A 554,192-nucleotide genomic window follows, 5' to 3' on the forward strand; every position below is an offset into this window, starting at 1 on the left:
GAAGATGAAGAGGTGGCTTTAGGTGGTGAAGCCCAGCAGACGCCATCTTAGCGAGCGACCGACGCTGAGCCACGAGCCTCCTGACAGACACACAGAGGAAGCAGCGGCGGCAGTCCACAGTGGCCCTGTTCAAACAGCATCACCTGAGCTTAACCACGAACAAACCGATGGGGAAGCCTTCCATAAGACATCACGCCTTTAATCCCAGCACTCAGGAGGCAGAGGCAGGTGGATCTTTGTGAGTTCGAGGCCAGCCTGGTCTACAGAGCGAGATCCAGGAAAGCCTCCAAAGCTACACAGAGAAACCGTTGTCTCGAGAAAAAAAAAAAGAAGAAGAAGAAGAAGAAGAAGAAGACATCAAGCCCATACTCAAAATTATCAGTGTTGTGAAAGACAAAGGACAAGCAACTGCTTTCCTTTAAAGCTGCTGGCAGGCTGGGCGTTCTCTTCACTGCCCGCCAAAAATAAATGAGAGGAAGAAGCAAGTAAACAAAAAGGCAGCTTAAAGACAATGCTGATGAAACATATGATCCTGAATTGGAAAGGACAGTTGATGTAAAGGACGGTATTAGGACAACCAGGGCCATCTGTACGTAGCCGGTGGAATTCTTTGGATTAACTGCTCACATTTGACCATTCCACAGCAGATGAAGAAAAGCTCTGTGTTAGGAGCGGTGGTACACACCTGTAACCCCACTGTAAGAATCAGGAGTTCAAGGCCTTGGCTGCAGTGGGCTCAATGCTGTTCTGGGCCACATGGGACTCTCTGGGGGGGGTGGACAGCCCTAGTTCTTAGGAGGCCATGCTGGGGCAGGTAGGGTTGCTCTGTCTGCCCTCTACAGGGCCGAAGTTCCAGAAGCCCGGCTCTCTATATGGGCGCCAGGGGTCTAAATTTAGGTCCCGGAGCTAGTGTAGCAGGCAATACTGACCGAGCCATCTCTCCAGTGTCTCCCCAAGTTTCATATATTAAAACTGAATTCCAACTGTCAAGATTAATCCACCTGTGGCATTTAGCAGTGGGACATTTGGAAAGTGATTGTTAGAATGAAATAAATTCTTCGAACTTCAACTCTGTGACTGAAACATGGAGCCTTTATAAGAAAAGGGAGTGGAGGCTGGGTGGCCTTGAATCCCAGACCTCTGGGAGGCAGAGGCAGGCGGATCTCTGTGAGTTCAAGGCCAGCCTGGTCTACAGAGTGAGTTCCAGGACACCCAGGGATACACAGAGAAGCCCTGTCTCAGAAAACCAAGAAAAAAGAAAGGAAAAGAAACGGGAGTGGAGCTGAAGAGATGGCTCAGTGGTTAAGAATGCTTGCTTCAGCCGGGCGGTGGTGGCACACACCTTTAATCCCAGCACTCGGGAGGCAGAGGCAGGCGGATCTCTGTGAGTTCGAGGCCAGCCTGGTCTACAGAGCGAGATCCAGGAAAGGCGCAAAGCTACACAGAGAAACCCTGTCTCGAAAAACCAAAAAAAAAAAAAAAAAAAAAAGAATGCTTGCTTCAGCCGGGCGGTGGTGGTGCATGCCTTTAATCTCAGCACTCAAGAGGGCTGATCTCTGTGATTTCGAGGCCAGCCTGAGCTACATAGAGAAACCCTGTCTCAAAAACCAAAAACAACAAAGAGCAGAAAGTTCTTGTAGAGGATCAGAGCTCAGTTCCCAGCAGTGACATCAGGAAGTTCACAACTGCTTGGAATTCCAGTTCCGGGTATCTGAGGGCACTCCACACACACGACACACATGCACATACATGTACACAGGCCTATACACACATAAATAATAAAATAAATCTGAAAGGAAGGTGTGTGGACAGATGGTTCAGTAGTTGGGTGCACTTGCTCTTCCTCCAGAGGACATAAGTTCAGTTCCTAGCACTCATGTTGGGCAGCTCACAACTTCCTGTAATTCTAGCTCTAGAGCAGTGGTTCTCAACCTTACTAATGCTGTGACCCTTAATACAGTTCCACATGTTGTGGTGATCACCAACCATAAAATTACTTTTTGTTGTTACTGTCATGGGTCATAATGTAAATATCTGATATGCAGGTGGTCTTAGGTGACCCCTGTGAAAGGGTCGAGTGACCCACAAAGGGGTTGTGACCCACAGGTTGAGAAACTCTGCTCTAGAGGATCCAGCGCCCTCTTTTGGCCTCATTGGACACTGCACACACTCATGGCATATACACACACACACACACACACACACACACACACACACACACACAGACACACACATAAATAAAAAATAACAATAAATACTTGCTTTTTAAAAAATGAAAGGGAGAGTGACCAGAAAACAGCCATGCACATGTACACATGTGTTGTTGTGGTATTCAAATCCCCTGGGGAAGACCAAAGACTTATGCTCAGTTCAAATTTAGATTAAATGAATTTATTCTTACTGCTAGCAGAAGGATAGCAACCTTAGCGCCAAACAGCATGCCGTGCTAAAGGGGGCTAAAAGAAGGGTTTATAATATGGATATCAAAGGTGCACACTACCGTTTCCTATGGAATCCACTGCTGGGCAAGAAGTGGTTTTAGTCCCCTCGGGTGTTTCTCTTTCCCGATATACAGTAATAAAAACACCACTTCATCCCAGTCCCACTGCTGTGGAATAATCCTTCTGTACACTGTGGACAGGTATTGCTCTCATTGGTTAATAAAAAGCTGGCAGGCTGGTAGCTGGGCAGGAAGTTAGGTGGGAAGGTCAAACTGAGAATGATGGGAAGAAGGAGGGCGGAGTCAGAGATGCCAGCCAGCCACAGAGGGAGCAGGACATGCTGGAGGACAGGTAAAGCCAGGAGCCACGTGGCAAAATGTAGATTAATAGAAATGGATTAATTTAAGTTGTAAGAGCTAGTTAGTAATAAGCCTGAGCTATCAGCCAAGAATTTATAAGTAATATAAGCCTCAGTGTGGTCATTTGAAAGCAGCTGCTGGGACGGGGAAACTGCCTACATCCTACATCCATAAGCAAGTTTAGAAAGGAAAGAGCGTGGTTAAATCCCTCACAGCAGAAACACCATTATCTTCGTCTCCTCACCTGAAGGCCATTCGGATCTCACAGACATTCCAGGGCAAAGGTCAATGGCCCTTCAGGGATGCCTGGTACCATATTAAGTTTCTTTAGGCATCACAGGGGAGTTATGTGTAAATTATTACACAGGTCTGAGCTCTCTGGGGGAAGTGTCACTAATTAACTGAGATAGAGCAGGCGCTAACACAGTGCCATCAGGTTAGGGCTGGCTGTCACACACACACCCTCACGTGTACGTGCATCACCACTCCCAGACGCTTGCAGCTTTACACCATGGCCAGTAGGATGACCAGCAAGAGAGAGCTCACCAGATGTGACCCCGCATTCTTGCATCTCCAGAACCACGAGACAGAATAAACCTCCTTCCATGACACTGTGCTATTGGCAATCGAAGAATAGACGGATACAGAAGCCAGAGGAGGCTTTTAAAAGGAGAATGAGGGCTGGAGAGACGGCTCAGCAGTTAAGAGCTGGCTGCTCTTCCAAAAGGTCCTGAGTTCAATTCCCAGCGACTACAACCATCTATAATGAGATCTGGTGCTCTCCTCTGGCCCACAGGCATACACCCAGGCAGAACACTGAACACATAATAAATAAATAAATCTTTAAAAAAAAAGAAAAGGAGAATGAGGTTGGGCAGTGGTGGCACATGCCTTTAATCCCAGCACTATGGAGGCAGGTGGATGTCTGAGTTCAAGGCCAGCCTGGTCTACAGAGTTCCAGGACATCCAGGGCTACACAGAGAAACCCTGTCTTGAACCACCCCCTTCCACCCTAAAAAGGAGAAGGAGATAGGCCCAAGGTGTAGAGGGGATCCAGGAGGAGGGAGCCTCTGGAGGATCCCACGCTCAGTGGGGAAAAGGGTTGAGGGAGTTACCACTGATGGATGATGGTGACAGTCAGGCATGGAGAGGCAAACGGGTGAGGAGAAGAAGGTGCTCAGGGTGGGCCTTGAGTTATTTGATTGACTGAATGAGTGAAGCTTACACATTTGGGCTAAAAGCAAATGGTGGTGTAGGCCTCCCTTGGGTCTGTGCTAACTCATCCCAAACTGTCTTGGCTTCAGCACTGACGGTCTCTCGACCTGGGTAGCTCTTCACTTCTAGCAAGCTAGGATCATCACTGTCCAGCCCCAGGCTGTGAGCCGCGTCTCACCTTCATTAGTCACTCTGGCCCGACTCTAGGGAGATTAGACTGCCTGTATTCATTTCACAAACTCTAGCTGGCTCTGGGAACACAGTAGCCATTGAGATGACATCATGATACACCAAATCACTGTGTCAGATGCATGAAGGCAACGTGACAGTCCCTAGAAAAACAAAACCAGAAAGGCCTCTCTTTCTTCAGTGTCGGGGTAGAAGCTTTAGAAAACAGGAAAGTGGAAGAAGCGGGGGAATGAAACTGGCAGGATTCCCTCAGTATTTTTCCTACACTTTCCCCAAGTCGTTTCCCATCAGTGTCCTAGAAGAATGCGAGTCAATTTTAGCTCTGGCGGCAAACCAAGAACAAGAAGGTTAAGTGTATTAAATTAATTTTTCAAGGCAAAGTTACGGGAGCTGCAGATGAGCTGCTGTCTCTGAGGGTCCAGTCCTTGTGTTTTTCCATTAGCAGGTGTGACTGAGGCCTGGTGCAGGCCATGGGGACAAATCCCACTTTCCAGCAAGGCTTCCTGCTATTGGAAGGTTTTCCTTTTCCCAAATTACAGTGCTGCATTCACCTGGCAAAGCCCGGCATGATGGGAAATGTCAGTGTCCCCCCCCCCCCCCCCCCCCCCCCCGCCCGGCCTATCCCATCCCAGCCCCTCTAGGCGACCCCTGGAACAGCTTGCTTTCGCCTTTTCTAGGCATTGTTCCAGAAATCCTCGTTTAATAACGTTCATACTTCTGGGTTTGTAAAAAAACCAACGCTGCTGTTGATGTCGCTAAAGTATAAAATGTCGGGTGTGTGGTCCACACTCTCTTCCTTTCTGCTCCCCAATGAAGATGATATTTATAATGTTTTCTCTTCTTTTTATCCTCCCCCAGCAGGTCCAGGCACTGAACCAGGGGCCTTATCATGTGCCAGGCAAGTTCTCTACCACTGAGCTACATTCCCAGCTTGTGGAACAGTGGGGCTTTGCATCTGTTTGTTTGGGACAGGGTCTCACCATGCAGCCCAGCTGGACTCCAAATACCCACTTGTTGGTTGGGATCACAGCTGTGTACCCTCATGCCTTGCTTAGACGAATTATTTGGTTATGGAAGTAAGCGTCTATTGCTTTGTCTCCTTGTCAGGGTGACCGGGGAGGACTGTCTCGTTTCTACCCTGCCCCCTCACTCCCATACCCCCTTCTCAGCTTCACATTCACAATACTCAAGGTTGTAAGCTTTTGTGGTGGGGTTTGCTACACTGACAGCCAAGCCTCTGGATCTTGCTGAGGATGAGTCTATGTATAAACCGACAGCATGACTGCTCCATGGTATGGTTAAGGGGAAGGTTTTGTTGGTAGATGTGAGAGAGAACCGTCAGAGGCATCTGGAAAAAGTGCAGAGGAGAGGGAGAAATTAAGGGGACTGGACATGGCCAGCAGACTGGACATGGCCCAGGCTGTCTGTGGGACAGGAGAGAAAAGCAAGAGACAGAATAAAGAATGCACACACACATACACACACACACACACACACACACACACACACAGAGAGAGAGAGAGAGAGAGAGAGAGAGAGAGAGAGAGAGAGAGAGAGAGAGCGAGAGAGAGAGAATAGAGCAGAAATAGCAGGGTTATAAGGAGTGTGAATAGCTCCCTGAATAGCTCCCGGGAGGGGAGCCCATGAGCTGGAGGGAGTCTGGGGTAGGGGAGGAGATGAGGGCTAGGAGCCAGCATGGACTCTGAAGTGTGTCACAGGTACTTGTGACACCAGCATGCACTTTGATATGCTGATGGGCACCCCAGGTAGCCATATGTCCCTTCTACCAGATGGAAGGAAATGACTTTTTGGTAGGGGGAACTAGCTTCACAAGTTCCTGAGGAACGCTGGCTTTTATGTGACCACTACAACTTCTCCTATAGTCCAGGCGGAGCTCATTTCTGGATATTTGGACTGCCTTTGTGGTTTTGGGGAATCAGAGTTTCCTTTGGACTGGACGGTATGAAAGATAAAACCCAACAGACAGACTTGCACTATCATGACCATGTCAACAAAGGCTTAGTTCCAGCAAACAATGTGCTGGCACTAGACCTTCTTCTTCTTTGTGTTGGTTAGACTTTTCATTGCTGCTACAGATACCTAGGAAACAAAAGTGGGGAGACTAATCTGAAGCCCATTTCCAAAGTCTCAGGCCACGGTCACTTGCTGCTGTTGTTCCTTTGCCCATGATGAGGAAGAACATCGTGGTGGGGAGCTTATGGCCAAGTTCCTCCCCCCAAGGAGGACCGGAAGCCGGAAGGATAAACAGAAGGCAAGGCACAAACCCAGTAATCTACTTACTCCAACAGGGCCCTCCTTCCATAGTCCCACCACCCTCCAATAGCCTGGTACAAGTTTGAATTCCAGGCTGGAAAGAAAACTCAGCAGTAGAGTGCTGGCTGCTTTTCCAGAGGACCTGGGATCGGTTCCCAGCGCCTACAAGGCAGCTCACCAATGTCTGTAGCTCCAGTCCCAAGAAATCTAGCGCCCTCTTCTGGCCTCCGTAGGCACTGCATGTGTGTGGTGCACAGACAACCGCATTCAGACACCCATGCACATAAAATCAAAAGTAATAATAATAAAGGCTAAAGGAAAAAAAAGAAAAGAAAAGAAAACCCCACCAAAGTTTGAATCCATCAATGATGAAAGCAAAGCCCTCCAGATCCAATCAGTTCTCCAAAGCCTGCCTCTGCACATCACACCGGGTACTGGCTTTCGGGAGAACTTTATATCCAAACCATAACTCTCCATGCGTTCAGCCCCACATGCCATTCTAAGAAGAATATGGGAAAACTTGAGTTTTTTAAATGGATACTTTACTAATTAAATATTATTGTCATATGATAGCTTATTTTTTCCCTTCAGTCATGAATGTATTCTTTAATTCTACCTGTTTTGCTTTCTTCTTTAAAAAAGCTTTATTTGTGTTTTATGTACGTTCGTGTTTTGCCTGCATGTATGTACACATGAGAGTGTCTGACCCCCTAGAACAGGAGTTACAGACAGTTGTAAGTTGCCATGTGGGTGCTGGGAATTGAACCCGGGTCCTCTGGAAGAGCAGCCAGTGCTCAGCAGCTGCTGAGCCATCTCTCCAGCCCTGTTTTACACTCTTTACTTACATTGTCTTCTATGGCCTTCTATGGCCTCTGATACTCATGTTGGAATTTAATCCTCATTAGGAGATAATCAGAGGAGGGACGGGACCAGCTGAGAGGTGACCAGGGCTCTGCCCTCAGTGCTGGGTTGATCAATCCATCCATGCAATGAGTGAGTTCGTGGGTTATCTTCATGGTGAGTTGCCTATCAAGCCAATTTGGCCACTCTCATGCTCCCTATCTCTCACCATGTGATGTCCTGTGCTGCTTAGGACTTTGGCAAGAGGAAGGCCATCACTGAGTGGGGCCCTTTGACCTTGGACCAGAACCATGAGTCAAAGCAAACTCCTTTCAAGTTATGAAGTCTGCAACAGTGTGCAATTGCAACTGAGAACAAACTCAAACATCATACTTGAAGTGTTCCTCAAGCTGGGGCTTCGGAGATGACGCCGACAGTGATGACTGCCATGTGAGCGTGAAGGACCTGAGTCAGATCAGCACTCACATTCAGGCCATCTGGGGCAGTGCACACCCACACACCCAGCTCTGGGTGGAGAGGCATGAGGAGAGATGGACCCGGAGGCTCATTATCAGCTACTCTAGCCAAACAGATGACTTCTAAGGTCAGTTTAGAGAGACTATCTCTCTAAAACTAAGATGGAGAGTTCCATGTGCACACGTACTCATGCACCCACACAGGTGATGTACTCACACAAACACACACACACAATTTTCCAAACTATCTTTTTGTTTGTTTGTTTTTTCCCTTTTTTTGTGTTTGTTTTCGAGACAGGGTTTCTCTGTGCAGCCCTGGCTGTCCTGGAACTTGCTCTGTAGACCAGGCTGGCCTTGAACTCAGCAATCTGTCTGCCTCTGCCTCCTGAGTGTTGGGATTAAAGGCATGTGCCACCACTGCCCTGCTGTTCTTTTTTTCAAGACAGGGTTTGTCTGTGTAGCCCTGATTGTCCTGGAACTCGCTCTATAGACTAGGCTGGCCTTAAACTCAGAGGTCTGCCTGCTTCTTTTAAAAATGTGTTCACCACCCAACACAAATTATCTTTTTTTGTTTGTTTGTTTGTTTTTTTAATTTGAGACAGAGTTTCTCTGTGTAGCTTTGGAGCCTGTCCTGGAACTTGCTTTATAGCCCAGGCTGGCCTTGAACTCAGAGATCCGCCTGCCTCTGCCTCCCAGGTGCTGGGATTAAAGGTGTACACCACCACCTCTCAGCTACAAATTATCTTTTTAAAAGACAAATTTTTTTTATTTTATTTCACATCTATGGGTGTTTTTCCTGCATGTACCTCCAGGCACCACATGTATGCCGGGGGCCAACAGAAGCTGGAGGAGGGCATCAGATCTGCTGGAATTGAAGTTATGGATGGTTGTGAGCAGCCATATAGGTACTGGGACCCAAACCCAGGACCTCTGCAAGAACAGTGCTCTTAACCACTAAGCCATCTCTCCAGCTTGTGTTCTCCACTTTTATTTCAATGGGATCTGAGGAAATATTGGAGACCAAGAAATGTGTCTGGCTTTGAATCAGAAGGCACACTGTTTTCTTTTCCTTGTTTTAGACAGAGTCTCACTCGTAGCCCTAGCTGGCCTGGAACTCACTCAGGTTGGCCTCGAATTTACAGAGATCTGTCTGCCTCTATCTCCAGAACGCTGGGATTAAAGAGGTGTGCCGTCACACTCAGCCTGCTCTCTTTTTGGTTTTTTGCACACAGCCAGTATACAGTTTGGCAGAGGCTCATGGAAATGGCTCATTCATCAAAGTCAATGGAAATCTGAGGACTATTTACTGACTGTATTGACATAATATCTCCAACACAGGCTTTCACGTTCACTTCAAGGCCTGGCTTGAGAGCTAAGAGGGGAGGTAAACTGAGGAAGGAGACCAAACTACTTGAAGAAAGCATAAGCATTACTTGGTGGCAGGCTTTTCCTGGGGAACTATCTAGCAACCTAAAGCATTAGGGTATATGGCTGGTGAGGTTTTTATGGCTGGAAAAAAAAAAGCCCCAAGTCTGATGAAGCATACCCATCCTCCTTTGAGATTATTCTCGGTTTTCTTCAGCTCTTCTGCTAACCCAGAAAACAACCTCAAGGACCAGTGTTCTTCTTCTTTCCTTGACTTTGAATTCTTGCCTAACTAATGCAGAAAACCTCTTTTAAGGGCCAACACGTAGTTTGGTGGTAGAGTACTTGCTTAGCATATATAAGGCCTTGGGTTCCATCGCCTTGCAAGAAAAAAGAGACACCCCGCCTTAAAGGTGTTTGTTTATTTGTTTGTTTCGTGTGCACACACTCGTTCGTGTGTGTGATTGTGGCACGCCATTGTGCAGGTCGGTGCACAACTTTCAGGAGCTGGTTCCTGCCTTCAACCTTGTTTCTGCCAGCTGTTTCTTTTCCTCTGTGTCTCCCATTTCTTCTGTAGAAATGTTCAGATTAATTCACTCCACCACATTTTGTGATTTTTAAATTAATTCATTTTTATTTTTTTTAAAGATTTATTTATTTATTATGTACACAGAAGAAGGCGCCAGATCTCATTATAGATGGTTGTGAGCCACCATGTGGGTGCTGGGAATTGAACTCAGGACCTCTGGAAGAACAGTTGGTGCTCTTAACCTCTGAGCCATCTCTCCAGCCCCATTTTTATTGTATGTGCATTGGTGTTTGGCCTGTGTGTATGTCTAAGTGAATTGTCAGATCCCCTGGAGCTGGAGTTACAGACAGTTGTGAGCTGTCATGTGGGTGCTAGGAATTGAATCCAGGTCCTCTGGAAGAGCAGCCAGTGCTCTTAACCACTGAGCCATCTGTTCCGCTCTCCACATTTTGCTTTTTATGAGGGTTTTAGGGACCTAACTCAGGTCACCAGGCTTGTGTGGCCAGTGCTCTTACTCAATGAGCCGGTTCCCTGCCTCCTAAACACTCTTTTATTGATATCGCAGATTTCAGTGCCTAGGACTCTGCTCCTGGCCCCACCATATGGAGTCTTAGGGATTTTATTGGGTGCTGGGTGGGCATGGCTCTTGTTAAAAAGCCTTTAGCGGTTTGGAGTACAGTTCAGAGGCAGAACTTTTGTTTGCCTAGCATGTACAAAGTTTAACCCCAGCAAAGATCTTTTAAAAAGAAAAAGGCTGGCGTTGATGGTACAAGCCTATAATCCCAGCACCTGGAGGGCACAAGCAGGCAGATCTCTGTGAGTTTGAGGCCAGATCCACACATCAAGTTCCAGGATAGCCAGGGCTACCCAGTGAGACTATCTGAACAAAGAATAAAGGCAGGAGTGGGGGGCTAAAGAGATGGTTCAGGAGTTAAGAGTATTTTCTGGGGCTGGAGAGATGGCTCAGTGGTTAAGAGCATCTGTTGTTCCTGCAAAAAAACAGGTTTGACTCCCAGCACCTATAACTGTAGTTCCAGGGGATCGAATGCCCTCTTCTGACCTCCGTGGGCACCAGGCACACATACGGGGCACATATATACCTGCAGGCAACATTAATACACATAAAATAAAATATATGAGTCTTATATAAGTCTTAAAAAAAAAAGATATCTTTGTGAGTTCGAGGCCAGCCTGGTCTACAGAGCGAGATCCAGGAAAGGCGCAAAGCTACACAGAGAAACCCTGTCTCGAAAAAAAAAAAAAAAAAAAAAAAAAGATAAAGCACTTGCTGCTCTTCCAGAGGACCAGAGTTTGGTTCCTGGCATCCACGTCAGGCGGCTGTCACTCACTGTTAAGTCGGGTCCCAGGGACTCAGGTGCCTCTGGCCTCTGAGGCTACCTGCATGCACACACACACACACACACACACACACACACACACACACACACAAACTAAAAATAGGAAATCTTTTTTTTTTAAAGAAAAATATATAATATTTTATTGAAGTATCTTTGGGAGATAACCAGTGGTCACATGGCCACAAATATCATTAGAAGCCCTCACAGCTATAAGAAAAAGTGCTCACTCCCCCAAGCGCACTAGGGAAAACTGGGGTGGTACAGAGAAGCAAGACCCCTGTGAAACGCTGCCTCAAATACCGATGAAGTGTTCCCTAAAAACTAAACAAAACTGAGAAAGAAATAAAAGGCGTTAGAGTAGACACTGGCGGAGTTGGGGGTTCCTCATTTTAAACCACGATGTGAAGAATCTCCTTTTTAGTGATCTATGCTGGGAAAGAGGTGGTATGCTGGTTAGATTTATCAACTTGACACAAGTTAGAGTCATCTGGAAGAGGGAATTTCAACTGAGAAAACGAAGGCGTTCCCACTGGGGGCGTCTTCTTGATTAAAGATTGCTGTGGGAGGGCCCAGAACAGAGGGGCGGGTGCTAGCTAGGTTCCTGGGTCCAGAGCCCGGTCCCCATCCCTGGCACTCAGGCCTGGGGTGGATGCCCGTCCACTTCTGCTTTCCCTGGCTCTCAGAGGCCTAGGCCTGGGGTGCCACTGCGGTCGCCTGCTTGCACACGACTGGGCGCTGGACGCCTCTGGCTTCTTGCACTGCACTCCGGGGAGGCTGGAGTTTAATCACACAGTGTCCGGCTTCCTGTCCTCGTTCGCCCCCCTCCGGCCCGCTTCCCTGGCCCCTCCCTCTCCCCTGGCCCGATCCGCCCACCAGCTCCCCCTCCCCATCCCTTGGGTCCTGGGATGGGGGGGCGGTGAGGCAGGCACAGCCCCCCGCCCCCATGGCCGCCCGTCGGAGCCAGAGGCGGAGGGGGCGCCGGGGGGAGCCGGGCACCGCCCTGCTGGCCCCGCTGGTGCTGAGCCTGGGCCTGGCGCTGGCCTGCCTTGGCCTCCTGCTGGTCGTGGTCAGCCTGGGGAGCTGGGCAACGCTGTCTGCCCAGGTGAGGCCCTCAGCGTACCCCTCTCTGAGCATATTAGGAACAGAAAGTGCAGAGGAGCAGATGGGGGCCGGGAGAGCAGAGGGCCAGGGGATCGGAGAAGGGGTGGAGGATAAGATGTCAAGAGGACAGGGTGACGCTGCCTCCCTCCCAGCAGGAGCCTTCTCAGGAGGAGCTGACAGCAGAGGACCACCAGGAGCCCGCTGTGAGTAGGTGTGGATGCTGTGCGCAGGATGCCAGCATGGAAAAATGTGCCCAAGTTGAGGCTTTGGCTGGCGGTGACAGCTGTGTGTGTGTGTGTGTGTGTGTGGTGTGTGCATTCAGCTAGCTGTATGTGCATGAAGACTCTCTCGAGTGCACTAGTTTACAACGGCGTGTGTGGAGTGAACCAGCCCACGTGGGTATGTCTGTGTGTGAGAGAGAGGGTGATCTGGGCGTAAGGAGGTAACTCTTAGCACAAAGTAAGAGTTGTGCTACCTGAGTGGGAAGTGCTGATTGGCTGTGAGTGAGGTGAGCCTGAGAAATCGGAGCCTGGCACCAGGCAGAGGCTCTCTGAAAGATACTATCACCTGTGTATGCATGCTGTCTGCCTGTGCCCCACCTCCCTCCGTGTGTGCGTGTGTGTGCGTGTGTGTGTGTGTGTGTGTGTGTGTGTGTGTGTGTGTGTGAGAGAGAGAGAGAGAGAGAGAGAGAGAGAGAGAGAGAGAGAGAGAGAGAGAGAGAGAGAGAGAGTGAGCGCAGGGTGCAGGCTGTCTGTTGACTGAGGCTGAAGGCATTAAAGTCCGTCCGGTTCCCCAGCCTCACTACCCAGGTTTAGCCAACCCCGAGGATTTGTGTCTGTTACTGGCTAACGGTTCTTCTGGCAGGCCCTATGTATGGCTTTTGTCTCCGGGAGGTCCTGTTTGAGCCCTGCCCTTGATTCCTAGGAACTGAATCCCCAGACAGAGGGAAGCCAGGATGTGGTGCCTTTCTTGGAACGACTAGTCCGGCATCGAAGAAGTGGTGAGCATCCATCCTTGTGTCCCATCTCAGGAGGGACAAACCTGGGTAGTCATTGGTTCATTGACTGCTTTGTCTTTCACAACCATCTACGAGAGGAGCAGACTAAAACTATTACTTTCATAGAGAAACTGAGGCAGGGAGCATGAAGGAGACACAGAGTCAAACAGCTAAACAGCTGAGAATGGGCTCTAGGAATTTTAGCTCTGCCTTCCAAAGCTGCTTTTGCTATATGGACTTGCTTCCTATGGACCCTACCACAAATGGCCAGGAGTTTGAAAGACTCCTGGAGCCTCCGAGGACAAGATGGAAGAGTCTGAGGCCTGGGCATCCCTAAGCAAAGACTTCTATGAATCAATGGTACATTACTATATATCCAAGTTCGGATGGATGAAATTGTCCTGGTTTGTACCTGATATCTCAGTATGGGGTGTGTGTGTGTGTGTGTGTGTGTGTGTGTGTGTGTGTGTGTGTGTGTCTGTGTATGTGTGTGTCTGTGTCTGTGTGGTGGTGGAGATACAACCCAGAGCCTCTTACATGCTGGACAAGCACCCCACCACCAAGCTGCACCCCTCCCCCAGTGTGATTATTAATTAATAGCCACCTTTTGCTCTCACAAGTATCCCAATTTGGATAAATTATGCTGTCACTGTTTATGAAGGAAGATGAGGCTTGAAGTATGATGGCTGGGGGTCTGGATAACAAACGCTAAGGCTGCCAGGGTCCTGAGCAGGGAGAGAGGCTGGGGGTCTGGCTCTGGTCTCCAGAGAGGTCTCTCTGCTGATCTCTCTTTATTCTTAGCTCCTAAAGGCCGGAAACCGCGGGCTCGCAAAGCTATTGCCGCCCATTATGAAGGTGGGTTGCCCCTTATGAAGGTGGGTCGTCCCTTATGAAGGTGGGTCGCCCCTTATGAAGGTGGGTCGCCCCCTTATGAAGGTAGGTTGCCCATTATGAGGGTGGGGTCGCCCCTTATGAAGGTGGGTCACCCCTTATGAAGGTGGGTCGCCCCTTATGAAGGTAGATCATCCATTATGAAGGGGGAAGCAGTGGCAGAGGGGCAGAGCAAGTCTCACCAACCCTTTCCTGTGTCTTACAGTTCATCCACGGCCAGGACAGGATGGAGCGCAGGCAGGTGAGACCCCCATCTCCACCTCTGAGCTTTCTCTTGACCCATCAGAGCAGCATCCCCCACCCCAGAAAAGGGCTCCCCAAACCTCTTCCTCCCTGTGTCCAGCCTAGGAACCCCAGAAGCCAGTTTATGAAAGTCCTCCAAGTTCTCTCTGTGACCCTGGCATGGCGAGGTCAGGAGAGAAATAGGCGGAAAACTCCCACCCTTCCAGAACCCAGGCTAGCCCCTTTCCAGAACCCAGGCTAGCCCCTTTTCAGAACCCAGGCTAGCCCCTTTCCAGAACCCAGGCTAGCCCCTTTTCAGAACCCAGGCTAGCCCCTTTCCAGAACCCAGGCTAGCCCCTTTTCAGAACCCAGGCTAGGCCCTTCCCAAACCAATGGCCCCAGCTTTTTCTTCCTACCCTCAGACTTTGCGAAGAAGCCCCCATGATCCTTTCCTTTTTTTGTTCGGTGTTCCATGTGTTCTGTGCGACCATTGTTTCTCCAAGGGTTTCTAGTCTCTGCCCATCTCTATCGCCTCCTTTAGAACCCCAAACTCAGCTCTGCCCCCTCCCCATCCTCAGTCTCCTTGCCTCCCCTCTTTGTCCACCTATGCTGCCCAGCAAAGCCCTCCTAAATGTTCAGACGCCTCTCCCGTTGCTTGTCTGCTGAGCTGCCTGTCCCCCTGCGCTGTGGTCTCAGCCTCACTCCCTGGCACTTGCTTGTGGGGCTGAGACTCCTGTGCCCTGGTATGTCTCTTCTGGACTTTGAACAGACTGTTTCCTCACTTGGAGCATCCTTCCACTGTGCGGGTGTGGAGACAAGACAGGAGGGTGGCTCAGACCAGGGTGTTAGCCGTAGAGGAGGGGAGCCCTGGAGATCTGACAGGTGGCTTCAAGATCCAGGGTTTGCTTGTGGGTTCCATGACAACGGCCAAGAGAAATGGAGGGATAATAAGTAGCAATGTACATTGTTTTCTTTTGAGACAGGGTCTTGCTACTCCGCCCAGGCTGCTCTAAAACTCAGGTGACCCTCTTGCCTCAGCCTCCTGAGAGGCTGGAGCTATACGGCTTGTTGTGCCTTGACACCTGGCTTGAATATCGCTGAGAATGGTAGTGCCTAAGTCTGGGTCGGCCAGGAGGGAAATAGGTTGTCCGTCTAACAATGACCATGTGGAGAAAATGGTTAGTAAAGTAAATCTCACCAGTGGGTGGTGAGGAATGGTCATGGGGTTGTTATTTAAAGCAACAGGATGAGATGAGACACCAGAGGAGAGAACTACCCCAAGAATGAAGCTGGGCAGAGGGGGAGCCAGCGAGGAGATGGGAAAGGAAGAAGCTCAGGCAGGGCGGTGTCGTGAGAGCTCCGACGACAGGGCAAGAGGATGTGGCTGTCTGTGCAGGAGCAGCTGAGAGGTCACGAGATGAAGACAGAGATGTGACTGCTGGGTTTGGTGACTAGCGTCAACTGATGACCTGATGGGTGACTTCAGAGTTGTGACTAGGAGAGCAGTGTGGACTGGGCAGAAAACAAGAAAAAGGGGGTGAGGGACAGTGAAAAGAAAGAGAGATAGCTGGTCGGTAAAGAGGAATGGCCGGGTGGTGGTGGCGCACGCCTTTAATTCCAGCACTCGGGAGGCAGAGCCAGGCGGATCTCTGTGAGTTCGAGGCCAGCCTGGCCTACAAAGTGAGTTCCAGGAAAGGCGCAAAGCTACACAGAGAAACCCTGTCTCAAAAAACAAAACAAACAAACAAACAAAAAAGAGGGATGGAGGCCAAGGAAAACCTGTCCTTCTAATGAGACTATCCATCCTAGTGCTTTTGGGGTAGGCACTGGGACTAGCGCGTATTATCAGATCCCCACAACTGCCTTAGCAGGAAGATATTCTGATGACCTCCACTGAGTAAATGAGGGTTATATGCTCTGAGATCACGGCAAAGCTAAGTGGTGGAGGCCATGGAGGTCAGATTCAAAGTCGGTAAGGACATGTATGCTTGGGTGCTGAACACAGTCTTTTTTTTTTTTTTTTTAAAGATTTTATTTATTTATTATGTATACAGCATGTATGACTGCAGGCCAGAAGAGGGCACCAGATATCATTACAGATGGTTGTGAGCCACCATGTGGTTGCTGGGAATTGAACTCAGGGCCTCTGGAAGAGCAGCCAGTGCTCTTAACCTCTGAGCCATCTTTCCAGCCCTGAACACAGTCTTCTTGAGAAGTACACTTGTTGGTGTGCGGATGAAGCTACCCATAGGCCAGAGCCCAAGAAGGTGGAAGGGATGTTTCTCAAAGAAAGGACACACATCATAACGGTGCCAAAGGAACACGTGAGAAGAGGTGCTTGGAGGTTTTGTAGGGGGAGATGAGGAGCCCCGGCCTAAGGATGACTAGGGACACAGGAGCAGGGGTCTAAGGAGATGCTACAAAGCCCAGCATTTGGTAGGGGCAAGTGAGTTGCCAGGTAGCCTTAGACACCCTTTGAAGGGTTGTAGTGGTGACGTGAGTGACCTTGGGACCATTCACATTCCCGGGTACACCGTGCCCTTTGGCCACAACCAGACTTGCCCTAAGCTAGTCTGCACCCAGTTTACCTGCTTCTCTTTTCCCCTCCCTGTTCCAGGCCAGCTCTCGTCACCTTAGTAGAGATCCTTTATTTGGGCACTTTCCCAGGCATCAGTTCCTTAACATACATGTATCCGGAGCCTGCTGTTTCCCAGGGACCAGGGACCAGAGCACGGCGGTGTTTGCTTCCCTACAGAGGAGTAGCAGACAGTCTATAAATGTGTAATTACAGTGCTGGAGGACAAGGACGGTAGTAAAGCAGCCCAAGACACATGGCGCTGCACAGGAAGACAGCTTTACAGTGGAGTCAGGGACTCATCCGCCCTTGCAGTAGCTTTGAGGCCTTCCGAGGCTGTGAAGCCTAATTGTATGGTGTTGAGAGGGTCAGGAACCATGCAAGGCCAGGCTTTTCCAAGAGTCTGATGAGGTTGAAAGTTGTAAGAATGTCAGCGGGGCTCAGGTGGAGAAAGTCCTCTAGAAACGTGGGGGGATCCAGTCTTTTGATAACTGTCACATGATGATGTCCTCTGCAAATATACTGGACCACATTCGTAGCGCCTCTGGGATGCATGGGACCCCCTGAGGGCTGTAGACTGGACATACCTGTAAGAGAAATAGGGTGGGTTGTAAGATTGCGGAAGACAGATGGCAGGCAGGTCACAAAGAGAAAATGGGGCTTGATCTTCAGGGACCCATCACTGAAATGCAGGGAGAAGCAAGCCCCGGTCTGCAGTTTGGAAATAGCAACTCTGCGGCTTTGTTTGGGAAATAAACTTCAAGAGGCAAGGGTGGAGACCGGGATTCCAGTGAGGAGTCCCAAGGAGACCAGACTGGGGAGAAAAGGGAGGAGTGGGCAGGGCTGTTCAGGAGCAGGAATGGTAGGAAACTGTGGTCACCGAGCAAACCTGGTATAGAAGAGACTAGTGAGACCATGAGCCACGTGTGGGATGTAGATAGTGGAGCGAGCCTTCCTCCATCCTTCTGGGTGAGGAGGTTAGTTCAGTTTGGGTGAAGGAGGGCTCTGAGGAGCCATTAGGGCTGGACTCAAAGGACTGTGCTAACTCAGGTGAGAATGCCCAGGAAGAGGCACCCCCCACTTTTTGTTCAGTGTGGTGGGAGAGAGCAAACCTAGGACCCTACACAGGCTAGACAAGCGCTCTACCATGGTCCTGCGCCCTAACCCAGAGAGTTACTGTTTACTTCAAAAGGAGACAAGAAATTCAGGCAGGGTGGTATGTACTGAGATCCCAGCACCTTGAAGGATGAGGCAGGAGGACCACGAGTTCAAGTGCACTGTAACGACTAGGCAGCCAGGGCTACAGAGTGAGACCCTCTCCCAAGCCAACATTAAAAACCACAAGTGGCACCGGGCGGTGGTGGCGCACACCTTTAATCCCAGCACTCGGGAGGCAGAGCCAGGTGGATCTCTGTGAGTTCAAGGCCAGCCTAGGCTACCAAGTGAGTCCCAGGAAAGACGCAAAGCTACACAGAGAAACCCTGTCTTGAAAAACAAAACAAAACAAAACAAAACAAAAAAACCCCCCACAAGTTACAAGAGCAGAGGAGGAAGACTGGGAACGGTGAACAACTGAGTTCTCGGGCTCCTGAGACCCAGGCAGAAATGACTGAGTTCTCGGGCTCCTGAGACCCAGGCAGCCTATGGACCTAAGCACTCCTCTCTTCCCACCAGTGAGTCTTAGGCCCAGTTCCAAGTGCTGGGAATACAGACTGGGTGCATAAGACGGCTGTCCTTGCCCTTGCCGGGGAGTCACAGCCTAGAGGGGATAAATACAAAAGGTTTCTCATTTTGCTGACTGCCAGGGAACGGGCAGGAGAGACAACAGAGGCGGGTTTGTCTGCTTGTCTTATGTTGCTTTGTTTTGTCTGAGACAAAGTCACAGTTTGTAGCCCATGCTGGCTTTGAACTCAGAGACTTTCTTTCTCAATCTCCCAAATGCTTGGATTATAGACCTGTGCCAACACACCCACCATCACCACAGGAGAAGCTAGACTAGAAGGTGACTGTCAGGAAGACGTCCTGGGAAGAAGGAAGGACATTATGAAGCCCCCGAGATGGGGGCTGGTGGGGGAGCTTGGTGAATAGCAAGAGACGGGAAGAAGGCCAGGATGGTTGTGGTGGGCAAGAGTGTTGTGTGGGGAGTCAGTGAGATTGGAGAGGTAGACAGCCTTGGAGGCGGGTCTGGGAAGCCAGGGACACTAGGCTCTATGCTCACTTCTTCTGTTTCAATTCTTTTCATTTGTTTGCTTGTGTTTTCCTAGACAGAGTTTCTCTGTGTAGACCTGGCTGCCCTGGAACTCACTCTAGACCAGGCTGGCCTCGAACTCCCAGAGATCCATCTGGCTCTGCCTCCTGAGTGCTGGGATTAAAGGAGTGCCCAACTAGCACCTGGTGGGGATTTCTTTTTGTTCATTTTGTGGTGACAGAATTTAAGGCCCAAGGCATGCTAGCTCAGGGCTTCCCCAGCCCTTTCCATGGTATAGTTTTTGGTAACAGCTTTATTGAGATAGATTTCACACTCCATGCATTCTGCTCATCTGTCCAACCCAGTGCTCTTTAGTCTATTGTGACTAAAGTACAGCCTAAGGTGCAAACCATTAATTGCCACAAGCCCTGACTCACGCCTTTAACCCCAGCATTTAGGAGGCAGAGGCAGGCGCAGGCTGGTCTCTGTGAGTTTGAGGCCAGTCTGGTTCATGTAGTGAGCAACCTGTACAGCCAGGATAGAGAGACCCTGTCACAAAACAAAAATAACAAAACCGCATAAGCCCAAGTCTGGTAAAGTGGCACATACCCATAATCCCAGCACTTGGAAGGTAGGAGGAAGAGTATAAGGAATTCAAGGTCATCCTCAGCTGCCAGCCTGAGCTACAGAGACCCTCTCTCAAAAAATAATAGCAGTGATAAAGAGGAAGAAAAAGTCATGTGTCCTTTAGCTGTCACCTTATAGTCTCATCATGCCTAACCTCAAGCAATCAATAACCCACTTGCTGTCTCTATAGACTGCCAAATGCAGGCATTTCCTCTGCTCGGGAGCAAACAATATGCGTTTCTTTCACTTAACATTGTTTTCAAGGTTTGTCTACTTGATAGCAAGCAACTGTTCTTTATTCCCTTTGAAAGCAGAGTAATACTCAGTGTATAAGACTGCCACATTTGTGCATCTGTTCATCAGCTGATGGACAGTAAATGTCACTTTATTCTTTTCTTGTTTGTTTGTTTTTGGTTTTTTGAGACAGAGTTTCTGTGAGTAGCTCTGGTTGTCCTGCTCTGTAGACCAGGTTGACCTTGAACTCACAGAGATTTGCCTGCCTCTGCCTCCTGAGTGCTGTAATTAAAGGCATATGCCACCACGGCCTGACATATTCTTTTCTTGTTTTCATAAGAAATTTTAAATTCACAGCCCATGAGTCTGTGTCCTGTCACTCATTTCTTTTTATTGACTCAAACAATGCATGTCTATGTATATATACTCTACTATATAGTCAAGACACAAGCAATAATGACAGATGAAGTAAAATGTAAAATCCCCAACTCTTCTGCTTCAGAACTATTCTTTAATCTCCCAAGAAGAATTACCAGTGACAATTTGCCCTGAAACTTTCTGGTCACGTATGTTAGATCTCATCACACAATACCTTATTATCATTGTGGGCTTCATAGGGGCCATGGCTCCTCCCATACTCTGGGCCATTGATACCTCTTCTGGGTAAGGTGGAATATATATATATAATGGATTCTTGGGGAGTGTGGAGGATTCTTGTATTCTTGTAAAGGGACTTGTACTTATCCCTGAACATCCACATTCAGGTGTGGATGGGACAGTGAGTGGCTGGGAAGAGGCCAAAATCAACAGCTCCAGTCCTCTGCGCTACGACCGCCAGATCGGGGAATTTACAGTCATCAGAGCTGGGCTCTACTACCTATACTGCCAGGTAAGCTCTGCCTGGCGCCACGGGCAGAGCAGTGCTGAAGAGGAGAAGGACTTGGCTTGGGGGTAGGAAGGAGGGCAAGGTATAGGTGGGAGAGGGAGCCTCTGGGTTTTATGAGTGAAGAGATGCCTGGATTTCTAAGGAGACTGGAAATTAAGACGAGGCAGGCAGAGGCCTGGATCTAGCTTGTCCTCTTTCTATGCAGGTGCACTTCGATGAGGGGAAGGCTGTCTATCTGAAGCTGGACTTGCTGGTGAACGATGTGCTGGCCTTGCGCTGTCTGGAGGAGTTCTCGGCCACAGCAGCAAGCTCCCCTGGGCCCCAGCTCCGTCTGTGCCAGGTGTCTGGGCTGCTGGCCCTACAGCCAGGGTCTTCCCTTCGGATCCGCACTCTCCCCTGGGCTCATCTTAAGGCTGCCCCCTTCCTCACCTACTTTGGACTCTTTCAAGTTCACTGAGGGGTCCTGCTCTCCAAGACTCCCTTTACCCAGACAGCTCCCAGAGCACCACGACCCCCAAACCCTGAGCTGCTCCGGTGTTGTCCTCGCCTCTAAAGGCAGCCGGGGCTTGTTCACGTGTTTTCCATCCCACAGAAATATTCCTGTTCTTCCTTAACACCCCATCCCAGCTGTCCACCTCACTAGCTCCCAAAGCCCCACTTATCCCCGATCCCCCCCACCCTCGGCCCCCAGGACACTGCGTTTACTGACTGAGCGTCAGGCACTGAGATGGGCTGGACCTGGCAGCAGGAAGCAAAGAGCCTGGGACTGGGCCAGAAGTTCCCAAATGTGAGGGCTAAGAGCCTTAGACAAGCCCCTCCCTGGATCCCTGTGGATTTTGAAAAGATACTATTTTTATTATTATTGTGACAAAATGTTAAATGGATATTAAAGAGAATAAATCATGATTCCTCTCTTCTTTGGGGCCCAGAGTAACTGAAAGCCATGGGAAGGAAGTTTAGGCATTTAAGCTACAATTCTGAGTAGAAATCACAAAGGTATCAGAAAAACAAAACCACCTGGTCCTCTGCTCAAGGTATGGCAGAAGCAGTCTCATTTCCCTAACAGGCGGACTTCCTCCTGCAGGGGGAATCCCTGACTGGGAGGAGCAGGAGCCCTTCCTGTTGGCAGCTTAGACCGCTCAGCAGTTCAGCAGGTGCTGGCACAGGCCCGAGCTAGGCGATGGGGTGGCAGCTAGCCTGGAAAGGGGCTCAGAGCCACGCGAAGGACTGCAGGGGCCAGGTGCATGAGCCGGGCCCCTGGGTCTGGGGAGCACTGCAGTGGCTGGGGGGCTTGGGGCTCTTTCTTTTGTCTCTTTGTCCGGAGAGCCTTATGTAAGAACTCTTCTTGGGAAACAGGAAGTCCAGCTTGCCAAGTTCAGCACAGGGAGTAGTGCAGGCCCGGTTCCAGCACACCCAGCCCAGCCTTAACCCCAGCACCCTGCCAGGTTCTTGTCCCGGGTTCTCTTCCCTGCTGGCCCCTCAACCCCTTTTTTCATCTCCAGTCACCCCTAACAAGCCTCCTCAGAGATCCTGTCCAGGCCTGAGTCAGAGGCTCTGCCTCACTCACCTTCGAAACCTCAATGCTGCCCAGTTTATACCCCTTCCCTGCTCCTGGCACCATGCCCCATAACCAACCGACCTTCCCTCCTCCAACTCAGGGGCCGTCCCTGGGCTCCTGAAAGCTGGCCGCTCCTTCTGGGTGTCACAGGCCGCTCTGTCCTTCCTAGATAACTGGCACCAAATTCTCCTGAGGCTGGGAGTTGGGGTGGGGGACAGAGTGACACCAGCTCTACAGGGGGGGGCGAGGGGTACTAACAGCTCCCCGAGTTTACTTTCTTCCTCTCTCCTTTTTATTCTCAAGTTCCTTTTTATTTCTCCCTTGCGTAATTGTGCTCTTCCCTTCTGTGCCTGCCTGTATTCCCACCCTCCCTGCTACCTCCCGGCCACCTCATTTCTGAGACCACGGCTGTGGGCAGCATCCCCAGCTCATGCCAGCCTCATCTCCAGGCAACATGGGGGGCTCGGTCCGAGAGCCGGCCCTCTCGGTTGCTCTCTGGTTGAGTTGGGGGGCGGTCCTGGGGGCTGTGACTTGTGCCGTGGCGCTACTGATCCAACAGACAGAGCTGCAAAGTCTGAGGAGGGAGGTGAGCCGGCTGCAGCAGCAGCAGCAGCGGAGTGGAGCGCCTTCCCAGAAGCGGGGAGAATGTCCATGGCAGAGCCTCTGGGAACAGGTGAGTCAGGGGAGAGGGGAGTCTTGGGGTGAAGGAAGAATGGCAGAGGGGTCTCAGGGCCTCTCAGTCTGCAAAATTTCAAGTAGGTGCAAGAGGAGGCCCTGGATTCGGAAGTCAAGGGAACAGCCATTCCAGGAAAATAAACTGTTAAAGATTATCAATCTTTAACAATCTTTAATACTTCTTGTACCGAGAACACCCTGGAAGGCAGTCAGTGCCCAGGCCAGGGGCCTAGGACAGGTGCAGAGATCTGAGCTATTCCTGGTGTTGAGGAGGGCTGGGAATGAAGGCTGTCTGAGTTAAATGTCTTTAGTTAAATGACCCTCTTTCACGAGCAGAGTCCTGATGTCCTGCAAGCCTGGAAGGATGAGGCGAAATCTAGGAGGAGAAGAGCAGTGTTCACCCAGAGGCACAAGAGTGAGTGAGCCCTGGGGTTCAGCAGGGGCGGGAGGTGATCCGGAAGCCTGGGGAATGCCGACCAGAGCTGAGGTGAGGGCGGAGGGTGGACTCCAGGGGCAGGTCAACACCGCTCTTTCCTCCTTCTCTCCTTAGAGAAGCACTCAGTCCTGCATCTTGTCCCCATTAACATTACCTCCAAGGGTGAGCAATATTTTAAATAATGGCATTGTGGGAGGGCACCAAGCAGGAACTGTGGGGCTGGGGCCAAGAGAATTCTAGAAATAAAAAGGGGGAGAGCTCATGTATCTGAGTGTAAAGAAATGCTGACCTGCCACACTCCTCACCTCCAGTGGACTCTGATGTGACCGAGGTGATATGGCAACCAGCTCTTAGGCGTGGGAGAGGCCTGGAGGCCCAAGGATACGTTGTCCGAGTCTGGGACACTGGAATTTATCTGCTCTATAGCCAGGTAACCCCAGACAAGCCCTGAGGCCACCATGTGGACATGGAGGCTGGCTTGTCACCTTCTTTCTTACGGACCTCATAATGAGGGTTCCCCTGATCCCTCTGTTCGTACCACACTTGGAAGAGCCCTCCTTACTGCCTGGCTCCTATATCAGGGCTCCCGAGGCCTCCCAGGACTGAATTTTGCATTTCTGGTTTTCTTCAGCATCTTCTCCCTCCCCCGACAGGTCCTGTTTCACGATGTGACGTTCACCATGGGTCAGGTGGTATCTCGGGAAAGCCAAGGGAGACGGGAGACTCTATTCCGATGTGTCCGAAGTATGCCCTCAGACCCTGACCGGGCCTACAATAGCTGCTACAGTGCAGGTGAGAAGTAGAGGGTCAGTCGAGGGCTGATGTGAGCACAGCAGGTCACATCAGCTGAAGCAGAGCCGACTGGCCTCGCTGGTGCTGCGGGGAGTCGCCAAGAGAGTTGGGAACTTGGGTGTAGAGGCAAATCCAAAGAATAAAGAACAAGATGCCCACGTCCTTACAGGGAGAAAAGGTACGAGCCCAGGAACCACAGGGTTCACCCCTATAATCACAACACTTAGGAAGCTGAGGTGGGAGGCTGGCCTAAAGTTCAAGGCCAGCCTACAGTACCGTGGGAGGCCGTCTCAAACATTAAACAAGGGCCAGTGAGATGACTCACTTAGGGAAGGAAGGTGCTTGTTCCATCCCTCACACTTCACTGCCTGAGTCTGATTCTTAGAGCCCACATAGCAGGAGGAAGTAATTGACTCTCTCCTAAGTTGTCCTCTGATCTATCTCCACACATGCTCACGCCCCCCCCCCCCACACACGCAAAAAGAAAACATAAAATCAAAATGGAGGAGGAGCAGAGTGAAACATCCGAGAACTCGTGTGCCTCTGATTCACTGAACATCTGTTCTCTCATTTTTTTCCCCTCAGGTGTCTTTCGTTTACATCAAGGGGATATTCTCACTGTCAAAATTCCACGGGCAAACGCAAAACTTAGCCTTTCTCCGCACGGAACCTTCCTGGGGTGTGTGAAACTATGATTGTGCTATAAAAGGGGGTCCTGAACTGAGAAGAGCAGTATGGGCCCGTCCTGGAGGCTGCCAGGACTGGCTAGACAAAGGACAAGCAGATGGTCAAGACGGGGTCTCCTTGGGTTTGAATCCGCCACTCTTGTCCCTCCCTCTGCCTTTCCCGCCCCCCCCCCTCCCTGGGCTTTGACTTAAAGGATATTAAAAAGGTACAAGATTTTGCGTTTATCTCCCACCCAGCCCCAAATTCTTTTGTTGTGTGTGTTAAGGGGGTTTCCGTGGCCTGTGCCAAGCCTTGTCCACTCGACGGAGTCCACTGGAATGCATCCAGAACAGCACCACCATCTAGCGGCAGCCTGAGGAATGAATACAGCCTCGGCTAGGGAAACCGGGGTCTCTCGGCCACGCCTCTTCAAGTGCCCTCCGCTTCGATTTACAAGAACCCCGTTTTCACTTCTATTGTGTCCGAGTTCTTGTTATCATCTAGAAAAACGTATTTATGGCGCGTCGATCTGCATGCCCTTCATGCTCCCCATCCCCCTGGTAAACTTCCAAGCTGGGCACGGTGCCTCAGGTCCTTAATTCCGGTACTAGGAAGGCGGATCTGTATGAGTTCGAGGTCGGCTTAGTCTAAGAAGCGACTTCCGCCGGGCGGTGGTGGCGCACGCCTTTAATCCCAGCACTCGGGAGGCAGAGGCAGGTGGATCTCTGTGAGTTCGAGGCCAGCCTGGTCTACAGAGCGAGATCCAGGACAGGCACCAAAGCTACACAGAGAAACCCTGTCTCGAAAAACCAAAAAAATGCCGGGCGGTGGTGGCGCACGCCTTTAATCCCAGCACTCGGGAGGCAGAGCCAGGCGGATCTCTGTGAGTTCGAGGCCAGCCTGGTCTCCAAAGCGAGTTCCAGGACAGGCGCAAAGCTACACAGAGAAACCCTGTCTCGAAAAACCAAAAAAAAAAAAAAAAAAAAAAAAAAAAAAAAAAAAAAAAAAGAAGCGACTTCCAGGCCATCCAGGGTTGCATGGCTGAGACCCCCGTCTCAAACAAACCAAACAACAAAAGACTCTCAAAGACCGGACCGGTGTCCGGGTAGTTTCTATGTACTGGACGCCCTGGCAGCTGCTCGTGTCTCACCCCTTCATCAAGCCCTGCTTAAAGTGAAAAAAACAAAAACAAGAGTGAGTGTCGGCGCGCCCGCCCGCCTCCGTTTCCCCAAGCGCCCAGCCTCCGGCCCGTGCCCGTAGGCCCCCCGACATGCTGGCCACGCTCTGGGAAGCCCACTGGATCGCCCCAAGCTCAGGCCACGGGGCGGAACGGGGGGGGCACCGTAGGCCTACGACGTACAACGTGAGGCCGGACGCGACACGCAGGCGTAAAAGGGCGAGCGGCGGGATCGCCACGCGCGGCGAGCCAGGCGGCTGTGCGCAGGCTCGGCTGGCTCGACGGAGGGCCCGGGGGCGGGACCGTCGGCTGGCCCCGCACGCTGCCGGGTAGGCGGGCCCGGGCGGCAGGAGCTGGCCGCGCCGGCGCCGCTCGCCGGCTGTGACGTCCTAATTCCGCGCCGCCATCGGCGGTGGGCCTGGGGCTCGCGGGAGGGGAAGGAGGAGGAGGAGGGGTGGCGGCGGCGGTGGTGGAGGTGGAGGTGGAGGTGGAGGAGGCTAGAGGCGCAGCAGGGGCGGCCGCGGCGGGGCGGCCCGGCGCGCGGCCCGGCGCGTTGGCATCGTGTACTGAGACGGCTCCACCTGAAGACAGCAGGAGTGGCGGGGTCGCCGCCGCCGTCCGAAGGATGAGCCGGAGAGCCTGAGGCGGAGACAGCCGCCTCGGGGCCCGTGTGGCCGGCTTCCCCGCCCCGGGTGAGGACGCCCCTTCCCCTCCCCCCGCCCTTCGGGGGTCTCTTCCGTGCCGGGGCTTTGCTCGCCCCTAACCGGGCCCAAGAGGCCCTCTAAGGGACCTGAGACCCGTGTGTGCCGAGCCGCCCTAGGTTTCAGAACTATACCGGGGCTGGGAAGCCTTCGGGTCCCCCGGGGTAAGGCTGGAGACGGGGTGGGCTGCCCGGCTCCCACGGCTTCGGTCTGTCCCAGCTCCTCGATTCGGTCGCTGAGCACCGATTGGGTTCACTTCCAGTTTTCTTCGAGATCTTCCCCTCTTATCACTCTATTTCCTGAGCCATAACCCTGGCAGCACCCTTCCCCACACCTGAGGCGTATGTGTCCCCCTCCCCCCCCCCCGTATCATTCCAGAGTGAAGGGAACTTACCACTCGGGAACGAAGTTTTCCTGGCGAAAGCTGTCTTCCCAGATACCCAAAGCAGGATTCCCGTGGAGCCCTTTTCCTGAGCAAAGTAACCCAAGACCACCCTAAGGATACCCACAGTGGCATTAAAGTGATGCCTGGAAATACTGGGCTTCACCTGCGGAGCCTAGAAATAAAATCTCTCGGGCCTGGAACTTCGTCATTTTCCTTGCCCGTCACCTGGGCGAGGGAAGCAATGACAGGTTCTGAAGGGTTCCCTGTGGACCAGGTTAGCCGAGAAGAGCTGAAGTCAGGAGTGTTTAGATTTTTCTTTATTTGTATCTGAAATCAGAGGGGAAATGCTGAGGAACAGTTTATCTTGGAGGGAGGAGTGGGATGTTGATTCTGACATTCACGACTTTTTTTTTTTTTTTTACAGAGTACTGGAAGATGAAAGAGACTATACAAGGGACCGGGTCTTGGGGGCCTGAGCCTCCGGGACCCGGCACCACTTACTCAAACCCCAGACGAGAACGTCTTCGTTGGCCCCTGCCCCCTAAGCCCCGGCTCAAGTCAGGTGGCGGATTCGGGCCGGATCCTGGGTCAGGGACCACAGTGCCAACTAGACGCCTCCCTGCCCCTCGGCCCTCTTTTGATGCCTCAGCTAGTGAAGAAGAGGAAGAGGAGGAGGAGGAGGAAGATGAGGAGGAGGAAGTAGCAGCTTGGAGGCTACCCCCTAGATGGGGCCACCTGGGGGCCTCCCAGCGTCCTCGTCCTCTCCGACCCTCTCATAGAAAAACCTGCTCACAGCGCCGGCGCCGAGCCATGAGAGCCTTCCAGATGCTGCTCTACTCAAAAAGCACCTCGTTGACATTCCACTGGAAGCTTTGGGGGCGCCACCGAGGCCGGCGGCGGAATCTGGCACACACCAAGAACCATCTCTCACCCCAGGAAGGGGGTGCAACGCCACAGGTGCCATCACCCTGCTGTCGTTTTGATTCTCCCCGGGGGCCACCCCCACCCCGACTGGGTCTGCTAGGTGCTCTCATGGCTGAGGACGGGATGAGAGGGTCTTCACCCGTGCCCTCTGGGCCCCCCATGGAGGAAGATGGACTAAGGTGGACCCCAAAATCTCCTCTGGACCCCGACTCTGGTAAGGTGGGAAATGGAGTGGGAAGGGTGAAGAGCCTGGAGCACCAGGAGTTTGTGGCTGTGGTGAGAACTGGGCCTAAGGACAGCAGAGTGAGGCGTCCAGAAGAGCTGTGAAATGATCTCATTAAGCCTTCATTTGGAAGGCCGGGTTCTGGCACACACCTGTTATCCTATCACGTGGGAGGCTAAGACGGGGAACAGTGGATCAAGGCCTGGCCTGGCCTGCAAAGAAAGCTCCTATTCTGTGGGAGTGGGGGAGTCTCATTTTGAGCAGGAATGATGCCTGGAACACAGGGAGAGGAAACAGACCCTTAAGTAGCTGTCCTGTGGTCTTCAGTACAGATGACAAAGGGAGCCATGGTTTAGGAAAATCAGTGTTGTCCATTCCAAAGCCTCCTTCTTCTTGGATTAAGGCTTATGCATATCTCCACAGGTTACTCACTGAGCTTGTGGAATGTGAGCTCTACAAGTAGGGATAAATCACCTGTAGATTTCAATATTTTTATTTAGAATATTTCCTCTTTGGAGAACTCTAGCCAAATAACTAACTGATCATCCTTATTAATGAGTCTTCTTCCACACTGTACTTCATTGGGGGTTAGGCATATCTTGGTGGCGGCTATTTTTGAAATCTCTCTGAACCCCAGCTGTCTGCTTTCCTCCTGCTTGTGACTAGGAACTACTACGTACGCTCTTTCCTTCTGTAAACTCTGGTCGTCCTTACGTTAGGCTTTAGGGGTCTGCGTTCCGTAATGTTTATATTGTTAGGTCCTGCTTCAGTCCTGTTCTGTGCTCGTGTTTGTAGGTAGCAGGTTTTTCCCTGGGCTGACTTCTCATTCCTGTCCTTTTCCATGCCTTACAGGCCTCCTCTCATGTACTCTGCCTAATGGTTTTGGGGGACTACCTGGTCCTGAAGGGGAGCGCAGCCTGGCACCCCCTGATGCCAGCATACTCATCAGCAATGTGTGCAGCATTGGGGACCATGTGGCTCAGGAACTTTTTCAGGGCTCTGACTTGGGCCCTGTGGAAGAGGCAGAGCGGCCTGAGGAGAAAGCGGGCCAGCATAGCCCCCTGCGGGAGGAACACGTGACCTGTGTGCAGAGTAAGCCTTTAGAGGACTTAAGTCTCCTTTTGGCCAGCTCCTAGATCAGAGTCTAAAGGCCTCACCCTGCTCTTCTCTCCTACCTCTATTTAGGCATCTTAGATGAATTCCTTCAGACTTATGGTAGCCTCATCCCTCTCAGCACTGATGAAGTTGTAGAGAAGTTGGAGGACATTTTCCAACAGGAGTTTTCGACCCCCTCCAGGTGAGGTTTGAAGGCAGTACCCTTTGAAGTGGGGCTGGGACCTCAGGGAGGGAGGGAGGGTGTTTTTCCTCCTGAGGGATGTATCTGGGGATAGAAAAGCTACAGCTGCAGGAGAGGAGCTGCAGAGGAGTGCCGAGCGAGCCTTATAAGACAATTGGGAGGAACTTCTTCTAGGATACCATGAGACACTGAAAAGTTTATGCCTGATCTTTCCTCTTTCTGGGGAGCAGGAGACCCTCAGAAGGACTTGTGGAAAGAAAGAACAGTTGTTTTGGAATCTTACTCTAGACAGTTGTGGGTATTTCTGTCTGCCCCATCCCATTAGCTCTTGTATGATTTGCAAACCTTTGGCCTGTTCAGGAAGAGTCTGGTACTACAGTTGATCCAGTCCTACCAGCGAATGCCAGGCAATGCCATGGTGCGGGGCTTCCGGGTGTCCTACAAAAGACATGTGCTCACCATGGATGACTTGGGGACCTTATATGGACAGAACTGGCTCAATGACCAGGTAAGAGGAAGATGAAGGGCTTGAAGAGGCTTTTGGAGAGTGGAGCCTTTTGCATAGGGGGACCCTGCACCCCTGCCACACCCTCCAGAGCAAGTGGCTTTCCTCTTTTTCCCCCAGGTGATGAACATGTATGGAGACCTGGTCATGGACACAGTCCCTGAAAAGGTAGATCCAACCAGATTTGTTCTTTCTTTCTTTTTTTTTTTTGATCCAGGGTTTCTTTGTGTAGCTCTGGTTTTCCTGGAACTTGAAATGCAGACCAAGCTGGCCTTGAACCCAGAGATCCATGTGCCTCTACTTCCCCAGTGCTAGTATTAAAGGCCTCTGTCACCACCTGGCACCAAACAGATTCTTTAATTCCCAGAACTTGCAATTCTTAGCAAGTTTTACATCCCCTTTCATCTCTTCCATTTTATATAACTAGGGTCTGTGTTTTGGGGGAGGAGTAGTAAGTGGTAATTGGTTTATTTTTTTGTTTGGTTTTTTTTTTTCAAGACAGGGTTTCTCTGTGTAGCTTTGCTCCTTTCCTTATAGCCCAGGCTGGCCTCGAACTCAAGAGATCCGCCTGGCTCTGCCTCCCGAGTGCTGTGATTAAAGGCGTGCGCCACCACCGCCCGGCTGATTTATTTTAAATCTGTAAGCAAATCTTTAATGTTTTAGTTACCCCCAATAATTGAGACAGGAAATTATCTGTAAGAGAAAGTTAAAAACAGTTCCATGTCGGGCAGTGGTGGCACATACCTTTAATCTCAGCACTCAGGAGGCAGAGGCAGGGAACCTCTGTGACTTCAAGCCTGGTCTACAAAGTGAGTTCCAGGACAGCCAGAGCTGTGGGGGAAACCCTGTCTCAAACGAAAAAAACAAAAAGAAAAAAAGAAAGCAAACAAAACCACCACCACCAACAAAACCACAGCTCCACTTTACTATTAGGTGAATTAGAGTGGCAGCTGTTGCAGCCATTCACTTAGGCCGTTATGAACTGGAATGTGGATTGGGAGCGTGGGAGGGAACGTTGTGGGCAGCTCTGAAGTCTTTGAATCCTATCCGGCTCTTTTGTCTCTTTGGCACAGGTGCATTTCTTCAACAGTTTCTTCTATGATAAACTCCGTACCAAGGGTTATGATGGGGTGAAAAGGTGGACCAAAAATGTGAGTCATGAGTTCACAACTACTTGTGCAGCATCTTGTCTTTACTATTTGAAGAGTTTTGCTTTCTTTGCGCCCTTTCCCCAACCCTGGTCATCATTCTGCTAAATATTAAATATCTTGTGTGCCAGGCATTATTGTAGGAACTAAAGGTACAATATTAAATAAGGAAACGGTCTTGCCTTGATGGGATGAGGGTAAGTTAAATCTCAGCTAGTCATAAAGTGCTGTGAACATTTTAAAACAGTAACAGGACAGCGTAAGAGTAAGAGGTACTTTAGGTTGGGAAGAGGTCTTACTAGACTTAGTAAGGCCTTCCGTATCTGAATGATAGGAGTCACCATGTGTAGTCTGGGAACCAGTGCTCTAAGCAAAAGGAACAGCAAGTGATTGAGACCCAGATAGAAGAAGAACATGCTTGGAACACAGTGACTAAGGTAGAATGATAGAGAAGATTGTGTGAGGCATGTAAGGTAAGCTGACAAAGGTAGATGTTACTCTGGGTACATTGAGAAGCCGTTTTAAAATTCACTGCATTTCTACCGTGTGGATGTATGTGCCATGGCAGGCGTGTGGAGGGCAGAAGACAACTTACAAGAGTCAGTTCTTTCCTTCTGTTATGTGGGTTCCAGAGCTCCAACTGGGGTAGTGATGCTTGGTGGGAGACCTTTTCCTGTTGAGCTGTCTTACCAGCCCTAGCAGACTAGAAGGCTTCATGTGTGTTGCTCCTGTTCCGTGATGGGATGAAAGGGGAAGGGAGTCCAAGTGAAGCTGCTGGACTGGAGTGCCAGAGGGGGAGATGGGGGACCCTCTAGTTTGACATGTAGAACCAGTAGACTTTCCTGGCAGGTTGCATGTGGGAGATGAGGAGAGCAGTGGAGGATAATACCTGGGTTTGGGGCTTAAGTAACAGGAAAAATTGGGACAGGAGAAGGTTTGGGGTGGATTCCAGAATTTCTGTAGGTTTATTGGCCCTATCTGAAAGGGCAGGAAATCTCTACAGCGACAAAGGAACATTGGTTCTAACACCCATTTGCCGGCCTGCCTCCTGTCACCTAACACTACCTCCCTCCCTCTCTCTCCCTGCCTCCCCCCGAACCCCCCCCCCCGCCCCCCCCCCCCCCCCCCCGCCCCCAAGTAACTAAAACTACAGCTGTGCAACACTCACCACTGGACTACCGCCCTAGCCCTAGCTCCAGTTGTAATTTTTGTGCTCAGGTTTACTCGGACCTGGTGAGCCTTGTTTCTTTCAGTAGAGGCAAGAGTGACAGTGTAGTGAAAAGAAAACTCTAGCCTTCTGTGTCCCTGAGTTCAATATTTTTGTGCGTGGGTCAGGGAGATGGCCCATCAGGTAAAGACACTTGCTGTCAAGCCTGATGAATTCAGTTTGATCCCTGGGACTCACATGGTGGAAGGAGAGAATCAACTTGTCCCCTGACCTCCACACATATACCATGGCATATGTGCCCCCTCCTCCCAATAATGAATAAAAAATGTAAGGCTTTCCTGTACTGTTGCTTACTTCTGTGACCTTGAGCAATTGCTTGCCCAATTGGCAGTTTTGTGTCTTAAATGACACAAGAATTTGTGGTAGGGTGACTACAAACATTAGCTGAGCATTTCTTTTAGGCCATGTGTCCATGTGGATAGTGACTGGTTTACTCCCTATAATGAATAAAGACAGGTACTTTTGCTCTCTTCCTCAGATAAGGCAGCATATAGAAGGTTAAGTAGCTTGCTCATGGTCACCTGGACCAGTAAGTGTAGAAGCTGGGTTTCAACCCTGGCAGTGTGGCACCAAAATCCTGAGTCTGTTTTGGTTTTGCTTTAATTATTATTATAAGGTGTGTATGAGTGTTCTGCCTGCGTGAATGTCTGCACCACATGCGTGCAGTGCCATAGAGGCATTGAATCCCTGAAACAAGTTATAGATGGTTGTGAGCCATCATGTCGGTGCTGGGAATTGAACCCAGGTCCTCAGGAAGAGTAGCCAGTGCTTTTAACCTGTGAACCATCTCTCCCGCTCCAGAGTCTGGGTTTTTACCTAGACTTTTTCCTTTAATGCATGAATACCTGGCACCAGACAGGATCTTGTATAGCAGAGGCTGGCCCTGAACTCCTAATTCTTCTTCCCAGCTGATGGAATTACAAGGCACATATATATTCTGATACTGTTCTTATTTTTAACTTTCTTCTTCACCATCAAATATCTCAACATGAGCCAGGTGTGATGGTGCATGCCTGTATTCCAAGTACTAAGGAGGGAGAAGCAGGAGGATATCTGAGTTCAAGGCCAGCTTGGTCTACATAGTGAGTTCTAGGACAGCCAGGGCTATGTAGAGAGACCCTGTCTCAAAAAACCAACAACACAAAGGAACATCTGTACTAGAGAGATATCTCAGCCTGTAGAGTGATTACGAGGACTTGAGTTTGATCCCTACCTAAAAAAGTCAGGCCACTGGTAGCGGTAATATCAATCCTGTGGAAGTGGAGGTAAGAGGGCTCCTGGGACTTGCTGTCCAGCCTGCCAAGCTTACTTGTTGCGTCCTACCTCAGTGAGGGACCCTGTCTTTTTTTTTTTTTTTTTTTTTTTTTGGTTTTTCGAGACAGGGTTTCTCTGTGTAGCTTTGCGCCTTTCCTGGGACTCACTTGGTAGCCCAGGCTGGTCTCGAACTCAAAGAGATCCGCTTGGCTCTGCCTCCTGAGTGCTGGGATTAAAGGTGTGCACCACCAATGCCCGGCCGGGACCCTGTCTTAAACAAAAGGTCAACACTGAGGAAGGACACTGTCAGACCTCTGGCCTCCATATGCGTGGCACACATAACACATACACAGAGAATCTAAACATCAGGGTAGGATGTAATACAGTAGTAAAGTGCTTGCTTAGCATGCAGGAGACCCTGCATTGTATACCAAGCACTGCTTCCTTGCCCAACCCCCACCCCCCCCAAATAAGTATTAACCTCTGAAGCTGAGCCTTCTCTCACAATCTAGGATCTGTATTTTATGACTCCTTTGCCTGTTCCATATTCTCTCGTTAGCATCCTCATTGCAGTCAGCAGAGTTTTCTGTTGTTCTGACCTCCAGCACTCTCTCTGTAGGTGGACATCTTCAATAAGGAACTACTGCTCATCCCCATCCATCTGGAGGTACACTGGTCCCTTATCTCGGTTGATGTAAGGCAGCGCACCATCACCTATTTCGACTCACAGCGCACTCTAAACCGCCGCTGCCCTAAGGTTTGAGGAGGTTGTGGGAAAACTAGTAGTAAAGATGTAGGGTATCTGGGAACAAGCCATTTCAGGAAGAACTGTGGGCTTGGAGTCTGAGGAGTGCCATGGGCATGGTGTTTGCCATCAGTACACTCTGCATTCGGCTGGTAAATCATGAACGTATCACTTTCTCTTTCCCTGTCCACATAGCATATTGCCAAGTATCTGCAGGCAGAGGCTGTAAAAAAAGACCGACTGGATTTCCACCAGGGCTGGAAAGGTTACTTCAAAATGGTGAGTTTCCAGAGGGAAGTGGACTAGTGTAATGGTGAGGGTAGTGGATAGGAGGCAGAAAGTGAATTTATAACCTCTGTGAGTCTCCAAGTGAACAACAGGTTCTTGCTTTCTGTTCCCTAGAATGTGGCCAGGCAGAATAATGACAGTGACTGTGGTGCCTTTGTGTTACAGGTAAGCAAATGATGAGGCCTCCTCCTTAGCTCGAGTCAGTGGCTTAGGGGCTGTTGGTAGGTTCGTGCCTCATTTGGCTCAGCCAAATTGTAGAGCAGGGAGTACCTTTATGTGTTAGAGCACAGAAACCCTGATTTCATCCGTGTTCTCCAGGCCTCTCTCCATCCAGAGTTGGGACTGGTTCTCTGGCTTGGGTCCTGATAGGCTTCCCAACATCCTCCCCCGACTCAGTGTATTTTCTCCCACTTGAACACTGGATCTATTATGAAGAGTTTTTCAACCCCAGGCTACTAGACACTCATGCCAGTCTGTATGAGAAATGGGTTTCTGTGAAATGTGTAGCACAGGCCCTGACTTGGGAAGTGTGCTCAATAAATGGTTCTCATGGCCTGCTTTGTTACCACCCAGTACTGCAAGCACCTGGCCCTGTCTCAGCCATTCAGCTTCACCCAGCAGGACATGCCCAAACTTCGACGCCAGATCTACAAGGAACTGTGTCACTGCAAACTCACTGTGTGAGCCTCAGACCCCAGGCCCTCAGCCGACTAATGGGCAGGGGACAAGGGAGACCCTTCCCCAGAAACTCCAGTCCCTTTCGTCTCCCCACCCAATTCCCTTTGGATTTTCATATTTAAATGTTTTGATTTCTGTATTTTGTTCTCTTTGCAAGAATGTTGATTTCTGATGGGAAGGGAGTGGCCACATATGAGTCCTTTTCTCCCTCTCTAGAGGAATGTTGCCTTGTGATCTAGATGGAGCATCCATTCCTCCTTCCATGTTCAGGGGGCAGGAAAACTGTGGGGGTGGTGGGCGGGCAAAGGGATTACTGCCTGCCAGATGTTCAAACTTTTTTTTATATAAATATATATATAAAAATGCCACGGTCCTGCTCTGGTCAATAAAGGATCCTTTGAAGATACATAAGTGGTGGTCTTCCTTGAGGGGCCTTAAAATAGTGGATGTGCTCTTATCTCAGGCCTTCCAGCTAGTGCTGTTCTGCCCCTTTTCAGGTCTTAAGATCTCAAAAGCCAGCTTTCTGTATGTGCCAATACTTCATCATCCAAACAAATCTCCAGGGCAGCGTGGCAGAGGGGCCAGAAGAGGAGGAATTAAGCCTCAAAAATAAAGGGAGCCTGAGAGAAGCCGGGAACAGACACTAAAAGAACCATTGATGGAGTGGGCCAAGTACCCTGACAGCACACCTTTAGCCTTTTAGCCCAGAAATGGATTCCATCCTTTTTCCCTCCAGCTAGGGAAACTTTCTATCCCCTGGAGTATCGATACTGGTTCTATCATTCCCGCTGCCCTGTGAACACCAATCTTTACTGAACGGAAGAATAAAACTTGAGTCCTGTAGAAACCTGTAGCAGAGATGTAAAGGGAAGTGGTAGTCCCCAGTGCCCGGAAGTCTCCAGAGGCTAAGGCCTCACCCCCGTCGCTTGATAGGACCCGCTGAACCACATGACTAAGGCACGATCGCCTCCGCACGTGTAAAGGTGCTGGGCTCCAAGATGGCTGCCCGGCCGCGAGGCTCGACTTCTGTATGTCACTTCCGTGCCAGCGAGAAAGGCGGGCCCTTCAGCCAATGAGGCTGCAGGGCGGGCCTCGACCTTGATGGGCATTCAAATTACCCAATAGGGCGTACGAGCTAAAGCGCCTACAAACTAACGTCACGTCGAGTTGCAGAGCGCCGGCAGGCGGGGCAGAGGCGGCCAAGCCAATGCGATGGCTGGGGCGGGGTCGGGCGCTCTATAAGTTGTCGATAGGCGGGCACTCCGCCCTAGATTCTAAGGATCATGTCTGCGAGTCAGGATTCTCGGTAAGAAAGGCATTTGCAAGAGCTTGGGGCTACTTACCCCGCCGCTCCCTTCCGAAGGTCCCGCGGGGGGCGGGTGGGGAGGGTGAGAGGCCCATCGCCCCAGACCTACCAGGTTGCGGGGGAACCGAGCCGGGAGGAACCGTCCGGAGGGGGGGCAAGGGGAAGGTCCACGGCCGACGCTGCCACGGGCGCGGAGACGGGAAAGGACAGCCTGGCTCGGGCGGAGGGCGCGAGGTCCGTCACGAGGCCTCCGCCCGAGGGGCTGCCGTAGCCAAGCCCGGGTACTGAGAGGCGAGGCGAGGTCGCGACCTCGCGGGGGGCAGCGGCGGCGCGGCCCGGAGCCGGCTGGGCTGGTTGCCTCCCTGGGTCGGGCAGGGCGCGCGGGTTCCGGAGGATTCTGGCGGTACCACTTGCGACAGGCAGGGGTGCCCGGGTCTTCAGCCAGTCCCTCGGTCGCTCTTGGAATGTGGGTCGGGGAAGGAGAAGCCGGCCGTTCAGGGTGCTGGTTTTCTTGACGGCCAGGACTGAGCCCAACCCCGAGGAGCGGCCGCGGGAGGCACCGGGAGCCCACCCGGCGCCGGGCGGGCGGGTCCATTTTGCCGCACAAGCCGGGCAATTGGCAAACTGCGGATGGGCAGGTCCACTTTGCTTCGGGGGTGAGCGGCCTGAGGTATGGGAGGGCGACGCCATTTCTCGACGGGGGCGGGCGGGTTGCGGATTGTTTCATGGCGGGGGAGACGCCGCCGAGTGGCGGAGCGAGTGAGCACATGGCCGCTTGAGAGGTTCCCCTCCCCCCGTCTGCTTCGCTTGTCTGTGTTGTGCAATCTCCCCCTTAGCTAACTCGGCTGGGGCTCATTGTGCGCGAGGCCGCCACCGCCCGCGGCCTCCCACATCCGGGTACTGCGGAGGGGGGCCGGCCGGAGGGAGTGGGGGAGGGCGCGGGCGGCATGACGTGGGGGGAAGGGGACGGCCCACCCTCGGAACTCGGAGGTGAAGGGCGGGACTTCCGGTGGCCTTGATGCCCGGGAGGAGGTGCACGCGCTTTGATCGGCCAGGCCCAGAACATGTGGGTCTGGCAGCCAAGGCCGAATCTCGGCGTCATGTGTGTGAAGGCCCAGCCCCTTGATCTTAACAGGAGGGTCGCTCTAAATTGCTCCTTGATTGTCCTTTGGGAACAGGTGGGTATTGGATCGGAAATGGGCTGGTTGCTTCCATGCTGTCTGTACTCAACCAGGAAACAAAACTAATGCTTTGAATCAACAGATCCAGAGACAATGGCCCCGACGGGATGGAGCCTGAAGGCGTCATCGAGGTGAGACTAGAAACTTCTTCCATTACCCTCTCAAAGAGTGTTGTCCCCCATCCAATCCCCACATTACACGTCTGAAGCAAACAGGTGGTGCCTCCTTATAGCGACAGTGACCTCAGTCTTTAGAATGAAATGTCAGGCTTTGGGGGGGTGGAGTGACTGTAGCTTTTGTGTAAACACACGTTACTATCTTCCTAAGTTTTTGTTTCTTTGCATCCTGCAGAGTAACTGGAATGAGATTGTGGATAGCTTCGATGACATGAATCTTTCAGAATCCCTCCTCCGTGGTATTTATGCCTATGGTTTTGAGAAGCCCTCTGCCATCCAGCAGCGAGCCATTCTTCCTTGTATCAAGGGTAAGAATCGTTTCAGGATAGATTTGGGGTAGACTGTCCCTGACCTGGATGGAGTTGGTGGTGGGCGTAGCAAGCAGAGGGAGACAGCTTGTTTATCCCAGCTGGTTGGTTGCTGGCTTTTTATGTCAGTACCTAGGTCATACCTTGGATACAAGGGTTGGTGTTCCCAGTTCATAGCCATTTTTATTTTTAACGTGTTATGTCTAGCTCAAGTGGGTCTGGAGTGAGTTGTTAGTTCATAATGTTCTGATACCCTGGACTTTGTTGTCAGAATATCATGGTGGCAAAAGTTTGAGGCCCTTGACACTGTTTAGAACTTTGTTTCCTTATTGATATCATGCGGTAAGGTCTCAATTGTCTGTGGGCCCAAGATGTATGCACATGTAAATTCTTGGTCTGCTTGCAGGTTATGATGTGATTGCCCAAGCCCAGTCTGGGACTGGGAAGACAGCTACGTTTGCCATATCCATCCTGCAGCAGATTGAGTTAGATCTAAAGGCCACTCAGGCTTTGGTTCTGGCACCCACTCGGGAGTTGGCGCAGCAGGTAAGAGTAGCTGGTTTCCTCTTGAAATGGCTGGTGTAAGAATGATGGCAGCTGAAAGTCGAGTGCATTTGCTGGCACTGATAGCTTCTAGAACTGTTGACTTGGGCTAATTATCAACAGTTTTTCCACCAGCGAAACTACTTCCTTTACCTAATTCTCAAGCAAAATGGGAAGGGAAGTGGAATCTAGCTGGCTGGGCAGGGTCAGCTGTTTTATGAAGAACCCCTGGCAATGGGCAAAGAGACACCTTGTTGGTGGTGTTGCTCTTATATCAGTCAGGGGCAGAGCAGATGACAGTCCTTTGTTCATCCTAGCTTGATGCCTGACTTGGTGGCCAAAGCTGTTTCATGCCTAGGGCACATAAAATCCTGACGCTGCCAGACAGTGGTGGTCCACGCCTAATCCCAGCACTCAGGAGGCAGAGGCAGGCGGATCTCTTGAGTTCGAGGCCAGCCTAGTCTACAGAGTTCCAGGAAAGACTCCAGAGCTGCACAGAGAAACCCTGTCTCAAAAACAAACAAAATCCTGATGTTACTTTGTTACTAATATTTAAACCTAGTGATTATTCTGAACCATCTGGGTGCTGATATAAGCAAGAAATTAAAGAATTGACAGAGAGAGCCCTGTATATCCAGGGTTTTTTGGGGGAAGGATATGTTTTGTGTGTGGGCTAAGGGTGTAGCTCAGTAGTGGAATGCTTACCCAGCATAAGCAAAGTCTTAGGTTCTGTGGCAGGGATGTAATAAACATGTTGGGTATGTCATTGTGTTCATAACCCCAGCTTTTGGAATGTGATGGTAGGATGGGGGCTGTGAGGTCTAAGCCATAAGAGCTGCCTGGTTTTTAGATGGTTGCCATTTATGGTGGTAGTGGTGGGGTGGGGTCTGTAGAGGATGAGATGATGGACAGCTGTTTTTCAGCAGTAAAGGGTACTCTAATTCCCATGAACTACCTGGTAGAGCTCCAGCTGACATAGAGGTCTCTGTTTTGTGTTCAGATACAAAAAGTGGTCATGGCATTAGGAGACTACATGGGTGCCTCTTGTCATGCCTGCATTGGGGGCACCAATGTTCGTGCTGAGGTGCAGAAGCTGCAAATGGAAGCTCCCCATATCATCGTGGGCACCCCTGGCCGGGTGTTTGATATGCTTAACCGGAGATACCTGTGTGAGTACTGCTTTCCAGTTGCTGGCTCACTTCCCCAAGTTCCTTTCCTAGGATTTTAGTTTTCTCTTGCTGGAACAGAGTTGCTCTGTGATGAACCACATGCGTGTCATCTGAGCCCAGCTTCCCTGTTGCCTTATCCCAGGTAGTGTTCTACTTACCAGGGCTGTTGTCTGGCCTGGCAGGGAGGCCTTGGGCAAAGGATCAGTCCTTATATTCTGAGAGCAGACTGTCTCCCCCCTTGCTGTACTCTTATCAAGAAACTTAAATGGGAAGCATTATGTTTTGGTGTCTTTTCTGCCTTCTAGCCCCCAAATACATCAAGATGTTTGTACTGGATGAAGCAGACGAAATGTTAAGCCGTGGGTTCAAGGACCAGATCTATGATATATTCCAAAAGCTCAACAGTAACACACAGGTAAGAAAAGCTGCAGTGTTCATAGGATAGCTGTGGCTTGGTTGTGGTGTGGGGAGTACAGACCACCCTTGTGGCTGATTCCTTTTTTTCCCCCACTAGGTAGTTTTGTTGTCCGCTACAATGCCCTCTGATGTCCTTGAAGTGACCAAGAAGTTCATGAGAGACCCCATTCGGATCCTTGTGAAGAAGGAAGAATTGACCCTGGAGGGTATCCGCCAATTCTACATCAATGTGGAGCGAGAGGTGGGGCCCGTGCAGGAGGCGGGCCTGGCAGTAAGTTGTTGGGTATAGCCCCTGACTGATGTTTCCGGATCTCCAGGAGTGGAAGCTTGACACATTGTGTGACTTGTATGAAACCCTGACTATCACCCAGGCAGTAATCTTTATCAATACTAGAAGGAAGGTGGATTGGCTCACTGAGAAAATGCATGCCCGGGATTTCACTGTTTCTGCCATGGTAAGTTTTATCAAATCTTGCTGACAGCTGTGTGTATGTGAAGCCTTGTGCTATTTGTTACTCACATCCTTGTTTTCTAGCATGGAGATATGGACCAAAAGGAACGAGATGTGATCATGAGGGAGTTCCGGTCTGGTTCTAGCAGAGTATTAATTACCACTGACCTGTTGGTGAGTAGAGGCCAGTGTAGGGAAAGCAAGGGGCAAGGGTGGGTCCAAGGTGATTCCCTCTCCAAGGGGCTGACTAGTGCCCTTTTCAGGAACGTAGCAACTTGGAAGAAAACTTGGCATGCCTGAGGTCTCGGGGGAACAAGGGATGCTTGTTGCCTTTGCCTGTCTTTGGCTGCCTACATGTATGCCTAGTCAGTCTGGATAGATTGTGTCCTCTGACAGCTCTGTCATCTTTCTTGACCTACTAGGCCAGAGGCATTGATGTGCAGCAGGTCTCCCTAGTCATCAATTACGACCTTCCCACCAACAGGGAAAACTACATCCACAGGTAAATGAAGGTCTGAGATACCAGACACTCAGTGGGCTGAAACCGACATGTCATCCCTTCCCATTCCATTCTTTTTCCTCCTTAGAATTGGTCGTGGTGGTCGCTTTGGCCGTAAAGGTGTGGCTATTAACATGGTGACAGAAGAAGACAAAAGGACTCTTCGAGACATTGAGACATTCTACAACACCTCCATTGAAGAGATGCCCCTCAATGTTGCTGACCTCATTTGAGGGGCCGTCCTACCTGGCCCTAGCCAGGGTTCAGTCCTGGGGGGCTGAGGAACAGCTGGAGGGGGGAGGGAAGGGAGCCAAGGGATGGACATCTTGTTTTTTGGTTTTTTTGTTTTTGTTTTTTTTTTTTTTGTTTTTCTCTCTCTCTCTCTCTCTTTGAATAAATGTCACTTTTTGAGGCAAAAAGAAGGAACCGTGAACATTTTAGACACCCTTTTCTTTGGGGTAGGCTCTGCCCCAGGCGCCGTCTCCCCCCCCCAAAACACTAATCCAGTTCCCTAACCTAGTCACTTGATTCTAAAGGCTTTCCTGCCCCAGCCAAGTCTCCAAAAGTGTCAAGGGTCTAAAACATGTCTGGCCTCATTTGCTGGACCAAATCTACAGGGAGAGTCCCTGCATGAAGTTGTCCAGGGAATTGTCCCCAGGTGAGGGGAGCAGGGGAGAGAAAATGGTAGCCATTTTTACATTGTTTTGTATAGTATTTATTGATTCAGGAAACAAACACAAAATTCTGAATAAAATGACTTGGAAACTGCCTGTTTGGGCTTCTCATTTGTCCCCTCCCACCTGCCGCTTGTGTGGATCGGCTGTTCTAGTTCATAACTCCATTTGTTATGTTGCCCCCTACCGGTGCTTAAAAGATCAAGTGATCCACCTTCTACAGGAAACTGGTACTGACAGTAGAATACCCTTCACAGATTAGTCCCAAGTGTCACATGATTACAGCCTTGAGGAACTGGTAAAGGACGGGTCAAGGAGTGAGTAAAACCTGGTTCTGCTTACAAGCTCAGCCCTTGAGTTCTAACCCAGATGGAATGCTAACTGCCTATCTCCTTGTGGGGGAGGCGGGGCTGGTCTCAAGCTCTTGCTATCCTGGAACTATAAACCAGGCTGACCTGCCTCTACAGAGCTCCAGTACTGGGCTTGAAGGTAGACACAGATAGTGTTGGATTTCTTGCCAATGAGAAAGGGTCCTATTCCTCTGCCTTGTAAACTCCCAAGTAAAGCAAGTTTTGCTTAGGTAAGAGTCAACTGCCTTTTTCACGTGGTAAATAAGATGTCCCTCCCACTCCAAAGGCCACTGCCAATCACAGCTTAATTGTGGAAACCAGTGACTAAAATGGGTGGCTGGAGCAGAGGTGTCTGAGTCAGGCTCTGGGTGGGATTATCTTAAAGGGGAAGTGCAACTTTCATTTCCTCTTCCAAGAGAAGGCAGAGATTATTGGGTTGAGGAAGGAACTGGTACAGCCCAGCTGGACTCTGAGCTGCTCTACCATGAGGTTCCAAGTACGCTGCTTGGTCTTGCTGGGACTGCTTGTAGGTAAGGAGAATTGAGAGGTGGGAGGGAGGGAGCTCCTTGGGCAGGAACTCTTGCCTGGGTTGCCAACCAATCTCTTCCTGAAAGCCCGAGGAACAGGGAAAGACTGTCCTCATAGAAAAGCTGCTACTCTCCTGCCATCCTTCACGGTGACACCTACGACCACAGAAAGTACAGCAAGCCCTACAACCAGCCACAGGCCCACCACTACCAGCCACGGAAATGTCACAGTTCATCCAACAAGTAATAGTACCAGCTCCAGGCCCGCAACTTCCACGCACAACCCTGCCATGACCACCAGTCATGGGAATGCCACAGTTTACCCCACCACAGACAACAGCACTGTTACTAGTCCGGGATTCACCACCGGCCCTCACCCTGGACCACCTCCACCCTCTCCAAGTCCTAGTCCAGGCTCCAAGGGGGCTCTTGGAAACTACACGTGGAAGAATGGCTCCCAGCCCTGTGTTCAGCTTCAAGCACAAATTCAGATTCGAATCCTGTACCCAACCCAGGGCGGAGGAAAGGTAAGGCTAAGGTAGTGGGGCGTAAAAGGGGCAAGAGGCAAGTCCTGTGGTGGTTCAGGAGGGGGAGGAAGAGCGGAGGAGGGGATGAAAACATTGCATGGCACAGACTCACTGTTCTCTCACTTCTGTAGGCCTGGGGCATCTCTATACTGAATCCCAACAAAACCAAGGTCCAGGGGGACTGTGACAGTGCCTATTCCCACCTGCCTCTCTCATTTCCTTATGGGCAGCTCACCTTTGGATTCAAACAGGTAGACAGCTTTTGTCTTCATCCTTTACTCTCCCATGCCCCATAACCATACCTCGTAAGCCTCCCTTCTTGCCCTGTGGACGTGACGCCACAGCCACTGTCCCTGCTGCTCTGATCCTTTTTGTTCACCTCAAGGACCTGGAGCAGAGCCAGAGGATAGTCTACCTCAACTACATGGCAGTGGAATACAACGTGTCCTTCCCACAGGCAGCACGTGAGTAACCTTCCCTTCTCCTTACCACACTACCTAGTGAGGGGAAGAGGGGACACTGGGAAGCTGGGAGTGGACTGGATTTGACTCTTCATTACTAACTTCTTCAGAGTGGACATTCTCGGCTCAGAATTCATCTCTTCGAGAGCTCCAAGCTCCTCTGGGCCAAAGCTTCTGTTGCAGAAATACAAGCATAGTTCTTTCTCCAGCTGTTCACCTTGACCTGCTCTCCCTGAGGCTACAGGCTGCTCAGCTGCCCAACACAGGACACTTGGGGCCATGTAAGGCTTCTCAGAAGTTTCCCACTGCACGGGAAGCCTCTTCCCCAGAGCTCTTTCCACACCCTAGTCTCCTCCCCAAGACTACCTATTCCTCCTTCCCTTACTGCTCTAAATTATGGGGTTGAGCTCATCAAGCTCCCCCCCCTGTATTCTTCCTTCCTCCCACCTTTAGCCCGTCCACCACTTCAGCAACTCCTAATCATCCCATCTTTCCACCAGGTTTCTCCTGCACCAGCGACCAATCCCTCTTGCTGCCTCTCATCATTGGCCTGGTCCTCCTTGGCCTCCTCACCCTGGTGCTCATTGCCTTCTGCATTACCCGGAGACGACAATCACCCTACCAGCCCCTCTGAGCATTTGCTCCAATCCACTCCGGGCCACCAAGGAGCACCCTCATTTCTTCAGAGTGCACCTGACTCAACAAAGTTATTCTCCTTTCCTGTCTTTAAGAACAAAAGTAGAGATTTTGTAATGGGGGGATTAATAAAGAGGAACGGTGTCCGATTCCTGCTCACAAAAGGAGCATGAAAACTTACGAAATCTGTGTCCTTGTTCCCTTGCCCTGCCAGAGTTAACAGCCACGAGTTTCTTGTCATGTGCCTTCCGGTGCCTTCCCATGGTTGAGTCACCAGGGGACAGCTGGCAAGAAGGGATGCGAATCCCGGAGTGCCCAAATGCCTTCATGGTTCGTGCTTTGGTGTCTGGCAGAGTGGCTGGAGAAGCTACCAAAACTCCCTTCCCCCTGCTGGGGCCAATGGCTGCCCACTCCCTTAACATAATGCATCAGTCCATCCTGGCATCACAGTCAAAATGAGTAGGTGGCTGTGTCATTTCATTTTCAAAGGGTGATGCCAGGGGCTACTGAGCAACAAGAGTCCCTGTCCACTGTGGCCAGGGCTAGATTCACTCAAGAGCCCACTGCAAAGAAATGCACCAACCATGGAAGCAGTGGGTGCTCTAAGAACAACTCGAGGCCCAGCAAACATACCCTTGATGCCTGGGTACCAGAGGGCGAGGGGGTGGTGCCACTTGCAGGACAGACCATGTCCAGATTCTAAAAGGACTTCCGGATGGCCACCCATTGTACCAAAATCAAGTCTAAGCTCTATTTTGTTTTTTTTTGAGACAGGGTTTCTCTGTGTAGCTTTGCACCTTTCCTGGGTCTTGCTCTATAGACCAGGCTGGCCTTGAACGCACCAAGATCCTCCTGCCTCTGCCTCCAGTGCTGGGATTAAAGGCGTGCGCCACCACCGCCAGACAAGTTTTACTATTTATAGTAGGACATAGTGCATCCAATGGGAGTCAAGGATGGGTGCCATTTCAGTTGTAAGAGCCCCATGTGGTTCTAGAAATTCTTGGGGGGCTGGAGCCCTACACAGCTGAGGTACCCGTGGCAGAAGCCGACCGGCACCGCCCCTCCAAGAACAAGGAGCAGGGAAACTAGGGTGCCCTACAGCCCGAGGGCCGGGGGCACATCCATGAGGGGGAACCGAGAGCGCTGTCTGGGCACTGGGGGCTGGGGTGCAGCATGGAGTGACCCCAGGTGCCCCTTCGCAAACATGAGCTACTGGGGACCTGTGGCCCGCGCGCTCCGGGCCATCCCCAGCGTTCCCGCCGAGACATGGCAGAGGCCGCGGGGTGTGTCGGGGCTGCTCTCTGGCTCGCTCCTGTTCTGCCTGGCGGTCATCTTCCAACACCCGGGCAAAGCACAGGAAGAAGCGGGACTGGGAGGGACGCCCAGCTCGGAACGGCCTCTTCCTGGTGCCATCCCCTCCAGAGAGACCGAGAGGAAAAGAGAGGGGAGCCGCAGCGCCCCCGCTAGCGCCATTTTGAAGACTCGGACTCTTTCCCTCGCCAACTTCAAATCTAAAGTTGGCCAGGCGCGGACAAGATGGCGCGCACGCGAGGGGGACGGAGAGAGGCGGAGGGACGAACCTTCCTTTCAGAAGGCTGGCTGGCGTAAACAAAAGCGCGGAAGTCCTATCCGCGCAGGCGCAGAACCTCGGACACGCTTTACCATTCGCACGTCAGGGCGCGTACAAAAGCCAGCCGGCGGCGGAGACCTGGCCCGGGCTTTTGAGGCCGGGATGGCGCGGGAAGGGGCGGGGCTGCCGTGTCGGGGGGGGGGGGGGGGGCGGCGCGGAGCGCGCATGCGCGGCGGAGGTCAATGGCGGGGCCAGCCGGCCTGGCGGAAGCCATCGTTCCAACATGGCGGCCGAGGCGGACGGGCTGTTCAAACGGGTGCTGGTGCCGATTCTTTTACCTGAGAAATGCTACGACCAACTTTTCGTCCAATGGGACTTGCTTCATGGTGAGTTTCATTCAGGCTTTCAAGTCTAGCCGAGCAGCCTGGGACCGTAAGCTGGCGTGGGTCGCGCCCAAGTGACAGCGGTGGCTGGTGTCACGCGAAGCTGGGCGGAAGGCGCTTCTGAAGAGGGCGGAAGTGTTCCGGGCCCTGCATAGGGAAGGTGCCATATTTGGGCATGAGGGGGGAGTCGCCCGAAAAGAGAGTTAAGTGTCTGCTTTACAGTCTGCAAAGTCCGTGCTCGCCACCCCCCTTTCTAGGCTGGGGATCGAACTCAGGACCTCGGGCGTGTAAGGCAACCCCTCTGCCAACCGAGCTCTATCCCCAGCCGGGAAGACTCACATTTTATAAAATAAAGTTCACATCCCAGCCGGGCGTGTGGATCGACCTCCTCCTCATCCCGGCATTGAACTGACAGAGGCAGACGGAATGCCTTTTGTCTTTTTTTGAGATGCATGCCCACCCGGTGCTGACTTCTGGCACTTGCTGTGTAGCACAGGCTGCCCTTGAACTGGCAGCAGTCCTTCCTCGGCCACCAGAGTGCTGGGAATACAGGGATGAGCCATCTCATCCCACAACCGTCCTTTCCCTTTCTTTACCAGGCAAGTCCATGGCCAAGGGTTACACCAGCTCCAGAGCCTTGCATGAGGCTCTCCCTGTCTGCTCTAGTCAGGTCATATACTCGGAGAACACTGTTGTAGACATTTTGCAATCGTCACACTCCCTGCTGGCCGAATTCCATCCAGGTCAAGAATTCAGTGGCAGAGAAACTGCCAGGAATAGTGTGGCCGCCCACACCTTTAATCCCAGCACTTGGGAGGCAGAGGCAGGAGGATCTCTGAGATCAAGGACAGCCAGGGCTACACAGAGAAACCTTGTCTCGGAAAACCAAAATAAATGATAGAGATTCTAGATGAACAGGGATAAAAGCAAGCCCTGGAAGAGTGGGCTTGGCCACTGCATAAGTGCCAGGAACAACCAGAAGGTTCAGGAATGTAAGCTGTAGAGATTTGTCTTTGGAAGGAGACCATTTGAAGTGGGTTACTGAGGAGAGAGAGAGAAGGGTCAGGGAACCCTTGAGCAATGCCTGTGTGACTGAAGGCAGTGGTGGTCATGCCTGGGGGCCTACACGTTTATTTGGAACTGGTAGGTGGCTGCAAGGCTGGTGACCTGAGTTCAATTCCTGGAACCCACAGAAAGGCCAAACAGGAGAACTGGCTCCACAGAGTTGTCCTTTGGCCTCCATACGTGTACCTTTCTATATGTTCACACACAGTATATGTAGAGATAGATGATTTATATTTAAAAAAGATTATGTATGTGTATGTGAGCCCATGATTGCAGGGGCATGAAGATGCCAGAGGCACAAGATATCACCGGAACTAGAATTCCAGGCAGTTATGAGCCGCCGAACATGGGTGCTGGAATTTGAACCCAGATCCCCTGAATGAGCAGTAGGTGCTCTTAACTACTAAGCCATTTCTCCAGCCCCATATTTTTAAAGTTCATTTTTGTTGTGTGCCTCTACTTATGCATGCTCAGGTTATCAGATTTAGCAACAGAGCCATATTGCTGGTACAGTAATTTTGTTTTCTGTGCATTGGTGTTTTCCTGCATGTATGTGACGGTGCCAGATACCCTGGAACTGGAGTTACAGTGAAGTCTATATGGGTTCTGGGTATTGAACCTGGGTCCTCTGGAAGAGCAGTCAATGCTTTTAACCACTGAGCCAGCTCTCCAGCCCCTTATTTTTATTTTTTTGAGACAGGGTCTCTCCACAGAGCTCTGGCTGTCTTGTTTTTTGTTTTTGAGATAGGATTTCTCTGTGTAGCTTTGGAACCTTTCCTAGAACTCACTCTGTAGCCCAGGCTGGCCTTGAACTCACAGAGATCTGCCTGGCTGTGCCTCCCGAGTGCTGGGATTAAAGGCGTGCGCCACCACCACACCTGGCAATAGTTTTTAAATATTTCAGACAGACTCACTATGTAATCCTGGCTGGCCTTGAACTCAGAGATTAAAAGAGATTAAAGGCATGTACCACAACACAGCCCTAATGACTTTTTAAGATTTATTTATTATGTATACAGTGTTCTGCCAGAAGAAGGCACCAAATCTCATTATAGATGGTTGTGGGCCACCATGTGGTTGCTGGAAATTGAACCTGGGTCCTCTGGAAGAACAGCCAGTGCTCTTAACCACTGAGCCATCTCTCCAGCCCCTAATGACTTTCTAAAAAGACAATTTCTTGGTACTTTTTTTCGAGACAGGGTCTCTCTACATAGCTTTGGAGCCTTTCCTGGATTTCATTCTGTAGCCCAGGCTGGCCTGGAACTCAGAGATCCACCTGACTTTGCCTCCCGATTGCTTGGATTAAAGGCGCGCTCCTCCACCACTGCCCGGCTCTTAGTACATTTTTATTAGGGTGGCTCATGCATGGAAGTCAGAGGACAGTCCTGGAATTGATTCTCTCTGTCTGCCATGTGGATCCCGGGTTGAACTTAGGTCATTAGCTATCTTGTCAGGCCTAAAAAATAGACGATTTCCATGTGTGTTATAGGAAAGAGAGGTGGAGCAGGAGGGAAGGCATCAGTTGGTAGCTGTGTTGGTGAAGGAGCCTGCCCCATCCCCAGAGAGAGACTTACTGGTGTGGTGGCCATGCCAAGGATGAGGGGAGGGGAACAGCTCACAGAGCACTTCAGACCCTCACCTGGGTTCCAGAGGCTTCTGCTCACTTTCTTCTCTTCTCTCAGTTCCCTGCCTCAAGATTCTCCTCAGCAAAGGCCTTGGGCTGGGCATCGTGGCCGGGTCACTTCTAGGTATGTACAGTTCCTTCCTTCTGTCAGAGTAAAGATGGAGGTGTTGAGAGGCTGATGCCAAGGGCTGGGGACGGTCTGCTCTTCCTCAGCCGTGCCCTTCTCCCCCAGTAAAGCTGCCCCAGATACTTAAAATCCTGGGAGCCAAGAGTGCAGAGGGACTGAGTCTCCAGTCAGTGATGCTGGAGCTAGTGGCGTTGACGGGAACTGTCGTCTACAGCATCACCAACAACTTCCCCTTCAGGTGAGGGCCCCACTCTTCATCCCCAAGGCCAAATGCCCACAATTCTTTCTTTTATTATAGTTATTTATTTATTAGGGGGAGGGGAGTCAGAACGACTTGTAGGAATTGGTTCTCTCCTTCCAGTGTGTGGATCCTGGGGCTGGAAGGCAGTTGGTCAGGCTTGGAGGCCAGCACCTTTACCTGCTGACCTACCTGACCAGCCCTAGTGCCCACAGCTCTAACAAGGGTGAAGACCACTTCAGCCCTTCCAGAAGTTCCATCACACCCAAGTGGTGATGCCGTGAGCACTCTCTAAATGAGCCAGGCATGGTGGGGCTGGGGAAGCACAGGCCTGATGGGTGGGCTGTGGAGGCTGCCTGCCTCTTTCCAGGCCCGCCTTTTTCCCTCCTACCTCTTGACTGCAGCTCTTGGGGTGAAGCACTGTTCCTGACCCTCCAGACAGTCACCATCTGCTTCCTGGTCATGCACTACAGAGGAGAGACCGTGAAAGGTGCCGGGGCTTGGCTGGAGAGCAGGCATTGGATCCTGGGACTCTGGTGGGACTCGGGAGGCTCAAGAGGGCCCTTGTCTCCCTGACCCCCAGGAGTCGCTTTCCTCGCCTGCTACGCGATGCTCCTGCTGGCGCTGCTCTCCCCACTCACACCTCTAGCTCTGGTCACCCTGCTCCAGGCCTCCAATGTACCTGCCGTGGTGGCGGGGAAGGTGGGTGCTTGCAAGGGAAGGATGCACGTGTGGGAGGGGCAGGGTGGAACCCCCGGAGTACGGAGTGTTAGTCTGCAGGGAGGGAGGGAATTAGTGATGGGAACACAGCGAATGTTCAGATGACAAAGCCAAAAGTACGAACTCTCCTCCAGTTGCTGCAGGCAGCCACCAACTACCACAACGGGCACACAGGCCAGCTCTCGGCCATCACAGTGTTCATGCTGTTTGGGGGCTCCTTGGCCCGAATCTTCACTTCGGTTCAGGTGAGTGCACCTTCTGCCCTCTAGAGGGCACTCAAACCTCACTCGCAGCTGAGTCAGAAGCCTCTCCCTCTGCGACCTTTCTAGGTCTGTGTTGTCTTTCCTAACAGGAAACTGGAGACCCCCTCATGGCTGGCATCTTTGTGGTCTCCTCCCTCTGCAATGGTCTCATTGCTGCCCAGGTCCTCTTCTACTGGAATGCAAAGCCTCCCCCCAGACAGAAAAAGGAGCAATAGTGTGGAGCCAGCATCCAGAATCATTCCATTTCCATCATCCACTCAACTTCTCCTCCTCCATTCCTCTAAGGGCCCCTCTGGAGCCAGGGTGTGTGAACACTCATTTCACCTGGGCTGAGCCTCCGGCCTTGAAGCCGCTGTTTTCTTACTGGAGCGGAAGCTTGCCTTGTCCACTCACCTTCTGGACGGAGGAGAGCCTGGACAAATGTGGTTGTGAGCTTGTGGCTGCTTCCCTTTGCCACCTGGCTGGGACAATCTATTGGACCCCGGTCTGGAGGTGGGGGGCGGGGAATGACTCAGATAAGGGCCTCAGGGTGGGGTGGGGAGGTTCCTGCTGTGGCAGGTCCAGACGGAAGGGTGTGGAGAGGCAGGGTTTGCTGTAGTGGTGAGCGTACAGATGGGACAATAAAAGACTCGGAGACGTGCTGTGATTGTACAAAATTGTGTTATTGTGCTTTTGTGCATTCTGGTTCCTTGAGAGACTTGTAGGCCTCTGAACTGAAATGTCTCTGCCAGTTAAAGGTGGGTTACAGACATGGGGCACCAGCAAGGGAAGTGCTGTATGGGGTGGTAGAGCCTGGGGGCAGGTAGGTGGGGAAAGAGGGCATTAGCTCCCCTTGGAGCCTAGGATCACTCTGAGGGAGGGAGCACGGCGAGGGGGCCTCCGGTCTACAGTGGGAAGAGCTGTGAAGAGAAACATGAGGTTTGGAGGTTACATTTCTGGGATGAAGAGACTGGGCAGTGTCCCCAACTCTCAGGAGACTGGTCTGACCAGTTTGCAGCAAACAGGGTTAGAATTTGCTACTCAGCCAGCCATGCTGGGTACAGCAGGCATGGAACAAGACCCTAAGATGGCTTAAAGATCAAGGCGTTCTGTCGGGGCACGCTCGGGAGCCGGCTTGCGTGCTGCACGCTGTTTGCCTCTCGGGGCGGCAGGCCAGGAGGGAGCAACAGGATGGGCTTGGCCTCTCCTTGCCCCGGGGGCTGGGAGAGGAAGCCGGGTCACACAAGGGCCATCAGCAAGGGGGAGACTGACATTCAGAAGGTGAAGGCTGGGGTGGACAGGCCCCTGTCCTGAACTCTGATCCCTCCCACCCAACCTCAGCCTGGTGCGCTTCTGCTAAGATGGATGGGGTTCTCCCACCTTAGCCCTCGGGCCTCCATCCCTACCCAGCCTTCAGGAAGAGCGGGGTGCGGGGTGGGGGACAATCGGGCACTCACGCGTAACTGCCAGGCAGGTAGGCTGTCGAGTAGTTGGGGGGCTGGTACCCAAAGCCTCTGCTCCCTTGGGTAGCTGTGTACCCTGGCCCCCAGTGCGGGCCACCACAGGCCAGGCCACCTCCTCCCTGGCTGAAGTGGGCAGACCCGGTGCCGGTGCCCGAGTTCTTGCTCTTGCGCCGAGGCCGGTACTTGTAGTCGGGGTAGTCGCGTAGGTGGCGGGCTCGGAGACGCTTGGCCTCCTCCACGAAGGGACGCTTCTCTTCGTCGCCCAGCAGCTTCCACTGCGCTCCCAGGCGCTTCGAGATCTCCGAGTTGTGCAGCTTGGGGTTCTGCTGCGCCATCTGGCGGCGTTGAATGGAGCTCCACACCATGAAGGCGTTCATGGGCCGCTTCACCTTCTCCTGCGGGAGCCCTCCGGACGCTGCAGGGCTCCCGGCACCCTCCTGCTCCTGAGGTCCCGAGGGCAAAGAGGCTGTGGCAACCGGAGGCTCCACGCTCCAAGTCTGGGCTTGTGAGGAGCCGGGCAGCGCCATGGCTTGAGGATAAAGTGTCTTTGAGAGGGCGTCTTGAATGCCCTCCTCCCAGGGTGAAGACTGGCCCCTGAGAATTTGGGTTAAGAATCTTGCGGAGTCCTTGAATCGAACCTTTGCTCTCAGGGATGGATTCACCACCTCTGGAAAGCTGAATGCAGAATCCTCCTTGTCTGGCGCCCCTGCCCTGGAGAGGTGCTGTTCTCTCAAGTCCCTACAGTGCCTCTCCCTACCCTCTGCGGCGGGCGAGCGGGCGAGCGGACGGCGGGACGGAGTCTTCGGTGGAGGCTGCAACTCTGGCTCCGTGAGGCTCTTGGGCTCCAAAGTTGCCACAGCTGCCAGGAGCGTACCCAGGTGCCACAGACCTTCCCCACCTGTGCTCAGCCTCTATGAACCGGCTTTGAGAGCCTAACTCCTCCCCCAATCCCTCCCAGAGGCTGTGCTTCTTCGGCAAACCCAAGTGTCCTGTTATTTGCTGCCCAGACACCTCCCCTGGGGCACCACGCCCCCTCTCCACCCAAGGTCTGGATGTCAGGCTAATGGCCCCAATGGCTACAATTGTCTACTCAAGCACAAGCAATTTAAAGCAAATTCCTTCCCAAGCTTGGGCATCAAATGCCCTCAGGGTCAACCAAACTGGGAGACCTCAGGAGATCTCACACCCTACTCAAGGCCTTTTCCGGTGTCTGTTGATCTTCAAACCCTGACCTGTCCCGGAGGTGAGAAACTAAGAAGACAAGGCCATTTGGTCTTGAGTCACTCCAACAGGTGCCCGGGTGGGTGAGAACACTCAAGCCACTTCCAGCCCTGAGATTTCCCCACTGCCACTGATTAAGGCCAGTTTCATCTTTCAACCTAAACCAGGAGGAGACAGCCAAAGGACTCTGGACCTAGAGATACACATTTTTTTTTTCTTTTTTGGGTTTTTCGAGACAGGGTTTCTCTGTGTAGTTTTGGTGCCTGTCCTGGAACTCACTTGGTAGTCCAGGCTGGCCTCGAACTCACAGAGATCCGCCTGGCTCTGCCTCCCGAGTGCTGGGATTAAAGGCGTGCGCCACCACCGCCCGGCGAGATACACACTTTTAAAAGATGGAATCTTGGTACTTTCAGAAAGCTGATGGGAGGGGCACAAGTGCTGCCATTTGCAGTGTGGAGGTCAGAGGACAACTTCCCGGTCTATTCTCTCCTTCCGGGGTCTCAAGGTGAAGAGGAAGTGGCTACCTCGGTGGCCCAGCTCAGGTCCTGACTTGGCAGGGAGCACTCTTTGTTGTTTTGCTTTTATAGACAGGGTTTCTCTGTTGTAGCCTTGCTGTCCTGGAACTCTGTAGACCAGACTGGCCTCAAACTCACTGCCTCTGCCTCCTGAGTGCTGAGGTTAAAGGTGCGCACCACCACTGCCCGGCCTCCTGAGCTATCTTTACTGCCCTGCTACATCTCTCTCTCTCTTTTTAATGTAGACTAGGCTGGCCTTGAGCTACCTGATACATCCTGTTTGTTTTTCAAAAACAAGGTTTCTCTGTGTAACAATCCTGGCTGTCCTGGAACTCAAGAGATCTGCCTGCCTCTGCCTCCTAGTGCTGAGACTCAAGGTGTGCAACCCCATCATCTGACTGATACATATTTCTTAAGGATCCAAGTTCCCTCCACTTTAAGGTCATGGCTTCTCTGACAAGGCACTCAGGACACCCTCTTTAGGATCATCTTCAGCACTCAGCACACTGTCCAACTGAGGTCTGGAGTCTCCCAATCCCAGTCACTACCTCTTCACCCTTAAGACCCCAAAAGCTGAGGTCAGTGATGTGGATTCTGGAGCCAGAGCAACACCAAGCCAGAAATGCATGCTGACCCTCCTGGGTTCTAGAGGCCATGCTGAAAGAACCCTATTTTCTCCTCTGATGACGGCCCTGCCTGTGCCCCAGGCCCCAGATAATCCGATTAAATAGCCTGCCCAGACTCTCAGTTCCTAGCAGGAACAGGTCCAGCTTCAAGCAGCCCTGCCTACCCTCCTGTGACTCAGGGCTTAGGAGTGGCCCAACTCTATCAAGCAACCAAGTAGCTGGGCATGGAGAATTAAGTATGCAGCAATTTCCAGAATATCATCTTCCTGACACAGAATGAGAAGCTAAGAATACAGAATAGCCAGGGAGCAGTACAGGTCAGTCTTAGAGATCCAAACAGACCAGAGACTGGGGACAAATAAGGCATGGGAACCACAAGGCCATTGGATTTTTTTTATTCTCTTTTTAAATACTGTACAGTGAAAAATAAATACGCCTTCTCATCCACCAGACAAGGTTATTCCCCCCAATTCCCTGGGGGACCTTGTCACCCCCCCTTCATACACACCCCTGGTTCTACTCCAAAACCTTCCCCATGCCTCCCACCCACAAATACCCTCACTATCCCCGTCTTCCACAGTGATGAGGCCCCAGAAATGGGGGGTACAGGATGGGAGGAGGGATAGCAGGGGAGCCCCCCTGAACTGTCAAATCTGGGTGGGTCAAGGAGCACCCCCACCAACAGGCGGAGAATGGGGGTGTTCAGAGGTCGGGGCATTAGAGGATAAAGGCACATCCAGTCTGATAGGGAAGGGGAGGCTCCCCTCACCCTGGGGGTTGGGTGGACAAGAGGGAAGGGGTATGACCCTGTTACACACCCCTCCACTAGCTCCTGGAGGTTGGGGGGGACCCAAGCTGCTGTGCCACCCCCCTCCCCCATAGATAAGAGCAGCTCCAGCGCAGGTCAGTTGGACCCATGAGGGCCATGGTGGTGGGCAGCAAGCGAGATGGAGAAAGGAGGATGTGGACTGGAGGTTTTATGAAACCCCATTCACCAAACTACCCAACTCCAAGGGGGCAGAGAGCTCCCCATTCTCCGAGGGGCCCTTGGGAAGCTTGCTGACAGAGTCACCCTGAAGAGGAAGCAGGAGGAAAACGAAAAGAAAGCAGTCCATCAGTACACAAAGTGTAGGCATTCCTTTTCACTGGAGACACATGGAGACCAGGGCCGATTCCCCCATCTCCCTGTGCTCTAGTCACTGTGAGCCTAGCCTTCCGTCCGCGCCAGCTCTGCTCTAGCCTCGGCTTAACCTCAACTCCACCACATACAGCCAATTCAACAACTCAGGTAGTTCCTACACAAGTTTTCTGTGTCCCTGCCCCAAATAAAAAAAAAGAATGGGGTAAGCTGTATCATGACTGCCAACCTTCTGTCCTGAAAGAGAATCCTCTGAGGGTTTCGTGCATTCCAGAGGTGGCCGCTGGCGGCTCTGAGACTCTGCCCGTGAGATATAGTCTGCCACAGTCACTAGGAAAGGCAGAGAGGGATCAAGACTTTCAGGAACACAGGGATCCATCTCCACGGTTCCCACTGAACCCAACCCTGGTTTTCCTAGAGCACCAAGCATTCCATTCTTAGCTCTAGGAAGGCTCCAATCCTGCAATGTCAACTGACCTGGTTGGCGGTCTCCGCTGATGGACCCATCAGTTCGATTACCACGATTGCGGCGGCGGCGGCTGCGATTGCGTCGCTGGGGTCTTGATTCCTCTTCTGTGGAGTAAAGAAAAGTCATCCACCCACCCATCCTCTCATTCTTCATTCTTTCTCAAGACACCTAAGAATGCAGGCTTGCCCCTCACCCAGGCCGTTCTCTGTCATGTTAGGACCATCAGACTCCAGGCCTCCATCCATGACAGTCCTGTCTTCATCAGTACGACGGCGGCGGGAACGGCGACGACGGGCACTTGCTGGAGGGGGTTCCCCAGGCTCTGAATCAACTGGGGGCTCTGGTTCAGATGTGTCCAATAGGCTATAAGGATTACTGTCTGGGTCCTTTAGCACTGAGGAGAGGAAGGAGAGGGACTCGGGGTCAGGTGACAACTATTTTCTTCTGTGGGCCCATATATATATGACCCCCAGCTCTCTGATAACCTGAGCTAATAGATGATGAGTTGTATCTTGAGGTAGGCCGGGGAACAGGTGGGGGTCCCCTTCCCCGGCCCCCAATCGGCCGCCTCCGGCTTTCTTCTCCACGGCTTGGGGGATCTCGGTCACCAGGTCCTGCTCGATTAGGCTCATCTCTCTTTTCTGACTCTGTCTCAGAAGCCGTGGATGGGTCTGAGCTGGGGCCTGAGGGGCACAGAAGGGTTTAATCAGAGCCACTGGTGTTGCCCTACCACCTCCTCCAAACTACAATTCTTCCTATCACTCACAAGCACCCAAGTCACTGCTTTCCCCAGGCTTCCCCCCAAACATCCACCTCCTCCACCGCTCCCACAGCTCTCTCACCATAGGCAGGGCCACCAGTCCTCCGGCCCCGGCCCCGGCCCCCATAGCTGCCCCCGTATGTTCGGGTCGTGTGCAGGGAAGAGGAGGAGCTCTCATCTGTAGTATAGCCAGCCTTGTCACTGCCGCCACCACCACCCCGTCCACTCCCAGGAGGACGAAAGCCCAGCCCAATCTGCCGAAGCTGTTCATCAATTTGCAGTCTCTCCAAGCGAAGCTGTTCAACCTCCTGTTGGAAAGAAGACAGACAACACAGGAGAGTGAAAATGAGTGGACAGTCCACTTCCTTCATGCTTTTCTACTCACATGGTCCCTGTGCAGCTAAGCTTTTGAGATACAAGAAGGAAGACACAGGCTTAGAAAGAACAGGATACAGTCCCAGAGCCAAACGATGAACCAACAGTCCTGTTCTACACAAAGACACAGCAGGCAGGCCAGCCCCAGAGATTATATACCAGCAGCCCCTGCCCCCTAGTTCCCCCGGCCTGTCTGACATGGCTTCTGACATTTGTACCTGCAGGTAGGAGAGGTGGTACTCTAGCAGTGCCTGGGCATTGCTGATATTCTCTCGGGTGCCAACAAATATGAAGGGAACCATTCCCTAGAGAACAGAGCAAAAGAAAGAGTACAAGTCAGTTAGGTGTGATGGTACAAATAATCTTAGCACTCAGGAGACAGAGGAGGAGCAGGAATTCAAAAGCTATCCTTAGCTACACGGTAAAGCTAATTAATTTCAAGCACAACCTATGCTACATGAGATTCTGTCTCAACCTATTCCCCCAGGCATGGTGGCACACACCTTTAGTCCCAACATTGGGGAGGCAGAGGCAGGCAATATCTCTGTACAGAGTTTAAGGCCAGCCTGGTTCACAAAGTTAGTTCCAGGCCAGCTAGAGCTATATAGTGAGTTCCTGCTCAAAAAAAGGAAGACAATCAGGAAGGAAAAGATTGCAATGTTAAGCCCACTCTCAAAGGACAACAGGACACAGTCTACTAGGGCCACGTTCTGTGCTCCACCCTCTAAAGTCCCCAGACCTCAGAAAACAGTGCCTCCTACTTCTAGAAGACGATTTCTAGGCCTCTGTGCTCCATACCTCCTCCCTGGGGTTCTTCTTGTCATTATCACCTTCCACACGAACCCTCACCACACCAGACTTATCCACAATCTCCTGGATCACTTTCCCATTCTTTCCAATCACTTTGCCTAAATGGATAAAGGAGGAATTAGGCTTTTAATTTTTGTTGTTATTGTTGTTAAGGAAATAAAAGTACATGTCTTCTATAGCCCCTTCTCTACATATACTGCACTTAATGCATTCTCCTATTTCTAGGAATCTCATAACCTCTCCATGGGATAAAATGCTACAATCTCCACACACTTATCATTCCCTTTTTCTCATTCCTATGTCAGACTATTCTGTCCTTATGAAACCAGAAGCCCACAGAGTAGCATCAATCCTAGTCACATGCCTAACACTGTTTTCAAGACCCTGCCACCCGGGCCCAACTATTCCTTTCATACACACACCCAAACTCACCAACCAGGTTCCTGGGCACTTGTACAGAGTCCTCAGAAAACTCCAGGTAGCTTCGAGCTTGTCGGCATGCCTCTGGCGTCTATAGAAAGAGTAAGCTAAAACAGAACCTGGATCTCTGCCATTCTCTGACTTTGGAGAAATAAGCTGCTACCAAAGTCAGGCGGGAGGTCACCACAGCTCAGACTTGCTTTCCACTTTACCCTCTCTCCCCTCAGTCCCCCAAGGAGCCAAAAGACCCATCTTTGGCTGACCTCCCCATAGATGCGGAAAGTGCAAGTCTCTTCACCCAACTCAATGGCAGTCACTCCTGGCACTTTGCGGGCCTGCTGGATGTTGGCACCATGGGTCCCAATTGCCAGACCCATCAGGTCCTCTCTCACTGTAAACTCCTCTTGGAACGCTGCTGCCAACTGCTTACTTGTCTGAAAGGAAAAGGCACTGTGAGATCATGGTGGTGGAATCTCAGAACACGTGTCCCAGGTGGCTAATCCTGTGTATAGTTTAAATAAGGGAAAACGTATGAAGAAAACCAGGACCACCTGTGGTCTGGTAGCCACTGAGCCCTGCACAGAAATCTCAGGCACTTTTAAATACGAGGGTTTGTGGGCAGTGATTAACTAATGAGGGCAGTTTGAGCTAGAAGCCACCAACGTTCTAGATTTGGCTCTAACACTAACCGGATGAATGGTCCTTAACAAGACACACCCTTGTACCTCTGGTCTATCACCTGACAAGTCCTTACAGCTGGCCTACTCACTCTGAAGTAATAAGAATACTATCCCTCTCTCTGTGAGTTCGAGGCCAGCCTGGACTACCAAGTGAGTCCCAGGAAAGGTGCAAAGCTACACAGAGAAACCCTGTCTCGAAAAACCAAAAAAAAAAAAAAAAAAAAAGAATACTATTCCTCTTTTGAGCCCTTCCCACTCTCAGGAGTTCTCACTTTTCAGTAATAAATCAACGTTTATCCTGCTTAAAAGAGAGAGAGAGAGACAGAGACAGAGACAGAGACACTAGCAGACCGGCAGTGGTGGCGCAGGCCTTAAATCCCAGCACTTGGGAGGTAGAGGCAGGAGGATCTCTGTGAGATCGAGGCCAGCCTGGTCTACAGAGTGAGTTCAAAGACAGTCAGGGCTACAGAGAAAAACCCTGTCTTGAAAAACAAAAACAAAAAAACAAACACAAAAAGACTAGCAATCAAGTTAAACAAGGCTGACATCCAAGAGGCTTCTTAAAATTCTTGTGTTTGCCTACATGCTCTAGGCCTATGTTCAACCCCTGGCATCAAAAACAAACTACTGGGCACGAGTATGATCAAAACATTGTAGGAAATAATTAAATAAATAAATTGCTGGGCATCAAGCAGCAGAGGTAGGCAGATCTGTGAGTTCGAGGCCAGCCTGATCTGCATAAGAAGTTCCAGGACAGCCAGGGCTACAGAGAACCTGTCTCAAACACCAAAATAAATAAGCTGCCTATGAGTGTTTGCTACACACACACTTTTTTTTTTTTTTTTTACCATTTACATGATCAAATTCCTACTGTTTTGATTTAAATTTTTTTATTTTTATGTATGAATATTTTGCTTGCACGTCTGTGTGTACTGTGTACATGCTTGTTGCTCCCAGAGGCCAGAAGAGGCATAAAATCCCCTGGAACTGAAGTTAAAGATGGTTATAAGCTGCCATGTAAGTGCTGGGAATCAAACCCAGGTCCTCTGCAAGAGCAACTGGTGCTCTTAACTTTCTAGTCCAAATAATAGGTACATGTCACTATGCCCAGCTGTCCAGTTCTTCTTCAGATGGGGTCTCACTATGCTGGCCTTGAACTAATGCATTCAAGCAGTTTTCCTGCCTCTCCTGAGTATCTGGGTAGAGTCAACTGTTATATGCAGTTTCTCATACTCTAGGCAAATGCTGTACCACTCAGCTATAGTCCTAACAGTTATTTTAAAACACTGCCTATTGTAGGTCAGTGTTCAAGAACTTGCCTCAAGTGTGGAAGGCTCTAGATTTAGTCCCCAGCAAAGAGATAAAAAGAAAGGGGTTGGGAAAAGAAGAAAAGGAGTTATTAGCTGGGTACAGTGGTACACACCTTTAATCCCAGCACTAGGAAGACAAAGACAGGTGGATCTCTGAGTCTGAGACAAGTCTGGTCTACATAGCAAGTTCCAGGCCAGCCAAGGTTACACAGTGAGACTATATGTCTCAAAAAAAAAGAAAAGAAAGAGAGAAAGAAAGAAAAGAGAATGTAAGGAATATCAAGTATGCAAGCTTCCCTTTCCTTTTTTTTTTTTTTTTTTGTTGTTGAAGACAGGGTCTCTCTACATAGCCCTAATAGCCCTGGATGTTCTGGAACTCTATGTAGAGATTCACCTACCTCTTCCTCTAAATTCTGAGCAAGCACTTGGCACCTATGTCTAACTTCAATTACTCAGGGCATGTTACCATAGAAAGAGAAAGCCAAGTTCTAAGAGAAAAGAATATTCTACCCTTTGTTAAAATCTGCTTTTGGGGCTGGAGAATTGGCTCCAAGGTTAGGGTAAGTCTAGTAGAAGACCCAGATTTTTTGTTTGTTTGTTTTTTTGTTTTTTGAGACAGGGTTTCTGTGTGTAGCTTTGTGCCTTTCCTGGAACTCACTTGGTAGCCCAGGCTGGCCTGGAACTCAGAGATCCGCCTCCCCAGTGCTGGGATTAAAGGCGTGCGCCACCACTGCCCGGCGTGAGGACCCAGATTTTATTCTCAGCATCTATCTGGCAGCTCATAACCACCTTTAAACTTTAGCCCCAGGGGATCTGATGCTCTCTTCTGACCTCCATAGACACCATGGATGCAGGCAGGCAAAACACTCAATACACATAAAGTAAAATACATTTTTATTTGTTTTTGAGACAGGGTTTCTCTGTGGCCCTGGCTGTCCTGGAACTTGCTTTATAGATCAGGCTGGCCTCAAACTCACAGAGATCTGCCTGCCTCTGCTTCCTGAAAGGCATGTGCTACCACATCAGGTAAAAAAAAATAAATAAATGAATATATATACATATTAAATATTTATTCATTTATGTACTTTATGTAAGTGTTTTGTCTGTATGTACATTTTCTCACCAGAAGAGGGCATCTGATCCCATGGGACTACAGTTAATAGACTGTTGTGAGCTACCATGTGGTTGCTGGGATTTGAAGTTAGAATCTCTGGAAGAGCAGCTAGTACTCTTCCCTCCAGCCCAGGCAAAATAAATCTTAAAAAAAGAAAAAAAACCTGCTCATTTGTGACTGGCAAAGACATGTTTCAAGTGGAAGGAATGGTGACTTTTCATGTCCCAGTTCCCTGAGCAATAGCCCTGGAGAAGACTGCAATAATACACAATTTGCATTGTCTCAAAGAAAAGCCTCCCAAAAGGATCAGTTCATTTGATAAATGGAATCAGAAATCCAATTCAATCAAAACACATACATATCTTATACTCATTTAGAATGGTTTAACAGCCAGGCATTGGTGATGCATACTCAGGAGGCAGAGGCAGGAGGATCTCCATGAGTTCCAGGACAGCCAGGGCTGTTACATAGAGAAATCCTCTTTCAAAAAAACAAAACAAACAAAAAGATTGGTTTAATCATTCTGAAATGAAAACTTAGAGAATGTCAGAACTCAAAAACTTGTAGAGAAGTCAAGGGTGTGGCTCATTAGAAGGATACCCACTCAGCAAGCAATAGGCTCTGTGTTCTATCCTCAACCTAGGAGGAAAAAACAACTTGTGGGCTAGGGATGTACTTTAGCTGGTAGAGTGACTGCTTGGCATGCATGGAGCTCTGGGTTAGATCCAGATCCCAGCACTATGAAAATCAGGTGTAGATGGTGGTGCAAAGGCAGGCAGATCTCTGAGTTCAAAGCCAGACTGGTCTACAGAGCCAGTTCCAGGACTGCCAGGGCCCAGAGAGACACTGTCTTGAAAAGAAACAAACAAAAAAACAAGCTGGGCGTGGTGGTACACACCTTTGATTCCAGCACTTGAGAAGCAGAGGTAGGCAATCTCTGAGACTATGACTAGCCTAGCCTGCACAGAGAGTTTCAGGCCAGCCAAGGAAACCAGTGAAACCCTGTTTCAAAATGACAACATTGCCGGGCAGTGCTGGTGCATGCACTGCACTTGGGAGACAGGCGGGTGGATCTCTATGAGTTTGGCCAGCCTGCTTTATATAGCAAGTTCCAGGACAGCCAAAGCTATATAACAGAGAAACCTTGACTCAAAAAATAGATAGACAGAATGTACTTTTGGCCAGATATGGTGGCACATCTTTTTAATCCCAGTACTCAGGAGGCAGAGGCAGGTGGATCTTTATGAGTTCGTGGCTAGCCTGCTTTACAGAGTTAGTTCCAGGATAGCCAGAGGTACACAGAAACCCTGTCTCAAAAAACCCAAACAGAACATGATAGAACACTGTCCTCTAGAGAATATAAGATCAAACAGCCAATCCAGGACTAATGACCCAGTAGCCTTTCTCTATGTTTCAGAAACACAAGAAGATCAAAAAGGAAAGAAGAACATTATGCAGCATGAGAAAGAGCAGCCAAAACTTGCCTCTAGGTGCTTGGTAGCTTCTTCATTGCGGGACATAAGCAGCAATTTGGTTCGAAGGCTTCGAAAATGCATATCACCCAGCAAAGATGCCCTCTTCACAGGGGCTTCAGTGGTTGACTGGGAAGAAATGAATAGGTCTTAAATGCAAAATACACCCCAGGGAGCATCAGAGACTACGCAATGCCAGAGTCCCTGAAAGAAGGCAGGTGTCAAGAATGAATTTCAGCTGAGCCAGCTGAGCCATGGTGGTTCAAGCCTTTGATCCTAACACTTAAGAGGCAGAGGCAGGTGGATCTCTGTGAGTTTGAGGCCAGCCTGGCTTACAGACTGAGTTCCAGGACAGCCAGAGCTACACAAAGAGAAGCCCTGTCTCAAAAAGCTAAAAAAATAAAAGAAATGAAGTTTAAAATAAGGTGTGGTAGCACATGCCTATCACCTCAAAAATAGGGAAAGTAAAGCAGGAAAACCATCAAACAAGTGCAGCTTCAGCTACATAGTGAATACCAGGTCAGGCGGGGGTGGGGGTGGGGGGGTGTACACCTTGTCTCCAAGACAAAAAGAAATGAGGTAGGTTGCAGGAAAATTACTGTCCGTCACTAAATATTGACAGAAGCCATTTGACAATAAGGAGCAAGTACAAGGTGAGAGTTATTCAGTGGGGTTTTCCCCCCTTTTTAAAGATTTATAGCCGGGGGTAGTGGTGGATGCAGCAGGTAGATCTCTGTGAGTTTGAGGCCAGACTGGTTTACATAGTAAGTTCTAGGGGAAAAAAAATTATTTCTATGTGTCTCTCTCTGTGAATGTGTTATGTGCACACAGGTGCAAAGACCTGAAGAGGGTGTCAGATGCCTTGGAACTGGAGTTACAGCTGGTTGTGAGACACATGGAAAAGGCAGAACAGGAATTCCCAGGGCTGGCTAACTGGACAGCTAGCCTAACCAGAAATGGCTTGCTCTGGGTTCAAAAAAAAAAAAACAAACTCTGCCTTGTAAAGTGTAGAGTGATTGAGAAAGATACCTGATACCAACACTTCAGGCTTTCCCAACCCCTCCCCCCATGGTGTGCACCTATATACACGCAAATACACACACACACACACACACACACACACACACACACACACACACACAGATCCTAACATATCCAAAGCTAGGGTACTTGTCTAGAGCACATAGGTATGTGAAAAACATGGTTTAATCTCTCACATTGGGAAAAAAAAAGGGGGAAATTAAGATACACATGAGGAAAACTAAGGAAGGGTCAGGAGTAACAAAGTCACAAGTAAGTGTGAGCAGTCTAGCATATCCACTTTTGCAAAAGTTTACAAAGGGAAAACTGTTGAAAAGCCTATGTTAAATTCAAGCATGAAAACTCACCAGAATAAAGAGCTCACTGTTTGTGATGTTGAGAAAGATGCAATTGGCTCCCAGTGCTTTCTTGAACTCTTTATGGACGTTTTCATTGGAGCAGCTGCAGAGAATAGTAAAGTATTCACGATGGAGCAGGAAGGGTTCAAGGGACAAAAAGCAGGGAAAATAAGAAAGATAGAACCACTGGTTTTTGTTGTTGGTTTGGTTTGGTTTTGGTTTTTCAAGACAGGGTTTCTCTGTGTAGCTTTGGAGCCTGTCCTGGAACTTGTTCTGTAGACCAGGCTGGTCTTGAACTCACAGAGATCCGGCTGCCTCTGCCTCCCAAGTGCTGGAATTCAAGGCGTGTGCCACCAATGCCCAGCTGTTGTTTTGTTTTTTGAGACAGGGGTTTCTCTGTGTAACAGCTCTGGCTATCCTGGAACTCACTTTGTAGACCAGATTGGGACAGAACCATTGCTAAAGAATAGGGATTTAAGAAAACTATTGTTTAATGATTATAAATGTTTGTTTAAAAAGGTAAAGTGCAAATGTGAATTTAATAAGAAGTTGTAGATTTTCAACACTGTACACAAACTCCTTTGCTACAAATAAGTATTTATGCTTCAAAAAAAAAAGAAAACTGTTTTTAAAAATAATCAGAGCACAGCATAGTGGCACACACCTTTAATCCCAGCACTCAGGAAGGCAGAGGCAGGTGGATCACTGTGACTTCAAGGCCAGCCTGGTTTACACATAGTTTCAGGCCAGCCAGAGCTTGTGCAGTGAGGCCCTGTCTCAAAATAAACAAAACAAAGAGAGAGAGACAAAGATGAAAAATGGAAGGGGTACAGGTATATCATGCAAAAAGATTCTCACAGGGCCAGGGGATGAACAGCAGACTGAAGAGTGGGAGACCCGGGAGAAATAAGGACAGAGCCTGGCACTGTAGAAAACCCCCAATTTCCAACCTCCCCAACACTCACGCCTCTCTGAGATCTTCAGGCACAGCCATTGTAACCTTGAAGAAGCTGCCTTTGGTTGCAAGGGGATTGGGATTAACAGGCCGAAGTCGTTCCAGGGTGACAATCTCATTGTAGGTAGCATCACAGGCAGCATACTCAATGACATAGAACTGGCAGAAAGGAAAAAGGAAGTGAATGACCTGAGCATCCATTTGCTACCTTTCCAAGAACAAAACACTTTCAGGAGTTCTCCAAAGGGCCTCAGTCACTCACATCTCCCTTCATCATCCGAACCCGGGCCAGCCACCAACCACAAGGTTCCTGTTCGTTGGCTCTTGAATAAACCTGGAAAAGTTAGAAATAAAGAGACATAGCACTGAAGACTATTCAAAAACATCAAGAATTGGAGAAAGCAAGCCGGGTATGGTAATGCACACTTTTAACCCTAGCACTCGGGAGGTAGAGACAGGTGGATCTCTGTGAGTTTGAGGCCAGCTTAGTCTACAAGAGTCAGTTCCAGAACAGCCAAGTCTGTTACACAGAGAAACCCTGTCTCAAAAAACAAAAACAAAACAAAACAAAAAGCAAACAAAAAGAATTGGAAGCTGGGCAGTGGTGGTTTAATCTCAGCACCTGGGGGATCTCTGTGAGTTTGAGGCCAGCCTGGTCTACAAAGTGAGTTCTAGGACAGCCAGTTCTAGGAGAGCTGTAACACAGAGAGACCCTGTCTGGTGGGGAGGGGGGATTGGAGAAAGCATTCAGATACTTGAGAAGCATTCCTAAACCCACAAAGGAAACCAGAGTAAGGAAATACTAACTGAAAAATATGAGGTCACTGGGTTTTAATTATTTCATTTTCCATGCACAGTGGGTAAGAGCTCTCCAAGTCTGATGACTTGAGTTCAATGTCCTGACCACCACTTGTGAGCTGTGGCACACTCATGACACACACACACACACACACACACACACACACACACACACACACACACACACACACACGATATGCCCAAGGCCCTGGGTTTAGTTCTAAGCCTCACACACATACATATCTTGGAACTCTAGGAACTAGACTTTAAGTGGATTTATCGCACATCAAGAGTGGCCCCTTTAAACTGGTGCACCCTCAGATCACACCCAGGATGGAAAGGCACTGCTGCACCTTCCTTCACTGGCTACATGGCTAGAAGTGGTGGTTCAAATGAAGAGGGAACAAAATCACTAAGTTAAAAACCCAGAATCCAGCTGGGTGTGGTGATGCACGCCTTTGATCCCAGCACTCAGAAGGCAGAGGCAGGTGAATCTCTGTGAGTCAGAGATCAGCCTGGTCTACAAAGTGAGTTCCAGGACAGTCAGAAAACCCCTCTCTTCAAACACACAAACACACACACACAAACAAACAAACAAACAAACAAAAAAAGAGAATCCTGAGTGGAAAAAAGGCAAATTGACACTGGAAAGGTGGACTTCACAGGCCTTACCTCGACCTCATCTCCTTCTGTAATCTCCTTATTATAGTCAGCTGGAGGTGGTAGTCGGACGTCCCCAAAAGGAATCTGTCTCTCACTTTGCCAGCTACAAGACAAAAGTGACATGAAAGCTATTCAGGTTGATGTGATTGTCCACTTCTTTACAAGGGGTTACTCTCTTGCCAAGACCCCGTTTATCCTTCCTGGCAGTCAAAGAGTCACAACAACAGGCTCTGCTCCACAGTGGTCTCTTATCCCTTGCTACCCACTATCAAATGCCTACAGCTTACACCAAGCTATCTGCCCTTTTCTTTCCTGGAATTCTCACCCAAACTCCCAGCTCCCTGCCACCTGCAGGCCTCAGCAGCCCCGGCTTTCTCACTCTCCTTCTAGGACCTAGTGTGCCTGTCTATTCCTAAGGTCTTACTTGTTTTCAAAGAAGATGGTGACAGAGTCTTCATGGACATCCTTCACAAAGCCCTAGAAAAAATTTTAGAAAAAAAATGTAAAAAATATTAATGAAAATACATTTAACCACCATCTCAGCCATCAGGAAGAGAAATCAGAAACCTTTAAAATTAAGAGGTTTAGCAGGGGATGTGAACAGTCTAAACACAGCAAGGAAGATGTATTGGAAAAGAATATAAACAATAAGAGAAAGGAAACCATCCTGACAAAAATACAGAAATAATATGGGGTAAGAACAATGCAGACCCTGCACCAGAACAGCCTGGAAACCGGTGGTCTCCTCAGGGTCCCAGTTACTTCCCCGTCTGCCTGCCTCCTGGTGTGCTAAGCAGCTTGCCAGAGTTCAATTAAAATACCAGAAACTTTCAGCAAGCTAAAAATATCCCACAAGACAGTGTACGACTGGACTAGAACACACAGAGGACATCAGGGCAAAAAGTGAGAAGAGTTTAACTTTGCAGGGACCTGGCGAATTTAGTACCCAGATGCCCAAGTCCTTGGAGAATAACTGGAACACTGGAGTTCTAAATAATCAGCAGTTTACAGAAGAAAAAACTAGCATTGAACAGATGTCATAATTCTGGATGGCAAAAATAACTACTGAATCTGAAAATAATATATGCAGAAGACCCCATCTTGAGATCACGACAAAAGCAATCATCAAACAGTGGCTTATTTTCTAAGAAGGCCACACTGCATATCCAACCTACAGTCTTCAGTTCTCCTGCCGCCTTTCCCTATTTTTCACACCAAGATCTCTAGTTTTGACAAAGTACAATTCTTTTTTTTGTTTGGTTGGTTTTTCGAGAAAGGGATTCTCTGTCAACAGTCCTGGCTGTCCTGAAACTCACTCTGTAGACCAGGCTGGCCTCGAACTCAAGAGATCTGCCTGCCCTTCCCTCCTGAGTGCTAGGATTAAAGGCATGAGCCGCCACCACTGCCTGGCTCAATTCATTATTTTTTAGGAACTATGCTTCTCCTTTCATATCTAATAAACTTCTGGAACCTAAATCCACTAAATTTTGTATGTTTTAAATTACACACTGTATATGTGTGTATCATGTGTATACATGTGCGTGTGAACACATGCATGCTTCTGCCACCACATCTTGTGGAGGTCAAAGGACAACCTATGAAGTTGGTTCTCTTCTACCATGTGGATCCTGGGATCAAACTTGGGCCTACAGGCTTGATGGCAGATACCTTTACCCACTGAGCCATCTCCCTGGCCCAAGCTTTTTATTTGGCATTTAGGTATGTAACAGATTTTACAGTAGCCCAGGCTAGCCTCAAATTCATACGCAGCAGAGCCTTTAACTTGATCTTCCTGTCTCTGTCTCCCAAGTGCTGTGGTAACAGGTATGCACCACCATATTCAATTTATTTGGTGCTCAGAGTGTTTTATGCATGCAGTATCAACTGCACTACACTCGCAGCCCCAAAACTGCTTTCAATTATTATACATTACTTTGTACTTCCTGATTTTTGATGAAAGTGAAAAGGAAGTCTGGAGAAAGGATAGTGCTTTTCAACAAATGGTGTTAGAAAACCTGGACAGCCACAGACAAAAAAAAAAAAATGAACTTTGATACCTCATATCATATACACAATTTACCTCTACAATTTTAAATGGGGGTGGAGAACTGGCTCAGCAGTTAAGACCACTTGCTACTCTTGCAAATGACCCAGGCTCACAGGCTCGCACCTATAGGAGTGACTCACAACCACTTCTAACTCCAATTCCAGAGGACCTGACCTTGTTCTGGCCCGTGCAGGCAGCAGGTACATATGTGGTACGCATGCCGACAAGCATTCATATACATAAAATTTTCAAAAATAATTTTTAAAATATTTATGTTTATAATTTTTCATTATGTGTGTAGGTGTGTGGGTCTGCTTGTGGGTATGGGAATGTTGAGTGCAGGTGCTCAAGGAGGCCAGAAGTGTTAGATACCCTGGAGCTGAAGTTATACAGTTGTGAACCCCCTGATGCAGATGCTGGAATTGAACTCCGGTCCTCAGGAAGAGCAAGTGTTTTTAACTGCTGAGCTGTCTCTCCAGTTCTAAAAAAGAAAAAAATAAATTTAATGTATCATAAGCCAAGCATGGTGAAGTACACATATAACCCAGCACTCAAGTGAAGGCAGAAAGAGCAGAATTTGGCTAGGCGGTGGTGGCGCACGGCTTTAATCCCAGCACTCGGGAGGCAGAGGCAGGTGGATCTCTGTGAGTTTGAGGCCAGCCTGGGCTACAGAGCAAGTTCTAGAACAGGCTCCAAAGCTACATAGAGAAACTCTGTCTCAAATAAAAAAGAAAAGAAATAGCCAGGTGGTGGTGGTGCTCACCTTTAATCCCAGCACTCGGGAGGCAGAGGCAGGCGGATCTTTGTTAGTTCAAGGCCAGCCTGGGCTACCAAGTGAGTTCCAGGAAAGGCTCAAAGCTACACACAGAAACCCTGTCTCAAAAAACGAAAGGAGAGAGAGAGAGAGAGAGAGAGAGAGAGAGAGAGAGAGAGAGAGAAAGGAAGGAAGGAAGGAAGGAAGGAAAGAAAGAGCGAGCGAGCAAAATTTTAGGGTCATCCTTGGTAGAGGCACCTGTGGGCGCCAGGCATACAAGCAGTACACAGATATATATGCTGATAAAATACCCATACACAGGCTGAATGCAGTGGTGCACAGCTTCTTTAGTCTCAGAATTTGCGTAGAGGCAGGTGGATCTTTGTAAGTTCAAGGCCAGCCTGATCTACATAACAAGTTCCAGGCCACCCAGAGATACATACATAGTCAGACATTGTCTCAAAAGAAAATTAAAATAAAAATAAAAAATTAGTTGCCACTGGGTGTTGGTGGCGCACACCTTTAATCCCAGCACTTGGGAGGCAGAGGCAAGTTGACCTTTGCAAGTTTGAGGCCAGCCTGGTCCACACAGCAAGTTCCAGGACAGTTAGGGCTACACAGAAAAACCCTGTCTAGAAAAAAAAATTAGTTGCCAGGCAGTGGTAACACATGCCTTTAATCCTAGCACTCTGGAGGCAGAGGCAAGAGGGTCTCTGAGTTCCAGGCCAGTCTGGTCTACAGAGCGAGTTCCAGAACTGCCAGGGCTACACAGAAAAACCCTATATCTATCAAACAAACAAACAAACAAATAAAAAAATAGGGGGCTCTGGCTCTGGAGTATATACTTTAGTGGTAGTGTGTGCTTAGCATGTACAAAGCCCTGAATTCAATCTTCACATCAAAACCAGTAAGAAGGCAGGTGCTTCTAAAGGCTAACAGGCTCAAGTACCAACCCTGAGCATAGGAGCTGGGAGAGTGGCAGAGCTTAGGAGAAAACAGACCAATAATCTCCAGAGAATGCAGAGCTCCCGCCACACAGACCAGTCAACCACCACTTCCTGTACCGTTCTTCCTTTATATTGGGAAAATCTAAACCTGGATTTCGCACCAGATACAATCTACTTTGGCTGTTTTGTGTAAACAGTCTCACTATACAGCCCTGGACAACTTGGAACCTGTTATGTATACCAAGCTGTTATATGGTCTTGAACTCAGAGAGATCTACCTGCCTCTATTTCTCAAGTGCTGGGACTGCAGGCATATGCTAACATATCCAGGTCTGTGTGGTATGTGTATGTATGTGAAAGCCAGAAATCCTTCTATTGTAATTTTTGAGATAGAATCCTTCACTGAACTTGAACTGACCAATAAACCCCTGGGTTTCTCCTGTCTGCCTGTCAGTGCTAAGATCACAGAGTTTTGCTGCTACACCAAGCTACTTATGTTGGTTCTTGGGATCCGCACTCAAGTCCTGATGCTAGTGTAGCAAGAACTGAGCTATCTTCCCAGCCCTACTACTACTTTTTTTTTTCCCTTAAAGATTTACTTATTCATGTAGGCAGTGATGGCGCATGCCTTTAATTCCAGCACTCAGAGGCAGAGGCAAGATGATCTTTGAGTTCCAGCCTGCTGATCTACAGAGCAAGCTCCAGGACAGCTAGGGTTATACAGAGAAACCCTGTCTCAGAAAACAACAAAACAAAATAAGATTTGCTTATTTAATCTGCAGGCATGTATGTGCACCACTGTGTCCCTGGCTCCATCAGAGATCAGAAGAGGATGTCAGATCCTTGGAACTAGAGTTATGGACAGTTGAGAGCAACTATATGGGTGCTTGGAATGAACCTCAGTCCTCTGAAAGACAAACAAGAGCTCTAAACCCATAAGCCATCTCTCTAGACCGCTGTTTTTGTTTTGTTTTTTGAGACCGTCTTTCTTAGAACCTTACTATTGCCCAAGTATGGACTAGTTAAGACATCCTGGCTTGGTTCTTAGCATACTTTTTAAAATACATTTCCTCGCAATGTCTATCTTCTCTTTATTCAGAATCAATGCCCATTCCTGCTACTCTCTACATGGTAACTCTTCCAGAGCACTTCCACTGGTCAGTATTCGCCTGGTCCTGCTTCCCTTTGGGTTCTTTAGCTTGTCTGAGACAGGATCTCAAGTGGAATTAACTATGTAGGTGAGGATGACCACGAACTCCTGACCCACCAGTCTCTACCTCCCAAGTGCTAGGATTACAGGGATACATCACCAAGCCTAACCTTTCATCAAACAAAGATCCAAATGTCCATCCCCAAGAATTTGTCCCCCAGGGTGAATGTAGATTTATTAAGGAAAAGTGGGACAGAGAAGCCAGGCTTGGTGGCATTCACTTCTAATCCCAGCACTAAGGAGGCAGAGGCAGGTGGATCTGAGTTCCAGGCTAGCCTGATCTGTACAGTGAGTTCTAGGCCAATCAGGGTTATATAAAGAAACTCTGACTTTAAATAAATGAATGAATGGCAAAGAACTCCTTCGAGTAGGAGAGGCCCAAAGTCTTAGTAGATTATCAAGATACTTAACATTTATCAAAAACATTCTAAGGAGAAAAAAAAAGTAGAAAAGTAATATAATCACTTGCTTGCCTCTTAAATAGTTTCTCACTCTTTCACAAAGGCTATGTCTAAGACTCTAATTCTCTACTATGTTGAATTGACCCATAGAGTAGCAATATTACCGTTTCTTTCTTTTTTCCCTCAACAAATAGTGACTTCCAAGGCAGAAATGCTAAGCTCAGAATAGAATCATCCTTCTTCTGCAGTATAACCCAATGCCACTTATCCTTATACCTCCAGCATCGTTTTCCCTTCACCTACTTTCCAGAATAAACTCTCTTCCCAACATCATACTCCAGTTCCACCTCTGCCTCTGAATTCTACCCATTCACTTCAGATACAAGGTTTTCTCTGGAGGACAACAGTTATGGAAAGGAACTCCAGGGTTCTGTTTGGTCTATGTCACTGGGGAAATGAGCAAGTGCATAAAATCTGTTAGAAAACCTTCTCTATCCAGATGATCTGATTCAAAGGCTGTAGCACTTCCTGGCTTAGCTTTCTGGGCTTTGCACTGTGAGATGAATGAAGAAAGCTCTTCAGTTTCTAGACACTTCTGTTTCTTTAAATAAGAAGATATGAAATTAACCTCTATCTTCACCCTTGAGAAGAAAAGGAATTCTAGAAGAAAAAGAGCCAATGCAAAAAGCATGTTTTGAAGCTGATGATGTCCCTTAAGAAAAGAAGGCTGAGCCAGGTGGTGGTGGTTGTGGTGCACAACTTTAATCCCAGCACCCAGGAGGCAGAGGCAGGCAGATCCCTGTGAGTTCGAGGTCAGCCAGGTCTACAGACAGTTCCAGGACAGTCAGGGCTACACAGAGAAACCGTGTCTAGGAAAAAAGAAAGAGAAAGAAAAGAATGCTGGCTGGTCAGTGGTGGCACATGCCTTTAATACCAGCAGTGGAAAGGCAAAAGTAGGTGGCTAGCTGAGTTCGAGGCCAGCCTGGTCTACAGATTGAGTTCCAGGACAGCTAAGGATACGAAGAGAAACCCCCATCTTTAAAAAAGAAAAAAAAACACCAATAAAAAACAACCCACACATTATGAAGTTGGGGTTGGTGATATGTACCAATCCTAGCACTAAGTAGAGGCAGTAAGACCAGAAGTTCAAGGTCATCCTCAGCTAAAAGTCAATCTGAGCCACACCTTAAAACAAAAAAGTAAAAGCTTGATAGTACAGTTATAAAATAACTCAGATCTTAGATCTGGTATCTGCCCTAGAAAAATCAAAATAAAACACAATTTTGGGAGAGAAGATGGGGATCTCCCCAGATTTACAGATCTAAAAGACAGGTTAACACTCCTTTACTCACACCAAAGTTTGCTGAGTCATGAATATTAATCAGCAAGTTTGGAAGATAAGCAATTACATTACACACTGAGTTTAAGAAATATTAGTGCAATTGTAGGGAACTGTTTTAACTCAGTCATGGAGCAGAAAGTGCTGAAGTGGCTAGAATACAAGAGTTCCATTGCTAGCCTTTTTATTCAACTGTTACTGTTAACTCTACTCTGTATCAGAGAAACCTATCCCGTTTCACTCAAATTTGTTACTGCTATGGCCCACAGGTAAAAAGGAAAAAAATCCAGAGACTTTCTGTTGGAAACTCATCTATGTAACAGAAAATATATCCCTTCCCAACCACCTCAGACAGTTAATTTGACCTGAGCACTGATCTTTCCCAGCTGTGCATGGCTCCCATGCCTCCTAGAACAAAAGCAAGTATCTTATCTTGATCTCATGCTCAATTTAAGAATCTTTTCCCAAATTGGGTATGGTTGTGGATGATTTTAATCCCAATATTCAACAGAGGCAGACCTATATCCCAGTAAGTTCAAGGCCAGCTTGGTCTACACAGTGAGTTCCAGGGTCACATATAGAGATCCTGTCCCCCAAAAAAAACAAGCAAAAGAAAACAAAACAAAAAACAACAACAAAACTTTTCTTGAAATTTAAAATTTGGGGGTGAGAAGGATACAGGATAAAGGCTAAGATATATCAAGGAAAAAAGAACTAACATCTTATGAAGAAGGGTACTTTTTTTGTTTTTGGTTTTTTGAGATTAGATTTTCTATTTCAGCCTTCCAAGTACTAGGATTAGAGGCATGGACCACCATACACAGCCTAAGGAAGACTGTTTTAACAAATGCAATATAAGTCTGAGGAAAAGAATATTAAAACATATGGCCAGGTAGTGGTGGTGCACACCTTTAATCTCAGCACTCGAGAGGCAGAGGCAGGTGGATCTCTGAGTTCAAAGCTAGCCTGGTCTACAGAGTTCCAGGACAGACAGGGCTACACAGAAAAATCGTGCCGCCCCCCCACCTCCCAAAACATAAATGTGTCCCATCAGAACCCGAAAGGAATTAGAGACTTTTGTCACAGAAAACATAAATGTTACAAAGACATTTTTCCAATCAGAAGAAAAAGTACCAAGACTCAGGAGAGTTAGGAAGGTGACAAGGGTCAGAATCTGCTAGGAGCTTTCTTTCAGCTATGCACGAACAGGCGGACATCAGTGAGGATTACACAGGAATACAGAAATACAAGATAAAGCCCAAGACGTAACTGAGAGGATAAGCTAACACTAATAGATATGTACACCCACAGGCACTGGGTAAAGAACTTGATCAGAATAGGCAGGCTAAATGATATGGCACTTATAGTTGAGTAAAATACAACTTATCAGTCAGTGGAAGTGGGGGCAGAAACCATCTACAAGGGCGAGCACAACTCCTTTTCCAGCTACAAAAAGATACAATTTCATAGTAGTCAGAGAAAGTCATTTCCAAGGGCATGAGAAAGCAGAAAGGTCTCCTGGGGTAGGGGGTGGACCCGAGGAGATCTGAAGTAAAAGGTGGCTCATCTAACTTATCTGATGCTATGAAAACTCCTTTCTCTCCAGAGTAAAAAGAGTAAGGAAGGAATCAAAAGTTTCTGGGACAATTCCACACATAAAAGTCAAAAGAGAGCTAGCAGTGTTGGAGGCAGAGGCTATGAGCTCAAGGCCAGCCTGGTCTACAGAGCACAGGACAGCCAAGGCTACACAGAGAACCCCTGTGGGAAAAACCAAAGTTCAAAGAGGTTCAAAATTCCACCTATCAGACGATGAGAAATACCTGGGAGCAAGGAGAGTCAGTCTTAATCTACATTGGGGAGGGGGATCCAGAATAAGACTCAGAACAGATCCAGAAGGTGGGATGGATGTATGGACAGAATGAAGGAAAAGACAAAAGGTCTGATCTAGTATGGTGCCTCAAGGCTGTAATCCCAGAACTTAGAAGGCTGAGGTAGGAGTACAGAAGAGTTCAAGGTTAGCCTGGGCTAAATAGTGAGAGCTACATATCAAGATCCTGTTCCAAAGCCTAGCCCCGAAACAGCTCAATGAGGAATCAAATCTTGGGCAAAGAAAAGCTGAAATTAGCAATTCTGAAAGATACTTTTCTCTCTCCAGAAAGACTGTCAACAAGTAGAAATCTGTTCGAATAAGAACAGAATCTTGTTGAGACACCCTTTTAATGAAGCTTAAACTTAAGAAGCCAATAGAGGAACGACCTAAATGTATCTGGAGTCCAAGAGATAAAGAGGAATCCATCCCTGGGTAGCTGGTTTTGGGATAAAGGTGTGGTGGGGTGACAGACTTGTCCAACAAACCTACTTTTATGGCTGATAAAACCTGAGGCCAAAGATGCTAAACACCACAAATGGGTTCTGACCATTTCTTCTTAGGCAGGGAACAAGAATATAAAGATCAAAGTTGAGGAAATGGTCTAGAGGCAGCAGGCAGAAGCCTCCCTGCAGACCGAAGACCTAATGTGGGACAGTGGGCCTTCCCAAGGGGTCATGCAGGAAAAGAAAGGCTCTCCCATGTGCTTGGGCCGTGGAGAGGCTGGGATTAGGAGCTCAAGCATCTCCTGCACTAAGACACAAGCCAAGTCAATTAGAAGCTGGGTAAAGGGCTTTCTCCGGAGGGCCCAGGAGTGCCCATCCACGCGCAGTAATGACCCGACGGTCCCGCTTCAGCTGAGGATAAAAGCAGGTGTCACAGCAGCCTCCAAGATAAAAGCACGAGGGGGAACTCCCACGGTCTCCCCGGGAGGGTTTCGAGTGGGAGCGTGGGTCGAAGGTTCTAAGGGTCAGGACTGAGCTCCAGAAACTCGATCCCGCTGCACTCTTCCCTGCCTCGGCGGGGGGAGGGGGCTGAGGAGGGTGTCCCGGGGCGACGCGCCGCCTCACCTTGTAGAAGGCCCCGTTGGAGCCCCGCACCTCGACGGGCAGTCCCGGCTCCACATCCCCCCCAGAGGCCAGGCCGCCCATGGCGCCGCCGCCACCACCTCCGACTGCCCCGGCAGCGGCTGAAGCAGAGCTCTGAGTGCGGGCCGGGCCGGGCCCCCGGCGTCTCCCGGGAGGAGGAGCCGGAGGGGGAGCCGCGGGGGGCGGGAGCCGGGCCGGCCCCACGGCGGCCCTGCTACAGCCGACGAGCAGGGGGCCGGGGCCGGGCCGCTCCCCGTCCGCCGCCGCCGCCGCCGCCGCTGCCTTGGTCTCCGCCACCGTGAGAGGAACGGCCGCCGCCGCCGCCTTCGTCACCTCAGCTTCCGCCCGCCGGCGCCCCCGCTGCTGCCTCAGTCCCGGGACCCGCTGCTGCCGCTGCCGCTCCACGGCCTCCACCTCCCCCTGCCGCCGCCGCCGCCGCCGCCGCCGCCGCCGCCGCCGCCGCCTACTGCGCAGGCGCACAGGGCACCCGCCCGCCGCGCGCGGAGCCCGAGGGCCAAGGCGCAGGCGTCGAGGCTGGCGACCCAGCTCCGGCTCGCCAGCGCGTCAGGGCTTCCACATTCTCTTCCCCTCTCTCACGCCCCCTCCTGGTCGCCGCTCTGCGCTTGCGCAGAGCGAGGCGAACGCTCTAGCTCCCCCACCCCAACCTTCCACTGTCCCTGTCCCTTCCTTTCCCCGCCCCACAACACTGAGCCCGACCAATCCGGCGAAGGGAGGGGCCGCGCTCGCTCCATCGGATTGGACTTCCGCCCCCACCAAGGGAGCCCCGCGGAGCCAGGGCAATTTAGGGATGGGCATGCGCCGGAATGACTGCTTGGTCACTTTCACCACCTTTGTCTTTCTTGGTGCACACACTCCAAAGTGGGGGGGGCGGAAGGGAAGCGGGGGGAGCCGAAAGGCTAAAAAAAAAAAAAAGTTGCCCAGTGCGCATGCGCCGGGCTTCGTTGTCCCTGCGCATGTGTTGACTCTCTGCCTCTATAGGAGATTCAAGAGTCACCGTTCTTGGCTTGAGTAGTTTGGGTTTTTTTTTTTTTTTTTTAAAGTTTTGTGAGACCGGGTCTCTTGTATCCTAGGTTGACCACGAACTCACTAAGTGGATGGGGAGTGACCTTGAATTCCTGAAACCTCCCAAGTAAAAATTACAGGCAACCATGTCACTGCCATGCTTGCCCTAAGTTGATTCTAATATTCTAGGAAATTCAAGGCCATATTGAAAAGAAAATGCAACATGATCTGATACATAAGTGCTGGGGAAATTCAAAACAGGAAAATTGTCATGGAGTGAAAAAAAAGAAAACCAAGCCTGGCCTGGAAGATGGTTCAACTTATAAAGCCTAAAGACTGGGGTTCAATTCCTGGACCCACGAGATGGAAGGAGATACCCACCTCCTGAAAGTTGTCTTCTGACTATCACACGTGTGATATCACTCATGTTCACCCACACATATAACACAATAAATTTTTTCTTAATTTTTTTAATACTATTTTTTAAGTAAGAATAAAAAGGAACAGCCGGGTGGCACAAACCTTTAATCCCAGCACTCGGGAGACAGAGGCAGATGGATCTCTATGAGTTCTAGGCCAGTCTGGTCTACAGAGAGTTCAAGGACAGCCAAGGCTTTATAGAGAAACCCTATCTCGAAAAAATAAAATATAATGATAATAAAAAGGAACTGGGATATAATTTGTACGTGTTTGTACAAGGCCTTTGAGTTTGATCCAGAGCACAGTATATAAATAAACCAAAATTAAATCAATAAATTAAGTAAAATGGAATGTTATACTGAAAAAAAAATATCTTGTAGACATTAGTAAGATATAGCAAAGAAGCCGGGCGGTGGTGGCACACGCCTTTAATCCCAGCACTTGGGAGGCAGAGGCAGGCGGATCTTTGTGAGTTCAAGGCCAGCCTGGTCTATAGAGCGAGACCCAGGAAAGGTGCAAAGCTACACAGAGAAACCCTGTCTCGAAAAAAACAAACAAAAAAACCCCACAAGATATAACAAAGAAGAATGGAGAGATACTTCAGTGGTTAGGAGCACTGGCTGCCCTCCCAGAGGTCCTGAGTTCAATTTGAAGCACCCACATGGCAGCTCACAACTGTCTATAACTCCAGCTCCAGGGGATCTGACACCTCACATAGACATACATGCAGGCCAAACACCCAATACACACAAAATAAAAGTTAAAATAAATTATTTTAAAAATACACCGGGCGGCAGTGGTGTACACCTTTAATCCCAGCACTCGGGAGGCAGAGCCAGGTGGATCTGTGAGTTCAAGGCCCACCTGGTCTACAGAGGGAAATCCAGGACAGGCACCAAAACTACACAGAGAAACCCTGTCTCGAAAAACCAAAAAAAAAGAAAAAAAAAAAGAATTATTAAGACCTAGAACCAAGGCTGGTCGCCATACACCTTTAATCCCTGACCTCTGGAGGCAGAGGCAAGTGTATTTCTGGGTGATTGAGGCCAGCCTGGTCTACAGAGTGAGTCCCAGGACATCCAGGATTATACAGAAAAACCCTGTCTTAAGAAACCACACACACACACACAGACACACACACACACACACACACACACACAAAACCTAGAACTAAGGTTTTGTTTTGTGTTTGGAGGTGTTTTGCTTTCCCTGGCTGGTCTGGAACTCACTACAGAGAACAGGCTGGCCACAAACTCAAAAAGATCCACCACCTGCCTCTGCCTCCCCAGTGGATTAAAACCAGGTACCACCAGTCTGGCAAATAATGCTGACTTAAATTAATTTTAAATTTTCCAGGCATGGTGATGCATACCTTGATTCCAGAACTCCAGAGGCAAAGACAGGAAGATCTCTATGACTTTGAGTCTACCCTGGTGTGGAGGTTTTGTTTTGTCTCAGATTATTTATCTTACATATATGAATGCTTTGCCTGCATATACCTATGTGCACCACATGTATGTCTGGTGCCCTTGGGAGGTCAGGACCCCCTGGAACCATTGAGGTACTGAGAACCAAACCTCGGTCTTTTGCAAGAGCTTGTTCTGCAAGAGCAACAAGTGTTCCCAACTGCTGAACCTCCCTCTAGCCCCTTGGTTTTTGTTTATAAGACAAAGTTGCATCTGTAGCTCAGACTCACCTAGAACTTGCTGTGGAGACCAGGTTGGCCTCTAACTCATGGCAATCCTCCTACCTCATCTTTCTGAGTTCTGGGATTGCAGGTATGAGCCACCATGTCTGGTTTGAGGTTGGTTGTGGGATTTCTGTTGTTTAAATGATTTTTAATTTATACATTTAAGCCGGGCGGTGGTGGCACACGCCTTTAATCCCAGCACTTGGGAGGCAGAGGCAGGAGGATCTCTGTGAGTTCGAGGCCAGCCTGGGCTACAGAGTGAGTTCCAGGAAAGGTGCAAAGCTACACAGAGAAACCCTCCCAAGTGCTAGGATTAAAGGTGTGCGCCACCACTGCCCGGAGATTTTTTTTTTTAACCCAGGGCCTTGCACATTTTTTTTTTAAAGATTTATTTATTTATTATGTATACAGAAGAGGGCGCCAGATCTCATTACAGATGGTTGTCAGCCACCATGTGGGTGCTGGGAATTGAACTCAGGACCTCTGGAAGAGCAGTCGTTGCTCTTAACCTCTGAGCCATCTCTCCAGCCCAGGGCCTTGCACATTTTAAGCAAGCACTCCAGCATTGAGCTACAGCTATAGTCCATTTAAAAATCTTTTTGATTGTTTGTTTGTTTGTTTTGTTTTTTGATACAGTGTTTCTCTTGTGTATCCCTGGCTGTTCTGGAACTTGCTCTGTAGAACAGGCTGGCCTCCAACTCAGGGATCTATAGTTGGAGTTTCTTTGGAACACCAGCTCCCAAATAATGACATGGAGACTTTTTATTAATTATGAAAGCTTGGCCTTACTTTAGGCTTGTACCCAACTAGCTTTTTTTTTTTAATGTAATTTTGCTTAAAAAAAAAAAAAAAAAAAGAGGGCTGGAGAGATGCCTCAGTGGTTAAGAACATTGGATGCTCTTCCTGAGTTCAATTCCCAGCAACCACATGGTGGCTCACAACCATCTATAATGTGATGTGATGCCCTCTGGTGACATTTAGGCATACATGCAGATAGAGCACTCATACCTAAAAAACAAAACAAAACAAAACAAAAAAAACATAAATAAAATAAATTTAAAAAAAAAGAAAAGAAAAGATTTATCTAGGTCAGGCAGCGGTGGCACACGCCCTTAATCCCAGCACTCAGTAGGCAGAGCCGAGCCAGGCAGAGTTTGAGGCCAGCATGGTCTACAGAGCTGAGATCCAGAACCAGCACCAAAACTACACAGAGAAACCCTGTCTCCAGAAACCAAAATTAATTAATTAATTAATTAAATTAAAAAAATCAGAAAAAGATTTATCTATTATGTATAGTGTTCTGCCTGCATGTATGGCTGCATGCCAGAAGAGGGCGCCAGATCTCATTACAGATGGTTGTGAGCCTCCATATGGTTTCTGAGAATTGAATTGAGGACTACTGAAACAGCAGGCCATGCTCTTCACCTCTGAGCCATCTCTCCAGCCCCCCAACTAGCTCTTAAAACCTAAATTAACTCATTTATATTAATCTACATTCTGCCATGTGGCTTGTTACTGTTGTGGACTATTAATTTAAGATGTGTTACATTTGTTTATGCTGTGGAACATTTGTTTAATGATGCAAAGATGTGTTGCATTCTATATATTGCATTTGTTTAACTCCGTGAAGCTGTGTTACTTTGCCTGCCTAAAACACCTGATTGGTCTGATAAAGAGCTGAACGGCCAATACCAAGGCAGGAAAAAGGATAGGCGGGGCTGGCAGGCAGAGAGAATAGATTAGAGGAGAAATCTGGGGAGCGAGATCTAGGAGTGAGAAAGAGCAGGACTCCAGGGGCCAGCCACCCAGCTACACAGCCAGCCATGGAGTAAGAAGTAAAGAAAGGCATATAGGCTAAAGATAAAAGCCCAGAAGCAAAAGGTAGACAGGATAATTTAAGTTAAGAAAAGCTGGCTAGAAATAAGCCAAGCTAAGGCCAGTCATTTATAAGTAAGAAAAAGCCTCCCTGTGATTTATTTGGGGGCTAGGTGGCAGACCAAAAAGAGTAAAACAAACAAATAAACAAACAAAAAAACAAAAAACAAAAAAAACAAAACTTTACCTCTGACTTCCCCCTAGTCTAGCTGGCAAATCTAGAGTGCCTCAGATTCTTCCCAGAGCTCCTTTGTCTATCTGGAAGTCCTGCCTATCCTCCCCTGCCTACCTATTGGCCATCCAGCTCTTTATTAAACCAATCAATAGATGCCTTAAGAAGATGGGGTAAAAAAGAGACACATCTTCACACAGTGTGACCAAATATCCTGCAATGGGGATCTGTCTGCCTGCGCCTCCCGAGTGCTGGGATCAGAGGCCTGTGGCGCTCCACCACATCTTCTTCCTTTCCTCCCCCCCCCCTTGGTTTTTCAAGATAGGGTGTTTCTCTGTGTAACCTTCAAATCTTTTGAGACAGGATCTCCCCAAATCTTGAAGAATGCTCAAGTCTTCTGCCTCAGCCTTCTGAGTATCTGGGATTATAGACCTGTATTATCAGGCTCAATTCCAGATGAGTTTTTTTTTAATTTATTTTTAAACTTATTTATTATGTGTATGGGCATTTTGCTTGTATGTATGTCTGTGCACCATGTATATTCAGTGCCCACAGACTACTGGAGTGAGCCATGGCACCCTTGTGCCCCATACACAAATAAATAAATTAATGTAAAAAATAAAAAAGGAGCCGGGCGGTGGTGGCACACGCCTTTAATCCTAGCACTCGGGAGGCAGAGCCAGGCGGATCTCTGTGAGTTCGAGGCCAGCCTGGGCTACCAAGCAAGTTCCAGGAAAGGCGCAAAGCTACACAGGGAAACCCTGTCTCGAAAAACCAAAAAAAAAAAATAAAAATAAATAAAATAAAAAATAAAAAATAAAAAAGGAATGAAGGATGGGGAATGCAGCTTAGGTGGTAGGTAGAATGCTTTCCTAGCATGCACGAGCCCCGTGTTCCAACCCCAAAGCGTCCATGAAATGGGCGTGGTTATCTCAGCACTCTAGCAGTACAGGCAGAGGATCAGAGATGCAAGGTCATTCTTGGCTACACAGGGAGTTGGAGGCCAGCCTGGGCTAGAGACTATCGCAAAACAACAAAACAAAAAAAGACACACTTTTAATCGCAGCACTCTCGAGGTAGAGACAGTGAATCTCTGTAAGTTCTAGGCCAGTCTGGTGGTCTGCACAGTGAGTTCCAGACCAGCCAGAGCCACACAGTGTAGACCCTATCTAAAAAGAAGAAAAGCCCAGCAGTGGTGGTGCACACCTTGAATCCCAGCACTCGGGAGGCAGAGGCAGGCGGATCTCTGTGAGTTCGAGGCCAGCCTGGTCTACAGAGCGAGTTCCAGGAAAGGCACAAAGCTACACAGAGAAACCCTGTCTCGAAAAACCATTTTTTTAAAAAAAAAAAGGAGAAGAAAAGCCCAGCAGTGATGGTGCACACCTGGAATCCCAGCACTTGGGAGGCACAGGCAGGATCTCTATGAGTTTGAAGCCACCATGGTCAACAGAGGGAGTTCCAGGACAGCCAGGGATACACAGAGAGACCCTGTCTGGAAAAATAGAAACAAACAAGCAAACAAAAATATGAGAGAAAGCCAGGCGGTGGTGGCACATGCCTGTAATCCCAGCACTCGGGAGGCAGAGGCAGGTGGATCTCTGTGAGTTCAAGGCCAGCCTGGTCTACAGAGCTAGTCTAGGACAGGCTCCAAAGCTACAGAGAAACCCTGTCTCGAAAAACTAAAAAAAAAAAAAAAAAAAAAAAAAAAAAAAAAAAAACCATGAGAGAAAGCCAGACAGTGGTGCACGCTTTTAATCCCAGCACTTGGGAGGCAGAGGCAGGGAGATCTCTGTGAGTTCAACACCAGCCTGGTCTACAGAGGGAGATCCAGGAAAGGCACCAAAAAAACTACACAGAGAAACCCTGTCTCGAAAAACAAAACAAAACAACAAACAAACAAAAAAACATGAGAGAAAAATAGCCTGTTTCCTTTATTGTTCCCAGAATTTTAAAGATTTGCTTTGGTTTTGTTTAATCTTACTTTAGTGTCAAGCTAGTAATAAAAAGATTTTTTTTTTTAAATTTGATTTTTGATGAGACAGATCTCACTTTTCTAGGTGGGCCCTGAAGGAATTTTCCTGTTTCGGCCTCCCCAGTACCATGCCGTCATACCTACCCAGCTGAGGTTGATCGGTTTAGGTGAGGCAATTGCTTCTTCCCAGTGCCCCTTGAAACGCTGACGGCAACAGGCAGTCTGTAGTCTATGGCACATGAGTCCTAAAAGGACTTCGGGTTCCAAAGATGATTGACAAGCTTGATATGCCGTTCCTATACCCTCTTGTTCTTTTTTTAAAAAAAATTATGTGCACTAGTGTTTGGCCTACATGTATGTCTGTGTGAGGATGCCAAGTCCCCTGGAACTGGAGTTACAGACGCTTGTGAGCTGCCATGTGGGTGCTGGGAATTGAACCTGGGTCCTCTGGAGAGCAGCCAGTGCTCTTAATGGCGGATCCACCTCTCTAGCCCCTTGTTCTCTTTTTAAAATCATGGGCGAGAGCTAAGCTAGAGTCTCCTGTGTCCGTGGGGCCTGAGCAGTCCTGGCTCTCTGGCTGTCCCAACCCCATCAGAGCAGTATTCTCCACCTGAAGACAAAGAAGGGTTTTTACCCAACACCACACCAGGGAAGCCACGTATTTTATTTGTCATTCTCAACAAGACTGGTCCCTTGCTTCCACTCTTTCTACGCCTCAGGAGGCCTTTGGGGTAGTGTCTGTCTGGGTCCCTGTCTGTGAATACAGTCTTAGGGAACCTGATACGGTGATCCCAAAGAGCCAGCAGTAGAGAGAAGTCCCCGGGGGCTGACGTCAACATCCTGCCATCTCCTTCATTGCCTCTTCTTCAAATCGAAAGGAGCGCCAGCCTTCTGCCTCAGTCAGATCTTGAGCTCCCAGAGACTTGTACAAGTCCATGGCCTTCTTGTTCCAGTCCAGAACTGCCAGGCGGACCTGGGAGCACCCCTTCTGCAGGGCAACCTGTGGGAGAAGACACTGATGACTGCCCTGGGCTCTAAAAAGAAGAATCGACAGGCGGTGGTGGCGCACACCTTTAACCTCAGCACATGGGAGGCAGAGGCAGGCAGATCTCTGAGTTCAAGGACAGCCTGGTCTAAGAGCAAGTTCCAGGACAGCAGGGCCACACAGAGAACCCTGTCTCGAAACACCAAAAGAAAAAAAAAAAGAAGAATTTCTCTCATCTCCTCATTCAACCTCAGGAACCCCAAACCTTCCAGGGGGGTTTGTTTGTCTGGCTGATTGGTTGGTTTTGGTTTTTGTTTTCTGGCGGGGCGACGGGGGTGGGGTGGGGGGGTAGGGTGGGGTGGGGAGGTGGGAGATGCAGGGATCGAGGGGGGGCGCGGGCAGGGACTAGATTCTAACCCCCACCCCTTTGCTCACCTCAGCCACCTTTTTGATTATTTTGGTACCGATCCCTTGACCTGCAGTGGATAAAGGGGGAGTTGAAGGGGTATCAGAGGAAACCATAGACTGATATTAGGGGGCAGGGAAGGGGATGGGTCTAAGGATTGCTCCGTGGGCTTGTGGGTACTTCGTGTCCACCCTTAGCCTCTGCCAGCAGTACCCCGATATTGCGGCATCACATAGATGTCTTCCAGATAAATGTTTCGTCCCTTCCATGTGCTGTAGCTGAAGTAGTACAGCCCGTAGCCCACCACACGGGGCCCTGAAAATGAGAGGGAAGGTTAAGGCCTCTGGGAGGAAAAACTGAGGATGCCTGGAGGGTCCCTTACCTTGGAGCTCCCCAGACGCTGGAACAACCTCTGCCACCAAACAGTGAAAGAAAGGGTTCTCTCCAAAGCCATCTGCTCTCAGGGCTGGAGAGATTGGGGTGTGACAAGGGGGGCAGAGACAGCGGGAAGAGGGGAGGGGGAGGGGGCGGATTAATGTCCAGTCCGGTAGTTATTGCCTTTTCTTCCCCCCCACTCTCAGGACCCAGCTGCAAAGCCCCACCTTCTTCGCTGATCTTCACCTGATGGGACAGTTGCTCGTACTCGGCCAGTTCCTACAACGGGAGAACCAAGACATCGTTAGGGTAGGAAGGCCCCGCCACTCGGAGAGCAGGGTTCAAAGGTACACCCCCCTGTCTACCTCCCCCGCTCCGACCACGCCGCTCCCAGCCCCACGGCACTCGGTTTTCCAGCCCGCAGGCTTCACCCGTATCATCCTCAGAATGTCTGCACAATCTCTCTCCCTGGCCTCTCGGATCCGCGTGGAAGCCATCCAGATCGTCACTGTCAAAAATCAAAGATCAAAGAGTCTCCACTTCCGTTCTTCAGGACCTCAGAAAGAGCCTACAGCTCAGGTCTCAAAGAGCTGGAAATGAGGGGCAGAAGAAATGCTAGGAGCTCCCAGACAGGCTTCGGGAACCAGCGGATCTCAGCCAGGAGCGTGGATCGGCCTGGTGGTCTCTTCTGCCAGGGAAGGCCTTAAATGCTGCACCCCGCCCTCCAGCCAATCAGCTTCTGGTTAAGACCATTTTCCCCACCCCACCCCCGGCCCCGCCTCGCCCCGAAGGTCCCGTGGCAAGACTAGGAGCAAGTGGTAAAGCTTGCAGTTTCTGTCATATATACCCTAGGCTTAAAAGTCCTCTTCTGCGCTGCTTTAATTAAAGTATGCTCCAGTTAGTTTTCACTCTCAGTCGTCTGGCCACGGGGGTATCCCAGACTCAGCGCGAGACCCTCGGCGGTCTCCAGGAGCTGTCTTCCATAGTGGAAGCCAGTGCTCTGCCTCTTCCAGCTTCCCCTCCCTCTCTCCCTGCCTCCCTCGCCCCCTCCCTCCCTCTCATTCTCCCCCCTCCCCCTTCCTCCCATTCTCCCCCGCCCCTTCCTCTTCCCTTCTTTGGTTCTGGGCATTAAACCCAGAACCTCTGGACACGCTGAGCAAACCCTACCCTTGCTTCCTATGACTGTTGGGTGGCTCATAGGGTGTTTACTTTTCTACATTAGGTCCTATAATAAATCCCCGTAATTAAGAGTAATGGCAATTTCCTTACTCTTTTTTTCTCCTTTACTTCTGATAGGGTCTTCAGGGAGTGGGAGTTTTTCCTGGGTATGTAGCCCAGGCTGGCCTCAGATTCATTGTGTAGCCAAGAATGACCTAGAACTTCTGATTTTCCTGCCTCTACCTCCCAGGTGATGGGATTACATGTCACTATATCCGATTTTGCCTGAAACCCTTGATGCTTTGGGCTCAGTATTCTCCGTTCCCCAGCAGCAGCTGGGACTACAGTCTTAGCCAGCCCCCCCTCCCCGTCTCCACCTTTATGTTTCATTTTGACACAGTCTCACCCTGACACTCAGGCTGGCCTGAAACTTATTAGCAGCCCTCTTGCCTCAACCTCCCAAGTGTTTGGATTCTAGGTGTGAGCCACCACATCCAGCTCAGCCTTGAACTTTTTATTTTCTATTTGGTGAGTGTGCTCTATGGGCACATGTGCAGGTGTGTGAGTGTGCAGATGTGCAGAGCGAGGAGTCAACGTTTTGGCTTCTTCAGTTGCTCTTCTCCTGAATTTTGAGACAGAGAGTCCTTTCAGGGAACCTGGAGCTCACCACTTCTGCTAGACTGGCTGGCCAGTAGGCTCCAGGGAGCCACGTCTTTGCAACTCTACCATCTCATCTGCCCCGGCCCTGGGGTCACAGGTGTGCCCCTCTTCGTCCAGGTATCGTGTGAGTGGTGGGCAGTCCGAACTCCGGTCTTCAAGTGTGTTCACAAAGCACTTGACCTCTTGAATCGTTTCCCCAGCCCAGTGTTAAACTCTGGATCTCAGCCAGAGTTTACGTTTTTTCCCCTCACTGCATCTGTTTTTTGTTTGTTTGTGTTTATGTGTGTGAGTATTGAGTGTTTCGCCTGCCTGTGTATATGTACGCCACATTTGTTTCTGGTGCCCTCAGAAGTCAGAGGAAGATGTTGGATTCCCTAGAATCGCAGTTGTGGATGGCTGTGAGCTGCCTTGTAGGTGCTGGGAATCGAACCCAGGTCCTCTGCAAGAGCCTCAGTGCTCTTAACTGCTGAGCCATCTCTCCAACTGCCTTTTTAAAATTGATTGCATTTATTTATTTCTTATTGTATATGCATGGGTGTTTTGCTTGCATGCATGTCTCTGTCAGGGTGTTAGATCCTCAGAAGTGGAGTCATAGACAGTTGTGAGCTGCCATGTGGGTGCTGAGAACTCAACGTGAGTCCTCTGGAAGGGCAGCTGGCACTCTTAACTGCTGAGCCATCTCTCCAGCCCCATGTCCTTTTTTAAAAAAATGTGTTTCTTTTCTGGGCTGGAGAGATGGCTCAGCAGTTAAGAGAGAGCAAACTCACAGAGATCCACCTGTGTAGCTGGAGTTTCCTCCAGTTCTGCCTGGCCCACAGTCAGGACAAATCTCTCTCACCCACCAGTCCCGCAGCCGCTCAGACCCAACCAAGTAAACACACAGAGACTTACATTGCTTACAAACTGTATGGTCATGGCAGACTTCTTGCTAACTGTTCTTATATCTTAAATTAACCCATTTCTGGGGTTGGGGATTTAGCTCAGTGATAGAGCGCTTGTCTAGCAAGTGCAAGGCCCTGGGTTTGGTCCTCAGCTCCGGGGGAAAAAAAATTAACCCATTTCTATTAATCTGTAAGTTGCCACGTGGCTCGTGGCTTACCGGTATCTTAACATCTGCTTCTCACTGGGGCTGCTGGCAGCATCTCTCTGTCTCAGCCTTCCTCCTCTCAGAATTCTCCTCTCTCTTTGTCCCGCCTATACTTTCTGCCTGGCTATTGGCCAATCAGCACTTTATTTATTAACCAATCAGAGCAACACATTCACAGCATAGAGAATATCCCACAGCACTTCCCCTTTTCTTTTCTTTTTTAAAAATTTTATTTATTGATTATGAACAGTGTTCTTTCTGCATGTATGCCTGCAGGCCGGAAGAGGGCACCAGATCTCATTACAGATGGTTGTGAGCCACCCTGTGGATGCTGGGAATTGAACTCAGGACTTCTGGAAGAGCAGTCAGTGCTCTTAACCTCTGAGCCATCTCTCCAGCCCCCCCTTTTCTTTCTTTTTTTTTTTCAAAAAGGAAGGTTTTAACTTTCACATAGTAAAATTACATATAACAAAACAATTATCAAGCAAGAATTACAGTTACAATATTTTATAATATCTAGTCTATTTGTATTTGGCAAAATTAAAGAAGATATCCTAGTTATTTTATATTTGTGAGTCTAAGGTTTCATATCTAACTTATCTTTTATCATAGCTAAAGAAAATTATAACTATCTAGTCTTCAAATACTTCAAAGACCTACAGAATATGGCATTTAAAATGTTTTAAAAAATTTGCCGGGCGGTGGTGGCACATGCCTTTAATCCCAGCACTCGGGAGGCAGAGCCAGGAGGATCTCTGTGAGTTCGAGGCCAGCCTGGTCTACAGAGCGAGACCCAGGAAAGGCGCAAAGCTACACAGAGAAACCCTGTCTCGAAAAACAAAAATTTGCCGGGTGGTGGTAGCGCACGCCTTTAATCCCAGCACTCGGGAGGCAGAGCCAGGCAGATCTCTGTGAGTTCGAGGCCAGCCTGGGCTACCAAGTGAGTTCCAGGAAAGGCGCAAAGCTACACAGAGAAACCCTGTCTCGAAAAAACCAAAAAAAAAAAAAAAAAAATTTAGACTTTCTGGACGGTGAGACATGTCTGCTCCTGGCAGCACCGATTTACCTCAGAGAGGAGGATGGGCATCAAAGACACTCCATATGGAGTTTATCTTCTTCTTGGTAAAAATAGCCATTTGGGCAAGAACTGTTCTTGCCTGGACTGCTTGATCGACTGGACATGCAGGACCCATAGGAAGGTGACCACTAAACTTTGCTTGACAAAATGGTCCTTCAGGTTCCTGCTTTGCAGAGGAAACTGCCAGACATTCTACAGGACACAGAGAAAAATGACTGAGAGACTCTAGCCCTGTGGGCTGAAGACAGATGCCCCAACTTTACAAAGGATGACTGTCCAGGCTGCCAGCTGTCTCTGTCTACTCTTGCAAGATTCCTGAAAGTTGCTTGAGTCCATCTCCCTTTTCTCAGGTATTTATATCCTTCTGAGGCCTTTGATGTAGTTGAAGACTAGATAGTTATAATTTCCTTAGTTATGATAAAAGATAAGTTAGATATGAAACCTTAGACTCACAATATAGGATAGCTAGGATATCTTCTTTAATTTTGCCAAATACAAATAGACTAGATATTATAGACTAAATATTGTAACTGTAATTCTTGCTTGGTAATTGTTTTGTTATATGTAATTTTACTATGTGAAAGTTAAAACCTTCCTTTTTGAAAAAAAAAAGGAAAGGGGAAGTGCTGTGGGATATTCTCTATGCTGTGAATGTGTTGCTCTGATTGGTTAATAAAAAAAGTGCTGGCCGGGCGGTGGTGGCGCACGCCTTTAATCCCAGCACTCGGGAGGCAGAGCCAGGTGGATCTCTGTGAGTTCGAGGCCAGCCTGGTCTCCAAAGCGAGTTTCAGGAAAGGTGCAAAGCTACACAGAGAAACCCTGTCTCGAAAAACAAAAAACAAAAAACAAAAAAAACAAAAAAAATTTAAGATATAAGAACAGTTAGCAAGAAGCCTGCCACAGCCATACAGTTTATAAGTAATATAAGTCTCTGTATGTTTACTTGGTTGGGTCTGAGCGGCTGCAGGACTGGTGGGTGAGAGAGATTTGTCCTGACTGTGGGCCAGGCAGGACCAGGAAAACTCCAGCTATACCCCTGTCTCTGCCTCCAGAGTGCTGGGATTAAAGGCGTGCGCCACCATGCCCAGCATAACTTTCTTTTTAATATATAGTTGTTAATTTTTAAATTTTATTTTATGTGTATGGGTATTTACCTGCATGTATATCTGTGAATCACCTACATGCCTGCTACTACCTACAGAGGCCAAAAGAGTGTGTTGGATCCCTGGGACCTAGAGTTACAGTTGGTTGTGAGCGACCATATGAGTGATGGTCCTCTGGAAGAGCAGCCAATGCTCTTAACCACTGAGTCATCTCTCTAGCGCTGCCTACACCCCCGACTTTTTTCTTTTCTTTTCTTTTCTTTTTTTTTATTTTTGAGACAGTACTATGTAGCCTTGGTTGGCCTAGAACTCACTCTGTAGACCAGGCTGACTTCAAACTCACAGAGCTCCACCTGCCTCTGCCTCCCAAGTGATGAGATTAAGTGAATGTACAACTATGTCCAGCTACAAATATTTATTGCTTTTTTTCACTATTTTCCTCCTTCCTTATTTTAAACATTTGTTTTTGTGTGTGTGTGTGTGTAACATGTGCCTGTGCACACATGTGCATATGTGTGTATGTGGAGGCCAGAAGACAACTTTCGGGAGTCAGTTTTTTCCTTCCATCCTGTGGGTCCTGTGGTATAAACCCAAGTCCTCAGGCTGGCAGCAGAGGCTCTTATCCGCTGAGCCATCTGTACCCCCCACTGTTTAGAAGAGTCTTTCTGTGTAGTCCAGACTGGCTTTGAACTCGTGATCCTGCTGTCTCAATCTCACCAGTGCTGGGGTTATTGGCGGATTTCTTCTTAGTAGCCATTAAAACACACAGAGAGACAATACCTTCTTGTGAGAGCAGCATCGTAGATGTGGGAAAGCTAAGGGAGGCGTTCCTATCAGTCACTGGGCATTCTGCCTGTGCCATTCCAATCTCCATGCCCAGCAGTTCCATGAAAGAAGCGTTATGTTCCTCCTTTGACAAAGTCACTGGAGCACAAAGGTGAAGCGTGTCTCCCAAGGTCAGTCAGCAAGACGTCTGGATTCCACACCCCAGCTCCAGCCCTGGTAGAAGATGCTGGTTTCCAGAGCTCAAGTTGGCCTAGGCGGCCTCCCCTTGTGGGAGGAACACTTGGAGGAGCCACACTGGCCAACAGGGGAGGAGAAGAGGTGAGATGCTCTCTCACAGATTTCTTGGCTGCCAGGGGTGGGGTGTGGGGGGTGTGGGGGTGTGGGGGTGTAGTCGTGTTGTGGAGGGACTCTGTCCTCCACCTCATTTGACTTCAGAGGGGCCGCACGGTCAGCGGCCCCATCTCCTGCCCCCCTTCTTCCCCCGGAGCAACCTTTAACCCTCCACCACCCCGTGCAAGGCTGCCTACCCCCACTCGTTCTCCTCAGATTGTCTGAGCCACGGAGTGGACAGCTGCCGACTATGGAGAACCGAGACTCTGTGGCCTGCCTGCACCCATGGCTCCTTCAGCTACTGCTGCTGCTGTCGCCACCTCACACCCACCAGGGACAGGCCCTGGGACTCATTGTCCTTACCGAGGTACGGAGCGGGACGGGGTTCTCACCCCTGGGTGTTTAAATGAGCTGCATTTCGGCTGTCTTTTCCCCTTCTCTCCTCCTCTGACCCTGTAGCTGTGCCTGTCTCTGAAATGTCTTGGGTCAGCTTATTTTCTTTTTCTGACAGAGTGCCCAGGATCCTCCAGCTAGGTACCTCAGCAATGGCCCAGGACAAGAGCCTGTCTCTGTGATGACCATTGACCTCAACAAAATCAGCAAGTATAGGAGTCACTTGGCCTCTTTTTTTTTTTTTTTTAACTTATTTCTATTTTTGTGTGCATTGATTTTGGCCTGCCTGTATATCTGTGGAAGGGTGTCAGGTCCCCTGGAACTGGAATTACAGACAGTTGTGAGCTGCCATGTGGGTGCTGGGAATCGAACCCTGATCCTCTGGAAGAGCAGTCAGTGCTCTTAACTGCTGAGCCATCTCTCCAGCCCTGTCACTTGACCTCTTGACCCAGCCTTCTGACCTCCTCTTCCCCACCATGTTATCTCCCTAAATTCCTTTTCCCCTCAACCCTGAACCCCCCCACACCCCATGTACAGTCTCTCCTGTGTCCTTCCAGACCCTATTCCTCCTTTGAGTTTCGAACCTTGGATCCAGAGGGAGTGATTTTTTATGGGGACACCAACACTGAAGATGATTGGTTCATGCTGGGACTTCGTGATGGCCAGCTTGAAATCCAGCTGCACAACCTCTGGGCTCGGCTTACAGTAGGCTTTGGCCCTCAGCTGAATGATGGGAGATGGCACCAGGTAAGAGAACTCTGTCTCTGTGGGGAGAGGTCACCTTGATCTGATGAGGAAGGAGAACTGGAGCATCCCTTCGCCATGGTCCTCTCTTAGCAAGACGCAGTCCCGTGAAGTAGCGATTCTTGTCTCTGTTTCATCAGATGGAAATCCCAAGGCTGAGTCAGTATGTAAGTGGCACAGTCTGAGTGAGCCAAGGATGCGTCTACAAGGGCATCTTCTTTCAGCTGGACTCTGAAGAAAGTGGAGGGGACAAGCTCAGGGCCCTCTGCTTCAGCTTTCTTCTGCTTCTGACCATCTCCTGCAGGTGGAGCTGAAGATGAATGGGGATTCACTGCTGCTGTGGGTGGATGGGAAGGACATACTGTGCCTGAGACAGGCCTCTAGATCCCTGGCTGACCATTCCCAGCCCAGCATGAGGATCGCTCTAGGGGGGCTCCTCCTCCCTGCCTCCAGTCTTCGGCTCCCGGTAACTACATCCTAGGGCCAGGCTACGGAAACCTACATTCAGATTTTAGGGAGAGGGAGGTGGAGTAAGAGCTACATGGAGAAAGCTAAACCTTCACGTTTCTGAGGGAATATGCTAGGGGTCAGGATTCAGATACCCTGGTTCCACCATCCTAACCTCCCCTCCACTTCCACCCACTTCAGCTGGTGCCTGCCCTGGATGGCTGTATACGTCGAGATACTTGGCTGGGCCACCAGGCCCAGCTCTCACCCTCTGCCCCTACTAGCCTCGGAAACTGTGATGTGGACTTGCAACCTGGACTGTTCTTCCCTCCAGGGACCCATGCAGAATTCAGTCTCCAAGGTAGACTTTTGAAAATCTCTTTCCCCTCCATGTCCAGTTCTGCCTTCCTTTGTCTCTCCTTAACACTGTGCCCGTCTCTCCATAAAACCTAAGGCCTCAGGAGAACCATTTCTCCCCCTAGACATTCCCCAGCCTCACACAGACCCCTGGAGCTTTTCTCTGGAGCTGGGATTAAAGCTGGTGGATGGCTCAGGATGCCTCCTTGCTCTTGGGACAGGAACAAATTCTTCTTGGCTTACCCTTCACCTCCAAGATCAAGTAAAGGAAGAGGGTGGGATGCTGGCTATAGTTAGTGGATTCTGGGAAAAGAATGAGGCAAAGGGGGCTTTTAACAGCAGAAAGGCTTAAGTGGTGGAGAGTCAGAGACATCACAGAATGCAAGCAGCTTTTACCTAGACTACTTGTTTATTTGGGGCTGGGGATGGTTTCATAGAAGGTCAAAGCAGGAAATCGCATGGAAGTATAGCGCAGAGGCTGAATTAAAGCAGATAAGGGAGCAACAGAGTGTAGCTCTGGCTCCTTCTTTGCTCTCTCAAGGCCTGTCTCTGCCCCGTCCACTGCAGAAGGTGGTGCTGTCTTCTGGAGTAGAACCAAACTTAGCTTTACCCTTAGACACGGGGCTCCCTCTTCAGCTGAAGCTGGATGTTTTCAAAGTGGTCTTGAGCCAAGGGCCAAAGATGGAGGTCCTTGCTGTGTCCCTGTCGAGACTGGACTCCCTCCGGAGACTCTGGTCCCACCCTCAGGGCCATCTCTCTCTTGGGGCTTTACCAGGTAAGAGGATGCTGTTTAAATATATTAGCTACAGGGCGAGAAAACATATTCTGAGGGAAGGAGACCTCAGCGAGAGAAGAAAGGAATGACCTGTGGGGTGTTGCTCAGGCGTGGAGTGCACACCTAACATGCATCAGGGCCCCTGGTTTTATAACTAGAAAGTAAAACTGGAATAAAAATGGGGAGCTAGGCACGGGGATAGATATATTTACAGTCAACACTGGGGAGGGTCAGGCAGGAAGAGCGCACGGTCACGACCAGCCTGGGCTACAGAGCAAGACTTGGTCCTAAAAAAAAAAAAAAAAAAAAAAATCTTTAAAAAGGGAGAGGAAGTGATTGTGGAAATTCAGGTTGTGGAGCAGAGCCACCCTGATGCTCTGATGCCACCTTCCTCCAGGAGACAATTCTTCCGCTTCCTTTTGCTTGAGTGATCTTCGGGTACAAGGACAGAGACTGGACATAGACCAGGCCCTGAACAGAAGCCAGAACATCTGGACTCACAGCTGCCCTCAGAGCCCAAACAATGTCACTCACACTTCCCACTAAACCCCCTTTGTGAAGGAGGCATGGTGGTACATGCCTGTAAACCCAGGACAGGTAGAGTTGGGAGAATCAGGACCTCCATGTCATCCCTGGCTACATAACATGTTTGAGACCAGCCTGGGCTATGTGCAACCCTGTCGTTAAAAATAAAGAGGAACTTTGAATGCAACTCACTCATTTATTCAGCAAATATTTACTGTGCTCTGGCAGTGGACCAGGCAGTGTGGCAAGCGAGCATTGAGATGTATTGAAGAGCAAAAACAACCATGCTTCCTTTCGATGCTCCTGGGCCGGTAGGGGAGGTGGGCTTGCTTCGAATGTCAGCAAACAGAAGGACAGTTGGAAATTCTATGTCCTGCAGAAGTGCACTTAGAGAGTCTTTACAAGTGCAGAGACTATGAGGCTTTGACATAGTCTGGAAGGCAGAAAGAGCTTTCCCAAGGATGTGGTGACTTAGGCTGAGCCCCGGCAGCAGGAACCATGGACACATCACTTTCTGGAGCCGGGAGCTTGACCTCTTCCCCAACACCCACATTCTGAGACTCCAGCTTCCCGTCTCTCATGTCAGCCTACGAGTTTGTTCTCTTGGTCATCCTGATCTTCGGCATGGCCACTGCTGTTCAGGGAAAGGGCAGCAGGGGGCGTAAGAGTGTCGCAGAGAGAAGGGGCAGAGGTTCTGGGAAAGCCAGGGAAGGAGTAAAAAGAGCTTGGAGCCAAAAGCTTTCCTTGCCCCGGGAGGCCCTGGGTTCTGTCCCCAGCACTGTGGAAAAAGGAGAGAAAGAGAAGAGGGCCGAGGGGCCGAGCAGCCGCGCTCCCAGCCTCGTCTTTGCTGCTGCCCCAGAGCAGTACGTCTTTTTCCATTAAACAAAGACTAGTTTGTACTGGTTCCAACTGGAAAGAAAAGGCAGATTCAGGAAAATTTCTGACATCAAAGCATTTAGAGAGGGACAGGGATGCCTTTCCCTTGGTGGAATGCTTGCCTAGCATGCAGGAACCCCGGGGTGGGATGTGCAACATCGCGTACAGTGTACAGCCTGTAATCCCACCACTCAGTAGGTGGGCAGGACCTCCGGAGGTTCCCGACACCTCTCTATCTGATGAGGTGGAGGCCAGCCTGGACTATGAGACCTGCCAGGTCTGTTTGTTTGATTTTGTGGTGTTGGGGATGGAATCAGGGTCTGTGCATGCTAGGCAAACACTCCACCGCTAAAGTACATCTCCAGTCTGAGATCCTGTCTAGAAATAAAAACAGAATATTTATCGAGCCTCTGGAGAACACTGGTGACCCTCACTCTCTGTGGGAACCTTCATGCCCAAGCCGCCAGCTCCATGTTTCAGCTCTTTTCAGAATCCTTGTATTCTAGCTGCCAAGGAGTCCTCAGGAGGCTCCATCCCTGAGGTCTGTCTGTCAGTCTTACTGTGTAGCCCTGGCTGACCTGGAACTTACTGTGTAGACCATGCTGACCTCACTCAAACTCACAGAGATTCTTCTGACTCAGACACTCTGTTGTGTGTGTACCACCATGCCCTGCCTTACTCAAGAATTTTTTTTTAAATATTTATTTATTTATTTTATGTATATGAGTGCTCTATCTGCATGTATGACATTTTTGTTTTGTTTTGTTTTGTTTTTAGAGACAGGGTTTCTCTGTGTAGCTTTGTGCCTTTCCTGGATCTCCCTCTGTAGACCAGGCTGACCTCGAATTCACAAAGATCCTCCTGCCTCTGCCTCCCAAGTGCTGGGATTAAAGGCGTGGGCCACCATCGCCTGGGTGCATGTATGACTTTATACCAGAAGAGGGCATCAGATTCCACTACAGATGGTTGTGAGCCACCATGTGATTGCTGGGAACTGAACTCAGGATGTCTGGAAGAGCATCCAGTGCTCTTAACCTCTGAGTCACTCAAGAACTTTTTTTTTTTGTTGTTGTTTTGTTTTTCAAGAAAGGGTTTCTCTGTGTAGTTTTGGAACCTGTAAACCTGCTGGCCTCAAATTCACAGAGATCCACCTGCCTCTGCCTCCTGAGTGCTGGAATTATAGGCGAGCGCCACCACCACCACCCCACCCCACCACCACCACCACCACCACCCCCAACCCACCCCCCCACCCTCCCACCCCGCCCCACCACTACCCGGCCCACTCAAGAACTTTGAGTTTCCTAAGTGTTGGAACTAATAGCGTGTGCCACATGTCCAGCTTAGAGCCAGTCTATTAAGGGTTAGAGCCAGTCTACTGAAAAGAGAGAAGAAAGTCTCCCACAAGTGGGAGTGGGCAAGGGAGTTCGGTAGGACTGACACTCCAGAGCCTCTTTTTTTTCCCTTAAAAATATATTTTTTTTAAGGGCAACTGTGGTGGCACACGCCTTTATTCCCAGTACTTAGGAAGCAGAGGCAGGGGAATCTCTGTGAGTTTGAGGCTAGCCTGGTCTATATAGTGAATTCCAGGATAGCCAGGGCTATGTAGAACAATCCTGTGGCAAAAAAAAAAAAAAAAAGCAAAAATTTTTTTTTTGAAATGTTATGTGTATGTGTGTGTGCTTAAGTGTGTGTATGTGCACCACATGCACGCAGGTGCTTGAGGAGGCCGGAGGAGAGGGCGTCATATCCTCTGCAGCTACAAGTACTACAAGTATAGGCAACGGAGCTACAAGTATAGACAACTGAGAGCCAGCTGGTAAGGGTGCTGCGAACCAAACCTGGGTGCTCTTCAAGGGCTGCCAGTGCTCTCACTGAGCGTCTCTCACTGAGCATCTCTCACTGAGCGTCTCTCACTGAGCGTCTCTCACTGAGCCATCTCTCACTGAGCGTCTCTCACTGAGCGTCTCTCACTGAGCGTCTCTCACTGAGCGTCTCTCACTGAGCCATCTCTCCAGACCCTGTTTTTTTTTTTTGCTTTTTCTCTTTCTCTTCCTTCCTTTCTTTCCCTTCTTCTTTTTTTTTTCTCTTTTTTTTAGAAAGGATCTCGAGTATTCCAGGCTGGCTTCAAACTTGATATGTGGTCAGGGAAGACCTCGAACCTCTGCTCCTCCTGTCTCTACCTCTTGAGTGCTGTCACTGAAACAGGTGTGGGTGGCTAGGCTAGTTTTATGGGGTACTGGAGAGGAATCCAGGGTTTCATGCATAGTAGGCACACACTCCACCAGTCACAAGCTATGTCCTCAGCCCCAGCCACCCAGTAACCCAAGCAGTAGGATCTCACTCCCTGGGACCTACTGTTCCCTTCTGCAGAGAGCAGCCAGGACCTCCTTGATGACTCCAGAGCAAGGGGTCTCAGGAAAGCCTCTGCGGGGGAAGGCACAAACCACAAATCCAGCCGCGTATCCCTCCCATTCTGTTCCTGTAGACTCTCTTCCACCCAGCCAGCAGCGTTTACAGAAGAATCTTCCGCATGCTAGGGAGTCCAAATTCAATTCTGACCCCTGGTGTATGTTCAGGGTCAACTTTGATCCCCTGGGCATGTTCATTCAACTATTATTTATATACTGTGTGTCTACCACTGTTCTGGACTCTGAGGCAACATCGGTGAAAAGGACACACACAGTCCCTGCTGTTGTGGATGTCACAGTGTGGTAGGAGGGGAACAGTTAACCCTTACAGCGAACAAATAATGCCAGGCAGTAGTGAGTGGCTCATGCCTGTGATCCCAGGACTTGGGAGGTTCAGGTAAGAGGAGTAAGGTAAGGACAGACAGCCTGGGCTACAGAGACCCTACCTAAAAACTCAAAACAGGGCTGGAGAGATGGCTCAGCGGTTAAGAGCACTGGCTGTTCTTCCAGAGGTCCTGAGTTCAATTCCCAGCAACCACATGGTGGCTCACAACCATCTGTAATGAGATCTGGTGCCCTCTTCTGGTCTGCAGACATATGTGCAGGCAGAACACTGTGTACATAATAAATAAATCTTAAAAAAAAAAAAAAAAAAAACTCAAAACAAAAGATAGGTTGGCAGCTCAATCTGTGATCCCAGTACTTGGGGGTGGGTGGGAACAGAAGGAAAAAGGACTTCAAGGGTCATCCTTAGCTATATAGATCGAAGGCTAACCTGGATTATCTGAGACCCTATCTCAAAAATCAAACAAGGGGGCTGGAGAGATGACTTGGAAGTTAAGAGTATTTGCTGTTCTTCCAGAGGATTGGAATTAATTTAACACCCACATGATGGCTCACAACTGTCTGTAACTCCAGTTCCAAAGGATCCAACACCCTCTTCTGGCCTCTTTGGGCACTGCACACACTTGGTGCACAGACACGTGCAGGCAAAACACCCACATACAAAAAAAAAAAAAAAAAATCAGGCCCAGTGTGCTGTGCTCGCCTTTAACCCCAACACTTGGGAGGCAGAGGCAAGAGAATCTCTGTGAGTTCAAGGACAGCCTGGGCTGCATAGTAAGTTCCAAGCTAGCCTGGGCTTCATAGTGAGACCCTGTCTCAAACAAAACAAAAACTAATAAAATAGCTCTCTAGAAAGCATCATTTGAATAGTAGCTATAAAGGGAGTAAAGGCCAAGACAGAGTAGGGGAGGAAGAAAGGGCATTGTGGGGTGCATCATCAGGTGGTCAGGAAAGGCCTCTGGGGTAATGTCACTGGAATAATGAGAAGTCGCCCAGTGGAGGCCTCAGGTGTGAGCCATCGGGGAGTTGATTGAAGAGTCTGTGTACATGTGGGCATCCATCAAGGAGGGCTGTTTTCTGGGTGGTAACTTCCTGACTTTATGTGCTCAGAATGTCTCAGGGGCTAGTTTTTCTCCTCTGCCTCCACCCTGTCCTCTCCAGGACACTATGCCCCTAACCTTTCTTCTCCAGCCTGCCCTAGATTCCGGGATTCCTGATTGCCGTCCAAAGCTGTCTACACTCTTTCATTAAGACTGACTTTGCTTTGACACAGACTTTGCCAAGCCCCCACCAAGGGCATCTACTCTGCCTGCTTACCTTCCCTTGCCTTCTCCAACACCCACCCCACTCAAAAAAAAGAAAAAAAGAAACTTTCCAGATTTGGCAGCACATCCTGAAGCCTCAAGGCCTGGCCTACTCCACTCACCACCCTGTCCACTGCCTCTCTTTCCCTCCCTCCCTCCCTCCCTCCCTCCCTCCCTCCCCCCTTGCCTGCCCCTGTCCTCTCTCTCTCTTTCTTCCAACTAACATTTACTGGCTGCTGACAGGATGCCAAGCCCTGTGTTAGGTCATGGACAGGAATTCTAAGGATGAAGAAGGCTTGATAGTGTCCCCAGAGACCCTGGGTGTTGAGAGATACATATGTAAAATGTTACTAAAAACAAACAAAACTACAACTTATTTTTGAGACCGTGTTTCACGTCGCCCAAGCTGCCTTCAAACTCTGTAGCTGAAGGTGATCTATGAATCCCTGGCTCTCCTGCCTCCACCTCTTGAGTGCTGGGATTACAGACGTGCACCACCATGCCAGATTCACGCAGTACCGGGGCTCGGCGCATCCTTGGCAAGCACTCCACCAACTGAATTACATTACCAGTCTGTCATATGCTTTATTTATGTTTCTACTTTTTTCCCTTCCAGAGAGGGTTTCACCATGTAGTTCTGTCTAGCCTGGACTCACCATATAGACCATCATACCCCACTTGTATCTGGGACAATGGATATGCTGAGAGAATATTCTAATGTTGAGCTACATTCCCAGCTCCTAGTAGGGATATCTAAAAGGAAAACAAACAAACAAACAAACAAACAAACCAAACACCAGGTATGATGGGCAGCCAGGTCTACAGATCGAGTTCCTCCAGGACTGCCAGGGCTACACAGAGAAACCCTGTCTGCAAAAACCCAAATAAATAAATAAATAAATAAATAAATAAATAAATAAAGGGAGAAAAACAAAATCAGTGTCAGCTTTGAGGTACCAGGGAACCTAGATATTAATTTCATCAGGGAATATCGAAGGGATGATCTATTAGATGTGTGAAGTTGAATAAATGACATTAACTCTTAGTTCTCACCATTATTTTTTTCTAGACCAGGTTTCACTCTGTAACTCTGGCTGGCCTAGAACTCACTAGGTAGACCAGGCTGGTCTCCAACTCACAAAAGTCTGCTTTACTCTGTCTCTAGGAGTGCTCTAAAGATTTGATAGAATCATGTAGGTAAAAATACCTAGTACAGTGCTTGGCATATGAAAAGTGCTCAAAATGTGAGTTATACTGTTGTTTTTTTGTTAACGTCACATTTAGTTTTTTGGTGAGTAAATCTGAGGCTGCTGAATCTAGAGACCCGGGAAGAGCATGTCGTGCGGTTGAGCCTTGGGCAGACTCAGATGGAAAGAAGGTAGGTTGTGGAGGCTCCTTGGGTCATGTGATGAAAGGCCTGGTGTGTCCTGCTGAGAGTCTGGGCTCCATCTGGTCAGTGCGGAACATTTGTGTTTTATCTTACTGTTTTGTTTTGTTTTAACTGTGATAAAATACAAGCAACATAAAAATCACCATCCTAACCATTGTCAAGGTTCATTTCAGTAGCATAAAGGACATTTGCCTGCTGCACAAACATCACCACTATCCATCCGCAGAGTTTTTTTTTTTTTTTTTTTAGTTTTAAGGACAGATCTTATACCTCACATGTGCAAGGTAAGTGCTCTCTACCACGGGCTGTACTGGGGGATTGCTTTCAGCTTGCAAAAACTGAGCTTTCCTAGTCTCGGTCTTTGCAAAGAGTCACCTTGTTTAACTCATTCATCTAAGTCCTGGAATTAGGGCTGGATGGCTCAGCGGGTACCAAGCTGCTACCAAGCATTACTACTGAGTTTCATTCTTAGAGCTTACATAAAAAAATGGGTGGAGAAAACTGACTCCCACAAGTTGTACTCTGACTTCTACACACACACACACACACACACACACACACACACACACACACAAGTAAATAATAGAAAAAAAGGTTAGATCCTGGACTTACGTGCAGACTGGCTCTGCCTCTGGGACAGTGAGGAGCAGCAGCCACCCAACCCCCAACCCCTCCTTCCTTTCTGGAGATCCTGGATGGAGGCAGGTTCCAGAAGAGGACCTTTCCCTCTTCTTGTTCCTCGTTCGCTTGGGCTCTAACCCAGGGCTCTGTACATAGATGCAAGCACAGTACCACTGAGCTATAGCCCCAGCCTTAAGGTTGGAGGGTTGCTTATGGTTCTTTGTCCCCCAGGTCCACCCCGGGTTTTTCTGGATCTTCCCTTTCTCAGCTTGTCTCCCTTTGTGTACGGGTCAGGTTATTTGGTACAGACCTTGCCCCTCCCCCCATCTACCCACTCCTTACCTCCAGAAGACTAAGAAAGGGAGTGACAGGCACCTTACGCAGACCTATCTCTAGTGCCCAGAAGGCATTCACCCTTTCTTTTCTAAGAAAGTGAGCCTGGTGCTCAGCTGAGAAGCTGGAGGCCACCACAGGCTGTATTTGCCATGTTGTGTGTGTGTGTGTGTGTGTGTGTGTGTGTGTGTGTCCCTGTCCGTTTTAATGCTTTCTCCCAGTGATGAGGAGAACAAGCTGCTGTCCTGGGTTTCTTGCAGAAAGAAGCCATTGCATATTTAAGCTGAATTCAGCAACCATCATTATCTTGCTAAGACAAAGGCCTACTCTCAAAAAGTGTAGAGTCTAGGGTTGGGGAGCTAGTTAGCTCAGTGGTAGAGTATTTGCCTACTCTGTTTAGGGCCCCGGGTTTCAATCCTCAGCACTGGGGTGGGGGGAGGGGACATTTACAATGTAGTTGCGTAGACAGGGCTCACAAGCAAGTTCATGATCCCTTTGCTCAGGAGGGAGTTTCAGGTGCAGCCCAGACTCCTTGCCTTCTCCCCACTGTGTGCTCTTCCCCACTCATTCTCTCTCTCTCTCTCTCTTTCCGTCTTCCACCTTGAGAGCCTCGTTCAAGCCAGTCACCTCTCTCCCCTGGAATACTATGCTGTCTCCTAGCTGGCCTTGCACGCACACACACACACACACACACACACACACACACACACACACACACACACACACACTTGTGGATGTGAGGGTAATATACATAATAGAATACTTTATTCTTTGAGAGTCTTTTCCACATATACAATGTATTTTGATAATAGCTACTCACATCTTCTCCTCCGGCTCTCCTAGGACGACCCCCTCCCCCCCAACACACATACACATTGACTGTGTTTTTGAGACAAGATTTCTCTCTGCAGCCCAGGTTGGCCTCAAACGTTATCTTTGTGCCTTTGGTTTGGATTACCAGGATGGATTAGCATAGTTGGCTCTTTTTTCTGAGTTAGGGTCTAGTTGTGTTGTCCCAACTGACCTTGAACTCCTGGCCTCAATCAGTCCTTTTACCCCAGTTTCCCAATAGCTGAATCCAGATGTTGTCACCATGCCTGATACGTTTATGGAATTTAGTCACGTCATTCCACAGTTTAAAATGCTAGAATTACTTCCATGATACTTGGATTAAACTTGAAATTACAATCCCACATAGTCATGCACACCTGTAATTTCAGCATGCAGAAGGCAGAGAAAGGAGGATCAGGAGTTCAAAGCCAACCTGAGCTGGATATGATAGTGCACACCTGCAATCCCAGTATTCAGGAGGCGAAGCAAGAGACGAGGAAGGAGTTCAAATTCATCTTGGCTATTCCAGACCAGCCTGGGGAAAATGAGGCTCTGTCTCAAGATCAGAACAAAAAACAAAACAAAACAAACCATCACCACCAACAGCACTAACAAATCATAGTGACTTTTTCTTTGGTTGGTTGGTTGGTTTTTCCGAGATAGGGCTTCTCTGCGTAGTCCTGGAACTCACTTTGTAGACCAGGCTGGCTTCGAACTCAGATTCACCTGCCTCTGCCTCCCGAGTGCTGGGATTAAAGGCTTGCATCATCACCGCTGGCTCGGCCTGGCCTATTTTCATAAATTTGGGGAGGCACAGGCAGGAGGATCTCTTCAAGGCAGGCCAATGTACAGAGCCATTTGAAGAAAAGAATCCACCCTGCAAGTTATCCTCTGACCTACACGAGTGGGCTGTGGCATTCCTGCCACAGAAAGAAGTGCGGATGATGGAATTTAAGTAGAAGCTGCAACTTCAGTCTAAGTGACTTGACTTGTTCGGCTTCCGTAATGATTTGCCCAAATAGGCAAATGTGGAGGGGAGATCAGACCTGGGTGGGGTGCTGAGAGGACTAATAGCTGCAGAGCTAAGTCGCAGGGTAATTCTGGAGGCTCAGGACAGGAGGCTCAGGCTCAGGGCATCCTGTGGCGGCTTCTATCCCTCCCCGTGTGTTCTAGTTTCTCGGCCCTTTCTTGGTATCTGGCGCTTTTCTTTATTCCTCTCACATTCTGTCCTCTGTTCCGGAGGCTTTCGCAGTAACTCTATCTTAGTCTCCTTTTAAATTCCCTGCCCCGTGCCCCCACTTTTGAGTACGTATCAGCTTGCCTTTCTGTTTGAGCCTCTGAGTGTGATCTTTTCCTCTATTCCACCCAGACACACCCTCTGTCCTCTTGTCCCACCTTGTTTCGGGACAGTACCTGGGGTGGGGGTAAGAAAGAACCCTCTGGGACCAAAAGACGCCTCAGGGGGCGGGTCCAATCCCTCTCTCTATTACATATGTATGAGGTCTCCCGGGCGAGCATCGAAGAGGCGGGGTTCCTGGGGAGTGGGTGGGAAGGGGGCGGACACCCTCAGAGTCACACAGTATAAAGACCGTGCGCAGGGACCGCGCTCCCCGCACTGCTGAGGAGCGGAGCCTCCGCCTGGGGCTCCCCGTTTTTTGCTTGTTTCCCCGCAACTACCCGTCCCCACCCCAGCTCCCATTGGCTGGGCCAACTGTGGTGTGGCTGTCGCCGTTCGTCGGAGGAGCCTTAATCGGCCACCTGCCGCGTTCCACAGCCTCCTTGCATCTCGGATTTCGGGGCGGCATCTTTTCCCTCCCCCATCTTTCCCTGCTTCTTTGCACCCCGCTTTTTCTGCGTTCCGCCAGGATTTTTGTAGCCGTCTGTCTTTTTGCACCCCTTTTTTTTGTTTTGCTTCTAGGCGGTGTGTAGGGTGAAGCTGTCTTGGCATCCCTTCCCCTGGTTATCTTTCCCTGTTTAGACAGCCCCCCTTTCTATCGCAGTCGGGGGGGCCTAGCCGCGGCGCACCTCCGCTACGCTGCCAGCAGACCACAGCGAGTGGCTGTGCACCCCGGAATTTGCAGCAGCTGCATTTCTGAGCGGAGTCTCCCTCGCCTCGCTCCCCGCGCATTTGGGTGCGTGGAGGGCTTCAGCGTGCGACGCCCCCGCTTCTCCGCAGCCCCCCCGCAGCGCGCCGGGACTCGCCCCGTGCCGCCAAGATGGTCATCCAGAAAGAGAAGAAGAGCTGCGGGCAGGTGGTTGAGGAGTGGAAGGAGTTCGTGTGGAACCCGCGGACGCACCAGTTCATGGGGCGCACCGGGACCAGCTGGGGTACGCGGGGCTGGCGCGGGAAAGGTGGTGGCTGACTGCCCGGCGACGCCTTTGGGGCGCAGGGTCCCGCGGGCGTCGCCCCAGCTCCCCTGCCGGGTCCCTGGCGTCCAGCCCCCACTGCCGGGCTTTGGACCGGGAGGGGCCCATCAGCGGTCTAATCTCTCTGGCTGGCCGCTGCGGAGGCGGAGAAAGTAGGTCACTGCCGCCTGCCCGCCCCCCCGCGGAGCCCCCTCGGGCGGGGGGGTCGCGGGTTCTGCGCGCGTGTCCGTGCTGCGGCGCTCCCGCTCCGGCTCAGGCCCCGCCGGTTGCACACGGTCTTCGCCCCCCTCCCCGAAGAGTGCCCTAACTCTCCCTCTGGCTTTCACTAGCTAGCCAACCGCGTCTATTTTTAGCTCTCACCCACCCCCTTGGACCCTGGGAACATTCATGAGGGGGCGGATCTGGCAGGAGGGTCTGGGGAGGGGTGGGGCGTTCTTAACAGCGGAAGTTGTTTGTCTATATTCCACCATTGGGCGTTTGGAGCCTTCTCTGTGTGGCTGCTTTGTGGGTCGGGGGCTGCCAGGAGGGATGACACTCTTTCAGGCTAGATGTTTTCAGATGTCAGAGGCGGAGGGGGAAATGGTCACTGTGCTGAGATGGATCCATCCTCAGACTGGGTGTTTCCATGGGACTCTGATGCCTTGGGGGAGCTGTCTACCCTTACCTTAGGGGTGTGCAAGGACTTTTATGTAGCTAGGGTCTGCTGATGGGCACGGGTGAGGTGAGGGTGACATTCTTGCAAAAGACAGTGCCAAGCTGGATAATTAAAGCACAAGGGATCCCATGTGACATAATTCACAATATATCCACATTGATTGGACACAATTTCATCAGACCACCCACCTAGGACTTAGGGGACTGTGAAATGAGATCAATGCAGCCCTTTTCCTCAAGGAACCAGAGACCCTCTGGGATGTCAAGGATCAATGAATCAATGCTTGGGACAATCAGAAGACTCCACAGAGGAACTGTGTCTTCTGAGGTGGAAAGACTGATAGCTCAGGGTGCTTGGAACAGCATGTCCTTCTCACACGAGGCCTAGGAGAGGAGTCATTGAGATAAGATGTCCAGGGAAGACTTCTAGGGAAGTCTGTCTTCTCCTTGACTCTGACCAGGATGAGTCTTTGCAGCTGGGCTAGTGTTAGCCCCCTCATCTCAGGAGCTGCTTCCACAGTGTAGCTTCCACAGGGTGTGTGTGTGTGTGGGGGGGGGGGGGATCTTGCTATTTGAGTCCTAGGAGCCTGGTCTGAGGTGGTAAGAACTTGGCTGAGAACAGTGGCCTCACCAGCTTCCAGTACTCGTTCTAACATAGCCCTAAGCATGAGTCCCAGTGCAGCAGGAACAGCTGTGCCTTTTCAGGACCGTGAGCAGGTTGAGAAGTTGGGAATGTAATTAGGGGCAGAACGACAGTGGCCTATTCTTGGAATTGTCACAACAGCTACAGTTTAGGTCTCTTGTGGCCTCCAAAAGGTCGGACTTGACTGTGCCCCAGGAGGAGGCTGGGAGTCAGGGCTGGAACTGGGCTCTGCCTGTTTGCAGCTTGTTTCCTTTGGCTCCCAGGGGAAGGCCCTAAGATATCCTGTCGCTCCTTGGCCATCCCAGGCACAGCTTGAGAGGAAAGAAGGATGGGTGGGGGTGGTGGGCTAGGGGAGGTTCTAAAGGGGGTGTGGGACCTGCTGACTCTCCTCGTTCCTCCATCCTAGCCTTCATCCTCCTCTTCTACCTCGTCTTCTATGGCTTCCTCACGGCCATGTTCACCCTCACCATGTGGGTGATGCTGCAGACTGTCTCTGACCATACTCCCAAGTACCAGGATCGACTGGCCACACCAGGTGAGCGAAGAGGTTCCCTTGCCAGCCACACGAACTACTGTGTCTTCAAGCCCTCCCGAGGAACTTAGTTCTTTCCAGGAGTTTGGCGGGAAGTTCTTGAACCCGGCCTTCCTTCCCGTGCCCTGTAGCTGGCAGTTGTGTGATCTGGAGAACTGGCAAATGCCACAGGAGATTGCCCTCCCAGGAAGGCAATCTCACATCCTTACCCCGTGCCTCACCCTGGTGTTCTTCACGTCTGTTTTCTTTCCTTGATGTGTTCCTCGTATATGACCCCGACCTTTACTCATGTTGACTCCAGGCTTGATGATTCGCCCCAAGACTGAGAACCTTGATGTCATTGTCAACATCAGTGACACCGAAAGCTGGGAGCAGCATGTCCAGAAGCTTAACAAGTTCTTAGAGCGTGAGTGTGGGGGCTAGTCTAGGACCTCGAGGAGGGATTGGGGATCCTAAAAGTGGAACATCAGGCCTCTGACTCTCTCTTTCTCCCTCCCACCTCCTAGCTTACAACGACTCCATCCAAGCTCAAAAGAACGATGTCTGCCGCCCTGGTCGATATTATGAGCAACCAGATAATGGGGTTCTCAACTATCCAAAGCGTGCCTGCCAATTCAACCGGACACAGCTGGGCAATTGCTCTGGCATTGGGGACCCTACCCACTATGGTTACAGCACTGGACAGCCCTGTGTCTTCATCAAAATGAACCGGGTACCCATGACCTTGGCCCTTAGGGAGAATGAACGAGGGAGCTGGGGCCACCATCTGTTAACTAATGTGTCCTTTCATTGGGGTTAATGGGCATTAAAGAGATTTTTGGTTGTTTGTACTGAGTAAGAGGTGGGGGCTACTGGAAGCCGAGTTCGGGAGCTGGAAGGCTGGGGTACCAAGATAGGGCAACGTCTAACTCCACCCTCCTTCCTTTCTTCAGGTCATCAACTTTTATGCAGGGGCAAATCAGAGTATGAACGTGACCTGTGTTGGGAAGGTGAGTGTGTGGGCCTCCCTGCCTGCGGCCTGTTTGTACTGCATGGTTTCTGAGTGCTTCACCCAGATCTCCCCATCTGTTTTGCTCTCAGAGGCCCCAACTCTATAGGGACAAGGGGGGTAAGAGCGGGCTTACGCAGCTGTAGTTCTAAGGGGCTCTCAGCCCTGTTGCTTCTCTCTAGGATACAGAAGCCTGCTCTCCTGGCGACAGACCCACCCCCTCCTGCACCAAAGCCCTGGCCTCTGGCTCCTTCCCTATCTACCCTCTCTTTTACCTCAGCTGTCTATGTTTCTTCCATCTTGCCTTGTTTCCCACTTCCCTTTACATGTCTGGTAGCTGCCGATCACTTAGCACCATTTGCTACAGCTAAGTTGTCCTTGGAACCCTGTACCCGTCCGTCTCTGTCCCCTCTAGAAATTTGCTGCTCCCCCCCCCCCCACTTCTTCCTACTGAGTCCTTACTGTTTATCTGTTCTTTCTTGGCTCTGCTCCAGAGACCGATTCCCAAGGATGGGGTAAGAACTTGGGGTTGATAGTGGAGTAGAAGCCTCCACTGTGTTAGCGCCCTTAGGCAATCTCGTCTGATCGGAGACAGGCCGCGCCCCTTCCTGTAGACATGCAGATAAGAACATGTGTGCACAAAACACACACCACAACACACACACACACACACACACACACACACACACACACACACACACACACACACACACACACACCCCTACAGAGCAGATGCATAGCTCAAGGAAAACAAATTTGAGAGGAATATTTGGGGTGAAGGAGGTGCAAGGGCAGTCTTGTGAGCTCTTCCAGGTGCCTGCTGATCCTAACATCCTCTCTCCTTAACCTTCCTGCACCCCCACAGAGAGATGAAGATGCTGAGAATCTTGGCCACTTCGTCATGTTCCCTGCCAATGGCAACATTGACCTCATGTACTTTCCCTACTATGGCAAAAAATTCCATGTAAGTCCCAGGGATGGTGGCTCCTGAAGGGAAAAACAGGGATCTTGGGAAAGAGGCCACGGCACCGGGGGCTTACGTCTTTGTCTTCTCCTGACCTAGGTGAACTATACACAGCCCCTGGTGGCTGTGAAGTTCCTGAATGTGACCCCCAACGTGGAGGTGAATGTAGAATGCCGCATTAACGCTGCCAATATCGCCACAGACGATGAGAGAGACAAGTTTGCTGGCCGTGTGGCCTTCAAACTTCGAATCAACAAAACCTGAGGCTCCCCCTCCCCCCCACTTTCCTGTGGATGCTTCTGGAATGTCCTTGACCCTGCCTGATCCCTCCCTCACCCACCCCAAAGGTATTTTTTATAACAGAGCTATGACATCCCTGTAAGCCTCACCTTCTCAACCTAGCCTGATGTCCACACGATTTCCAACATCTTCCAACCTTAGCTTAGCCAGAGATAGATAGATGGGCTATCAGGATGGCCGCAGAGGAGTTAGGAGTTTTCTAGTCAGGAGCTGGAGCTGTTGCTCAGTGAGAGAGGAGGTGCCTAGCATGCCCAGGGGCCTCAGCTCTGCCGGGCTCTTTCTAGTTTGAGTTTATGAGTGAGATGTCCTCACAGCTCTTGCCTCAGTTTCTGCTCCCATCCCCAGAGAGCCATAGAAAATGGCCATGAGCCCGCCCACCTATATACTCAACCCTCCCCTCCCCTCCCAGGCCCCTCCCCCTCCCCTCCCAGGCCCCTCCCCCTCCCCTCCACAGGCCCCTCCCCTCCCCAAACCCCTCTCCCTCCCCTCCACAGGCCCCTCCCCCCTCCACATACTCCTCTCCCTCCCCTCCCCAGACCCCTCCCCCTCCCCTCCACAGGCCCCCTCCCCCTCCCCCTCCGCAGGCCCCTCCCCCTCCCCTCCCCAGACCCCTCCCCCTCCCCCCTCCGCAGGCCCCTCCCCTCCCCTCACAGGCCCCCTCCCCTCGCCACGTTGAGCCCTTTGCTTCCCAGAGACGAATGTTCTTCCACCGTTACACGGCTCTCTTTTCCTTTTATCTCTTCACACTTCGGTCACCATAGCCAGTTTCTTGGTGGCTTTGACATCTGCTTCCTCCAGCAGGTCTCTCTCTCTCTCTCCCCTACCCGTCCCTGTCCCCTCTGAGAAGCAGCCATTTGTAACTGAGTACGAGTAGGTTCTCTGGCCCTTTCTTTCCTTCCTGGTACACCCTGCTTCTCCCCCCAATTATGAGTCCATGTTCTGGGGAAGGGGGACTGGAAGAGAAGTCTCTAATTCTTCTAGAAAATTCTCTAGTAGGCCTCGACTTGAACTTCTTCCTGGTCCCTCCTGTCATCCAAGCAGCTCCTCCGCAGTCAGGCTTGACCTGGGCTGAATATCCACTTTGTTTTTAACTGTTGACTCCCTTCCCCCACTGGCCTTCCCAGAATATCTTTCAAGTTCTACTTCCCAGGGAGCTCTGGGGGAGGGGCTGCTGTCTTGGCTCTATCCCCAGTGGCCACCTTGGAAACGACAGCTGCCTGGGGGGACTCCCTGAGCCCAGATCTACCCACCCCCCATGCTCTCTCTGGCTTCTCCTCGCAAGTTAGTAGCCCGATCACTGGCTTCTTGCCCCTTTCTGCACGCCAGCCTGAAAGCCTCAGACACCCCCCTCTGGCTCAGCTCCGAGTTTCTGGGCTCCATCTCTTTCAGACTCTTTTGCCTTTAAAAAACAAACAAACAAACAACTCCCATAACTCCCCTAGAATGTTAAGTAAGCGTCTCCCGCTCTGAGTGTTCTTCAGCTGTAGAGGCATTTTCCCTCCGGTTCCTGTGCTCCTCTTTATCCTTCCTAACCTCCGCCTTCTTGGTTAACACTGCGGCCCCAGCATCCCACATTCGGATGGATCCTGTCCTCCTTCCTCCCACTGGATCTGTGTCTTCCTCCCTTCATCTTCCCAGTGGTCCCCCCCCCCCACCGCAGTTATTTAATGCCTGTGTCAGATCTACTGTAAAAAGGATGAAGTACAATAAAATGAGAGTGATTATATATATAAATATATATCATACACAAGCCCGTGTGTGCTTGTCCTTTCCTGAGAATTTGGAATGATCCTGAGAAATGACTGGAGGATGGATTTAGGAGATGCTGGGGTTGCCCGGGCCTTGAGCATGGACTCCCTTTTTGACCTTTGCCTTCCAGCGGCCAAGCGTCAGGTCTCTTCTCTCTCTGTCATCACGGTAACGCACACTGGTTAGCTCTCTGAAGCCTCTGTGTGGACGTTAGGCACCTTGAGTAGAGTACACACTTAGGCAGAGGGCATCGCCCTTGGCCCCGGTTTAATAGACGCATAAGAAGCAAGTGAGAAACTGTTGTACAAGACAGACCGGTGCTTCCAGGAAGGAGAGTGGTCTGTTGTCAGGGGCTCCACAGGCAAGTTCTCTTAGAGGAGACAAGAGCATTCATTAACCATTTGAGACAGATTAGTTGACTAGATGAAGCCTATCCCAAACAAGGAAACTAGGGACTGTAGGGATTCTAATTTTTTTCTTTCATATTTGAAATTTATGGCAATTTTCCTGCTTTAGCCTTCTGAGTGCTGGTTTGCATGACCATATCAACCTAGGATCTCAATTTTGTGTGAAAATATACAGAAACATACGGAAAAAGGATAGGTGTATATATACATTTGTTGTGCTAAATAGGGAAGGAAATGTATTGAAAACTAATCATTTTCTTCTTAGGTTGTGGATTTTTTTTTCTTTTTTTTTGGTTTTTTGAGACAGGGTTTCTCTGTGTAGCTTTTGGAGCCTGTCCTGGAACTCACTTTGTAGACCAGGCTGACCTTGAACTCACAGAGATCCACCTGCCTCTGCCTCCTGAGTGCCAAGAGTAAAGTGTACGCCACCACCGCCCGGCCAGTACGCACTCTTAACCGCTGAGCCGTCTCTCTAGATCTGGCCTAACTTTAATTTTCAGAGTATGCTTTCTGATATTTGACAAGAGCAAACAGAGTTCCTTATCCCCTGGCTTTTCCAGTTTTCAATGTTGGAATTGAACCGAAGACCTTTCACATGACAGTGTGCTATACTGTAGAGCTATGTGCCCAATCCTCACTCTTCGTTTTAAACCACTATTGGCTATGCCTCGGTACTTAACCTGCCTATAAATCTGTGATAATTTTGGTTGGAAGTGCAGCTCGGTGGTAGAGAACATAGCCTGAGAACCGATGCCTGCTGCTTCTCCCATCCCCAAAGGAGAAGCCTGGCTAGCCTAACCGAGGCCCCCTAGGTTAATTTCCACTGAGTAAGACTGGTAGTATTCGTGAGCACATTTTTTAACCTAGCACACAGGAGGCAGGTCAACAATCTCTGTGAGTTCAAGGCCAGCCTGGCCTACAGAATGAGTTCCAAGATAGCCAAGGCTATACAGAGAAACCCTGTCTCAAAAAAAACAAAACCAAAAAAGCAGGAAACAACAAACCTGGCAGTACTCAGAGATGGAGGCCAGCGGCTAGGATGACTAGAGGTTCCAGGTCATCACTCCTTCCACGGGAACTTGAAATCAGCCTGAGCTACAGACTGTCTAAAAATATAAAAGCCTCCCACCCCTATTTTCTGAAATGAGGGTGCATGTAGCCGAGGCTAGCCTCCAACTCGCTTCCATCTTCCTGCACTGCCCTCCCAGGCACTCTGATGACAGGCATGGGCTTCCCTTTGAGAGAGAATCAATCTCAATTTCAATCTCTCTAAGACTGATTTTTTTTCATGTGTATGAATGTTTCGCATGTACATCTGTGCACCACATTCGTGCCTGGTGCCCAAGGAGGCCAGAAGAGGGCATCGGATGGCCTGGAACTGGAATTATAGATGGTTAGGAGCCGCCATGTGGTGCTAGGAATCGAACCCCAGTCCCCTGAAAGAGCAGCCAGTCCTCTTAATGGCTGTGTCATCGCTCTGGCCTCATTTTGGCCTTCTCCAATGCATTAAAACCAAGGTTAGTGGACAGCCCTGTATAGCTTTCATTCCAGCTGAAATGGTCTTAACCCTTACCTGTTTATAGGGTTGATCTGTTGGTCATACAGCTCAGTAGCTTGTACAGTCAGTGCAAGGCCCTCAGTTCAACTTTCGGTATTAAAAAAAAAAAAATCAACTCATGGGTATTCTATTACCAGTCTATTTCTGCTTTAATTAAAAAAATATCTTTTTAAGGAATGGCAGTTGCAATGTAATGAAATACGTTTCAGCACCTGTTGATATGATCATATATTTTTTCCTTTATTTTGTTACAATTATGAATTATGTTGACAGATTCTATGCTAAAATGAACCCTGACTCTGGACTAAACTGGTTAGAGCATAATATTTTTCAAATTCAGCGATGTATTCTGATAATATTTGGGTCAGGGCACCTGATTTGTTTGGCGATGAGTATGAAACCCAGGGCTTCATGCACATTAGGCAAATGCTCCACCAACCGAGTGACATCCGCAATTGTCTTTCTTTCTTTCACTCTGGATGGAGAGAAGGGTCTCTAGCGTGGTAGGCACACACTCCACAGAACTACACTCTTAACCCTTAGTGTAATGTTGTTGTTATTGTTGTTATTATTATTTGAGACAAGGTCTCACTATATAGCCCTAGCTGGCCTGGAGCTTGCTATGATCAGGCTGACATCTAACTCACAGAGATCCACCTGCCTCTGCCTCCTTTAGTGCTGGGACTAAAGGTGTGTGACAGCATGTCAGACCCTTAGCATAATTTTAAACAAATTCAGAGACTTGGACTCTTTTCCTATGTCTCAGAATAAACAGTGGGCCATTTGATTTTATATTTTTCCTTTCAGACTAGCTCAATTTTGTTTGTTTTGAGATAGGATCTCCTGATGTTGGCCAAGCTACCTGGCATTTCTGCACTCCTGCCTCAGCTTTCCTCAGAGGAGGTTTATGTTTCTTTGTTTACTTACCTGTTTGAGACACAGTCTCACTATGAAGCACTGGCTGGCCTAGAATGGCTTTGTAGACTAGCCTGGTCTTGAACTCACGGAGACCTTCCCCCCCCGCCTCTGCTTCCCTCTGCCACCACACTCAGATACTTTACTTTTGATGTGGGGAATCAAAGCTAAGGTCTTCAGGATGGACACATGCTCTAACATGGAGTTACACCTCCAGCCCCTAGGTTTCCTCCCTCTCCTCTTCCTTCTTTCAAGATAGTGTCTTACTGTCTTGCCTAAACTGACCTGAAATCTCTGAGCCCAAATGATCCTTCTCCAGACCTTCCTTTTCCTTCCCTTCCTCGTCCCTCCTCTTTCCCCCTCCCCTCCCCCTCCCCCCCTTTCTCTTTTGGTGACAGCATTGGGGATGGACCCAGGGCTTTGCACATCTTGAGTCTCTGCCAGCTACGGCTGCAGCCTTTTAACTTTTCAATGTAAATATACATTTTAAAGTTCCTGCTTTGGATTTATCCTTTTTTTTTTTTTTTTTTAGCTGAGGATCAAACCCAGGGCCTTGTGCTTGCTAGGCAAGCGCTCTACCACTGAGCTAAATCCCCAACCCTGGATTTATCCTTTCAATTGTCAGTAATTTATAGCTTTAATTTTAGGATGAGTACTAGGTCCCTTTCTTTTCTTTTTAAAGATTTAGTCACTTGTTTTATTTGTATATGTGTATGTCTGAGTGTGTGTATGTGTACCATGTGTGTGCAGGTACCTTTGGAGAAGAGGTTGAATCCCCTAGAGATATATAATTCTGAGCCACCTGACATGGGTGCTGGGAATAGAACCCTGGTCCTCTGGAAGAGCAGTGTGTGCTTTCAACCATGGAGCCACTCCTCCAACCCCTTAAGTTCCTTAATTTTTCTCTCTTAAATAATGAAAGCACTTAGGGCTATGTATTTTCCAGAATACCTGGAACTCACTATGTGGACCAGGCTCTCCTGGAACTCACTAGGTAGATAGACCAGGCTGGCCTTGAACTCACTGAGATCCACCTGGCTCTGCCTCCTGAGTGCTGGGACTAAAGGCGTGCGCCACCCACCGCCTGGCCCTAAGCTTTTTTGTTTGTTTGTTTATTTATTCAAGACAATGTTTCTCTGTGTAGCCCTGGCTATCCTGAACTTTCAGTGTAGACCAGGCTGGTCTCAAATCCAGAGATCCATTATGCTTCCTAAATTTCTAAACACACACACACACACACACACACACACACACACACAATGGGAGGGGTGACATGTTTATAATCACAGCATTCTGGAGGTAGAGGCAGGAGTCCAGTGCATTCTATATTACATAGCAACCTGGAAGCTAGCTGTGTTGCATGAGACCCTACCACCTCAAAAACTAACAAAACAAAACGAAACAGCAACAACAATAACAAAAACCCCGAAACCAAACAAAATCAAGCCAGGATAGGGGTTGGGGGTTTGGCTCATGGTATAATTCATGCTTAGCATGCCTAAATCCCAGGTCCAGTACCTCACCATTTCTTCAAAAAACAAAAAAAAATATTGACCTAAAATGTTGTAAAGTAGGTTAGAGTTACAAGGAGATTGGATTTTAGACCTCAGTGGACTAAGTTCTGAGGTATTTACCTCCTGGCAGGGGTCATATGCCACAGGGTCCCTGTGAATATCAACTAATAGATGATGGATGCAATCCAGGAAAATAGCCAGTGAGTGGAGCCAGAGAGGTTAGTAATTCACACGAGGTTACACAGCTCACAGAAGACTGGCCAGAAACCCCCAACCTCAGTATTCTCCGTCCACTGATACCTACCAGCTCTCAAAAGGGATTAGAGGTACCAATATGGATCTTTCTGAAGACCTGGGGGAGCAGGACAGAATTAAGGACAAAATATAGGGAAATGTGTACGTAAGGGAGTGTTAGATACTGGTCTGGCTGAGTTGATAGCCCATGACTCTAATCCTTGCACTTGGAAAGGTTAAGTAAAGAGATCAGTGTTGAGGCCAGCCTGGACTACTTAGTTAGCAAGATATTGTCTGAAAATAAAAAATAAAGGAATGGGAGCTGGGCCAGTGATGGCATACCGCCTTTAGTCCCAGCACTCGGGAGGCAGAGCCAGGCAAATCTCTGAGTTCAAGGCCAGCCTGGTCTACGGAGGTGAGATCCAGGACAGGCACCAAAACTACACAGAGAAACCCTGTCTCGAAAAAACCAAAAACCAAACCAAAACAAAACAAAGGAATGGGGTGGTAGTGCTGCATTTTTTCTGTTTAGTAGAATTCTGCCAGGAGTCTATCTTAACTGTTACCTGCCCCCCACACAAACGGTAACTGTAAAGATAACTTCTAATTTGGCAATCATCCTACCTTTTTTTTTTTTTTTTTTTTTTTTTTTTTAAGATAAGGGGCTCCTATTTGTGATCCTTGAACACAGTTCCTTGGATTTAGTCATATCTCAGTAAAGCTATGGAACAAAAAGAGGGGAAAAAGGGGAGTGGGTGGGAAGCCCTTTTCTGTGTCCCTGTGTATAAGAGGGAGAAGGACTGAGTTAAAAGAAAGAACTCCAGGGGCTGGAGAGACGGCTCAGAGGTTAGGAGCACTGGCTGTTCTTCCAGAGGTTCTGAGTTCAATTCCCAGCAACCACATGGTGACTAACAACCATCTGTAATGAGATTTGGTGCCCTCTTCTGGCCTGCAGGGACACATGCAAGCAGAAGCATAATACCGTATACATAATAAATAAATAAATCTTTTAAAAAAAAGAAAAAGAGAAAGAACTCCAGCTTGCCTGGTAGCTGGAGCCAATGGCCACATGAAGGGTCTGTGGATACAGGCAGTAACTAGTATGTAAGACAGTTTTGGGAGCCGGGTGGTGGTGGCACAGGCCTTTAATCCCAGCATTTGGGAGGCAGAGGCAGGTGGATCTTTGAGTTCAAGGCCAGCCTGGTTTACAGAGCAAGTTCCAAGGCAGCCAAGGATACACAGAGAAACCATGTCTCAAGAAAAAACCAAAACCAAATTAACCAACCAACCAAAAAAAAAAAAAAAAAAAAAAGTAATAAACCAACCCCCATATAAAAAAAGTTTTGGGTTTGATTGGTATCACACATACACATAGAACTGAAAATGAGAAGGTGGATCCAAGTTTGCTGTGAGAACATTTGGTAGCCACTTGAGGTAGGAGGCTGGTCCCTTCCAAGCTGTACAGGGGGCCCTTTGCAGGCAAAGGACCCCACTGGCACTTCAAGCCTGGCTGACAGGCAAAGGATGGTGGCCCTAAAGTCCCTCTGGACCTCAGTATCCCTTTCTCCATTACCAAGAGACAAGGCCAAGCCACGTGCTCACCGACTGGCTCTCCCTATTGGCACTGGCTCAGGCAACAGCAGGCTATGGGGAGAGCTTGGCCTAGCCCCCCTCCCTGGGAGCCAGCAGCACTGAGAAGGGTGGGTGGGAGGGTGTCGGGCTGCCCAGCTCTGACTCTCCTATCCCAAGAAGCCCTTTCAAAGGATTTCCTGGCAAAGTGCAAGGCTTCAATTCATTCAATTGCCTGGCCCGAGGCCCAGGATGTGGGGATGCTGGGAAGGCCCCACACCTCACCTCAACTGCCCCCGGTTTCCCGGGACCCCAGCGCGCAGGCCTCCCACTGGCCTCCTCCACCCAGCAGCAGCCACCCCATGCCCTGTGGAACCCAGGCACCCCGAATCCTTTCCTGTGGAGCAGATGGCCGCTCCAGAGGCTCAGGCTTGCTAAATCAGACATTTAAATCCCGTAATCCTCGGTGAGAGGCTGCCCAGAGGACAGCAGCAGGCCCGAGCCTGGAAGTAGGGTGGGTGAGGACTGTGTGCCAGCCCTGGCGGGAGGGAGGAGGGATGGTTGGTTCCCCAGTTATGAATGGAGGGACCACTCTCCCTTGTTGTCATGCAGCCCACAAACTGACCCAGTCCCTAGCTTTGTTCCTCTTCTGGAACCCCAGAACTCCACCCCCTGACCCCAACACTGTCTGGACTCAGGCGGCTGCCCCTCAAATTCATCCCCCGTAACCTGGGGGTCCAGGCAGCCTAGGCTGCTATCAACCCCTCAAAAACCATACAAGCGATAACAAAATTTTATTGTAAAATAAGAGATTGATATATAAAAGGGGGTATAAAAAGGGAGGGGGTGGTAAAGGCGGAAAGGGTAGGCAGAGTTCGACGACACTGATCCTGAGCGCAGGGGGGAAAGAAAATGGGTCTTGGTGGATACGGACCCTGAGAGCCCAAGATAGAATCTTACAGGGCGTAGGGTGGGGTGAAATTTCATTTTAGGTTGCCAGGGTCCAACAAGTGGCTGGATAGGATTTCGCTGGGCCAGCAGAGACCTGGCAACTACCAACCCATCCCCCAACAGGGGCCAGGAACCAGGGCTCACAGAAGGGACCGAGTCCTAGCCGCAAGGTATAAAAGCCTCATCACTGCACAGAGCCAACTGGAAACTTCAACCCCACCGACAAGAATTTTCTTCCTCTCTTCAAGACTCTCCTCAGGGTCAGAATCCTAAAAGCCGAGTTGGTGTATCCCACCACCCAAGCCACACAACGGCAGGAAAGGAGGGGGGGGGCTGGAGGTTGCTGACGGGGGGCAGAGGATGTCAGTCTGAATCAGGCCCCTCTCTCCTTGATCATTAGTTTTTTATGACGGGAGGTAGACTGTTCCTTCTTGGACTTCAGGTAGCTGTAGGAAGACAGGAGAGATGGTGTGATAGGAGGTAGCAGTTAGGGCTTTTCTCCTTGATCCAGTCTGGAAGGCTCTAGGTTGGAGGCCGGAAAAATGGGAACTTTTTTTTTGGTTCTTCGAGACAGGGTTTCTGTGTTATTTTGGTGCCTGTCCTGGATCTCGCTCTGTAGACCAGACCGGCCTCGAACTCACAGAGATATGCCTGGGCTCTGCCTCCCCCGAGTGCTGGGATTAAAAGTGTGCGCCACCCGCCGCCCGGTGGAAAAAATGGGAATTTAAGAATTTAAGATGGTCTCTACCATGGGTAGGTATACTCACAGAAAAGGTTGAAGTACTTCTGGGAATCAGTTTATCTCCCCTTTCACATCAGCACCAGCAAACCCCCCACCCCACCCCAGCCCCCCAGACAGGGTCTTGCTATGTAGCCCCTGGCTGGCCTGGAACTTGATATACACACACATTTATGAAGACTTCAAACTTCCAATAATGGCCTGACCTCTGCCTTCCTTACTGCTGAGGTTACAGGATAGTGACACCATACCTTATCCCTCATTCCACTTGATGAGGAAACTGAGCCTGAAATGGGGGTAAGTAGGCCTCACAGGGCCCATTAGCACTTGGCAGGGTAGAATAACCCCAGACTCCCGAAGAAGCATTCCCACCCAGCAGAATGAGCCTACTGTCTTTTACCAGAAACTCAGAGTAAGGTCAGGGTAGGGGCACCACAGCTGGGAGCCGCCTCCCGTCACTCACCTGGAGTGAGCCCTGCTGTCGCCTGACCCCTTTGCAGCATGAGCATCCTTGAACTCCAAGGCCTCATTCAGCTTTCGGAACATCTCGAAGCGGTCACGACCATGAATCTGCGACAAGGGTGGAGGGACGGGTACTAGGCAAAGCCACGGAACCACTTCCATGCCTTTGACAACTTTCTTTCTGAAAGTCGGTCCCCAACTTGAGATGGAATGACTTACAGTTTTTGGGGGGGACTTTATGATGGTGTGAAAGCAACAGGCATTCAGGAGAAAGTGTGCATCAAGTTTGGGCCTTTTCCAGTTAACGATAACATTGTAGGATGCCTGTTGATGCTGGCGACAGACAGCCCCAGCTCTCAACAGCACGATCACGAGGGGAAATTCAATCTGGGAAATGCGCTGTGCTGCTGGGCTGTGGAGTCCTGGAGGTTAGGTGGATCAAATGCACTGTGTGCCACCAGGAATCTAGGGCCTGGTGCATGCATGCTAGGTAAGTATCCCGAAACTGGGCTGTGTCCTTAAACCCAAATGTCCTTTTTGGATTATCTTTTTTTTTTTTTGCAAGCTTCAGATTTGCAGCTGCCACCCCCAGTTCTGAGATTACAGGTACGTGTCAACCATGCCTGGCTCTAAATGCATTTTTTACATATGGCATTTTCCTCTGTTGATGGGTTTGCCAGGACACGTTCCTATCTTAAGCAGAGGAGCACCTGTATTACGGTCTCAGTTGGTGTTCTCAAGTTAGGTACAAAGGAGAGCCGCTGTCTCGGAGGCATGACTGCCCACTGAGCATGTGCTCTGAAGCCCGTAGCTAGAGACAAAGCAGCTGAAAGAGAAATAGCATTTCCTGTACTAGACTCAGAACTTGAACCTGGCAGTAATTCTAGCTTGATACCTGCAAGAAGCATCGATAAAGGCAGTAATGGACACATCTTGTCATGCGAGTCCCCCAACCTTGGTACCTTAAGGGTGAAATATTCTCCATCAAGTGTCTTTTTCTTTGGCTGAGGAGAGGAGCTGGTGTTGGTGGGCAGTACTGTGAAAAAGGAAAGCAGAGACAAGAGGATGAATTTGGGGTGGGTGAAGTTGAACCCCATCCTCCACCTTCTTGGTCCTGCCCACTTACCTCGTTTAGCACTCCCTGGGGGAAGTTCTGGGCAAGGTTCTCCCTTTTTCCGGAAATTTTCTTCCTCCGTGCGACGGTCTCTCCCAGGACAGGCACAAATACGAACCTCAAAGCTGTTCCGTCCCAGCAGGTTCCCACTGCCCGGGATGAGAAGAGGGAAAACACAGGACTGTAAGAAAGCTGGTCCTTTTCTGAATATCAGTAAACCGGACCCTCAACCCCAGGGACACCGAGAAGCCACAGATAAGTGAAGTCCCCGAGCCAGAGAGGGAACTGAGGAGGAGACTTCATTATACAAACAGGGCAAGAGCTAAAGAGGGCTAGGCATGTGGTAGCGGGTGGGAGCCACGGTACAGAGACAGGCTGGGGAGGAACTGGGCGTAGCAGCGGCTTCCTACCTGGGGTCTTCCAGTGTGATGATGGTGAGGATAGGCCGGCGGTTCATGCCGCCCATGCAGGAGCTATTACACATGTAGTTGTAGTGGATGGTGGTACAGTCAGAGCCAACCTGGGGGAGGACACAGCACAGCACATAGGTCCCAGGCCAAGTCACTCCCCATCCCACCACAGGGAGCCTGCAGCAGCCAGGTCTACAGCCTCTAGAAAGCCTCAGTTTCAGTTGCTGAGTGGGGTCATCCCACCTGTTCTGCGTACCTCCTGGAGAAGAGGGTGCGAGATGAGAAGCCAGTGGGCTGGAGATGGGTTACAATACTTGCTTAGCATGTGTGAGGCTCGGGTTGTATCCCAAGCACGGTAATGGTGAGGGGACAGGACTCAGTCTCTCTGCCTCCCACCTGAGTGGCTACCGACAACCCCTTCCAGCTCTCTTCTCCCAGAGACCCTCTTGTTAAAGTAAACCTCAGGCTGGGTGTGGTAGTTCACACCTACAAGCCTATTACTCAGGAGTCTGAGGCAGGAGGGTTCCCATAAGGTCAACATCCATCAGTCTGGGCTAGAGCAAATCAAACCCTGTCTTCAAACAAATTCAAAAGAACAAACCTCAGGTGGTTCATATGGCACTACCACACTGTGCCGAAAAGTCTGCCTGTCATCCAGATACTCGGCACGCAAATTTCCTTCCACCCGGATAAGATGTTGAGGAGGAGCCAAGCCTAAGAGCAATCAAAAATGTCAGAGGCTGGGAGACCCTAGGCAACCAGTTCGAACCCCGTAGCCAGCCCGGAGTGCTCACCATCGCCATCGGAGCAGCGCTCGTGGTGAGGGCAGCGTCTCACAACTTCTGTCATGTGCTGTGACTTCTTGTAGATGGCCATGGCACGGACACGGGTGCCAGGCGGTGGGGTGGAGTTGACCCACAGCTGCACAGGGCATGTCTTTGCCAGCTGGCAGAAGAGCTTATTGAGGGGAGGGGAGTACTGTAAGAGAGGAGAATGAATCGAAGGTCAGGGGACAAGCCAACTTAGGAACAAGGTCGGGACGGGGATCTGAGCAACAACACTGCCGAGCAGCTACCGGATGCAGGTATCGTGGTGGAGGGCAGCCGGCAACGACAGGATCGGGCTACACACCAGCAGCTCTCATTTCCTTCTCTCTCTGTCTTGGGGTTTTCGAGACAGGGTTTCTCTGTGTAGCCCTGGCTGTCCTGGAACTTGCTCTGTAGACCAGGCTGGCCTCAAACTCACAGAGATCCACTTGCCTCTGCCTCCCAAGTGCTGGGATTAAATGTCTGCGCTGGCCTCTTTCTCTCTTTTTTTTTTCCTGAGAGGGGAATCTTACTATGTAGCCAAGGATGGCCTTGAACTTTTGTTCCTCCTGTCTTAGCCTCCCCAGTGCTGAAGTTATAGGTGTGTGTCACCCCACTGGGACCTGTTTTTTTAAGAAGGGGTCTTGCTATACTGCTCAGGCTGGCCTTCAGCAATCCTGCCTCACTCAACCTCCCCAACAGCTGGGACTCCACTGTATGCCACCGTGCTGGCTTCAGAAGAGTATTTTCAAAAGCCAAGAAAGGAATTCAAGGAAAGAAAGTTCCATGCCCCCTGGAGAGATGCAGAAACCCGGAGAAGGATAAAAGGCAAAGGTCCAGGGGGAAATTAAACCCCGAGACATACATCAAAGTCCACCCCCAAAACCTAGACAGAAAAAACAGGCATGGAAAGGTCACATGAAAGTCAACGCCTGGGGGCCACTGACCGTGCATGTGACAGATTTGGCTGTCCCTGAGTGCAGGAAGCCCAGACGGAAACCATATTTTCCCTGGTAGGTTTTCTGGGATGGGACAGAAGACGAAAGGGGCCAAGGAGTGGCTGGTGCAGGGGCCACCGGCATGGGAGCCTCTGGTACAGGGTCCTCGGCGGCAGAGGTCGCTGCTGACACTTGGAGGGTCTCATCTGGGCCTTCTAACCAGTTTGCAACATCCTGGGACAGGAACAGATCCTCCATGGAATTAGAGGACAGCGAGGTGGACTGTGGATGGGCCAAAGGAGAACTTCAATTCTGTGCTCTCAGTCCACCATCCACCCAGCCCTCCCAGCCCTCCAGCCCCGTTCTGCCCTGGTCCTTACCAGAACGTTGTTTTGAGGAAGTCTGTAAGACAAGAGCAGAGAGTTAGCACTACTGACCGCCTTTTTTTGTGGACAGGATCTCACTTATCCCAGGCTGGCCTTGAACTTGCTGTGTAGTTGAGGATGACCTCAAACTTTGGATCCCCCTGCCTCCACCTCCCAAACGCAGGGATTATAGGCACCCAACCCCATATCTTGTTTTAGCACTGCTGTTTTTGTTTATCCTAGGCCTCTGCTGGCAGACAGGGTGCTTAGGGTGGGGGAGGGTTGGTGTACCTTAGGGGCCCCATGAGATCTACTCACAGTTTCCATAAGTCTGAAAATGTCTCCTGACTCAGAGGGGGCTCAATGCTGAGGTCTGACTGTGGCTCCTCCATGGCAGTATCCAACAAGTCAGCCAGGCTTCTGTGAGAAGAAAGGTAAGGGCCAGGTCTGAGACAGTCTGTGAGGGGACACCACTTCCAGAGCAGCAGGGAGTGGGCAGCTCTTCTGTCTCTTCCCAGGTTGCCCTGACCTCTGACCAGATTCACGTTAGGCACTTCCCACCTCACGAGCTCTCCTCCACCCACAGCCTACAACTCTCCTCCTTCCCTCTGGGAAAGCACCACCCCCCCCCCCCCCCCCCCCCCCCCCCCCCGTTATCACTCATCTCACACACGATCCCATTGTTCACACCCTCTTTAGGGCAAATCTCCAAGAATGACCACCAGTGTCCCACCTGTTCTCTCGGGACAGCTCCCCAACCCCTTACAAATCCCTGCAGAATCAGCATGTCCCTACAGCCTTCCTCTCCTTGGGCCCTAGCCAGCTTCCCCGGCTCAGTCGGTGGTGACTCCTTCTGCAAGAGCAAGGTTCCTGTTGCTCTTCTCCCTGTGGCTACGAGGCAGGCTCTTCCTTATCTTGTATGCCATAGCTCCTCAGGAATGCTCAGTCGCAGCCAGCCAATCTCCATCAGGCCACACCATGATATTCTTCATAGCACTTAAGCTGTATGGTACTTTCTCTTACTCATTATCATTATTATTATTAGCCTTGTAGCTATGATCTTACTTTCTCCCAGGTTGGCTTTCAAGCGGCCGCACTAGGCTATCCTTAAAACAAAAATTACTTCCTTATTTAAACATTTACTTATTTGTTGTAAGTGTACTTGTGTGTGTGCCAAGTCGAGTGTGGAGATCAGACTGCAGGATTTGGTTCCCCCCCTTCCACAAGGTGGGTTCTGGGGACAAAATTCAGGTGTCAGGATTAACTACCAGGGCCCTCTGGCCAGCGCCCCGGGACATCACACGTTCCCTTTCTCTCTAACAATACAGACAGACATTCCAGGACAATTGCTGTTAATGCTGATTCTAATCTTAACATGACTTCCACTTTCCTGTAGCTTGAGCCCGTTTCATTTACTTAGGAGTTGGAGAAATCTCTTCCCATGGGCTATCCTATTTGTCTGACAGTCACACCTGCCACTTAACTGGTGACCTGCAGAGGACACACAGAAGGCAAAGGAATGAGCTTTGGTTAAAGATGGCCTCCCAACAATCCGGTTCACCACAGGCTCTTCTGTACAGCTCTCTTGTCAAGGCAGGTCTTAGCTGACGAAAACCAACGGCAGGACACTGTAGCCCTTCACTCTGAGCACCGAGGCGGCTATGGAAAGCGGTGAGGGAGACCCAGAGCCTCTTCAGATTAATAATTAAAACCACAGACGTTTATGAGAGGACGTTCAGAAGCCAAAGGTCCCGAGCTGGACATTTCACTCTTACATTTACTTTAAGATCCTACCTATCTGAAAGGGCTACCTTTTGGCCTTTTCATTTCCTTGAGATCTGACCTTGGGGGAGCTCGATGGTAGACTATTTACTTAGCTTGTGAAGTCCCAGGTTCAGCGCCCCTCACCCTTGCCACCAGTAATACATGTGTGCACATACACAGACACACAGACAGACAGACAGACAGACAGACACACACACGTAAACAGAGACAAGTGCCTGGCGTATTAAGGGCTCAGCAATGTTAATGTGACGGCCTCCTTTGCTCTATGCGCCAGTGGGGCTCCTGTGGTACCAACTGCTCCCCATTAATCCAGTTCACCTCGTCAGGGAACTGTGCTGTGTGTGTGCTGGGATGGCTGTCCAATGTCTCAGTCTTCCTTCGAGGCTGCCTCACAAGACATAGGAGGTCTCCTTGCTCTATCACCCAGGTCATTAGGAGTAACTATGTTTTCAGGGTTTCCTGACAAAGAGCAGTTGCCAATATGGACCCCTTTGATTAGGTACTTATTAGGAGGCCGCGATAGTAAGATTTTATCCAGCCAATGGTCATGAAGGCTGGATGTTTAAGAAAATGCCGGGTGGGAAGGTAATAAAGCCGGAAGAGGCCGGCTACTTTCAGGGACTCACTCATTTGATCCCGAGAAAGCTAGGCAGGAGCTATTAACAGATGGAGGAAGAGTTAAGGGAATGAAGTCATTTATCCAGGATCTTCAAGCTGAGGCAGGATGGCTGGAAGGGTTCAAGGCTTGTCTATGGCAACCTTCCAACCCGCCAAACCAAAGCAAACAAACGCCATTGGCTGCCGCCGCCGCCGCCGCCGCCGCCGCCGCCGCCACCACCACCACCACCAAAGGAAGGGAACCCGGGAACCCGGAAGCCACACCCTACTCTGAACAAGATTATTCTCCTAATGTTTCAGAGTTTAGTATAAAAATCTTCTGGAGCTTGCTGTGTAGCTTGGTGGCAGAGTTCTTGCCTCCTATGTCCAAGGCCCTGGGTTCAACTCCCAGTGCTGGAAAAAAAAAGTCAGGGATACACTGTTGGTTCTAAAAAGCAACGAGGCAGTGTCTGGGGTGGCTGAAAGCAGGCTTCTCCCTACTCAGCAAAACCACTTCCAGGTACACTTCCTAGAAAAGCTGACATGGCCAGCAGGCGGCCTGCACCCAAAAACACCCCTCTCAGTGGTCCTCTGGATGCGGAGCTAGAGAAATCACAACGGAATCCACTGGTGGGAAAGGTACAAATAAAACACGGTTCTGAAAAAATGCTTCGGAAATCTATCGGGTGAAAAATATAATCTGCAGAAAAACTCAAAATATGGGTCCATGACTGGCTACCAAGCCTGCTTACCCCCAAAACTCATGTACACACACACACACACACACACACACACACACACACACACACACACATACATCGCAGCTAAATAAATAAAAGCACACCATTATTTTCATTTACTTTCATCTTCTATTTTGAGAGTCTCTGTAGACTGGCTACACGGCAATTCTCCTGTCGTAGTTTCCTAAGTGTTGAGATTACAGGTGTGAGCCACTACATCTAGTTTAGAACTCTTTTCTTTCCTTCTTTTTGGTTTTTCAAGACAAGAGTTTCTCTGTGTAGCCCTGGCTGTCTTAGAACTTGCTCTGTAGACCAGGTTGGCCTTGAACTCACAGAGATCCACCTGCCTCTGCCTTCCAAGTGCTGGGATTAAAGTTGTGCACCACCACTGTCCAGCAAGACTACTTATTTTATAAACATTTATGGAAACCTGTGAAAGACAGGGCAAGCAAAAATTCACAAACCTATGAAAGTCTCAGGAAGGGAGTTCATGGGACTCTGGCTGACCACCAGACAAGGCTTTAGCTTTATTAAACAAGAGGGTGGAGGTAGAGAGAGAGCGCAAGCGCATACATTGTTTATGTAACTAAAATGTGGAAACGAGAAAATATTCAATGTTTGCTTGGTAACTTTTCAAATAGCCTTGTAACCAACCCTCTCCTACACCAAGACAAAGACACTTGGCTCATTCCATCAGCTAAAGACAGAAAAATAAGCAAAAAACCAAAACAACAAACCAAAACAAAACCAACAAAATGTAAAGACGTTACTTTTCCCTAGAAGTTTACCAGTTTTATGTGTAGGTCTTGAATCCCACCAAGTTAACACTAAGGAGTCAAGGTTACTTTCGTCCCTTCCAAGGTGACTTTCTCTAATGAGTCAACACTTGGATACATCACTTTTGGAATTTATTCTGCGCCCCTGTCCCTTTCTTGAGACGGTCTCACAATGCATTGCAGGCCGGCCTTATTCGCTCCTGGACTGCCTTAACTGCCATAGCGCTGGATTCTAGGCACTCAGATTGTTCCACATCATAAACATAACGGAAATAAAGGGATGGAAAAAGGCCGACCGAGGTCTAGTCAACTGCCATTTCTCTCCTGTTGAAGCATTCACAGGACTTTCATGTGAATTACAGAGATTTGTTTGATACACAGCAACCCATGGACAAATCATATTTGGTCAAGATAGACTGACTCATCCTTTTGTTTTTGTGGTTCTGGGGTTTAAACCCAGGCTTCAGGCATGCTAGGTGAAATACTCTACCACATATATCTCCAACTGTTTGGTTTTTCTGAGACAAGGTTTTGCTATGCAGCCCAGGATGGTTTCCAAATCCTCTTGCCTCAGCATCCTCGGAGTTCTAGCACTCCAGGCTAGCGCACTGACCCTTCCAGTATAAACGCCTCCTAGGTCTGATTTGCTAACACATGTTAATTTTTGTACTTCTTTTTTTAAAATTAACTCATTTATTTTAGGTGCATTGGTGTTTTGCCTGTATGTACGTCTGTGTGAGGGTGTTGGGTCCCCTGGAACTGGAGTTACAGACAACTGTGAGCTGCCAGATGGGTCCTGGGAATTGAACCTGGGTCCTGTGGAAGAGCAGCCAGTGCTCTTAACTGTTGAGCCATCTCTCCAGTCCCTGAACTTCTTTTTGAGACACTGTCTAATTCATCCCAAGTTGGTCTAGAACTACAGAGCCATGGATGACCTTGAACTTCAGTTCCTTCTGTGTCTACTTCTTAAGCATGTGTGTGTGTGTGTGTGTGTGTGTGTGTTTTATTTTATTTTATTTTATTTTTTTAAGATTTATTATGTATACAGTATTCTGTCTGCATGCCAGAAGAGGGCATCAAATCCCATTATAGATGGTTGTGAGCCACCATGTGGGTGCTGGGAATTGAACTCAGGACCTCTGGAAGAGCAGCTAGTGCTCTTAACCTCTGAGCCATCTCTCCAGCCCGTGTGTGTGTTTTAAAGACAGGGTCTCACTGTATTGCTCAGGCTGAACTCCCTGTATGCATCAGACGCTGGTTTGGAACTTGAGATCCTCCCACTTCTGGCTTTCTAATGCTTCTAAACTGCCACCGTGTAATGCAGTCCAGTGTCTGCGCTGAACATTAACACATTCAGCTTCCTTTTTCTTTTTGCGATAGTGTCTCACTGCGTAGCCCTGGCTGTCCTGGAACTCTCTCTATTGAGACCAGGCTGGCCCCGAACTCACAAGATACCTGCCTGCCTCTGCCTCCCTAGCGCTGGGATTAAACGTTAGCAGCATCCTGTCTAGCCTGGCTCCAACACTATAACATTTATTTGAATAGCATTTACATTACACAGTCTTAAGTAAGCTACAGATGATTTAAGCATGGATTATAGGCGTATACTACCCATCCTTAATCCCAACTCCCCTGCACTAAATTATTCAGAGAAACTGAAGACCTTTGTAAAAAAAGCCTAGCTCTTGAAGTTGTTTTTGTAAAAAAGGCAAACAAAATTTACATATCTTTACATTCGTAAACAGGGGAGGGGCTCAGGGGCACTCCCTTTTTGGCTTTGGATTGGAAATCTTTTCACATTCAGAGTCCAGTCAAGGGATTGCAAGAGCTGGGAGGCTATCTGCATAACAAAATAGCCCTGGGACATCCGGTCTAACCTTCACTCACTCGGGTTCCCTTCCCGTCTAAAACACCAAGGATAGTCATTTCTATACTTCTCTATAAACCTGAATTTCTAGTCTGCCATTGAATTTTATACCTGTAGCCAGGAAAAAACATTTTGTTTTGTTTTTTTTTTTCCGGTCTATCAATCGTTCACTTATTTTGTCCCTTCAGAGGGACAAAAAGAAATTTATTCCCCTTCCCAAGTGCTGTGTGGAGATACTTAAGAAAAAGAAAAAAGACGCACAATATCTAGTGCGCGACAAGAAATTGTAATAAAATGACCTGCTCTATAGATGGACAATGCAGGACCAGGGGATAGTCTATCCTGGAAGAGTCCTGCGCAGGTCGACTGCACTTAGGATCTCCGGGCGCCCGCGGCCAAGGCACGCCCCTTCCGCTTTCAGGACGTGTGGAATGCGTTCGGCAAGGGAATGGCTCACCCCAAAACCGGATACTCGGTAATTTGTTTTTCCGGCACCAAAAAACGACCTATCCTCGCACTCTTTTAAATAAACACCTCCTCCTTTGCAAAAGCAAGCAAGTAATCCAGGAAAACGCGATGATCGAGGATAGCAGTTTTCCTCAAGCAATCGCACCAGCCTAGAATACATTTTTTTCCTCCTTTCTGCTCCCCTCTCGTCGAGTGAGCAGTGAGTTGCTCCGGGGAAAAAAAAAAAAAAAAAAAAGAAACCGGAAATATGCTCCTGCAAGCGGCAGAAATGCAAATGTGGAGCCAAACAATAACAGGGTCGGCGGGCCTTTCAGACCAAGAGATCTCAGTCGGTTCCCAGGGCAAACACTTCTCATTGTCAAGACTAACAGTTTTTTGGTTTTTTTTTTTGGATTTTCTTCGACTAGTAGGGTTGGGGTGCAGCTGGAAAAAAAAAAATCACTCCCGGGACAAAGGTCCGGAAGTTGCGGGACCGTAGCAGCTCTGGCTTCCCGAGTCACCCCGATTTAATTAAGGAATGGAGCCCGAGGTTTCAGTAGGATGCTGTGGGCTCTAAAGTCTTAAGCTATGGATCTCGAATCACGGTGCTTCGTGCATGTTATTTCTGGGGCTTCCACCGCCCACGCAGCGACTAGATAGGTGTGCATCTGGGGTGGCAGAGAGAAAACCCCTTAGGCCGTCTCAGCGCCCCCCAAATCCCCTATCTACTTTTCAGGTGTTCGGCTGGTTGGTCCTAGGAGCCCCATCATCTACATCATCTCCAACACTGCAGTCCTGTTCATCCCGCCAGCCAAACTCTCATTGCCCCCACCTCGCCCAAGCCGGCTGAGTTCCCCCCCCACTTCCCCACCCCCAAACCCCACGATTCTCTCTAGCCTCAGATTATGCGAACCGAGAGCCGGTGACTCAGAGAGGACTCATCAGGCTCAGTCGGTAACTTACCGGGTCTCCAGGGGAGCGTGTCACTCTGCTGGAAAGGAGGTTCCGGACCCGGATGCCAGGTGCCCCCAGATCCCGGTAGCTACCTGCAGCCAGTGGCACTGGACTCAAGCACAAAACTTTTAGTATGAGCACATGGGAGGGGAAAGTCCCTATCCCAGCAACCCCCGCGAGACTGCTGGCAAAAAGCTGGATAGTCGCCATGACAAGTAAGGGCAAGTCATTCTGTGGGTGGAGGGTAAGAAACGGAATGGGGGGCAGCTGCTGAGTCAGGATTCTCCCTGCGTTGTTGCTATCCATAGGAACGCGTTGTGAAAAGTACTCTAAGACAGAGTTGCGAGGACAAAAATCGGTGGAAACCGTTTCGGGAGAGCGCGGAACACTGCTCTTTCCTATCTAGCTGGATAGTCGTAATCGTCTTCTTTTTGGCTTTTTGAAACAGGGTCTTTGTAGCTAGAGCTGGCCTCGAACTCGCGGCAATCCAACTGCTTTAGCCTCCCAAGTACAGGGATGAGCCAACACCGGCAGCTAAGTTGTGTTTTTTTTTTTTTTTTTTTTTTTTTTTTTGTTTTGTTTTTCCTCATCAGCTAAAATGTCACTTAGAAAGGCTTTTCTTAATATCTCAATCTAATATGTTCTCCAAGAACTTCCTATCACACCATCTTGTTTAATTTCCTGTACAGTCCTTATCAGTATCTGTGAAGATTGTTTTCACAGCCTTCAATTGCACAGCCACGACAATTTTAGGGGGATAGAGAACTTGCAAACTAAGAAGAGAGGGAAGGTAAAGGGAGGCAGAGGGGATGGGAGAGAAAGGGAGAATGAAGGGAGGGAGATGGGGAGAAGAGGGAGAGAGGGAGAAAGGAAACCTTATTTTGAGGTTGCCCGACTCCAAACAAGAGCCAAGGGGGCCAAAAACTGTAGACATTAAGCGTCCTCTGCAGGTCAGGGAGGGTAGGTACCTTAAGAATGACCCCAGCGGACGGTAGGGGGCGCGCGTGTGCTTTCCGCTACGGCCGAGAGTGAAGACTACAACTCCCAGAAGCCTCTAGGAATACTCTGGTACTTGAGGGTTGGGCCAACTCGTTCCTTCCCGCCACACCGCTCAGAACCTAACCGGGATGCAAAGAGCCAATGGGAAGGTGGCCCGACTCCCGCGAGAGCAAGGAGCACTAGCGGCGCGTAGCGCCCCCGGGGGCTTTGCTTTCAGCATTGGTTTCCCGGTGTTTGCCCTGGGTTGCGGGGTTCGGCTTACTCTTCCCGGAAGAGGAAGGCAGGCGCGGTGGGTCTGTGCGGTTCTGCGCCCGGATCCCTGGGAATTTTAATGCAGCCTGGCCTCAGCAGCTGGTAGCCGGCGCAACGAGGCTTGCCCGGCCCCTGTCCTTCCTGCTTGTTCTACAGAATGAAGACGTCGGAGGAGCGACTCTTAGCTCCGGACAGCCTCCCTTCTGATCAGGCCCCAGCTCCAGTGCCCCAAGGTTCCCCTGTGGATAGAAATACAGACTCTGAACTGGTGCCACCGCCATGCCGTGGAGATGACCAATCCCAGATAGCCACAGATTCTGTGGCTGGCTCGGTTCCGTCCCAGGAGCCGCAACAAGGGGACCCAGTTCCTCTCTCCGCTCCCCTGGAGGAAGAGTTTAATACTCCCGGTGTGTTGAGTCCTCGAATCGAGGAGCAAGAACTTTCTGAAAGTGCGAGCCTTACGGTAGAAGAGACGAATCAGCCTGAGTTGGAGTCAGGAGAAGCCGTGGAAGGCGTGTCTGATGAACCCGGTCCTGTGGATGAGGGAGACACGTAAGTGACTGGATCTGAGGAGCGCGGACGTGTGACCACGACAGCCACCTCTCCTCAGCCCCGTTCCAGGCCTGTTTTGCTCTGACGACCCGTTTGTTTCTCCATCTCCCTTCCAGCTTTTGGAACTACAGCTTCTCGCAGGTACCCCGATACCTCAGTGGTTCCTGGTCCGAGTTCAGCACTCGCTCCGAGAACTTCCTGAAAGGTTGTAAGTGGTAAGTACGACGGGGTAGGGAGGTAGCCACTTTCAGGATTTTCATCTGAAAACTCACCTATCGTTGGCCCGTCGTGGTGGGACAGTCCTGTAATCTCAACATCTGGGAAATAGAGGGAGGACTGGGAGTTCGAGTCTTGCCTTGTCCACAGAGTGAGACCCTGTCTTAAAGTAAAAACAAAAACTAGGCTGGACGGTGGTGGCGCATGCTTTTAATCCCAGCACTTGGGAAGCAGAGGCAGGAGGGTCTCTTGAGTTCAGTGGGCAGCCTGGTCTACAGAGCGAGATCCAGGACAGCTAGGGCTACACGGAGAAACCCTATCTCAAGGTAAAACAACAGCAACAACAAAAACCCAGCCCCCAAAAGCCCAGACAAAAAAATCCCAAACTTACCTGGAGGTGGTTAAGGAGTAATAGAATACTGGTGAGTGTTTTCCTTTGCTCTCTCGATCTTTCCTTCCATTTCTAGTACTGTGGATATAGCCTCGGGTATCCAGCATGCTAGCCTGGACCTCACCACTAAGCTACATCCTAGCCTTTTTTTTTTTTTTTTTTTTTTTACTTTGCCAAGTTGCCCAGACTGGCCTGGAACTTGAGATCCTCTGCCTCAGCCTCTCAAGTAGCCGGGGTACTTGAGATGTGTGCCACCACCATCTGCATGAGCTCAAGGTTTACCTAGGACTGGTTGGTGTCTTCTCAAGGGCGTATGTTCTAAGATAGCCCTAGCCCTACATTTGGAAATGACAGGTCTGTCCAATTTTCTAATTTTCCTGTATTTTTAGGGCCCCTGACGGTTCCTGTATCTTGACCAATAGTGCTGATAACGTCCTACGGATTTACAACCTGCCCCCAGAACTGTACAGTGAAGGAGAGCCGGTGGAATATGCAGAAATGGTAAGGGGAGGGCCTGACTCCATCCCTTTGCCAGCTCTACACATTAGAGCCCTTCCTGCAAATGAAGACAGTGTGTTCATGGGTTACCTGTTCATAGACAGGGCATTCCTTCACCACGGATGTCCACATGTATCGTTTTCTGCCTTGAATTCTGAAGTCATTTAAAGAGAAGTCAGTCCCTTTTTTTTAATCAGGAGCCTGTTTTCTGTGGTCAAGTAATGGACTTCTGTGACAGTGTGTGTCTAGGTGTTTATTAGATGGTTTTCAACGTGTGCTGGGGAGGTGGCTCAGTTGGTTGGTGCTTGCCTAGCATCGCGCACAAAGCGCATGTTCAAGCTCCCACACTGCTTAAACTGGGTGTGTTGGCTTACTCTCGTAGTCTCAGCACTCTGGAGGTGGGGGCAGGAGGATAAGTTCGAGGTCCTCTCAACTGCATAGAAAGTTCTAGGCCACTGTGTTTGGTTGGGCTCTTACAGAAGTGAAAGATAGATGATGATTTGGTTGTGTTTTTTGTGTAGTGTGCAAATGTGTATCAATGAACAAGATCATTGTACATTAAAACAAATGCTCTGAAAGCCCTGTGCAGGAGATTACTGCAGCCTGGGATCTACAGTATAGCCTGGGCAGCATCTCGAGACTCCATATCTGCCTGTTTGCTTTCTCATTCTTTCTCTCCTTTTAAGATTTATTTTTAATTTTTGTTTTTGTTTCTTTTCTTTAAAAATTATTTTATGTGCATTGATGTGAAGGTATCAGATACCCTGGAACTGGAGTCACAGACAGTTGTGAGCTGCCATGTGGGTGCTGAGGATTGAACCTGGCCATCTCTCCAGCCCTGTTTTTGTTTGTTTCTTTTCTTTTCTTTTCTTTTGGTTTTTCGAGATAGGGTTTCTCTGTGTAGTTCTGGAACTTGATTTGTAGTCCAGGCTGGCCTCGAACTCACAGAAATCCACCTGCCTCTGCCTCCTGAGTGCTAAGATTAAAGGCGTGTGCCACCACCACCCAGCCTTATTTTTAATTTCTGTGTGTGTGTGTGCGTGTGTGCGTGTGTGCTGGTGCCTTCAGTGCTGAAGAGTGGGGAAAGAAGGCGAATCTCGAAGAAGTGAGAATGGAAGGTTCAGACTGGCATCCATCAGCTTGGATCTGGATGTTGGGGAGTCTGATCTCGGGCAGTTTATTCCCAACAAATTTAAACACAGTATAACTTGGGAAAAGTTTCCTGGTGTAATACAATCCCTGGGGCACAAGTCAGCATAATTGAAACTTGACTCAGGGTACATGTCATTTCTTCCTAGAAGGTGGCTTCTTGAGATAGGCTACCTGTACTAGCTTAAGGGCCTAAGCATGGGTCTGGCCTTATCTTGATCGTACAGATAGCACAGAGGTCATTTGGGCTGTTATCCATCTCTGGTCCTTGTTGTAGGAGTTTAGGGCAGCCCCTGGCTATACAGATAATGAATGTAAGGGTCATTTGAACTGTAAGGTATCTCTGGTCCTTGTGGGAGGTTGGGGAGCCCCTGGCTGTTAGGGGTCAGTTAGACTATTAGGTATCTCCAGTTCTGGTTGTAGGAACTTGATATAGCCTGGCCCAACAGATAACACAGATGGCAGATCACCTCCATCCCCAGCTTTCTGGATAGAGGAACATCCTGTGTGCTTAACATCCCTGGTTTCTCTGGAGATGTGTGGGAGCAAGGACCTTCGTGCTCCCTACACAGAGCCAAGCTGGAGTTACAAGTGGATGTGAGCCATCTGACATTGATGCTGGGAACCGAACCTGGGTCCTCTCAACCTCTGAGCCATCTTTCCAGCTACCTCTCTGTGTCCTGAGACAGGTCTTATTCTGGCTTCTAACTCATGACGTAGCTGAGGCTAGCCTTGAACTCCTGGATTTCCTCCCTCCTTTTAACCTTTCAGTTGTTGGAACTGCAGGCATGTGTTGTTAAACACAGGGAAAACTTTTTTTTTTTTTGAGATTCAAAAATTTTTTTTAATGTGTATGAGTTGTTTTGCCTGAATGTATTTCTGTGTTCCATATGCATGCAGTGCCTGTGGAAGCCAGAAGAGGGCGTTAGATCCCCTGGGACTAGAGTTACAGACAGTTTTTAGTTGTCATGTGGGTTCTGGGAATTGAACCCCAGCTCCTCTGAAAGAGTAGCCAGTGCTCTTAACTGCTGAGCCGCTCCACCTCCCACTCCACCCGCTTTGAGACAAGATCTTATGTAGAGAAGGCTGGCCTCAATCTCAAAGTAGCTGTATAGCCAAGGATGGCCCCGAGTCCCTCATCTGCTGCTCTGCCTGTGAGTGCTGGGGCTGCAGGAATGTATCACCACGTTTGCCCGAGGCCTGTCTCTTTAAGAAATAGGAAAATAAATAACTGCTTTGAAGGTGAAAAACAGGAAAAGGAGAGAGTAACCAGGAGATAGCGCTTCCGGCGGGGGGTATAGCTCTGCGCTCTTGTGTTTACCTAGTATTCGAGGGGCCCTTGGTTCACCCCAACACTGCAGAGAACAGCAAAACCCTATGGAAGTGGGATGTCATGGAGCAGTCCTTTAATCCCGCACTCAAGGCAGAGTCTGAAGAGTCTCTTGTGAGTGTGAGGCCAGCCTGATCTACAAAGCGTGTTCCAGGCTAGCCAGGGCTACCTAGGAAGACCCTGTCTCAAAACACAAAACCAAACAACCGTGCAGAGGCTAGCACTTTAGAAGTATAGGTCAGGGAGGGGCGGATAGAAAAGGAGCAGTTTTTTGTGAGACCTGAAGAGTGATAATGCTAAATGATGTGAACAGACTTCCAGGAAGAGGCGACAGCACCACAGAGACCCCGAGCTGGGGAAGCTTTGTGTTCACAGAATAGAGGGAATGCAGGGGTGGGGTGATGGGAAGGCAATGGGCAGCCGTATAATGCGGGGTCCTGTGGGAAGGCCTCTTGGGGTCTATTTGAGAGTTTCAAACCAGTGATGAGTGGACTCTGGGAGAGCGAAAGTACAAGAGTGACACCGAAGGGGTGTGTGTGTGTGTGTGTGTGCGTGTGTGTGTGTGTGTGTGTGTGTGTGTGTGTGTGTGTGTCTTTTGAGGCAGTCTTTTCTTAAAGACTTACTTTAAATTTGTATGTGTATGTGTGTCTGTAACGTGTGTTGACTACCCTTGGAGGTTAGAAGAGGGAACTGGAGTCATGGTCAGCTCAAACTTTTGTCCTCTGGTGGCACACACCTTTAATCCCAGTCCTCAGGAGTTTGAGGCCAGCCTGGTCTACATAGTGAGTCCTAGGACAGCTAGGGCTACAAAGTGAGACCCTGTCTCCAAAAACAAATCTAACAACAACAACCCCCCCCCCCCCATAAAAAAGGGTCCTCTGGAAGAGCAGTACCTACCTGCTCTTTTGTTTTGTTTTGGTTTGAGACAGTCTTTCTCTGTGTAGCTCTAGCTGCCCTGGGAATCGCTCTGTAGACCAGGCTGGTCTCGAACTCACAGAGATCCATCTGGCTCTGCCTTCCGAGTGCTGGGGTTAAAGGCTGAGCCACCACCACCCAGTCATCTACCTGCTCTTCACTGCTGAGACTTCTCTCCAGCCCCCGAGAGAGGTGACATCAGTACACAGAAGGAAGAGTCCTGACTAATGGTGCTGAGAGATGGAGCTAGGTGGCTTAGGGGGTGACCACAAAGAACACGAGTGACCCAGACAAGAGTACCTTCGGAGGAGAGGTGGAGTTGGGTAAAACGTGTAAAGGAAAAAGAATGGGGCAGTTCTTTGGACTTGTGCTGTGAAAGGGGAGCCAAGAAATTTTTTTGATCGCTGATCTACATTTCCAAAGCAAGAAATGGATCAGTGAGAAGAGGGAATGTGGGCCAAGGAAGGGCTTGTTAGGTAGTGGTGTGTCAGGGGTGACCCAGCAGAGAGGGAGGGATAACAGAGACTGTGTCCTTTTTAAGGACAAGATTTAGCCTGACATGCTGGCCCATGGTTTGTAATCCCAGCCCAGGGAGCCTGCCTAGTCTAGTCACATAGTAAGTTCTGGGATATCTTCCATTAATAACTAACACCCTGCTCCCCATTATCAACTAACACCCTGCCCCAAACAACTGACAGGAGAAGATTTCTTTCTGGGCATTGTGTGCACCTGTAATCCCAACATTTGGGAGGCTGAGGGAGGGGAACTGGGAGTTCAGGGAGACAGGTGATATGCCAAGACCCTGTCTCACAAAACCAGGGGCTCTGGTATAGCTTGCTGGCGTAAGTGCTTGCCTGTGCACACAGGCCCTGGGTTTGACTTCCAGCACTGCCGGGAAAACTGCCTTCTCTTCTCACAGTTTCAGAGGCCGGGAAGTCTAAGATGAGGCATCACGTAGCAGGATTGTGGAAACAGTCTCTCCCACCACCATGCCCCTGTTGACCCCTACCACTAAGCTAAACTGTCAGCCTCTTCCTTGTACTGTATATAGCCACAGTCTTATCAGGGGACCCCAAACTCATGACCTTATTTAATCCTATTTCTTTTTCTTTTTTTTTGAGACAGGGTCTTACTATGTAGCCTTGGCTGGCGTGAAACTGTCTATGTAGACCATGTAACGTGTATGGATGTTTTGCCTGTATGTGTCTATATACCACATGTGTGCCTGGTGCCTCTGTGCACCAGAAGGGCATTGGACCTGGTTACAGATGGTTGTGATCTGCCATGTGGGTACTGGAAATCCAGCCTGGGCCCTCTAGAAGAGCAGACAGTGCTCTTGATCAACAAGCCATCTCTGTAGCTCCTTTTTTTATGTTTTTGAGATAGGGTCTTACTATGGAGCCCTGGCTGGAACTCACTATGTAGACCAGATTGGCCTCAGACTCACAGAGATGGTCCTTTGTCTGCTACCGATTGTCAGCTTCCCCCCTCCCCATCCCCCACATAAGGTCATATCCCTAGACTGTCCTTGAACTTCATAAATAGCTGAGGATGACTTTGAACTCCTGATCCTGCTTGTAAATGTGTGTTTAAAAAACAAAACAAAATAAAACCAACCAAACAAACAAACAAAAAAACCCATTTGTGGGCGCTGGAGAGATGGCTCATCAGTTAAGAGCACTGGCTGCTCTTCCAGAGGACCCGGGTGTAGCATGAAGCTTAAAAGAGTCTTACTAATAAAAACAAACCTGGAGCCAGGTATTGGGGTGAACACTGGAAGATCAGAGAAACTGAACAAGCCACAGCCAACTCACCTTGCCAATTCCTCAGCTGATCCTGTTTCCTCAGACTGGAAGCCTCTGAGTCCTCATCCAGAATGAATCTCAGCTGAACTGCTGTTAAAAGTCTAAAAGCTTAACCAGCCTAGTTCCTGGTTTTCATGCCTATATGCCTTTCTGCTTTCTGCCATCACTTCCTGGGATTAAAGGCGTGCGTCACCATGCCTGGCTGTTTCCAGTGTGGCTTTAAACTCACAGAGATCCGGATGGATCTCTGCCTCCCAAGTGATAGGATTAAAGGCGTGTGTGCCACTATTTCCTGGCGTCTATGTCTGTCTAGTGGCTGTTCTATTCTCTGACCCCAGATAAATTTATTAGGGTGCACGATATATTGGGGAATACAATATCACCACACCTGGGTTCAGTTCCCAGCACCCACATGGCAGCTCACAACTGTCTGTTACTCTAGTTCCAGGGGATATGGCATCCTCACACAGACATACATGCAAGCAAAACACCAATGCACATTAAAAAAAGAAAGAAAGAAAAACCTTTGTGTGTACATATGGGATGTGCGTGTGTGTGTGTGTGTGTGTGTGTGTGTGTGTGTGTGTGTGTGCGCGCGCATTTTGGGGCATGCAGAGGTCAGAAAACAACCCAGGCATTGGTCTTTGCTTTCCACGTCTTTGAGGCATGGTCTCCTGTTCACTGCTCCATGTATCCTGCAGGCTTCTGGGGATTGTCGTGTTTCTACTTTGTATCCTGTCCTATTACTTCTGAGATTACAGGCAGGAGCTACCGCATCTGGCGTGAGTGAGTTTTGGGAGTTTGATCTAAGGTCTTTACCCTCATGCAGCAAGACCTTTGCCCCCAAACCATCTCCCCACCCTATAAACATGTTCTTGATGAAACTGAAACTGAGTAATTGGAGAAATAGGGTAAGTGAACTTGGTGGTTAGAGATGGAAATGCGAGTTTGGAGATGACACAGTCCACCCTTGACTGTGGGAGCGAGTGGCAGGTGTAAACTGAGGACGTAAGCGCATGGCTTGAGACGGGCCCCACGTGGGATGAGTCCACCCCTTCTTTTCAGCCTGTCTGTCCAGTACTTGTGTGTCCTCGGGTTTGTTTGTCTGGAATGTGTCAGGTGGGCACTGAACCCTAGAGCTGCAGCCCTGGTCCTCGTCTTCATGGTTTTTGTTGTGGTTGTTGATTTTGTTTTTCAGTTTTAGAGACATTTGAATTACATCGGTTAGCCCTGTGGTGGGGAGAGGCGTTTCAGAGAGCGACAGGGCTCAGGGGACCTTTCACAAGAAGGGTCTGGCCAGTATCTGAAGACAGCGAGGAAGAAAAAGAAGTCACATCGTTGTGAGTCCTGACTCAGGCTGGACAGGGCCTGTGATGGCTCACAGGGGTCTGGGCTTCTTTTCTGTGGTAGTGTCTCACTACATTGCCCAGGCTAGCCTCAAAACTGGACTCAGAGCCAGGGTGCTGGCACATGCCTTTAATCCCAAAACAGAAGGCAGAGGCAGGTGGATCTCTGTGAGTTCAAGGCCAGCCTGGGGTACACCTTGAGGCTCTGTTTAAAAAAAAGCAATAAAAAGAGTATTTGAGCAAGCCCTCGCTGTTAAGGTGGCTCTTAAGCAGAAACCTGAAGGAATACAGGCGTGAGCAGCAGTGACACCTGGAAGAAGACAGAGGACAGTGAATTGATTCATAGTTCCTGTGGAAACGGAAGTTCAAGAGTGAGCGTAGGGAGGGCTGGAGAGATGCTCGGCAGTTAAGAGCCCTGGCTGCTCTTCCAGAGGACCCGGGCTCAATTCCCCAAACTCACACAGCGCTCGTACTAGTCTATACACTCCAGTTTGAGGGGATCTGATGCCCTTTTCTGGCCTTCCTCTGTGGGTACCAGGCACACATGGTACAAAGATGTACATGCAGCCCAAAAGCTCGTGTACTTTTTTTCTTGGTTTTTTGAGACAGGGTTTCTTGGAACTCTGTAGACCAGTCTGGCCTTGAACTCACAGAGATCCGCCTGCCTCTGCCTCCCGAGTGCTGGGATTAAAGGCGTGCGCCACCACTCTCAGACCCTTTTTCTTTTTTTGAATTAAAAATAACATCTTGGTTAAGTGGTTAAGAGCACTGACTGCTCTTCTAGAGGACCTGAGTTCAAGTCCCAGCAAGCACATGGCGGCTCACAACTGTCTGTAACTCAGATATCTGGCATCCTCACACAGACACACATGCAGGCAAAACACCAATGCACATAAAATAAAAAATAAATAAATTATTAAAAAGATACCATTTAGAAAAATGACTTTGGCCAGTGAGATGACTCAGCAGCTGAAGCGCTTGCTGTTCCTGCCTGACAGCCTGAGTTCAGTTCACGAAACCCAGGGTGCAGAGAGAACTGACCCCTGAAAGTTGTTCTCTGACCTCCGTACATGCACCAGGGCATGCATGCACCCATGCTCACACACATCATCACATAAAACAATAATAATGAAGATAACGGAAGGATCTGTAGGAAGCAAGATGGAGAACCAGGCGGGTAAAGTTTCAAGGAATAAGAAAGAAAAGGAAGCCAGACATGGTGGCATGCGCCTTTAATCCCAGCACTTGGGAGGCAGAAGCAGGTGAGTTTAAAGCCAGCCTGGTCTATATATAGCAAGTTCCAGGTCAGCCAGGGCTGCCCAGTGCGACTCTGCCTCCAAACTGTCGGGGAGAAGGGGTAGCTAGACTGATACCAAGAGTTGTAGGGTACGAAGCAGGGCAGGGGTTTATCCAGTCGGTGGTCTTTGCCTGGCACACAAGCCCTGGGTTTGATCCCTAGTATTTCATAAAATGGGTGTGGTGGGCCATACCTGGAACCCAGCATTAGGGAGGTGGAGGCAGGGCGATCAGAAGTTCAAGTTCACCCTTGTCTAAGTAGTGAGTTTGAGGCCAACCTCTGGTTCAAAAATAAAAATGGAAACAAAAACCAGGAAGGCTGAGTCTCTGGGCAGAGCATGTGACAAAAAGGGACACGTAGGGACTCCTGGGGCACAGAGAAGTCAAAGACAAGGTGACATCAACCTGCACACATTGGCCTTGAAGTATATATGGAGGAGGGGAGTGTGAGCCGGAAAGCCATCTCAGCTCAAGAGGGCACGGGAAGCCAGGGCTAGGCAAGTTCTGGAGGGTGAAGGGTTTCCAGGAAGGTAAGAGTAAGGGTGACTTTAGATCCTAGAGCATAAATATTGGAAGGCCTGGGGCTGGAGAGACGGCTCAGAGGTTAGGAGCACTGGCTGCTCTTCCAGAGGTCCTGAGTTCAATTCCCAGCAACCATGTGGTGGCTCACAGCTGTCTATAATTTAATCTGGTGCCCTCTTCTGGCCTGCAGGCAGAACACTATATACATAATAAATAAATTTTTTAAAAAAGCTTTAAAGAAAATATTGGAAGTCCTTAGTTAAGTAAGGATTTGGGGGAGCTGACAGGCCTTAATGTAAGGCAGATTGGGGGATGTGGAATAGTGTGTGTGTCAAGGTAATGCAAGGTAAGCCAGAAGGCTGAGGCTTCTCTAGTGTCTGAGGCTAATGGATATGTTTGTGCTTGTCTTTTGTTACTGGTTTTTTTTTTTTTTGGTTTTTGGTTTTTGGTTTTTGGTGTTTTTTTTTTTTTTTTTTGTATGTTTGTTTTTCAAGACAAGGTTTCTCTGTGTAACCTTGGCTGTCCTGGAACTAGCTATGTAGACCAGGCTGGCCTCAAACTCAGAGATCCACCTGCCTCTGTCTCCCGAGTGCTGGGATTAAAGGTATACACCACCACACCTGGCTTTTTTATTTATTTATTAATTTATTTTTTGTTTACATTATGTGTATCTTTGTCTCTGTCTGTGCATGTGAGTGCAGGTGCCCACAGAGGCCAGGAGAGGGTGCTGGATCCCTGGGGGCTGACAGGGGAACAGGAACGGAGCTCAGGTCTTCTGCGAGAGAGCAGTACATGCTCTTAACTCCTCAACCATCCACCTGCCCTGTGGGGTTTTTGTTTGTTTGTTTTGAGGCAGTCTCGGTATCCCTGGCTGGCCTGGAACTTACTATGTACCAGACCAGGCAGAGGTGTCCGTCATGTGGTGATCCTGTTTGGCCTCACATGTGCTGAGATTGCAATGCATGCAGCATCTTGACAGGCTAATGTTTCTGTGAGTCTTGATGGCTTCCAGAAAGAAGGGTTGCCTGGTGCTCAGTGGCTGCCTAGATCAGAGGCTGCAGATCTGTGAGTTCTGCAAGACGGTAAAAAGCCCTGGTTCCCAGACAGACACTGAGGTGTCTCAAGACCAGGGCCTACGGTGTATTAGAGAGGTTGCCTCTTGTGGGGATGGTTAGAAGACACTGGGACTGTAGGGCTCGGTTATGGAGAAACAAGGAAGGATGCTGAGGTGTGGTTACTTTTTTCATTGCTGTGACAGTGTCTTACAGAGCATCTGAAGGAAGAGTTATTTTTAGTTTGAGGGTACAGCTCATCATTGCAGGGAGGTCATGACAGCAGTCCCCTGTCCTCAGTCAGGAAGCAGAGCGGTGTGGAAAGCTGGTCCTCCATCCACTTTTGTCCTTTTTATTCAGCCCAGGAGGACCCAAGCCCATAGAGTGGGGCCTCTCACATTTAGGGTGGGTCCTGCCACATCAGGTAATCCAGTCCAGAAGTTCCCTCACAGATGTGACAGGTTTATCTCATAGGTTGTTCTAGGTCCTGGCAGGTTATAATGATCAGCATTAACCATCATAGTAGAGACCCGTGGTGTGCCGGCCTGGTGACCTGAGTTGGACCCCCAGAATTCACATAAAGATGGAAGGAGCGAACCAACTCCACAGATTTGTCCCCTGACTGCCGTGTGTGCATGTGACATGTGCCTGCATTCTCACACACGATAATAAATGTTTAAAAATATTAGCCGTCACAACTCACTGGGAATGTAGCTCCACGGCAGAGTGCTTGCTTGCTTGAGACCTTACGCACCCACAAACAGAGACGGGAAGGAGGGAGAATCTGAGAGAAGAAGAGCCTAGTGTGGTAGCTCATGCCTCAAATCTCAGTACTTGGGAGGCTGGGGCAGAAGCATCAGTGTGAGTTTGAGGCCAGCCTGGGCTATGTAGTTAGCTTGAGGCCATTCTGAGCTGTGCAACCAGACCTTGCCTCAAAACAGACAAAGAGAAAACCATCATTGCCTGCCACTTGACAAAAATCAGCACCTGAAACTTATTTCCATTGTTTCTGAAAGCTGTGTCCAAGTATGGGAGTTGTTTATGTGTCTGTAACCCTGAAGTCCATGGCTTTGTTTCCTGCTTTGTCCATTTCAGCAATTATGTCCTAAGTGTTTTTCACAGAGGTCCAGGCTTCCTAGTTCCTGTGTCTAACGGTGCATGTTAAGTGCTTTTGATAGGTTTTGTTTAAAAAACAAAACAAAAACCTTTTCTTCCCTTTGGACATTTGCGTTTCTAAGATTTTAGTAGCATGTATTATTCTGATAGCCAGTTGGGTGTGGTGGCCGATGCCTGTGCAGTCTAAGCATTCAGGAAGGCTGAGGCAGGATTGAGAGGTCAGAGTACTCTGGCCTGCACAGCAGCTATTTCCAAATAAACAGTTGAGTGGATATCTGCACATGCTTTAAGGAAGTGGGTCTTTTCCCTTCCTTTCCCTTCCATTTCAGGAAAGCCCCTCTGTTTTCCTCTCCTCTTCCCCTTCTCTGTTTGTTTTCTGTGGGTTTTTGTTTTGTTTTTGAGACAGGATCTCTCTTTGTAACACTGGCTGGCCTAGAACTCAAAGATGGGCCTGCCTCTGCCTGCTTAGAGTTGGGATTGAAGACAAGATCTGTCACACCCAGCAGAGAAGCAGAGTCAGGTTTTTACAGGAAATTGTATGCATAAGAAATACCTTAGCTCCAACAGTCTGTGCATGCGGACTTACGTCTCTATAGATATTTCTCTGTATATTAATGGTTTGTGATACAGAGAATTGTTTTCAAAAATTTCTTATGCCCTTTTTTTCTTGCTTTTAGCAGTATGTGGGTGAACATGTTCTATCACAACCTCACTCCTTAAGTATTCTCTCTGGCTTCTCCCCCCACTCCAGTTTTGGGGTTCACACCCCTGGTTTCATACATGTTTGTTAGGGCAGAGCTATATCTTCACCTCCTCCCCTTTTTTCAGACTGAGTCAGTATCCCAAACTGACCTTGAACTTGTGACCTTCCTGCCTCAGCCTCCCAAGTGTGGAATTACAGGTGTGTGCCATTAGTTCTAGCTAAGTGTTCTCACTTTTCCTGTCTGAGAGCTCCGTGTTTGAAAACGGATGAAATCCATGGAACTAGGATGTAGCATGCTTGCCTAGTGTATGAAGACAGTTTTGGATATAGTCGGTCCTCTATCCATGCTTTTGGTGTCTGTACAACTGCAGGTCCAAAATATTTGATAAAAACAGGGAGTCTGGTCAGCCTGGTCTACAGAGGGAGATCCAGGACAGGCACCAAAACTACATGAAGAAACCCTGTCTCGAAAAAACCACCACCACCACCAACAACAACAAAAAATCAGGGAGTCTGGTTGGGGTTTAGGGGAGTCAGTGGCCAGGATGTAAAATAAATAGATGAGTTAAAAGCCAAACAGACAGACCAGGGAGTCTGTACTGACATGTTTGGGGCTTTTCTTCCCTTGTTACATTTCCTGGACCATACGGTATAGCAACTCTCAATGTGACATTTACATTAATTAGTAATTAAAAGTAACCTAGAGATTGAAGCATCTGAGAGGGTGTATATAGGTCCTCTGCAGATACCACAGCCCCTTATATAATCTGTGAGACTGACCATCAACAGATGTTGGTATGTTGTGGGGCGTGTCCGGGAATCCATGCTTCTTGAGAACTGAGATGACTGCATATTCCTCCCTGTGTGGTCTCCCTCTTACCTTCTCTTCAGAACTTTCTAGAACTGGCTCCCCAGCCTGTTTCCTGACCTGTGTCCCTGTTGTCATACCTGTGGTTCTTGGTACCACTCTGGCCCTCTCTGGGGACTCTGCATCTTTCACACCCTTCTCGGAGTGGGGTGTCCTCACCCCCAGTGCCAGAGCTAGGCTATTGCTCCTTTATCCTCACAGAGTTTCTTCTGATGACTTCTGCGGAGGTTGGCGCCTCGTAGCCTGGCTGTGTCTCCTAAGTCCTCCCCATCTTTGCGGCCTCAGCTCTCCAAGCCAGAAGCCTGGGTCTCATCCTGTGACCTTCCTGACTCCCCATATGACTGAATGCCAGCCCTCATGAAGCCTGTCTGACCTCTAATCACCCACTTCACACCTTTTACTTTAACTCGGGTCTGATTATTTTGGGTGTTATGTTCTGCAACAGTGTGCTGTCTGTGTTTGCTCGTGGAAACATTACTTCCTGGGGCTGGAGAGGTCGCCGGGCGCTTAAGAGCATTTGTTGATCTGGCAGAGGACCTAGGTTCGGGACTCAGCACCCACACAGTGGCTCCTAACCCCTGTAACTCCAGTCCCAGGGGATCTGACACCCTCTCCTGACCTCTGAGGATACTAGGCACACATGTGTACACACATACATGCAGGCATAACACTCATTCGTGTAAAATGACAGGAAACAGACGAGTAAATCCTTTGCCTGAGACCTTGCCCCGGATGTTGAGAGACAGAGGTGAGCAGGGAGACCGACTCGGACACTGTTAGAAGCAGTGAGGAGCATCGAGGGCTTGGGAACGTGGAGGGTGAAGGGGTAAAGACAGCTTTTCAGAGGAGGGAGCACCTAGGACCTGGGGTGATAGAGGTTCTACCAGGGCGGGAGGTGGGAGGGGTACAGGGGAGAGGAAGGGATAATATTCCAAACAGAGACTAGTTCTGGAAAGCCTGTGGCTGAGAATATATGGAGTTGCTATCTCATGGGGCCTGAGAATCAAAGTGGTTGACATTGTGATTTGTTTTGTTTTTGTTTTTGTTTTTCAAGACAGCGTTTCTCTGTGTAGCTTTGGAGCCTGTCCTGGAACTCACTCTGTAGACCAGGCTGGCCTCAAACTCAAAAGAGATCCGCCTGCCTCTGCCTCCCGAGTGCTGGGATCAAAGGTGTGTGCCACCACTGCCCGGCGACATTGTGATATTTAAGGAGGTGGATAGAGATGAGCCTTGAAGGCTGAATTGCAGGTAGGAGCATTTAAGGGAAGTCTTCATAAGGAAAAGGGCTACATGGAGCCTCTAAAATATTTTAGCAGGAGAATGAGACTGTAGAATCCCAGCTTGTTAAGGTCTGGGGTCCAGGGTGGAGAATGGATGGGTAGGTTTGAGAGCAGTGGTGAGGAGAGGTCTGGAGGACACTCAGGTTGTCGCTGAGGGCCTGGCAAGGAGGCAGTGGCTATAACGGACTATCAGAGGGAGGGAATGGAGGAGACAGATTGCAGTGTTGGGCCGGACCAGGAGTAGCAAGGAGGACGGCTGAGGATGGGGTTTTGGCCTAGTTTACTTTTCTGCTGCTGATTAGAGGCCAAAGAGCAACACTGCCTACTTCCTGGCTGTTCCCAAGCTCATGGTCAGCTATCTGGTACAGTCTAGGCTCACCTGCCCAGGGATGGCACCACCTACAGTCGGCTGGACCCTCCCACATCAACCAGCATCAGGAAAATGCCCCACAGACATACCTACAGGGCAGTCTGATCCATGTAATCCCTCGACTGAGGGTCCTCTCCCTGGGTGACTCCAGATTTCTGTCGGGTTGACAGCTGAAGCTCCTGTGACTCACTCCTGCACAGACTAGACTTCCAAACCAGCGTGGGGCCCGGGAGCAGCAAGCAGGTGCTGGTCCCTTACGGCTCAATAGAGTCTGAGGTGCCTGTGGGATCTAAATGAGCTGTCCCCCAGGTAGTCAGCTGTTGGATTCAGGCTGATGGGGTAGAAAATGAAGTCATGGTTGGGTGGTGTCAACAAAGAGCTTACAAAGGGTTGGTGTCCAAACTGTTTAAATGTTCTATACATTGTGAAGAAGAGGACAACTCAGTAGGAAAAAAAGGCAAAATTTATGAAACGATGTGCCTACATACAGAGAGACTTAAGCCACATGTGGTGGTGCGCGTCTGTAAATCCAGACTTTGGGAAACAAAGAGACACGGTAGTTCAAGGCCAACCTTGAGAGCTGCGTGGTGAGTCAGGCCAGCCTGGACTAAACGAAACCCTGTGTCAAGTAAAAAACGCAAAAACAACAGAGCAAATGGTCTTACCTTCACTTAACAACTCGACAGTATGGTTGGAAATACCAAGTTAGGCCCTAGCAAGCCCCATTTCACAGCCAGCAAACAGAAACATTTCAGGCAGGCCCGGGGGATACCTGCCTGCAGTCCCACCACTTCGGAGGCTGAGGCGAACGATGCCCGGCCTCCAGCTTGCCAGACGGCAGTGTTCTCCGCGCGCTCAGCCCTGCTTACTCTCAGCATCTCGGCAACAGCACCCCAAAGTGCCTGGCCTTCTTTTATCTTCCCGGCATCGACTGTTTTCTTTTTGTTTTCGGAGTGGTGAGGATCCAAGCCAGGGCTTGGAGCCACACTCCAGCACGCTGTCAAAATTATTTCGTTTTTTATTGCTGTTGTTTCATTAGCGTGAGCGTAGGTGTAGGTGTGGGTGCAGGTGGCTATGACCTCGTGGAAATCGGGTGACAGATCTGTGTTCTCCCCTTTCGTCTTTACCTGGGTTCCAGAGATCCAACTACGGTTGCCAGACTCACACAGCACACACCTTTGTCCACTGACCATCCAACCCCCCACCCTGTTTCCTTTGTTTCTTTGTTTGCTTTTGGGGGACAGGCTTTCGAGGAGCCCTGGCTGGCTTTGAACTCCTTATCCTCCTGCCTCTGTGCCTCTGCAGTGCTGACATTCCAGGATCCCAGCCCAGGGTTTTGTGAATGCTCGCAAACACCCTACCAGTCAGCCATGACCCTTTTGTGTTTCAGTTTAAGTATTCCAGGTTGGCCTTGAACTCACAGCAACTCCTGTCTCAGTTCAAGTGCTGGGGTTACAGGCAAGAGACACCACACTCAACTTTATTTTCTTCAACTGGATAGAAAATTTGTAGGTATTTGTTTATGTTAGTAAAGATTGAACCCCGGGGCCCATGCCTGCCAGGCTAGTGTTCTACCCCTGACGTGCGTCCACAGCACTTATTTCGCTGTTTAAGTGTTTGTACGTTTGGTTGGGAATGCACTTGGCAGAGTACTTGTATCTCATGCATCCAGCCCTGGGTTCCTTCCCCAGCAGGACATGAGCAGGGTGTGATGACAACCCCCCCACCCCCAGGTGGAAGCAGGAAGATCAGAAGTTCAAAGCCAATCTGGGTTCTATTAAACTGTCTGGGGGGCAAACACCTGAGGTGACTCTACAGGTAGAGATCTGAGTTCGATTTCTAGGACCCCCTCTGTGGGAAGGAGAGAACCTATTCACTTCCCGTTGTCCTCTGACTCACACACGTGTGCAGTGCGATATGTGAGCATACACATAGACAGTATTTTAAGAAGTCTTTGCAGTTTTGGACTTTGTTTTTGCATTGCTGGGGATCAAACTCAGGGCCTTGCAAATGGTAGGCAATCAGTGTTGCCACTGAGCTAAATCCCTAAGGCCTGGTAATCTTTTTAAAGGGTAGAATAGCATAGAACCTGGTTGGTTCTTTGTAAGTGTTAAAAAAATTATGGCCTGGAGGTGGTGGCGCATGCCTCTAATCCCAGCAAGCACTTTGGAGGCAGGTAGGTAGATCTCTGAGTTCGAGGACAGCCTGGGCTACACAAAGAAGTCTTGTCTTGAAAAACAAAGATTATGAATCTCTACTGCATTCGGTGGCCTGAGTCTGACATCTGAGCCTGGGTGAAATGCTTGAATAGTAAAGACTGTTCTTTATGCCCCTCTGCTTTCTTCTATCTGGTTAGTGTCCCGCTGTGTCCTAACACCCCCCGGGGGGGGGGCCCCCCCGCACAGTTTTGTTTTGTTTTTTGCCTGTTTTCCCCTGCCAGTAACCCCAGCATTCCCACATCTGTGTCCAGGTTCCTGTCCTTCGAATGGTGGAGGGTGACACCATCTATGATTACTGCTGGTATTCTCTGATGTCCTCCAGCCAGCCAGACACCTCCTAGTAAGTGATAAGTGACGACCTTCGCTGTGCCCTTCATCACGTGTTCCCCATCATCTCCTCACCCGGCCCACACACCCAGTTTCAAGGAGGCCTCTTCTTAGACTGCCAGGGCTCCTGGGAGGGTGGGAGAGGGTGCTCAGTGTGCCCCTCTGATGGAAGCGGGGAGGGCCGGGCACTGGGCTCCCTTCCCGTCCTCTGACGGTCACTTGGGCCTCAGCCTCCTCCGTGTTTCTCCCAGCGTGGCCAGCAGCAGCCGGGAGAACCCAATCCACATCTGGGACGCATTCACTGGAGAGCTCCGGGCTTCCTTTCGCGCGTACAACCACCTGGTACTGACTTCCCTGTCCAGCCCCTGTGCTCACTGGGGCCTGGCCCTCCCTTTTGGAAGACAGACGAGGCTTTGCAGGCCTGTCTCCAGCCCTCTCCTGCCCCTAGGACGAGCTGACAGCAGCCCACTCGCTCTGCTTCTCCCCGGACGGTTCCCAGCTCTTCTGTGGCTTCAACCGGACTGTGCGTGTCTTCTCCACATCCAGGCCTGGTAGAGACTGCGAGGTGCGAACCACATTTGGTAAGCCTCAAGGGGCAGGAGATGAAAGCGTAGTACCCATGACGGGGCCGTGAGTGAGCTGGGGCCACCTGTGGGGTTTCTCAGCCAAGACACTGCCTCTAGGCTCGGAGGAAACTCTCCCCAGGTCAAGCAGTTGATGAGAAAGCTGGGTTAACTCCTAACCCGTCCATGCCGGTCAGATGTGTAGTTTGTGGTCTATCAAAACCTTGCAGTGCCTGGGACTGAACCCAGGGTCTTGTGTTAGACAAGCACTGTACCACTGAACTTACAAAATTGAAGGTGAAGGGGAGTTGGTTTCCTGTAGGCCTGTAGCTCTCCATCCCTTCCAGGAAAAACTGGGCTATGACCGGGAGAGGGAGACTAGGGAGAGGGAGACTAGGTTCTTTTTTTTTTTTTTTTTTTTTTTTTTTTTGGTTTTTCGAGACAGGGTTTCTCTGTGCAGCTTTGCGCCTTTCCTGGGACTCACTTGGTAGTCCAGGCTAGCCTCGAACTCACAGAGATCCGCCTGGCTCTGCCTCCCGAGTGCTGGGATTAAAGGCGTGCGCCACCACCGCCCGGCTGAGACTAGGTTCTTTAGGGGAACTGAATGATCTGGGAAGCATCAGAGAACTTCAAATTGCTTGAGGTAAACAGGGTGGGGAATGAGTCCCTGCATGTCAGTCCCAGGCAGGGCACAGAGGTCCCAGGCTGGTTACTGTCCCGTGCTAATTGCTCTCTTGTTTCCTCTCCAGCAAAAAAGCAGGGCCAGAGTGGCATCATCTCCTGTATAGCCTTTAGTCCGGCCCAGGCCCTTTACGCCTGTGGCTCCTATGGCCGTACCCTAGGCCTGTATGCTTGGGATGACGGTTCTCCTCTTGCCTTGCTGGGAGGCCACCAAGGGGGTGTCACCCACCTTTGCTTTCACCCCGATGGCAACCTCTTCTTCTCAGGAGCCCGAAAGGTATTGGTCAGAGCCTAAGCTTGTGTGTAGGCAGGAGTGGGGATGTCCTTTGTAATGTGTTAAAACCAGGTTTGAGGGAGGCTGAGGTGGAGGCAGGGGAGAGAGGGAGAACGAGGGGGTGGGAACACTTCAGACCTCTGTTCTTGTCTTCAGGATGCTGAGCTTCTGTGCTGGGATCTCCGGCAGCCTGGCCACCTCCTGTGGTCTTTGAGTCGGGAAGTGACCACCAATCAGCGCATCTACTTTGATCTGGACCCGTAAGTGGCTGTGGCCCCTTTCAGGTTCCAGATGGTCAGAGTCTGGCTGCATCCTAGGCCCTTGGATAAGAATGGCTTCTCCCCGCAGAGTGATGCTGCCTGTCTACCCACAAGTTTCCCTTCATTCCCAGGAGTGGGCAGTTCCTAGTGAGTGGCAACACCAATGGAGCTGTCTCTGTGTGGGACATCAGTGGAGCTTTCACTAACAGCACGCTGGAACCTGTGGTGACTTTTCTGCCCCAGAAGGACTGCACCAATGGAGTGAGGTCACTAAAGGAAGGGGCTTGGAGCTGGGCTTGGGGAGGAAGGTGGATCTCCCACATATCATCCTGACCTAGGTGCTGACAGACTGCCCTCTCTTCCAGCCTACACCCTAGCTTGCCTCTACTGGCTACCGCTTCCGGCCAGCGTGTGTTTCCAGAGCCCACCAATAGTGGGGATGAAGGCGAGCCGGAGCTGGATCTTCCCCTGCTCTCCCTATGCCACGCCCATCCCGAATGGCGGCTTCAGCTCTGGTGGTGTGGAGGGGGACCGGACCCCAGTAGCCCTGATGACCACCAAGATGAGAAGGGACAAGGAAGGACAGAGGGCTGTGGGGATGAGTTAATATAAAGATTTTGTATGATGCTGGAGTCATTGTGTGTGTTTGGGGTGGCAGGTGGCTGGTGGGAGTGTGGTGAGGGCGTTAGTAGTTTCCTTTGTCCAGCATCTGTGGGGTCTGGCGTATTGTTCCCAAAACCAGGGGTTGAGAGGTGGGACCAGGCAGGAGCCAATGACGAGCCGAGCATGGTGTGAAGTCAAGCAGGTGGGGGTGGGGCCTCTTGCCATTGACTAGATGGTTGCTAGGCAACTTGGTAAACTGAGGAGCAAACCTGTTTGAAATCTCACTCCTGAGGTGGCTGCATCAGGGGTCAGGGGGAGCTGGCCTGAGCCTGGGTGGCAGGAGCTCGGTGGCAGACTGTTGAGTGTGACTGTGTGAGACTAAGCAGACGGTGACAGACAAGTCAGCGCGATGCTGCACAGCGCTGTTTACCATCATCCAGCTGCAGAGGGGAAGGGTGCAAGAACACTGTGCCCACTGCACCCGGGCAGGCAGAGTCAAGGACACACCGGAAGGAGGAAATGGAGAAACAGTTGCTTCACATTAGTCTCTAGAATGCAGCGCCAGGGCAAGGGGCTGGCTCCTTCAGCAGGCGCGCTGGTCCTGCTTCTCCATCTGTCCACGCTCCCCCTCCTCACACACCTTGTCAAACACCCAGAATGGGAGTCTTTGAAGAGATGCTGTCAACGGGGCCGTGGTGGGGACCTCAGTCAAAGGGAAAGGAGCTGCCTGGCGGAGGATTGGGCAGGAAGGAGAGGAATGCGGCCCCTGCCGGAGGTGCTGAAAGCCTTGCTTCTTACACCCAAGAAGGCAGCTCCTCCCTTCCCCCAGGATAATTGGAAACAGCCCTTCCTGTGGAGTGCAGCTTTGGGGGTTTATAGGTACCCCCTTTCCTTTCCCAGTCCCACTTCTCTCCATGATCATCTAAGAAGGGTCAAAATTCACTCCCTAGTCTCCACCTAATCCACAGAAAACAGCCTTGTGTCAGAGAAGCTGTGACAAAGGGACCCCAGGAAAGGGGAGTTGGGCAGCCTAGGTTGTATTTTCATTTTTTCCTAAACTCCCCGTGTGACCTTGGGCAAGTCACGGGGTCCTCTCTCAACCCGGGTAGCTCTGTCCCCTCCCACGTCACACAGGTAGACGGACCATCAACCTGGCCATCCTCTGTGAAGTGCCTGGCCTCCAAGGTTGTCATTGCCCTCTCCAGGCCGCTCGCTCGCTCGCTCGGAAGCAGCGGTGTTGTTTGGGGATGGAAGGGGAGCAGGCTGCGGGAGCAGAGGGGGAAGGTTTTTCGGGGCGGATAGGGCAAGAGCCTTTCTAGACGCTAGCGAGGAAGGTTCCAACCGCTCGGGCGATCGGAGGGCAGGAAGACAGAAAGGCAAGCAGAAACTCAGCCAGAGACGGACACTGCGAGGGACAAAGGGGGCGTGAGAGACCGCGCCGGGCAGCGAGGCGGGGTGGCGGACGGGAGGTGCGCGAGGTGAGGGAGGTGTGGGGGGCGTGGGCCGCGGGATGCGACGCCCGCTCCGACTGAGCTCCAGCTCCGGTTTTTCCCTCCACCATGCTCTCCCCCTCCCCGCCTCTCCTTTAACTCCCCCCTCCTGGGCTCGGGACTGGTTTCCTCCCTTAGCCTGCTGCCCTCAATCCCGGCGAGGCTGGGGCTCCGGCTCGGTGTCCCCTTCCTCGCTGCCTTGTCCGGCACCCCATGCCGCCCCCGCCCGCTCCTCGGCTCCCCATGCCCCCCACGTAGCCGGGCGCACAAATCCCGAGGTGCTGGCGCGTGGGCCGGGGGCGCGTAGGGCGCCTGCAGACGGCCCCTGCAAGGGTTCTTGTGGAGCTGAGCGCTCTGGAGCCGGGGCGCAGGCACAGCAGAAAAGAGGGTCCTTGTGGGAGCTGGGGGTGATCAGCCACCCACCAGGGTGACTGGGGCTCCACAGCGTGGTAGCCACCCCTGGGGGGTGAGAGACTTTGGGGGAGTTGGTGCCCCGCCCCCAGGCCTTGGTAGGGTCATGGGGGCCCCCCATTTTGGGCCAGGGGGTGTGCAAGTCGGGGCCCTACTGCTGCTGGGTTTTGCGGGGCTGGTGTCTGGACTCAGCCTGGAGCCCGTCTACTGGAACTCGGCGAATAAGAGGTGAGTGGCCTGGGACTGGGGAGAGTGGCCTGGGACTGGGGAGACTCCAGTCCCGTGGGTAAGGGATATGGAAGCTTGGAGACTTCAGGGTTTGGATTCCCAGCTGGGAGGAGGCTGGCAAAAGGGTGCTGTAGCACTGAGGTGAGGTGACAGGTTACAAGACAGCAATGATCTTAGGACCCAGACTCTGAGTCTCACAGAGCTGGATGTGGGTGGTGATGCCATGTGTCAGGAGTTTGGAGACCTTAAAGGGGCAAAGATAAAAAGTTCACGGGCAGCAAGAGGGCAGTGGAGTGACTATCTGGATCTGTAGGAGACCTGTGTCATCTGGGTTGAAGGGAGCCTGGTTAATGTCAGCTCTCAGGAGAGAGGTGCTGACTAGGTTCTGCTGAGGCACCACGGGGAAGGGCAGGGATGCCTAGCTCCCAGGAGGCACTCGGTGTTGAGATGAGAGCAAGTGGGTTCAGTGTGGGGCTTAGGAACAGCTCACCATCCCAACTTGTGTTCACAGACACAGGACTAGTGAACCTTGGCTGCACAACTTGTCAGCTAGGATATATTCCCTGGTTTGGCGGCTTCTTTCTAGAGTGAGCCCTGAGCCCCTCCAGCCTCTCCCCTCTTCTTGCCTCTGGAGTCCTGAGGATACCATTGCCCTCTCCTCTTCTCCTGGCTGCAAACTCTCCCATCGCAGACTCTTCCCTGGCGTGCTTGCTTTGGGTTGAAAAGAGGCCAAGGGTCAGTCACACAGGGCAGACGGCACCTATGGGAGGTCATCTAAGTGATTTGCCTCCATGGCGTTTTCTATTACCATCAGCCCAAGAGTTCTGTGTTTCAGAGACTTCCTACTTCCCTGGGGAGGCTGTGAGAGGTTGTGGGAGGCAGTGGACCACAGTTCACCAGGTATCCGGTCTTAATACTAGCTCTGCTGTTTGTCGCTGTGTAGCCTTAGGCACGTCACTTAACCTCTCTGAGTTTGTATCTTCAGTCCTTACAGCTGTTATGAGGATTGGAGGCAAGGTATTTGGACGTATTGTATGCTCATGAAGGGAGAGGTAGGATTGTTTTTGTTTTTTGCTTTCTGGCCTCCCTGCCCTGTCCCAGTCCTGGTACCCTCTCCCCCTCCATTCTTTTCGTAGGGATAATCTCAGGCTCTCCCACCTGCCAGCAACTCCTGGCTGCAGGTTTGAGTAGCAGGTGTAGCTTGAGGCTATAAATTGGGCTATCCTGATAGGGTTGAGAAAAAGCATTAGGGTGTCCTGAGACTCTTTCGGATGTTGGGTGGGAGCTGGTCGTTTGGAATCTGGAAAGATGCTGAGCAACAGTCTCCTGGGGCTCAGTTTCTCCTATGGATGCAAGTTGCGGCTGTGCTGGGCCCATGGTCCCCTGGCTTGCTGGCCAAGGATGCATGCTGGGCTCTGTCAGCTGTGGCTGCAGAAGTCAACTACTTCAACTCAAAGCAGGAGAGCACTTTCCTCAGAAAGTTTAAGCCCCAAGGCGGGACGCAGGAAGGAGAGTGATCTGGGTGGTCAGCCCCTGTGCATTGGTTCTCATCAGCCCCCCCCCCTTTTGATCAGAACCAAACTAGCACTTTATGTCTCATTAACTGGCTAACCTGGGAAACTGGTCCAGATCCCCCCCCCAAACCCCACAACCTCTACCTCGCCCCCCACCCCCCATTGCCCTGAAATTCAGTGGTGGCCTGGAAGAGGGGGAGGTTCTACCCCCATGGTTGACTGCCATGGAATAGTGAAATCACCTGGGAGGGGTGGGCTGTGTGGTTCCAGAGAGGCCAGCTCCTTGGTAACTGGCATCCCGTTGCCATGGCAACGGCACCGGTGATGGAGCGGGAGATGGCAGTGTGCATGTGGTGAGGGCGGGCTGAAGAGTGCATTTGGGCACACCAAGGGGCAGGAGACCTCTGAGCCTGGCCTCCTGCTGCTTCTGATGTGAGTTAGCAGGGCCCTTGCTGCCCGGGCTTACCGAACACGGGACTCAAACAAAGGCAATGGGTGGGGGCTGAGAACTGCTGTCCTGGAGGGTTGGCAGTGAGCGGGGGAAAGCTTTGGGCGCCACACCCCTGACATTTCTCCCTTGTCTACTTTGTCCTCCCTCTAGGTTCCAGGCAGAGGGTGGTTACGTACTTTACCCTCAGATCGGGGACCGGCTAGATCTGCTTTGCCCCCGGGCCCGGCCTCCTGGCCCCCACTCCTCTCCCAGTTATGAATTCTACAAGCTGTACCTGGTAGGAGGTGCCCAGGGTCGGCGCTGTGAGGCACCCCCTGCCCCAAACCTTCTTCTCACATGTGACCGGCCAGACCTGGACCTCCGCTTCACCATCAAGTTCCAAGAATACAGCCCTAACCTCTGGGGCCACGAGTTCCGGTCCCACCACGATTACTACATAATTGGTACTGCCAGGCAGGGGGCAGGGGCAGTAGAGAGTCCCTGGGATGGGGGGCGAGGAAGCGGGGACCATTGGAATCCACCTCTGTGCCTTCAGCAGTGTTCCCCCAGGGCACGGGGACAGGAGGGGCTGGACCTGGAGTGCTGACTTCTTCCCGTCCTTGTTTCCAGCCACATCCGATGGGACCCGGGAAGGCCTGGAGAGCTTGCAGGGAGGCGTGTGCTTGACCAGAGGCATGAGGGTGCTTCTGCGAGTGGGCCAAAGTGAGTGGGGCCGGGGGACTCCTGCTAGGAGCTGAGGGAGATTTAGGTAGTACATGCAGGCCAGGGGCCGGGATCTCAGCCCCTCTCTTCTGTGTCTCCCCTGCCTTCAGGTCCCCGAGGAGGAGCTGTACCCCGAAAACCTGTGTCTGAAATGCCCATGGAGAGAGACCGAGGGGCAGCTCACAGCCTGGAGCCTGGGAAGGACAGCCTACCAGGTAGGAACCAGGAGCCTCCTGCCTCCTCTACTCTCAGACCCCAGCTGCCCTGCTGTCACCCCCTTCCGCCCTCCCTCTCCCGTTTTGGGGGCGGCGATACAGGAAAGAGGAGAGAGGATGGGAGGGTGGGAGGGAAGTGGAAGCCAAATGAGGAAAAGACTCAATTAGAACTAATTAGCCAAGTCAGTGCTTCAATCAGCGCTGTCAGAGAAGTGGGGGGGACTACATGGCAGCGAGCTGTAGGCTGGACACCTGGATTTTGATCTGGGCCCTGGGGGGAGGGTATGTGGGATACCTAAAGGGCTTGGGCACTGCTGGGGAAGCCCATCATGGGGACGCCCCCAGGGCTGGGTGTATCCAAATATCCAGATGGTTCCTTCAGCCCCTCCCCCTCTTTCCTCCTTCACCCCTTCCCTGCCAGGTGACCCCAACAGCAATGCAACCTCCCGGGGTGCTGAAGGCCCCCTGCCCCCTCCCAGCATGCCCGCAGTGGCTGGGGCAGCAGGGGGGCTGGCGCTGCTCTTGCTGGGCGTGGCAGGGGCTGGGGGTGCCATGTGTTGGCGGAGACGGCGGGCCAAGCCTTCGGAGAGTCGCCACCCTGGTCCTGGCTCCTTTGGGAGGGGAGGGTCTCTGGGCCTGGGTGGTGGAGGGGGGATGGGACCTCGGGAGGCTGAGCCTGGGGAGCTAGGAATAGCCCTGCGGGGTGGTGGGGCTGCAGATCCCCCCTTCTGCCCCCACTATGAGAAGGTGAGTGGTGACTATGGGCACCCTGTGTACATTGTCCAGGATGGCCCTCCTCAGAGCCCTCCAAACATCTACTACAAGGTATGAGGGCTCCTCCCTCCCGGCTTTCCTCAATCCAGCCCTCCATGGGGTGCTCCTCCAGTTTAATTCATGGCATGAGGGGCACCTGCGCCATAACCTTGGCCCCCTTTGCCCCACCAGCTCCTTGGTTCCTCCTGGCTATAGCCCTCGTCCGTCTGCAGTTTTAGGATCCCTTAAGACTTGACTCCACCTCTTCCTGCCCCCTCCCCCCTTGTACGGCTGTGGGCACTCCTCTGATCTCTGCCTCTTGGGGAAGGGGGCACAGGCTCAGCCTCCTTTAATCGCGACACAGGTGTCCTGTTCCCGCCCACCCAGAGTAGGGGTGGGGACAGTCTGTCTTTTGGTTGGCACCTCTTTTTGCCTCTCACAGTTTTTCTCTTTCTCTATCTCTTATTCTCTCTCTCTGTCTCTAGGTCTGTTCTCTCCCTCTTCCCTAGCACCCTGCTCCTTACATCTCCTTTACCCTCTTGGCTTCTTGTCCTGTGCCTCTCACACGTGTCCTGGGTTGGGGCATCAAAGCGTCTCTCCCCTCGGCTCTTGGCCCTTCCCAACTTTTCATATCAACTGCTCCCCTCAGTCTGCCCAAAACGGGGGCTTTTGGGGGAAGATTCTGGCTCCGGGCACAGGGCCTCTTTCCCTGCCCTTCTGTGTACTTACTCCAGCCATTTGGGGTGGTTGGGTGACAACCACTACCGTGAGAAGAAGTGTCCTGTTGTGTCCAGTGGCTGATAGCAAGATGCGAACCAGTGGGGACTTTATGGACTTGATCTGATGCCCGGGTGGGCATCAGATGGGAAGTGACTCGCTCCAGACAAGAAGTGACCAGGCCTGGACAGAAATGGCCTGGAAGGTGGCAGAGGAGTGCAGCAGGAACTGGAAGTGCCTTCATCCAGGACAGGAAGTCGCACTCCTGAAATAGGAAGTGGTCTGGCTGGAATTCCAAGTGGCTTAGTCTGGGGAGGTTGTGGGGGTGGGCGTGGGGGCATGGGAAGTGGATGGTTCTTACCCTGTGGAGAAAGGGGCAGGAGGAACTTCCTGTTTTAGGAGGAAGCTGGAACTTACCACTGTGAGAGGACAGATGTGGACTGAGGATTTTCTTAGTATTCGGTGGCACTTCCCAGGACCTGCCTTCCCTTGTGCTCTGTGCGGTTTTTAGGACAGCTAAGATGACTGCCACCTGCTGTGGCAGGCCCAATTTGTCGTGTTCTCCCTTCCTGTACCCCAGTATATCTCTGTTGATCAACAGGACTACCCCAAGAACCCACATGTTCTCCCCAGTGACCGGACGGCTGTCTCTTGTTCCTGCCTTCCTCCCTTCAAACCCAACACAGCACCCATCTTAGTGACCAAGAGGTGGTCTACTGACTGGTCTAGCTGATGGCAGTTATTAGCACTGGTTGCTGTTTCCATAGTGACAAGCCTATACCTCTTCCCGCTCTTTAGTGCACAATGGGCTGCTGCCTCAGTTTCCTCCCAGCTCAGTTTTATTAGATCAAAGCTGCCCTTAGGCACCAAGTCGGCCACCTCAGTCACCAACCAAAATGGTTGCTTTGTCTGCCAGAGGTCAACATGTCTCTCTGGTGCTGTTGTTCCCAGCTCCTTCCAGGGAACAGGAAGTTGATATTGCCATGGGGGAGGTGGCGGGGTATGGCCGTCACCTCAATAGTTTCACTGTAAAAGGGAAATTTGAACAACAGAAAACAGGAAAAAAAAATAAAAAACTTTAAAAGTTGATGAGAAGGCTGGAGAGTGATTGGACATGAATCTGCGAGTCAGAATGGCTTTCAAGCTTAGGGTCAGCAGAGGGTTGGTCACATGGAACCAAGGGGCCTGGGGAAAGAACACTGGCTGGAGTAGTGAAGTGGGAGGTTTATGGGGAGGGAATCATGGCTTCAGAAGGCTGAGGGAGGCAACCACCTGTAGAGAGGGCGTGCTGGCACACTCACTGATCGGTGCCCATACTGTTCACACGTGAGGGGCGTGAGTGTCACGCTAAAGCCGAGCACCTGGGAGAGAGCACAAGTCACCATTGGCGTCACTGTGGTAAAAATGATCCTGTGAAGATCTGTTTCCTGCACCCCTCCCCAAAGTACCTCTGACTCGGGGAGTTTTGCTGTTGGGGACTGAAGGGATAAAGCTGAGGAGAAAATTGCAGGAAGACCCCAGGCACCCAGGCGTCAAGTGTGACTGCTTCTGTACCCGTACCCGGGGCTCTTCTCCCCGAAAAGCCCAGGTGCCCATCCCCCTAGACTCAACCCCATTCTCCAGCCACAAAAGCTGTCAGGAGCATCACTGAAGCGAGTCAGCGGGGGTCACAACCTCTGCCCTGGCTGCCCTCCCATGACTTAAGGTTCCTCCCACTGTCTCCCATCTGCCTGGGGGTCAAGGGGTCCCCCCTTCCTCTCTGTTCACAGAGACCCCTATCCCTCTCGGCAAGATGCCTCTGAGGTACATAGGTACTGAAGCAGGGGGGTTGAGAACTGGGAGACCAGGTACTGGGCTGTGTGGAATTTCCTCTTGCCTTCTGAGCCCACACTGGAGCTGCCCAAAGTGGGGAGGCTCGAGGGGGTTGGAAGGGTTGGTCCCTGGCCCTTAGTGGGGGTTGGTTGTCTTGGAAACATCCCCTTCTCTACACAATGGGAAGCCCCCCTCAGCCTCCCGCGTGGATGGAGCCGACAGCCCCATCGCTGGCTATCAGCCTCAGGGACTTGGCAACCGTCACTATGGCAACACAGAGCCCAGCAACAGGGCCCACTGAGAAAGGGAGGGGTCCAAGACTGGGGCAGGGCTGTGAGTGTGAGGGGACAAGGGCTCTGAGAGCTCCCTTGACACATCCAGAGATACAGGTGGATACAAGAGGGGAGAGAAGTGGAGATAAATAGTCTCTGTGACAAGCACCTCACCAAAGCAGCCAAGACATCGTGACACGCTGAGAGACAGGAAGACACCTGGGGACAGATGCACAGCTGGGGAGAGAAATTGCACACACTGCACAGTGCCCTGGGACACACCCCCTCCGAGCATTGGCATCCACAGACCCCCTGCCAACCGCCTGACATTCACGACACCTACCGCCTCTCACATGCACAGAGACTCACTTCTAAGCTATTTGAAAATGCGGTGACTTCCACATAGAACCGCACATGCCATCTGTTGGCTTTCTGGATACAAGTACACAAACACACTCCCAGGGTAACAACTCTGACAAGAATAGACGGGCAGGAAGATACTCATGGGTCCGTTTGTCCAGTCAGCCGCTCCACACCCTGTCTACTGGGTTCCAGGTGCCACTTCAGCACTGTGTGTTAAGGCAGAATCCCTGTCTCATGAAGTCACATTTTTTTTTGTTTATTTAATGCTTTTATGTCCCCCCCCCCCCCCAAATAGTGCTAGTGTCAAGCCTAGGCCCTTGAATATGCTTGACAAGTACTCTACATGGCGCCACACCCCCAGCCCTGAAGTCCACTTTTTTGCTTAAAATTTATTTAATTTGAATATTTTTTGTGGGCATGTATGCATGTGCATCTTGTTCGTGTCTCCTGCCCGAGGAGGTCATGATGGCACCAGATCTCCTATAACTGGAGTTACAGATAGTTGTTGAGTCTCGTGTAGGTCCTGGGAGCCAAACCTGAGTCCTCTGTATCACTTGTACTCTTAATCACTGAGACATCTCTCCAGCCTCCCTTCCACCTTTATTTGAGAGAGTGTCTCACTCTAGCCCAAGCTGGCCTAAAACTATGTTTTTTTTTTTGTCTAATTTTAAGACAAGATCTTAGCTGGGTGATGGTAGCACATGCCATTAATCCCAGCATTTGAGAGGGAGAGGCAAATATGGATCTCTGTGGGTTCGAGGCCAGACTGGTCTATGGAGTTTGTTCCAGGACATCTAGGGCCACACAGAGAAGCCTTGTCTTGAAAAACCTTAAAAACAAAACAAAGCAAAACACCCCACCACCCCACCCCCAACCACACACACAACAGGGTTCTATTATACAGATCAGGATGGCCTGGAACTCAGAGGTCTACCTGTCTTTGCTTCCTGAGTGCTGGGATTAAAGGGGTGCAACTCCATGCCTGGCCTGAGTTTAGCTTTTGAAGTCTTTGTTTGTTTGGTTGGTTTTTCGACACAGGATTACTCTGTGTAACAGAGCCCTGGCTGTTCTGGAACTCACTTTGTAAACTAGACTGGCCTCGAACTTACAGAGACCTACCTGCCTCTCTGCCTGGGATTAAAGGCTTGTGCTACCACACCTAGCTTGAAGTCCACATTTTGATAGGGAACAGCATATTACAATTTCAGTTCATGAAAACAGATAATGAGTCTGAGACGGGAAGAGTTAGAAGCCAGTCTGGACTGTAGGGTGGGTGAGACCCTGTGGCAAACAAAACAAGACCAATCAATCAAAACCCAGAGTAACAGGATCAACCTTTGAGATTCAGAGGGCCCTGTGAGACAACCAGGCACTGCAATGGGAAAGGTCTGCAGGCTGAGGGAAGAACAGGTACAGAGGGAGAGAGAATGTGGATGTGTTTGGTAATAACAAGGACATCTTCCTCATTTTCCTTCCAGATATCCCCTGTCTCTCCCTAGCTTTAGTCTGAGGGAGAGAAAGTCACATCAAGGAGCTGGTCTAGTTAGGAGTGATGGTGCACACCTTTAATCCCAGCACTCAGGAGGCAGAGGCAGGCAGATCTCTGAGTTCCAGGACAGCCTGGTCTACAGAGTGAGTTCCAGGACAGCCAGGGCCACACAATGAGAGCCTGTGTGAAACAAGCAGACAACGGCCATCTAGCTCGGTCCTCCATCTTCTCCCTGTTGTTTCCTGTGTGTGAGGACCAGTTCTCCTCAAGGACTTTCTAAACCCTGGGAGGACAGGATGATGCTTTGAGATTTTGGGAGCCCATGACACAACATCCTGAGCAGGAAGCTGAATACAGTGATGAGAGTTTATAATCCCAGCACTTGGCAGGTGGAGGAGCAGGAGGCTTGTGAGTCTGAGGCCAGTGTGACCTATGAAGTGAAACCCTGTCTCAAATAAGCAACAAAACAAAATAAAGGCAAAAATGAAAAGAGCCTCGTCTCGAGTGGGCAAGGGGAGCAGAACTGAAAGAAGCCAGGAGAAGCTGCCCTCCCCAATAGCATAAGATGAAGGGCATCCTGGGGGCTGAGCGGCAGAGGCACAGGCTTTGCCATCCTTTGCAGCTTAAGGGATACAACTTCCACCCACGTGGAGTGTGTTTTGCTTTGGGGAGTGCTAACAATATGGAAATGGGGTAGAGTTGCAATCGAAATTTCTTTTTTAAAATGTGTGTTCCTGGGTGTGTGTGACAGGGAGCATGCAGGCTACAGTGTGTGTGTGGAGGGTGGAGGCCAAGCTGCAGGAGCTGGGTCTCTCCTCCTGTCATGTGGGTCCCCAGGATGGAACTCTAGGCCTTGCAGCAGGTGCCTTTCTTTATTCTGGCGAGCTGGCTGCAATAGAAATACCTGGTGGGGGAATGTTTGATGTCACAACTGAGATTTAAGTTAGAATGAAAAAAAGGGGGGGGGTCTTCCTAAAGAGAAAATGGGCACCCACAGACTTGGGGTTTCCCCCTTCCTAGGGAGAGGTTCAAGGTCTGCAGGCAGGTTGGGAAAGGGGCTGCAGGGTGGTTTGAAGGCAGGGTGATGGCTTGCCTGGGCTCGCAGTGGTAGGTAGGGCTAGAAAAAAGCCACAAACTGAATGGCCACAACTGGGCAGCAAGAATGTGTGGCAGGGCAGGTGAGGTGTGGAGGGAGTTCAAGGCCACCAGGTTCCAGGTACCCATGATTCTCATGAGGGAATTAAAGCAGCTGATTTCCTGGTTCTCCCTCTTCCCAGTCACCATCAGGAACTTAGGCATCAGCTCCCCCAATGGCACTGACTGGTGGGGTGGGGGCCCCTACGAGCAGCCTCAGGGGGCAGCAGCTGGTGAGTCTGGAAGAATCTGTGTGCTCAGCAAACAGCAGCCTTAGTGCCCAAGGGCTGCCTCCTCCCTCATCAATCAGCCTCAGCCAAATGTCCCTGCATTCCCACCACCCCAAGGGGACTGGGGCTGGGCCAGGGTCCCCAGGGGAGTGAGCAGGGGATGGGTGTGGGGAGCTCGGGTGGGGCTTGGGTCTCCGTCCATTGGCCTGTGTTCTCTTTGGAAGTCCTCAGTTCTTCATGTCATGGAATGACTCTTTCCTGGCCCCTGACACTGTGGGGGTAGCAGCTACAAATCACCTGTGCGGGGGAAGAGGGATGGTCCGGGTTAGAGAAGAACCCGCTCTGGTTCTCACGGGACTGGTCCAGGGATGGTCAGCAGGGAGGCTGCTGGCACAGAGGCCCTGTCTCCCAGACTGGCCTCTCTCTCCTGATGGATGCTCTGGTCAGCCAGTGGAGACCCTGACCCCCTGAACATCTGTCTTCCCACCTTCTCCTAGCACCCAAGCTTCATGCCCTGCTTCCCACCAAGATCTAGAGGTATGGCACCCCACCTCACCCAAAATTTGCTATTACCCACTGTGGACTGTGGCTTCTAGATCTTAGCCTCTGGCTCCCTCTCTCACTCAGCCCTTACTCCCCTCAGGGACCCAGGCGTCCTGCCCACTCCCTTCACCATAGCAACCATTCTTCTTGGAGTTGCTTAAGACTTTAATATCATTTCATTAAGTCAGGAAGTTCAGAGAAGGTTGGGAGCACAAAGGGACTAGAAGTGAGCCAAAGAGGACCAAGGTGGGGGGAACAAGGGAAGAGGCCCCTCTTCTCCGTGGAGATGGCTCTGAGAAATCAAATATTGACAGTGAGAGAACAGACCTTATTAAATCTGGGACAGGGGTGTGTGTGGGTAGCTGTGGGAATGGCCGGATGCCTGGGTTCTGAGGGTGAAGAGGGAGAGAAAAGCCTATAGTTGGGAAGATGCACTCCGGCTAAGTGACTCCAAGGTACAACTGGTCCGTCCCTAGCCTTTGGGATGTGCTTAGGCTTACCGCTCTGGCTGTTTCTCAGCTGTCCCCTAGAGCCCCTAGGGACAAGCCCCACATCCCAGCTGTGGCTGGCCCCCCATCCTTCTCTCTCTACCTCTGCTGATGAGCTTCAGCAGCGTTTAATCGGATTGAGCAGTAATTAGCAAAGCAAGATGTTTGATTACCTATTTAGCATAATGTGGGGGCTGGGATCCCTAGGCACAGCCACAGTTGAGAGAGGAGTCAGAAGAGAAAAGGGGTCCATGCAAAGTTCCTTTCCCTGAGGGATTTGTGAACCTGCCCTTGAGGCTCCCCACCCTAAGCCTCCCGACAAATCTTCAGCCCTTTGGGACTTTTCCCTTGGGATTCTGACCAGCCACATCACCTCTCTCTGCCATCTGGTTGGAAGACTACCTACGTGTTCTAGCTCAGCCCCCGTGTGCTGTGCAGCTGGTTTTAGGGTGTGGTAAGGACTCTTGCCTTCATCCCTACTCTCAGCAACAGGAGTCTGGGCTGGGCCGGAAGACCACATAAATCGGAGCCCAGAAACTCATCTTCAGGATAATTGTGGTAGCCAGATGTGCTGGCACACCCCTGTAATTCCAGCACCCAGGAGGCAGAGGCAGGGCTAAAAAGTTTGAGAGTTTGAGCTACATGACGAATGGCATGAAGGTGGTGGTGGTGGTGGTGGTGTGCGGGTAAGGGAGGGAACTGTCAATTGTGGAATGAGGGTGGGTTGGGTCAGGGTGTGGATGAATACATTGGCCTTCAGGAGTACCTGGGACTGCCACTTCCGACAGGACTAGGCTGGCAAAATGAGACCTGTCAGGTGTGAAAATGGGAGGACTGAGGTGCCAGCTTCTCTTCCCATCCAGCAAAGAAAATGTCATCAATTTAGCTCCTCATGGAAATGTAATCAGTGGGCTCGCTGCTGGCTTTCTCTTAATTAGGCACTATTGATGGAAGCAGGGAGGGCGCCTCCCTATTCCCATGATTCTGCTTCCTCGCGGCATTTCCCACGTCTCCCTAAAGCGTCTGGCGACCCCGGGTACAGCTGTTTTTTCACGCCTTCCAGCCACCGGGCCGCGTGGCGCCCCCTAGCACCCGCTCAGGTCTGCCCCTCCAGCGCTCTGCAGGCTGCTCTGGGACGCAGCCTTTGTTCCTATGGAGAGCAAAGCTCCTCCCCGGCCGGCCGGGTCACCTTCCCCGGGGAGTCCCCGCCTCTCGTTCGCCCCCCAAACCAGCCACGCTTTTAAAAGCCAATCCTCAGATTCAAAAAAAAAAGAAAAAAAAAATTCCAGTTCCAGTCTTCACCCGTTCCCCCCCGCCCCGTGCCTCCCAGCAATCCTAGACCCCAATCCGGGCTAAGAAGCGGGAGCAGCAGGAGGGCAGGGGTGCTCCAGCCCCGGTTTTTCCCCTGGACCCAGCTGCAGCCGCGGCTGCCTGGAAATCCTGGAGAGCTTTCTAGAAGGCGAACGAGCCTCGCAGGCGAGACCCCGAGCGCCACCTGCTGGACCCGTGCAGGCCGGAGCCCGTACACCTGGGGGCCGGGGTCGGGTGTTCGGGTCCCCGGTCTTTTTCCACGTCCTGCGGGGCGGTGTGTCGTATTGTTGTCACTCCCAGCCCCTTCCAGCTTAGTCCTCAAGTCCAGCCCGGAGCCGTACCCCGCACCTTCGGCCCCCCCAGACTTAGCAGCTGTCGAAAACCTCAGCCGCCACCCCCGCCCCTCCCCGCTTGCCCTCTAGGCTCAGGTCCACGCGGGAAAGACTCGAGTGGGGTGGGGCCGCAGAGCAGTGCGCCTGCGCAGTGTCCGCGGGTTCCCGCAGGCCCGCCACTCACTCGCCCGGCCCCGGGTTGCCATGGCGACGCGTGCCTGCCGGCGCGGGCTCGGGAGGGCCACGCGGGGCAGCTTCTTGGTTGGTGTGACCCAACCGTCGGTCTAGGGAGGAGAGGGTCGGCGTGGTGAGGTGTGTGTCGGGGCAGAGGGAAGGAAAGAAGGCCGGGGAGAAGGGGCAGCTCCAGGGGAGGAGCTGGGACGGAGAGGGAGTGGGAAGGGACAGCTGGGGGGCGGGGGTCCGCAAGAGGAAGAGAGAGGGCCAGCGAAGATGGGACAGTTGGGGTAGTTGCGTGGGGAAGAAATTGTGAGGGAGATACTGCCTACTGGTGACCAGTTTTTCCAGCAACCCCAGTGAGTCCCGGGCCGGGACAGCTCCGCCGCGTGCCGCGTGCCGGCAGAGTGGGCTCCACTATGAGGCTCCGCAGAGCTAGGTGCTCCCTCGAGGCTGATGAGGGAAGCCGCATTCTTGTAGTTGGTTTTATTGATTTGTTGGTCTAACAGACCGTTTTTCCTTGGAGCAAAGTACAAATCCTTCAAGTTTGAAATTCATAACCCATGATCAATGCCTGTGGCAGCCTGTGGGGAGGAGGAGGAGGAGAGGAAGCCACAGGTGGCTGCCAGCCTCTCGCTGAAGGAAGAGGAGTGCCCAGCATTCCAACGTGTGTTCCTGGAGGTTCTGTGTCCTGCCATGGTGGCTTTCTACCTTTTTTTTGTCTCCCCCTGAGGACCCTCTGGGTCTTCCTCGTGCCCTCCAGGTCTTCGTCACCATTACACAATGTCAAATTCATTATTGGATGGCTTTTGTCCTTCTTGGTTCCAGGTTGTTCTCAAGGACATTTGGAATCTAGTGACCCCGATGTTCTATGCTTGATGTAGACTTAGCTAACAGGACTAAGAAACCGCAGTATACACAAAACAGGATCCCGACCCCTTGGTAATTAAAAACTAAAGTGACTTGTGCAAACGTTCTTTGTTTGAAGCTGTTGAGATTCTAGTGTGGGTAGGAGGAGCGTTTTTCTATGTAAATAAGGAGGGAAGGAGGGCCACGGGAAAATCATCTGGGTTTGAGTCAGTGGCTTGTCACAGTGGCATTGACAATGGGTGGGAATTGTGGGGACTGTATCCCCCTTCCAGAGTCTCCTCTCATTCAGGATCCTGCAGGGTGGCATGGCTGGAGGTTGGGTGAACATAACCTCAGCTGTGTTCCTGTTGACTGTACATTTCCCATACTCCTCATTAGTGGGGTTTCTGTTATCCTAAAAAAGAGATTTATTTTAGTTTATGTGTACACATATGCATGCAGACTTGTGTGTGGGTCCCCAGGGACTGAACTCAGGTCGTCAGTCTTGTGGGTAAGCGTCTTTACTCAGTGAGCCATCTTACCTGCTGCCCCAGGCTTTGACTTTTAATCTTATTCTCTGAAGAATTTGGGTTATCCCGGGGTGGTGGTGGTGGTGAGGACTCCATGATCCCTCTCCCTTTTTTAATTCAGTGCTCAGAGTCTAACCCAGGCCTTGCACATTCTAGGCAGGCACTTTGCTATTGAGCTGTAACCCCCAGCTCTAAAGTTCTATCGGGCCCAGGCCCTGGCAGGGTATTGGTACCACCAGAAAAGATGATCGTCTTGGGTGTCTCACCCGGTTTCTGAATCCAAAAGCGACTATGTGTATTGGGAGGCTGGGTTAGGGTGGATCTGGTGGTGGACTTCTGGCATCCATGTTCCTGCAGATTTTGCCTTCAAGATGTCTACCAAAACTGAGAAGAAGCGAAAAGTAGGTGGCCGGGGCGGTGCCCGGGCAGGCCGAGCAGGCCGAGCTGCGGCTTCTGCTGCGGCCGCAGGAGATGCCGAAACCTCCCTGCTCTCTGCTGATCAGGAGCCAGAGCCCGAGTCCACCAAGGATGAGTCTGGTGAGTACTTGCTGGAACAGAAGGTGCTTAGAAATGGAGGACAGGGAAGATGGGAGAAGCTTCTCAAGTGGGGTGTTTTTTGTTTTATTTTTTTTTTATTTTTGTTTCGTTTTTTGAGACAAGGTGTCTCTGTGTAGCTCTGGGTGGTCTCAGACTGACTATGTAGACCAGGTATGCCTGGAACTCAACAGGGATCTGCCTACCTTTGCCTTATAAATCCTGGGATTAAAGGTGAGCAACCACCATGCCCAACGCAGGAGTGTCTTGGGGCTGGGGAGTCTGACCAAGAAGCAGGACCAATGTGACATTGTATCTGTAAGACTTCAGCAGAACCTCTGCCCTACTCATTTTTGGTTTTTGTCTTTGTTTTTTTTCTTTTTTCTTTTTATATGTGCATATGTCTTCTTCCTGGCCAGCCTCCTATTTATTCTGTTTTAAAATTTCCCATCAATGTTCCCGGAGTTCACCAGCCAATGCTTTCTCTAGCCTCTTCCTCATTTCAAGTGTTCCTGGTTGTTCCCACCCCACTGTAGAGGGTTTGATCTCTTCCTTTTTCCCATTTTCACCCTGGGTGGCAAAACAAATAGTGTTTTTCTTCCATTAAGCCCATCACCATGGAGACCCAGCCTGCATTGCACCCTTTGAATCCTAAGCCCGGCTGATGCTTTTCCACCATCTGTTGAAAGCTCCTGTGTTTTCTTCCTCCTCTTGGCAGAGACTTGGTGGATTGTGAAGGTTCAGGTTCAGGGTGACAGGAAAAGAAGCCCTACATGGTGGGAACAAAGACCGTAAATAGGCTGCCTCTTGTGGATTTGATCCTGGAGCCGGCGTGGGTGGAGGGCTGGGGGGGTCCTGGTTGCTGCCAATTGTCTTCCGTTTAGATCGCTGTCCAATGCACGAGACGGAGAGCCAGGTGCAGCCCTCACCTCTAAGACAGGGCTAGCTGGTAGTGCTAGCGTCCTGTAAAGATGAAGAGACGTAGAATCTTCTGCTTTTTTTTAACATTTATTTATTTAATAATAATAAGCATCACTATTAATTATTATTATTTTATTATATGTATGGGTGTCTTGTTTGCATGTTTGTCTGAGTACTACATGCGTGTCTGGTGCCTGAGGAGGCCAGGGCGTTGGATCCCCCAGAACTGGAATACAGATTATGAGCCCCCATTATGCTGCTGAAACGAACCCCAAGTTCTCTGGAAGAGTAGCCAGTGCTCTTAACCACTTGAGTAATCTCTCCAGCCCCTCTTTATTTAATTACTTATGTATGGAGTGCGTTGTGTATGTCATTCATGGTGCATATGGAGAGGCCGGAGGACAGCTTGTGAGAGTTGACCCTGCCCTTCCACAACGTGGGTTCTTGGGATCAAACCCTTCTCTGCTGACCCGCCCCTCACCTCCTCTTTCCTTCAGTGTTAAGGGTTGAAACCAAGGCCTCATGCATGTTAGGCAAGTGCTCTACCTCTGAGCTATGTCCCCAGCTAGAATCCTCCTGTATTGGGAATAGACTTAGGGCTGTGGGCATGCTACACACACACACACACACACACACACACACACACACACACACACTCTCTGAGATGGGGGTTTTCTTATGTCTCCCAGCAGCCCTGATCTTTCTTCTTCAGTCTCCCAAATCCTGGGACTATAGACCTGAGCCTCCATTCCTAGATCCTTACTAATATAAATATCAATGGCTAAGGGGTTAAGTGCAGGTCTAGGGAAAGGTCCGTGAAGCTACTCTAGGATCTAGTATTAGAGACAGGCACAGCGTTATCTTCTCTGGTGTTTCATGTGCTCAGTTAAAATTGACTGGCTCCAAGAAGCCTGGTGCCAGGGGAGCGAGGGGAGTCAGCAGGGAAGGTCTGGTTTGGAGAAATCTGAGAAACAGAGAGAAAGTGCTTCAGAATGGATGTGTCAGCCTCCCCATACCACGGAAAACTTGTCTCTCTTTTAAAAGAACATTTTCCCTTTCTTTTTAATGTTTGTTTTGAAACAGGATCTCTTTATGTAGTCCTGCCTGTCCTGGAGCTTGCTGTGTAGACCAGGCTGGCCTTGAACACACAGAGATCTGCCTGCTGGGATTAAAGGCATGCACCATCATACCTGGCCCTTAAAAGCTCTTACCTGTTAAAAAATTATTTATTTTTTAAAGGCTTTTAATTGTGTGTGTGTGTGTGTGTGTGTGTGTGTGTGTGTGTGTGTGTGTGTGTGTTTATACGTGGGTGTGGAGGCCAGAGGTTGACAACATTGGGTGCCATGCTCAATCACTCTCTTTATTATTATTATTATTATTATTATTATTATTATTATTTTGGACAAGGTGTCTCAGTGAACCAAGAGCTTGCTGATTGGCTAGACTGGCTGTCTGTCAAGCCCTAGGTATCCTTTCATGCTCATTTCCCAGCAATGGGATTATAAGTGCACACCCAGCTTTTTACATGAGTGCTGGGGATCCAAACACAGATTTGCACAGCAAACACTGACTGAACCAGCTCCCAGCTCCCAGTCAGGCTTTTTACATTTGGGGTGAGGGGCAGGGCTGGAGAGATGGCTCAGACAGCTCCCAGTCAGGCTTTTTACATTTGAGGTGAGGGGCAGGGCTGGAGAGATGGCCCAGAGGTTAAGAGCTCGTACTGATTTTGCAGAGGACCCAGGTTCAGTTCCTTGTACTTCAATCAGGTGAAACTCTGGCTCCGGGACATCATATGCCCTCTTCTGGACTCCAAGGGTACCTACACTCTTATGCACATTACACACAGACATATACATACATACATACATACATACACACACACACACACACACATATATATATATATATATACAGTTAAAACATAATAAAAATAAATCTTAGAAAATAAATTTCCTGGGGCTGGAGAGAGTTAAGAGCACTGACTGCTCTTCCAGAGGACCTGGGTTTTATTCTCAGCACCCACATGGTGGCTCACAACTGTCTGTAACTCCAGTTCAAGGGAGTCTGATACCTTTTTCTGTCTTCCATAGGCACCAGGCACACATGTGGTACACAGACATACATGCTGGCAAGACAGCCACACACATAAAATAATAATAAATAAGTAAAATTTTAAAAATGAATTTTTCTTCTTCATGCTCCTGGGAGTTGAACCCGGGGCCGTGAACGTGCATTCTGCCTTTGATCCACACACTGAGCCCTCACGTCCTTCTCCTTAAGTTTTCTTCAGTTATCACCATTAATAGAAAAACGCTAACCAGGTATTTCTCAGAAGCTCAAACAGGGAGCAGGGAAGACGGCTAAGAGGTTAAAGGTCGTCGTTCCCCAGCCCAATGACCTGAGCTCCATGTTTGGGACACACACGGTGGAAGGCAAGAACCAACTCCTATAAGTTGTCCTCTGACTGCCATATGCACACTGTGGCGCCATGTGCCTGCCCCCACCCCTACACAAATAAATGATGTATTAAAAAGATCTTCAGATCTCTAACTTGCAAATTCCCAACCCTGTGAAGTCTGCATCCAAACTTATTTGGTGGTAAAGCCTAACCCAGACTGACACAAAGGTATTTATGATCTGTTTAAGCCACTTAGTATAAAGACTCGTATATTTTACTGGAGAACTACAGAAATAAAAATTTGGTTGTTTTAACTATTGTTCTAGAGCTCTCTGGAATGGGAGTCAGTCGTTTCATACTAAACCACGTTATGTTACTTTTCTTTGTTTTTTTTGAGACAGGATCTCCCGTGGGCCGACTTGGCCTTCAACCTCCTTGTGTAGCTAAAGTTGACCTTCAACTTCTGATCCCCCTGCCTCCACCTTCTGAGTATTGGGGTTATAGGCATGTGCCCACTGGAGATTAAACCCAGGGCTTCATGCATGCTAGACGACAGTTTACCAACGTAGCTGCATCCCAGCCCCTATGTTACATACTTTGTTACAATTTTAAATCTTTTTTTTTTTTTTTTTTTTTGAGACAGAGTTTCTCTGTCCTGGCTGTCCTGGAACTCACTATGTAAACCAGGCTGTCCTTGAACTCACAGAGATGCACCTGCCTCTGCTTCTCAAGTGCTGGGATTAAAGGCGTGCACTACCATCGCCTGGCAACATTGTTTATTATTGTTTTTATTTATTTGTATGTATGTGTGTCATGGTACCTGTGTCCAGGGCTGTTCTCTCCATCCAGTGTGGGCTCCTGGGATTGAACTTGGGTTTTTAGGCTCCATGGGCATGTGCTTTTAGCTGTGGGGTGATCTTGCCAGCACCAGCTTTTTTCCCCCCAGAGCTGAGGACTGAACCCAGGGCCTTACACTTGCTAGGCAAGCGCTCTACCACTGAGCTAAATCCCCAACCCCCCCTTTTTTTTAAAGACTTATTTCCAATGGCTTTTATGTATATGTATATGTGTGTGCATCTCTGTATGGGTATTGTTCATGTGCATGCTTATGCTGGAGGAGACCAGAGGCGTAGAGAGACCCTGAAGCTGGGGTTACAGGCAGCTGCGAGCTGTCTGACATGGGTGCTGGACGTCAAACTCTGCAAGAGCAGTGTGTGTTCATATATATATATATATATATATATATATATATATATATATATATATAGTCAGGTCTCACTATGTGGTCCTGGCTGGTTTGGAACTCACTATGTAGACCAGGCTGGCCTTGAACCCACAGAGACTCACCTGTCCCTGCATCCTAAGTGCTATTTTTAAGATGATCTTATGTCGCTCAAGCTGGCCTTGAACTGATTCTCCCACCTCTGCTCTCTCTCCACTGGGAATACGTAAATATGTGCACCACTACTCCTGGATTTCAAACGGCAATTTTAAAAATCAAACACGTTCATACAATGCAACCCAAAGATACACTAATTTGATACTTACATGCTGAGGATCGATGCCAGGAAAATATTAAAGTCTTTGTTTTTCATAATTAAACCATTATGTTATTACAAGAACAGAAAACTTAGTGTGTATAGTAAAAACCCTGCAATTCATAACATACAATCGTCTCCAATCTGAGCTGAGGTGTTTCATGCAGTGTTTGTGGCAATGTGTTGGTAGTACGTGCAGTGTGGTGTGTGTGTGTGTGTGTGTGTGTGTGTGTGTGTGTGTGTGTGCTGGATCCAGGCTGCAGTGAACTTGACCACTGCCAGACACACCTTGGGTTCATTATGTGTTTGATTTTTTAAATTTTTTTAAAAGAGAGTTTATTATATTTTATTTTTATTTATTTATTCTCTTTATGTGCATGTGGTGTGCATGTGCTTAAGTGAGGTCAGAGGACCACTTGTTGGAGTCAGTTCTCACCTTCCACCATGTGGAGCCCAGGGATCATACTGAGAGCATGAGGCTGGTGATGTGCCTGTTCCCACTGAGCCCTCTTGTTGGCCCTTTAAATTGATTTTGATCAGAAATCTCTTATTGTTGCTCTGTGTTCTGTTATGCATCCCCATGGGGTTGCCACCCTCGGTCAAGAAGCTGGACCCTACAGCGTACAACCATCAGTGCTACCCATCTTTAGAACATTTCATCCTCCAAAGAGAACCACTTTACATACCTTGACAAACTGATGCCAGATGACTCCTGAGTCTTTACTTTTTTTTCTTCTGTAAGTGTATGTACGTGTTTGTGCACATGCATGTGTATGTATATTAAACTTATGTGTGTATGTATATGTATGCATTTATGTGTGTATATGCCTATATGTATGTGTCTTGGTTTGACTTTTTTTTTTTTTTTTTGGTTTTTTCGAGACAGGGTTTCTCCGTGTAGTTTTGGTGCCTGTCCTGGATCTCGCTCTGTAGATCAGGCTGACCTCGAACTCACAGAGATCCGCCTGGCTCTGCCTCCCGAGTGCTGGGATCTAAAGGTGTGCGCGCCACCATCGCCCGGCTTCTTTTTTTTTTTTTTTTTTATTTTCTGTGCACTGGTGTTTTGCCGGTGTATATGTCTGTGTGAAGGTGTCAGATCCCTGGAACTGGAGTTACAGACAGTTGTGAGCCTCCATGTGGGTGCTGGGACTTGAACCTGGGTCTTAACTACTGAGCCATCTCTCTGGCCCCTGATTAATTATTTTTTTGAGACAAGGTCTCACCCAGTGCTTAAGTTCATGTCATTCTCCTGACTCTGTCTTCTGGGTGTCAGATTACAAGCACGGCTCACGGTGCCCTGCTGTTAGTTTGTTTATTTTGAGACAGGGATTTACTTTGTAGTCCAGATTCGCTTGGAACTCAGGGCAGTCCTCCTGTCTAAATCTCCTGAGTGCTTGGATTACCAGTATGAGCCACTACATCTGGCTTAAAATGACTAATTAATGGGTTCATTCTTTTGTGGTTGTGGGAGATGAAACCCAGAGCCTTGTCCATGTTAGGAAGGAACTTGACCCTGCACTCAGAAGCTTGATTTTAGCAGCTTTCTCTCAGATCCTGAATATCACTAATCTATATTCTCTTTATAGATTTTTTTTTTGCTGGACATTTCATATAAATGGAATCACACAATGATGTGCTTTGATGACTTAGCATAAAGTTTTCGAGGTTCAACTATGTTGTAGCATGAATCTTACCTTCATTTTTTTGTAGTGACTAATATTCCACCGTGGATGTATACCATATTTTGTTTATCTGGCTGTAACTTTAGTGGACACTTGGGCTGTTCCCTCCTCCACTTCTCCTACCACCTTCTTCCTTAGCCCTGGGGATGGAACCCAGGCCCTCCTGAAGCTAGACAACTAAAGGACTACTGAGCCATGCCTTTGCCCATTTCTAACCTCTCCCCCACTGTGAATAAGGCTGCTGTAGACATTAACAAGCTCCCCAGGTTCTGCTCTGAAGCCTTTTGGGGACTACCTAAACTGGGACTTCTGGGTAAAATGGTTCCTATGTTTGACTTCACTCTCGTATCTTCATTCTCCCCAGAGCTAGTACTAGAGGAACCTGACCAACGCAAGGACTTGGATACTTCGATGGATGTGGTAGGTTTGCATCTCCCCCAGGAGATAAGTGAGGACTCGAAGCCTCAGGGGTGGGATATTGTATGAGGAATTCTTTCTAGTTAGTCACTTCCTCCCACTTCTCTCACTAGATGATCTGAGTCCCTTTCCTGAGGACAAGGCCTCTCGGGAGGAACTGGTCTCTTAGCTGACCTCTCTTGTTCCCCCACCTTGGGTCAACCCCGATCAGTCTTATGGGTAGACATCTGAAGAACTTGAACAAACGGGTAGAGATTGCCCTGCGTGGCTCGAAATGGCTAAGGCCTTCTCTTCCCTTCTCTTCTGCAGTTCTCTTTTGACCGAGGACTCTAGAGTCTGCCCCATCATCCTGAGAAACGGGCATTAAATGGTGTCTTTGCTTCCAAGCATAGTGTAGTCTCGCCTGTAGTTGCGTAGGTGATGAACAGTGTGGCGACCTTGCGTTCTTTTAAAAGGGGGAAAGAGACTAATAACTGCCCACTAAAAAGACTGATGCCGAGGCACACGTTTGTAATCCCTGCCCTTGGGAAGCTGAAGCAGGAGGATTGTATGGATAAACCCAGCCTGGGCTACGCATCAAGATTCTGCTTCAAACAACCAAAAACCACAAGAAAAACAAGCAGATAAAGAGAAAGTAAAACCGCATCAATGCACAAGCCCAGCCAAGGATAACATCTCCTCCACCAGTGCTGGGACCCAGACCCAGGCTCCACACCAGCCTGTACCTCACCTCGAGAAGTCTTTGGTTGTTTGTTTGAGACAGCCTGGAGCCTAGGCTAGCCTCAGACTCACTATAGCGTTCCGGCTGGCCTCACACTTGCTGTGCTGTCTTCTCGCCTGATTCCCAAACGCTAGGGCGACAAGCGTGCCCCACACCCAAGGCCTTGTAGTTCTCGTCTTTCTGAGACAGGGTCCCACGACATAGCTTAGTCGGCCTTTAATTTTCAACCCTCTGGCGTCAGTCTCCCAAATACCCTTTTTAGTAGCCACGTGGTGTTCTATTAGACACACGCACCTTAGTTAAACTATTATTCTTGGTCATTTTGTTGTTTGCAATATTTGTTCTCATAGTAACACTGTGATAAATACCATCAAATCCCGCTTGAACTACTCAGTATTTTCTGAAGCTGGATAGAGCTCTGTACCTGGAGTTACCAGACATTAATAAGAATAAGTAAGAATACTAAGAGTACCGTGCGGTGGTGGCGCACGCCTTTAATCCCAGCACTCGGGAGGCACAGGCAGGTGGATCTCTGTGAGTTCGAGGCCAGCCTGGACTATAGAGTGAGTTCCAGGAAATGTGCCAAAGCTACACAGAGAAACCCTGTCTTGAAAAACAAACAAACAAACAAATAAAAAAAGAATACTAGGGGGGCTGGAGAGATGACTCAGCGGTTAAGAACACTGATTGTTCTTCCAGAGGTCCTGAGTTCAAATCCCAGCCACCACATGGTGGTTCACAACTATCTGTAATGAGATCTGGCGCCCTCTTCTGGCTTGCAGGCACACATGCAGGCAGAACACTGTGTACACAATAAAATAAATCATAAAAAAAAAAAAAGAATACTAAGAGTGGGACTGGAGAGATGCTCAGTGGTGAAGAGCATTGGCTGCGCTTCCAGAGGACCTGGGTTTGAATCCCAGTATCCACATGGCGGCTCACAACATCAGTGACTCCAGTTTAATGGGATCTGACGCCATCTTCTGACCTCCTTGGGTACCAGGCACGTAAATGGTACACAGACACACAGGCAGGCAAAACACCTGTACTCATAAAGTAAAAATGAGAAATTAAATAAAAAAGATGTTGATTAAACAACACTGCTCATATTTCTAAAACATAAGACAAAGTTTTCCCAACCAGATTGTAATATGCCCCTACATTAGCAACAAAGCTATTTCCAGACTAAGAATTGTCAGTTTAGTATTAACAAAAATAAACAATAAACGATGTCTTTGCTATTTTTTATATTCTTTGATTTCAAGTAAAACAGAACATTTTTCATGAATGAGTTTTTTTTTTTTTTTTAAATAATGATGTGGCCTGTCTGTCTCTTGATCTATTTATTTATTGGGCTCTTGGTGTTTTCTCATTGATTTGCCCATATCCTGTGCAGGAAAGCATTCAGAAAATTGTCTACTATTTGCTTTTCTTTGGAACTTTGGGATTCCTCCTCATCTTCCCTGGACACTGGAGGAAGGATAGGGTAGAGTTTGCAGTTCACAGAGCTGTATCTTCACGTCGCCCAGTTTCTTTTACTTAGAACTCCACAGATTTCCTATTTGCTCTCCACAGTTATACTTTATTTTCCATTTAATCATTTGTTCCTTAGTGTTTTTCAGTTTTTCTTTTCTCACTGTTATGGCAATTGACCGTTAGCTGGTATCTCACAGCGCAGCATCCAGAAGGGGCAGCTTTGTAAGGAAACTGCCACGGACCTCATCCCCTCCCCACCCTGTCATCTCCTCGCTCCTAATTCCTTGATCCAGGCTGATATCCTCCTTGTTCCCATCGGGGTTGAGCATGCTAGAGAATGCATCTTCAGAGCCACAGGCAGAAGTGAAATATTTGGGGGAAGATAATAGTCCATCGTTTTCCTCCGTGACACATTCTGTTTTCACTCGCGGAGGCAGGGGAGGCTATTGTCTCTTTCCTTCAATAGCTTGAAATCTACCATTCAGTCATCCTCAGCTTCCTAGCATCTCCTCTCACTTCCCAGGTCAGGTGTGCGATTGTGGATGGGAGAATGGCTCATCCTCACAGCTCTGATGGCATGTGTCTCTCTGCTCTCTGTAGAAGCCCCAGTTCCTCTCACGAGCTACATTGACCGGACTGGCAGATGCAGTATGGACAGAGGAGCATGATACCATTCTGGATCTCTTTGTCCAGGATCCCATGGAATCCACCCTCATCATCTTCATTGACCCCATCTCTGGGTTGAAACTGGAGCTGGGCATGCCTGTGCAGGTGGGTACCCCACTTTCCATGTGATCCTCCAGGGAGCTGAAGGTGCTGTGTGTCCTTATAATCCTGAGTCATGTTTTCTCTGTGCCCACGGCCCATTGAACCCCACCGTGTACGGGACGCTGTACCGGGAAGCAGACATGTAGAAAATGATGATGAAAAGAGGCAGGGTAGACCTGGGTGGGAAATGGCAAAAGGAGGCAGTGTAGCAGGACGTCAGTAGTGGGATCTAGGTGGTGGCTGTCACTCCTGTACAATTCCTTTAATTAAAAACTTCCCTTTATTTATTTATTCATTTATTTTTTATTTGTTTACTGTGTGTGTGTGTGTGTGTGTGTGTGTGTGTGTGTGTGTGTGTGTGTGTTGTGCACAAACATGTGCATGTCTTGGCATATTTGTGGAGGTCAGAGGACAACTCATGCAGCTTGTAGGGGTCATTTCTCTCCGTGCATCACAAGGGTTTTCAGGATAGAACATGGGTCTCTAGGCTTGATGGCCGGCACCTTTAACTACTGAGCTTTGATTTTTTTATTTCCTTCTGTATACTTGAAACATTTAAAAATAAAATGTTAGGAAAAGTCCATTGTTTTGCTCTTGTAGGATTATGTATATGAAAGTAGAAAGGTGATATTTAGCATTCCATATTGAACCAAGACAAAAGAAGCTTTTATCTATGGATCGATGATGTTCAGACTCACATCATGATGAAAAAGGGTTTGTTTTCAAAAGAAAAAATATGGGCTGGGCAATGGTGGCACATGCCTTTAATCCCAGCACTTGGGAGGCAGAGGCAGGAGGATCTCTGAGTTCCAGGACAGCCAAAGCTACACAGAGAAACTTGTCTCGAAAAACAAAAAACAAACAAACAAAAAACCGACTATCCACAGGGCTGGAGACATAGCTTAGTCTTTTTAGCCTGTGCGAGGCCCTACGTTCTATCCAAAGCACAGAAGGGGAAAAGGAGACTCTCTGCGTCCTAACTTTGGATATCATGTGACTGTCCCGTGCTCCCTCAACACCTATGTCCCCGCTGTGACGAGCTGTGTCTTCTCACTCCATTAGCCAAGATAAACTCTTCACCACCCCCCAAATCCGTCACCTAATATCTGATAAAAGGAGCAAAAAGCAAAACCCGCACACAGGAAAACAAAGCCCCATGTGATCTACAAAATCCAGGAAAAAGGCACGATCAAATCTGGTGAACTTTAGAAGCAGATGTGAACATTAAATGGGTGACCGATGGAAGAGAAAACAGGGTCCCGTCCTGCCCACACCTGGATGGAGGGATCCCTGAAGTGTTCCCAAAATCTCCTAAGAGGTTTTGTGTTTTAACAAAGATTTGCCATTGCCTTAAATTAGCCTTAACCACTCACCCTCCTCACACAGGGCTCTCAGGCTACAAAAAAAAAGTGAATAAAATATAAAACACCTAATCCTTTCGCTTTAACTTCAAGAGGCAAAATAAACTGGTCTCTCACAGCGGGACACCAAGAAGTCGCCCACAGTGTGCTAGAACCAAAAGAGTGAGCTGACAAAGCTGCTCAGGCATGAGCAGAACAGGGCGAAATTGCATGGCAACGGCGGGCACAGGATATCAAGGACAAAGGGAAAAAAAAGAACAAAGCATGTACAGGAGGAGGAGAAGGAGTCTCCTCAACAGCGTTGTACGACAGTGCAACTTGATATGAACACGAATGCAGTCTTCTAAAAAAAGAGACGGAATGATAAAAGGTGAGAAAGATGAAAGGGAGAGCATGGATTTTAGGAAATGAATAAAGCAGCATGTTACAAAACCAGAAGATGAAAATGGCGAGGAAATGAATAGCTGTAGTTGAAAATCTGTCACCGACAGAGGAGAAGGCTCAGGCGTCCGCCAGCGCCGCAGTTCATGTAAAAGAAAAGGCCGAAGACATTAGCGCAATTAGAAAGAAGCAAATAGACTTGCGGGGTGGCCACAGCCCAACTGGAGGAGTGGACAGCAATGCAGTGTGGATTTAGGGAGAACAGACAAAGAATTGTCCAGAAATGCAACCGGATCCGCATCTGAGAGTCGAAAGGGCGCTTGATACTGTTTACCGTTCGTTACTCACATTAATGTCAGCAGGTGTTTTAGGTAGAGCACTAAAAGGGAAGGATGCCAATTCTTTGGGGACATTAACTAAAGGTTTTCTACAAAGAACAGTTAACTTCAACCTAATAAGCAATCAGATAAATCCAAATTAAGGGATATTTTGGAAAATGTCTGGCTTGATTCTTAGAATGATTGATAGTACAATATAAAAAGAAAGAGGAAGCTGGACATGATGGCACATGCTTGTAATCCCATCACTTGAGAGGCTGAAACAGGAGCATTGAGAATTAAGTAAGACTGCCTCAGCACACACACAGGTGCACGTGCGCGCACGCACACACACACACACACACACACACACACACACACACACACACACACACACACACACAGGATAGCAAAGGATGGGGGATTGTTGAAATGAAAGGAGGGTGTGGTAGACAAAGACAGGAGTATTAGGAGTTCCAGGCCAGCCTTGGCCACAGAGAGAATTCTAGGCCATCCTGAGTATGAAACTTTGTCTCAAAAAATACAAAGAAAAAACAAAACCCACCCCAAACATGCACACACACACACACACACACACACACACACACACACACACACACACACAGTGCTAGATATGGTAGCACACACCTTTAGTCTCAGCACTTGGGAGGCAGAGGCAGGGGGATCCCTGTGCGTTGAGGCCATTCTAGTTTATGTAGCAGTGCATTCCAGGCCAGCCAGGGCTACATAATGAGACTCTGTTTTAAGACAGAAACAGAAGCAAATAGTAGCAACAACAAAATAAGATATGACCATGTATGACCCTGGATTGGATATGGGTAGACATGACCATGTATGACCCTGGATTGGATATGGGTAGACATGACCATGTATGACCCTGGATTGGATATGGGTAGACATGACCATGTATGACCTTGGATTGGATATGGGTAGACATGACCATGTACGACCCTGGATTGGATATGGATAGACATGACCATGTATGACCCTGGATTGGATATGGGTAGACATGACCATGTATGACCCTGGATTGGATATGGGTAGACATGACCATGTATGACCCTGGATTGGATATGGATAGACATGACCATGTATGACCTTGGATTGGATATGGGTAGACATGACCATGTATGACCTTGGATTGGATATGGGTAGACATGACCATGTATGACCCTGGATTGGATATGGGTAGACATGACCATGTATGACCCTGGATTGGATATGGGTAGACATGACCATGTATGACCTTGGATTGGATATGGGTAGACATGACCATGTATGACCTTGGATTGGATATGGGTAGACATGACCATGTATGACCCTGGATTGGATATGGATGGGAAGCAATCCAGCTAGAAAGGACGTCATTTGGACTCCTGGAGAAAGTAGCATATGGGCACATATTATGTTGTATTAGGTTAATTTTTTCTAGTGCAATAATTACAGTGTTAGGCATTTTGAGAAGATACAGGCCGAGTATTAAGGGTGTGGTGTCGGGATGCCTCAGCTAACAAAGGCTCAGGTGTGCAGAGAGGCAAGCATGCAGAGTGTTGGCATTGAATCTAGGCAAAAAGGATAGTTTGTTAATTTTATTTTTCTTGATTTTTTCCTGTGAATTGGAGTTTTTTGGAATTAAACATTGAGAAAGCTGGGAGCGGTGGCACATGTCTGCAGCCCTACCAGCTGGAGAGCAGAAGCAGAATTCCTGCAAGCTGGAGACCAGTCTGGGCTCCATAGTGAGTTCTAGGTCATGGCTTCACAGCCGAGACCTGGCCTCAAAAAAAAAAAAAGCAAACACTCACATGTGCACTGCGCACACACATGCACACGCACACACAACTGAGGGCCAGGGAGGTGGTTCAGCAAAAATGATATTTTCCACACAAACCTGAAGGCTGGGGTCTGATCCCATGAATCCACTGTAGAAGGGAAGGACTGACTCCCCAAAGTTGTCCTCACACCTCCACGTGTGTGTTGTGACAAAATGTGTGGGCATGTGTTTGTGCTCGCTCTCTCTCTTGCACACACACATATACACACAGCAATAATAATATAACATAATAGGGAAAATTGGGTAGGAATGTAGTTTAATAGGAGAGCAGCATATAAGTAGTATGTGTGAGGTCCAGTAGTCAGTTCCCAGCACTAGAAAAATAAAGGATCATTTTGAGATGTCTCTGGGCAAAGAGACATTTATTTGAAGCTTAACAATCCTTGTATCAACTTCAGTTTCTTTGTGGTCTACTAAATTCAAACAAAATTAGATATAATCCCTTTAAAAATAGCAGGGTTCTACTTAATCTCTATGTATGTGTTGGTCAAACTTTTTCATCTCTGTGACCAAAACTGGAGCAGAACCTTTTTTAGGGGATTTTGTTTTATAACTAAGAAAGGCTACATACTTCTGAATGTAGGCCACAGCAGAACCTCACCACAGGTAAAACTGAACGCCAAAGGAAAAACTGGGAAAAGAATATGCAAGCCAAAGCCTGGTGTGGAGCATACACCTGTAACCTCTGCTCCCAAGAGGTGTGTGGAGGCAAGTGGATCTCAGTTCAAGGTTGCCCTCAGCCACATAGTAAGTTCCAGGCCAGTCTGAGACCCTGGGGGAAAAAAAAGCAACTGAAACAAGAAATCCTAGATAATTTTTTTTCCTTTTGGTTTTTCGAGAGGTTTCTCTGTGTAGCCCTGGCTGTCTCAGAACTCACTCTGTAGACCATGCTGGCCTCGAACTCAGAGATCTTCCTGCCTCTGTCTCCTGAATGCTGGGATTAAAGACGTGCACCACCGCTGCCTGATAATTATTTCTTACTTGCAATTTTCCTCCTTGATCTCTTTTATTTCTCCCTGCTTTTTCCATGACTGAAAAAAAAATTCTATCCTGTCCATCTCCCCACTCACTCAATAAACCTTTATTGATCATCTACTACATGCTAGGCTGGTGGTTCCAGCTGAACAGAACAGAGTCCGTGTTCAAGGCATGTGTTACTCATTCCCTCCACACATCTTTGAGAGTGGAATCACATCCCTGGGAAGAACAGGAGGTACTTGGTGGCGTAGGTAGGGACATTGACCAGGGGAACCTCAAATTCCTTTGGCCATCGTGGGTCCTGGAGACTGAATCTCGATCTACTCTTTCCCGCAGACCCAGAACCAGATTGCGTACTTTATTCGGCGAGAACCAGTTCCCATCACCCCAGAGAACTTTGAGCAGACGGTGCAGTTCGGGACAGTACGGGGTGCCTACATTCCAGCGTTACTGCGGCTGCTCAGTGGTGTCTACGTCCCTCAGATTTTCATGAATACCACTTGGCCTGAGAGCATCCGAAATCATTTTGTTTCACATCTGCATAGGTTTTTGGCCTGCCTGACAGGTAAGCAAGAGGCAGGAGCAGCTGGCTTCTCCATGGTGAGGTTATGAGGCAGCGGGGGGATTCATCTCGTTAGTACTAGCCTTTTAATTTGTTTTTGGTGGTGAAGCTAAGGATTACACTCAGCCTCACATGGGCTAGTCATACACTCCACCATCCATGCACACCACGAACCCTGTTATTAATACTCATATTCAAATAATATCAAAAGAATGGCCTTTCAGCACTGAGGACCAAACCCAGGGCTTCATGTATACTGGCTGAGTGCCTGCTGTACCACGAAGTTGTATCCCCAGCCCTTAAAAGACTCTTTGAAATGAAATCTTACCGGACAGCCCATCCACATGCATGTGGCACCCAAGTGCTTAAATATGTGTGCACACAAAAGCACAAGCACACGGCTTCCACAGATCCTGACCTGGGCTGGGAATGTTGCTCAGTTGCTAGTGCTTGTCTAGCATTCACAAAACCCTGGGTTTGAGCCCCACATTCTGTAACCCGAAGATGGTGCACACATTTGTAATCCCAGCACTCAGGAGGTAGAGGCAGGAGGATCAGAAATTCAAAAGTCGTTCTTAGCTACATAGTGAATTTGAGACTAGCTTATGATACATGAGACCAGAGACCAGCACCCAAGAGTGGAACCAGGCATGGTGGCTCCTGTCTGTAATCCCAGCACTCAGGAAACAGCGGTAGGAGGATCAGAAATTCAAGGTGATCTTAGATCACGTGAGAGCCTCTCTCAAAACAAAAACAAATCTGATTTAAAGACTAGAAGGCTTGCCAGGCAGTGGTGGCACACGCCTTTAATCCCAGCACTCGGGACGCAGAGCCAGGCGGATCTCTGTGAGTTCGAGGCCAGGTCTATTCATTTGCTTGGGGTATCATATAAAATACCATCTCAGATTCCCTTTTATATAGGTGTCATAATGTAAAGCATTTCCTATTAACAAGATCTTATCAGAGGCCGGGTGTGGCCTTTATTCCTAGCCCTCTCTCTTTCTGTGAGTTTCAGGCCAGGGTCAAACAAAACAGAACAATAAAAACCAAAACAACAATGAAGAGAAGAACATTTTGAGTATCACCAAATAATAAAGACTAGTTGCAAAGTGGGGGCTCAGAGATACAGCCTTTGCTTGACATGTCTTTGTTTGATCCTCAGTTCTGCTAAACAAAGCCTTGGTCAATGCTGAATATAGTATTGTTGCAAAAATCGCCTTCTAATTTAGATACAGTTTTCTAATATAGAACGTGTTCAGACCTGCTCAGACTAGAGCTGGAGATTGCTCTGAGCACACGAGGCACCCTGAGCACATAAGGAGAAGTGTGTGTGTGTGTGTGTGGGGGGAGTTGGGGACTTGTGTGTATTGTGGAGGATATGGTGTGCATAGTGAAATAAATGATTTTATGGTAATTTCTTAACAGACCTCCTGGAACTTCGCCACTTGGCTTCTCTCACTTCTGCTCTCTATCCCAGAGAAGTCTGAGTCACAGTTACTCCTGTCTGTTCTCCTAAAATGCATATGCTGTCTCTGGTATCTGTAGGGGATTAGTTTTAGAAACTCTATGCTGTGGCTGTTCAAGCCCCTTAGAAAATGGTGCAGTGATTGTATATAACCTCCATAAATCATCCCATACTTTAAATAATCTCTAGAGCAGTCACAGCACCTAATACAATGTAAACAAGTGTTGTATTTTTTAGGGGTTGACGACAAAAGAGCACATTCAATACTGATGTCGTCTGTAAAGAATTTTGGGGGGCAGGTGAGATGACTCAGTGGGTAAAGGTATTTGCCTCTAAGTCTGGCAACCCGAGTTCCATCCTCAGACCCCCGCGGTTGAAGGGGAGAACCAGCTCCTGCAGGTTGGCCTCTGATTTCCACCCCGTGACAAGCCTTAGGATACACGAGACCCTGTCTGACAACCTCGGAAACAGTGGAGCTCTTTTTGAATTGTGGACGTGAAGCCGTGAAGCCTATGGATACATAGAGTTGGCTGTACTTCCTGTCCCCCTCCCCCCCATGATCATCAATCATGGTTTATACAGAGGCAGCGAAGCTCACCCTTGGAATTTTCCTGGTCCTTTTTTAGATACTCGGTACAAACTGGAGGGCCACACGGTCCTGTACATCCCTGCAGAGGCCATAAACATGAACCCCGAGGTGGTGGTAAAAGACAAGGAGCTGGTCCAGCGCCTGGAGAGTGAGTGGCTGGCATTGCCAGGGTCTGGGGTGAGGGTGGGGTGGGGGTGGGGAAGGCAGCTCCAGCTGCCGACAGAGGAGCTGGTGAGGGGACTGTGCAGCATTGAGGGCACAACTCAGGAGCAGAAAATGTTCCCCCTCCTCCTTCACAGCCTCCATGATTCACTGGACCCGGCAGATCAAGGAGGTGCTGAGTGCCCAGGAGTCTGTGGAGACAGGAGAAAATTTAGGTCCTCTGGAAGAGATCGAGTTCTGGCACAACCGCTGCATGGACCTATCTGGCATCAGCAAGCAGCTCGTGAAGCAGGGCGTGAAACACATCGAGTCCATCCTGCTCCTCTCGAAGTCATCCTACTTGGCGCCCTTTATGAAACTGGCTCAGCAGATCCAGGTTGAGGGGATCAGAGACTGGGAGCTTATCGAAAAGTGGGCAGTGGCTGGATGATCTGGAGTGGGGGTGTGAAGCGGAGGCAGGCAGCTAACCCCAGCCACAGACTAGCGCTGTGGACTTGTACAAGGCATGAGCAGTGTGTAAAGGTTTCTGGGGACTGTTTCCGAGGTTGTCAGACAGGGTCTCGTGTATCCTAAGGCATGCCACAGGGTGGAAATCAGAGGCCAACCTGCAGGAGCTGGTTCTCCCCTACAACCGCGGGGGTCTGAGGCTGGAACTCGGGTTGCCAGACTTAGAAGCAAATACCTTTACCCACTGAGTCATCTCACCTGCCCCCCCCCCAATTTTTTACAGACATCTGTACTGAATGTGCTCTTTTGTCGTCACCCCTAAACAATACAACACTTGTTTAGGTAGGAAGACATCCAATTGGTCAGCAAGGGAATGGCGATCCCCCTCAGTGAGCCCAGCACTCCAGTGCAGCTGAGAAAACAGGACTTACATAAAAGAGGACTTAGAGATAGCGTGGAACCAAGGATAAGCCCGTGTAGTTCAGGCACGAGAGTTTCCAAACAAACACGTAAAAACTAAATTTCCTATGACAAGCCGATGGTGTTGGTGCTGGGTCTCCCGGGAGGCGAGTGATGGGTGAAGAAGACCTTTCTTCCCAGGTGAAAATTGCAGCCAGATATTGAGGGAGTTGAGCTGTAAGAAGCAGGAGAAGTTTAAGACCCTCATTGAGAACAGGACAGTAAGGAGACTGGGCGACCTTAGTGGATGTGGGAGGGGAGCGATGCTCGGGCAGTTCACCAACAGCTCTGAGCATCCACTTTGGATAGAGCTCTTTGTTTTTTCCAGACAGGGTTTCTCTGTGTAGCCCTGGCTGTCCTGGAACTCGCTTTGGAGACCAGGCTGGCCTCGAACTCACAGAGATCCGCCTGGCTCTGCCTCCCGAGTGCTGGGATTAAAGGCGTGCGCCACCACCGCCCGGCGAGCTCTTTTTTTTAAGACAGGGTTTCTCTGTGTAACCCTGGCTGTCCTGGAACTTGCTCTGTAGACCAGGCTGGCCTCATACTCACAGAGATCCACCTACCTCTACCTCCTGAGTGCTGAGATTAAAGGTGTATGCCACCACCCCCTGGCTTGTACAGAGTACTTAATTCAGTTGGACAGACACCAGACCTGGGCTTGGGAATTCCCAGTCTGAAGCTTTCATAGGAAATAGTACATGAAGGGCTGAGGACACGGCTCAGGTGGCAGCGTGCTGGCCTAGCGTGCATGGAACCCTGGGGTCGATTGCCAGCACCGAAGAAACGAGATATTATAGTTTACATCTATAATCCTAGCTGTCTTAGTCAGGGTCTCTATTGCTGTGAAGAGACACCATGACCAGGGCGATTTTTATAAAGGAAAACATTTAATTGGGGGTGGCTTACAGTTTTAGAGGTTTAGTCCATTATCATCATGGTGGGATATGGCATGCAGGCAGACATGGTGCTGGAGAAGGAGCTGAGAGTTCTCCATCTTGATCCGCAGGCAACAGGAAGTGAATTGTGGCACTGGGTGTAGCTTGAGCATAGAAAACCTCAAAGCCTGTTCCCACAGTGACACACATCCTCCAACAAGGCCACACCTATTCCAACAAGGCCGTATTTCTTAATAGTGCCACTTCCTTTGGGGGACATTTTCTTCTAAACTAACACACCTAGCACTTGGAGGTAGAGGCAAGGAGGATCAGAAATTCAAAGCCATCCTTGGCTATGTAGTAAGTTTGAAGCCAGCCTGGGCTGTGTGAAACCCTGTCTCAAACAACCACCACAACAACCAAACAAAAAACCAAGTAAGGGTTAGAGAGATGGCTCAGGGGTTGAGAATGTTAGATACTCTTGCAGAGGACCTGGGTTCAGTTCCCAACACTCATAAGGCTGCTCACAACCATCTGTAACTCCAGTTCCAGGAGATCCAACACCCTCTTCTAGCCTCCAAAGGCACTGAGCATGCATGCTGTATACAGGCGTACATGCGGACAAAACACCCATACACATAAAAATAAATAATTTTAAAAAGCAAGTGAATGTGAAAACTCTGGTCTTCAAATGATAACTCCTGGAGAGAGCTTATTGGGAGGGGTGTCTAGAGGATGGTGCTCAAGATGGATGGAAAATCTGAATCTGTTGTGTGTGTGTGTGTTCTATACTCATGTTCATGTGGGTGTGTGCACACGTGTGTGTGCATGTGGAGGCCAGAGGGGTTCACTGACTATCAATATCAATTGTTCTTCACTGTATTTTTAAAAAATTTATTTATTTTATTTTATGTGCGTAGATGTTTTGCCTGCATGTGTCTGCTATGTGCATGCAGTGCCCTAAGAAGCCAGAAGAGGGCACTGGACCCTCTGGAACTGGAGTTACAGATAGTGTTAGCTGTCATTGTAGTTGCTGGGAACAGAACCTGGATGTCCTCTGCAAGAGCGGCAAGTGCTCCTAACTGCTGAGCCGTCTCTCCAGCCCCATATTAGTTTTTAGACAGGTCTCTCACTGACATGGAGCTCTCCAATTGGCTAGCTGGCCAGCAAGCTCCGGGGGCCCGCTTGTCTTTCCCTGTCAGTGCGGGGATTGCAGGCCACTGTGCCCAGCTTCCACAGGGATGCCGGGAATCTGAACTCAGGCCCTCGTGTATGTACAGCAGCATGCACTTTACTGAGCCAGCTCCCCAGCCCCTAAATCAGTTTCCCCGTGTGGATAAGAGTACTCCTGGTTTCTCTATTGCTAGGATGGCTCTCACCAAGCTCAGTCAAACCTGACTTTCTTGTCGATCCTGAGGGAACCCTACCAGGAGCTGGCCTTCATGAAGCCTAAGGACATCTCTGACAAGCTCCCTAACCTGATCAGTCTCATCCGCATCATCTGGGTCAACTCCCCCCACTACAACACCCGGGAAAGATTGACCTCTCTGTTCCGGAAGGTGTGTGGATGCAAAGCGCAGGGGTGGGGTGGGGGGGGCTGTGCTGGCAGGGCTGGTTCCCTGGCAGATGTGGGCTGGAAAGACACCATACTGCCCTGCAGACTGATACTGAATCTTCAGAGATGCCGGGAGATGGGCCTGGCTTCTGCTGCTCACTGAAGCGGCTCAGGCAGGACGAGGGGCTTTGGGAGGAGGTGCAGTGAGCCTAGGAAAAGAGGCAAGAAGGATAGACTCGGGGCTGAGTCGTGCAGAGGGAAGAGCTCTTTCGGGATCGAGTTTGCAGTGGGGTATGGGAAGGTTGACTCAGGAAGGAACTGGGTTCCTGAGCAGGAATGATCACCACAGACTTTTTAGCGGGAGACAAAGGCTGGAAGAGGGGTTGCTGAAGCCAGATGGTCAGAGCGGTGTAACTGCAGAGCTGGGCTGAGGGCAGAGCAAAGATCACCAGGCATGAGACGGAGTGTGCAGGGGCGGGGGTAAGAGGGGCTTCAGGAGCCCAAGGTGCAGTTCTGGAGGCTCAGGAAAGGGAGTGGTGGGAAGAAGGCTGAGAGCTGATGCAGTGGGGCTCCCTCTGCAGATGAGCAACGAGATCATCCGCCTATGCTGTCACTCCATCTCTCTGGACCGAATCTTTGAGGGCTACGTCATTTCCAGCAAAGAGGATCTGCAAGGCTGCATTTCTTGTTGTCATGCCTGGAAAGACCACTACCTGCGTGCCGTGCAGATGCATACCCAGTACGATGGGTCCCCCTGACGTCCGCGTAGAACATTCCCCCAGAGGAGTGACTCCGACACTTTCTGTGTCCTCCTTTCTCGTGGATTATATTTTTTAAGACCTAGGAGTCTCTACCCCCCAGTTAAGGTTCTGTTTGGGCACAGATGTTCTGGCTTCGGGCCCTGAGGTCTCCTTATAGCCCCTTTCAATAGCCTCACGTGGCCGCTCCCTCCTCCCATGATCACACAGTCTGAGCTCCCATGATCACACAGCCACCTTCTGGAACTTGAGACAGTGTCTCCTCTATGGTTCTGCTCACCTTGGGTCTCTTCTCTCAGGGTTCAGGGAAACTGCTTTCCAGGGTCTCCTTTCAGAACCCAGGCTCACACAGTCCAGTTCTGCACAGACAGACTGATCTGTAGCCTTTCTGCTCCCGATGTAGCCTACCTCTCCCTCACACAGGTTCTCCAGTCGGGGCTGGGTTCTAGACCAGACCAGCATATTCGCTCAAGTAGATGCCTTTGTGCAGCGCTGTAAGGACCTTATTGAGGTAGGGAGACCTCCAGGGTGGAGACCATCAAAAGCCCACAGCAGACCCTCAAACCCCCTGCAAAGAGCCAAGCCGATGGGGCCAAGGGCTCCACTTGAGTCTGTCCCTGAAGCTTGGCCTGTGGGCTCTTCCTGCAGCGTTGTGTGACCTCCTCCTACCCCTTCTTTCTTCTTGACTTTTGCCTGTACCACTGCCTAAGCATCCCGTAGTTCATCCTTCATCCAAAATTCACCCCAGTGTCCTCCTTCTAGATGGTCCTCTCTAGTTCATAGACATCTGAAGGCAAACCAAAGAACCCTGGATGCCTGGGTTCAGAACAGGAAGAAGTCACGCGGATCTCTTTTTAGGTCTGCGAATGTCAGTACCACTTCGCACGGTGGGAAGATGGCAAGCAGGGTCCCCTTCCCTGCTTCTTTGGTGCCCAGGGGCCACAGATCACACGGAACTTGCTAGAAATCGAGGACATCTTCCATAAAAACCTGCAGATGCTGCGAGCCGTTCGTGGAGGCATCCTGGATGTTAAGAACACCTCTTGGCATGAAGACTACAATAAGTGAGGGACTCAGGCCGAGGCCGGGGCCGAGCAGGGAGGCGGGGGACAAGAGCGGGAAGAGAGGCTCGGTGTGCAAAGGAGACCATGGAAATCTCAGGACCTGGGTGGCAGAGGCAGGAAGATTGCCAGTTGAAGGCGGTGGGGAGAGCTTAAGGATGGGAAGGCAAGAGGAGAGAGAGGTAGTTGGTCAGGTTCTAGGTTCGACGATACCTTTCAGGACACTGAGCAAATGTCTGAGAATCCACACCGGCAGATGCCTGTGCCTCCTTATGCATAAATAAGGCCAAGGACTCGTCTCCTAGCATTGTCTAGAGTGAAACAGCTTCCTGGTACCAAAGCACGCAGTCATGTGCCTGGCATGCGGGCTGATGGACAGCACACTTGGGATGTAGTTGGGAGCAGGCAAGGGCACTCACACTTCTCCGGGCCTCTCTGACCGTGCAGATTCCGTGCTGGGGTCAAGGATCTGGAGGTGATGACCCAGAACTTGATCACCTCAGCCTTTGAGTTGGTTCGGGACGTGGAGCACGGAGTGCTGCTTTTGGACACCTTCCACAGGCTGGCTACCCGGGAGGTGCGAACCCCACCGAAGGCCTGCCTCTTGCCCTCGGTTCTTTGGCTTCCAGACTCTATCCTGCCTGCCTGTACATGTGTCCTTCCCCTCTTGTTCAGTTGCTGAGTTTTCTTCTGTTCCATCTTTCTGCTTCCGTGCCCTCCGCATCTCTGAAGAGTGCGGTGGCTGCCATGTGTGGCTGTCAGGAAATCTTCTTCTGGGACAGGAGGCTAAGGGAACCACCTCCAGGGAGCATGTCATCTTGTTCCTTAGGCCATCATGCGGACCTACGAGAAGAAGGCTGTCGATCTCTACATGCTGTTCAATAGCGAATTAGCCCTGGTGAACCGTGAGCTGAACAAGAAATGGCCATACCTGGAGCCATACATGGCTCAGTATTCTGGACAGGCCCACTGGGTGCGGATCCTGCGGCGACGCATCGACAGAGTCATGAATGTAAGTGTCTGGCCTCTTCTAGACTGTCTTCAGTGAGACAGCGAGTGTGCTGCTGTGTTCAGCCTGGAGGGGAGGGGTGAGTCAGACAGGGTCCTTAGAGAGTACTTATGACCAGAGACTCGGTGGGGTGAGGAGAGGGGCAGACTCAGTTATCTTGGGAAGCCATGCTTTGGTTTGCAGAGGTGGCAGGTGTGGCTAGAGGAACCAAGGTCATTTTAGTACGAGATGGGGAGGGACATAAGGCCAGCATCTGGGAAGTTAGAGTACCATAAAAATAGTTATTTATTTTTATGTGCATTGGTGTTTTGCCTGTGTAATGATGTTGGGTCCTCTGGAACTGTAGTTACAGACAATTGTGAGCTGCCATGTGGGTTCTGAGAATTGAACCCTGGGTCCTCTGGAAGAGCAGTCAGTGCTCTTAACCGCTGAGCCATCTCTCCAGCCCCATTCACCCTTCAATTTAGAAATAAACTTTTGGGGGTGACTTAGATAGGGTTTCTATTACTGCAGCAAAACACCATGACCATGGGCTGGAGAGATGGCTCATCGGTTAAGAGCACTGACTGCTCTTCCAGAGGTCCTGAGTTCAATTCCCAGCAATCACATGGTGGCTCGAAACCATCTGTAATGAGATCTGGTGCCCTCTTCTGGCCTGCAGACAGAACACTGTATACATAATAAATAAATCTAAAAAAAAAAAAAAAATCCAAACAAACAAACAAAAAACCCCACCATGACCGAAAAGCAAGTTGGGGAGGAAAGGGTTTATTTGACTTACACTTCCACATCGCTGTTTATCACTGAAGGAAGTCAGGACAGGAACTCACACAGGGCAGGATCCCGGAGGCAGGAGCTGATGCAGAGGCCATGGAGGGGAGCTGCTGACTGGTTTGCTTCCCCTGGCTTGCTCAGCCTGCTTTCTTATAGAACCCAGGGGGGGATGGCACCACACATAATGGGCTGGGCCCATTGGTCACTAAATGAGAAAATGCCTTACAGCTGGATCCCATGGAGGCATTTCCTCAGATGAGGCTCCTTCCTCTGGTGACTCTAGCTTGTGTCAAGTTGACATAAAACCACCTAGAATGGGGGTGGGGGACCCCCGAGAGGTAGGGTGAAAGCTGTTTGAGATCTTCACCTGCTGTCACCTGATTGGTTCTGAGAGAGAGTAAGGGACTCTGCAGATGACTGGGCTGGGCCTGGAATATGCTGAAGAACAAGCCCTCAGGTCCCTCTCTGTCTGATTTGCCCCTTTCTGCCCCTCTTCTTTGGGTCAGTAGTCTAAGGTATTCACCTTGAGTCTTCAGTGTGCTTTACTTCCTGTCTGTTTGGTCCCGCCCTCCTCTTAGCTCCCCAGCCTCTGTCCCTCCAGGGGCTGAGGGGTGTGCGTGTGCAAATGGACATGTGTAACAGATCTGGGTAAACAGGCTTCCCATCTGTTCCTCCCCCAGTGCCTTTCTGGCGCCCATTTCCTGCCCCATATTGGGACTGGAGAGGAGAGTGTACACACCTATCAGCAGATGGTCCAAGCCATTGATGAGCTCGTTCGAAAAACCTTCCAAGAGTGGACAGCAACGCTGGACAAGGACTGCATTCGACGGCTGGACACGCCACTCTTACGAATTAGCCTGGAGAAAGCGGGCATGCTGGATGTCAACTTTGACAAGTACAGGACCCACCCTAGCACCCCCCCCATCCTTGGTGCCCCAGTCTCCCTCTCACTGTCCCAAGGACTTAACTCCTGTCTTGGGTCCCCTCTTCCCTCCGTATCTTTTCTGCTCTCTGATTTTATTGAGACTAGTTTTGGCTGTGTAGTTAAGTCTGGCTTTGAACTTGTGATTCTTTGGCCTCAACATGGTGCTGGGATTACAGCTGTGCTCCACCACACTCAGCTGCTATCACTCCTTTTCCCACCCCTCAGATAGGGTTTCTTTGCCTAGCTCTGGCTATCCTGGAACTTGCTATATAGACCAGACTGGCTTTGAACTCAGAGACCTGCCTGCTTCTGCCTCCCAAGTGCTGGGAGTAAAGGCTTGCTATCACTTCTTAATTTTAATTTTACCTAGGTTGGAACTGAGGTCTTAGGTTCGATCCTCAGTACTGAAAAAAAAAAAATAGCTTTACAGCAGCTTTACTTGAAGAAAGAAGCAAACAGACACTAACCAACCAACCAGCCAACCAACCATGATTTTAACCAGTCACTGGAGTACTGAACTAGTGATGCCGCTGTTCTGCCACTAGATGGCTGTGGCAGCCCAGCTAAGGCATCTAAACCCTGATCCCTAGTCTGGCTCTTCCTAAGATCCGTCCTCTCCCCAACAGCTTGAAAACACCACCACCTTCATACTGTCATTTTAAAAAAGGTAACTAGTTCGTTAATTATTAAGACTATAAACCACCAGGTGTGGTGGTTCAATCCCCAAACAGGAAGCTAAGGCAGGGGAGTCTCCAGTTGAAGGCCAACCTGGGCTGCACTCAAAAAACCAAACCAAACCCCAGATGATCCCCAAATCAAACAAACTGAGCACTGTGTACATGCTAGGAACTGAGGCAGGCACAGGGGGGTGTAAAGTGGCGAGAGTCCCTGTTCCCAAGGTCGTTCTGTCAGTCGACAGTTCTCCCAAAGAGCAGAAAAAGAGCAGGGGCTGTGAGGCATGTCTTCAGGGACGTGTCTTCAGGGATGTGCACCTTCCGGTGACAGTGTTTTCCTGATCAGCAGACGGGTTTCGATGTGATTGGTGGGGCTTTCTCTTACCTCTTCTCACCTGTGTTCCGTGGTGAGCGCCAATTCCTGAGCTCCTAGGCTGTCCTTCTGGTGTTGGCTTTAGCTCAAAACACCCATATTTGTTGGACAAAATGCAGAAGGGAGATGGAGGTCCAGGGACCAGCAGGACCGTGTCTCTCCTGGACAGCTGAAGGGGCCTGACCAGGGAGGTGACACCCAGAAAGGAAGTGAGAGGATCAAGTTGGAGAGAGAGACAGCATGAGGCGGGAGGTGTGGCCATTGGTTGGGGGAATGGGAGCACTAGAAGCCACACAGATGAGGAGCGGTTAGGGAGCACGGTGTGAGGAAGAAGACAGAGGTGTGGGATAAGAGTTTGACCCGTGATCGGTGCTGTGCATCTGCTCTGGTTCTCAGTTTTGTAGCTTTGGCACACAAGTGAGCCATAAAAAAAAGCCTCATGGCTGGAGCAATGGCTCAGCAGAGGACCTGGGTTTGGTTCCCAGCACCCACACGGCAGCTCCCAACTGTCTGTAATTCCAGTTCCAGGCGCAGGACACTCTCTTCTGACCTGTGTTGGTACAAGGCACTCATGGGATGTGCATACATACATGCAGGCAAAACACTCACACACATTACATAAATAAACCTTGCCTGGCATGGTGATGCTTGCCTCTAATCCCAGCACCTGGGGAGCAGAAGTGGGTGTGTCTCTGTGAGTTCCAGGTCAGCACGGTCTACATGGGGAGTTCCAGGCCAGGCAAGTCACAAAGCAAGATCCTGTCTCAAAACAATATCTCCCCCCACCCAAAAAAACTTAAGAGTTTTAAATTGCCTCTTATGTTGATTTGAGATTCTGAAGATTAGGTCAGGGTTATATTATAACTGGTTATCTACATACTATATAAACCGATTTATAACTAGTTACATATTTATACAGACAGTTATAACTGGTTATAACATTTGCAGGCACATAATGGGGCTGAATCTCAAGATGTAGTCTCTGTTAGGCTGGACATGCCCAGAGGTGCCATGCTAGAGAGTCTCCTTAATGGACAACTATGGGCTAATATGGTGTGAGCACACTTGGCCAGTATTTGTCCTTTTTCCAGGAGGTGGCCCCGAAGCTAAAGGTACTTGCTGCCAGGCTGGTGACCGGAAGCTCTATCTCTTGAACCCGAGTGGTGGACGGAGAGGGCTGACTCCTACAAATTGTCCTCTGACCTCTACACACACACACACACACACACACACACACACACACACACAGAGTAAATAAATAAATCTATAAATAAGAAAAATTACATTCATGATGTCACCAAAACTTAAAAAAAAAGAGATTATATTCCAATCACAAAATTTTTCTGTCTTAAGTTGTTCATGTCTGAGATTTCGTCAGTCCCTTCTCCCCGATGCTCGGCTTTCTAGAAGATGGAAGGATGGGATGTCCGTGTGGTTAGGATAGATGCCTGCTGTAACTGTCTGCCGGGAACAGTCGTTTGCCCTGCATTTTATTTGTTTGTTTGTTTGTATGTGGAGCATCTGTGGAGGTCTGAGGACAGCTTGTGGAGTCGGTGCTCTCCTCTATCCTGTGGATTCAAACTCTGTGGTCAGGCTTGGTGGCAGGGGCCTTTACAGCTGAGCCATCTCCCTGACCCCTCCTGAAATGCCTTTTGTATTCTCCTTAAATTAGTGTTTCACACACACACACACACACACACACACACACACACTGGGACATTATTTATGACCTAGGTGTATCTGAGACCAGACAACAGCTAAGCATTTCTTCCAAACAGAAGTCTTCCTGTCCTCTGACAGTTGTTCTCTAGAGAACTATACGGAACCTTATATTACGTTTTGTGATTTTAGGATAAAATTGCCTCAACTCAGTAAATAATAGATAAGAAAGAAAAGTCTGAGCTGATTAAACCCATAAAGAAATCGGAGACAGTTTCAGCTCCGGAACCTCTTAGCACCCCCAGGAGTGCAGATAACTTTATCGGGCTTATCCTTCATGTTAAGGTCTGGTTTCAACCTTGATAAGCATACTTTCGAAATGTCCCTGCCGGTCCTCAGAATTACCTAACTGTAAGTCCTGGGAGCCTTCCAGTCCCTAATAGCATTTATGTGACCCTTCCAGGGCCTTTCGCACCTTATATCCCAAATATTTGAACTCTGAAACCCAAATGGGCTTTTACCACATTTTATGGCCAGACGAGCTTCACGGACTGCACTTAATGCAAACGTGTTCCAGATGTCCTGGGTGCCCTGATTGAAGAGCTGTGTTATCACCCGTGGATAGGAGGGCGGAACTTCCCCAGACCTGCCCGGGACAGGGTGCCTGCCCAGGCTTTTGTTCCCAGTCTCATGGTCTGTTCGTTCTGGGCTATCGGCACTGCCCTGGCGGCCCTCACTTTGTCTATCTCGGGAATACGTTATAAAACAGCTTTTAAAAAAGTCATCCCCCAAACGGATTTTGAAAGAAGTTATGTTTGCCAATAAAATAAAATTTGTGCTCTTGAAATGTATTGACAAAATTCTGTCGAGGCTGACCATCATTCTAAAAAAGGTTTCTTTTTTGTTGTTGTTTTGTTTTTAAACAGGCTCATTAGAGCAGCCTCAGGAGTTACTGTCCAATTTCATTCTGCTGACTGACAAAATTTGATAATTTACCTTCAAGTTATTTTTTAAAATCCTGTCAAGATGAGAAAAATGAAGAGCTATTTTGGTGTGTGATTTGCCAGTATACTTGCCCCAGGGAGCTTAACCACTCCAGTTTGAAAACATAGGAGGATATATTCGGACTGCCAGAAATGCCCTATATCCATTCAAGCCCTGCGCCCTCCCTCACGGCTGTAACACAGTTTTTGGGACAGTTGATTTTCAGCATTGACGACTGTATCGCTCGCTGCTAAGCCATGTCGTTCTGTGTTGAGACAGTAACTCCTCCTCAACTGTAGTCAGAAATATTCCTGTTTGTTTTGACTCTTTCAAAAGAGAAAGAAGCTACTCTTAGCTTTTACTACAGTGTATTATTATAATTATTCTGTTGATCTCTTACTGTGTTTAATTCCTTTTTTTTTTTTTCCTTTTTAAACATCTTCTCACTCTGTAGCCTAGGCTGGCCTAGAACTTGGTGGCAATCCTCCTGCCTCAGCCTCCTTAGTGTTAGGATTGCAGTCATGTGCCTCCAAGCCTGGCTGCACCTAATTCTTAATTGAACTTCTCATAGGTATGGATTTATAAGAAAAAAATACCACCCATGGTTTGATACCATCCAAGGTTTCGGGTGTCCAACACAGGCTTTGAAACTCTTGCATCTGGATGAGGGGCCTGAGGTAGCTCTTTCTTTGCTTGAATGATATTTTGTCATTTTGGAATTAATAATTAATATTTATTTTGTGAGCACACTGTTCATTGCCATGAATTCCTACAAATCAACTAATAAAATGCCTTCAAATAATATTTCTCCCACCCTCTAATGTGCTCTAATGCCATGGGCCTCAGTTTCTCAAAGCGGCTTCATCAATGCCTCGTCTCAAGGTCTGTTTCAGAACAGTCCTTGTGGAACTTCTGTCAGTCTCTTTTTGGTTTCTTTGAATTTTTGATCTCTTCTTCAATGCTGAGGACTAAACCCAGGACCTTGTGCCTGGGAGACAAGTTCTCTCCCACTGAACTACAGCCTCAGCCCTCTTATTTCTTCATTTATCTGTTCATTTCCTCTGACTTCCTCTTGGTTGGTTCATGCCTTTGTTTTGGTAACATTCATCCTTTGGTAGTTTTTCAAGAAATGACTCGTGGGAGTGAAGGTTCGAGTTCTTGCATGGCTGGTGACAGAGGTTTTCTGCCTCCATATTTGTGCATTTGCCTGAGGTTATAGTTCTAGGTTGAAAACAATTTTTCCGGATTTTGGCCTTTATCGCCTACTTCAAAGACAGTCATTAAATGTCTGGTGACCCTCTGTTTATTTGTATTTCAGTGAGGCTTATTCATTTTGAAGAAATTTTAACGGCTTCATAAATAATACCTATGTTAGTGGAGATTTTCCATGTTTAAAAAACAAAAACAGAGCCGGGTGGCGGTGGCGCGTGCCTTTAATCCCAGCACTCAGGACACAGAGACAAGTGGATCTCTGTGAGTTCAAAGCCAGCCAGGATTACAGAGTGAGTTCTAGGCTAGGCTCCAAAGCTACACAGAGAAACCCTGTCTTGAAAAACCAAACAAAAACAAAAACAGAAACAAATAGGATTTCAACTTCCATAGTCTCTTAAAACATGTATCACAAATAAATGAGCATTTGAAAATAATTTTATTCTTTTTGTTTGTTTGTTTTTTGTGTTTTTGAGACAGGGTTTCTCTGTGTAGCTTTGGAGCCTGTTCTGGAACTTGCTCTGTAGTAGACCAGGCTGGCCTTGAACTCACAGAGATCTGCCTGCCTCTGCTTCCCAAGTGCTGGGATTAAAGGCATCTGCTGCCACCACTCGGCAATTTTATTCTTTAAATTATTCTCCTTTTAAGGTGAAAGTAGAATTCTTTGGAAAGTTTAAGATGTGATATTGTCTTTTGTATCATTCCTTGACTGTAGAACAGACAAAAAAGTGGTGTGTGTGTGTGTATAAATTTTGAGACCGCACCCCCTGTGCCCAGGATGGCCTTGAATTTGCTATGAGGATGGCCTTGATGTCTTGATTTTCCTGCCTCTACCACACAAGTGCTGGGATGAGAAGCGCCCACCACCAGGTTGCTTGATTTTGCCCTTTACATTTAGGCCTTGAATCCATTTGAAATTTACTGTGGTATAGGGAAAATGTTACAGATTCAACTTGTGTTTTATATATTTTTAAATAGATTGCAAGCAAGTTGACCTAATCTTGTTAATTTGTTTATTTTTCTACACTGCTGGAGGTCAGCCCCAGAGCTGGGTACAGGCTAGGCAAGCATGCCGCTAGCCAAATCCCAGACGTTTATTGAGTTGCTACCTTAAATAAGAAAAAAATCGCCAAGCAAATCTCTGTTTTGGACTCACTCTTCTGACTTATCATGTGCAAGAACCAAACTGTCTTAATTATTGTCCTCTTCTTATATTATAATTATTACTCTCTTTTTAAAATTCCCAGCTGTTTTTGATGCGTATTTTTCATAAGAATTTTGTTAACATTTTTTTTTAGTTCCTAAAATAGTCACATTACTATTTTTATTAGAATATGTATTGGGTTAAACTTATAGGTTAGGTTTAGAAGAATGAACTCTTTATGATTTTGAGTATTTCTGTCCAAAAATATCACCCTCTCTTCAAATTACATCTTGCTTTTTGCTCACAAGTCACTTTTCAGTATGTTTATTTATATATATAAATAATCTCTGCTATCTTGTTCTGCTTTAATTGCCATTGCTCTTTTCCTCCATGACAATGTCTATCTGATTACAATTTTTTTTTTTTTTTTTTGTTTTTGTTTTTCGAGACAGGGTTTCTCTGTGTAGCTTTGCGCCTTTCCTGGAACTCACTTGGTAGTCCAGGCTGGCCTCGAACTCACAGAGATCCACCTGGCTCTGCCTCCCGAGTGCTGGGATTAAAGGCGTGCGCCACCACCGCCCGGCCTGATTACAATTTTTACACTAGAAAACTTTGGGGTTTTTTCCCCCAAAAATGTAAATGGATGACAGATTACTTCATAGCTAGCATCATCTAAAAATACGTCTTCAACTATTACAGTCTTTATTAACTTCAGTATATAAGAGTCAGACATCAGGCTGGAGGGATGGCTCAGCGGTTAAGAGCACTGCTTGTTCTTCCAGAGGTCCTGAGTTCAATTCCCAGCAACCACATGGTGGCTCATAACTACCTGTTATGAGATCTGGTGCCCTCTTCTGGTCTGCAGGTGTACATGCAGATAGAGCACTGTATATGTAATAAATAAATAAATCTTAAAAAAAAAAAAAAAAGAGCCAGGCATCCCAGAGGAAAGTGTATACTAATTATTTTATTTCTATTAAAAACTGGTTTTCAGTTAGAGGTGGTAGGGCACACCAGCAATCCTAGCTCTTAGGAGGATCAGGAGTTCAAGGTCATCTTTGGCTATATAGTGAGTTCAAGGCTACCTGGGGCTTCATGAGACCCTGCTTAAAAACAAATCACAAAACACAAAACAAAACCATTGTTTTTCAACAAAATTCATGCCATCAAAACTGCACAAGCTATGCTGACCTCCTGGAGGCAGAGCGCCCTAAGGATTTCTGTGGGTCTCAGCCAGTGCTTCTCAAGGTTAAGAACAGTTAACCTCAAGTTAACCTCAAACAGTTGGGTTTGAAAGAGGGGAGTACCAGGCTGGAGAGACGGCTCAGAGGTTAAGGGCACTGGTGAGCTTCCAGAGGTCCTGAGTTCAATTCCCAGCAACCACATGGTGGCTCACAACCATCTGTAATAAAATCTGGTGCCCCATCTTGGTATGCAGGGACACATGCAGGCAGAGCACTGTATACATAATAAATAAATAAATCTTAAAAACAGAAAGAAAGAGGAGAGTACCCTTGGAGATAACCTCTCTGGACGCCAATCAGGAGCAAGTATGTCAAATGGCGTACACGCACAGTGTGTGTGTGTGTGTGTGTGTGTGTGTGTGTGTGTGTGTGTGTGTGTGTGTAGTTTATCCAGATGCACACACGAATCTGAGCCAAAGGGCAGCCCAGTCCAGCCCAGTCCCAGAAATAATTCATCAGCTTTATATAGCTCACTGCAGTTCTGGCCAATTGAGCTGACTGACGCTGCATCTATTTTTATAAATATCTTATTGTTTAAAATAGTTTTCTTTTTCTTTTCTAAAAATGTATTAGAACATTAATTTTTTGTTTGTTTGTTTTGTTTTTTTCAGACAGGGTTTCTCTGTTGTAGTTTTGGTGCCTGTCCTGGATCTCGCTCTGTAGATCAAAGGTTGACTTTGAACTCACAGAGATCTGCCTGGCTCTGCCTCTCAATTGCTGAGGTTCGCACCACCACCGCCTGGCTGAATATTAATTTTTTAAATTATAATTTTATGTGTATAAGTGTTCATATGTATGCATCTGAGGTCAGAAGAAAGTATTGGATCCCCTGAAACTGGAGCTGCAGAGGGTTGCTACCTGCCATGTGGGTGCTGGGAGTTGAACTGAGTCCTCTGGAAGAGCATCCAGTACTCTTAACCACTGAGCTATCTCTGCTGCCCTAAGAACAGTTTTTATTATAAAATATATCACACACAGAGAGACATACTTAAAAATTGCGTGTTCAGTTTAACAAATAGCTATATAAAGCACACACCCCTTGCTGCTACTATTTCAGTGGAGGAGACCATTGCTAGTAGTGTAGAAGTTACCTCCTCAGTTTTTTCAATAGGAGTTGGTGATGATGTAAACAATGTAGGTGTTTGTAGAAGAATTGACCTTCTGAGTGGGTGTGAGGTGCACACCTTTAATCCCAGCACTAGTGAAGCAGAGGCAAGCTGATCTCTGTGAGTTCGAGGCCAGCCTGGTCTACATAGTGAGTTCCAGGACACCTAGAGCTGCTACATAGTAAGACCCTGTCTTTAATAAAAAGGAAAAAAAAAAAAAAAGGAATTGACTCTGCCGGCCTGTCTTGAAGTCAGAAAATGTAGCCATATGAGGTCCATATTCCTATATGGTGACAACTGTGGTTCTAGCCCTTTAGATGGAGTTCGTCTTCTAGTTTTAGATATAAATAATGCCATTTATCATGGCATTGGAGTTACACATTCCTTGGAGAGAACTGAATTTCTGAGTTTTGCTTTATAAAAAAACAGAGTTAGTAATGGGTAGGACATTGGAAAGTGAGGCCGTGGGAAGGCATGCACACAGTCCTTGGTCCATGGGTAGGTGTGGGTAGTGCTCTTCCTTGGTGCTCCTCCTGGGTGCCGTCCTCCTGGGTGCCGTCCTCCTGTGTGCCGTCCTCCTGTGTGTTCCTCCTGTGTGCCGTCCTCCTGTGTGCCGTCCTCCTGTGTGTCCTCCTGTGTCCTCCTGTGTCCTCCTGTGTCCTCCTGTGTGCCGTCCTCCTGTGTGCTGTCCTCCTGTGTGCCGTCCTCCTGTGTGCTGTCCTCCTGTGTGCCGTCCTCCTGTGTCCTCCTGTGTGCCGTCCTCCTGTGTGCCGTCCTCCTGTGTCCTCCTGTGTCCTCCTGTGTGTCCTCCTGTGTCCTCCTGTGTGCCGTCCTCCTGTGTCCTCCTGTGTGCCGTCCTCCTGTGTGCCGTCCTCCTGTGTCCTCCTGTGTGCCGTCCTCCTGTGTCCTCCTGTGTGCCGTCCTCCTGTGTCCTCCTGTGTCCTCCTGTGTCCTCCTGTGTGCCGTCCTCCTGTGTCCTCCTGTGTCCTCCTGTGTGTCCTCCTGTGTCCTCCTGTGTGCCGTCCTCCTGTGTGTCCTCCTGTGTGTCCTCCTGTGTGTCCTCCTGTGTCCTCCTGTGTGCTGTCCTCCTGTGTCCTCCTGTGTCCTCCTGTGTCCTCCTGTGTCCTCCTGTGTCCTCCTGTGTGCTGTCCTCCTGTGTCCTCCTGTGTGCCGTCCTCCTGTGTCCTCCTGTGTGCCGTCCTCCTGTGTGCCGTCCTCCTGTGTGTCCTCCTGTGTGCCGTCCTCCTGTGTGCCGTCCTCCTGTGTGCTGTCCTCCTGTGTGTCCTCCTGTGTGTTCCTCCTGTGTGCCGTCCTCCTGTGTCCTCCTGTGTCCTCCTGTGTCCTCCTGTGTGCCGTCCTCCTGTGTGCCGTCCTCCTGTGTGCCGTCCTCCTGTGTGTCCTCCTGTGTGTCCTCCTGTGTGCCGTCCTCCTGTGTCCTCCTGTGTGCTGTCCTCCTGTGTGCTCCTGTGTGCCGTCCTCCTGTGTGCCGTCCTCCTGTGTGTCCTCCTGTGTGTCCTCCTGTGTGCCGTCCTCCTGTGTCCTCCTGTGTGCTGTCCTCCTGTGTGCTCCTGTGTGCCGTCCTCCTGTGTCCTCCTGTGTGCTGTCCTCCTGTGTGCCGTCCTCCTGTGTGCTGTCCTCCTGTGTCCTCCTGTGTCCTCCTGTGTCCTCCTGTGTGTCCTCCTGTGTCCTCCTGTGTGCCGTCCTCCTGTGTCCTCCTGTGTGCCGTCCTCCTGTGTGCTGTCCTCCTGTGTCCTCCTGTGTCCTCCTGTGTGCCGTCCTCCTGTGTCCTCCTGTGTGCTCCTGTGTGCCGTCCTCCTGTGTCCTCCTGTGTGCTGTCCTCCTGTGTGCCGTCCTCCTGTGTGCCGTCCTCCTGTGTGCCGTCCTCCTGTGTGCCGTCCTCCTGTGTGCCGTCCTCCTGTGTGCCGTCCTCCTGTGTGCCGTCCTCCTGTGTCCTCCTGTGTGTCCTCCTGTGTGCCGTCCTCCTGTGTGCCGTCCTCCTGTGTCCTCCTGTGTGCCGTCCTCCTGTGTCCTCCTGTGTCCTCCTGTGTGCCGTCCTCCTGTGTGCCGTCCTCCTGTGTGCCGTCCTCCTGTGTCCTCCTGTGTGCTGTCCTCCTGTGTGCCGTCCTCCTGTGTGCCGTCCTCCTGTGTGCTGTCCTCCTGTGTGCCGTCCTCCTGTGTGCTGTCCTCCTGTGTGCTGTCCTCCTGTGTCCTCCTGTGTGCCGTCCTCCTGTGTCCTCCTGTGTCCTCCTGTGTCCTCCTGTGTGCCGTCCTCCTGTGTGCTGTCCTCCTGGGTGCTGTCTTCCTGTCTGATGTCTTCCTGTGTGCTGTTCTTCCTGGGGTGGTCCTCTTCCTGGGGTGGTCCTCTTCCTGGGGTGGTCCTCTTCCTGGGGTGGTCCTCTTCCTGGAGTGGTCCTCCTCCTGGGGTGGTCCTCTTCCTGGGGTGGTCCTCTTCCTGGGGTGGTCCTCTTCCTGGGGTGGTCCTCTTCCTGGGGTGGTCCTCTTCCTGGGGTGGTCCTCCTCCTGGGGTGGTCCTCTTCCTGGGGTGGTCCTCTTCCTGGGGTGGTCCTCTTCCTGGGGTGGTCCTCCTCCTGGGGTGGTCCTCTTCCTGGGGTGGTCCTCTTCCTGGGGTGGTCCTCCTCCTGGGGTGGTCCTCTTCCTGGGGTGGTCCTCTTCCTGGGGTGGTCCTCTTCCTTGGATGCTCTATCCTCAGACAGGAGCTCCAAGTCTTGCGATGATTCCTCTGTCTGTGGACACATTGGGTTTGCGGCACCTGTGAGACAAGCTGGGGAGAGATGTCTCTGGGCAGCTGGACACATAGAGCTCAGCTGGGTAGATTGGGGAATTGATCAGCTTTCAGAGGCAACCGAAGCCATGAGAGTGGGTTAGTCAACCTGGAGGAATTACTGGAGATGAAGAACCTTCCGGTTCCCCATTCAAGGGGACTAGAGAGGTAGCAGATTCCTTACTGTGTTCCAGTGAAATGAGCCTCAAGACTGTAGAGAGGACAGATTGTAAGTAAAGAGATCACAGGAGAGAACTGTGGGGAAGAGTGAGTCTGAGGAAAGGGGCGTATTCAGAAAGTGGAGGATTCACCATTGTATTAAAACCAGTGGAGAGAAGCTGGAGAAATGGTCTAGTGGTAAAGATCACTGGCTGCTTTTCCAGAGAAACCTGGGTTCAGTTCTCAGCACCCACATGGAGTCTCACAACTATCTGTAACTATAGTTCTAGCGGATCCAGTGCTCCCTTCTGGCTTTCCAGAGGTGGTACGTAGATGTACATGTAGACAAAACAGCCATATACACAAAATAAGATAAAAGTATATTTTTAAAAGTCTACAAAAAAGGTTGGGGACGATAAGACCAAGAAGCTACAAAGTCTCCTTTGTTGTAGCTGTGGGAATTCTTGGTGAGTTCTCTAAGAGGTGTGGGTGGAGCAGAGGAAGGGTTGGGAGTGGGGTGCCTACCTTTGGGATGAGAATGATGGAGAAGGGGTGGTGGTGGCCCACGCCTTTAATCCCATCCCTCGGGAGACAGAGGTAGGTGGATCTTTGTGAGTTCGAGGCCAGCCTGGGCTACAGAGCAAGATCCAGGACAGGCTCCAAAGCTACACAGAGAAACCCTGTCTCAGAAAAAAAAAAAAAAGTGGGCAGAGGTGGTACCTGGAGGACAGTAGGAATCAAGGGAGTGTTGTTTTTAGTATATTCTCTTTTGAAAGGACAGAGTTTGGCCGTATTCCAGTGGTGGGAAGGAAGTGGTATGTTGAGGGAACTGTAGGCAGAGTGTAGCTCCTGAGGGAGAACAGAGCCCCAGGGAGCTTCAATACCAAGGAGAAGGAATTTACAGTCATAAATGAATGTGCAGGGAGCCTCATCATGGGACAGGTCAGTTCACACATTCTGCTGCGGGAAGCAGATGGAGTTCTCACCTGATGACTTTCCCCTGGGAGAGACCAGCTTGGGGAAGAGTGGGATTTCAGATAGTGCCTTGAAGACAGATAATTGTTAAAGATTTCTCGCCAATCTGTAGGCTGCAGCTTTGCTCAAATGATGGTGTCTTTTCTGTATGGAAACTGTATCTTCATAAGGTCGTAGTTATTAATTGTTGATCTCAATGCCTTTGCTGTTAGCATACTGTTCAGAAAGGCCTTTCGTGACCTCAAGCCTATTCCCCTGTTCTGCCAGATTCAGGGCATCTGATTTTTTTTTTTTTTTTAAAGATTTATTTATTATGTATACAGTGTTCTGTCTGCATGTACCCCTACAGGCCAGAAGAGGGCACCAGATCTCATTACAAGTGGTTGAGCCACCATGTGGTTGCTGGGAATTGAACTCAGAACCTCTGGAAGAACAGTCGGTGCTCTTAACCACTGAGCCATCTCTCCAGCCCAGGGCGTCTGATCTTATGGTGAGGTTTGTGATCCATTTGGAGTTGAGTTTTGTGCAGGATGGTAGACACGGATCTGTTTTCATTCTTCTCCATTCAGCCGTCCAGTTTAACCAGCACCATTAGTTGAAGATGCTTTTTTTTTCTCCAGTGTCTATTTTTTTCTTTTTAAACATCAGTAATGGGCTGGAGAGATGGCTCAGGGGTTAAGAGCACTGACTCTTCTTCCAGAGGACCCGAGTTCAATTCCCAGCACCCACATGGCAGCTCACACCTGTCTTTAACTCCAGTTTCAGGGGATCCTGACACCCATGGCCAAAATCAGCTATCAGCCAGGCATGGTGGCAACACTCCTTTAGTCCCAGCACCCAGGAGGCAGAGGCTGGTGGATCTATGAGTTCAAGGCCAGCCTGATCAACATAATGAGTTCCAGGACAGCCAGGGCTACACAGAAACCCTGTCTCAAAAAACAAACAAATGAACAAATAAGCTGTCTGTAGGTGTCTGGAGTGATGTCCAGTCTTCAGTGTTATTCCATCGATTGAAATGTCTGTTTCCATGCCCATACCACAGTGTTTTTTGTTACTATCCTTTGTAATACAACTTGAAATCTGGATGAAGAGAGTAAGAGAGCACTCTGGGAAAGACTCGGGCTGTAGCCTGGCGTGCCCTGGCAGGCCTCGGGGAAGAATTCAGAGTGAGGCTGGACTAATCTGTGGTTTTCATCAGCGTTGCTCAGCTGCGTTCACATGACTTAGCCTGGAGGAAAATAGACTTCAACCCCCACCCCCCACCCCTCCTGGAACTTGAAATGTCTATAGGCCAGGCTATAGGCTAGTCTCAAACTTGCAGTCGATATGCCGGCCTTTGCCTCCCGAGTGCTGGACTTAAAGGCGTGCACTAACATGGCTGGCTTGTGTTGGAGTTTTTGTGAGATATTAGCCTGAAGACAAAAGAGTGAAGATTGCTAATAGAGTGGCTGAGATGAGGGGCTGGGACTGAGGGCTGTCAGCTCAGTGGAGTTAGCATGGACCAGACCCTGGAAAGTGGCTTCCATTCCCAGCATAGAGAACAAATAAAAAACACAAAGAAAAGTCAGCAGGGTCAGCGAGGGGAGTGAACAGGACGGAAGTAAAAATCACCACCTGAAGGTTTTCGTGAAGTCAGAGAGCCGGTGGTTTGGATAAACTTGAAACCAGTGCTGGTGAGGCAGAGAGGAAGCTGGACGCAGCCTGCAGAGGAGCTGTGAAGGATCCCTGGGTGTGGCAGAGGAATGGCCGACTGATTGGAAAGGGGATCTCGGTAGACAGGAGGCAAAGGACACTCGGGACTCTCATGCTTTGGGATGTCATTAATAAGTGAAATTAATTTTTATATTCAACACAGCATTCCCTCTAACACAACATAAAATTATAAATAGGGTATTTTCTATTTTTTCTCTAGAAATTTTTTTCTCTAGAGAAGGTCTTCTCTAACTTATACCCCTGTGCCCCCTTTTTCCTGTTTTCTGTTCATTTTACTTTTTCCTTGTTTGGATTTTTGAGTTCTTTTGCCATCATTTTGAACTTTGTGAGTACCAAGGGTAAAAACCTAAACAAGCAAGCAAGCAGCCAGAAGAGAGCCAAAGGTCTGCTTGGCATACACATGAAAAATAACAAAACTGTCACGCAATGAAAGAGAACTCATAAGAGAGAACAGGACACGAGCGTCACTCTAGCACCTGGACATGGTGATGTGCGCCCCTAACCCCACCACTTGGGAGATGGAGGCAGGAATATCAGGAGTTCAAGGTCATCCTCAGTGAGTTCAAGGCCAGCCTGGGTAGCAAAATACCAAAGCAAGCCAACAAGAGCCCTTGCAAATTAGAAAAAGAATAGAAAAGCTCGGGTACATTGTATTCACATTGTAGGAAAGGAATTGGAAACTGATTGGAAGCACTGGTGGGGGCTGGGGTGGGCGGGGCTCATCAGCAGTGACTGTTGTTGAGGTCAACAGGGTAGCTCTTTGAGAAGTGTTCCCAAAGTCATCATTAGACATTTCCTCCCACGCTAGTCAGAGACCTCAGAAAAGAATCTTCCAAACTGGGACCTTTCTTGGTGTACCTCATGCCCTCAAATACATCTTGACACTTGGGACCTCCGGTCTACTGGCCATAGGGTGGATTTCTCAGGAAGCGACAAGGCTAGGGTCTTAGTTCTGAGCTTGTGGATGGCCGTGTATACCCGCCCCCCCCCCCCCCCCCCCCCCCCCCCCCCGACCTCTCAGGCTACGACTCTTCTTCATGGCCTGGAGTCCCCAGTCAAGGTCGTCTTCTGCTTGTCCCTGTACCTCAACAGACAGGGAAGGCCCCTGTTCTACAGAGTCAGGGAAGGACACAGGGAAGCTTCTTCTTGAATTCAACACTGGCCTTCCTGTTTGAGCCTCACTTTCAAAGCCCCTTCTAGAAGTTTCCTTGAAGCCACAGTCCCTGGGGCTTTTAGAGAGCTAGGTAGTTTCCAGCTGTCGCTCTGGCCCACTTAGAATTCCCCTTCTGCTCCAAACCCAGGTCATCTACTGTTCAACTTCCAGGACTACTTGTTGTCACCTTGTACCTGTGTGGGCGTTTGCCCCAGACGCCCAGAAATCCCCGCTGCTGCTGTTCTCATGGTTTGGGGAAGCAGCGACAGTTGTGCCCTGTCTGCCTGTCACCTGGAAGGCCTGCTTGGTTTCTGTCAGATGGCCCCTCTGTGCTCCCACACCCCTCCTGACGCCCTCAGCTGCTCTGCCTTCTCTCCCAGGATGCTCCTGGTTCTCTTCGTGGAGATTGACTACTGGGAGCGGCTGCTGTTTGAGACGCCGCACTATGTGATGAACGTGGCTGAACGCGCCGAGGACCTGCGCATTCTCCGGGAGAACCTGCTCCTTGTTGCTCGAGACTACAATAGGTGGGCTGCGGTCCTCGTCACAGCCTTGTGTTTACCGTAGCTGCCTGAGCATGTGGTCTGTTCCCATCCATCGTGTGTCTTCCCTCCTGAAACACATGTTCCCATTTCCCACTCTTACGGCCCTGCCGTTAGTTCTATCCCTCAATGGGAGAGAGCCAAAGTAACCAGCCCAGGGCACTCAAAACGGGGTGACATTAGGATCGTGGGCATGGAATAGCATCAGAGTCACTGAAGCAAGGCCATGTGTCCCCCATCTAGTCCCATCCCCCAGCCTTTGACCTGCTGGGACCCATCTCTGTCCAAGTGTCATGGATTGGATGGCTTAGAAATAACCAAACTCATTGCCCACAGTTCTGGAAGCTTGGGAGGCTCACGGTCAAGGGAGGGCCAGGGCCAGCGTCAGGTGAGGGCCTCTAGCTGCTGGTTTCTAAATGGCCACTTGACAGTCTTCCGTGTAGAATGAGATGGGAGCTCTGTTAGGTCTCCTCCTCAAGACACCAATCCCATCCATGTGCTAACCAGCCCCCAAGGGAAGGTTTTAACAGACGGATTTCGGGAAGACAGTCTCACAGACCTTTCTCACCTCGGTGGAAGTCCGAGGGGATGGAACATTTGTTCTATCTGACCGTCTAGAAAGGATACATTCAATGTGGTGACCGTTAGCTGCATGTAGCTACTTCCATTTAAATTACTTAATTAAAAAATTGCCCCTGGCATAGGCCACATTTCAAGCTACATACAGCTAGTGTTGGGTAGCACATCTTACATTGTATTTATTTATTTAGTGTGCGTGGGTGTTTTCTCTGTGCACCACATACAGGCCTGGTGCCTGAGGAGGCCAGAAGAGGGTGTCAGATCCCCTAGGACTAGAGTTACAAATGGTTGCAAAACATGTAGGGGCAGGGAATTGAACCAGAGTCCTAAGTAAAAGCAAGTGCTCTTAACTGCTGAGCCCTCTCTCCAGCCTTGGTGTGCGTGTAGAGATCAGAGGTCAACCTGTGGGAGTCAGTTCTCTCCTTCCACTATGTGGGTCCCAGGAATTGAATTCAGATCTTCAAGATTCAGTGGCAAGTGTCTCTAACCACTGAGCCATCTCGCCAGCCCCTGGCCAGCACACTGTGTGTAACATTTGCATGATCACAGCTTCTTTGGGGATCCCTAGGCTAGAATGCAAGTTTCAGAGGCTGCCAAGCTTCCTGGCAGGAGAAGAGGCCCTCACAGTTTTCTCTACCAGCTACCGATCTTCTCTCATCCACAGGATTATTGCCATGCTGTCCCCAGATGAGCAGGCCTTGTTCAAAGAGCGGATCCGATTCCTGGATAAGAAGATCCACCCAGGACTGAAGAAGCTGCACTGGGCTCTTAAAGGGGCTAGTGCCTTCTTTATCACAGAGTGCCGCATACATGCCAGCAAGGTAGGCCGCGGCCACCAGACACTGAAGGTCGGAAAGGCTGATGGAAGGCGCTATAAAATAAAACAAATAGGAATAAATTAAAAATGCTGGTATAAGGACTCCCTCCCCCCTAAAATTTGGTGCTGAGAGTTGATCCCGAGGTCTTATGCATGGTTACGCAAGTTTTTCCCCACTGAAGGGAAGGATTTTTTTTTTTTTTTTAATGTCAGAAATTCTGTCAGGAGGCTAAGTGGGAGAGTAGAATCAGGTCCAGAGGGCCCCAGCCCAACCTTCACGGGAAGGAATATACAAGGTGTCTGCACAGTTGGAGGGAATATATGTCATAGGAGGTGCCACCTGTGAGCTGTTCGCGGGTCTGATTCCAGGTGCAGACGATTGTGAATGATTTCAAGGCGTCCACTCTGACCATCGGCTGGAAGGCCCAGGAGATGTCAGAGATGCTGCTGGTGCGCATCACGGGCAAACGGGTATACCGGGACCTGGAGTTCGAGGAGGCCCAGAGGGAGCATCGGATGACTGTACAGCAGAAGCTGCTCAACCTGCACCAGGATGTGGTGAACATCATGACCAACTCCTACGAAGTCTTCAAGAATGATGGCCCTGATGTAGGCATCCTGCGACTGGGGTTGTGGTAGGGAAGCCCACATACCCTCCTACCTCACTACTACCCTCCTGGCCCGTTCGCCAATGTGTGTTTCTCAAATGTCCTACCCTGGTCCCAAACGCAGCTCGCCTTCCGTGTTTGAAGTCTCCTCTTGCAGCATTCAGGATCTTGCCTCTGTTCCTTTAAAGATTTGTTTTTATATTTGTGAGTGTTTTTGCCCACATGTGTGTGTACCTGCTGCACTCGGTGGCCAGAGGAGGGTGTCAGGTCATGAGCTGCCATGTGGGTGCTGGGAACTGAACCCGGGTCCTCTGTAAGAGCAGCCAGTGCTCTTAACAGCTGAGCTGTCTCCCACCCCCAGAGCCCTGCGTTTCTGTAGCCATCTTGCTTGTCTCCCATCCGCTGGTGCCCACGTCCCCAGGGCCTGAGCTGGTCTCTCTAGAAGAACCCCCACCCCCCACCCCCCACAGATTCAGCAGCAGTGGCTGCTCTACACAATACGGTTGGATCACATGCTGGAGGATGCCCTGCGCATGAATGTGAAGTGGTCACTGCTGGAACTTTCCAAGGCCATCAGTGGGGACGGGAAGACGACTCCAAACCCACTTTTCCGAGTCCTTGTCATTTTACAGAATGAAGTGCAGGGGGGCGTGGCACAGGTAAGAGCCGCCAACACCTCAAAACCATCCCACCTTTGTCCTCAGCTTCTTCCAATTCTTCTTGAAAATTTAAAAATTTAAAACATTAAAATGGAATCACATCATTTCCCCACTTCTCTTGCCTCCCTCCTACACCTTCCTTGTCCCCCGACCTTGCTCCCTGTCAAATTCATGACCCCCTTTTCTTCACATCTACATAGAACCTGCCGATTCTGGTTAGTGTTGCTTATATGTGTCTGATTTCAGGGATGACACTTGGTGTTGGGTAACAGAGCAGGGGCCCCTTCTTGGGGAAGACTGGTCCCCCACTCTCAGCGTTAGTCGGCTGCAGTTATAGTTTGTTTTCTAGGGTTAGACCCCATGAGATTTCACTCCTCCGCCGTAGCATGGCTGTCGGTGGTGTCCTTGTCCAGGTCTCACTTAGGCAGCCATATTGCTGAGGAATCATGGGTGACGCTTCCCTGCAGTCTCCCAGCAGACTTCCTGGTCCTTGGGGCCCTTAAAGTCCCCCCCAACCCCGTCTTCTGTGATGTTCCCTAACTCTCAGGTGCGGGAGTTGGGTGGCAGATGCATCCTTGTGGGCTTCACACCCCACAGCCAACTGTTATTTTCTCCCAATTCTTTTTTTTTTTTTTCAAATGTATAAGTGTTTTGCCTGCATGTATGTCTGTGCACCACATGTGTGCCTGATGTCTGCAGAAGCCAGAAGAGGGTAATGAATCCCTTAGAATTGGAGTTACAGACCATTGTGAGCCACCACGTGGGTGCTAGGTATTTATTGAACCCATGTCCTCTGGAAGAGTATCCAGTGCTCTTAACCGCTGAACCATCTCCAGCCCCCTCTCTCTGCTCTTAAACATCATCCTGGGCCTTGACTTTCTTCTGGGCCTCCAGGCCCAGCTCTGAGGTGTTTAGCCTTAGAGGCTTCGAGGCCTGTGTCTCTCCACGAGTGCCCTAAGCTCCTCTGCGCTTCCCCGCAGGTGGAGTTCTCCCCCACTCTGCAGACTCTGGCAAGTGTGGTCAATGACATTGCCAGTCACCTCTTCTCCACCATCTCCATCTTCCGCCGCCTCCCCGATATCCTCATCAAACGCAAGATAAATCGAGAACCCATCCATGTGATTGTGGGTGAGCGGGCTGTGGGGAGGGCACACAGTGGGCACTTAGACCGGGCAGAGTTAGGAGGAGAGATGAGGGCATTTCATCCACATGGGCCAGTCATCTCTGTGGCTGATGGGAAACCACGCCAAAGAGCCAAACTGGGGAAGGAGCTTGCGATTAGGTGACTGATTGCTGTGGGTTTGAAAACTGGGCCGGAAGAGGAGCAAGGATAAGTTTGAGACTCGTGTTGGACTGGAAGAGGCCTTGATTCCCGCGTGGGGGTGGGGAGAGAGAGAGAGAGAGAGAGAGAGAGGAGAGGATGCGGGGCAAGATCGGCACTGCTGCGTCCTCTGTTTCCTCTTCTCTTTGAAGATTCATTCACTCTTCTTTCATATGTATGGGCATTTTGCTTGAATGTAGGTCTGTGCCTACCAAGTCCAGAAAGAAGGCCTTGGATTCATCCCCTGGAACTGAAGTTACAGATGTTGTGAGCCTCCACGTGGGTGTTGGGAATAGAACCTGGTGCCTCTTAACCACTGAGCCATCTCTCTAGCTCCTCTCTGTTTCTTTTTAAGATTTATTTATTTTATGTCTACGAGTGCTCCATCCTCATGCACACCAGAAGAGGGAATCAGATCCCATTACAGATGGATGTGAGCCATCACATGGGTGCTGGGAATTGAACCCACGTCCTCTGGAGGAGCAGCCAGTGCTCTAACCTCTGAGCCACCTCTCCAGCCCCTCCCTGCAGTTTTGTTTGTTTGTTTGTTTTGTGGTTTTTTGAGATCTCCTCCGTTTCCTAATGCTCATGTTTGAGTACATTTTAGTGGGGGACTGACAGAGTAGAGAGCCCAGGGCAGTGCCGGGGCCAGGCTGGAGCTGGGACTGGGGTGCGTATCAATGAGAAGCATCTTTCTCCACCCTTTGAAGAGCGAGATGAGGACATCAAGAAGATCCAGTCCCAGATCAGCAGTGGGATGACTAACAACGCAAGCCTGCTGCAGAATTACCTCAAGACCTGGGACATGTATCGGGAGATCTGGGAGATCAACAAGGACTCCTTTATTCGTCGCTACCAGCGCCTCAACCCCCCTGTCTCTTCCTTTGATGCTGACATTGCCCGGTGAGTGGGCTTGGGTACGGTAGGTCTGGATGCTGTGTGCCCTGAGCTGCAGAGGTGAGCTGGACCTTCCCTTCCTGAGGGCCGAGATCCAGAGAGGGGCTGGGCAAGGTCTAGGGAAAGGCAGGTGTCTAGAGGAGCACAACAGGGTTGGTTGGGAAGCAGGGAGGCTAGAGACGGAAAAGGTAGAGGAGCTGGTGACCTGGCTCATTCCATAATCCCAGCCTGCAGGAGCAGCAGGAGCAGCGTGGTGTGCGGCTTGAGATACATAGCAAGACCATGCCTTAAAAAAAGGGAAATGGGGGGGGGGCAGGGATCGGGGGAGAGGGGGAGGAAGGCAGGAGGCAGGAGTGGGGGGCAGAGAGGGGAAGCCCTTTCACTAACAACCCTAAGGTGACGGGCTGGAGCTAAACGAAAGAGGATTCTTAAGTTCTGACTGTGAAGTAACTGCCATCTTTTCATGGTCCCCTGGCCATGGCCATTCATTTATTCAGTACAATTCTCCTATGGGCCATGAAGACTTTTTAAAAGAAAGAAAAGAAATCTACAGGTCTTTCTCCTCAGGGACAATAGTGTTGTGAGGAAGACAAATGTGTGGCCGCGAGAGTGGGAGCCTTGGCATGCTAGGAAGGCCTGGGCCCAGCCCTAACACTGACTGACTATGTACTCTCGGGCAGGGTTTCGTATTCCCCAGGCCTCAGTTTCCTGTGCCGTAGATATTATGTAACCTATAGTAGGATACTGTGCGGTTATTCAGTGTATATGCATATGAGTACATACATACGTATGTGTGTGATGTGAACTCTGGAAGCTTGTAAGGCACTGGCTGTGACCGTACCAGCTCCATGCATTTGTACTATGATGAGGATGTGTACAAGCTGCGGGGGGCTAGTCGGTGTCTATTACTATAAAAAATACTTGAGGAAAAGCAACCTCTTCAGAAAGGAGTTTTGTTTTGGTTCACAGTTGTGGGAAATTTTAGCCCCTGACCAGTGGACACCACTGCTTTGGGCTTGTAGATGTACACCATAGTGGATGCAAGGCCATAGACCTCACGGCGTAGAATAGAGGAGAGACAGAGCTGGGGGGCGTGGGACCCTCCAAGGCGTAAGCCCAGTGAGGGGAAGACTCTCTCCTTGGTTCACCGATTTCCACCAACTCATGGTAGTGCCAGGCTGCAGACTGGAACTTACCACACAGACCTCTGGGGAATTTTGAAATCACAGTAAAGTGGAAAGAGAGGATTTCTGGCCAGAGGTACCAGGAAATGTTTTGTGAAGACGGTACCTGTGGGGCTGTGCATCCTAAGAGGGGTAGGCTTTCATCAGGCAGAGATGGGGGCGGGGGCGCGGGAGGAAACAGCAGGGACTGAGTACAGATGGGAGCCCATTAGTGTGCCCCCACAAAGCGAACAGGCCAAGGCATGGACACAGGACCGGAGGCAGACAGAGGGGCTTCCATGCAGCAGCCTGTCCCCTGCTGCTGTCCTGTGGCCACCACTACGTTATGGATGAGGAAACAAAGGCTCAGGATAGTCCCAGTCCCAGAAGAAAAGCATGCAGGGTCGGTCCATCGGTAGTTCCAGCTACAGGAAGCTGAGGCAAGATAGCCACTTGTGTTCAGGAGTTTGAGGCCAGCCTGGAAAAATGTAAAAACCCTATCTCCTAAACCAAACTGCTAGAGGCAACTGAGCTAGAAGCCATGTGGTGTGAGCCCCGCCCCAACCTGGGCTACTCCAAGGCTGTGGGACCCTGGGGAAAGGTTGTGATTGGTGCTGTCCAGTACTTGGGACGTTGACATGACCACAGCAGTCTGCCAGGAATGGGTTGGCCTGGGTGACACCTGGCACCAGAACTGTCTAGAACTGTAGGTTTGGGTGGAAGGAATTGAGAGAGTAACGGTTGGGGGGGTGGTGTTGGGGTCACCTGTGAGGGGTAAAACCCTCTGAGCAGACCCGGGGCTCTTGCAGCTACACGGAGGTGGCCAACAATGTGCAGAAGGAGGAGACGGTCCTCAGCATTCAGTTTGTTCTGCTGGACTGTTCACGCCTCAAGTTCTCACTGGTGCAGCACTGCAACGAGTGGCAGAATAAGTTTACAACCCTGCTCAAGGAGATGGCCGCCGGGCGCCTGATGGATCTGCACAGCTATCTGAAGGACAACGCTGAGAAGTAAAGCTTGGCTTGGGCATGTGTGAGCGTGTGTGCGCATGCCTCTGTGTGTGTGTGTGTGTGTGTGTGTGTGTGTGTGTGTGTGTGTGCATGTGAGTGTGTGTGCACGTGTGTGTGTGCGTGCGTGTTTGTGCATGTGTGTGTACATGTGAGCGTGTGTGCGTGTGTGCATGTGAGTGTGTGTGTGTACATGTGAGTGTATGTGCACATGTGTGTGCGCGTGCGTGTTTGTGCATGTGTGTGTACATGTGAGCGTGTGTGTGTGCTTGTGAGTGTGTGTGCAAGTGTGTGTGTGTGTGTGTGTGTGTGTGTGTGTGTGTGTGTGTGTACATGTGAGTGTGTCTAGGGATGTGCTTTCCACCACCAATACTCTCTTGCTGCTCTTTAGAATCAGCCGCCCTCCCCAGACACTGGAGGAACTCGGGGCCAGTTTGCAGCTCATGGACACCCTGCAGCATGACTTACCCAACCTGGAGACTCAGATCCCTCCCATTCATGAGCAGTTTACCATTCTGGAGAAGTATGAGGTGCCGGTTCCAGACAGTGTAAGTTCCCACAGTGTTTGGTCTGCCGGTTCCAGACAGTGTAAGTTCCCACAGTGTTTGGTCTGCCCAAGTCAAGCGCATGTCAGTGGCAACATGGAGGGCCTTGTGCCATCAGGGGCCATGCAGAGAAGTGAGGGAGATTCAGAACTCCTGGGGACCAAGGCCAACTCAAACAATAGTTCCCCTCAGTTTATGGACTTCTTTTAGACCCAGCTCCTTGAGACTGGTTTCTTTAGGATCAATCACACACACACACACACACACACACACGCACGCACGCACGCACGCACGCACGCACACACACACACACACACACACACGGACTCTGTTTAGGAACTCTGGTCTGGGGGGGCAGAAGGAGGTTGCTAACTGATGGAGAGCTGGGGGAGTGGCTCACTGGAAGAGTGTTGTCTAGCATATATGGGTGCCTCCTGCCTGTGGGTCATTCTGTCCTCCGTCCTTCCCAGGTCCTGGAGATGCTAGAGAGTCTCAATGGGGAGTGGGTCTCCTTCCAACAAACACTGCTGGACAGTGAGCAGATGCTGAAGAGACACAAGGAGAAATTCAAGACGGGCCTCATCCACTCGGCTGATGACTTTAAGAAGAAGGCACACAACCTTCTAGAAGATTTTGAGGTCAAAGGTATTCCTTACCCACCTCTCCTCCTCCTTTAGTCTTGGTTTTGTGACTCAGCATTCAAAATGTTGTCCTGGGAAGGTGAAACTAGATGGGGGTGTGTGTGGCACCGGGAGGTTTGGGGCGAGGAGAAGGGGGTGGGCAGCTCAGGAAAGGGAAGGAACTTTGAGGGGACAGAATGAGCTCACCTGGAGCCACGGGTTTCCTGTTGGAAGGTCTGGGCCAGCAACCTCTCCAGTGTCCTCACACTGACTTCCTGTCCTTCAGCCCGGTCAATGCCAAAGTCGAGTTTGGTGATTTTGCTAAGACAACCCGTCATTCTCCCGTTCTCCTTCCCTTTCCTCTCTCACGTGAGGGCAGCAGTGGGATTTGCCCACTACGCTGAGAGAGCCACAGACTGGCCTTTTAAGAGGCCGTGGACCCGAGAGCCTGCCTTGACTTCCCACAGGGCCGTTCACCAGCGTCGTGGGCCACACGGCTGCGCTGGACCAGATCGCACAGGTGCGCGCCATGCTGACGGCCATGCGGGAGGAGGAGAACAACCTCCGCTCCAACCTGGGCATCTTCAAGATCGAGCAGCCCGTCTCCAAGGACCTCCAGAACCTGGAGAAGGTGCTGTGATGAGCTGGGCCCCGTGGAAACCAGGGATAATGGCAGGGTCAGGACAAGGTTCTGAGGGCCTGGGAATGGCTGGGACCAGGCAGAGGAGTTTGTGAGCAGCTTTGTGGGTTTTGTTTGTTTGTTTGCTTGCTTTTTTTTTTAACTGAGGTAAAAATTCACACATTAGGCCAACCATTTAAAACAATGTAGTGGCATTTAGGTTATTCCCGGTGCTGCATAGCTGTCACCTCTGTCTCCCATTTCAAAACATTTCCACAGGTCACTGGGATGGCTCAGAGGGTACAGCGTTTGCCTCCTAAGCCTAAGTATAAAGGTGGAGGGCAAGAATGACTTCCTACAGCTGTGGTCTGACCTCCGCTTGTGCGCACGCGCGCGCGCACGCGCACACACACACACACACACACGCACGCACACACGCACACACACACACACACACACACACACACACACACACACACACACATCATGAGAGATGGCTCGGTGGTTAAGAGTGTTGGTTGAGAGTTATATTGCTGTGAAGAGGCATGATGACCAGGGAAGCTTTTAGAAAAGAAAGCATTTGACTGAGGGCTGGCTTACAGTTCAGAGGGTCAGTCCATTATCATCATGGTGGGGACCATGGCAGCTTGCAGACACATGGTGCTGGAGAAGTAACTGAGAGTTCTACATCCACATTCACAGACGGCAGGAAAAGAGGAAGCCACTGGGCCTGGCTTGGGCTTTGGAATTCTCAAAGCCCACTCCCACTGACACACTTCCTCCAACAAGTCCACACCTCCTAATCCTTCCCAAGTAGTTCCACTCCCTGATGACTAAGCATTCAAATACATGAGCCTGTGGGGGCTGTTCTTATTCAGCCACCTCAGCGGCTCTTCCAGAGGGCCTGGGTTTGATTCCCAGTACCTACTTGGAGACTCACATAGTCTGTAATCCCAGTTCCAGGGGATCCAATGTCCTTTTCTGGACCCTATGACACTACATGCACACGTTGCATGGACATACATGCAGGCAAGACATCTATACTCATAACATAAAAATAAATCTGTAGAAAAAAGATATTCTAAGAATGATTTAAAAACCCAAACAAATCGATTTCATTACCACCAGAGGAAATCGTGTTCCTATCAGCAGACACCCTCCATCCTCTCTCCTCTAGCCATGCCAACTATTAACTCATTGTCTATGTGTATAGATCTGCCCGTCCTGGATATTTCCTACCAGTGGGACCGTGTGGTCCTTTGTCTCTGATTTCTTTCATTCACATAGTGTTTCCACAGCTCATGTATGTTATAGCATGTATCAGTATTCCATACCTTTTTTTTTTTTCTTGGTTTTTCGAGACAGGGTTTCTCTGTGTAGTTTTGGTGCCTGTCCTGGATCTCGCTCTGTAGACCAGGCTGGCCTTGAACTCACAGAGATCTGCCTGGCTCTGCCTCCCGAGTCCTGGGATTAAAGGCATGCACCACCACCGCCTGGCTCCATTCCTTTTTATGGCTCACTAATATTCCATTGTTCGTTCATCCGCCCACCAGTTGATAGGTATGTGGGGTCATTTCTGCTCTTTCCCTGTAGTGAGTAGGGTTTCTACGCACGTGCGTGTACTTAAGTTTGTTCGGGCACTTGTTCCTAATTGTTGTGGGTGTAAGTCCAGCAATAAAATCGCCAGATCGTATGACAATGCTCTAAGTTTTTGAGGCACAGCCAAGCAGTTTTCCACAGCAGCCATGCCGCTTCGCGTTCCCACTATCAAATGGATGAGCATTCCTACTTTTTCTGGGTATCCTTGCCAACACGCGTTTCCCTTTACATTGTTGCTGTTGTTGTTCTACATAGCGGGTGTGAAGTGGGATCACACTGGGGTTCTCATTTGCATTTTCCTAAGACTCAGTGTTGAGGAGCTTCTCACACGCTTAGCATTTGACAAGCCCTCGAGGCAAGAGAGTGGAGGGAAAATATGAACCCAGAGGCAGCACCATCATCAGATGGACAAGTGAAGGACCTGAGTGGGCTGTCAGGAGGGCTGCCATGCCGAAGGCTCTCCGTCTGTCTTCCTGCTCCCTACAGGAGCTTGATGCACTCCAGCAAGTGTGGGAGATCACTCGGGACTGGGAGGAGAGCTGGAACCAGTGGAAGACAGGTTGCTTCCTGACGCTGCAGACCGAGGCCATGGAGTCCATGGCCCATGGGCTGTATCGCCGTCTCACAAGGCTAGCCAAAGAGTATAAGGTACGTGGGACAGGATGGGAGGCAAGATGGCCCTGCCCCAGCTGAGGAAGTGGGCGGGCTCCAGTGCCATGGGTCTTCTGGTGTTTCCATTTTTTAAAAAAAGATTTATTTATTGTGTATACAGTGTTCTGTTTGCATGTGTGCCTGCAGGCCAGAAGAGGGCGTCAGATCTCATTACAGATGGTTGTGAGCCACCATGCGGGTGCTGGAAATTGAACTCAGGACCTCTGGAAGAGCAGCCAGTGATCTTGACCTCTGAGCCCTCTCTCCAGCCCTGTTTATTTATTTAAGATTATTCATTTGATGTCTCCCATTTTTGCTCAGGACCGAAACTGGGATATTATTGAAACTACTCGTTCCAAAATAGAGCAGTTCAAGAGGACCATGCCCCTCATCTCAGACCTGCGAAACCCGGCCCTCAGAGAGAGGTGAGGCTGCTCCTCCCCAGCTCTGCCTTCTCTAGTCTGTACCCTCTCCTTTCAATTTGCCCAAGTAATTAGTTTTTCCTCATTTTTTTCTTTTCTGCATGTGTATGCATGTGTGTAGTATGTGTGCTTCCTTACCTGGGCGTGCATACCCATGTGTTGAAGTTATCATTTTATGTCCTTTTCGATCACTTTCCACTTTATTTAATGAGGCAGAATCCGAACCCAGAGCTTCCCAATTCCAGCTAGTCTAATTGGCCAGCCTTCCTTAAGTGTCCCCTGTCCCTGCCTCCTAAGGGCTAGGATTATGGGCAACTGCCCTACCTGCCCAACCTGTTCTTGGGTTCTGTGGATCCAAACCCTGGTCCTCACTCTTGAGCATCAAGCACGTTTATCCACTGTGTCATCTCCCTGGCCCCAGTTTGTTTCCCTCCTAGGGAGTGAACCCGGGCCTTGTGAATGTTGGCACTGTAGTGCTAAGCCATAGCACTAACCCAAATTGACCTAAAACTAATTATCGTGTGTGTGTGTGTGTGTGTGTGTGTGTGTGTGTGTGTGTGTGTGTGTGTGTGCGCCACAGCTCCAGTGTGGAGGTCATAGGACAACTTGGAGTGGGTTCTCTCTCCACTATATGGGCCCTGCCTGGGGATCAAGCTCAGACTGGCAGGCTTCATAGCAATGCCTTTCCCTGCTGACCCATCTCAGTGGCTCCAAATTTGTTTTTAATCGACAAAAAGGCATGTAGTTATAATTTACAGAAGGATGTCTTGAAGGCTGTGTGCGCTGTGGGAGAGCTACAGACGTGATTAGCATGTGTAACCACCTCATACACTTGTTTCTTTTACTTTCGTGCAGAGAAGAATATTTGAGATTTACTTTTGGGGTGTGTGTTCATCTGTGTGTGGAGGGGTGCGTGTGTCTGTGTATAGGTGTGTGAAGGCTTCCTTCTCCCTCATCCCCCAGTACTGGAGTTACAGGTACACTTGGTCCTGGCTAGCCTTTTATAGCCATGCTGGGATCTGAACTCAGGGCCTCGTGCTTGCGCAGAATTGCTTTTACCCAGGGAGCTATCTCCCCAAACCTTAAAGTTTATTCTTAGGCTGGGTGTGGAGGTGCAACCCAGCTCCAACATGTCCCCTTTTTATGTAGGAACAGTTATAGATGTAAGAACCTACCTAGGTCAGAGGCTGGAGAGATGTCTCAGCAATTAAGAGCACTTGGACCCGGGTTCAATTCCCAGCACTTACATGGCAGTTCAGAACCATTTGTAATTATAGTTCCAGAGGACCCAATAACCCTCTTCTGACCCCCTCGGTCACCAAGCATCGGCAAAACACTCACACATAAAATAAAATAAATAAATCTATTAAAAGAAAAAAGGGCCGGGTAGTGGTTAGCACACGGCTTTAATCCCAGCACTCGGGAGGCAGAGCCAGGCAAATCTCTATGAGTTCGAGGCCAGCCTGGGCTACCAAGTGAGTTCCAGGAAAGGCACAAAGTTACACAGAGAAACCCTGTCTCGAAAAACAAAAACAAAAACCCAACCAAACAAAACAAATAAACAAAAACCAAAAAACAAAACAAAACAAAAAAAAGAAAGAAAGAAAAGAAAAGAAAATTCCTGCTGGAGAGGTGTCACCAGTGAAGCACTGCTCTTCCTGAGGACCCGGGTTCCATTCCCAGCCTCCACATCAGGAGCTCACAACTCCGTGTAATTCCAGCTCCAGGGGGGTCCAGCACCTTGGGCTCTGCGGGCACCTGCTCGCATGTACCTATACCACCCCCACCTAATTTTAAAATACTGTTAAAGGTTTTACCTAGTTCTTTTCATGTCTGTAATACATTGTTGCAGTGTAATAGATCTCTTGAACTTGCTCCTTCTGTATAGCTGGGGCGTGGTAGCCTTTGACCGTCTCTCCCCAGAACTACCGTTCTCTCCCCTGCCTGGACGAGTGTGGCTGTTTGCCATTGTGTATCTAAATAAGGTCATGCAGGATCCACCCTCCTGTGCTGGCTTGCTTCACTTAACATAAAGTCCTTCTCTTTCATCTAAGCTGTTGAAAACCATAGGGATTTCCTCCTCTTTTGCCTCTTCCCCCTCTTCCTCTTTCTTCTTTTTTTAGACAAGAACTATGTAGCCCTGGCTGATCTAGAACTGGCTTTGTAGGTAGACTAGGCTGGCCTTGAACTCACAGACATCTGCCTGCCTCTGCTGGGATTAAAGGCATGTGCCACCACGTCCTACGTTTCTTCTTTTTTAAAAGCTGGATGGTTTTCCAGCATGTGCAGATACCACGTTCTCTTTTCCATTCGGTAGTTGACGGTAGTTGACGGGCACTCGGGTTGACTCCACCCACACCTCGGCTTTTGCCACAGTCAGCGTGAGGCTCCTGTGTCCAGTCTACCCTGTCTCCTGTTCCTGTGCTGTCCTGGGTGGTCAAACACTGAGTGTGTGTCCTCTGCCTTAGTCCTCATGTCCCTGCTGCCTCCTCCTGCTTTATGTTACCTATTAAAACTAAGACTTCTTTCTTTCTTTTTCTTTTTTTTTTTTTTTTTTTTTTGGTTTTTCGAGACAGGGTTTCTCTGTGTAGTTTTGGTGCCTGTCCTGGAACTCGCTCTGTAGACCAGGCTGGCCTCGAACTCACAGAGATCCGCCTGACTCTGCCTCCTGAGTGCTAGGATTAAAGGCGTGCGCCACCACTGCCTGGCTAAGACTTATTTCTTTTTAATCCAAAAAAGTTTTATTTTGTTGTAGCCAAAATGTTTTGCCTTTGAGCCTAGTATAAGACAGCTTGGCCTGTTTCAAAATCACAAGCACATTTGTTATTCGTCTTCTGACAACAAGTTTCCCAAGTTCGATCCCTTTAGTAGACCAAGACTATAGTAGATGGAGGAGGGATGACAGTGAGCAGTGCGGCAGAATAAATGGTTGGTAAGTCATCTTTAGATCAGTGTACCTTTAGGAGGAAACCTTTGGTGTTTGTGAACCTCCAACAGTCTTTTTGGCAATGTTTTACCTCAGAGTTATATGGGTGAGTCTAACCTAACCCCTCAATTTATGCGTTATTAAGCTCTCTAATCTTAAATTTCCTCATCTGTAAATGATATAATAGCACTTCCTGTGTGGAGTGCTTGGAAGAGTTACAGAGGTGCACGCGAAGCACTTAGCCCAGCACGCGACCCGTCACAGACCTGCACTGAGGCAGTGAGTGTTCGTGTACACACCTGCCTTAACTCCTTCTCCAGAGAATTTACTCCTGGAGAACTAACACATCAATCTCCGTATTCCCATGGTGTCTAAGATTGCACCTTAGAGCCTATTTAGCAAGATCTGTTGAATCATGAATTAACAAATAGTCAGAATTATAAAGTTCCAATGGGAGGAAGGAAGAGGAACGATTTTTTTTTTTTTTTAAGCAGTGCTTGGGTGTGGAATGCTGAGCCTCACACAAGCTGAGCAAGATCTTGACTGAGTCACATTAACAACCCCAGGGATTGATTGACACTTGCTAGTAGGCCCTTGAGCTGGCCTCCAGGTCAGATTTCCTGTTCTGGGCTGCAGGCACTGGGACCAGGTCAAAGACGAAATCCAGCGGGAGTTTGATCAGGAATCGGAAAGCTTCACCTTGGAACAGATTGTGCAGCTTGGCATGGATCAGCATGTGGAGAAAATAGGGGAGATATCTGCCTCTGCAACCAAAGAGCTGGCCATAGAAGTGGTATGATGCCATCCATACCTCCCCAGCCTCCTGGGCGCCAACTTCCAGCCCTGCCACGTTTGAGGCCCCTCCCAGGCTCCTCTCACCTTTGTGCACTAGATAGATACATGCTTACTCCGTCCTCCAATTTCTCTTCACAGGGATTACAAAACATTGCCAAAACCTGGGACGTGATTCAGCTAGACATAGTACCCTACAAGGACAAGGGTCATCACCGGCTCAGGTAGAGGGGCTCCAGATGAGGTTGGCCCATGTGGCCTGAGCTGCAGAGTGAGGCTAAGGTACTGACAGATGGGTATGGAAAATGACTTGTAGCCTTTTTGCCCCAGGGGTACTGAAGAAGTATTCCAGGCACTGGAGGATAACCAGGTGGCCCTGTCAACCATGAAGGCCTCTCGATTCGTGAAGGCCTTCGAGAAGGATGTGGACCACTGGGAGCGCTGCCTCTCCCTCATTCTAGAAGTTATTGAGATGGTGCTCACGGTGCAGCGACAGTGGATGTACCTGGAGGTCAGAATCCACAGTGCCTGGGCTCTCCCTACCCTGCATCAGCTCTTCTGTATGTGGGAGCCTAGAAACCGGTCCGGTATGAGTGTCGTTCCCCCACCTTCTGAGACTCGGCCTTCGGACTCTTGTCTGTGTATCTCACATTCCCACCCAGGCAAGCCTCCGTTCTTCCAGATTTCCGTTTTCCTCTTGGGCTCTGTCTTGAATTCCCGATCCCAACGTGGCTTCTGGACCTTGGGCGTCTTGCCATGGTTTCTAATAGTCCAGCTAGTATATTCAGTGGTCTGGGAACAGGGGGCAGAGTATGGAGGGTGTGTGAGAAATGGTCTCTCATCCCACTGTGATGTCCCTCAGAATATCTTCATTGGAGAAGACATCCGAAAGCAGCTGCCCAATGAGTCGGCCCTGTTTGACCAGGTCAATAACAACTGGAAAGCCATCATGGACCGGATGAGCAAAGACAGCAATGCTCTCCGGAGCACCCACTACCCAGGTGAGAGCTCCATGGGCAATTGCTCCGACAGCTATCACTGGGTCTATGCCTTTGTGAGGTCACGGCCACAGACTTCATCACTGAAAACGATTTCATCGTCACTATCATTAGTAGTTATGTTTAATACCATTGCTACTGTGGGTAGTAATACCACCACTATTTGGAAACATTTGCTAATATTAGTCATCAATATTATTACTAATTATCATTTTTACAGTAAATCAAGATAGACTAATGCTTAAGTAGAATATCATATACTGCTTTAGAGCATGGGCTACAGAGCCAGCTTTGGGTTCAAAACCCAACACAGGCTTTATTGGTCCCGTGCACTTGGCAGCTTGCTCCTGGCACACTGCAGTTTCTTCATCTGTCATGGGAGTTTTGGGAAGGACTGTGAAGGAGCAGGGACTCTCTCAGTACAGCAGGGGGTGCTGGGTTACCAACACTGGTCCTGGCAGCCCTCACTGAAAACTGCTCTTCTCAAGCTGAGTCACAGCGACTGCTTGCACTCAAGTGAGCTAGGTAAATGGACTAACTCACAAAGCCACAAAAACTATGATCCCGTTGTTGGATATATGCAACAAGCATCTGGACCATGGTTTCCAAGTCTTTCTGTGACCTCCAGGGATCACCTGGGTCATCCAAAGACTCCAATAGCCTGCAGACACTCTACCTGCTTGAAGGTTCACACTCACAATCATTGGTGCCTTCTTTCAAAGGACAGAATGTGGGAAGACATGGGGAAAGCTCCAAGGGGTAGGGAGGTGGACTGGGAGGAAGCTAAGATTTCTGGGAGTTTACAAGCATGAACACATCTTGTTGAAAATCTCAAATTGGCCTTTGTGGTAGAACTTTTTCTTTTCTTTTTAAGATAGTCAAAGAGATGTGTTTACTTCAAGAACACAATCTTGAGTTTGGACCCTGCACTTTCTGTGAATGTATAGGTGTGTGGATTTGTGTAGTATGGTGTGTTTTGTGTACACATATGGGTGTGTGCATGTGTGTGCCAGAGGGCAGGAGTCCAGTAATTGACTTTGGATGTCTTCCTCTATCACTTTACCTTATTTCTTTATTTTATCTTTTTATTCTTGATCCTTTTTCTCCCTCCATGCCCCCCCTACTCCTGCTCTCCCTCAGATTCATGACCTCTTTGTTCACTAATTCTTATAGCATGTGTATATGTATACACACATATGTTCCTAATTATAACTGTTCCATCCATATCATGTTACTTGTATGTACGTTTTCAGGGCTGACCATTTCTCTCTGGACAACCAATTGTGTGCCTCCCTGGGAGAGGCCACCTCTCCTGCTCCCAGTTTTTCTCAGTTGCCTATAGTTCTTTGTGTAGGGTTGAAGCCTCAAGGGCTTTTCTCCATCCAGTTTGGTGTGTTCATTGGTATCAACCTTTTTTCAGATCACATTTGGGCAGTCGTGTTGGTGAGACTTTCCGAGCGTAGCTTGTGCTGTTGCTAGGACACACACTCTCGCGGCACACTCCCTGATCCTCTTACAGTCTTTCCGCCCCCTCTTCCGCAGCGTTCCCTGAGCCCTAGGTGGGAGAGTGTTTTGTAGATGTATCCCCTGGGACTGGGCTCCACAACTCTGCATTCTAACTGGTTGTGGTTTTCTGTAGTGGTCTCCATCCGTTGCAAAGAGAAGTTTCCTTGATGAGGGGTGAGGGAATAAGGACAAATTGTTGTTAGGGATTATGGTGGTTTAGTAAATTAGTGGTTGTAGACTGTCCTCCAATAACCACAACTTCATTGGCAACAAGTACTAGTTAGCTAGGTTTCCAGAACCAGGCATGGTTTCTCTTTGGTTGAGTGGGTCTTAAGTCTAATTAGAGAACTGTTGGTGACCGCCAAGGTATGGTGCCCCTACTGCACTCTTGGGGTTGTCATGCCATGCTGGTCTTGATGTGGTTCATAGGTGTCATAGCTGGGTAGGACTATTGGTTACCTTCCTCCTTTGGAAGCTTGCATGATGCCTTCTGGTTCTATGAAAGCCAGTCCTCAGGGGTTACTTAGGTCAGTTCCAGCTCAGGAGTTTCTGTGCCCTGTTTCTGAAGTACATGGTGTTTTCAACAACTCACCTTCCACCTCTGGAAGATACCCAGGGCAACTGCAATAGGCTGCATGTTTTGGGAGTCTCTTGAGTAGCCTTGGGTTTGTGTTGGCTCTTACTACTATTTCACAGGCAAAGAGATCAAAATTCAATGATGCTAATGAAAGTGCTAGTGAGCTGAAGACTGTTACTGTGGTCGCCTTCGCCTCCTAGTTGAGTGGCCGCTGCGCTGTCACGATTGCTTTCGTTGTGGGCCTGTGATGTCTTTAATGACTTGGCTTGCTGGACTGTGTCAACTGCAGAGTCATTTTTGATTTTCAGAAACTCTTGAGCTGAACAGTGAAGCCCCAAGTTCTTAGGTGTAATAGGACTGCTGTTCTAAAGACTGGTGAGGAGTGGAGCCACCGCATGGGACGCCTAGTCAATAATGTGTGAGCTCGTCATACGTAGTCATGTGTAATGAATAAGGAAGAGAGTGGGATAAGTATGCATAGGGATTGGGGATATTTCTCTGTCTCCAAAAGCCCTTATGGCAATCTGTACCTCAAACTCAAGAGCTGTAAGCAGAGCTGGGCATTCTAGATCTACTCAGGGCAGCAGTGGAAAGGCCGTCAAATGTTATTCATCACCTTCTCCTCAGACCTCCTGGAAACCCTGATAGAAATGAACTCGATCCTGGAAGACATTCAGAAGTCTCTGGACATGTACTTAGAGACCAAGCGCCATGCGTTTCCTCGCTTCTATTTCCTGTCCAATGATGACCTGCTGGAGATTCTGGGCCAGTCCCGGAACCCGGAGGCTGTGCAGCCACACCTCAAAAAATGCTTTGACAACATCAAACTGCTGAGAATCCAAAAGGTCAACAGAGGTGGCCACGATGGGAAAGAGGGCTGGGAAGGAATAGTGAGATCAAGGTATTCGAGGCTTTGGAAGGGACCACGCTCTCCTAGCAGGAGGGTGGCATTACTTAATGATTGTAGATCCTCACATAGAACTTTCCAGAACTGGTAGTATTGAGAGGAGTAAAGAGAAGAAATTACCTTTAAAGGGCACAAATGCTTGTAGAACAGTCGATCTCAACCTGTGGGTCTCAACCCCCCTGGGCGTTGAATATCAGATACTTACTTTACAATTCATAACAGTAGCAAAATTATGATTCATAACAGTATCAAAATTACGGTATGAAGTAGCAACAAATAATTTTATGGTTGGGGGGGTCACCACAACATGAGGAACTGTATGAAAGGATTGCAGCCTTAGGAAGGCTGAGAACCACTGCTCCAGAAGTTTACCAAGAGTGGGGCCCGGAGATGGATGACTTGTCTCTTCTACAGGTTGGGGGCTCCAGCAGCAAATGGGAAGCGGTAGGAATGTTTTCAGGCGATGGCGAGTACATTGATTTCCTCCACCCAGTACTTCTAGAAGGACCTGTGGAGGTGAGTGGTGGCAAAGGTCTTAGAAGCAAACTGTTTTTCGATTAGAAAGTTTGCTTGACCACACCTTTAATCCCAGCGCTCTCGAGGCAGAGGCGGGCGGATCTCTGAGTTTGAGGCCAGCCTGGGCTACAGAGCCAGTTAAGGACAGCCAGGGCTACACAGAGAAACCCTGTCTCAAAAAAAATCAAAGGAAGAAAGTAAGCTTGGCTCCATGAGGAGAGTCCATTTCCACGAAGGGAGATGAGCTTGCTTTGTGGTTGCTGTTTCTTCCGTCAGGCATGGACTTGACATTTTCACCCCTCCTTAAACTCAAGTTTCCATCCAGTGCTCCAACCCTTGGCCTCCTGCCTCCACGTCCTTTGGAGACCCATGCCCGCTATTGCCTAACTGCGCTTTTCCTCCTGGGTCCTCAGCCCCCCTCGGTCTTATTTCCCCTGCGCCTTCTCTTGGGGAACCTCAGCCACCGGCCCTTGGACGGAGCCCTTGTGTTACTTCCTTCTCCCTAGGCCTGGCTTGGTGATGTGGAACGGGCCATGAGGACAACCCTGCGGGATTTGCTTCGGAACTGCCGATTGGCCCTGAAGAAATTCCTCAACAAGAGGGACAAATGGGTCAAGGAGTGGGCTGGCCAGGTGAGCTGGGGCCACACCAGTGGGGGACAGTGGAGCTAACAGAGCAGCATGTGGAAAGACAGACTCCAGGGCTTCCTGCTCCCCCCTCCAGGCTTGGTCCTCACACTCTATGTAATGGAACCGGGGCTCCCGACCCAAGACACACGTGCCATCCTTCAGGGCAGACTGGGCATAGTAACACTGGGTTCTGGAAGAAGATGGAACTCAAGAAGGGGCTGTGTAGGTGGCTAAAGGCAGGGCCTGGGAATCAGCTTCTGTACCCACCTTAGATGGTGATCGCGGCTAGTCAGATCCAGTGGACAGCTGATGTCACCAAGTGCCTGATGACTGCTAAGGAGCGCTCAGACAAGAAAATTCTCAAGGTCATGAAGAAGAAGCAGGTGGGGAGCTTTTCAAGTATGGGACAGGCCTGGAGTTGGAATTGGTGTGTAGGTAGAACCAGAACTGGACATGAGCTGGTTGGAACGAGCCAGAACAAGGGTGCTCTGTGGCAGAAACACTGGGGATCGTACAGTGTGCAGCAGAGGTAGGCTGTCCTGGGAAGATGCTGGGTATAGGAATTGTAGGGGATTGGCGCAGAGTCAGGTGACGCCAGGTCAGGATGTGGTGTCATTCAGCTTTGGCTACACTGCTCCATCTGTTCTTGCCTATTGCCCATTCCACAGGTGTCAATACTAAATAAGTATTCAGAAGCCATCAGGGGGAACTTGACCAAGATCATGAGGCTTAAAATTGTGGCTCTGGTGACGATAGAAATCCACGCTCGGGACGTGCTGGAGAAGCTGTACAAGAGCGGCCTCATGGACGTCAATGCTTTCGACTGGCTGAGCCAGCTTCGCTTCTACTGGGAGAAGGTGTCAGACGGCCGACTCGCTGCTCTTTCATCCCCAAACTGACCCATAATGCTTTTCATTCGTGGCTGTGTGCTATATTCTGTTTTTTTTCCCCTTCAGTTTTTCGAGACAGGGTTTCTCTGTGTAGCTTTGGTGCCTTTCCTGGAACTCTCTCTGTAGCCCAGGCTGGCCTCGAACTCACAGAGATCCGCCTGGCTCTGCCTCCCAAGTGCTGAGATTAAAGGCGTGCGCCACCACCGCCCAGCTGTGTGCTGTATTCTAACCCAACCCTTTATTCTGTCACAGCTTCTTCTTACAAGTTTTCTCTCTCTCACTCCCAGTTCACGAGTGGCAAATAGTTATTCCAGGCACTCTTCCCTAACGGTGCCACTTGGCAGTGACTCAGAGCCCAGGCAGCTGTTTCCATGGATTGGGGTTGGGGGACATGCAGTATGGAACCCATTTTCTGTCTTGGCCCTAAACCATCCCTCCTTTGAACTCTAAAACAGAACCCCTAATCTACCTGCAGCCCACCTGACCTCTCTGAGCCCTACAGGTAGCCGTTTCTTTCTCTGCTCTTCCCCCCAAACCCATCCCTGTCTCATCCTGTCCTGTTTTCCCAGGATGTTGATGACTGTGTAATCCGCCAGACCAACACACAATTCCAATACGGTTATGAGTACTTGGGGAACTCTGGCCGGCTGGTCATCACCCCCCTGACAGACAGGTCTGCTGTGGGGATGAACGGGTGTTTGGGGGAGGGGCCGCAGAGACAACAGACTTCTAGGAGTCTGACTCGAGCCACGTCCCAAATTCTCAGATGTTACATGACTTTGACCACGGCCCTGCACCTTCACCGAGGGGGCTCACCCAAAGGCCCAGCAGGCACTGGGAAGACAGAAACAGTCAAGGACTTGGGCAAAGCGCTGGGGATATACGTCATTGTGGTCAACTGCTCCGAGGGCCTGGACTATAAGTCCATGGGCAGAATGTACTCAGGACTAGCCCAGGTCAGTACCCTGCCTCCCCATCCTAAAGGTCCTTTGCACGTCTTTTAGTACCTGAAAATCAACTGAAACCCAAATCTGGTTTATACCTTTACAGCTTACAAGACAGCTTGCCTGAGGTGATTCTTACAATCATAGTAAAGAAGGTGAAACTCCTTCAGCTCCCTGAGTTTCCCCAGTGCATGTGTGCAAACTAAGGTCATGAAGGGATTAGACAGAGTATGTACAGAAACCCCAGCACACAGGAGCTGCTCAGTGCACACGGGTTCCAACCACATCTTTGGCTGCTGTCTGATGTAGAGCTCTGGCCAGAAGCTATGGCACTGTCACTCTGGTCCCCCTGTACCCCCTGTTTCAGAGGCCACCTTTCCTACCAAAGCATTTTCAGGAAGAGTGTGTTAATCTTTGTGTTAATCTGTGTTCTAGGATCTCAGGGCACCTCTCTTTGTGTTAATCTGTGTTCTAGGATCTCAGGGCACCTCTCTTTGTGTTAATCTGTGGTCTAGCACCTCAGGACACCTCTCCTGCTTCAGTGACCCTGTCTCTCCCTCCCTCCACAGACTGGAGCCTGGGGCTGCTTTGATGAATTTAACCGCATCAATATTGAGGTGTTGTCCGTGGTGGCCCAGCAGATCCTGTCCATCCTATCTGCCTTGACTGCCAACCTCACCCGTTTCCATTTTGAGGGCTTTGAAATAAATCTGGTGTGGTCTTGTGGGATCTTCATCACCATGAATCCTGGTAGGTGGCAGGACCCGAAAACATGGGGGTGCAGGGGGTGAGAACTGGGTGTCTAGGATAAGTATTGTGTCCCTTCCCTCTCCCTCCCTGTGTCAAAGTGCTTAGTCAGCTAAGAACTACTTGACTAAAGAGACCCACCTTAGTCAGCTTTCCACGGCTGTGATAAAATCCCCAGGACGATTTAGCTTAAGGCTGAAAGGTTGGTTTTGGTTTCACGATCTCAGCCCATGGACCGTCATTTCTGAGCCTTTGGTAAGGGGAGGCAGGATGTCATGAAGGAGGTGTGTGGTGGAGCAGGACTGCTCATTTCACGGTGACCAGGAAGAGAGGGAGGGGGGAGGCAAGGAGGCAGGGAGAGAGAGAGGAGAGAAAGATTCATTGATTCATAGGTATACTCCAATGATTTACTTCTTTTATGTAGACCACACCTTCTAAAGCTTCCATTAATAGACATAAATCTGTGAGGAACAGCCCATTGATGAGGTCAGGACCCTGTGATCTGGTCTAATCGATTCCAGAAGGCTCCACCTCTGAATCTGTTGTGTCAGGAACAAAGCCCTTAGGGGACATTTCAGATCCAAATTCCAGCAACAGAAGAGAAGCAGGAACATACAAGGAGAAGAGGAAGTATTTTCTCTTCCTGTTCTCCCAGAAGGGCTCCAGAACCACTATGTGTCTCGATGGAGCCCTAGTCTTCCCAATGGGCTAGCTCGGAGCTCTGCCTCCCATCCCGTTTGGAAAATGGAAGACTCCCTAATGTATAGAGTTCCCTCGCCTCATCGAGGGAACAGCTCTGGGGAAAGGGTATAAGAGAGAGCGTGCTCAGGAAAGCCTCAGATCGGAGCCGCAGCTGTGAGCTCTGTAGGGCCCGTGTGTGCTCCATATAGAACTCACAGCTCTGTGGTTTCAGTTGGAAACAGGGCCACGTGGACAGTAAGGAGCACTTATGAAGAAAGAAGATGGGAAGAGGGAGAGCCAAGGTTAGATGAGGCAGGATTCTGGCTTGGAGCTGGAGCCAGGGAGAATGTTAGGGATAGAGTAAAGGTTGGGTAGAGTGGGATGTTTGGGAGGTCAAGTGAGGACCGGGAAATGTGGTTCAAAACAAAGGACTTTGTCCCCAGGCTATGCTGGCCGCACGGAGCTTCCAGAAAACCTCAAGTCCATGTTCCGCCCAATTGCCATGGTGGTGCCCGATTCTACGCTTATTGCAGAAATCATTCTCTTTGGGGAGGGCTTTGGCAACTGCAAGGTATTCTGACAATCTCTTCCTTCCAATTATTTTAGTTCCTTTGCCTAATTATTCCTTGGAAAGAGGAGCCCCCGAAGGACTCACAATCCATTTATCCTAACAGGAACTTAGAGTACTGTGAGTAGGTTGTGAAGCCAGAGGGGTACAGAGTGGGCGGGGTCTCCCTTCCACCATACCACTAACCGATAACAGCACGCTCCACAGATCTCCTAGCATGGTCCAGAGCACCTTCTAGATGCTTCAAGTCCCTGACCTAGATTCTTATGTCTGTAACTGTTCCCAAATCAAAAGGGGACTTGTGGGAGCTGAGCTATTGTCGTCTCTGCACGGTTCCCAGATCCTGGCCAAGAAGGTGTACACACTGTACTCCCTGGCCGTACAGCAGCTCTCCAGACAGGACCATTATGACTTCGGCCTGCGGGCCCTCACCTCCCTTCTACGCTACGCTGGCAAGAAGCGCCGCCTACAGCCGGATCTGTCTGATGAAGAGGTAGGCCAGACACGTGGCCCTGGCACCTCTGTCTCCATTGGCACTGGTCCGATGGTGTCTTCATGACAGTTTTCCAGGCTCTTTCTCTTCGTGCTCCAGCTAGAGATATTCCACCCACACTCGCCCACCCGACCTGACCCGCCGCCTCACGCCTTGTCTCCTGTGTGGTGGTCCCCATTGTGTTACTGAGGACCCGCTCTGGCATAGCCATTGTTCTTAGGTCTCCCCTTTCCCCATACAGGTTCTGCTGCTCTCCATGAGGGACATGAACATCGCCAAGCTCACATCTGTGGATGTTCCATTGTTCAATGCCATTGTGCAGGACCTTTTCCCCAACATCGAGCTGCCAGTCATAGACTACGGCAAGGTATTTGCCGGTGTGTGTGTGTGTGTGTGTGTGTGTGTGTGTGTGTGTGTGTGTGTGTGACAGAGGACAACTTACAGGAGTCAGTTCTCTTCTTCCACCAGGTGGGTTCCTGGGACGAGAGTCAGATCATCAGGTTTGGAACGCACTGAATCACCTCACTGGCCCGGTGTTTATTCTTTAATAAGCTCCTTGACCTCGTGTGTAACTGTGCATCTGGGAGTAGGAAGTGTGCCGTCATCCACTAGGTGTGACTGAATGACAGTTGGCTCCTCCTTGGACCCACATAAAGAGCTTCCAATCTGACTCATATCCTACAGGCTCATCTGCTCACATTACTTTATTTATTTAGAGACAGGGTGTTACTGTGTAACCCTGGCTGACCTGATACTCCATATCTAGACCAGGCTGACCTATATTCTCAGAGACTGGCCTGCCTCTGTCTCTCCGTGGGTCACCACATCAGACTCCAGTCACTTCTGCTCAGCAGATCCTTGAATTCACTGAAACCTCAGCTCCATTGGCTATAATATCCACTAGCCCTCTCCCACTTCTCCCGTCCTCACGGTGGGAACTTTGAGGAGAGTCCCTGGGAGCCGGGTGGTGTGGGAGAGCAGAGGAGTGGAGGCCGTGTAGAAACTACAGGCACTTTCCTTTCTGTGTTCTGTTAGTCCACGTGCTCTGAGCTCTTTGCAGTTGAAACTGCTAAAATGCTGGATTAAAACATTAAAGAACAAACAACAACAACAACATCCTTTTTAGTGTATTGCTAAAAGGTCGGGAATTCCAGGAGCCTTGGTGCGGGGACAGTGAATGAAGAGACTTTGAGGGCAAGCAGCTTCCAATACTGGTTTGTTTTTCCATGAAAATCTTGTCACTCTAAGGTGGCAGCCCAAGTCTGGAGGTGGACCGGAAAGTCCCAAGCTATGGAAGCCTCGGTCCACAGGGACACACCCTCAGTCAACAGGAAACTGTCTGAGCCCTGGTGATGGGAGATTTCTCCAGCTCAGCCTCACACTGTTTATGGTTATCCGTTTTCTTACTGTGAAATTTAAAACCTCAAGCTTAACCTCCTGGGTGTTTGTAGGTTGTCAGTGCCCCCGGGTGACTGGCAGAAGCCAAGGGGAATGGTTTCTGGAGGAGTGAAGCCTCAGCTCAGGTTCAGAAGAGTGAATACCGAAGCAAATGATCAACAAAGCCCAGAGGGCAGTGCACACCATTCCTATAATCTGCAGCTAATGGAACTCTAAGAGGAAACTTTGCAGATAGCTGTCCTTAATGTTTTCTCAAGGAACCAAGAGAGGAGCTGTGAGCCAGGAACAAGAGAGTGTATTCAGAGTGCGCTGGAAAAGGAGTGAGTGGAATCTGCAGAAACGTCCAGGCATGCTTGTGCGTGGTGCCCTCTCAACACTCTGGAGGTGATGGCGGGCAGACAGTGGGCGCCAGACCAGATCTACACAGTGTTTAAAAAATGTGCAATTTAAGGGCTGGAGAGACGGTACTCACTATCCTTGCAGAGGACCCAGCTTCGGTTCCCAGCACCCACATGGCGGTCCACAACTGCCTGTAACTAAGTTCCAGAGGATTCTGTGCCCTCTTACATTCTTTTGCATACATATGGGGTACATATACTCATGTAGACACATGCATGCACATCAAAACAATAAACAAATCTTTATTTAAAATGTAAAAATAAAACCCTCAGTGGAGAGATAGAGGGCTTCTAGCTAAGGAAAGTCAGTTGTATTGCATGGCGACTGTGCTGAAAATGGACTTCTTCTTCTTTTTTTTTTTCAAGACAGGGTTTCTCTGTGTAGTTTTGGTGCCTATCCTGGATCTCACTTTGTAGACCAGGCTTGGCCTCAAACTCACAGAGATCCGCCTGGCTCTGCCTCCCGAGTGCTGGGATTAAAGGCGTGCGCCACCACCGCCCGGCCCTGAAGACTAACTTCTAAGGTGTGCATCTCACATCCAGAGGGCAAAGGAAGATGAGGAGGGAGATGGCTGACAGGAGGCCCTTTAGCCCACCCCTGAGAGGTCCGGAAGAGGAGCAAGCAGGGCGGAGGTTGCATTTGACATCTGTGGCATCTAGTTCCCAGTCAGCAGGGCAGTGGAGTAAGGAGGGCTTTAGAGGCAGACTGTTTGAATAGTTAGATCGCAGCCAGATATGGAGGTCCACACCTGCATTCCCAGCATCAGAAGGTAGAGGCAGGAGGATCACTGCAGTTTGACTTTAGCCTGGTCTACATTGTAAGTTTGAAGCCAGCCAGAGCTGTGTAACAAGACTGTCTCAGGGAAAAAAGAAAAAGAAAAAAGAAAAGAAAAGGCCGTCGTATCTCTATGATCTGGTGTCTTAATGACCCTGGTGACTGCCTCCCTTCTGGGTGGAGTACTAGGAGATGAAAGGGCGGGAGTCAGGCCTGGAGAACATCCATCGGGTATGAGTGGGAGTGAGTTCCCGCATTGACTGAGGGAACATTTGCAGATGGGATGCTCAGACCTTCTGCTTCCTTTCATCTCACAGCATAAACAACAGTGGCATCCAGACAGGAGAGTGGAAGAATTCTCGAATTCTCTCTGGGGCATTCTTCTGACCCAAGAGGAATGACTAAAACGTGGCGAGAAGGCCTGGCGTGTGTTACCTGCAGAACTGCTCTGCTCACAGTCTAGGAGCCCCAGACTCACATCAGCTTCTGTCTTTTCATCTTCTACAGTCATATATACGGAACTTGGGAGTAGAGTGGGGAGAATCAGGAATTCAAGGCCAGCCTTGGCTATAGAAGGAATCTGAGGCTAGCCTGGCTGTAATGATTATTATTATTACACACACGGAGACACGAGTGAAAAACCAAAGCTCATTGAACACCCGAGTGGAGGTTCTAGTATGAAAGACGTTGGGCGTTAGCAGTGGGAGGGGGAGGTAAGAGAGAAAGAATGGGGACATTTGAGTCAAATTCCTCAGGCAAGAGATTTTGTTTTAAACGCAGAACAACAGACCGGATGGTAAGGGTTCTGAAGGAAGTATCAGCCCTGAGAGAAGAAGTAAGGTGTCTACTTTTTACAAGTCTATGAAAAAAGGGTGGGTCTTACATCACAAGGAAGCAGGCTTAGTCAATATGTGACCCATGGTCCCATGGCACGTGGCAGGAGTCGCTGTCTGGATAGGAGATTGAGGCTTAGTTAATGTGTGACTCAGAAAAAGTGATTATAGTCAGACTGATTCCCGTCCCCCCCAACACACAGCAAAATCAGTGGGGGGCTGGGTGTGTCCTTGTCTGGCTTACAGCCCTATCTCCTTAGGACTTGGTTACCTGGGGGGCCTGAGTTCTCTAACAAAAGAAGCCCGTATAAACAGGAATGAGCCGATGGGAGAGGATAGACAGCCTGGGGGAGGGGGTAGAGCAAACACAGAAACAAAACCATTACGGGCTGTCTCTGCTGAGGAGTGGCGGCCACACCTGTAGACACCGGTACTCTGGAGGCTGAGAGAGGATGGTTATTTGTGTGTATGCATGTAGGTCAGCCCGGGCTGCCAAGACCCCACCCGGACTAAAACAAATGAACTATCAGGATTATCAGAGGATGAAATTCTAATGAAATGTCATTAAGAAAGGACCATGGCAGAGAGAACATGAGACAAAGGGGTGAGAGATAAGACTCAAAGGAAAATCTAGGCAAGATAGCATTCCAGTTGATCTCAAAAGTAGAAACAGAAAGTGGAGGGAGTGGGGTCCCCACAGCTAAAGGAGAATTCACATACACGTGGCCAATCCTTACGATGGCCACCATTGTGAAACTGGAAAACACTGAACAAGGAGACTATTTCACAAGTTTCCAAAGAGGAAAAGAAAAAGGAGGCAGGAGACAAAAGTCTAAAAACAACAGCAACAACAAAAGCTGCGCTGTTCTGTGCTGTCTCAATAATATTCAGTATGTTACTAATGGAGCAGCCTTCAGAATTCCAGAGGTAAACATTTCTGACATCAAATTCTACACCAGCCAACCTATCACGTGGAAGGCGCACTCAGCTGCATTTTCAGTTCCGCTGATTCAGAAACTAACGAACACAAAGCCTTTCTAATGTGTCCAAAAGCTGTAAGAGAGTGTAGCCGGCCGCTAAAGCTCAGATGCCCACTGTGAAAGGTCAGCGGGGAGGCAGACGCAGGAAACATGCTTAATGCAAAGGAAGCTTAACTAATGCTTGGGATGATGCTGAGGAGGGCGTGCAAGATGACGGTCACGGGATGGGCCAAGGGAGCAGGCAATCCACATCAAACCAAGCCTATCCAGCCACTACAGAAATGAACCCCTCTACTAAAAAAAAATCTGAAGCCTTCAGGAGGACTGCTTATAAGAAAGAAATTGATAACTGATGTGACCGTTATTTACAATTAGCTAGCAGAGTTTGGAGGTAGGTTAGTGATCAGCATCTGGGAGAAACAGGAGCAAAAGCCACAGTAACTGTTAGAGCCCTTAGGGAAAACAAAACAGTCTGGAAGAAAAGTCCACATCCTTATGCTAATACTTGGTCGTGTTTACCAGAGACACACCTGAAACTTGAAGACCTGAGAACCAAAGAGATGGCCCGCTAACTACTCATCAGGAGAAAGCTAGGGAACCAGGACAGCCAGCCTAGCTTTTAAGGCAAAAAGCTCTACTGGAAATAGAGGGTCACTTCCTGATCATTAATAAAACATTTGATTCACCAGAAGATAAAACAGATCTAACTTGGATGTACTTAATGATAGACTCAAAAGAACTAAAGCTAAATTGGCTGAATTATAAGGAGACATGACAGTCTCAACCTCTTCCTAAGTAGATCCAGCTGACTGCAAATCACTGTTAAGGGAGATTTCAACAACACAATGGACAACTTTGAATTGATTCATATCTAAAGAAATTTCACTCACGAATCAAAGAATGGTCATTTCTTTTTTGTTTGTTTGTTTGTTTGTTTTTCGAGACAGAGTTTCTCTGTGTAGTTTTGGTGCCTGTCCTGGATCTCGCTCTGTAGCCCAGGCTGGCCTTGAACTCACAGAGATCCGCCTGGCTCTGCCTCCCAAGTGCTGGGATTAAAGGTGTGCGCCACCACCGCCTGGTGAACAGCCATTTCTTTCGCACACACATAGAACATATAGGAACTCTAACCGTGTAAAGACCATGTATCTGCCTCACACAAAGCTGAAAACTAGGAAACCAGGCTGGCTGACTTTAGAACCCGATGTCTTTTGCTGTCCCTTGCGTGTGTGTGTGTGTGTGTGTGTGTGTGTGTGTGTGTGTGTGTGTGTGTGTGTGTGTGTGTTTGTAGTGTATGTGCATGGGTATATACACACAGCAGTCATATGGACACAGGCTGGCCTGATCTGTCACTCTGCTTTATTCCTTGGAGACAGGGTCTCTCACTGACCCTTGAGCGTGGCTGGTCACCAGCAAGCCCCCATGATCCTCTTGTCTCCATCCAACCATAGCACTGGGGTTTCAGGTCCATGTGTAGCCATGCCCAGATTTTTATGTGGGTGCTATAAGTCTAAACTTAGGGCCCCATGCTTGAACAACACGTACTCTTACTCACTGAGCTCCCTCCCCAGCTCTAATGTGCCCAGCTTGCCTTCCTTCCTTCCTTCCTTCCTTCCTTCCTTCCTTCCTTCCTTCCTTCCTTCTTTCTCTCTCTCTCCTTCCCTCCCTCCCTCCCCCTCTCTTTCCCTCCCTCCCTCCTTCCTTCCTTGATACTGATGATCAAACCCAGGGCCTTGCATATTCTATACAAGCAGCCTACCACTGAGCTATATCTTTAGTCCTGGTATCTTACCTCCGCACTAGCCAGTTCTCAGTGAATTAATGAGTTTGAGTGCAAAGGACCTTAGTGTCATTGGTGTCGGTTCGGATGTGTCTTTCCAGGCACTGAAGGAAGTGAGAAAGTCCCTTGGAGGACTCATCCATTTTCTTCCGCTTCTCCCAGATACAGGACACCATCGAGCAGGAGATCCGAGAGATGGGTCTGCAGATCACACCATTTACCCTCACCAAGGTTCTCCAGTTGTATGAAACCAAGAACTCTCGACACTCCACCATGATTGTGGGCGGCACCGGCAGCAGCAAGACCACCTCCTGGAAGATTCTACAGGCCTCCCTAACATCCCTGTGCCGTGCTGGAGAACCCAACTTCAACATCGTTAGAGTATGCAATGGGGCCCCCGTGGGGCCGGCAGGTGCTGGGAGGGGCCAGACCAGGATCCATGGAGGCCTGGGGGAGATGAGCAAGGAGGGGCTGGTGCAGGAGCCCAAGAGAGAGGGGCAGGGGCAGAGGCAGTGGGAGTTTGGGCTGCCAGAACCTCAGAAGTCTCTTGTGGTGTCCTTTGCAGGAGTTCCCTTTGAACCCAAAGGCACTGTCCTTAGGGGAGCTGTATGGAGAATATGACCTCAGCACCAATGAATGGACAGATGGCATCTTATCTAGTGTCATGCGGGCCGCATGTGCAGGTATCCTGTGGGTCGGGTGGGTGAGCAGAGATGTCAGCAGCTCCCCAGAGAGTGGGGACCCTGGGAACAAGAATCACCAACAGGGGTGAAAGGTGCCTGGGAAATGCCTTTAGACAAGGAAGTGCGTGGTGAGGGACACAAGGTAGTCTCTTGGTTTCCTTATCACCCGACTGCCATTAAGATGAGAAGCCAGATGAGAAATGGATCCTTTTTGACGGCCCCGTGGACACACTGTGGATCGAGAGCATGAACTCTGTCATGGACGACAACAAAGTGCTGACCCTCATCAACGGGGAACGCATCTCAATGCCCGAGCAGGTGCTGATGACACAGGCGGCGGCGGCATCCCGGGGGGGGGGGGGGGGGGGGGGGGCTGTAGAAGGGGGGGAGAGCCTAAGTGGTGGCTGGCATGCTGAGAGCATGGGAGAGAGCTGGGAGGAAGACGTGGATTCAGGGAAATCTACAACTGAAGCAAATGCTTTTCTAGGCTAATGTGGGCTCAGTGGGAGAGCTCATGTGGCCTTTGCCTCTGGGTTCCATTTCCAGCACAGGAGACAGGGGGACCATTGCTACCATGGAACAGTTGTACAGAAAAGAACTTTGTGTCTAGAAATCACGGTATAGACTCAGGCTATCCTTGGCTTCATTTCCACTGGTCTGTGAGGTGTGGCCTTCATATCATACACCAAGGTTATGATCTCAGGGGACGTCACATCCACCTTTTCCCTTTATTTTCTCCTCTCTCTCCCTCTCTCCTTCCTACCCTTTCTCTTTCCTCTCCCTTCTCTCTTTATTGCATTTTAGATAGCATCTCATGTAGCCCGGGCTGGCCTTGAATTTGCTAGGTAGCTAAGGATAACCTTGACTCCTGATCCTCCTACCTCTGCTTCCCAAATGCCATATTACAGGCATATGCCCCTACTCTTTCCTTCCATGCAAGCTAGAGAGTGATTTTTCCTAAGGAGAATTTTGAATAAGCTCTAATTTCTTTTAGAAAACGTCTGAATCACTGTTCTATTGCTGTGAAGAGACACCAGGAACCAGGAACTATTATAAGAAAAAGCATTTCATTGGGGGCTGGCTTACAGTTTCAGAGCTTTAGTCCATCTTCACCATGGTGGAGCATGGTGGCATACAGGCAGGCACTGGAGCTGGGGCTGAGAATGCTACGTTGTGATCCAAAGGCAGAGGGGCAGAGAGACTGGGTCTGGCGTGGGCTTTTGAAACCTCAAAGCCCATTCCCAGTGACACATGTCCTTCAGTGAGACCACACCTCCTAATCCTTCTCAAACAGTGCCAGTCTCTGGTGACTCAGCATTCAAATATGTGAACCTATGGGGACCATTCTTATTCAAGCTACCATAGAAAGCGGCCATTTATAAACCTCGGGCCGTTTTTCCTCTTGCCTCGTGTTCCTTGACCCAAGCACACCTTAAGGCATAAGTTCTGGGTATTTTTATACTATGGATATGGTGCAGATGATAAGGTTCTGACAAAAGTCTATCCTTAGGTGTCTCTCTTGTTTGAAGTGGAGAACCTGGCTGTGGCCTCTCCAGCCACGGTGTCTCGCTGTGGGATGGTCTACACTGACTATATTGACCTGGGCTGGAAACCCTATGTTCAGTCATGGCTGGAAAGGAGGCCAAAGGTAAAAAGGGAACTGAGGAGAAGTGACTAGGGTGGCCTGTGGTAAACAACAGTGGACAAAGCGTCTCTTCTTGCTCACGTCCAGACTGAAGTAGAGCCCCTTCAACGCATGTTTGAAAAGCTCATCAACAAGATCCTGAACTTCAAAAAGGATAACTGCCATGAGCTCGTGCCCGTCCCCGAGTACAGCGGCATCATCTCCCTCTGTAAGCTCTACTCAGTCCTGGCCACGCCAGAGAATGGGGTAAGGAGAGGAGCCAGCCTGGGGCAGGGGCAGAAGGGAGGGCCCACAACCCCTCTGTACACCTTCAGTTTGAACAAGGGCTTGAAATGGGGACTTAAAGGAAAGACTTCAGCCTGACCATAGGACGTGTGTGTGTGTGTGTGTGTGTGTGTGTGTGTGTGTGTGTGTGTGAATGGGAGAGCCTTCAGTCTGACCATGGGCATGGGAGGTGTGTGTGTGTGTGTGTGTGTGTGTGTGTGTGTGTGTGTGTGTGTAGATGAATGAATACAAACACACGCTTGAATGTGTACTGAGCTGAAAATCCAGACTAGGAATTCAGAATTAAATGTAGCAAGGGCTGGTAGTATAGCTCAGAGGCAAAGGACTTGCCTCATATGCACAGGGCAGACAGAGAAGGAAGGAAGGAAGGAAGGAAGGAAGGAAGGAAGGAAGGAAGGAAGGAAGGAAGGAAGGAAGGAAATGATGAGTAAACAGCCCAAGAGGGGGGTCTTCCTATAATTTCCTACCCATATTCCATTCCTTGTTTTTTGTACTTTGAAAACACAGCTAATATTTCTTGCTATACCATTTCTGATGAGAAGTTCTAGAAAATTCCAGATGAACTGATATTTCAGAAAAATTTTGTTCCATTTAGAATTGGGGAGGAAAGATTAAAAAAATTTGTTGTTGTTGTTGAGATTAAATCGTTGCCTTAGAAATGTTTTGCATTATTTTTAATGGTGTTACCAGGTAACAAAACTATTAATGTATAAGGAACAGCAGTTAAGGTCTCTGGCAGTGTGAGTTACTCGTCATGGCCAGGAACAGGGGCACACACCTGTGATCACAGCACTTCAGAGACCCGAGCAGGCAGATCTTGAGTTCTAGGCCACCCTGGTTTGTAGTTTGAGTTCAAGAACAGCTCAAGCTACACAGTGTGGCTGTGCCTCAAAACAAAAGAACAAAAACCGCTTACCAAAGAAAAGCAAGCCAGTTGTGCTGATACACGCCTTTAGTCTCAGAAAGGCTGAAGCAGGTGGATCTCTGTGAGGTCAAGGCTAGCCTGGTCTACATTGTGATTTCCAGGATAGCCAGGGCTATGTAGAGAGACCCTGTCTTAAGAAAAAGAAAAAAGGTATGGTTGACCTTTTCAGTGTTATGCTTGTCCAAGGCCTGACTAGCACACTCCACTAAGTCCTATTGCATGGTTCTTCTAACCATGCAATAAAAACGTCTACAAACGTTTTTATCACCGCCTTCCAGTTACACATGGTTGTGGTGGAGCAGGGACCGACTGACTGCTGCAGCTCCTGAGAGAGTGCTGACCTCTCATACACTACAGAATCCCTGGCTCATCTCACAGGCCAGAGGTTCTCAACCTACTTTCCTGTATATGTATATATATATATATATATGTGTGTGTGTGTGTGTGTGTGTGTGTGTGTGTGTATACATATATACATATATATGTTTGTTTGTTTTTTCGAGACAGGGTTTCTCTGTGTAGCTTTGGTGCCTGTCCTGGATCTCGCTCTGTAGACCAGGCTGGCCTTGAACTCACAGAGATCTGCCTGGCTCTGCTTCCCAAGTGCTGGGATCAAAGGCGTGCGCTACCACTGCCCGGCTTCCTGTCTATGTTTTTTTTTTTTTTTGGTTTTTTCGAGACAGGGTTTCTCTGTGTAGCTTTGCGCCTTTCCTGGAACTCACTTGGTAGCCCAGGTTGGCCTTGAACTCACAGAGATCCGCCTGGCTCTGCCTCCCGAGTGCTGGGATTAAAGGCGTGCGCCACCACCGCCCGGCCCATGTCTATGTTTTGATGATTGAAGATTGATATAAGGTCAAGCTTATCATTCCGCATTGGACTGAATCCTATAATCCTGTCTTTATATTATATTCTCTGTATAGTCCTGGTTAGCCATGAACTCATGACAGACCTCCTACCTCTGCCTCCCAAGAGCTGTGATTATAAGCATGTGCCGTCTGCTGACATTTATCTGCAGAGCTCCTCAACTCTGCCTGTGGCTGTGCCCTGTGGCATGTCAAAGATGACGGGAAGATGCTGAGTCGGCGAGCTGCTTCTCAGTGAAGTACATGGAGGGAGGCAGCTCTCTGGGCTCCATGCATACTTCCAGAACAACAGCACCTGCCACGAACCCCTCAGGCAGGGGAGAGAGAACATGGGCTCTAAGTTAATTTTGTTTTGAGACAGGGTCTCGTCATGTATCGCTGGCTGGTTTGGATCCTTCTGACAAAGGTGTATGCCATCATGCCTGGCTAAACTTAGTATTTACTTAATCATTTTATTTGGCCTTTGTACATGTTCATGAGTATGTGTGGGGACCAGAAGTCAACATCAGGTGTCGTCCTTAGTCATTCTCCATCTTGTTTTTATTTTCTGAGGCAGGATCTCACTGAACCCGGAGCTCTGCTGGACTGGTTAGCCAGAAAGCCCCAGGGGTCCTCCTGACTCTGCCCCCGTCCCCAGTGCATTGACTACTGATGTCAGCAGCTGCATCTGGCTCTTTTGTGTGGTTTTTTTGTTTTTTATTTTTCAAGACAGGGTTTCTCTGTGTAGCCCCAGCTGTCCTGGAACTAGCTCTGTAGACCAGGCTGGCCTCAAACATAGACATACACCTGCCTCTGCCTCCCGAGTGCTGGGATCAAAGGTGTCACCACCACCACTGCCCAGATGCAGCTGGCTGTTTTTAATGTGCGTCTGGAGATTGAACTCCGTACATCACAGCTGTGTGATGTGTTTGTGTATGTGGTTTCACAAATGTGCTCACACATGTATGCAGGTGCAGTATGTATCGAGGCCAGAGGTTGATGTCAAGTGTCTTCCTGATCACTCTCCCCTTTTTAAAATTGATTGAAGTGAGTGAGGTCTTTTGATTCAGCTAGTCTAGCTGGCCGGTTTGCCTAGGAGAGCCCCTAAGCACTAGGATTACTGGTGGGTTGCCGTGCCCACCTGGCATTTACATGGGCGCTGGGGGGCCAAGCTGAGGTTCTCATGCTTGTGAAGCAAGGGCTTACCACTGAGCCACCCTTCCCAGCCCCAAAGCTAAATTTTAACTGTATAAGTAATGATTGAGTTTAGTTTTCTTTTTAAAAATTAGGTATTTCTTTTCCTTTTTTAAGACAGGATCTGGCCAGGCGGTGGTGGCACACGCCTTTAATCCTAGCACTCGGGAGGCAGAGGCAGGCGGATCTCTGTGAGTTCGAGGCCAGCCTGGGCTACCAAGTGAGTTCCAGGAAAGGCACAAAGCTACACAGAGAAACCCTGTCTCGAAAAACCAAAAAAAAAAAAAGACAGGATCTGGCCGTGTAGCCTTGAACTTGTGATCATTTTGCCTACTCAGTGCCGGCCGGCCGGCCGGCCGGGATCACAGACCTGAGCCATCCCACCAGGCTTCTCAAGCCCCCCTTTGTTCATCCCCCCTTCCTGATCTTGTTTTCTTTCCTCCTCCACAGAAATAACCACTGAAGTAAGTTTGTATCATTCTAGGTGCATTAAAAGTTCTCAGCCATGGGGGCTGGAGAGATGGCTCGGTGGTTAAGAACACTGACTGTTCTTCCAGAGGTCCTAAGTTCAATTCCCAGCAACCACATGATGGTGGTTCACAACCATCTATAATGAGATCTGGTGCCCTCTTCTGGCCTGCAGACATATATGCAGACAGAACACTGTACACATAATAAATAAATATTTAAAAAAAAAAAAAAAAAAAGTTCTCAGCCAAAGCTAGGCTTCGGCGGTGCACGCCTTTAATCCCAGCACTCAGGAAGCAGAGGCAGGTGGAGCTCTGTGAGTTCAAGGCCAGCCTGGTCTACAGAGTGAGACCTTGTCTCAAAAACAAAAACAAAAAACAAACACCAAATCAAACAGACAAAATTGTTTGTTGACGTAAAACCCCACAGGTATCCATAGATGTTATCCTGTTTAGGAAGTAGACTATGGTGTGGCATGATGGTGCATGCCTTAAATCTCAGCTTTTAGGAGGCAGACACAGGCGAACCTCTGTAAATTTGAGACCAGCCTGTTCTACATAGAGAGTCCCAGGACAGCCAGGGCTCAAAAACAAAACAAACAAACAAAAAATGGATTATGCTACATGCAATTGCATGCTTGTCAAACCCAAACTGTGACACTGAGTGTCCGCTGTGATGTGCAGGTGCACTTGGTTGCTTTAGCGGTGCGTGCTGTTCCATGATAAATCCCTGCACTTACTTACTCTCCATTCCTCTATTGGTAGATGTTTAGGTCATTTCCAGGGTTTTTTTTTGCAGTTACAAACAGGTCACCACGTGCCTGTCCCCTTGAACACCCATGAGTGCTCCTCCAGGGCAGGCCTGATATGGCCAGAGGACACTTCCTTTCTATGACTTAGCCTAGAGGCATTTCTGAGCAGTTGCAGTGATGGATTTGTCTAAAATCCGTGAGTAGGTTGTAGATGAACACAGCATTTGGAAAACAGCCACGTGGTTTCCCACATAGAACCAGGGAAGAAGGCAGGTTCTCCGCCTTCTGATAATCTGCTAAACTAGACCCGCCCATCTCTCACAGGTGTGGCTCCTGTATCTTGAGTAATGAAGGTTATTCTAAGGCAAGTCCAGCACTCTGGACTCCTGAACCCCTTCTCTTCTCTACCCAGGTGAACCCAGCAGATACTGATAACTATTCCGTTATGGTAGAGATGACATTTGTGTTCAGCATGATCTGGTCTGTGTGTGCCTCTGTGGATGAGGATGGACGTAAGAAGATTGACAGTTACCTTCGAGAAATCGAGGGCTCGTTTCCCAATAAGGTCAGGGCTCTTAAAGCTAGCTGCCCCTTATGTCCTGTTTTTCCATGACTTGCAAGGCACTCTGGTCTTCAACCTCTGCCTGGCTCCCCACCTCGCTGCCATTCAGTCTGTGAGCCCTGCCTCTGCCTGGCAAGAGCTGAAGGAAGGTCTAGTATCATGACTCACATACTTTTCTTAGGACACCGTGTATGAATACTACGTGAACCCCAAGATGCGGACTTGGACATCGTTTGAGGAGAAGCTCCCTAAGAGTTGGCGTTATCCTCCCAAGTGAGAGCAGAGTCTGGGGTTTGTCTAGGGCTCGGTTGTGTAGTCGGTGGCAGACATGGCAAGAGCGATGGGTGAACTGTGAAAGGAGAAGGCCAGTTCCAGGGAAGAGGTGACTAGGTTTGGGAAGTAAGATCTATGTAAGCGCAGGGCTGTTGATTAGACCATGGTAACACCAGAAGATGATAAACCCTAGGAGGAGAGAAGCCATGAGAGCTGAACTGGAGAGGGCCAATGCTCCTTGAGACACCTTTCCTTTCTTTCTTAGTGCCCCTTTCTATAAGATCATGGTACCTACTGTTGATACTGTCCGATACAACTACCTAGTGAGCACCTTGGTGGCCAACCAGAATCCTGTCTTACTGGTGGGTCCTGTGGGAACTGGAAAGACCTCCATAGCCCAGAGCGTTCTCCAGTCCTTACCCTCCGGCCAGTGGTCAGTGCTCATTGTCAACATGTCTGCACAGGTATGTCAGGGGCTCGGGCTGCCAGCTCCTCACCATCTGCTCTCTCCCAGAACTCAAGTGCTCAGCTAACACTCCTTCGTGGCCCCATGTTTCTCTTGGGAACACTTATATCCGTGTCAATCCTGTGCTCTTCCACTAGACTACATCCAACAACGTACAGAGCATCATTGAGAGCCGAGTGGAGAAGCGAACCAAGGGTGTGTACGTGCCATTTGGGGGGCAAGAGCATGATCACCTTCATGGATGACCTGAACATGCCTGCTAAGGACATGTTTGGGTCCCAGCCACCCCTGGAGCTGATCCGCCTCTGGATTGACTATGGCTTCTGGTATGACCGTATGAAGCAGAGCATCAAGCACATTCGAGTAAGCCTCCTGAGACTTTGTTCTCAGGTATCCGTTCTCTCCTGTGCTGGGTGGGCTCAGTCCCTGCTCCACTGGGCCCCAGGGCCACAATCTTACAATCCTATCTTCCTCCCTACACAGGACTGCACTGTTCCTTTCTGGGGACCCATATATCTAGCTTACTGACCCCCATTGTTAACTCTCCCCACTGAGCCTGTCCTGTACTTAGTTACCTGAGAATCTCGTTCTTCACATCACCTAGCTTCCCGGCTCCTCCGCTCACTCACACATTAGCAACATCCTCAGAGCCAGGTCCTAACTCCACACTCACAGACTCCTCCTCCTTTTCCTGCGGTTGCAGTAAATCCATCTGTCTGTCTGTTCTCTTCTCCACCCACAGTCCAGACAGCTCCTTTCTGTCTTCAGTCTCCTCCCATGGGATCATAGACTGGATTTTCTCTCTTTTTCCTTTTTCTTTTCTTTTTTAAATTGGTTTTTGGGTTTGGTTTTTGTTTTGCTTTGTCTTTTTGAGACAAGGTTTCTCTGTGTAGCCTTGGCTGTCCTGGAACTCACTCTGTAGACCAGGCTGGCCTCGAACTCACAGAGATCCACTTCTGGCTCTGCCTCCTGAGTGCTGGGATTAAAGGCATACATCACCATCATCCGGCAAGACAGGGTATTTGTATGTTGTAGTTCTGACTGTCCTGGAACTTGCTATGTAGACCAGGCTGGTCTCTTGAACTCACAAAGATTCTCCTGTCTCTGCCTCCTGAGTTCAGGGATTCGAGCTGTGTGCCACCGTGCTCAGCCAGCATGCTGTTTTAATACATGCAGTATGATGTGTAGCAGTCAGATCAGGGTGACTAAGGTACCCGCACCTCAAATGTGTACTATTTCTGTTAGAAACATTCAGGGGCCTCTGTCCTAGCTATCAGGAAGCAGCATCCGTATCTCTGTCTCTCATCACCCCACCTGTCTCTCCCTATTTTTGTCTTTGCTCTCTAGGACATGTTCCTGATGGCTGCCATGGGCCCTCCAGGGGGTGGACGGACTGTTATCTCCCCGAGGCTACAGAGTCGCTTCAACATTATCAACATGACCTTCCCCACTGTGAGGCCATTGGGGGTTGAGGGTGGGGATTGTACAGGGCACAACCATCCCAGGCCCAGAGAATGAGGAGCCGATGGCGCCAGGCGGCTAGGCCTTGAGCAGAGTTGCTTCCGGGGAGCTGTGACACCTAGAGGGGGGGCCCTCTGTGGAAGCCCTTGGTCTCTCCTGAGCCGGGACAGCTGCAGTCTTCAAGTTTGGCCTGCTAGCTCTGGAATGTGGAGCCCGTGGTGTCCATGGACAGAGAAGGCCTGGGGCTGAAGCCAACCCAGGGAGGTGGACCTTACAAAGCTAAGAGCCAAAAACAGTGCCAGGCTTAGTGGGGTGAATGCAAATTTATGGGGCTGAGATCAAAGCCAAATAAAACACCATCAGGAGAAATATTCCTTTTTTTAGTTTTTGAGACAAGGTCTCACTAGGTGTAGTCCGAGGTGGCTTTAAAACTCATACCCTTTCTACCTCAGCCTCCCGAGTGCCAGGTGTACAGGTGTGTATCACTACACCCGGCTCTTAATTGAATATTTTCTTTAAATTAAAATTAAGTCAAGAAGGTAAAGATGCCTGTTGCCAAGGCTTACAGCCTGAGCCTGATCCCTGGGACCTGCGTGTGGAAGGAGAGAGCTGTTTCCCACCACTGTCCTGTAATCTCCACGTGTGTGCTGCGGCATACGCATGCCCACATACAGATCCATAAAATTAACTTTAAAAATAAAATTAATGTGGCCGGGCGGTGGTGGCGCACGCCTTTAATCCCAGCACTCGGGAGGCAGAGGCAGGCGGATCTCTGTGAGTTCGAGGCCAGCCTGGTCTCCAAAGCGAGTACCAGGAAAGGCGCAAAGCTACACAGAGAAACCCTGTCTCGAAAAACCAAAAAAAATAAAAAAATAAAAAATAAAATAAAATTAATGTAAAAAATTCTCCACGAACAAGATACCAAAATTCCAGATGTAAAATCAGTACAGTGCAGTACTGAGCACAGTGAAGCCTGAGATGAAGGACGATTCAATGGCACCGGCCCATTTTAGAATGTTTGGGTTTAGTATGGATATTTTTCATAATTGTTTTTTTTCTTTATTTTTTATTTTTTTATTTTTCCAGAGCTGAGGACCGAACCCAGGGCCTTGTGCTAGGCAAGCACTCTACCACTGAACTAAATCCCCAACCCCATAATTGTTTTTATTTAAAGGATTATAGAAAAATTATTTATCAGTTTTTTTTTTTTTTTTTTTTTTTTTGTGTGTGTGTGTGTGTGTGTGTGTGTTTAAATGCTTTTTCAATTCTGCTTAGGAGGTGAGCTCTGCATTAGCCTCACACTGGTCCTGGCTCTGGCTACAGGCCCAGGAACCTTGGAAAGTGAGTCTGAATCTTTTTTCAGGAATCTCAGATCATCCGAATATTTGGCACCATGATCAACCAGAAGCTTCAGGATTTTGAAGAGGAGGTAAAGCCCATTGGGAACGTGGTGACAGAGGCCACCTTGGATGTGTACAACACGGTGGTGCAGCGCTTCCTGCCTACACCTGCTAAGATCCATTACCTTTTCAACCTCCGAGACATCTCCAAGGTAAGCTTTGGTCTGATCTCCCCACTTTGACCTCGCAGCTTCTTCCTCCTCCTCCTCCTCCTCCTCTTCCTCCTCCTCTTCCTCCTCCTTTGAGACAGGGTTTCTCTGTGTAGCCCCCTGGTTGTCCTGGAACTCACTCTGTAGACCAGGCTGGTCTTGAACTCACGGAGATCCACTTGCCTCTGCCTCCCTAGTGCTGGGATTAAAGGTGTGCATCACCACCACCCAGTGCGCTTTCAGTCCTTTCAGGTTTGGTCCCTGGCTCCCACATTGAGTGGCTCACAACCACCACTAACTCCAGCTCTGGGGAGTCAATGCCTTTTTCTGACCCCTGTGGACTCCTGCGCATATGTCACACACACACACATACACATAATTATTTTTTAATCTTTAAAAAATAAAAATAGAATTCCACAGCAAAGCACGTGCCTATGGTCCCCCTATCCTAAGAGGCTGTGCAGCCATGCACTCTGCCCCCAACCCCAGATCTGCAGAGGATCTCTTTCCTCCCCTTACTACAATCAGGGCTTCAACTTTCCAGGTTTTCCAGGGCATGCTTAGAGCCAACAAGGACTTCCATGACACCAAGGCCAGCATCACCAGACTCTGGATCCATGAGTGTTTCAGGTGATGTGTCTGTGTGTCCTGGCCAGATCAACTCCCCAGCCAATCCCAACCCCACCTTCACCTCTGGCTTGGCTTCCCCTTCCCCGGGACTGCTCTCCTCTTTAGCCCTGACCCTCCCCCACTGTTTCCAACAGGGTCTTCTCAGACAGGCTGGTCGATGCAACAGACATGGAAGCCTTTATGGGCATCTTGAGTGACAAACTGGGCACTTTCTTTGACCTCACTTTTCATAATCTCTGCCCCAACAAACGTCCTCCTATCTTTGGTGAGCCAGGATCTGGGACTACTTTGAGCCTTAGGAGGTTGGTTAGAAGGTCGGGGCATGGATTCCTGATGCTAACGGCCCTAAGGGACCTCTGAGAGGACCAGGCCTTGGGGACTCTAATGCCCTTCTCCCATGGCCTAGGGGACTTCATGAAGGAGCCCAAGGTCTACGAAGATCTGGTGGATCTGACGGTGTTGAAGACGGCCATGGAGACAGCCCTAAACGAGTATAACCTGTCTCCTTCCGTAGTGCCCATGCAGCTAGTGCTCTTCCGGGAGGCCATCGAACACAGTGAGTGCCTGCTCCTCCGCCTCCCTCCTCCCACCCACAGTTTCCCTTCCAAGGCCACTCCCAAATCAAGTTCTAGAGGTTGTTTTCCTTTCTGGTCCAACATATTCTTGTGCCGGTGGGGTTTATTTATTTATTCTTTGTTTGTTTGTTTGTTTTGTTTTGTTTTTCTTTTTTTTTTTTCCTGGTTTTTCGAGACAGGGTTTCTCTGTGTAGCTTTGCGCCTTTCCTGGAACTCACTTGGTAGCCCAGGCTGGCCTCGAACTCACAGAGATCCACCTGGCTCTGCCTCCCGAGTGCTGGGATTAAAGGCGTGCGCCACCACCGCCCGGCTTGTTTTGTTTTTCGAGACAGGGTTTCTATGTGTAGTTTTGGTGCCTGACCTGGATCTCGCTCTGTAGACCAGGCTAGCCTCGAACTCACAGAGATCCTGGCTCTGCCTCTCGAGTATTAGGATTAAAGGCATGCGCCACCACCACCCAGCTTCATTTGTGTTTTGAGACAGGGTCTTACTGTGTCGCCCTAGCTGGCTTGGAAACTGCTGTTTCGAGTAAGCTGGTCTTAAACTTGTGGCAACCCTCCTGTCTGCCTCTCCCTGGTATTCCAGGCCTGCACTACCACACCTACCCACAAGAGTGTTTAGTGGGCAAGGTGAAGGTTAAAGGTTGAGCAGCCATCAGAGCCTTGGGCACCAACTTCTTCCCCCTTACTTGACTCCTCTGCTTCAGCCTCAGAGGCCCTGATCTCTAGCTCAGGGCCTGGAGTTGGCTGAAATTGCTTACCCAGTGCATTGCCCTCACCCCACTCCCCAGTCACTCGGATCGTGCGGGTAATCGGACAGCCTCGAGGCAACATGCTCTTGGTGGGCATTGGGGGCAGTGGACGCCAGAGTCTGGCCCGCTTGGCCTCTTCCATCTGCGAGTACAACACCTTCCAGATTGAGGTCACCAAACACTATCGGAAACAGGAGTTCCGAGATGGTATGGCTGGGTTCCTGAACTGGAAGAGGGCAGAGGTTTTAGAATGAAAGATGAGCTGCTTGAGTTACTACCGTGCCGGGTGGTGAGCTGCCGCTGGCGTTTGTGGGCCAGACGTGGGGGGGGTGGTGTGGGTCCTGTAGGTGCTCACAGGCTGAGGGAGGGTCCTGAAGCCCGGAGGACTAGGATGGGGAGTCTGAAGTAAGTCTTTCCCTTTGATCTTCATTATTTGACCAGATATCAAGCGTCTGTATCGCCAGGCAGGGGTGGAGCTCAAGACCACGTCCTTCCTTTTCGTGGACACCCAGATCGCTGATGATTCCTTCCTAGAAGACATCAACAACATCCTCAGCTCAGGCGAAGTCCCTAATCTCTATAAATCAGATGAGTTTGAAGAGGTACAGTTCCTTCAGTGCTAACTTGGTTCTTTGGCTTTCCTAACAACCACCGAAATCCACAGATTTTGCATCTGTTTCTGTAGCATCCCCAACCATCCAGATCAGGCCCTGTGAGGCTGAAGGGCTGTCTCTCTTCAGTCATCTCTCAGAGGCCTCACGGGGTGGGGTGGGGGTGGGTGGGGGTGGGGCAGAGTTGCTTTAAATCCCACTCCAGTCTGCCAGCCTAACCTGCTATCTGGCTCATAATGCTGTGAGAACTTCCGTCCTCTGACTCAGGGTGGCTTTTGTCCAGATCCAGAGCCAGATCATAGATCAGGCCCGGGCAGAACAGGTATCAGAATCCTCGGACAGCCTCTTCGCATACCTCATTGAGCGCGTGCGGAACAACCTGCACATTGTGCTGTGCCTTAGTCCAGTGGGAGACCCCTTCAGGTGATGCTGCCTGTGTTGTCCTTGTCCCCCAGGCCTCCACTCTCTTTTGGCCTTCTGTGTCCTTTGGAAGTTAGGGGGTTCCATGTGACTCCCTCCACAGTTCAGGAGTGTTAAGTACCCACATTGTTCTGCAACAACCCACTAGAGCCTTTTCATTTTCTCACTCAAAAGTCTTTACCCAGCAGAGAATAACTCCCCAGCTTCCGGAAGCTGCCTTTCTACTTCCCATCTCTGTGAATTTGACGACTTTTGATGAGCTCATACGAGTAGAATGGTGCAGTATTTGACCTTTTGTGACTTACTTATTTCACTCTGTGATGTTCTCAAGTTTCATCCATATTGTACCATATGACACGATTTTCTTCTTTTTGATTAAAGGGTGAATAGAATTACACAGTATGCATACATAACAATTTTATTTGATCCATTCTTGCATGGCTAGCTATTTCAGAACAATCAAAACTAGAAGAAGGAGGTTGGGTGTGACAGTGCACACCTGTGATCTCGGAACTCGGAAGGATGAGGCAAGAAGATTGCTGTAAATTTGAGACCAACCTGGGCTACATAGCAAGGACCAGGGTAGCCAGGGCTACATGTGAGACCCTCTCCTTAAAAATAAATAAATAGGGGCTGGAGAGATGGCCCTTCCAAAGGGCCCGAGTTCAATTCCCAGCACCCACATGGCAGCTTGCTGCTGTCTGTGATCCCAGTTCCAGGAGACTCGACACCCTCACCCAGACATACATGCAGGCAAAACACTAATGTTCATAAAATAAAAATAAATAAAATTATAAAATAAATAAATAAATAGATAGATAAATAAATGGGGCTGGAGAGCACTGGCTGCTCTTCCAGAGGACCCAGGTTCAATTCCCAGCACCCACATGGCAGCTTTCTGCTGTCTGTAACTCCAGTTCCAGGAGACTCGACACCCTCACACAGACACACACGCAGGTGAAACACCATGCACATAACATAAATAAAAAAACTTTTAGAAATCAAACCAAAATAAACTTAGGAAGAGGGTGAGGCAAACTGGGTCACTATTTTGCTTATGTTTTTAATTTATGGTGCATGATGTATTTGTCACGGGGATGCCATGCTAAGCATTCTTCTTGGGTTACCTCACCGTATTCCCAACAACCTTAGTGTGTACTGTTAGCCCCCATCTAGAGATGAGGGAACTGATGTTTGAGTATGTCAGATATTTGCTCAAGGTCAGCTTCTAGGAAGTGTGGATCTGGGCCTTTTTGACCTGAGACCATTTCTCAATGTCGTGCTGAACTGTCTGTGAGGAGGGAGGAGGAGGAGGAGGAGGAGGAGGGGGAGGAGGAGGGTGGGGCCCTAGGTTTCTGCAAAGCAGGTGGGCGTGTGCTAGAAGGCTAAGGGCACCTGTCAGTAGACCTAATGTCCTCACCTTCCCTGTAGGAACTGGATTCGCCAGTACCCAGCCTTGGTGAACTGCACAACCATCAACTGGTTCTCAGAGTGGCCCCGGGAGGCCTTGCTAGAGGTGGCTGAGAAGTACCTCATAGGAGTGGACTTGGGGACACAGGAGAATGTGAGCCCTTCCCGTCTGACCCTTTAGCCCCACCCCCCCCTTCCCTCCATTCCCTGGCCCACACCCTGTGTCTCCACTCTGTGGTTGGCCTCAGATCCACAGGAAGGTAGCTCAGATCTTTGTCACCATGCACTGGTCCGTGGCGCAGTACTCCCAGAAGATGATGTTGGAACTGCGGAGACACAACTACGTCACACCCACAAACTACCTGGAGCTCGTGTCTGGATATAAAAAGTACGGAAACCGGGAGACAAGGAGGGTCGGGGTGTTGTTTAGTGAAATGATATCCTGGAAAAGATCTGGCCAAGGGGACAGGCTGGAGGATGGGCACTAAGGTGGGATGGATGGGGGAGTCACAGAGGGTCTCAGTTGCTGGAAGTTAATGAGAGGAGGGACTTCTGCTGGGAAGGCCTCTTCTAGAGTCCCCAGTCATGTCCCCTGGGCTCTGGTGCCTACTTAAACCCTGTCTGTCCTTATTTACTGGGATGACGTTTCTCTACATTTTTTAGACCACACGTCACCTGGAGTTCACCATAAATTTGTGACCCTTTCCTCTCTCCCTCGGTGTCTGTTAGACTGGCCATTTGTATGAAATAGCCAGGTGTAGTGACACACACATATAAATTCTCCACACTAGAAAGGCTGATGCAGGGGGATTATGAATTCAAGGACAGCCTGGCTACATACGAGGACCCTGTCTCAAAAATACACAAGGTTGGGAGTGGTGGTGCATGCCTTTATACCCAGCTTTCGGGAGGCAGAGGCAGGTGGATCTCCGTGAGTTCAAGGCCAGTCTGGTCTACAGAGTGAATTCCAGGACAGCCAGGGCTACAGAGTGAGTCCCTGTTTCAAAAAATAAATTAAGTCCATATGTGTGTGCCTTAGCATACACAAAATGCTAGCTTTGATTCCCGACCACAGCACAAGCCCTACAATGATAGCATATGGTTGTAATCTCAGTACTTTGGAAGTGGAAGCAGGAGGATCAGGAGTTCAAGTGTTCGCCACCCCCCCCCACCCCCACCCCACCCTCCACCCACCCCGGGAGCTCTAATTCCAGCTAGGGCCAGCCTGGACTACATGAGATCTTACCACAAAGCAAAACACAACCAAAAATGAAAAAATTCAAGCAAAGCAGACAAAAACCGGAAAACTGAAGCGTTTCCTACTCTCACATCTAACCCAGCACTTACCTTTGAACATCATATGTGTGGGCAGGTGTCCCCCCTCCCACACACACACACAGTGACTGAGTATCCTACAATCCTACACTGTCTGCTTAGAATCGGATCCTACAGGCGGAGGCCTCAGGCCCCATTCAGATGGACAGACTGAGCCCGTTCCCCTTGGGTATCTGTCAGCTCCTCAGCTTAGCTGAGTGCTTTGTAGAAGTCGGGGAAACACCACTGCTGGCTTCTGTAAAGGACATTTTATCTTGTCGGGCGGTGGTGGCACACGCCTTTGATCCCAGCACTGGGGAGGCAGAGGCAGGCAGATCTCTGTGAGTTCGAGGCCAGCCTGGGCAACAGATTGAGGATTCAGGACAGGCACCAAAACTACACAGAGAAAACCTGTCTTGAAAAACCAAAAGAAAAAAGTGGGGGAAAAAAGAATATTTTATCTTATTTGACTTTTCTTGAGACAGTGTCTCACATATGTAGCCTAGTCTGAGTTTGAACTCACTATGTAGCTGAGATTAGTCTCAAATTCATAGCAATTCTTCTGCCTCAACCTCCCTAGTGCTGGAATGACAAGCATGACCCACCACACTTTCCTGGACTGGGTATTTTGATCAAAGTTGGGAAAAAAAGCAATTTGTAAGAATGATAGTAACATCAATTCACCTATTTACCATGTTTTTTTTTTTAAAGTATCTACCATGTGCTAGGCACTATTTTAGAGTAATATACTGGTGAGTCCTATCTTTCTGTACATACAGGCCAACATTCTGCTTTTTTCTATTTGCCAGTCATTTTTAAAAATGTATTTTATGTGCATTGGTGTGAAGGTGTCAGGTCCCCTGTAACTGGAGTTACAGACAATTATGAGCTGCCATGTGGGTGCTGGGAATTGAACTCAGGACCTCTGGAAGAGCAGCCAGTGCTCTTAACCGCTGAGCCATGGCTCTAGCCCCACCAATCATTTTGATAAACCCTTTAGTCCAGGAAATAACCACGTATTTTTTTAATCCGTATTTCTAGCTTCTCTTTAAACAGAAATGTAAGAAGACTGGGTTCCCGTTGACTCCCACCGAGAAAGAGGCTAGAGTGGGGCTCCTTTGACCCCTTTGGGTGGGTTCGTGTTTTCTAGACCCCTGTAGTCAGCTGTCTGCAGCAGGTGGGGGCCATGGGAGATTCACAGGTAGAGGAGGTGATGTGTCAGAACGGCAGTTGGCAAGCTGGTTTTGATCATGGTGTAGAGAGTAAACGAGAAGGACAAGAAGACCCGTGGAGAGTTTGTTGGCAATGATAAAGACTTGACCAGGCTACGTAAAGGCAGAAAGCAGACTGCATGTGTGCATGTGAGAGCAGAAAGTGGCCAGAGACAGAGACGGGGACATCCGAGGAAGGAACATTATGTAGGACACCTCCTTCCTCGGAGCCTCTCCACACATGCAACTCACCACAAGCTTCTCTGCAGGCTTCTGGGAGAAAAGCGGCAGGAGCTGCTGGACCAAGCCAATAAGCTACGGACCGGATTGTTTAAGATTGATGAAACGAGGGAAAAAGTAGAGGTGATGTCCTTGGAGCTGGAGGACGCCAAGAAAAAGGTGGCTGAGTTCCAGAAGCAGTGTGAAGAGTACCTGGTCATCATTGTCCAGCAGAAGCGGGAAGCGGACGAACAGCAGAAGGTCGGTGGTCCTGCCCCCGCCCCCATCCGCCAGGGTCCCCGGGAAGAGGCTTCCTGGCTCCGTCACTTACTTCACTCATCACCTCTTCCTTGGTTTTTTATTTATCCTTCTCACCAGCCCTGGCGCCCCGACTTTTGCTCAAGACCCTTTCTCTTCTTCTCATCTCTAGGCAGTCACAGCCAACAGTGAGAAGATTGCTATTGAGGAAGTCAAGTGTCAGGCCCTGGCAGACAATGCCCAGAAGGATCTAGAGGAGGCATTGCCCGCCCTTGAAGAAGCCATGCGGGTACCAGCAGCTGGCACTAGATGGTGCCAGGCTTGGGAATGGGAGCAGCCTTCTTTGCCCTCGGAGTCTCGGGGGGAGTGGGGGAAAAGGTGGTACCTCAGTTGGCCCTGTGTCCAGGAAGGACCCACCTGGCTATCTGAGTCGACTCTGGCCCAGTTCTCTCAGTTAATCCCATTCCCCAGGCCCTGGAGTCTCTGAACAAGAAGGATATAGGTGAGATCAAGTCCTATGGGAGACCTCCTGCCCAGGTGGAGATGGTAATGCAGGCAGTCATGATTCTCCGAGGCAATGAGCCCACGTGGGCAGAGGCAAAGCGGCAGCTAGGTAAGCAGAGGACCCTGGGGAGAGACTTCCTTTGGTCTGGTGTTTGTTGATCATGTGTATACAGTTTATCAGGCCTTGTGCACAGGCTGTCTGGGGTGCTGTAGAGACACACCCCAGCACCCCGTCCCCAGGAGCACAGAGGTTAGGAGGGAAGAGAAGACTAAACATCCTTTAGGGTTCTTTAGGAGTATGGAGTAGAAACTGGCTCTTCTTACCACAACCAAGAGAAAATTGCTCTGAGGCAATCAGAATGCATGGCAAGAGCCGAGGACAGGAAACCTCCGTGCCACACAGGGACAAGACTAGAAAATAAGAAACTGCTCTTCTTCCCTGTCTCTCTCTGTCTCTGTCTCACTTCCTTATTCTTTCTTTGTGTATATGAGTTAGTACGTTCATGGAGGGGGGAGGTATGTGGCGCCGTGTGTGTGTGTGTGTGTGTGTGTGTGTGTGTGTGTGTGTGTGTGTGCGTGCCTATGAAGGCCAAAAGTCAATCTTGGGTATTGTTCCTCAGGAACCATTCACCTGTTTTGTTTTTGAGATAGGGTATCTGACCGTGACCTGGGGTCACTAGTTACCTAGGCTGACTGACCAGGGCACTCTGGGAATCCTCCTGCCTCCGCCTCCCCAGTGATGGGATTATAGGCACTTACTACCATGCCTACCTTTTTGTTTAAGTTTTGGAGGTCAAACTTGGGTCATCACGCGCGTGTTTGAAGCGCTTCACTGACCGAGTCCTCTGCCTGGCCTCGGGGCACTGTTTCCACTCTGTGGCTTTCTCTGCTTTGGGTTCCCACAGCAGAATGTAGCTCTGGTTTGGCAGTTTTTGTCGAGAAGAAAGTACAAGGCACATAGTAAGAGTGCTAGGCTGGGTGATTTAACTGAGTTTGTGAAGGAAAGGGAGAAGGAGATGAGGCTGGAGAGACCGAGCAGGCCCTGGGGGCTGAGAGGATGCCAGCAAAAGGAGCAAGGTCAGAGGGGGTCACATACCTTGGCCTTGGGAACAGGAAAATAATAAACAGTGGCAGCGGATCTGGGCAAGGAGAAAAGGATTTGGCCCTCTGGCTGAGGCCTCAAAATGTCATGCCACAGGCGAGCAGAACTTCATCAAGTCGCTGATCAACTTTGATAAAGACAATATCTCAGATAAGGTGCTGAAGAAGATCGGCGCCTACTGTGCCCAGCCTGACTTCCAGCCTGACATTATCGGCAGGGTCTCCCTGGCTGCTAAATCCCTCTGCATGTGGGTGCGGGCCATGGAGGTAGGTGGTGGCAAAGTGGGGACTGAGAGGGCCGTCCGGGACAAGCTGGGGGGTGGCAGGCACAGACGAGGAGGAAGGTGCTTGGTGGGTGAGTGGGTTGGTGGTTGGTGGGAGTCCCCGGAGCCTGGCTGTCTTCCCACAGCTGTATGGGCGTCTATACCGAGTGGTAGAGCCCAAGCGGATCCGAATGAATGCCGCCCTGGCCCAGCTTCAGGAGAAGCAAGCAGCCCTCGCTGAGGCCCAGGAAAAGCTGCGGGAGGTGAGCTGAACTATACTCCTCTCTCCGTCTTAGACTTTGTTTCCATGCTTCCCCACTTAATTCTGTGCCCAGCTCGGCTATCCTGCGGTATTGAACTGTCTTCCTGCTCCGTGTCCTCGTTCGGTCTGTCTGAAGCTTAGGAGATTGCAGAGGATGCAAAAAGCTCCAAGCCTCTGTGGTCTTTGTGGGTCACAGGGCACCGTTGCCCCAGAGTCCTTCCAGAGATCGATAGATAGTTACCTCTGACACAGCCTTGGAATAGGCTTTGGGATATTGACGGATGGCGTGTGGGTAGTGAGTCAGTATGTCAGTAGGGTCAAGATGGTAACTGTGGGTCTGGAACAGCAGGGGTGTGTCTGTACTCGGTAGGGGTGGGAGGTTAGTTACTATGGGCAGAGGAGACAAGATAGACGACTTCCCATGGGATATGTGCACAGTTGACTTTTAAACCATGAAGAATGGTCAAAAGAATTCAGAATTCTCCCTGTCTGTCATTTGATTTTTTTTTAATCATAGGTTTAATAGATAATATGCTAGGTGTGGTGGCACATGTATTTAATGCCAGCACTCAGGAGAAAAGGCAGGTAGATCTCCATGAGTTGGAGGCCAGCCTGCTCTACATAGTGAGTTCCAGGACAACCAGGGCTGTATAAAGAGACCCACAACAACAAAAATATATAAAACTTCATCCCTAGATAATATACTTACACTGAAATTAATTTGAAATTCAAAAGGTACTAAATAATATAGAATAAAGTCTTCCCACCTTCTGCTCTGTAGCATCCCACTTCCCTCCATGAAAGTAGCCAATTTTTACAAAATTTCATCCATCCTTCCAAAGATGATCTGTTATTATCAGTGCGTGTGCGTATACACACAGAAATACACACACACACACACACACACACACACACACACACACACACACACACACACAAATACACATACAACATACTTGTGGTGGTTTGAATAAGAATGGCCCCCATAGGTTCATATATTTGAATGCTTGGTCACCAGGGAGTGGAGCTCTTTGAAAGGATTAGAAGGATTAGGAGGTGTGGCCTTGTTGGAGAAAGTGTGTTACTGGGGACAGGCTTTGAGGTTTCAAAAGCCCATGCCAGGCAAGTCAGTCTCTCTCTCTCTCTCTCTCTCTCTCTCTCTCTCTCTCTCTCTCTCTCTCTCTCTCTCTCTCTCTCCTGCCTGCAGATCAGGATGTACAGCTCTCAGTGTAAAAGTGTAAGGAAGCTTCCCATTAAATGCTTTCTTCTTTAAGCTACCTTAACCATAATGTCTCTTCACAGCAATAGAACAGTAACTGAGACCACACACAAACACATACACATACATATTTTTTTACATTACAAATGCTTCTGGTGCATTCTTTATTTACCTGTGGTTAATTACCGACAAAGCTGGGCTAGGCACCATGTTTGTGACTGATGACCTAGCCATAGCTGGTCTCTGACTTTCCCATCACAGTCATTTTTACAGGCAGAAGTACAGATGTCCCCAAGGCCCTTTTTGGTTCAGCCTGTGCAGAGAACTCATCTAGGCTGGGTGAATGGGCATCTGGGCACACATCTCCATCTTGTGGTCATAACCCCCTCCTAACTCTCACAAAGCTTTCTCTCTCTTACTGTCTCTTTTCCAGGAGGTCATAGCCACAGGTGAGGCAACCCACTTGGAAAGGTTTCTCAACCCAGATGAGTCATATCCTGGGCCAGGCCATTAAATTGTTCCTTTAGATTTAAACAATGGAGCCTCGGGAGTTCGCTGCCAATGAGTCATTCCTTGGACAGTCACAGAGTTCACAATGTTAGGACTCTTAGTGGATCAGCCACATGTACTCGAGAACAGCAGCTTGATCAAAGGGAGCAGACAGGAGAGCCATGTGCAAAGGCATCTGAGACAGGGGGATCATTTGGTCCCACATACTCAAGCCAGAACAGCATGGTGCCGGCCCTGTCTCAAAAGACATAACAAGAAAAACAGATGGGGGAACCAACATTTTCCCTTATTGCTGATAAAGGTTGGAAAAACTAAGAGCCAAGTTCATCTTTTGCTTGCTTATCTTGTTTATTGAGGCAGAGTCTCTTGTGGCCCAGGCTGGCCTTGAACTTGATGTACAGCCAAGGATGTTCTTGAACTCTCCTGATCCTCCTGCCTCCAACTCCCAAATGCTGAGGTTATAGGTGTGTGCCATGGTGCCTGGTTTATTTGGTGCTAGGGATGAAACTCAAGGCTTGGTGTGTGCTGGACGGCACTCTACCAAATGAGCTGTGTTCCCGGCCTTTTAGGCCCTGGTAAATGTGTTTTGATAAATTCTCCATTACATCGCCCAGGCTGGCCTTAAACTCGCTCTGCAGCCCCAGATCTTCCTACTTCAGCTTCCCACGTAATTCCATGAGGCCTGGGCAGGAGATTCAACAAACAAACAAACAAACTTTGTGTCTGTGTGCGTAAGTGTGGGTGTCCTCGGGGAATGCCAGTGCCCAGCGGCCAGAGCTGTCAGATCTTTCTGGAGCCAGTTCTAGGTGGTTGTGAGCTGCCCTGCTGTGGGTGCTAGGAATCAGTTTGAGTACTCTGCAAGAGCAGAATGTGCTGTAACTGCTAAGCCATTTCTCCAGCTCCCTTTTTCTTTTTAATTTACAGTGTGAGTGTGTGTGTGTGTGTGTGTGTGTGTGTGTGTGTGTGTGTGTGTGTGTGAGTGTGTGTGTGTGTGTGTGTGTGTGTACATGTGGAGGTCAGAGGACAACTCACAGGAGTTGGTCCTTCCCTTCCATCCTGTGGGTTTGAGGGACTGAACTCGAGTTGTCAAGCCTGGAACCAAGGGCCTTTACCTACAGAGCCATCTTGCTGGCCTGGGATGGCCAGGCAGCTGCTGCTGCTGTCGCCAATGCCTTTATTTTCTTCTTTCTACCCGCTCCTCCCTTTCCTCTCCCCTCTCATTTTTCTGTTTTGAGGTAGTCTTACTTCACAGCCTAAGCTAGCCTATAGCCCTCTAGGTAGACTAGGCTGGCCTTGAACTTGTGGAGATTTTCCTGCCACTGACTCTTAAGCTCTAGAGTTACAAGTCTCAAAAAAAAAAAAAAAAAAAAAAAAAACCAAAAAGTATATATCAAGTCTTTTAAAAGTTTTTTAAAGATTCTTTCAAATTTTATGTGTAAAGTTGTTTCGCTTGCATTATGTGTGTGTACTACATAAGTGTCTGATGCCCACAGAGACCAGAAGATGGCATCAGATGCCCTGGAACTGGAGTTATAAGCTATTGTGGGCTGCCATGTGGGTGCTGGGAATAAAACCAGGGTCCTCTGCAAGATCAACAAGTACTCTTAAATGTGGAGCCATCTCTTCAGCCCCTGTACAGTTGGTCTTAAAATATATTTAATGCGTTCACCATTCAGTTGTGTCTGGTGGAATTATTATTTTATACACAAGGGAAGCAGAGCCTCAAAAACCACAAATTGTGTGATGTCATGAGTGGGAGCATGCGCACAGCTGGTGTCTGGAGGCCAGAGGACAGGCTTCTAGGGTCCAGGCTCCTCTTCGACCTTAGTGAGGCAGCTGGCTTTAGAGCTTCTGGGTGATTCCCCTCTTTCTTTCTTTCTTTTTTTTTTTTTTTAAGATTTATTTATTATGTATACAGTGTTCTGCCTGCAAGTACGCTTGCAGGCCAGAAGAGGGCACCAGATCTCATTACAGATGGTTGTGAGCCACCATGTGGTTGCTGGGAATTGAACTCAGGGCCTTTGGAAGAACAAGCAGTGCTCTTAACCTCTGAGCTATCTCTCCAGCCCTGATTCCCCTCTTTCTGCCTCCCATCTTCTTTAGTGCTAGGATTCCAGATGTGCACCTCCACTTTGTGCAGTGTGTGTGTGTGTGTGTGTGTGTGTGTGTGCGCGCGCGCGCGCGCGCGCGCACTTGCGGGGTGTATACACGGCTTTGTAAGACTGACTCAGGTCAACTTCACTGGCCCTCGAAGACTGGCCAAGGGCAGGCAGCTTCAGGTGGCAAAGTTGGGGTTTGACCTAAAACAATCTGCCCTTTAGGCCTGTGTGTCCATCCCCTGTGTACCAATCATCCCTAGGTGGCGGAGAAACTGGACATGCTGAAGAAGCAGTACGATGAGAAGCTGGCGCAGAAGGAGGAGCTTCGGAAGAAATCCGAGGAGATGGAGATGAAACTGGAGCGAGCAGGAATGCTGGTGTCTGGGCTTGCCGGTGAAAAGGCTCGCTGGGAAGAGACGGTACAGGTGAGGTGGCCGTAACATGGCCGTCCTCCCAAGCAGCCCTCCCGATTCAAGAGATCCATCCCCATGTCCGCTGAGAGGAAATAGTCAGGGAAAACAAAGGCACTTGGAGGTAGAAGTCCAAGAGCAGATAGTGGGAGTCTTTCCGTTTCCTCACATTTGGTGAGACTGTACGAGGAATGACATCCTGTCCACTAGGGGTGGGTTCCAGGAGGGAGCTGAAGGCCCACTAGACCTCTTGGTACAGCTTATCTTCCTGAGAGATGACAGACAGGGGCCATCTTGTCTTTATCTCCCTGGCTCCGTGAAAGGTTAGATCTTATCGTGGATGATTAGACTTCCTAGAGTGCAGGGCTGTAGAAGGAGAAGACTAGCTTTGATCTAGACCAGAATCAGAGGAGATTATCTCCCAAAGCATTTCAGCTATCTCCAGAGGTCTGGGGTTGCAGGCACTCACACTTCCCTGCTGTGTCCCAGGGCCTGGAGGAGGATCTGGGCTACCTGGTCGGTGACTGTCTGCTCGCAGCCGCCTTTTTGTCCTACATGGGACCTTTTCTGACCAACTACCGGGATGAGATTGTCAATCAGATCTGGATCAGGAAGGTGAGAAGGGTCCAGATGTGATAAGGGAGCACTGGGGGAGCAGGGTGTGCTCTGGAAGAGGTGCAGGCAAGAGGCGGAGCTGCTGGGCTGCAGCTGAATTTGGGGGTTCTTCTCCCCCCAGATCCGAGAGCTTCAGGTCCCCTGTTCACCTCGCTTTGCCATCGATAGCTTCCTGTCCAATCCTACCAAAGTTCGGGACTGGAACATCCAGGGGTTACCCTCAGATGCCTTCTCCACTGAGAATGGCATCATCGTCACCAGGGGCAACAGGTGAGGACAGTTTGGGGAGTGAGAGGCAGAGGAGGAGCAGAGAAGCACAGCCTGTCTTATGACTCAGTCTTCCTCTTCTAGGTGGGCCCTCATGATTGATCCTCAGGCCCAAGCCCTCAAGTGGATTAAGAACATGGAAGGAAACCAGGTACTGGGTGGGTGGTTGTCTGAGCTGCCCCAGGAGAGTCTCCCAAGCCCAGCTTCTTCTCAAGGTCCTGTTCTTAGCTGTTTCTCCAAGCTGCTTCCATCCATCCCCTTGCTCTCTAGGGCCTGAAGATCATTGACCTGCAGATGCACGATTACCTTCGAGTTCTAGAAAATGCCATCCAGTTTGGATTTCCAGTGCTGCTTCAGAATGTGCAGGAATATCTGGACCCCACACTCAACCCAGTGCTCAACAAATCCGTAGCTCGAATTGGTCAGAGCCTAGGCTTGTGGGCTGTTCTAGACACTAGCCAAGTAGGATACTAGGGTGGGAAGGGGGGCTCTCGGTCTGTGTCCCCATGAATTAGGCCTCAGGTTAAGTCACTGGCCTAGGTGTCAATGGGGAGCGGGTCAGCCCTTACCTGATCCTATACAATTCTTGCCCTTGACCCTTTCGTGGATGCAGGAGGTCGGCTGTTGATACGCATTGGTGACAAGGAGGTGGAATACAATCCCAATTTCCGTTTCTACCTTACCACCAAGCTCTCCAATCCCCACTACAGTCCAGAGACCTCTGCTAAGACTACCATTGTCAACTTCGCTGTTAAGGAACAGGTAGGTAAGGGCTGGTGCTAAGATGAAGCTGGGTAGGCTGCAGTGTGTAAGAAACATGAGGGAAAAGCCACGCTTGAGTGGGCAGTGGAGGAGGAGGAGGGTCTTGGGAGGTCTAAAAGGGTGGCAGGCGTAGAGGTCACAGGCATGGGACCTTGGCTCTGAGTCTTGGCCTTCTCAGGGCTTGGAAGCCCAGCTGCTGGGCATCGTGGTTCGGAAGGAGCGTCCCGAGCTGGAGGAGCAGAAGGACTCGTTGGTCATCAACATCGCTGCTGGGAAGAGAAAGCTCAAAGAGCTTGAGGATGAGATCCTCCGGTGAGAATGTCATCCTCATGCCCACGTCACCCCAACCCCACCCACCGTGTCTGCTCCCCACAGGCACAACTGGTACCCCACGGTGCCAACCAGAGCGCTTCCCCCCCAGTTTTCTGAACACCTTCATCCCTGTGTCTCCTGGTTTCCTCCTAGTTTGTTGAACGAGGCCACAGGTTCTCTGCTAGATGATGTGCAGCTGGTGAACACCCTTCAGACGTCCAAGATAACAGCCATCGAGGTGACCGAGCAGCTAGAGATCAGTGAGACCACAGAGATCAACATTGACTTGGCCAGAGAGGTGAACTTCTGTACCCTCCGCTCCAGTCCCTGACCAGCCACCAAGCAGCAACGTAGAGCATGTTGACTGGAGACCCCCTTCCTCCCAGAGCTCTTGTGTGTGCCTGTCCCTCTGTGGCCCTGACTCTGATTGACCCCCACAGGCTTACCGCCCCTGTGCCCAGCGGGCTTCAGTGCTGTTCTTCGTGCTCAATGACATGGGCCGCATTGACCCCATGTACCAGTTCTCTCTGGATGCCTACATCAGCCTCTTTATCCTCAGCATTGACAAGAGCCACCGCAGCAATAAGCTGGAGGACCGCATCGAGTATCTGAATGACTATCATACCTACGCTGTCTACAGGTCTGGTGACCGTGCACAAGGCAGGGGATCGGGTGGCTGGCTGAAACTTCTCTGGTTACATGTGACATAGTGCCACTCTAGTGGGGCTCTTAAATACAAATTTGGGGGTGGGTGGGTGGGAAATAGCTCTGTGGGTCAATTCTTGCTGTGCAAGAATGGAGGCTTGAATTCAGGTCCCCGGCACCCATATCAAAAGTTGGGTACAGTGGTGTGGGCCTGTAATCCCAGCACTATGGAGGTAAGACAAGACCCCTGAAACTTTGCAGGCAGCAGGTTTAGCTGAATTGGTGAGCTCTAGATTCAGTGAGAGATCCTGCCTCAAAAAATAAAGTGGAGCCAGGCGGTGGTGGCACACGCCTTTAATCCCAGCACTCGGGAGGCAGAGGCAGGCGGATTTCTGTGAGTTCGAGGCCAGCCTGGGCTACAGAGTGAGATCCAGGACAGGCTACACAGAGAAACCCTGTCTCGAAAAACAAAAACAAAACAAAACAAAACAAACAAAAAAAGTGGAGAGCAATTGAAGAAAGTCATTTACCCTCTGTTGTTGGTTGTTTCTGCTCTTTTGGGGGGTGGCTTGCCACCCAGCTCCCAAATAAATCACACACAGAGGCTTATTCTTAATTATAAATGCCCGGCCTTAGCTTGATTTGTTTCTTGTCAGCCTTCCCTAACTTATCCCTTCTACCTTTTGCTTTTCCCATTCCCTTCCTTCTGTAAAACTTAGTGAGGCTTGCTCTGTAGCTGGGTGGCTGGTCACTGCTGTCCTCCTCCTTCTCCGGCTACCTCTTCCTCCTCCCAGATTTCTCCTGCCTGCCAGCCCCGCCTATCCTTTCTCCTGCCTTGCCATTGGCCATTCAGTTCTTTATTAGACCATCAGGTGTTTTAGACAGGCAAAGTAACACAGCTTCACAGGGTTAAACAAATGCAACATAAACAAAAGTAAACACACCTTGAAATTCTACAACAACCCTCTTTCTCCACATGCTTTGTGCATACATGTCACCCATTCCCTCACACATGAACAGACACACAGATACATGCACAGAGAAGGACCCAGGTCTGGGGGAGGGTTTGTGATTCTATACCTCTAATAAGCTTCCAGGGAGCTGTTGGTCCTGATCTGTGAAATACCTTTTGTTTTATTTTTTTAAATTTACACTCATTTATTACTTTGTAGTGGGTGGCACACACATGCTTTGGCACATGTGTGCCATGGCAAGCTTGTGAGGATCAGAGGACAAATTACAAGAGTCCCTTCTCTCCTTCCAGCTTATGGGCCTCAGGGATCAAATTTGGGCTGCCAGGCATGCCTTGAGTGATGCCTAAAGCCCTGTGACCTGGCCTCCGCCTGTCCCCGATTCATGCCAGCTACCTGGGCAGCACTGTTTTTGTTGGTGGTGGTTTTTTCTTTTTTCGAGACAGGGTTTCTCTGTGCAGTTTTGATGCCTGTCCTGGATCTCGCTCTGTAGACCAGGCTGGCCTCGAACTCACAGAGATCCTCCTGGCTCTGCCTCCCGAGTGCTGGGATTAAAGGGGTGCGCCACCACCGCCCGGCCTGGGCAGCACTGTTGACTTTCACCCTATGCCCTTTCCCTCTGGCATTCCTGATGCTGTGCGTTGTCTCTGGAACACTCAGTTCCTCCTTCTCCCATGCCTTTGGATAGTCCCCACACACCTCAAGGCACTTGCTCCCAGGATCTTTCTAAGTACATCAGGCACAGCTGGAGAGCGTGCCTCACATTCCCTTGACGCCACTCCCACCTCTGTGTAGGACACCATGGCTTATGCTGAGCATATGTCCTTCCTGGGAGACTGTGACTTCAAGGACAGAGACTACAGCTTATCTGTGTCTTCAGGACTACAGAGTGCCCAGCAAGATATTGAGGGAATAATTGGTGTTTTGTTTTTAATGGAACGGAGTGCCTAGTTACTGGTGAACTCCAGGAAAACTGTGTCAGCCTCTCAAGGTCCCCGAGTCCTTGATGGTTTCCAAGAGGTGCCGGTTAGCTGCTGACTACAGTCTTTCTGTGTGAGGCTCTGTGTATGACCTTTGCATGATGAGCATCCGTGTTGGGCATCTCGCCCCGAATCGCCCTGTCTCCATCTTCCCTGTGCTTCCCTCCTAGGTTTACCTGCCGTACCCTTTTTGAGCGCCACAAGCTACTGTTCAGTTTTCACATGTGTGCCAAAATCCTGGAGACTTCCGGCAAGCTCAACATGGACGAGTACAACTTCTTTCTGCGTGGGGGTGTGGTGAGTCGGTCAGAGGGCACTGTGCAGCGTGGCAGTCACGGGGGGGTGGTGGGGTGGTGGTGGTGGAAGTGGGTGGGATGAGGATGCCAGACTTGAAGCACTGAGTCTCAGGCTCTGCTGAGTGATCGGAGGAAAAACCACGCAGGAAGAGGTGCACAATTAGCTCCCTGGGGTGGGGGGGGGGGCTGACTCACTGTGTGATTCCTGGTACTCAATACAAGCTGGCCATTGGAACATCTCTTACCTGTGACTCAGGTGTACTTGGCTCTCTCTCTCTCTCTCTCTCTCTCTCTCTCTCTCTCTCTCTCTCTCACACACACACACACACACACACACAAAGAAAGAAAGAAAGAAAGAAAGAAAGAAAGAAAGAAAGAAAGAAAGAAAGAAAAGAAAAAAGAAAGAAAAATTAAATAAATGAAAGTCAGGTGAGAGCTGGATAATGGCGGTGCATACCCTTAATCTCAGCATTTGGGATGCAGAGGCAGGTGGATCTCTGTGAGTTCGAAGCTAGCCTGGTCTAGGACAGCCAAGGCTACATAAAGAAACCCTGTCTCAGGAGGAAAAAAAAAGAGTCAGGTGAGGCTACATGTACTTGTAACCCCAGCATGGGGGTGAAAGGTGGATGGGGTCCTGGGAGCTCACCACCCAGCCAGCCTAGCCTAACTGGCGAACTTCCCATTCAGTGAGAGATGCTATCTCAAGCGAGTAAGAAGGAAACGCCAGAGGGAGACCCCCAACATCATTCTCCGGCCTCCCCATGCTTGCACACTCATATGCATGCACCACAGACACATAAACCACACACATGAGTGTGCACACACAGCAAAGAAAAAAAGCTCCAAATTTTCATTTAAAAGAACGAGTACGTGAAAGGAATGAACCAGTTTGAGGGGTCTACCAACAGTAGGGTTGGTGCTGCTTCTGCCACTGAACCACCAGAGGGCACCAGCCCCCTAAACTTCAACAGTAATACACCACCCCCACTCCCATCAGTTCCTCAGTAACGGTGGCTTCGCATCCATCTTGGATTTCTGTATCCATCTCTTCATTCAGCATTCACTCTGTTCCATACAAGACCAACACTGGAGACACACACACACACACACACACACACACACACACACACACACACACACACACACACAGGTGGGGGGAGGAGATAACTTAAAGTATCATGTTTTATTTTTAATTAAAACATAGCAATTGTATAGTTTAATACGGTATAGTGTGACTTAAATGTTTTTAATCTAAAAAAGTTAAGGCTCTTTTTATAGCTCAGGCTAGCCTAGAACTCACTGGATAGCTCCAGCTGGCCTTGAATTCCTGGTAGTTCTCTTGCCTCAGCCTGGGTGCTTCGGTGATAGGCACCATGCCTGACTTACTATGAGGCATTTTAATACATGCATACATATGTGTGTATATATAATGATAAAATCAGGGTGGTTGGAATATCCAGTACAACAAACATTTGCCATTTTGTTGTTGTTTTGGGAATGTTTAGAATCAATAACTCTTCTTGTTTTGTTTTTTGAGACAGGATTTCTCAGTGTAACAGCCCTGGTTGTCCTGGAACTCTCTTTGTAGACCAGGCTGTCCTCAAACTCACAGAGATCCACCTGCCTCTGTCTCCCGAGTGCTGGAATTGAAGGCGTGTGCCACCACTGCCCAGCCCTGTAACTCTTCTTTTGAGGATTCCAGGCATCTCTCTCTTCTCTCTCCTTTCCCCAAGGTTCTGGATCGGGAAGGCCAGATGGACAACCCATGTACTAACTGGCTAGCGGATGCCTACTGGGACAACATCACAGAGCTGGACAAGCTGACCAACTTCCACGGGCTCATGAACTCCTTTGAACAGTACCCTCGGGACTGGCACCTGTGGTATACCAACGCTTCCCCTGAGAAGGCCATGCTGCCAGGTGCCGGGTCTCCACCTCTGCCCTTCCCTTTACACCCCCCGCCCCAGCTCCCCTCCACAGATGCAGCCCCTGAAAGTTTCCCTTGGCTCAGGTTTCTTCCACTCACTCTCAGGGCGGTTCTCCTCTGGCCTCCAGGTGAGTGGGAAAATGCGTGCAACGAGATGCAGCGGATGCTGATCGTTCGCTCCCTGCGCCAGGACCGGGTGTCCTTCTGTGTCACTTCCTTCATCGTCTCCAACCTCGGCTCTCGGTTCATTGAGCCGCCGGTCCTAAACATGAAATTGGTCAGTGGCTCGGCCTTCTTGCCCACACAGCCCCGACACCCTGCTGCAGCGTCTGTCTCTCTCTCTTTGGGTTCTGAGACCATTCCTGTGCTTCCAGGTGATGGAGGACTCTTCTCCACGATCCCCACTGGTGTTCATTCTGTCTCCCGGTGTGGACCCCACCAGCGCTCTGCTTCAGCTGGCTGAGCACACGGGCATGGCCCAGCGCTTCCATGCCCTGTCCCTGGGCCAGGGGCAGGCCCCCATTGCTGCTCGTCTCCTACGAGATGGTGTGGTGCAGGGTTAGTAACTCTCTTAGGGTTCCAATTGATGTGCTAAAATACCGTGACCAAAAGCAGCTTGGGGAGGAAAGGGTTTATTTCACTCACAGTTCCATGTAACAGTTCACCATCAAAAGCAGTGAGGGCAGGAACTCACACAGGGCAGGAACCTGGAGGCAGGAGCTGAAGCAGAGGCCACCTGGGGTGCTGCTGACTGTCTTGCTCTCCCTGGCTTACTCAGCCTGCTTTCTTACACCCAGGACCATCTGCCCAAGGATGGCCTCACCTGCAATGGACTGGGCCTTCCCCCATCAATCACTAATTAAGAAAATTCCTTACAGGCTTGCCTGCAGCCTGATCTTACTTTCTCAACTGAGGCTCCCTCCTCTTTGGTGACTCTAGCTTGTGTCAAGTTGACTAAAGCTAGCCAGCACAGTATCCATCTCCTTTCATGCCCACTCCTCAGCCCCATCCTCTTCCTCAGAACCTCCAACCTCAGCCCCTCTACTGTGCGTGCAGTTCCAACTCTTCCAGAAACTCCAGAAGTAACACTGGACATTTAACACCAACCCCACTGCCACCAAGTGCAAAGTGTGTGGGTCAGAAAGCTTGAGGAACCGTTCCTGTTGACCTTGGCACCTCCTTGCAGGACACTGGGTGTTCCTGGCGAACTGCCACCTGTCGCTGTCGTGGATGCCGAACCTGGACAAGCTGGTGGAGCAGCTGCAGGTGGAGGACCCACACCCGTCCTTCCGTCTGTGGCTCAGCTCCAGTCCTCACCCCGACTTCCCAATCTCCATCCTGCAGGCCAGCATCAAGATGACCACGGAGCCACCAAAGGTACGGTGGCCGCAGAGACCCAAGACAAGCCCCCGCCTTAACAGCAACTTTGGCACCTGCCTTTGGCTGTTTTCTAAAAACCTCCGCCTCTCTTCTGCATGCCAAACTTCCAGGACGCAGTAACAGTAACATTTCTTGAGCGATTATTCCACGTCAGGCTCCAGTCTAACCCTTCACATTTACCAACTCATTCCACACTCTCACCACATCTTGAGAACTTTATCTCTAATTTCACAAGCTCACCGCCGCCAAATCCAGTGATCTTGACTACAGCACTGGCCCTTTTAAAATCTGTTCTTGTCACAACATTCCCACACCCTAGACCCCCTACATAAGCTATTTGGAAGGGTGTGTTGTTTGTTGTGGCCCTGTGATAGAAGTCAGGGCCTTGCTGTACTGTTGAGCTGCTGAGAGACATACATACATACTCAGCTGTTGGTTGGCCGAGGCTGGGTTTCGCTGTGTAGTCCAGGCTGGCCTCAGACTTGCTATCATCCTGCCTCAGACTCCTAGGTGCTGGGATTACAGGCGGGCGAAGCTACTGTCATGCCTGGCTTGCTGATTTTGGCAGCTTTTTGTTGCTCTTAGTTGAGATCAAAATCCTTTTTCTTTTTCTTTTTTTGCCAATTTATAAAAAGCATAGAGACAGGCTGAAGAGATGGCTCAGTGGTTAAGACCATTGGCTGTACCATTCCCAGCACTCACAGGGTGGCTCACAACCAGCCCTCCCTCACAGCACCCTCTCCTGGCTTCCACAGCCACTGCATGCATGTGGTGCACAGACATGCATGCGGGCAAACATACACATAAAATAAAAATAAGGGTTGTTAGCAAATTTAAAACAAAAAATCCACCCATAGAGACCACTCTTTAGTAGGTACTCAGCAATAAGTCCTATATTTTTCTCATCCTATCCATCCTGAGCATCCTGGGCCAGCTTCCTGGACCACTCTCCCCTTCCTGGCTTTCCAGACACAGCCTTCCTTATTCTCCCTCTTCATCTGATGCATCCTTTATGTATTTTTATTTATTTATTACTATTTTTTTTTTTGGTTTTTCTGAGACAGGGGTTTCTCTGTGTAGTCTTGGCTGTCCTGGAACTCACTCTGTAGACCAGACTGGCCTCAAACTCATGGAGATCTGCCTGCCTCTGCCTCCTGAGTGCTGGGATTAAAGGCATGTGCCATCACCACCCAGCTGACACATCCTTTATTAATTCTGTTTCTTTCTGCCCTTTATACCTCAAGATTTAGTGCTTGATCCAACTTTCCTCATTCTATGACATTTCTTCATTCACACTTTATAGAGAAATTGTCCTTTTCATGATTTCACTTCCAGCCCCTATCCCTGGCTAGAGTACCAAGCTCAGCTCTGGGGTTGAATTGCCATGTGATGACGAATCATTTCTTCCTGGTACACCAGCACCATGGATCCTGCATCCCTAGAACAAGGTGCTGGCTTCCTCATCATCATTAGAGTCTCATCCCACCTTTGCCTCTGGCAACACTATAAAAGTTACCTAGCACTCAGGAGGCCTTGAATTCCACCCCTAGCCCAGGGAAGAAATCTAAAGTTGACTTTTTGTTTTAAAATGAGACAGGGTCAGCCAGGTGGTAGTGGCGGCCGCGGAGGCGCACACCTTAAATCCTAGTACGTGGGAGGCAGAAACAAGTAGATCTTGGTAGGTTCGAGGCCAGCCTGGTCTACAAAGTAAGTTCCAGGACAGCCAGGCCTACACAGAGAAACCCTGTCTCAAGAAACCAAAATCAAAACAAAACAGGAGAGAGAGAGAGTCTCATGTGGTTCAGGCTGGCCTTGAACTCACTACATAACCAAAGATAGCCATGAATTCCAGATCCTCCTGCCTCTACCTCCCAAATGTGCTACCCTAGGCATATGCCATGGCTGTTTAGGCTCATTTTTTTCTGCCATCAAAAGTATTCTGTATGGATTGGTATGTATATATAGTTGGAGGTTTTTGTTTTCTTGGTTTTGGTTTTTGGTTTTTAGAGACAGAGTTTCTTTGTGTAGCCTTGGCTGTCCTGGAACTTGCTCTATAGACCAAGCTGGCCTCGAACTCACAGAGATCTGCCTACTTCTGCCTCCCAAATGCTGGATTAAAGGCGTGTGCCAATACTGTACATATTTTTAAAATGTCAATTTCCATAAATCTGTCACCAATGTAACAAAGATCCTGCCCCCCCCCCCACCTTTTTGAACAAGGCTGGGAATTGAACTCAGAACCAGAACATGCTAGATGCACACTCACCACTGAGTTATCCACTTCAGTATCTTTTATTTATTTTTAAACACTTATTTATTTTGTGCGTGTGTGCTCAAGAGAAAGACCGGGTGGGGGTGGGGAGGAATGCTTATGCTGTGGCGTGAATTTTGATGTCGTAAGATAATAGCAGTGCAAGAGTCCATCTTTAACTCCCACCATGTGAGTTCCAATAGTGAATTCAGGTCCTCAGCAGCACGCTTGGTGCTGAGCACCTTTATCCACTGAACCATCTCTTCAGACCTTTTTCTTTGGAAAATCTTTTCTTGGGCCAGCATCAGTGGCTCAGCCTATGAAAGGTTTCCAAGAAAGCCTCCTTGCTGCGGATATGGGTCCTCCCCACCATCTGCTAAACCTGGTGAGACTAGTTCAAGGTTTACTGTTAGAGCTGGGTTTCTTGACATGTGAGATGGCTCAGTGGGAAAAGGCATTTGCTGCTGCCAAACCTGGCAACCTAAGTTTAATCCCCTGGACCAACTTGGTGGATGGAGAAAACCAACTCCCATAAATTGTCCTGTGACATCCACACCTCAGACACCCACGTCTCTGAGAACGACCTTGAATCCCTGCTCTTCCTGCCTCCACCTACTGAGTGCTGGGGTTACAGGAGTGTGCTACCAACACCTCCCGGTTTATGCTGTGGTGTTGGGGAATACCTGTAATCCTAGCGCTCAGGAAACAGAGACAAAGGGATTTCTGTGATGGGAGAATTCCCAGTGAACTACACTTGGTCTGGCTCCAGTGTTAGCACCTAGCCTTAATTTACCTTTGGTTTCTCATTGCCCTCTATGTGAATCTTGCCTGTGAGTTTCCCAAGGGTACAAAGCCTATGCAAAATTTGGTTGGGAAAAATCCAGCACACTGCAATATTCCTTAATTGAGAATCTGCCTTTGGCATTGTCCTTTTGGAAGCTTAGTCAGGAGGTTATGAGATATGGAAATCAACTTGCTAAAAGTGTAAATTTGGAGAACAATAAAAATGCCCTTGGCTAAGGGAGAGTGTCTCGGTCAAGAGAGGCTGAGTCCCCCTGTAGCTGGAAAGGCTAAGACATCCTTAAAGTGTGCTCTGTCTTCTTCCCACCGACCCGAGCGAACCCACACCCGTTCAACAACAGTTCTGTAAAGTCAAGGCCAGCCTGTGTTAAAGAAGACTCTGTCTTAGCTGGGCAGTGGTGGTGCACGCCTTTGATTCCAGCACTGGGGAGGCAGAGACAGGTGGATCTCTGAGGATCTTTGAGGACAGCCTGGTCTACATAGCGAGTTCCAGGATAGCCAGGGCTACACAGAGAAACCCTGTCTTGAAAAACCAACCCCCTTCCCAAAAAAGAAGACTGTCTTAAAAAACGAAAATAAAAAATAAATAAATAAAACAAGAAGGGAAACTAGGGGACTTGGAGAGATGGCTGGGCAGTTAAGATCTAACACCTAGCCAACCTCCACAGGCACCAAGCATGCACGTGGTGTACACATATACATGCAGACAAAACATTCACATATAAAAGAAATCTTTTAAAAATGACTCTGCTTTTAAAAATCACACACACACACACACACACACACACACACACACACACACACAATGTGGAGAGAGAGAGAGAGAACAGAACATAAACTTTTATGGAAACTTTTTTTTTTTTTTTTGAGACAGGGTTTCTCTGTGTAGTTTTGGAGCTTGTCCTGGAACTCACTCTGTGGACTGGCCTTGAACTCACAGAGATCTGCCTGCCTCTGCCTCTTGAGTGCTGGGACTAAAGGCATGAGCCACCACGACCCAGCTCTGGAAACATTTCTTTAAAGTGTCTTTTCTCAATCTTGTTACCTTCTCTCCAGAACCAGAAGCCATTATTTGAATATTGTTTGTAATTTTCTTTATAATTTTAACACACAATTCTGTGTCATAAATACAACCATACCACATGATTTCTTTTCCCACTTAATGCTGTATACTTGACATCCATTTCATCTTTGATACAGTCCAGATGCTAATCTTTGCTGTGACATGTTTTTTGGTTTGTCTTTTTTCCTTTCCTTCTTTTCTCTTTTTTGCTAAGTAGCCCAGGCTGGCTTTGAACTTGTGATCCTCCTACTTTGGTTTCCGAGGAGAACCCCCAAGCTTGCAGTTCTATACATTTCAAAAAAATTCTCAGTTGCAGTGGACTGACAGTATACTTCAATGGTAGACTGTTTTCCTGGCTTGAACAAGGCTCTGAGGTTTAATCCCCAGCACTGAAACAAAACAAAATGAATACCAATGAAAAACTAATTGTAGGTATACACTTCTGTCTCTGTCCATATTTTCTGGCCCTGGCAAATTGAATTGGCTCATCATGGTTGAGAGAATCAAGCTAGGGGAAGGGCTGGGTGCTGGGGCACACATCTGTAATCCTGGCACGATAAAGCACTCTAAATGAGAAGGCAGGACGATATCTGAGTTCCATGTCTACCTAATCTACATAGAAATTCCAGGTCAGTCAGAGCTACACCATGAGAACTTGTCTCCAAAAATGGGGAGGGAATGGCTGGGGATGTAGCCCAGTGGTGATCAAGTCACGTGTTAAAACCCAAGGTTCAATGTCCAGTACTACTCCCCCCAAATAGGTAGTCAATGGTGAGGGAGAAGGTAGAATTACCAGTGGCACAGGCCCTAGATATAGAAAGGTACACCCACCCCCACACCCACCCCCGGGAATGAGTGTCTTGGCCTGCAGATCAGAGGCCGATATTCAGCTTCCATTCACTCCTTCAGCCAGGGCCTTTGTGCAGGGTCTCCTCCACAGCTGCCCATGATGCCGCACGGAGCAGGTCGGACACGACAAACCCTCCTGTACCGCTCTGTCCTCAGGGTCTGAAGTCCAACATGACACGTCTGTATCAGCTCATGACGGAGCCGCAGTTCACACGCTGCTCCAAACCTGCCAAGTATAAGAAGCTGCTGTTCGCGCTCTGCTTCTTCCACTCTATATTACTTGAGCGCAAGAAGTTTTTACAGCTGGGCTGGAATATCATCTATGGTTTCAACGACTCCGACTTCGAGGTTTGTGCTGACCAGGGGTCTCCCACGGCAGCCCTCTCTTCTCGTCCCGCGGCTCTTTTTTGGGACTACGGGCTGCCAGAAAGCTGACGTTTAGCCCCTCTGGGAGAGTTCTTGCCATAACTATATGGGGCTGGGGGCTTGGGTTGGGACCACACACAGGTGTCAGAGAATCTGCTGAGCCTCTATCTGGATGAGTATGAGGAGACGCCCTGGGATGCACTCAAATACCTCATTGCCGGTGTCAACTATGGGGGACATGTCACAGATGACTGGGATCGACGCCTGCTCACCACCTACATCAATGATTACTTCTGTGACCAGGCTCTAACAACTCCCTCCTACCGGTGAGGGGAGGTAGCCCTGAGGAAAGGGTAAAAGGATATAAACAGACTAGGGGTCAGGATTGAGTGTGTGTGTGTGTGTGTGTGTGTGTGTGTGTGAAAATGGAAACTGTGGAATTGGGAGGCAAAGCAAGAGCCATGAGTTAGAAAATGAGGAAGCATTGAGACTGGGGTCTGGGCTTGGCTTGGATGCCCTTCAAGCCCTCCATTGTGGTGATACTCTGTTGTGGCTGCCCAGGTTGTCTGTACTGGACACTTACTTCATCCCCAAGGATGGGAGTTTGGCCTCTTACAAAGAATATATCAGCTTGCTGCCCAGCATGGACCCCCCTGAGGCCTTTGGCCAACACCCCAATGCTGACGTGGCCTCCCAGATCACTGAGGCCCGGACCCTCTTTGAGACTCTGCTTTCTCTGCAACCCCAAATCACACCCACCAGGATTGGTGGCCAGAGCCGAGAAGAGAAGGTAGAAAAACCGAGGTTGCCCCGTGGGAGGGAACATGTTGAGAAAGGCCTGGCCAGCACCAAGCTCCTGCCTCCCTAGGTCCTTGAGTTAGCTGCTGATGTGAAGCAGAAGATTCCTGAGATGATCGACTATGAGGGGACCCGGAAGTTACTGGCTCTTGACCCCTCCCCGCTCAATGTGGTCCTCCTGCAGGAGATCCAGAGATACAACAGCCTGATGAGGACCATCTTGTAAGTGGAAGGAGAGAGGCCTCAGCCCATGGTGGGGAGGTTCTCCCAGACCAGCACCTCTTTTAATACTCCACCCACTTCCTTCCACCCAGGTTGTCACTGACAGACTTAGAGAAGGGCATCCAGGGCCTCATCGTTATGTCAACAAGCCTGGAAGAGATTTTCAATTGCATCTTCGATGCCCATGTCCCTCCACTCTGGGGAAAGGCAAGACCCCACCACTGTCAACCCTAACCCTGAACCTCTTCACTTCGTTCTCAGGAAGCATAGAGCAGACTTCAGGAAACCCGGGGTTCCAGTCTAGACAGGTTCAAGGTGTTGAAATCTGGTGCCATTCACTAACTGACTTCAGAACTTATTAACTTACAGATGTATTCACATTAACTTCTATTTCAAAGACCTCCCCCAGTACTGTACATGGTACTAAGTAAGTACCTGGTTATTGCAGAACAAGCGTCCCTAATCCAAAAATCTGAAATCTGAAACGTGGCAAGCATCATGTTCAAAAGGTTTTAGTTGGCCAGGCGGTGGTGGTGCACGCCTGTAATCCCAGCACTCAGGAGGCAGAGGCAGGTGGGTCTCTGTGAGTTTGAGACCAGCCTGGTCTACAGAGCTAGTCCAGGAAAGGCGCAAAGCTACACAGAGAAACCCTGTCTCGAAAAACCAAAAAAAAAAAAAAAAAAAAAAAAAGTTTTAGTGACCAATTTTGGATTAGGGATCCTTAACCAATAGTCTGTGCAAATATTCCACACACACCCCAAAAACCAGTGAGAAATCTGAAACACTTCTAGCCCTGTGCATTTTGGGTAAAGGATTATCTGTAGTGATATCATTGTTATTAACGAGTAGTTGCTATTGTATGCTTTTCTCCCGGGAGTTAACATGTGGTATCGGCCTGATACCACACAGCCGTCTCATAGCTGTCCCAGGTGTTCTTAATGAGGATGTGAAAGCATCCTGGGATGAGCAAACCATGCACTGCCTCCTCTTTTAGGCGTATCCCTCACAAAAGCCTTTGGCTTCATGGACCCGGGACCTGGCTGTGCGTGTGGAACAGTTTGAGCTGTGGGCCAGTCGAGCGCGCCCTCCTGTGATCTTCTGGCTGTCTGGCTTCACGTTCCCCACGGGTTTCCTCACGGCTGTGCTGCAGTTCTCAGCTCGCCAGAACAATGTGAGCAATGTGTGCGGTGGGATCGGGGACGGAGGCTGGGGGCGGAGCCTGGGCGCGGGATCTGTTCTCTTTGGGGGCTACCTTCATTGCCACCTTCCGCCCACAGATTTCAGTGGACTGCCTCTCTTGGGAGTTTATAGTTTCCACTGTGGATGACAGCAACCTGGTGTATCCACCCAAGGTGGGAGTTAGATGAGCTTGGGCTTCTGAGCAAAGGGTCAGGTGGAGGAGGACTGTGGGAAGAGAAGGGAGGCTAGAGGAGTTAGGTCAAAGGTACTGACAACTTAGGGTCTAGATTTCCCCCCAAACCTGTCTCCATCTCTCCCCAGGATGGTGTGTGGGTTCGCGGCCTGTACCTGGAGGGTGCTGGCTGGGACCGAAAGAACTCTTGTTTAGTGGAGGCAGAGCCCATGCAGCTGGTCTGCCTCATGCCCACGATCCACTTCCGACCAGCAGAGAGCCGCAAGAAAAGTGCCAAGGGTGGGAAACTGCCCCCTCCCCATCCTTTGTCCAGTCCTCAAACGCACCTGCCTTGATCTTCCAGGTTCCAGAGTCTGACAGTCTTTTCCTTCCCCCTAGGCATGTACTCCTGTCCCTGCTATTACTATCCCAACCGGGCAGGCAGCACAGATCGGACCTCCTTTGTCATAGGCATCGATCTCCGATCTGGAGCCATGACATCTGATCACTGGATTAAGAGGGGAACTGCTCTACTGATGAGCCTGGACAGCTGATCAGCGCCCCCCACCCCTCGCTTCTTTCCTACTGCAGAGGGTCGGGAGCCCTAAGACTCTGACCTAAAGCTGGATCTCAAACTTTGATCTTAGCTGAATCCAGCATATAATGGTGCCCCGGAGGTACCTAGTGGCGCTAGCAGTAAAGGTGGAGGCCTTGCATTGGAGCTCAGCACAGTAAAACACATGCAAACCCAAGCTCCCGGTCTCTCAGTGATGGTGATGATTTAGTGTGCGTTGGGGTGGAGGAAACCGGAGGGAAGCTGGGACTTACTCGTGGGAAGGAGTAAGAACTAAGAGGGAAATGGGGTGGCCTCTAGCGAGAGGGAGGCGTGGCCTCGAACTACTAGCCGGCCTAGCCTAAAGGGATGTGACTAAATCTCGGGGGAAGGGCTTGAGCGGGCGGGGCGGAGCTTGCTTTGGAAGGGCGCGGGATCCAAACGGAATAGAGCTTTTTCAGGTGAGGGTCCAGGATAGGCTCTGTACACCGCACCCTAGACATTGCAATCCTGACTCGGAATCCTAGTCTGACAACACAGCTGAGGCGAGCCGGACTGAAGGCGGGGCGGAGCAGGAGAGGGACTTCAGCGCAAAGGGGCGGGACCACGACTCGGGGGCGGGGTTGGGGAATGGGGGGCGGGTGCGAGTGTTTGTGTTGGAAAATCAAACTGCGCCACGGGGTAGGGCGGCCCCCCCAGTCCCTGTCTGGGAGAGGGGGGGCCCGCTCGACCCCCAGGAGGCCTTGCGGACCCTGAATATCTGGGACCCCCAGAACCAGGTAATGGGGAGCCGCAGGGACTTTTGGAAAGAGGGAAGCCATCTCCGTGCAAGGGGGCGGGACGTCAGACTCTGGAGGGGTCTGGCTAGGGATGGGCATTTGTGTCTTGGAAAAAGCAATGGCAAAGTTGGGGCGCAGGACATCCAGGTTCCCCAGAAGTGAACAAGGCAAAGGTCGCGGAAAAACTGGTCTTGGTTCTAAAGGTCAAGAGGGCCTGAAACTACTCCCAGTCCCCGTTGGGATGGGGACTTAGCCCAGGGCGGGGCTCAGCGATCCTGAGGAGCAAGACTACAGGGCAGTTTGCCGTAAGGTCTAGGGCTGGGCGATCAGGCATAGTGAGCCTCCAGTTACGGGGCTACTTGAAGGCTCCTTCCAGCTCTTTCCCCTGGTGAGATGTGTATTTCTCAACCTTCACCATCCCACCAGGAGCGGTAGCTTTTCCCAGCTCCCCAGACTCCACCATAGCTTCTGCTCTCGTCCTCCCCGGGGCTGTCCCCACTTTTCTGTCTTGGGTTCCCTAGCCCTCGCTGGGCTCTGGCCCTTTCTCCATGCTGAACCTTTCCCACGTAGCCACGAGATGGCGAAGATGAGACGCCCACCAGGCTTGCGGGTTGGGGGATCTAGCTATGACCTAGCCCGTGAGAAAGGTGCGCTGAGGTTCTTCTTTGATTTCCTGTCATCCGTCTGGCACCCCCCCCCACCTCCACTTGTTCCAGGAAATAGTAAGCATATGGGTAAAGGGCATAAGCTGGAGACAGGGCTAGATTCTCAGTCTATGCTTTTGTGGCCTAGAATAAACAGTGGTGAAAGGGCATGCGGGTTGGTCCCTACGCTGCAGATTCGTTCCGACCTGTTGTGGCCGGTGACTGTCTTAGGGTAGGGGCTGGAGTGTGGGAAGGTCGAAGGCGGAACACCTAGTTCCGGGTGATGAGAACCCCGGGAGAAAGACAGAGAAGCAACGAGCTGAGATGCTATAGAAGTGATTCCGTTGTCGTTCAGAGTAAGGCCGGACCCAGAAGCTAGCTCCGCTCGGATCTCGGTCGCTTGCCTGGGTTGTTTGCTCAGTTGCCAGAGTAACAGGGCAACGAGCGTCCCCCGCCAGATTCCCAAACTCTCCCTCTCCTGTCCAATCCGCTGTAGCGGACGTCGCCTACGTCAGGGCTCTAGTGGCCAATGGGGAACTGGCATTATAGAGAGCCTGAAAGAGGGAGAGGGAGGAGGTGGAAGGAGGGGGGAGGCGGTGGCTACCCGGGATCTGCACGTGCACTCCCACACGCATCGCTCGCAGTACACCCTCTTCCACTGCACGCGCCCAGGCCGTCTCTTGCGCCTGCGCGGCGAGTCGTCTTCCCCCCCCCCCCCTTGCCTTAGGTCTTCAGTCTGTGTTTGCAAACTAGTCCAGTGCTGCGTTTCTCAACCCCTGCGGGCCCAGACGTCTGGGTGGGTTTGCGCTCTTTAGCCGGGTGTCGACTGTTTATGTTAGTCTCTTGTGGGAAGGCCGGCTACCTGTGTTCCCAACTGCCACCTCCAGCTGGCGCCCCAAAGCTCCCAGGTGGGCTGGGCGGAGCTGTGGTTTCCGGCCCCCTAGGCTCAGTCGCGGCTTTCCCGAGCTCTAGCTTAGGTTGTTTCCACAAAAGAAAGGTTGTGGGTACAAGCACCCATTCCCGAGGCCTCACCTGCCCAGGCCTAGCTGCAGTTAGTGACCCGGTAGGACACTGTGAGAAGCCCCTAGTGGTCCAGGTGACTTTCCTGGCCAGAGGGTCGTCATGTCCATTTTTTTCCCTTGTGAATTCCTGCTTTTTGATATGCAAACCAAACCTTTCCCTCCCCTTCCCCTAACATTTCCTTCTAGCTCTCTCTAGGGTTTCTTGCACCTCCCTTGGCTGCTTTGGGGCTGTCTGTCCCCGTCTCCACTCGTCCTTCTCTGCTTCTCCAGAGGGTTATATAACTCTTCCTCTCGGCGTGTCCTGATTTCAACTCCACAGACTCCGCCCTGGAACAGCACGGGAGGGGCGGGAGAGTTGGGGACCCAGACAGATTCCGGCTGGCGGCCAGCTGGGGCACAGGGGATCCCGCAGATAGCAGACGGAGTCCCTCGGGACCGAGTGCCCTGTCCCTAGACTCCCGCCCCTAACCAGGGATCAAGCCCAGAAGAAAGAAGGCACAGTATCTCTAAGGGGCGTGTCGGGACAGTCAGAAATGTGGGTTGGGAGGTCAAGGCTGGAGGCTGAGAGGAGGAGGCAGGCGAATGACCGGATTCCCTAGGATTAGTCCTGCTGGGGTTAATATAGATAAAGGCAGGACGCCTGGGTTCCCTCCTTCGCCTCCTTTTTGGGTTTCCAGAATTCCTATAACTATTTCCCAGGAAACTTAGCCAGCGGCTTCTTCGCCCTGGTAGGAGTCAAAGGTCTGTGTTAGAGGTGGCCTGGGATGATGTCACCAGTGCACGTGCCCCGGGACGGTTGCCAGGCAATGCGATCTCCTCCCCTTTCCATTCCCTCCCACCCTTGCCCGGAGTCCCGTTCCATTCCCGTGCCGTCTCTTTCCCCCTTCCTTTCCCTTGGCATTGGCATCCTGCAGGTGGGAAACCCTGGCCTGGAGTTTTGTGAGGGGGAGGGGCGCGGGTGTGGTGTGGCTTAAAAGACTTTGCTCCTTTGCTGGGTTGAGAGAATTCTGGGTCATTTTTTTTTTTTTCTAGATTGCCACAGAAAAACTTCCTCTTCAATCTCCTTTCCCTTCCCACCCCCACCCGCACCCTTGGAAGAGTCTCCCACCTGCTGCACGGCCCAGTGGCATGTTGCCCCTTTCCCATCTTGAGTTGAAGTGTGGGTAGTTGCAAGACAGCTGCCTCGAAGAGAAAAATCTGTACGTGGGGTACACACACCACCTCGGCCCTGACACCAGCTTCACCTCCTCTCACCAAACTGAGAAAACAGTGTCAGGCTGAAAAGTCAAGGTCTTTATCTTTGTAGGTAGGTGGATCAGCTTCTGGCATTGCCCACTTTTGAGAGAGGAATTCAGTGATCTCTCTGGCTGCCCTTCTTGGAGTTGGTGATGGATGATGGTATTAGTGTCTCCTGTCATATGCCTTAGAACTCGGACTGTCAGCTCAAACCTGGATTCTAATCCCAGCTCTGCCGACAAATGGGACTTGGACAGGTCAAAACCTCTCAGAGCTTCCAGTCCTTAATCTGGGACATTTAAATATCAATACCTACCTTTTAGCTCATGGGAGGGGTAGGTAGTGAAATAATTTACTTAGCACAGTGGTCGGCATAAAATTAATACTGAACGAGTGTCATGAAATGCGTATTATTAAGTGGTGTTAGTTATATAGTGGGTGGTGGACCTGTTCTAAAGTAACTATCACTAGGGCTTGGGTAGAGAAGAGTGGAGAGTTTTGCTGACTGGGGTGTGTGTGTGTGTGTGTGTGTGTGTGTGTGTGTGTGTGTGTGTATAGTGTATGGGGGTGTTAGGAATTAGCATCGACTACTTTATGTACCTTATTTGACGTGGGCTTTAGTCAGTCAGATTTGTATTGCTTTCTTTAGGTTTATTTTCCCCTCCTTAAAAATAGCTAAGACTATTCCTTTGGCTGTTAAAATAATTATGCTGTGGCTTATGATTTTCAGGCGATCCTCTGGTGCCCTCCCATGTTGCTCTCCGGAGCCTTTCATTTTGCAAAGGGACTCCACAGTTTCCCTAGCGGGGACATGGCTAGGCTAAAGGGGTGTGTAAAAGGTTGGGGTGGGTGGTGGAGAGAGACTATGGGGGGGAGGTTGGGGGAGCGGTAGTTAAAGGAAGAGACCGGAAGGGAGGAGGAGGGAGCCTGCTGGTGGGGAGGGAGGGGAGGAGGAGGAGGTGGAGGAGGAGGAGGAGGACGAGGAGGAGGAGGAGGGAGGGAGGGGGTTGGGGAGAGCCTGCTACAGTTCTTTGTTTGACTCCGGGACTCAGGGACGGGGAGGAGGAGGGAGGGAGGCAGAGGCTGCAAGCGCTGGGGCAGGCCCAGGAGGCAGAGGAGGGACCGTCTCCCCCGCCCCCCCAGCCCCCACTCCCCCCCTGCTGCTTCCCCCCTCCCTACCCGGACTCTGGGGGCACCGCCGGGGGACAGACACCCAGCAGGTAACCCCAGCCTGGCTCTCCCTCCCCGTGTCTTATTTTCTTCTACACCCTCCCGGACGACCCCTTTCCGCCGCCCCGATCCCCCGGCCTTGCCTTCCCCAGCCCTCCTTGTTCCATTTCCCCGAGTTGGGCTTGTCGCCTGCTGGCTCCGTCACCCTCGGTCTCGTGCAGTCTGACTCCCTTCCCCCACCCCACAGTGTGTGCTCCCCTGTTCTGCCCGAGGCATCTTTTGGGGTTCTGTCTTGCTGTTTCTCAGGCTGGCTTCTTCCAACCTGTCTCCAGGGGCTCTAAGGGAGGAGGGAGTCCTTACCCTTTAATGGCTCCCCCCAGCCTCCCTTGCCCCATTCTCCTTGTAGCAGTCTCTAGGGGTGAAGGAAAACCGGAATTTGGGGGGCCCCCTGGAGAGGCAGGGAGCTATGTGTTGCTGGAGACAGGGGCTGTGAGTGTGTGAGGAGGGGTAGGGATTTGTTAGAGACCAGGCTGCCTCTCTGATGTCCCTTTAAATGGCCCTTACATTTCTGGGGACTGGGGGGTGGGGTGGGGAGGTGGCAAGCTGCTGCCTGGGGGGCAGGGCCCTTGGTTTGTCCACACCGTCAGGGGTGGTAATGATTTAAAGGGACAGCCTTGGTGTGGCCACTGCCACCCTGTGCTGGCAGGAGGGGGAGCTGGCAGGCAGTGTCTGCAGAGGCTCGGCTGGTGAGCAGGGCATTTGAGGCTGTCTGGTACTGGGCCTGCAGGTCTGCGGTACAGTGTCTCTGGCTGGATAGGTGTGAGCAGGGGTTGACAGCCTGCCCTGAGCGTGCTGAGTATGGGCTTTCTCCAGAACCCCATCTTTGAGTCCTTGGACTCCATGACCAAGAATCTTTGAGTCTGAACCACAGACTCTGTGGGCCACCAGGTGGGGGCCACTGGTAAATCTGCAGGCCAGCAGGGTGACCTGAGCACTTGGGAGCTGGCCCTTCAGCTTCCCCTTTTGTTGTCTGGTTATCTGCACAAGAAGGCCCCAGCCCCTCCTCCTCATCCACATGCCCCCCCACCCCCACCCCAGCTGTTGGACAGATGAATTACAGCCTCCTGCTTGGGGCCAAGGCTGGTAAGGGATTAAAGTTCTGAGGTTGGCCCTCCCCCACTCTGGTGTCCAGACACCCCTTCACGCACCCTTCTGACCCCCTTGGCTGCCCCTCACTCCTCTTGGTCGGCCTGAGGCCTTCCTTCTCCCTACTAGGCTAGACCCTTTCTAGCATACCCCACCTCCACAAATGCTGTCAACTGCTGTGGTAAGCGCCTTAGTCCTGAATTTGCCTCCCTGTCCTGAAGGGTTACGGCCTCTACATTTTTCTCCAGCAGAAGGGCCTTACCACTCTGGTTTTCTCAGCCTGCAGCTGACCACTGTCCCTTAAGGGCCTTGCTTAGGTCAGAAATAACACCTCCCCGGGGCCAGTGTCATCAGCAGCTACAAAAGCTTACAGCACATTGCATCATGGAGGCTGGGGGCCAGAGGCCTAAGTCTCTGGGGCAGGGGGAAAGATGGGGGCTGGAAAGCCAGGAAATGGAGAGGCCAGGCAGAGAGCCCAAGTGTCTGGGTCCTGGGGCCAGGAGAATGGGAAACATGGGTCCCTGAGGAGTGAGTCTGAGGGAGGGTTGACTGAGGTCAGACCCCTGTATCAACACCTGATTCTTGGCCCTAGACTTGTGTTAATAGACCTACTTCTTTGTATCTAAGGATTGGGAGGGAAGGGAGCGGGCCCCTGTCACCTCCTTGGGCCACACAGAGGAAGGAGGTGATGGGGAAACAGGATATGGCCTTGGAGGTGACATGGAGGGAGCCTGCTGCAGAGGCTACTTCCCGGCTCAGGCCCAGAGTCACAGTTGTTGCAAAGAAGGCACCTCCCTGTTGGGCCCGTTCATCTTGTCTGGCCACCTGTGCCACTTGCCAGGACCTGCCTATACCAGCCTAAGGGAACGGGAAGGGTCGGAGTCCAAAGGGTGGGGTTGACTATCTGGTGTCTAGTCAAGGTTGGGGAGGAACTCCTGGGCTGGAGGAAGCAGAGTTGAAGCCTAGGGTCCACATGCCCTGGGGTCAGGACGAAGGCTGACTTGGCTGTAGGTATCAGCTGTCACTGAGCCTACTCCGGGTCCAGTCAGAAGAGGGATCATGGATTGGTGTCCACTGTAGACTTACTCAGGTGCCACAGCACGGCCCCCTTACCACCTGAACCAGGCTGCCTCTTGAGGGGAAGGTTGGGGGATGGCTTTTTTCCAGGTTGCCATGGAAACTGATTCTCTCATCTCATCTGACCTCTAGAGCCAGGTTTCTCTTCAGTGAGGGGGCAAGGAACACGGGGGAACTCCTCCATTGTGGGAGACCCCACCTCTAACTGAAATCTTCTCTTTTAGGTTCCCCCAGGCACCATGCCAGCCCCATAGCACTCTACCCACACCACGACTTCTGCTGCACCCCATTGCTGGGGTGATTGTTCCAATGAGACTGAACACTTCAAACTCCATCTGGTAAGCTTGGCTGCTGAGTGTCACCCCCTTCCCCCAAGTCCAACTCTTCACCGCATGTTTGAAAATCTTTGCTATGATCTGGTTCGTGCCCACTCATCAGAATGGTCCAGTCCAAGCCTGAGCCTCCCCCAACATGCCATGCTTGAATGGTTCAGCCCACCGGGTTGGCGCTCCCCTCTATCTCCTGTGAATGGTTTTCCCCTGCACTTCACCAGCCTCTCTACTACCTGGAAACCTCTTATCCACACCCCCAGAGCCACAACTCATTCCTAACTGAAGAAAGCTAGGGTTTGCAGACTGGAAGTAGATGTGAGGCAGCCCAGTGATATTTCTTGTTGTGAAGGGGAAGGCTCTTCTTCCACAGGAGGGAATCCTCATGCTTATGGAAAGTGCTTGGGACTTGATGTGGGAACATGTTGGGGATCACTGCCTTACAGCGAGCTCGTGCTTGTCATGGCCGTCTTCGAATCTCACCTCTCTGGTCTTCTTCGGCCCATCCTCACCACGATACACTGCGGATGTGCTTTGCACACCTAACTCTTAACTCTTGTGCGTTCTCAGGCCTTCTCCGGCCAGCTCTCTTCCCGAGGCCCTTCTTCACCTCCCTTTCCTCCCGAGTAGAAGGGAATTCTCCCTAAGCTGGGAACATGAGTCCTCTGGTTCTTCGTTGCTTTCCCCATCACTCATTGAGTTTCTTGAGTAGGATTACTTTTTCCTCTCTGTCCTGTTTAGTATGATGGTTTGCACATTGTGGATTTGTGTTGAATGAATGTTTTCACTGAATGTACTGCTTCACTGCCAAGAAACCTACGGCAGAGATCTGCTGTGGAGCCTCCTACCCACACCTTCTCTAGAGCCTGTGAGACATTTGGGATAGTAACACAGTGGAAGGCTGATCTGGGCAGTAGCCTGCAAGGATAAAATTGAGGGAGAACAGGTCAGGGGCCGTCTAGAAAACACAGCTCTGGAAAGGAGCCCAGCCTGTCCACTCACTTGCAGAAGGAACTTGCTTGAGTTAGTTAACCTGCCTTTCCAAGTCTGTTTCCTCATTTACAATGTGGGGCAATCACATAGCTCCTATGCCAGGTTTTGGGGGAAGAGTTAAAAGATGCACGTAAAGGTTAAGGCAGTGCCTACCATTTAATAAATGCTAGCAGTTCCCATTAGGGTTGCTGCGGGGCAGCTGTGGGGACTAAATGAGGATGCTGAGGAATGGGACTGAACTTGACTGAAGGTAGACAGAGCCCCAAATAATTGACTCAACGGAAGGACCACGGACCCAGTAGGAAGTCAGGATTCAGGGGAGTGGAGAGAGCCCCCCAAGCCTGCCTCCGATATTTCCCTGGCTCTCTTCGAGAACGTGGAGACAAACACAGAGGGGCATGTGCACAGACACACGTGATCACCACAGTGATGCAGAGGCAGACCCAGACAAAAGACTGAGACAGGAGCCAACCAGACACACAGACAGAGACAGCCTCGAGGAGTCATGTAGACAGGGATAATGACAGGAACGCGCCAGACACAGGCACTGAGGGAGACAAGATAAGAAGATATGCAGGTGCACACAGACACCGAGCCCCACACACAGCCGACCCTGTTCCACTGACTGGCGAACACAGCGCCCAGTCAGAGGCAGACACAACGCCCGCAGTGACACATAGCGGGCCAGCGCGCCGCCCGCCGGGGCCGCCACTGTCACTTCTCGATGGGGGCGGGGAGGGGCCGGCGGCGGGGGAAGGCTGGGGAAGGGAATCCCGGGCGGGCGGCCTGCCCGGGTGGCTGAGTCACCGCGGAGCCCCAGCCCGCGGCCCTCCCTCTCCCTCCGGCTCTCCCAGGTGAGAAGCGAGCCGGTAACTTCCTAGCTTCCGCCATGCCGAAAGAAGACAGCAAAGGAATGGGGCCCGCGGGGGTCGGTCCCGGATCGGCCCCACCTTCGAGCCGGTGCGTGCCGGCCCGGTGCATGCTCGGGAGAAGCCGGTCTGCGGGGGGTCTGGGGTCCTGGGCCGGCCGTCCAGGGTCTGCTTGCGGATCGCAGGCCTCGTGCCCAGCGTCCCTCTTAGATCCCGCGTTCCGGGGGCCGCGCGGCGGAGCGGGGCGCTTCTGCCCCCCAAGCCCGGAGAGAGTTAAGTGGGTGTGATTGATGGAGTGGTTCTCTCCTGGGACTTACGGGGGAGGGGGGTCGGTTAAAGTCCTAAGAGTCCAGATCCCGGATGCAGGAGGCGGAGCTTGGCTTTGCCGGGAGTGCCCGGATGGAGAGGGCGTGGCTTAGACCCAAGTGGAATTAACCCTTTCTGGGCGGCCGGCTTTTTAGGGCTGTAGGTCGGGTTGGGGGGGGGGCCGGCGGCGGGAGGCTGGATTGTCAGCCTCAGAAGTGTGTCCGTCTCCCAGCCCGGTCGTGGACGTGTGCGTCTGCCTTCCGTCTGTCTTCGAGGAGTCTGGGGGTGTCTGTCTTTGTGCTTGTCCCCGGTTGCCCCCTCCCCTTGGTTAGTATGAGCCCTGGGAGCCGGGGAGGGCCACTCCTGCCTCAAAGCGAGAGTGTAGGTGAGAGTGGACGGCGAGCCAGCCGGCGGCGGCGGCGGCGGCGGCGACCGAGGAACAGGTGTGAGTGCGGCGGCTGGGCTGCCCGGCGCGGGGTGGGGCCGTCTGGAGGGAGACGGAGGGGAAATTCCGCGGGACCCGTGGTGAGCCGTGTGTGGGCTGAGGAGTTGTGTCTGCCTCTGACTGTGTGTCTGTGCGAGCCGAGGGAGGCGGGGGCTGAGTCAGTGGGAACCGGGGATGGTTTTCTGAGTGACTCACCCCCCCCACACACACACACCCCGAGCCTGATTCAGACCCTGAGAAAGGCTTTGTTCGTGGGGCGGATGGGAAGTCAGGCGCCTGCGTCCCTGGTCGCGGGGGGGGGGGGGGACACAGGTCGGTGGTGGTGGGCGAGATCACGCTTTAGGGTACAGGAAGTTTTGTTCTGGGGCGCTCCGTCGCCGTCCGTGGTGTCGTCGTGGGAGGTGGTGGATAAAGGCTGAAGATCCAGAGGGCTGGAGGGGGACGGAACTCGCTAGTTTGGGGAAAGCTGAGTCAGTTCCCCGTGGGAAAGGGGAAGCGGCCGAGGGGAAGTGTCATCATCGCAGAAGGGGAAGCTGCATTTCCTGGTAACTGGCAGCGTTCTGGGCACCACTTCCTTAGCAGGGTGCCTGCTTCTCTGACACCTGGTACCCCCGCGCCGCCGTTGGTCCACCTCTGGTCCCCTGGCCCCCCTCACAGGGCTTGTCTGGGGCAGCCGCCGTGGGCTGCACTTGACCACATGAGCGTTGTCCGTGTCCCGGGGCTTGGTAACTGACGGACTGCAGCAGCCTCGGGAGAGTTCCGACCCTCGGAGCTCCGCGCGACCCGAGGAGTCCGCGGAGCGCGAGCCGGGTCCCACCGGGGCTGGGGGACCGGGCAGCCTGCGGGCGTCTGCCGGGTCGGAACACTTTTCACGCACAGATGACCTTGCGGGAGGGAAGACTGTTTTCGCCCGAACCCCTTCGGCCTTTGTGGGCTGGCTGGAAATTTCCCCGCAGTGTAGACTTCTCGGCCAAGGCGAACTTTCCAGCCGCCCCCAACCCCTCGCCGCGCGCTCTCCCCCGGCTTCCTGCCCGGCGCTTTCTCCAGCTGGAGCGCTGGCCCCGCCCCCGCGGCTTTGTACTCGACACTCGCCTCTCGCCGCTCTTTGTACTCTAGACTCTCAATGGACCGATCCCGGGAGCGGAGCCGGCTCCCTACCTGCTGGGACCTGGGGTATGCGCAGGGAAGCGGCTGCTGGGCTCGGAGAGTCGAGAAGGGAGAGCTGGGGCTAGAGGGAGCGTGCCTAGGAGCGAGGAGGACTGTGTCCGTTGTGGGTCCCGTCAGCTTCGACGGGAAGGAGTGAGTGGGGGGGGGGGGGGGTTGGCGAGAAGGAGGAAGTGAAACGGGTTCTGGGTTCTTTAAGGGAGTAGGCGGTGAGAGTGGGACAGGGGTGATGTCACTGCCTGCTGGGCCCCGCCCTCCTCTCTCTCCCGAAGGACCCCCCCCCCTTTACACACATCGCTTCCGCTGCGCAAGTGGCCACGTCACGGGCAACCCCCGAAATCCCCCCTCCCGGGGGGGGGTGGGGGCCACGTGGGCCGTGGGGAACCGCGTGGCCCCGGCAGGGAAAGGGCATAGAGGATACAGGAGCCACGCGAGAGGGACCACTCCACGGTGCTCAGCTTCCCCGAAGTTGGAGGGCTGAGTTGGGGGCCTGGCCGAGGGGGCCGACCGGTGTTGACGACTCAGAGCCAGGGAAAGTGGAGGAGCTGGAGGAGGAACTTGGTATGAGGCTGGGGACTTGACCGTGATTTCGGACTGGGTCCGGCGCTGGAGGCGGAGCGTTCTGATGGAGGCGCTGGCCGGCCTGGGTGCCGGGCTGGCTGTGATGGCTAGACCTAAGCAGTTCCCCCGGAGTGATCGAGCGGAGAGTCTGTCGGGGGGCGATGGGGAGTGAGGAGGGGGAGCGCTGCCTTTGTCTGCGACGTGCGTGGGTCTGCTGTCCGTCCTTGGGGTGGTGAGACAGAGGACGACTCGAACAGTCTGGCGGGGACCATTGCCAGTTGGGTGGATGTGTGAGGCTTGCCCCCAGGTCCAATAGCGAGTGATTTCCCCATCCTCACTCGCGTGGGTCTTAGCCAGCTGGAGGTTACTGCCCTGCCGGCCACCGGTTTCTGATCCCAGATGTGGACCCTAGGTGGGAGCCTTGGGGTCACCCCGGGGTCACCCTAGGGCGAGCCTGTCTGACCGGCCCTGCCGCTCCTCCTCCGGCGGCCGCTGAGTGCTCGGTTAACCTCGCTCCTATTGGTTCCTGCCAGGCTGTTACTGAGGCGGAGACAAGGGTGATGATTGGCTTTCTGGGGAGAGAGCAGTCTTGTGATTGGCTAAATCTCTGAAGCTTTTGAAGCTGTGAGAGGACGCTCCCACGGAGGCTGGGTAAGCAGCCGCGCGGTAGGTCGCCCTAGTATCAGGATTGGAAGCCTGTCAGACTGTACAGCGGCTGCGTTGTACCTATTGTTGACTCTCCCCCCGCTGCTTGTCCCATATTCCTGTCACTCCACTTGCGGGCTTCTCGGGGCTCCTTATGCCGGTGTCTGCCCCGGCTTTTGGCCCCTCAGTCTCCCACTGGGCCCTGACTGTGCTGGCAAGTTCAGTGTTACTTTTCTTCCCGCTGTAGAATTGGTCGTGGAAGGCCAGTGACTGCCATCTGGAAATAGTGAGCACTCTTGTTGAGAGCAGTCGGAGCTGGACCATCGTGCCAGAGAGCTGGGGCAGGGGGGCGTGCCCCATCTCCAGGGCTCCTGGGGCCACTGCTGACCTGGTAAGGGAAAGGCTGAGGCTGGTTTAGCTGAATGTACAGATGAATGTTTTGTCCCCTCTTAGAGCATGCTCTCTTGTCCCTGACTTAGGCTGGATGCATCGGGCAGTGGACCCTCCAGGGGCCCGCTCTGCACGGGAAGCCTTTGCCCTTGGGGGCTTGAGCTGTGCTGGGGCCTGGAGCCCCTGCCCACCCCATCCTCCTCCTCGAAGCTCATGGCTGCCTGGAGGCAGGTGAGAATTGGGCCATGAGTCCTATCTCCAGGCATTCCTCTTCGGGTCTTCTCTGCCCATTTCTGTCATTCTCCCTGAGTTTCTATTATTTTGTGGCCCAGACACCAGCCTCACCTGCTCTTCTTCTCTCGAACTCCTCCTTTCTAGGGAGCAAGATTACTTCTGGCAATCCGTAACAGACCTTTTCTCTTTACAGATGCTCTGCCAGCATTGGGCAGCCCCCTCTCCCTGCTCCTCTACCACCTTCCCATGGCAGTAGCTCCGGGCACCCAAACAAACCCTATTATGCTCCTGGGTAAGTGGGGGATTCAAAAGTTCTAGGACTGGAGGTAAAACTGAGGCCTTGAAATGTTCCCTTAAGCCTGATCACTCCCAACTCCTGCTCCGTAGGACACCCGCCCCAAGACCCCTCCACGGGAAGCTGGAATCTCTGCATGGCTGTGTCCAGGCATTGCTGCGGGAGCCAGCCCAGCCAGGGTTATGGGAACAGCTTGGACAGTTGTATGAGTCAGAGCATGACAGCGAGGAGGCCATATGCTGCTACCACAGGGCCCTTCGATATGGAGGGAGCTTCACTGAGCTGGGGCCCCGAATTGGCCGACTGCAGCAGGTGAGACAAGGCAGCACACAGGTGGCCGAGATTGGCCATTTAGCTCAATGTCCTGGTTCATCTTAAATCTGCCCTTTCCCTCTGCCCTTTACCCCCGCCCAGGCCCAGCTCTGGAACTTTCATGCTGGCTCCTGTCAGCACAGAGCCAAGGTCCTGCCCCCCCTGGAGCAAGTATGGAATTTGCTGCACCTTGAGGTGAGACTGAAGCCCAGTGAATCAGGAAAGGGAGTTGTGGTCGGCTGGGCCTGGGCCATCATCTCTCTGCTTGTTTTTAGCACAAACGGAACTATGGGGCTAAGCGAGGGGGTCCTCCAGTGAAGCGATCTGCGGAACCCCCGGTGGTACAGCCTATGCCTCCCGCAGCACTCTCGGGCCCCTCAGGAGAGGAGGGCCTGAGCCCCGGAGGCAAGCGCAGGAGAGGCTGCAGCTCTGAACAGGTATGACTGTGGGGGGGTCAGCAGGCAGAGAGGAGGCGGGGATGGACAGGTGTGACTGGGGGTGGGTCAGCAGGCAGAGAGGAGGTGGGGATGGACAGGTATGACTGGGGGTGGGTCAGCAGACAGAGGAGGCGGGGATGGACAGGTGTGACTGGGGGTGGGTCAGCAGGCAGAGGAGGCGGGGATGGACAGGTATGACTGGGGGGGTCAGCAGGCAGAGAGGAGGCGGGGATGGACAGGTATGACTGGGGGGGTCAGCAGGCAGAGGAGGCGGGGATGGACAGGTATGACTCGGGGTGGGTCAGCAGGCAGAGGAGGCGGGGATGGACAGGTATGACTGGGGGTGGGTCAGCAGGCAGAGGAGGCGGGGATGGACAGGTATGACTGGGGGGGTCAGCAGGCAGAAGAGGCGGGGATGGACAGGTATGACTGGGGGTGGGTCAGCAGGCAGAGGAGGCAGGGATGGACAGGTATGACTGGGGGTGGGTCAGCAGGCAGAGGGTTTTCAGGCTCTCTTCTCTTCTAGGCTGGCCTTCCCCCAGGTCTGCCGCTCCCTCCACCACCATTACCACCACCCCCACCCCCACCACCTCCACCCCCACCCCCACCACCACTGCCCAGCCTGGCTATTAGTCCTCCATTTCAGCTGACTAAGCCAGGGCTGTGGAATACCCTGCATGGAGATGCTTGGGGGCCCGAGCGCAAGGGTTCAGCACCCCCAGAGCGCCAGGTAAGCCCCTCTCTAATACTTTAGATCTTTCACCTCCTGAAAGTTGTCTGTTCCATTCCTCACTTTGTGCCCTCGTTTATTTCCCACAGGAGCAGCGGCACTCGCTGCCTCACTCCTATCCATACCCAGCTCCTGCCTACACTGCTCACCCGCCCAGCCACCGGCTGGTCCCAGCCACACCCCTTGGTCCAGGTCCCCGACCCCCAGGAGCAGAGAGCCATGGCTGCCTGCCTGCCACCCGTCCCCCCGGAAGTGACCTTAGAGAGAGCAGAGTTCAGAGGTCGCGGATGGACTCCAGCGTTTCACCAGCAGCATCTACCGCCTGCGTGCCTTACGCCCCTTCCCGGCCCCCTGGCCTCCCCGGCACCAGCAGCAGCAGCAGCAGCAGCAGTAGCAGTAACAACACTGGTCTTCGGGGTGTGGAGCCGAGCCCAGGCATTGTACGCGACGACCTTGGGCTGAAGGTGGGTGGGGGTGTCCGTGGGGGCTAGAATAGCACTCTCACCTCCTCACTCTGTCCTTGCAGCCTGGCGCTGACCATTACCAAACTCCTGCGCTGGAGATCTCCCCTCACCAGGCCCGCCTGGGGCCCTCGGCACACAGCAGTCGGAAACCATTTTTGACAGCCCCTGCTGCCCCTCCCCACTTATCCCTACCACCTGGGACCCCACCATCCCCTCCACCCCCGTGTCCTCGCCTCTTACGCCCTCCACCACCCCCTGCTTGGATGAAGGGCTCAGCCTGCCGCTCAAGCTCAGCCCGAGAGGATGGAGAGATCTTAGGAGAGCTCTTCTTTGGTGCTGAGGGACCTCCCCGTCCTCCCCCGCCCCTTCCCCACCGTGATGGCTTCTTGGGGCCTCCAACCCCCCGCTTTTCTGTGGGCACTCAGGATTCGCATACCCCTCCCTCTCCCCCAACCACCACCACCAGCAGCATCAGCAGCAGCAGCAACAACAGCAGCAGCAGCAGCCACAGCAGTAGTCCTCCTGGGCCTGTGCCCTTCCCTCCACCCCCCTATCTGGCCAGAAGTATAGACCCCCTTCCCAGGCCATCTAGCCCAACACTGAGCTCCCAGGACCCACCTCTTCCACCGCTGACTCTTGCCTTGCCTCCAGCCCCTCCCTCCTCCTGCCACCAAAATACCTCAGGAAGCTTCAGGCGCTCGGAGAGCCCCCGGCCCAGGGTCTCCTTCCCAAAGACCCCCGAGGTGGGGCAGGGGCCACCCCCAGGCTCTCTGAGTAAAGGCCCCCAGCCTGTGCCACCTGGGGCTGGAGAGCTGCCTGCCCGAGGCCCGAGGCTCTTTGATTTTCCACCAACTCCGCTGGAGGACCAGTTTGAAGAGCCAGCTGAATTCAAGATCCTACCTGACGGGCTAGCTAACATCATGAAGATGCTGGATGAATCCATTCGAAAGGAGGAGGAGCAGCAGCAGCAGGAGGCAGGCGTGGTCCCCCCACCCCCACTCAAAGAACCCTTCGCTTCTCTCCAGCCTCCATTTCCCAGTGACACAGCCCCAACCACCACTGCTGCTGCCACCGCTGCCTCCACGACCACCACCACCACCACCACCACCACCACCACCATCCAAGAAGAGGAGAAGAAGCCACCACCAGCCCTGCCGCCGCCACCGCCTCTAGCCAAGTTTCCTCCACCTCCCCAGTCACAGCCCCCACCACCTCCACCAGCCAGCCCAGCCAGCCTGCTCAAATCATTGGCCTCTGTTCTTGAGGGACAAAAGTACTGTTACCGGGGGACTGGAGCAGCTGTTTCAACCAGGCCCGGGTCCTTGCCCACCACTCAGTATTCCTCTAGTCCTGCATCAGGTGCTACCGCCCCCCCACCCACTTCATTGGCCCCCAGCGCCCAGGGCTCCCCCAAGCCCTCTGTTTCCTTGTCATCTCAGTTCTCTACCTCAGGCGGGCCTTGGGCCCGGGAGCGCAGGGCAGGTGAAGAGCCAGCACCAGGCCCCGTGACCCCTGCCCAGCTGCCCCCACCTCTGCCGCTGCCCCCTGCTCGTTCTGAGTCTGAGGTGCTAGAAGAGATCAGTCGGGCTTGTGAGACCCTTGTAGAGCGGGTGGGCCGGAGTGCCACCCACCCTGCAGACCCAGTGGACATAGCCGATCCAGTGGACAATGGGACAGAGCCACTGCTGCCTCCTGCACAGGCCAAGGAGGAGAGTGGTGGGGTGGCAGTGGCAGCGGCAGCTCCAGGTAGTGGCAAGCGTCGGCAGAAGGAGCATCGGAGGCACAGACGGGCCTGTAGGGACAGTGTGGGTCGTCGGCCCCGGGAGGGGAGGGCGAAGGCCAAGGCCAAGGCTCCCAAAGAAAAGAGTCGAAGGGTGCTGGGGAACCTGGACTTGCAGAGTGAAGAAATCCAGGGCCGGGAAAAGGCCCGGCCTGATCTAGGTGGGGCTTCCAAAGTCAAGACACCCACAGCTCCAACGCCCCCACCTGCTCCTGCACCCTCTGCTCAGCCAACACCCCCATCAGCTCCCGTCCCTGGGAAGAAGACCCGAGAGGAAGCTCCAGGGCCCCCGGGTGTGAGCCGTGCAGATATGCTGAAGCTCCGGTCACTTAGTGAGGGCCCTCCCAAGGAGCTGAAGATCAGGCTCATCAAGGTAGAGAGCGGCGACAAGGAGACCTTCATTGCATCTGAGGTGGAAGAGCGGCGGCTTCGCATGGCGGACCTCACCATCAGCCACTGTGCTGCAGACGTCATGCGTGCCAGCAAGTGAGTCGGGGCCGTAATACCCGAGGCTGCCGCCCTGTCCTGGGGATAGGCTCCTACTCATTTACCTCACGTTTCTGACCCTATTCTGTGGTCTCCCCGCAGGAATGCCAAGGTGAAAGGGAAATTTCGAGAGTCCTACCTTTCCCCTGCCCAGTCTGTGAAGCCGAAGATCAACACTGAGGAGAAGCTGCCCCGGGAAAAACTCAACCCCCCTACACCCAGCATCTATGTATGTGTGCCATCTGCCCCCAGCACCGCCCTTCCCAGAGGGTTGGGTTGGGGTACTTGGAGCCTGGGCAGAGGCTCTGATCTGACCCCGTGTCTCCTGGTTGTCGTAGTTGGAGAGCAAACGGGACGCCTTCTCACCAGTGCTGCTACAGTTCTGTACAGACCCCCGGAACCCCATCACCGTGATCAGGGGCCTGGCCGGCTCACTTCGGCTCAGTGAGTGTGGGGGGGCTGTAAGGACGGTGGTATGTGGAACCCTTGGAGAACCACCCCCATGCTTTCAGACTTGCCCCAGTGATTCTAAGGATCTCCTGTACTCAGTCAGGCACAGGCAATGAGAAGTGCCCTGAGTGGTGTGCCAGCCAGCCTTGAGATGTCCTCATCTGGCATTTCTGTCCCCAGAAGTGGACACATGGGAAGATGGATCTCAGAAGTGGTTAGAGTCGCTTCTGATTTTCTCAGTGTTTCTATGAAAAGAATGAGCCAGGCGGTGAAGGCCTTTAGTCTCAGCACTTGGGAGACAGAGGCAGGCGGACCTCTGTGAGGCCAACCTAGTCTACATAGTGAGTTCCAGGACAGCCAGGGCTACACAGAGAGACCCTGTCTCCAAAAACCAAACAAATGTAAAGAATGGATCATAGACTACTTCTGACCCATGGTTTGGTTTTTCTCTTTTTTGATCTTTTATTGTGCAAAATTGTAAACAGTATAAAACTAGAGGAAACTATATAGAAATGTAAAGGTCGGTCTTGTTCCCTTTCTCTCCTCCCACTGAGTAATTCGAGGGACATTTCAAGCTTGACTACATCTTTCACTTGTTCCAGTGGCCACTTGCCATTCATTGATGGCCTACTGTGTGGCCATATGCATGTCTGAGAATTCTAGTTGAGAGACTGAGGCCTGAAGTTGAAGAAAGGGGCTGGGGAGGGCCCAAAGAAGGCAGCCTTGCCAGCTTCCCGGGGCTGGGATTCTTGTCAGTTCCTGGGTGCTGAGTTCTGTCCCATCCGTTCGCCTTCACCTGAGGCCCGGCCAGTCGGTTGGAAGGGCAAGGGTGAGTGGGGCCTCCTGCCCTGGGTGACATCCTGTTGGCACTCCCTCACAGACTTAGGCCTCTTCTCCACCAAGACACTGGTGGAGGCCAGCGGCGAGCATACCGTGGAGGTGCGCACCCAGGTGCAGCAGCCCTCAGATGAGAACTGGGACCTGACAGGCACAAGGCAGATCTGGCCCTGCGAGAGCTCCCGTTCACACACCACCATCGCCAAGTACGCACAGTACCAGGCTTCGTCCTTTCAGGAGTCCCTGCAGGTGAGGCGCATGCACGAGGCAGCAGGGGGGTGCCCGGGTGGGACTGGGTGGCCTTCAGGGCGGCGCTGACCCAGACCCGCCTCCCCACCTGACCGAGCAGGAGGAGAAGGAGAGTGAGGACGAGGAGTCCGAGGAACCCGACAGCACTACAGGAACCCCTCCCAGGTAAAGTGTAATTCTGCCCCCCTGGCTGTGCGCTCTCGCTCCCTTGGTTCGCCAACATCCCGTCTGCTTCTTCCAGCAGCAGCGCGCCCGACCCCAAGAACCACCACATAATCAAGTTTGGCACTAACATCGACCTGTCTGATGCCAAGAGGTCAGTGGGGCTAGACCGCTGAGGCTGGCCGACACCCTGCCAGGTGCTTGTCTGGCTACCCTCTTACCTCGTTGGCATCCCTGTGTTCACAGGTGGAAGCCCCAGCTCCAGGAGCTGCTCAAGCTGCCCGCCTTCATGCGGGTAACGTCCACAGGCAACATGCTCAGCCACGTGGGCCACACCATCCTGGGCATGAACACTGTGCAGCTGTACATGAAAGTCCCTGGCAGCCGAACGCCAGGTGTGCTCCTCACCCTGCGCATCCTCACCCTGCGCGCATGGTGCGGCAAGTGGGAAGTGTGCACTTCGTGCTTAGCCCGCTGGCCGGCCGGCCAATGAGGGCACAGGGCGGGGCTGTCGCGGGTGCTGCCTTGCCTCGGACCATCCTTGACGTTCTATCTCCCTCTGCAGGCCACCAAGAGAATAACAATTTCTGCTCTGTCAATATCAACATTGGCCCCGGGGACTGTGAGTGGTTTGCGGTGCACGAGCACTATTGGGAGACCATCAGCGCCTTCTGCGATCGGTGCGCACCACCCCCTTGCTAGTCCCCCCACCACATCGGGCCCTTGGGTCTCTCACCTGACCCTGTGGCTGCCCACTCCACAGGCACGGTGTGGACTACTTGACTGGTTCCTGGTGGCCAATCTTGGATGACCTCTATGCGTCCAATATCCCTGTTTACCGCTTCGTGCAGCGCCCTGGGGACCTTGTGTGGATCAATGCAGGGACTGTGCATTGGGTGCAGGCTACTGGCTGGTGCAACAACATTGCCTGGAACGTGGGGCCCCTCACCGGTGAGAGGCAGGGGTCGGGTCATCATGGTACACTGAAGGGTGTGAGGAGTGAGGCCTGTTCGGGAGAGGTGGGTCTGAGGGAAGAGCGGGCTGGGACTGACCTGAGAGTCTGAGGGACTTCCTCCGGCCTGCAGCCTATCAGTACCAGCTGGCCCTGGAGCGGTATGAGTGGAATGAGGTGAAGAACGTCAAGTCCATTGTGCCCATGATTCACGTGTCCTGGAACGTGGCTCGGACGGTCAAAATCAACGACCCCGACTTGTTCAAGATGATCAAGTGAGGCCCTGTGTGCTTAGCAGCCCCCTCCACCCGACACGGCCCCACCCTTGTTCTCCTGACGCCCGCCGTATCTTACCCATGTCTTCATCCACGTCTGCAGCATGGTCACAGAAGTCCCTGTGCCGAGGAGGCTGACAAAACCCCCGTTCTCATCTCACAGCCTTTGTTTCCTGTGACACACACACACACACACACACACACACACACACACACACACCCTCACCCTTGAAATGTCAACCGTGACGTACTCAAGACAGGAAATACAACTCAGAAATGAAAAGGGAGCCTAGGGACGTTCCTGGGGCTAAGGTCTTGGGGGCTCAGCCCCTGCCCCCTCCCCCCCCAGCCCTGGCACATCTTCTCCTTCTGCAGTCTTGTCTCAATACCACCTTCGGCCCTTGCCAGGTTCTGCCTCCTGCAGTCGATGAAGCACTGCCAGGTGCAGCGGGAGAGCCTGGTGCGGGCAGGGAAGAAGATCGCTTACCAAGGCCGCGTCAAGGATGAGCCTGCCTACTACTGCAACGAATGCGATGTGAGTGAAGTGCGTGGGCGCCGCCCCGTGCCCAGGGTGCCCGCAGGAGGCGGCCCTCCGGGTGACAGCCACCCCCTTCCTCCCGGCCAGGTGGAGGTGTTCAACATCCTGTTCGTGACCAGTGAGAACGGCAGCCGAAACACGTATCTGGTGCACTGCGAGGGCTGTGCGCGCCGTCGGAGCGCGGGCCTGCAGGGCGTGGTGGTGCTAGAGCAGTACCGGACGGAGGAGCTGGCGCAGGCCTACGATGCCTTCACGCTGGTGAGCGCGGCGGGGCTCCCCCCGGCGGCGGGGGTGCGGGGCGGCCGGACCCCGCGCCCCCGCCGCTGAAGCCCCGCTCTGTCCCTCCAGGCTCCCGCCAGCACGTCGCGATGAGGCCGGACGCCCCGCTCGCCCGCCCACGCAGGGCGCGGCGGGGCCACCAGCACACGCCTGGGCTGGACCTAGGTCCCGCCTCTGGCCGGGAAGGGGGTCGGGCCCAGCCCTTCCACCCTGATTGGCAGCTCCCCTCACTTAATTTATTAAGAAAAAACAATTTTTTTAACAAATACGAGGAAAAAAAAGGAAAAAAAATGGGAGACGGGGAGGGGGCCGGCAGCCCCTCGCCCAGCAGCGCCTCCCCTCACCGACTTTGGCCTTTCTAGCAACAGACACAAGGACCAGGCTCCGGCGGCGGCGGGGGTCACATACGGGTTCCCTCAAGCCTGCCCGCCGCCCGCCGCCCGCCGCCCGCCGGCGCAGACGCTCGCGGCTCGTTGTGTACATAGACGTTCGGCAGCCGAGGTTTTTAATGAGATTCTTTCTATGGGCTTTACCCCTCCCCCAGGACCTCCTTTTTTTACTTCCAATGCTAGCTGTGATCCCTGTATATGTCTCTGTTTATTCACTTGGTTATGATTTGTATTTTTGTTCCTTTTTTTGTTTTTGGTTTTTAATTTATAACAGTCCCACTCACCTCTATTTATTCATTTTTTTCTTTTTTCTTTTTTTCTTTTTATTTTTGGGAAAACCCGACCTCCTGCACCCCCAAGCCATCCCTCCTGCCTCTTTGGAGGCCCGCTCCTGGGCTCTCCTTACGCCCCAGTATATGTCCGGGCTTGGCCCGTCCGTCTCCGCCCGCCCGCGGCTCCAGCCGGGCTCTCATGGTGCTCAAACCCGCTCCCCTCCCCTACGTCCTGCACTTTCTTGGACCAGTATCCCCACTCCCGACCCGACCCCAACCCCACCTGAGGGTGAGCGACTCCTGTACTGTAGGGGAAGAAGTGGGAACTTAAATGGTATTTTGTAAAAAAAAAATAAAATAAATAAATAAAATAAAAAAATAAAAGTTTTAAAGAAAGAACTATGAGGAAAAGGAACCCTGTCCTCCCCAGCCTCGGCCAATTTAAAAAACATTGGACACCTCCACCACCACCATCCCCCCCCCTTTTTTTTTTAAAGGCGTGAAACAGCCCAGGGCAGGGCCTCACTGGGGCAGGGACACCCTGGGGTGAGTTTCTCTGGGGCTTTATTTTCATTTTCTTAGTTCGTTTTCTCCCGCTGGGGCTGCGGAGGGGTGGGGGGTTTACAGTCCCGCCCCCTCGCACTGCACTGTCTCTCTGCCCCAGGGGCAGAGGGGTCTTCCCAACCCTACCCTATTTTCGGTGATTTTTGTGTGAGAATATTAATATTAAAAATAAAAGCAGGAAAAAAAAAGGAGCCTTGTGTTTTGATGATGGCCGTAGAGTATCAGTTGAAGGGCTGGGGATTGATGGATGGATGGGAGGGCAGCGTAGACCCTGGCGGTGGCGAGCCCCTCCCCGGGGGCGCCTGTGGAATGTCCAGAGCCACGGTCTGCTCCTTGGGATGAGGATGCCTAATCCTAGAGCTGCATTCCAGGATAAGGTGGTTGGGGGTGGGGTGGGGAGAGGCTGCCCCGGGGGAGGGGCAGGAAAGAGGGCTATAAGGGCCGCAGCCTTGCGGGGCGGGAACCAGCCAGGCCATGGCGGAGGTCCCCGGAGCCCAACGCTCGGTTCTCGCTGGCAGCCCAGAGCCCCGGGATCCCCTGGATTGCTGGGCCTGCGCGGTGCTAGTGACGGCTCAGAATCTGCTGGTGGCTGTCTTCAATCTTCTCCTGCTGGCACTGGTCCTGGGGACCATCTTGCTACCCGCTGTCACCATGTTAGGCTTCGGCTTTCTCTGCCACTCTCAGGTAAGCATGGGGCCCGAGGGGTGGAGATGTTGGGGTGTCTCTGAGCCACAACCTCCCGGCCTGGGCTGTTTCCCTCCGGGGCGGAGTGTGGTCCAGTGAGCTAGAGTCTGATGGCTCTTATCTGCACAGTTCCTGCGCTCCCAGGCACCCCCTTGCACCGCCCATCTGCGGGACCCAGGCTTCACCGCCCTGTTGGTCACTGGATTCCTGCTGCTGGTGCCGCTGCTTGTGCTTGCCTTGGCCACCTACCGCCGTCTCTGCCTGCGCCTACGCCTGGCCGACTGCCTAGTACCCTACAGCCGAGCCCTCTACAGGCGCCGGCGCATCCCACAGCCGAAACAAATCCCGGCCTCACCGGGGTCCCGGGCTGTTCCCACACCGGGAAAGGTCTGGGTTTGAGGTGCGTGGAGTCAAGAATTCTGTCCATTGTCCTCCTGGTCACGAAAGGACTTGAAGCAAGCCCAGGGCTATTCTGCCCTGTCCTGCTCCTTACCACGGCCTGAGTCAGGTCCTAGCATCCCTTTGACGGCACAGCATCACCTGTGGACCCAATGCTGGCGAAAATTCCCATGCCCCAGAAAATCTCATTGGAATCCTGAACCTTTGGGCTGGACCCTGCACATTTTCTTTCCCTCTCCTAGCGTAAATAGGAGATCTGGACCTTGTGACTTCCTTTGCTGGTGCAGCTCCTCTAATATTTACGAGACTGAGGGACAGGGCTAGAGAAGAAACCATCACAAATAATAAAGAATTTATGAAATGGATGTGCTCTGTGAATACAGGGGTGGCATATACACAGTCGTCCCTGCCCAGGGCTCAGGAGTGGGAAACACATCCCTGAGACTCCAAACCGGCAGACAGAGCATCCTTCAGCATCCTGCCGTTGCCTTATCGCATCAGCCCGTTCTTCCTGGTTAGACCCCAGAGTTCTGACCCTGACCCCAAAGTCACTTCTCCATTAATAGCTCAGAGGGGGCCTTGCTTCGGCTGCCTACCCAGCTCCCCTTGGGGACCCGAGCCCGTTCTCTGACCCCAGCTTAAAGGAACTAAGTGTTGCCAGGCCGGGGTGGGGAAACAATGGGTCTTCCGGAGCAGGATGACACCCCCTCCCGCTACAATCTGAAGCAGCAGCGTGGGAGGGAAGATGGAGGGGCCCACCCTAGAGCCTGTTGCCTTAAAACTCATAACATGAGGGAGGCTTTGGTACTCCTGGGCATTAGGTTGAGGGGGCGGGTAAAGAAAGCTCCTGAACTCAGATAAACCTTCTCTTGAGGGTGGGGTGTGCTATCCCTGCCCTGGCATCGGACCTCCACACAGACACCGACCACTTTGATCATAGGTTTTAATGGTCTCAAAGAGAAGTGCTATTGTGGTTAGAGATACGGGGCCCCCGCCAGGCTCTCCCTTTGGACTTCAATAGAAACGATGTGATGTCCTGGTACCATGGCCAGACCCAGCACACGGGGTTCCCCCGCAGAAAATGAATCTGGAAAAAAAGGTCAAAGCATCAGAACGGCAGGCAAGCATCGGTCTCGCCCCGGAAAATGAGGGGTGCAGTAAGGCCCGCAAGAGGAAATGCCTTGCGGTTAAGTTTACGCCGCATTCCCGAGAAGGTGTGTATTCCCTGGACACTGACCAGACGGCTTGAGGAACTCCTGCGCAGAGCCCAGGATGACATTACAGTCGCGATCGGTGCATAGGAAGCAGCCGACTAGTGTCCTTCCATCTGTCATACGAATGCGCATGGTCTTGTTGAGCAATGCTTCTAGCTGCTGCCGGGCACGCGCGGCCGGCGAGTCCTCCTGTTCCCCGTCAGAGTCCTGCTAGGGCAGGACACGAATTCAGGCGCGCGCAGTCTCGGCTGCACGCCCGTAGAACCACAGCTCCCAGCAGGCCGCGCGGCACCGCCTGAAGCCCGGGGGCTGCTGGGAACTGCAGTTCCCTCTTCTGTCCTCTCCACCCCCTTCCCCTCTCCGCCCGATGTCGTGCCCGACTGCTCCTCCAGAACCCGAGCCCACGCTAACCCCGGCGCTGGAGCTGCTCTGACGCCGACTGCAGCAGCCGTTCTCCTCTCGTAGCAGCATGGTTGGCCCAGCTCCGGCCATTGGCCCTGGGACCTCCTTTGGGCCTTAAACTTCCTAAGAGCGTTTTGGGTCGGGGTATTCAGATCTCGCGAGTGCTCCCAAGCGCTTCCCTTTCGTGAGATCACAACTCCTCCGCGTCTTCGGTTCCGCCACTCCAGAGATCTCGCGAGATTTTATTTCAGCCCAGGCTCATAGATGCCTACTGTTATAAGACTATCGCGAGAACTTCACCTGAAATTTCTTACACATCCTTTAGAAATGCCTGAAATTTGAAAATTTTTTCTATTCTGGTCTCCCCACCGTCTTTTTCTGTTACTCCTAAATAACTCATGTAGTCTAGACTCCGTTATCAACCGGATCGCTTTCATCTTCTCTAAGAACCAATTCAACAACATGCGCGGTGCCGGAATCAAGAATATGCTTCCGGTGAACGCGCGCAGCTCAAGCCCCGCCCTGCTTACGCAGAGTTTAACTTCGGCGGACGGTGGCCGGAGAAGGACAATGGTTTCCATGTTAGCGACAAACGCACTCTGGGTAGCTCTTGAACCTGGTAGTTGTAAGAGTGCTGAGGAGCGAGAAAGTAGCCAAGGGAGCCGGTGCGCCTTATAGAACAGGAGCCATGCCGCGCCGGGGCCTAGTGGCGGGGCCAGACTTTGACTATTTTCACCGTCGGTATTTCACGCCGTCAGAAGTAGCGGAACACAACCAGCCCGAAGACCTTTGGGTATCTTACCTGGGCTATGTGTACAATCTGACGCCCCTTGTCCAAGCGTTTAAAGGTAAGGGACACGCGTTAGGGAATGGCTGGGGAGCTGGCTTTGGCTCTTGGGTGGCCGGCCTTTGACGGCCGCTGTTCCTTTTCAGGGGACCTACTGCTGAAGCCCATCCTAGAAGTTGCAGGCCAGGACATTAGCCACTGGTTTGATCCAAAGACTAGAGATGTAAGTTCTGTTGGAATGTGGGGTTGGTGGAAGTGACGCTGGAGAGCGGGGAGAGGGGGAGGGACGGCGGGTTAATAACCAGAACCCGACAAAGTGATTGCTCCTGTCATCCTCTCTAAACCCTTGCTTTTAAAGATTCGCAAGCACATAGATCCGATGACTGGTTGCTTGAGATACCGCACCCCGCGGGGCCGCTTCGTGCACGTCCCACCTCCTCTGCCTCGTTCAGACTGGGCCAATGATTTCGGGAAGCCCTGGTGGAGGGGGTCGACCTACCAGGTGGGGCGGCTGTCTGCCAAGACCCGGAATATCCGTATTATTAACACTCTTACGTCGCAAGAGCACACACTGCAGGTGAGATATGGTGCCTGGGGACAGGCTAGTGGGAACCAGAAATCATTTCGGGGAGCTATGTTTTCTTCCTGTCACACTGTTATGAACAGGAAAGCAAATGACCCGGGTTCCCAGGGTTGGAAATTTTAGATGTGTGTTTAGATTACAGCTACCAGCCTCCTTCATAGGTCCAGGCCAGCATCTTAGTGATGGTGGTCCCTGGAAAGGTGTCTGTGCTGTTGCAGACAGCAATTGAACTCTTAGTCTACTCAATGACAGGTGGGAGGCACTGGCTTGGACTCTGTTGAGCCATTTGTTTGTTAGAAGTGATAGGACTCTGGTGTCTTTATTGTATGCTGGAGCCTCAGCTTTACTTCTCTGGGACTATGGGGTGCCTGAAGGGTGCTATCTGCTAATGGAGACACTCTGATCCAAGCTCTGTCGTTTTGGGGGACTGGATTTACTTCTGGTATTCTCCCCAGTTTCCTTAGAGCAAATCCTAAAGGATCTAGGCGCAAGGGCCCTTCTCCTGGCCTTTGGGGAGCGTGTGTGTGTGTGTGTGTGTGTGTGTGTGTGTGTGTGTGTGTTCCATACAGAATTCTAGAGGTGAATATTTCTGTGTTCTTTAGGTGGGGGCTCTGGAATCAATGTGGGAAATCCTACACCGCTATCTCCCGTATAATGCACATGCTGCCAGCTACACATGGAAATATGATGGGAAGAATCTGAACATGGATCATACCCTGGAAGAAAACGGGATCCGGGATGAAGAAGAAGAGTTTGACGCTCTTAATATGGATGCTACACTTCACATACCCGCAGTACTGCTCTACTTCAATGATGACCTCACAGAGTTATAGGAAAGGAGATGTATGTGCATGTGGACTCAAGTTATATTTGAGTTTGCCTCTTTCTATGCTTTGAGGAAAAGAGGTGTGGGTCTGTGGGCCTGGGCCTAGACACCTGTTGCCCTCTGGGAACTGGCCTGTGGTTCTTGTGCCTTTCTGAAATGTAAAGGCTCTTATCCCTAGCTCCTCTATGATTTGCTCAGAGCATATTAGTGGGGATACTAGAAGAGAATTAATCCCTAGAATTGATAGGAAGAGACCTAGGGTCTTTCAGTTTGGAGTGTGTAGAGGAGGTAGAGTTCAGGCAGAACTCTTTGATAGTAAGAGAAAGACACACAGGGATGAAGGGATGGGAGAGATTTTTTGGTAAAGATGAGAAGGAGATGTTTGCAGGAAGATGGGATTTACAAAGACAGGATCTGGAAATTCCTATCACCAGCTATGTTTGGTTGGTTGGTTGATTGCCTTTCTAAAGGTGTTTAGCAGTTGACACCCCAGGAAAAGTGGATGACTGTTAGTCAGTTCAGGATAGAAATTATGCTAAGAGTTTTATACTTTTTAATACAGCTATCCTATAAGGTGAATACTGGTAATGCTATTTCACAGACAGTTCCTTAGGAGTTTAGAAAGGTTTGGTAGCACAAAAGTACATTAGTTGGTAACCTGAGAGTGCCACAGTGCAAACCAAAGCCTGCCCAGCTTGGAAAGCCAGGCTCTTTTCAGTGTGAAGGCATTCTCAGTAGCTTCACCTAACACTTTTTTAAAATATTTTTTTTAAGATTTATTTTATGTACATGGTGCTCTTTCTGCATGTACATTCATGCCAGAAAAGGGCATCAGATCCCATTAATAGATGGCTGTGAGGCACCATGTAGTTGCTGGGAATTGAACTCAGGTCCTCTGGAAGAGCTGCCAGTGCTCTTAACCGCTGAGCCATCTCTCTGGCCCCCTCACCCAACGGTTCTGATGGCTGCTATCAAACCATGTTTTTGGAATGTGAGCTTGTCTTAGGCCTGTTGCACAGTGGGAAATGTAACCTATTGTGTAGTCAACATGCACCGTTTGAAGGGAGTTCACTAGCAGAGCACTCTGGGAACAGAGGCTGCTGCTTTATCAATATTATAGCAAGATTTCTGACTGTTTGGGGGCAACAAGGTAGATATTTACTGACTCCAGGAAAAATCAGAATGGAGAAAGGGCCTGTAGCTCAGACATTGTAGTGAGGGACCTGGAGGGCCACTTTCTTCTTCCTTTTGACATTTACAGAAGGCAAGGAAGACAGGGTTGACTTTCTAAGCTGGTGACTCTGAAAGATGGGAGCTAAGGGAGGTAGACAACTCTCCTGGTGATTGGCTAATTTAGTTCCCTGTATCCCTAGCAGGGGAGGGGAATTAAGAATAACTGAAAAACTGAGCCAGGCATGGTGGCTTTAATCCCAGCACTGGGGAGACAGAGGCAGGCAGAAATCCATGAGTTTGAGACCAGCCTGGTGTACAAAGTTAGTTCTAGGACAGCCAGAGCTGTTACACAGAAAAACTGTCTTGAAAAAAAACAAAAACAAAAACAAAAAACAAAACCGAAAAGAATGAGATAAGCAGACTTCCCCGTGGCATCAGGCAAAAATAAATCAAGGACAGCGCCTCTTCCCAGCCTCGGCCTCAGGTTCCAGTGGAGGGTAATGTGACCTCCATGAGACACGGGGTGGGCTGCATTGTTTTCTGAGAGGGTGACTGTGGAAGCGTGAACAAAGGTGGGAGCAGCCCCGTTGATTTCGGTGGTTCCTGAATCCATGAATGCTGAGGACCTCACGCAGCCCCATGCAGTCTAAAAATCCATACGTTGTTTGGATCCATCCATCAGATGTTTAGTCAGCTCTGAACTGATCTTACATGTATTCTTGTTTGTTTTCCTAAGCCCTAAACTATTTGAGAACCAAAGCCATGTTGTTCCTCCCATGGCATCCTCAGGGCATGCACTTCTGGGATGAGCTCTTTTTGCCCAAACTTGCCTGTCTTCCAGAGCATCCTATTCTTACTTTACCTGGGATGGGCTCTCCCTCTATATATAGCCCTGGCTGGCCAGGAACTCAGCTCCCCACCACACGCCTCTACTTTCCACCTCGATTATCCTAAATATTCCTTCGATTTTCCTTTCTTTTTTTTTTTTTTTTTTTTTTGGTTTTTCGAGACAGGGTTTCTCTGTGTAGCTTTGCGCCTTTCCTGGAACTCACTTGGTAGTCCAGGCTGGCCTCGAACTCACAGAGATCCGCCTGGCTCTGCCTCCCGAGTGCTGGGATTAAAGGCGTGCGCCACCACCGCCCGGCGATTTTCCTTTCTTTTTTAATCCCACCCTCCCGAGTTAAGTTTTCTTAGCACTGTGCATTTTCCAGTGTTCTTATTATCACTAGAAAACAATGGAGAATGGATGAAAATGACTGGCTGGCTGCTAGACTGTAAGCTCGTAAGGGCAGAAATCCCATTCACTGCTGTATTCTCATTACCGAGCACATAGCTGCTGCTCAATAAATAAATGATGAATGAACTCAGACATCAAGGAATTCATCTGGAATAACTAGTGGGTGTGACACAGTGTCCTGAAGGCAAAGCGGGACCAAGGGATAGTAGGATGCCTGGCCTATGCCTGGGTCTCCACCCGAACACGTTTTTGTTGTTTGTTTGAGCAGAATGACTCTGCAGACTCTGGCACCAGAGACCCTTGTGGGTAATCCACCTGTGATTTCCCCTGTGGCCACCAGGTGGCTCTAATGACTAAAGAGTCAGGGAGAGAGGAGCTGTAAAACCCAACTTCAAAGAAGTTAGAATGGAACCCCAGCGGTGGTAATGGACTCATGTTAGGCATTACATGTCTGTAATCCTAGCACTTGAGAGGCAGAGGCAGAAGGATCTCTGTGAGTTCGAGGCCAGCCTGGTCTACAAAGCAAGTTCTAGTACATCTGGAGCTGTTACACAGAGAAACCCTGTCTCAAAAAGAAAAACAAACAGAAAAATAGAATTGAAAGGGTATGAGGGCTTTATAGTGGGGAAGTCGGGAGAGGGTCGTGGGAAGGACAGTCAAGGCTACATCGAGAAACCGTGTCTCATAAATAAATAATACGGAAGTCACTAATGGGGCTGGAGAGCTGGCTCTGTGGTTAAGAACACTGAGTGCTCTTGTAGAGGACCAGGACTCCATTCCTAGCACACACAAGGTGGCTGACAACCGTCTGTAAGTCTAGTTCTAGGGATCCGACACCAGTCTCCAGCATTGCATGCGTGTGGTGTAGGCAAGGCATCTGCACACACACATCTCAAACAAAGGTCATTTATGGGATGAGATGAGTAGTAGGTGTGTAGAGCTCAGGATGGAGTTCAGTGGTAGAGCATCTGTCAGAGGGGTGGGTGTGTATGGGGTGAGGTTTAGCGTTTAGGAATGAGGAGAACATCACATCTTGTTTTGTGATGTGGCTAGATTTAGTCCCCTTTAACCCTCACAGGGGAGGGGAATAAACAGTGAGGGATAAGTGGACTTCCCTGCGGCAACAGGCAAAAATGAATCAAGGAGTGTATCTTCCCAGCTGCCGCCTCAGGCTCCAGCGTAGGACACTAGGTGGGCTGAAGTACTGAGTATGCAGTTTTGGAGATGGTCTCACTATGCCGTCCAGGCTGATGTCAAACTCCCGATCCTCCTGTCTCAGCCTCCTGAGTGCCGGCATTGCAGGAGTGTACCACTGTGCCCAGTGTCTTAGGTCTCTACTGCTGTGACAGACGCCGTGACCAAAGGCAACCTGGGGAGGGAAGCGTTTATTTCAGCTTACGGTTGTAGTCCATCATGAAGGGAAGCAGGGCAGGAACTCAAGGCTAGAGCCTGGAGGTGGGAGCTAAAGCAGAGGCCGTGGAGAGCGGGGCTTGCTGGCTTGCTTCTCGCGTTGTGTTACGCTTGCTTGTTTTTGTTTGTTGTTTGTTTTTGTTTTTCTGAGAAGGTTTCTCTGTGTAGCCCTAGTTGTCCTGGATCTCGCTCTGTAAACCAGGCTGGCCTCGAACTCACAGAGATCTACCTGCCTCTGCCTCCCGAGTGCTGGGATTAAAGGTGTGCGCCACCACCACCCAGAAGCCTGCTTTTTTATACAACTCAGGACCACTGGTCCAGGGTGGCACTCCCAGTGGACTGGGGCTTCCAACATCAACCATTCATTTTAAATGCCCCATAGACTTGCCTATGGCGTTTTGTTTTCTTTTTTTTATAAATATTTTTATTTTATAATTAATTTAATTTCACATATCAGCCACGGATTCCCCTGTCCTCCCTCCTCTCACTCCCCAACCTTCCCCCCCAATCCCACCTCCTCCAAGGCAAAGTCTCCCCTGGGCAGTCAGCCCAGCCTGGCACATTCAGTTGAGGCAGGTCCAGTCCCCTCCTCCCTGCACCAAGGCTGAGCAAAGTGTCCCAGCATAGGCCCCAGGTTTTCTAAACTCGGGCTCCTTTTCCTCGATAATTCCAGCTTGTGTCAAGATGGCAAAAGCACTACGACACCAGGGAGTCCTCACCATAGCAGAGGTGCACGGGACGCTGACTGTGAGAAGTGAGGACACCAGCGAGTCCTCACCATACCAGAGGTGCACGGGACGCTGACTGTGAGAAGTGAGGACACCAGCGAGTCCTCACCATACCAGAGGTGCACGGGACGCTGATTGTGAGAAGTGAGGACACCAGCGAGTCCTCACCATACCAGAGGTGCACAGGACACTGACTGTGAGAAGTGAGGACACCAGCGAGTCCTCACCATACCAGAGGTGCACGGGACGCTGACTGTGAGAAGTGAGGACACCAGCGAGTCCTCACCATACCAGAGGTGCACGGGACGCTGACTGTGAGAAGTGAGGACACCAGCGAGTCCTCACCATACCAGAGGTGCACGGGACGCTGACTGTGAGAAGTGAGGACACCAGCGAGTCCTCACCATACCAGAGGTGCACAGGACGCTGACTGTGAGAAGTGAGGACACCAGTGAGCCCTCACCATACCAGAGGTGCACGGGACGCTGACTGTGAGAAGTGAGGACACCAGCGAGTCCTCACCATACCAGAGGTGCACAGGACGCTGACTGTGAGAAGTGAGGACACCAGCGAGTCCTCACCTGCTAGAGGTGCACAGGATGCTGACTGTGAGAAGTGAGTCATTTATTAATATTTGTTAGTTGTTTTGTTAGAGGCTTTCCAGTAGCTGCCATCTTGTCCTAAGACTAGATATTTGACATGAGGCCTATGTGACAAATCTTTAAGCTGAGGCCTAGAAAGCAAACAGAACACGGTGTAGGGTACAAGTCCTTCTGTGTGAGTGATTGTGTGTGCTGGAAGGAGATGGGGTAGAGGACACAATGTTAGAGTGGCTGACCTCAGTAAACCACAGCGGCATCACAGGACTCGGATGGCAGCCTTCTACAGACCGGCTCCCATACACTTCACTGGGGACAAGAAGCTTATGTTCCTTGTAGGTAAAATACCAATTGTTGTATAGAAAAGATTTCTACCTCATGGCAAGTCACCTGGACATCTTGAAACCTTCTAAATGTGTGTGTGTGTGTGTGTGTGTGTGTGTGTGTGTGTGTGTGTGTGTTCACGCGATTTCCACCAGATTCCCCAAAGAGCCCAAACCCCTGCCTACAATAGTAGTTACACTCATGTAAAAATAACAAAACTTTAAAAGCCTCAAACGTAACAAACAGGCAGCCTGGCACCAGTAATGCTCTATGTCAACCCATATCACATTCCTTCTGTTCCCATGGCAGACATTTCAAAGTGTTGATCTCCGGAGTTAATGACTGGTCTGAAGTATTTTACTGCTATCCTAGAGTATTTGGCCTGGCTATGTCTTGTAGCTGAAGGGTGTGTCTAGCTCTTTTATGCTGGAGACTATATAGCCCCAGCCACGACATCTGGGTAAGAGTGCACACAGTTGTGTTGTTATTAGGAGAACAGACACTTTATGATAGGTCAGCAAGAGGGCAGGGAGAGTGCAAGAAAGCAGTGTCTGAAACCTAAATGATCCAATGGTCCTTGTCTTGGAGATGAGAACTTCGGTGTTCAAAATACAAACAGATACGGAAATCATTGGATATGGATATTTTAGGCACATGGGAAACACTCTAAAATAAAGCTAGTGTGTGAGTAAGTGAAGGGAGGCCATTAAAGGGGACAGGGATAAAGCAGACATGAGGAACAAGATGTTAGTCTGCTAGAACCCTGTCTCTTCCTTGCCTGGAGTAGCGCCATCTAGTGCCCTCTGAGAGCTATTGTTTAGTGGGAACTCAGCAGTCACCTAATCATCCTTGTATCCCCAGTAACCATATAATGCCTGACATAGGATTTTAACAAATAAATGCTTATTTCAAGAGTGAACAGCACGGGGATGAAGAGATGGCTCAGCAGTTTAGAGAAATTGTTGTTGCTCTTGCAGAGGATCCAGGTTCAATTCCCAGTATCTGCACGGTAGTTCACAACCATCTATAATTCCAGCTCCAGGGTACTTGCTGCTCTCTTCTGGCCTCTGAGAGTGCCAGGCATACACGTGGTTTATCCAGACAAAACACTCATACACATAAAATAAAAAATAAATCAGAGAGTTAAAAAAAAGAATGAAGTTACACACAACTCCCACTTTTAAGTCCCTGTGAACCCGAGTCAAGGGTCCCTTTCTAGCTAATCTCCACCTCTGAGATCTGGATGGTGACATGTGCACCGATGACTGTCCCGAACCTTTCACTGAGCAGCAGGGAAGATGACAGGCTTGGACTTGTCAGGCTAAAGGGGTAAACTTCAACCCTAATACACCACAGGGTTTGGCCGCACGTGACAAAGCTGTCTAAGTTAACGGCAAAGGCTTCATTTTATCCACATAACCAAAGGTCTGCAGTTAGCGAGGCCCTGATCCCACTGGACCAGCAGAGTCCGAGTCCTCTCCCCTTTAACCCTCATGCTCGTCGACTTTCTGGCTGCTCGGGTAACGGGACAGCAGAAAGGACAGTGCCTGCTTCAAGAAGGCACAACATGCCGGGCGGTGGTGGCGCACGCCTTTAATCCCAGCACTCGGGAGGCAGAGCCAGGCGGATCTCTGTGAGTTCGAGGCCAGCCTGGACTACCAAGTGAGTTCCATGAAAGGCGCAAAGCTACACAGAGAAACCCTGTCTCAAAAAACCAAAAAAAAAAAAAAAAAAAAAAAAAAAGGAAGGCACAACATGTCAACCTTTTTAGCAGACCTTTGGTTTGGAGTTTTGTTATTGTTGTTTTGTTTATTTGTTTTTCTTCTTTGTTTTTGAGACAGGGTCTCACTGTGTAGCTCTGGCTGGCCTGGAGCTCTCTATGTAGACCAGGCTGGCCTTGAACTCAGAGACCCTCTCAACTATGCTTCCAGATCGGCCATTAGACTAGGTTGTAATTATGGGAAATGGATTACAAAGGATTCTGAGACAGTACCTATGACACCCCAAACCAAAGAACAGACACTGGATAGGAACCACTGAAATCTTCCATTCACCAACAGTGTAAAATGTGCTATGTATCCATTCGTTAATCTGCACTGTGTCTGGTTCCAGGTATTCAAGGTTATAACAATGAATGAGAAAACATTCCCACTTTATTTGGGTTTACACTCTAGTGGTGTGAATAAGTAGAAAAGATCGTTTGTCTTTTTTAAATTTTTTTGTTTGTTTGTTTGTTTGTTTGTTTGTTTGTTTTTCAAGACAGGGTTGAAAGACAGTCTCTGTGTAGCTTTGTGCCTTTCCTGGAACTCACTTGGTAGTCCAGGCTGGCCTCGAACTCACAGAGATCCACCTGCCTCTGCTTCCCGAGTGCTGGGATTAAAGGCGTGCGCCACCACCACCCGGCGTCTTTTTTAAAATTTTATTACACTTTTATTTATCTGTGTCATGCCTCGGTATAGCTGTGGGTTTGCACATGTGACATCACACACGGGCAGCACAGAGGGCAACCTGCATGTGGGTCCCAGGGATCACAGCAGGTCCTCAGACTCGGCAGCACGTGCCTTAACTGGTAAGTCATCTCACCGGCCCACAAAAGATCACCGGATAGTTTTGTCTTGCTTTTTTGAGATAGAGTCTTATGTAGCCCAGCCTGGCCCTGAACTTACTGTGCGACTGAAGCAGGGCTTGAACCCCTGATCCTTTGGCCTCCCCTTCTCTCACACCTCAGGGCTAGAATTATAGGTGTGAGCCACCACACCCAGCATAAACCATCATTTGAGACAGAACTAAAGTTATATTATATATACATACATGTACACATGCATGAGAACAATTTACTTATGCATTTATCTCTGCATTTAATAACATTATGCTTTCAATAAACGAGGTAGGTACAACTTTTTTTCACTTGTTTTTTTGAGACAGAATCTCACTGTGTAGCCCTGGCTGGCTTGGAATTCTCTGTGGTAAAGTCTGGTAAAGGTGTGTGCTATCACACCTTCCAATATTTAAATGTATACTGATGAAAAGGCATTGAGGCACTGAGATGTAAGTAACTTTTCAAAGGCCATACAACTAACCGGCTGGCAGAGCTGGGTTTGGAACCAAAACAGTTGCGGTCCATCCCTAGACCCCGAGGGGTACCACCCCACTGCATGGCAAACACAGGATGCTGTCCACTTAGCTGCTGCTTCCAACAAACCATCCCTAGATGGAGTACCTTGTAGCTGGAGTTTTCCTGCCTGGCCCACAGTCAGGATAAATCTCTCTCACCTGCCAGACCCGACCAAGTAAACACAGAGACTTATACTGGTTACTAACTGTATGGCCGTGGCAGGCTTCTTGCTAACTGTTCTTACAGCTTAAATTAATCCATTTCCATTAATCTATACCTTGCCACATGGCTCGTTGCTTACCGGCATCTTCACATGCTGTTTCTCATCATGGCGGCTGGCAGTGTCTCTGACTCAGCCTTCCACTTCCCAGCTTTATTCTCCTCCTTGTCCCGCCTACACTTCCTGCCTAGCCAATGGCCAATCAGTGTTTTATTTACCAACCAATCAGAGCAACACATTTGCCATACAGAACATCCCACAGCAGTACCTTAACAACCTCCATCCCTCACTCTGCTAAGAGGTCTGCAATCCAGGCACAGTTAGGCAGGAGAGCTCATTTCTGTATCCAAATGTATGAACTAGGTGGATGTCTGGAAGCTGGAGGATCCATTTTCTTAATTTTTTATTCAGTGCTGTGGCATCGAATACAGGACCTCCAAAATTCTAGGCGAATGCTCTTCCACTGAGCTACATCCCAATCCGGAAGGACAACCTCTTTCTTCCTCATGTGCTTCTACAAAGAGAAGCCTGGGCTTCCTCAATGCATCCTAGCTGGGTTCCAAGAGAGTGAGCCTTAAAAGAAGCAGAGTGAAGATGGATCCTACTTCTTCAAATTCAAATTCAAGGGGAGGGAAGAGGGCCTTATCTGCGGTGCAGAGAGCATCTTTATGACGTTGTAAGAATATGTGGACTGGGGCTGGAGAGATAGCTCAGAGGATAAGAGCACTGACTGCTCTTCCAGAGGTCCTGAGTTCAATTCCCAGCAACCACATGGTGGCTCACAACCACCTGTAATGAGATCTGGTGCCCTCTTCTGGCCTGCAGGCATACATACTGTATACATAACAAATAAATAAATAAATAAATAAATAAATAAATAAATAAATGAATATGTGGACTGGGCATGATGTACAGATATGCAGACCTGTTACCCCAGAACTCAGGAAGTAGAGTCAGGATAATGATAAGGTGTCAAGGCTAAGCACAGCTAGTGTGTACAAAGTCAGCCTGAGCTGCATGAGACCATGTATCAAAAAATACAATCGACCAACAGAAGAACATGTGGGGTATGAGATATTACTGTCTTAGAGTTTCTATTGCTGTGAAGAGACACCAAGACCACAGCAACTCTTTTTCTTTTCTTTGTTTAAATTTTATTTTATGTGCACTGGTATGAGGGTCAGATCCCCCAGAACTGGAGTTATGACAGTTGTGAGCTGCCATGTGGGTGCTGGGAATTGAACCCAGGTCCTTCAGAAGAGCAGCCAGTGCTCTTAACTGCTGAGCCATCTCTCCAGCACTCATGGCAACTCTTATATAGGAAAACATTTAATTGGGGGCTAGCTTACAGTTCACATGGCAGCATGCAGGCAGACATGGTGCTGGAGAGGTAGCTGAGAGTTCTACATCTGTATCCGCAGGCAGCAGGAAGAGAGACTGACACTGGCCTGGCTTGAGCTTCTGAAACCTCAAGCCCACCCCCAGTGACACACTTCCTCCAATAAAGCCACACCTACTTCTACAAAGCTACACCCCTAATAGCACAACTCCCTATGGGCCTATTGGGGCCATTTTCATTCAAACCACCACAATTAAGATGGCTGTTTCTGGAAAATACAGCCAGGCAGTGGTGGCGCACACCTTTAATCCCAGCATTGAGTGGCAGAGGCAGGCAGATCTCTGAGTTCAAGAGAGCTGGTTCCAGGACAGCCAGGGCTATGCAGAGAAACCCTGTCTCATATGTTTATTGGAAGCAAAGGGATGAAAGCTTCTGACCCAGCCTCTGGATGGGTCAGAGAAGTCACCTCTGCAGAGCAATCTGGAGGAGTGGAGTGTTATAACTGAGTTCGACTTTTCTCAAAAACCTAAGCTAGTGTCTTGTCTGCAGTACTTATTTAATTAATTCATTAAAATGGCACCGTGATGAGTCAGTCGGGCATAGAGAGCTGGACTCTGGAGACCAAAGACCCAATTCTTCTCCTTGAGGAGCTGAAGAGTGAAGGGTTTAGCAGGAGCCAGGCATGGCGAACTCAGGAGACAGAGGCAGGCGGATCTCTGTGAGTTTGAGGCCAGCTTGGTCTACAGAGTGAGACCCTGTGTTAAAAAGCAGTTTCATGGGGGATTCAGAGAAGTTTGAGACCTTTTAACCCTGCCACCCCACTTGCACTTCACACAGCTGTCAGGGAGTTTAAACGCCTCCATTTCCAGTTTTCAGAGGCTCCCTACCTCTAGAGTTAGGGAGAAAACTCTTAGCATGGGGCTGGACAGATGGCTCAGCAGTTAAGGACACTAGCTGCTCGGCCCGAGGACCCACATGTCTGTTAATGGACACATGTGTTCAGTGCCCTCGGAGGCCAGAAGCTCTAGGAGTGAGATGTTATGTGGGTGCTGGGAATCAAACCCAGGTCCTCTGTAAGAGCAACAAGTGCTCTTAACCACGGAGCCATCTCGACAGCTCCTCTCCCTTGTTTTTTGGGATAGTGTCTCTCCCTGAAGCTGGAGCTCATGATTTAGCTATACCGGTGAGCTCTGGGTATCTACTTTCCCTTTGCTAGGATTACAGGCACACAATGGCATCCCTGGCTTTTTATGTGGGCATTAAGGATCCAAATTCAGGGTTTCATGCTCGCATAGCAATCAGCTTCCACTGAAGCCATTTCTTTAGCCTCTAGTACATTGTTTTGTTTGTTAGATACAGCCTCAGTGTAGCCCAGTTTGGCCTCAAACTTACTTGTAACTGAGGATATTTAATTTTTTTTTTCTTTTGGTGTTTTGGACAGGCTTTCTGTTCATAGCCTGGCTGTCCTGGAACTCACTCTATAGACCAGGCTGGCCTCGAACTCAGAGGTCCACCTGCCTCTGCTTCTTGAGTACTGGGATTAAGGGTGTGTGCCACCAGGCCTGGCCTAAATTTAGATTTGTGAAAAACTTTATAATGATTATTATTAGGGTGTATGAGGGTATATGGGCTAAGGCAGGTATGTGGCGATCAGAGGACTCTTCTCATGAATTCTGGAGACTGAGACTGAATCGAGGTCATCAGCCTTGCTCAGCTAACGCTTTTACCTGTTGGGCCATCATCATAAAGACCCTGACCTTGAACTTCGGCTCCTCCTGTCTCTACCCCCCAGTGCTGGATTACAAGTATGCATCATAATACCAGGTTTTTAAGCAGTGCTTGGGATTTGAACTCAGGGCTTTGCCCATGTGAGGTTAAGTACTCTACCACTGAACTACATCACCAGCCCCCATAGTATAGTTTCCCGTCCACCTTCCTCTCTCCTTAGAGCTTAAGAGAATAGAGATCACATGTCTCACTTGCCACGAAACACTCAGCACCTAGCCTAGTACCCAGCCTAGAGCAGCTGTTCCACAAATATCCACAAGAATGAACAAATATGTGATGGGTACTTCACAAGAGCCAAGCCGGAACCGACTCAGGAGCATACGGCAACGATACCGGCAGATCACCTTCTGTGGGGACAGGGAGGGCTTCCGGGAGAGATGTCATCCCAAGGGAGTGTAAGCGGGCAGCAGAGGTAAGCACAAACTCCAGAGGTGAGAGTGGACAAGTTCCAAAGCACAACGGGGGGCAGCGTAGGGGGGCAGAGAAGCCAGGCCAGGCCATGGGACGCTTTCTCAATCAGGCTAGGGGTCTAGTTTACTTTTTAAAAATTTATTTATTTATTTATTTATTTATTTATTGAGACAGGGTTTCTCTGTGTAGAAACTCGCTCTGTAGTCCAGGCTGGCCTCGAACTCACTGAGATCCGATTGCCTCTGCCTCCCGAGTGCTGGGATTAAAGGTATGAGCCATCACTGCTCAGCTCCATTTTGTTTTTATAAAGAACTGATATGAAATGTTTGAATAATAAAATTTATTCCTTTAAAGTATACAATTCAGAGTTAAGAGCTTTATAAGGGGAAGGGCATTTTCAGATTTTTTAAAAATTAAATTTTTTTTTACATTTAATTTTTATTTGCTTATTTATTGTGTGCGTGTGCGTGTGCGTGTGCGTGTGTGTGTGTGTGTGTGTGTGTGTGTGTGTGTGTGTACGCACATGCTTGCCCTGGCACATGCCGGTCTTAAGACATCGTACAGGAAGGAGTCTGCCCTCTCCTCCCACTGTGGGTTTTCTCCATCCACCCTATGGCTCCCAGGAATCAAACACAGATGCCCAGCTTGCGGAGCATGCAGCTTTACCTGCCAAGCCAGCTGCAGGCCCCATATTTATTTTTGGGGGGAGATTTTTGTTTGTTTGTTTTTAAGAGAATCTCACTATATAGCCTGGCTGGCCTGGAACTCTGTATGTAGACCAGGCTGCCCTCAAACTCAGAGACTGGACTGATTGCCTCCCGAGTGCTGGGATTAAAAGTGTGTGCCACTACTGCCCAGCTCAGATAAGCATTTTTAAAAGATGGCTTGAGTACAGTGTCAAGAGAGGACAGAATAGAGTGGGGAAAGCTGGGGAGACAGGGACCTGAAACAGCTGAGAAGGAATGAGAGCAGCCAGGACTAGGACCAGAGCCCAGAGGAGGACTCAAGTTAGAGTACTTTACCTGGCAGCTGTCAGAGGTACAGAGAGGAGCCAGGAATGACCCCCAGGGTTGGTGTGGCCCGGGAGGCTGGAAGGCTGGTGAATCCAAGGGCAAGACGAGGAGGGCGGGAAGAGGAGGGTTAGTTAGCTGTCTCTGGTAACTCTGTGACATGAAAATATTTGGTACTGGAGCTCTGGGTCAGTTCAGCCAGGAATTCCTGGCCGGCAGTAGCTGTAGCCAAGCTAAGGATGAGGTCACCTGGCGAGTAAAGAGATTTGAGCAGAGAGTCTGGCAGGATCAGTACCCCAGGGGGTTGAGGGGGGTGGGGAGAAAAGGAGACACAAAGAAGAGCTAGAGGTGAGAAAAAGCTCGGTGGATGGCACCACGGGATGGACGCCCAGGACGGACGCCCACTGCGAGCACACTTGGGGCAGGAGTGGTAAACAGAGTGAAATGCTGGGCAGAGGTCCAGCATTAAGACAATGACTTAAGCATCTGTGGATGTAGCAAGCAGCACAGCCGTAGCGTCTGTAACAGAAGCCAGGCCACAACTACACAGGGAAAGCGTGGGGTGCAGGAAACACCCAGCTACTTCGTAGAAGGGAAGAATGTTTTTGCTTAGTAACTATGTACAGAATACTTTCCTTCTATGCCGTTTCGTCATCCACAAGGAAGGGACAACAGTGGCAGCAAGGACTGTAGGCATAGTCCTGCGATGGCCTAGACAGAAGCCAGCCCCTTGTATGCGGCGGAGACCAAATAAGTTACGGAGAAACGCCCACCATTCTGAAGGTCCTTCCAAAAAACACTCCAACATCTTCATTTCCTTTGGAGTTCTTATGCTAGTCATGCTTTGTAACAACTGTGTCCCTTGGAAATGCCTGAGATTGGGCAATATTTAGCATCCAGGAACATCTGTCATGATTAGGAAATTAGTAGACCATATTTGTGACTAACTTTCTATTTCCAACCAAATAGTTTCTGCGTCCCTGAGAATTACTGAGTCAAGTTAGATGTGGTTGTTTCATGTCCTGTCAGAGTTGAGTTTTATGCACAATGAAGCGAAGCAAGGAAATGGAAGATTCTTGGGAATAACAATAACTGAAGTTCATCTCTCGCACCTTAAGTTTAGGATTTTTTTTTTTTTTTAATAATCAAGGTCACCAATCCTGTCACCTCGGAATCCTCAGGAACCCTCTGAAGTGGGAATCATCTTACTAGTAAATCTGATTATTTAGAACAAGTAGCAATTGTTGACCCTCTTCTACAGGCAGAGCTTTAAGTCAGCTCACTTAATCCTCACTACAAGGTGAGGCAGGCTGGCTCGGCAGGTAGGCACTGGGAGGAGCCTGCTGGGGGTGGGGGCAAAGGGCAGGGTTCGTCTACCTTTCTGACTGGGAAACTCTCTCCTCTCCTCACGAGTACAGGGTAACTTCACCACTGGCTCTGGGATGGATTTCTGGGGTTATAGTTTTTGAATATAGAATCTTAAAAACTAGTTGTTTTAAATACACAAGCTGTAGCTACTTTAATCTGACATTAACTCGCTTCTCTTATGCAGAGAGCTAGGCAGTAGAAAGGGCTGAGAGCAAGTGCGGAGCAGGAGGAAGCCAGCTGGCACGAACCAGTCCTGGGACACATCTAGAGTCTACCTTGCAGGGTAGCCGACCAGCTGGGAGAGGTGCCAGCTGACTCTGCTGGGACACAGGAACTGACAACAGAGCCAGGCACTTCCAGATGGCCAGGCAGCAGCAAACTTCAGGATATCCCTTGTCCCAAATGCTTGGGACAAGCTGTGAGATTAGGGATGTTTTTGGATTGTGGAATGTCTGAGTATACGTTAAGAAAAATCTTGGATATGGGATCATCCAAACTCAAAAGACACCTATGTTTCATATTTCTTACAGACATAGCCTGAAGGTAATTTAATGCAACATTCTTATCATGTCAACATTTTTGCTGAGACCCTAACATGAGGGTATCATGTTAATATTCAAGTCTTAGATTTTGAAACATTTTAATTATCATAGTAGAGATGCTTAATCTGTATAATAAATTATTATATTAGTAAATTATTTGTACATAAAGTACAACTCAACTTTGTATAGGGCAAATTGGTTTCTATGTCAGGAGTCAGACAATGCAGCCCTTGAGGAGGTCCTTGAGTTTGGCTAATAAAAAGCCTACTTTATCTCTAAATAGCTCTGACCCTGGACAAGCTATTTAACATCCCTTTACCTCAGTTTCCTTACCTGTAAAATGGGGATTGTGAGGGTTACTGCTGTGTAAGGTTTTAAGTACTTACTTAGGGAAGAGCCTGGACACAAAGTATTAACTCATCTCCTTTTATCTATAAAACATATTCTTGTATTTTTCTAGTGATGTTTTGGTTGTTATGGATTTCTATGAGGTCTTTAATTTTTTAAATTATATTTCATTTAGTTATTTGTGTAGAGGGGAGCGTTGTCAAAGCATGTATTTATAGGGTAATGGTTTTCTCCTTCTACCAAATGGGTCGTAAGGATTGTGTCTTAACCTTCTGAGCCATCCCAACGCTGGCCGGAGGTCTTTATTTAATCAAGGCAACAGCTGGCACAGAGTGGAATGGAGGCCGAGGCTGATGGATCTCTGTGAGTTCAATGCTGGCCAATCAAGGTCTACAATAGTGTGACCCTATCTCAAAGAAAGAAGGAGGAGCAGAAGGAAGACAGGCAAGAAAGAAAGAGAGAAAAGGAAAGGAAAAGAAACATTACAGCCAGATGTGGAGATCTACACCTGGAGTTCCCAGCCACTGAGGAAGCTGAGGCAGGACAGTCACCTGGACTCTCAAGTTTGGAACACCCAAGGTGACACAGTAAGAACCCATTTCTAAGCAAGCAGACATTAGCTCACGCCTCCCCTTGTAACTGACCTTTCTACTCACTGAATCCCGTCACTTAATACTGTTAGAGGGACTGTGGAACCAGCTGCTGATGCAACAGCTTCCTGGCCACTGTAGAGACAGGAAGAACTCTGCTGGGCCAGGCCTGCACCATGCTGCTTACTCTACAGGTTACTGCTGCAGTGCTTCTCTGGCCCTCCCAACCAGTTCTGTAACTTCATCATTTCCTAGGCAAAGTCTCCTTTTCTTCTCCACCCGCCTCCACCCCCCACCCCGAGACAGGGAGACAGGGTCTCTCTGTGTAGCCCTGGCTGTCCTGGATCTCACTCTGTAGACCAGGCTGAATGCTGAGATCTGCCTGCTTTTGCTGGGATTAAAGGCAGGCACCACCAGCACCCAGTTGAAAATTTTAGTTTTATTAAGTTAAACGTATAAGGATTTTCCTTTATGGCTTTGCTCATTGTAGCTTAAAGCTTTTTCATACTCAAGGTCAGAAAAATATTTGCTGTATCTCATTCTTGTTCATTTTAAACTTTTTTTTAATTGTATTTAGTTATGTAGAAAGGTGTTTTTGCCTGCATGTATGTCTGTGCAGTGTCCGAGAAGGCTGGAAGAGGGTGTGGGTCCCCTGGGACTAGAGTTACAAAGTGGGTTCTGGGAATGCCATCAAGTCCTCTGAAGACCTGCTCTCAACCACAGCCATCTCTCCATCCTCTAAACCTTTTTTTTTTTCTTTTTTAAGACGGACGCTCACTATGTAACCTTGGCTGGCCTGCAAGGGGCCGTGTAGACCAGGCTGGCCTCAAACTCTCTGAGATCTATCTCTGCCTCCTGAGTACTAGGATTAAAGGTGTGTGTCACCATGCCTGGCTCATTTGAACATTTTTAATGTATTAATAGCGGTTTAATCAGAAGAGGACTCCTTTGAAATACTAATGCCAAATCTACTTTTTGAAACAGGGTCTTGTTATCTAACTTAGACTGGTCTTGAACTTAGAACCCTCTCCCTACAGTCTCCTGAAAACAGGCTTTAATTCTTCATATTTAACTATATCCCTATCTGTCACTCCCCACCCCACCTCTTCTTTTTTTAAGGCAGGTCTTACATAGCCCCAGGCTGGCTTCAATTTTTCTGGATAGTTCTGAATGGCCTTTCATTCCTGATCTTCCTGCTTTCACTTCCCAAGTGCAGGGATTACAGATGTGCACCACTCTGCCTGGATCTGTCTTTCTCTTCTTTCTCCCTGTCCTTTCTCCTTCATTCCATCCTCTCTAAGTGGACCACACTTCCTTTAAGGGATGGATGTGAGGATGGTGTTAGGATGCCCTCGTGGCTCAGTGACTAACAAAACATACCGCTGCTGCAGAGGACTCAGGTCAGTCCCGAGCACCCACACTGGTGGCCCACAGTGACCGAAACCCCAGCTCCAGAGGATACAACGCCTCCGGCCTCTGCAGGCACCTGCACTGATGTGCACACAGACATACACATTATTAAAACCAAACTATTTTAAAAATAAGAAACAGAAAAGCCACTGTGGAGAACGCTGACTCACAAAGGAAGCTGACTAGGACAACATTCCTGAGGAGGGACTTAGTCTGACGATCTTGGTTGGACGCTGCACTTTGCACCATGGTGGTGAACAGCCAGGGATCCAAGGACAGCGTTTGCAGGAAAGTAAGCGAGGGAGCACACTGGCGGTGGTGAGGGGCGGCACACTGGCGGTGGTGAGGGGCGGCACACTGGCGGTGGTGAACGTAAAGAGCTGCACACTGGCGGTGGTGAACGTAAAGAGCGGTACACTGGCCGTGGTGAGGAGTGGCACACTGGCAGTGGTGAACGTAAAGAGCGGCACACTGGCAGTGGTGAGGGGCGGCACACTGGCGGTGGTGAACGTAAAGAGCGGCACACTGGCCGTGGTGAGGAGTGGCTAGCTGAAAAGGTGAAGTGTAAGTGGGGCTAGTTTGGAGAAAATGAGGACTTAAAGAAAAGGGCGATTTCACGGTCCAAGAACAGTGGCGGTGAGTGCATGAGAAAGCAAGGGCAGAGGAGGGCTGGGACTGAAGTGGGTGTGCCAGGATCACCCCAAGTGTGACAGACGGAGGTCTCTGGAAGCCATGAAGTCAGGGTCTAGGTAGTTAGGTGACTCCTAAGGTGACCCAAGGCATGGGCCAGGGTTCAGTCTTCAGTGAATAAGGAGAGTGATCAAGAGTTAGAAACTTGATACTAGGAAAAATGAGTCTATTTGTTTTCATGTAAAATTGTGTGTCTTTATACATTTGTGTGTGTATGTGTGTACATGCTGTGGTGCATACACCACTGCACACATGTGGAGACCAGAGGGCAACCTGAAGGAGTTGATTCTTTCCTACAGTGTGGATCCTGGGAATCCAACTTAGGCCTTTAGGGATGGTTGCGAGTACTCACTGAGCCATCCCACGGGCCTCAGAAACTAACATCAAAGGAGAGGAGTTAGGGATCTGAGCAAGACTTCGGGAGCCTTCAAGAAATGCAGGTTTTCAGTACAAGACTGAGGAGTTTGGAAAGAACCCTGGATCTAAAATTAGACTCTCCTAGGATGGGGTTGTAGGTCAGCACAGAGTCACTGGCTAGCATGCAGAAGGCTCTGGGCTTAACCTCCAACAACGCACACACACAGAAACTGCTCTCAGATATGGGGTCTGTTCTAGGTATTGAACCCAGGCCTTCCAGGGTTATGCTCTGTTTGAGACTACCAAACTTCATGACCACAAATCAGTCAGTCAGTCTCTCTCTCTCAACTTAGTTTTATTTTTCCATCATAGAATATGTACTACAGAGAAAATTCTAGGGAGAGAAGTATAAATATATAGAAAACAAAATAATGCTTATTTCTATGAAAATCATTATGAACCCTTTACTTATCCCCCTTGCAATATTTCACTGCATGGTTGGAATTATACTACACGCACAATTTAATATTTATTCACTTAAGACTGGATCACAAGAATCTGTCCATTGTCTTAGTTAGGGTTTCCACACCACTTTCCACTGCTGAGATAAAAATACCTTGAGAACTTGCAAGGGAAATTTATTTCGGCTTACAGTTCCACATCATAGTCCATCACTGAGGGAAGTTAGGACAGGAACTCGAGCAGGGCAGGGACTTTCTTTGAGGCAGGAGCTGGCACAAAGGCCATGGCTCTTACTGGCTTACTCCTTCCTCACTCAGCCTGCTTTCTTACAGTATCCAGGACTGCCAGTGCGGGGTGGCCCTGCCCACTGTGAGCTGGGCCCACACATCAATCATTAATTGAGAAAATGCACCACAGCCTTGCCCATAGGCCAGTCTGCTGGGGGCATTTTCTTAGCTGAGATTTGCTTTTCCCAAATGACTCCAGCCTGTGTCAAGGTGGCATAAAATCAGCCGGCACACTCACTGCCAATGTACAGAATATTAACAATCAGTTGAGTCTATGTGAGGAGAACTGGATTCTTTCAGGTTTTTCTATAGATTAGAAAGTTTTAAAAAGTAAGAAGTTACAATGGACTATGGGATGGTTCAGTGGTTAGAGGGGCTTACTACCAAGCCTAATGAACTAAGTTCAATCTCAGGACCACTCATGGTGGAAGAAAAGAAGTGAATTCTGAAGAGGTCTTCTGGCTTCCACATATGTGCTAGAGCTTGAGGTGTGCACGTACGTGTGCACGTGCGCGTGCACACACACATGCACACGCACACACACACATGCACACCAAATAAATAAATAAATTTTTTTTAAAGTTACAGATGTGAAGGAAAAGAAAAATTGTTTTTAATTTAAAAAATGATTTTATAAAATTATTTTATGTGTACGGTGTTTTGCCTGAATGTATTGTCTGTGTACCACATGTATGCCTGGTATCCACAAAGACCAGAAGAGGGTGCTGGGTCCCCTCAAACTGGAGTTACAGATGGTTGTGAGTTACCATGTGGTGCTGGGAATCAAACCCAGGGCCTCTGGAAGTACAGTCAGTGCTCTTAACCACTGAACCATCTCCTCTAGCCCAAAAACAAGCAATTTTTTTTTTGGGGGGGGGGTTTCAAGACAGGGTTTCTCTGTGTAGCTTTGGAGCCTGTCCTGGAACTCACTCTGTAGCCCAGGCTGGCCTCGAACTCACAAGAGATCTGCCTGCCTCTGCCTCCCAAGTGCTGGGATTAAAGGCATGCACCACCACCACCCGGCAAAACAAGCAAATTTTAAGCCCAAAATTTGGGTGGTGGTGAAGGATGGGAATGTGTAGAAACAGTTAAGTACCACATGAGGTTTTCCTATTTTACTTACTTATTTTTTTATTTATGTGTATGTTTGTGTGTCTGCATGCATGTATGAGCACTTCTATGCAGGAGACCAGGGAGGTAAGAAGAGGGCATTGGATTGCTAGACCTGAACTATAGATAGCTATGAGCTGCCACATACGTCCTGAAAAATGAATCCAGGTCCTTTACGCGAGCAGTAAGTGGTCTTCACTGCCAAGCTATTTCTCCAACTCCTACATGAGGTTTTAACGATACCAGTGATATTATATTTAATATGTTGAATGATGGATAAATGTTCATTTTAATATTATTATTTACTGGTTTAAGTAAAGAATTATTATGACTATTGCATGTGTGTGTTGTGTGAAATTATGCACGCACATGTGTTCTGGTGCACGTGGAGGCCAGAGGTTGAGGTTTTCTGTCCACCTTGTGTTTTGAGGTAGGGTTTCTCACTAGGACCTGGGACGTGCTAATGAGACTAAGCTAGCTAGCTGCACACCAATGCCGGCTTTTTAGGTGGGTTCTGGAGATGGAGCTCATGTCCTCGTGTACACATACATGGATCAAGTACATCACTTAGAAGAGTAAAGGAACAGGAGAAACTTAGTTTCTATGCAACGTTCTCATCAGCTACGACAGACACACAATGATGTTCAACTTTTGGTTGCGTTTGTGAAAATTTGTGTGATTTTTCTGTGCTTCATATTACATATGAATGACTAAATTAGGCCAGGTATGGTAACACACACCATTAATCCCAGCACTCAGGACTCAGAGGTAGGAAGATCTTTGTGAAGCCAGCCTGATATATGTATAAATACATTATATCTGATTATATATATGTGTGTATATATATGTGTGTGTATATATATGTGTGTGTATATATATGTGTGTGTATATATATGTGTGTGTATATATATGTGTGTGTGTATATATATATATATATATATATATATATATATATATTTATAAAATCTCAGAGTAAGGCTAGACTTTTCCAGGACAGTACAATTTAGGGACCAATGACTTGGATGACTTCTCATCACTAAAATTCCATGGTTAAGTCTAGGATATCCTGAGCATCTACCTCTCTTTCACTTTTATCTCTAACATTTATTTCAAAAGATAATTGAGGATCTCTTTATTCTGTCCTTGGACTGAGAACTGTAGACTGCCAAATGTCCACTGAGCACGCCCACAGGTCTGTGCTCACTAATTCTCACTAGGTTCCTAGATCAGGCTTTTCACTTGGGGTCACACGCCTGAATGTCTTCCTAACACCGTTAACACATACATGATATTTTATGCGTACACACACATGCACGCACGCACGCACTGGCTTTTTTTTTTTCTTTTTTGTTTTTCGAGACAGGGTTTCTCTGTGTAGCTTTGCGCCTTTTCCTGGAACTCGCTTGGTAGCCCAGGCTGGCCTCGAATTCACAGAGATCTGCCTGGCTCTGCCTCCCGAGTGCTGGGATTAAAGGCGTGCGCCACCACCGCCCGGCACACACTGACTTTTAAGTGGGTGCTGGAGATGGCACTCTGTCCTCATGCTCGTGTGACAAGCAGTTTCCCCCTGAACTATCTCCTCAGCCCAGCACATAAAGGTCTACGATGAAGCTTGTCGGCTTGTCTGCATAGAGCCAGATCTTCTTCTCTCCCCTTGAAAGAGTGTCTGTCTTTTTCTAGCCAAATAGTTTATAACTTTCTATAATCTGAAGGCTTTGTAACTACTGCTTTAGATACATTTCTTGGTTTTGCTTTAGATGATTTCACTCCTCGCCTGGGGGTTCCCTCAATGCTTTTCCGTGTTCTTTATTTTACATTGGGAAGTTCCAGCGGCTTCTAGTATACATTGGTGACTGCATGTCCATATAGTCCTCATTCTCACCTGTGCACCCTTCTAAATAAAGAAACAGTCTCCCCGGATTAGTTACAAGGATTCCAACCTTTCTAATTTCTGGAAATACAGGAAGAGAGCACTGATGCCCACACTGAACTTGACGGCAGGGACAGGCGTCTGGAGACAGAGAAGCATACAGGCACAGATAAAAGGCCGAAGGACAGAGAGAACAAACAGAGAGAAGACATCCAGAGGAACCTGTTCACACGGACGGACAGACAGACGGAGAGTCAAGAACTGAGCAGACAGAGCATGTCAGGAAAGCAGGCTGGCAAGGAAAAAGAAGAATGACTCTGAGAAGTAGGCAGTACTTCTAAGACAAACGCCGTCAAGCAAAGACCAAGAGAGAATGAGGCAGGTGACGGAAGAGAGGTGAAAGGAGACAGAGGACTGTCTTCTATAAACACGTGCCTCGCACTTCACCAAGTGCTGGAACACGCATGACTGCAGGCAAACGGAGAACCCAACAGACGGACAGACGGGATGGGATACAGGCCAGGCAGCTAGAAGGGCAGGGAGGGAGTCAGTCAGGAAAGGCTGAAACAGAGAGGAAGACAGACACGTGAAAGAACCAAGAAGCGAGAGAGGCCGAAAGAGTTTTAAATTCAGGAACACAGGCCATTTAAGAAGCAAAACGAAACAACTGTGTACACTGTATGGAGAAATCTTATCATCTTCTCAAAGAGACCTGGTTACCCGCTGAGTCTTTGACTCTAAGAGCATGGACAGGAGCTAGAAGAAAGGGTCTGAGGTAGGGTTGGGGGAGAAGTTTTGATAAAGAACACATTTTGTAGATAAGGAAGAAGGCAAACGTCTGGGACAGACCTAAGTCAACAACCCCAAAGAATCCAGAGTCACAGGCCTCTAGAAGAATCCACATAGGCCTAGGCATAGTGGGGCATGCCTACAGATGTGTGCTTGGGAGGCTCAGGAAGATCTTCAAGTCAAAGCCAGCCTGGGCTACATAGTTAGATTTTGTCTCCCTAAAAAAGAAAAGATTGGACATGTAAGCCTAGACAAGAACAGCAAGCAGGCATCTACCTACTTTATGTGCACATGAGCACAGTTCACCCCCTGACTGCACTTACGAAGTCCACCTGCATTGGCGCGGCAGTTCAGCACTTCCAGTGTGTGTGGGCATGTCTTCAAAACACACACTGTAGTGAAGAGACAAGGGTGTGCTGCCATCCAGATAACTCATCAGGCGGAACAGAACAGATCAGCCGAGAGTAAGCCCTTCCTAAGCACTGCTTTGGTAGTAAAAGCAAGCAAAGAGCCACCAGTCAATTAAAAAGATGACACCTGTCCCTGTCACACCTACAAAGTAGAATCAGGGGGCTGGAGAGACGGCTCAGCAGGTAAGAGTATTGGCTGCTCTTCCAGGGGTCCTGAGTTCAATTCCCAGCACCCACATGGTGGCTCACAATCGTTTATATTGGGATCTGGTACCCTCTTCTGGCATGCAGACATACAGGCAGGCAGAACACTGTATACAAAATAATAAATAAATAAGCCTTTAACAAAAAAGTAGAATCAGAAAGACAGGAGGGAAGAGGTGGTGAGCCCAGCAAAGTCAGGCAGTACTGACGAGCTGACGAGTGACAAGAGGACCCAGCGAACCTGGGAGAGAGGCGAGGAGAAACACAGCAAAGAGGGATGGGAGTATCTGTGTGCAGGAGAGTGACGCGGGTTCATATGTGTGGCCTTCCCTGGAGTGGCATCTGAAAAGGGTAATAGTGACCGACTCTTGGAAGAGGAATTCTGGGCCTGGAAGAGAAGGACAGATGGAGACTTACTTTTTTTTCTTCATTAAAAGTTTTATTTTTAAAAAGCATCTATTTATTTGATGTATATGAGTGATTTTGCTGCATGTGTATATGTGTATTACATGTGTGTATGTGTATCACATGTGTGCCCAGTACTCTTGGTGGTCAGAAGTGGGTATCGAATTCTCTGGAACTGGAGTTACAGAAGGGTGGTTGTGAGCTACCATGTGGGTGCTGGGAACCAAACCCAAGTCCTCTGCAAGAACAACAAGAGCTTTTGACAGCTGAGCCGTCTCTCTCCAGCCCCTAATTTTTATTTTTTATGTATATGGGTATCTTATCTCCCTGTATGTATATCATGTGTGCAGTACCCATAGACACCAGAAGAGGGCGTTGTATTCCCTGAAAGTGGAGTTACAGATGTTTGTCAGCCACTGTGACAGTACTGGGAACCAAACCCGGGTCCTCTGGAGGAGCAGCCAATGCTCTTAATTACTAAGCTGTCTCTCTAGCCCCGAGACCGACTTTTTATAGTATAGGTTTCTTACTTTTAGAATTTCAGACCATGTTTGTGTCTATCTGAAAGCTGACTGGAGATAAATACCTAAAACAAACAAGAAGAAAGAAAAGCAAGCCGAGATGTGGACAGCCAGAACCTGCCAAGCAAACAGCAAAAAGCCAGGAACACAGAGACTGGGAAACCAACAAAAAGACTGAGGAGGCAGACTGCCTGGGAAGGCAAGCAAGGTAGGAAGAGATAATTAAAAAGGAGACGGGAAAGAAGGTGGGAAAGAAGGCGAGAAGGAATCCGCTGTGAATGCTGATGAGACTTTAAGGCCAGAGAGGACCGAAAGGCCTGGGGAGAGAAACTGACCCTTGGTAGGTTGTTGACACCACCCTTGGAAGCCAAGGGAGAAAAAGCTGATAAGTAGAAAGAAATGAAACAAACATTAAACAGTGGGAGAGCAGCGGACAGCATGACAGACAGGCGAGAGGACACAGCTCCAAAGAGGGGGAGAAAAGTGATGGACTTAGCAGAGACACGGGAGCCGAAACAAGAAGGTCGAGGCGAGAGGCAGACCATTGTGGGCAACTGTGGCCAGTCCTGGAAGGTAGACAAACCAAGAGATTCAGGCTTTAAAAGTGACAGAGACAGGCAGGCGGGCAGACAGATGGCTAGAGAGAGAGTGGTGGGCAAACAGCCAGAGAAGCAGACAGACAACCAGGGAGAGAAAGAAGCTGCCAGCCAGTGAGGGAGGAACAGACAGGCAGGCAGGCAACACCATAACAGAAGTGAGCAGGTAGAGAGGCAGGCGGAGGCAAGGTGAGAAGACAGATCCAGAGGTCACTAGGAAGCAAAAAGAGCAGGAGCAAGTGCTGACAGGCAGAGGAGAGGGGGTGGGAACCCAGGAAAGGAGCTGGGCCGAGGAGCAAGCCCAGTGGTGGAGAGCAGAGGCCGCAGGCCTGCACGGGGAGGCCCATCGGCCCCTTCAGACACTCACACCTGCTGCACAGGACACATATGTCAGGCAGGCAGAGGGGCCTAGCCCGGGAGACTGCTGCCACATGCTGTGTGGACATCCTTCTCAGTACTGGTCAGGCATACAGGAGGACCCACGTGCATTCTCAGGCTGGAAGAGAGAGGTAAACAGGAGCCAGAGATGGAGAGTCTCTTAGAAAGGATGACGCCCTTCGAGTCAAAGGTACAAGAGAGTCTCAGTGATGAATAGAGCACACTTAGAGAGGAGCCCACACACAGAAAGAAGGGATACCCACTCAGACTAGTACCGAGATTGAGAGAGGATGGGCCGGGACAATATGGGCCCATAGCAAGAGAATTCCACTTAAAAAAAAAAAGAAAGAAAGAAAAAAGACAGAAACCAATGTTCAATAAAGTGCTAGTGTGCGTGTGTGTGTGTGTGTGTGTGTGTGTGTGTGTGTGTGTGTGTGTGTGAGGGGGGGCAGGGAGTAGACCATTGATTAACACTTTAGCATTGCAAACAAACATTTGTGGACGATTTCTCTGTCACCGATACTTTTTGGGTTGTTGCCTACCTTCTTCTTGGGGTCCTTGTGCACAGTGCAAAGCTGAGGGGCAGTAGAGAAATGACTCAGGAGATGCTTCTCCAGAGGCCAGGGCTAGGAGGCAGCACAGACGGGGCAGAGAGAAGAGAGAGAAGCCCCCGGGCTACCTGCCCTGCTTCTTGGCAAGTTCCATTCTCGGCTCTGTCAAATCTCTATAAGCCAAACTTACTTCTGGACTCCTTGTCCACTGGCCTTCTGACCCCTGGTCCAACCTGAAGATAAACACTGGGATCCGGTTGGAAATCCCGGGTCAGCCAGTTTGGTGAGAAGGCCTGGGCGCACTCCTACCTCTCTGCTTCTCGGTCCGCTACTTTGCCCCAGTGCCTCAGTTTCTTCTACTTTATCGGAAGATCATGGAGGAAGAGATGGACACTGAAACAGGAGAAAGAAGGATTTCACAATCTCCAGACTTGACTCTTTATTCTAAACATCTGTCCTATTTACCCCCAAATTAATTTCCCAAGTCAGACGATTTTACAAGCAGGCAACTGGGGGGGGGGGGGGGGAAGAGCAGAGATAAAACTGACAACAATTACAAACCCCCGAACAGGCTGGGCGAAGAGAGAATCAAACATGGACTCCTTTGAAAAAACTCAATCATCGTATCTATTCATGTCTCTCCCCAAAAGTCACTAGGATCTCTCTGTCACTTTTTTTAAGAAAGAAGAAAAAAAAAACCCAGTACTGCTTCTCATTTAAACGACACGTACACAATTAAATGCATTTTGACTTCAATGAGGTATGGAGAGAGTTATATATAAACATATATTTCATCTTTTTCCTTTTCAATGCCTGAAGGGAAAAAAAAAACCCTTCACATCAAACCACTCCCTTCTGAAGTATTCAGAAAAAAAAAAAAAAGCTTTTCTTTAGAGAAGGGAGGTGGGGGAGGAACAAGACTAGTAAAGAAAAGAAAAATTCAGTCTAGTTGGACTAGTATCTAACTAGTTAACCTTTAACAATTTATGCTGATGTCAGACTGAGCATGAGTACTGATTAATGCCCCCCCAAATATTTTTATAAGGGGGGGAGTTAAGTCACAGCAGCCATTTTTGTTTTATGCAGAAATCCTTCTTGCCCCCCAACACACACACACACACTCACTCACACTCTCTCTCTCTCAATACACAAGGAAAATGTATTAATCTGTGCACTAATCAGTTATGAAAAAGGAGAAATTAGTGGGTTTCTGAGTAGAAGCTTGGAGATGGGATGTAACAGGGAGAAGGGGGGTGTATGAAAAATGAAATATTAAGCCAGCCATTTTGTTTTAAAAGGGGATTTTACCCCCCTCTCTCTTTCTTTATAGAGGGGGGTGGCGGTGCTGGAGGGGGGGTTGTTTTAAAAATAATTTCAAGGCGGCCATCTTAGTGCCTCAGCTCTGAGAAATATTTCTGAGCGCCCCCCTCAGAATTTAAATATATTTAAAGCAACCGAGGGGGGTAGAGAGAAGTCGAAAACTTTTATATACATATATATATATAATTTTTTTTTAAAAAAACGATCTCCCTTTCTTGTTCTCTTGGGAGGAAAGAGAGAAGGGGGGGAAAAGTCCTTAAATTTTTTCCAAGAACATTTCTGGGGGTGGTGCGGCCCCCCTCCTCAGACGCCGGCCCCGGGGGTGGGTGTTCTGGAGGGGGGTGGCCCGGGGGCTTGGGGGGCTGGGGGAGGCGGTGAGGAGGAGGAGGAGGAGGAGGAGGACGCCGCCGCCGAGGAGGAGGAGGAGGAGGAGGAGGAGGAGGAGGTGGTGGTGGTAGCGGTGGGGGAGGCGGGCGGGCGGTGGGTGGGGGGGTGGTGGGGGGGCCAGAGCCACAGGATGGCTTCCCCTCTGAGGGACGAGGAGGAGGAGGAGGAGGAGATGGTGGTGTCGGAGGAGGAAGAAGAGGAGGAAGAAGAGGGCGACGAGGAGGAGGAGGAGGTGGAGGCGGCCGACGAGGACGAGGAGGAGGAGGAGGACGACGAGGGAGTCCTCGGGCGCGGGCCGGGCCACGACCGGGGCCGCGACCGCCACAGCCCCCCCGGCTGCCACCTCTTCCCGCCGCCGCCGCCGCCGCCGCCGCCGCCGCTGCCGCCGCCGCCGCCGCCGCCCCCGCCGCCAGGTAAGCGTCCGCCCGACTGCGTCCCCGGGCCCGAGCCGAGCGAGCCGCGGGGCCCGGCCGCTCCGGGGAGGCCGAGCCGAGGCGAGTCCCCGGCGGCCGGCCGGCCGGTCCCGACGGGCCCCCGCGGGCCCGGGCGGCGGCGGCGGCGGCCTTGGGGCCAGGCCTCCTCCCCTCCCCCGCCGCACCCCTCCCCCGCCGTCGCCGCCGCGGTCGCCGCCGCCGCCGCCGCCCGGGCTGGAGAGCGCTGGGCGCGAGCTGCGCGCGCGGACCGGGCCACTTGGTCGCGGCTTTCGGGGGAGGAGATCTTTTTTTTTTTTTTTTTCACCCTCGGCGGGGAGGGGGTAGGCAGGAAACGGCCGCGGCGGCGAAGCCAGGGTCGTCTCGTGTCCCCCCCCCCCCGGCCACCACCTCCCCCCCCCCCCCCGCGCCGCCGCCGCCGCCGCCGCCTCCCAGGCCGAGCCAGGGACCCGCCGAGACCCCGGCGACCGGACGGCGGCGCGGGAGGGGGGGAGGGGGAGGGGCGCGTGGGGGAGGGGCGGCCGCGTGAGCGCCCCGGGGGCTCGGTCCCCGCGCTGGGGTCCGCACGGAGGCGGCGTGGGGTGAGCGCGGGGGGGTGGGTGGGTGGGTGGTGGTGGTGGTGGTGGTGGGTTCCGTGTGTGGGGCGCCGACGGCCGCCCCGACGCCCCTCCAGCGCGGCCGGGACTCGGGCCGGCGGCGGCGGAGGTGGGACGGTGGCAACCCTCCCCCACCCCACCCCCCACCCCCCCCGCCGTCCCCCACCCCACACCCCACCCCACCCCCGCGGACCGGCCCCTCCACCTGCCAGGGGGACTTCGGTGCCCGCCAACTCCGGGGCGCGCGGTGGCGGCACGCGGGGGAGGGGGGCGTGTGCGTGTGGGCAGCGCGGCTGAGGACTCGGGGCCGGTGGGGGACCCCCGCTCCACGCAGACCACTTCCTGGAGTAAGGCTGGCCGGGACCTGCCCTCCGCTCCCCCCCCCCCCCCCCGCAGCTGGCCGGCGAGATCTGGGGTCACTGCCGAGGAGGGGGGGACGGGAGAGTGTCTGGGGAGCCCATGCCCCCGGCCCCACCCTCGTCCTCTCTGCCCCGGGCTCTTTTGTGTCAAGTGCAGGGCCTTCCCCCCCCACACACACACACACCCGCCCCCGTGACCCCGTCGGTCTGGGGTGGCCGAACTGCCCAGCTGGGACTCTCTCACGTGGCTGCCATTCACTGTCACTCTTTGCATGACACCACCCACACACCCTGACCACGCTGGGGGGCGTGAACTGCCCACCCCCGCTGCTCTGGGCTTGACCGTCGCTCTGCACCCCTTCTCCCGGATGACAGGTCATCTGGCACTCCCGAGCAGCTCGTCCAGCTGTGCTGGGGACAGACCCTTATCCGGCCGCAGACGTCCTGCAGCCACCAGCCCCCCCACCCCCCAGGGATGTCTTCTTCCGGATAGGTGTCCGTCCGCACCCCCCCGACTGGGGGCATCCACACCCCCAGGTCTCTTGGCCGCAGAGCAGCAGCACACAGGCATCCAAAACTTCAAAACGTTATCTGTAAAACTATCCCACTGACCAGGGTGACTCCATGTCGCACGTGTCGAGACAGCCTTGGGAGGGGTGGGTGGGTGGGTGAGTGTGTTCAATGCTCTGCTGCCCATTCCCCCTGCTAGGCGTACCCGAAAAGGGGGAAAAGTTTAGAGAGAAAGTTATTCCGCCGAGCCCGCGGGGTTCGCTGGGGTGGGGTGGGGGTGATCAAAGATCCCGGGTGGGGGGGCTGCAGCCTGCGGCTAGCTGGGGGGAGAGGGAAAGGAGGCTCGGCAGGTGAGCCCGGGGGGGGCCGGCAACTCGGGTGACTGTCCCCAGCTCGGGCTCTGGTGTGGATCCCGGGAACTGGGTGCCTGCAGGAGAGGAGAAGGAACCAGCCTGAGGTCGACATGGGTCTTTGTGTGGCGCCCTCCCTCCCCGTCTCTGCTTCCTGAATCCTGGAGAAGCGTCCAGGGCTTTTAAATTTTTATATTTGAAATAAAATCTCACCTCCTCTGTCTCCCTGGGCAGTTTCATTCCCCCCCCCCACCCCATTCCAGCCCTCCAAGTCAAGTAAGTGACCCAGATACACCCCCTCAGATGACTTTGAGGTAAAACTTTGGAAAAAATATTTTTAGCGTACTCATTATCCGTCTACCTAAGTGTGGGGAAAATAAGTCTCCTCCAAGGAGCTCCGTTCGGGCTGCCCGCCCTCGTCTCTTTCTGGAATATGAATCTGTACTCGTGAGAGCCTCCCATTGTTTTTCAGTGCGACTGCTTTGAATCTCACCATTTTGTTTTACATTCTTACCCAAAGACCAATTTTTATCCCTTCCCCCTCGCTCCAGTCTCCTTACATTGTTAAACGTTTAAAATAATAGCATTCGCGTTGGTGGGGGAAGGGAGCAGGAAGCTAAAGAAAAAAACCTCATTTCTTCTCCCTCCACCTTCTGGCAAGTCTAGAGAAATAATATAACATAATATATAGATGTGATTCCTTGGGGGGTGGGGATGGGGGTGGGGAAATGATTGTGGGTGGTGCGGAAAATTCTGGTAGTTTCTTTGCAAAAGGTCTGAAAATACAAACCCACCTCCTGCATTCAGTACGCATGTGCGGCAGACCTATTATGGAGGTTCGTTGTGGGGGAGGGAGGGGAATTTGAGAAAAAAAATAAATATAAGTGTGAGAGATTGATGGCGAGATTAGGAGAGAGGGGCGGGAGGAAGGCTCGCTCGCGCCCAGGCTCCTCCCACAGGCCCTCCTGCCAGACTCCGCCCTCGCCCTCCCCACCTTCCCGAGATCTGAGCCGGGATGTGGGAGAGTCTGGGCTGGCAGCCAGCATTGAGAGGCTGCTGAGACAGAGGTTGGGGCTTAGATTTGCTTTATTACCCTCCCTTGCCTCTCCTCGCCATTCTTCCCCTCTGCTGGCCACCGAAGTCGGCCGAAAACCGAGAACCTCCTGCTGGGCTGGGTGGGAAGTGGAGTTCACAGGCTTCCTCGCCCCACACACCCAGGGCGACCCCAGCGGGCCACTTCCCTGATCCTTAGCCAGTTGGCGTAGCCTGGCCTGCCCTTGCCACTTGCCCCGCGGTCTTCGTTTCCATGTTCGTGTTAACCCAAGTCCCTAGAGTTAAGGGGAGCCAGCTGCTGGGCATGACGTCTGACTTCCTATTACAGCCCTGGATCATTTTTCACACACTGCCTCTGGGCAGGCAGCCTCTTTGCATGCCCACACCCCATCTTAGAGTGTTTTTGCTTACAGGGACATGAGATTGTGGAGGTGGAAGGAAAGGTACCATCAGATAGATCGGAAACCCAGGCCTGGGGTGTTAATTGTGGCTAATTTTTCCTTGGCTCTTGAGGGAAGGAGGATTGTGTGTCCTAGAGCAAGAGGCTGGGCCAAGCCCTGGCTTTCCCCTCTGGCAGCAGCTGCCTCTGCTTGGACAAGACAGGTCTGGCTGGTTAGTCGAGTGATTGGTGGGGGTGGGGGTAGGTGAACCAGGGCCCCATTTCTGTGTGGCATTCGTGTGTGTGGCATAAGGGCTTCCTCTGCAAGAAACACCTCTGGTCCCCAAGCTTCAGCAGACTGGCAGGGGTCAGAGAGAATGGGGTGGTGGGATATCAGGGAAGAACCTGTCCTGAGTCCTCTGACAGAGCCTTCCGGGGAGAGAGCCAGGGACATAGCTGTGCTGAAGCAGGTACAGGCGTGTGTGTGTGTGTGTGTGTGTGTGTGTGTGTGTGTGTGTGTGTGTGAATTAGAGACTGCACATGTCACCTGTGTCTGTGATTATATCCTTATTTGTGTCCCTGTAATGCATATATACATGTGTATGTGTGTGTGTGTGTGTATGAGTGTATACATATATATATATGAGTCAGCATGTCTGGGAAAAATACAGAGGTGAAAGGTAAGGCCGTGAGATAAAGGGTACAGCCCCTGGGAAAAGATTTGGAGGCAGACCCAGTCCTCTGGGAGAAGTAGGGAATTGTGCAGACTTCCTTTTGCTGAGTTAGGATGTGAAGAGGCAGATAGATACTGGTCCTGTGGGCAAGAGGGTAGCATGACTAGTTGAGAATTTCTTTTGCCCCAGTACTGTATTGGGGTGATTATCCAAGAAAATGTAAATAGAGGCCTCCCTCTTGGCAAAAAGGATGTCAGAGCCCCAGGGTGTTAGTGTGAGAACCCGGGTGTCCACCTTTGGCTCTCCCTTCCCAGCATCTGGCTTAGGGAGCTGCCAGCTTGTGTCTCCCTACTCCAAGTGCTGGGGTCAGGCCAGGCCAGCAGCTGGGCATGGCTTCCCCGGTTCCTGGGCACGCTGCCAGCTGGCAGGGTGAGGGGAAAGCAGGAGGAGCCCTGGCGAGGACTGAAAGGACCTGCCACCGTCTGAGCCGGTGGCCTAGAGTCTGGTCCCTTGTTAGTAGGAGGGGGAAAGGGGAGTGGCTTGGCTGCTCTTCCTCTCTGACCCTTGACCTCCCATTCAGAATCAGAGGATCCCAGAGTACTAGAAGCAGTCTGTTTGCACCCGGTGATGGTGACGGGCCGGAATGGATGCTCGGGTTCCTAGAGAGTGCGTCTGAGTTGGGAAGAAAGGGGACCGTGAAGAACCTCAGGGATTGGGGTGCTCCAAGCTTAGGTTTCCTGGTTCTCTTCTCTCCAAAGATAAAGATGCTATCCGGCTGCTGCCTTCAGCACTGGGTGTGAAGAAGAGAAAGCGAGGACCCAAAAAGCAGAAGGAAAACAAGCCAGGCAAGCCCCGGAAACGCAAGAAGCTCGTGAGTACCAAGGGTCCCTGATGCTGGAGCAAGGCACAAGGGTCCTCTTCCCAGAGACGGTCCATCTTCTCTGGCCCTGGTTACCTGAGTCGAGGTGTTCCTGATGTCAAGAGGCTCCACTCCTTCCCTCCTCTATCTCATCTGCATCTCTTGGACCCGGAACCCTAACCTCACTTTCTCCAAGCTGGTGAAGAGTCCAGCTGTCACTGTAACTTGTCCTACAATCTGAGAGAAACAGTTGAGAGCACACTGGCTTGCTGAGGGTGTAGCTCAGTGGTGGAGAGCTTGCCCCACATGTTTGAACCCTGGGTTTAAATCCCAATACAGAGGGGAAAAGAAAACCACAGTCTTGGAAGAAGATTGCGTGAATTCAGAGCCTAGAAGTCCTCTGTCTTCCTGGCTGGGTAGTTAGCTCCCTGTACCTCAATTTCCTCTGTAAAAAAGTGAATAAATATAGATCAACTACTGTTCCATAGGATGGTTGTAAAGATGGAAAGAGATAAAATATGTTTCATGCAACAGTTCTTGGCTCGTGGTCAGAATGACTAAGTGTTATTTTTATTTCTCTTCCTTAGGACAGCGAAGAGGAATTTGGCTCAGAGCGAGATGAGTACCGGGAGAAGTCAGAGAGCGGCGGCAGTGAATATGGAACTGGACCAGGTCGGAAACGAAGAAGGAAGCACCGAGAAAAGAAAGAGAAAAAGACGAAGAGGAGGAAAAGGGGAGAAGGAGATGGGGGGCAAAAGGTGAGTAGAATTAGGAAGTAAGAACGAGGAGTCGGCATCAGGTCAGCATGGGGATGGAGGGATGCTGCCGGAGCTGGGGTTTGTAAAGCATGGGAACTGGACTGCAGAGGGGAACAGGAAATTGGTGGAGACTAAGTGAGACATTGAAGGATGTCTGGGAGAGGAGTCGGGGAGCCCCACCCTACCACGCTGTCCCCCACTCAGCAGGTGGAACAGAAGTCATCAGCTGCCCTGCTTCTGACCTGGGGCTTGGAGGATGTGGAGCATGTGTTCTCTGAGGAGGACTATCACACACTTACCAACTATAAAGCCTTCAGTCAGTTCATGAGGTACAGTGGCACTGCGAATCCTTTCAGACAAATAGTTAATATTGGGGTGTGGGCTGGGCCTCTCTGGAATCTGTTAAAAATATATGAAAATGCTTCCCAGGGAAATTCATGGCATGTGCACACAAAATTTTGCACATAATTTCAATCTACTCTTGGTTTGGGATCTGTCAATCCCAGCTAAGACTCCATCTTTCCCTAAAGTTGTGGGGGCAGAGGTCATGAGTCGAGTACTACATTAGAGAACTTTCCAGAACTAGAAGATAGTGAGGACAGGAAGGATTGAGTCTTCTTCTGCTCCGACAGTTCCATTTTCCTCTCTCTGACTTCTTTAGACCTGGGTGACATCATTGTCCTAGAGTTTTCGTTTCAAGTCTTCACAACTCGATCTTAAGTCCTCTGACAACACATCATGCATTTAATAGCATGGGACTTGAGCTGTGGAGGCCCAAGCTGAGGTTTAACACGGCAGTTTAGTGCCCTGGCTTCATCTTGGGCAAGCTACTTAATTTCTTTGGTGCTCAGTTTCCTTATCTGTAAACTAGAAATAATGCATACTTTGTAGGAGCCTGTGTGGATTTGGTGGGAAGTTGAATGCATAGCCCAGTACCTTTGGTACCTAGACTCAAGCAAGGGATGCTAACTGGTAGCTGTCCTTAGCGATATCTTCCTTACACCTCTGGCAAAGACAGTGTGTTTGTCGGCACTGAGGACCACAAGTGTCCTTGTAGGAGCAATGCGCACACACCCAGGAGGAAAATGCAATGTGTGTCTCTTTCAAACCGTCCCAAGGGAAACTTCCTTCAGGTTCCACAGAATTCAGTAAAATGCAGAAAAATCAAAGCAAGAGCACCATTGTGAGGATGGTGTGCAACAGGGTATATTTCCCTTTTAACTTCTATTTGCTTCATTTGTTACTTAAATTAATATTTTTCTTAATAGGACACATTTCCCCCTACCCGGGGTAGTTAGCATAGACTTAATTGATATGGGGAGATGGCAGTATTCCCAGACCATCTGTGAAAGGTCTGGATTTTCTGCTTCTCTGTTTGCAGGCCCCTGATTGCTAAGAAGAATCCTAAGATCCCAATGTCGAAGATGATGACCATCCTGGGGGCCAAGTGGAGAGAGTTCAGCGCTAATAACCCCTTCAAAGGGTCAGCAGCTGCTGTGGCGGCGGCGGCAGCAGCGGCGGCCGCAGCTGTAGCTGAGCAGGTGTCAGCTGCTGTCTCCCCAGCCACCCCCATAGCACCATCTGGACCCCTCCCTGCCCTTCCACCACCCCCTGCTCCTGAAATCCAGCCCCCACCCATCAGAAGAGCCAAAACCAAAGAAGGCAAAGGTAGGAACCCTCTTCTTCCAACCCGTTTTCCCGCTCTCCGAACTGCATGGCTTCATGGCTGTAACGCATGCCGTCCCAGCCCTGATCGCTGGGGAGGAAATGCTTCCCATGAAGGGGAAGGAGTAACACCGTAGCCCATGGCGCAGGCCAGAGTTCCCCGTGACCCCTGTTCTTCCAGGATGTGCCATGGCCTATGGATTTTCTCCCCTCCTCCCTATTCTCTCATTCAGGTCCAGGCCACAAGAGGCGGAATAAGAGCCCCCGAGTGCCTGACGGACGCAAGAAGCTTCGCGGAAAGAAAATGGCACCCCTCAAAATCAAGCTGGGGCTGCTGGGCGCCAAGAGGAAGAAGGCAGGCTCGGTGAGTGGCTCTTCCTGTTCGATAAACACCGGGAGTCGAGGGCTGAGACCTTTGATAGTCCATGGGGAAGTGGGGTGGGGAACCCCAGTCTAGGGATGCAGGGTAGTGGTGGGTAGAATCAAGTACGCCTCACTGACGGCCACGGGCCGTGGGCAGTATGTTTTTCAGAGTGATGAGGGCCCTGAAGCAGAAGCTGAGGAGTCAGACCTGGACAGTGGTAGTGTCCACAGTGCCTCGGGCCGGCCTGATGGCCCTGTCCGTGCCAAGAAACTGAAGCGAGGCCGGCCGGGAAGGAAAAAGAAGAAGGGTAAGTCTGTCCTGTGCGAGCCTCTCTGTCCGCCCTCTTCTTCCTTTGCTGTCTCTCTCACTGCAGATTTTGACTTCTCGATTCCACCCTTCTCTGTCTTCCCTGAACCCCTTCCTTTCTTTCTTTTTCTGTTCCCTTTGCCTTGACTGGGGTGTATGACAGTCCTGGGCTGTCCTGCAGTGGCCGGGGAGGAGGAGGTTGATGGCTACGAGACGGACCACCAGGATTACTGTGAGGTGTGCCAGCAGGGTGGGGAAATTATTCTGTGCGACACCTGCCCTCGTGCCTACCACCTCGTCTGCCTTGACCCTGAGCTTGACCGGGCTCCTGAGGGCAAATGGAGCTGCCCCCACTGTGTGAGTACCTGGTGCCCCCGGGTTCCACCCATCTCTCTTCCTCTTGCTTTCTATTATGGTCTTCTGGGCTTCTCAGCAGTAGGTACACAGGATTCTGGACTCCTCGTTGGGTCCTTTCATTCAACCCTTTGTTCCCAGAGTCAGTATTTTTGGAAAATGGGGCTCTCCTGTTTGGTAGGTCCCATGAGACATCTGTGCATTTCTGGGACTCATAGTCTTCTTGGCTTCGCCCCAACTTTCCAGTCTCCCCTCCTCTTCTTCTACCTCTCTCTTTCTGCTCTTGGCCTCCAGGAGAAGGAAGGGGTACAGTGGGAGGCCAAGGAAGAGGAGGAGGAGTATGAGGAGGAGGGGGAGGAAGGCGAGAAGGAGGAAGAGGATGACCACATGGAGTACTGCCGGGTGTGCAAGGATGGTGGGGAGCTGCTGTGCTGTGACGCTTGCATCTCCTCCTACCACATCCACTGTCTGAACCCCCCACTGCCCGACATCCCCAATGGGGAGTGGCTGTGCCCGCGATGCACGGTAGGTACAGCCATGTCCCTCGGGGCCCAAGCACGCGGCTCTTCCTCCCCTGCCCTCAGCCTTTGTTGGGCCTTCGTCCTACCTAACAGGGGCTCTCTCGGCCTCTTTCCTGCCTTTCTCTCCCGGGTGTCCGTCCTGAAGTGTCCTGTGCTAAAGGGCCGTGTTCAGAAGATCTTGCACTGGCGATGGGGGGAGCCACCTGTGGCCATGCCAGCACCCCAACAGGCGGACGGGAATCCAGATGTGCCACCCCCTCGTCCTCTTCAAGGCAGATCAGAGCGAGAGTTCTTTGTCAAGTGGGTGGGGCTCTCCTACTGGCACTGCTCCTGGGCCAAGGAGCTGCAGGTACCAAGGCTTGTCCTGCCCCCAGGGTCCTGTCTCAGCCACTTGCCCTCTCCTCCCTCTCCTCTCGGCTTCCATCGCCTTTCCCTTCCATTCTTCCTGCTTCAGTTTCTACCTCTGGTTCTTTGATCTCTTTTCATTTCTGTTAGTTTTCACCCCTTTCCTGACCGCCATCTCCTTCCTTATCCTTTTATTCCTTATCCATCTCCACTGTCATCATCACCCCTTGTCTTGTCTCTCATGTCCCCTAACTGCTCTCCCAGGCCTGGTCTTCTATCAGGTGTGTTTATTTCTGTCCTATCCATTTTATTTGTTTGTTTGTTTGTTTACTTTGGTTTTTCGAGACAGGGTTTCTCTGTGTTGTTTTGGTGCCTGTCCTGGATCTCGCTCAGTATACCAGACTGGCCTCGAACTCATAGAGATCCGCCTGGCTCTGCCTCCCGAGTGCTGGGATCAAAGGCGTTTTATTTCTTTTTCACTGTTGTTTTTGTTATTACTGTGTGATGTTTAGCCAGCCTTTTCTCTGCTGCCCTTTGTCTCTGTGGATGTGGATGTCATCTCTTCCCCTCTCTTCTCTCCCTCTCTGCTCCATCAGCTGGAAATCTTCCACTTGGTAATGTACCGCAACTACCAGCGGAAGAACGACATGGATGAGCCCCCACCCCTGGACTACGGCTCCAGTGAGGACGACGGAAAGAGCGACAAGCGCAAGGTGAAGGACCCTCACTATGCTGAGATGGAGGAGAAGTACTACCGTTTCGGCATCAAGCCAGAGTGGATGACTGTCCACCGCATCATCAACCACAGGTGAGCCGTCGGTCCGTGGAAAGGCCTACCTGGACTATGACACTGGCTTGCTGTGGTGATGGCCCTATATAAACCAGATGACAGCTGAGGTTTGGTAACTGTTTCTGCAATTCCAGTCCTTCTGGCCTTGCTCTTCTAGGGGACTTGAGAAACCAAGAGGAAAGCCCAGTCCAGTATTCTTCACTGATTTCTAGTAGCATAGGGATGGGGGTGGGACATGAAAGCAAACTATGAGAAACAGGTCATCCAGATGAGTGTTTGCAGTGTGGCTTTTACTACCGTCTAGCACTAGTTCATTTGTACCAAAGCGTGAGTGACAAGATGGGAATTTGTGGTTCACTTGCTGCTCAGCCTAGTGCCTCTGTCCGGGCCTGAGTGTCATATTAGACACTCAGAAATCCTGTCTGGGTAAGCGAGTGGTACTGTGGGCCCTCTGGGATGTTCTGTCATGGTTGGCTTTTACATACCATCTCGAGAAGGCTAAGGTAGCAGATGCTGTGTTTGTTGACACTTTATTTATCAGGACTTTGTGCAGTGTGTGATGCATTCTATTTTTTCCCTCTTGCGTCTCTTCTTGGCCTTCTGCCCAACAGTATGGATAAAAAGGGGAATTACCACTATCTTGTGAAATGGAAGGATTTACCTTACGACCAGTCTACTTGGGAGGAGGATGAAATGAGCATCCCCGAATACGAAGACCACAAGCAAAGCTACTGGAGGCATCGGTGAGGGAGCCGGCGCACAGCACACGAAAACTAAGCTGAGGATGCCGTTTCCGGCAGAGCCAGCCTAGGGCAGTGGCAGCCTGGGCTCGGCCTGTGATGGCTTTGGTAGTGGTAGTTTAAGGACAAGCAGTAAGATCTGGCCGGCCTGAAAATGTTCCAGCAGCTAAGAGCTCTTGTAGAGGATCTGAGTTCAGCACCCACATCTGCAGGCTCACAACCTTCTGTAATTCCAGATCCAGGGGATCAGACACCTTCTTCTGGCCTCTGAGGGCACCCCCACACACATGTGCATGCCTATCACACATACATAAATAAAGATAACTAAATCTAAAAGAATAAGAAGAGGAAATGAGATGTGGTCTGAGAAGTGGGTAAGAGATTGCCTGGAAGAGGAGGATTGACTCTCAAGGTATCACCCCAGGAGTGAGGATAGAAGGCTTGGGAGAGGGTGGCAAGATGGCTCAGTGGATAGGTACTGGCCACTAAGCCTGACGACCTGAGTTTCATCCCCTAGTATCCATGTGGTGGAAGGAGAGAACCAATTGCCACAAGTTGTCCTCTGACCTCTGCATGTAGGCCATGGCATGTGCATACATATGTACACACTCAAAACTGTACGTGTAGTTAGACTTTTTCTTTAAAATGCATTTGAGAAAGAAACTGAGAGAATCTGAGAAAAGGTTTTAGGCAGAGGGAGGCAGGTCTGGAATAGATTTAGAAGAGTGGGGGGCTCCCGAGGACCAGGCCTTGCTCAGACGCCCACTCTTTCCTCAGTGAGCTAATTATGGGGGAGGACCCTGCACAGCCTCGAAAGTATAAGAAGAAGAAGAAGGAGTTACAGGGAGACGGGCCTCCCAGTTCACCTACTAATGACGTAAGTTCTTTTCCGTGTCACTACAGCCTTGGGACTGAGTCCTGGAGCGGTCAGCGGCTCTGAGCGACCGCTTTTCTCCGCCCTTCAGTCTGGCCCGCGGAGGGGCTAGGGATTTGGCGTAGGAGTTGGAGTGCTTCCAGAAGTAGTAGCCCAGTTCCTTTCCGAGCTAGCCCTTCCTAGTGGTGCTGCTGGGTTTGATTTGGGGGCCGAGGGTGGGAGGTGGGGGTAGGGGAGGACTGAAGAGTAGAACTCAACTCAGGCTGTAGCTGAGGATATTGTAGTTCAGCTTGAAAGCAGTGTTAGGACAGGGCCGAAGCACCCTGTCCCCTTGAACCTTTCCATGTCATCCCTCTACAGCCTACAGTGAAATACGAGACCCAGCCACGGTTTATCACAGCCACAGGAGGCACACTGCACATGTACCAGCTGGAGGGGCTCAACTGGCTGCGCTTCTCGTGGGCCCAAGGCACCGACACAATTCTGGCTGATGAGATGGGCCTGGGCAAGACCATCCAAACCATCGTCTTTCTGTACTCACTGTACAAGGAGGTGTGCGGTGGATTCTGGGCCCCCGAGGGTGTGAGTGCTAGCCTAGACTGGGGTGGAGGATAGACGGCCAGAGCAGGCAGACGGGTGTGTAGTGTTTGAGCCAGGACTGATGGGATTCCACCCTTGACGCCCAGGGCCACACCAAAGGTCCCTTCCTGGTGAGTGCTCCACTCTCTACCATCATCAACTGGGAGCGAGAGTTCCAAATGTGGGCACCCAAGTTCTATGTGGTCACATACACGGGTGACAAGGACAGCCGGGCCATTATTCGAGAAAATGAGTTCTCCTTTGAGGATAATGCCATAAAAGGCGGGAAGAAAGCTTTTAAGATGAAGGTGAGTCCCTGTCTCGTGCTCCAAGATCCTTGGGTCTGTCATTTCTTTGTCCCAACCAGGGATTCCTCTCCTCATCTCTGTGCCTCTGTACTCTCCCTCCATTGTAGACACTCCTGGAAGCATGCATGAGGCTGTCAGTACTGGGCATGGGGGGGACTGAGAGCTGTGGTCCGTAGCCGCTGTTCGACTTCCCGAGGGAAACACAGAACGTGGTTCTCGATAAAGGGCGGAGGCTGGGGTGTAGGTGGGTGTGTGGTAAGTGGCAGCTGAATGGGCAATGGCTTTGTTGGCAGAGAGAGGCTCAGGTGAAGTTCCATGTTCTCCTGACGTCGTATGAGCTGATCACCATCGATCAGGCAGCACTTGGCTCCATCCGCTGGGCCTGTCTCGTGGTGGATGAAGCTCATCGTCTCAAGAACAACCAGTCCAAGGTGCGTGAGATTCCAGAATGAGGCTGTGGACTCCCCTCTGTCTCAATCCTTAACACAAATCCTTTGGGGGAGTTGTAGCCTGGAAGGAGGGTTCCTGTTCTGTGTGGAGAAAGGACTGCTCTGGGAGGGGAGTGGGGCTGGGGACTTGGGGGTCTCTCATCCTGAGGGTATGGGGTTCAGCATCTGGCGATAGGGAAATGTCTGTGAGGTGAGACAGCCACTTCCCACTGATAACCCTTTCTCCTGCCTGTCCTTGTCTCACTTTCTAGTTTTTCAGGGTCCTCAATGGCTACAAGATAGATCATAAGCTGCTGCTGACGGGGACCCCACTGCAGAATAACCTGGAGGAGCTCTTCCATCTGCTGAACTTCCTCACCCCAGAGAGGTTTAAGTAAGTGCTCCCGAAGGGCTGTGCCAGGGAGGGAAGGCAGCGCCAGGGTTCTAGTAAAGATCCACCGGACGTAGGAAATGGAGCCTGAGATCAGAGGCAGGGGACTGTCTGTCACCTTGTCTGTCTTCTCACCTCTTTGTGTCTGCTAGCAACCTGGAGGGCTTCTTGGAGGAGTTTGCCGACATATCCAAAGAGGACCAGATTAAGAAACTGCATGATTTACTGGGGCCACACATGCTGCGGAGACTCAAGGCAGATGTCTTTAAGAACATGCCGGCCAAGACGGAGCTCATTGTCCGAGTGGAACTAAGCCCCATGCAGAAGTGAGACTCAGGACAGGCTGCCTTGACTTGGGACTGGGGTTTGGGTGATAGTAACTTTCCAAGAGTTGGGACCAAGTGCTGTATCAGAAGTGGTTGCTGCTGGGAGTGGTGTCCCCTGCCTTTAATCCCAGCACTTGGGAGGCAGGAGCAGATGGGTCTCGGAGTTTGAGGTCAGCCTGGTCTACAGAGTGAGTTCCAGGATAACCAGGGCTACACAGAGAAACCTTGTTTCAAAAATTTTAAAAAAAGAAAGAAAGAAAAAGGAAGTGGTTTCTTTCTTATTATCCCTTGTACATCCCTACCCTGGTCTTTAGGAAATACTACAAGTACATCCTAACTCGAAATTTTGAGGCCTTGAACTCGAGAGGCGGTGGGAACCAAGTGTCGCTGCTTAACATCATGATGGATCTTAAGAAGTGCTGTAACCACCCATACCTCTTCCCTGTGGCTGCCATGGTAGGAAGCCGAGGGTGGTGGGGGTGGGGGGTGGGGGGTTGAGGGGTGGCTGATCACATGGCTGGTTTTCTGGGAGGGTCTGTGTTGAGCAGAGGGGTGGAACTAGCTTGCAGGGCCCAGGTTCTGCCCTTGGAAGGGTAGGAACTGAGAAGTGTGGGAGCTGTATTAAGCTTTTGGTTTTTCTAGTCACGGCAGAAGTAAGGAGTACGCTCCCTGACCCCCTTTCCCCCTTTTCAGGAGTCTCCGAAACTCCCCAGTGGGGCTTACGAGGGCGGGGCACTCATTAAGTCATCAGGGAAGCTTATGCTGCTGCAGAAGATGCTGCGGAAGCTGAAGGAACAAGGACACAGAGTGCTCATCTTCTCGCAGGTGACCCAGCCGTCTGCTTGCCTCATACCTGTGTCCTGTGGCCATCCGCCAACCAGACTTTAATGCCTGTCCTCATTCCTGGGCTGCTCTAGTAGGAAAGACTGAGATCCTCCTGCTCATGAGCATGTCTTGACTCAGGCAGGCAAGGCGACACATGCCTATAATCCCTGAAGTTGGGATGCCGAGGCTGAAGCCAGTCTACACATAGAGAGACCCCATATTCGAGTGACAAAAAGAGAGGGCACGTGGCTGGAGATGGCTCCGTGGTAGAGCCCCTGCCTAGCCTGCATGAGGCTATGATTGGATCCACAAATAAGACAATAATAAAGAAGTCTTGGGCTAGGTGTGGTGCACGCCTTTAATCCAGCCTGGTCCACATAGCGGGTTCCAGGCCAGCCAGGCCTACACAGTGAGTCCTTGTCTTTAAAAACAAAGCAAAAAGCCTGGTTTGCCTGGCTCACCCCTTGATCTGATCCTTGTTCCTAAGACTAGTGTGGTTGTCAGCCTTGTGATCGAATGCAGGTAGGGAAGTACCGACCCGTTAGGATTCTGATGGAAGGTATTCTTCCGCTTTGGAGAAAACCACATACCAGTGTTATGAGCTTTTCAAAGTATTTATAGGTTTCTCTGAAACCTTTTCATGGGTCTCGGAGAACCTGTGCCTTATCAGAAGATTAATCAAGAGTGGAACTAGAACAGTGATGGCTGGGGACAGAGGGAGTGAATCACTGGGAGTCTCAGAGGGTGGTTGTGTTTCAGAATAAGGCTTGGGAATTTGTTACAGTAACGTATTACTTTGAGGAACTAGGCCCAAGCTATGTCGTAGCCTTCTGAACTCTTACTGTCCCTTGTTTTAGATGACCAAAATGTTAGACCTTCTGGAGGACTTCCTAGACTACGAAGGCTACAAGTATGAACGCATCGATGGCGGCATCACTGGCGCCCTTAGGCAGGAGGCCATTGATCGGTTTAATGGTGAGAATGAAATGCTTTGGTCCCGATGGATATGGAAGGCCCAAGAAACTTCTGTCTTATCCTCAGGATGGGGGATGGTGAGGGGATGTTGGAAACTTGGACTTTGGAGTTAGGATATAGTGGTTTATAGTCAGAGCGTCTAGCAGCTGGTGGTGAACTTGACCTCCTAATTCTCACCTTCTAGCTCCTGGTGCCCAACAATTCTGCTTCCTCCTGTCCACCCGAGCTGGAGGCCTGGGCATCAACCTGGCCACTGCTGACACTGTCATCATCTTCGATTCTGATTGGAACCCTCATAATGACATCCAGGTGGGAACCTGCATCCTAAATCCCCTGTAACATTCAGCAAGTTGACAGGGGTTCATGGAAGAGGTTGTCCTGCTCAGGTGGGGGTCTTCGGAGAGAGGGGAGGGCCTTTCACCACCAGCCTCCTTTCCTGACCGTGTGCCCGCTTCCTCATGCCACTCCCCGACTGACCTCCCTTCTCTCCTGCCCCTGCAGGCCTTCAGCAGAGCCCATCGGATTGGCCAGGCCAACAAAGTGATGATCTACCGCTTTGTGACGCGAGCATCTGTGGAGGAGCGGATCACGCAGGTGGCCAAGAGGAAGATGATGTTGACACACCTGGTGGTGCGGCCCGGCCTGGGCTCCAAGGCTGGCTCCATGTCCAAGCAGGAGCTCGATGACATCCTCAAGTTCGGCACCGAGGAGCTGTTCAAGGACGAGAATGAGGGTGAGTGAGACGTGTCCTCCGCTCCCTGAAGGTAGTCCCGTCCTCCCCTGAGGAAAACACGCCCCGAACAAAACAAAACAAAGGTGAAGAGAAACACCTCCTTTCTAGTGGTCCTGAGAGAAGGGTTGGCCACCAAGCCAAAGACCCTTGACATGAGCTCCTAGGGAACAGTTAACTCTGCAGGGCCCAGTGAGAAGGAGGAGGGGTGGAGCATCTCACCATCCTGCCTAAACTGCCGGGGCTTCTGGCTGGAGCCCCAAGTCCTTTCTGTTCCTTGTCTCTGCCAGGGGAGAATAAGGAGGAGGACAGCAGTGTGATCCACTATGACAACGAAGCCATCGCTCGACTCCTGGACCGAAACCAGGATGCAACTGAGGATACTGACGTGCAGAACATGAATGAGTATCTCAGCTCCTTCAAGGTGGCCCAGTATGTTGTGCGTGAAGAAGACAAGGTGAGAGGCGTTGGGGCCGGCCACACCCTGTCTCTCCAGGGCCATCGCTGAGGGGCAGTGCCTCTCACTAAATTTTGAAAGTCTGCACTCTTATTTTTGATTTATTCTCCCACCCTGGCCCCCACAAAAAGCAACAGTGGACCTCAAGCAGTCTCTCATTCTGATAGATGAGACTGCACTTTGGAGAGAGACATAGGCAGAGAAAGTTCTAGTAGTCACAGAACTACTAGAGTCTGTGGGAGGAAGTAAGGGGAATTGGAGGAGAGGTTTAGAGAAGGAGCCAGCACATTGCAGGGAAGAGGTGCTAGGAAAGCTGTGCAGTGTCCAGACTGCACGCAGACCTGAGGACAGGGAGGAAGCATCGCGCATCATTGGGCCTACGTGGGGGAGGGGGTTTGATGCAGCCCAAGGGCTGGTGAGGGAGGCTGCCAGCCTCACTCGGCTGCCTTGCAGATCGAGGAGATCGAGCGAGAGATCATCAAGCAGGAGGAGAATGTGGACCCCGACTACTGGGAGAAGCTGCTGAGGCATCACTATGAGCAGCAGCAAGAAGACCTTGCCCGAAACCTCGGCAAGGGGAAGCGGGTGCGAAAGCAAGTTAACTACAATGATGCGGCGCAGGAGGATCAAGGTGAGGACTGCCCCGAGGGGTGGGACGGGAGGAGGTGACGGAGAGCTTTGGAGGCCAGGTGACTGGGAAGGGTCAAGGGGAACTTTTCTAAGGCCAGGTGGATTTGTGGGGATTTAACTTTCTAGGGACTACAGAGGGATCTTGTGAACACCCTGAGACTCAGTGTTTAGGGTAGCTTTGACAGGAGGCAGAGTGGTACAGTAGGCGGTCCCCAGAGACCAAAGATGGCTAGGAATATATGAATAACGGATCTGACCCAGTGTCTCCAGCAGGACCAAGGCCGGGTGGAGGGGGAGAAATGTCCAAGATGAAGAATCCAAGTGGGAAGGGCCCCAGTATGGTTACCGCTGACCATTGAACCCTCTGTCCTCACAGATAACCAGTCAGAATACTCAGTGGGGTCAGAGGAGGAGGATGAGGACTTCGATGAGCGTCCTGAAGGTGGCCTCTTGTCTTGACTTCCTGTCTCAGCCTTGCAGTTTTTCTTTCTAGCTTCCTTTATGCCCACTATTTTTTTCTTCTTTTTCTGTCACATTTGGAGCACATAGCCATGTGGTATCAGATGCTCTCAGGTCAGGAAAGGTAGTGAGGCGTGGTGATGCGCACCTGCAGGTCCAGCTCCTAGGAGGGTCAGACAGGATTGCTTGAGTCTAGGAGTTGGATGGCTGGTCCACACAGACCTCATCCAAAAGTACGAACACACGTACGTGAGACTAGACAGGAAAATTATGGTATTTTACTTTCCCATGAGTAGGACTGTCTGTGAGATATTTGCTATTAATTTTCAAATGTGACTTCTTTTAGCCTTACTAGGTAGTATTGCTGACAACGTACTTGGAGGAAATTAGAGGCACACATGCCACAGGCTAGCCTGAGTTTTCTGCATTATGGGATGGGTGCTAAGGAAGTCTGAGGGCTTAGAGGAGATGACTCTGCTAACCAGTGTCACCCTTACCCTTAGGTCGTCGACAGTCTAAGAGGCAGCTCCGCAATGAAAAGGACAAGCCGCTGCCTCCACTGCTGGCTCGAGTGGGCGGGAACATTGAGGTGAGACTCTGCCCAGGACCCACACGTGATCTCTAAGGAGAAAATGGTGGCGGGGGGCCGGGGGAGACTGAAACTGAGGACTGGGCCACCGGCAGTGGGAAGGACTTCAGACTCCTAACCATTCGTGGCCACTTCGCCCCATCTTCAGGTATTGGGATTCAACACCCGACAACGGAAGGCATTCCTTAACGCTGTGATGCGCTGGGGGATGCCACCTCAGGACGCTTTCACAACACAGTGGCTAGTGCGCGACCTGAGGGGCAAGACCGAGAAAGAGTTTAAGTGAGTGTGGATGATTTGGGGATGAACTGAATAGGGGCTAAGAGCTTCGGGTATTACTTTCTTCCTCTTGGCTGCCATATGATGTGACCTTACTCAGCTGATCACCGCCTCCCTACCTTGCGACATGTCCAGGCTCGATTTCCTGGGATGTGGGCTCAGCCTACCCCACTTCCCCTCAACAGAGCCTAGAATAAAGGGGCCAGGCCTCTTCCCTCACGGGAGCGGTGTTTGCGGAAGGAGCCTCACCTAGGCTAGCCTGGCCTCATATTTACTTGGCCATGATAACTTGGCAGGAGGAGCTGGTGAACAGGATGAATAACTGACTGATGGGGCCCAGGAACAAAGTGCCAAGTCCCAGGAGCTGCCGTGGGGGAGCTGAAGGGGAAGGTCAATGAAGAGTTAGGTGTGGGGGCTGATGCCAGTGGGAGGCCTGTGGGCCGAGTCTTGGAAGCCGCTGGGGAGTTGAAGTTCAGGAGGTAGTAATCTCTGCACATCCCTCATTGCCTGACCCACCCCTGAGACCTTGCAATCTTCCTTCTGCCCCATGCTTTCCAGGGCCTACGTGTCTTTGTTCATGCGCCATCTGTGTGAACCCGGGGCAGATGGCTCGGAGACCTTCGCTGATGGGGTCCCTCGGGAGGGGCTGAGTCGCCAGCAGGTGTTGACCCGCATTGGAGTCATGTCTCTGGTCAAGAAGAAGGTATCAGACTTTCCTCACTCGAGCATCTGGCCAGCTGCTTGGTCTCTGTCCTTCCTCTGTCTAAGTTCTAGCTCAGGCTGGTGTGCTACAGAGGAGACTGGGGCTTCCTCCGTGCCCGGTGCCGGGAACTGACCCTTGTCCTGGAAACCTCCTTCCCCAGGTGCAGGAGTTTGAGCATATCAATGGCCGCTGGTCAATGCCGGAGCTGATGCCCGACCCAAGTGCTGACTCCAAGCGCTCTTCCAGGGCCTCCTCTCCAGCCAAGACGTCTCCCGCCACTCCCGAGGCTTCTACCACCAACAGTCCTTGCACCTCTAAACCTGGTAACTGGGCGTCAGGACGGAGGGGGACAAGTGCAGTCAGATGTCAGGGTAGAAAACCTCAGCTCCCCGCAGTTCGTGTGATTCTAGTGAGACACCTGAGGCTGGACAGCTTTATAGGAAGTAGACTTATCTGGGCTCATGGTTTTGGAAGTTCGAGGTCAACAGCTGCATTTGGTGGTGACCTTCTTGCTTGCAGAATCCTGAGGTCCCACAGGCTGTCCCATGGTGAACTGCAGAGAGCATGCATGTATATTCTCCCCTCTTCTGAAGAGCCACCAGGATTCAATTGGGAGGAGGGGCTTCACCCTGACCTTATCTAATCCCGGTTATCTCCTCCAAACCCCACCTGTCAATACTGTACTTAGATTCAGTTTCTACCGTTTTATTACCTCACACTGGGCATTAAATTTCAACACATGAACCTTTGGAGAGCACTTAAGTGGTCAAACCATAGCACTCTGCCTTCACCCACAGCTACTCCCGCCCCAAGTGAGAAAGGAGATGGCATAAGGACACCTCTGGAGAAGGATGACACTGAAAACCCGGAAGAGAAGCCAGAGAAGAATAGCAAAATAGGGGAAAAGATGGAGACAGAGGTGTGCGGACACCTGGATCTCTCTGAGGGACTGGGGTGGAAGGTCTGGAGGGCTCTTGGTACCTAGGAACTATAGCTCATCGTGACTCTACTGTCCTCCACCAGGTTGACTCTCCCAGCCCAGCCCCGTCACTTGGAGAGCGACTGGAGCCACGGAAGGTTCTGTCAGAGGATGAAGCACCAGGGCTGCCCGGAGAGGTGGAGCCTGAACCTGGGTACCGAGCAGGCAGAGACAAGTCTGGTGGGTCATTGTCCTAGTGCTGACGGCGACTGGAATTTGGGAGCTCTGTCTTCCGGAGTTGGGAGAGAGTAACGTCTTTCCTTCTATTTCCCGACTCTTTCCTCAGCCTCAGAGCCAACGCCAGGAGAAAGGGGGGAGGAGAAACCGTTGGATGTACAGGAACACAGGGAGAGACCAGAGGGGGAAACAGGGGATTTGGGCAAGAGAGGTAATGGGTGGAAGGCCTGGACACCAGAGTCCCTGAGGGTACCAGGGGAGGTGGAATCTGGGGGAACCAAATGCCTGGGTCTTGGGTGGGTAGCCGTCGGAAGAGCCAGCACGGTTTATGTATTAAGTAGTCTTGAGACCTAGTAGGAGGCTGTCCTGAGGTGTGAGCTTTTCCTGTTCGGCCTAGCAGAGGATGTAAAAGCAGAACGGGAGCTTCGACTTGGGCCTCCTCGAGATGAGCCACGGTCCAATGGGCGCCGTGAGGAGAAGGTGGAGAAGCCAAGGTTCATGTTCAATATTGCCGATGGCGGTTTCACAGGTGCGAGTCGTCTGTTACCTGACATTCAGGCTTTCTCACTGTGCCTGAGGCTACCTGCTACATTTAATTCCAAGTACTTCCATGAGATAGTGCATGCTGCCTGTGCGTCTTCCCACTCGTCTCTAATAGAGTCTTTTGCCTTAATCCTAATTAAGTGAGCCTGTTCATAACTAACTTTATTTCTTACCACCTACCATAACCTTTCCCCATTTTTTAAACTTTTTTCAGATTTATTTCATGTCTGAGTGTTTGCCTGAATGTATGTGTATGCACCACATGTAGGGTAGCACCCTCAGAGAGGGTGCTGGACCCCCTGTACCTGGAGTTGCAGATGGTTGTGAGTTACCATGTGGGTGCTGTGAACTGAACTCAGGTCCTCTGTATGAGCAACAAGTGCTCTTAACCACCGAGCTCCGTCTTTCACCCTATTCACAGTTCTTAGGAGCCTTTAATGAGCCTTTAGTGCTCTGGCGTCACTCAGCTTTCCATCTGTACGTGACTGTTGGGATGGATGCGGGTCACAAACCTGATGCTCCCGCTGGTCTCTCTGCAGAGCTACACACGCTTTGGCAAAATGAAGAGAGGGCAGCTATTTCCTCGGGGAAACTCAACGAGATCTGGCATCGAAGACATGACTACTGGCTTCTGGCTGGGATTGTCCTGTATCCTTTGTGTAGATGCACGATTGAGGAGAGAAGGGGTCTTAGCCATGTTTCTGTTGCTGCCATAAACATCGTGACCAAAAGCAACGTGGGGAGGAAAGGGTTATTTCATCTTACAACTTGTAATGCATCTTCCGGAGAAGTCAGGGCAGGAACCTGGAGGCAGGAACTGATGCAGAGGCCAGGGAGGAGTGATTATTGGCTTGCTCTTCATGGCTTGCTCAGCCTGCTTTCTTATAGCACGCAGGACCACTTGTCCAGGAGTGGCACCACCCACAGTGGGCAGGGTCCTCCCACATCAATCATTATTAAGAAAATGCCCTATAGGTTTGCCTCCAGTCCAACCTTATTTAGGCATTTTCTCGATTGAGGTTCCACTTCCCAGATAACTCTAACTTGTATCAGGTTGAGAAAAACTAGTCAGGACAGAGGGGAACTACGGGTCGAAGAAGGGTCCACACTTGGGGCAGGGAGACTTGTGCCACACTCTGGGGAAATCTGGCCAATCAGAAGAAATGTTCACAGTGAAGCCCATTCAGTTAGTTTCCTTGATAGTCCCTTCCCTTCCCTGGCAGTCACGGCTATGCCCGGTGGCAAGACATCCAGAATGATGCTCAGTTTGCCATTATCAATGAGCCGTTTAAGACCGAAGCCAATAAGGGGAACTTCCTGGAGATGAAAAATAAGTTCCTGGCCCGGAGGTTCAAGGTGGGGATGAAAAAGGAAAGAAGTAGGGTGAAGAAGGTCTCGGGTCGGAGGTTGTCTAGGGGGGGTGTTAACATCTTGAGAGTTGAGGTAGCACTTGGGGCTAAGATCCGAGTGTACCCTTGTGATGGAAACTGGTCTGCCTCGGCCTTGATGTCGGGGGACAGAGTAGCTCTCCAGTGCTGTGTCCTGCCCGCTGCTCACCTCTGTGCTCACCTCTGTGCTCACCTCTGTGCTCACCTCTCTCCTGCGCCCTTAGCTCCTGGAGCAGGCGCTGGTGATCGAGGAGCAGCTGCGGCGGGCGGCCTACCTGAACCTGTCACAGGAGCCGGCGCACCCCGCCATGGCCCTCCACGCCCGCTTTGCCGAGGCCGAGTGCCTAGCCGAGAGCCACCAGCACCTCTCCAAGGAGTCGCTGGCAGGGAACAAGCCGGCCAACGCCGTCCTGCACAAGGGTAAGGGCCGCGGTGGCCCCGCGCGGGGGAGGGCCCACAACGCTGCGTAAGTCTTCACCCCGCACCCTTCAAAATCTTCCCACACCCTTCGCCCCCTTACCCCTCTACCCTCTGACCTCTAACCCCACCTCTGACCCAGCTGGCACCCTTTTGGGTTTTAGCCTTTATCCCTTGTCTGAGCCCATTCTCCCCACTGCTAGGGTTCACATCCGTGACCGGTAGGGTACCAGTCACCTCATTCAGTGGGACCTCATCCCTGGGAGTGCGACCACATGGTTGTACCTGCTATGATCCTGATAGCTTTAGTTTGTGTGTGTACACCACAAATGTCCTTAGCTTTGAGCCCACAGATCACTTTCTTAGTACCTCCTTCATCCTATGAAGTGAAAACTCCTGCCTATCCACCCTTGACCATACCCCATAAAACTTACCTTTGACCTCAACCTCTTCTCCCACATCCTTCTCCTTGACAATTATAGGTTAAGTCCCAGAGCCTTCCTGACCCCCTAACAGCACCTGGTGTAGTGACCGACTCCTGCCTTAGGTCCCTCTATGTAATGCTGGCCCCTTCACTTGCCTCCCCGTTATGTGCTAAAACTGATTCCTTCAATCATACTACCCCCGTGCCTCCAATTCCTCCCCACCATCCCCACACCCTAAGCCTTCCTGTTCCAGTATGGGATGTTCTGACAACCCCCGACCCCATGTCTTCCAATGTCTTCCCCTCCTCTTTTCCATATTCTTTCTTCTTCCTCTTCATTTCCATTTGTCCTGTGTGGTGTCTGGCCTGACACTTTCCTCCTCTGAATCGCTCCTTTCCTGTCTACTTCCTGTCGTTTTTTGTCACTGTGGTTCTTTGATGTCTGTGTCCTCTCTTTCTGACTGTACTTGTCCATCTGACTGTCACTTTTTCTGGCTCCATCTCTCTTTCCATCTTTCTCTTGCCCTTCTTTCTCTGTGGCCCGGGCCCCAGTTCTGAACCAGCTGGAGGAGTTGCTGAGCGATATGAAGGCGGATGTGACCCGCCTGCCAGCCACGCTGTCCCGAATACCCCCCATCGCAGCCCGCCTTCAGATGTCCGAGCGCAGCATCCTCAGCCGGCTGGCCAGCAAGGGCACAGAGCCTCACCCCACACCGGTAACCCCCTTTCCCCTGTTTCTGTCAGTGCCCCTTCTACACACACGCACGCACGCACGCACGCACGCACATGCTCCATCAGAATCCTACATATATGGAGAAACAGCCTGCTACAATAGTCTTCACCTTGAGTCTCCCTGCCTGTCCCACAGCCTCTAATAATTCTGGAGCATGATCCCTCTCCTCTAGACTGTGGATGAACTAACCTCAGCTTGCTCTCTATTCCAGGCCTTTCCCCCGGGTCCTTACGCCACACCACCGGGGTACGGGGCAGCCTTCAGCGCCGCTCCCGTAGGGGCTCTGGCCGCCGCAGGCGCCAATTACAGCCAGATGCCTGCAGGGTCCTTCATCACAGGTAGATGGTTGTTCCGACTCGCTTCTCCCTCAGTTTTGCCAAACATTGTTCCTGCTTGACTCCCCTGCCCTGTTTAAACCCACCTCTCTTCCTCGAAAGTGTCCACTGTTTAGGGAAGAGTTGTTCTGGGCTTGTTTTATCTGTTCCTTTGTATCCCTTCTTCTATCCCCATGACAAAACTCTGTCAATCAGGAGGCCAAGGCAGGATTCCTGAGAGTCCTCAGGCCAGCCTGGGCTGTGTGGTCATGCACACATTTAATCCCAGCACCTGGGGGGCAGAAGCAGGTGGATATCTGTGAGTTCGAGTTCCAAGACAGTGAGGGCTAAGAAGAGAGATCCTTTCTCAAAAAAAAAAAAAACAAAAAAACAAGAAACTAAAAGCCTCACATATCATGTGACTTCGTATCCCCCGCATTTCCTCAAGAAGTGAGCGTGAATTCAGAAAGGCTCCAGCATCAGACCTGTCATACTGTGACATCAGGGGACTCTGAAGAGGGCTTCACCCGAGTCCTACATTTATAAGAAAAATCAGAGTGGGAGGAAATGACGTGGCCGTGGGGGAGGCTTTCATCGGGGAGTGATGTTTGCGATGTAGGGACTGACCTTTCCATACTCGTCTCCCCAAGCAGCCACCACCAACGGCCCCCCAGTTCTGGTGAAGAAAGAGAAGGAAATGATGGCAGCCTTGGGGTCAGACGGGCTGGATCGGAAGGAGCCCCGAGCAGGGGAGGTGATTTGTATAGACGACTGACTGGATCTCAGGCCTGCCCTTCACCTAGGCCCCGACCCCGGAGCCGACCCACATCTCAGGCCTTGGGGCCTGCTGCCAACCCTCCACCTTCCCCACCCCTTGGGCCACCACTGGGCTAAGAGCCCTTCTGCCCCTCTATGACTTCTCCCTTCAAGAAGGACCCTATCTCTCTCCACCTCCACACACCTTTCCCACCAAACCTTGAAGACTGTGCTGGTGTGAAGAGGTCTGTGGGAGATGGTTAGCAGGGTCTTCAAGTACCCTTGCTCCCCACCACCAAATATACAGCTTCCCACTAAATGATTGTGGGGAGGGGAGAGGTGGAGCCTCCCCAGTCCTTACCTGCAGAATCACCTCCACCTCCTGCAGAAGTGGGGGTTAGCCTTGCCTGGCCGCTAAGAGCAACAAAGAGGAGGGTACGTCATTCCAGAGGGATGAGAAGGGCACCAGGGGAAGGAAGGGAAGGGGAGGGGAGGGCGGCTGCATGCCACTTTCCCTGCCTCCACACGGAGGGTGGGCGGGCGCAGCAGCTACAAAGGAGGGAGTTGATTGCTGTTCAGTGGCTCACTTGCCTCCTGTGTACCAGCATCTTGCTTTAGTAACCTTCCTCCTCCCTAGGGACCAAGGACCACCCCCACAGAGTAACGGTTGGGTGATACTCCCTCAAGCCAAAGAGGAGCTCCCCAACCTGCTCTAGGAAACCTAGAGAGGGTGGGAGAGAATACAGAGGGCCAGACATGGGGGCAGACCCCCACTCTGGGGCTCAGGTTTCTGGAGGACTTAAATCCTCCCTCCTCAAGGCCTGGATACAGACTAAATTTGAGTAGGTCAGGCCAGGGGCCTAGTCAGGAGACTACCTTGCCTGTGGGACCAGAGCAACATAGTGGATAACAGGCTAAGGAGATATGGGCACATCCCCTCCACGGAGGGGCCAGGGAGTGGCAGTTTGCATGGGGAACCCCCACTTCCTCCTTGCTGCCCCTTTCCCAGTCTCTTCGCTCCTACTCCTGGTCTGTCCCCATCCCTCTTCTGTATCAGGTTATCGGTTGTACATATAAATTATACTTTCCTTTCTGTGTGCTGTCGTTTTTTTACCTGGGGAGGGGGAATCCTTGTATGGAGGTAAGACAGTAAGAAAGATTATTGCTTTGTACTATTTCATCTTATTAACCCCACCCCACCCTTTTTTTGTTTGGCTTTTGAGACAGGGTTTCTCTTTATATCCCTGGCTGTCCTGGAACTTCCTTTGTAGCCAAGGCTGGCCTTGATCTCTTAAACCATTCAAGAATCAAAGGAGTACCACTGCTGGGGGCGGGGCGCGGAGGGCAGAGTCCCTCTGTGTGGCCCTGGCTGTCCTGGAACTTACTTTGTAGACCAGGCTGGCCTGGAACTCAGATCCTTCTGCTTCTGCCTCCCAAGTGCTGGGATTAAAGGTGTGAGCCACCACCGCCTCCATTCAGGAATCAAAATAAGACCTCTTCTCAATACCAACCACATCATGAGCTCAGTGTAGAGTTGGTGAGCAGCAGGATCCCTGAAGCCACAAATGCTAAGTGGTGAGCAGAGCAGCCTTCCTGACATGAGGGAGAGGTGCCTAACACTGAAAACTGCTTCCCCCAAGAGTCAGTAGAGGTCACTACAGCTCCACAGGTTCAATTTCACTATGAAGCAGAAAGTTTTTATTTAAATTTTGTTTTAAAGAACTGGGGTCAGTCCGGTGTCCCTTGTGAAGGATTTAAACTGCTGGACAACACTTTGTATTATTCAGTAACAGCCTTTCACAGGTTGAGTGAGCCAAGATACTTTATTCTTGAGACTTACATTAAAAATAAATTCAGCAAACATTTTTTGAGTACATATTATACATTAACACTGCGATTGGCACTAGAGACAGTCATTTGGAGTTTACACTCTGGAAATACTCAAAACATAAAATATTAGAAAATAAATGCAGCATTCACTTTGACAGCACATATACAGAAATATGACAATAAGGTACATCGCAACAGATGCATGCTGGACTCCAAAAGAGGACATTTAGCTGAAATTAAGGACAGGAAAATGACAAAACTTTTTAAACAGGTTTATACTCTATAACTAGATAAATTATTGTCAATAAAAAGCTCTTGAAGACCTCTGAAAACTGAGGTCTATTGTAAATTCACATTTTTAGCTCAGAAAAGAATGTTTTCTTCCACAATAGAATGTCACTTTAGAACCTTAAAGCAGGGTGTCATCAGTGTTTTAAATGTCCCACCCACAGGTGATGATGACATCCTGGAGTGACTAAGATCTAAACCAGTGCTTCTTAACTTACATCACCTGGGATTCTGAAAACCTAGTCTGGGAATGAGGACTGGGGTCCTGAAATTCTGCACTTCTAGCAAGCTGTGAGACCAACACTGTTGGTCTTGATTTTAAGTCTATAGTAAGATATTTACAGGACTTTAAAATAGAACTAATCACATATGATAAGCCATGTCCCATTATGGGACACAAACAAAATTATGTGAGCATCTTTTTTTTCCCCCAGTATTGCTACAGAGTCTGTAAAGATAACAGATAAAGGTTAAATTTTGATTCCTTTATCAAGTGGCTCACCCATCCTTGATAAGCCTTAATTAAGGCCTCATATAAACGCCACTTGGACATTTTCCGTACCTGCCTTATCAAGCTGAAGGGAGATTGTGTATGCAAGGCTTCCAATCATAATCAGGGAGGCAACACAGTAATTTCTAGAACAAGGAACCAAGAGTGGGAAGATGGCATGCCAGCACACACATAACCAGACAAGTGAGATTGACATCATTAGCTTATCCCCTGTCCTGTCTTTTTTAAAGTAAACACTTCCAACCACTGACCACTGCGAAAACAGGATGTGCTGCTTACACCACAGCCTCCCTGAACAAACGCGAAGCCTATAGCTCTGAATGTTTTCTTCCCACATCACCGTACACTCTGTTTTTATTATCCCTTGGCCACCGCCATCCTGAACACAATGTGAAGCTGGCAGTCTAGGAGCCTCCGCCGCTCAAAATTCACACCACCTAGGGTACTTTCTGTTCAACTCCATCACGAACGTACCAATTCCAGCATCAGAGAGGGCAGTCTTGACATCAACCCTTTGTATTAGAGCACGCCCGAAGAAGATGCTGCTCCCACCTGCCTTCTCTGCCATAGCTCCCAGGTTCTTCGGTTACAGCGTGCAATGGGTCATGTGGGCAATGTCCTTGACCTCTGGACAGTAGAGCACTGGAGGAAAGAAGAAGGATTAGTGGCAGCATGAGGATGCAACCTGACCCAGCATTCTTGGGCGCTCGGTGCCCAGCATCCTCCCTAGGCGGCCCCTCACCATTGCTAGGCAACGGACGCCGCAAGCGGCGCGCCGGCGCCAGGACCCTGTCCAAGATGCGGCGAACCGCGCGCCAACCCGCACTTGTAGGTCCCGCCCCCTTCTCGCTCTTGTCTTCCCCGCCGCCGTCGTCCTCTCCGTTGTCTCCGCTTTCCTTGGCCAGGCTCCCCGTCGGGTCTCGTTCGCGCTCAGCCCGCGCTTTTTCCTCCAGCCGTGACCACAAGCCGGGGTCCAGCGCGATCTCCGAGACGCCGCCGCGCGGGAGCGGGGAGGGCGCGCGGCAGAACGGGCACGTGACAGCGCGGCGCAGGCGCACCACGCGCGCGGCCGTGCGGCCGCCGTCGCCCCGCGCCGCCAGCTCGCGCAGGCAAGCGGTGCACAGTGTGTGGCCGCAGCGGGCGCGCGCCGTGCCGGGCAGGCGGCGGGGCGCGCGGGCCCCAAGGTTGAAGGGTCGGTAGCAGATGTTGCAGTCCAGCTCACCCCGCTCGGGAAGAGAAGGCACCCTCATCAGGAGCTGCATGGTGGCCGCGGCGACCCGGGGACGTCGATCCCGCGGCGGCTAGGAGACAGAACAAGCGGCCCTCCTTGGGCCAGGGCTGGGGCCTGGGGCCGGCGCCGCCGCCTCGGTCCCCTTTTAATAGTGAGGCCCCACCCTCGAGGCGTCACGCACCAGATCGGCCGCTCCCTTCCGTGGCACGCGTCGGGGCGGTGGAGGCGCGAGGCTGGGAATGCACTGAGTGGGGGCGCAAGCGGGGTGAATGCCCACACGATGCCAGAACTGCCCGAGGGGAGGAGAGGGGGACACGCACCACCCACTGCCCCCTTGGCGAACTCCTCCCCCCCAGCAAAACACCCACCGGCGCCATAATTAAACGTGGAGCAGATCCCCAGGTCCCCTCTTGCACACAGCCACTGGCTCGAGTCTCAAGGGCCCTCTTAGCCTACTTGTCACATGTTCATACTCTTTCTCAACCTCCCACAAACAGGCTACACATGCCAGGTTTACTACTGGTTCTGCCCAATTTTAATTGGGTTTCTGGATGTTTGGATTCATGCCGCCCTCGCCTCTCTTTTTTATACATGACCTCTTGGGTTCTCGTAAGGCTCCTTAAATTTCATCCTCCATCAAAGAGTTCGATTCCAGCAGCTAACATCTCGGCCTAAGGAGGGACTCAGATTCCAGGAGCATGGCCTTAGGAATGCTGGGAATCTTTTCCTTCCAGAGTATCCAGGCTCAGACACCCACACAGTATGATGGTTGAAACGAAGCAGCCCTGCATGACTTCTGACTCAGGGGTCTGACTTCTCGCACAGGTAAACAGGACGTGGTGCTCACAACCCACATTCCCTCATGGTGTGGTGCCCACACCCAAGCAGCCTCCTCATCTTCTCTTGTACTGGTAGCCCAGGTTCTGTTGCAGAGGATAATAAACAAGTCTTGAGACAGCTGGCTAGAGTACCAATCCTGGTTGTGACATCACAGGCAAGTTACTTAATTTCTCTGGGCCTTGATTTCCTCATCTACAAAATGTGGATAATAATAGTAAGGATCGAAAGAGCTTGTGTTTGTAAGGTGTTTTAAATGACACCCGGGACACAGTAAACACTAGATAAGCAATACCTATTATTATCGTTATCATCCCTGGCTCCAAACGTGCATTGTGTTCCCTTTAACTTCTCGGGTACCCAGTATTTCACATAAAGCATCTCTTGGTTTATCCAAGACGGGTTTCTCTATATGCATAGCATTTCCTGGTCCATCACAGGTAAGGTAGAGCTCGCTTGGTTTTGTAACATTAGAGTTGTTAAAACCTGGAGGGTAATCTTGGTTTTGTTTTCTGAGACTGGGTCTCACTATGTAGCCCTGGCTGGGCTGGAACTCTGTGTGTAGTTCTGGTTTGGCTTCAAACTCACAAACGATCGGCCTGCCTCTGTCTGCCGAGTGCTGGGATTAAAGGCGTTTATTACCATGCCTACCAAGGTAATCTTTTACCCAGTCTAATTCGGAATTCACTGTGTAGCCTAGACTGGTCTCAGACTCATGGCGGTCCTCCTACCTCAGCTTCCAGAGCCCGGAATTATAGCTTTGGAAAGGAATCTTTTTGTGAGATTTACCTGAGGTTTATTTTATATTTCATTATGTATGTTTGTGGGTCTGTGTGCGTGTGCACATGAGTGCAGGAGCCCCCGGAGCCCAGAAGTGGGTGTCAGATCTCCTGAAGCTGGAGGTACAGGTGGATGTGAACTGCCCAACGTGGGTTCTAGGATGACACTGGGTCCTCTGTGAGAGCAGCACAGACTGGTGGCCTGAGACTGGCCTGGAACTCTACAGAGAGCTGAAAATGACCTTCAACTCCTGATCCTTCCTACGTCTGCTCCCCAAGTGCTAGGGTTAGAGGTGTGTGCCATCACATCCTGCTTTGGTTTGCCATTATTTTGGTGTACCATCAAGCAGATGGTAAGAATTTAGGAGCTTGGTTGCTTTCATGGTCACTTGGGAGAACTCGTCCACTTATTCCAGTGACACTGTCATAATTCAAACCTTTTGTAGGACTTTTCTTTGGAAAGGTGAGCCTCACATTTTAAAATATCTTCAGGAGGCTGGCAAGGTGGCTCAGTGCTTAAGAACATCTGCTGCTCTTCCAGAGGACCTGAGTTCAGTTCCCAGCACCTATGTGGGGCAGCTTACAATTGCCTGTAACTCTAGCTTCAGATGTGAATCTTTTCTAGACTCCACACACCTGCACACACCTGCCATACATACACACACATGCACGCATACATACAAAACAAACTTCAACTGAGGGTAAATTTTAATCTGTGCTTGTATGGATGTCCATGTTTATGATGTGTGTGGATTCCTGTGTGTAATTCATGCTACGGCACATGTGTGAAGACCAGAGGATGACCGCAGGGGTCCTCATGTGCACCCTCTTTGGCTTTTCCTGTTGTTGGTAGTGGGTGTGTGTTCTTGAGGTAGAGTATGTAGCCCTGACTGACCTGGAACTATGTAGACCAGGCTGGCCTCAAACTCACAGAGTTCTGCTTGCCTCTGTCTCAGAGTGTTAGGATTACAAGCATGCACCACCATGCCCAGCCTAACCTTGCTTAAGACAGGATTTCACAGGTTTGTACGCCAGGATAGCTGGCCCACAAGCTTCTGGGATTCTGAGGATTCTCCTGTATTCACCTCCCACCTGCTGTAGGAGAAATGTGATTACAGACACTCAATCATGACGCTCAGTTTATGTGAGGTCTGTGGATTCAAACTGAGGTTCTCACACTTGCGTTCAGGCACCTTACCCAGCAAGTCATCTCCCCAACCCAAATCTTAATTATGGAAGGTAGAATAAAACCAGTCCGAAGCGTCTCCCCACCAAGGGTCCCTCTAAGCCGCTCATCACGTCACCTGCTCCACAGCCTTTATCACCAAGAACCCAGACTGGTGATTCCCTTTCCCGAGCCAGACCTTCTTCCGGCTTTTCACTCCCTTCCTCTGCTAGCTCCATCACCCTGGGTGAAACCCTTAAGCTCTCCCTTCCCTTCACAGTCCTTTATTGACCCATCTCCAAGCCCAGGTCATTCTGTCCCTTTAATAGCCAACCCACCTACTTATCTCCACCTCTTGCCCACCCTCCTGGTCCAAGCTCTCGTCATCTCTCACCTCCCTATCCAGTTAATTCAAAACGCTGGCGTTCTACAAGCTTCCCCCATGGTGGTATTTACAGAGAGCTCTCCAATCTCAACCCATCGCATTCTATCACCGCTTCCACTCCTCTGTAAAATCTCTTAATGTAGTGAGTGTTGTTGGGTGGCTCCCGGATCCTTTGCCACCGCATCATCAGTCAGGGCCTAGACTAGGCATGGTGGCACACAACTGTAATCCCAGCACTTAGGAGGCTGAGACAGAAGGATTGGGAGTTTGTGGACCACCCAGACTACACAGTGAGACTGTTTCCAAACAAACAAAAAGAATCTACTTCCCTATCTCAGCAATGGAGGATGGCTTTGTGACCAGCCTTGACCAGTTACTAGCATGAAGCAGAAATCGTGTGTGTGTGTGTGTGTGTGTGTGTGTGTGTGTGTGTGTGTGTTCTGGAGCCTCGGCTTCCACAGCATTGCACCTCTATCTGCTGGAAGGTTGCCCTCAAATCACCACAGAAGGAAGTAGGGTTAGACCTAAGCACTGTGGAAGGAAATGGATGCACCCCAGGCAATGGCTAGTCCTGACATGCTACTGAAGCCATCTGGAATATTCCTGCTCAGTTAACCTGCTTAGTGAATACAGCCACATGAACGAACCCAAGTCCTGGCCAACTCACGGAATCATGAAAAAAAAAATGGGTAATGTATACATTTGTTTTTAAATTATTTTTAATTCCTCTCCCCCACCTCCCGCCCCGTGTGTGTATATATGTTTATACAGGTGCCTGCTGAGGCAAAAGAGGGTGTCAGACGCCACCCAGGGTGGAGTTATGGGGGTGTGAACCACCTGAAGAGCCACAGAAGGACATGGGTCCTCTGCAAGAGCAGTGTGCATCTAAACTGTTCAGTCATCTCTTCAGCCCTCCTCCCACCTCACCTCAATTTCATTTTTGTTTTGTTTTGTTTTGAAGACAGGGTTTCTTTGTGTAGCTTTGGAGCCTGTCCTGGAACTCACTCTGTAGAACAGCCTGGCCTTAAACTCAGAGAGATCCACCTGCCTCTGCCTCCCGAGTGCTGGGATTAAAGGTGTGCACCACCACCGCCTGGCTCAATTTCATTTTAAAAAGTTGTTTCAAGTCACTAGATTTTGGGATGATTGGTTTATTTACTAACAGATAACAGAAGTAGATACTACCCTGTTATCTTGATGATTAAGATAATACCCTGGGATTAAAGGTGTGCACTCAGCACTTGGGAGGCAGAGGCAGGCAGATCTTTGTGAGTTCGAGGCCAGTCTGGTCTACAGAGCGAGATCCAGGAGAGGCGCAATGCTACACAGAGAAACCCTGTCTCAAAAAATCAAAAAAAAAAAAAAAGATAATACTCTGAAATGCCCAGAAGACTTGGTGTGCTCTGACTTCAGTGTGCTCACATGTGAATACTGTTTGCAAAAATTCTGTTTGCTCCTTGGACACTCCAGCTTTGGAGACTTGGATTCTATCATGGTGTGGATCTTAAATGTCCTCCAAAGCCATGTGTTGAAGGTTCCCAGGTGATGGTACATTGGAGAGGGGTTGGAACTGTTAGAATTTATGTTATACCGGGGTGTGTCCTTGAAAGGAATATTGAGAACCCAGCTACTTCCTCTCTGCTTCCCAGATGCCCTAAAGTGAGCAGTTTATTCCACCATGATGGTCTGCCACAGACTCAAGAGCGAATGGGCCAAGCAACCACATGCTGAAAACTCATGAGCTGGAATAAACCTTCCCTTTTTAATTGTTTTTTTTCTCTTATTTTTATTATTTATTAGTATGTGAGAATTTCGTGTGTATACAATGGTCTTTTGATCAAATCCACTTCCCTTTCCTATTTTCCCCAGACCTTTTCCAACATGTTCCCCTCTAAACTTCAGGTCTTTATTTTTTTTAGATACCTCCCTGCTTCCCCTATACACAAAGATGTGGGGCCATTCACTGGATAATCTTTGGTTTGTGGTTTTCTTTCTCTGTAGCCAGGGTCACTATGTATACAGTTCTCTTGCTTTGGTGACAGGGTCCTTCAAGTGTTAGGATCTGAAGATGTGCCGTTATGCTCAGTCCGATTCTGAGTTTTGAGCTGTAAAATGGGACTTCCATAACGTGCTTGGAACAGTGCCTAGCATACAGATGGTGCTCTGAAGTGCCTTGTCTAGCTGGCCTTGGGGCACACTTGCCAGTAGGGAGAGAGAGGAGGATCAGGAGTACAGGCTTACCTTTAGCTGCACAGTGAGTTTGAAGCCAGCCTGGGCTTCATGAGACTTTGTCTCAAGTAAAAGAAAAAGTGTGGCTGCTGATTCAAGTCCGGCGGGAGGAAGCCAGCTCATCAGTGCCGGAGCTGCCCTCACTGACTGGTCTCAAGCAAAGCCTGTGTGGCTCCTGGTTCAAGTCCGGCGGGAGGAAACCAGTGTAAGAACCAGCAATGGAGAAGACAATGGAGACAAGCTTCTGCATGTCTGTGTGGGACAAAGAACCTAACCCTAACCACTGAGCAGCCTGCTGTGGCCTCCCTTCTTAAGACTGGTCTTTACTATGTAGCCCTGCCTGGCCTGGCACTTGCTATCTAGACCAGGCAGACTGGTCTCAAACTCCCCAGGGTAGAGCTGCCTCTAGCATCAAAGGCATGCATCACCATACCAGGCTACATTCTTCAGAAGAATAATGCCTTCTAAAAGTTCTTACTGTGGGGGCCAGCATCAAGACAATTGGGAAGTTGGAAACAACACAGATGTATAAAATAAATGCAAATCTCTTATCAGACAGCATGGGAGGAGGTCTGTGGCCTGGCCTCCCAACACTCAGACGTTTTAATGTCAAATTGTTCATGTTCTCTAAGAGCGTGGGAGTTCTCTACCCGGATGGGGTGCTGTGCTCTTGCTAGCCTAGAGCCTCGGGTCACATTCTTTGCACACACTCCTAGAGCCTCGGGTCACATTCTTTGCACATGCCCCTAGAGCCTCGGGTCACATTCTTCGTACACGCCCCTCCAGGGCCTCAAGCTCAACCAACACCTCCTTGGGCAGACCCTGGTTGACCTGCTCTGTCAGGTAGCTCCTAACATCAGGAACCTCCTGTTCCCGAATTTTGTCTCAGCAACAGGAAGCTGTCTGATGTGTATGCTCCCTTCTCTGCTAGGCCTTTGCAGCCATTACTGGCCTCGCTCTTTTTTTTTTTTTTTCCCCCCCGAGACAGAGTTTCTCTCTGTGTAGCTTTGCGTCTTTCCTGGAACTCACTCTGTAGCCCAGGCTGGCCTCGAACTCACAGAGATCCGCCTGGCTCTGCCTCCGGAGCGCTGGGATTAAAGGCGTGCGCCACCACCGCACCCGGCACCCTCACACTCTTGCTTTCACACTCACACCCTCTGCTCTCACACACCCCGGCTCGATGCTGCCGACGCCATAGGCCTCCCTCTGGACACCAGGCAACAGAAGTTTGCACTGGAACAGTCACAGGCGACTGTCTCTCTCAGCAGCAAACGACATGACGGTAGCTCCATATCCCTATGCCACACCACGCAAGGACTCCATACACCAAATATTCATTACATTCGTGAATAGGGTGGGCGAGGAATGATGGCAGATGCTTATATACAAAGGACGTGGGACAATCAAGGAAGGTTTTGTTGACAAGGGCCTTCTAAACTGTCTCGAGGGAATTCTGAGAGGAGGCTTTAAAGTGTGTTGAACCGAAGAAGGAAAATACAGAACAAAAGTGCTGTGCCGGGGAGGCAGGTCAGAAGCAGCGCACTGCTCTCCAGGAGAACTATTTAAGGGAATACTATTTTGAATTGATCAATTCTTGTATGTTTGTCACAGAAGAACTAATCATAGCTTAGTCATACATTTCACTTTGGTTCCCCCACAGTCTTCCAGGATGAGTGGGAGACGAAAGGGGCGGATGGAGGTACTCATTAGTGGATCCTGAGGCTGTTAATCCAGCCAGGAGACGGCAGGATGCTCAGTCTCTTTTGGAAGTTAGTTTTCCTCTGCACTCCAGCTCTAGGACTGAGGCAGGAGGAGCAGGGGAGAAGGGAGCCGCTGAGGTTGTATTTAAGGGTGGCAGAAGTCATCTCCCTTGCCTTGTGATCACTGCAGGATGTGACTTCCCACCCACGTCCTTTCCTCCAAGAGTCCATAAGGAGGAAAATGGAGGCTTCACCTGAAGAGCCCCCTGGACTCCGGCTTTCCGCTGCCTTCCCACCTGGCCTTTCGCCACTTTCCCTTGCAAGTTATGGCTCCCCCCCACACTCTGTGTCCCCTCACCTTATCACCATCACATCACAAAACCACAACCCCCGTGACCTTTCCCATCCAGCCACAACAAAGCCGCTTCATTTCTGGGTACCCGAAGGTACAGGACAAGAAGGAAAGGAAGCTTACAAGTCAGGAAGTGTGGCAGATAAAAACTCGTGTGTGTGTGTGTGTGTGTGTGTGTGTGTGTGTGTGTGTGTGTGTGTGTTTCAATGGTTAAGAGCACAGGCTGCTTTGGCAAAGGACCCAGGTTTGGTTCCTGGCATCTACTGGTGCCTCACAGCCATCTATAACTCAAGTTCCAGGGGATCTGACATCCTCTCTGTCCTCTTCAGGCACAGATGACACACATGAAAGTAAAATGCTCATACACACAAAACCTTTAAAAATTAAAAAACCAAAATGGGGTGAGGTGGGTGGTGGAGAGGTGGGTGCTCTTGCAGAAGACCTGGGTTCAATTCCCAGCACCCACAGAGCAGCTTGTAACTGTTTGTACCTCTTGTCCCTGGGGATCCAACACCATCTTCTGGCCTCTGTGGCCTCCAGGATGCAAGTGGTGAATAATCTGTACGCGCAGGCCAAACACCCACATACATAAAACAGAGATTAAAGGGTGGGCAGGCCAGCAAGATGGCTAAAGGTGATTACTGCCAACAATAACAACCTGAGTTTGATCCCTAGAAGCCACATCGTGGAGAGAGAGAACCAAAAGTTGTCCTCTGACCTCCACAAGAGCACTGTGGCACGTGTATCCACACACATACACACATAAGATAAAATTTAAAAATGCAAAAAATGCAAAAAAAAATGTAAAAAAAAAAAAAATTTAAAAATGCAAGCCGGGCGGTGGTGGTGCACACCTTTAATCCCATCACTCAGGAGGCAGAGGCAGGTGGATCTCTGTGAGTCTATCTGAGGCCAACCTGGTCTACAGAGCGAGTTCTAGGACAGCCAAGGCTACACATAGAAACCCTGTCTCAAAAAACAAACCAAAGTAATGTAGAGAAAGGGGAAGTGTTATCCAGCTGCATGCTTCATTAGGAAGATAAGAAGGGGTCAAGAAACTAAGAAGGAGCATCACTAGGTTCTAAAGAAGGGACCAGGGCCTGGGCCAGGGGTACCTGGTGCTCTGTGGCCTCCAGGATGCAAGTGGTGAATAATCTGTACGCGCAGGCAAAACACCCACATACATAAAACAGAGATTAAGGGTGGGCAGGCCAGCAAGATGGCTAAAGGTGATTATCCTCCAAGGGACCCATAGTCAGGGATTGACGCATGCCTGAGCCCCTCACATGAGTGGAGAGGAAACCAGCGTTGAGAGCATTCTAACAAAGGAGTTAGAGGAAACGTTATGTGAGACAGTGCCCCAAGGCCCCCCACCCCCACCCACCCCCAGCCCAGCAATCTGAGAGTCCTGAGGATCAAGCTGAGATTTTATTTACAGTTAGTTCCCTGGGAAATCTTACAGCAGAGGGGCTGTCTTTATTGCTTTAGGTTTATTGCCAGGAAGAAGACTGCAGTCCTCCGATGCTACATACTAAATCCAGTTCAAGCCCAGGGGTGTCCCCAGACCTTTTACAACCCCGTGTTTTTGCCGGTGGCCCAAAGGCCATCACTAAATCCTCCAAAGCACTTTGTTTTCTAAGGGACACCTTGCCACTTCTGAGATACAGTCATCAAATTTCTTTCTGCCTTTGGCAACATTGTCTTCCCACCTTTATCCCCTCTCTGCAAGCACAAAGTGTGACCCTAGCTCTAGATTTAAGTCCTCCACCTCCAGGCAGGAGGCAGGATTCTGGTTTCCAAAGATTGTCATTTACTTTCTGCCAGGACCAGCCTGGCTTCTATTGAACAAATACTACAAAAGCCCCGTTTCCTGTGCTCCAGATTACGCGATAACTCACTAGGTTCTTGCCACTTTGATGACATTTCAAGGCCCATTTGTGAGGTACTCTCAATGTTTCTTTTATCTGCTGGATGTTTTCTGGGTTTCGGCAATAGGGAAAAGAAACGAGCGAGACCAAATGGCTGAGAGAAGATGGCTGATGCCCTAGAACACACGGCAGGGTCGTACAGGGTGGGTGGGAGATCTACTTTCTCTCTCAAGCCCCAAGGCGAAAGGATATGGCTTTGTTCATGCGAATCGCTACTCGAAGCCGGGACTCGTTGGTGGGCGGGGCTACCCTGATTCTGCCGCTGCGTGGGAGCAGGGTTGGGGGTAGGGGGGAGAGATCGGGCGCTAGAGGGCCGGTTGCTGGAAAGTGGTTTCCGGTAGGTGCAATCACTCCGCGTTGGGTCCCCGCGCCCCCAAAGGACTATTTCTTGGAATGCGATTTGTTCCCCAGGAGTGCATCTATTTCCATCACCGTTTGCGGCGTGAGCTGACTCAGCACCTTGAGAAGGGGCAGTGGAGAGGACCGTTTTTGCTGGGACAGTGAGGAAGGGCATGATGTAGGCCGCAGTGGGACCCAATGAGAAAGAAAGGGTCTCAGCTGTTTGGCCCTGTCTCCCTGGACTTTTCATTCAGGTTTAGACAGTATGGCCTTGACTCTCAGGGAAGGGGAGAGAAAAAGATTCTGTCTGCATCTCCAACTCACCTGTAGGGAGCCCAGATGTTCCATCAGCTGCTCTGCACTGGACACCCCCAATAAGACTGAGCTGACACCTTCACTTCGGAGACACCAGGCTGGGACCAGAGGAGGAAAGGGAAAGGAACTGATGGGATCATTGTGGGCACTTGGACTCCGAAAGTGTCTGAAGAGGGTCCTCTCCAGGGACACACTAGTCTAGAGATAGGTTTAGGAAGTCTCACCCACTGGAAGGCAGGCCCCTGCAGGGTCTCACCTATAGCAAGCTGGGCCACAGTGCAGTCTAGCTGGTGAGCGATGGGGAGAAGGTCCATGACTCTGGCTTGTTGCTTCTTACCATCCTCACTCTGCACTTTTTCCTTGAGCCACTGGTACCCCTGGAAGCCAAGGAGAATCAGCAAAAGGCCCCACCGCCTCCTCGACCACACAGCAGTCTAGATAGCCCAGTCCTGCCTCCTGGAGCTCCCACATCTCACCTTGACAGTTGCCTTGCAAGTATCTGGAACTCGCCCATCATACTTGCTAGTAATGAGGCCACACGCCAGGGGAGACCAAGTAACAGAGCCAACACCTAAGAGCAAGAGGTTTTTGGTGTGGGCCAGGGCCTTAGGTCATCACGGGTGAAACGGGAAAGGTGGGGGTGAGGGTCTGCACACCAATCTTGTGGTAGAGTTCAGGCAGCTGCATCTCCACCTTCTCCCTCTGAAAGAAGTGGTTCTCTGCTTGCTCACACACGGGAGGGATCAGATTGAACTGTCTGGCCATGGAATAGGCCTCCTGGGTTGGTGTGGAAAGGAGACAGGGGTCAGAGCAATCCTCCCATCTTCCTGCTTCTCAGCACAGTGAGGTTTGGACTGGGCGTGAGAAAAGGGAACCAGACATGGGGTGGGGAGTGTCAGAGTCACATACCATGATCTCTGCAGCACTCCATCTGGATGTCCCCCAGTACAGGGCCAGGCCCTGGTTGATGACATGGGTCATGGCTCTCACAATTTCTAGGTGCACAGGAGAGGAAAAGCCTCGATGTCTGATCCACGGGATCCTAGACTCTAGATCCACCCCACCTAGACTCTGTCCACCCCAACAGGAGCTAGGCATGTCTGTAGCTACTCTTCACCTCCTTCCTTGTTTAGGTCCTAGGGTCTGAGCCTCTGCTATGGAGACTGGGGGGCTTTTGAGTGGGGGAGGCTGGCTTCCTGATGCCGATTTGAGAACGTGCCCAGTTTTGAAGGGCTGTCAAGTTTAGGGATGCTGGTTTTACCCTCCATAGGACTGTTAGGGTCTGAACGATTGGCGAAGACTATGTCAACGTATTCCAGTTGAAGGCGGTCCAGGGATCCTTGCAAGCCTGGGAGTGAAAGAGGGAAGAGGAAGGTAAATGTCTCACCTTCAATTTGCTAAGAATCCAGACCATACCCCCTTGTCTCATGGTCAACTTAATCTTCTACTTCAGGACTTCAGAAACAGTCCCAAGTCCTCTGGCTTCCATGCCCATCCACCTCAGGTGGCCGGCCACCAATTCTCACCTTCAATGATGTGTTTGCGACTCAAGCCTCGCTCAGTTTCGGCCCTGTAGGAAAAGGCTACGTTAAGGATGAGGGATATCTGCAGCTATGAGACAGTGGGATGGCATGAGTCCTCACAGGCAGAATGGGGGGGGGCAGCAACCCCCATTCCTATCTCACATACCACACATTCTTTGTAAGTCTTCTCCCCAGTTACTTACTGTCCTCCCCAAAAAATCTTAGTGGTGATCACATAGCTTGATCTCCTGGAAAAAAAACAAAATGAGAGAGCCAACAGGAAAATGATATTTGGTTGATCATGCCTCCAGTAACCCACAAAATCAGTCTCACCTCCAGCCTTTGCTCTTGAGGATGTTGCCTAGGGTTCTTTCAGCCCTGAAATAAAGACAACGTAAGGACACTGATCTCTCCAAGACAGATCGATCCCTCCCCTTCTCCCAGCTTGTCCCCTCTAGTAGGAAGAAAGGGGAACAGGAGTCAATTTGGAGTCTCAGGTCCATCTTGGACAAAGGAGAGGGGCTTCCGCAGCTGGTAGCTTAGTCACACACTCTTTATTCATTCGCCCATGTTATGTACCAAGTCCTAGTGTGGGTGCTTAAGGGGTAGAGTATGGTGAGGTGAGAGAACCGAGTCAGGGTGGGCACTGCCTTTTCTGGTTTCAGTCATCTGGGTTGTTCTCTTCTTCATCTGCCTCTGTAAAATAACAGAGGTCCTCCTAAGTCCAGCTCTGATTCTGCCTGTGAGTGCCGATCCAGGGTGAGTCCTCACCAGCTCTGATTCTGCCTGTGAGTGCCGATCCATGGTGAGTCCTCACCAGCTCTGGTTCTGCCTGTGAGTGCCGATCCAGGGTGAGTCCTCACCAGCTCTGATTCTGCCTGTGAGTGCCAATCTATGGTGAGTCCTCACCAGCTCTGATTCTGCCTGTGAGTGCCGATCCATGGTGAGTCCTCACCAGCTCTGATTCTGCCTGTGAGTGCCAATCTATGGTGAGTCCTCACCAGCTCTGATTCTGCCTGTGAGTGCCGATCCATGGTGAGTCCTCACCAGCTCTGATTCTGCCTGTGAGTGCCAATCTATGGTGAGTCCTCACCAGCTCTGATTCTGCCTGTGAGTGCCGATCCAGGGTGAGTCCTCACCAGCTCTGGTTCTGCCTGTGAGTGCCAGTCTATGGTGAGTCCTCACCAGCTCTGGTTCTGCCTGTGAGTGCCAGTCTATGGTGAGTCCTCACCAGCTCTGGTTCTGCCTGTGAGTGCCAGTCTATGGTGAGTTCTCACCAGCACTGATTTTGCCTGTGAGTACCGATCCATTGTGAGTCCCCACCAGCTCTGATTCTGCCTGTGAGTGCTGATCCATGGTGAGTTCTCACCAGCTCTGATTCTGCCTGTGAGTGCCAGTCTATGGTGAGTCCTTCTCACCAGCTCTGATTCTGCCTGTGAGTGCCAGTCTATGGTGAATCCTTCTCACCAGCTCTGATTCTGCCTGTGAGTGCCAGTCTAAGGTGAATCCTTCTCACCAGCTCTGATTCTGCCTGTGAGTGCCAGTCTATGGTGAATCCTTCTCACCAGCTTCCAGAGAGTTGCTCACACAACTTCTCCCCGCTCCCCCTTTGGAAAGAAGATCTCAGTTTGTAGCCCAGGTTGGCCTCAAATTCTCAACCCTCTTCCCTTAGCCTTCCAATGCTGGAATTACAGGTGTGTGCCATCATGCCCAGCCTACACAGTCTGTTAAGACACAAATATGGGCTAACCTGTGACAAGTCTTAAATTACTGAAACACTCCACGGTGTGGGAGCTCTCCTCTGTCCCTTGTTTGTGTAATCACTTAGACTGTATACTTTCTAAGGTTATGTTGACCTCTTCCCTAAACTATGCGTGCTTTGTGATGGCCTCTCCAGAGGGTCTTGGGAAGACAAGTTCCATGGAGGTGGGAAGCCTCTGAGCTGAGCAGCAAGTATAGTCGTATAAAGCAACTATACTTTATGTCTGAAGGTAGTACAGAGTGTCATGGATGCTTACAGAAGGTTGTGACCAACTCTGGGCAGTTGGGTAAAAGCTTCTTGGAGGATTTGACATTTGAGCTAATCTTGAAGAAGAATGTTTATCAAATAAAGAGGCAGAGTAGGCCACCCTAGACTCTGGCTGCTCCCAATGTAAAGTCATGGGCATGTGATGTGACATGGTGTGTTTGAAAATACAGCTTTGTAATCTTAAGGATAAATTTGTTGGTTTTATTTTAAATGTAACTGCACAGTATGTACACAGACCTCTAATCCAGAGAGGAAGTGTTGTGAGAACTACAACTCCCATAGTGCACAGGGGGTCCATGAGCCCCGAAAAGTTGGACTTTAGTGTTCCCAGAATTCCCAGGTTCCTTTTTTTTAAAGAGGGAAACAAGAATCCCTGACATTCTCTCAGCCTGCCTTCCAGATATAGCGTTCCTCTTTTACCCTGGTTCTTACTTTCCCGCCGCATACACTTCTGCTGTGTCAAAGAGGGTTACGCCGTGCTCGTAGGCCGTTGTCAGCACATCTTCTGCTGTCTAGGGAGGCGAGAAAAAGTTGGAGATGAACGACTGCCCCTTAGTTACTTCCCTCCCTGCATCCTAACGCATAGCACTTCAGTCCTGGCTCCCCCATTTTCTCTCTTTGCCCAGCCTCCAGCCTCAGATCCCTTCTCCCCGCCCCACCCGCCCCCACCAAGCTTGTCCAAACCCTAGCTAGATAGATCCACTTCTTTCTCTTCTTAGTCCCTCTCCCCAACCACCTCTACCCTGTTTCTGGGTCCCATCACTTATACCTCATCTGAGATCTGAGAGCCAAATGTGACCCAGGTACCTGCAAGACAGACGTCGGACACGTGAGAACTGTGGGAGCCACACTATAAAAGAATGCTCCTTTTCTTTACTTTCTATTCTAACTCACCAAGGCCAAGGCAGGACACCCGGAGACCAGACTTTCCGAGGTTCCTGCAGGACACAGAAGCGGCAGGGAAGGGTGAAACCTCCACTGGGGACTTGGACGATCAGTCCCCAGCTCCTGTCCTTCCAAACTGAGACGCCCTCAAGGGTCTCAGTCCAAAGAAACCAGACCCAGTGGGCTGATGGCATGGGCAGAGGCCCTAGGAATATTGTTGAAAGAACGAGTGAATAGTGATGGATTGTTCCTCGAGGGCCGCTGTCTAGCCCCTCAATTCCTGTCATCTGTGCCTTCCGGTCTGTCTTCCGGGTGAAGCCCTGCCCGTGTCTCAGCCAGCTCTGGGATGTGTGGAGTAGTGAGTGGGCTTGGAACAATGTGGCTGATGGTGGTGAGTTTGGGAACAGGCCCTCAGTCAAAGAACGCCACACTAAAGGGTGGCAGTAGAAAGATATAAACCAACTCCAGTTCGGCCACTTGACTAAGCACAGAGATGAGGCCCCAGCAAAGGCAGATGTGGAGATGGGGAGGATTTGACTGGAAAGTCCGTGTCTCTCTTTGACTTCTGAGGACTGAACTAGAACTCCTCCTCTTCCCGAGGCATAGATCACACAGCTCTACTTCCTAATCAGGGCTGCTACAGGGAGAGGATGGGATACTTCAGGGGACAAAGGCAGGTCACATCAATGACCTTAGCATATTCCCAAGAAGTGCCCCCCCCCCCCCCATTTCGAGTTCTGACCGTCTCTGGCCAGCAGTCCCCTAAGGTGAAGTAAAATTCCCATAGCCCTTCCCACCCAACTCTTGTCTTCCAGCATGGGGATGAAAGGTGTGGTCTGTCCCCTTCCCCTCTCCTGCCCTGACCTCACCCTGGAAAGGTTGAGGGAGACTGGCTTCGGGGCTGGTGGGGGCAATATCTGGGTCAGGCGCCCCAACCGGCCAGAGTGAGATGCTGTTTCCTTCGCTCTTCTCCCCAGGACGCCAACCCAAGGGCACTCCATTGGAGGGGGAAGCAGCCTGGAGATCAGGCGTTCCCCGCTTTTTACGGATAAGGAGGGCACCTCAGGGGCACTGTTTAGATATGACAGGACTCTGTCAACCTTGGTAAACTTGGTCTCATAGTTAGGGGAACTAACAGAGACCAAGAGAGAGAGAGAGAGAGAGAGAGAGAGAGAGAGAGAGAGAGAGCCAGTGACGGAAAGAAGAGAGGGGAATGAATAGGGACCTTTTGAGCTAAGTTTGAAGGGGTCGCGGCGATAACCCAGAAAGCCTCAGGAGTCCCGAAAGGGAAGCGAATGGGTAGGCTGCCTGGCCACCCCATACCTGTATTTCATGCCAGTGCCTCGGCCGGTGCTCTCTCGAAGGGCCCCAGCGGGTGCTGGGGGTCGGGGGACCAGTGCAGCTCGTGACTTGGGTCCACCCCCCGGAGGGTTCCCATGCCCTCCGCCCACTGGCCCTCCATTACCGCCCCCAGGACCCGGCCGGGGTCCACACAGACGGTCCTCACTGCTCCGGCTGCGAAGGTTCTGCTCGGTACACGCGATAGACACCTGCATGCCGGCTGGCCAGGGCGGGGGAGGGGGCTCCGAGGGAGAGGGAGGAGGGAGCGGGCAAGTCCGAGGGCAGACACCGGTGTGGTAGTAGCGCGATCCCTGGGAGAGCGGGAAGGCTGGGGAGGCTGCAGCTAGAGCCGCCAAACGGAATCGGGCCCGCGGGGGCGGGCTGCTGGAGGTCGCGGGGTTTGCGGCGGGAAAGGAAAACCGTGGGGAGGGAGGGTGCCAGGAGTGGTGGGTATTCAGATGCCGGGGGCTGTGATGCAGGGAGTAGGAGGATAAACGGGTAAGGATAAAGATAAAGTCGAGGACGGTCTTCAAGGATAGAGACCCAGGGACAAGGGGTGGCGAAAGACGGGTGCCACTTCAGCTGGAACCGCTGCGGGACCGCTGTGCTCCCAGCCGCGTCGGCAGCAAGCCCAGCTCATCAACATGCAGCCCCGCCCCTTCATCTGCATGGGCCCGCCTGCCTCCGAGCCGAACACGCTGCTTCATCTGCATAAGCTCCGCCTGCGGAAGACTCCCCGGCTTCAACAGAGTGCCTTGGTCAGGACATCCCGTTTTAGGAACGTGGTTCTACTTTTTGTACTTGAAGTATGTCAACTTTCCTCCCGACCAGTGATGTGCAGTCGAGAGGGGCTTTTTTTTGTCCCCCAGAAAACAAGGTTTAGAGACACCGATTGTCACAACTAGAGGTGAGGCAGGATGTATGTACTACATCTAGCAAGTGGTCGTAAAGGTTGCCGCTAAAATACTAAAACGTAATAAGGAATTATCCAACTGATAAGATGTGAGCAGTAAAAGATCGGAGAAATCTGCTGGAAAAAATCTCTTTATAGGCTTCAGGGATGTGTGGCTACACTAGTTCCCATCTTTATGAGTCACACTGGGAGGGGCCACAGAAACCCACACTCAGGCAGCAGAAGGTGACAAAGAGTTTATTCTGTGTTCCTCATAGAGTCAAGCAGGGGATAAAACTGTCAAGGATTCCTTTGGGCTTCATTCTTATGACTCGGAGGCAGTGGGTGGTGGGCCTTCAGGTTGAAGCTCTTGGGGGAGACAGGGAGGTGGAAGGGCTCAGGGTGCCACAAGTCACAAGGGTCCAGACAGTCACGGATTCTTCTGAGGGGTGAGGTAGATGTTTCAGCCAGCCCGGGCAGAGAAGAAGGGCAAAGACCGGACATAGGAGTCTAGCCGGGAGCGAAAGAGCTCACTTTGCACAGTCTGTCCCAGTGGGCACAGGGGATTCTTCACGACCAGCTCCACATACAGCTGTGGAGAGGAGGGTGTGTGAGCCAGATTTGGGACACTTCTCATTTTCAACCTCAAACCTGGTATAACCTCAGGGATGTAAGAATACACGGAGGGGGGGCTGGAGAGACGGTTCAGCAGTTAAGAAAGCATACTGCTTTTGCAGAGGACAGTCAGCGCCCAGCACCCAAGCTGAATGACTCACAAATGCCCCTAATTCCAGCTCCAGAGGATCTGTCACCCTCTTCTGCCCTCCACAGACACCTGTGCTCACATGCATAAACCCCCTCTACATAATACACATCATTAAAATTAAATCATTAAAAGCACTCAACCTCTCCCTTAGGAATAGTTATTACTGTTGAAGGAGCTGAAGGCTCTGGAGAAAACTGAGTCCAACAGGGATATAATACAAAAGGATTAGGGCAGAGACCTTGAGGGTCTCCTAGGGCTCTGGGAGAAGGGTTCCCGGCTGACACTGACCGCACTGTAGATGTGGTGTAGCACATCTCGAATAGGTCCCACGCCCAAGTCAGTATTCATGACAACCTTGATTCCAGTGGGCGTCTCGTAGTAATGGAGTTTGTACCGGCTAGTTTGGAAAGACAGAAAGCCATCCTTCCTGCAGAAATGGGTATTGAAACAGGAGTGGAATCACTCCCAAAGAAATATTTGTGATCCCCTCAAGATCAGCTCCTTCCTATTCATATAAACAGATGGTCTGTAGCAGCCTCATTGAGTAAAAACACCTACCATCATCTCCACCCCTCCACTTAGTCGCTGCTGCCTTCACCCGTCCTACTCTCAGACTCTCCCTGCAGCTAGCTACTCCTGACAGCTTCAGGACTCTTGTTCCAGATCCAACCTTTCTCTCTCTAATATCAGCCTCCCCTCTCAGGGGCCACATGCCACTTCCATTCCAAAACAATATCGACCACTCCCAAGGCTGGCTAGCCCTCCCTTCAACACCTCCTCTAACACGACCGTACATGTCTAGCGGGGACATCTTGCTGACGAAGGAACGAATGGAGAAGAGCATCCCATACATCAGCTTGTACTCCTGCAGGGAGAGGGGGTAGAGTTAGGTCTCGGCTATGGAAGGAGAGAGAATGGGAGCGGGAAGGAACCGGGATTTGGAGAAGAGGGACTGGGATGGGACTATGTGCATCTGGGGGTGTGCCGGGACTCTCCGATCACCTCTTCCTTAGGGATCCCCGCTTGCTTCTTGCGGTGCCACTCGCTGTAATGTAGACACACTCCATTCCGGTCAAATAGGTACAGATTGTGGACAGTCATCTGCAAGATAAAGGGCCTCGCTCAATGGCATGCACCTGACTCTGTAGAACCGGGTTCTTCAGTTAGGTGGGAACCCCACCTCCGGACTCACCGGAATTGCTGCGAGTGAGGGTGACAAGCTACTTCCGGTTTCCAAGCACAGCTGGGTGGCAAGCCGCACCAGCAGAGCATTGGCTCCGCCCCGATAGTCTCACCAGACTCCACCTCTCTCCCGTAGCCAATCCGTGCTCACCGATGCCGCACGCATGCGCGCCCAGGACTCTGAAGCCGGGGGAGGTGTGGGGAGCGTGGCCTCGCGGGAGGGTGACGTAATTCGTGGGAGGCGGGGCTGGAGGCGGTGGGCGGGAGGTTGCCAACGGTTTTGAGAGCGGAGTACCGCGCTGGGAAGGGGTGGTCTTTGGTTTTCCTCTGTCCAGGTTATGGGGTAGGGGGACAGTCCTCTTCGTCTTGGCAAACTAGGGGCCGACATGCTCAGAGTAGTCAGAACCCGGTGGTCGCGGTAGAGGATCCCAGGCGGGTCGTGCGAGGTGGGGTGGGGGGGCATGCTCTTAGGGTGAAGCAGGGAAGAATTCTGGCGGACCTCCTGTGGTCCTTACCAGGAAGGATTGGAGGGGAAATCCAAGCGAGTCGACTCTGGGTGGCACCGGTGAAGTAGGGGCGGGAGCGTGGCGTTGTGGCGATGAAGTCTTACCTATTTCTGCACTAACACCAGTTGGAGGGACAGACATTGGGCCCGCTTTGGTGTGGGGTTTGTTTGCATGTTTTGAGTGTGAAAAAAAGTTATCCAGTTAGCCGGTGCCGAAGCTGATCTGCCGCCTCCAGCGCTCCAGATAGGAAGGAACTTTAGCGGTCCCGTTGTTCTGCAGGTCTTCTGTCCATTACCTCGAAATCCGCTTTACGCGGTTTCCAGGAGAAGGAATGTCTCCCTCTCCATGCCCCCTGGAGCGAGTGGACACTACTCTAACCAGAACGCCCTGATATCCGTATTTACTGAGGATCCAGCCTTCTTCCTCCCTTCTTACAAATCTTCCTTTCTCGGTGAACTTATCCACAAGTTGAGCCACGAGTTCCCAGTGTTCTGCTGTGTCCGCTTGTCTCTTCCCTGCACATGGCTACAGCAGCCACCAGCCCCAGTTCACCTCTCCGGTCAGAGGACCTCCTGAGCGACTCATCAGAGCCTCCTGGGTTGAACCAGGTGTCCTCCGAGGTCACCTCCCAGCTCTATACTTCTTTGCATCTCAGCCGGCAGGCCGAGGCGACAGCCCGCGCCCAGCTGTTTTTAGCTTCTGCCTCCTCACCTCCTAATGAGGGTTTAGACAGCTTGGCTCAAGAACTTAGCCGAAGCTTGTCAGTTGGACTGGAGAACAACTTGAAGAAAAAGGTGAGAGAGGCGTGTCTTGGAGACCTTTTGGGTATTAGGAAGCATTAGGCTCGTGGGCTTTCGGGTTAGCTTTGCTGCAGCTTGAATCTATTATTAGATTTAAATTACCTCTTAAGTACACAGGTTTTCATGCTTTCGTCCCGTAGAAGTGTGTGAAGGAATGGCATGGAAGAACATAATTTGGGAAATTGTGATGGTTCCTAGGGTTTTGTTTTTGCATGGTCAGACATCTGCACGGTAGAGTGGATTGGTTACCTGGAAGTAGGGATTAGGTTTCTTGGACTCAGGTCAGAACTGGGGCAACTTAAGACAAGAGGCAAATTATGTAAAGGTCCTTTCAGCTCAAAATTTTGATTGTGTGGCACACAAGTCTTTAAAAGTGCATGTTCTAAGCTGGGTGGTGGTGGTGGTGGTGGTGGTGGTGGTGGTGGTGGCGCACGCCTTTAATCCCAGCACTCCAGAAGCAGAACCAGGCGGATCTCTGTGAGTTCGAGGCCAGCCCTGGTCTACATATCGAGTTCCAGAACAGGCACCAAAACTACATGGAGAAACCCTGTCTCGAAAAAAAAAAACAAAATCAAAATCAAACAAAAAAATGCATGTTCTAGAGAAGGTAGTTGTCCTACTGGAAAAAGGCCCCACTAATCTGCAGATAGGTTAGGTCTTCCAGAGTGTGGAATCCAGTAGGTAAGCTGCGCCAGGCTGCAGACAGGCATTTGCTCCACAGTTGACGGCAGTCCCCCCCAGCCTACTTTTATACCTGCTGTTTCATTCACGCACTCTCCTTTCTGGCTTCTGTAGACATTTGGGTTTGGGGTTCAAGGTTAAGATCTTTTTTTTGTTGGGCCTAACTGCTTTCCTCAAATATCTAAGGCCTATTTGAAAATTCTACCTTGGCAGTATGTAGACTATAGATTATACAGGTTAAATGTGACTTCTGTGGTCTTTGTTTTTGTGTGTCGTCCCCCCCCCCCCCCAGGATGGGTCTCAACATATCTTTGAGATGGAAAGTGTTCGGGGTCAGCTCCAGACCATGCTCCACACCTCACGTGACACTGCCTATCGTAAGTCGGCCCTTCCTTAGAGCTCTAGGGGAAAGCTGAGGTGTAAGGACAGGACAGGAGATGGGAAGCAAGAACGTAGACCTCTGAGGCGAGACTTGAGAAGAAAAAGCACCATTCTCTGGGAAGAGGTTTGGGGAGTGGAGGCCCACTTTCCTTCAAATGGCCTCTGTTCCTGTTCCTACTTGATCCTTACTTTGGGGTCTCTTGGGCTGCAAGCAGGGGATCCCCTCATTCCAGGAACTGGCTCAGAGAGACGGGAAGAGGACTCCTTTGACAGCGACAGCACAGCAACCTTGCTCAAGTGAGTGCTCCTTGGAGGTGCTCCTTGGAGGGAGTTCTTGTGACCCACCCACCCACTTCTGTTCCCCTCCCTCATCCCCTGTCATCGCTTATTTACTTCCGAGGTATCTCAGAAGCTTGTCATGAGTTTTCATCTTTTTCTGTCTCTTCCTTCTGGAACCTGGACAGTAGCTGTCCAGCACTTGGCTCTCTCTGTCCTTAGACCCTCTTCCCCTTGAAGAATGTGCTTGTTTCTGCTGTTATTAGACCTCGTTTTAGGGGCTGTGATATGGAGGAAGGAACGTCAGGGGTCAATCCCAGGCCTCTGTGCTGTCAATGTCTCTCCTTAGCTTTAGCTTTCTGACTTTGGGCAAGTCTCTTGCCCATGCTAGTCTTGGTTTTCTGATGCATAAAATACCACCGTAGGATCAGTGGGGCTCAAAGGTTTTCCCAATTTTGACGTTCTCTATCTGGTTTGCTCAGCACCCGACCTCTGCAAGACCTGTCTCCATCCAGTTCAGCCCAGGCACTGGAAGACTTGTTTCCTCGATATACCAGCCTTCGGCCAGGGCCCCCCACCAACCCCCCAGATTTTCAGGGGCTGAGAGATGCACTGGACTCAGAATTTACCCGCCGCAAGGTGAGAGGCAAAGGCTTTCTTCTGAAGGTGGCAAGATTAGGAATTAGGAGCCTTGGGTGGAAAAGTGGGGCTGAGAGTGTATAAGGCTGAAGGCTGGGTCTGTGCCTAGGCTGTCTTCAGAAAGGCCCTCAGTGATGTGTGTGCTGTGTACCACCTTCCCTGCAGAGAATCATCAGATCCCTGATCCTCTCCATCAGCTTATCACTGACACACATCTTCTTTGTTTTTCCCCTAAAATCCAAGCTCTTCAAAGTTCAGTACTGTGTCCTATTCAGCACTGGCTAAGGTCTAGAATACACCTAACACAGAAAAATCATTCCATGTTTGTTGAATGGACAAGAACTTCATTGGCTTGCACAGAGCCCTAGAGCTATGGGTGATATGATGATCTTTTCCTCCGTGACTGTCAGCCTTAATGTCTGGGTGGGGGTGCGGGGGAACAGAGAGAGGAACAAGAATGAAGAACGGCAGAATCACTGGTTGTCAACTTTGGAGCTCTCCCCATCATTTTAAATGCTGGGCATGAATGAAGGGCTTTCTGCTTTGTGATGAGTGCGCTCTTTAGAGTAGGAGTAACGTCCCACACTTTACAGTGTAGGCCGCTGCTCTGCTGCACTTCTGCCAAATGGTTTATGGGAAGTAGGAATGGGAAGAGCTTGGAAGCTGACGACTACCTCCTGAGCTAGTAGAAAAAAGTGTTTGGTGGTCTTGGGTCTTAAGGTTCCTGCTCCAGAATCCCTGAGTCTTTCTTTTCAAACGGTTCTGTTTTGGGGACCCAAGCTTCCTGTCTCTAGCCCGTTTCTCCCTGAGGTTGCCGAACTGTCTGGTGCTGTGTTCTGAATAAGCATGAGCAGCACCTCCAGGCCTCATGTCTCTTTCCAGCATTGTGAGCGCCACATTCAGAGCCTGCAGACCCGGGTGCTGGAGTTGCAACAACAGTTAGCTGTGGCTGTGGCTGCTGACCGCAAGAAAGATATCATGATCGAACAACTGGATAAGGTGACGGGGTAGCCAGCGTCGGTGGTCTCCCATGGAGGGCACTGTGGAGGGGTGAGTGAGGAGGTGATAGGATCTCGTTATATAGTCTTCCTTTGAGCTTTTGGTGGCCTCCCTCCTCAGCCTCCCAGGTGCTGAGATTACAGGCATGAACCGTCAGACTTTGCTTAACCATTGTGTGTGTGCTAACAGCAGGACAAGGTGGGCAGGGTTTCTGACCTGGGAGAAGCATGTGGCTAATGACTTGTAGAAAAGAGGGCAAAAGGCAAGTTTGAAATTCCATTTTACTTGCCTTTCTTGAGACCCTGGCTCGAGTGGTAGAGGGCTGGAATCGGCATGAGGCTGAGCGGACAGAGGTGCTGCGTGGACTTCAAGAGGAGCGCCAGGCCGCAGAGCTCACCAGAAGCAAGCAGCAGGAGGTGGGTGACTTGGTGCATAGATGTCTAGGTGGGAAGAAAGGGCTTTGGTATTAGGGTTCCCAAAAGACCGGCCTCTGGCTTGTAACTGCCGTTCTTACCCCTCCCCCCCTTTCCTCTACTGTTCCTATATCTGCTGTCCGATTTATATGAGTGGTGGCTTCCCAGTTTTCCCTTCCTCACACCGTCTTCTCTGGTGCCGGAGGTCAGTTAGTTAACACTGAGGCTTCAAGTTGACATTGCTTATTATTCCTGAAGTGGAGGCATTTTTCCCATGTTCACTGTTCTGTTTTCTCTCACGAAAGACAGTAACCCGCCTGGAACAAAGCCTTTCTGAGGCCATGGAAGCCCTAAATCGTGAGCAGGAGAGTACCAGACTACAGCAGAGGGAAAGAGAGGCATTGGTAAGAAGGCGGGCCAGGTGATTGCAGTGGACTAGTTAATCGTGTCTAGAGACCTGTGGGTTGTCTGGATGATCTGGAAGAGTGTCTAATTTGAGTGATACTAGGGTGGTGCTCCTCAAGTGCATCCTTAGAACGTTAGTTCTGCTAATATCTGTTAGTCTACTGAAAGCAGCCTGCTGCCAGGTCAATTTGAGGCTGAAAATTATATCCTTGAATTATCCTTAAACTTATCTGAGGAGCTGGGTGTGGTGGTGCAGGCCTTTAATCTCAGCACTCTGGAGGTAGACAGAGGCAGGTGGATCTCTGTGAGTCTGATGCCAGCCTGGCCTACATAGAGAATTCCAGGCCAGCCAGGACTACATAATGAGACTCCATCTCCAAACACACACACACACACACACACACACACACACACACACACACACACACACACACACACACGTTTTTCCTAGAACCCTTCCCCCACTTGTAAAAGCCAGAGGACCCTGGAATCTTAGAGCCTTACATGTCTAGACAAGAGTTCTCCCACTGAACTACACCCTCAGTCTCTTAACGATAGAGGTTTTGATTCAACAGCTATATTGTGGGTTCCAAAATTTCCTAGGTGATTTTGTTCAGTCAGGTGTGGGAACTCTGGTCTAGGTTATATAGCCTAAAGCAGTGTAGGATGGAACTCATTCGGGATTCTTAGAGCTGAAGTGATTATTGCGTGGATACCTACGTGAGTTTAGTAGCCAGGCTTGGAACTTGTTGCTTTCATGACACATACTTGCTACATGCATTTGATATTTGTGGTCTTAACTCCATCTGACAGTGCTCCTGAGGAGGCTGGATTTTTTTCCTTTGGATGATGATGGTGATAGCTGTTTGTTAAGTACTTGCTAGGTGCCAGACACTGCTAAGTGCTTTATATACACTGCTTTTACTTTCAACCTCACGAGGCAAGCAATGTGATTATCTTCCTTTTACAGATAATGATGTGTGTCTAAGACACGCAGAATATTGGGCATGGTGGCATGCCCCTGTAATCACAACATCGGAAGCTAAGGCAAGAGGATCATGAGTTCAAACTCAGCCTGGGCTATAGAGCCAGACTCTGACTCAGAAACCACATAATAAACAAATATGAAAAGTAGGATTCAGGCTGAGATTTGAATCCAGATCTGCCTAACTCTGGGAAAGTTTTATATATTTATTATTTTTATTTAAAAAATTGTCAGCCAGGCATAGTGGCACATACCTTTAATCCCAGCACTTGCGAGGCAGAGGAAGGCAGATCTCTGTGGGTTCAAGGCCAGCCTGGTCTACATAGTTTCAGGACAGCCAGAGCTATATAATAAGACTCTCTTTGTCTTGGAAAAAAAATTAAAATTGTATTGAAGATTTGATAAGAAGCAGGGTGTTTCTATCACGTATTCACAGCCCTCAGTATGTTACATCTTCACTTGACCTTGTATTTAAAAGCACCACGAGGTCTCCCACCTCCCCTTCCACAGCCTATGTTAGGGTACTCAGTCTCTTAGTATGAAGAAGCCTCGCACTGCAGGGCTGTGTAAGTCTCTCACGTTCGGAAGGCTCCAAGGCAGGAGCAGTGTGCTGGGTGGGTTGCTTCTGGCTTGCAGGCAGGTGGCTTCTTGTAGCACCCTCACTTGGCAAGGAGGCAAGGTATACCTGCTTTTAAAATAGAATATCTTTTATTTATTCTTTACTGATCTTGTACATATAAACAATGTGTCTTGATAAATTGTACCCCAAATCCTTCCACTCCCCCAGAAGGCCTTCATATGTCTCCTTTTCTTTGGGGGTGACCCACTTAGTTGGTACAACCTTTTCAGCTGATGACTGATCTTGTTGGCTTGATCACACGCAGATTTCATGCAGTCACCATAGCGCTGTTCATGAGTGCAATTGCCCTGTCATGTCCATTTTCTCACAGCACTCCTCCCTACCCCTCTGCATGACATTCCTGAGCCTTGGGAGGGTTGACATAGGCGTAGATGCCCCCTTTTAGAGCTCCACACTCAATAGTCACTGATTTGCAATACTGTCACCAATTCTGAGTTTCCAAATTAAGTGCTACCCATAGCAGAATGAACCCTCTCTGGCCAAGGTTGAGAACACCACAAACATGTTTAAACATGAATTTTAAATTTTTATTTTATGTGTATGGTTGTTTTGTCTGCATGTATGTCTGTGTACCATGTGCATGCCTGGTACTCAGAGAGGCCAGGAGAAGGCTTCAGAACCCCTGGAATTGGAGTTAAAGACAGTTGTGAGCCACCATGTGGATCCTGGTGACTGAACCTGGATCCTCTGGAAGAGCGGCCGATGCTCTTAGCCACTAAGCCATCTCTCCAACCCCCACCCCCAGGACCTCTAACTGTCAAGCCTTGGGCTTCCGCTGGGTTCACGGTACCAGGCGTGCTTTCCCTCTGTGGAGCAGTGGGTGGAGTGCTTACCCGCTGCGTTACAGCCTGTGAGCTCGTCAGCTGCTGTGTTTTCAGTGACCGTGACTCTCCGCACTCACACAGTGTCGGGGGTTTGCCGGTCTCTGGAGGGCGTACTCAAGAAGCCGGCTTTCTCCTGGGGCGTTAGGAAGAAGAGAGGCAAGCGCTGACTCTGAGGTTGGAGGTGGAGCAGCAGCAGTGCCGGGCCCTCCAGCAAGAGCGGGAGGAGGCTAGGGCCGGGCAGCTCAGTGAGCACCGCAAGCTGGAGGCCCTTCAAGGCGCTCTAGAAGAAGAAAGGCAGGCCTGGAGCCAGCAGGAGCTCCAGCTGAAGGAACACCTTCAGACTCTGCGAGAGGAAAGCCGGGCTCAGCTGGAAAGAGAGAAGGTAGAGTGGCGGTTGGAAGGGAGGGCTGGGAAATGGAAGCGTACGCTGGCAACAAATTACTGACTAGGATGAGATGCCCGAATCTGGAGGTTACTGGGGAACAGGGATGGAGAATGATGAATTTATTCGTGGAAGTCAGGAGTTGAGAACCAGTGTGAAGGTCTGGGGGCGACAGATACGTGGCAGGCCAGAGAGTGACATTCAACAGAGAGGGGGAGACAGGACAAGTGGGAGGAGGCGGAGATGGGGTGAGACTTGGAATCAGTGACCAGGACTTAGGAGGTGAGGCATGCACGAGAGCGGATATTCCTTCTTAGGGGACCAGCCAGAGGGAGGCCCAGGCAGCCCGGGAGGCCCAGCAGCAGTTGGTACTGCTGCAGTCTGAGGTGCGGCGGCTGGAAGGGGAGCTGGACACAGTCCGGAGAGAGAGAGACGCGCAGCAGTTGGAGATGAGCTTGGTCCAGGTGAGCAGGGGAAGGTTCTTAGGGGTTTTCTGTGCTTGAGAAGGCAGGTCTGAGCACACACAGTGACTTCTTGGGAACTGTGGAGGACTTGCCCATCTCAGGTATTTGGGACTTACCACTGGTTAATTTGGTACTAGTCTGTCTTAAACTCCCGTTTCCTCACAATGTGGGCTGGCTTGCTGTTACTTTTAGACTACATTGGTTTAAATCTGAGATACCTTACACTGTTCTCATGCAGTACATCCCGACCGCAGCCTCCCCTTCCACTGCTCTTAAAGAGACCGTAGGTACCCACTCACCGCGTGCACTGACTGAGCAGTTGAAGGCTTCTGTGAGACCTGACTCCAATTGATAGTGGTCTGCTTTGTATTGTTATTTATCTTTTTAAAAATACATACTTTATTTCTATCTTACGTTCATTGGTGTTTTGCCTGCATGTATGTCTAGGGAGGATGTTAGAAGCCCTGGAACTGGAGTTACAGACAGCTGTGAGCTACTGTGTGGGTGCTGGGAATTGACCCTGGTCCCCTAAACTGCTGAACCATCTCTCTAGCCCCCACTTTATTTATTGTTTAAAAATTTTACTTATCATTATACATGTGGTATATGTGTATGTATGTGTGTGTGGGGGGCGGTGAATATGTTCCATGACATGTGTGTAGAGGTCAGAGAACAGCGTTTTCCTTCCACGTGAGTCTTCGGGATTGAACCCAGGTTATCGGGGTTGTGTGCCTGTATTGGTATCTGCTGGGCCGTCTAACGGCCCAGTTGTCACTGCTCTAGGAACTTCTACTAACACCTCTGCGTTGGGGAATTCCTGGAATAGCTCAGAACCTGGCACAGAATAGTACCAAACATTGTCAGATACAGTTAGATTGAAAAACATTTTTCAGTAATTCCAGCTACTTGGAAGGCTGAGGCAGAAGGATCTCAAGTTCTAGCCCAGCCTGGGTTGCAGAGTGAATGTGAATTCAAGGATGGCCTAGTTAACTTAGGGAAATCCTGTCTCCAGATGTAAAATGTAGACTAGGATATAGCTCAGTGATAGAGCACATACTCAGCATGTGTGAGGCCCTGGGTTCAATCCCCAGTACTGGTTAAAACATCAGCCAAAAAGCCAGGTGGATGGATCTCTGTGAGTTCGAGGCCAGCCTGGTCTACAGAGGGAGATCCAGGAAAGGCACCAAAAAAACTACACAGAGAAACCCTGTCTTGAAAAACCAAACCAAACCAAACCAAACCAAAAAGCAGGCAGTGGGGGGACTAACTGAGTTTGCTGATCCCTGAAACGGTGGAGAGAACTGTGTTTCAGTCGTGAGGAAACCCGATTTCAAAGAGCCCTGACACGGGAGGACTCTTGGTTCTGACCATTGTGGGCCTGTTTTAATGTGTAAAATGGGTGCTAAGGGCCAGTCATGAGTTTCTGAGAGCAAATTAAAAATAGAATTAAGTGACCAGTCAGAGGCAGTAAACAAGAGGAGACAAGAATGACCCTCCGGGGCCCCCATAGCTCAGGTGCTCCCGCAGGGAGCGGTGCACTGAGGCGGGGAATCTAGTGTGCACAGAAGCAGCTAGGAAGTTTGGGGGCACGTGGGGGGTTTGTTTTATTTTTATTTTTTTAGACAAGGTCTTGATACGTGGAGGTTGGCTGGCCTTATCCTGCTGCCTCCGATACCAAGTGCTGGAGTTCAGGCATGATCCACCACACCTGGCTTGGGTATGTGGGCTTAAAACTTGGAAAAAAGGTCAAGTAAATGAAAGATTTGGGAATTAAGAAATGTAGTAAAACCGTGCCTAGAGGGAAAAGCTTATTATATGCGCTTAGAATAATCTGGCCGGAATGTCACAGACAGTAGAAAAGAGAAGGAAGGGTGGGACTGAAGGCCAGTTGGAGGCAGAGCCATCAGCCCAACTCAGAATGAGAGCAGAGAGGTCCTGCAGAGAAAATCCTCTAGACAGAGCCGTCAGCCCAAACTCAGAATGAGAGCAGAGAGGTCCTGCAGAGAAAATCCTCTAGACAGAGCTTTGGCCCGGGGGTCAGGAGTTACAGTGACATCATAAAAGACATAAATGGAGAGATAGCCACTGTGGGATTGGAGCTGAGCTCTTTGCAAGTGAAGTAGCCATCAGATGCCCGTGAGCAAGGGGAGCGTGAGGCGAGAAAATGCAAACAGCAGTTGTAGATGACTGACTGACCGACTGACTGAATACCTCCTGGCTTCAGGTAGAGGTAACACATGTATTATGCTCTAACATTACCTTGGGTTAATATATCCTATTTTTTCTATCCAAAGCCATTTTTACTTTTGTGCTCCTTTATGATGTGTCTCACAGTTCAATAAAGAAAGGGAACCTGTGTCGCTCTCTGAGGCAGATTTCTTGTTCTTCGTCCTTACCGTGGATGAAGCGTTGGTGGTTCTGTTTACATTTCCCACCACTTAGAAGACTGAGCTCAAAGAGAACTGAGCGGCCAGCCAGTCCCCTCTTCCTTCACTCCCAGGCCCGGTACGAGAGCCAGCGGATCCAGATGGAGTCCGACCTGGCTGTGCAGCTGGAGCAGCGGGTGACCGAGCGCCTGGCGGAAGCTCAAGAGAGCAGCTTGCGGCAGGCCGCCTCCCTGAGGGACCACCACAGGTACTGGGGACTCACAGATAGTGTTTCTCTGGCAGCAGCAACTGTCATTAGCTCCCTGCCCATGTGCTCAGAGCCTTCCCCTCTTCCACGTGAGCCCCATCTGCTAAGATCTTAGTCCCTCCTGGGGGAGTTCCAGGAAGTGCTTATGGAGAGACACCGAGATTTCTCCCCCATAAGGCATAGCCTTTAGCCGCCACTGAAGGGCAGGACCATGCTGTGCTAAGTGTGATCACAGCTGCTGTGTGTGAGGAGCCTCCTTCCTGTCCCAGCCTTCTCTCACCCCATCCCTCATCCATGTTTTCTGGAAGGCTTCTTTTTTGTCTGTTTGGGTTTTTTCTTTTTCTTTTTTGAGACAGGATCTCACTATGTAGACCAGACTGGCCTCGAACTCACAGAGATCTGCTTCTCTGCCTCCTGAGTGCTGGGATTAAAGGCATGGGCCACCACGCTTGGTGGAAATGCTTCCATTATGTCATTTTCAAGTGAACATGGATTATAGTCCTGTAATCCCATCTTGGGTGGCTGAGGCAGGAGGATTGCAAGTTTGTGATGAGTCTCTGCTATCTAGTGAGATTCTGTCTCAAACAAACCAGACCAAACCAAGCTGATCAGCTAATCTATTGATAAATCCCACTGCAGTCTTTGCATCTGGGGAAGCCATTCTGTGGCGTCAGCGTAGTTGTTATTTGTCCCTGTGATGTGGCTAGGCCAGGTGATTGCAGCTGTCTGTCTCCCTAACCTGAACCCACAGGAGTAAGGGTCCCTAAAGGTGAAGTGTCGAGTGGGAAGACCAGGGGTGAGAAATGAAGAAGACGAAATTGATAGCTAGGACCAGCGGGTCTTGCCTAATCTGATGACGTATGCCAAGCAAGTCTAAGAAGTATAGCATCGCTGAGTGGTGGCGCATGCCTTTAATCTCAGCACTCGGGAGGCAGAGGCAGGCGGATCTCTGAGTTTGAGGCCAGCCTGGTCTACAGAGCAAGTTCCAGGACAGCTGGTGCTACACAGAGAAACCATGTCTCACACACACACACACAAAAGTGTCTTATATACTATTTGTGGGGGGCTGGGGGGGGTGGTCAAGGTCAGCATTGAGTTAAGTCAGACAATATTGGCAAAGAAAACACGGGATCCCTCAGACACAGCTGCCTAGGGACTGCACAGCTCAGGGGGAAAAGTCGGGTCCCCAGAAACCACAACCTTGACTCTGAGGAGACACTGGCTCCAGCCCTAGACTGGTCTCGCCAAGTCCACTTCGAGACAAGGACACAGAACTAAAGTTCCCTTTGTCCTCTTCCTGGGCCTTTTGAGAAAGTCTTGGGTTGGTCTGGCTTCCCACATCTCCCCTTACTTACACACAGTCTGCCTCGCTCTCACTGATCACATCTTTTTGTTTAAAAACGACTATTTTTAATTGCATGTAGACACGTGACTGTGTTTAGGTATGTGCAGGTGAGTACAGACACCTGTGGAGGCCAGACAGGGACTTGGATCCATGGAGCTAGAGTTACAAGCAGTTGTTAGCTGCCCAATGTGGGTGCTAGGAACCGAACTTAGGTCCTCTGCAAGAGCAGCACATGGCACACTCTTAAACACTGAGCCAGCCCTCCAGCCCCCTGGTGGTATCACCTGTCTGTAGTCTGTCTCTCTCTCACGGGGTCTTCTAGGAAGCAGCTGCAGGAACTCAGTGGGCAGCACCAACAGGAACTGGCCACCCAGCTGGCTCAGTTCAAGGTGGAGATGGCCGACCGGGAGGAGCGGCAGCAGCAGGTGCTTCAGGACTACGAACTCAGGTACCGGCCTGGGTTCCTCTTTCAGTGGGAAGAGCCCAGACTGGGATGGCAAAGAGCGGCCTCTCCGAAGATCGGGCCTCCTCCAGTGTATCTCAGTCCTTCATTACTTCTCAGCCTCTGTTCCCTTAAAACCCCTGAGTCCCCTCTTTAATGTGTGTGTATGGGGGAGTACGGATTTGTTCCTTTGGGTGATGCGTGGGCCAGAGGTCAATGTCAGATGTCTCCTTCACCTTATTTTTTGAGCCACTGAACTTGGAGCTCACCAGTTTGGCTGGACTGTCTAGCCTCTGAGCCCTGGGGTCTAGGGATCACCCAGCACTGGAGTGTCCCATCTGTACTGCCACACCCGGCCTTTGTGGGGGTCCTAGCTCTGGGCCTCTGGCTTCTGCAGCAGACAGGTTACTCTCTTTTCTTCAGACTGGCAAGGGAGCAAGCTCGAGTGCGGGACCTGAAGAGTGGCACCCAGCAGCTGGAGGAGCAGCGGGTAGAGCTGGTAGAAAGGCTGCAGGCCATGCTGCAGGCCCACTGGGATGAGGTCAACCAGCTGCTCAGTACCACGCTCCTGCCTCCCAACCTCCAGGTAGGCATTGCCCCAGAGAACAGCTGTTCTGCCGAAATAAACCGTTTTCCATGGCCATAGCTCACCATACTGGCCCCTGCCCATTGGGCATAGCTCTGTGATTCCAGTACTCTAAGACATGAATGAATGAATGAATGAATGAATATGTGATACCAGTTTGGTGGAACAATGGCTGAATTAATTACGACAGTAAATTGTTGCTAGGGCTAGGGAGATAACTGTCAGTAAGGTGCTTGCTTTACAAGCTTGAGGATCTGATTTCATCCCCTAAAACCCACGTTAAAAAAAAAATAGCTGGGCACGAATGCTTGTGGAGGCAGAAGGTCAGACACTCAAAGTTATCCTCAGCTTTAAAGTGAATTCAGGATAAGCCTGGGCTACTGAGGTCCTGTCTCAAAGGAAAAGCAAAACAAAACAAATAAAAAAAACCAGCAACAACAACCAAAGTGACAACTTGAGAACTACACTCAAGTGTGACCTCTGGGGCGCACACACACACACACACACACACACACACACACGCACACACACACACCCCCGTTGTTGCTGAGTCCCACCCTCGACTAAAGCAGGGCCCTTCCTCCTAGTCTTTCTTCAGTTGGCATCTCCTCCTTTTGTTTACGGTGTGATTATTGGCTAGAATGTCACATGTGATATTGGCTAGTTAGTAACATGTATGTGGTCAAAGCAAACAAAAAAGTCTAAGCTGCTGAAATAAAAAAAGTGTACAGTAAAAAGGAACATCCATCCTGTCCCAGGACCCAGCTCTCTATGTCCAGGTCCCTTCCTTCCCCAGAGGCAGCCGTGAACTGGGGTCTTGAACATCTCTCCTCCTCCTCAACCCCTCCACCAGATGCCACCCTCTGCCTACGCAGTATAACTTTGTATGTAACCAAGCGCATATTCCTGGCTACAGAAACAGTTTTCTATATTTTATATCTATAGTGTTACAATAAATATTAAAATGCATGTAATTGTATAAGTTATCTATAAAATTTCTGGAAATAGAGTTGTAATATGAAAAATACTCAGTTTTAACTCTGATGGAAATTCGATGCCACCCAGTCTCCTTGAAGGGAATTGGGGTAGCTTGTAATCATATTCAAATGCCTGTACTCAGACTTGTGTTTGAGGCCCCCGGCTGTGAGCTTGCTTGCTTTCTCTCTCCTGGCCAGGCCCCTCCTGCTGAGCCCTCTAGCCCTGGGCCTCTGGAGCCAGAGAAGGGGGAGAGGAGGGTCTGGGCCATGCCTCCCGTGGCCGTGGCCCTGAAGCCTGTGCTGCAGCAAAGCCGAGAAGTGAGGGATGATCTGCCTGGAGCACCTGCTGTCCTCTGTAGCCCCTCCCCGGACCTTAGCCTCCTGCTGGGACCCCCTTTCCAGAACCAGAGCTCCTTCCAGCCCCTGGAGCCCAAACCTGACGTGGCTCCACCCTCAGGTAACCCAGGCCAGAAGCCGCTGGTGTTCTCCGTACGTGCATGAATGGCTTCCTTACCTAGCTTCCTGCTGATGTCTTTCCATCATGAAACTCATTCAGTAAAGGGAAGAGGAGATCACAGAAGTACATGGACTTCCTGAGAACTGGAGTCCAAAGCGGGTGACGTCAGGAACAGTGGCGGTGTTACCTCTCTCTAGGAACGCCCTTCTCCTGACTGCCTCGCTCTACACCCTTGCTGCTCTCTAAAAGACTACCATTCCCTCTCACTCTCTCACACTCGTGGTTCTAGTTCCTTATAACCTTGGCTGATTTGTGGCCTTGACCAGTCATGACACTAACTCTAGCCTAGGCTCTTGACACTGAATAGTTCCATAGGTCCAGTTTAAAGACTCCAAGTGATGGATGGTACCTACCTGTTGATGGTTGACTTTCTTTGTAGTTCAAACATCTCGATCCAGTGTGGATTTAGAGTGGAGACTGGGCTGAGGTTTGTAGCTTAGTTGTCAACAGAGTGCTTGCCGAGCATGTGTGGAACCCTGGGTTCAACCCTCAGCACCGCATCAATGACCTGGTGGCATATACCTGCACTCACTGGGTGGAGACAAAAAGGTCAGAAGTTCAAGGCCATCCTCAGCTATATAGTGAGGTGGTTTTAGGATTATTTTTATATTTTATGTGTATGAGTGTTTTGCCTACATGTATGTATATGCACCACATGCATGTCTAGTGCCTATGGAAACCAGAAGAGGGCATCAGATTCCCTGAACCTGGAGTTACAGATGGTTGTTAGCCATCATGCCAGTACTGGGAACTGAACCCAGGTCCTATTTAAGAGCAACAAATGCTCTTAACCACTGAAGCATCTATAAATACAGAGTGAATTTGAAGCCAGCCTGGGATAAATGAAACCCTATCAAAAAAAAAAAAAAAAAGAGTAGATCCAGGAGTAGTGGCTCATGCCTGTAGTCCCAGCACTTGGAAGGTGGAGGCAGGAGGGTCAAGAGTTCAAGGCCATGTCTGCAGCTGTAACTCAGTGGCAGCTTGCTTGCTTGCCTCTCATTCGAGGTGCTAGGTTCAGTCCCCAGTACACAGGAAAGAGCTGGCCTGGCTGGAGTAAGAGCTCGCTGTATGAGCACCGGGGCCTGAGTCAGACCTTAGCACCCATGAGAAAGCCAGTGTGGGGACATCACTGATAACCTCAGCCTTTGACAGGGAGCCTGGGATGGCTCTTCTCGGGGGCCAACTGAACTACAGTCCAGGAATGGAGGGCACACCTGTGAGAGGTTTTCTGCTTGGTTTGAAGTGGGTGAATCCACTTCTAGTCCGGGCCTTTGAGGTAGGAAGAGAATGAGACACGGGCCAGGCTTGAGACCTGAGACCTCAAAGCACACCCAAGTGACGCACTTCCTCCAACAAGGCCACACTTCCTAAAGGTGCCACTCCTCATGGGCCTGTGGGTCCCATTGTCATTCAAACCATTGTAGGGAACAGCAGGGCTTGTAGCTCCAGGTTCAGAGAGAGACTCTGTCCAAAGGGGGTAAAGCAGTCCTTCTCTGCATTTGCACACGGAAACGGTATTATTATTTTTTTTTACATTACCCTCTTGCATCTGTGTATGTATAGGCATGTGCATGCCTATACCATATAGGCATGGTATTTATGTGGAGTTATGGGAGTTGATCTGTCATGTGGGTTCTAGGAATCAAACTCGGGTCACCAGGCTTGGCAGCAAGTGCCTTTATTGGTGAGCCTTCTTGCAAGCCCACCAAAAAAGGAGGTGGGGTTTGCCTTGGATTGCTGTCATAACCACGCATGACCTTGAACTCTGATTCTCCAATGCTGACACACCCAGTCTGGTGCTGGGATCAAGGCCAGTGCTTCCTGTTTGCCCGGCAAGCAATCTCTGCAAACCTGTGTAGAGTGAAATGCCACAACTTTCTGCTTCTGTCGGCAGTTCTGTCTTAAAATTCAGCTGTGTGATCTCCCAGACAACTCCCTTCCTCCCCTCTCCAGCTTTTTAAACTCTGGTGTCATCTCCTCCTAGCTGTGGTGTCCTTCCTACATTTATTTCTTTGTTTTAAAGATTTAAAAAAATGTGTGTTTGGGTGTTTTGCCTGCCTATATGTCTGTGGACCACATGTATGCAGTGCCTGTGGAGCCCAGAAGAGGGTGTTGGATCCCCTGAGACTGGAATTACAGACAGTTGGGAGCTGCCATGTGGGTGCTAAGAATTGGACTCAGGTCCTCTGGAAGAACAATAAGTGCTCTTAACCACTGAGCCATCTCTCCAGCCCCGACTCTTGTATTTACTAGTGCCTTTCCTTTGGGAGTATTTGGTAGGTTCATTTATGGAGAGACTTCTTCCATACACAACACACATGTGTGCAAGGTGCCTGTCTCCTTTTACAGATGGACCCTTCTCTGCACTGGAGGCCTTCACTGCTGACCATAGGCCAGAACGACCATTTCCTGAGGAAGACCCTGGGTCTGATGGTGACGGCCCCCTAAAACCAGGGCTGCCACCTGCTTCTCAGCTGGAGGGCCTTAAGAATTTTTTGCAGCAGGTAAGAGAGATTCTACCAAAAACTCCATTTTTCTTATCTACTGACTCATTTGCTCTCAATTCGGATCTGATCCCAACACTTGTTCCTCCTGCCTCAGCCTCCCAAGTGCAGGGATCACAGGCTTGCCACTGTGCCCGGCCGGCTTCCTTGCCTTTGTGTGTAGGTATGTGTGCCTGCATGTATGCGTGTGCGTGTGCGTGCGTGCGTGCGTGCGTGCGTGCGTGCGTGCGTGTGTGTGTGTGTGTGTGTGTGTGTGTGTGTGTGTGTGAGGCAGAAGTCGGTGTCAGCTATTTTATTCTATAGATACCAACCCTATTTTTTTGAGACAGTGTCTCTGACTGAACCTAGAGTTTACTGGTTGGCTGGAGTGACTGGCCAGCACGCCCCCAGGACTCACCTGTCTCCCTCGGATTCCCTTCCTCCTAAGTGCTGAGTGCAAAATGGCTCCATCCCACACCACACCCAATTTTTTTTTTTTTTTAAAGATGGATTCAACCTGGCATGGTGGTTTAATCCCAGTACTTGGGAGACAGAGGCAGGTGGGTCTCTGTGAGTTCAAGGCCAGCCTGGTCTACACAGTGAGTTTCAGGACAGCCAGGACTGTTACACACAGAAACCCTGTCTCAGAAAAACTAGGGAAAAAGAAAAAAAAAAAAATGACAAGGCCTTACTCTGTAACGCTGGCTGACCTGTGACTTACTCTGTAGACCAGGCCAGCCTCAAACTCAGAGCTCTGCCTGCCTCCCAGTGCTGGGGTTGAAGGCGTGTGCCCCCCTTCCTAGTTGTGCCTGGCTTTTATGTGGATGTTGGGAATTGAACTCAGGTCCGTCCCCATGCCTGCTCAGTATGCACTCTGTCACTGAGCTGTCTCCCCAGCCCTTCCCTTCCTTCTCAGGAGCAGTTGTCTCTCCCAGCTGTTAGTTTCTGTCCCTCTTAGTCCGTAATTCTCCCGGGACTGAGGCCATTGACCCTGCCTCAGACCCCAGGTTTCTTTCTACAGTTTTCTAGGGGAACATCCTGTCTTATTTCCCCAGCTGCTGGAGACCTCAGCACCTCAGAGCAATGAAAACCCCTCTGTTGACCTGTTGCCCCCTAAGTCTGGTAAGTCCCAGCTCTGAAGAGGATCGGGGCTGGGCCTAGAAGAGGTGGGAATTGGCAATCTAGGATGAAGCTTGGAGGGAGGACTCGACTCTGCTCCCTTAGCTGCTAAAGACTACCTGTCTCCATATATAAAACAAATCTGAATTAGAAACAAGGTCACTGTAGTTTTCTGTAGAGAGGTTTTATATACATTTCTTTGAATTTGGATTCTGTTTCTTGTGGTGTTGTTGTTTGTGTGTTTTCTATAGCAGGATCTCATTCTGTAGTCCAGACTGGCCTCAGCCTTGCTGTGTACATCAGGTTGAACTCAGCAGGTGGCCTTTCTTGGTCTCCCAAATACTGGGTCTCCAGGAGTGAGTCACAGTGCCTGGCTTGAATTTGGATTCCATTTCTAAATTGATTTGTATTTTACCTGGTAGTGTTAGAAACAGTTCCTTCTGGTACTTTGCAATGTATTAATAACAGCTAAATGAATATAGTTAAACTTAAAAGTACTCATTTAAATGTCCAGACAGTTATGCTACAGTACATTGTGATCACTTTCTTACTATTTATTACATAGTACCCAGGACATAGAACATTTTTATTGAGGGAAAGGATTGTCATTTTTCTTTCTGAGACAGGATCTCACGTAGTCAGAGGTGACCTGATCACCCTGCCTTTACTTCCCAGGTACTGAGAGTACAGGTGTGTGCCACCATGCCCAGTTATGCTGGAGATTGAACCCAGGGCCTCTGAGCTGCTCTCTGTGAGCCGAGCTTTGCCCAACCTTGTTATCCCATGCTCATTCTTACATCTCTCTCCTGCTGCTAGGTTCTCGGGCTGTCTCATCTTGGGAGGAAGTACCTCAGGTGCCACGCCTCCCACCTCCTGTCCACAAAACGAAAGTTCCCTTGGCCATGGCATCTAGTCTTTTCAGGGTCCATGAGCTTCCCTCGTCCCATTTACAAGGCAGTGGTCTCAGCGCTGGCTCCCCAGAGAGAGGTAAGCAGGCCAGGATTTGCCAGGGAAAGAAAAGGAAATTCTTGGGACTTTTTTCTTCAGACCATTCCTAGGGAAATGGGATGAACACTGGGAGAAGAGCCCTCAGATAATAGTGTCAGCTTGTCTCTCAGGTACAGATAGGCTCAGCTCCCCAAGGCAGCTGATGGAGGTGTCTGAGCTGCTACGACTGTACCAGGCTCGGGGTTGGGGCGCTCTGCCTGCCGAGGACCTGCTGCTGTACCTGAAGAGGCTGGAACATGGCGGGTATGAGCCTGGGAGGGAAGAGGAGGAACCAAGGGAGGAATTTGGATTAGGAGGTGGTCAGGCCCAGTATGTCCACTGGGTGCAGGCTTTTGTCCTTTTCGGGGTGGAGGGACACACGGAGGGATGAGGGATGAAACGTAGAGTCACAATTTTCCCATCTCTTGGCAGGAATGTCTGCTGATTTTTCTCCTTAAACTCTTACCCATGTATCTGTGCCTCAGTTTTCTTTCTTCTCTCCCCAGAAGCTTAAAACTCAGAGTCCCAGGAGTTTTGCTTATTTAGTGAAGGGCTTCTAAAACTTTTTCCACCTGTGGCCCTTTTTACCTGGGAACTTTTTTTTTTTTTTTTTTGTTTTTGTTTTCAAGAATCTTTCTTTTTTTTTTTTTTTTTTAAGAATAAATATTTTTTTTTATTTTAATTTATTTTGCAATACAATTCAGTTCTACATATCAGCCACGGATTCCCTTGTTCTCCCCCCTCCCGTCCCCCTCACCTTCCCCCCAACCCCCCCCCCCCATTCCCATCTCCTCCAGGGCAAAGCCTTCCCCATGGCCAAACACCCTAATTGTTGTGCTAGAAACCTCATCCAACTACTGAGGGATCTGGATGCAGAGATCCATGACTAGGCCCCGGGTGGATCTCTGGGAGTCCAATTAGCGAGAATGAGGAGGGTTTATATGAGCGAGAATTGTTGAGAACTTTTTTTTTTAAAAAACCAATCAATAGCCGGGCGGTGGTGGCGCACGCCTTTAATCCCAGCACTCGGGAGGTAGAGCCAGGCGGATCTCTGTGAGTTCGAGGCCAGCCTGGGCTACCAAGTGAGTTCCAGGAGAGGCGCGAAGCTACACAGAGAAACCCTGTCTCGAAAAACCAAAAAAAAAAAAAAAACCAATCAAACATTTATTCATAGTAAATCATAAGGAAATTTGCTTATTTGTTTATTTATTATATATTTTTGAGACAGTATCTCACTATGCAGCCCTGGCTAGCCTGGAACTCACTGTATAGGTAAGGCTGGCATCAAACTCTGAGACCTACCTGCCTCTGCCTTCCAAGTGCTGGGATTAAAGGGACATGTGTGAACATGCTCGCCTTGATTTTTTTTTTTTTTATAATGAAACTTAAAGTCATCAGCTCAAACAATTTCAAACCAAACATGTGACTCCAACCCAGAGACATGCTGATTTGATACATGATGAGGAATGACAGGGTTGGAGAGACCGATCCTGTGGGAAAGTGCCTGCAATTCAATGAAGAGCCGAGTGTGACCCCCAACTCACAGAAAAACCAGGCGTGGTAGCACACACTTGAAATACCCTGGGGCTCACCGGCCTGCAGCCAGCTAGGCCAAACCATTGAGCCTCAGGCCAATAAAAGACCCTCCCTCAAAAACTAAATTAGCCAGGTATAGTGGCGCACACCTTTAATCCCAGCACTTGGGATGTTGAGGCAGGTAGATCTCTGTGAGTTTGAGGCCAGCCACACAGTGAGACCCTGTTTTAAAAAGACAAAAAAGATTAAGGTGGGCAGCTCCCGAGGAGCAGCCCTGGAGGCTGTCTGTCCTCTGCCTCCACAGGCATGCTCACACGTGTGCGTGTGCATGTGGGTACACACGTCCCCAAAGGCAGTCCTTGTTTCTGTAATTAAACTGCTGTTCCTGTGAGAGCAGAAAACTTCCTATGGACAGTAAGTAAGTCGCACACTGAGGCTCACAATGTGCAGCAGTTAGAGCCGAGGTGTTTCGGGCAGTGATCCTGTGTGGTGATGGCAGGCGCAGTGTAAAACTTGTGTGCTGTGTGTTCCGAGCCAAGGCTGAAGTCCCGCAGTACAACACCATCCAGAAACACCTTGGACTCATTTGGGGCTTGATTTTGAGTTAATATTTGGTTGTGCCTTGTTGAGAAACCTTTTCACCTCCATGATTAGTTGTACCGCAGTTTGAGAAAGTCGGGTCCAGAGTGACTCGTTAGCTTACACTGAGCCTCCTCCCACAGTCTCCAGCTCCGTTCTCAGTTCTCTTTGTAAGTGGATATTGAGCCCCGGGCCTCCTGTTCGCAGGATAGGTGTTCTCCCATCTGAGCCTCTCCCCAGACTCACACTCGAGAGAGGAAATTGGCCAGCATTTCAGTTTGTGTACAGATCTGTGTGGAATTGGGGGATTACCCCCCACATCTTTGCTCACACCCTTGATCTGTGTGGCAGAACTGACGGCCAAGGGGAGCTTGTCCCCAGAAGAAACACAGACTCCCGCTTGGGTGAGATCCCCCGGAAAGAGGTGAGGGAAAGTCAGCAGGGACCAGGGGAAAGCAGGGCTCTTGTCTCCTGGTCCCCTCAGCACTCCGCACTCCCTGCCTGGCCCTGATACCCCCCCCCCCCCCCACTTGCTAGCACACACACTTCCTTCCCCTGTGCTCACTGGTCGGGGCCACTTCACGCAGGGCCCTTTCTCTGTGGGGTGGGGAAGTGAGGGTGTATGATGATGGCTTTTCTTCTTTCCCCTCAATTCTCGGATCCCCTCCCAGGCCGTCCCTCGACGCCTTGCTTCAGCCCCTAAGACGGAAAAGCCTGCACGGAAGAAGAGTGGGCATCCCGGCCCGAGCAGCGTGAGGAGTAGGGGAGGCATCTGGAGATGAGCCCGCCCTTTCGCCCTGCCTTGCTCTGCTCCCTCGTTCCAGCTCATTGTAACAACTGCCCCCTCTCTATCTGAATCAGAGGAAGCGGGGAAAATGGAGGATTTGTAGGAAGCTACTGTGTAAAGAAACCTTTAAGAATACTGCTCGAGTATTTTTAAAAAGTATATTATTTCTTTGAGGCTGGTGTGTGACTGGAAGTATGAGTGGGCTGAGGCTCAGTGTATGCGTGCAGTAGTTAACCGATCAGTAGCAGAATTATGAGTGACTCTTCTTTTTTATACATTTTGTATTTTCTAAAATAAGTATGTATTACTTTAGTGATCAAAAACTTCCAAACTTTTAATAAAAGAGTAAATTATTGTGTAAATGTTTGAGAAAAACTTTTGATGCTGGGGAGAAAGTTCTGTCTTTTAAAACGTTTTTAAAACGTTTTAGATTGTTTTTATGTGAAATTTTATTTTTTTCCATTTTTGAGACCAGGTTTTTCTCTGTGCAGCCCAGGCTACCAACAAATTTATAGGTCCTCTGCTACATACATGTTGGGTTACAAGCATGTGCCAACATGCCCGGCATTTCTGCTTTCTAAGATCATTTGATTCTTTTGGGTGGCACTGGGGATTCAGATCGACAGGTCCTGTCCAGCCAATAGACATGTTTGGACTATAAACTGTATAGCTCTAAAACATGTAAATAAACTGGGCAATGGTGGTGTATATCTTTAATCCCAGCACTCAGGAGGCAGAGGCCAGGAGGATCTCTGAGTTTGAGGCCAGCCTGGTCTACATTGTGAGTTCCAGGACAGCCAGGGCTGTACAAAGAAGCCCTGTCTTGAAAGAACCTAATTAATTAATTAGTTAATTAACATGTAAATAAATCCTGGTGAGAAAATAACAGCTGTTTCCAAAACCTTCCATCCTCATGTTCACCAAAATGAACAAAGAGAAGCGGTATTAGGGGCTGGTCATGGTGTCCTGTGCCTGTAATCAAACACTTGGGAGGTTTTGGCGAGAGGATTGTCACAAGTTTGAATCCAACCTGGCTACGGAATGAGACGCATCTCAAAAACTAACAGAATGGAACTCCTTAGGTGAGGCCCCAGCTTTCAGGTGGAACCCAGAGTTTCAGTTAAGCAGAGAGTGGAAAGCATATATATAATTTGAGTGAGACTGAAGGAATGCCTTAGGGTCCGCAGACAGCACCCTGCTCCGGAGCAGCGCACAGTGGTGATGAAGGGCTGATCAGCCACTCAGGAGGGTGCTTGAGGAACAGTGTGCTGGCTTCTGAGGAGGCCAGGCCTCTCTTTGACCGAGTTATGTGATTCGGTCCAGCATAGACATGCCAGCAGATAGCATCACACAGTGAGTAGCAATACATCTGCTCCGTTCCCGCCACTGGGGCTTCCTCAAGGGACAGGGGATGGAGGCAGATAACTAGCCAGTCCTGTGGTCCTGCTCATCGCCACCTAGGATACTAGGTCTTCAGCCTGACTCAGGACTTCCGATGTGTACAGCAAGGAAGTAAAAGGCAGATGGCTATGGCAATGGCACCAGGCTCGGAGGCTCTTCTTCAGCCCTGAGTTAGGAATGCTTGCATTTTTATTTCAAGTGCCATAGTCTGACCAAACTGATCTGTGGTACACTGTCATCATCCGTAAGAGGTAGTTTCACACTTTTTAAGAATATTGGCAAAATGAACATCCAGTTTGTATCTCATTATCTCCGGTCCAGCCTGCCTCCATCAGCCAACGTGCCCTACATTTTTCTTGACGCGCAGGCTGGAGAATATGTCCCTAAAAGAGCCCTCAGTGAGAAAAGGGCAGAATGCTGACTTAACCACTTTGGGAGGTCATCCTATAGCAGGACAGCTTTGGTTTTGAAGTCTTCTTAGTCACTGAAGGAAGGTGGGTGGGAGAAGGGATCACGGCCGACTCCCACCCAACACCTCCATGGCTATCTTGGGAAGATTCTGAGAAAGGGAACAGGAAAAAAAGAAAGAAAGAAAGAAAGAAAGAAAGAAAGAAAGAAAAAGAAAGCCCTGAAGGAGTTTAAGAAAACCTCCATGCTCAGGCACCTGGTGTGGATGGGGTGTCGATAATGGGATTTTCATCTCCTGAGAACATTCAGAGGCATGTGTGGGAGAGGCTTGAGGGACTTAGGAAATGGGTTCCACAAGGGCGGAAGCTGAACTGCTGTAACAAGCCAGGGCCTTTCAGACACTAATTCCTCAGTGATGGTCCAGAACAGTGGGGATGTCTGACTTCACATGTTCACTTATGACTTCCAGCTGGAAAGTGAGAGGAAGATTTGTAGGGGTCCAATGTCTTAAGACATGGCTGGAAATATGATGCACCGACTTTTGCTACTATTTTGTTGGCAAGGGGTCACCATTGGCCACATCAGTTAGCCTAACGGGGCTGCCATGTGTAACAGCCTACGTTATTGCTGTGTGAACAATAATGGAGGAAGAAGAATATGGATCTTGATGGACAGTCAGCAGTCTGCCTTACAGAAGACTGGGCCCATAAAGAAATTGAAAACTAGCCCATGGGAGGCAGAGGCAGGCAGAGTTAGAGGCCAGCCTAGTGAACAGAGTGAGCTCCAGATCAGCCAGAGCAACATGGTGAGACCTTGTCTTACAAAACCAAAAATAAAATTAATTTTAAAAGGAAGTTAAAAAAAAAAAAAGGAAAAAGAAAAAAAAAAAAAAGGAAGTTGGAAACTCTTCACTGGGAAGATGACCCATGCCAGTAATTAGTGGTAACCAACTGTGAGGTGATGAGAAAAGCGCATTAGCCGCACAGCTCAAGCCAATCCAAATGCGGAATGAACTAGTCTCTTTCAAAATTAATGTTGGAAAGAACTTCTCCGAGTGCGCTTCTTCCTGAGAAGAGAAAGGTGGTATTTAAAGGTAGCGGTCATACAAGCAGGTAGCGAAGGAATGGACTTGGGGCTGGAGAAGTGACTCAGCGTCTGGGGCACTTGCTGCTCTAGAAGAAGAACCAGATTTGGTTCCGAGGAGCTCACAACCAGCTCTAAGTCCAAGAGATCCGACGCCTCTTCTGACATTTTCCAACCCCTGCATACACATGCCACATATGCATACACTCAGGCGCGCACACACACAAAACCTGTACATGCAGCTGGGCATAGTAACCCATCTCTTTAATTCTAGCACTTGGGAGGCACAGGCAAGCAGATCTCTGAGTTCAAGGTCAGCCTGTTCTACACTGAGAGTTCTAGGACAGCCAGTGCTACTTAGAGAGACCCTGTCTTAAAAAATAAATAACACACACACACACACACACACACACACACACACACACACACACACACGAATGGACTTTACTGAAAACCATGAATATTCCTTAGAATAAAAATTTTTTGAAATCTCCCATGTTTTCAGAGCTTTTTTTTTTTTTTTTTTTTTTTTCCAAGACAGGGTTTCTCTGTGAAACAGTCCTGGCTGTGCTGGAACTCACTCTGTAGACCAGGCTGGTCTCAAACTCACAAGAGATCCACCTGCCTCTGCCTCTCGAGTGCTGGGATCAAAGGCGTGCATCACCACCACCCAGCCATAGCCAGGGCTCTTAACAGCTGAGCCATCTCTCCAGCCCCACATCAATCTTTTAAAAAGTAGCGAAGCATCCTCTTGGAGTGAGGCTGCCCTTCAGTACCGCCATGACATGAGTCAATCCTAGTGGCGGAGGATCAGGAAAAGGAAACCATATTTACAGATTAAGCAATCATGTTCATGACATACTAGTTTAAATGAGTATCAAATGATATACTTAAAATATATGATATACTTTCACTAAATGACACCAAATTGATACATATATTTCAAATGTTAGTACTATGTTAAATAGCATGTTAATTAAGATTTATAGTAAATCATTCAATTTTTAAATTCTAGTATAAAGGGCTTAGCTTAACAAAAGATTTTTAAAGTAGGGGCTGGAGAGATGGTTCAGCAGTCAAGAGCAGTGGCTGCTCTTCCAGAGGACCAGGGTTCAATTCCCAGGACCAACATGGTGGTTCACAACTGCCCATAACTCCAGTTCCAGGGGATCCGATGCCCTTTCCTGGCCTCCACAGGCACCAGGCAAGCACACAGTACACAGACATACATTCAGACAGAAACAAAAACAAACAAAAACAAAAACCATACATAAAATAATTTAAAAAAATTTAAAAGAGAGATATCAGCAGGCAGTTTTTGAAAAAAGCAAAGGCAAAGAGCCAGTCGACACTGGAGGGCTGCTCAGCTCATGGGAAGGGTGGGCACTACCTTTAGCTATTCTTCTGTCCCATTGGACAGGCAACATTTTAAAGGTCTGAATGCATCGTCACTGAGATATAGGACAACAGGAGCTATTCTTCGGGTTTGAGAACCAAAAGGGACAAATGGAGTGTTTAGGGAAACATTTTGGCAGGGCCTGATGTGATGATGCACGCCCTCTGACGCATCGAAGCCATCCCTGGGGACATGCCCTAGAAAAACTGCTCTGCACCAGGAGACAAGTCGGTGGATGTCACAGCCGGACAATGGAACATCCTTCCACCGTGGCAGTTCACATCAGGAAATACTACGTCGTTCAGATGGGTGAGCTACAGTTACAGGCATCTGTCTGCGTGAGGTTCATAAACATGGTGCTGAGTGATTCAGATTCAGATCACAGGAGGGAATGGGCAACACACACTGCTTACATAACGTTAAAATCAGTGCAGGGCAGCCCAGTCCAGCATGTGTTATTAGAGGCAGAGCCGGGCTAGAGGGAACCCACACAGGGGCTCGCCTGGCTCAGGGTGGTGGAGGTGAGGTGTGTGTCTGTCTGCCAGAACAGACTGACAAGGGAGCCAGAACATGGGCAGGGTGAGGCAGGCTGGTTGTGTGAGGCAGCATATGGTGGAAACTGCTACCTTTTCGGGGGATGGCCAAATAATGAGAGCCAAGTTTGTGGAGAAGAGAAAATGAGCCAATTCTGCTACCGCAGTAGGTGAGATGCAGCACGGATTCCCTATGCAGAGATAAGCATGGAGGCACACGTGAATGCAAACCGTGTAACTCTGTCTACAGCACGTTTCCTAGCAACACCTTTACTTCCCCAAGACTGCTATAATGAATGACCACAGACTGGGTGGCTTTAAGTGGCAGACGTTTATTCCCTTACTATTCTGGAGGCTGACGATCTGAAATCAAGGTGGGGGCAGGACCATGCCTCTGAAGCCTGTAAGGAGGGTCTCCTCTGTCTTCTTGGCTTCTGTCCCTAGCTGCCAATGGCCCCTGAAGTTCCTTGGCATGCAGACATGTCATTTCAGTCTATCTCATTGTCACAACATTCTCCCCGTATCCCTGTGCCCTCCTTGGTCTTTTTATAAGGACATTATATTTACTGGATTTAGGATCCACCTTAATCCATTACAACTTCATTCTTCCAAACAATTTCTAAATACAGTAAACCCATTTATAAGTAGTTTGGCTTCCTGTAGTTTGGGGTATCCACAGTCAGCTGCAGTTAGCTTCCTATAGTTTGGGGTATCCACTGCAGTCTGACAATATGAAATATTGGAGGATTCCAATATTTATATTCCAATAAATAGTGGGAGTACTCTTTACAAATGGGCCTCAGCATGTCATCAGGATGGCCTCAAAGTCCTGAACTCAAGTGATCCTCCTGTTTCAGCTAGGACTACAAATTCATGCCAATGTGCCCAGCTTCAAGTAACCCATGCAGTCATGCGATGTAAGGAATTCTCATGCAGTCACGTGATGCAAGGAATTCTCATGCAGTCATGTGATGCAAGGAATTCTCATGCAGTCATGTGATGCAAGGAATTTCATCACCATGAGAAGGGCAAATACAGTGGGATGGCAGAGAGAGAGAGAGAGAGAGAGAGAGAGAGAGAGAGAGAGAGAGAGAGAGAGAATTACTGCTGTATCACACCCCAGTTTATTATTAGATATTCTTGTTCAACATGTTTTTGAGTCACGTAAGTTTTATTCTAGAGGGTCTGGGGAGATGGCTCAGTGGGTAAAAGAACCTAATGATGTGAATTCGATCCCAGGGACTGCTGACCCCTCTAAGTTGTCCTGACCTCACCATGTAGTGTGACATGTGCGCACTCACCACATACACATACAAATAAATAAAATAGAATTTCGTTCTTTTTAAAAGGACCAAGTGTCGCGTGTGACCCTGACTAGGGCATTTTCTTTGTGAGAATGCCCGTGGGATAACCTGGGAAGGCTGAATAACCTCTGAGGATTAGATTGCAGCGAAGGACCAGTGTTAGCCTCCTGACTCGATGGGTGTGTAACTACAGTTGTACTTTGACAGCTGGAGATGGCTGTCTCTATCTCTACATGTGTTTTATCTCTCTGTGTAAATACAGATGTTTGAAACAGCATTTCATGTAGCCCAGGCTGGCCCCAAGGCCTCTGTGTAGCTGAAACTGGCTTTGAACTCCTGATCTTGCCTCCACCTCCCAAGTGGTGGAGTTATAGGCATGTACAATCATGTTGATCCTTTTTTTTTTTTCCAGTAGTACTGGGGATCGAACCCAGGGCCTTATACATGCTACCACGGAGCTATATCCCAAAACTCTGAAACTGATTTTTTTTTAATTTTAAGGATTTTATTCTTATTATATGTATGTGTGTGTGTGTGTGTGTGTGTGTGTGTGTGGAGGGGGAGGGGGAGTAATGTTCACTTGTGTGCAGTGCCTGAAGAGGCCAGAAGATTCCTGGGTCTCCTGAAGCTGCAGTTACAGGCTTTTGTTGTGATACAGCTGACGTGGGTGCTGGGAACTGAACGTGAGTCCCCTGCAGGAGAAGCCAGTGCTCTTGACCCCCAAGCCGTCTCTCCAGCCCCGGAAGCTGACTTTTAAAAAGCCAATATTTTGAACCGAGGGCGTAGTTGAGTGGCAGAACACTTGCCTTGGATGTGGAAGGCCCTGGGTTCAGTTCTCACTATCAAAAGAAAATAAAAACAGAAAAACAAACAAAAAACATTCTTGGCCAGGTATAATGGCTCATGCCTTCAGACCAGTACTTGGGAGTCTAGGGCAGGAAGAACACAAGTTTGAGGCCAGTCTGAACAGCATAGTGAGATTCCGTCCCCGAATGCCAAAACAAAAGATGAATCTTCTCTGGAGGAGAAAACGAGCAGAGGAAAGAACAAACTTAATTCTGTGTAAGGAAACAACACACACCAAAATCAGGACAGTGGGAGCGTCCAGCTGAGGAAGAGGACGTATGATGAGGGTAGCCCACAGGAGCCTCAGGGTGCAGTGTGCAGCCACATTCCACTCTTGTGATTGTGCCTTATAATTTACATGTGTATCATATACCTATTTATTCTCATGTATCAAATATTTCACAGTAAGGATGAAAAGCACATGTACTATTATTGTAGTTATGATAGAAAATCAAACTATGTATGCACATATAACTATGTATGCACATATAACTATGTATGCACATATAACCTTGCATGCATATATATTTATAAAACATATAAAGGGCTAACAACGCATACGAGACAAACATACACTGTAGCTTAAGTTTTCCTGCCTGGCCCACAGTCAGGGCAAATCTCTCTCACCTGCCAGTCCCACAGCCGTCAGACCCGACCAAGTAAACACAGAGACTTGTATTGGTTTCAAACTGTATGGCCATGGCAGGCTTCTTGCTAACTGTTCTTTCAGCTTAAATTAATCCATTTTTATAAATCTATACCTTGCCACATGGCTCGTGGCTTACCGGCATCTTCACATGCTGTTTCTCATCGTGGCGGCTGGCAGTGTCTCTCTGACTCAGCCTTCCACTTCCCAGCTTTATTCTCCTCCTTGTCCCGCCTATACTTCCTGCCTAGCCAATGGCCAATCAGTGTTTTATTTATTGACTAATTAGCAACACATTTTCCATACAGAACATCCCACAGCACTTCCCCCTTTTTTTTTTTTCAAAAAGGAAGGTTTTAACCTTAACAAAGTAAAATTACATATAATTTGGGAATTTGGGCGTAGCTTCTCTTACTACTTCCTGCTGGAGGGGGGCGCTGTATCTTATGGGGATACAAAGAAAATTTTAGAATTATAGAATAGACCATGAGGGTGTATCATCTGAGCCAGTTGCTTTCAAACCATTCTGGATGTTGGATCATCTGGGCCTTGGTGTCATCGGAGACCTTTCAGGGGGTCTTGGCTGGTCAAACCTGATGTATCTTAATCTGGAACAAATCCATAGCCTCTGGCTTTCTGTGGAAACAAAAGAGACTCTTTTCCAAAGCAACATATCCTTATATTCAAATTTTGAAGTCAAGATACCTTTAAAATATACATTTTGGCGTAACTCAACAGCTTTTACAATGAAATGTTTTTCTGCAGTTAAAAATCCCAAAGACAACACAATCCAGATTCTCTGTGTAATATCCATTTTTACGTGGCTTATTTTTTATACTACCTTTACTGTCTCTTTAAAGACTTTATTTTTTAAAACTATGTATTTGTTTCTATAACTGTATATATCACCTTTTTTGTCTCTTTCAAGCCTACGTATCTTTTACACATATTGTAAACTATTACATCTGAATCTGTCTTATTGTGAATCTATTGCTTTAAACTGCAGCAGCTGTGGCTGCTGGCTCCACCCACCTCAGCTTCCCAACGTGGCGTTTTCCACCAGCTCTGGGAGCTATCGTGGGTCTCTATGCTTTTATCCAAGCAGCGTATAGCCCAGAAACCTCTTTGTTTTGTACCTGCAAAGGCTAAATCCACCACGCAGCTTAATGTGCCACTTGCAGAGGACTCATTCCCGCCATACTGCAGGTCGAGCGCACATGCTAGGAACCCACCAGTAGCTCAAACTGGCAGCTGCCGCTCATTTGAGAGAGACAATTAGGAAGCTGTTTTTAACTCCGTTTTAGAATCTTTTCTCAGGTTTTAGGTGGAAACTCTTGCCACCACGTTGGACGCCATTTGTAGCTTAAGTTTTCCTGCCTGGCCCACAGTCAGGGCAAATCTCTCTCACCTGCCAGTCCCACAGCCGTCAGACCCGACCAAGTAAACACAGAGACTTGTATTGGTTTCAAACTGTATGGCCATGGCAGGCTTCTTGCTAACTGTTCTTTCAGCTTAAATTAATCCATTTTTATAAATCTATACCTTGCCACATGGCTCGTGGCTTACCGGCATCTTCACATGCTGTTTCTCATCGTGGCGGCTGGCAGTGTCTCTCTGACTCAGCCTTCCACTTCCCAGCTTTATTCTCCTCCTTGTCCCGCCTATACTTCCTGCCTAGCCAATGGCCAATCAGTGTTTTATTTATTGACTAATTAGCAACACATTTTCCATACAGAACATCCCACAGCAATACACATCTGCTGAAATCTATTAAGTTGTTAACCCGGGAGACAGCAAACAAGGGAAGAGCTCCTGCTGTTCTTCCACAGAACTGGAAATAGGTTCCTGATATCCCAACTCACAACCTGTAACTTCTACTTCAAGGGATCTGATGCCCTCTTCTGGTCTCCATGGGCACCTGCACTCACATGGCATATACACAAATACAATTCAAATTCAAAAAAGAGAAGTCGGCCAGTGGTGGCTTACACTTTAATCCCAGTACTCAGGAGGCAGAGGCAGGTGGATTTCTGTGAGTTTGAGGCCAACCTGGTCTACAGAGTGAGTTCCAGGATAGCCAGGGCTACACAGTGAAACCCTGTCTCGAAAAACGAGAGAGAGAGAAAGAGAGAGAGAGAGAGAGAGAGAGAGAGAGAGAGAGAGAGAGAGAGAGAGAGACAAGGGTGCATCTGCTCTTCAGAATGTTGTGCCTTTAAGTGGCAAGGACCGCTGGGGGGGGGTCAGCAGGGGCTCACACAGCAGTGAAAAGAGGTGAGCTCTGGACAGACAGAAGTATCAGAAGGGGCCTGAGTGCTCTGTAAGTCCTGTTCTGTTTCAAAAGCAGAACACACACACACACAAACCTTATAGAAACATCTAGAATGTTTGACTAAATACCTGGGTTCTGTGATCGAGCCATATTTGTATAAAATTAACTATCACTACTGGCCAACGCAGTGTGACAGAGGAGGACTGGCTTTGGAGATGTCTCTCCTTTGTGGTGCTCAACCACTGAGCCACACTCCCAACCCTTTAGTGTACCCCTTCCATGCACATATAATTTATGTACTGACATACTTCTTTCAGGCCAGGATTTGAGCTGTTTTGAGACAGGGTCTTGTCATATAACCTTGGCTGGCCTGGAACTCATGCATTGCGTAAACCAAGCTGACTTCAAATTCATAGATCTGCCTTCCAGAGTGCTGAGATTAAAGGCGTATGATGCCACACCCAGCTTTGAACTTTTGCACATCAACAAGTCTACCAGCATTTCAAGACAATTCTCAGAGCTCATACAGCAGTATCAGTCTCTCTGTGTGTTTGAATACTTTATCACCTTTTGCTTTGTTTTATATTTTTATTTTCATTTTATGTGTATGAGTATTTTGCCTGTATGCACGTGCACCTGAAAGGACCAAGCAGATGCCATAACAGGCTGCTCAGTCTTCTCTCAGAGATCAGGCCTCAATTTCAGTTTCCTGAGACTTGAGCAAGCAGTTTCTGGGAGGGCCATGAACAAAAGACTGCTCAAAGTTTAGCCAGATGTTTACTTTCTGGGGCCCCTCACCAACTTAGAGTTATGTGCAGTACGTGCTTGACCAGCCAGCCCCCATGGTGGCTCAAGGACAAAGCCTGGGACTTGTGCTGGACTACCCCCAAAGTAATAAATTGTAACCACCAACCAGTAAATTCAAAGGTTACATACCCTCACCCAATTAAAAGAGAACAGAGATAAAGATAAACCAATCCGATGAGTTGCGCCCGTGCAAAACTCCCCCAACCCCCCTGAAGGGCTTGTGGATTTTACCTTTAAAAAGCCAGCCACAGCCGGGCGGTGGTGGCGCACGCCTTTAATCCCAGCACTCGGGAGGCAGAGGCAGGTGGATCTCTGTGAGTTCGAGGCCAGCCTGGGCTACCAAGTGAGTTCCAGGAAAGGCGCAAAGCTACACAGAGAAACCCTGTCTCGAAAAACCAAAAAAAAAAAAAAAAAAGCCAGCCACACAAAGAAAAAGCAAGTTCCTCCTGGCCTCACGACTGCGAGTGAGTGCTTTGGATGAGCTTCCCTGTCCGCGGCTTGTAAACAAACAGAAATAAACCATGCTAATTGCATTCTGAACCTAAGGTCTGTGGTGGTTTGTCTTTGGGGTCCCAATCTGGGCATAACACACCGAAAGTGTGTCTGATGATTGCCAGAAGAAGGCGTCAGGTCCCCTGGAATTGGAGTGACAGACAGTTGTGAGCCACCACAGGGGTGCTGGGAACGGGTACGGGGTCCTCTGGAAGAGCAGCAAGCTCTCTTAACCACTGAGCCACCTTTACAGTCCTTATTTTTATTTTTTAAAATGTATTTATTTGTACATGTATCCTGCCTGTGTGTGTGTGTGTACCACATGCACGTAGTGCTTGCAGAGCCCAGAAGAGGGCGGTAGATCCCTGGAACTGGAGTGACAGACAGTTGTGAGCTGCCGTGTGGGTGCTGGGAATCAAACCTGAGTCCTCTGGAAGAGCAGCCAGTGTTCTTGATCATTCATCTTTTATTTACTTATTTGTTTGTTTGTTTGTTTTGTTTTGTTTTTGAGACAGGGTTTCTCTCTGTAGTCCTGGCTGTCCTGGAACTCACAGAGATCCACCTGCCTCTGCCTCTTGAGTGCCAAGATTAAAGGCGTGGGCGGCCACCACCACTCAGCCATCTTTTATGTTTTTTAAAAAGTGGTTGAGATCAGAAAAGCTCACATGCCAATAAACAAAGCAGTTATGGAAATCAGTGGGGCAAAGGGACAGCATGTCTACCTGAGACGGACTTCCACTGGGGTGAAGCTTGACGCTGTGTGTATGGACATTTGAGCTCATCATTTTCTTTCTCTTCTAAAAAGAAGGTGGAAGTCACACCATATGTACATGTATGTGGTGTGTGTGTTGAGGACAGAGTGCTGGTATAACCATGTCCCCAGGATCTGAGCAACATGGTGGCCTTGGCAACATCCATAAGAGAACAGGAACCTCTTTCCATGGTTTTCTCTTAGAAGGGAAGCCTCTCAGGAGTGCTTCTATCTTATTAAACGCCTCATTACAATTCATTCCAAACCAGACCACCTTTACCACATCAGGAACCAGGAGTGTGACAGCCAACCACCCCCTTCTCTCAAATGGCTTCTGGAATAGTCACCATGGGAAATCCTGACGCACACCTGACTTCCTGTGTGGTCAACAGGGAAGAAGCCACATGAATGAAGGTCACAGCCAGGACTACCCTACGTGTCTAGACAGTTGAAAGTTATAAATCAATGCGACAAACTGTTTTGTTGAAGTTCTACCTCCCCGGGCTGGGTGTTTGTGGTGACCTGTACTCCCAGAACCGGGGAGGTGGAAACAGGAGGTTGCCCTCAGTTTCAAAGTGAGTTTAAGGCCGCCCTGGGCTCCATGAGACCCATCTCATAAACCAAAAATTCTATCATTTCTCCTTGATGTATTAATGTCACAATAAAGCAAAAATAAATAAAATTACAATAACCTAGCTGCAAAATATCAAAGAAAACAGAATTAGTTATTCATCTTTCCTATATCCTCCATGGTTAGGCTGACGTGAGTGGATACATTCTATAATAAAGACGTATAATTCATAAATTACCATGTTTTCACTCCTGGAAACTTCTGTCCTTCATATGAGCAGAGTCCTCACAAACTGTGTCGTTACCAACAATTGCGTTGTTACTTGCTGCATAAAAGTTGGGGTTTCAGCAAGTGGTGGAACTCCAGCCCTGCACAAAGGGAAAATTAATGTTGTTTTGTTTTGAGACAGGCTCTATTGTTGCCCAGACTGACTTCAAACTTGCTGGGTAGCTGAGAGTGGCCTTGAACTCCTGATCCTCCTGCCTTCATCTCACATGAGCTAGAATTACAAGCATGTGCTGCAAGGCCTGGCTACAGTCCTTGTTTCTATTTTTTACGTTTTTTTTTATTACTTAAAACAAATTTTCAATTTAAATAGATTTTGATTCTGTTGTTCCCCTCCCTGAAATCCCTCCAGATCCTTTCCCGCTCCCTGCCCACCCAACTTTGTTCTTTCTCAAGAAACAAACAAAAACCCAATACAACAACAAAGCCAAGAAAATAAAATAAAACCACACCCCAAAACAAAACAAAACAAAACAAAAAAACCCAACATCAAACTACAGCCATAAAGCACACACACAAAATTGTGGGGTCCATTATATGGTGGTCAACTACTCCTGAACATGAGGCCTGTCCTGGAGTGGTTGATACAGCCAGTGTCACTCTATTGGAGAAAACTGATTTTCCCTCCCCCAGCAGGTATACATGACAGTTGTTAACCTTTACCCTAGTCTAGGTTTTCATTCACATTCATTAAAAAAATAACGAAATAAAATACAAGATAAAACAAAATCATCACACTGAAGTTGGACAAGACGAACCAAGACAAGGAGACGAACCCAAGAGAAGGCACAAGAAACAGAGACCCACTCACTCACACACTCAGGAATCCGATAAAAACACTAACCTGGAAGCCATAGTATTTACGCAGAGGACCTGGTGCAGACCCGTGCAGGCCCTGTGCATGCTGCCTCAGTCTCTGAGCTCATGTGAGCTTTGTTCGTGTTGATTTGGAAGGCCTTGTTTCCTTGGTGCCCTCCATCCTCTCGGGCTCTTACACTCTTTCTGCCTCCTCTTCTGCAGGGTTCCCTGAGGGGAGGGATTGTATGGAGACACCTCATTTGGTGCTGAGTTTTCCAAGGTCTCTCACTCTCTGTGTGATGTCTCTTTTTGGGTCTCTGTATTCGTTCTCATCTGCTGCAGGAGGAAGCTTCCCTGATGATGGCTGAACAGGGCACTGATCATATTTGTCTTTCTGGGCTGGGTTGCCTCACTCAGGATGATTTTTTTCTAGTTCCATCCATTTGCTTGCCAATTTCATGTCAGTTTTTAAATGGTTGAGTAGTACTCCATTGTGTAAATGTACCACATTTTCTTTATTCTTCTGTTGAAGGACATCTGGGTTGTTTCCAGTTTCTGGCTAATCTGAACAGAGCAGCAATGAACATGGCTGAGCAAGTGTCTCTGTGGTAAGATGGAGCATTCTTTGGGTATGTGCCCAAGAGTGGTGTAGCTGGATGCTGAGGTCGATCAATTCTCATCTTCCTGAGGAGCCTTCACATTGATTTCCACATTGGCTGCATGAGTTGGCTATACCCCCAGCAGTGGAGGAGTGGTCCTCTTACTTCACATCCCTGCCAGCATGAGCTGTCTTTTGTTTGGTTGAGCTTAGTCATTCAAACAGGTGTAAGATGAAATCTCAAAGTAGTTTGGATTTGCATTTCCCCCAGGGCTAAGGATGTTGAACATTTCTTTGGCTCTCTGCCATTCGTGTTTCCTCTATTGAGAATCTGTTCAGATCTGTACCCCAGTTTTTCATTGGTTTATTTATTTTCTTGATGCCTAGTTTCTTGAGTTTGTTATATATTTTGGATATTAGCCCTCAACCGTATGTGTAGTTGGTGAAAATCTTTTCCTATTCTGTAGGCTGCTGCTTTGTCTGAATCATGGCGGCCTTTGCCACACAGACGCTTCTCCGTTCCATGAAGCCTATTTATTATTTGTTGATCTTAGTGACTGCACTAATGGCATTCTGTTCAGAAAGTCTTTTCCTGTGCCAATGAGTTCAGGGCTATCCCCCACTTTCTCTTCTATCAGGTTCAGTGTATCTGGTTTTATGATGATGTCTTTGATCCACTTGGACTTGAGTTTTTCTCAAGGTGACAAAATGGATCTATTTGCTTGCTTTTTTCCCCTTTTTTTCTATTAAGAAAAAATTTTCATTCATTTTACACACCAAAGATCCCCCTCTTCCCTTCCCCCACCCCTCCCACTCCCACCCACAAGAAGGCAAGGCCTTGCTTGCTTTTTTCTCCATGCAGCCATCCAGTGTGACCAGCACCATTTGCTGAAGATGCTGTCTTTTTCCAGTGTGGACTTCTGGCCTCTTTATAAAAATCAGGGGTCCATTGGTGTGTAGATTATGTCTGGGTCTTCAATTTAATTCTGTTGATCAATGTATTAGTCTTTATGCCAATAACAAGCTGTTTTTTTATTACTATAGCTCTATAGTACAACTTGAAATCGGGGGTGGTGAGACCTCCAACAGTTCTTTTATTATTTAGGATTGTTTTACCTATTTTGGGTTTTTTTTTGTGTGTGTGTGTGTGTGTGTTCAATATGAAGCTGAAAATTGTCCTTTCAAGACCTGTGAAAAGTTATGTTGGAATTCTGATGTGATGGAATCTGTAGATTGCCTTTGTCAGGATGGCCGTTTTTACTATATTAATCCTACCGATCCATGGACATGGGAGATCTTTTTATCTTCTGATATCTTCTTCAATTTCTTTCTTCAGGGACTTGAAGTTTTTATCACACAAGTCTTTCACTTGCCTGGTTAGAGATACCCCAAGATATTTTATATGATTCGTGGCTGTTGTGAAAGATGTTATTTTTCTGATTTCTTTCTCAGACCATTTGTCATTTGTATATAGGAGGGCTATTGATTTTTATGAGTTAATTTTGTATCCAGCCACTTCACAAAAGGTGTTTATCAGCTGTAGGAGTTTCCTGGTTGAATTTTTTGGGTCATTTAGGTACACTACTGTAGCATGAATCTTAAAAGTTCTTATTAATAAAATCAAACCTGAGCCAGGTATTGGGGTGAACACTGGAAGGTCAGAGAGACAGAACAAGCCACAGCTAACCTCACCTGGCCAACTTCTCAGCTGATCTTGTTTCCTCAGACTGGAAACCTCTGTGTCCTCATATCCGAATGGCTCTCAGCTGAACTGTGCTCCAAAGCCTGAAAGCTTAACCAGCCAAATGCTTAACCAGCCAAATGCTTCTAGTTCCTGGTCCTCACGCCTTATATACCTTTCTGCTTTCTACCTGGGATTAAAGGCTCACTTTCTGGGATTAAAGGTGTGATGAGTCACCATGCCTGTCTGTATCCTTGAACACATGGATTTCTGCCTCTGGAATGCTAGGATTAAAGGCGTGTGCTGCCACTGCCTATCCTCTATGTTTAATATTGTGGCTGCTCTGTCTCTGACCCCAGATAAGTTTATTAGCATGCACAATATTTGGGGGAATACAATACCACACACTACCATATCATCTGCAGATAGAGATACTTGGACTACTTCCTTCCCAGTGTGCATCCCTTTGATCTCCTTGCTTTCTCTTTGCTCTAGCTAAGACTTCAAGTACTATACTGAATAGGCATGGAGAGAGTGTACAACCTTGTCTTGTTCCTGATCTTAGTGGAATTGCTTTGAGTTTCTCTTCATTTAAGTCGATGTTGGCTGTGGAATAGCTGTAAACTGCCTTTATTGTGTTCAGGTAATCCCCTTGTATCACCAATCTCTCCAGGACTTTTATCATGAAGGGGTGTTGGATTTTGTCAGAACCTTTTCTGCATCTAATAAGATGATCATGTGTTTTTTGACTTTCACTTTGTTTTTATGACAGATTACATGTATTGATTTACATATATTGAACCATCCCTGTATCTCTGGGGTGGAGCCTACTTGATCAAGATGAATGATCCTTTTGATGTGTTCTTGGATTCAGTTTGCAAGTATTTTATTGAGTATTTTTGCATCTACGTCCATAAGGGAAATTGGTTTGTAATGATCTTCCTTTGTTGGGTCTTTATTTTGTTTGGGTATCAGGGTGACTGTGGCCTCATAAAATGAATTGGGCAATATCCCTTCTGTTTCTATTTTGTGGAATAATTTTAAGAGTACTGGTGTTAACTCTTCTTTGAAGCTCTGGTAGAATTCTGTGCTAAAACCATCTGACCCTGGGCTTTTTTTGGTTGGGAGACTTTTAATGGCTGCATCTATTTCACTAGGGGTTATACGTTTGTTTAAATTGATCATCTAATCTTGATTTAACTTTGGTAAGTGGTATGTATAAAGCATATTATCCTTTAAAATTTTTCTAATTAGATAGCGTTCAGGTTTTTAAAGTATGTCCTAACAGTTCTCTGGATTTCCTTGGTGTCTCCTATTATGTCCCCTTTTCATTTTTTATTTTGTTTATTTGGATGTTCTCTCTCTGCCTTTTAGTTAATTTGTCAATTCTGTTGCTTTTTCTCAATGAACCAACTCTTTGTTTCATTGATTCTTTGTATCTTTTTGCTTGTTTCTATTTTATTGATTTCAGCCCTGAGTCTGATAATTTCTTGCTGTCTACTCTTTTCAGGTGTGATTTCTTCTTTTGTTCTGGAGCTTTCAAATGTGCTGTTAGTGGCTGGTATGAGATCTCTCCACTTTTAATGTAGGCACTTAGTGCTGTGAACTTGGCTCTTAGCACGGTTTCCATTGGGTCCTGTAAATTTGGGGGTGTTATGGATTCAGCTTCAGTCAGTTCTAGGAAGTCTAATTTCTGTCTTGACTTATTTTTCATTTAGTAGAGAGTTGTTCAATTTCCATGAGTTTGTAGGCTTCTGTTGTTTCTGCTGTTGTTGATATCCAGCTTTAATCCGTGGTGGTCTGATAGGATGCAGGGGGTTATTTCCATTTTCTTTTGTTTGTTGAGACCTTCTTTGTGTCCAAGTATGTGGTCAGTTTGGGAGAAAGTTCCATGAGGTCCTGAGAAGAAGGTATATTATTTTATGTTGGGGTGAAAAGTTCTGGAAATCTCTGTTAGGTCCATTTGGCTTATGACATCAGTTAGCTCCAGCATTTCTCTGTTTAGTTTTTGTCTGGATGACCTGTCCATTGGTGAGAGGCGGGTATGGAAGTCTCCCACTAACAGTGTGTGAGGATCAATGTGTGGTTTAAGCTGTGGAAGTGTTTCTTTTACAAACTTGGGTGCCCTTGTGTTTGGGACATAGATGTTGAGATTGCAATGTCCTCTTGGTGGATGATTCCTTTGATGAGTATGTGATGTCCTTCCTTATCTCTTCTGATTAGTTTCTGTTTGAAGTCTATTTTGTCAGATATTAAAATGGCTTCTTAGGTCCATTTTCTTGGAACATCTTTTTCCAACCTTTTACCCTGAGGTAATGTCTATTCTTGATGTTGAGGTATGTTTCTTGGATGCAGCAGAAGGATGGATCCTGTTTTCACATCCATTCTGTTAGTTTGTGTCTTTTTATTGGGGAATTGAAATTGTTGATATTGAGAGATATCAATGACTAATGATTGTTGATTCCTGTTATTTTGTTGTTGTTGGCTGTGATAGTAGTGGTGGTGATTGTGATGGTGTGCGTGTGTGTGTGTGTGTGTGTGTGTGTGTGTGTGTGTGTGTGTGTGTGTGTGTGTGATGCTTCCCTTCTTTTTTGTTTTGTTTTGTTTTGAGACAGTGTTTCTCTGTGTAGTTTTGGTGCCTGTTCTGGATCTCGCAGGTTGGCCTTGAACTCACAGAGATCCACCTGGCTCTGCCTCCCGAGTGCTGGGATTAAAGGTGTGTGCCACCACATCCTGGCCACCGTTTTTTTTTTTTTAATTCCCTTCTTTTGACTTTGCTGTTCTGGGATTATTTATTACCTGTGTTTTCTTGGACGTAGTTAACCTCTTTAGGTTGGAGTTTACCTTCTAGCACCTTCTGTAGGGCTGGATTTGTAGATATTGCTTACTTTTTTTTTTTTAAATCATGGAATGTCTTGTTTTATCCCTCTATGGTGACTGAAAGTTTTGCTGGGTGTATTAGTCTGAACTGACACCTCTGGTCTCATAGGGTCTGAGGCACATCTGTCCAGGCCTTCTGCCTTTTAGGTTCTCCATTGAGAAGTCAGGTGTAATTTTAATACGTCTGCCTTTACACGGTACTTGGTCTTTTCCCCTTGCAGCTTTTAATAGTTTTTCTTTTCTCTGTGCATTCAGTGTTTTGATTATTATGTACCAAGGGGATTTCCTTTTCTGGTCCAGTCTACTTGGCATTCTGTATGTTTCTTTTTTTATTTGTTTGTTTGTTATACATACCGTGTTCTATCTGCATGCACATCAGAAAAAGGCACCAGATCTCATTACAGATGGTTGTGAGCCACCATGTGGTTGCTGGGAATTGAACTCAGGACCTCTGGAAGAACAGCCAGTGCTCTTAACCTCTGAGATATCTCTCCAGGCCCATGTTTCTTGTACTTTGATAGGCACCTCCTTCTTTCGGTTAGGGGAATTTTCTTCTGTGATTTTTTTCTGTGCCTCTGACCTCAGTTTCTTCTCCTTCCTCTATTCCTAATATTCTTAGATTTTTGTCTTTTCATAGTGCCCCAGATTTCCTGATGTTTTGCACAGGAGTTTTTTATATTTAACATTTTCTTTGAGTGAGGTATCTGTTTCTATTGTGTCTTCAGTGCCTGGGATTCTTTTTCATTTCTTGTATTTAGTTGGTGAAGTTTGCCTCTGTGTGGTGCCTGTTTGAGTTCTTAAATTTTCCACTTCCAGATTTCCCTCAATTTGGGTTTTCTTTATTGATTCTATTTCCATTTTCAGGTCTTGGATGGTTTTATTCATTTCCTTCTACTATTTATATTTTCATAGACTTCTTTCTTTCCTTCTTTTTTTTTTTTCCGAGACAGGGTTTCTCTGTGTAGCTTTGCGCCTTTCCTGGAACTCGCTTTGGAGACCAGGCTGGCCTCGAACTCACAGAGATCCGCCTGGCTCTGCCTCCCGAGTGCTGGGATTAAAGGCATGCGCCACCACCGCCCGGCTCTTTCTTTCTTTTTTTTAAGACAGGGTTTCTTTGAGTAGCCCTGGCTCTCCTGGCACATGATCTGTAGACCAGGCTGATCTTGAACTCAGAGATCCACCTGCCTCTGCCTCCCAAGTGCTGGGATTAAAGGCGTGCGCCACCACCGCCACCCGGCTCAAAATATCACTTATGAGCTGGATCAGTGGTTAGAGCACTTTCAGAGGCCCAGAGTTCAATTCCCAGCATTCATGTCAGGCAGCCCACAACTGCCTGTAACTCTAGCTCCAAAGAACCTGATGCCCTCCTCTGGCCTCAGTGGATACCCATACATGTGCACATACTGATACACAGACACATACATGAATAAAAAATTTTTTTTAAATCACATATGATAAAAGCTAAAAGTGTAAGTGAAAATAAAATAAATAAAAAAAAATCACTTTAAAACAAACTTCAAAAAGTTTTAATTTATTAAATTATATACTCGCAGCAATATCTGTAGCTCTAGCTTTTGTTGTGGACAGTTGCCAACGGAAGAAGCCAGCACAGTATCCCATGTGGGTCGTATCTAGACCTGTGTATGTAATAAAGATACTGTGGAATATTGCTACTGCAGAATGGCCCCGTGCCTCAAAGCCTGGTCTGTGAGACACTAGCTGCTGGATAGCCACAGCCGCGCTGTCCCATAGACATTTCAAAACCCAGTGAGTCCCAAACTCACCTCACAAGTTGTCTTTCTTAAAAGCCTTTGTTTATTTGTTTGTATGTTTTTATTTTTCAATCTCTGCAAAGATCCTCCCCTTTTGGGATTCTGACCAAAGAGACAGACACCAAGGCTTCTTCAGGAATACAGCTTTAACGCGCATGCGTGGACTCTGATGAACTATTGTTCAAGGAGGGAAAAAAAAAGCCTCCAGTACAGTGAAACAGAGCTTTTCATATGGTTTTTGTTTCGTTGTCTCCCATGTGTGACCGGCTATTGGTGGGATTCTAAAGACAGACAGGATATTGAAGAAGGGAGGGCCGCTTGGCTGGGGTGGTAAGGTCTGGTGGAAGCATTTTGGCCGAGAATAAACCACACGGTGGCTCCCTGCCTTTCCTTCAAGGTCTCTGGGGAGGTTATTAAGGAGTGGGTTGCGGGAGAGATATGCTCGTTTGTGTCTATTCAAGGACCTTGCTCAGCCGCATGGCGATTTGTTTTTCTGTTTCTCGGCTCCCAGGGGTCCCTACCACACTCTGTGACTTTTCCTGTCCCGTTTGTCTCCGCAGTCCTTACTTCCGTCCTGTTATGAACAAAATACCCGAGGGAAGTGATGGAAGGGGAAAATGGCATATTGGGCTCATGGCGTCAGAACTTCAGTGCATTGTGGCAGGGGTGGAGAAGGGGGGCGGGAAGGGGGCGGGAAGGGGGGTGAGCAGCTCCCGTGATGCTTATTCGCTTCCCTGACTACACGCGGAGAGTGCAGGCTGGAACAAGGCGAGGGTACCAGCTTCCAGGCCTGCTTCTACCGAGCCTCCCACCAGCCAGGCTCCGCCTCCTAAAACCTCCACGGCTGCCGCTGCAAGCTGGAAGCCAGCCTTCTAAACATAAGCCTGTGGGGGCCCATAACAGTCCCCAGATTCTGTCAGTTGTCCTTTGGAGCCTCTTCTGGGCTGCCTAGGTCTCCTGTCCCAGCTCTCTCCGTGCACTCTGCTTGATAGGACTTTCTCAACCTTCACAGAGCCCTCTCCCTACTCATCACGGTCCAGTCACCTGAGTTTATCCCTGCTGGAGCCCCGCATTTCTCATCCCACAGGGGTCTCAGGGCCTGTGACACTCCTAGGAACCGCCAAGTCCTCTGACATTCCAGACCGGTGCAGGTGGTGAGGCGGGGCTCCCTAGACCTTTGGGGCTCTTGCAGGCAGGACTACCAGCACCTCTTTGGGGTCTGCCCTGGACTCCCAGATCTGAGCACATCACCCAGCTGTTTCTGCTCTGCGATCGTTTTCCATCTTGAATTTCACCCAGACCATCTGCAAACTTTTCTGGGATTTCTGATTCTGTCCCTGACCTTGGGTGTTGACTTAAAGACAAGTCTATTCCGGGAATGGTACAGTTTCCCCCCTTCATCCTTTCTCTTCTGTCTGGTCATCGAAAGGTCCTTCTCTCACATCTTACTGGCCAGACTGTTGCCCACAGGGCGTAGACTTTGGAAGTTTAAAAGCCATTGAACTGTCTCATGCCATTCTTTTTTAGGTAGTCAGATGGGTCACCTGTTCCCAGAGAGAAGTGTGACTCAGGCCTGCAATCCCGGCCCATGGGAAGCAGAGGCAGAAGGATCAAAAGTTCAAGGTCATCCTCAGCTACAGAGTGGGTCTGAGGCAGCCTGGGTTGCCTGAGATACTGTCTAAAAAAATTAAACAAACAAAAACCCAAACCAGCATGAGTGAAGAGAGAGAGGTCTAACCAGGAAAACTGGGGGCGGGGGGTGAGCTGATAAAACTTCAGAATATTATCTTCCTCTATAAGTAAGGGTAGTACAAATTGTCACACAGTGGCGGACAATCATTTTGAACTGGAGACACTTGAGAAGCAGCCGTTACAGAGAAGCTCAGTGCACCCCACCTGCTCTAACAGCAGATACTTGTGGGCATTAAAACAGTCATAAACCCCTCTTTAAGGTGGGTTCACATCCACGAAGGAGGGGAGAGTGATCTACCAGAAATCCCCCTCCAGACTACTGACCCCCGAGTAAACAAACCCACTACAAACTCCTGTCTGTTCTTCAAGAACCTAATTATTATCAACAAAGAAATTCATGTGTTCTTCCGGTAGATGCCTCCTGCTAAATTCGGTCTATAAAGATCTATTTATTTGTATTTTATGTATACCTATGTTTTTCCTGAATGTATATATGTACGCCATCTGCATGCAGCGCCCAAGGAGGTCAGAAAAGGGTGTTAGATCCCCTGGAATTGGAGTTAAGACAGTTGTGAGCTGCCTTGTGGGTGCTGGGAACCAAATCCAAGTTCTCTGCGAGATGCTCTTACAGGCTGAGCATTCGCCCCAATTCCTTAAACCAGGTCTGTAAGTCCCCAGCTGCAGTGAGTGAGCGGATCCACTTTCCGTTAAGTTCCCAGGTACATAAGAGAAGAGCTTTGCCTATTCTCCGCCCTGGGTCAGCTCTGTTCACAGGCCCCCAGAAAAGCGTTGTAGGAGTCTTGAAGGAAATGATTTCCTTGCAGACACAGGCACTAGTTCGACTCTTCTCGATGTTTAAGAACCCTGCTCCTATGGGAATACTCTAATCCTAACCCACGGAGGTCAGGCACTTTCTATTAAACATCCTAATGAGCTTGTTGGCTTGAGCCCAAGAAAGCGCATCCCCAGGAACCCTGGGCGTTCAGAGACTACAAGGCCAGCAGCTCCAGGCAGCTCTCACTTCTAATGCTTAGGAAGAACAGGAGTGTAAAACCTTTGCACGAAAGCCTTGTGTTCCCAGGGCCAACAACACAACAGCATTATGTCTCCTTTTCCATATTTGATTTTCCTATTCTCATACACTTTCATTTTCCACACAATTGGACCGATACTTATACATACAGTTGTAACCTAAACCTTAACTTACTGTTTATTAAATATAAACTTACATTATAAGCATTTATTTTGAGCCATTAAACATTCATTTATGAATTTGCTCACTTGTTTGTTTTAGAGGTACTGGGGCTCACACCCAGGGCTTTGCCTGTGCTAGGCAAGTGTTCTGCTCCTGAGTCATATCCTCACCATGTAGCCTAGACTGCAGTAGATGTGAGATATATCACAAGAGTTTATATTGAAACAGCTGATGCTAATAAAGTCTCTAATGAGACCCATTTTGTGTGATAAGATTTTCCTTTAATAGTTTACAAGAATGTTTCGTTGTTACATTGAACATCTCTGGACGTAACTAGTTCAGCTAGAATTATTTCTTCAACATGATTTCCTGGAGGTGGAGTTGCCCGATAAAAGGATATATACATTTAAAATTTTAATTGTGTTAAGAATAAGTTCCATGAAGGGCATGAATCTTTTGAAATTTTTTCTTTCTTATTTTTGAGTGTGTGGTATGTGCTGATGTGTGGGCATGGACCTACCTACATGGGTGTGGCGGATGTTGGGTACCCTCCTGTATTGCTCTCCACCTCATTGTTTTGAGGCAGGGTCTCTCACTGAACCTGGAGCTCAGTGAGCTAGACTGGCTGGAAATGAGCTCTAGAAGTTCTGTTCGTCCCTGCCTATCCCCTAGATGCTCCACTTCCACCTGGTGCTGGGCATCAGGTCCTCATGGATGCAGACTCAGCCAACTCCCTACTGGCTGAGCCAGCTCCTCGGGCCCCATAGATTTTTATTTTATTTTATTAATTTATTTATTTATAAAATTATTTATTTATTTGTATTTTATGTACGTTGGTATTTTGCTTGTGTGTCTGTGTGTCTGTGTGAGAGTGTCAGATCCCCTGGAACTGGAGTTACGGACAGTTGTGAGCTGTCACCATGTGGTTACTGGGAACTGAACCCAGGTCCTCTGGAAGAGCAGCCAGTGCTCTTAACCTCTGAGCCGTCTCTCCAGCCCCCAAATGTTTTTATTTTTAAAAAATATTTTATTTTATTCAGAGGCTGGAGAGTGGGGAAGGGCAGAAGAAGTCCATGCCGCCTGATGTCCTCTGCAGGGCGGGTCTTCCTGGCCTTGTCACTAAAGGCTTCTGTGTTATTATTATTTATTTAACTGTGTAAGTGTTTTGTCTGCATGTATGTCTGTGTACCACATGCATTCAGTGTCCAGAGAGGACATCAGACCCCCCGGGACAGGAGTTACAGATGGTCGTGAGCCACCATCACCATGTACGTGCTGGGAACCAAACCTGGGTCCTCTGCAAGAGCAGCCATCTCCCTGGCCCACATAGCTTTTGTTTTTAGTTATGTGTATACATTTGTGTCTGTGTGGATGTGAAAACATGAGTGCAGGTGCCCAAGGAGAGCAGATGAGAGTGTTGAATCTCCTGGGGCTAGAGTTATAAGCAGTATGAGCTGCCCAGTGTGGGCGCTGGGACCCAAGCCCGTCCTCCGAAGGAACAGTGCACACTCTGAACTGCTGAACCATCTCTCCAGTCCTCATTATTACTATTCTTGCCAGTGGTTTTATTTGCTTATTTTTATTTTATTATTATTATTTTTTTTTTCAAGACAGGGTTTCTCTGTGTAGCTTTGCGCCTTTCCTGGAACTCACTTTGGAGACCAGACTGGCCTCGAACTCACAGAGATCCGCCTGCCTCTGCCTCCCGAGTGCTGGGATTAAGGGCATGCACCACCTTTGCCCGGCTAATATTTTTATAAAATATATTTTGGTTATGTTTTTCTCCTCTTCCAACTCCTCCCAGGTCCTCCCCTCCTCCCTACCCATCCAACTTTCTGTTCTTTCTCTCTTTCAAAACAAAGTGCACGCGCGCGCGCGCGCGCACACACACACACACACACACACACACAAAATCGAAACAAACAAAAAACCAATAAGACAAAATAATTGCCAAAATGAAACAAAAAGCCCCCCTTCCCAACAAATCATGGAATTGGTTTTGTGTCGGCCACCTACTCCTGAGCACCAGCTTGCCGTGCGTGTGGTCGACCTGCCCAGTGGCGCTCCATTTGAGTTTCCCTTTGCCAGCAGCTATCAGTTGCAGAAAGCTTCATGGTTAGGGGTGGGACCCCATGTTTCCTTCCCTCTCTCAGTGCTGGGACCCCATCCGACTTCTGTCCTTGTTTTTAGCTTCTTGTTTTCGTTTTTTAAATGCTGGTGATTGAACCTAGGGCCTTGTACACGCTAGACAAGTGCTGTACCAGTGACGAGGGCTGTACCAGTGACGAGGGCTGTACCAGTGAGCTATGCACCCCGCACAAGGGCACAAATCCTCATCATTTTTAAGATTTATTTATTTAATGTGCACTGGTGTTTTGCCTTTGTGTATTCTGTATGAGAGTGTCGGATCGCCATGTGGGTGCTGGGAATTGAACCAATGCTCTTAACCACTGAGCCATCTCTCGAGCCCCTCAATAATCCTAATCTTGATGAAAGTTTACATCTGTGAATGCCCAAGTAGCTGCTATCTAAACTAAACATGTTACTTCCTTCTCTAGCACCTAGAAAACTCACTAGCGCCCCCTATTGGTTAAGGTTCATATACTCCAGATAATCACTGCTACTATCATCCATACTTTCTTTCTAATTAAATCAAATTTTGTGCGTGTATGCATGTGTGTGTGTGTGTGTGTGTGTGTGTGTGTGTGTGTGTGTGTGCACATTCGTGTTTGAAAGCTCATTGTGACTCCACGTGGAGGTCAGAGGACGGCTTTCAGGAGGGTTTCCTCCTTGCTCTGTGGCTTCTGAGCATTGAACTCACCCAAGCACTCCACCCACCAGCAAATACGTTTGCCTATTAGGAAACGTCACACAAATCGTCAGTACGTAGTCTCATGTCTGGTTTCTTTGTCACAGCACAATGTCTGTGACATTCATTCATACCGTTCCACACACTAAAAACCCACCCTTCCTGTTTACAGTCTGCTGGGTTTTGTTTTTATTTTTTTGAGGCAGGGTTTCTCTGTGTAGCTTTGGAGCCTTTCCTGGAACTCGCTCTGTAGACCAGGCTGGCCTCGAACTCACAGAGATCTGCCTGGCTCTTCTGGGATTAAAGGTGTGCGCCACCACCACCCGGCTACAGTCTGCTGTTGATGCACCAAAATGACCTGATCTCCTTTACTAGGCATTTGAGTTATTTCTAGTCTGGAATAACCTCAATAAAGCTGCAATAAGAAATGTTAGATTCTTGTGTAAGTTTTTTGTTGAGTGTGTGCACTTACTTTCTATTTCTGTAGGGTGAACAGATGGAAACGAAATTGCTGGTGACTCTAGGTTAGCTTTAGTAACTGTCAAACTTTCCAAAGTGGGTGACCTAACTCCTACCTCTTCCAGTCATGTATGAAGTACCAGTTGTTCCTTATCCTAATTCACAGTCCTAATTCACAGTCCATCGGCATTGTCGTGACTTCATTTCAGCTACTCTGGTAGATAAGTAGTGTTATTAAATTTTGTTTTGTTTTGTTTCCAGACAGGGTTTCTCTGTATAGCCCTGGCTGTCCTGGAACTTGCTCTGTAGACCAGGCTGGCCTCCAACTCACAGAGATCTACCTGCCTCTGCCTCCTGAGTGCTGGGATTAAAGGCATGCGCCACCACCACCTGGCAATTAAAAAAAATTTTTTTTTTTGCTGTTGTAAGGACCAGCCTTCAGCAGCTCAGGGACTGAGGTGTAGCCACAGAGTCGGTAAACTAATCACTCAACTTGACTTTTTTGTCTGAGGGAGTAAAACTTAATTCTCTGGGGCCAGTGAAAAAAGGGAAACACACACACACACACACATACACATACACACTCACACACATACACACACACTCACACACATACACACACACACTCACACACATACACACACACACTCACACACATACACACACACACTCACACACATACACACACACACTCACACACATACACACACACACTCACACACATACACACACACACACACACACACACACACACACACACACACACCTCCAACTCACCAGCATCTCACCCAGGGTGCTCATGAATGGGAAGCCTTTAGCAGGTCAGAGAAACTGCAGAGGAGATGCAGAGCAGGTGGGCTGCTGGACAGACAAACAGACACACAAGGGCTTTTCTGAGGGCCGAAGCTTAGGTCTTCATTTTATTCTTCTTTCCGTTGCTTGTTCTACTCCGTTCCTTATCTGTTCTGTTCTTCTCCCCTGATGTTTCCCTTCTGTCTATTCTCATTTTTTTCCTTCTAACTATTTTTTCCCTTACAGCTTACGTACCCCAGCAAAATCTTTCAAGCAGTGTAAAAATTACAATGTGCTTGCAATCTATTTTTTAAGTGAATGATTACAATGAATACAAGTAAAAAACCCAGTGTGTTTTCCATATCCCTAACATGATTAAACATTTTATATATTACAGGTGAAAAACAAGTTGTCCCAAGAACCCACATACATACATACATTCGTATGTGTTCATATATATTCATATGTTACAGATTAACAGAGCGGAAGCAAGCAGGGTATTTTCTCAGCCAGTTCTTTTGCTGGCAGGCTGCGTTTTGCAGTTACAAAGAAAGGAACAATCATTTTGTTATTTACCTCAAAAGGTAATCTTATAAGAAATCTTAAAAGAACCACAAATCTAAACTTTTATATATGAAAAACAATCAGTCTTCTCTACTGTTAAATCCTCAGGGTGCATACCCATTCGTCAACAGTGTTTTATATCAGGAAGCCGAGGGCAGAAATGGGTACAAAGAATCAGTCATCATCCTTGATCACCAACCCATCCTAGCAAGAAATGTACATCAGCCAGCAGTAGCCGGGCTAACATTGCTTTTGTTTCCTGACCTCAATGAGTCCCTTGTTCAGCTATTAAGTTTCTAAATTTAAATTGTTCTTCAAGTTTTTTTTTTTTTTTTTAAGCTGAGGACCGAACCCAGGGCCTTGCGCTTGCTAGGCAAGCGCTCTACCACTGAGCTAAATCCCCAACCTCTCTGCAAGATTTTCTACATCAAAGTCATTAACAAAAATACCTTCACCTAACCTTAGTAACAAGTCTACATGTCTAAATTCTTTCTAAGGGTGGTGGTTGAATCATTATTCTGCTCCATCAGCAATGCTTGGGAAAAGTCAGTTACCATTATCGTAAGTACCAGTAACACTGCCCAGTGAGGGGCTAAAAACCCCCTGAGAGTTTTCATACAACCCTCAGATTATGAGGGATGTGAAGACCATGATAGCAACAATCAGAGCTGTGCTCAGTGACAGCATGAGGTCCTCAGGACACGTGGTCCTCGAAGTTTGGCCTCTCCAAGGCTCACTCAGGCATGGCTTTGCCAACTGCCCCGCCATGTCCTGTGAGTTCCAATGCTGCCTACTGCTCCCCTTGCATGGCCCCCGGCAAATTTTAAATTATAAAAATAATGTATTTTTGTGGACATAGAGATTTAAAAGCACAAGAAAGATGAAATTAAGGGCTGGAGAGATGACTCAGTGGTTAAAAGCACTTTTTGCTTTTGTAGAGGACCTGGGTTCAATTCCCAACACCCATATGGTGGTTCACAGCCATGTATAACTCCAGTTCCAGGGGATACAATGTCCTCTTCTGGTCTCTATGGGAACCAGTGGATATTCACATATAAAATAAAATAAATAAATCTAAAATAAATTTAAAAAAGAAATATGAAACAAAAAAACATTCTTACTTTATGACCTCCCAACTTTACTGGTTGTGACCCTTAACCACTAATGGCCAAGCCCCCTCTCCAGCCCCCAGCTTTATTGGATCTGTGGTATGGATGGACAATTTTAAAGTTATACTGATTTATACTCCCACCATACAAGAAAAAAATTTTTTTCCTGAAGATTATTTTGAAAGTTCTTTTTACTATTCATATTACCTTTTTATAAGTTGTTTCATTTCCTTTTATAAATCAATTTTTTCTTTTTTGAGAAAGTGTTTCCTAGAGCCCAGGCTGGCTTTGAATTTGTAGCCAAGGATGACCCCGAACTCCTGATCCTCCAGCCTCTCCCTCCTGAGTGCTAGGGTTGCAGCTGTGGCCACCGTGCTTGGCTTATGCGGTGCTGAGGGTTGAACTCAGGGCTTTGTGCACAATGGGCAAACCGTCTGCCCACGGAGCCATGGCCCCAGCACACATCAGAAAGTGTATTTTGGTCATCAATCAAAATTTAACAAAATTAATATTTAAAAATAGTATAGCTGGCTGTGGTAGTACAAGTCTGTAATCCTGGCACTTGGGAGGCAGAGGCAGGAGGATTACTTTAAGTTCAAGGCCAGTCTGGTGTATATAGTAAGCTTGGGTTAACCGGGACTATATATAGCCAGCCCTGTCTCAAAAAAAGTCAAAACATACAAAGATGTGTGTGTAGTCATCTCATGAATGGATAGATATGCAAAAGGTTTATATAGAAGTTTAGCAATCACAATACGATGTAACTCTTTTCTCCCTTTTTGTTAGTTCTTTGAGAATTTTATACAGTGCATTTTGGTCATATTCACGCCTCTGCCATTCTTCCCCCTTTACTCCGCTTCCCTACCCACCCAACTTCATGCCTTCCTCATTTTTCTTTTTAACCCATCAAGTACAGTTGGTGCTGCCCATATGCCCTTGGATGTGTGGCTTCCACTGGGACGTGGTCAACCTACCAGGGGCCTTGCCCTTAAGGAAAACTGACTGCCTCTCTCCCAGCAGCCATCAGTTGCCAATAGCTCCTTAGCTAGGGGTGGGACTCTGTGCCTGCCTCCCTCCCACTCCATGCTGGATTTTGTCTGGCTTGAGTTCACATGCGCGGCTACCCTGCTGTGGGGAAACACCATTTCTTTATATCCATCCACCACCGCTGACTCTTAGACTCACCCACCCCTTCTTCCACAACAATTCCCATGCCTTGGGAGGAGGGCTGTGTGATAGAGATGTCCCCTTTAGGGACAAGCATTCTGTAACCTTTTATTCTCCACATCGTGACCAGTTCTGGGTCTCTGTGTTAATTTCCATCTACTGCACGAAGCTCCCCTGACGAGGGGTGAGCGATGCACTAACCTCCAGGTAGAATGACAAGTTCTTAGGATTCAGTTTAATACCATGTTCATTTTTCAAGTAATAGCAGCAGGTTCTCCCTTAGGGCCTAGGGCCTGTCTAGCCACAGGTTTGGGGCCCTGGTATCCATGCCAGATATGAGGAACAGAATACAAATCAAGTCAGAAAGTGCTTGACTACTCCCGTGAGATCTGTGCCGCTGTTATACCAGTTGGCATGTCTTGCCAGGCCAGTCGTTGTTGTGGCCTGAAGGGCTCCCAGCTGGGTAATTCTGGTGATTACTCTTCTCTTCCGGTAGTGTGTGTAGACTCTTCCAGCACTATGGAAGCTAACTAGAAGGGATAAAGTTTCCAGGTGAGTACCAGCTTGGCTCGTCTGTGGTCTATGACTCAGGTACACTGTGTCTTCAGCAATAAGGTTTTACTGTCAAGAAACCAAAGCATTGGCACTAGCTTGTAATCCTTGGGACCGTCCTAGCCAACAACTCCACAAGAATAGCCCGCTCCTGGTCTTTGTCTTTTAGCCTTCAGTGTCTAGCAGGGGCATCGCCACCCTGTTATAGGGCAACTCCCTTTAAACTCCTTTATTTGTGTGTATGTATCTATTTTAGGACCTTTCTATAGCAGTAGGTTTCCATGTAGCTTTTCAAAAGGCCCATAGAGTTAGTTACCCCTCCCCTGTTCCCTCCTCCCCCTGCCCTTCCACCCCATTTAACCCTTCCTGTTCCATTAGTCCCCTTTAACCCTTTATACCACTGCATCCTATCTCACCTCCCTTTAATATAACTTTAGAAGGAGCATACTATATTTCTAGTTTTTTCACTCCTAAAAGCTCAAGTGTTAGCATAACCAGTAATACTCCTGGAAAACATTGTAGAAACACACACGGTAATTTCTATAAATCCCCAAAGGGGATTCTTCATTGACTGCTCCCTAGAAGCAATAAAAGGTTGCCTCTTTAACATGACAAAAAGCCTATTTAAAACCAAAAGTCAAAATTACACTTAATGGGGAAACATGAATTATTCCTCTTTAAAACAGGGGCAAGACAAGGACAATCACCCCTCTTTAACTTGGGTCTAAAAATTCTAACAAAGCTTCTGGGGTGGGGAGGGAGAGAGAGAGAGAATCAAAGAGAAGGAAGAAAGCAAGCTATCACGCTTTGCAAATGAAGTGAAAATCGCCTCACAATTACTGGAGACAGTCGGTGCCTGAGGGATCCAGGTACGGCACAAATGAACCCAGGACCACAGCACCACATCTCTCTCTGGTCATCATCTCCCTTCCGTTTAGGCTTTAGGAAGCCACCGTGATTTTATCGCTAAGTCCGATACATATCTTTTTTTTAAACATGTTTTTACCTACACACACGTAGGTGTACCACATGTGTGCCTGGTGCCTCCGAAGGGGGTCTTGGATCCCCTGGTAGTGGAGTTACAGAAGGTTGTGAGCCGCCATGTGGGTGCTGAGAAATGACCACAGGGTCTCTGCAAGAACAATACGTGCTCTTAACCACTGAGGCATCTCCCCAGCCCCATATCTTTTGTTTTTGTTTTTTAGAAGATTTCGTACAATGCATTTGTTCAATAGGGTATTACTGTCATGTTTTGGGGGGTAAATGGGAGTATTAGCAATCGTTTGCAGTTCTTGGGGGTCTGTGGAATCCCATCGGCCAACAACTCAAGAAGAGGTGGACGTTCCTGGTAATGGCGTCTAACTGGGGTATTGTCCCCCACCTCCTCTGTGGCCCACGTATTTCTTACTAACATAGAACAGCATCTGAACTTATTTAGAGCTGCTTTTGTCTTCAATCACTTATAAACACCAATTATTTACAGTCACTAACTACAGAGATGACAGAGGTATGTCACGTGGGCACAGCATTAAAGTCCTGTTTAAGACAGGTAGGAATGTACGTTCTGGTCTGCGTGGTGTCAGGCTACTTCCATTTCCTACTGTTCTTTTATCTCTTTCCTTTTCTTTCTTTCTTTCTTTTTTTTTTTTGGTCTCTTCCTCCCTCCTCTCCATCTCCTCTACTTCTTTCTTTGACAGAATCTCCTCAGGAAACTCAGGCTGACCTCAGATTTGTAATGTGTGTGTGTGAATGTCGACAGTATTAGAGATCCAGGCATGCGCCATCACACCCAGCTTCTTAGTTTTGTGTTATGATGTCCTAAGTCAGGTAACTGCCTGGGAGGTGTGTTAAGAAGTGCCCTGTTCCTGGCACAAGGCATTAGACCAGCCGTCATGCAGGCCAGCATCTTTAGCTAACCATACCTTCTGGTTTCTGGTGACCAGACTGCTGTAGACGTTGCTTTATTACCAACTACCCAAAACATAATGGCTTCAACAACATGATATCATTGTTGTTTATGATTCTGTGGTGAGTGGGCCTATACAGGAGTGTCTCTCACTGGGAATTTACAGGCAATGGATCTGAAGCCTCGACTGTGCTGGATGCTGGGTCAGTTTTGGGGACTGAGCCCTCAGCCTGTGGAATCTGATGCTATCTACAGGCCAAACACCTCAATTAGAAGACACTCAATGGGTCCTTTGGAGAACTGACTTATCAGTAAAGGAAACCAGCGTCCCACACACTTCCTGGTGCTCAAGGTGTCTGAAGAGCTGCTCTTTCCCATCTGAGACTGTCACCATGTTTGGGGAGAGTTGCCTTCCTTCAAGCTGTGGAGCTGTTCTGTCAGCAGCTCTAATTGGGGGTGTAGGGACCCCTTTGCTCTTAGTGTTACAGCTCTGGGCTCCGAGTGTCAGTGGCTCAGCCCCCAGCAGTCAGGGTTGAAGCTCCAGCTTGGTTTAGGACACCTGGCTCTCGGCCCTGCTCTTCCAGCTCCGGGCAGCTTCTTAGCAGCTGTCGGGACCCATGCATGTTTCCAGGGCAAGGCTTGCGGCTGGCCCTCAGTTGTCCCTCCTCTTCAGTCTCGGCCCTTCACGGCTTTTTATCTTCTGAAGTCTCTACTCTCCACCATCGCTCTCCTTTGCTACACCCGCAGCAATCCTTCAGAGCGTCAGCTCTCCAGAGTCTGTGCTCACAGCTGTCCACGACTCTTGTGCCCTCTATGGGCGGCTTGTGTGTCTGGGACCAGCAGCCCCTGGAATCGTCTGTTCTTCACGTAACTAGTCTGGCCTTCTCTACCTGTGATAAAAGACAAAAGGTGACTAGATAAAGCTCTACCTGTGATCAAAAAAAAAAAAAAAAAAAAAAAAAAAAATAGGCAGTTTCTAGGAGGGAGGGCTCCCAGAATGCTAGAGGAGCACCGTTCACTCAGTCAGTCCTCTGCCCTCGCTGTCATGGGGACGTCTTCCTCGCTCAGTTAAGGATGCCATCACGAAGGTCGGAGCACCTGTGGCAGGGATAGCTGAAGATGTCGTGGACCTTGTCCCCTAGGGTCGTCTGAAGTCGTCACGGCCTAGGCCGAGGCTCCCAGACACCTCCAGGATTAGGGTGGTGGTCAAGACAGCTGTGTTAGTCCCCCTCAACGGAAGGAAGTTTCTCTGGGCTCTCAGCAACTGGCTGATGTCTCCGAGCAGTGTCGTGGGCCGGATTCGAATCTCCTTCAGGTAGCTACAAGGGTTTAAAACTGGATGCCCTGATAACGGCTGCATAAATAACTGAGGCGACTTGATTGACAGCTCCCACCGCCTCCGTGGAAATGGCTGCAGGTCCTTCAGCAGCAACGACGATATTGCTCACAGTGTCAGGGGACTTGGGAACTGTGGAGACGACAGCTGTGAGCCCTGATCCAGCCTTCATCTCTGCAGGTCAGGGATAGGTGCTTGGTTTGTCCTTGGTAACTAACTGTTGCTTCAGCTAGGCATTGGCAAAGGAACGACAGCTGTCCATCAAGTCTCCCACTTACGCCATCAGAGAGACCCCATCTTTTGAAAGGGAAAATGTACAAGGGGTGCTTGTGACAAAGATTTGACACACGGTTACATACTTTTTCTTCAGCAATTTTTTTTTCCTGATAATTTTTGACCTTTGGCCAACTAACCGTAGGGAGGGGCATGGGCTCGAGGTCTGTGTCATCACTCACCACTGATGCTGAAAACACTCACACTCCTTTCTTCTAGCTGTTTGGAATATGTAATGCGTTGTTATTGTCTAAGCCACCCTACCACGTGATAGCACGCCAGAGCGTCTCACTGCTGTCTAGCTGGAACTTGGTGCCCGACGACCCGCCGGCCGCCTCTCCCCTCACTGGTGTTTTCTTACTGAGTCATATTGGGAACACTGACGACGAAGAAGAGAACCTTAAGGTGCTGACTTCCTGGAAGCCAGCAGACTTGGTACTCATTTCCAAACTTGCTTTTGAACGAGGCTGGACTTCTGTTCTGGTTTGCTTCTTTTCTTAGAATTGTACTTGAACAAGAAGGCAAAGCAAATTTAAAAACAGGCATTTCCGCTGTCCTCTGCTCACTTAGGCCTGCCTCCCTTACCCCCGCCTCCCCCCAGACGTCAGCGGGATCATTTACAGTAAACGGGTTTTGACAACTGGAATAAACACTGTGAGAGTCTGGGGCCTCAGCCTAGCGAGCCCCAGGCAAACAAGGACAGGAAGAACGGCACCCAGAGTCCATCTCTGACTCAATTAGGAAGAATCAATCTTGTCACTGAGTTTCCAAGGAAATTCAATTACAGGTCAAGTGTGGGAAGCTGGCTAACTGTGGCTTAAGCAGCGGACATGGCAGGCGGTCGATAGCTGCCTGAGGATGACTTTGACTTCAAAGCCCGGGAATCTGCCGTGAGAAAAGGCAGATGTGGTCGCAGGAAGCTAAGGCTAGCTGACCACCGAGAGCCCAAGCCAAGGGTACAGCCCGGAACGGTGAAGGCCCCTCCTGCCCTTAGTAGCTTAGTTACCGGTTATGATGGGTGACTCACGGGGGCTCACGGGAAAGACATCACTGCCCAGACCAGTGTGCAGTCTGTATGGGCAGAAACCATACTAGACCCACACAGCGCGCTGGGAGAGAAGTCTTCACCCTCTCAGGGAAAGGGGGCGCTGGGAAGATGTTTTCTCGGTGAAGTTCGGAGTCGTTCGCCCTCTAGTGGGCGCACAGGTCTTTGCAAAGGCATGTTTGCAAGTTGAAAAAAAAAAATCCAGAAACTATAAATAAAATGACTAAATCTATTACATTAAGAACGAGTTTTTAGCAGGGTGTCATGGCGCACGCCTTCAATCATAGCATTCAGGAGACAGAGGCAGGTGGATCTCTGTGAGTTCGAGGCCAGCCTGGTCTACAAAGTGAGTTCCAGGAAAGGCGCAAAACTACAGAGAAACCCTGTCTCGAAAAACCAAAAAAAAAAACAAAACAAAACAAAAAAAAAACAACAACGAGTTTTTAGCAGGGTGTCATGACGCACGCCTTTAATCATAGCATTCAGGAGACAGAGGCAGGTGGATCTCTGTGAGTTTGAAGCCAGCCTGGGCTACACAGAGAGACCCTGTCAATAATAATAGAGTCTAGTGAGATGGCTCAGTGAGTACGCACATGCCTGATGACCTGAGTTGGATCCCTGGGACCCACCCTGTGGAAGAAGAGCAGGAACACTTGAAAGTCCCCCCTACACACGCACACACACAGGGGAGTGCCCAGGGGGATAAATAAATAAATAAGTAAATATTAAGAAGCTCAGTAAACACCTGATCAGAAGTGAAATACAAACCCAAAGAGAAATGTAAGACAAAAGTGGCGTGCCACTTTCCCCCCTTTGTCGACTGTGAGGACCCCCAAACCCAGAGCTGGACAGCGTACCCTGATGGTGGGTTTAGAGAAGCCAATAGCCTCGCACTTCCCCCCTGCCAGCACAAGGACACACTGTAAGGCTGTGCATGTCCATGCAGAAATGACAGAAAACATTCACCGCCACAGTCACCGCCAGTGTGGATGTAACCCAAATGCCCGATACTGGGAGACCGCTTATGTGTGAGTCACATGCTGGACTAAATATAATACAAAGTGTGGGGAGGGAGGAGGAGGAAGAGTTCTAGAGCTCCTGCCATCACTAACTGAAGCAGGGCCAGGAGAGGGTGCATGGTGCCTCTTTGAAAGAAGCAAGGGAGTGGAACATACCTGTGGGGAAAATGTCACCTTTCCTGGAAGGGGGGAGAGAAATGTCACCTTTACCGGAAGCGGGTAGAGGAGGCAAGGGAGGAATTGTTTTTCCACTATGTCTTTTTATACCACTGTGATTCCTAAAGATATACATCTTTTTTTTATTTTTAAATTTTCCCGAGACAGAGAGATGGTCTGCGGAGCAGAATGGAGTTGAACTTGCCCTTTGGGAAAGGAAAACACTAAGGAAGTGCCAAGGCAGAGAACATTTCCAGAAACCCCTCCACCATAGCTGGAAGTGCAGAACTAGGCAGTATCAGGGAAGTGACCTTAGCAATCAGCTAACTGTATTTGTGTTTGTTTTGTGAGTGGTAGGGTGGGCCCTAGGCATCTCACGTGCTAAACAGTGCCCTGCCCCTGACACACACAGCCCACAGTTCTGTATTTAAATTTTAAAAATTTTGTATGTGTTCTTTGTATGTATATCTGTGCACCACACATGTGCTTGGTGCCCAGGGAGACCGGAAGATGACGTCAGATCCCGTGGGACTGCAGTTACAGATGGTTGTGAGTCTCCATGTGGTGTCTGTAACAGAACCCTGGTCCTCTGGAAGAACAGCCGTTGTAACCACTGAGCCATCTTTCCAGTCCAGCTCTGTGGTTATTAGAATCATTTATTTTTCACACAGTTCCAGAGAGTAAGACAGGAAAGGAGAATCCACGAATCCACTTGCCGGAGGACCCACGGTATACAGTGTGAAAACAACCTCTGAAGCCAGAGTCCGGCTTCCTCACGTGGGGAAAGCTGACCTCTTTTTGGATGGGGTAACAGCCAATCAGAGCTGCAGCTTCGCTAGACAGCTGACCACCCCACAGCTGCAAGGGAACCGACTCTGAACTGGATTAAGTCATTCGGTACTGGTATGGACAGAGGATGGCCCTTATTAGATGGCTGTACACCAAGGTCATGGAACACAGGATCAGCTCTCTCAGTCTAGTCAGACAGAGAGGATTCATGGAGTCAGAGGCGACAGTTCATCTACTCAGGTGGAAGGCAAGAGAAACAGACTGGCTACATGATGGAGGATTCCACAGTTTACACAATTTTAACCACTTTTTGAGGATACATTGTTTGTTTCAAAAGCCTACCCTTGTCAGGCATGGTGGTGCAAGTCTTTTTTTGTTTGTTTGGTTTTTTGAGACAGGGTTTCTCTGTGTAGTTTTGCGCCTTTCCTGGAACTCGCTCTGTAGACCAGGCTGGCCTCAAACTCACAGAGATCCTCCTGCCTCTGCCTCCCGAGTGCTGGGATTAAAGGCATGTGCCACCACCGCCCGGCAGTGGTGCACGTCTTTAATCCCAGCTCTCGGGAGACAGAGACAGGTGGACCTCTGTGAGTTCCAGGCCAGCCAGAGCTATGTAGACACTATCTCAACAACACCTCCCCTCCCCAGAAACAAAACAAAACAACAACAAAACCCATGCTCATTGACCTCCTTCTGCCAGCTGGCCTACCTCCTAAAATTGGTCTACAGCTTTTCAAAACATCACCACCAGGGGGTAAACAATGCTCCAAAGGGTGAGCCTGAAGAGGCTTTCAGATCCAAACTATACAGACTTTTAAAATTAACTCTGTAGTTAAGCAAGTGATACTAATTCACCCAAACATGTGGTGTGGAAAGATAAAAGATGAGGCGGCTGATAAACCACCACCTAGTCACCTGTCCTGGCTAATTTTACCATGACACATGCTAGAGTCATCTGGCTACAAGAACTCTACTTGGGAAGATCCATCAGATGGCCTGTAGGCAAGCCTGTAGGGCATTAATGATTGATGGGGGGCGGGGCAGCCCACTGTGGGCGGTGCCATCCCTGGGCAAGTGGTCCTGGGTGGTATAAGAAAGTCGGCTGAGCAAGCCATGAGAGCAAGCCAGCATACAGAGTTCCTTCATGGCCTCTGCTTCAGTTCCTGCCTCGAGGTTCCTGCCCTGACTTCCCTTCATGATGGACTACAGCTGTAGGGGATAGTGTTTATCAAAGCACCAGACTAAGACATCACCCGAAGTGTGAGACTGCATCTCCACTGTGATCCGCAGCTGGAGGCAAAGGGGATGGATGCACTCTAGAAATGACGGCTCAGACTGTCCAGTAGCTGGGTTTTGGGGTGTATATGGAGATGCAAAGCAAAAAGAAGCCAACTAAATCAACTCTCTTGATTTTATATTTATATATATCACATAAATAATAAAGTGGCCAAAGAGTGTTGGGGTGACTCTTACTGGGCCAAGGCTGTACTTGGGCCAGTCTGAGTTACAGCTACCAATCAAGTATGTCCAAATCCAGATATCAAAGAAAACGAGGACGATTCGTAAGAGTGGGAAAAGAGAGTGTGTGGAGTGTGTGTACCAAAGACTTATTATTTGGTTATTGGGAAACAGGTCAGGCATAGGAGGACACTGGCCTTTAGTCCCAGAACTCCATGGGCTGATCAGGAGGAGCACAAATTTGAGGCTAGCCTAGGCTACATAATGAGTTTTGACCAGCCTTGGCTATATATAAAAACTGTTTCAACAACACCCGCACCCCCCCCCTCCACAAATGGCATGTATTGGTGGGATCATAAAGTTTTAGTTATACTTTTGTGTGTGTGCAATGTGTACCATGGGGTGTGTGTGTGTGTGTGTGTGTGTGTGTGTGTGTGTGTGTGTGCGTGTGCGCACTGTAGGCTAGAGGACAACCATGGGGGTTGGCTCTTTGCTTCCATTCACCACTTAGCTCCAGGGATCTACCTCAGGTCATCAGGCTTGATGACAGCAAGGACATTTACTGCCGAGCTATAGTCACAGTCCCATAATGTCCCTAATGAAGCACACTTGGGGGTTGGGAGGACCAAAGGGAATCAGTCTGCTAACTTCATGGTGCCCCACACATAACATGTTTAACATGCTTGTTTTTTAAAGAATTTCCCCCCACCAGGTACATTAATAATTATAAAAATGTTGAAAGGCAGCAGGGAAAACATACTGAAAAACTCCTGAATTGTCTGAGACATGATCCCGCATTCCAGTAAAGATCAGGGTATTTAAATGAACCTCGATGTCCCTCTGACTTGGGGTCCAAGGCTGTCTGCACATGAATGACTGAAGTGGTCAAGGGATGGAGAGACATTTCCTCAGCACAGAAACATGTGTGCGATGTTCCAGAACTTGCTGTTGAGACCTAAGTGGGCTGGGCTCAGCTCAGAGGGTGTGGGACCACGACAGGGCTAAGGTGAATGCTTAGCTGGAGAGTAATGTTTGGATAGACTTTCCATGAGCTACCTTTGCCTCCCTTGCAGATGAGTTCTGGGAATGGATGTCCTGACTGGGAAGGTGCCCCCCGCCTTGCATGCATGTCTTCCAGTACTGATAAATCAGGTAACGCAGCAGCAAAACTAACAAAGCCCGTCTAGGTTGTTAAGCTGGGAGAGTACGGAACGCTTGATGAAAAGGGAGTAGCCCTGTAATTACTGCTGTGTTTCAGGTGTGCTGGGGTAGACAGTCTCTGTTTAGCATCTCTGTGTGGAGGGCTGACTCCAGCTACGGCCAAAGCTGCTTCCACAATAGCCACTGGGATTTTGGAACAGAAACTCTACATTTTCAAGACCAAGATGGAAAATCTTGGACATATGTAGAGAGAAGAGATGGTTCACATAAAAAAGGACACATGAGGGTCACCAACTATTCCACTAAGGACTCAGAATTAGGAACAATAACTGTATCATCATCATCATCATCACTATTATTATTTGGGGGGAGGGGTCAGGCATGGTGGTGCATGCCTTTAATCCCAGCACTTGGAAGGCAGAGGCAGGTGGAAATTCTGTGAGTTCAAGGCCAGCCTGGTCTATATAGTGAGTCCAGAATGGTCAGAGCTGCCTGTCTTAAAATAATAATAATAGTAATAATAATAATAATAATAATAACTTTAAAAATAAAAGTTAATGTGTTTGGGTGATTTGACCAGATGTCTGTCTGTCCACCACATGCATCCCTGGTGCCTGTGGAGGCCAAATGAAGATGTCAGGTCCCCTGGAACTGGAGTTACAGATGGTTGTGACCCACCATGTGGGTGCTAGGAACTGATCCCTGATCCTCTAGTAGCGCAGCAAATATTCTTAACCACTGAGCCATCTCTCCATATTTGAAAGGATAAAGCCAAATGGTACTGAGATTATTCCTGCTTTTTCCCGGGCGGCAGGGAGTTATTACAGAGTCTTCTGTATCGCAGCCTAGCCTCTCCATTCTCTTGCTTCCGCCCTGCTTCAAGTGTTGGGATTATAGTGTGCACACCACACCTGGTTTGTGTGGTGGTCTCAGCTCAAACCCAAGGCTGCGTGCGTGCGTGCGTGCGTGCTACCAACTGAGCAGCATCCCCAGCCGCTACCGCCTTTGGAACCTGACAACAGCAAACACGAGTCCTCAAATTTGAGCGGCGCTGCTCTGTAAGACATCTGGCCACAGGCTACGATTGGTCCAGATGGACGGGATTTGTTGTTAGTGACTGAGAAGGATGCTAGTGACATGAAAGAGTCTTTCGACAAAGATTTTGAAACCAAGCCATAAAACAACAACTTCTCCTTTGCCAAAAGCTGTCTACGCCATTTTTCAGGAGGCAGCCCCGGAGCCGTGACCTCGGGAAGCGAGTGGGACCAGGAGGCTCTGTCATGAGCAGAACTCGAGAAACAAGAGCAGGGTCCATGGGCCTCCGGTGGCAATGAGACCTGCCAGCAGCTGCATGATGGACCAGGGCTATGTACACACTTCACCGAGTCCAGCAACCTGGGAACAGGTAATTCCACCTAGGCTCTTGATTATTGGTCGTCAAGTCCCCTGTTTCTATGGGGCCACTTCAATTTCTTCGTTACGGGTTAGTCAACTGACAGGGAGATTGGTTTAAGTCAGTCAACACACGTTGAAGATCCTTCTTCCTGCAAAATCCAGCGCTACACATCATTGTTCCTTTGTCCCTCAGGCACAGAACTCTGGCTTGGGAACAACTTTGTGGATTTTTGCCTCCTTTCATATTTCAACATGATACTAACATTGGCCATGTTTCTGACATTTAGTATCCTTTTGGGAGAGGTTGAGACAGGGTTTCTCTCTGTAGACTTGGCCTGTAGACCAGGCTGGCCATGAGTTCAGAGATCCACCTGCCTCTCTGCCTCTGCTGGGATTGAAGGCGTTCAACATCACCACTCAGTTAACATTCAGTATCTTGTATAAACAGGCCTTGTGCTCACAGCCAAATGTATTAGGACAAAGTCAGACTTGAACCACTCATTCCTGTTTACCGATCTCTGGGGAGCTCGAGCCACGTGGAGACACTACACAGGGAAGCACAGCGGTCCTCACCACGGAGCAACCAGAAAACGCAGCTGTTGATCATCAGCCACTCGAGTGAGCCACCCTGGATGCCCAACCAGCATGACGTGGAATAGAGCTGCCCAGTGCACCTGCAGAATCATCAAATGGCAGAAGGCTACAGCGTTAAGCCACCAAATATCAGGGTCTTACATTTCCTAGCAACAAATGGGCAAATCCCTGGACGTTTCCAGTTCTTGGTGCTTCTGGGATCCTTCCGGGTGTGATGTCTCTCCCCGGCCTCTGCCAGCACTTGAGTGTGAGTGCCCTGCAAGGCCAGTCACTCCTCACCCACCGCTGTGTCATGCTGGTTGGGCATCCAGGGTGGCTCACTCGAGTGGCTGATGACCGACAGCTGCGCTTTCTGGTTGCTCAGCGGTGAGGACCACGTGCTTCCCTGTGTAGTGTCTCCGCGTGGCTCGAGCTCCCCAGAGATCGGTGAACAGGAATGAACCATCTAGTTCTTTCCTCAAGCCTGACTTTGTCCCATTGGCTGTGAGCACAAGGCCTGTTTACATAAGACACTGAACTTCCAGAACGCTCACTTCTCTTGTGTTTCTCACTTCTGTTCTTCTTGACCCTGTGGGTTTATGCCTTCTAAAATTTTGTTTTTTATTTTTTTTAATTTACTTTATGTGTAAGGGTGTTTTGTCTGCATGTATGTATGGGTACCACATCTGTCCCTGGTACCTGTGGAGACCAGAAGAGGGCATTGGGTCTCCTAGGACCAGAGTTACAGACACTTGTGAGCTGCCACATGGGTGTTACGAATCCAACCCGAATTCTCTGGAAGAGCAGCCCCCTCTTCACCACTGAGTCACCTCTCTGGCTCTTGGTTTATGCCTTAAAAAATTCTTTTGTTGTAATTTGAGGGGGGCGCGGTTGAAAGGCAATTTTATCTGTTTAATCTGCTTGTGTAATTTGAAGATTCTCCTTCCCTCTCTTTCTCCATGTTCTCGCCCCCGACAGGGTCTCACTGTGTAGCTCTCGCTGGCCTGGAACTCATATAGACCAGACGGCCTTAAACTCACAGCAGTCCTCCTGCCTCTGCCTCCCAAGTGCTAGGAACAAAGGCTTGCTCCACCAAACATAGTCTATCTTCTGCATTCTCAACCTATTCACAGAAAATTCTCCTCCTAGACTCTGGAAAGCCCAGAGTTGGGGGTCTAGGGTCAGTCTCCGACTTGCTCTTTGAGGGGCTTACAGTTCATTTCTCCCATGAGGCCCCCGTCCCGGAGTCTGCCAGTGTTCCTTGAGTGACGAGGACATCTCTATATCAGTGTCTGGGCTTTTCAGTCCAGTGGCCTCAGCATTGAAACAACCACCTCAGCCATCATTTTGGTCTTCTCCTCCACCTTCAGGGGGGCATGCCACCGCCCCTCAGCCACGGGCCAAACCCTGACTGTGTCCCAGAGCGACAACCCTGAAGTCACCATTGCAGACTGGCCATTCATCACCACGTGAGGAAGGGCTCTCCTCTCTTGTGGGGCTGATCCTGAGACCTGTGTGGTACCTCTTGCCCCTGTCACATGAAACCCCTCTATGGGTTTTGTGTCTTGTCCTCCCTCTCCTTTCAGCCTGCTTTCTGAGGACTGTGCAGTGCCCTTCCACTCAGCCCAGCAGACAGAGCTGGGTTTTGTTGTGGACCTCTCAGTTCTTGCCATCTGAGTCACATCCTTAGCCCTATATAGCCCAGGCTAATCCATCACATCACCTGGTGACAGAGGCAGGTTTCAGGATGGACGCTTGACCAAAGATAGATCAATTTCTCTCGTGGTGACTCATGAGTTTGGCTCCAGTGCATGGATGGGAGGCTGGTACAAGATTACAGAGCTTTCTAGGGATGCATTCTTCATCAAAAGTGAGTTTTCAGACTTGTGTTGAAGCCTTTAGGCGAGTGGGGCTGTTTTCAGTTTGGAAGGCTGGGAGGCCAGAACGTCTGCCACTACGAAAGGGGAGCCTCTTTTGCAGGCTGCCATACCAACCTGCCAGGCAACGGTGGTACAGCTGTTATGGGGGTAACCACCTGTGTACTGAAAGGCCTGCGGGGGGGGGGGGGGGGGGGCCTCCCCCTCCCCCCGTGTTGCAGAATATGTGTACATTGTGTGAAGATGTATTGCTGTGGTTGGTGTAATAAAAAGCTGTATGACCAATAGCTAGGCAGGAGAGATAGGTGGGACTTCCGGGCAGAGAGAGGAAGAGGAGAGGCCATCAGACATGGAATGTGTTGTATATACAAAATGAGAGAGAGGTAAAAGCCACATGGTAGGACATAGATGAATAAAAGTATGGGTTAATTTAAGTTATAAGAGCTTGTGGGACAAGCCTAAGCTAAGGCCAAGCTTTCGTAATTAAAATAACTCCCCACATCATCATCTGTGGACTGGTGGTCCAAAGAGAGTCGGACAAGAAAGCTTGCTGTACCACAGGAGGGCGTTTATACTTGGTGCTGTGGACCTGGTTCGAGGCCCATCGCTGGGGAGGTCCTAGGTCCCGGGGGTGAACACACTGCTTCAGTTTTGCTAAATGGACATGTTGTCAGACATGTTGTCTCCTAAATGTTCATGTTTATACTCACAGACCGGTGCTGCTGCTCTTGGCCCTGTCAGAGAAGGTTCTGCTTTCCGTGAATGGTGGCTGATACAGAGAGACTCCCATGGCTGGTCAAAGTGCTGAGAGCCAGTGACTCCTGAGTGCTTGATTCTAACAGGACACGATGCCATCCCTGACAAGGCTCGGAGAACATCACAGGAGAGGGAGGAGGGAAGAGCCGGGGGATGGCGAGGAAGGCTGTGACGTGCTTGTTCTGGGCGTGACCCAGCCATTGCACATTGAACTCACAACAGTTGCACACGGACTGCACGAGCCCTGCCCTGCCAGCATTCGGTCATGGGTGGGGAAGAGGCTTCCAGGGGGCTGTTGGCAGCTAATGGCTGCTGAGGGAAAGGGAGCCGTTGTCTTGGCTGGAGAAGGCACTAGTGAGGTATTTGTGCTCATGCGGGCAGCCCTGGTTAAACTCAGTGGGTCACAGAACAAAATTAAACTAGAAGAGATAAGGACGAGAGGGGGAAAGGGAGTGATGGGGGATGGGACTGAGAGGGGGGTGTGCCTGACCAGAATGTATTGTATATACGTATGAAGTTGTCAAAAAAATAAATTTTAAGGAGAAAAGAAAGGCAATCCTTATGGTCAACCAAGCCAGCCACAGGGCAACCTAATGACCCTGGAGTTGTCTACTTGGAACCAGACCCACAGCTCAGGCTCCCCGCCTTACCCAGGATGTTCTTGTGGCCTCACTAAACCCGCTGTCCAGACAATCACTCCCTAAAGTGGCCCAAGAAAAACACAAAGCAGCAATTCTCTGAAAACAAAACTCCCTCACAAAAACAAAAGCAAAAACAAAAACAAAACACACAAAAAAAAAAGAAAAGAAAAAACTTCAAACGTGGTCTACTGCGCCCCCTGGTGGATAACATTTTTCAGCTCGTAGGCCTTTATTTCACTCCGCCGGGGGGTCCAGTATTCTGCATACAGTATACTCACTCATCAGTGCATCTAGGTCAATTTAAAACATCTCTCCTAATTCAAAAAGCATGTAATTGCTGCCACTTAGAACCCCAATCACAGAAAATTCCCACAGCCCTTTGTAGCCCAAAAGTACAATCCCAAAGAAAGCCTGTCTCCAAATGGTGCAGTTAATTTAGAATGGGCTAGAACATCAGGAATCAATTGTCATAACTATCAAAAAAGAGAAAAACATGACGGAAGAGCGATGGCACTAAAAAATGTAAGGCAGTCGGATTTTACAAGCCAGCAGGTTCACCGAGTCCGGGTCTCACACCTTCCATTCACCTCTTTTCTCCCCAGATCTCACGGGAATGCGCAAAGACAGACAATTCAACAGCCACGAGGATGATCACTTCCAGCAAATTCAAAACTGGAGAAAATACATCCGGAGAAAACAGGAGGAAGGGCTGTTTTCCTGTTGAGAGCCAAGCTAGCCTAGGCTGGTCTCAAAGGAGGTTCAGGAGGCGGGAGGGCAGGGCTCGGTCGAGCAACCGGCCTCCCGTGGGCCTCAGGGTTTCCGAGCTGTGCTGGATCCTAGGAGGCAGATCTATGATCTCATTGTCCCTCTTTCGCTAAGTCACAGAAGGAAACTTGCTGAGAAGCGTGGAGAGGCAGGTGCAGCCCTCAGCAAATCCCAGCTGCCACTCCAACCCAGTCGCTGCCACGCACCACTCTGGCGTCTGCTCCCACTAGACCCACTAGAGGAGCTGAGCCGGGCGAGAGCCGTTCTGCCTCATCATGTCCGGCACAGAGCAGTGGATAAAGGAGGCCCAGGTACACACCGTCTCTACAGGTCGCTCAAGCCCAAGGTGCCCTCACCTTACTCTTGGAGATGCCCCCAGTGACCCATCCAATCCTGGTGCCTGATCTGAAAGGGTCCGGAGGCTTCTGCGCTCTCATACAGTGTCTGTACCCTACTCTATATTCAGGTGGTTCTGAGGGGAAATGACGGCCCATTGCAGGAAGCTAAAGATGCTCTGTGCACATGTTGGAGGAATCCACGTAGTCTCCATCGCATCAGCCTACACCTCCGCTCCCAAGCTCCTTAGAACCATCAATGTCCTGGGGAAAGTGGGTAAGGGCCATTGGAAGATATGCAAAGTGACCTCTCCCCCCCCCACCCCCCCACCTCCCATTAAAGGCGGAAACCTGAACTGGAACAAATAGATTGTAGTACCGAGCGCGTATCCACACAATGCAGCAAAGTGAATGGGATTCAGTGTCTGTAACACACAGCGGAACCCTGAGAATATGCCGGGGAAACAGACCTAAGAGGACAGTGGTTTGTTCCTATTACGAAGTACCTAGAACAGGAAACTCCTAGGAAGGGGAGTGGCCAGATGGTAGCGAAGAAGCGGCTTTTATTGGACAAGCACAGCTTTTCTTGGAGATGGTGAATACAGTGATGGCGGTCACACACAAAAAATGTCAATTAACTGCCACCAAACTGTAAATTTACAAATGGTTAAAATGGAAATTTGTACATGTATTATATATATCTAAAAAACTATTTGTTGGAGAAAAAGAAGCAACAAGAGAATAAAGAATTTTTGGAAATTTAGAACATAATGGCAAAAACGGAAAACTAAATAGGAGTAGGGAATCATGGGATGGGCTGCTTTAAAAATCAGCGTGACTCGGAAAGGCAGCCAAGGAGCTTGCTTAGAAAAAAAAAAACTGAGGACGCTATTTGGATTTATAATTATTTCCATCTTTAGTCAGTTCTATTTCCAAATAAGTCTGTGGTCTCAATCTAAAAAAAAAAAAGAAGAGGAAAAATAAAAAAATCAGGCACAAACTCAAAAGTGCAGTGTTTATTCCACAATGTAAAAAAAAAAAAAAAAAAAGTCCTTGGGGTTGGGGATTTAGCTCAGTGGTAGAATGCCTAGGCAAGCGCAAGGCCCTGGGTTTGGCCTTCAGCTCGGGAGGGGGTGAGGAGTCCTTGGGCTGATGAGATGGCTCCGTGGGTAAAGGCACTTGTCACACAAGCTGTCTGTCGCTCTGAGTTTGATCCCAAGAATGCTCATAAAGGCAGGAGAGAACTGATTCCACAACATTGTGTTGTAGAATATTATTTTAAGATGCGTTACATCTGTTTATGCTGTGGAACATTTGCTTTAATGATGTGAAGATGTGTTGCATTCTTTTATGTTGTATTTGTCTAACTCTGTGAAGCTGTGTTACTTTGCCTGTCTAAAACATCTGATGGTCTAATACAGAGTTGACTGGTCAATAGTGAGACAGGAGAGAGGATGGGTGGGGCTGGCAGGTAGAGAGAATAAATAGCAGGAGAAATCTGGGAGGAAAGAAGAGAGATCAAGGAGGGAGACAAGAAGGGGCCAGCCACTCAGCCACACAGTCACACAGCCACCCAGTCACCCAGCCACACAGCCACACAGCCATACAACCAGACACAGAATAAGAAGGAAAGAAAAAAACATACAGAAACAGAGAAAGGTAAAAACCCAGAGGCAAAATGTAAACAGTTAAGAAAAGCTGTCCAGAAATAAGCCAAGCTAAGGCTGGGCATTTATAAGGAAAAATAAGCTTCTGTGTGTGATTTATTTGGGATCTGGGTGCTGGGCCCCCCAAAAGAGCAAAAGCAACCAACAACACGTTGTCCTCTGACCTCCACATGTGTGGGCACACACACATTAATATAGCAACAAATTAACAACAACAATAATAAAACATCTTCTGTACCACTTCTCAGTGTGAAGGCAAGGTGGGGACCTTAATAAGGGTGAGAAGTAGGGGACAGAGAGGAAGAACTTGACTTCTTTTTTTTTTTTTTTTTAATTGGAGGAGGGGCTGGGGCCAGGAGTGCAGCTGGTCATGGAAGCCAGAAGAAGTCAGATCCCTTGGGGCTGGGTGACAGGTGGTTGTGAACCTCCTTATATAGGTGCCAGGAACAGCTCCTGTTCTATGCTAAAGAGTAAATACTGAGCCATCTCTCTAGTGTCTCCCTGAACATCTCCCCGTTTATTTTAGATGTGATCTCACACTGTAGCCCAGGCTGGCCTGCAACTCACCACAATCCCTCTGCCTGAGCCTCCCAAATTCTAGAATGACAGGCACGAGTGACCATATCTAGCAAGAGCATGACTTATTTTTTTTAATGAAGCAGAATTGGAGTTTATTAGAGATATTTAATATAGATGTTGCTAAAATTCCTTCCAAGAAGGAGACATAAACAATATCTACCCCCTCTTCCCAAAGTCCCAATGACGGTCTGAGGCACGATTCCACTGAAGTTCACTCTGTGGGACCAGTGAGTTTTTTGTGTTTCCCTGCAGATCATAGGTGAGAGGTTACTTACAGGGATGCGGCTGCTCACTCCCCCCCCAACATTCTGCTCCTGAAAAGCTTTTACCTAGCATGGACGAGGACTTCCCCGTAGCTGCACAGATGGAGTCCCTCTTGTATACAACCCGCCCCCCATACTCTAGCCCCTTCCTGATGCCGCATGCAAGTAAGACCTACAACAGGTGATAGGGAGCGGCTGGCTGCTCAGCTGAGGGCCTCGTGACCCTCCCCACCCCCTGTGGGGGGGTGTGAGCAGCCAAAAAGGCCAGCTGGGATGACCCTTTTGCAAGGGGGCACAGCTGGACTACTCAAGACAGTCGTTGCTTGGCTCTGAGGACGGTCACTCAGAATAACAGGCTTAAGCACCAAGGTTAAGGGAAAAGGGGCGCTGGAGAGATGGCTGAGCAGTTACGACCACTGGCTGCTCTTCCAGAGGACCCGGGTTCAATTCCCAGCATATGCAAGTCAGTTCACAATTGTCTCACTGTGGTTCTGAAGGATCTCATGCCCTCTTCTGGCCTCTGTGGGTACCGCGCATGTGGTACATAGATAAACACACAAGTAAAACATTAAAACATGAATACAAAAAAATAGTGAAGCAAATTACATTTTTTTAGACTAAAAAGGAGGAGAAAGAAAAAAAGAAAGGCACGTTTGAGAATATGGGTGTGAGTTTCTAATAGTCTCCAAGAGCTTTACTCTTTTTTTTTTTTAAGATTTACTTTTATTTTTAAGTGTGTGTGTGGTGTGTGAGCTCAAGCGCCTGTGGAGTCCAGAAGAGAGTGTCAGATCTTCTGACGCTAGAGTTAAAGGTGGTTGTGAGCTGCCAGACATGGGTGCTGGGAACCAATCTCAGGTTCTCTGCAACAGTAGCGTGTGCTCTTAACTCTGGGAAACTAATATGCGTCACGGTGACAGAAAGTTATCACAGGGGAGAGAAAGAGGCACGAAGCACGTGCTATGGTTGGAAGTGGGGGAACCGGGGATTCTGTGTGGTGGGAGTGTCTAGATGTCAGAGCTTGTGGACAGAAGCAAAGGGAGACTTCAAACCAGGAGAAGCCAGGGGAGCTGCATCCAACAGGGGTTAGGACAAGGACGGGAAGGGGGAGGGGCCAGAGCTGCCACCTCAGGTCAGGGACCGGACAAGGCTAGGGGGTTAGCACAGTCATGCCTTAGCATGCTCAGATGCTGCTCGGAAAATGATGGGAAGATAAGGGAAGTCCTGTGAAGACGAACTTCAAAATGAGGACATATTTACTCCGAAGACAACATCTCTGGAGGAGAGAGGACCTCCAATAACTCTCAAGTTAATGTCCTTTCTCTCGCTGCCAAGGGGAGGAAGGAAAAAAGAGATTGGTCACACACATAAAGAGTCTCCACAGCAGGGACAAGAACCGGAATCAGAAGGAAGGACTCAGCAGACAGGAAAACGAGGAACAACGCTGGGGAAGGAGACCGTGAATCACGTGGTTGAGTCTTAGCTGTCACCGCTGCGTGTATGGAAACTTAATGCAATAAATAAGAGAGATTGTTTAACTTCTGGAGCTCAGGAGCCAGCGTGATGGCTCAGAAGGTAAAGACACTTGCTGCCAAGTCTGAGGACCTTAGTTCGATCCCCAGGACCTACACTTGGTGCAAGGAGAGAGAACTGACTTCCACAAGTTGTCCTCTCTCTTCCACTCCAAGCAACCACACATATACACATATGCGAATGTAAAAATAATTTGAAAAAATTCTGGAACTACCCGGGCATGGTGACTTATGCCTATAATCCTCAACGCTCAGGTGGCCGAGGCAGGAGAATTGCACATTTGAGACTAGCCTGGCCTATGTAATGAATTCTAGTCCAGCCAGGGCTGCAGAGTAAGGCCTAGCCTCAAAATTTAAAAGCTAAAATAAATATTAAAAGAATAAAACAAGATGTTCTGTCTAAAATGCTAGAACCGAGACTCAACTAACCTGGATATATTTATAGCTTATAAATTATACCTTAATAATTTTTTTTTTAAAGAGAAAGAACCTGTAGTGTGGGCTCTGCCTCCCCATCCCTTCTCTCCATCACTCTCAATTCTGCATGAGCTGCCTACTTCCGGCTCCCTCTCAGCGTGACGGCCTCATGTTATACTGCCTGCTGAGGTTTATGGTCTAGCCTGTGAAGCCACATAACATCATTTCTGCTATTACCACAAGCCCTACCTAGATTCAGAAGTAGGGGGCACAGACACTCATGGAGAAGTGCCCCAAACACATTGTGGGGCATGAGGAACGCAGTTGGGGCCGTCTATAGAAAAATCCAGCCTTCCAAAGCCCAACTTCTGGCCACAACAATTTATATCCCTCCCACGTGAAAATTCAAGTCTCGTCCCACCACGGCATCAACTTGGAGTCTAGGATTTCAGCAACCAAATCAGGCCCAGATGAAGATGAGGTTTCACGCGTGTGATTCACCAACTTTCCAAAACTCGGGAGTGCCTCTTCTCAATGAAAAATGTGCTCTAGGGCTGGCAAGATGCCCGGTGGGTAGAAAAACAGCAGCAGCTGACTGCCACCACCGGCAGGAGAGAACCAACTCCTGCAAGTTGTCCTCTGACTTCCACGAGCACGCCATGTCACCTCCTCTCCAGACACATACACGACTGCAGGAAAATAATTTTAAGTGAGATCTGCCCAGCCTGTGGGGTGGTCAAGAGCTCACTCTGAGATTTGGGTAACATCTTTACAGCCAGCCAGCATACCTGGAATAACATCTGCATTCCTGGAACCACGTGGGTATGGAAAAATCAGTACAACCGAGAAAGACACCGAATCAGTCACCATAAACTTTCCCCTGGTCCTCTGGCTGCCGCTGCACGAGCTGGTTCCAGGTCTTAGATGTCATCCCCAAAGGTGGAACCTCCTTCTTCAGGCTTCTTAACATCAGAACATTCAACTTTCAAACCCCATAGCTGTATTCCAGGCTGACTTCAGAGGGGTTTTCCTGTTCCTTTGTTTTCTGAGACAGGGTTTCTCTGTAGCCCTGGCTGTCTTGGAACTCACTCTGTAGACCAGGCTAGCCTCAAACTCAGAGATCCACCTGCCTCTGCCTCAGGAGTGCTGGGATTGAAGGTGTGCTTGACCATGCCTGGCAACTTTAGAGATTTCAATATCAGCTACCCCCTCCAACTACGTGAAGGGCTTATACGCTGGCCCTTTCCACCAGCCAACTTGCCATTTTAGAAAGTATACAGCAATGCTTGTTTTTGCCATTTCTTAAACTGTTTAGGATATAGGAGATTGGAGGGTTGAGAACAAACTCTCTTAAACTGGACACAATTGAGAAAAGGCTAAAAATTATTGCCGGGTGTGATGGTGCACACGCCTTTCATCTCAGAGCCTGGGAGGCTGAGGCAGGCAGATCACTGCTGAATTTGAAGCCAGCTTGTTTCCATAGTGAGTTCCAGACCCGCCAAGGCTGCACAGTGAGGTCCTCCTAAAATGAACAAAAAGGCTCAGCGGTTAAGAGCCCTGGCTGCTCTTCTAGAGGACCCAGGTTTGATTCCCAGTACCCACAAGGCAGGTCCCAATTGCTCGTAACTCCAGCTTCTGGGGATCCGGTGCTCTCTTCTGGTTTCCAGAGGCACCGGCACACATTGTATACACACACCTACCGACACACATAATCATAGACAAATAAAAACACAGTAGCGTTCTAGTTTCATTCTGTTGTGATATAAACACTCCGACTATGGCAACGTAGGGAGACAAGGTTTGTTTGGCTTCCGTTTCCAGGTCACAACCCATCATTGAGGGAAGCCAGGCAAGAACCATGGAAGAAGACTGTTTGCTAGCCTGCTGGCTCCATCTCTGGGGCATGCTTACCTAGTGTTCTTATACAGCCCAGGACCACTTACCCAGGCAATGGCACTGTCCATAGTGGGTTGGATCTTCCAACATAATTAAGACAATCAAGAAATCAAGATAATCTCACACAAAAAAAGGATAATTATTCATGGGGTGGCGGTGGTGCATGCTTTTAATCCCAGCACTCGGGAGGCAGAGGCAGGTGGATCTCTGTGAGTTCGAGGACAGCCTAGTCTACAGAGTGAGTTCCAGGACAGCCAGGGCTACACAGAGAAACCCTGTCTCAAACAAACAGAGAAACAAAAACAAAAACAGAAAAAGATAACACTCAATTGAGTCTCCTTTCTCAGGTGACTCAACTGCTTTGGGTTGGATTTGAGACCTGCTCCACAGGAGGGAATTCATACTCGTCACTGAATACAGGCATGGTCAAAAGCCCAAGATGGAAGAGGTCATAGTCCTCAGCGAAAAAACTGTTGTTTTGCTGAATTCTCATGTTGTCAAACTGCCTTCCAAATACTTGTGTTTAGTCCCATGGATCTGTGCGGCTCTCTATCTTGCCGCAGAAGCTCCTGTTTGCGTGAACAGTAGTTACTCAACTGGTTGAGGGCTGCTAAAAAGTGACCACTGAGTGCTCATGGGACAATCAGATGTCCCTAAATGGGACGGCTGTATCAAGCCCACCCCCAAAGCTCAGGGAACTTCTCAAATGAAGATACAGAGAGAACGTAAGAGCCGGAGGATGGGCGGGGGGGAGAGCTTTGAAATGCTCCCTCCTTTCCATATGACATGGCCACTATATGGTTTCCTAAACAAAGTCAGGTCAGTCAAAATTCCGGCACAGAGTGGGGGGACTTTCAACGCCCCGCCTCTAGCTAAGGAGCTATTGGCAGTTGATGGCTGCTGAGGAAGGCAGATTCAATTTTTTGGGGGGGGTGCAGCCCCTAGGAGGTTGCCCGTGCTCCATCGGATAACCCCACACCCATGTGCTAAATGGAATCAGTGAGCTATAAAAAAAAAAAAAAAAAAAAAGGCATGAAGGCAAAAGGGAACCCAGAGTGGACACGATTAAGATACATGACAGACAAGCATGAAGCTGTCACTAAATAAAAGTGATGAATTAAAAAGAAGAATTTTAATATTTAATTTTATAATAGTCATTTAATATTCTCAAAAAGGAAATTTTGGAAAAGAGATATAGTAAGACAGAGGGAGAGGGTAATTGTATTAGCTAACTAAAAAATTCTTTATACTAATGAAAACAGTGCCACTGGATTTTTGTTTTCGGGGGTGGAGTGTTTTCAAGACAGGGTTTCCCTGTGTAGCCCTGACTGTCCTGGAGCTCGCTCTGTAGACCAGGCTGGCCTCAAACTCAGAGATCTGCCTGATTAGACAGAATAACCAATGGGACCGAAGGAAAAATCCAGAAATAGATGCAGATGCATTCTGGGATGTTTTTATGATGAAAATGAGAGGGAAAGTGAGTTCTTCAATAGGATAACCCGGCAGCAGCGAGAAGAAAACAAAGCTGAAAACTCACTTGATGCCTCACGTCAGGATATGGGACCGCAGTGGCGCACACCTTCAATCTCAGAACCTGAGAGGCAGAGGCAGGTGAATCTCTGAGTTTGAAGACAGCCTGGTCTACAGGGAGAGTTCCAGGAAAGCCAGATTTACATAGAGAAACGCTGTCTCAAAAAACCAATAATAATTTTTGTTTATTTTTTTTGTTTATTTATTTATTTATTTAGGTTTTTTTGAGACAGAGTTTCTCTATGTAGTTTTGGTACCTATCCTGGATCTCACTCTGTAAACTAGGCTGGCCTTGAACTCACTGAAATCTGCCTGGATCTGCCTCCCGAGTGCTGGGATCAAAGGCGTGCACCACCACCACCCGACAATTATTATTATTTTTAAATAAATGGAGGACCAAAGGACCGTGATTTGAATGTAAAGGTGAAAGTACAGATCCATGCAAACTCTGAAGAATTTGTTTATAACATCTGCTTCTCTAATAATGACAAAATCCAAAAGCCAAAGGCACACACCTTTGTTCCCAGCACTCGGGAGGCAGAGGCAGGTGGATCTCTGTGAGATCGAGGCCAGCCTGGTCTACAGAGCAAGATCCAGGAAAGGCACAAAACTAAACAGAGAAACCCTGTCTCAAAAAACAAACAAACAAACAAACAAACAAACAAACAAACAAACAAACAAACAAACAGACTGCATATAGTGCCAGGCATAGTGGCTCAAGCCTTTAATCCCAGCACTTGAGAGACAGAGGCAGGCAGATCTCTGTGAGTTCAAGGCTAGCCTCATCTACAGAGTGAGTTTCAGGACAGCTGGAATTACATAGTAAGACCTTGTTTCAAAAATGCACCCTCCCCAGCCCCCAAAAGCCTGCATCTATCAACATGGTTAGCAAACATATGCCCACATTTAGAGCAAAGAGAAAGCACATTAAACTGATTATTTTTCCTAAATCCCATTTTTACTCAAGTTCTTAGGGGTCAAGATATGGTCTCTGGTGTCCCACTCAGTGGCCACCCCAGTGTGCCAGCTAAAGAGACAAGTAATGGGGGAGAACAGAGAGAGGTTTAATGTATCAAATCGTGGCTACAGAGTGAGACTCTGCTTTCTCGGAGTGTCATGACACGGGTGTGTGGGTTCACACGGATCTGTGGAAAGAAGACTCAGAGGCATCTTAAGAATGAATTTAGCCGGGCGGTGGTGGCGCACGCCTTTAATCCCAGCACTCGGGAGGCAGAGCCAGGCGGATCTCTGTGAGTTCGAGGCCAGCCTGGGCTACCAAGTGAGTCCCAGGAAAGGCGCAAAGCTGCACAGAGAAACCCTGTCTCGAAAAACCAAAAAAAAAAAAAAAAGAATGAATTTAGCCTTTCATGGCTGCAGGGAGGTTCAGCCTCGAAGGACTGAAGCACTTTCCCTTTGCCCAGGGCATTTTTATTTTCTCTCTATTTACAGTTTAGCCAGTTAATTTCCATATGCTCAAAACAACCTGAAAGGAGCTCCCAAAGATACAATGCCAAGTGCAAATTCTGATTTCTCAGGTACCCCGGTTTTTCTGGCTTCCTGAACCAAGTTTTGCATAGGCCTTGGATCCTTGGGAGACTCCCAGACAAGATTCACACAGGGCGATAAGAGAAACAAAAGGTGTCTTAAACAAAGGATGGATTAGGGCTAGGTGCTACTCTCTGGAGCCAGGCCAGGAGTAGCTCAGCAGGAATGCAGCCACACTCCGCCCAAGAGGGAAAGAAGATTGGTCTGGAGTTATGGCTGAAAGGCTTATAGTGCTCGCAGTGGGGAGCTAGGAGGGCCAGCGTTTGGATCTCAGCACCACATAACAAGGCAGATGTGTAGCAAAATGCCTGTAGTTCCAGGCATCTCATACCCTCTTCTGGCCTCTGTACATAGAAGTGTGTTCACCTGCACATGTGTGCACACTCATTCACAGAGATGTATTGTGAAATATTATTTTAAGGTGTGGTACATTTGTTTATGCTGTGGAACATTTGTTTGATGATGCAAAGATGTGTTGCATTCTTATATGTTGCATTTGCTTAACTCTGTGAAGCTGTGTTACTGTGCCTGTCTAAAACACCTGATTGGTCTAATAAAGAGCTGAATGGCCAACAGCAAGGCAGGAAAAAGGATAGGCGGGGCTGGCAGGCAGAGAGAATAAAAGAGGAGGAGAAATCTGGGAGGAAAAGATCGAGGAGCAAGAGAACAAGGAGAGGAGGACGCTGGGGGCCAGCCACCCAGCCACCCAGCCACCCAGCCACACAGCCACACAGCCACACAGCCACCCAGCCACCCAGCCACACAGCCACACAGCCACCCAGCCACCCAGCCACCCAGCCACCCAGCCACACAGCCACACAGCCACCCAGCCACACAGCCACCCAGCCACACAGCCACACAGCCACACAGCCACACAGCCACCCAGCCACCCAGCCACACAGCCACACAGCCACCCAGCCACCCAGCCACACAGCCACACAGCCACACAGCCACCCAGCCACACAGCCACACAGCCAGATACAGAGTAAGAGTGAAAGTAAGATATACAGAAGTAAGAAAAAGCCCAGAGGCAAAAGGTAGATGGGATAATTTAAGCTAAGGAAAGCTGGCTAGAAACAAGCCAAGCTAAGATCAGGCATTTATAAGAAAGAATAAGACTTTCTGTGTGTGATTATTTGGGAGCTGGGTGGCAGGCCCCCAAAATGGCCAAATAGTAAAAAGAGTAAAGATTACAACCAACAACAGACATGCACATAAGTAAATACATGCATACATACATACATACATTAAATGTTGAATTTTTTTTTATATATTTGTGTACATAGAAGGGCCTGTGGAGGACATATAGACTCCTTTTGACCCAGCTGAGATGACAGGAAATGGGTCAGGGAGGGACACTTTTCACTGTATATTTATTTGTTTATTTTGTTTTTCATAAAACATAACCCTGCATACACACACAGTCCTGGGCATTGAACTCTAAGCCTTATATAAGCGAGCAAGAGCTGTGTCGATGAGCTGCATTCTAGCCCTGGTTTTAATTCCCAGTATTACACACAGAGGCAGAACATAAAAATTATCTGTTTCCTTGTGTATGAATTTTAACAGCTATTACCAGTGTTGAGGAGAGCTCAGTCAGCAAAGAAGTGACTGACCCTAAACGGGATGTCTACACCACACCCTGTATGAGTGAGGGTTCTCTAGAGAATCAGAATTGATAGAATAAATAAGTGCATGTAGGATTTATTAGAGTGGCTTACAGGTTGTGGTCCAGCTAGTCCAACAATCCAACAGTCCAAGAACCCAGTAGTCCATTGTTTGGTCCACAAGGCTGGATGTCTCAGCCGACCTTCAGTATACATTGGGATGGGTCTTCTCACCTCAAATGATCTAATCAAGAAAAATCCCTAATAATTGATGCAAAATCTCAATTGCTAGAAAAAAAATTTTAAGAAGATATATTGCACCTGAGGAATGAAACCTGAGATTAACTTTCATCTTCCACAACACATCCCTGAAAACACACACACACACACACACACACACACACACACACACACACACACACACACATGCACACACGTACACACATACAAGCTGTTGATGGGAGTCATCTGGGAAAGGCTTTTGTTTTTCCTTTTAATTTTTGTATGCTTTGATTTTTATGAGAAATACACATTGTTTCTGTAATCAGAGAACATAGAGCTAATTTAAAATTACTTACTGATTGGTTGATTGATCGAGGCTGAGGCTTTGGCAGCCCTGAGTGGACGTGTATTATTGTATGTGTATTATTGACGAGGACCCCAGACTTATGGGAACTGGCAAAGCCTTCCTCCGGTCCATGCTAGAAAGCTGACAGAGCATACAGAAAGCGTCCACTGCAAGTTCTTCCTCCAAATGTTTGCCATCTGAGACTGCTGCTCATCTATGGAGACCCCTCCTGAGACCAGCGAGCTAACTCCCCCCCCCCACCACCCAGGCTGTTTTGTCCTCCTTCGGAGAGCACAGCCCCCTGGTTCCAGCTTTCCTGTAAGAGTGTCTGTCATGTCTTCATTCCCTCATCACCCCAATCTGGTCTCCAGGACCGAGCTCTTCAGGACATAGCAGAACCCAGAGCTCATGTTTTCTGCTGTTGAGGTGTTACCCAATGCCTCTGTTTTTATATATGTGTGGTCGGTTGGTTGGTTTTATTTGAAGGGATGTGATATAGATTCCTTTTCTCCTTCCTCACTATTTGTGTTATGAACTGTAGTGTGATGGAATCCTGGCTTCTGCTCTCCCCTGTTTAAGCTTCAGTGGTTTTGTTTGTTTTATTTTTTGTTTTTGTTTTTTTGTTTTGTTTTGTTTTTGACTCAGTCTGAATCGTTCATTTAGTTTTTAGAATCAGATCTTATTACCTCCATCTCAAGTCTGCTACTCTGAAATTCAAGACAAGTTTCTTTCTTTCAAAAGTTGTTTGGGGCTTGGGAGTTATAGCTCAGTCCTAGAGTGTTGGCATGCAAAGCCCTGGGCTTAATCCCCTACACACACACACACACACACACACACACACACACACACACACACACGCACACATGCACATGCACATGCATGCACGCACGCACGCATGCACACCCACATTGTTTTGCCTCTTTTAAAGACTAATTTTTTTCTTATCTGCTGCCACAGTGATTCCGCAAATAGAAAAGAATTCCTTCTGTGAACTCCTCCGTGGCGCTAAGGGTGAGGGGCCAGGAAGCAGGAAGAAAGACCTTTTCCTTTTCCTTCTATAGAAGGAAACCCAGACCTTCTTATGTGCCTCCTGGGGCAGCTGAGGCTCTTTATAGTCTTTGGGTTTAATTATAATTCTGCCCTCTGGTAACCTGGCTGGCCGCTACTTTAAGCTCTGGCCCCCACCCTTCCTGTAAGAGGACCGGTTTTGCTTCTGTACATTACAGACTGGATACAAATTATCAGACAATAGATAAGGAAGTAAACAAGGTGGATCAGTGTGGTAGCCACAAGGCTGGCTATGTCACCTTGGAACGAGGACCAGGATAGATTTAAATATTCTACTCCTTGAATATAAAATAGTACAGCAAGTGTAATTAAAATAAAACAAAAACCCACCATGCCATCTTCTCAAACAATTAAAAATAGAATCACTGTATGCTCCAGGAATTTTGCTTCTAGATATAAACTCCAAAGAATGGATCTGTTGTTATGGTCACAGTGGCTTTATTCTCTGCAGCAACAAGGTGGAATCAACTTAAGGGTGGATCGACAAATGACCAGAGTGTGATACGTGTGCACAGTGGAACGCTTCGCAGCTTTAAAAGGAAACAAAACCCTTACCCGAAGCTGAGGAGCCATTGACAGTTGATGGCTTCTGGGTGGGGGGAGTCTTCTCACTAGGTCTCACTAGGTCCACCACACTCCAGTGGATAGTGCCACACCCAAGAGTGTGTGAGCAGCACAGATTAGACTCTGTGGGTTAAAATTAAATAAATAAGAGAAGTATGAAGTTGGGAGGGAAGATGGGGATGGATCCGGAAGGGCTTAGTGGGAAGATTGAGAATTGAATGCAATCAAAATATCCTACTGTATGCATGTATGAAATTCTCAACAAATTAATTCCAAATATTTTCAAAAGAAATGAAACTCTCATACATGCCACAAAGTGGGATGGCCATGTAAACATTACGGTGAGTGAAACAAGGCCTAAAGAAAGGACAAGCTCCCAGAAATGACTCAGCAGGTAAAGACACTTACTCCAAAGCATAGTGACCTGAGTTTGATCCTTGGGTCCCACAAGGTGGAAGGTGAGAGCTGACTCCAACAAGTTGTCCTCTGACCTACTACAGGAGTGCCATGGCATAAATGTGTCACATTCTTGTGCACGCGCGCGCGTGCGCACACACACACACACACACACACACACAAATAAATAAGTTAAAAGGGACAAATATTATATGATTTTACTCATATGAGATATTTCAACTGATCAAATCCAGAGACAGAGAGGAGAATGGTGGGGGCCATGAACTAGGGACGGGGAAGTGGGGAGTTAGCGTTTAATGGTCCACAGCTTCCGCTGAGGAGGAAAAGCTCTGGAGGCGGATCCTCGTGATGGCTGTACAACAATGCAAATGTTCTTGATGTTATTGAACTTAAAATGACTAACATGGACTTGTTTTGTTAAATATATTTCACTACAAAAAAGTTTTTAAAATCTTCTCTTCATCCTTACATACATCATCTGTGAAATGTGTAAACCTTTTGAATAAAGGATAATTGGGGAAATTATCAGTTAATCCAGATCAGTCTTTAGACCTCATTTCCTTCTGGTCCATGGAAGGACTGGGTGGAATTTCCATCACTTCAAGGGGCTGTGCCAGACAAGGGAGATGGGGGCAGACCACCTTTGTGAGAGGCAAGAAATAGCAGACTATCTAAGTGAACATAATTCATTTGTGATTTAAAAATAATTGTAAGGTGTTATAGAATATTATTTTAAGATGTGTTACATTTGTTTATGCTGTGGAACATTTGCTTAATGATGCAAAGATGTGTTGCATTCTTTTATGTTGCATTTGTTTAACTCTGTGAAGCTGTCAAACAAAATTTTTGTTACTGTGCCTGTCTAAAACATCTGATTGTTCTAATAAAGAGCTGAATGGCCAATAGTGAGGTAGGACAGAGAAACAGGTGGGACTGGTAGGTAGAGAGAATAAATAAAAGGAGAAATCTGGGAGTAGAGGAAGGAGCAAGAGCAAGAGAGATCAAGGAGGGAGAAAAGAAGGGGCCAGCCACACAGCCACACAGCCAGCCACACAGCCAGCCACACAGCCAGCCACACAGCCAGCCACACAGCCAGCCACACAGCCACACAGCAGCCACAGAGTAAAAGTGAAAGTAAGATTACAGAAGTAAGGAAAGGAAAAAATCAGAGGCAAAAGATAGATGGGATAATTTAAGTTAAGAACAGCTGGCAAGAAACAAGCCAAGCTAAGGCCGGGCATTTATAAGTAAGAATAAGCCTCCATGTGTACTTATTTGGGAGCTGGGTGGTGGACCCCCAAAGGAGCAAAGAATCCAAAGAGTAAAAACAATAACAGGGGCTGGAGAGATGGATTGTGGTGATATTTTATTTGTGCTGAAATGTGATATTTTATTTGTATGTTAATAAATAAAGTTTGCCTGGAGATCAGGTTCCTTGGACCAGCTCATGCAGAACACAGTTAATAAGGAATAATCACCTTCCACCAAATTGTGACAGATTTTCATGTTTTTCTGAGCATGCTAAATAGCCCACCCTTTGGGCTTGTATATTGTCTTCTGTCCTCAGTAGAATGTGAGCCCCACAAGGACAGGAACTCGAAAGTCTTAATTCACTGCTGTGTTTCCAGAGCCGAGAATAGTGCTTAATGCACAGAAGAAGTCCAGTAACTTTTTTTTTTTTTAAGATTTGATTTTTTTGTTTGTTTGTTTGTTTGTTTTTTGTTTTTTGAGACAGGGTTTCTCTGTGTAGCTTTGCGCCTTTCCTGGAACTCACTTGGTAGCCCAGGCTGGCCTCGAACTCACAGAGATACGCCTGGCTCTGCCTCCCGAGTGCTGGGATTAAAGGCGTGCGCCACCACCGCCCGGCTTGATTTTTTTTTTTTTTTTTTTTTTTTTTTTTTTTTTTTTTGGTTTATTTTAGACAGGGTTTCTCTGTGTATCCCTGGCTGGCCTGGAACTAGCTCTGTAGACAAGGCTGGCATCGAACTCACATAGATCTGCCTGCCTCTGCCTCATGGATGCTGGGACTAAAGACATGTAGCACCATGCCCAACTAAAGATTTTATTTTTTGAGTAGTGTATGTCTGTGCTTCTGTGTGTGGGTATGTGCTTCAGGCGCCCAATGATGCCAGAAGGTTGTGTGTTGGATCCCCTGGACTAGAGTTACAGACAGTTATGAGCTGCCATGTGGGTGCTGGGAATTGAACCCAGGTCCTCTGGGAGAACAAGTGCTCTTAAGTGTGAGCCATTTCTCCAGCTCCAGTAACTGTATTTTTGATGAATAAATAAATGAATGCTTGTACAAGTCTGCTCATCCACAAATAGAAGTTACTTCTCCTGCTGAAGGCGCTGGTTTCTTCTCTTAGGAGGCATTTGTTTTGGCTAACAGTTTAAGGTCACCGTCCACCCTGCTGAGGAAGACGTGGCAACAGGAACGCAAGGTGGCTGGTCCCACCTTCAGCGATCAGAAGCAGAGACTTGAATTTGGTGCTCAGTCCCCTTTCCAATACTCAGTACAAGAACTTCAGCACAAGGAATGTTGCCACCCACATTCAGGGTGGGTTTTCCTTCCTCCATTAAATTGTTTTAGAAACTTCCTCACAGACTCACCCTCAGGTGTGTTTCTGCAGTGATTTTTAATCTCATCAAATTAACTGTCGTGGGAAGACACCGGAAAATGGGCTTGCCATGTCCACCACTGTAAACTGACCCAAGTGATACCATCACCAGCCAATACAGGTTCATGTTTCAGCAGATCGGCATTGTCACACTAGTATTTTTGCCAGTCTGGCAGGTGTGAATGGTGCGTCACTGTCTTGTTTTATTTCTCATTTTGGTTATTAGAGAGGTTGAGCATTTTCTCTTAAGCTTTTCCATGGATGTGCCTACCAATATCCTTTGTCCATTTTAATACTAGAATGTTTACCTTTTATGTGGGTATAGATAGAATTGGATGAGTAGAGATGTAGATGAGGAGAGATATACAGATATCAACTTTTGTTAGTTGGTTTTTCTCTTTGTCATTTTTATTTATTTATTTATTTATTTATTTATTTATTTATTTATTTATGACAGTGTCTCATGAATCCCAGGCTGGCCTTGAACTCACTATGTAGTCCAGGATGACTTTAAACTCCTGAGCCTCTTGCCTCTACTCCCAAGTGCTGGGATTACAGATGTGTCCTACCATGCTCTAATTTATTGGTGCTGGGGACTGAACCCAGGGCTATGTGCATGCTGGGCAAGCTCCCCATCACCTGAGCTGCACCCCTGGCAATTTGCTTGTGTCTGTGAAGATTTTCTAGTCAGGGGCTCATGTTTTCTTTGCTGTATTCTCTGGCTTAGAGCTAGGCATTTTAAAAACATATTCATCTTTAACTGTATAATTTGGACTTTATATATCTTCTTTAATAAATCTTTTTTTTATTCTGAGCTGATAAAGACATACTTTTTTTAGCATTTTCTATTAACCTTTTATTCAGAAATAACTCCAAACTTATGAAACACTACAAAATAACAAAGAACTTATTCATGCTCTCTACCCCGATTCACCTATGTTTTTCAGAGTGTGTGTGTGTTTGTGGAGTATGCACACATGTGCTCATGTGTACTTGGGCACACCGGTCTATGCGTGCCCAGAGATTGATATCAGTGTATTTCTCTATCTCTCTCCACCTCATTGTTTTGAAATTATAACGTAAGTACATCATTTCCCCCTTCTTGTTCCTCCCTCCAACCTCTCCCATGCCCCCTCCTTGCTCTCTCCAATTCATGGCCTCTTTTTAATTGTTTATATATACATCCCTAAATGTATGAACATAACCTCAGTCTGTATACTGTTGCCTGTGTGTATATGACCTCAGGGCGGACCACTTGGTATCAGATAGCCAGTTGGAGGGCTCTTCCCTGGGAGACCGTTTCCTCTGCTCTTAACCCCCACCCCACCCTGTGGCCCGTAGTTCTTCATGTAGGGATGAGACCCTTGAACTTGCCCCATCCATCTTAGAATGTCCACTGGTGTCCTTATTCAAATCTTCGCTAGGCAGCCATGTTGATGAGACTTGATGGGTGTAGCCTCTCTAACTTCTCTGGAGGACAAAATTGCCAAAACTTCCGGAGTGTGTGTGTCATCATCCTGTGGAAAGGCTAATCCTTTCTGTATCATTCCAGTTTTAGTACATGGGCTGCACCCCTGTTATTTTTTAATCTTATTTATTTTTGGGTTTTTTGAAATAGAGTTTCACTACGTAGCCCTGGCTCTCCTGGAACTCACTCTGTAGACTAGGCTGGCCTCGAACTCACAGAGATCCACCTGTCTCTGCCTCCTCCCAAGTGCTGGGATTAAAGGCATGCACTACCACTGCTGGGCTTAATCTTATTTTAATTTTATGTGTATGGATGTTTTGCCTGCATGTACATCTATGCACCAGCCTTCGGAGGCCAGAAAAGGGCATTGGATCTTCAGGAACTGGAGTTACAGAACGTTGTAAGCTGCCACGTAGGTGCTGGGAATCAAACCTAGGTCCTCTGGAAGGCAGCAAGTGTTCTCTAACCCCATTAATATTTATTTTTATTATATTTTTTATTGATTTTGTGAGTGTAAGTATACCACAGTGTGTGTGTGTGTGGGGGGGAGTTGTGTGTAGGTCAAAGAATAACTTGCTGGAGTGAATTCTCTCCTGTCATGTGGATCCCAGGAATTAAATTCAGTTGGTCAGGTTTGGCTGAGAGCATTGTAACCCACTAAACTGTCATTTCAGAGTCTCTCACTAAGCCTGGAGTTCATTGTTTCAGCTAGACTGGCAGCCAGAGAACCCCAGAATCCCCCTGTCTCTGCTCCCCAGGCACTGGGTTATAGATGTATTGTGCTGTGTCTATCTTTTTTTACAGGTGAAATCCAAACTCACGTTTACATAGCAAGGACTCTATCCCCTGAGCCATCTCCCTGGCCCCCAGATTCACCCACAGTTATAATTGTCTTTATTATTTGGAATATCTAATATATGCAACATACTTATATGTCATATATAATACATTGTGAAAATTTTTTTTTTTTTTGGTTTTTCGAGACAGGGTTTCTCTGTGTAGCTTTGTGCCTTTCCTGGGACTCACTTGGTAGCCCAGGCTGGCCTCGAACTCACAGAGATCCGCCTGGCTCTGCCTCCCGAGTGCTGGGATCTAAAGGCATGCGCCACCACCGCCCGGCACATTGTGAAATTTTTGAGGGTCAGTTAAATACATCACAACGCTTTGTCACTAAATAGTTCAATGTATATTTCTTATGACTTGGAAGTTTTATGGGTTTTTGTTTTTGTTTTTTTGAGACAGGGTCTCACTTTGCAGCTTGACCGGCCAGGGACTCATGTAGACCAGGCTGGCCTCAAACTCACAGAGATCTGCCTACCTCTTCCTCTCGAGTGTTGGGATTAAAGGCGTGCACCATCATACCTGGTCGAACATTCCTTAGTATAACTGTAGTACAGTTATTAACTTCATGAATTTACAGTGGTAACTTACCAAATTGCCCACTCATATTCCAGTTGTGCCAGTGGCCAGTTCTCTCTCTCTCTCTCTCTCTCTCTCTCTCTCTCTCTCTCTCTGTGTGTGTGTGTGTGTGTGTGTGTGTGTGTGTGTGTGTGTGTGTATGCACGTGGAAGCCAGAGGATCACCAAATGAGTCATTTTTCATGAACCATCTCGAGTGTGTTCTTTTATTTGGCCCAAGACGTGACTTTACTATGTAGCCAAACTGGCCTCAGTGTCACCAAACTCTCACCCCACCAACCTCTCACCCCACCTCCTGAGATTACAGGCTCCCACTACACTTGACTGATGCTGGAGCATTCTTGTAGCATTTTTTTTTTCCAAGACAGGGTTTCTCTGGGTAACAACAGCCCTGGCTGTCTTGGAACTCACTCTGTAGACCAGGCTGGACTTGAACTAACAGAGATTCACCTGCCTCCGCCTCCCGAGTGCTGGGATTAAAGGCGTGAGACACCGCCACCGCCAGGCTCCTTACAGGATTTTAATAATTCTACTGGTTTAAAGTTTTTCCCTAAAGATTGCATATGAGTTGGGAGGAGAGGGTGACAGGAAGAGAGAGTAATTATGCGAGAGATGAAATAGGACACTTTAATATGAACTACACAGTGAAGGGGCAAATGAACATCCTGTACCTGTAGACTGGATACCACCAACCAAGGAGTGGGGAGGGACTGCATCAGTTACAAGCCTGGAAAGATCACTCAGCAGTTCAAAACCTTACATATTGGTCAGTCCCCAGCACCCACGTGGTGGCTCACAATCGTGTGTAACTCCTGTTCTAGGGGTTCTGATGCCTCTTCTGACCTCCATCGGCCCCTGCACACATGTAGTTCACATACATAGACTCAGGCACACACACATACATATAAAATAAAACAATTGTTTTGATACAGGGTCTATTGTAGCCCTGGTTGTCCTGGAACTCTCTAGGTAGAGCAGACTGACTTCACACAAAGATCCACCTCTGCTTCCTTGTGCTGGGATTAAAGGCCATTACACCCAGATATAAATATTTTTTTACAATTAAAATTGAAGCAATTATATGTTTGCTGTCTCCCAACCTATAAGTAGTAAATGGAGTGATGGTTTATAATCATGGAAAACAAAACATCCTGATGGTCCTCAAATTTTCCACCTAGCTTTAGTATCCGTGGATGATTCTTTTTTTATTTTTTATTCTTTTTGGTTTTTCGAGATAGGGTTTCTCTGTGTAACTCCTGAAACTCACTCTGTAGACCAGTGTGGCCCTGAACTCAAGAGATTCACCTGCTTCCACCTCCAGAGCGCCGGGATTTAAGGTGTGTGCCACCACCGCCCAGCTCCAAGGATGATTCTTACCTGATTCAATTTTTGCAGAGACAACTGAAAAATAAATAAAGTTTTAATTTCCACGTGTAAATCTAAAACCTGACATTTTGCACGCGGTACGGACCTGATTCTATCACTTTACCTCCGTGTGTGTTCAGCTAAGCAGCTCTGCCTGTCTGTCTGGAGGCGGCACAGATCTTACCCAAGAGAACAGGAGGGACTATCATCCTCCATCAGCCCGCCCCTCTCTGCTTGATTAAAAGATCCTAATCGGCTTGGTGAGATTAGGGGCTGCAGAGGGCTGTTCCCACACCCCCGCCCTGGGCTGGGCTGCCAGGGGAGACTGAAGGGGCATCGACCTGTGACCCCTTAGCCAGGTCCCAGCCCGAGACTTCCCGGTAAGTAGTAAATGACCCACTCCGTGGACTCGGGTCCTGTGTGAGGGCGTGGGAGTATCCCCACCGAACCTGAGGCTGCTGACCCAGGGAGCGGGGGATAAACAAACGGGGACAAGCAGGTCAGGCCAAAGAGGCCTTGGGGCAGTGCGCTGTCCCCATCTAGGGTCCAAGTGTGTGGAAGCCGAGACACCCTTGGGGTCGGCAGGGATTTGAAAACCGACTTGAGAGGAGACCCCTAAGGGAGTGGTGGGGGTCTCAACTCCGCTTGCTCCCTCTGTGTTCACAGAAGAGGGCAATGACCGCGTGGCTCCTGCCAGCGGGTGGGCTTCCCGACGCCGGCTTCTGCGTCCCTGCGTGGCAGTCCTGGTCCAGCCTTTCGCGGGTCCTGTGCTGGCCAGGGCCTCGGCTGCGCGGACTCCTGCTCCTGCTGCTGCTCCCGCCGCCTGCTGCCCTCTCGGCCGTGTTCAAAGTGGGGGTCCTGGGCCCCTGGGCTTGCGACCCCATCTTCGCCCGGGCCCGTCCTGATCTGGCTGCGCGTCTGGCCGCTAACCGCCTGAACCGTGACCTTGCCCTAGACGGCGGCCCCCGGTTCGAGGTCGCGCTGCTCCCAGAGCCTTGCCTGACCCCGGGCTCTCTAGGGGCTGTGTCCTCCGCGCTGGCTCGAGTCTCTGGCCTGGTGGGTCCGGTGAACCCCGCAGCCTGCCGGCCAGCCGAACTGCTAGCCCAGGAGGCTGGAGTAGCTCTCGTGCCCTGGGGCTGCCCAGGCACGCGGGCGGCGGGTACTACAGCCCCGGCGGTGACCCCCGCTGCAGATGCCCTCTACGCCCTCCTTAGAGCATTCCGCTGGGCGCGCGTGGCCCTGATCACCGCGCCCCAGGACCTGTGGGTGGAGGCGGGACGTGCTCTGTCCACAGCACTCAGGGCGCGGGGCTTGCCAGTTGCCCTAGTGACCTCCATGCAGCCCTCAGACCTGTCTGGAGCTCGGAAGGCCCTCCGGAGGATCCGGGACGGGCCTAGAGTTAGAGGTAGGCTCCGGTTGTAGAGTGCGGGGAGACGGGCGGGTCCTGCGGACAGCGGGCGACACGGGCAAGCGCAGCGAGCCAGCCTTTGTGTCCGCAGTAGTGATCATGGTGATGCACTCGGTGCTGCTGGGCGGCGAGGAGCAGCGCTACCTACTGGAAGCTGCAGAAGAGCTGGGCCTAGCTGATGGCTCTCTGGTCTTCCTGCCCTTCGACACGCTTCACTACGCGCTGTCTCCAGGCCGGGAGGCTCTGGCTGCTCTGGTCAACAGCTCCCAGCTTCGCAGAGCTCACGATGCGGTGCTCACACTCACGCGCCACTGTCCTCCGGGAGGCAGCGTGCAGGACAGCCTGCGCAGGGCCCAAGAGCACCAGGAGCTGCCCGCTGACCTCGACCTGCAGCAGGTAGACGGACTAATGGATAGAGAAGAGGAAGGAGAGCCAGGGAAGTGAGCAGAGAGCAGAGGAGGAGGGAAGGATGGAACCAGTAGGAAGAGGTGGGAGGGAAATGGGAAAGGGGCTGGTGGAGACAGTTGGGAAAGAGGAAAATGAAGCCAATAGGAAAGGGGAGGTGGAGTCAATGGGGAAGGGAGGGTGGAGCCAGTGGGAATGAGTTTGATGAAGCCAGTGGGAAAGGGAGGGTGGAGCCAATGGGAAAGGGAGGGTGGAGCCAGTGGGAATGAGTTTGATGAAGCCAGTGGGAAAGGGAGGGTGGAGCCAATGGGAAGTGAACCGTAGTAGCCACAGCTGATCTGGAATTTCCTGGGTGCTGTAGAAGTTCTGGCATTGCTTACAGCATCCTCATTACTACGATTACCTCATTAATAATAATCCTCATTATTAAGATTACCCCCGAAAGTAGGCAGTGAGACCTCGCAAATCCAGCTCCAAGGAGTAAATCCTAAATTGCCACATCATTTTTAGATTGCTTCAAAGCAGACTTATCCCAGCACCTCAAGAACATATGTAACAAGCAGCTGGTGTTCTGGGAAAGAGAGGGGATGCAGATGCAACCTTCACACCTACCTAGTTCAGAGACATTTCCTCTGGGGCCCCGACTTTGTTCTCTGGTCACACCGGTGTTCTTAACTACGTCGGGGGAGGGGGGAGTGTCCCATAACCAGAACCAAAGACCGTTTCCAACATCTAGGTAGTAATCAGAATTCCTTGATCCCCAGGATCCCAGTTCAGACCATCTAATTCCTTCTCAGTCACAAAGGGAGTCTAGACACTACTGAGGTAGAGATCAGTGGGGAGAAAATTAGTTGTCAAGAAGGCCATACTCACTCCAGGCCTGGTGACATGGGTTTGTCGTCTCAGATACTCAGAAGGCTGAAGAAGGAGGAGAGCAAGTTCAGGGCCTTCCTGGGCTATAGAGCAAATTCAAGGCAAGTCTGGTCAACTTAGGGGCCTGTCTCAAAAACGAGAGATGGCTACACAGCACATTGGAGGATACTTGCCAGAACTGTGCAAGGCCTCAGGTTCAGTTTCCCAAAATAAATAGCCATACCCATACTCAAAAGAGACCACTTAGAGAAGGTTAAGGTGGGGAGTGGGGTCGGGAGGCACGATGAACTCTTCCCCACCAATGCCTCTAGCCTTCTCCAAGAAGATATTTGGGGTAGAAAAGAAGAAAGAATGGGAATAATCGATAAAGAGTGAGCTGAGGTGGGGGGGGGGGGTCTGTCAGTCCGTGGAGAAAGAGGGAATGGGAAGGAGGAAGGATGCTTTCATTCGCTGTCATGAGTGGTGCGGCCAGCTGACCACGCTGGAGACCGGGCTCTCCTCTTTGTCCCCCACAAACCAGGCCTGAAGCCCTCTTACTGTTCTTCCTGAAGGTCATTAGACTCCATTCATACTCTCCTCCCTCACTGACACTACCCTGACTCAGGCCACAGCATTTCTGGGCCCAAGTCTAGAATCTCTCAACTCTCATGTGACCCCGGGCTTCTCTCCATCAACAAACGAGATCCAGCTTCAGAAACAGATATGCTCTACAATTCCAAGACATGGTTCAAGGCCTCCTGGTAGTTTCTGGATGGTTTCCTGCATCCTGAGTTGGGGAACCTTCATTACCCTGTATAGATGGAGGTCTCCTCACATGGCCTACCAGGACTGAGTCTTATTTCTCTTACATCTTCCATGACCTTCTGTCGGACTAAGCCACTTTAGGTTCCCTAAACGTGTCCTTCTCTATTGTCTCTCTTCTACCCCATTCTCCCCTAGATAATTCTGATTCATGACCGAGGGGGTGGTCACTACTTCCGGAACCTTCCACCTCCTCCTCCCTCCCCCTCGTCCCCAAAGCCCTCTCACTTCCCCTGCCTTCACTACTACACTTCCTTAACATTCTTGTCTCTCCCCCTAAAGTTTGCTCCTGGCAGAGGACTGTCCCACACACCACAGTGTCACTAGTGTCCATGGCGTCTGCCATCCCAAGAAACAGGAACTGGGAACAGTGGTGAGGAGAGGTAGCAGTGGTAGTGCCTCTTTGGGGAGGGGATGGAAGAAACACTGACACCAAGCTAGGCCTGCTAATGTGGGCAAGAAATCCAGCTACTTAAAAGGCAGAAGCAGGAGGATCAAAAATTCAACATCTGGCTGGGGACGTACCACTGTCTACTGACATTGGAGGGTCAGAAGTTCAAGGCTGTCATTTCCAGGCCTGTCTGGGCTTTATTTTTTTATTTTTTTTTTTTTTTAAAGATTTATTTATTTATTATGTATACAGTGTTCTGTCTGCACATATCCCTGCAGGCCAGAAGAGGGCACCAGATCTCATTACAGATGGTTGGAAGCCACCATGTGGTTGCTGGGAATTGAACTCAGGACCTTTGGAAGAGCAAGCAGTGCTAGCAGTGCTCTTAACCTCTGAGCCATCTCTCCAGCCCCTGTCTGGGCTTTATAACACAAAGAAAGAAAGTAGGGGGCTGGAGAGATGGCTCAGTGGTTAAGAGCACTGACTGCTCTTCCAGAGGACCCAGGTTCAATTCCCAGCACCCACATGGCAACTCACACCTGTCTCTAACTCCAGGATCTGACACCTTCACACAGACATACATGCAGGCAAAATTTAAAAGAAAGAGAGAGAGAGAGAGACAGACAGACAGACAGAAAGAGAGTGGGAAAGAGTGAGGAAGGCAGGAATCAAGATAGATCCAACATCCGCCTAGGCTATAGAATGAGTTTAAGGTCAACCTCAGCAATAAATAAACAACAAGAAGACATGAGCAAAGGATGGGGAGCCTTAGATGAATGGTAGGTGATGAGATAGATTACAGGTATAAGCCAGGCAAAAAACTATGAAAAAGTCTAGGCTATGGAGAGTCTCAGTCATGATGAGATAAGGACCTAATTCCTGAAAGGAGGTACGATCAGTGCCAACAGACAATGGGGAGGGTGGGGAGCCTTCACCCAGGAGATAGGAACCCTCGGAGGTAGTGGGGCTCGATGAAGGAACAGGCAGTCCGGTGAATTCTCACCGGTTCATGGGCTCTAAGTCCAGGCCCTGAGTCCTCACTCTCCTCTCCTCTAGGTCTCTCCACTGTTTGGAACCATCTATGATGCTGTCTTCCTGTTGGCTGGGGGAGTGACAAGAGCCAGAGAAGCTGTGGGTGGTGGCTGGGTGTCCGGTGCATCTGTGGCCCGCCAAGTTCAGGAAGCCCAAGTCTCTGGCTTTTGCGGGGTCCTGGGAAGAACCGAGGAGCCCTCCTTTGTGCTGCTGGACACAGATGCGTCAGGAGATCGGCTCTTCACCACACATCTGCTGGATCCTATCCGAGGCTCTATACGCCCCGCTGGGCCCCCTGTGCACTTCCCTCGAGGTGGACCTGCGCCTGGGCCAGATCCTTCCTGCTGGTTTGATCCAGATGTGATCTGCAACGGAGGTGAGGGGAGCCCCTGCAGGCTCCCACTGAAACAGTCAGAGTGGACAATTCACAACGTTGTGAGAGAGAGGGAACTCCTGTTATTCTCCCAGGTCCTCCTTCAGCCCATGGCTTGCTCAGGACCCCTCTCAAGGATTTCCAAAACCCTTGAGGACCCTTGTAGCATCTCCAGATTCCCCCTTTGAGGAATCTGTGAGCTTTTACCCAGCTCCCAAGCCCATTTCTTAGATTCGGCATGACTTGATTGAACATCACCCCTCCCTTAAGGGGTCCTTCCCTTCCAAGACCAAGGGCCCCTCTCTTTGTCCCTTTAGGAGTGGAGCCAGGCCTGGTCTTCATTGGCTTCCTCCTGGTGATCGGGGTGGGACTGACCGGAGCCTTCCTGGCTCATTACCTGAGGTGAGTAGGGAAGTAAAGTTGTGCCATAAAGACAGGAGGTGAGGTGTCCACAAGATGGGGAAGTCGCCTTGGGAGGGACATAAGGATCCAGGGAGCTGGCAGAATTCCAGAGCACGTTTGGGGAATTGCTATATTCCAGTACACTTCCCCAGCTAACATCACCCCTCTGCTCTATCCCCTGCTGGCCTCTTATGGAATTTGTGGGGATGACCACCTCCCCACACCAGGCACAGGCTGCTACACATGCAAATGGTCTCCGGCCCCAACAAGATCATCCTGACTCTGGAAGATGTTACCTTCCTTCACCCACCAGGGGGCAGCTCTCGGAAGGTCAGGAAAGCAGGGAGCCAGGAGCCACCTGTCCCTTCCCTGAGCCAGTGTGTCCCCAGATCCTGTGTGAGAAACTTAGCTTCTGCTCCGGCTTCATCCTTGAGAATCAGGGACCTCATCGATGCAATAGGGTGACAGTCCTGTCTTGGGCTGGTGTGAAGGTCCCACTAGAAAATGAATGTTTGTCTTGTAAACTGTAAAGTGTGGTGTGCTGGGTACCATTTCCACTTGCCCGCAGATTCCTTTTCCTTCTCCTTTCTTTTACCCACCCACAGAACTCAGCCTCAGCCCAGGACTTTGGCCCCAGAATATGTTCTGATTCTTGTTTTGACCTCTGTCCTCAGGTGGCCCAGGGCAGTAGATCAAGTCTGGCTACCAGGAGCACATCAGACATTCGCAGTGTCCCCAGCCAGCCCCCAGAGAGCAGCAACATTGGCCTTTATGAGGTGAGCTAATCTCAACACTCATACAAGTCAACTGCTGCATACACAGCCCCGTACTGGGAAAAAGGGAAAAAAAGGACCAGACCAAAGTCAGAGGAAAAACACTCCTAAGGGAGAGAGACAGACAAGTCCCATCCTGCAGGCTACAGGCAGAGAGATGAAGCTGAGCAAGATCTAGAGAAAAGTCACAGATTTAGCAATCCTAACCTGATTCTCCTATCTGGAAATCCTTTCTGCCACAAGATCCAGGTGAGGCCTTCCCAAAACCCAAAATCTGGAGGCTGGGGGCGCTGTAGAGCATGCTGTGATCAGCATGCAGGGTGGTATAGCCAGTGAGGCCAATTCCTTCTCTGCTGGAAGTCCCTGACCCCCACCCCCTCAACATGTTCAACCAGTTCTGGTCAGACTCATAAACACAAGCCCTCCATCAGAAAAGAAACGTCAGGGAACACTAACACCTGGTCCAGGACACGCGAATGTGGCAGGGTGGGCGAGAGATACTGAGGGGAGAGACACGATGAGCTGGAGATCTCAACTCATCGAGAGGAGTGGGGAGAGTAGTGGCCAAGCTCAAGGTCTTGGAGAAAATGCCACAGTTCCTACTGTGCTGCCTGAGACCATGGCGACCGGTTCTCAGAGACACATTACTGTTACGTTAAGCAAGCTGTTCTTTGCGTGGGACCACCCTCTGCCTGTGCCAAGTCTTTCTTCTCTCCGGTCCTGCCCACTAAATGCAACCCCAGCTTGTAATGACCTTTAAAAAGTATCTCCATATTTACTTCCAAATGCTTATTAGGAGACAGTACCAAATCTTCACGACTCTCTTCTAGTTCACGTCTCTTAGCAACAGGCAGGACCACTAATCTGATTTGCAAGGCCCAGGGCCAATTAAGAACAAAGGGCTCCTTGCTCACCCAGGTAACAGCAGCAGATCACTGAACCAAGTGTCTACACCATGGCATACCATGAACTGACCCTTCCAAGCAGCTGGAGACAGTGAGGCCAGGACCCACAGGGATGACAGTTCCCTGCACAGTAATCCCTGATGACTCTTAGTACAGTGCTCTCTCATGACAAGGGGTAGTGATGAGGGCTGTGTATGCAACAGTTCACTTGTGTGAGTGTTGATGGGCATATCTGGGGAGGACCACCATACATGGCTTCACATCTTCCTCACCTGGGCTCTGACCCAGCTACCTGTGAACATATGGGCATGCATTGAGCTGCTTGCCTCTGATGTTCTCGGTCTTATGACAGATGTGTTCTGGGTCACTGGGCCAGTGGAAATGTGAGAGCCCTAGAGCATCTTGGGGCTTCATGGACTGAATTCCTTAACCTTCTGCTGCAGGGAGACTGGGTTTGGCTGAAGAAATTTCCAGGGGATCATCATATGGCCATCAGGCCAGCAACCAAGACAGCCTTCTCCAAGGTAACCCATCATGGGGTTTGGTCTGCCCATCCTTGGCTTCCTTTTGCAGCAGGTTACAGAGGTAATTCTCAGGTTTCCTTCCACTCTGGAGAGGACTTCCCATCATCCTCTCTTGTGATATTAGCTTTTTTTTTTGATGTTATCACAACTTCTATGTGATAAGTGACATGTCAGTTTATCACAAAAGTTGTACATTCAGCTATGGTCTGGCTTATCTGCCTCCATCATGGACTGAAATCTGAATAAGGATGTTACCTTATTCCCTGCATCCAGCCCAGGGTCTGGAATATCGGAGGCCAGTAGAACTGTATGAAGTGAAATGATTTTAAATAAATAAATAAATAAAAATGAGGCCCCATGGAGACGGCTCAGTGGACCAAGGTGCCGACTGACAAGCCTGGTCACCTGGATGTGTTCCCCAGAACCCACTTAGTGGAAGTGAAAGAGCTGACTCCTGCAAGTTGCCCTCTGACCTCCACAGGGGTGCCGTGACACACAGATGCCCACAGACACACACACATGCAGATGTGCACACACACCTCAATAAACATTTTTTCAAAGAAAAAAATTGAAATGAGTTTCCACATCTGTGAGAACACCTGTGTGGAGTGGTCCCCGCTGTGCTGACAGTGAATAAAATGGGCCGTTGACAAGGAGGCAGTGGAAGAACTGAGTCCGGTGCTTTCGACTGTCATGTCCCTCTCCCCCCAGCACCAAGCAAGCAGCCTTGGTTCGGCCTCTTTCCGGGAGGCAGCCTCGCGAGCTTGTGGTCCCAGCTGTGAGTGACTTAAGTGGGTTGCCTTCCTGGGTATGGACGAAGTCACCATTTGACACCGGGTGTTTAAAATGAAAAGCAGCCCCCTGAACCCGGCATGTGGCCCCAGGGAAAGCTAGAAGGCAGCAGCAGCATGTGCTCTGTCTCGTCCTCCATCAAAGACTGCCCTATTAGAAGGAGCAGGTGGCGACAGGGCTGCGTGGAGCGTTGCTCTCCCTTTACGACTCCACTTAACTCTGTAGTTAATTTAGTCCCTCAGCTTTATGGCTAGCAGAGCAGAACCTGACTGGGTCCTAATCCCCAGTACGTGTCTGTCTTTTCATTCATAACTTTAAGCTTAGCCATTCATAATCTGAACAGAACTACATAGAGAAGAAAGTCCTCCCACCTCCACCCCATTTTACCTACCATTTTCAGCCCTACATTCCCAGTTTGGCTGCCCCTAAACATTCACTGAATGGAGGTGGGGGTGGGGGGAATAATGGGTGCTCCGTGCATTGCCTCCTGGGCAAAACAAAAACAAGAACAAAAGCAAAAACGCCCGTTGGTTTCTGCCTTTCAGCTGCGGGAGCTCCGGCATGAGAATGTGGTTCTCTACCTGGGGCTATTCCTGGCGGGGACACCTGACAGCCCTGCCGCCCCTGGGGAGGGCATCTTGGCTGTGGTCTCAGAGCACTGTGCTCGGGGCTCCCTCCATGACCTCCTTGCCCAGAGAGACATAAAGCTGGACTGGATGTTCAAGTCTTCTCTCCTGTTGGACCTCATCAAGGTGTGTGTGTGTGTGTGTGTGTGTGTGTGTGTGTGTGTGTGTGTGTGTGTGTGTGTGCGCGCGCGCTTGTGTGTGTTTGCGGGAGGTAGAGACGTGCTGACCGGAATGGTGGGGGACCAGGGGAACTGAGGTTGCCTCTTCCTCCACTCCTTCCAAGGGAATGAGGTATCTGCACCATCGCGGTGTGGCCCACGGGAGGCTTAAGTCTCGGAACTGCGTGGTGGACGGCAGGTTCGTGCTCAAGGTGACAGATCATGGCCACGGGCGACTGCTGGAAGCGCAAAGGGTGTTACCGGAACCTCCCAGTGCGGAGGGTAGGCGTCCCCAGCTGCCCCCCTGGCACTGGAGCATCCCCTATAGTCTGAAGTGCTTTTCCCTCCATCCCTTTCTCGCACTCTTCACATCCCAGACCTACCAACAATAAGCAGCTACAAAAAAGGTCTGTGGCTGAGACGTGGGGGCTTGCCAGGGAGTGCCTGAACTCCGGGTCTGTGGATAAGTGGCGCTTTGCATGAAGGCTTGGCTCTCCGGAGGCGGAGTCTTCCCTAGGCACCGCCTTCGGGAGGGCAGGCTTTTCTCTGAAAGGCTCAAATAGTCTGGACTCTGAGCTATTTGAGGGGTTGTAGGATTAAATAGCATCAGTGAGGATGAGGATCTGATCCTCGGGGCCACGGCAGCCTCTCTCGTGCCTACGTCCCTCTTTCTTCTTCCTAGATCAGTTATGGACAGCCCCAGAGCTGCTTCGGGACCCAGCCCTGGAGCGACGGGGAACACTAGCTGGGGATGTCTTTAGCCTGGGCATCATCATGCAGGAGGTCGTGTGCCGCAGCACCCCCTATGCTATGCTGGGGCTCACACCCGAGGGTAAGGTGGCTTGAGGCCAGGTAGGCACCCTGCAGTTAAAACAGCCAGCCTAGACCCGACCTGGCTCTTTAATAAAGGGAAGCCCCGTGGTGAGACTTCACTTTCTGGTGGTTTTCTTTTTTGGCTTTTCGAGACAGAGTTTCTCTGTGTAGCTTTGCACCTTTCCTGGATCTCACTCTGTAGACCAGGCTGACCTCGAACTCACAGAGATCCACCTGCCTCTGCCTCCCGAGTGCTGGGATTAAAGGCGTGCGCCACCATCGCCCAGCTTGTGGTGACTTTCTTAAAGCTGGGGGGGTCTAAAGCGGCAGTGGGAAAGCCAAGCCAAGCATGAGGCGGGTGTTTCAGGGCACACATCTTAACAGCTTCTGTCCTGACCCTGGACCCACCCTGCTCTTCCATCACACAGACAGGCTCCTCTCTGATTCTCAGAGATCCTAGGAAGGCAGAAGGGACAACAGAGGGGTCAGAGGACGGTCCCATTGCATTCAAATCCAAATCGTTCATCATCTATAGGATTCTCACCCGTTTCTTATGCTCAGTAACATTAGTTTGTCTCTGTCGCCTCTTACCGACACTCAGATTTCAAGGGCCCCCAGTTACTCTTAGAGACGCCCCCCCATACACTCCCCCGCCAGCTAAAGCGTCTCTTTACTTATTTATTTGTGTGTAGTGTATGTATGTGTCCATGTGTGCAGACAGTTGTGTGTGCATGTGTGTGTGTGTGTGTGTGTGTGTGTGTGCAAATGGAGGCCACGGGCCAGTGTCAGGTGTCTTCCTCAATCGTTCTCCCCTTCATTTTTTAAGACAGTCTCTCACTGAACCTAGAACTCACCAGTTAGCTATATCGGGTAGCAGCAAGCCCCATGTCTGCTTTCCTGGTGCTAGGGTTACAGGTATTGCCACTGTGTCTGGCTTTTTAAAATTATTTTAAATGTGGCTGCTGGAAATCCAAGCTCAGGTCTTCTGGCTTGCAGGTCAGACACTTAGTGACTGAGCCATCTCGTAAGGCCTGAAAGTTCAAACAATCCTAGCCAGGTGCACGCCTTTAATCCCAGCACTCGGGAGGCAGAGGCAGGCAGATCTCTGTGAGTTCGAGGCCAACCTAGTCTACAGAGCGAGTTCTAGGACAGCCAGGGCTACACAGAGAAACCCTATCTCAAACAAACAAACAAACAAACAAACAAACAAACAAACACACAAACAAACAATCCTCTCTGGCTGGGAAGAAGCTCAGTTGGTAGAGTACTTGCCTAATGTACACAAAGCCCTGAGTTCAATTCCCAGCATCCCATAATCTGGGTGTGGTCATACAAGCCTGTGGTCCCAGGCTTGGGAAGTGGAAGTAGAAGAATGAGAAGTTCGGGGTCATCCTCAGCTACATCGCACGCTGGAGAGCAGCTTGGAATCACACGGGACCCTCTTTTAGTGCCCCTGTCTTGGGCTAGAGTGAGAGGTGGGTTGTATTTGGGTTTGCCCACTTCTCACGGTTTCTTCTTGCCTCTAGAGGTGATCCAGAGGGTACAGAGCCCTCCCCCTCTGTGTCGGCCCTTGGTGTCAATGGACCAGGCACCCATGGAGTGCATCCAGCTGATGACGCAGTGCTGGGCAGAGCAGCCCGAACTTCGGCCCTCAATGGACCACACCTTTGACCTGGTCAGGAGCTGGGACTGGGCAAGGACTGGGCTGGCCCCTGGGATCCTAGATTCCTGTCAGCATCCTGTTCCTGGGCAAGCAGGCTAGCAGGATCTTTGACCTTTTAGGCTCTCTCCTAAGGATTAACCTAACGACTGCAGATTTGGTAGGGAAGGATTAGTAAGCATGCAAGGACTTGTGGAGGCCTTCGGGATGGGAAAGAGAACTCTGGGTGGGAGAAATACTTAATCCAAATCAGCAACATTGAATAAGAACCAGATATGTGCTTGGTTTACTGAGACAGGAAAACCCTGGGCCTGAGTTCAGTGCCTTGTCAGTTCCAACTCAGAGCAGCTATCTGTGGGAACCCTCCTTTTCCACATACCCCGTAATAATATCCACAAACAGTGTCCAGGAATCTGGGGTGCTTCGTGAGTAGAAGGTAAATGGTGCTCAGATGTGTACCCCGAGAGAGGGTCCAGGAGAGGGCCATGCAGTCCAAGTCTTGGGTATTTTTTTTTTAAACTAGTTTTCTCCCCTCCTAGTTCAAGAGCATCAACAAGGGCCGGAAGACGAACATTATCGACTCCATGCTTCGGATGCTGGAGCAGTACTCCAGTAACCTGGAGGACCTGATCCGAGAGCGCACAGAGGAGTTAGAGCAGGAGAAGCAGAAGACAGACAGGCTGCTCACGCAGATGCTGCCTCCGTGGGTGCCTGTGGAGAGGAGTGTGGGGAGAGGTGGCCAGGTTGGGGTAGCCTCCAGGTGACCCTGCGGCTTGCCATTCCTAGATCTGTGGCTGAGGCCCTGAAGATGGGGACATCTGTGGAGCCTGAGTACTTTGAAGAGGTGACGCTCTACTTCAGTGACATCGTGGGCTTCACCACCATTTCGGCCATGAGTGAGCCCATTGAGGTGGTAGACCTACTCAATGACCTCTATACGCTCTTTGACGCCATCATTGGGGCCCACGATGTCTACAAGGTAGAGATAAGCCCCTGCCCTTCGGTTTTCTTTTCTTTTTTTATTTTTATTTTTATTTTTTTTGGTTTTTTCGAGACAGGGTTTCTCTGTGTAGCTTTGCGCCTTTTTCCTGGAACTCACTTGGTAGCCCAGGCTGGCCTCGAACTCACAAAGATCCGCCTGGCTCTGCCTCCCGAGTGCTGGGATTAAAGGCGTGCGCCACCACTGCCCAGCTATTCTTTTGTTTTCTAGGTATACCTGGGTGGCTTAGAACTTGCTTGTAGACCAGGCTGGCCTCAGACTTGTAGCAATCCTCCTGCCTCTGCCTCCTGAGTCCCGGGTTTCCGTTTAAATGAAGCAGTTCCACCTGCCTCAGGACACCAGCTGGTTTTCCTCAGCCCTGCTGTCACAGATTTCTTCCTTCATGCCCAAGTGCAACTCCTAACTCCCTGTGTGGCTTCCCGGATGTCTGTCCTAACCCTTTAGACCTCCCGACAAGTGACACTGCTTTGAGTTATTGGGGGAAAGGTGCTCAGAACTGAACCAACACAACCCCGTCCCTCAGGTGGAAACAATCGGCGATGCCTATATGGTGGCCTCCGGGCTGCCACAAAGGAATGGGCAGCGGCATGCCGCAGAGATTGCCAACATGTCACTAGACATCCTCAGTGCGGTAGGCTCTTTCCGCATGCGCCATATGCCTGAGGTACCAGTGCGCATCCGCATTGGCCTGCACTCAGGTAACCCCTTGGCCCTTCCGGCTTCTGGGCTCCAGATTTCTGCTGTAGGAGGCAAACCCTTCGTGGGGGTAGCGTGGGGTGGGGGGTAGAGTGGGGTGGGGGTAGAGTGGGGTGGGGGTAGCGTGGTTTGGGGGTAGCGTGGGGTGGGGGTAGCGTGGGGTGGGGGCTTGTCTTGAGGAAAATACACAAAAGCGTTTTTATTGGGGGAGTTGGTAGAGAGTGTGGGTGCTAAGGCCTCTCAAGGCCCTCTGCACAGTCTAGCTGCTGGGCACCGCCAGCTTTGACCCAATCTCTGCCTGCCTGCCCTCTGACCTGGCATATTTCCCCAGGTCCATGCGTGGCTGGCGTGGTGGGCCTCACCATGCCTCGGTACTGCCTGTTTGGGGACACAGTCAACACAGCCTCACGAATGGAGTCCACGGGGCTACGTGAGTGTAACGGACAAGGAGAGCTGGGGGAGGTGGGGAGAGGCTGGGGAAATGGCCCAGGATGGAGATGAGAGGTGAATCCTGAGATCAACGTGTTCCCTCGCTGCCTCAGCTTACCGCATCCACGTGAACATGAGCACTGTTCAGATTCTTTGTGCTCTGGACCAGGGCTTCCAGATGGAGCGGCGAGGCCGCACAGAGCTGAAGGTAAGTCTGGACCACAGTCTGCCACTTTGTGGGGGTCCATACAGATGTAGGGTCTCCCAGATTCACCTAGACCTAAAGATTCCCCATCCCTCACCCTGGTCTTCCTAAGTCTCCCTTCCTTTGTGTCCCCCAGGGCAAGGGTGCTGAGGACACGTACTGGCTTGTGGGCAGACAGGGTTTCAACAAGCCCATCCCCAAACCACCGGATCTGCAGCCAGGGTAAGCGGGGTGGGGGTGGGGGTGCGGCGGCCATGAACCTGCGGCATGACAGGTGCCTCAGTGGCGCCAGCCAGTGGGCCCTTTGTGCATTCATCCTTTCTTCCTGCCTCCCACACCAAGCCCTGCCGTCCCTCACCCCTGTTTCTCTTCCCTGAGGCTGCAATCTCCCCCTGCAGGGCCAGCAACCATGGCATCAGCCTGCAGGAGATCCCCCCAGAGAGGCTCAGGAAGTTGGAGAAAGCCAGGCCGGGCCAGTTCACTGGGAAGTGAGGCTCCCTGGGAACAGGTACTGTGTCTCCCCTCATCCTCAGGGACCGCTCACTTCTGGGGGGTAGGATGGGGTGTACTTCCTAGGGGTCAGGTCAAGACTAGGTAGGAGTTCCCTGCAGGATGTCCCACCCAAGCCAAGTGTCCCTGTTCCTCTCTGGTTTAGGGGGCAGGGGCTGATTCCTCAGCCCGGAAAAGGGATCTCCCCTAGAGGGAGCACCAACATCGGGCATACTGATTTGGTGGGTCTGGAGTGATCCCAGAATCCAGGTTTAGGAGTTTTTTCCCAGACCCACCCCTTCCCTGACCATAAACCAGGCTTCTGAGAGAGGCCCCTCAGGCTGTACTGCACAATGACAGACTTCTGTGGGATAGCATTTGCCAGAGGTCTGTGTGAGGTTGTATTTGCAGTTCTGTCAGAGCTAAAGGTCTCTCCGTGGCCTTCACACAAGAATCTCTAGGTCATGATCCTCCTTCTGCACACTTTTCTTCTTCTCTGAGACAGCTCTTATTCCCTCAGGATTATCCTGCAAGGCCCTTTCTGAAGTTGCTGCTGTACCTGGGACTGACGCCTGAGGCTTCTGTCCACTTCTGCCTCCAAGGACTCTGAGCCAGGAGTCTGCTGCAAACCAGCAATGTGACCTTGGGAAGATCTGAAGTGCTGTTCAGGCTCCCCTTGGTGGTAGAATGAGGGGGGGCTAAGTGGTTTCCACCACGCTGTGACCCTTACAGTGGCCTTTAGAGTGACTGGCCTTGGGACTCAGGACACTGTGGCATAGGGCCTCCAGCTCCAGCTCCAAGGACCCTGAGCTCTTTGGGGGTTGCAGAAGTGGAGGGTTCTCCACTCTCTGGGTCCTGTGAGACACCAGAAGCAGGGATCTGGGGTCAGAAACCCCAGGGGCATGGAGGCCTCATGTTCTACAGGGCAGGGGTCATCATGCAGCCTGGAAAGACCAGGTCTTCTGTTAACCTCCATCTTATTCCCTCTACTCTCCATCGCTCACTGGTAAGAAACTGGCTCCTGCTCCAATGGGCAGAACCAAATCACTTGCCCAAGTGCAGAGAAAAGCTTGCTTTGATGCTCCATGGGAGGGAAATCAGCTGCATCAAACTTTGCTAGCCAGAATAATGGCAGATGGATAGTTTATTATCTGCTCATCTGGGTGTTGGTGAATTGGTAGTTGAAAAAAACAAATTTCTCCTGAGGTCTTTGCAGCCAACGTCCACACCTAGTCCTGGCCAATCCCCAGCTGAAGTTTCCTTTGTGGAACACTGAGGTGCCGATGCCTGGGCTTTGGCAAGTTTGACTCTTGCTGTCTCTGTCGTTGGCACAGATTCTGGAGGATGTTGGCAGCAGACACCCAGTAGGTAGTGAGTGTCCAGGACCTGGCAATGTGCAAACGGAACTGGAGACGATGTTGACAGAGTCTGAAAGATGAAATAAGTCCTCACTAAGAGAGGCACAGCTGGTATGCCAGCAGCACTGGCATCACCTGGGAGACTGTTAGGCACACAGAGCCTCAGTCCTACACCCACGGTATCAAGTCTGGGGCAGGGGCAGGTGTGGTAGCACACACACACCATCAATGCTAGCACTGAACAGGCAGAGACAGATGGATCTCTGAGAGTTTGAAGCTAGTCTGCTATACACAATGAGTTCCCAGCTAGCCAGGACTGCCAGTAAGAACCTGTCTAAACAAAAACAACTGTGTATAGTTATATATGTAATGCATAATCTAGGGCTGGAGAGTTAGCTCAGTGGTTAAGAACACTTGTTGGTTTTCCAGAGGATCAAGGTTTGATTCCCAAGACCCACACAGAGGCTAGCAATGGTTGATAACTCCAGTTCTAGGGGATCTGACACCCTCTTTTGGCCTCTGCAGGCCCTGGGAATGTATGTGGTTTACAGACACACATGCAAACAAAACACCCACACACGTAAAATAATTTTTAAACAATCTAAAAATATTTTAACTTTCTTTTTTTTGGTTTTTCGAGACAGGGTTTCTCTGTGTAGCTTTACGCCTTTCCTGGATCTCGCTCTGTAGACCAGGCTGGCCTCGAACTCACAGAGATCCGCCTGCCTCTGCCTCCCGAGTGCTGGGATTAAAGGCGTGTGCCACCACCGCCCGGCTTAACTTTCTTTAAAAAATTAAAAAAACAAAACAAAACATGTAGTTACTGCTAAGTATCTGTAATGTACCAATTCAAGGACTCTGGTGGATACCAAAATCCTTGGCTCTCAAGTCCCTTATATAACTTTTTAGATAGTACCTATGCATTTTATCCTGTGTGCTTTAAGTAAATTCTAGGTTATTTGTAATAGATACGGTAGAGAATAATGACAGGAAAGCAGTATGTGCTCAGTGCGGATACACCTTCCTAGGCCTAACTGCACAGCACACATCCGTGGTTGGCTGTGTCCGCAGAAAAACCACAGCTCTCGTCACAAAGGAAGTAAGAGAGTCTGTGCTGGGCCGTTTTGAGGGACCGTGGCCTGGGAACACAGATTTTGGTTACCCCAAACTCCATGCTCCAACACGGAAGCAGTTTCATAGGGTTTGTATAGCTTTACAGAAAGAAGAAATTCATGAATCAAGGCAACTTTAAAATACGTTGGTGGATGTACCAGAGCGCTGGGTACGAGGAGATGAGAGAGCTAGTCTACAGGCCCAAGATGCTACTGTATGACATTCTTGGCTCTTGGATTGGTGGAAACGAGCATTCTGCTAAATTAACAGCTTCTAAGAGGTTTTTTATTTATTATCACAAGGTATTAGCTAGGATACAGAGTGGGGCAAAAGAAATGGATGTTCCAGAAGGCTAGAACTAGCCCAAGATAAAGTAATTCGCCTCTGAACCTACAAAACCCCATTCTCTCCACAGTAGTGAAATTCCAATGGGTCCGTCAGTCTCTGCAGACACAGACTCCTTCCCAGAGTTTCCTGGTCACAGGCAGCCAGGCTTCTTTTCGGGAATTTTCTGTGGGTGCGGCATTGGAAAACACAAAGGGCTGACTATACTAGACTCCCCACTTTTCCTGAAATTGAAAGCTCCACATGGGGCTTGCATCACCCCTTGGCCACAGTCACTTTAATCCAGGGCGCCACCCCTCCAGCTCTCCTGGTCCTCACTACTCCCCACTGCCGCAAACACCAAGGTTTCTTTTGAGAACGCCGCTGCCTGGCATCTGTAGACATTAAGCCTAGGATGTTAAGATCACAGATACTTCTAGAGCCTGCTTTTCCCTCCTCCTCCTCCTCCTCCCCTTCCTCCTCCTCCTCCTCCTCTTCCTCCTCCTCCTCTCTTGTCCTCCTCCTCCCTTGTCCTCCTCCTCCCTCCTCCTCTTTCCTCCTCCTCCTCCTCCTCCTCCTCCTCCTCCTCCTCCTCCTCCTCTGTTTAGTATTGATTAATGGCTTCCTCCCCTTTCCTAAGGGCAAAAACAATTTTTTTTTTAATAAGTGCAACACTTTCAGTTCTGGCTAGCTAAGTGATGCTGCTGTAGACTATTTAGTACAATTTTAAAATTTTAACTATGCTCATAAATGATGAGTTAAAGCTGAAAACAAAGCAAAAATGATTTAAGTGCACCCTTGCACAACAATTTAAAAATGTATTTACATTGTTAAATGTCTTTCATAAAAGCTTTCTCTGTACTTGGGTCCCAGGGTTGGAGGGCAGATTCCAAATTGCTGGCCTTGGACCTGACTGGGGATTTGCTCTCAAAAACCCTGTCCTTCCTTCCCTCCTGTTCTCTCCCACAATTCCTCCCTTTCCTGCCTGGGGTCTGGAGTAGCTACTAGTGTGTAATTCAGGAAGTCCCAAGGAAGAGTCACCCTGGCTTAGGTGCTGGACGGAGGACTAGCCTGGGCAGGCTGGGGCAGGGCACCCCAGAAGAAGGGAGGGATGAACTGAGGTCCATACTTAGCTTGAGGCTAGAGGAGGAGTGAGCAAGGCTCGGCAGGTCTCTGACTGCTTTGGCTCAGCATCATTTCCAGGCCAGCCAGTAATGGCCTCAGATGACTAGATGTGATGAGGTTAGAGGGTGGGCCCTTGCTCCAGAATTCACAGAGGCAGTGGGAGAAAGGGAAGACAGGTTAAAAGGTTCCTCACAGACCTTTCTGTCTTTCACACTCCTCCATGTTCCCCTGCCCGCTTCTCTGTCCCTGTCCTTCTCTTCTCTATCCTAAAGCCCTCTTTGCCCTGTTCCTCCTGCCTTTCTCTGTGTATCATTCACTTCTGAGGACCCTTCCACCGGGCTCGGATTACTAACTGCCAATCTTAGAGCTCTGACTCAAATATCCCCTGCCTCTCACTCTGTTGTCCCTAGACCCAGGCAACTCCCAGCCCATTAAAGCACCTGACGCGGCCACTGGGCACTCCACATTTTCAGATGTCCTTATACTACCTCGGCCAGTTGGCCTGCCCCAGAAGCCCACACTTGGGGCTGTTCTTGCCTTTGGGATGGCTCTGTAGCTGGGACCCGCCATAGCCAAAGCATGGACATCCCCCAGCTGCTGCTTGGATTCTGAGGCATGCCCCAGGGCTAGCTGGCGCCTTTCCTGTGTGCTGCTGTTTTAGTCTGGGTCCTGCTCTGCCTGCTTATCTGGGGTGAGCCCCAGGGACTTCCCTTTGGGGAAGTGGGGTGAGCTGCACCTTGGCAAGGGCTTGTAGCACAACACTGTAGGGTCAACCGTGTTTATAGGGATCTTCTGGACTTTGCACCCAGCATACCAGGTGGTGTATCCTGGTGTTTGGGTCCTGGGATGGTGAAAAACTGAAATAAAGGTATACTTCCTTATATTGCATGGGATGTGGTCCTGCTAATCCCACTGGATGAGAATAAAACCACTACCACAATTTTTGGGCCAAATTGAAGCAAGCTTTATTCTGTTCAGGTGCATCTGAGAGCTGGTCAAGTGACTGCATCGTAAGTTGGGTTAGAGAGAGCAATGCTGACTGTGTTTCCCTTTTTTTTTTTTTTTTTTTTTTTTTTTTTTTTTTGGTTTTTCGAGACAGGGTTCCTCTGTGTAGCTTTGCGCCTTTCCTGGAACTCACTTGGTAGTCCAGGCTGGCCTCGAACTCACAGAGATCCGCCTGGCTCTGCCTCCCGAGTGCTGGGATTAAAGGCGTGTGCCACCACCGCCCGGCAAAAGAAAGTTTTTTTTTTGTTTTTTTTTTTTTGTTTTAATAAGTCACTTTTTATTTATTATATACAGTGTTCCGCCTGCATGTATGTCTGCAGGCCAGAAGAAGGCACTAGATCTCATTATAGATAGTTGTGAGCCACCATGTGGTTGCTGGGAATTGAACTCAGGACCTCTGGAAGAGCAGCCAGTGCTCTTAACCTCTGAGCCATCTCTCCAGCCCTTGTGTTTCCCTTTTAAGGAGTACAATCATGAGTAGCTGCAAAGCAGGTTCACAGAAGTGAGGCAATGAGCTCTTAGGTACAGGAAAATAAATCTCAAGAAAAATCATCAAGTGGAAAACAGCCATCATCATGTGGTCACTGATTAGAGAGGGTTAGGTGTTCTCAAAAACAAGCCATTGTGGTTGTCTTAGTTGGGATTTCCATTGCTGTGCAAAGACACCATGACCACAGCAACTCTTACAAAGAAAAGCATTTAACTGGAGTTGGCTTACAGTTCAGAGGTTTAGTCCATTATCATCATGGAGGGAAGTATGGGGGCACACAGACAGACATGGTGTTGGAGAGGTAGCTGAGAGTTCCACATCTGGATTGGCAGGCAACAGGAAGAGAGACACACTGGTCCTAGCTTGAGCATCTGAAACCTCAAAGCCCACCCCCAGTGACACACTTCCTCCAACAAGGGCACACCTCCTGTTAGCACCACTTCCTATGAGACTGTGGGGGCCAATTTCATGGATTAAAGTCAGTGTGTTCTTACAAACAAATCAGTCAGGTCCCAGGGAACAGAAACTTAAAAACAGAAACTCAGCTGTTACATTTAATGGAAACTGATTAATAACAAAATGGTTCCTGTCTTCAAAATGGAGTCAGGCAGGTTCCTCATTCCCTCCTTGACTTATGTGTCCCTGTCAAATCCTTAATAGGGGACTGTTTTTAATAATGTCATCTGGTGGCAATAGTTCTAGCATTGTTTACTTGATGGGTGATCAAGTTGGTAACACTTGGAAGACCCAGGGCCCAATTATGATAACCAGCAGAAATATTAGAGGACCAGTGAAGGGAGAGAACCATCTTAGCCATGCTGGCCAGTCAAAATTTGTTTGAGAAATTTCATCTGTTTTTTATGTAGATTATCAATTTGGTTATCAATAGTATGAGAGAAAGCAGAGATATTAAAACAGCACATATCAGTAAATTGCTGACAACCAAGATCATGTTTAAGCAACCGCTAGTCTATGGTAGCCCTACTGTGTAGAACTATTGTTCTTGATTCTCACATTTCTTGATCACTTTGGCTAATATATTGTAATATTAGTAGGTTTGGCAATTGATCAGGCTAGTTTAGAGATTTCTCTTTGTAACCTGACAATGAGCCCGGGGGTGGGTAATAGAAAAGCTGCAGTAGCAGCAACCCTGTTGGGGTCTAACAGGTGTGAGGAATCATCGCAATTCTCAGGAAGAGCTCTTGTGACTCTATTACTTGATTGTGAAGATTTGCTGAGTAAAATGGGGTGAACATGTGCTATCTCACATAAACCTTTGTATCCCTCAGAGTGAGCAGAATAAGTAGTATTTTCACAGAAAAGAGTCCATCCTAAGGGCAGTCCTTTACCAAAGGGGAGGATGTGACAAGAAGTGGAATTACAATGAGAGGGAGCATTAGCTCCATCAAAACATTGACAGTGGAGGAAAAAGACATCATTAACAGGAATATCAGCTACGGCTCTGGAAATATTGGTGGGAGCCATGTTCCATTTTGTCCCCCACTATTCTTGTATAATTTTCATATGTAATCCCTATGCCATATAAATTTTTTTAAAGAGTCCAGCAATAGAAGGATCAACTCTGACACACAAGGAGTTTTCTTGTTGGCTTTTTAGGGTTAGGTGGAGCCATAGGTTATACCCTATACCATCAGAAACTTATGTTAGACAGTCAAACCTTAGACAGTTTGGTTTTTTTTTTTTTTTTTTTGATTTTTCGAGACAGGGTTTCTCTGTGTAGCTTTGCACCTTTCCTGGAACTCCCTCTGTAGCCCACGCTGGCCTCAAACTCACAGAGATCCGCCTGCCTCTGCCTCCCGAGTGCTGGGATTAAAGGCGTGTGCCACCACTGCCTGGCCAGTTTGATTTTTAATGCTCTTTTTTCAGTCACTTTCCACCTCTGGGGGTTGGGCTCCTCTTCCAAGGGTTCCTCGGGTGCCCTCCTGAGGGACAAGTAATGAACCCAGGCAGAAATACCAGAAACCTTAACAGGAGTAGCCGTCTGGAGAATCATGATCTAAGGTCCTTTCCATCTAGGTTTAAGCCAGTCAGTTTCAAAGCAGTGGATGAATACAGAGTGTCTAGGTGGTCAGTACCCAACAGGTTGAGCAATGGGAACCTGAGGAAAAATCTTGTTCAATATTAATTGCAGTCCTTTTAAAGATGCAGAGGTTGGAGTGGGGCAATCTGATCATAGTCCAGCATGTACCTGAAGAATCATGGGAGGTGGTTGCCCATAGATTATTTCATATGCGGTGAACTTTACTCAGTAGGGGGTACATTGGACTCTGAGAAGGGCATAAGGCAAGAGGTCAACCCAGTTACCACTAATTTCAAGAGTATATTTAGTTAAAATCTCCTATAAAGTTCTATTCATCCTCTCTACTTTCCCTGAGCTCTGAGGATGATAATACAACAGTTTCCAATTTATGTTAAGAGCCTTAGAGAGTAATTGAGATAACTTGGCCATGAAGGCTGGGCCATTGTCGGACCCCAGAGATATGGGAAGGCCAAATCTAGGTATAATTTATATTATTAATCTCTATTATTAATTTGCTTCACCCTGGGCCATTTCTGTTTGGGACAGAAAGGCCTCTACCCAGCCTGTGACAGTATCGACAAAGACCAGCAGATAGTTGTAGCCATATAGTCCTAGTTTGACTTAAGTGAAGTCTGACTGACAAAATTCACTGGGTACAGTACCTCTACTCTGTTGTCCTGGGGAGGTGTGTCCTTCTTTGCATTTATTGGAACATAGGTCAGGCATCCATCTGAAATATTTCTCAATGTCCAGAGAGCCAGATGCGAAGCAGTAAGGCAGTTCCGGCACAGTACTTTTGGCATGCCGATTCTTCCATTTGGCAAGATCCACCATCCACTGCGACTTTCCTGATCCCCCAAATCAGAATAGAACTTGATTTCTTCTGGACCGTACTCAGAAACATCTGCATTGAGGCATAATGGGGGCTGGGGGACAGTTGATAGTTCTAGAATGGTCTGGGCTTTGGGTTCCCAAAGGGCAGGCTCTTTGGTGACTACCTTGAGTTTGGGGGCCTTTGCCTTTTGGATGTCCTGGCCAATGTATTATGGCCAGTTCAGGTGGCAGCCAGAGGGCCTCCAGCAACTGGACAATTTCATGTTTATTTTTACTAGCCTTCCCCTCTGAGGTGAGTAATCCCCTCCGTTTGTATCTCTGTCCATGAACATGAGCCATGGCAAAAGGACATGGGCTCTCTGGGTAGATAATGACCTTTTTTCCTTCAGCCCATCTTAAAGCCTGTGTCAGAGCAATAATTTCTGCTTTGGGTAGATGTGCCCCTGGGCAAGGCTTGTGCCCATCTGACCTCCTTCTGGCCCATGACTACCACTGCTCCCACGCCCCCAGCCCACACATACCTAGTTCATTCTCGAATGAAGCTGTTCCCATCCGTGTACAGATCCACATCTCCGGTAGTGAGAAGGTCCAACATCTCCAGGCAGTCATGGGTGGGCTCCTCAGGGTCGTCATCTGGCAGTAGGGTGGCGACGTTGCCGGCCAAGGACTCATCAAAGACCAATCTGTCCTTATCCAAGAGAAGAGCTTGGTACTGAGTCAGGTGGGCATTCGATACCCATCAGTGGGTGGCATCCCTCAGCAGGGTTTCCACAGTGTGTGGGGCTATTACAGTTAGAGTCTGTCCCAACGTGAGCTTGTCAGCGTCTTTGAAAGAATTATAATGGCTGTGATGGCTTTCAGACAAGGAGACTACCCAGAGGCTACAGGACCCAGTCTCTTTGAGAAGTAAGCTATCGGCCTTTTCCAGGGACCCCGGGTCTGAGTCGGGACTCCCTTGGCAATGCCTGTTCCTTCATGGACATAAAGATGAAAGGGCTTAGAGATACCAGCGAGAGTTAAACCAGGGGCTTCTGTAAGGGCCTCTTTTAAGTTCTTAAAGGCTTGTTCATATTCCTCAGCCCGCTCCAAAGGGGTGTTGCCCCCCATCCATAGCAGAGTACAAAGGTTTGGCAATTTCAACAAACCCAGATATTCAAAGTGGCAATATCCAACAGCTCCCAGGAACTCCCCAATTTGTTTCTTGGTGGTTGGAGCTAGGATTTGAATTGTGGCTGCTACGCAGGTCTGGGACAACAGTCTTTTTCCTTCTTTTAATTCATATCCCAAGTTAGTAACCTGGAGCAAGCAAATCTGGTCTTTCTTTCTAGAAACTTGGTAGCACAACTGGGCCAGGGTTTCCAAAAGGCCTTGGGTAGCTCTCAAACAGTTTTTAGCTGCCAATAGTAAATCATCCACATATTGGAGCAAGTTTACCTCAGGGTACTTACTGTGCAAGAGACTTAAGTCATTGAAGATGGTGGGGGAGCTGTTGAACCTTGAGGCAGTCTGGTCCAGGTTAGTTGTCCCGATATCTCTAGTTCAGGGTCGGCCCATTCAAATGCAAAGATGAGCTGACATAATTTTGACAGATGGATGGAGAAGAATGAGTCTTTTAAGTCCAATACAGTGTAAACTTTGTGTTCTAGTGGTGATAGACTAATCAAGGTGTAGGGATTTTTAACAATCAGGTGAATGGTTTCTACCCATTTGTTTACTTCCCTCAAGTCTTATACTGGCCAATAGTCTTGGAGTTTCAGGTTTTTGGACAGGCAACAAGAGGGTGTTCTAGACTGACTGGCAAGGAGTCAGTATGTCTGCTTCAAGGAGGTGCCTGATGTGAACTTTAATCCCTTCCCAGGCTTCCAAGCAGATGGGTATTGCTTGACTCAAATGGGCATAGCCCCTGATGTTAGTTGCACTGTGACAGGTGGTACATGTTTGGCCAGGCCAGGAGGATTGTCTAAACTGTAGGAATTTCCTGGATCAAGAACTTTTTCCATCCCCCATGCAGGGAATGGGTTGAAATTTGGAGGAGCAGATAGCCCTCACTTATTGGGAAAGTTATAGCTAAAACCTTTTTGGGGCCTCCCAACTGCAACCCAGGAATGTCTTCTGAGAATATATTGTTGACTGGAGCTTGTCCGAGAGTTCCCACCCCAGGAAAGGGTAGTGACGTTCAGAAATAACGGTAAAGGAATGAGTCACAGTTTTCGTGTCCTAGATTAACAGTCCAGTAAGTGGTCTATTTATACTCTTTAATATCTCCTGTTACCCTCTGTATTTCCATTGTTTGGTTGGTAAGAGGTCTTGAGGGGCCCCAGTGTCTACCGAAAATTTATTTTTGCCCTTGATGGTGATGGTTACCAGAGGCTCCTACGTGCCTAGTTTGAGGGAACCTTAGCCTTGCTGATCCTCCATAGTGAGGATTGGCTTGGGTTTGGGGTAGCCTACCTGTTTCTGTTGTGGGCATTCATTCTTCCAATGACCCATTCTTTTGTAGTGGGTGTGTTGGTCATTGAGGCTCTTCCTGAGAGTGCTTCAGCTGCTTTCATGGGAATCCATTCCCTTTCTTTAGTAGTGAAGAGAGTGTGGAGACTCTGCTGATAGTCATCCCATGTGGGGAGGTGACTGAAAAAGAATCGATTAGAGAAATTAAGGAATCGGTGCTGAAAGGGGGTTCTGATTCTTCCAGTTGTAGAGACCATCCTACCAGATGAGACTAAGACCCCTACAATTTGGGGCCAAATTAAAGCAATCTTTATTCTGTTCAGGTGCACCAGAGAGCTGGCCAGTTACTGCTCTCTCCAATCCAACTTAGGAGGCAGTCAGGCAGGGTTTCAGGTAAGAATGAACTCTGGAAGTACTCTGGGAGAAGTAAGTGCTAGCTGCCTCCAGGAGCTCTTAGGTCAGGCACTCTGGTTTGAGGGAATCTGACAGAGAAACATCAGACTTCTCAAACTTGTGGGTTCTGGGTATGGGAGTCATGACTTCATCTTTGATCATAGACAAGAGAGAATGAAGAGAAAGGCAGAGCTTTCCACAGTGATGACCAAGGCCCACAGAAGCTAGAGTTGGAGACTGAAGGCCCAGAGTCCCAGGAGAATGTGAAGTCTCAGGGGTGGACCACACCAACAACCTAAATTGTCTCTCACACTTAAGAACCTGCCCCTGGGGTCACAGCAGGAAAGACTATCCCAAAGCCACTAAGAGTTTGTAAATGTTCCCAGCTCAGACCCAATGTTCCTGACACAGCAACTGACAGAGAGCATTGTGTGTCTTTCATCCTCAGCATCCATCATGTTCACCATGAGTGACCATCAGCACCCCATTACTTTTCTCACGGCCGGGACAAAATGCCTGGTGGAAACAACTTATAAGAAGATGTCTTTTGCTCATGGTTCAAGCCAGGGAAGGCACTGTGGCGTTCACAACAGCAGGAACTTGTAGGGGAGAGTCCCAACATGGAAGACAGGATACAGGGAACTCAGGCGGGAACTAGAAGAGATGTAGAACCTTTGTAGGCCCCTAGTTACCTATTTCTGCCAGCCAGGCTCCAAAATAGCTCAAAATATGGGCTGGTAGGGGTATTTCTGATTCAAACCACAACACCATGGGACTAAACAGAATTGATCTCTGACTTCCCCTTCCATTCCAGGCCTCAGGAAGCAGTTGTTTCTTTTCTCTGGTATTACTGAGGGAATGAGACAGCGTGGTCTGACACCATGAAGACAAGGAGCAGACTGGGCACTGGGAGACAGTCTTCACAGCCACTGTTTGAGCTTCCACACTTTGCTGAACCCGAGGCCAGATGTTACTGTATAAACACCATAGGCTGGAAAATTGTTTTGTTTGGGAGGGAGGAATTGGGGGTCCTAGTCAAGTCCAATTTGGGGGTTCTGGTCTTTGTAGCCCAAAATATCTGAATACTCCCCCAGAGGATTATGGAAGACAGTACAGATTGTACCAACTTAACAAGAAAGACCAAAAGAGAGCTGGAGAGATGGCTGGGTGGATAAGTTTGATTCCCAACACTCATGTGGGGCAGTTCACAACCACCTGTAACTGTAGCTCCAGGGAATCTGATGTCTTTGGCCTCCACAGGTACCTGTACTCATGAACTATCTACTATGAACTCATGGGTATCTATCCATGCAGAGACATACACATAATTAAAAGTAAAATAAATAAGTCAGCTGGGCAGTGGTGGCGCACACCTTTAATCCTAGCATTTGGGAGGCAGAAGCAGGAGGATCTCTGAGTTCAAGGCCAGCCTGGTCTACAGAGTGGGTTCAGGACAGCTAAGGCTACACAGAGAAACCTGTCTCAACAAACAAACAAATAATGAAATAAATCATTTTGTAAAGAAGAAAAACACCAAGAGAACTGTGGCTTGTGAAGGAGGTGTAAGGGTGTGTAAACAGGAGATGGTTACCCTGTACTGACTCCACGGAGGACCAGCTGATCTTGCCCCTGTGGCATAACTGATGTGGTTATTAAGAATCCAACAAGGAAATGTCAGGACCTGGGGTGGGGAAATGGCTCATCATTTCTAAGCACATAAGAGTGCAATGTAGTCTGTTGGATTTGTGACAGCACTATGTGGACATCTTTGGGAGTTAAATGACTAATCTTGGACAAGGAATTTGGGATAGGGACAGATCTCTCCTTTTGCTCCCAGGAAGGGAGTAGAAGACAATCAAGATATTTGGGAATCTGGCATCCTCATGCCTCATGTCTCACATCCCAGAGACACACCCATTCCAGCTAAAGCCTTTTTGTCACCCCCAGGGATGTCCCACATCACCACCCATCCTCCAGTCTGGCAATCTTGCCCTGTTGAAGTTTATGTGCCTGATGAGTGCAAGATACAGGAACAAGTCTGAGCATTTAGACTCAGCCTTGGCGTGGCTATGAAGGATGCTGGAGCTGTGTTATTTACAGTCTTTCTTGCTTCGAGACTTCTTGGTTGTTCTTTATCAAGAACACAATCAAAACTGCAAGTCACTTGCAATAAGACTATGGGAAGGTTTGAATGATGAGATGTAAATGTAAACACACTTTATATTTCTCAAGTTGCTGCCTTTAAAGGTTCGGCCTAGTTGAAACCATTCATTTTACCGGTCCTGGAAACGCCTGCTCCTACCTGTGCCCATCAGAGACTTGGGGGAGGAATTTATATATGCTAACTTCATTTTTTTGTCCCACTGTGGCTGCTTAGTCAGAAGAAAAGACTCACAGAGTAGCCTCATTAGACTCTTGCTCTTCAAAGCAAGGACCATGGCGGGGGCTTGACAGGCCACCAACTGGGGACATTTTCTAGTCTGGTTTTGGCTCAGTTGCTGATGTCTTTAAGAGTCTGTCCTTGCCCAAATGGGACATAGGGATTAAGTGAGTGCTCCAGAAAGCTAAAAAGTTGAAGTTTCATGGTGTCTTATCTGCTCAAATCCCTTTCTAGTCCCCCTACATAGTTGTGTTGGGATTTAAGGCAAATGGGCCATTGCATCCATCTTTTTTTTTTTTAATTATTTATTTTTATTTTATTTGCATTGGTGCTTTTGCCTGTATGTATGTATGTCTATGTGAGGTTGTCAGATCTTGGAGTTACAGACAGTTGTTACCTGCCATGTGGGTGCTGGCAATTGAACCCGTGTCCTCTGGAATAGCAGTCAGTGCTCTTAACCGCTGAGCCATCTCTCCAGCCCGCCATTGCATCCATCTTGAAGACGTTTTCTTTTTTTTTTTTTTTTTTTGGTTTTTTGAGACAGGGTTTCTCTGTGTAGCTTTGCGCCTTTCCTGGGACTCACTTGGTAGCCCAGGCTGGCCTCGAACTCACAGAGATCCGCCTGGCTCTGCCTCCCGAGTGCTGGGATCTAAAGGCGTGTGCCACCACCGCCCGGCTTTGAAGATGTTTTCTAATAAAAGAAACACAGGCCAGGTGTACTGGCACATGCCTTTAATCTTAAACACTCAGGAGGTAGAGGCAGGCAGATCTCTGTGAGTTCAAGGCCAGCCTGGTCTACATATCAGCTTCCAGGCCAGGCAGAGATACATAGTGAGATCCTGTCTCAAAGTAAATAAACACCTTTATAACTGGGCAAGCTTCCAACATTCACATCTGAATTTTCATACTTTTTGTATGATTCCTTGGGGTTGGGTTTCAACTTTCCTCATTACTGAAGACCCTCGGGTGGGAACAGTACAGCTCTGTCTGAGTGTAACATCTCCTTCTGCATGCATGGCTGCCTGGGAAGCCTGGACAGAGATGCAGTTTCAAGTTACACTCCCATCTGTCCTTTATCATGAGCTTCTATGGGAGTCATCCCCTCCCCCACTTGTTAAACAACAGCCAGCCTACTGGACTAGGGGACCTCTGTCTTCCTCCCAGCCCTCTCTGCCCTGAAACTCCATGGAGCCAGAAATGACTTGCCCAGGTCCAGTGATTGAAGACTCCTCCACCCTAGATATCTTAGAGTTACTATTGCTGTGATGAAACACCATGACCAAAAGCAAGTTGGAGAGGAAAGGATTTATTTGGTTTATACTTTCACAACATAGTCCATCACTGAAGGAAATCAGGCCAGGATTTCGAACAGGGGCAGAACCTGGAGGCAGGAGCTGATGCAGAAGCCACAGAGAAGTGATGCTTACTAGCTTGCCCATCTCGGCTTGCTCAGCCTGGTTTTTAGCACCCAGGACCACCAGCCCAGAGACAGGACCACCCACAGCGAGTTGGACCCTCCCCGATCAATCACTAATTAAGAAAATGCCTTACAGCCGGATTTTCTGGAGGCATTTCCTCAGCTGAGGCTCCCTCCTCTCAGATGACTCTAGCTTGTGTCAAGTTGACATAAAACTAGTCACCACACCAGATAAGTGAGTTTTCCAGAGTAGCCACTTATGGGATGTGGGGAATACCTCCTCCCACCTCCTCCCCCTCTTCCTCTCATCTCCACCCATCCCTGCTGTGCAGCCTGGGAAGTGGGAGCTCAGATTATGACAGGGCCAGTTCCAAAACCTCTCACAAGTCCCTGGGATGCCAGCACCGATAGGGGCAGCTAGATTCTCTCTAAGATGTGGAGTTCTCAGTACTTAATTATTTTAGGTGTGGGCCCTTTTTCTATTTCTGTGGCCACAGGAAAAAATTTAACTCAACACCTTCTGTTCACAGAATTAATATACAATCAGCCTTCTGTACCTGTGGGATCAGCACCCTAAAATTCAATCAAATACAGATTGAAATTTGGGGAGGGCATGATGTTTTTTTTAAATTTGCATATGCTCACGGTTTTTTTTGTTTGTTTGTTTGTTTTTTTTTTTTTTTTTTTTTTGTGTGTGTGTGTGTGTGTGTGTGTGTGTGTGTGTGTGTTTCAGCACAACATGTGTGACTGGTACCTGAAGGTATCCAATCCCTTGGAACTGAAGATACAGATAGTTGACAGTCACCATGTGGGTGCTGGGAATCAAACTGAGGTCCTCTGCAAGGGCAAGTGTTCTTAATTCCAAGCATCTCTCCAGCCCTGAAAGTATTATATTCTTGCTGATCTGCTCTCTACTGTGTAGTTAAGCCTGTGAAGGTTGTGTCTATACTAAACACTAAATGTGAACAGACTTTTTGTGTGATTGTTCCTTAACAATGCAGTGCAACTACTATTTCCATAGCCTTGACATTGAAGTAGGTATTATGTATGAGTAATTAAGTGATGGCTTAAAATACATGGGGGAAGGAGCATAAAGTTCTATGCATAAAGTTTCTATGCAAATCCAATACTACGACTCATTGAATGTGAGCATCCTAGTATTTTAGTATAGGGGGTAGACTTGGAATACCTGCAGCTACTGAAGGGGTATGAATGGGCTACCTTCTCAGCATGAGTTAACATATTTAAAAAAAAAAGTTAGGGCCGGGCGGTGGTGGCGCACGCCTTTAATCCCAGCACTCGGGAGGCAGAGCCAGGCGGATCTCTGTGAGTTCGAGGCCAGCCTGGGCTACCAAGTGAGTCCCAGGAAAGGCGCAAAGCTACACAGAGAAACCCTGTCTCGAAAAACCAAAAAAAAAAAAAAAAAAAAAAAAAAAGTTAGGTCTGGGGCCTACCAGCACTCAGGAGGCAGAGGCAAGTGGATCTCTGTGAGTTCAAGGCCAGCCTGGCCTAGTGATTTCCAGGGTCCCATAGTGGGACCCTGTCTCAAAGAAAAGTATTGTGTTTATTGATTGATCAATTGTGTATATGTGTGTACACATGCATACACACACACTCACTCAAATGCGCACACGCGCGCGCGCGCGCACACACACACACACACCACACACACACACACACACACACACACACACACACACACACACACGTGCCACAGCAACTGTGTAGAAGTCAGAGGACGGCTTATAGAAGTTAGTTCTCGACTTCCGTCGTGTGGGTCCTGGGGATGTTCGGTGTTAGGATTAGTGGCAAACACTTCATCCCCTGAGCCATCTCACCAGCCCACGTCATTTTAAAATGTCAATAAAATGGGCTTTGCACACTACAAAGCCCTCGTGGTCTTTTCATCTTAACCAAGTATGGGTCTGTTGTGTTAGAAAGTACAGGCTCAGCAGGAGACTCTCCCATACATCCTCCCTTAAACCACCAAGCGAAGCAAATAAATGTCCACCCACCTTCTGGCTCTGCCTCTCACCACCATTCCCTCCATCGATGACTAGTGTTCCATCTCCAGGTCTCTTCCCAGGTCCTGAACACTGGCCCCCAAGCTCTTTGTCCCCATCAAACATCCTTGTCACTACCATAGACTTCTGGTCTGACTTGGGGCCAAACAGAGTCTCATGCATATTCATCACAGGTCCCTCGTCGCAGGTCCCGAACATTATCTCCCTCTCAGTTTACCCTTCTTTCCAAGTCAGATTGACATGCAGAGGTCCCTCCTTGCTCTCTGACTCATCTGGAGATTGGGAGGGTGATGGTGACCTGCCCTGAGGTAAGACCTCAGGACATTGAGGTTCACAGTGAAAGGTCCCAGACAGACTGCACCAGGAAATGGAGGTTAGGAAGAGCTGCCGCTGAGCCCTTTATACTCAGTACAGCTGCTAATGGATCCTGGCCCTTGGAGGACAGGTCTAGACCAGATAGATCCTTGCCTTGGGGGAGTCCCTAGGTTCTGGTGGTATTGGAACATGGGGTAACACCCATGTGCATTAAAGTGGTTGAACTGGATGATCTTAAATTCGCCCCCAAAATGGGAGCTGGACCTAAAAACTGGTCTTTCCAGGAGTCAGTGCTGCCTAAGGAGGCCAGGGCACACCCCGTGATGGTGCAGCTGTGGTATTCCTTTGCAAGTCAGAATTGGGGGAGGGGTTTGCAGGTAGACACCGGACCCTATCTGAGGCGAGCTAGAGAAGGTTGGTGGCATTTCTGCCACTGTTAACATCTCCCCCGCCCCCAATCTTCTTCCTCAGCCTCCTCCCTGCTCCCAACTGAACCAGGTTTCATGCATGCTAGGCAAGCACTACCACAGAGCTCCCCCCGGCCCGACATGCTTCGTCATGTCTGTCAACTCCAATCAACAGATTGTCCTCTTTGCCTTGTTAGGATGAAGAAGATTTTACCTTCGGACAGGGCGGAAGGCAGCCTCATTCTTTGCCAAAATATCACAAGAACGGTCTCTAGCCGGGTTGCTAGTATTGCTCCCCTCTGAAGCCTCCTGACCTGAGCCTCCACAGTCCACATAGTTCTCAGCACTACTGTCTTCCAAGAGTCCACTTAGCTAGCCCATTAAGTCCCACTTATAGTATCCAAAATCCCAAAATCTTCCACATTCCCCCCCCAAAAAATCACTGTCATGCCTGTCACAGCAACAACCCATTCCAAGTATCAACTTCTGCCTTAATTACTTCTCTATTGCTGTGACAAAATGACCAAAGTAATTTTTTGTTTGTTTGTTTGTTTTGTGGGCCAGGTTTCTCTGTGTAGCCCTGGCTGTCCTGTAACTCACTTTGTAGACCAGGCTGGCCAGGAACTTAGGGATCCATCTGCCTCTGCCTCCTGAGTTCTGGGATTAAAGGTGTGTGCCACCACCGCCTGGCTGGTAAGGTGACTTATCGAGTAAGCGTTGACTGGGCTTAAGGTTTCATAGGTTAGGACCCACGATGACGGAGAGAAGGCATGACAGCAGGGACAGGAGAGAGCTCACATCCTGATCGGTAAGCAGGAGTCAGAGAGAACACTGGGACTTGCCCTAGTCTTTTGAAACCTCAAAGCCCAGCCTCCGTGATTTACCTCCTAATCCTTCCCAAACAGTTCCACCAACTGGAGATCAGCTATTCAAACACATGAGCCTCTGTGGCCACTCCCATTCAAACCGCAGAGATACGCTGACAAGGTTGCCAGGAGGTCATGTGAGTGAGAGTACTCGAGGGCCCTAATTGTAGTCTGAGGCTTCCTGTCATGGGGTTCAAGAGAAGGGGGAGCCAGTTATGAAGGGACAAGGTTTAGTTAGTTCTCTATTTTCTTTGTTTGTTTGTTTGTTTGTTTGTTTTGGGGTTGTTGTTGGATTTTTTTTTTTTTTTTTGAGACAGGTTTTTTCTGTGTAACCACCCTGGCTGTCCTGGAATTTGCTTTGTAGACCAGGCTGGCCTTGAATTCACAGATATCTGCCTGCCTCTGCCTCCTGAGCTCTGAGATCAAAGGCGTGAGTCACCACACCCAGCTCTTTTCTCTACTTTCATTGGTAGTTTAGGTCCTATACTTACTTTTCCTACTGCTCAATTTCCTTCCCATAATGCATCTGGTTTTAATCACATGCATGCCCAGTTAAGCACAGGCATAAGATGGTAAGTGGGGGATTCTCCCTCAAAGTTTACTGAGAAGACAGTTTTATCTAGTATCCGTTCAGGCCAGATCAACCCTTCTAATCCAGGTACTTTAGGAACACATTTGAATAGAAACTTGTCTGAGTTTAATTATTCCAGAGTTGGAGAAACTTGTTGTTCAGAGAGGGGAGTGGTTTGCAGCCTCTAGCAGGTAGGAGGCTGAGAGGCCTCTGAGGTAGCTAGATGCAGATGTGTTGTTTGGGGAGGGAGCATGTACATAACACCTGCCCATGAGGAGACTACACCGTGCCTTGTTACAAAACCAGGGCTGTGAACTAGCCCCTGACCCCATGGGAGTCCCAGGGCACTAAACTGCCACAAACACCTTCAGTTCAGGGACCTGGGTTTTCCCCATCGGTTTGAACTTGAGATCCTGGAGAACAAGGACGACATCCTCTTTGAGACTTTGTTGTTGTTTTGTGCTCAGCACTCATCACACGGAAGGGTACCCAGATGCCTCTCAGCAATGGCTTTACCTGAGTCAGAATGGTGGAGGGGCATCACTAGGGAGGAGCCCCCACATCATCTCTTTCCCCAGACTATCAGTCCCTGTCAGGAGATTGAACCCCTCTGCTCCGACCTTCTTTCCTGCTGTGTTGGAACACCCCTGCTCTGCAGAGCGTCCTTGCTCCTTCTGTGAGTTGCTTTCTCAGGTCATTGTCGTCCCTGCCCCCCCCCCCCCCGCCCCCCCGCCCTGACCCCATAAATAGACCGTTCCTTTATTGTTCTTGTCAGAGTTACTGGTGTCCGGCCGGAACCCTCCCCTCTCTGCCTCGAAAGGTTGTTTCTTTATCTTTCTGTAATCACAGCACTCCTCCTCTTCCCCCAGCATTCTCAGTTCTAAAGATAACACGTCCTAAATAGTTAAGAAGTCAATAGCTACACAATCTTTCTTTAAAATTTTGCTGGGCACCTTTAATCCCAGTCCTCAGGAGGCAGAGGCAAGTGGATCTCTGAGTTCGAGGCCAGCCTGGTCTACAGAGCTAGTTCCAGGACAGCCAGGGCTACACAGAGAAACCTTGTCTCAAAAAACCAAAAAATTAAAATAAAAATAAAATTACAAAAAAAAAAATAAGGTTTGGGGACTGAGGAGACGGCTCAGTGGTTAAGAGCACTGGCTGTTCTTCCAGAGGACCCAGGTTCAATTCCCAGCACCTACGTGGCAGCTCACAACTGTCTGTAACTCTAGTTCCAGGGGATCTGACACAATCATACCAATGCACATAAAATAAATTAAAAAAAAAACAAAAAACAATAAGATTTAAACAGCCCAGAACTCTGGTGACCTTGAACTAACCTGCTTTCCTCACTCAGATCTAAATACTGACTGTCAGGGGACAAGCAGTCCAGATCTTCGTCTGAGAACAACAACCACCCTTCACATTTCACATGGAACCACCCATTTTCATTCCCAGTCAGACGACTGGGTGGAGCTGAGTACCCCGAGCGCAGAGAGGCACCGCTGTTGCTCAGTCTTCTGGCCACATTGGTTGGTTCAGGGATTATCAAGCAACCTACACAGAGCCATGAAGCCTGAGAGCGAAGTCAACTCTGCAGGAGTCAGAGAGAAAAGACAGAAAATTCTCAGTCCTGTGAGCCTTTCTGGGTCAGCCTCGTTTCAACCACAAGGCTGAAGAGGCGGAGAACGGGAATGTCTCGCTCAGCTTAAGCAAACCTGATTCAGCAGCTAATGTCCATCTTTCCGCCCTCAGCCAAGTTTGGTTGTGTGAGGAAGGCAGAGAGAGAAGTGCACATGGGATGAACTGTGACTCAGTTTCCCAGTTTGAATCTGAAGTCTATTATGAGTCAATAGAGTTCAGGCTTGTTTGCTCCAAGGCTGTGAGAAAGTTCTGATTAGCCCACAAGAAGGAACACACTATCTAGCTAGATGCAGGCTGCTGATGCCAGAGGTACATTGAGATGGAAAATGAAACTGCAGCTCCTATAAGCTGGCTGTGAAATAAACTCGTGGCTGTCAGGCATTGACCGGCAGACCTCTCGACTCTTTTCTGTCTTCTTCATTGTCTCTTCAATCTGCACACCTCTAGCCAGGTACCCAGCTGACTGTCGGCAGGCCCCGACAATGAACTCTCCGTCATACGCCTTCCCGCTGATGCTTGGGTGGCAGCGGTGTGTGCCTTCCCGCTGATGCTGGAGTGGCAGCGGTGTGTGCTTTCCCACTGATGCTGGAGTGACAGCAGTGTGTGCCTTCTCGCTGATGCTGGAGTGACAGCGGTCTGTGCCTTCCCGCTGATGCTTGGGTGGCAGCGGTCTGTGCCTTCCCACTGATGCTGGAGTGGCAGTGGGGTATGCCTTCCCCTGATGCTGGAGAGGCAGTGGTCAGCTGGGCTGCAGGAACCAATTGAGAGTGGAGTTATCTGTTGCTTCGACTGGCATCCTACTTGTCACCAGTTCCTATTTGGGCTGTGACTCTTGTCCCTGTCATTTTCTGAGGGATCCACTTTTGAAACGGTCCCTTCTTCTTCCTGCATCCACGTCCCTCTCTTATTCCAAATAGCGTAAAGATGCTTCAGGATCACCTGGTGGCAGCTTACATTAAAATAAGTGGATGCTGTGCTTCAGATCTGGAATGTTCCTCCAAGGTCCAAATCTTAACGGCTTGGTGCCCAGCTTAATGCCCTTAGAAGTAGTAGAACTCTGATAAGCTGGGAACATGTGGAGAGAAATTAGGCCACTGGGGAAATGCCTTTGAGGGTATACTGGGACCCAGCCTCTTACTCTCTTTTCTTGGCTCACTGGCCATCATTAGATAAACAGGAAACCTTGCCATGTGCTCCTGTCATGGGGTACTGTATCGCTACAGGCCCAAAGGAACAGAACCACATGGCGGGGACTGAAACATCTAAACCCGTGACTGAGTGTCAACCTCTCATCCTAACTATGTCTGCTAGCTTGTCATACCGGATACTAACACACCAGAGAAGCTTTAAAAATAACTGATGTCAGTCGGACAGTGGTGGCCCATGCCTTTAATCCCAGCACTCTGGAGACAGAGGCAGGCAGATCTCTGAGTTTGAGGTCAGCCTGGTCTACAAAGTGAGTTCCAGGACAGCCAGGGTTACACAGAGAAGCCCTGTCTCAAAAAAACCAAAACCAAACAAGCATACAAAAAAAAAAAATGTCTGGGGTTACTAGTCAAGGGAAGGACCTGGGCATTGCTTTTTAAAAATGTGTGCTGCGGGATATTTTTCTGTATGCTGTGAATATGTGTTGCTATGATTAGTTAATAAAGAAGCTGCTCGCCCTATGGCGAGTCAGGTTATAGCCAGACAGGAAATCCAAGAGAGAGACAGGAAGAAGAAAGGCAGAGAAGAGGAGAGCCAGCTGCCCAAGGAGCAACATGTAACGGGACGCAGGTAAAGCTATGGGACACATGGCGATACATACATAAATCGTTATGGGTTGAGTTAAGTTATAAGAGCTAGCTAGTAAGAAGCCTGAGCCATGGGCCATATAATTTTCAATTAATATTAAGCCTCTAAGTGATTATTTTAAAAGCAATTGGGGGACCGTGGGGCCAGGGGACGGAGGGGCTGGGCTGGACCCAGAAACTTCCTACTGCAAATGTTTTAATCTTTTTTTTTTAATTTTGTATGTACACGCGTTTGCCTGCATATATGTCTGTGCACACTTGTGTGCCTGGTGCCTGGGGGGCCAGAAGAAGGTGTTAGCCTGGGACTGAAGTTATAGAGAGTTATGAGCCACCTTGTGGGTGCTGGGAATGGAACGTGAGTCCTCTGAAAGAGCAGCCAGTGCTCTTAAACTGCTGAGCCGTCTCTTCAGCCAAGGACGTTCTTTTTTCAAATGTTCCTGGCCACTCTAAAGCCAGGATAGAGAATCAGTGTAAAAAGATTTGCTCAGTTTGGGTGTGGTAGCACAAGTCTGTCATTTCAGCTATTGGAGAGGATGAGGCATGGGGATCACAAGTTCAAAGCCAGCCTGAGCAATTTAATGAGACCCTTTCTCAAAATAAAGGAAAAATGAAAAGGGCATGGATGTGAGCTTAGTGCCAACATGCATGAGATCCTGGGATGGATATCCAATACCTCAGGAAACAACAGGACAGAGAAACCCTTGCTCATCTTGAAAGAAACTCTTCTCTGATCCTGAATCCCCTACCATGCTCCATCCCTCTGTTCCTCTGCACAGAAAAATCAATCAAAAGGATACTTCACACTCACTGTATCCACTTCCATACCTTCTGTTTGCGTGTGTGTGTGTGTGTGTGTGTGTGTGTGTGTGTGTGTGTGTGTGTACCAGAGGACAACCTTTTGGGAATCATTTTTTCCTCCCACCCTATTTTGAGGCAGGGCAGCTCTTGATGCTGCTACTGCATGTCAGGAGTATACCTTGCTTATGAGTTTCCAGTCTACTTGCTTCTACCCCTCCAGGTGGGGTCCTGGGATTGTGGATAAACTCCACCCACCTGGCTTTTTTTTTAATGTATTTTTGCCTACATGTATGTATGTATGTCCATTGCATGCAGGCCTAGTGCCTGTGGAAACACCAAAAGGGCACTGGACCCCCTGGAGTTACGGATGGTTGTGAGCCACCATGTGGGGGCTGGGAACTGGACCCAGGTCCTGTGGAAGGAGGGCCTGCTGAGCCTGCCCAACTGCTGGACCACCTTTCCAGTCCCCACATGGGTCCTGGGGAGCAAACTCAGGTAGTGGGTTTGGGTGCCAAATGTTTTTTACCTGGTGAGCCGTCTCCCCAATCCCGTTCACTAATTTTTATAAGGTAAGGTTGGTGCAGACGCCAGAAGTGAGAGCAGATTTTTCACTTTGGCTCGCTCGCTCGCTCTCTCTCTCTCTCTTTTTTTTTTTTTTTTTTTTTTTTGCTCAGTCCTAACTGCCTTATGAATTCAGCTGGAAGAACTCAATGTTTAGTCCTTCAGGGTACTCCCTGGAACATCATCAGGACATTTGTCCCTTGATGTCCGTGAGGGGTTGGCCCTGAAATATATCCACATAAATATATATATATATATATATATGTGTGTGTGTGTGTGTGTGTGTGTGTGTGTGTGTGTGTGTGTATAGCCTCTGAAAATATCCAATTCTGCAAATGCTCCATTCCCTTCTGTAATTCCAGTAGTTGTGTAGAGCCTCGCGCCCACATATTTTAAATCACCTCCAGGTGACTGGCAATGTCGTGGACAACACAAACGCTATGTGAATGGTAGCTGTGACATATAGTACAGGAAATAACAGCAAGAAAATTAGTCTGTACACGTTCAGTACAGACGTGACCAGGGCAGACCTAACAATGTGGTTCACGTTCCTCGGTTGGTTGAACCCAACTCACAGGTATGAAGTTGTCCGTAGAAAATGATGAAAGGTGATAGGGGTTGGTTATCAGTAGAACTAGTCAGGAATTACAGATCAAGAAAAGCAACAGGACGCAAACTTGAAGACGTCACCTAAGTATGGACTTTGGGCCCGTCCCTAAGCTCTGTCATAACGACAGTAAAAGGATTCTTCCCTTTTCTTTACATCAAGAAGGTAAGTCCAGTTTTCTCTTATTTGGATGCCAGGCTGGGCTGTAGCCAACTTTGGCCAATAAAATGCTTTGGAAGCAATTCTGCCAGAAGAGAAAGGCCCTGCCAGCCCCCAGAGTCATTCTACACACGGGAGTGAAGTCACTTCAGATAAGCCTGTGGCAGCCTGTCCCTGGGTGGGAAGGCCAGACGCCACTCCAAGGAGTTCTGCCCATATTGCAAAATCGTGAGCAAATTACTAAGTTCTTTTCGGTTTTACCTATTGCGTGTTGGGGCAGTTTACTTAAGTAACCAAAACAAGCATATACCACAAATCCCAGAAATAAAAAATGTTAAAAATATCTTATAAAAAATAAGAGAAAATATGACCAACTGAAACATGAACAGGATATCATTTAAAAATATACACAGAACAAAACATGGCTCCTGAAATTAAAATACCATAGGAGAAATTAAGGTCTATAGAGGATTAGAAGAGATAATTAAAACAATATACTAGAAAATAGCAAAAATCAAAATGATGGAGATGGGAGAGAAGAAGTTGGAGAATATGGAGAGCCATGTCAGAAGAAGAAACACCTAAGTCATCAGTGTTCCAAAGGGGACGATACACAAAAGGAGGGAAGGGAAATAATGAATGAAGTCATTGAAGACATCAAACACTGTGGGCACACGAATTTCCAGACAGAAGGGCCCCAACGAGAGCACTGCCCTGAATAAACAGACCCATGGCATGTCACACGGAATCCTCAAAGCTTGAGAAAGGATGTCAGGTCATCTGATAAGAATGAGGACCTCAGATGGCCCAAGACACACTTGAAGCAACCCTTTGAAGCAGACCCGTGTTTTCAAGATCCTGAGCAAAGGTATTTCCAAACTATTGTCAAGCATATAGGCGGGCATAGGCATTTCCATGCACACGGCCCCTCACCTTCTCACTCTTCCCTTTGCCCTTGAAGGGCGTGATTTTAGACAATAGAGCAAGGCAAGGGTCCTAGCACAGCAGAGGGGAAAAGGGAAAGGTTGGTGGTACAGGAAGAGTCCAGCTAAGCAGCAAGCGAAGTTGCAGGTGGTGGCTGTGCACTGCCCAGTGTGGGGCTGAGAACCAACTCTGATCCTTTGAAAGAGCAGCAGGTGCTCTCAACTGCTGAGCTGTCTCTCCAGTCCCTGGCTTATGCTTTAAACCTGGTGCTTTAATGTTACAAGAGGGTAGGGGCAAAGGTGAGTGTGTGTGTGTGTGTGTGTGTGTGTGTGTGTGTGTGTGTGTGTGTGTAGCAACTTCCTCCAAGTTAAAACTTGGAGCTTCCTAGAAGGAAGCTCATTAAAACTCAGGAAATTTGGCTGGGTGTGGTTTAGGCATACACCTTTAATTCCAACACTAGGGAGGCAGAGGCAAATCTCTGTGATTTACAGGATACCCTGGTCTCCATAGTGAGTTCTGTCCAGGACAGCCAGGGCAATGTAGAGAGACCCTGTCTCATAAAACAAAAGAAAAAAAAAAAACTCAGGAATGTCTAAGGGAAGCTTGGAAAAAACTCAGGAGCAAACAACTCACAAGTCTCAGGAAGTCCCTGAAACTTATCAGATGTACAAAGCCACTCCCTCTCCAAGCTTATATTATCTGTGAAGATAGCTGAAGGAGACTCTCTAACCTGTGAGTTGTACAGAGAGTTCCAGGATTCCAGCTTTCATGTATCATTATCCATGCTAGGGTGGGCTTTTGAGAAGGCTTTGAGCCATCTATACTCCTATAAGTGTCTCTTATACACACACACACACACACACACACACATACACACACACACCATTAGTTCACCAAGTTGGAATTTGCTGATATCATCACTTCAGTCTAATCAGTTCCCTATATTTGTGTTACATCTTGTAGCTAGAGTTTTCCTGCCTGGCCCACAGTCAGGACAAATCTCTGTCACCCGCCAGTCCCACAGCAGCTCAGACCTGACCAAGTAAACACAGAGACTTATATTGCTTACAAACTGTATGGCCGTGGCAGACTTCTTGCTAACTGTTCTTACAACTTAAATTAATCCATTTCCATTCATCTATACCTTGCCACTTGGCTCGTGGCTTACCGGCATCTTCATATGCTGTTTGTCATCTAGGCGGCTGGCAGTGTCTCTCTGACTCAGCCTTCCACTTCCCAGCTTTATTCTCTTCCTTGTCCCGCCTACACTTCCTGCCTAGCCAATGGCCAATCAGTGTTTTATTTATTGACCTATCAGCAACATATTTGACATACAGAACATCCCTACAGCAACATCTCCCCAGGAAAAGACTCACACAGCAGGCAGCATCCAAACAGGGACACAACAGAACCAAAGATGAGTATGGGGAAAATGATTGCATAGTCCTGGCATGAGGAGCAAGGTATGCAACTGAGGCTGAGCAGCCTGAGGGTGGAGCGTCCACAGAGGGAACTGACTCAGTCGTCTTTCCCATGCGATGTGTGTCCCACCTTTTGCTGTGGTGGTGGTGGTTGCATGGATCTTGCATGAGAAACACAGTTGGGATGGAGCTATCTAAATGAGTTTGTGATGGGAGAATTCCTGCGGGGAAGTCTTCTATGTGGTGTGTGTCAGGTCCCAGAGAAACCCGGACAAGTCTCACTCAGTACCTGTGGCTCTTCCCAGCACTTCTCACCTCACCTGGGACCCTAAACCTCTCCAGCCCAGGGGCTGGCCTTCCCTTCCTCCAGCTTCTGATTCCTGTATAATCCAGACATTTGACCACATGCTCTCTTGGCCTCTTGGTCCTCTGCTCCTCTCTTGATTTGGTTGGCCTGTCTCCTCTTCTCTCCACCTCTGCTTCTCTCCTGCTCCCCCCACCCCCCATAGCCTGGTTCAATCTGGAACCTTCCAGATGCATCATATCACAGTAAAAACCTTCTCCTCAGCCATACCCAGAAGCGGTCATGCTCTCATTTTCACTCAGTGTGGACTAGAATGCCTGCTTGATGAGAAGGATGAGTACAGGGATGATCTAAGAATGGGTACGGTTCCTGGGAGAGGCAGGGAAGGGGTGAGAATAGAGGAGGTCTACCCAGAGGGACTTTGTTTGAGTAAAGGTGATGTTACAATGGGAAGGGACAAGGACGGGCATCTTCCACATTAGCCTCTGATTTGGAGGAGAAATTGGATGAGGATGAGGTGGAGGTGCTGGGGGACTGAAAGGAACAGAGAGTACAAATTAGATCTTTGCTGGAAAGCGCTCCCTAAGAGCTAAGAGCTTAAAACCCAAGAAAGAAGCTGGATGTGGAGGAAAAAGGAAGTGAGGTAAAAATGCTAAAAGATACCCTCTCCTGCCTGACCTATAATACAGAGGAAAGGAAAACCCGTGATTCAGCAGATGGAGGCCTTCATCATGCCCTGGTGCAGGAAACCATGATGGAATATTCTATCTTCCAACTGTTGTGTTGGGAAATCCTTTTAAACAAGAAATGAAGGAACCTCTTACAGCCTGTCCCATAAGGCTGTAGGATATGGGAGAAGATGGACTCAGTTGGAGTGTTGTGGAAACAGAGAAACTCAATTAGTGTCACTACCCATCCTTATTTGAGACAATGGCTGCATAACCTGAGACAGTATGAGGGAAATCAGTCTCTGACAGACTGGGTCATTAAGACACCTGGTTATCACTAACTGAGGTCCTTAATATTGGGGACGAGAGGAGAGTAGAGGAAGAACAGGCATCACTGAGGGAAGTGAATATTCGAGAAGTAATGTTCGTGGAGAGTTAGGAAAGGCAAGGGGCTGAGAGATGGCTCAGCAGTGAAGAACTGTAGGCGAAGGAGTGCAGTAAAGAAACTGCCAACGTGGCCACTCCATTGTGGTGGGGGAGGTTTTCATTGTGAATAAGAACACACAGAGGCATCCAGAAGAGCTCAGAGCTGAGAGAAAAGAAAAAAGGAGGCCAGAGATGTCCAGGGCTAGGGAAGTGGGAGTGGAGATCACAGACCGGGCAGGGCCAGAGCCGCTCAGGTAGGGGATCTGAGGGGGAAAGGCCAGGAGGCTAACTGGGGCTTTGCAGTGTCTAACAAGTACTCAGGAGCAGAGACAGGGAGCCTGGAGGCCAGCGTGGACTTTGATATGCTGATAGACACCACAGGTGTATGTCAATGGAGAGCCAAAAGTCCCTTCTGCTAGAGGTTAGGGAAATGACTCCCTTTGGCGGGGGTGGGGTGGGGTGGGAGGGGTGGGGGGGGTGGGGGTGGGGACCCGTTTCACAAGTTCCCAGGGTGTGCTGGCTTTTATCTAACCTCCAGAAACCCTCCTACAGTCCGGCTTGAGCTCATTCCTGGATATATGGGCTGCCTGACACCGAACAGGAATACTTCTCGCTTTTGCAGACGCTTCCTGTTTGGTTCCCAGCACCACGTCCCTCTGGCAGGTCACAACCACCTGTGACTCCCGCTCTAGGGCACCCAAGGCTGTCTCTCAGCCTCTGAGGACGCCCTCACTCTTGTGCACGTATTCTCACAGACACACATGCACACACAATTAAAATTTTACAGATAAATTATTTTAAGAAAAACGAAGCCTCGATGGCTCGTCGAGTCTTTTGGTGTCACGTGATCTTTGTAAGGTAGGAGAGCCATGGGTGGGTCTGAGTGACAGAGACCAGTATGTAAATCAGGGCTGTAGAAGTGGTGATACAATTTAGGGGAGACAAAGAAAAATGAAACAGAGAGGGGGTCAATCCGGTTTACCCAGAGGCAAATATGACGAGATAAGTGCCAAGCTGAAATTCTTAAGAAAAAAAAACTGACCGAAATCCAAATGCTATGCTAGTGAGCTTCTGGAAGGCTTTAAAGCCCGAGAAGAGCAGTATGTAGAAGACAATGAAAATGAAAAAGATTAAGCTTGTTCAGGGTGTGGTGTGAGCAGCCATGTTCCCAGGGTATGGGCAGCCATGTCCCCAGAGTGTGGGCAACCATGTCCCCAGGGTATGGGCAGCCATGTCCCCAGGGTATGGGCAGCCATGTCCCCAGGGTATGGGCAGCCATGTCCCCAGGGTATGGGCAGCCATGTCCCCAGAGTGTGGGCAACCATGTCCCCAGGGTATGGGCAGCCATGTCCCCAGAGTGTGGGCAACCATGTCCCCAGGGTATGGGCAGCCATGTCCCCAGAGTGTGGGCAGCCATGTCCCCAGGGTATGGGCAGCCATGTCCCCAGGGTATGGGCAGCCATGTCCCCAGAGTGTGGGCAACCATGTCCCCAGGGTATGGGCAGCCATGTCCCCAGAGTGTGGGCAACCATGTCCCCAGGGTATGAGCAGCCATACCCCCAAGGTGTGGGCAACCACGTCCCCAGGGTATGGGCAGCCATGTCCCCAGGGTATGGGCAGCCATGGCCCCAGGGTGTGGGCAGCCATGGCCCCAAGGTGTGAGCAGCCATGTCCCCAGGGTGTGGGCAGCCATGTCCCCAGGGTGTGGGCAACCATGCCCCCTGAGTAAGCTGTTCATTCCCCTCCAGCAGGAAATGCGCTGGTACTGGCTACTGTCCACCTAGCCTGGGGCTATCACAGCAGACAGGTGTAGCCGAGAAAGGGACACTGGGAGCGGCCACGGGTACCAAGTTTGCCACCCACTGGGCTTTCTACTGAGGCAATGACAGTGGCAGCAGCCTCCAGTCTGTCGGGCCAAGGGAGCAACTGGAGTGGCAGGACCAGCTTGGCCCTGCTCCCCCTGCACACAGGCCTGGCCAGCTGTTTAAGCCATCCCCATTAAACCTGTGAGGAGCGGAGAGGTGCAGGGGAGCTCCGTGGAAACATGCTAGGAGGAGCAAGCTGGTTGGGGGAGAATGGCTGTGGAGTAGGAGAGCTAACGAAGGTGATGTCTCCCATCCAGGCCACTCTACCATCTTAGAAAAAAAAAAAAAAGCAGTTTAAAAATCAAAAAGTCTGTAAAAGGTGTCCTGGATGGATGGCAACGGACATGCCTCAAGGTCATACGGTTTATCTCAATACCTGGCGTGGGCTATGTCTACAAGTTGTTGGCCAGTAAGATCCCTGAGGTCCCACAACATATTAAATAAAGTGAAAGCTATGTTGCTACTGTTGTTGGCTAACATGCCAGAACATGAGAGTAAGACCCCATTGCTGAGGCTGTTAGTTCAGGATTGATGGAGGAGACCTGGAAATAAAAGGAAGAGCAGAGCAGCCTCTATAGGGACAGATTATCTTCTGATCAGAATAATGGAAGGACTCTAGTCTCTCCTGAGGATGGAGACTGTGTGTCCAGGTGCAGGGCTTGGGCTTTATAGGGCGGAAGAGGGAACTCTGGGAGGGAGTTTTATCAGTGATGTGTTCTCTACGGTGTCATGAATGACATCAGCGGAAGTTCTCGTTACTGTGCTGGCTTTCCCATCGGGCAGGTGTGCTGATCATTAGGCTGAGTCAGGGGTTTCTCATCTCTCTGAGGTTCCTTGTTTTAGGTCATTCCCCTCAAAAGACATTGCATGCTCTCGGTACAAGACACAAAAATACAGCTGGGACTCCTACCGCACTGACCGGCTGTCACAGTGCTGATTGTTGCTATGTAGGCTGCTGGGAGAGAATGTGTCACCAACAGTCCTGATCGCCTATCCACCTTAGACGCTATAGTGCCAAAATGCCAGGCAGGGTGGACCTGCTGGTGCAATGGTGAGTGACGTGACTACCGTGGATGTAACCAACAGCTTTTTGTTGGGAATCAAGGTCTACTCCACAGGAGAGAATTCACACACACTACCTTAAGCCAAGATAAGCTGGGGAACATCTGCTATTGTTTTGTTAAATGGGTGTGATGAACCTGTCAATCTTCCCTTTACATATTCTTGATTACACCCATCGATCACTGTCAGCCCCAATCTGTCAGGGAAAGAAGCTGCCTTTTGAAATGATGATTTCTTTCTTTTGTTGCTGTTGTTTTTGTTTGTTTGTTTGAGACAGGGTTTCTCTGCGAGTAGCCCTGGCTGTCCTGGAACTCACCATGGCTGGCCTCAAACGCATAGAAATCTTCCTGCCTCTGCCTCTTGAGTGCTGGGATTAAAAGTGTGCGCTACTGCTGCCCGGCCACAATGGTGGTTTCTGAGAACTAGAGGCACAGTGGTCTGATGGACATCTACATCAGTTCCCCCCAAGGCTTAGGGAACGTTGTGGAAGAGGGAATAGGAAAAACTAAAGAGCTGGGAGGAAGAAGGGGTTGGATGTTGTGGAGTCATTTCCTCTGAGTTGAAATGGTCCATTCTGGAGGGACCAGAGAGGCTCATGGGACATGTTTACATCATGAGATATAAACAAACCTCACAGACCCTGGAAAGCTGAAACTTAGAAGACTCCCCAGGCCTCTCCTGAGGATATAAAAACAGAAAAGTCCTGCCGAGGAAGGAGACTCTAGCATGTTGAGTTGCCCGCAAGTCCTGCCGAGGGCTCCAGGGCTCCAGCTTTCATGGGCTCTCACCCACACTGGGGTGGGCTTCGGCGCTGCAGCTGCCTTTAAGTCTGAGCTCCTGCAAGTAACCCCTCACCACACTCCTTTAAGTTATCCCAATTTGGTTTACCAGATTGGATAAGGGGCTGTCATTGCTTTGATCTGATGTTAGTTCCCTACCTGAGTGAGTAGGTATTTGTTTACATCTCCCCAGAACTTGTGGCACACAACAACGTGAGGGGTGTGTGTGTGTGTGTGTGTGTGTGTGTGTGTGTGTGTGTGTGTGTGTGTGTGTGATGGTATCCCTAGTTACTCTCTAATCATGTCAGTCTGGCTTCTACCCCACCACACCCTAACACTGTTCTGGGTCAGTTCATGTGCTAGGCTTGGTTTCACAGAAATAGATGGATCTATGCCAAGTGTGCCAGTAATCTCAACACTTGGCAGAGACCAGAAGATCAGGAGTTCAAGGCCAGCAGTATTTGTGAGTTCAAGGTCAGTCTAAGCCTCATGAGACCTGTCTAAACACTCTATACCCCAAGCAAGGGTTAATCATGTTTATAAGGTAATATCACAAGCTCCAAGATCTTCTGTTTGGCAAATCTCCTAGCAACAAGCAACACAATTGCCCTATCCCTTCTAGGATCTCATAAAACACCCTCTTCGTACCTCCCTTTCTGTCTCACTGCAACAGTGTGGATCTTAAATCCCCCAGATACTCCTGGAAGGTGATGAAACCCTTGAAAGGTGGGGCTTAGTTGGAGGTTTCCAGGTTATTAAGGGTGTACCCTTGAAGGGTCTTAGGGAATTCTAGACACCTCCTTGACTTTTTTGGCTCCCTGGTCATGAGGTGAGCATTTTTATTCTAGCATGTACACCTACCACGATGGCCCCAAAGCTGTAGGGACTAGAAGCCCCCAAACTGTGAGCCAGCGTAATGCTTCCCTTGTTATAATGACGAAAAAGTTGATGTAACACACATACTGAACAATTTCTATTGTTTCCATCTCTTCTGCAAAACTTTTGACTCTCAGGCCACCTTGGAGCCTGCCTCCCTGCCCTTTTGCAACTATACCTTTTGTTAGCCTGTGGCTCAGACACATCCATGTGCAGGTGACTTCCAGGTACATACCTTCAGTGATCACTATCCTTGGATGTCTAATGGACACCTAAACAGCATTTCCAGACCAGAAACTCCAAATCTGTTATTTCTACACCTTCTTTTTTTTTTTTTTTTTTTTTTGGATTTTCGAGACAGGTTTCTCTGTGTAGCTTTGCGCCTTTGCTGGAACTCACTTGGTAGCCCAGACTGGCCTGGAACTCACAGAGATCCGCCTGGCTCTGCCTCCCGAGTACTGGGATTAAAGGCGTGCGCCACCACCGCCCGGCTTACATCTTCCTTTTGACACCTCTCATTCATTCTCTCTCTCTGCCTTTCCCTTCTGCAGTGACCTCGTCGGGGCTTCTGCACAGACAATTCCCCCAACAGGAAACCATCCTCCCTAGACATACCCTTTTCAAAAATACATATAATACTTTTAATTTACCGAGATTTTCACATATATATACAATGTATTTTGATCGCATCTACCCCCATCCCTCTTTTCCAACTCTCCCTGAATTTCCCCCATACCCCCTCCCAACTTCATGTTCTCTTCTTTTTTAATAACCCATTGAGTCCAATTAGTGCTGCCCATATACACACACCCTCAGCTCACCTGTCACCTCCCCTGGGTCGCTGAGGCCTTTTCTCTCCACCCCAATTTGTCAGACTCTCACATTAGCAATGTCTGATATCTTTCCAGCATTCATTATCGTCGAAATGTCTAATAGATACTGCATTTGAGTGTCTTGTGCTTGATTTTAATAAGCATGCAGTCAAAGGCAAAGTCTTGCCTGCTTCTGTGCTGCCAGCATCTAACAGTCCAGGCACGGTGACGGCTTTCAAAATTATTTATTAAAAGAAATGACAGAATGCACGTAGCCGGAGAAGAGTTGTAGGAAACAGGGAAGTGGATCCCGCACACACATTTAAAGCTAAGACAGCACATAAATAAATTCAATAACTGTACCCCACATCCCAGTTCGGTCTCAAACTCGCCCTGGGGACCTGAGTCACTTCCCTGTCCAATACCACTCATCGTCGCTCCGGGTTTCAGTCTCTCAACCCAGCTCCTCCCGGCCCTTTTTCTGGCGGCAATGAAACCAAAGGGGAATTCGGTCGGTCGGTAGCAAACACGTTTCCCCATAACCTGGAATGGTGGGCGGAGCATCCCTTAGGTAGAAAGGCACCCAGCCTGGCAGTCCAACTTGCAGTAGAGAGCCAGACTGGTTAGGAGTATGGCTAAATTCAGAGTGAGAGTATCCACCGGGGAGGCCTGTGGGGCTGGCACCTGGGACAAAGTGTCTGTCAGCATCGTGGGGACCCAGGGAGAGAGTCCGTTAGTGCCTTTGGACCGTCTAGGCAAGGAGTTCACTGCCGGCGCTGTGAGTGTCTGGGGAGTGGGCAGTGGGGATGGTGGGGAGGGGGCGGGAGGGACCACCCTCGGCTTGCTAAACACCCGCTCCTAGGAAGAGGACTTCGAGGTGACGCTCCCCCAGGACGTTGGCGCTGTGCTGATGCTGCGGGTACACAAGGCACCCCCGGAGCTGCCCCTCCCGCTTGGGTCCCGCCCGCCCGACGCCTGGTTCTGCCGCTGGTTCCAGCTGGAGTGGGGGCCCGGGGCTACACTCCACTTCCCGTGCTATCAGTGGCTAGAAGGGGCGGGGGACCTGGTGCTGCAAGAGGGTGCAGGTGAGGGGGTGCCGAGGAACTGGCTGGGGCCACCGTAGGGGCACAGCAGTGTGGAGGAGGCTAGGGCTGGGGACTGGAGAGGCGAACGAGTGTGGACTCCAGGAAGGGGCAGAGGAGGAGGGGGCGGGGGCTGGTGATGCTGCAGAGCAGGCGGCGGCGGCCAGCCTGCTGCGGACAGAAATGTACCCTGGGTGAGGGCACTAGTGGGTCTGGCAGTAATAGAGGGAGAATGTGTGGAGCCAGAGGTCGGGAGAGTATCCTTTCCATCCGTGTCCCCACCCACAGCCAAGGTTTCCTCGGAAGACCACCACCCTAAGCTCCAGCTCCAGCGTCACGAAGAGCTGAAGGCCAGGAAGGAGATGTACAGGTGAGGAGGGAGCTAAGCATTCTTCCAGGAGGACTCACTTCTGGCATGGAAAGCAGCCAAAATAAGGACTTTCATCCAACCTGGACCCCAGGCCCAGCTGCGTTAGCAACAATGGGCACCTGCGACTCACAGGCCCTCTGACCTTGTGGCTGAGCAGGAAGACCCTATCTCAACCAGCCTTTCAGGTGACTCTGGCACCCACTGAAGTGTGAAAACCCCTGCTCTAACAGCCGTGCCCTGTGGCTCACTCCAACTTTCTTTGCGGTTGCTGTTTTGTCTCTTTTTTTCTCACCTGTCCGGTCCGTGCATCCATCCTCTCATAAACACAGGCGGAACTCCAGGCATCCCCTGGGGAAGTTGGAACACATCCCTAGAAATGAGACATCCTCAGGCAAGGGTGCTTTCTCCGTCGTCTGCTCGGGATGAAGAGTTAGAGGGGAGAGCGACCTAATGCTGAGCTCACAGAAGGTGGAAGTAACAAAGGAATGAGGCTCCCGAGAAGTCAAGTCAGGTGTGCTCAGGACATTTTCAAAAGAGCTTAGTGCTCTTAATCTTGGTTGCTTCCCAAATCCTGGGCTGCCTGCCTTTGCCCTAGGTCTCTGGAGACCAAGCAAATTCTACATTTGTCGTGAGAGCCATGACAGTAAATCTCACAGCAGCAAACGGGGGCGGGGGCGGGGAAACAGAGGACATATTGAAATCTACATTGTCAATGCAGGGTCAGTGTAGACCCTAACCAAAGGAAGGGGGGCGTCTCTGGGAAATCATTTCATCTCTTTGATCTTTATTCTTCTTGTTTGGGTTGTTAGGGAAAACAACTGAGAAATGGTTAAGAACGTAGCTTATTAAAAAACAAAACAAAAAATGCCGGGGCGGTGATGGCACACGCCTTTAATCCCAGCACTTGGTTGGCAGAGGCAGATGAATCTCTGTGAGTTCGAGGCCAGCCTGGTCTACAAAGTGAGTTCCAGGACAGGCTCCAAAAGCTACACAGAGAAACTCTGTCTTGAAAAACAAACAAACAAACAAACAAACAAACAAACAAAAAAGAATGTAGCTAATCGGACCTGGGAGTGTAATTCTGTATGGGAGGCTCTGGGTTTGTTCTTCAGCACTGCATGTATTATAAAAAGAAAACACTTGGGCTGAGGTGTAGCTCGGTTGGGAGAGTGCCTGCCTAACCACATAAAGCAGATACGGTGACACACACCTATAATCCCAGCGTTTACGAGAGGAAGGCAGGAGGACCACAAGTTCAAGGTCACCTAGAGCTACGCAGTGAATGTGGGGCTTAGTACTTATGAGACCCTGCCACCCTTGGGGTGGCGGGAGCCACTCAGCAACAAAAATGCTAAACCCTGCATAAATGTGTGCTGTCAGCATTATTCCTATGTCTGATCTCTATGTCTGGGTCCTTAATATTATAACTAAAGTGAGGCTTCAACCCCCCAGCATTAGCATCTTCTGGGTACCAGTTAGAGAAGGCAAGCTCATTACCCACTGAGAACCTGCGGTTTACCAAGATTCCCAGGTGAGTCAAGTACAGAGTTTGGCGCCACCTAGTGGCAGTATTCTTTAATTGCAAACTGTCCTTTGACGTCCAAACTCAAATCTAAAAGCTTTTTCATTATTCAATTGTTTTTGATACTGTGAGTTGAACTCGTGTTCTTTGCATTCCAAGTAAACACACATCACTGATTTATATACCCAGACCTTTTAATTTTTTATGTTTATTTATTTTTTAAAAACTTGTGCCTGGCAGTGGTGGCGCACGCCTTTAATCCCAGCACTTGGGAGGCAGAGACAGGTAGATCTCTGAGTTCGAGACCAGCCTGGTCTACAGAGTGAGATCCAGGACAGCCAGGGCTGTACAGAGAGACCTTGTCTCAACAACCCCCCCCCCAAAGTTGTAATTACATTTTTCTTACATGTGTATGTCTGTAGGTGCACAACCTGTGATATCCACATGGAGGTCAACAGGCCACTTGCAGGGATTGGCTCTCTCCTGCCATGTGGGACCCAGAGATTGACCCCAAGTTGCTAGACTTGATCGTAGGAAGCAATCTTTTTAATATTTATTTTTTATATCTTTACTTTTATTTTTTATACTGGGGATTGAACCCAGGGCCTTGTGCATTCTAGGCAAGTGCCCTACTTCTGGGCCATATTCACGGTACTTGTAAAACTTTTTTACTTAGAAAATGGGCCGCAGCTTCTTGAAACAAAATTTAATTGTTTCACTGAAAGGTCTCTGGCTGTGGCTTGCATGATTGTGGGACTTAAAGACAACTGCCTTAGGCCAGGGCAGAGTAAACTGATTCAGCTCCCCAGGCTGTGTGGCAGCTGGACTGCCTCTCCATGGGATGTCTGCCAACAGCAACTGACTCCTGGGGAACTGCCCAGCTCAGGACCACATCCCTTCCCAAGATGCATCTGTGTTAGGCATCAGGTACTCCAAGAGGGTTACAAAGCAGGTGTGTGAGCAGAATGCAGAGATACTTACAGAAGAACGAGCAGGCGGGGAAAGCCACGTATCCAGCCACGAGCCACGGCGATTCCCTCCCATCTCCCAGGTGCTTCTCTCCTGCCCTCTTTCCTGCCCTCTCTCCTCAGCTCTTCCTCCCCGCCTTTCTCCCTCCTTCCCCCCTGCTTTCCTGATTCTCACTCTACCTAGGTAACGGTCCCAACGTTCACATCCTATCATCCAGATACTTAAGGGACTCCGCCCGTTTGGCTCAGCTCCAACCTCAAGTTCCTTAAGGGGGACTCCAACTGACTCAGAAGTCTCCTGTGGGGACATGTAGCTTCCTTACAGCCCAGTGAGCATAGAGGAGAGATGGGTCTCTGGAAGGTCCCTGTTGGCAGAAGGGGGCTGTCTATGGCCAGGGCCCCCTGGGGCAAGATTCTTCTGACTCAATGCAAGGGCTCCTCACTGAAGCCTTTGCTGATCACTTACCTGCCACCTGTTCCAGCTGGAAGACCTACATGGAAGGTTGGCCTCACTGCCTCGACCAGGTGACTGTGAAAGACTTGGACCTCAATATCAAGTACTCCGAAGTCAAGAATGCCAGATTCTACTTGAAAGTCTACTCTGCGTGAGGATGCCACACTGTCCCTTGTCCCCACCTCTATGTTCTCTTGTCTACTCAATCCGATACCTCAGTATACACTCAGCCCTGCTCAAGCGCAGTTTCCTGTGCAGTAGGACAGTGGTTCTTCAAGGGGACTGACTGCATCGGGCAGACGGGGAGGCTCTCCTGGAGCCTTGTTCCTTCTTCTCACACTTCACGTTCCATTAGGTTCACAGAGCTGAAAATCAAAGGGTTCCTGAACCGCACAGGACTCTGGAGGAGTCTGAGGGAAATGAAAAGGATGTTTCACTTCCACAAGACTCCTGCGGCAGGTGAGGCCCTGGGCCAGGATCCTAACCTCTCTCTGGGATATCAGTGACCATCATTACTAGGAGGCTCATAAAAAATTACCAATCCACCTTGTGACTTTGGGTGCTTCCTTGCCCTTCCTACTAGACCTTAAAGTTCTCATAGAAACTAAAGAGGGGGTAGGCAGAGGGGACCCCTGACCTAATCCAACAGTTGTCCAGATAACTGTGGTTGGGTCTATGGACACAGGACACACAGTGGAGTTAGGCTGTGCCTACTATAAGACTCAAAAGCACATCATTAGTGTTCCTTGGAAGAAGTACTTATTGGCTTCAGAAACGGTTAAAGGAGGAACGCACGCTAGCTTTCAGGGTGCCCTAGAAAGCTTTCATGGAGGTGGGGAGGCTAAGTGGGTATGAACACCAAGGATGAGGCACAGGGCAGAGTGCTCCGGGGACAGACAGATGAAGACCCTGAAGACAGAAGAATAGGATACCTATAAGAGAAAGAAGTTGCTGTGGCCCAACCCGACTGAGTAAGAGAAAGTAAGTCAGGGAGCCGAAGTCATGTCCACGTTTGTGTGGACTGTGGCAGGTTGGGGGCTTTCCTAAGCACAATGCGAGGCTAGTGACTGGTGGCCAGCTGAGGGACAGTATGACTAACTGATTGCTCCACTGGGTGGGTTGGGGGTCTGGGGACAAGCAGGAAGATTAGCCATGGGGTTCCAGCTGAGGTCAACGGGGATGATGGCTTCATCAAGGCTGTGGCTGTGTGGGAAAGGAGTGGACAGATGGGCCAAGAGACACCAAGGATGGAGAGTTCATGGGACTTAGTGGGAGAAGAAAGGTGCTTCCTACAGAGTTTCTGGGCTCTGTCATGGACAGTCAAATAGATAAACTTGCCATTCCTTGGGATGCCAGGAAAGGGGTGGAGGCTGAGCTGGAGGAAGATCCCACACTTATGTTGCATTTGAGGCTAGTGAGTTCCCCAGGGTGGTGTCAGGTAGATGGCATGGTGATAGCCTGGGACTAGGGGTTGCTCATTAGTGAACAGGCATTAACCCAAGTCAAGGGATCGGGAGGCCATTGTAAGAAATAAAGAGGTACCCAGGATGGACAAAGGGGAACTCCATCATGCAAGCAAGGAGGAAATCTGTAGGAGCTGTGGTGACTTGTCCCCATGTCCCCCGCCCTCCTGCAGAGTACGTGTTCGAGCACTGGCAGGAAGATGCCTTCTTTGCCTCCCAGTTCCTAAATGGCCTCAACCCGGTCCTGATCCGCCGCTGTCACAGCCTTCCAAAGAACTTCCCAGTCACCGATGAAATGGTGGCCCCAGTGCTGGGCCCTGGGACAAGTCTGCAGGCTGAGTTGGAGGTGGGCCATGGTCTTCAAACTCTGCAAACCCTATGCTAGTTTCTCGGGGCTCATCCCCCTCCTGCAGACAGCAGGACCAACTGTGTGTTACCTGCCAAGAGCAGCCTCTCTCAAAAGGCACTCCCCTGGCACTCCTGGGTCCTCGTCCTGCTACAGAAAGCCGGGTGAAGTCCTGGCTCCCTTTTCTCCTGCAGAAGGGCTCCCTGTTCTTGGTGGATCATGGCATCCTTTCCGGAGTCCAAACCAATGTCATCAACGGAAAGCCCCAGTTCTCCGCAGCCCCAATGACCCTGTTATACCAGAGCTCAGAGGCTGGGCCCCTGCTCCCCCTCGCCATCCAGGTCCGTAAGAAGGCAGGGGGCGGGGGATGGCAGAAGTAGAAAGGGTCCCATTGAGTGACTGACAGACATTGGCACTGCCTCCCTCCCCGACCGCCTTACCTACCAGCTCAAACAGACTCCCGGGCCCGACAACCCCATCTTCCTGCCCAGCGATGACAAGTGGGACTGGCTCCTGGCCAAGACCTGGGTGCGCAATGCCGAGTTTTCCGTCCACGAGGCCCTCACTCATCTGCTGCACGCGCACCTGCTGCCGGAAGTCTTCACCCTGGCCACGTTGCGGCAGCTGCCCCGCTGCCACCCTCTCTTCAAGGTCAGTGGCCCAACGAGTTGGCCCAAGCCAGGCGTGATGGCGCATACCTTTAATCCCAGCACTTAGAGAGCTGAGGCAGGAGGATGGATCTCTATGAGTCTGGGACCTGCCTGGTCGACCTAGCAGAGTCCCGGGACAGCCAAGACCACTGCATGGAGAGATCCTTTCTCGAAACAAGGTGGCTCTGTCTGTATCCCAGGCTGAAACCAAGTCTGTAGACTTCTGGGCTTTATCCTGTACCCTGTGGTGCCTCTTCCTAGTGGCCTTTTCCTCAGGTAGCCTTACCCTTCCAGGCTTGGATGCAGGGCTCCCATTCTGACAGAAGAACACAGAGTGGAGTCTGCATCCAGGGCCTAAGAGAATATCAAAGCAGAAATCCGAAAGTGCACACAGCCATGGGAAGGGAAGCCTTGCCTTTCTTGGAGATGTTTTAACTTGATGACAGAAACAAATGTGTCCTGTGAAGGCTCCTCAGGGCCTGCTCTATGCTCTCCAATCCGACTGCGGCTCCCAGCACCTGGTTCTCAGAAGCAGGCTGAGGGGGACAGACCACATAGCCGGACCCCAGCTCTGCTTTTCATGGTGCTCTGCCTGCCCCAGGGACAAAGAATCTCAGGAAGTTCCCAGGGTCCTCATTTGACAAAACGAGCTGGTGTTCAGAGGGGAGAAAGAGCCTGCCTGAGGACATAGGACAGGATGCTGTGGACAGGACCTAGCCCTCATCACTGGGCAGGGGGTACCATCACAAACTGAACCTCCCGTCCTGGCTAACTCTTTCCTCATGACTCACAGGGTGGGTGGCTTTATGGGAGCAGGTCTGGGTTTCCCCAACTTTGCCATCTTCTACCCCTTACAGCTGCTGATCCCCCACATTCGGTACACACTGCACATTAACACACTTGCCCGTGAGCTGCTCATTGCCCCTGGGAAGGTGGTGGACAGGGTAAGCGCCACCTTTGGCAGGAGGGCATTCTTCAATTGGAAGAATATAGAATTCTGAGGTGGGAGTGGCCCTGTTTCCTTGCCCCCACAGTGCTGCCGCCTGCTTCTGAAGCAAGGTTCTGGTGCCCAGTTCTTTCCCTCAGTCCACAGGCCTTGGCACTGGAGGATTCTCTGAGCTGATAAAGAGAAACATGGAGCAGCTGAACTATTCTGCCCTGTGTCTCCCTGACGATATTCAAGCCCGAGATGTGGGAGACATCCCAGGCTACTATTATCGGAATGATGGGATGCAGATCTGGGGGGCAATAAAGAGGTGAGGGAACCGTCCTCGGGAAGCTGCAGGGGCAGTGGAGGCAGGAAGACTGGGCGGGAGATGGGATGCTCTGGAGAGGTTAACGGTGAAGAGGGCTGACGTGCATTGACACGGGACAAGGATGCTTCTCAGAGAGGGTCAAGTCTGGAGTCAGGGACTGAATCCAGGTGCACCTTACAGCTTCGTCTCTGAGATAGTCAGCATCTACTACCCAAGCGATGTGTCTGTTCAAGAGGATGACGAGCTGCAGGCCTGGGTGAAGGAGATCTTCTCTGAGGGCTTCCTCAGCCGAGAAAGTTCAGGTACAGGGACCTCAGCCCTTGGGCCCAGCCCCACACTCTGGCCTCTCTGTGAGGTCCTCGGATGCCCAGCAGCCCCGACCTCAGCCCAGCTTTCCTACAGGTATGCCCTCCTTGTTGGATACCCGGGAAGCCCTGGTCCAGTATGTCACCATGGTGATATTCACCTGCTCAGCCAAGCACACAGCTGTGAGTGCAGGCCAGGTAAGGTCGGGGCGACAGGCAGGCATTGCGATGGAAGGGCCAGGGTCCTGTCCTCATTGTATCCTCTCTGCCTTCAGTTTGACTCTTGCGTTTGGATGCCCAACCTGCCACCTACCATGCAGCTGCCACCACCCACTTCCAAAGGCCAGGCTCGGCCTGAGGGCTTCATAGCCACTCTCCCACCAGTCAATGCCACATGTGACATCATCATTGCCCTCTGGATGCTAAGCAAGGAGCCCGGGGACCGAGTAAGTATGGAGCTAGGAGTCAGGCCAGGCTAGGCTGGATAGGAAAGTATGCGTTGTTTACCCTCCCTGGTCCAAGACCCCCACACACACCCCTCACTAAAAGGCGAGACCCATGACCCTTGGTCATCTCACAGCGAGGATCAGATGTGTAAAGAGGACGGTGAAAACTGTCACTCTCCGCAATGACAGTGACATGGGACTAAATGTTCCTTTAAATCTTCAAATTAAATGGGCTAAGAGATTACAGATCGCTGTCGCTTGGGAAAATGTTTAGGATAGCGACAGGGTAAGGTTCAACCGATGACTGTAAGGTGACTGGGTCGGGGACACACTGTGGCTATAGTCAGCTAAGGTGGGTCGCAGCTGCTCAGGCGATGGGGCCCTCGGCATCTCAACCCTTGTGATTGGTCCTCAGAGGCCTCTTGGCCACTATCCAGATGAACACTTCACAGAGGATGCCCCACGGCGAAGTATTGCTGCCTTCCAGAGACGGCTGGTCCAGATCTCCAGGGAAATCGAGGAGCGGAACCGAAGCCTGGCACTGCCCTACATCTACATGGACCCTCCCCTCATTGAGAACAGTGTCTCCATCTAAAATCTTGAAGAAGAGGGTCCCATGTGACATACAGAGGCCTTGATCATGTCACTCCAAGTTAAGCGTCACCCAGAGAAAAGGGCCTTTCAAAATATACAAGTCCTCATAGCCAAGTCCCATCTAACTCCACTGTGAAACACACAAACACAACGAATAAAATCAAAACAGACCAACCTAAAACTCCTACAGAAGACAGGACCTCACAGGACAGGGGAACCAAAATAGCTGGAGACACCAAGCCTTCAGCTCTGATTCAGGGCTTTGCTTGTTCGCTTAGTTTTGCGTCACATGAACTGTGGACCGTAACAGAAGCACAGAATCCTGTTCCACTGCCCATAGCCAATGAGACCTCACAGTCACAGACTCGTACAGGCTTCTCAGCAAAACAGGAAGTAGCCCAACCAAAACCTATCAAGAGGTCGATCATCAACTACAGGCTCACCCTGAAAATGAACATAACACTGAGAAGGGGTTATTGGAAGTCAGGAACAAAGAGAAGGACGAGGCTGAACACATGGCTCTGTGGTTAAGAGCATTGGCTGCTCTTCCAGAGCGCCAGGGTGGCTCACAACCGTGTGTAATTCCAGTTCTAGGCGATTGCACACCCTTCTCTGGCCTCTGAGGACACCAGGCAAGCAGGCAAAATATCCATATACATAAAAATTAAGTTTGGGGTTTTTTGTTTGTTTTTGTTTTTAGGAGAGAGGGGCATACTATTAGGGCCATTTCTAGCCCACCTCTTCTCAAAGCCCCCCAAAGTGATCTGTAAAGCAGGCTCCATTTCCAGAGAATTAGAAAGACTAACATACCTCTAATACCTCATCCTCTAAATTCCAGTTCCACTCTGAAATCCCAGTATTTTATGTGCACTCTCCAGTTCTGGGTTTTTTTGTTTGTTTTTGTTTTTTCTGGCTCAGACTCTGAACATTCATTAAAGTAACAAATGAGTTCTTTTTGAAGTCACCCATTGAATTTAATCTCTTATACTACAGGCATCAAAGATTTGGGTCTTCGGTTGCATACGTTTTTATGAAACAATACTCAAAATGTAACATATACACTGGGGTTGGATGGCCCAATGGTTCAGAGCACTTGCTGCTCTTCGAGAAGACCCAAGTTCAGTTGGTTCAGTTCCCAGCACCCATGTCAAGTGCAACCACCTGTTAACTCCAGCTCCAGAGGATCTGCTCTCTTCTGGCCTTGCCAGGCACAGTACCCCTACACGTACACAGTACCCCTGTACACGCACACATACACACTGACCCACACATACATTATATATATTCTATCTACAGGAACCCAACCACTGAATCCAATAGACCCAAGCTTTAGAACAGGTAGTGTGGCCTACTGGACAGCCTTGGTAATCCTTTGCCAAAAATGATTCAGAGTTAGGCATCTCTTATACTGTTTTGGTTTCTGTCAATAAGCAAGTCCTGGGACTGGAGAGATGACTCAGGGATTAAGAGTGGGTACTGTTCCTCCAGAGGACCTGAGTTTGGCTCCCAGCCTCCCTATCAGGTGGCTCACAACCACCTGCAACCCCAGTATCAGGGGCATTTGACATCTCTGGCTTCCACAGGTATTGCACTCACAGGTATTTGCATGTGCACATACCCACATGCGGACACACACACCTACACAGGTCCTTGCACTCACATGCACATACCCACATGCAGACACACACACCTACACAGGTCCTTGCACTCACGTGCACATACCCACATGCAGACACATATACCTACACATACTTTTAAAAAAATAAAAATCAAACCTTTAAAAAGAAATAAATAATTCCTGACTACTTAAGCCAAGACAGGGTGGAACGAAACTAAGTGGCTTTGAATATTAAGCCGTTAAACCCTGTAGTTTCCGGTAGGCCTTGAAATTTAGCAAGCAGCTGGGACCCAAGAGCAGAAGTCCACTCTCCTCAGCCTTGCCGTGGGAAGAGTGAAGCTTCTGCCGACTTCCTTCCTTCGAGTATTTGTCTTAGTATTCTAAGTTCTTGAAGGGAGATGTTTTACCAACACGGAGGGCCAGGAACCCAAGGTGAAGTTGCGCCCACGAAGAATCATGAGATCATCCCAGCATTTCCCAGCCGGACTGTTTGGTTCAGTTGGGGCCACGTGACTGAATCTGGCCAATGGACTAGGAGAGGAATGATTGTGACTTCCAAGATAAGCAGTTGAGCTGAGGTGCCCCTTTCTACTGCAGGTATGAGGCTGCCTTGCAGGCATATTGTGTGAACACCAACCTTACCTCTGCCGCTGTAAGCTTGGGAGGACAAGGTTCACAGCCGTGGTGGCCGGCACAGCAGAAGTTCTCAGTAAGCACATGCTGAATGCAGAAATTAATACCCAAATAATTCCCAAATCCCTGTAGTGAGTTTCTTAAAGGTGGGAACTATAACTTATTCAACTTTAGATGTCATATGCCTAGAAACATCCAACCAAAAAAGTGATTAAATGGATAGATGGTAAAAGTCTCAGGGCTGGGCCTTAAGGTGAACACTGAGCTGGAGTGTCCCTTTGGGTAAGATGTTTGTTAGAAGAATTCTTAATGGTTTGGAGGGACAGACAGCCGCAGGGTAGGGGCTGTGAGGAGAGTTCAAACCCCCATATCATCAACAGCATGGTGGATCTTTGATGAGAGTACAGGCCTATGAGGGTCCCTTCTTATAGGCCTCGGGATGGAGGGAGGCGTTTTGTGCAGCTAGGCTGTCTGTGATTGCCAGGGCAGTGGGGTGGGGGAAATTCCAGGCAGGAATGTACGACACTGCGAAAGTACGGGAAGTAAGAGGAGGGACACATCCGGTTGAGGTGTACTCATTAAATAAGAAGGGAGGGATGTGTCACCACCAACAGCCCTCGGACATCCCAAGGACTCTGCAACCCGTGTTCTGTAAGTTTCCTTGGGGAAGTGAGAATGAATGGTCCTCGTCATTCTCTGGAATCTGGACACCTGACTATCCTGACTCATGGGCAGGCTCTTAGTAGGGGACCGCCTTTCCTCCATAGCAGCCTTCAGAAAGAGGCCGCGGGTGGGCGTGGCCACATCAGCCCATGCCGTCAAACCTAACCTGGGCACATGGATGAACTTGTGAACTGGAGCGATACTGTGCTCCAATAATAAATAGTTTATTTTTATGTATATCTTTTAAAGGATATATGTTTTTATGTATATCTTTTAAAGGACACAGTTTCTCTGTGTTGACCTGGCTGTCCTGGAACTCACTGTCCACCTGCCTCTGCCTCCCAAACTGCTGGGATTAAAGGCGTGCACCACCACCACCTTAAAGTTATAATAAAATTATATATTTTAATTATGTGTCTATGGGTAGGTATGTTGTTTGTACACCTAAGTGCAGTGCCCGAAGAAACCAGAAGAGGGCATCAGGTCCCTAGGAGCTGGAGTTATAGTGTTGGCTTGTAGTCACCAGACCTGAGTGCTGGGGTGTACCTAGGTCCTATAGAAGGACAACAAGTGCCATCCCTCCAGCCCGCAGCACATGTCTTTTGAGATGAACTATCATCTGCGAGAGAAGGGAAGGATCCAGCGCATCTCAGCTGTAAGAATCCATGCAGTCAGTCCCAAGCTTGGAGAAGCCACCACAGGGCAGGCACTGTGAGATGAGCCCTGTTACCACGGTAGTGGTGGAATCCCAAATAAACCCCCTAGCTTTGTCTCAGCTGGCTTTAAAAAAAAAACAAACACTAATTTTGGAGGTCACATAGCTTGGCAATTCATTAGTAGTCACCCACTAGTTTGCTGTAGAGAAGACCTTTGCCATGTGTGCTAGGGAGACACAAGCCAGGGTCATCGGAGAAGAGGGAATCTCAACCGAGAAAATGCTTCCACCACACTGGCCTGTAGGCAAGTCTGTGTGTGTTTTCTTGATTATTGACTGATGTGGGAGGGCCCAGCCCACTCCAGGCGGCATCATCCCTGGGCAGGTGGCCCTGGATGGTACAAGAAATGTAACTGAGGGGTTGGAGAGTTGGCTAAGTGGTTAAAAGCACTTACTGCTCTTGAAAAGGACATGGGGGGGGGTGATTCCTAGCACCCACATGGTGGCTCACACCCATCTGTAGCTCTCTAGTCCCAGGGGATCCAGTGCCCTATTCTGACCTTAGCAGGCACCAGACATGCATGTGGCGCACAAACATACATGCAGGGAAAACATGCATACAACTTTTTTTTTTTTTTTGAAGGAGGAGTTGAAGGCCAGCCTGGAGAAGCAGCAGCGTTCCTCCATGGTCTCTTCTTCTGTTCTTGCCTCTTAGTTCCTGCTTGAGTTCCTGCGCTGACATCCCTCAGTGATGGAGTGTGATGCGGAAGTGTTGAACAACAACAAAACCTTCCCTTTCCAAAAGGCAACTAGCACACCACAGGAGTTGTGATGATAATTGTTGACTGAACCACCTTTCAGGGACCCATCAGCCGCTTCAGCTGCTGACATTGAAACTTCACCTGGTCCTGTGTTTACATCTGCGCAGTGGGTGACTGGAGCAGGGGAAAAGGGTTACCTCTCTGCCTTCATTCTGTGTGTTTCTCCTTTGTTGTCCTAACCTGCACTCAGATTCCAGTCAGCTCTGTGTACACACACAACGATCATCTGAGAACTGTTTGGCCCAAGACTATAACTCAGGCTAAGCTTGGCCTAATTCTGTCTTCTCTCTCTCTTCCCAGGTCAAGGGTAACTAACGACCCCTATCAGCTGCCATGACAGGAAATAACAGACCATGGAAAGGAGCAACCTGAGATGGTACCGAGTTCCTGGGCGATCACCAACCATTTCCAGAAAGTACAGAGATATTCCCCATCCTTATTAACCTTTTCTCTCACGCACATTTCCCACTCCATATCCATGACACAGTTTCCCTGCAGGTGAGAGTCTGGTTTGTCTGTTCTTTAGATTTACCTTTCTCTCTTTTTATTTACATGGATATGCTACCTGTGTGCTTGCTTATCCGACCAGAAGAGGGTGCCAGGTCCTCTGGAATTGCAGCTATCGGCAGTTGTGAACCACCCATCTGCCTGCTGGGAACCGAACTCAGGTCCTCTGGAAGAGGACTCGGTGCTCTTAACCATGGAGCCGTCTCTCCAGAGTCTGAAGAGAAAGTTTCCATTCTCCACTATTTGTTCATTCAAAAAGAGGTCTTCCTTTTCTCACTTCTTTCTTAGACACTGATTTTTCCATGGTGTGAATTTCTGGACCTGAGTTCAGTCACACTAAATCTCTTACACACACACACACACACACACACACACACACACACACACACACACACACATACAAGCTAGACCTTGGACTCTTGGCCAAGGGAGAAGAGAAGGTTGTTTGTTACAGGTAATATTTGGCCCAAGGAAATGTTAACTTTTCAAATTAGTGGGCCCCCAGGACTAAGACTTCTCCAGAGACTTGTGCCCTCCTTTGGCTTCAGACAATTGAAACAGTGCTATCAAAGGAATTTCAGATTCCCCAGGAATCTCAGGCTGGGCGAAGAAAAGGGCTGGCAGCTTGGCAGCTTGGTCCAGCCAGAAGAGGAACTTGTCTACCAGGAAGAGATTTCACACAGTTCTGGCAGCTTGGCAGACCACCTGGTAAGAAAGATGGAGAAATGAAGACAAGAAGGACCACACCTGGACCAGACTGCACAGTTATGCCCGCTCCTTGCCCTCTGTGGAAAACTAAACCTCTGTCGGGGCACCAAGATGGACTCGGAGCGGACTGGACCTGTTCATTTGTTCTCTTCCCAATGTGTGACACTGGAGACATAAAGCACCCCCCCCCAAGGTTATTTATTTCATTGTATAAAACAAAGTCTCTCTGTGTAGCCCTGGCTGTCGGACACTTGCTGTGTAGACCGGTGTCTGCCTCCAGAGTGCCGGGATTAAAGAAAGGTATGTGCCACACACCCAACTCTTTCTGGGGCTTTTAAGCAGGACTAGGAGAAAAAGAAAAAACAAAAAACCCAGGGCATGCTAAATGTAGGGAAATGGGTCTGGGATCTCTCTCTCTCTCTCTCTCTCTCTCTCTCTCTCTCTCTCTCTCACACACACACACACACACACACACACACAAAGCATACAATCCAAAGTGTTTCAGCAGTGTAAAAAGTTTTACCTCTGAAGAAGGGTAGAAGCAAGCCATGACACCCAGCGGGGTCTCACTGGCCTCTTACTTCTAAAACCTGCTCTGGGTGTCAGGGCATGGCCTGCCCCACCTTCCTACATGACTGGCTAATTTAACACAGTACGCTTGATAAGCAGAACGCAGCTTCCGAGCACAGCACGCAATCGTGAACACATGTTTTAGTTTCAGGAAGATGCTGTCTTGGGAGGATTCTTCAAGGTGGAGTTTTTACTATTTTCTTTAAATGTGGCATGACTCTTACTAACTGTTCGTTTGTAGAAAATACAGTCCGTTTCTTTCACATATCCCACACTGAGCAAACACTCTTCCAATTTAGCTCTACTCTGGCCCAAGATCTCTCTCTCTCTCTCTCTCTCTCTCTCTCTCTCTCTCTCTCTCTCTCTGAGGACAGGAGGCCAGGCCCAACTTTTGGGGACTTCCAGGACCCTGAGTGAACAGAACAGAAAGGGAGGACTTATCTACGGGTTTCTCAGGTCAGGAAGTCTGACGAGGGGAGCAGTCGGGTGCAGATGCCAATCACACCAGCTCTGCTCCTTCCCTCCCGAGGAAGCAGCGGATGCCAACGCAGGAGGGAAAAAGTCAGGCTGATGGGCACAGATGCGGCCACACATACTCTGCTCCGCCTTGCTCCAGGGTGCCAGAGAGGAGAAAAGAGACGGAGCGGGGAGAGGGGAAGGAGAGTTCTCATAACATATGGACCGGTTTCCCCTGGGTGAGGTACTGAGCCAGAGAGGATCGCTACAGGAGCTTGTCACCCTGACAGACTGCAGCAGGCTGTCCGTCCTCTTTCCCTTGCCTTGAGGCCCCACCAAGCAGTTGCCTTGGCCAGCGACCTTCAGCTGTGAACAGGATGTGACACTTTCTGCAACATGTTGAAAGGGACTCTTCAGTCTACACACGGCGGTGGGTCAGCAGGCCAGGCTCACAGTTCGGCTCAGGGTGTTGCCAGAGACCACCAGCTGCCTCTGGTGGATCACACTGCAGCTGCCGGAAGCAGGAAAACAAGAAACAACCTAGAGGGAAAATGGACAACAAAATGCCGTGTGAAATGGTGTGTGGGGGAAGCCTGGTAGCTTGGCCGGTAAAAAGGATTTACCGCCGCTGTGGGAGACAAAGACAGTGTTAGTGCAAGAGAGCAAAGGCAAGTTCCGGGGAGGCGGGAAAAGCCACACCTGTGTTAGGCTCTACACGGCTGGCTGACGGGCTGAATGACATGTCGGTGACAGGCAGGTTGAGTGGTCAGAAGTACTTCCTGTAGTACTTCCTGTAGAGGAGCCAAGTTCACTTCCAAGATGAGTAGCTCATGACTCTCGTTTCAGAGGATCTGACTCCTCTTTTGGCCTCTATGGGTACCCACAGAGCCATACCCTTAATTTAAAAAAATCTTTTTAAAAATTCAAGAAAGGAATATAAAGTCTACGCCAGCAACCTTCCCAGAAAATGTTGGAAATCTTGTTTGTCAAATGTGAGAGGCTTTAACCAGACACTAGGGTGGCAGCCTCCTTTCCCTCTCCATGGCTCCATAACTTCCCTCCTTCTGTCCTGTCCTAAAGACTCATACTGTACCACTGAAGAACCTCACTGATGCCCCCTTGATATTATCCCAAGCTGACGAGTTAAGAAGACAATGCTTGTCTTGTGTATGTCTGTGTGTGTGAGTTTTCCTGCATGTATATCTGTGCACCCGTGTCTGGTGCTGGTGGACGCCAGAGGAAGGTATCAGATCCCCTGGAACCGGAGTTACAGATAGTTGTGAACGGCCATGTAGGTGGTGCTGGGAATCAAACCCCTGACCTATAGAAGAGCAGCCAGGGCTTGTAACTGCTGAGGTACCTCTCCAGCCCCTGCTTGTCCTAAGGATATCTGTTTTTTAGGGGAATGTGTCATTGTTCATCTTTGCTGCATATTATTAATAAAGCTCACAATGTAACATGGGTCCTTTAGAAAGTCAAATGGGTTCTATTCAATAAGAAAGATAAAACAGTTGCCTAGTGTTGAGTAAGACGATGATTAGTTCTGTATGTAAACTCAACAATTTGGGGATTTGGTGGGGGGGGGTCTGGGGGGAGAGTCTGGGGGAAGGTAAAGAGTGGATACAGTGCCTCCTCTCACTCCCCTCCTCCCCGAAGTCATCTGGCAGGACAATGATCCTGTGCTCTGTGCCCAGTTCGGCACAGGAACTTAGGAAAGGCGAACGGCGGCAGGAATATTGGTGAGTTGTTTGGGAGGCTGCTGGTCCCTAGAGTCCTCGGTTCATGATCTTACATGCTCAGGTCTCCAGAAACAAGCAAATTCTCTTTTGGTTGCCCTACGACACCAACAGAACCTGATATCTGGCCAAGAACACTCCAGACACCTGGCATACAGCACTTCAAGGACCAGGTCCTGAAGTACTCTCTACCCAGCTGGCCTCAGACTCTTCTCTCCATCTCTGCCCCTGGCCAGGTGAGTTCCCCAAGGCTCTTCCATGTCTGTATGCAGAACAGTGCTCCTGACCTCCACTATTCCATCACCTAAGAGCTGGACCAGAAGTCCCACATCCTTTTACCAGCCTGGGTTCTGCTATTGTCTGTACATAGCTGTGCTGAAGGTGTGTGTGTGTGTGTGTGTGTGTGTGTGTGTGTGTGTGTGTGTGTGTGGTCTGCAATGGTGGGGGAAGCTGCGGCAGAGCCAAGGGGTCCTTAGTTGAGAACTAGATAATCAGAACATTCTAGTATTCCAAGACTTGTCGAGAACTGCTACCAAGTTCCTTCCCAGACCTGAGGAGAACCTCAGTTCTGTCTGAAAAAGGTTCATTCTGTGTCTTCCAAGGCTTCTTGCCAGAGTTCCCCCTTGGTAGAAAAAACAGGCTAAGGGAGTCTGGAGTACGCCCCACCAAAATGTCCTCCCTCATGGGTTGTCCAGGAATTGCTCCTTACAAGGTTTCCAAAAGAACAGCCCAAACACAGCCTCATAACTCCACTTCTTCAAGGCGACAAGGGTCGCACACACTTCCTGTGGCACCAACACCGCTCCTTTTCCTTCTCCAGGCCCCTGTCACCTCTGTCCCTGACAGCAACCCAGGCGACTAAAACTGGGGAAACTGAGTCAGGGCGTTGGAGTCTGCTCATCATTGCCCTCTCCACCATCTGGCAGACCACTCCATGCTCTCTGCATTGGGCGAACTACAATCCTTCTCCCAGGCTTCTGTCCCAGAGTCATTAACTGGAGGTCTAACTTTCACACCAACTCCACTGTACCAGCATCATCCTCTAGCAGGGTCTTCACCACCCAGGTCAGCAGGTCAGGGCCCTGGAGGCTGGCAGGCGGTAGAGGAAGGCAACACATTCTCAGGACAGCTGCAGCCTGCTGCCAATGCGGCAGTTCCAGGTGCTAGGCAGGGCCTCTGTGGCCCTCCTTCGCCCCTCCCTAGTTTGGAGTTTTGCTATTTGCTTGATTTTGTAGTCTTTAACCTGCATCTTGGTGTAAAAGTGCTGGTTTGTGTCAGAGAACAAATTGCACTTTGGCATAAATAGCACCATCCACCCTGCTGAAACCTTTGACAGTTCGATCGTGACTCCAGCAGTTAGAAAGTAACCCTTCTGGGAGGTGTCCCCTGGCCATCCCTTTGCATCCTTCTGGTCTCTGTCTCACTGGACATCTGCACGACATTAGGTTGGTATAGAGGAGGTGGCCTTGGTCACTTCACCTCCTGGAGAAAATGTTAGCAGCTCCAGCCACAGAGGAAGCTGAATTACAGCAGTGTATCTCTTTCTTTGGTCCAGCTCCAAATAGTAACACAGAGACTTTTTTATTAATTATGAAAGCTTGGCCTTAGCTTAGGCTTGTTCCCAACTAACTCTTATAACTTAAATTAACCTGTTTATATTAATCTACATTCTGCCACATGGTTTGTTACTTCTCCTCCATATGGTATGTCCGACTTCCTCTGTGTCTAGCTGACCAATCCTGCACACCTCTGCTTCCTCCCAAAGTTCCTATCTCTCTCTCTCTGGAATCCCTGCCTATCCTCTCCTGCCTAGCTATTGGCCATTCGGCTCTTTATTAAACCAATCAGAAGGTGAGGTCAAACAGAGACATCTTCTCATTGTACACCAAGGTTATCCCACCACACAGCAGGAAGGCTAATTAACTTTCCCGAGGTTACAGAGCTAGTCAGAGAACAGGTCATGTGGTCAACCTTGTGGCTGTAGCACTGAGTTAGATTTCCTCAGCTTCATCTGGTGCTTCCCTGTCCCATCATTCCAGTTCACTCAGACACCTAGCCCAGACAGCCCCATCTTCCTGCCCAGTGACCCAGCAGAACACTGGCTCCTGGCCAAGACCTGGGTGCATCACTCAGAATTGCTGGTGCATTGAGATGGTCGCTCATCTGCTCTGAACACAGTTCCTTTGTAGCAGCTACCCATGTGCCACCCCATCTTCACTACAGGGAGGAGCCCTGTCTCCATGCCCACCCCGTCCTCACTACAGGAAGGAGCCCTGTCTCCATGCCCACCCCGTCCTCACTACAGGAAGGAGCCCTGTCTCCATGCCCACCCCATCCTCACTACAGGAAGGAGCCCTGTCTCCATGCCCACCCCATCCTCACTACAGGGAGGAGCCCTGTCTCCATGCCCACCCCGTCCTCACTACAGGAAGGAGCCCTGTCTCCATGCCCAGAGTTGCAGAAGACTCAGGCTGCCTCTCCTGACTTCCGGCTCTGGCTCCTGGTGGCTACTTCCTCCTCATTTCTGCTACACCTTCCCCATCAGCACCCAGGAAAGCTCTGAGACGAGCTGAGGGCTCTCTGGCCTTTACAGTCCTCGTCACTGGGACGGGGACTCCGTGGAGCCAGTCACCGGAAGACAGGTGGCCTCTGCCTGTCCCACCAGCCGTCTGACCCAGGATTTCCCCCACGACTATTACCAAAACTGTGTGCGGCATATCTGAGCCACCATAGATACAGGGGAAGCTCCTCTGTGGCCTAGGGGTTCTGAAAGCCTCACTGTCTGCCACACCTCTGTTCAACTGTGCATCACCCTCCCCACCCCATGCCCATAAACCCACCTCTGGATTCTCAGGGCCTTCCTGTCTTGCCTTTTACTTCCCAGCTGTGGGACCTTGGATAAGTCTCTTAGCCTCTCATGTCTATTTCCTCATGTGACAGTGTAGGAAAGTTGAGCACCTGTCTCGTAAACTGCTGTTAAGACCAACTGCGAAGCCCTAACATCAGACACAGGTGAGACAGACCTGCTTTCTGAGTGTGAGCTGTTAACGTGATTGTTTTTATCAGGTATGGTCTGTGACTGTTCACCCATACACAGTCACTGCTCCACACCAAATCTTCACCAGGTCCACACTGCTCTCTTTCTCCCCCAGGGAGGTGTCCTTGGTTACACAGAGCTCTCGCCTTCACTCTGGACATGTGGTCTCCTTTGGGTCCCCGCCTCCTCCAGGAGCCTGCCTAAGCACCTCTGTACTCCCTGGCATTATGACAGTGCTACTGCTGCTCTGGAGACTCGTGTGGCTCCGTGTGTGTGTGTGTGTGTGTGTGTGTGTGTGTGTGTGTGTGTGTGTGTGCGCGCAGCGCGCGCACGCTCGTGTGTGTTCAGGTGCACACACCTGTGTACACACAGAGGATATCAGATCCCTCAGAGCTGGAGTTCCAGGCATTTGTGGGATGCTTGTTACACCCGTGCTGGATCCAAACCCCAGTCCACACTGCTCAGCAGGAAGCCGACATCACTACTAAGCCATCTCTCCAGCCCTGTGAGATGGTTTGTTTTGTTTAGGTTTTTGTTTTTGTCATAATAGAGTTGATAGTGTCTTAGAATCTTCCCCTAGAATCTTCCTCCTCTCTTCAATGTTGATAAGTCATTTGACTAAAAAATAAAATAAAATAAAACAAACCTTGCCAGTGATCAAAACACATCTGCAGGCCAACAGGGCCCTGAGATTGCACACACACACACACACACACACACACACACACACACACACGCCTAGTCACACTGAAAGGAAGCCCACAACTGACCAAAGAACAGATCCCGGCAAAGTCCAAGTCCAATTTGGTAAACCAATGAGTTCTACTGGGGTTACTTACAGGAGTATGGGGGAGGGGTTACTTACAGGAGTATGGGGGAGGGGTTACTTACAGGAGTATGGGGGAGGGGTTACTTACAGGAGTATGGGGGAGGGGTTACTTGCAGGAGTATGGGGGAGGGGTTACTTACAGCAGCAGAAATGACTCAAAGACCACTTTGTCACCACAGCCCGCTCCAGCATGGGTGACAGCTCACAAAGCTGGGAGCTTGGAACACACTGCACAGTCTGCAGGCAGCTCAAACGGGTTGGAGAGGGCCCTTTCCGGGCAGCTCGGCTGGCCTCTGCTTTTTCTGCTGGACCTCCCTGAAAGTCCTCTTCCCAGCTTGGCTTCTCTGAGATTGACTAGCAGGCCTGTTATGTTTATGTACTCTTGGGGGTGGGCAGGGCCTGGAGGATCTGGTCAGTTTCAGGGACTTCCTGAAGCCATTTTGAGTTGTTTATTTTCCGTTCCCTGATGTTGGTCAGTCTTGGAGGAAACCGCTATGAACCCCTGCAGATTCCATTCCCCTGGGACAGCCTCCCGTTAGGCCTCAGCTGGGTTCTCTCCTCCCTGCTGCCTTCCGTGAACTCAGCTGCCCTGCCTCATCTCACCTTACCACGGCCACCGTCACTTGTTCGGTGGCCAGGTGAGTCAGTATCACACCTAGGGTGGCAAACAGCACCCCAGGAGGAAGGAACTGAGCACAAGCACCAGTGGACCTGTACTGACTAAATTTGGGGTGTCCACTTGACTTCAGTTCCTGGATGCCCAATATTCCTACCCACCCGGAGCCACCACCAAAAGTCAGGCAGACTCGGTGGCCTCCCTTCCTGAGGTCAGTGCCGAGTACCATGTTCTCGTGCTCCACTGGGCATCAGCAATGAAAGGAAGCCCGGGGTGGGGATGGGAGGGAGTCTTGGGACAATAGAGACCTTGGAGACAGTAAGTTATTTGAAGGATGCCCTTGGCAGGGCGGGCTCCTTGGAGTGACTTGAGGGAGCTTGTGGGTGTGACTTAGGGTAATATGGATTCCTAGCAGGTGGAGCTGAGCCTTCAGAGTTTTGATGAGTGTGGCTTGGGACAGTTCAGTTTCTTGTTAGCTGATGGTCTTTTGTCCACGTGGTGCATGGCTTATGTTTCAAGCTGGACTCATCTCGGGGTCTGGCTCGCCTAGGTAGGGATTGGGTAACTAAGTCTCTGTAGGAGGGCACTTCGGAGGGACCAGAACTGCGAGTTAAAAGGTAGGGTCCAGGCCTCAGCGTTTTTCCTCCGTCCGCACCCTCATCAGTACCTGGGCACCTACCCAGACAAGCACTTCACTGAGGACCCTCCATGGCAGAAGCCGCCTGGCCTGAATCTCTAGGGCTATTAAGGATTGGAACCTAGAAGCGGGAACCTGGTGCTGCCCTATGCCTACCTAGATGGCAAAGAACAGCATGGCCGTGTGTGGATCACCCCCAGACCACAGCCTGCTGCCCAGGAAACCGCCACACACTCTCGGCACCGGGGCAGTGTTTGAAGTGATTTTATTGGAAAATAGGAGGCAGTGTGTGGAAAGGTAGGCAGAAGGGCGGGACTAGATGGAAATGCTGTTCTCAATCAGCACCGGGTCCAGGTAGTAGTATGGGATGGTGAGGCACTTATTGCGCTGTCGGATGTTGTGAGAGATCTGAGCGAGGTTCTGACGGAAAGCCTCAATACTCCTCCGAGGGGCCTCCTCCACAAAATGGATGTCTGGGAAGTGGCCAAGCGGCCGCTGCAGGACACAGAACCAGGCGTTGGTTCAAAGCCAAGCCATATTACCCAAGCCTTTCTGCAGCCTCCCACTTCCTGTTCCCTGTCCCCGACACCCCTCAACCGTCCTTGCCACCTCCTCCCGCCCCCGGCCATGCTCAGGAGCCCCCGTACCCTGTCATCGGGCTCCCGGCACAGAGTCCAGAGCACTAAGAGCACAATGCATGTGGTCTTCACGTCCGGCAAAGTGTCCATGTAGGTCTGCATCGTAGATAGTCCTTTGGCCTGCATCGGAGGGTTCCGCATGGACGATGGGAAGTTGGGCATCCAAGAGGTGAACTCTAGCTGGAGTGGAGTAGAAGAGGTATTCTGGGTGAGAAGACACCCAGTTCCCACAAACCAAGCCTGGGTACCCCTCTCCAATGGTTGACTTAGACCCCCGCCCCGGAAGACCCTGGTTTGGATCGGTGGAGCAGATATCACGGATGGGCCTGCAGGTGGGGTGGGGCAGAGAAACTGGGCCAGGGTTACAACTGACGCTGAGGTTAAAGAGGGATTCAGTTGAGACAAGCTGGGGCTGGACCAGGGATAGACTGGGATTGAGGTTGGAGTCCGCTGTTCAGGAGGACCAGGGCTGAGGCTGGTGAGCACAGGTACCTGGCCTGTGTTGACAGCCGCATGCCTGGCTGAGCAGGTGTACATGACCATCGTGACATACTCGATCAGCTCAGGTACCGTCCGCAAGCAGGTGGGAAAGCCTGAGGGATTGTGAAACAGACCATGCCACGTTAGTCCCAGACCAGGCCTGGTGCCCAGCAGAGGGCGCCTCGACGCCCAGACGCCTCTCTTGTCAATAGTCCAAGTGGCTGCCCGCCGTTCCTTCATTCAACCTGCTCTGCCCTCCTGTGGCCAAAAACCTTCTTCCCCAATCCAGCCCAGGACTGCGATCCGTCATTTCCAGCCCTTAGCTAGCTGTGGAACTCTGCATCCTCACAGCCCTTATCCTGCTTAAATCCCGTCACCTCTCTCCTGGATACCAAAACATCATCCTAAACTGTCCGGCCCATCTGCGTGCGCTGATATTCTAACACGTAAGCCCGACCTTTTTGCAGAACTCTCAGCGACCCCTCTGACCCTCAGGATAGTCCCAAACTCCTCAACCAGGGTGTATGGCTTGGTGTCTGCCATCAGGAGGAGTCTGCTGACCCTCACCCTCAGTCCCAGAGGCAGGAGGACACATTCCCTATGCCGCTTCTGGCTTTTGGGCTTTTCTACATGCCGCTCACACTCAGCAGCCCAGTCCCCATGTGCCCCTCCATCAGGAAAGGACACATGCTGACCTCATCACACACAGCTCTTACTAAATGTCACCCAAGACCCCCAGTCTCAGCCAGACCGTGATTTGCAGCTTCTCCATTCCCACCATGGGCCCACTACTCCAAACTGGGTGAACTGCCTCCTTGGGCTGCTCCAGATCCTTCATTCCTGCCTCAGGCTCCCCTAAACTGCTCTGGTTCTGCCATAGTGGAAATGCCTGTTCACCAGTGCAACCCCTCCAGGCCAGTTCCTGAACATCTTGGTGACACCGGTACCTGTCGTGGTCCCCTTTGCATCCTCAGTAGCGGGCAGCCATGCATCATAGCTGCTCGATGAGCATTTGCTGAGTGTGTACCTGTGTTACGACCCCATGATGCTTTCCACCCCTCTCCTGGAGCCTGCCACCCCGCTACCCCCACCCTAGCGCCTCAACTACCGTACACTGTCCTTTCTCATTGAACGCCACAACCCATTCCCTGGCCCACAAAGGCTTGTTTCTAGGAAGAAGGACTGAGACCCTCCCAGGTCTCAGCAGAGACAACGTGTAGCCCCTAAACTCAGAGAAGGCACCAGTTGCTTTGTCCCCCCAACCCCAGCCGGTGCTCCATGGCCCAGGGCAAGGTCCTGTGAAGATCCTAAGACAGACAGTGTCTGGGCCTTCTTCAGCCTACAGGGAGACAGGCACAAACCAGGAAGGTCCCCGGGGGACACATCTGGAGATGTCCCCTGAGCCCCAGGCCCCTGGGGGGCCCCGTGCCCATACCTGAGCTCTCTCGCTCCAGGAGGCACTCCTTGAATATCTCCTGCACCCAGCACTGCAGTTCCGGGTCACCCTCCACAGTGGCGTCATTCGGGTAATAGTAAGTGATGATCTCTGTCACATACCTGCCCAGGAGACGGAGCCTCAGTTCAGAGTTTCTCCCCCATCCCCAGGTCACGCTGGCTTTGGCTGGCCTCAGAGCCACCCCAGCCAGGCCTGTAGTAGGCAAGGCCTGTGGGGGTTACGGGGAGACCAGAAACTACTTAGGCTTTTTGTAAAGTGTAAACAAAGTTACTCTTTCTTTCCCGCAGAAAGAGCCAAGGGGGGCCCTCAAGCAGTTCAGAGCCGGGGAGGGGTCTGTGGTGCAGAGCTAGGCTGGAGGCCAGGTCCATCAGGCACACGCAGCAGGTGTCAGAACAACCCCAAGCCCCAGGTAACGCCCAAGCCCAGGTCCTCAAAAGTTCCCACACCCCTCCAACATTCCAGGTGTCTGTCCACCTGGGTACCACTGGCTGCTGTCCCCACCTCACCTCTCCATCGCATACCACACCGCCAAGCTGTCGTCTCGGAAATAATACCCAGGCAGGTCCTGGACCCCACGCTCCACAAAGTCATTGGGGATGCAGAGGCTTTTGTAGGTGAGCTCAGACAGAGCCCGAACCATCACTTCTGCGAAACCCTCGAGGCCCAGAGACATGGCCTTGAGGGAGAAAGAACTGCATGAGCATCCCTCTGAGCCTGCTCCCTAAATGCTGTGTTACTTCAGTCCCTCCAGGACTCACCATGGGAATAGCCTGCCCAAGGTCCAGGGACCTTTACGTTCCAAGCCCTGGCTCTGTAGCCCACATAGGATCCTCTCACACACCTCCCCCACCCCACCCCCAGAATCTTAAACCAGTGGAAGCTCTGCTTTAAGACTAACTGCAAAGTCCAGAGGAAGACAAGGGTCTTGTTGGAGTCAGGGGCGAGAGTCTTACCCTGGCAGAGAGACCCCCCTTGTTGAGAAGGAGGGCCCGCCCGATGCTATTGATCTGGACGTTGTATCGGGTGTGAGGAATGAGGAGCTGAGCAGGAAGGCAAGGAGAACAATGAGAAGAGCTGAGATTGCTCCAAGGACCTCAGCACCCCTCCACCTGCAACATCAGGCCCCATCCCCACACTTCGGGAAGTCCCCACCACAAAGCCCTCTTTGGGGATCCCTCAGATGCCTCCCAGGGCTCACTGAACCCCCTCCCTCCCCACAGAGCAGATGCAGAAGCTTTCAAAACCCGCTTCCCCCAGAGCCTCTACCTTGTACAGGGGATGGCACATGGGCAGGTTCCTCAGCAGAGCCAGACAAAAAGCTTCCCCGATGAGGTGGCTCTCCAGCAAGTGTGCCACGGCCTCGTGGCAGTAGAACTCAGCGTAGCGCACCCACGTCTTAGCCAACAGCCAGTCCCATTCGGAATCGTTGGGCAGGAAGATGGGACAGTCAGGCCCAGGGGTCTGGCTGAGCTAGGGGCGGGGAAAGAAGGGGGTTAACCAGGGTAGAAACCTCTGCTGGAGGAGGCAGAGGAGCTCTGTACTCCGGTCCATCTGGCTTTTGAGCATCCCAGGGTCCTTCCTGGACCTGTCTCTGCCCAGCCGCTCCCACTTTCTTTCAGACAGATCTCTGAGTTCGAGACCAGCCTGGTCTACAGAACAAGATCCAGGACAGCCAAGGTGAAAGCCTGTCTTGAAAAACCAAAAGAAGAAGGAGAAGCAGCAGCAGCAGCAGCAACTCCGGCCATCGAATCATGATGGTCCACGCCCTGAATTCCAGCACTCTGGAGACAGAGGCAGATGGATCTCTGTGAGGTCCAAGCCAGCCTAGGATATACAGCGAGTTCTAGGCCAGCCAGGACTGGATAGTAAACTCCTGGCTGAAGATGCGGGGAGGGGAAGGTTGGGTGGGGGAAAAGGAGGAAAAGAGGAAGAAAAGGAGAAAAGGGGGGAGGCAGCAACAGCAGAAGGGGGGTTGGGGGCTGGTTCAGAAACTCCCTCTTTTGATAATCCGTCTACCACAACCTCCATGCCACCGGGTCGGGCACAGTGGTACAAGATCAAAGTACCCAGTTGCTGGGCTTGGGAGGGAGGGGAAGCTGTCGTTGAAATCTAGCCTACAGTGTTCCACTTCTGAGCCAGATCATCCAGGGCTTGGCTGGTACCTCCAGAAAAGAACCTTTTTCTAATTTATAAACAACCCTCGTGAGGACCCGTGAGGAAGGAACGCCTCCGTTTCTCCTCCTGCCAGACCAGAAGACTAGGAAGCTGCTGAGTGTGAACCCCTCAGTCCTTCAGCAGAGGCTGTTCTGCAGGAGGATGAGTGAGCGACATCAGCAAGACAAGCTCCACCCACCTGGCCCATAGCCATCTGGTCAGCTATGTGCACGTACTCACAGCATGCACATTTCACACCCGGGGCTTACGAATGAGAGCACCACAGGGCCCCAGATTCATATACAGGCACCAAATATAATGGCAACACCCAGGTATACGTATGTAAGGAGATGGGTTCTCATCCCAGGCTCCGCATGACCACACGTGGGTCAGCTTATGCATATACATGGGAAGATTCTCAGATGTATAGACAGGGCTGTACGCGGGGCTTTACACATGCATTCACACTGACATGGACTTACTCACAAGTACACAGGCTTCCACAATCATAAACATACAGAGGGACCTGTATGCACGTAGGATCAGCACTGGCCACAGGCTCACACAGTAGCCCCACCCTCGCTCTCCCTTAGTACCTGAATGGCAATGGGCATCATGTTGCCATCAGGACAGAAGTACAGCAAGCAGATGGGGGCGCAGTGGTGCTGCTTATGACCATTGAGCTCCACGGTCGGGATGCCCTCCAAGATGCGGTAGTCTGCCAGGTAAATGTTCCCCTTCTGGAAGGGAATCACCATGGGCAAGCGGTTAGTTGCTAAGATAGGGTATCGAGAAGCCAGGCTTTAGGTGTAGCGCGTACTGCCCCCAAGGCTCAGTTGTGGGATGGGGAGAGGGAAGTGAGGGGTGCTGGTTTGGGCGAGACTCGAAGGGACCTCGTCGATGGGATGGCATAGAGATACCCAAGAGGAAGCCAGGGACAAGGCCCAGGGTAAACCAGAGAGGGCCTCACCTCCAGCTCTGCTTGCAGACATGTTCCCTCACCCAGGAACGGGGCCACCATTTCATCTGTAACTGGGAATTTGTCTGGGATCTGCGTGCACCTTCGGATCAGGCCTGGGTTGAGGCCATTGAGGTACTGGTACCCAAAGAAGCTGTCCTCCCTCCAATGCTCAATCACATACTCTGAGGGGACAGCACAGGGGTGTCACAGGGTAGTCTCGCACCCGCCCAGGGACGGAGAGACGAAAGACAGAAAACAGTGGACATCAAGATGGCTCTGGAAGGAACGTGAAGTCCCTGGCTTTGCGTTGAATGGCTAGAGGGACACAGGACGATGATTTTCAAAAGGCTCAAAAACGGTGTGCCCAACTGATTCTCAAATGACCCCTCAGTTGCTCCCATTTGAACCCGCCGACCCCAGGAAAGAAGGCTGCCTCTTGCCCCAGAGACCACCTGGCTGCCTCATGTTCTACTGAGATGACCCACCCCATACCAGAGACAACCGTCTTGGTAGCAGGGAAGATATTCTTGATGTCCTTTAGTCTCCTCCAGGAACGTTTGCGATCCACCAGGCCACGCAGTTTGAAAGCCAGTGCCCTAGAAGGTGAAATTCAAGGCGTAGCATGTCAAAGGGGCGCTAGGTACACAGGGGAAACGATAGGCCACCTACTCACTGGAGTCTCTGGGCCCCAGGGTCTCTAGATCCCATGTCTCGGGGCCTTCTTTCTCTAGGTCTGTGAGTGTCAAGTGTCAGGTTTCCTACTCGGCCTTCCCGACTCCCCCAGCCTTTGTGACCTGACGCCATGCTGAAGGTGGGTAGATGGGGGAGGGGCTGTCTCTGCAGGTCTCCTCACTCTTGCACACTCACATGGGCCCTAGGCGGTAGAAGAAGGAGGCTGTCTTGACGAAGGAGAAACGAAGATTTGAGTTTAAGAACCTGGTGGCCTTAATGTTGATGAGAATTGGGAATCCTGGAATATAACCGTTCCACCTGTGGGAAAAGAGCAGGGCTGGAGCCTGGAACCTGCTGTCCAGGGGGCAGGGAGGGGCAGGTACCGGTCTTGCAGAAGCCGGGCTAGGCCAGCTTCTGGTCCTTACTCGGGCCGGTTGGGGTTGCGGCACCGTCGGGCAGGAGGGTGATAACTGGGAATGTCCACGTAGTTGGGAAGGCCAGGAACGAAGACCCTCCAGCTGCAAAGAGAATCCAAGTTCATGGGTCCTGGTACCCAGGCATTACTCTAGACAACACACAGCTGTCCAGACCCACCACCAAGCCCTGGACCTCCCATGGTACCCTCCCACTCACTGGTAGAAGTCCTTCTTGGCTCTGATCTCTTCTTGTCTGTGTTCCAAAAGGATGGGGAGGGTGTCATCTGCTGTTGTCTTTCCTGTAGTGAAACCGTGAAACCGGAAGGAGGCTCAAGGCTGTCCCTCTCCCCTGCCCACCCCTGCTGGCTTCAAAGAGAAGGCATTCACTTCCATCCCCGGGGCAGCTCTCAGGAAGGGGAGCTAAGGATAGGGAAGGCCCCCTTAGGAGACAGACACTATATCTCCCCGATACTCCAGCTCTACCCTTCAGGTTCTCTATGAAGTCCCTCTTCTAGACCCACTGAAGTCGTGGTAACCAATAGTTCTGGAGAGTTCACATTGCAAGGCACTAACACACTGTGTTTATATTAATAATTTTTTTTTTTTTTTGGTTTTTCGAGACAGGGTTTCTCTGTGTAGCTTTGCGCCTTTCCTGGAACTCGCTTTGGAGACCAGGCTGGCCTCGAACTCACAGAGATCCGCCTGGCTCTGCCTCCCGAGTGCTGGGATTAAAGGCGTGCGCCACCACCGCCCGGCTTATATTAATAATTTAAGATACACAAGAACAACCTAATGAGATAGATAACCCCTTTCCACAAATCCAAAATATGAAAGTCTGTAGAAATCCAGTTTGTTTCACAACAAACTCATTGTTAGGATCTAAATTTACCCGAAGCTATACATAGGATTTGTTTGCGACAGGATTTCAATACGTATTTCAGGCTGGCCTTGAACTCATGATCCTCCTGCCTCAGCCTTCCAAGTGCCGGGATTGCAGGCCTGCACGACTCTGCCTGGATATATACAGTCGTTATTTAACTCACCTGGTATAACTAAAGCTTTGATTAGAAATGTTAGTATGTGTGATTAGGAATACCCTAGTGATAGAAGTTTCATATAATGTACGTGTGTGTGTGTGTGTGTGTGTGTGTGTGTGTGTCACATTTCTAGTCTAAAAATCCAAAGTGTTTCCAAATCTAAAGCTTCTTATATACCAATAGAATGCCACAAGTGGAAAATTCCAACCTTGACCTCATGTCAGAGTAAAAAATGCAGGCACACTAAAATGTTGCATGAATACCTTTAGCCTAAATATGTTAAAAGGCATAAATAAAACATAAATTTGATGTTTAAACTTGAATCTCATCCCTGAGATAGCTCATATATATGCAAATATTTTTAAAAATCCAAACTGCTTTTGATTCAACCATTTCAGATAAGAAATACCCAACTTGTAGATACAAAGATAAATATAAAACAAAATATGCATCTGGGGCTGAAGAGGTGGCTTGGTAGTTAAGAGCACTTGCTGTTCTTGTAGAGGACCCAGGTTTGGTTTCCAGTACCCACAGGATATTGGCCCTCTTCTGGCCTTCTTGGGCATCAGGCATGCATGTAGTGCACATACATTACATGCAAGAAAAACATTCATACACGTAAAACAAAAATTAATGAATATTTTAATGTGTCTCTATACTGTATATACACACATATGTACATATACACACATATGAACATGTACACACATATGAACTTATACATGTATGTAGCTTCTAAAGAAAATCTAAATTTCAAAATA

The 554,192-nt window shown here is 49.7% G+C and overlaps 27 protein-coding genes, 2 long non-coding RNA genes and 4 other non-coding genes across 71 annotated transcripts in view; 23 read left to right on the forward strand and 10 right to left on the reverse strand.

Annotated features, from left to right (window-relative positions):
- Positions 1 to 11,871: 11,871 nt before the first annotated feature.
- Tnfsf12 (TNF superfamily member 12) lies at positions 11,872 to 21,673 on the forward strand. 2 transcript variants are annotated; one of them, XM_052756649.1, is made up of 7 exons: positions 11,872 to 12,148; positions 12,300 to 12,350; positions 13,072 to 13,147; positions 13,946 to 13,999; positions 14,241 to 14,276; positions 20,646 to 20,770; positions 20,973 to 21,673. In XM_052756649.1, exons 1-7 carry the CDS (start codon positions 11,990 to 11,992, stop codon positions 21,222 to 21,224), a joined length of 753 nt encoding a protein of 250 aa, XP_052612609.1. In that variant the 5' UTR covers positions 11,872 to 11,989; the 3' UTR covers positions 21,225 to 21,673. The 2 variants fall into 2 exon arrangements, with proteins under 2 accessions (XP_052612609.1, XP_052612610.1); XM_052756650.1 differs by having other exon boundaries at positions 12,303 to 12,350.
- A 525-nt stretch (positions 21,674 to 22,198) lies between these two features.
- Positions 22,199 to 25,368, forward strand: Tnfsf13 (TNF superfamily member 13). Its single transcript, XM_052756648.1, has 7 exons — positions 22,199 to 22,998; positions 23,337 to 23,415; positions 23,551 to 23,598; positions 23,748 to 23,866; positions 24,090 to 24,228; positions 24,814 to 24,907; positions 25,181 to 25,368. The coding sequence occupies exons 1-7, from the start codon at positions 22,756 to 22,758 to the stop codon at positions 25,269 to 25,271; spliced, it is 813 nt and encodes a 270-aa protein (XP_052612608.1). The 5' UTR covers positions 22,199 to 22,755; the 3' UTR covers positions 25,272 to 25,368.
- Positions 25,369 to 26,569: 1,201 nt separating this feature from the next.
- On the forward strand, positions 26,570 to 35,851 carry Senp3 (SUMO specific peptidase 3). The gene is made up of 11 exons (XM_052756643.1): positions 26,570 to 26,763; positions 27,582 to 28,295; positions 29,157 to 29,396; positions 29,490 to 29,601; positions 29,962 to 30,109; positions 30,227 to 30,274; positions 31,180 to 31,257; positions 34,356 to 34,493; positions 34,677 to 34,760; positions 34,884 to 34,934; positions 35,343 to 35,851. Exons 2-11 carry the CDS (start codon positions 27,593 to 27,595, stop codon positions 35,451 to 35,453), a joined length of 1,713 nt encoding a protein of 570 aa, XP_052612603.1. The 5' UTR covers positions 26,570 to 26,763; positions 27,582 to 27,592; the 3' UTR covers positions 35,454 to 35,851.
- Positions 35,852 to 36,667: 816 nt separating this feature from the next.
- Eif4a1 (eukaryotic translation initiation factor 4A1) lies at positions 36,668 to 42,267 on the forward strand. 2 transcript variants are annotated; one of them, XM_052756644.1, is made up of 11 exons: positions 36,668 to 36,753; positions 38,017 to 38,065; positions 38,286 to 38,418; positions 38,825 to 38,964; positions 39,962 to 40,130; positions 40,436 to 40,545; positions 40,645 to 40,788; positions 40,865 to 41,002; positions 41,083 to 41,172; positions 41,421 to 41,500; positions 41,586 to 42,267. In XM_052756644.1, the coding sequence occupies exons 1-11, from the start codon at positions 36,731 to 36,733 to the stop codon at positions 41,728 to 41,730; spliced, it is 1,221 nt and encodes a 406-aa protein (XP_052612604.1). In that variant the 5' UTR covers positions 36,668 to 36,730; the 3' UTR covers positions 41,731 to 42,267. The 2 variants fall into 2 exon arrangements, with proteins under 2 accessions (XP_052612604.1, XP_052612605.1); XM_052756645.1 differs by lacking the exon at positions 36,668 to 36,753 and adding an exon at positions 37,736 to 37,931.
- On the forward strand, positions 39,185 to 39,328 carry LOC128123571 (small nucleolar RNA SNORA48). Its single transcript, XR_008222746.1, has one exon. It is a non-coding gene; the product is annotated as a small nucleolar RNA SNORA48 (small nucleolar RNA).
- LOC128123590 (small nucleolar RNA SNORD10) lies at positions 40,213 to 40,353 on the forward strand. The gene has a single exon (XR_008222761.1). It is a non-coding gene; the product is annotated as a small nucleolar RNA SNORD10 (small nucleolar RNA).
- On the forward strand, positions 41,215 to 41,356 carry LOC128123553 (small nucleolar RNA SNORA67). Its single transcript, XR_008222728.1, has one exon. It is a non-coding gene; the product is annotated as a small nucleolar RNA SNORA67 (small nucleolar RNA).
- A 118-nt stretch (positions 42,268 to 42,385) lies between the features above and the next one.
- Positions 42,386 to 44,851, forward strand: Cd68 (CD68 molecule). Its single transcript, XM_052756646.1, has 6 exons — positions 42,386 to 43,051; positions 43,136 to 43,575; positions 43,707 to 43,826; positions 43,961 to 44,039; positions 44,147 to 44,317; positions 44,537 to 44,851. Exons 1-6 carry the CDS (start codon positions 43,006 to 43,008, stop codon positions 44,668 to 44,670), a joined length of 990 nt encoding a protein of 329 aa, XP_052612606.1. The 5' UTR covers positions 42,386 to 43,005; the 3' UTR covers positions 44,671 to 44,851.
- Positions 44,852 to 46,473: 1,622 nt separating this feature from the next.
- On the forward strand, positions 46,474 to 51,303 carry Mpdu1 (mannose-P-dolichol utilization defect 1). 3 transcript variants are annotated; one of them, XM_052756651.1, is made up of 7 exons: positions 46,478 to 46,628; positions 49,373 to 49,438; positions 49,547 to 49,679; positions 50,084 to 50,169; positions 50,263 to 50,381; positions 50,534 to 50,644; positions 50,752 to 51,000. In XM_052756651.1, the coding sequence occupies exons 1-7, from the start codon at positions 46,526 to 46,528 to the stop codon at positions 50,875 to 50,877; spliced, it is 744 nt and encodes a 247-aa protein (XP_052612611.1). In that variant the 5' UTR covers positions 46,478 to 46,525; the 3' UTR covers positions 50,878 to 51,000. The 3 variants fall into 3 exon arrangements, with proteins under 3 accessions (XP_052612613.1, XP_052612611.1, XP_052612612.1); XM_052756652.1 differs by having other exon boundaries at positions 46,614 to 46,628; positions 49,552 to 49,679; XM_052756653.1 differs by lacking the exons at positions 50,084 to 50,169; positions 50,263 to 50,381 and having other exon boundaries at positions 46,474 to 46,628; positions 50,752 to 51,303.
- Positions 51,304 to 54,742, reverse strand: Sox15 (SRY-box transcription factor 15). The gene is made up of 2 exons (XM_052756654.1): positions 52,099 to 54,742; positions 51,304 to 51,561 (listed from the first exon to the last, which is right to left on the reverse strand). The coding sequence occupies exons 1-2, from the start codon at positions 52,629 to 52,631 to the stop codon at positions 51,405 to 51,407; spliced, it is 690 nt and encodes a 229-aa protein (XP_052612614.1). The 5' UTR covers positions 52,632 to 54,742; the 3' UTR covers positions 51,304 to 51,404.
- Positions 54,743 to 54,845: 103 nt separating this feature from the next.
- Positions 54,846 to 76,678, reverse strand: Fxr2 (FMR1 autosomal homolog 2). Its single transcript, XM_052756642.1, has 17 exons — positions 76,445 to 76,678; positions 67,234 to 67,286; positions 66,819 to 66,912; positions 65,611 to 65,682; positions 65,359 to 65,507; positions 64,403 to 64,496; positions 63,027 to 63,143; positions 58,702 to 58,872; positions 58,451 to 58,529; positions 58,007 to 58,116; positions 57,427 to 57,513; positions 56,916 to 57,141; positions 56,559 to 56,756; positions 56,267 to 56,467; positions 56,082 to 56,177; positions 55,834 to 55,934; positions 54,846 to 55,539 (listed from the first exon to the last, which is right to left on the reverse strand). The coding sequence occupies exons 1-17, from the start codon at positions 76,523 to 76,525 to the stop codon at positions 55,444 to 55,446; spliced, it is 2,025 nt and encodes a 674-aa protein (XP_052612602.1). The 5' UTR covers positions 76,526 to 76,678; the 3' UTR covers positions 54,846 to 55,443.
- A 7,581-nt stretch (positions 76,679 to 84,259) lies between these two features.
- Positions 84,260 to 86,100, reverse strand: Sat2 (spermidine/spermine N1-acetyltransferase family member 2). 4 transcript variants are annotated; one of them, XM_052758465.1, is made up of 6 exons: positions 85,746 to 86,100; positions 85,608 to 85,659; positions 85,388 to 85,471; positions 85,219 to 85,320; positions 85,035 to 85,075; positions 84,260 to 84,614 (listed from the first exon to the last, which is right to left on the reverse strand). In XM_052758465.1, exons 1-6 carry the CDS (start codon positions 85,875 to 85,877, stop codon positions 84,447 to 84,449), a joined length of 579 nt encoding a protein of 192 aa, XP_052614425.1. In that variant the 5' UTR covers positions 85,878 to 86,100; the 3' UTR covers positions 84,260 to 84,446. The 4 variants fall into 4 exon arrangements, with proteins under 4 accessions (XP_052614425.1, XP_052614426.1, XP_052614427.1 ...); XM_052758466.1 differs by having other exon boundaries at positions 85,812 to 86,094; XM_052758467.1 differs by lacking the exon at positions 85,219 to 85,320 and having other exon boundaries at positions 85,746 to 86,099.
- A 4,259-nt stretch (positions 86,101 to 90,359) lies between these two features.
- Positions 90,360 to 95,014, forward strand: Shbg (sex hormone binding globulin). Of its 3 annotated transcripts, XM_052758461.1 has the most exons (9): positions 90,363 to 91,570; positions 91,799 to 91,949; positions 92,094 to 92,185; positions 92,533 to 92,722; positions 93,024 to 93,185; positions 93,368 to 93,527; positions 93,649 to 93,785; positions 94,091 to 94,298; positions 94,696 to 95,014. In XM_052758461.1, exons 1-9 carry the CDS (start codon positions 91,476 to 91,478, stop codon positions 94,842 to 94,844), a joined length of 1,344 nt encoding a protein of 447 aa, XP_052614421.1. In that variant the 5' UTR covers positions 90,363 to 91,475; the 3' UTR covers positions 94,845 to 95,014. The 3 variants fall into 3 exon arrangements, with proteins under 3 accessions (XP_052614423.1, XP_052614421.1, XP_052614424.1); XM_052758463.1 differs by lacking the exon at positions 94,696 to 95,014 and having other exon boundaries at positions 90,360 to 91,570; positions 94,065 to 94,229; XM_052758464.1 differs by lacking the exons at positions 90,363 to 91,570; positions 91,799 to 91,949; positions 92,094 to 92,185 and having other exon boundaries at positions 92,207 to 92,670; positions 93,049 to 93,185.
- Positions 95,015 to 104,531: 9,517 nt separating this feature from the next.
- Positions 104,532 to 109,757, forward strand: Atp1b2 (ATPase Na+/K+ transporting subunit beta 2). The gene is made up of 7 exons (XM_052758156.1): positions 104,532 to 105,259; positions 107,002 to 107,130; positions 107,429 to 107,533; positions 107,634 to 107,839; positions 108,060 to 108,116; positions 108,981 to 109,079; positions 109,179 to 109,757. The coding sequence occupies exons 1-7, from the start codon at positions 105,148 to 105,150 to the stop codon at positions 109,341 to 109,343; spliced, it is 873 nt and encodes a 290-aa protein (XP_052614116.1). The 5' UTR covers positions 104,532 to 105,147; the 3' UTR covers positions 109,344 to 109,757.
- An 8,343-nt stretch (positions 109,758 to 118,100) lies between these two features.
- On the reverse strand, positions 118,101 to 130,640 carry Tp53 (tumor protein p53). The gene is given in 13 exon segments (XM_052756670.1): positions 118,101 to 118,663; positions 118,665 to 118,722; positions 119,479 to 119,585; positions 120,440 to 120,513; positions 120,604 to 120,740; positions 121,002 to 121,111; positions 121,603 to 121,715; positions 121,796 to 121,979; positions 122,755 to 123,027; positions 123,126 to 123,147; positions 123,429 to 123,530; positions 124,527 to 124,601; positions 130,286 to 130,640. Coding segments are annotated over 11 exon segments (1,176 nt in total). The 5' UTR covers positions 123,503 to 123,530; positions 124,527 to 124,601; positions 130,286 to 130,640; the 3' UTR covers positions 118,101 to 118,639.
- Positions 130,641 to 131,162: 522 nt separating this feature from the next.
- Positions 131,163 to 151,892, forward strand: Wrap53 (WD repeat containing antisense to TP53). The gene is made up of 10 exons (XM_052756669.1): positions 131,163 to 132,079; positions 132,196 to 132,294; positions 133,076 to 133,187; positions 149,407 to 149,495; positions 149,734 to 149,824; positions 149,931 to 150,063; positions 150,795 to 151,003; positions 151,157 to 151,260; positions 151,392 to 151,526; positions 151,626 to 151,892. Exons 1-10 carry the CDS (start codon positions 131,685 to 131,687, stop codon positions 151,870 to 151,872), a joined length of 1,614 nt encoding a protein of 537 aa, XP_052612629.1. The 5' UTR covers positions 131,163 to 131,684; the 3' UTR covers positions 151,873 to 151,892.
- Positions 151,893 to 153,360: 1,468 nt separating this feature from the next.
- On the forward strand, positions 153,361 to 159,433 carry Efnb3 (ephrin B3). 3 transcript variants are annotated; one of them, XM_052756671.1, is made up of 5 exons: positions 153,361 to 153,992; positions 156,108 to 156,400; positions 156,567 to 156,659; positions 156,770 to 156,874; positions 157,296 to 158,224. In XM_052756671.1, the coding sequence occupies exons 1-5, from the start codon at positions 153,871 to 153,873 to the stop codon at positions 157,703 to 157,705; spliced, it is 1,023 nt and encodes a 340-aa protein (XP_052612631.1). In that variant the 5' UTR covers positions 153,361 to 153,870; the 3' UTR covers positions 157,706 to 158,224. The 3 variants fall into 3 exon arrangements, with proteins under 3 accessions (XP_052612631.1, XP_052612632.1, XP_052612633.1); XM_052756672.1 differs by having other exon boundaries at positions 153,365 to 153,992; positions 158,113 to 159,433; XM_052756673.1 differs by having other exon boundaries at positions 153,875 to 155,938.
- Positions 159,434 to 166,246: 6,813 nt separating this feature from the next.
- On the forward strand, positions 166,247 to 281,989 carry Dnah2 (dynein axonemal heavy chain 2). Its single transcript, XM_052757667.1, is given in 90 exon segments — positions 166,247 to 166,630; positions 167,321 to 167,434; positions 168,229 to 168,408; positions 175,309 to 175,364; positions 178,159 to 178,329; positions 183,552 to 183,780; positions 185,869 to 185,979; positions 186,131 to 186,369; positions 189,142 to 189,333; positions 189,911 to 190,068; positions 190,511 to 190,598; positions 190,946 to 191,151; positions 191,596 to 191,725; positions 191,978 to 192,160; positions 193,612 to 193,826; positions 209,412 to 209,558; positions 210,817 to 210,973; positions 211,339 to 211,578; positions 212,048 to 212,236; positions 213,217 to 213,364; positions 214,268 to 214,460; positions 216,427 to 216,627; positions 217,016 to 217,172; positions 217,640 to 217,814; positions 218,257 to 218,420; positions 220,494 to 220,655; positions 220,980 to 221,083; positions 224,643 to 224,799; positions 224,940 to 225,022; positions 225,129 to 225,309; positions 225,661 to 225,799; positions 228,507 to 228,724; positions 229,201 to 229,302; positions 229,809 to 229,934; positions 230,204 to 230,314; positions 230,600 to 230,788; positions 231,391 to 231,494; positions 231,588 to 231,777; positions 232,335 to 232,515; positions 233,637 to 233,764; positions 234,102 to 234,254; positions 234,496 to 234,621; positions 240,578 to 240,796; positions 240,981 to 241,098; positions 241,280 to 241,416; positions 242,609 to 242,746; positions 242,831 to 242,989; positions 247,621 to 247,773; positions 247,952 to 248,043; positions 248,309 to 248,507; positions 248,647 to 248,721; positions 248,723 to 248,872; positions 249,857 to 249,961; positions 251,334 to 251,522; positions 252,064 to 252,149; positions 252,284 to 252,414; positions 252,556 to 252,705; positions 253,515 to 253,682; positions 253,917 to 254,077; positions 254,370 to 254,509; positions 255,938 to 256,070; positions 256,165 to 256,304; positions 258,711 to 258,921; positions 259,091 to 259,207; positions 259,390 to 259,531; positions 260,621 to 260,790; positions 260,933 to 261,049; positions 265,137 to 265,301; positions 265,776 to 265,901; positions 266,023 to 266,171; positions 266,253 to 266,319; positions 266,439 to 266,589; positions 266,782 to 266,930; positions 267,109 to 267,242; positions 267,396 to 267,540; positions 267,683 to 267,882; positions 270,009 to 270,135; positions 271,868 to 272,054; positions 272,190 to 272,338; positions 272,436 to 272,619; positions 273,248 to 273,438; positions 278,562 to 278,753; positions 278,913 to 279,097; positions 279,333 to 279,561; positions 279,640 to 279,791; positions 279,884 to 279,998; positions 280,786 to 280,962; positions 281,069 to 281,143; positions 281,292 to 281,442; positions 281,542 to 281,989. Coding segments are annotated over 88 exon segments (13,524 nt in total). The 5' UTR covers positions 166,247 to 166,630; positions 167,321 to 167,434; positions 168,229 to 168,242; the 3' UTR covers positions 281,697 to 281,989.
- A 352-nt stretch (positions 281,990 to 282,341) lies between these two features.
- Positions 282,342 to 304,367, forward strand: Kdm6b (lysine demethylase 6B). 10 transcript variants are annotated; one of them, XM_052756692.1, is made up of 26 exons: positions 282,342 to 282,474; positions 285,173 to 285,446; positions 286,107 to 286,204; positions 288,994 to 289,107; positions 293,970 to 294,087; positions 294,329 to 294,472; positions 294,561 to 294,702; positions 294,899 to 294,997; positions 295,093 to 295,312; positions 295,415 to 295,507; positions 295,588 to 295,749; positions 296,276 to 296,479; positions 296,569 to 296,919; positions 297,006 to 299,209; positions 299,312 to 299,438; positions 299,548 to 299,653; positions 300,540 to 300,745; positions 300,846 to 300,910; positions 300,987 to 301,061; positions 301,154 to 301,302; positions 301,473 to 301,587; positions 301,671 to 301,858; positions 301,993 to 302,134; positions 302,543 to 302,669; positions 302,760 to 302,930; positions 303,021 to 304,367. In XM_052756692.1, the coding sequence occupies exons 7-26, from the start codon at positions 294,566 to 294,568 to the stop codon at positions 303,042 to 303,044; spliced, it is 4,965 nt and encodes a 1,654-aa protein (XP_052612652.1). In that variant the 5' UTR covers positions 282,342 to 282,474; positions 285,173 to 285,446; positions 286,107 to 286,204; positions 288,994 to 289,107; positions 293,970 to 294,087; positions 294,329 to 294,472; positions 294,561 to 294,565; the 3' UTR covers positions 303,045 to 304,367. The 10 variants fall into 10 exon arrangements, with proteins under 10 accessions (XP_052612652.1, XP_052612650.1, XP_052612654.1 ...); XM_052756690.1 differs by lacking the exon at positions 286,107 to 286,204; XM_052756694.1 differs by lacking the exons at positions 285,173 to 285,446; positions 286,107 to 286,204 and adding an exon at positions 289,472 to 291,593.
- Positions 304,368 to 304,589: 222 nt separating this feature from the next.
- Tmem88 (transmembrane protein 88) lies at positions 304,590 to 305,624 on the forward strand. Its single transcript, XM_052756701.1, has 2 exons — positions 304,590 to 304,860; positions 304,990 to 305,624. Exons 1-2 carry the CDS (start codon positions 304,651 to 304,653, stop codon positions 305,257 to 305,259), a joined length of 480 nt encoding a protein of 159 aa, XP_052612661.1. The 5' UTR covers positions 304,590 to 304,650; the 3' UTR covers positions 305,260 to 305,624.
- Positions 305,625 to 306,185: 561 nt separating this feature from the next.
- Naa38 (N-alpha-acetyltransferase 38, NatC auxiliary subunit) lies at positions 306,186 to 307,094 on the reverse strand. The gene is made up of 3 exons (XM_052756702.1): positions 306,885 to 307,094; positions 306,497 to 306,680; positions 306,186 to 306,346 (listed from the first exon to the last, which is right to left on the reverse strand). The coding sequence occupies exons 1-3, from the start codon at positions 306,963 to 306,965 to the stop codon at positions 306,234 to 306,236; spliced, it is 378 nt and encodes a 125-aa protein (XP_052612662.1). The 5' UTR covers positions 306,966 to 307,094; the 3' UTR covers positions 306,186 to 306,233.
- Positions 307,095 to 307,233: 139 nt separating this feature from the next.
- On the forward strand, positions 307,234 to 311,613 carry LOC128121739 (cytochrome b5 domain-containing protein 1). Its single transcript, XM_052756700.1, has 4 exons — positions 307,234 to 307,723; positions 307,809 to 307,885; positions 308,021 to 308,239; positions 308,848 to 311,613. The coding sequence occupies exons 1-4, from the start codon at positions 307,564 to 307,566 to the stop codon at positions 309,076 to 309,078; spliced, it is 687 nt and encodes a 228-aa protein (XP_052612660.1). The 5' UTR covers positions 307,234 to 307,563; the 3' UTR covers positions 309,079 to 311,613.
- A 16,451-nt stretch (positions 311,614 to 328,064) lies between these two features.
- LOC128121742 (uncharacterized) lies at positions 328,065 to 339,055 on the reverse strand. Its single transcript, XR_008222247.1, has 2 exons — positions 338,253 to 339,055; positions 328,065 to 335,706 (listed from the first exon to the last, which is right to left on the reverse strand). It is a non-coding gene; the product is annotated as an uncharacterized LOC128121742 (long non-coding RNA).
- Positions 337,123 to 363,451, forward strand: Chd3 (chromodomain helicase DNA binding protein 3). Of its 11 annotated transcripts, none has more exons than XM_052756676.1 (40): positions 337,123 to 337,433; positions 342,131 to 342,243; positions 342,819 to 342,989; positions 343,194 to 343,318; positions 344,371 to 344,657; positions 344,888 to 345,018; positions 345,175 to 345,325; positions 345,488 to 345,681; positions 345,973 to 346,203; positions 346,345 to 346,548; positions 347,141 to 347,352; positions 347,946 to 348,077; positions 348,852 to 348,951; positions 349,309 to 349,500; positions 349,635 to 349,835; positions 350,129 to 350,266; positions 350,536 to 350,657; positions 350,807 to 350,980; positions 351,295 to 351,436; positions 351,674 to 351,805; positions 352,663 to 352,780; positions 352,965 to 353,089; positions 353,282 to 353,513; positions 353,801 to 353,967; positions 354,421 to 354,598; positions 354,974 to 355,039; positions 355,560 to 355,645; positions 355,794 to 355,927; positions 356,483 to 356,627; positions 356,788 to 356,950; positions 357,425 to 357,546; positions 357,651 to 357,786; positions 357,893 to 357,994; positions 358,181 to 358,312; positions 358,866 to 358,974; positions 359,550 to 359,682; positions 359,939 to 360,180; positions 361,108 to 361,271; positions 361,500 to 361,626; positions 362,253 to 363,451. In XM_052756676.1, the coding sequence occupies exons 1-40, from the start codon at positions 337,151 to 337,153 to the stop codon at positions 362,494 to 362,496; spliced, it is 6,360 nt and encodes a 2,119-aa protein (XP_052612636.1). In that variant the 5' UTR covers positions 337,123 to 337,150; the 3' UTR covers positions 362,497 to 363,451. The 11 variants fall into 11 exon arrangements, with proteins under 11 accessions (XP_052612636.1, XP_052612640.1, XP_052612638.1 ...); XM_052756680.1 differs by having other exon boundaries at positions 362,256 to 363,451; XM_052756678.1 differs by having other exon boundaries at positions 358,184 to 358,312.
- LOC128123582 (small Cajal body-specific RNA 21) lies at positions 356,058 to 356,197 on the forward strand. Its single transcript, XR_008222755.1, has one exon. It is a non-coding gene; the product is annotated as a small Cajal body-specific RNA 21 (non-coding RNA).
- Positions 363,452 to 364,162: 711 nt separating the features above from the next.
- On the reverse strand, positions 364,163 to 370,643 carry Rnf227 (ring finger protein 227). The gene is made up of 2 exons (XM_052758309.1): positions 365,730 to 370,643; positions 364,163 to 365,629 (listed from the first exon to the last, which is right to left on the reverse strand). The coding sequence occupies exons 1-2, from the start codon at positions 366,247 to 366,249 to the stop codon at positions 365,574 to 365,576; spliced, it is 576 nt and encodes a 191-aa protein (XP_052614269.1). The 5' UTR covers positions 366,250 to 370,643; the 3' UTR covers positions 364,163 to 365,573.
- A 4,431-nt stretch (positions 370,644 to 375,074) lies between these two features.
- On the reverse strand, positions 375,075 to 382,666 carry Kcnab3 (potassium voltage-gated channel subfamily A regulatory beta subunit 3). The gene is made up of 14 exons (XM_052756710.1): positions 382,008 to 382,666; positions 380,694 to 380,737; positions 380,569 to 380,606; positions 380,232 to 380,311; positions 378,104 to 378,148; positions 377,974 to 378,018; positions 377,774 to 377,817; positions 377,509 to 377,595; positions 377,157 to 377,242; positions 376,904 to 377,024; positions 376,724 to 376,818; positions 376,504 to 376,624; positions 376,257 to 376,345; positions 375,075 to 376,052 (listed from the first exon to the last, which is right to left on the reverse strand). Exons 1-14 carry the CDS (start codon positions 382,238 to 382,240, stop codon positions 375,975 to 375,977), a joined length of 1,206 nt encoding a protein of 401 aa, XP_052612670.1. The 5' UTR covers positions 382,241 to 382,666; the 3' UTR covers positions 375,075 to 375,974.
- A 493-nt stretch (positions 382,667 to 383,159) lies between these two features.
- On the reverse strand, positions 383,160 to 384,999 carry Trappc1 (trafficking protein particle complex subunit 1). The gene is made up of 5 exons (XM_052756711.1): positions 384,876 to 384,999; positions 384,686 to 384,784; positions 384,478 to 384,548; positions 383,972 to 384,110; positions 383,160 to 383,509 (listed from the first exon to the last, which is right to left on the reverse strand). Exons 2-5 carry the CDS (start codon positions 384,782 to 384,784, stop codon positions 383,381 to 383,383), a joined length of 438 nt encoding a protein of 145 aa, XP_052612671.1. The 5' UTR covers positions 384,876 to 384,999; the 3' UTR covers positions 383,160 to 383,380.
- Positions 385,000 to 385,117: 118 nt separating this feature from the next.
- Positions 385,118 to 407,614, forward strand: Cntrob (centrobin, centriole duplication and spindle assembly protein). Of its 4 annotated transcripts, none has more exons than XM_052756706.1 (19): positions 385,118 to 386,165; positions 387,145 to 387,229; positions 387,446 to 387,530; positions 387,992 to 388,148; positions 389,031 to 389,147; positions 389,447 to 389,563; positions 389,866 to 389,964; positions 392,560 to 392,796; positions 393,114 to 393,260; positions 395,761 to 395,894; positions 397,562 to 397,687; positions 398,105 to 398,267; positions 399,443 to 399,701; positions 402,111 to 402,265; positions 403,300 to 403,366; positions 404,180 to 404,350; positions 404,482 to 404,614; positions 406,817 to 406,889; positions 407,137 to 407,614. In XM_052756706.1, the coding sequence occupies exons 1-19, from the start codon at positions 385,893 to 385,895 to the stop codon at positions 407,245 to 407,247; spliced, it is 2,709 nt and encodes a 902-aa protein (XP_052612666.1). In that variant the 5' UTR covers positions 385,118 to 385,892; the 3' UTR covers positions 407,248 to 407,614. The 4 variants fall into 4 exon arrangements, with proteins under 4 accessions (XP_052612666.1, XP_052612667.1, XP_052612668.1 ...); XM_052756707.1 differs by having other exon boundaries at positions 387,449 to 387,530; XM_052756708.1 differs by having other exon boundaries at positions 387,467 to 387,530.
- A 3,931-nt stretch (positions 407,615 to 411,545) lies between these two features.
- On the forward strand, positions 411,546 to 454,554 carry LOC128122950 (uncharacterized). 3 transcript variants are annotated; one of them, XR_008222538.1, is made up of 4 exons: positions 411,546 to 411,849; positions 448,478 to 448,657; positions 451,810 to 452,212; positions 453,097 to 454,554. It is a non-coding gene; the product is annotated as an uncharacterized LOC128122950 (long non-coding RNA). The 3 variants fall into 3 exon arrangements; XR_008222537.1 differs by lacking the exon at positions 453,097 to 454,554 and having other exon boundaries at positions 411,551 to 411,849; positions 451,810 to 452,280; XR_008222536.1 differs by lacking the exon at positions 451,810 to 452,212 and having other exon boundaries at positions 411,554 to 411,849.
- An 18,302-nt stretch (positions 454,555 to 472,856) lies between these two features.
- Positions 472,857 to 490,850, forward strand: Gucy2d (guanylate cyclase 2D, retinal). Of its 2 annotated transcripts, XM_052758142.1 has the most exons (20): positions 472,857 to 474,493; positions 474,780 to 475,518; positions 475,613 to 475,917; positions 479,048 to 479,399; positions 479,714 to 479,798; positions 480,026 to 480,128; positions 480,473 to 480,574; positions 481,920 to 482,000; positions 483,338 to 483,544; positions 483,702 to 483,858; positions 484,259 to 484,408; positions 485,916 to 486,064; positions 486,589 to 486,752; positions 486,836 to 487,028; positions 487,573 to 487,747; positions 488,077 to 488,175; positions 488,288 to 488,382; positions 488,516 to 488,601; positions 488,778 to 488,887; positions 489,389 to 490,850. In XM_052758142.1, the coding sequence occupies exons 2-19, from the start codon at positions 474,789 to 474,791 to the stop codon at positions 488,869 to 488,871; spliced, it is 3,327 nt and encodes a 1,108-aa protein (XP_052614102.1). In that variant the 5' UTR covers positions 472,857 to 474,493; positions 474,780 to 474,788; the 3' UTR covers positions 488,872 to 488,887; positions 489,389 to 490,850. The 2 variants fall into 2 exon arrangements, with proteins under 2 accessions (XP_052614102.1, XP_052614103.1); XM_052758143.1 differs by lacking the exons at positions 488,077 to 488,175; positions 488,288 to 488,382; positions 488,516 to 488,601; positions 488,778 to 488,887; positions 489,389 to 490,850 and having other exon boundaries at positions 472,857 to 475,518; positions 487,260 to 487,590.
- A 32,456-nt stretch (positions 490,851 to 523,306) lies between these two features.
- Alox15b (arachidonate 15-lipoxygenase type B) lies at positions 523,307 to 532,132 on the forward strand. Of its 3 annotated transcripts, XM_052758623.1 has the most exons (14): positions 523,307 to 523,453; positions 523,538 to 523,760; positions 524,046 to 524,127; positions 527,100 to 527,222; positions 527,427 to 527,530; positions 528,708 to 528,880; positions 529,075 to 529,221; positions 529,328 to 529,531; positions 530,388 to 530,474; positions 530,617 to 530,786; positions 530,967 to 531,088; positions 531,189 to 531,289; positions 531,367 to 531,537; positions 531,953 to 532,132. In XM_052758623.1, the coding sequence occupies exons 1-14, from the start codon at positions 523,307 to 523,309 to the stop codon at positions 532,130 to 532,132; spliced, it is 2,034 nt and encodes a 677-aa protein (XP_052614583.1). The 3 variants fall into 3 exon arrangements, with proteins under 3 accessions (XP_052614583.1, XP_052614584.1, XP_052614585.1); XM_052758624.1 differs by lacking the exon at positions 530,388 to 530,474; XM_052758625.1 differs by lacking the exons at positions 530,388 to 530,474; positions 530,967 to 531,088 and having other exon boundaries at positions 530,617 to 530,776; positions 531,192 to 531,289.
- Positions 532,133 to 545,931: 13,799 nt separating this feature from the next.
- Positions 545,932 to 554,192, reverse strand: part of Alox12b (arachidonate 12-lipoxygenase, 12R type) — a 12,243-nt gene continuing 3,982 nt past the window's right edge. The window contains exons 3-15 of the mRNA XM_052757586.1: positions 552,612 to 552,693; positions 552,404 to 552,496; positions 552,174 to 552,296; positions 551,799 to 551,902; positions 551,316 to 551,488; positions 550,942 to 551,085; positions 549,458 to 549,661; positions 549,145 to 549,231; positions 548,698 to 548,867; positions 548,171 to 548,292; positions 546,748 to 546,848; positions 546,265 to 546,435; positions 545,932 to 546,112 (exon numbers count right to left, since the gene is read on the reverse strand). Of these exons, the coding sequence (XP_052613546.1) occupies positions 545,933 to 546,112; positions 546,265 to 546,435; positions 546,748 to 546,848; positions 548,171 to 548,292; positions 548,698 to 548,867; positions 549,145 to 549,231; positions 549,458 to 549,661; positions 550,942 to 551,085; positions 551,316 to 551,488; positions 551,799 to 551,902; positions 552,174 to 552,296; positions 552,404 to 552,496; positions 552,612 to 552,693 (1,754 nt within the window). The 3' untranslated portion in view covers position 545,932. The remainder of the gene's footprint in view (positions 546,113 to 546,264; positions 546,436 to 546,747; positions 546,849 to 548,170; positions 548,293 to 548,697; positions 548,868 to 549,144; positions 549,232 to 549,457; positions 549,662 to 550,941; positions 551,086 to 551,315; positions 551,489 to 551,798; positions 551,903 to 552,173; positions 552,297 to 552,403; positions 552,497 to 552,611; positions 552,694 to 554,192) is intronic.

The sequence above is a fragment of the Peromyscus californicus genome, unplaced genomic scaffold (genome assembly GCF_007827085.1).
Source record: "Peromyscus californicus insignis strain IS unplaced genomic scaffold, ASM782708v3 Scaffold_3__1_contigs__length_106647218, whole genome shotgun sequence".
Classification (NCBI taxonomy): Eukaryota; Metazoa; Chordata; class Mammalia; order Rodentia; family Cricetidae; genus Peromyscus; species Peromyscus californicus.

Coding starts and splice junctions, on each gene's coding strand:
- Tnfsf12 (XM_052756649.1), top strand. CDS start 11,990: ATGGCCGCCCGTCGGAGCCAGAGGCGGAGGGGGCGCCGGGGGGAGCCG. Junction 12,149..12,299: donor GGGCAACGCTGTCTGCCCAG/GTGAGGCCCTCA, acceptor CCTCCCTCCCAG/CAGGAGCCTTCTCAGGAGGA. Junction 13,148..13,945: donor AGTCCGGCATCGAAGAAGTG/GTGAGCATCCAT, acceptor CTTTATTCTTAG/CTCCTAAAGGCCGGAAACCG.
- Tnfsf13 (XM_052756648.1), top strand. CDS start 22,756: ATGCCAGCCTCATCTCCAGGCAACATGGGGGGCTCGGTCCGAGAGCCG. Junction 23,599..23,747: donor CATTAACATTACCTCCAAGG/GTGAGCAATATT, acceptor CCTCACCTCCAG/TGGACTCTGATGTGACCGAG. Junction 24,229..24,813: donor CAATAGCTGCTACAGTGCAG/GTGAGAAGTAGA, acceptor TTTTCCCCTCAG/GTGTCTTTCGTTTACATCAA.
- Senp3 (XM_052756643.1), top strand. CDS start 27,593: ATGAAAGAGACTATACAAGGGACCGGGTCTTGGGGGCCTGAGCCTCCG. Junction 29,397..29,489: donor ACACGTGACCTGTGTGCAGA/GTAAGCCTTTAG, acceptor ACCTCTATTTAG/GCATCTTAGATGAATTCCTT. Junction 30,275..31,179: donor TGGACACAGTCCCTGAAAAG/GTAGATCCAACC, acceptor TCTTTGGCACAG/GTGCATTTCTTCAACAGTTT.
- Eif4a1 (XM_052756644.1), top strand. CDS start 36,731: ATGTCTGCGAGTCAGGATTCTCG. Junction 38,419..38,824: donor CATTCTTCCTTGTATCAAGG/GTAAGAATCGTT, acceptor GTCTGCTTGCAG/GTTATGATGTGATTGCCCAA. Junction 41,173..41,420: donor TAATTACCACTGACCTGTTG/GTGAGTAGAGGC, acceptor TTGACCTACTAG/GCCAGAGGCATTGATGTGCA.
- Cd68 (XM_052756646.1), top strand. CDS start 43,006: ATGAGGTTCCAAGTACGCTGCTTGGTCTTGCTGGGACTGCTTGTAG. Junction 43,576..43,706: donor CAACCCAGGGCGGAGGAAAG/GTAAGGCTAAGG, acceptor TCACTTCTGTAG/GCCTGGGGCATCTCTATACT. Junction 43,827..43,960: donor TCACCTTTGGATTCAAACAG/GTAGACAGCTTT, acceptor GTTCACCTCAAG/GACCTGGAGCAGAGCCAGAG.
- Mpdu1 (XM_052756651.1), top strand. CDS start 46,526: ATGGCGGCCGAGGCGGACGGGCTGTTCAAACGGGTGCTGGTGCCGATT. Junction 50,170..50,262: donor CAGAGGAGAGACCGTGAAAG/GTGCCGGGGCTT, acceptor CCTGACCCCCAG/GAGTCGCTTTCCTCGCCTGC. Junction 50,382..50,533: donor CTGCCGTGGTGGCGGGGAAG/GTGGGTGCTTGC, acceptor ACTCTCCTCCAG/TTGCTGCAGGCAGCCACCAA.
- Sox15 (XM_052756654.1), bottom strand. CDS start 52,631: ATGGCGCTGCCCGGCTCCTCACAAGCCCAGACTTGGAGCGTGGAGCCT. Junction 51,562..52,098: donor TACCTGCCTGGCAGTTACGC/GTGAGTGCCCGA, acceptor TTCTCTTCACAG/CTCTTCCCACTGTAGACCGG.
- Fxr2 (XM_052756642.1), bottom strand. CDS start 76,525: ATGGGCGGCCTGGCCTCTGGGGGGGATGTGGAGCCGGGACTGCCCGTC. Junction 65,683..66,818: donor CAGAAGGAGATGAGGTCGAG/GTAAGGCCTGTG, acceptor TAACTTTTCCAG/GTTTATTCAAGAGCCAACGA. Junction 63,144..64,402: donor ACAGTGAGCTCTTTATTCTG/GTGAGTTTTCAT, acceptor ATTTCTTCCCAG/TCAACCACTGAAGCCCCTGT.
- Sat2 (XM_052758465.1), bottom strand. CDS start 85,877: ATGGCTTCCACGCGGATCCGAGAGGCCAGGGAGAGAGATTGTGCAGAC. Junction 85,660..85,745: donor GCGTGGTCGGAGCGGGGGAG/GTAGACAGGGGG, acceptor CTCCCGTTGTAG/GAACTGGCCGAGTACGAGCA. Junction 85,076..85,218: donor TGTGATGCCGCAATATCGGG/GTACTGCTGGCA, acceptor TATCCACTGCAG/GTCAAGGGATCGGTACCAAA.
- Shbg (XM_052758461.1), top strand. CDS start 91,476: ATGCTGGTTTCCAGAGCTCAAGTTGGCCTAGGCGGCCTCCCCTTGTGG. Junction 92,723..93,023: donor ATGATGGGAGATGGCACCAG/GTAAGAGAACTC, acceptor CATCTCCTGCAG/GTGGAGCTGAAGATGAATGG. Junction 93,186..93,367: donor CCTCCAGTCTTCGGCTCCCG/GTAACTACATCC, acceptor CACCCACTTCAG/CTGGTGCCTGCCCTGGATGG.
- Atp1b2 (XM_052758156.1), top strand. CDS start 105,148: ATGGTCATCCAGAAAGAGAAGAAGAGCTGCGGGCAGGTGGTTGAGGAG. Junction 107,131..107,428: donor GGATCGACTGGCCACACCAG/GTGAGCGAAGAG, acceptor TGTTGACTCCAG/GCTTGATGATTCGCCCCAAG. Junction 109,080..109,178: donor ACTATGGCAAAAAATTCCAT/GTAAGTCCCAGG, acceptor CTCCTGACCTAG/GTGAACTATACACAGCCCCT.
- Wrap53 (XM_052756669.1), top strand. CDS start 131,685: ATGAAGACGTCGGAGGAGCGACTCTTAGCTCCGGACAGCCTCCCTTCT. Junction 133,188..149,406: donor CGGTGGAATATGCAGAAATG/GTAAGGGGAGGG, acceptor ATCTGTGTCCAG/GTTCCTGTCCTTCGAATGGT. Junction 151,261..151,391: donor ATCTACTTTGATCTGGACCC/GTAAGTGGCTGT, acceptor CTTCATTCCCAG/GAGTGGGCAGTTCCTAGTGA.
- Efnb3 (XM_052756671.1), top strand. CDS start 153,871: ATGGGGGCCCCCCATTTTGGGCCAGGGGGTGTGCAAGTCGGGGCCCTA. Junction 153,993..156,107: donor TGGAACTCGGCGAATAAGAG/GTGAGTGGCCTG, acceptor TCCTCCCTCTAG/GTTCCAGGCAGAGGGTGGTT. Junction 156,875..157,295: donor TGGGAAGGACAGCCTACCAG/GTAGGAACCAGG, acceptor CTTCCCTGCCAG/GTGACCCCAACAGCAATGCA.
- Kdm6b (XM_052756692.1), top strand. CDS start 294,566: ATGCATCGGGCAGTGGACCCTCCAGGGGCCCGCTCTGCACGGGAAGCC. Junction 295,313..295,414: donor GAATTGGCCGACTGCAGCAG/GTGAGACAAGGC, acceptor ACCCCCGCCCAG/GCCCAGCTCTGGAACTTTCA. Junction 299,439..299,547: donor CCCCTACACCCAGCATCTAT/GTATGTGTGCCA, acceptor TGGTTGTCGTAG/TTGGAGAGCAAACGGGACGC.
- Tmem88 (XM_052756701.1), top strand. CDS start 304,651: ATGGCGGAGGTCCCCGGAGCCCAACGCTCGGTTCTCGCTGGCAGCCCA. Junction 304,861..304,989: donor GCTTTCTCTGCCACTCTCAG/GTAAGCATGGGG, acceptor TTATCTGCACAG/TTCCTGCGCTCCCAGGCACC.
- Naa38 (XM_052756702.1), bottom strand. CDS start 306,965: ATGGCCGGAGCTGGGCCAACCATGCTGCTACGAGAGGAGAACGGCTGC. Junction 306,681..306,884: donor AGAGCAGCTCCAGCGCCGGG/GTTAGCGTGGGC, acceptor CTGCCCTAGCAG/GACTCTGACGGGGAACAGGA. Junction 306,347..306,496: donor GGAGTTCCTCAAGCCGTCTG/GTCAGTGTCCAG, acceptor CTTTTTTTCCAG/ATTCATTTTCTGCGGGGGAA.
- LOC128121739 (XM_052756700.1), top strand. CDS start 307,564: ATGCCGCGCCGGGGCCTAGTGGCGGGGCCAGACTTTGACTATTTTCAC. Junction 307,886..308,020: donor TTGATCCAAAGACTAGAGAT/GTAAGTTCTGTT, acceptor TTGCTTTTAAAG/ATTCGCAAGCACATAGATCC. Junction 308,240..308,847: donor CGCAAGAGCACACACTGCAG/GTGAGATATGGT, acceptor TGTGTTCTTTAG/GTGGGGGCTCTGGAATCAAT.
- Chd3 (XM_052756676.1), top strand. CDS start 337,151: ATGGCTTCCCCTCTGAGGGACGAGGAGGAGGAGGAGGAGGAGATGGTG. Junction 348,952..349,308: donor CCAGTTCACCTACTAATGAC/GTAAGTTCTTTT, acceptor ATCCCTCTACAG/CCTACAGTGAAATACGAGAC. Junction 354,599..354,973: donor TGCGGCGCAGGAGGATCAAG/GTGAGGACTGCC, acceptor CTGTCCTCACAG/ATAACCAGTCAGAATACTCA.
- Rnf227 (XM_052758309.1), bottom strand. CDS start 366,249: ATGCAGCTCCTGATGAGGGTGCCTTCTCTTCCCGAGCGGGGTGAGCTG. Junction 365,630..365,729: donor GCGTCCGTTGCCTAGCAATG/GTGAGGGGCCGC, acceptor TCTTTCCTCCAG/TGCTCTACTGTCCAGAGGTC.
- Kcnab3 (XM_052756710.1), bottom strand. CDS start 382,240: ATGCAGGTGTCTATCGCGTGTACCGAGCAGAACCTTCGCAGCCGGAGC. Junction 380,607..380,693: donor GGTGTCCTGCCTTGGCCTTG/GTGAGTTAGAAT, acceptor TCTGTCTTGCAG/GTACCTGGGTCACATTTGGC. Junction 376,053..376,256: donor AACATCTGGGCTCCCTACAG/GTGAGTTGGAGA, acceptor CCCCTTCTCAAG/GTGCTGAGTCAGCTCACGCC.
- Trappc1 (XM_052756711.1), bottom strand. CDS start 384,784: ATGACTGTCCACAATCTGTACCTATTTGACCGGAATGGAGTGTGTCTA. Junction 384,549..384,685: donor CGGGGATCCCTAAGGAAGAG/GTGATCGGAGAG, acceptor CTCTCCCTGCAG/GAGTACAAGCTGATGTATGG. Junction 384,111..384,477: donor AAGATGTCCCCGCTAGACAT/GTACGGTCGTGT, acceptor CCATTTCTGCAG/GAAGGATGGCTTTCTGTCTT.
- Cntrob (XM_052756706.1), top strand. CDS start 385,893: ATGGCTACAGCAGCCACCAGCCCCAGTTCACCTCTCCGGTCAGAGGAC. Junction 387,531..387,991: donor AGCACAGCAACCTTGCTCAA/GTGAGTGCTCCT, acceptor TGGTTTGCTCAG/CACCCGACCTCTGCAAGACC. Junction 404,615..406,816: donor AAGAGGCTGGAACATGGCGG/GTATGAGCCTGG, acceptor TCTGTGTGGCAG/AACTGACGGCCAAGGGGAGC.
- Gucy2d (XM_052758142.1), top strand. CDS start 474,789: ATGACCGCGTGGCTCCTGCCAGCGGGTGGGCTTCCCGACGCCGGCTTC. Junction 479,799..480,025: donor TTCCTGGCTCATTACCTGAG/GTGAGTAGGGAA, acceptor TCCCCACACCAG/GCACAGGCTGCTACACATGC. Junction 488,176..488,287: donor AATGGAGTCCACGGGGCTAC/GTGAGTGTAACG, acceptor TCGCTGCCTCAG/CTTACCGCATCCACGTGAAC.
- Alox15b (XM_052758623.1), top strand. CDS start 523,307: ATGGCTAAATTCAGAGTGAGAGTATCCACCGGGGAGGCCTGTGGGGCT. Junction 527,531..528,707: donor CCACAAGACTCCTGCGGCAG/GTGAGGCCCTGG, acceptor GCCCTCCTGCAG/AGTACGTGTTCGAGCACTGG. Junction 531,089..531,188: donor CCTCAGCCGAGAAAGTTCAG/GTACAGGGACCT, acceptor GCTTTCCTACAG/GTATGCCCTCCTTGTTGGAT.